The sequence below is a fragment of the Furipterus horrens genome, unplaced genomic scaffold (genome assembly GCF_987537825.1).
Source record: "Furipterus horrens unplaced genomic scaffold, mFurHor1.1.pri manual_scaffold_6, whole genome shotgun sequence".
Classification (NCBI taxonomy): domain Eukaryota; kingdom Metazoa; phylum Chordata; class Mammalia; order Chiroptera; family Furipteridae; genus Furipterus; species Furipterus horrens.
In genome coordinates this window covers 93025056-93601771 of record NW_028327176.1, presented here as the reverse complement: position 1 = coordinate 93601771, position 576716 = coordinate 93025056, and the positions used below count along the sequence as shown (strand labels likewise).

The 576716-nt window shown below is 41.4% G+C and overlaps 3 protein-coding genes, 2 non-coding genes and 1 pseudogene across 8 annotated transcripts; 4 read left to right on the top strand and 2 right to left on the bottom strand.

The window, feature by feature from the left end:
- Positions 1 to 45482: 45482 nt before the first annotated feature.
- On the bottom strand, positions 45483 to 46471 carry LOC150006971 (uncharacterized; annotated as a pseudogene).
- Positions 46472 to 60474: 14003 nt separating this feature from the next.
- On the top strand, positions 60475 to 96498 carry MOCS1 (molybdenum cofactor synthesis 1). 4 transcript variants are annotated; one of them, XM_090282348.1, is made up of 11 exons: positions 60475 to 60677; positions 66362 to 66488; positions 67872 to 68039; positions 85967 to 86131; positions 88237 to 88298; positions 88633 to 88744; positions 89076 to 89188; positions 89706 to 89816; positions 92145 to 92265; positions 92777 to 92824; positions 94953 to 96498. In XM_090282348.1, exons 1-11 carry the CDS (start codon positions 60555 to 60557, stop codon positions 95711 to 95713), a joined length of 1911 nt encoding a protein of 636 aa, XP_090138474.1. In that variant the 5' UTR covers positions 60475 to 60554; the 3' UTR covers positions 95714 to 96498. The 4 variants fall into 4 exon arrangements, with proteins under 4 accessions (XP_090138474.1, XP_090138477.1, XP_090138476.1 ...); XM_090282351.1 differs by having other exon boundaries at positions 92777 to 92839; positions 94953 to 95016; XM_090282350.1 differs by lacking the exon at positions 85967 to 86131.
- Positions 96499 to 99494: 2996 nt separating this feature from the next.
- On the bottom strand, positions 99495 to 205605 carry DAAM2 (dishevelled associated activator of morphogenesis 2). Its single transcript, XM_090282346.1, has 26 exons — positions 205513 to 205605; positions 140634 to 140858; positions 135114 to 135203; positions 132890 to 132964; positions 132371 to 132465; positions 129324 to 129657; positions 128356 to 128466; positions 127036 to 127139; positions 125873 to 125939; positions 124726 to 124843; positions 122819 to 122957; positions 120110 to 120168; positions 119782 to 119966; positions 118899 to 119195; positions 114596 to 114703; positions 112247 to 112273; positions 111128 to 111234; positions 109862 to 109946; positions 108834 to 108940; positions 108635 to 108723; positions 104270 to 104438; positions 103992 to 104099; positions 103021 to 103081; positions 101700 to 101831; positions 100422 to 100592; positions 99495 to 100093 (listed from the first exon to the last, which is right to left on the bottom strand). The coding sequence occupies exons 2-26, from the start codon at positions 140799 to 140801 to the stop codon at positions 99872 to 99874; spliced, it is 3228 nt and encodes a 1075-aa protein (XP_090138472.1). The 5' UTR covers positions 140802 to 140858; positions 205513 to 205605; the 3' UTR covers positions 99495 to 99871.
- A 63752-nt stretch (positions 205606 to 269357) lies between these two features.
- Positions 269358 to 548961, top strand: LOC150006966 (kinesin-like protein KIF6). The gene is made up of 14 exons (XM_090280795.1): positions 269358 to 269466; positions 273274 to 273383; positions 278208 to 278282; positions 350275 to 350422; positions 356371 to 356480; positions 376212 to 376341; positions 420756 to 420962; positions 430217 to 430360; positions 431278 to 431364; positions 438033 to 438136; positions 495584 to 495689; positions 496542 to 496724; positions 540996 to 541082; positions 548830 to 548961. Exons 1-14 carry the CDS (start codon positions 269401 to 269403, stop codon positions 548959 to 548961), a joined length of 1689 nt encoding a protein of 562 aa, XP_090136921.1. The 5' UTR covers positions 269358 to 269400.
- Positions 271307 to 271427, top strand: LOC150006968 (small nucleolar RNA SNORA32). The gene has a single exon (XR_016512135.1). It is a non-coding gene; the product is annotated as a small nucleolar RNA SNORA32 (small nucleolar RNA).
- LOC150006967 (small nucleolar RNA SNORA48) lies at positions 456151 to 456285 on the top strand. The gene has a single exon (XR_016512204.1). It is a non-coding gene; the product is annotated as a small nucleolar RNA SNORA48 (small nucleolar RNA).
- Positions 548962 to 576716: the final 27755 nt, after the last annotated feature.

Below are 576716 nucleotides of genomic sequence, written 5' to 3'. Positions count from 1 at the left end.
GACCCACCCACTCTGGGAATGATGGCCAGGGAAACAGCTAGAGAGGCACCAGTCACATACAAAAGTGGTATAAGTCCCTGGAAAAGGGGCGAGTGCTGAACAAGCAGCATTGTTCCCTCTCTGACCCCTTCCCCACATACAGCACCATAACATGGTGAAATGAGTCTCCCTGTACTGACGGATACCTAAGGCTCTGCCCCTTACAACATAACAGGAGTGACAGCTCTAAGACACAGAGGCAAACAAACACAGGAGCCTGTCAAGATGAGGAGACAGAGAGGTATGGCCCAAAAGAGGGAACAGATCAAGGTTTCAGTGGGAGAACTAAGTGATGAGGAGATAGCAACCCAACAAATGCAGAATTGAAAACACTGGTGATAAAGATGCTCACAGGCTTGACAGATATTCTTAAGTATGGCAAATGCATAAGGGAAGAAGTGAAGGCTATGCTAAGTGAAACAAAGGAAAATCCACACAAAAATTAATGGTGAAGGGAAGGAAACGGGTTCAAATCAATGATTCGAAATATAAGGAAGAAAAAAACAGTCACCCAATGCAGAATGAGGAAGCTAGAATATAAAAAAATGAGAGGCTTAGGAACCTCTGGGACAATTTTAAATGTGCAAAACATCCAAACCATAGGATTGCCAGAGGGAGAAGAGGAAGAGCAAGAAATTGAAAGCTTACATGAAAAATTAATGAAGGAGAAGTTCCCAAATTGGCAAAGGAAATATATACAAGTCCAGGAAGCACAGAGAGTCCCAAACAAGCTAGACCCAAAGAGGACCACACCAAGATACATCATCATTAAAATGCCAAATGTTCAAGATAAAGAGAGAATCCTAAAAGCAGCAAGAGAGAAGCAGAGAGTTGTCTACAAAGGGGTTCCTATAAGACTATTAGCTGATTTTTCAAAAGAAACTTTGCAGGCAAGAAGGGACTGGCAAGTACTATTCAAGGTGATGAAAAGCAAGGACCTACAACCAAAATTACTCTATTTGGCAAAGCTATCATTTAGAATGGAAGGACAGATAAGGTGCTTTCAAGACAAGGTAAAGCTAAAGGAGCTCATCATTACCAAGCCATTATTATATGAAATCTCCCCTGGCTGGTTTGTCTCAGTGGATTGAGCGTCGGCCTGCGAGCTAAGTGTCGCTGGTTCGATCTTCCAGTCAGGGCACATCAGAGAAGGAAAACTCTGACTCAAAAAACCTCCGCTGCCTTGCGGCATACCTCTTCAGGGGAAAGGCTAGGGGAGTAAACCCCGACAGAAAATCCGGAGCCGGAGTCCCTAAGGCGGTTCAACGTTGTAGTCAACACCGGCAACTCCTGCGGCGCACCTGAAGCCAAGTTGTATTGACTCCGTCTTTCCCTTGGACCCTTCAGCTGCGAAGAGAGGGGGGGTCTGCTGCATGGGCAACAGCAGACCCTCCATATCACCCTGCCCAGGCTCTGTAGCTTCAGCTTCACTGGAGAGGACACTCCAGCGTCATCACAAGATGTCGATTCAACACGGGAGGAGACAGATACCGTGTCACTCCCGAGTTGGACTGCACAACCATTCTCGGCGGTGCAGATAGACTCTTAAGAAGCTACACCATCGTCTCTCGAGACGGACGGCTGCCGACGATTATATGAAATGATAAAGGCACTCATTTAAGAAAACGTAGATCAAAACTATGAACAGTAAAATGACAATAAACTCACAACTATCAACAAATGAATCTAAAAAATAAAAACAAAATCCAACTAAGTAAATAAGAACAGGAACAGGATCATAGGTATAGGGATCATCTGGAGGGTTAACAGCTTGGAGCAGGAAGGGAGAGAAATGGTGCAGGGATTAAGAAGCATAATTGGTACAAAACAGATGGGGAAGTTAATAATAATATAGGAAAGGGTGAAGCCAAAGAACTTATGTGGACGACCCATGGACATGAACTGAGGGGGGTGGAATTGCTGGGGGAGGGAGGTACTGAGCAGAGGGGAACAAAGGGGGAAAAATTGAGGCTACTGTAACAACATAATCAATAAAGTATATTTAAAAAATTAAATAAGAAAATTTTCTTTTTAATTAATTTATTTAATTATTTATGCTTAGAGAGAGGCAACGGGAGGGGGGGAAAGGAGGGAGAGAAACATCAATGTGAGAGTGAAACACCAATCGGTTGCCTCCTGCATGTGCCCTGACTGTGGACTGAACTCTCCACCTAGGCATGTGCCTTGACCAGGTATTGAACCAGTGACCTTTTTCTTTGCAGGACAATGCCCAACCAACTAAACCACACCAGTAAGAGTTAAATAAAAAATCTTCATAAAATTTAAAAATACCTAGGAACGAATAGCAATAAAAATACTTATTACAACCTATAGAGTAAAACTAATATCTTTAAATACCTTTTAAGAAAGAAATATTCAAAAGTAATGAGTCAGTGAAATCTAATGAACAAAATAAACTAATGAGCAAAATAGAACGAGAGGCATAGAATCATGGAATAGACTAACAGCTGTGAAGGAGGAGGGGAGAACAGATACTGACTGAAAGAAGGTGAAGAGATTAGTCAAAGAACAGATATGAATAACCCATGGACATGGATAACAATGTGTGGGTTGACTGTGGAAGTGGGAGATGGACTGGGTGGAGGCAAAGGGGGAAAATTTGGGACAACTGTAATAGCATAAACAATAAAAACATTTTTAAAAAAAGAAACAAAAAGACAAAATTAATGAGTCAAAAATTAGAATATAAGAGAATAAACTTAAATTAAAATATATATAATTTAAATGGGAGTAATGAATAAAATAGAAAATAAATCTTCAGTAGAGATGCCAACAAGGCCAAAGTGAGATTTTAACACACTAGACACCTCAAATACCATACATAAAATGGGGACAAACTACATATAAAGTAGATATTCAAAAGATAATAAGAAAATACCATTACCTATATGCCAGCAATTTTGAAAACTTAGACAAAATGATTAGATTTCTAAAAGCAGAAATCTGACCAGAGCTGACCCAAGGAAAAATGAAAAGCTCAAATAGTTCTATTAAAGAAATTGAAACAAATAAATGAAATGGGAACAGTAGTTGGAAATCTTTTTCCAAAGAAAAGACTGGGCATAGACAGTTTACAGATGAATTCTATCAAATTTTTGAGGATCAGATCATTCTATTTTAATTAAAGGCAACAGAAAGAGTTTGTGTTCTAAAAATCATTCTAAGAGAGCAGCATTTGTGTCAAACCTATGAAAACATATTAAAAAAAAAGAAAATTATAAGCACATTACCCTTGTAAACATAGGTGCAGAAATACTAAATAAAATATTAGTGTATTAAATCCAGCAGTGTATGAAAAAGATAATATACCATAGAGCTGTGTATATACAAAAGTGGTTTAATACTAGAGAACTCATAAATATAATCTGCCGTATCAACAGATTAACAGAAAAAACAAATATTGAGACAATTCTCCATGGATCTCTCGTGTTTGTGAACATGCTGTGAACAGAAAGGCACATGACACTATGTCCCAGAGTAACTTGAAAGTTATAGTGTCTCTTTCTGAAGCGCATGAAAGATTTTGTACTACCCAGCATAATCAAGATGATGTCTTGTATTGGGGAAAATATTGGGCAGCTCGCTTTTAGCCTCTTATTAAGGATTTAGGTTTTCTCAGCTGTGATGCAAATTCGCTACATGTGCAGCATCCCCTGGGCGGCCCTGTGTTGTCCCCGTGGGGCTTAAGGGGCAGGAGGAAATGCTGTGAGCATGAAGATCATGCTGCCTGCTGTCGTATGTCTTCTGCCAGCATCCATAAAATGATGACAGGTTAACTTATTATCTTGCAAGGAGGGTAAAATCTCAGACCATGAATGACAATTATCATTGAAAATGTCACAATATAACATGTGATAATATTCTACAACTATTTTTGATAAAAAAAATGTAAATGGAAAAACATTCATTTTAAAATTAGAAATGAAATAAGAATTGTTACTTTAACTAGTTTACTCCACATTGTATCTGAAGGTTCTTGCCAATGAAATAAGACAAGAAAAATAGTCATAAAGTGCAAGGATACCTGTCCCACAGATCCCTCAGTGCAGATGAAAGAACTGACTCAGAAACAAACTGTCTAAGGAGAGAGAAGGGTGAGTGTCTCTCACAAGAGATCACTGATCACTCTTTCCTCAGTCAGGGTTTTCACTGAATTTGCTATATGCGGAAATGCATGGGGTAGGTATGCAGACCTCCACCAAATGGTTGGGAGTAAGAACAAAGGGGAGCATAAATCAGCACAAGGAGACAGGTAGCAAGACTGTGAGGCACCAAGGCATATCATAAAACTCTAGATGTCTCTTTTTACTTAAACATTTTGTTTTCACATTCTACTGATAAGAATTTGGAGCCATACAGAGCAAGCAGGCTTTATTAGCTTCAAAGAGTATATTGCATTCCTATTCTACTTCTAAAACCCTCCAGAGTTTGGGACCGGCAGTATGGTATGCAGGGCGCATTTGCCAGCTGGTTAAGGCTTATGGGCCAGTGTTTCAGTCCTGGCTCCACACAGTGGCTACAGCCCTCTGTACCATACATACTGGTCTCCCACAATAAAGATGGAAAAGGAGGAGATTATAGAGATTTCTGGCCAAGATAGAGGTGTAGGTAGACACACTGCGTCTCCCTCATAACTAAGAAGGGATTTACAACTACTTCAAAACTAAAGAAAAAACAAACAAAACAGAAAAAACAAAAAAACAACAACAGAAGATTCAGAAAATTGAGCTACATGGAAGTTCAGCAATTGAAGAAATAAAGAAGAAATATTCAACCAGACAGGTAGGAGGGGCAGAGCTGAGGCAGAGGGGATGTAGTGCTGGGGTGACAGCAGTGCAGGAGCTGTAGCCATGGCAAAAAGTGCAATCACGCGTTATAAAAGTCAGGAGGGAAACCTATAAAGTGATTCTAGCCCCAGACCAGCCTGTGCAACTCACAGTCCCAGTGCCCAGAAAAAGAGAACCACATTGCTTCTGACTGGGATAGAGGAATAAACTGGTGATCTCTCAACAGTATCAGCTTGTTTAGTATGGGAGTGGGAGAAGTGCCTGGAAAAGGGGAAGCATGGGACAAGCAGCATCATTGACTCTCAGGCCCCTCCCCCACATACAGGGTCACAATGTGGCGAAACAGGTCACCCGCCCTGATGGATACCAAAGGCTTTTCCCCTTACAATGTAATGGCTGTGACAACTCTACCTAAGATACAGAGGCAAACACAGAAAGCTGTCAAGATGAGGAGACAGAGAAGTATAACCCAAAACGGGGGTCAGATCAAGGTTCTAGTGGGTGAACTAAGTGACGAAAAGATAGCCAACCTAACAGGCACACAGTTCAAAACACTGATGATAACAATGCTCATAGACTTGACAGACAAGATTAAGCATGACAAACGTATAAGGGAAGAAATGAAGGCTATACTAAATGAAACACAGGAAACCAATGGTGAAGGGAAGGAAACCGGGATTCAAATCAATGATCTGGAATATAAGAAAGATAAACAGTCAACCAGTACAGAATGAGGAAACAAGGATTGCAAAAAATGAGGAGAAGTTTAGGAACCTCTAGGACAAGTTTATATGTGCCAATATCAGAATCATAGAGGTGCCAGAAGGAGAAGAGGAAGAGCAACAAATTGGAAGTGTATGTAAAAAATAGTGAGGAAAAACTTCCCAAATTTAGTGAAGGAAATAGATGTGCAAGTTGAGGAAGGACGGAGAATCCCAAACAAGCTAGACGCAAAGAGAACCACACCAAGACACATCATAATTAAAATGCAAAATATTAAAGAGAAAGAAAGAATCTTAAAAGCAGCAAGAGAAAAGTAAAGAGTTACCAACAAAGGGGTGCCCATAGGACTCTTAGCTGATTTCTCAAAAGAAACTTTGCAGGCAAGAAGGGATTGGCAAGAAGTATTAAAAGTGATGAAAAGCAAGGACCTACAACCAAGAGTACTCTATCCAGCAAAGCTATCATTTAGAATGAAAGGGCAGATGAAGTGCTTCCCAGACAAGGTAAAGCTAAAGAAGTACATCATCACCGAGCCATTATTATATGAAATGTTAGGGGGACTTATTTAAGAAAAATAAGATCAAAACTATGAACATTAAGATGACAGCAAAATTACAACTATTGATAACTGGATCTAAAAATAAAAACTAAGCAGAAAACCAGAGTGGAAACAGAATCGTAAGTATGGGGAGCATGTGGGGGGTGTCAGCTTGGAGGGGGAAAGGAAGTGGAGGGGGAAAACAGTGCAGAAATTAAGAAGCTTAGCAGGAGGGTGCAGAATAGACAGGGGAAAGTTAAGAGTAATATAGGAAAGAGTAAAGCCCAAGAATTTGTATACACAACCCATGAACATGAACTAAGGGGGGTGAGATTACTGGAGGAAGGAGGGGTGGGTGGAGGGGAGCAAAGGGAAAAGAAATTGAGACAACTGTAACAGAATAATCAATAAAATATACTTAATAAATAAGTAAAAATAAAAATAAAAGATTGAAAAGGAGGTTATAAAACTGTCATTGCCTATACAGAAAACTTGTCTGTAGATTCTTTTAAATTTATTAGAATATATATTTTAAAAGTCTGGATATAAGAAGAGTATATCCCAATTTGATTGTGTTTCTGTACATCTGCAGCAATCAGAAAATGTAGTTAAAATAAAGACACCATTTACAACACTATCACAGATTGTAAAGAGTTTAAGAATAAATCTAACAAAAATATGTAAGATGTCTACAGGGAAAATAAACATTAAGACATATTTTTAAGTATATTTTATTGATTATGTTGTTACAATAGTTCCAATATTTTCCCCTTTGCTCCCCTCTGCCCAGTACCCCACTTCCCTCCAGCAATCCCACCCCTCATAGTTCATGTCCATGGGTTGTGCATATAAATTCTTTGGCTTCTCCCTTTCCTATATTATTCTTAACTTCCCCTGTCTGTTTTGAACCAATTGATTATGCTTCTTAATCCCTGCACCATTTCCCCATTTCTCCCCCTCCCCCCTCCCAGCTGATAACCCTCGAAAGGATCCCCATACCTATGATTCTGTTCCTATTCTGGTTTGCTACCCTGGCTGGTTTGGCTCAGTGGATTGAGCATCGGCCTGCGAGCTAAGTGTCGCTGGTTCGATCTTCCAGTCAGGGCACATCAGAGAAGGAAAACTCTGACTCCAAAAAACCTCCGCTGCCTTGCAGCATACCTCTTCAGGGGAAAGGCTAAGGGAGTAAACCCCGACAGAAAATCCGGAGCCGGAGTCCCTAAGGCGGTTCAACGTTGTAGTCAACACCGGCAACTCCTGCGGCGCACCTGAAGCCAAGCTGTATTGACTCCGTCTTTCCCTTGGACCCTTCAGCTGCGAAGAGAGGGGGGGTCTGCTGCATGGGCAACAGCAGACCCTCCATATCACCCTGCCCAGGCTCTGTAACTTCAGCTTCACTGGAGAGGACACTCCAGCGTCATCGCAAGATGTCGATTCAACACGGGAGGAGACAGATACCGTGTCACTCCCGAGTCAGACTGCACAGCCATTCTCGGCGGTGCAGACAGACTCTTAAGAAGCTACACCATCGTCTCTCGAGACGGACGGCTGCCGACGACGATTCTGGTTTGCTTAGTTGGATTTTGTTTTTATTTTTTAGATTCATTTGTTGATAGCTGTGAGTTTGTTGTCATTTTAGAGTTCATAATTTTGATCTTCTTTTTTGTAAATAAGTCCCTTTGACATTTCATATAATAATGGCTTGGTGATGATGAACACCTTTAGCTTCACCTTTTCTGGGAAGCACGTCATCTGACCTTCCATTCCAAATGATGGCCTTACTGGATAGAGTAGTCCTGGTTGCAGGTTGCCTTTCATCACATTGAATACTGTTTGCCAGTCCCTTCCTGCCTGCAAAGTGTCCTCTGAGAAATCAGCTGATAGTCCTATAGGCAATCCCCTGTAGGCAACTCTCTGCCTCTCCCGTGCTGCCTCCAGGACTCTCTTTATCTTTCACCTTGGGCATGTCAGTCATGATGCTTCCTGGTGTGGTCCGCTCTGGGTCCAGCTCGCCCGGGACCCTCTGTGCTTCCTGGAACTGTATGTTCATCTCCTCTGCAAAATTTGGGACATTCCCCTCATTTTTTAAAATTCTTGCTTCCTCATTCAGCACTGGTTGACTGTTTTTTTCTTCCTTATGTTCCAAATCATGGATTTGAACCCTGGTTTCCTTCCCTTAAGCATTGGTTTTGTGTGGGTTTCCTTTGTTTCACTTAGCATAGCCTTCACTTCTCTTATGCGTTTGCCATACTCAAGCATATCTGTCAAGCCTGTGAGCATCTTTATCACCAGTGTTTTGAATTCTGCATCTGTTAGGTTGTCTATCTCCTCATCTGTTAGATTGGCTATCTCCTTGTCGCTTAGTTTTCCCACTGGAACCTTGATCTGTTCCCCTTTTGGGCCATGCTTCTCTGTCTCCTCATTCTGACAGGCTGCTGTGTTTGTTTGCCTCCACGTCCCAGGTAGAGCTGTCGCTCCTGTTATATTGTAAGGGACAGAGCCTTAGGGATTCATCAGTACAGGGCGACCTGTTTCACCACGTTGTGGCGCTGTATGTGGGGGAGGGGTCCGAGAGGCCACCTGCCCAGCACTCACCTCTTTTCCAGGCACCTCTCCCACTTCTGCACTGGACTGGCACCCCTTTAGCTGCTACCTTGGCCATCATTCCTAGAGTGGGTGTATCTGTGGACGTTCTAGGACTGTGGAGGCCCTTTAAACAAGAGGACCCTGTTGAAAGACCAGCAGTTTCTGCCTCCACCCCAACCCCCACTGGTCTGCATAGTCAGAAGCAATGAGGCTTGATTTTCCCCGGTGCTGGGACCGTGAGCTGCGATGCCTGGTGAGGAGCTGGGAATGCTCCCTAGGTGCCCCTCCTGACTTTAAAACATGTGACTGCACTTTCTGCAGGCCTGCCGCTGCCACCGCTGCTGCTGCCACCACACTGCCTCCTCTTCACCCCAGTTTTGCCCCTCCTACCTGTCTGGATGAGTATTTCTTCTTTATATCTTTATTTGCTGGATTTCCATGCAGTTTGATTTTCTTGAGAGAAGTGAAGGCTATGCTAAGTGAAATGAAGGAAAACCCACACAAAACCAATGATGAAAGGAAGGAAACCAGGGTTCAAATCCATGATTTGGAACATAAGGAAGAAAAAAACAGTCAACCAGTGCTGAATGAGGAAGCAAGAATTGAGAAAAATGAGGGAAACTTCCCAAATTTTGTGAAAGAGAATGGACATACAGTTCTGGGAAGCATGGAGGGTCCCAGGCGAGCTGGACCCAGAGGGGACCACAGCAGGAAGCATCATGACTGACATGCCCAAGGTGAAAGATAAAGAGAGAGTCCTGGGGGCAGCAAGGGAGAGGCAGAGAGTTGCCTACAGGGGGGTGCCTGTAGGACTATCAGCTGATTTCTCAGAGGACACTTTGCAGGCAGGAAGGGACTGGAGAACAGTATTCAATGTGATGAAAGGCAACCTGCAACCAAGATTACTCTATTCAGCAAGGCTATCATTTGCAATGGAAGAGCAAGCAGATGAAGTGCTTCCAGACAAGGTGAAGCTAAAGAAGTTCATCATCACCAAGCCATTATTATATGAAATGTCAAAGGGACTTACTTACAAAAAAGAAGATCAAAATTATGAACACTAAAATGACAACAAACTCACAACTATCAACAAATGAATCTAAAAAATAAAAACAAAATCCAACTAAGCAAACCAGAATAGGAACAGAATTATAGGTATGGGGATCCTTTCGAGGGTTATCAGCTGGGAGGGAGGAGAGGGAGAAGTGGGGAAATGGTGCAGGGACTAAGAAGCATAATCAGTTGGTACAAAATAGACAGGGACATGTTAAGAATAATATAGGAAAGCGAGAAGCCAAAGAACTTATATGCATGACCCATGGACATGAATTATGAGGGCTGGGATTGCTGGAGGGAAGGGGGATACTGGGCAGAGGGGAACAAAGGGGGAAAAATTTGGAACTACTATAACAACATAATCAGTAAAATATACTTAAAAAAAAAGTCTGACAGTATAAGAATTAGAAAATCTATGTATCCACAATATTTTTTATATTTTGCAGGTAGAAGTATAAGTTGGTTCAATCACCTTGGAAAATAGCATTAATAAGTATCACAATGTGCAAAATTCTCTGCATATATATACAGAAAAAGAATTGCTGGATTATAAAGTATTCAGCATTACCTCCTAAAGCTGAATATTCGAATTCTTTTTCAAATATATCTGGTTCTGCCCTGGCTGGTGTGACTCAGTTAGTTGAGCATTGTCCTACAAAGCAAAAGGTTGCCAGTTCAGTTCTTGATCAGGGCACATGATGTTTATCCCTCACATTAATGTTTCTCTCCCTCTCTTTCTCCCTCCCTTCCCCTCTCTCTAAAAATAAATAAACAAATAATCTATATCTATAACCTATATCTATTTATCTATATCTTTATCTCTATATCTATATCTATATCTGGTTCTTCTCTCTTTTTGAAAATGGACATGCTGGCCCCTCGTGGTTGGGCAGGGCTGTAGGTCTAGATTTGGCCAATGAGCTGTGAGTGGAAGTGATATGTGTCACTCTCATGCAAGAGCATGGAAATGCTGATGTCAGCCCCTTCTGGCACAGCTACTGTCAACATCTGAGGTGGTGACTATTTTGTCAGCCTAAGTCTTTGAGTAACTACAATAAGCAGAGCCTTTCCCACTGATTGCAAAGGACAATAGCATGAAAAATAAAACTGTGTAGTTTTAAGCTGCTGAGATTTTCAGTGTCATTTGTCACTGCTGCATATGAGTTAGAGCCTATGTTGACTGATACCTATACAACAGGAGACATGTAAAAGACTGTTCATAGTACACCATTTACAATGGCCTTGGAAACAACCCAAATGCCTGTTCCCTAAACAGGAACAGATAAACTGCAGTGTATTTACTAAGTGGGAAGTTATTCAGCAGCAAGAGTAAAATAATGACTGTGACATATAACACTGCATGTAAGTTTTAGCAATGGAAATGAAGTGAAAAAGTAAATCTGAAGATTTACATATAGTATATAACTATATCTTAAGATGCCTTAATATAAAATTAAAAACACTGAAAGGCAAACTCTCTTTAAAAATACATATAGGTATAATAAAATCACCTAAAGAGGAAAGCAGGAAAGTGATAACCACAGGATTCAGGATGGTGGATACCTGTGGTAGGAAGAGCAGGGGCATCAGATAGAACAGACTATATTGTTTGATGTATGTGATTATCAAGATCTTAATGTCTTGGATGGTGGAGGGTATTGCATAATTATCTAAAAGAGCAAAATGAATGGTAGGTTCTTTGCTAATTGATAATGAATGCTTTACAAACCAAGATTATGTCTAATCCATAATCCAATTCTATGCAACCAAGGTTTTAAAAAATCATGATGATGTAAGTGGTTCTCTTATTCTTTATCTTTGTGGAAAAAAAAAGTGCTATCTATGTGGAGGGATTCTCAGTCATCCAGGGGTTGAGTTTATATAGTTTTTCACCATACACCCACATTAAACCCTGAAAGCAGGGTGACCTGGATCCAAAGATAATTCTTTTTAATTTCTTATAGAGTCCCAATCAGCCTGAGAGTTCATGTGCCATATTTCTTTTCTATAAGGTTCTTAGTTATATACCACAGTAAAGGCTAAGCAGACAATGATAATTTCTGCAGGAATCAAGGACAATGAACAAATGTAGTGGATACTAACCTGTTGGGCATCTTGCTCCTTTGTTCCTCTTCTTTTTCCCAGCCTTGTTCCTGGGGGTGGAGATAGGATGGCACACTGAGAGCTCTGGAAGACAGGGAAACCATAATTTGCTGGGACATGTAGGCAAATAAATGGGTGCTATGAAAAGTAATGTTCCTAATTCAGACTATTGATGGGATAAGAGATGACACTGAAGTTGAGATCTAAGGCACAAGTAGGATCTATTCAGATAAAGGGTTGGAATTGTGGGTGTTGGGGATGGAAGATAGAGGAAAAAGAGGGTGCATTTCAGGCAAAAAACAGTACATGTAAACATCAAGTGAAGAAGGTTTTGAGCAACTATAAAGTTTAGTGTGGGTGGACTTAAAAGAGCAACAGGTATGACAAGGGGAAATAGGAGAATGAACAGATCATGCAGGGCCTTGTAGGAGTTTGGACTTTAGCCTGAGGACAATTAGTCACATTGGAGTGTGTTAACCAGGAGAGCAAGAGAAGATTTGCATTTAGGAAGGGTGACTGTGCTGCTGTGTGCAGAATGGATTACAGGAATAGAGGGTGTATCAGGTTCCCACGGGAAACATAGACAAACTAAGGGTTTTGTTGAAGAAAGTTTAATGACGGACAATTTACAGAGGTGTGGGCAGATTAAGGCAACTCAGAGAAGATGGTATATCACTCAGGGCCTAGCAAAAGTGAAAGCCTTTAGTCCACCAAGCCCATAGGTTCAAAGGGAGGGAGCTGGGGCAATGGGAGAGGGGCCACCTAACAGAAGCTATGCTGTGGAAGAGTGCAGCCACTGCCCAAACCATGCCCAGCAGGGAGAGGGAGGGAAGAGCCCAACCTCCATGACTTCAGCACGTGCTCCAGGTTAGCCTAACCTAACCAGAAGACCAGTGGTATGAGAATCCAGCCTATGGTCCATGCAGGGCAGCCTCCTGGGGCACAGAGAAGGATGTGCATGGAAAATAAAGAAAAGTTAGCACATGATACTCCAGTGATGACCCCAGCATTATGGTGACCTGAGCGAGGGCATGGCCCAGGAGATAAAGAGAAATGGGAAGATTTGAAAGAGATTTAATAAATCCATCCAACTAGTAGACTGGTGACAAGGGGAGGAATGGGCATAGAAGCACTACAGTCGTGGGCCATAAAGAAGAGATCTCCTTTACCCCTAATGTGGGAGCATGAGGACAAAGGAGTATTTACCACCTCCTCACTGCTCCCTAGGGGAGGAACGGCTAATGCAATAGGTCAGAATCAAGCTTTCCCAGGGCCATGCTTCACTTGAGGGCAGGGTCACTGTGTCCATGCTCTTAGATGGTATGTTTTCCCTCACTCTTTGTCATGTCCAGCAGCCTCCTAAGGCCAGCTGGCCTCCCTTGTAGGTGGAATTGGTAAGCTGAGCCAGGGCCTTGCCTATGATCAGGTCATATATTCCACCCAGTGATTCTGGGCATGTGTATCTGCTCTGTAGGCTCCATCTCTCCTCTAGGAGTGTAAGGTCTATACTTCCAGGCTTGGAGGAGGAGGAATCTTAGGAATCTGATTGGGGTTCAGATCCAAGCCACATTCTCCAGTCCTCCACTACCAGCAATAAAGCTGATAGCTAGATCGCTGCTGGGTTGTCCCTGTTGTTAGCCTTGCAGCTTGTTTTGAGGATTTAGAAAATGAGTGACACCCACGAAGCCCACAGTATTTGCTGTGCATTGTCCACACATACTGTTGTGATACCAGGCACATGGGTTTTTGACTGAACCTGCCAGAAGTTCATCATTCAACCAGCAATGTCCACTAATGTCCTGCACAGCAGGGAGGACTTTTAGACAGTAGTCAGTAAGGAAGTCATTTTTTTGACCAAAAAGGAGAACCACAGTATAGAGACACCATCACTGCTAACTGTCACTCACTTCAGAGTATATTAAAGGAGAATAAATTGTGTTCCAAACACAAGGATTTGTGGAGGCAAATTATGGAAATTAGAACAATGAAACATAGCTGATGAAAGCTCTGAGTAATTTTATAGTTTGTATGTCTGGATGTGTGTAAATAATCACTTGCATGAGCAAAGTTCACCTCGTGCCTGTCTTCTGCACTGCAGCAGAGAGGATCTAACACAGACCTGTGTGGGATATGGAACAGCATAGGCACAGAATAGGATCAGCAAATAATGCAGACAAGGGTGGGAAAAAAGGAGACTTGGATGGGATTCACCAATTTCCTAGTACAAAGGACTGGCAATACCAGGTTCACACCATGCATCTGTAGCTTCAAATAATATGTTTATAAACTAAGCTTAATATAATTGCCTACCAGCCACTTTAAGTTCATTCATTTCTACTTGCTTGAAAAATGATTGAGTGACTATGCGTATCATAAAATATTTTCAATTTGTAAAACCCCTTTGGGTATTATAAACAATTAAAGGTATTTAGTTACAATATCTAAGCACCAAAACCTTCTCTGTAACTGAAGATAAGGTTTATTTCTATCCAAAGCCATCACATTTAAATATGCAGAGGTAGCTGAGCTATAAACATGGGGGATTAGTTACAAGAAGCAAGCAGTCCCAATGTCTTTGTCTCAGCATCTGTTGAGGAACCCAAATGAAGATTCAAATGCAAGCAGTATATTTTTTGGATGGGAATTGGGGAAGTGAGACAAGAAACTGAAGCAGCTGGTAATGGGTTCCTTCCCTGCCATTGTGAACCTCAAAGCTCAAGGGAGCTACACCAGTTCTCATCAGTTTTTAGTTGAGGGCTACGTGTGTGTATTATAGTTTTTAAGGTTAGAGAAAGGGGAAGTATTCAGGCAAAGGAGCTGGTGCTGGGACACAGAATTTGGCCAGCATGCACTGAAACATGTGCTGCAGGGGTCTGGGCAGAGCACCAAGAGCATCTGCTGCACCCAACCAGACACCTTTGGTCCTCTCTACCATTACTTTGAGAGCCCTGCTGGCATGAGTGTCCTGGATGCCAGAGGAGGGCACTGGTGGTTGATTACACTACCAGACCAGCAGAAAAGTAAATCCTGTTGAGTATCCTGATATGATGAGTCCATTACCATAACACAATGACTGAGACATTGGGCCATAGAGTCGTTACCAAGTATTTCACTTATGTCCAAAATTGTGAGAATCCAGACATAGAAGAAGTGTTTTTCTTTTTCTTTATGGAAACAAACAAACAAACAATCAGGTGGCTTAGACTCAAACATTCTGGCCTATGGTATAATCTCCTGTGGCCAAATCTAAACAGTTTAAATCTGGGATTTTTTTTTTTTTTAATAGGAAATTTCATGTGGTTGATAGAATTTTTCCATTCTCATCCTGTTTTTTTAACAGCATCCCTAATTTTTCTTAAGTAAATCTCAATCCATAATCATTGCAAGAAATCACCTTTTGTCACAACACTTTTCACCCTCTCCCAGTTTCCAAAAGGGAGAAGCCAATTAAGAGGAGCTGTTTCTTAAGGCTGGTCTCACTTATCTAAACCATGAGTGAGCATCCAAAAGTTATCTAAATGGTGTTCCTTAAAAGTGTGGTTCTGAGAACCCCTACACAAAGGACTGGGGGAACTTGTCAAAAAGATAGCTTTCTGGGCTCCATCAAATACCCATGGAATCCGAATCTCTGAGCCTGAGCGCAGGTTATCTGTCTTTTTAGGAGCAACCTAAATACATGACCGAGACCTATGGTTCTCAAATTTTGCTACCCATTAGAACCATCAAAGGACCATTCAGCCACCACCCTACTCCCCACCCATCTCTCCCACTCCCAGTGCGTAATCCCCCAAATCAATTAAATCTGGATCCAGGAGTGAGATCTAGTCCTTGATCAAGATGATTTAAAACTCTCCAGGTGATTCCAGTGTGTAGCCAAGTTTGAGAACAGTGACCTGATCGACAGCTAACAGAGATGAAACTGCTTAAATGGTGGACTGTGAAGCTGGAATCTCTATAAAAAGTTTTTAAAAACAAGCCTCACTGGCCTTAGAAGTTTTATCTAAGACAATCAATTTACAGATGAGGAAACTGATTCCTATAAAATTTCAGTTATCAAACAGCTGATTAAATTTAGATTTATTTTTCTACATTCAATACAACATTTTTGAATATTCAGTGGTAATACCAAATGGATGTTATTTTTCTACATTTTATTGTTGTTCAATTACAACTGTCCTAATTTTGCCCCCATTGCTCTCCCCTGCCCCACCCACCCCTACTCCCTCCCATAGTCAGTCCCCACCCTGTTGTCCATGTCCATGGGTCATTTATACTTGTTCCTTGAGTAGACTCTTCCCCTTCTTTGCCCCATTATCCCCTCCCCCACCCCTCTGGTCACTGTCTGTTTTTTATTTCCATGTCTCTGGTTTTATTTTGCTCATTTTTTTTTTTCATTATGTTCCACTTATAGGTAAGATCATATGATATTTGTCTTTCACTACCTGGTTTATTTCACTTAGCATAATACTCTTAATTTCCATTCATGCTGTTGTGAAGGGTTAGAATTCTGTTTTTCTGCTATGTAGTATTCCCTTGTGTAAATGTGCCCTAATTTTGTTTCTTTTTTTTATCCACTCATTTGCTGATGGGCACTTAGGCTGTTTCCAGCATTTAGCTATTGTAAATAGTGCTGCTATGAACATAGGGGTGCATAGGTTCTTTTGAATTGGTATTTCAGAATTCTTAGGGTATAATCCCAACAATGGAATTGCAGGATCAGAAGGCAGTTCTATTTTTAGTTTTTTGAGGTAATTCCATACTGTTTTCCACAGTGGCTGTACCAGTCTGCATTCCCACCAACAGTGCACTAGGATTCTCTTGTCTCCACATCCTCACCAGCACTTGTTATTCATTGATTTGTTAATGATGGCCATTCTGACCAGTGTGAGGTGGTATCTCATTGTGGTTTTAATCTGAATCTCTCTGATGGCCAGTGAAATTGAACATCTTTTTATTGTCTATGGGCCCTCTGTGTGTCTTTTTTGGAGAAGTGTCTGTTCACCCAAGACTCTATGGTCAATTAATATTGACAAAGGGGACAGGAGCATAAAATGGAGTAAAAAGAGATGCTTCAACAAATGATGTTGGGAGAACTGGACAGGGACATGCAAAAAAATAAAACTAGACCACTACTTTACACTATACACCAAAAACACTTAAGATGAATAAAAGACTTAAATATAAGGCATTATACCATAAAAGTCCTAGAGGAAAACATAGGCAGTAAAATTTCAGATATCCCACACAGCAATATCTTTGCTGATATATCTCCTAGGGCAAGGGATATAAGGGAAAGAATAAACAAATAGGACTACATCAAACTGATAAGCTTCTGCCTGGCTAGAGAAAACATCAGCAAAATGAAAAGGGAACAAACTGTATGGGAAAACATATTTGCCAATAATACTTCAAACAAGAGTTTAATCCTTAAAATATTTAAAGAACTCATACAACCAAACCTACATTTAATATATCATTTCTGATGAGGAATAAGATGTGTGTGACCCAAATGTACCATCATCCGTTTGTCTGACTTGGAATTTTTAGATGATCCTACACTACACTTTTTTTTCTTTAATTCCCAAGTACATTTCAATATTTCAATGTCCTGACAAGTCTTTTTATAAACAGTAAAAGCAAAATTGGGGGGAGATTTAAATAAATAAATCCCCAAACAAGAATTAAGTCCTCCAAACCACATTTTAAAAATCACAGGCTTTTAATAAGTAAAAGAATCATATACAAAACTTTGCATATGCACAAATCATACAAGATCGAAGTACTTATGACTTATCTCAACATTTACAAGCAGATGAAAACATTACCAACTGTAACAGACATATTTTGGGATTTGTGAGTATATATATATATTACCATAGCTTTGTACATTTTCCCCCAAATAAAAGTAAAAAAGTAACTCTAGTTGATTGATTTGTTTTATTTTTTTTGAGATTGCATGCAGTAGAACACCATAGGGCAAGTCTCAAGAACTGTTATTTTGTTTGCTTCCAGGGTATTTTGCTTTGCAGAAAATTGCTAAAATAAGTTAAATAGCTTCAGTATTTCCCTTCACTTTAGTGTACCCAACCTTGTCTTCAGATTAAGACAGTCTCACTCCCAAGGAAGGATGAGACCCACTCCTCCCTAACAGCCAATACAACTTTGGTTCTCCAAATGTGTAATGTAGCCACATGAAAAACCCAATGAAATCAGTTTCATATAAGCAAATATACCAAGGAAACAGAAATGGGTTTTGGTTGGTAATAGAGCTCTCAACTTAAGGTTTAAAAAAATTAATATAAAGGGGGAAAAATGAAACCACCTTTTTAAAGGAAAATTATAGGTTTATAGGTTTCTTATAGGGCTGTTTGCTAAATTGGAAAGGTAATTCAACTGCACTGAAATCAAAGTATGTTTAGTCTGATTTTTCCTGTAGCCAAGAATCATTTGCTTCATGTGTTACACATTCTAATTTTTTCTTTATGCTTTAAAACTCCCCATGAAAAGTATTAAATATTCAAGATAATGGAGTCTATATTCTTTCTAAACCTTAGGTTTGGCTTAGTGCAAAAGAAACTGTCACCTGAAACGTTGCTTGAAGCAATCCCTAAGCAGAAGTGCAAAACATTTATGGATGTGTTCAGTTCTGTCTGAAGTGACTCCTTACTGAAAATATTTCACATTTCTGGCTCTCTCAGTTCCATGCAATGAAAGAGCTGATCTGTGGGACATGTGCCTGCCTATAACCTGGAGCAGCCGATTTGGGATACTCAAGCAGGTATGGTCCTAGTGACATTCAAAATTTTCTCTAATTCTCTGCCACTTTATTCTAGACTCTCATGTTGTGGTATAATAAAAAATAACTACTTGATCTTTGTCTCAGGTTCCTGTCACAGAACTTCTAAAACCTGTGAAACTTACTGCCTTTTGTATGCTAATGAGATGACTTAGAGTTGGGTGGGGTGCCACTAAATAGTTTCACAATGGGACTGGTTGTCACATAAACCAACCACATAATTGGAAGGTTAAAGATTTCAGCCCCACTTTTTAACCTCCAGGTAAGAGAGAGGGGCTAGAGATTGAGGTTAATCACCAATGGCCAACAATTTCATCAAGTATACCTACATAGTGAAACCTCCATTAAAAAAACAAAAACCCTAAATGATGAAATTCAAGGATTTTACCAGTGGTGAATGCATTGAAGTGTTGGCAAGGTGGCACACCTGAAGAAGGCATGGAAGTTCTGAGCCACCCTCATCCCATACTTATCCCTATACATCTCTTTCATTTGGTTGTTAGTGTCTGAATTGAATTGAATTGAATTGAATTGTTGGATACTCAGCTGCTGTCAGTGTTGGTGTGAGAAAAGAGAAACACCGTATTTATTCTCTCCATCATCTTCCTTCTCTTTGGATTTCCTAGGTGATGGGGCCTGTGTTAGTAAAGGTCTAGTTAAGAAAAGAGAAACCACTTTAAATATTTTAAAGGGGATATTTGACTCAAGGTGGGCCTCAGCTGCTCTGTTTCTGGTTATTTAATCCAGCCTGATGCTGTCTTTGTCTGTGAGGGGACAGGAGCACATCACCTATTGGGGCATGCATGCAATGCATGTACCTGCGTTTTCCATCCTAGAGATAACTGGGTCCCTGGGTTATAGCTGGGAGGGAGAAAAGCTTCTTTCCTGACTCCAAAGTGGTTCTCCTTGGGCCCAGAGCCTCACTCTATGTAACACAGTCTCTGTCTCTCCTGAGGAGAGGTCTAGCCTCTATAACTGTTGGGCTAGACAGAACTCAGACCTCTCACTATCATAGTTTACATTGCTTCCTGGACTTTCAAGCTGAACAGCTCCCCCAGTTACAAAGCAAAGCCTCTCATTGTATATCTATGCACACAGACAGGTATATTTGAGAATGAGGGAGTAGCAACATTGCCTGTATAATGAGCCAGGCCCAGTTCAGCCAACAACAAAATATTACACACATAATTAACTGAGGCATGTGTAAAAATGGAAGTAAATCTCAAGCCCCCTTTGCCCATCACAGATCTGTTTGTATACCCATTTCCTTCCTATTTTCTTCTCTCTCTGCCCCAAAATAAAGAGTTGACCACCTGGCACTGTTTGTAGTGCCCACAGCCTTGGCCCTCAATCCCAGAATGCATAACCAAGAGGCTAAATGTTGCTTCAAGTTCCAGCACAATGCAGGCTGCCAGAAGTTTGGGAAGGTTCAATGATTCACAGAGCCGTTGGCCTTTTTTAGTTATTTATTGATATGTAATAAAATCCTCCACAATTCAGCATCTTAAAAGGAAAAAAGATTTTCCACGGTTTTAAGGGCCAAGAATTCAGGAGTGGCATCAGTTAGGTGGTTCTGGCTCAAGAGGCTGCAGTCAACGTGTTGTCTAGGACATCAGGTATCTGGGGCTAGAAGATCTGCCCCACTCACCTGGGTGTTGGCAAGCCTTTCCACAGGGCTTCCCAAGTGTTCAAAACACATGGCAACTGGTTTTCCCAAGAGACAAGAGGGAGATCCAAGCACTCAAAGAGGTCGAGAGAACACAAAAGAACAACTCAGTGTCTTGTATAACCTAGTTCTATAAGTGGCATGCCATCACTTCTGCATGCTATTCATCACAGACCAATCCTGAAACAAAGTGGGAGGGGACTACACAAGAGTGTGGGTACCACTAGGTTGGAATCATTGACCCTCTTAGACCTCCTACCTAGCTTTTTCTAAGACTAAGTATCAAAAGTAGGTGATCCTAGCCTAGCTAATGATTAAGCAATAATTGCTTTCTAATTCAGCTCCTGTTCCTGTGCTTCTCTAAGGCACTGTGAACTGGAAGGATGACTGACATTCAGGAGTCCCATGGAAATACCATTTAATGCAATTAAACTCCTCCCTTTCTACTTACAACACTTGGGTGGTTGTGGTAGAGCAAGTACGTACATTCACAGAACTTGGGACCCAAACACTGTTCAGGATCTTAAAATAAGTTTGGATGTTTTGTTTATAAGAATAAAAAAGGCATAAAGTATTTTAACTTATTTTTAATATTAACAATTACATTTTTAAAAATGATAAAATTCACATCTAAAGATACCAATAGCATAAATCTATAGCTTACAGTAGGAAACATAAGTGTAGACAGCCTATGTACACTTTGCATTGTTGATACAATTTTATACACATAAGTCTATATACTACCCAATACGCTTCAGAAAAAAACACCTATAAGCCCACTTGTCTAGACAGTACACAACAATTTTTAAAAAGAACCAAAATAAGGTGATTCCTACTTCTCAGCTGCATGTGCTAGAGCTGTACATCTCGTGTATGGAGATGAGGTCTGGGGTATTTATCACCAGAAGATAATTTAGCTTTGTTCCATGCTGGCCACGAGGGACAGTGCTAGAGACTCCGGATGGGGAAAGGGCCCTCTACAGGCAGCTTCGTTTAAAATGGTGACAAGAAACATATGGCCGCCTTTAAAATCAGACTCCATTTTCTCCATGGATTCCATTTGGCAAGCCCCTAGGCCTGCCTGCCAACCATCAGCAAACATGAGATCCGAGTTCAGCACCTTCATGATGGCTTCTCTCTCAGAAGACATTTATCATGGATGGTTGACAAATATCTATAGTGAATTTTGATCAATTGATCTAAATCCTTGGCTTCCTCGATTTAATGCTGAAAGTCCAGCCCTATGCTGTGAAGAATCCCATTCACGATACAGTTGTGTAAGCTGTTTACAAAGTGCATGAGCTTCATTCATAAGAGGAGCATATGATGAATCTGCTGTCTCACTGGTTTGTTCTGGGTTTCAAACCAGGCGACTGTGTCCTAGTCACATAAAAGTCCTTCTTGAAATTGTGGTTTTTCAGCTACTTCACCAAATCATAAAACACCCAGACTATATTTTGCCCACTTTATTTGCAGTAAGAGAAGAAACACCCTATTACAAATATTTTGATATTCTGATCTTATAACAATGCCCACGGGCCACAGGACCTTGTAGTTCAGGGTCAGACAACCTAAGATATAAATGTTTCTTCTTAGTGGTATCCACATCTTCAAAAAATATAAATAGATGTACATTTTCCTGATACTTTTGTAAAACAAAATCTTCTCTTTGTATAATTTATAAAAGTCTATTATGTGCTACATTGGACCCGGCAATGCACTTGTGCAAATCTTCTGACTTTACATTAAATGTCTCTGCCAAATGTTTGGATGAATCTTTAGAATGGATTTTTTTATACTTTTTCTATACTTGCAACAAATCTTGCAAAAATGATACTTAAGATGAGTAAACTTAGGACCACCAGGAGAAAAAAATACTGAACAAAAAAAGTGAGAAAAGCTACTTCCACATTCAACAGAAAAATTTTTAACCACTCACAGCAATGTTTCCAGAATTCATAATCTTTTTTTTTTGTCAAGTGGAGGGTAACAATGTTTGAAACTTTTTTGGTGGGAGACTGGTTCAGTGTTTGAAACGAGACATACAAAACTACCCTGACTGGTGTGGCCCACTTGGTTGGAGTGTTGTCCCATAAAATGAAAGGTTGAGGGTTCAATTTCCAATCAGGGCACATGCCTAGGTTGTGGGTTCAGTCCCTGGTCAGAGTGTGTACTAGAGGCAACTGATCAGATCAGTGTTTTTGCCACATCGGTATTTCTCCTGCCTTTCTCTCCCTCCTTTCATCTCCCTTTAAAAATCTATAAGCATGTCCTTGGCTGAGGATAAAAAAATAAATAATAAAAAAAAAGGAATATAAAACCATTTGAAAGGCATCATGGGCCACCTTGTCCAACATGTTCATTCCAAGGTACCTGAGTGACACAGTCTTGCCATAGGCAGTGGTGGCTGTGACTGGCTTGAAGCCCAGCATCTGCAGATACATCCAAAGATGCTCCTTCCCAGAAGTGACTGAGGACAGGCTCATCTCTGTAGTAGGCAATGTAATGGTGGCTAGGTGGCTTCTTCTGCCTTTCCTTGATTAGGTCTCCTCTTCACACAATTTTTAGTTAGTAATTCAAGGTGATTGTTCAAGTTTAGAATTTTTCCTGGCCTGCACTGGAAATATCTTTTCTTGGTTCAAGGGAGACTCACTTTGGGACATTAGATTGTGGAGGTGGCTTCACACAAAATAAGTCTCAGCTTGCTAACCTCGCTCCAAATGTTGAGGGCAGGGCTCTTGCCTGAGCCAGAGCAAATGCAATTCAAAATGAGCTTTTGCTATCACAACTCCTCCTCCCTCAAAAAAAAAAAATTATTCTCAAATCCTGCTCAGAAGTTTCTTTTTCTTCTCCATGGGAACTGATGCTGCAGGAAAACTGGATGAGGAAAGGGATTTGGATGCTGCCTTTGAGGTAATAAATTAAACCAAAGCCTGGGGTATCCATTTTAGAGAGTAGGAGACAGAGGTCCTAATATATTTCATTGGGTTTTTGAACCATAAGTTAGGCATAGGTTCTATAGTTCAAGTTGCGCTTCTGCAAAGCTTAGGAAAGAATCAAGTGGTAAAGGTCATTGAGTTCATTGGGCTTCTACTATGTTAAAAATATTTTTATCAAAAATATTTATTGTATGATTTATAATACACAAAGATTTTTTTCTTTCATACTTCACGTTCATAACAGATTAACCTAGGTGTGTTGTTCATCAAAGTCATGCAGGGACCCTGGCTGGTAAATTGTCCACCATTTTGAACTTGGCAGAAGGAAAGAGCACTCTGGAGAATCACACACCAGGTAGTAAACGTTCACCCACATATAGACACACATCATTTCCCATCATTTCTACTCATGACTCTTTAGCTGAATTACTTCTAAGACCCCACCCAACTACAAGGGACCAGGAAATATAGTCGTTTTCTGTGCCTGGAAATGAGGAAAACAGGCATTTGGTGAATAGCGTTATTGATGACTATAACTGGCATCACATTGAAGCTGAAATGCAGATTTTCTCCTCTCTTTTGCTTTCTTGTTTACCTTAATTCCCCCAGATAACACTTCCTCTGTGTTAGTGTTGACAGCTGGCAACAGCAATGTGGGGTTAGAGACTGTAATAACACTGTGTTCTGGAAACATCACTCTTGCTTAGAAAATGCTATTGTTGTAACTAAATAGTATGAGTCTAGGATTGGTGCTATGACTTCCATATGTCCTCTTACCCTTTGGAATTTTGGAAAAGTGAAACAGATGAGATTTGAAGTTGGAATTATTTCAACAATGCAGGTGCTGAAACGATTCCATCCACTCTAGTGGAAGGCATCCCAGTTGCTGCTGTTGGGGAAGGATCCACTGTACCCAGGCTGCCTGGTGCCAGGTATTTCAGTGTAAAGTCAAGGTCACAGCAGGAAGTGGGACGCAACTCCAGTGGCTCAAAGGAAGAGGCCTTGATTAAAGGGCTTTCAGAGGTATGGAGAGCATTAAGGGAATCAACAGGGTTGTTGATGCACCCAACACCCATGGCTGGCAACAGCAGAAACCCGGTCGTACCCTTAACTAGTAAAAAAACAAGAAGAAAAAGATGTTATCTCAGCACAGTGAGAGCTAGAACTAGGGAGAAGGAGCTGCCAGACAAAATCTGTAGTTGTTCAAGTACATGGCCACTGCCAGAAATGTATTCCAAAGCAGGGAGGAGGCTGGAAGAAATAGCTAATATTCAACCTCTCTTCCCACCTGCCAATCCCCTAACAATGGCTCTCATTGGCGGAACATGATGAGAAACCAGTGAGCAAGGGAGCTCCAGTAATGCAGTTCCCACGGACCAGCCTCCCAGGGAAGAGAGGATCTGAGAAAGGTGAGGGGGAGAGACAGGAAAGTTCAGAGAAATAAACACAATCAACAGACTGAGGCTGTCTCTACCTGAGATTGGGCAGAATGAGAAAATTACAATGAGATTTCTGGCCTACAATTTCTCTAGGACTTTAATTTCCCCAAGGGAAGAAAGATTTTATTTTCTCCATGATAACAAAGAAAAAATGTACTAAAACTTAAATATCTCTAAGAGAATTTAATAAGGAGAAGGAATTCATATGGTTTCAGTTTGGGGCATTTTTTATATCAAAGGCATTATGCACATGCTACTCAAGTGTTTACTGCTCTGTTGAACAAATTTTTTATAAGGCAAGGAATTATTTGGGTTGAGAAATAAAATAGGGGTCAATATTTGGTAAGCCTATGACCTTGGGCTAAATGTCTTCTTTTATCCATTTTAGAAGTTTCTAGAGTCAAACGTGAAACTGTCCATTTCTCTGGTCCCGGGAATTGATAAAAATTAGTGGTAAATGTTAGGGGCAGCCTCGGGGGTTTTCCTTAATAACTGATCTCTCCCACTGAAGTGGGTTGTTTTTTTCTGGTTGACCATAGACTTCAGTAAGGACCATAACCTTCAGTTCACTGACCAATAGAACTCAAAGTGGGTAAATGTAGAAGAGAAAACACTTCCACCAATCAACCCTTCCTAACTCCTACTCACCATCTAGAGAGGACCTGTTATGTAGCCAGATTGTTGAGATATTAATTGGGTCACATTTTACTAGTTGGAGCAGAAATAAGCCTTTTGGGGATTCCTGACTCAGGGTACTGATTCTGCCAGTTAGAATGAGAGAAAGCACCAGAAAGCTTCCTAGTCTCTATTGTATGGGTGACCTCACCAAATTTCTTTCTCCTTGTATTTCAAAGCTCTGCTTTCTTCCCAAACATGTTGTTTACTGATCTATGACTCTTGAGTTTATGGGAGAGGTAGTGGTCCCCACTTAAGCCTCAGACCCAAGGCTGAAGCCCAAGCCTTGTGCATAATTAGGAGCTCTGTGTTGAGAGCTACATGTTATTAACCTGCCTAGTAATAAAGACACTTGAGTGTAATTCTGCTTTCATTTCTTGTAAATGTGTCCTTTGGGTACCTGAGGGGCTGGGAAATGGACAATGTTGTTGCTTGCCCAGCACCCTCTCCTCACTCTCAATTGTCATTTTCCATTGGTAAGAGCACTTTTCTTTTGAAAAATTCTCCTTACCTACATCAATGATGCAGTTTGAGTGGGAGGCTGTCAATCATAGGTTATGGTTGGGCACATGACCAATCAGGGGACCTGATCCCTTGACAACAGTAATGATTGGCCCTGCTTTGACCATATGTTCATCTTTTGCAAATGTCATTCCTTATTGTTGTTTAACTGAATCCTGATTGAGAAGAGCTTTTTCCTTTCTGGTAGTGAAGTTTACAAGAGATGAGCATAAATCAATTAGCATCCATGTCCTCCCTAATCAGGAGAGGATGAACTTGACACTAAAAGCAAAGCAGTAAGAATGTTCCAGAGAGATCATGTAATCCCTGCTTCCAATTGTCACCAGCTCTACCTATACCCTTCCTGAAATCAATAACATTTACTTTTTGTCTAGGGTAGACTTAATTGGATTTCTGTCACACCCAAGAAAGTCCTGACTGATTTAGTAGGAGATTGTTACAAGATGATGGGTAGGCATTTTGAGGTCCCTGACCATCATACCACATCCAACCTACATCCTTAACATTGCAGATTAGGTAAGGTAATGGCAGAAAGTGATCAAATCCCCTAAGCGGGCTGGGGGATGCTTCTCTATAAAGCAGATCAGGGGCTGTTGAAAACATAGGTTTCAGAACACAAAAAGCATCATGCACAGTTTAAGAAGCTTCAAGTAACATAGAGGCTATAGGACAAGGAAATTCTGCAGCACGGAGAATATCTTATAAGCCATGCTATAGCATTTGAACTTTATCCCACAGGCCGTGGGGAGCCACAGTGTAGCTGCCATCCAAAACTCCTGACCTCTAGATTCAAATCAAAACAACTGATCTGCTCAGGTTGGCACTTCTTGTTTTAGGTGGTAAAGAATGAAGATTAGATGTTTAAAAAAAGGTCAACAGTTCTGGAAGCAGAACCTAAGGTGACTGCATTGTCCCTAGAAGTCTGAGGCAAGGAAAATAGGACAGGGCTAGTCATTACTGATCTTGGACCACGTCTCCCTGCCTCCCTGATCCTCCATCTTCTGAAATGGCATTTCTCCTTCAGCCCATGCTCTGTTCTGAGAAGCCTTTACAGACTCATGTGCTGATGGACACTGCCATCTAGTGAAAGCCTTTGGAAATCATCTCACAGGATAACCCCAGCTACTTCTATACCTCATCCACTTGGGAGGCAAGGACACCCTATCCTCTCCGCCTGGTCCCCAGTGATTCTCTCTCTTAAATTCAGATTATTTGTTTCTAGTCCTCCCACTGCTATGCACATGACCATAATTCCCTACATGAGAATCAAGCTCTATCTCAACATGCAAAGTATGCTCACCTACCAACCTCATTGGCCTTCTTCAAAATCAGGATCTATAAGGCATTTCTCTGGATCCCTCATTGTCTATTTTAAATGACCTTTGGCCCCCTCATATTCCTTCTCAATGATTTGGGGAATTGTCAATGTCAGTTGACAACTCCAGTCATCGTGGTGACTAATGTTTGCATGCTTGTTTTCTTTAGAACTATATTTTAGCTCAGTGGGCTGATATATCCCTTTTTAGTTTCCATGAATATCACACCTCTCTATGCCTGATGAACTATCAAAGCCCGTGTGAGATATTGGAGACACCTGATCTATGCTCAAAGGGCACAGATATCCTCTAATATCTGAGCCACTAGTGCCTTTGTCAAGCACATGCACTATGACAGAGTTGCTATTACCAGGACAGCTCCACTACCAGTTGTCATCAATGGCACTGTTACATGCTCAATGTCCTATGAAGACATCAGAAGTTGAGGTTTCTGTTTTACAGTCCAGATTTTATCAAAATATTTTTAGTCGAGAAAATTACACCTACTTCTGATTCTACTTGCTTATTTCTATATTCCAGCTTCTACTTACTTCTCTATTAAGCCCTGGAACCAAAATAGCATACCTCTACTCGTAACCCTGGGCAAAGTCCCATCAAAGTAAATTGCGATTTTTCCATTCCCCAAAATGTAACTATGAATCAGGGCCAAGTCTGAGACCGAGTAGAAGAGGTTCAACTGGAACGCCATGCCTTAGGGTCTGTTCCTTGTCTTGGGGAAAGGGCCTATGATGCAGGATCCACTGGGCTAGACTCCTGGCACCATTATTGATGGGTTTCTAGAACCATAAATTCCTAGAACATCATGCACTTCAGCTGGACCCCAATTGAAGACAGAGGAGAGAGATGAATTGGCAGAAAGGACACAGAGGAGACTATCAAAATTCCATGAAAAGAAAGTAGAAAGTGTCCACATTTTCAGGTCATTTGATTATCTCCTAACATAATCCTTCACCTTCTTTCATGTAATGTGGAAGTGAAATTGTAAAAATTCACTGACTTGGTCTCTGTTCAAGTCTGCCCCTAGTAAAACAGAGGGAATGGGGTATTTTTGTTTTGTTTTGTGTCTATTTTGAGGTGACACAATTGCAAGGTTGCTGTTGTTAGCATAAATCCCAAGGATTATATTTATTCTCTCTTGTCTGTTCAAGACTCCATCTTGCTTTTCTGAGATGCTAGACTTGTCTTCACCATCCATCACTTGGGAAAGAACATGGAGGGAAGGGGTGGGGAAGGGAGAGTTGAAAGGCTCTCCATAGTTGCCGCTGGAACTGGCCGGGCTTTTAGCTCTTCCCTTACATCACTGTCCCAGCGTTGAGCACTGTTCAATTCCATTCACCAAGCTTTCAGTGCATGCCTCCTGTGTGCCAGGACCTATGCTGAATTCAAAAAATCTACAATTTAGCAGAGAGTGTCCTGGTTATGGGGAAATATCTGAAAGATTAGACTGGATGCAATATGCAAGACTGTAGGTACAGTGAAGGAAGAAGCAACTCAGCAGTCAGGTGAAGAGGTAGACTAGAGCAGCAGAAATTGCAAGGGTAAATTCAAAAAGAAGACACCCTGCAGAGGCATTTAAAACTAGCGAGTCTGAAAGCTTAGTTTCAGAAACTGAGGAGAATTTGGAGGTAAATCTAGTGAAACTTACTTATGCCAAGAAGGTACCTGAGTCTTAATCCTGTCACCAGTTTCTGAGCAACATCAAGCTAGTTTTTCTACCTCTGGCTCAGGTGGCCTGATTCTGTATTATCCCAAGTCCCTTAAGAAGAAGAGAGGAGCTCATGTGACAACAAATGAAGGAATTATTGAGTGTAAGAAATGAACACAGCATAAGTTCTGATTGTACTGGGTTGGCCAAAAAGTTAGTTTGGTTTTTTTTTTCGTACGATGGCTCTAGTCATTCTTAGTTGTCTTTCACTTCATTCAAAACAATTTTGTTAGATTTTATTGTGATAGCTGTCATATAAGTATGCATTTTAAAAAACATTAAAATTCATGAATTTTTGTGTTGGTGAATTTAATATTGAAGTTGGAAGAAAATATGCAACATTTTCAGCATATTATGCTTTATGATTTCAAGAAAAGTAAAAATGCAACTAAAATGCAAAAGAAGATTTGTGCAGCATATGGAGAAGGTGCTGTGACTGATGGAACATGTCAAAAGTGGTTTGCAAAGTTTCGTGCTGGAGATTTCTCATTGAATGATGTTCCACAGGCAGGTAGACCAGTTGAAGTTGATAGTGATCAAATCAAGACATTAATTGAGAACAATAAATGTTATACTATGTGTGAGAGATAGTTGACATACTCAAAATATCCAACTCAATGAAGTTATTGGTGAAAATAAAAAATGTGTTTTATTTTATGGAAAAAAACATAGTACTTTTTGTCCAATCCAATACCATTTGGAAAATACAAATAACCAGAATAAAAGTGTGCACCTGCAGAGACTAGAAATTGGGTTTCCTCCTCCTAAGATTCTAGTGTGTGCTAAACTATACTGAGCACAGAAGATAAAAAGATGAAAGAAGATAAAAATGTAGCTCCCAAACTGAGAAAATTCATATTTATGCAATGTGCTATGCTTCCTTTTTTCCAGAATAATCAATCAAAGGATTTCCAGAAATCCTTTTATGACTAGTTTCTTTCTTCCATTCTTCCTATAGTAACTGCTCACTGATGCCCTGACTACCTCCACCACCTGTATCTCAGTTTACCCAGCATCTTGACTTCTCTCACTTCCATATATGCTTTGGAATCCGTGGGCAATATGCCAACTATGTTCTCACCAACTCCCTCAAGTCCCCAATGCCCTTGACCTTTGATCTCTCTACTCTGCCACTTTACAGTTTTAGTCCAATCCATGCTTTCTTCAGTTCTTTGAATAAATACTCAGTGAGCCCTGTCTGATGTGGTTCAGTGAATTGAGCACCAGACTGCAAACTGAAAGGTTGCTGGTTCAATTCCCAGTCAGGGCACATGCCTGAGTTGTGGGCAAATTCTCGGTTGGTGGCATGTGAGAGACAACCAATCAATGCACCTCTTGCATGTTGATGTTTCTCTCCCTCTCTTCTTCTCTCTCTAAAAGTAAGTAAATAAAATTTTTTGAAAGATACTCAGTAAGTACCTATCATGGGTCAGACACTTTTCTATATGATGCAGATATATCATTGAAGAACATAGTTTCTCCTGGGACTTAGTTTCTAAGAGCAGTAGACAATTTTAATAAAAGCAATAAAAATATTATAAAAAGAAAACATGTAACATGTCATGTCATAATGGAGGGCTATGAAAAATTAAAACCAGAGTAATAAGTGTGGTCAGAGAAGGACTCTTTGACCTGAATGTAGCAAAAAAGTAAGCCAGGAGAATATCTTGGATGAGAACATTTCAAGAAGAGGCTCTCAGTTACGAAATGTGGTTGGTGTGTTCAAGAGGCAGGATGACTGATATGGCTGAGTGAGCTGACTGAGAGAATGAGAGTGGTAGGAAATGGAAACCAGAGCCAGCTCAAGTAGAGCCTTAGGGGGCATGTTGGGTTTCTACTCTAAATGTGATATGAAGTCATTGGAAAAGAAATAGCTGAGTAGGAAAGTTATGTAATCACTGAAGAAGAGCAGAGTCAACCAGGTGCTACTGCAAGAATTCCTGGGAGAAGCATTAGTGGCTTATACTAGGAGACTGGCAATCATTGGAACTGATAAGAAGTGCTCAAGTGCAGGACAGATTTGTAGGTTGAACTGACAGGATTCACTGATAGATTGAATATGATTCATAAGGAAATGATGATAAGACAGATGGGAATGACTCCAAGGGAAATTATGAGAGAATGATTAGGTTGGTGGACATTGAAGAGGGAATCAAAAGTTATTCCTTTTACATGTCTGAGATGTTTATTAGATATATAAGGAGATACATTAAGCAGACAGTTTGAAAGACAATATAAATGAGGTCATCAGATAACAATTATGTTTAAGGCCAAGATGCTGGAAGATCATCTAAAATGTGGGAGTAAATAGAGAAGAGGTCCGAAGACCAAACCCTGGGGACACCCTGGCAGAGAGGTGGAAGAACCAACTAAGGGGACAGAAACAAGGTATTATGGAAGGAAAACCAGATGAACATGTTGTCCTGGGAGTGAAGAAATATATCAGAAAGGAAGCCTTTGGTTTTCTCCTTCTCTTTTTGGCAGCCTCCCACAAAGCCAGGGAGCCTGCTCACCACATATTCATGTTTTCCTAAGGCTCTGGGGTCTTCTCTCAGTCTTCACTGGGTAATTTTCTTGACCATGTCCTAGAGTATTTCTTCCACTTTCCCCATCTTTGACCCCTTCACATTCTACAGATGGCCTCATCCTTTAAAAAAGAGGAAGACAACCCACTTTTCTTCACTCCTTTCTCTTTTTCTATCAGCGAAGCAGAGTGGTGCTCTCCCATTTCCCTTCTCCCATTTATCGCCTTGATTTTCTGTAACCCAGTCTCCCAGTTATCAAAATCCTAGGCAGATCACCAACCGTCCTCAACCAGTTGCCCAGTTGCCTTGGAAACAAATGCTGGTTTACCCTCACTGTGGACAGACTCCTATCTCCCTCACTTTAAATTTACCTTCCACTAGCAGCATCCTTATAAAACTAAGACCTGGAGATCATAGTGTTCCCCTGTTCAAAAAGCTTCAGAGGCTCCCTGAGAAGTAAGCCCACATATAAAACAGGGTATTTAAGGAAGGTCTTTCTGTAATCTAACTCCCCAGCCTCATCTCCTGCTGTACACAAATGCCCCATTACATAAGGGAAAAATAATACTCCCTAAAACTCACATGTACCTTCTTAACCACAGGCCAGGTTAATCCCTATGCCTAGGTTTTTTTCCATGAAATGTTCAATATGCCATCACGCTTGGTGCTTTCTATGCCATATCCTTCCCCCAAATCCTGAGGGTTACTAGGTCCTAAAAGGTGGTAGACATGGTGGCTTTCTAATACAGTGGATTTTCCACATTACACAATTATATATTCTCATCACTGTAAATTTATAAAATAAGGACATTGTGTATTGAAACAAATTACTCATGACCAAAAGGGACCTTAGCATGTTTTTAAGCTCACAACCTTACTGGTAAGAATTGAGAAGACACACACCTGGACTGATCTTTACCTTCCTGTGGTTCTCTCAGGTTTTTTCCCCAGGCAAATCTTGTTCTGGTCCTACAACCAGCACTGGGCCTCTCATATTCCAATAACCAACTACTACAAAGTAAATAACTATAAATAAATAAAACCCAGTTTTTTCTCTAAAACCCATAGTTCTCAGGAGTTTAAAAACTGTGGTAGAAGTTTTAATAGAAGTCATAGAAGAACAGAAGAGAGAAACTGAGGGTAAGACAAAAACAATAAAAAAAAGGAAATAATTAAGAAAATAATAAAATAATAGCTAAGAATGTGTCTTTAAATTGAAAGAGCCCATCAAGTATTAAACAGAAAAAATTCTAAATGCACTTATCTTAAGTATATACAAGTACTAGTGAGATTTCTCTATTTCAAGGATAAAGAGAAAATTTCAAAAGCTTTCAGGGTTGAGAAAAAAATCATATATATCTTTATTATATATACACATACACACATCTATACATGTGTGTAAGTGTACATATGTATGTTTTTTAACAAAGAAACAAGGATAAAAAAGACATAAGTCCTCTCCAGCAATTCCAGATTCTAAAGGACAATGGAATAATGCCCTCAAAAATTAGAGAGAAAATGACTGGGTATGGAATTCTAGGTGCAAAATATAAAATCAAATATGGATTAAAATAAAGATTTTGTGCAAGTCTATGTCCTGTGAAAAACATGCCAATATGGGATTATGTATGCAAGAATATATTAAGGCAAACGCCTGTAAGAGATAAGGGAGCCTGAGAGGGTAAACCAGCTGTCAGACGTCAATGCTAATCTGACTCCAGGTAAAGCACAGAAGAAGGGAGGGTGAGAGTGTCTTAGACTGCAGTGCAATTTCAGAAGAGTTCAGAAAGGCTTTCAGGAAGCTCTCAAGCCCAAGTGGAGTCCCGGTCTCCCTGCTCATCATCGGCTGTAGGCAGCCTATGAGAAGCCCCGGTATGAACTCACTGACGGATCTCAGGCAGCAGTGAGGGTTGTGGGTCAGTGACACACTCTGCAGTCAGGCATCTGAGAGGGACGTGCTCGTAGCAGCCACAGATGTGTTCTGATGTGTAAGGATTCAGAAAATTTGCCACCCTCTAAACCTGTGTGTTAAACATGAAAGTTGTGCTTTAGAAAAGGGACTCCAAAAAGAAAATGGAATGAAATATGAGGAATGGTAGGAGCCGATTACATCCCAAAATCAGCAGAGGAAGCTGAATAGTATGAAGAGAAAGCCCACGTAACCTCAGTGCCTGACCCGGTCGCCTTCAAATATCACAGATGGCAAAGCATTGTATGTCCTCCCATTAATGATTTAATCATACAACTTGGGATTCTGCTACAAATAAAAGCTAAATACTCATAATCTTATAAGTATATTGATTGGGTTTCAGTTGTCAAAATCAATATGAAGAAACAACACCAAATAAGTAATTTTAATTATAGGACAGAAGAAAAATGTTGTAAACTTTGACAAAGTTAAAGGAATAACAAAACAGTGTCAGAGGGAGAAGGGAAGGAGGGAGGTGGAAAGAATTGTAAGCTTAGTAATTTCATCACATTCTGTAACCTAAGTATTCTAAATGTGAGCAGTCAAGAGTATTTTATTACCTAAAGTTATTTATAGATAGATCACTATCAGAAGTAAAGTCAGAAATTTAAGTGATTCTCCTTGGGAAATAAGGCTGGGAGAGATATTTTAATTTGTTTTACAGTATTCTATATTGCTTGGGCTATGTGTATGAATTAATTTTTACTAGTTTAAGATCTTAAGTATTTAAAAGGCCCTCTAGAGATTTTAAAAAACTGCCTTGTTTTAGAAAGAAATGTAAGAATAGAACCTTTAGTTATTTGAACATGAAATAAGAACCCATCTATCAATTTTAGGGGAAAAATTGAATTCACTCTTAACCTGAGTGTAGACATTTCAGGCTGAGTCAGACAGAGATGGTAAGTGATCTGCTTAATATCGCTAGTTGAGTTTAACTTTAGCTAGGCCATGTTTTTAGTAAAATTTAAATAGATGTTTGTGAATGTCTATCTGCCTTTGAATTGTCTGTTCTTGAAAGGTTTTCTTCTGGTTTCCTGTAGGTAATTCTTGAAATATGCACACAGAGAATAGCACAGAGATCAGAATGAATGTCTCTATCTCATACTGGTAGCAAATCCTAAAAATAATTACAGGTGAAAGCCAAAGCTCATCACAAGACTACATTCCCAAGTTCAATGTTATTTTAAAAAATAGAGAAGAAAACTTTAGGGAAGGAATTTCCAATATTTTGATTGCTTTGTCAGAGGGATATGGGAATGACCAACTATGTCTTTGTCTTTAGTTTGCAGAAATTTTACTATGTATATCTTGGTGTGGATTTCTTTACATTTATCCTCTTCTAAGCTTGTTCAGATTCTTGAATCTGTAGTCTTTAGCCAAATTTGGGAAGTTTTCAGTCATTATTTCTTCCGGTATGTTTTTAGCCTCACCCCCTTTCTTGTCTCCCATTGGGACACCAATGATATAAAATGTTAAATCTAGTCTCACAAGTACCTGAGGCTCCGTTAATTATTTTAAATCTATTTTTTGTTGTTCAGACTTCATGATTTCTAATACTTAATCTTAAAGTTCACTATTTTTTCCTCTGTCCTCTTTATTTTGCTGTTCAGCCCATTTCTTGAGGTTTGTTTTTTTCCCTTAGCTTATTGTATTTTTTAGTTCTAAAATTTTTATTTATTTCTTTGTTGAGACTATTTTTTCATTTGTTTCAAACAGTTCATAATCACTTAATTTTTTTTTTTTTTGCTTTTTCCATTTTTTATTATGGTAAAATACATATAACAAAATTTACCATTTTAACTATTTAAAGTGTACAGTTGAGTGGTATTGAGTACATTATATTATGCACCCATCATTACCATTCATCTCCAGGACTTTTTATATTGCAAAATTGAAACTCTATAACCATGAAACAATGACTCTTCATTCCCCTCTTTCCCAACTCTTGGCAACTCCCATTCTACTTTCTTTTTTTTTTTTTTTAATGTGTTTTATTGATTATAATATTACATTTGTGCCAATTTCCCTTCCCTCTGCTCCCCTCCACCCGGTGGCCCCCCTCCCTCCAGTTGTCCCCCCCTTTTAGATCATGTCCATTAGTTGTGCATATAGTTCTTCTCAACCTCTCTCTGTCTATTCCATTCCCTCCTACCATGATCCTTAATGCCTATATCATCTCCCTCCCTCTCCCCATTCCCCCTCCCTGTTGACCTCCCCCCAATATGTTCCCCATACCTATAGTTCTTTTTCCACTCTCGTTGCCTGTTTAGTTTGCCTTTGTTTCAATTCCCTAGCTTCTGTTGTTTCTTGTGATGCAGTTTTCATTTTAGATTTCATTGTCTTGATCCTCCTTTTTCTAAACCAGTCCCTTTAACATCTCATATAACAGTGGTTTGGATCTAATGAACTCTTTCAGTTTTATTTTGTCCTGGAAACACTTTCTCTGTCCTTCTATTCTGAATGACAATTTCGCTGGATAGAGTATTCGTGGTTGTAGGTTTTGGATTTTCATTACTTTGAATATTTCTTGCCAGTCCCTTCTTGCCTGCAGGGTCTCCCTTGAGAAGTCAGCTGATAGTCTAATTGGGACCCCTTTGTACATAATTCTTTTCTTCTCGCTTGCTGCTTTTAAGATTCTCTCTTTATCTTTAATTTTTGACATTTTGATTATAATGTGTCTTGGAGTGGTTCTCCCTGGGTCCAGTTTTTTTGGAACTCTCTGTGCTTCCTGGATCTGTAAGTCTATTTCCTTCCCCAAGTCTGGGAAGTTCTCCTTTATTATATTTTCACTCAATTTTTCAAGTTCTAGTTCATCTTCCTCGCTCTCTGGCAAACCAATGATTCTTATGTTGGGCCTTTTATAGCTGTCCCAGAGGTTTCTGATCCTCTCATCGTTGCTTCCCATTTCCTCTCGCTGCATTGGTTGACTGCTTGTTCCTTCTCCATATTCCGGTTTGTTGAAATGAACTCTGGATTTTATTTCCTCACCATCTGTCTCGTATGTGGTTTTGTTCCTTTCGTTATGAGTGTTTTTCGCTTCTTTCTCATCTTTTTCCAAATCTTTTGTGAATTCTGTAAGCCACCTGATAACAATGGCCCTGAACTGATCATCTGACAGGTTTCTTATCTGTTCATCTGTCAGGTTCTCCATCTGTTGCCTGGTGAGCTGTGCCACCGGGATTTCTATAGTTGTCTGCCTCATTTTAACAAATGCGTTTCGTTTTCTTGGGCCGGCTATAGGGGGCAGTGCCTGTGTACTCGTCACAATCCAGCGACCGGCGCCTGTCCGCGACCTATTTCGCAGCCCTGTGGCACTTTCTTTGGGGGCGGGGGTCCATGATGGATTCACACAGTTATTCCGCTAGGAGACCGGGATCCGTCCTCCCGCCCCCCTGGGCCTCACTGTTCAAGGCGATGTGGTGGCTGCTTTCCCCAGCGTTGGGGTTGCGAGCTGCCGGGGGTTTGACTGCAGCCGGGATTGTTCTCCCCGCCGCTGTCCCAGGTGCGACCGCAAACAGCACCACCCCCTTTCTCTCGTCCTACCTGCCCAAAGAGCGCCGCTGGTTTATAACTTCATATGTTGGGCTTCCGTGTAGTTTTATTTTCTGGAATTTCTAGTTATCCTTTGTTTTGAAGTAGTTGTATTCCTCTATAGTTGTAGAGGGAGACCTAGCGCGTCCGTCTAAGCCTCCATCTTTAAATATCGGTCCCATTCTACTTTCTGTTTTTGTAATTTTTTAATTACTCTAGATGCTTCATATGGTGCAATTATACAGTATTTTGTGTGTGTGTGCATGTGTGTGACTGACTTATTTCATATAACATAATATTCTTTTTTTTTCTTTTTTTAAAGTATATTTTATTATGTTGTTACAATAGTTCCAATATTTTCCCCTTTGCTCCCCTCTGCCAAGTACCCTCATCCCCCCAGAAATCCCACACTGCTTAGTTCATGTCCATGGGTCATGCATATAAGTTCTTTGGCTTCACCCTTTCCTATATTCTTCTTCCTCTTTTTTAAATAATTAATTAATTAATTTTTATAACAATAAAAAATAACAATTCCCCTCTCTCAGACTTAAGACCCTTTATAATCTTATAAAGAACAATAGACGAAGGTCTCATGCTCCACTAGTTGCTTCAAGATGGACATGGTCATCCTCCTACCTACTCTTGGGTCCAGAAATCCCTAATAGGAGTGGGAGTGTGGAGGGGAGGGTGGCCTTCCCACATGGGGAAGGATCTTGCAGACTCTAGGTCAGTTGGCTGTCCCAGGGCAATGGCATGCTTGGTTTAACAGGCTGGCAACCTTGTTGTATTCTGGGGGCAACAGATTTGGCAACAGGGTTAAAAAGCATCATTCAATCCATACCCACTAGATGACAAAAGGCAGGGATTAATTTTTCAATGTCCCACAGTAGGGGGAAAAAAAGGCTTCTTTGGAGGAAGGTGTGCAAGGCATGTCACACCTGTCCAAAACCCTTTTGCCCACTATACTTAGTTTGGGCTGAGGGGAATATTTTAGGTTTTCCCCCCTCTCAGACCTCTGGGCCTTTTCTGTCCAAGCCATTAGGATAGAAAAGAGAAACCAGTTTTAAAGTGAAGCCCACAGACCACCCCATGCTTAAGCAATCCAGCCACTTAGTTTAGCCAAATCATTAAGTCTAAGGAGGCAGTGATGTAGACAGGATTAAGTGAGGCCTATATGTGCAGACAATCACTCAGGTAATGAAATCATAGACTTCTGCCCTCTGGTTCAGTTTTGCTCATTTGTTTCTGTTGTTCATTAGCCTCCTGTATTAGGTAATATATGGTGTTTTTCTTTTATTGCCTGGCTTATTTCACTAAGTATAATACTCTCTAGTTCCATCCATGTTGTTGCAAATGGTAGAAGTTCCTTCTTTCTTTCTGCTACATAGTACTCCATTATGTAAATGTACCACAATTTTTTGACCCACTTATCTACAAATGGGCATTTAGGCTGTTTCCACCACTTGACTATTGTAAATAGTGCTGCTCTGAACATACGGGTGCATAGGTTCTTTGAATTGGTGTCTCAGGATTCTTCAGATATAATCCTAGCAATGGACTTGCTGATTCAAAAGGCAGTTCCATTTTTAGTTTTTTGAGGAAATTCCATACTGTTTTTTATAGTGGCTGCACCAGTCTGCATTCCCACCAACAGTGCACTAGGGTTCCCATTTCTCCACAACCTCACCAGCACTTGTTTGTTGATTTGTTGATGATGGCCATTCTGACTGGTGTGAGATGGTATCTCACTGTGGTTTTTATTTGCATCTCTCTGATGGCTAGTGATGTTGAGCATTATTTCAAATGCCTTTGGACTCTCTGTATGTCTCCTTTGGAGAAGTGTTTGTTCAGGTCCTTTGCCCATTTTTAAATTGGGTTGTCTGTCTTCTTGGTGTTGAGTCATATAAGTTCTTTACATATTTTGGAGATCAATCCCTTGTCTGAGGTATCACTGACAAATATATTTTCCCATGTGGTTGGTTCCCTTTTCATCTTGCTGATGTTTTCTTTTGCTGAGCAGAAACTCTTTAGCTTGTTGTAGTCCCATTTGTTTATTATTTTCTTTATTTCCCTTGCCTTAGGAGATATATCAGTGAAAATATTGCTATGTGGGATAGCTGAAATTTTCCTGCCTATGTTTCTCTCTATGACTTTTATGGTGTCACAGCTTACATTTAAATCTTTGATCCATCTTGAGTTTATTCTGGTGTATGGTGTAAGTTGGTGGTCTAGCTTCATTTTTTTGCATGTCCCTGTCCAGTTCTTCCAACACCATTTGTTGAAGAGGCTCTTTTCATTCCATTTGATGTTCCTTCCTCCTTTGTCAAATATTAATTGACCATATAGACCTGAGTTTATTTCTGGGCTCTCTATTCTGTTCCATTGATCTATATGTCTGTTCTTATGCCAGTACCAGACTGTTTTGATTACTGTGGCCTTGTAGTATAGTTTTGTATCAGGTATTGTGATTCCTCCTACTGTGTTCTTCTTCCTCAAGATTGCTGTGGCTATTTGGGGTCTTTTTGGGTTCCATATAAATTTTTGAAGTATTTGTTCTAGGTCTTTGAAATATGTCATTGGTATTTTAATAAGGATTGCATTGAATCTATAAATTGCTATGGGTAGTATGGACATTTTAATGATGTTGATTCTTCCCATCCATGAACATAGTATATGCTTTCATTTATTTGTATCTTCCTTAATTTCTTTCTTCAGTGTTATGTAGTTTTCTGAGTACAGGTCTTTTACCTCCTTGGTTAAGTTTATTCCTAGGTATTTATTTTTCTTGTTGCTATAGTAAATGGGATTTTTTCTTTCTAGTTTCTATCTGTGATATTTTAAAACATAATACTCTTAAGGGTCATCAGTGTTGTACAATGTGTCAGAATTTCTTTTTTAAGACTTAAAAATATTCCATTGTATGTATACATCACATTTTGCTTATGAATTCATTAGTTTTTAGGCATTTGGGTTACTTTTACCTCTTTGCTACTGTGACTAACACTGCTATGAACATGGGTGTACAAACATCTCCTTGAGACTCTATTTTCAATTCTTTTAGGTATATACTAAGAAGTGGAATTGTCATATCATATGGTAATTCTATTTTTAACTTTTTAAAGAACCACTGTAATGTTTTCCATAGTGGATGTACCATTTTATTTTCCCCACAATGGTGCACCAAGGTTCCAACTTCTCCACATCCTCACCAATACTTGTTATTTTCTTGTTGTTGTTTTGATAGTAGCCACCCTAATGGGTATGAGGTGGACTTAATTTTTATTTCCCTAATGACTAGTGTGCTTACTGGCTATTCATATATTTTCTATCAATCTAAAGAAATATCTATTCAAGTCCTTTTTCCACTTTTGAATTGGGTTGGTTTTTGTGTATTGATTTTTATGATGACTACTTTAAATTGTCAGATAATTCTAACATCTCTGTAATTTACATTTTCATCTATTGAGTTTTTTTCATTTAGTTGGAGATCTTATTTTTTTATTTATTGAGTGGTTTTGATTGAAAATTGGACACTGTGTATTGTTATGGTAATCTGAATTTTATTTAAACCTTCTATTCTAGCTGACTTCCCTGGACAGTGCTCTGCTAGTGGAAGGGAAGCACTACCTTGTTATTGTCAGATGGGGGGTAAAGGTTCAGGTTTCCCATTCAGCCTCCATTAACACCTGAAAAAAGGGGCTTTGTATTACTGCTGGGCAGGCGTGGGAGTTCAGGCTCCCCCACAGGCCTCTGTGGTCCAGAGGTGTAGGAGTGCCTCATGGGTGTTTTCTAAATGACCTCCACTGACAGCAGGGGGCCAGATGGTGGCCTCATTTCTGCTGGGTGATCATGAAAGTCTTAACTCTCTCCTAGACTTCTTCCTATTACACCAGCAAGGAAGGGGATGGGGACTGATGCCTCCTTACAGCCTGGCAAAGGCTCCTCTGGGTCTCTGGGGGCATGGGTGGGGTGGGGCCAACCCCCCAGTGTTTCCTGTGGATACAGAAGGCATGATATTGTGGAAACTCTTTTGTCTGTACCCATTGGCTTATTGATTTTGAGACTCTTTACCTTCAAAGCTGGGATATATGAGGCAAAAAGAAAACACAGGAAACTTATTACCATGTTATTCTTTGGATCCTGAGGTCCTAGCTGGCCTGCCTGCTTTTCTCCTCCTTTCAGAGTCTTCTTATGTTTGTTTTACATATAATGTCCAGGGATTTTAACTGTGCTTTGACTAAGAAATAGAGAAAAATGTATTTACTCCATCATCTACTCCATCTATTCCATCAGAAGTCAAAATTGCTTGTCCATTTAAAAAATAGTTATAAGCTTCTTCAGACTTAATTTTTCTTTCAGTTAATTTTATTAAATTATGGTTTTCTAGAACATTGCCTGCTTTAAGTCTTCAGATTTATTGTCATAAAATTGTTCACAGCAATTCTATCCTTTTATAGTTTTCTGATATATCTGTAGTTATATCTCCTTTTATGTTCATTATTCTAGTCATTTACTTCTCTTTCTTTCTCTCTCCTTCTCCCCTTGGCAATGGATTGTGTGCAGTTGTCTTTTCAAAAGGTCAGATTTTAGATTTGGTGATGCTGTGCTATAACTGTTCTGTTTCATGAATGAATTTGTTATTGCTGTAATAATACTGCATAACAAACCAAAACTCTGAATTTAAACAGCAAGCTTTTAGTTCTTGCTAAATGACGTGTAAGTCAGCTGTACTCAGCTTGGCTAGGCTGAAATCCAAGCTTTAGATTCCAAGTTGAAGGTTGTATTCACATCTCATCTCCTTGGACCAGCAGCTGTCTAAGGCATGTTCTCTTGACATGAATGAGACACGCAAGAGACCAAACTAAAATGCACAAACATATTTAAGTCTCTTGTTTCCATCAAAATTACTAACATTACACTGGATAAACCAAGTTGATGACGAATCTCTTTTTCAATGGGGCAAAAACCTATATTATGCCTGTTAACTTTGCAGTATCTTCCCATTGTGAATAAAGGATATAAATGTATAATCCTATTACAGAAGAGTGAGGAACTGAGACCAATAATCCAATCTACTGCAATTAATTGCTGATCTAATCTTTATTACCCTCCATAAAATTACTTTGTATTCTGTTCTTTTTATAATTTTTTGATTTAGATGATTAACTAATAAATTTTCAGACTTCTTGAGCATATGAGGTTATAAAATTCTTTAAGAATATTTCTTTAGCTGTATTCCATGAGTTTCGACAAGTAAATTTTCATTATTATTTAATTAAAATGATGTCCCTTACAACATGGCTTTTTGACCCCAAAACTACTTAATGGTGTAGCTTTAAACTTTTAAAATATATTTTATATTATCTTTTTGTTATTGCTCTCTAACTTAATGGTAGTGTAGTCAGATAATGTATTCTTTATATTGATTCTTATAGTATTTTTGGAGTTATTTTGTGGTCTAATATGTGGCTAATTTTCATAAATTTGTTCCATTTGTGTTTGAATAAAATTTATGTTTCTTAATTTGGGATAAAGGGGTCATGTTATCAACAGTTCTGAACATTTATTAAATTTTAATTTGCTTGATCTGTCAAAACAATGTTTTAAAAATCACCTTCTATTGTAGATTTAACATTTTTCCTTGTAATTTTCTCAAATTTTTACATTGTATTTTCTGAGGCTGTGTTTTGAATATATAATATTTAGAAATAATTTCTTCTTTATGAATTGAAATTTTATCATTATGGAGTGACCTCCTTAAAGCAAAAAGCATTTCAAGAGATGAAGTCATTGTCTCATTTTGAGATTGCTATACCAGCTTTGTTCTGGTTAGTGTTTGCCTGGTTTTGTTTTTCCTACTCTTTTATGAGAGGCTTTTCTATTTTTATTTTTTTCATTTGTTTGTTTGCTCTTTCTTGCTTCACATTTTAATGTAATGGAATTAAAACATGTTTTCAACTTATCATAAACTATGAAACAAACAAAAAGAGGCTTACAAAAGAAATTTTCACATACTTCTTGGTTGGGTAAGCAATGGCATACATTCAAAGCACATAATGAAAATAAGTTTAAAAGTAACTTACTCATCTAGGAGAAACCAAAATCACTTAGAAATGTCCTGCTTATACCGTGAATATAATTAATTTTCAAATGCCTCCCAATAAGAAAAGCCCAATATCCTGGTTTCCAGTCAAGATGGAGGTATAGATAGACACACTTCACCTCCTCGCGCAACCATAGAAAGAATTACAACCAGATCTCAGAAAGAAATAGCAACCAGAACCATCAGAAAATCAAGCTATATGTAAGTCCAACAACCAAGATTTAAAGAAGCCATATTCATCCAGATAGGGAGGAGGGACAGAGTTGTGGAAACAGGGTAGAGAGGCGGTGTGGCTCGGACAAGTGGCAGCGGCAGAATGGATGGTCCCGCATTCACTTGTAGTGGATAAGGATTGGGAAGGATACCCTGGGAGCAAGGAATCCCAGGCCATACTGTACAGCCCATGGACCCAACACAGGGAAAATAAACCCCTGTGTTATCTCTAGCTGTATAACCAGTGGGGGTTGTAAGAAACTGCTGGATTTTCACTGCTTAAAGGGCCCACAGGGCCTTAGAAAATTTTCAAACCCCAGCAACTGGAAGGTTACCAATCACAAACAGGAATGGGAAAAGTGATTGGAAATGGGGCAAGTGCCAGGCAAATTGCCAGAAGCCAGGCAGCAGCTATGCCCCCTCTCTGAGCCCTCCACCACAAACAGAGCCACAAAGTGGTGAAGTGGGTGGCCCCACCTTTGCAATTACCAAAGGCTCCACCTCACACAATTTACAGGTACCTTTGCAACATAGGCCATGCTCCTAAGACAGGAAGTAAAAGCGTCTCTACTCAATACACAGAAACAAACACAGGATGACTGCTAAATTAAGAAAGCAAAGAAATTTGGCCCAAATGAAAGAACAGAACAAAACCCCAGAAAAAGAGCTAAACAAAACAAAGATAGCCAACCTATCATATGCAGAGTTCAAAACACTGGTGACAAGAATGTTCAGAGAACTTATAGAGTACAGAAAATGAATAAAGGAAGAAATAAAGGTTATACAAAGTCAAATAAAGAAAAATATACAGGGAACCAACAGTGAAGAGAAGGTAGCCAGGATTCAAATCAATGATTTGGAACAAAAGGAAGAAATAAACATTCACCTGGAACAGAAAGAAGAAATAAGAATTAGGGGGAAAAAAATGAGGAGAGGCTTAGGAACCTCTGGGACAACTTTAAACATACCAAAATCTGAATTTTAGGGGTGCCAGAAGGAGAAGAGGAAGAGCAAGAAATTGAAAGCTTATGTGGAAAGATAATGAAGAAAAACTTCCCTGATTTGGTGAAGGAAATAAACATACAGGAAACACAGAGAGTCCCAAACAAGCTAGACCCAAAGAGGAACACACCAAGACACATCATAATTAAAATCGTAAAGGTTAAAGATAAAGAGAGAATCTTAAAAGCAGCAAGAGAAGAGAGGTAACTACAAAAGAGTTTCTATAAGACTATTAGCTGATTTCTGAAAAAAAACTTTGCAGGCTAAAAGGGGCTGGCAAGAAGTATTCAAAGTGATGAAAAGAACAGAATTACAACCAAGATTACTCTGTCCAGCAAAGATATCATTTAGAATGGAAGGACAGATAATGTGCCTCCCAGACAAGGTAAAGTTAAGGAGTTCATTGTCACCATTCCTTATCATATGAAATGTTAAAGGGACACATTTAAGAAAAAGATCAAAGCTATAAACAGTAAAATGACAACAAACTCATAACTATCAACAAATAAATCTAAAAACAAAAACAAACTAAGCAAACAACTAGAACAGGAATAGAGCCATAGATATGGAGATCATATGGAGGGTTATCAGTTGGAAGGGAGAAAGGGGAGAATGGGGGAAATGGTGCAGGGATCAAGAAGCATACCTAGTAGGGACAAAATACACAGGGGGATGTTAAGAATAGTATAGGAAAGGGAGAAGCCGAAGAACATACAAGCATGTCCCATAGACATGAACTAAGGGGTGTGGGACTGCTGGAGGGAAGTGGGGTACTGGGTGGAGGGGAGCAAAGGGAAAAAAATTGGGACAACTGTAACAGCATAATCAATAAAATATACTTCATAAAATAAAATCAGAAAAAAAAGAAAAGCCCAATATCCCTTGTTAGAAACACCTTCCATTAACTTTTAATGCTCTGTGATTTAAAATTAAACTTAAGTTTTTATTCCTTTGAAGCTAACATTGTTTGAAGAATTTAATAAAAAATTTAAAGGAAATTTAAAATGTTTTTAAAGGGAAAGAAATGGGATAACCTATTTTTGCCATGGTTGTAGATTAATACGGAAATTCAACTGCACCTTTGGAATAAGCTCTAAGTTTAGCAAAAACAACTGCTTTCTTATAACTAGAAAAATAAAAATGAGAACAAAATGCATTATTTTGACATCTTCAAAATACCATATCTAAGATATATATATCCTTGCTGCTACTCCAAGTTGGTTTTTAAAATATAAACCTCTGGGACGATGTCAGCTTCTGGTTGCCTGATTAGTCTGTATTTCTTCCCATTCTTCAATAACTTCTGTCAATGAGAAGGACTGTCAATTTTCATGAATGTCTTAGGAGAGCCCTTTACAGACTTGGAAATATCCTTGATGAAGGACACATTATTGCTTGCCATGTACAACACAAAAGACAAAGATGGATTATGATCAATGTCTTTGTACAGAATCTAAATATATTTCTGGTGGTATACTGTTTCTTTGCTATGGAAAACAGGTCCCGTAGGGAAAAGAGAGCTCATGTGCCATTTGACATGGGTTGCAGAATCCACAATAGATTTCAACATGGCCCCAGAATTTATAACATGTAAAACTCTAAATGTCATTTTGGTGTCACAGTGACCCAGGCAGAAAGAATGTGGAAAGTGAATGGAGGTCAGACAGTCTGGGTCATATTTAACATTAAACAGAGGCCCACCGACAACCCAGGCCTTACAACCAGATTGATGTATTTGCTCCAGGACAAAATGCAATACTTGATGTCAACTTTTCTGTTAACCTCAAATATCAGAAAACAGACCTGCTTCTGTGCACTGGTAAATTTCCTCTGTGTCCACCTTCAGTAAAAATTGTTCCTAGGAAAGGAGCCTGGAGGTAGTTTTGTACCTTGTGTTTATTTTCAGTATTACAGTGTTCACAGAAGGGTTGGATTCCATCAGATGCAGAATTGAAATGATCTGTGGACAATTCTTTATCCTCCCGTTCTTCAGCCAAGTAAAGAAGCTTCTTCATTGAAAGGGTCTCCTGGTTCCCCATCAGATTCACTTTCAGAATTGCCATTCTTTCCTGGTTTCAACTGCTTTGAAGTATCTCGGTTGGGGCTAGAGATATCTTTTTCTTCTGAGGAGGCATTGTGATTATTATCAGTTGGATTTTTGTCATTTAACTGATTCGTGGCCGTGTCCAATGGCATTCCAGGGACAAGAATAAATAACAGCATGGCATTGGTGCACTCTTTGCAGTTGACTTTATTCTTTGCAGTTTAGGTGACATTTAGGGGATGTGACACCCAAGTTGGTGAAACCTTAGGGACATGTCTCAGATTTCTGAGGCTAGTGTGGGCTTTTACATGTTTATTGTGTGCTATCAAGTTCATGTAACTTGTCACCTCTGTGTCACAATGTCTTGACTTAGAACATCAAAAGCCCCTTGCCATCACTGTCTCACCCTGAATTTTAAATGCCAATATTTTACCCCCATTCTTATTTGTAGCTTTTCTCCCTCTAGCTCACTGCTTGCTATCTCCTGTGTGTGCATTCATGTCCCCCATACACTGCAGTACAACCTTTTCTGAGTTCATCTCACGTCCAGTCCCTTAACCCACTCCATTTTATCCTAAGCTATCAGCTCCCTTCCAATTCCCTTCTTCCCCCATCCATCACTTCAAGCACTCTATTATCCTCAATTCGAATCTGGCCCAGTTGTCTTTATACATACGTGATAAACCTCCAACTTTAGATCAATCCCATCATTCACTTTCTTCCCTCCCACCATCAGCCTACTCTGACTGCTTCGGACAAACATAAGATCATGAGGCAGGATGCCACTACAAATGTCTCTAATTCACAGTCCTCAGAACCCCAACGCAGCACAAGCATACCTTAACAAATCTATCAACAGTGACTTCTCACATTTTCTTCAGAAATAAAGTATGGTGGACATTATTGGTTTACTTCCCAGCTTCCATGCCCCACTTTTCCTCCCAAGGGCCCTCAGGTGTTTCCTTTGAAGAAGTGCCCCTCACCCATTCCCAATGACGCGGTTTGGGTGGGTTTGGCCTCATTCCCATCTCCAGGGGTGGGGTGGGAAGGGTTTCAGCTAATCAGCATCCTTGTTCTTCTAACCACACTGATTGGTTCATCACAAATAAACATATCACCCAATTTGGGCCAATGAGACAATTGTAGGGGCTCCTGGGAAATAAGATTTCTCTCTTCTGCAGATCCACAGAGGATACCTTTCCCCTCTGGGTATCGCATGTGGATATGGTATCTCTGACTGATGAAATGTGAGGGGCAGGGTGGATGAGAGAATTACAGGAGCCAGATGGAATCCTGAGCCTCTGAGCCAAACAGTGCCCACATCCAGGTCTGCCTCTAGACCAGCAGTTCTCAACCTGTGGGTTGCAACCCCTTTGGTGGTCGAAATATCCTTTCACAGGGGTCACCTAAGACCATTGGAAAACACATATATAATTACATATTTTTTTTTTGACGAATCACCATGCTTTAGTTATGGCTGGGGGTCACCACAACATGAGAAACTGTATTAAAGGGTCGCGGCATGAGGAAGGTTGAGAACCACTGCTCTAGACTAACTGTCAAGTTAGTCAGTAAATGTCCTGGGTATTTTGTTTTTGTTGTTGTTGTTATTTGTTTGTTTGTTTAAGCCAGTTTGTACTCTTGCATTCCAACTCATACTTCATTCCAATTTTTTACCTGTTTCCTCAAATCCCCCATTTTACTCCACTTCCAAGAAATGATCTTGTCTTCTGGTTCAAGGAGAAAACAGGCCAGCTAGCAAGAATCCCATCAATTTATTTCCCTTGCACCTGTAAGTGTTTCTGAATCAGAACCTATCTTCTCCTTTCCTTCTAGTCCTTTTTCTCCACCTTCTCAGGAACTCAGCTCTCCTGTGTCTTTGTCTTCTCTCTTTCCACTACTTTTTTTCATTTACCTTTCATTCTGGTTCAACTGCTTTCTAATGTAAAAACAGTCCAAATCTTTGTCAACCCCACCTTCTCATGGTCCTGCCTCTCTTCTATTCTTCTCTGCTGGATTTCTTGGGGGGCGGGCGGTGTACTATCACAAATAATTCAGTTGGGGGCATGCTTAGTGAGCACTCATGGAACATTCAAGAGTTTCCACTGGGTAGGCAGGTTTGCATAAGAGTCGGGTGGGCTCAACACAGAAGCCTGGGCACGAGACATAGATTGGGGCATCGCTGGCATTTGATAAGTGGAAGCCACTGAAATTGGTGGAAACTTCCAGCAAGTGTGGGGAATGAGAACAGAAGAGGGCTGAGGCAGAGCTTTGGGGGATGTGGATGCTTAGGGAGGAAGTGGCAAAAAAGGGCATGTTTGAGGGGAGACCATGGCAGAAAGCTCAGTGGTAAGAGAAAAAAAGAGAGAGGTCTGTCCCAGAAGTCATGAGGAGTGTGCTCCAAGGAGGAAATTTGTCAGTCAACTGCTACTGAGAGGTCAATTACGATAGGACAGAATTGCTGTATTTGGCAGTATCTGGATATTCAAAGCAGCAGGGATAGAGGCCAGCTTTCAGTGGGTGGGAGAGTAATAGAGGTGAGTAGGAGGAAAAGAAAGAAACTATAGATTTTTTTTTTTTTTTTTTTTTTTTACTTTCCAACTGTAACCAAAATGCACGTCTGGCTGCCTGACGCTATAAAAGCCAATACTCGAGAGGCAGGTGCTGATGTAAGGGAAAAGAGTTTATTTGCAAGATGCTGACCATCTGGAAGATGGAGGACTCATATCACAAATCCCATCTCCACCTCTCATTGGAGGCAGAGGGTTTTTATAAGGAGGGAGAGGGGAATAGAACAAAAATATCAAGGGAGGGAGTTGCAAAGTTCTCTATATGCAGATGAGCACAGTCCATTCCGATAAGGCAAGCGATGGTCCCATCCCATGTGCATGATCCTGGCTTCACGCCATCCTTGCTCCATGTCATCCTGGCTTCACAGGTTAGGGCAGCAAATCTCCCAGAGCTGGGATGCTTGGAGGTCAGGGTCTGTGTCTTCTGAAGTCAGTTCCTAGAATTCTTATACAAACATGCTGTTCATCTACTAGTATGTAATCAGCTACATAGTAGTCAGAGTCAGCACTTACAGAAACAATGTCTGAAGAATGGTCGGGTGAATTACAATTTCCTACTGTTACAATTTTCCTCTGTTACACAACTATCTTAGTTTAGATTTCTCCAGAAATAGACCCTGGATAGGTACCTGGATGCAAGTAGTCTATTTAGGAGGTGAACCCTGGAAGTACAAGTGAAGTAAAAGGGACAGGGTAGAGGAAAAGACAGTACAGGTGGTCCTAATGGGCAAGACTGCCAAGCACAATGGGTATGATGCCACTTCTCCCTTCTGGGCATACCCCACAGAACTGTGTGAACCAGGCCTTGGAACAGTTTTCCTGGACATGTACCCACTGACTCTCATGCTTTGTTGGTTGAGGGCTGCCACTCAAGGCAACCTCCCCACCAATACCCACCCCCTCACACTTGCCAAGAGAGCTCCTGTGGAAACAGGAGAAAACCTTCAGGTTCCAGGTGGGAAGAATTAACTGTGTTGTAGCTGAAAACCTGCTGCTGTGAACATTGGAGGGTCCATGGATTGTGGGGTGAGGCACCAGCCCTGTGTCAGCCACACCAACCCCACCCATGATCCCTTTACCAAGTCACATGGCTAAAACAATAGAGGGGCAAGTAACTCAAGACAGGCATGAAGTAGAGACATTTAGCAAAACAGATTAGATAAGAAATTCAGTGTGCCAGCAGGAGATTAATCTTTGCAGAGGTTGGAGAGATCCAATTGAGTTGCAGATAAAAACTTTTCCCAGCTTCATGTTCTCTTCTTGAAATCGATGCCAGGATTAGGGGCAGGAGTAGGGAGAAGTGTAGATGTTATGGTAATGCTCTGCCCTTTGACCCTTTGTTGCAGAAGGAAGGGGAGGGATAGGATCAAGCCCTTGTTAGGTTATCCAATTACATTGTTTTTCTATATGACTGAGCTCTATATACTCTATATTAAAATAGAGAGTCCAATGACTTGATTTTTCCTTTCTTGCATGCAATTGTATCATCCTTGTTTCTCAGCATTTACTGATCATGCACCATGTGTTAGGAGCTGGGGAAAAAGTTTGCCCTCAAGAATGAGCAATGACTGCAGGACGGTGACAGCACAATCTTGATGCAAGCATGGAAATAAGATGAACCAACCCTCTCTCCCTCATCTTTTTCCCCAGAGGGTAAGGGTAGAAGAAAAACAAGGTGCAGTTGGAGAAAGGATAAAGCAGAGACGGCTGTAAGTAGCTGGCGGTACTTAGAGCTTGGTCGAGTTGTGGGTCCTATGGACAATCTCCACTTGCACAGTTAGGTCTCCCTTCTGTGGTATTGTAGAGGCAGAATTATGAGGGAACATCCATGCTTTTGGAATACACACTCTGGATGAGGGGAAATAACCCCAAAATGGCAGAGCCAGGTGACTTAAGGTGAAATCTTAGGAAGAGTGATCCCTATGGTGGCCATGGGAAGGGAGGTCAACAATTGGACACCTGCTTGGTTCTGCCATGAATGACCTCACCTTTGATATCTTTGCCTGATCACCAGTCCCCTCACACATTTATTGGCCCTTTCTGGTGTCTAAAAAGTAAGGTCACATGAATAGTCACATATGGGAAGGATGCATGCATATTTATGAAATTTCAAATGCTGGGAAAAGGAAAACAGGAATCACAAGCATTCAGGAGTTAACTGGACTTGTTTTAGAAATGAAGCAGAAGATTATGAGAAGTCTGTGGTTAGAGTTGGAGATTAACATGTTTTGGTTAATCAAACTCTCACACCCATGACGAAGGTGGTACTGCTCACTGCTCAAGGGCATGCTCCTCTCCTTCTTTAACCCTCCAGTGGAAGCCCTCTTCCTGTTCACTTATGAAATTATTATTCTTTACTCTTTAATAAATAGGTGGCTTTTAAAATTATGCTGGTTTTATATTAACTCTCTATTAAATTATTATTTGAAAGCAATATTTAAATTGATTAAATTTTAAGGCACAGATTGGTTCCATTGTTATCACTTTTAATTGATCTTGGCTTTTGTACCAATCAATATTTTGTCAGGCAGGACCCAGCGAGTACACTTACACTGGGAGAGGTCAATAAAGTTGTATGTATAAAGCTGTGGGCTGGGTGTCAGGAACCCCCTGGGGGAGGGGAACCTGGTAATCACTCCTAGGCTGAAGGAGCAAGGATAGGCAAACAGGTAATAGACACCAGGAAGGAGAGAGAGCCACTTGGGAAGAAGTGTCTTGACAGAAGCTGTGACTGCAACTGAAGGACACGGCCATCACAAGGTGACCGACCACTCAGGAAGGAGCTGAGGGAGGGACTAGCACCCAGACACCACTCTTTTCCCGCTCTCATCTCCTGGCAGGGATTCCCACTGGACAAACCTAGCCAAAAGCCAGGTGGAAAATCATACCTATATGGATGAAGTCTGGAGTTGCAAACAGAAAATACACTCACTCCAAAAAGAAAAATCCCTGATTTCTTTCTGAGGGATGGTATTTCATAGCCAAGTCTAACAAACATCAAGGGACAAAAGGAATCTCTTTGGACTTGACCTGGGGAGGGAATAGAGTTCTAGAACTCCATGCTCTTCCCAGAGGAGGTGATCAGAACTAGAAGGGGAAAATGCGTACTCTTCTCTCTGATGAAAGTTTGTTTACTTTTATTGCCCTTGGCCCAATTCTGTATGTCCACAATCCTTTACCTATAACTCCAAATTCTAAGCTGCTTCTGAAAACTGAGTTTTTCTGTACTCCATTTGTCAGCAAAACATAACTGTTGACATGAACTATTTATAACCATTATCTATCCCACTAAGTGTGAATATTTTTGTTTTCTTGCAGCAAAATTCTTTAATTATTGAAGGCCTCCCTAGACACTGCATATGTAATATAATCATATACTTTTACATACCTATACAATGTATATAATATACAGTATATGGCTTTTCAAAACTCCAAATCATTTCTAAATTCCAAAATCTCTTTGGCTCCTGTGTCTTTAGATAAGAGCTTTTAGACTTGTGTTCTCATTTATACATCATAATGTTCTTTAGGGAAGAGATAGGGAGTGTTATGTTTTTTATTTATAGTTACTAGACTTTCTTTACCTAGAATTTGACTTTGATATAAAATATACAGTTCTTTTAAGTCAAAATTAGTTTGAGTATCTCTCTGCCCATTTGGAATAGTATGTAAACAATATATTTAATGTGAAATATTGTAGACTATTATAGTACAGAATTAACAGCGGAAAAGAATGAGAGAGATAAAAAATACAGAAAGAGAATTTACTGAAAAGACATTTGAAGGGTGTTGTCAGGGTCAAAGACAGTGCTTAAGAGAATGGATTCTCGAACCGGATTTTCTGAGTTCAAATCCCAGCTTCATCACTCACTAGCTAAATATTCTTGGGCTAGTTACTTAACCTCTTTGTGCCTAATTTTATATTTTAATAATCCAGCAAAATGCTATCTAATTGATTTTTCACAACCAGAATCCTTTGAGATAGATAGGACAGTCAAGTATCCCCTTGACATATGAGGAAACCAGCAAAGTTAAGATATTGCTCAAGGATAGGAAGTGAACTTGTGGCAAGTGAGGACTGGCAATCAGATCTCCATGCTGCCAAGTTCGGGCTCTTTCCAATCCCTTACCTGCCTTATGTAAAGAGGCTTGCCCCTCCCTGACTGCTCCAGGTGTTCTGGGCCCAGCCAATTCTCTCCAACAAGCAGGAAGTGCTTCTGAGGTGTTCCCAGAAGTTTCAACTTTTGATATGCCTTGTTTCATATCTCTACCTCAGTAACTACTCCAACTTGATTTAACAAGCAGCAATCACATGATCCAGACAGTGTAACTTTATTTTGCCTGCAAATGAGTCAGGGATGAGTAAGTGGATTTGATTGTCTTAGGTGAATTAGATGCTATTTTCTGTTCAAAGGAAGAACCAAAATTGAGGTGCTTTTTTTTCCTTTTTCTTTTTCTGAATGCATGGGTTTTAACATGCTGAACTGTAACTTTGCAGGTGGGAGTAAAATAAAGTCACATATAATATCATCTCTTCCCTCCCTAGGCCTGCCTGGTGGGAAGGAAAGCAGAATCAGATGAATAGATAGTCACCCCTCTCTCTCATCCTGCCCACTGCTCCCCTACCAGTGCTTTTCTTGGATAAAAGCCAAAAGGAAACCTGAGGTCAAAGGAGTCAATGCAATCAACCTCTTAGAGCACAGAGCAGGGCAAAGATAGGTAGAACGCGTTCCCCAGTAAAGGTGGGATAAATGAAGAACAATTAACCCCAAATTTCACCAATATAGGTAGCAAAGGCGTCTCTATAATGGGGATAGGTAATATCTTTAAAGAAATAGTAATTCACAAGATGAATTCATACAATGTATTAATGTAACCATGATGAAACTTAATTTCTTTAATATTACTGTTTCTCCTTTCTTTCCTCTTGATTCAGACTGGCTTCATTGAGAACACTGAGTCATCTGCTTTCTTCTCCCTGGCATGTCTACTCCCTTAATCATTAAGCCCCTGGGACAATGAAGCCATAGTCAACATTAAATAAATCTAGGAACAGAGCCTCAGGTTGATTGACCACAAAGACAGAGTTTTTCAATCAAACTAAAGATAACATCTAGGCCTCAGTTGTGTTTCAACTGCAGACCCAGGAAAGCAGAAGGAACCAGATGAAGTGGCTCCGTGTCTGACATCACAACCAGATGCAATGATCAACTACCCCCTGCCCTAGCGCCGACCAATCAGTATAGAGCACAACCCTAACTCCCTCAGTCACTACAATTAATGATTTTTACCCTATATAACCCATGCCCTGGAAGCCATTGGTGAGCCAGGTCTTTGAGCACCAGCCTGCCTGTGACTCCTGTTATGGTGCCATTTCTTCAACTAATAAACCTTTACTTTCTAGGCCTCAAAATCCTGCTTACATTTGATTGGGCTTTGATGTGCACAGGCAAATGAGCACTTTAGTCTGGTAACATTAATCATCCATTGCTGTGGAACAGTTACTCCAAATGTAGTTGCTTAAAACAACAAGTATTCATTAACTCACAGTTTCTAAGGCTCAGGAATCTATCAGTGGCCAGCTGGGTGATTCTGGCTTGAATATCTCATGAGATTACAGGCATCTGAAGCTTGGACTAGGCTTGGAGGATCTGCATCCAAGATGGTTCAGTCACATGGCTGTTGGTTAGCAGCCTCAGTTCCTCACTGGCTGTAGGCAGGAGGTTTCAGTTCCTGGACTGTGACCCTATCCAAACTGTTGCTCCCAACACAGCAACTGTCTTCGCCCAGAGTGAATGGCTTAAGAGAAAACAAGAAGAAAGCTACATTGTCTTTTATTAACTTCCTTCAGAAGCCTAATACCATCACTTTCGCCACATTTCATTTATTAGGATTCCCAACTTTAGCCCACAATTAAGGGGAGGGGAACTAGATTCCATGTGTTGAAGTGAGTAGAACTTAATAATTCAAGAACCTATTTAAAACCACTATATACTTGGAAGGCGCTTAGAAGGAAAAATGGTTCAGGATGATTTTATAATAGAGATGAAGGGTTGCTCTGCAAAAGGCCCGGGAAGATCTCAGAAGAAGGTTCTCAGTGCCCTCCCACACCCCTTCTTCTCTCAGACACCGAGGACCTTGGGACTTCCTGTTAATGCGGCCCTACTGGGCCCCATCCTTCTTGGCAATCCCTGTGCCTTCTCAATCTTCCCAGCTTATTGTTATATCTACCCCATTTCCCTTTATATTTCTTGGTTACCTATTTTGGAAAACAGTTAAACTAATTTGATTGGAGTATTCATGGTTTATAATTAACTCACAAATCCCTTATGATAATTACCTAATCAAGCTCTACCAGAGGCTTAATAGGCCTAAAGAAATCAATCTCTATAATTTCTTCTACATCTGAAAGAGATGGCTTCAGTGACTCTAGTAAGGCACTCCTAGCTCTCAAACAATATCATAAAAATAACAGAGCACTTGCTTATACATTATATAACTTAATTATCCCAACAAAGCTGAAGACATGTTTATGATTTCTAACTGACAAGAAAACTAAATCAGTAGGGAGTGTGTGACTGAATGGCAGATGTTAGACATGAAGTGTGGGGTTGATCCCCAGCATGGGGCTCCGCACTGAACATGGTCTGCTAGGGAGGACCCCTGAAGCCAACATTCCACCACTATCCTCTCAGCAAAACAGGTAGCCCACCTTAGGAGCCCAGGGAAATAAGGGAGCTGGCATGAGTTTATTTTATTTTCAATGGCTTGGAGAGAATCATGTGGACACAGAGCAATTATGAAGCACTATTAGAGTGCCTCTGGGTCTCCAGAAGATGAGAGAGAAATTCTTGAACTTTTTGTTGGGAACCTTTTATACTCCTAAAAAGCATCAAACACAACACAGAATTTTTGCTTATGTGTGTTATGTTTATTTAATATCTATTTACTATATCAATTTATTTCACTTATATTTACCATATTAAAAATTAAAACTGAAAAAATTTTAAAATATTTAACTCATTTAAAAATAACGAAAGTTAAAAATGCCTGTCACATGGTAACATAACATTTATTAAAACAACCATTTTCAAAAAAATTAAAAAATAGCATTGTGGTGTATTTTTGCAAGTATTTTAAGTACCAGGCTTAGTAGAAGGAAGCTGGATTCTCATATCTGTTTTTGCATTCAATCTGTCATGAAATCATGATTGGATAACCTGTGGGAAATTCCTCTGTACAGCTATAGGAGCATGCAGGTAGAAAGGCAGATAATATCTTAGTATTATTATGAAAATCGTTGATGTCAGAAAATAATACTTTGAGAAACAGTATAACAAACTCTTCCTCTTAATTTTGCTGATTGCAGACTCTAAACAAAAGAATGCTGAAATCAGCACTTAACGGCTCTGGAAGTGCCATGTGCAGATACTTAAGGCCACCAGGGCTGCTTTCAGAATGCCAGGGGAGCAACGGGGATGAATAAAGAGAAGAATTGTCCAGAGGAATAAAAAAGCCTGGATAACACATTAAAGCACAAAGGAAATTTTGTTCCTGTGTAGTATTTTTATTAACACCGGCTTCCCCTCTTTGTGGGAGGGCTAAGCTTTACTTTCTTTGCAATTTGATGTGGCCACATAAAGCTGTCTTGCCTCCAATGCCTCAGCTCAGTGGGAAACTCCCTGTCCAGCAGAGGAGTTTGAGAGAACAAATTTATCCAGGACACCATTTTATCTGGAGGGATGGGAGGTGGCTAATCTCTCTAGAGGAGAAGAGTGCAGAATTCCCACTTCCCATGCCTTTTATTGAGGAGGGGATTCGGGAGATACAAGGTCAAGATTTATGAATCATCAATAAGCTTTCAGACGCTTGGGTTACAGTTGACAGTTATTGATTACAGATATCAATATAGAGAACACAGTGACCAGACTGTGTCAGGGTCTATTAAACATCTTGATGTCACACTGGCATTAGGTGCAAGGCTTCATACATTTTTAGCTACAGATTGTTCATAGTTAACTAAGAGATAAGAAAAACAGAACAAGCTCTAAAGCATAATATGCATTCTTTAAATGCAATTCCCATGGGAACCCTCTGAGTGGCCTTCGGCCTGTCTGCCTCTTAGCCTTCTGGTTTTCTGTTGAGTCTTAGAGGCCTCCCAGGGGGTCTGGTTCGTGGCTTGGGCTACAGTTCCCAAAACCACAAGAAGTGGTCCCCTATAGCCATACAACTTGCTTTGAGAAAAGTAATGTGTAGCATTCCCAAAAGGAAGCTCTAGGAGCCAGTTTGCTCTTTGCCATAGTCTTTCCCTCTTGGTAACGTTCAGTGTTCCATGTAGATATTAGCTGTACCATCAGGTTGTGGCCCAGGGAGAGGACAACATTGATGGGAAATGATCCCCAGCTAACATTCATGGACATGTAGTATAGTGAAAAACAAAATGTGTGCTTTTCAACCATTGACATGTTGGGATTGTTTGTTACAGCAACCCAATCTATCTCATCCTGACTGATACAGTCACCTGACTGGAAAGGCAAGTAAAAGATACAAAATGTACCATTTAATGCACATCTATTGAAAGTTTATTGTGTATCAAACACCAGACTATGATTACAGATGATTTAGATTGGCACCACCCTCAAAGGGCTAACAAACAAACAAACAAACAAACTCTCTGTTGTAATTGCCACTGTTTTAACAAAGATGAATCTAGGGTATTATGGGAGGGAGAAGTCCTTGAGTCCTGCATCAGTCATGGAACCAGCAAGAAGCAGACAGCATAGTTATCTTGGATTTTTTGAAGGTATGTTTTATAGAAGGGATTATTTTTGTGGTGTGGGCAGGGTTAAAGTGGCCAACAGTGATGTTGAGGGATCCATGAATATCAACAGAGAAAGGCAACCTCCCCCAGCCTGAAAGAACAGGGGTTAGAAATGGTGTTACAGGACATCATAAGAGCTGGACTCATTGCAGGGGGGTTGTGTGACACCAGCTATAGTTCTAGAAGGTCACAGTCATTTCCAGAGCCTCAGCAAAATACGCAGGGAACAGGAAGCATAAATATTCTGACTTCTCTCTCCTTCTGTTCTGTGATCTCCTATCCATGCCTCCTACTGGCCAGATTCACCTGGAAACCAGAGAAAGGGATGCCTGGATTATCTAGGTAGTCTCTAAATGCAAGGACAAGTATCCCTATAAGAAGGAGGCAGAAGGAGAATTAAGACAAAAGAGAAGGAGGCAATGGGATAGAAGCAGTCACAGAGAGAAGATCCTAGATTGCTGGCTTTGAAGATAAAGAAAGAGACATTGAGCCAAGGAATGCAGCTCTGGATGCTGGAAAAGGGAAAGAAAACAGATTCTACCCAGAGCCTGCTTACATCATGATTTTAGCCCAGTACAACTCATCTCAAACTCTGGCCTCTAGAACTGTAAGAGAATAATTTTGTCTTAAGCCACTAATTTGTGGTGACTTGTTATAGCAGTAATAGAAACTTAAATAACTTGGAACAGAGATAATTAAGAATCAACACATAAAAAAAGAAAAGAATCAACACATAGATTCAGGATCTCTGCTTTCTCTGAATTTCAAGGACTAGATACTGGATCAAGTTCATTACGTGATATGACTTCTTATCTGCAAAAATATGGCTTTTGTTTTCCTTACCACCACACCCAGTTCTCCTGACAAATCCAGACATCAAATTTAGCAGTGGAAAGAGATTGTACAGTCATCAGTGGTTCTCAAGGCCCTTTGCAAACAGATTTCTGTTAGGCCTGTCCCCACCAGTTTCAAACATACCCAGGTGTGCCCTCACCCCCCTTAATGTATTGTCTGAATTTTAAATAACAGCATAAGAAAACTTGAGGCTAAGACTAAAATCATCCCAGCTTTTCTGATGGTCTTGTTGCCTTTTTACTAATCAGTTATAAATAGTCAGTTATCCTTTCCTCTCCACTAGTCTTTCAATTCTTCAAGACCAGGAACTCTATCCCAATTTCCTAATATGCATTTGGCAACGTGTACGATCCAGTCAATGTCTGAGTCTTGCAATTCCACAATAGAGTTTTGGATACAATAGATAAGCTAGTTTGAGCATAATGATTGTTAGTACACAGGTTCATTATTGAGTGTGCATTACCATCCAAAATCTTAGAAGACTGTAGTTCTTTGTTTTTGAGAGTGAGAGAGACTCCCCCAACACAGCATTTCTAACACATAATACATTTTGACTTTAGGAAGCAGATTGTCCTGGGTTTTGTTTTGTTTGTTTCAATTTCTATTTTTAATTATATTTTTCCATTACCATTTATCCTCTCTATACCCTCTTCCACCTCTACACAGGTCCTCCTCCCAACAATCACCACACTGTTGTCCGTGTCCATGAGTTTTCTCCTTTTTCTTTTTTGCTCGATCTCTCCACCACCACCCCCAACACCCTGCAAGGCTGTCAGTCTACTCTGTATCTATGATTCTGTCTCTATTTTGCTTGTTAGTTCAGTTTGTTCATTAGATTCCACATATGAGTGAAATCATATGGTATTTGTCTTTCTCTGACTGGTTTATTTCACTTAGCATAATGTTCTCCAGGCCCATCCATGCTGCCCCAAAGGGTAAAATTTTCTTATTTTTTATGACCAAGTAATATTCTATTGTGTAAATGTTTCATAGCTGTTTTATCCACTCATCTACTGATGGACACTTGGGCTGCTTCCAAATCTTGGCTATTGTAAATAACACTGCAATAAATACAAGGGTGCACATATTCTTTCAAATTAGCGTTTTGGGTTTCTTTGGATAAATTCCCAGAAATAGAATTGCTGGGTCATATATCCTGGGTTGAAATCCAAGGTTTCCCACCTATCAACTATGCAACTTTGGTAAAATTACTTAACCTTTCTACGCCTCAGTTTCCTCAGCTACAAGATTGACATTCTGTTAATTTAAGTATTAAATAATGCCTATCATGGAACTCGGTGTGTAGGAAGCATCACAAAAATGATATCCACTCATGCTATGACTTCTCCTATGGTCTTTTTATAAGCAGAGATGCCAAGATTGTTTATTTCCTTTGGGGGCACAGTTGGAGAAGTGTATCTTCATACAACCAGGTCCTAGACTACTACTGTGAAGGGAATGAGATGAGTCATAAACGTGTAGGGTCAGACGATGTTTTTATATAAAATGTTGATATTTTGTCCCTTATAAATTTTTTTGCATTGATTCTAACTCTTCAGAATACGCTCAGTCTGGCAAGAGATAAAATATTGCATTAAAATATTACTTACCTTGATAACCTACTTGTTTGGCACCTTGTTAAATTTTGTGCTCAAAGCAATGCTTTATTCACCTGGCCTAGTTCTGCTCTGCCTACAGACCTAAACACGGGACCGGAGCAGCCAGAGAAGCCTGTAGGAAAAGACCCGGGATCCCTGAGTTTGAACTTGTGGTTTCCAAGCCCAGGAACGCCTTACTCGGTCTAGGACAGGAGCAGAGGGCGTGGACTACAACTCCCAGAAGGCTGCTCAGCGCAGAGCTCTCGCCGATTGGCTGCACGGGCCCGCCCCTGCCCCGCCCCTGCCCCGATGACCCAGGGTTGCGAGTCCCGGGCTAGAGTGCTCCTGAATCCGGCTACTCAGGGGACTCTCGACCAGGCCAACAGGCTTCATGGCCTCGCGGCCGGTGTCCCGGATGCTGCGGCGAGTCCTGAGGTCCAGTGTCCGGAGCTGCAGCTCCGGGGCTCCGGTGACGCAGCCCCGCCCCGGGGAGCCCTCCCAATCTGCTACGGAGGTGAGCGCACCGCATCTAGACCGGGAGCGGGTGTCCTGGCAAGCTGCCCCTTATAATCCCCAGCCCGTCTGAGGCCCCTGCCTCTGGGAGGGGCCCCTCGTCGCTTAATTGGGGGTGGAGAGAAGAGTGGAATGATGTTCTCTAGGTAGACTGCCCAGTCTCTCCAGGTACTTCAACCAGGATGCAGGTCATCTGTGTAGGATCAGGTGTTCTTGTGACACCCTGCTGTAAGGTGTGACACTAAAAATGTCACCTTGGTGCCACCGATCTTCAGTTGTCACTTCGGTAGTCACAGGGCTCTGGCTGGCTTTCTGTTTCGTCTTCATTTCCCTCAGGAGGGTTCAGCCTCATGGTATAGCAGCCCGGAGCAGGACCTGGGCTCTTCCCGGTTAGGGATTCCTTCCGGTGTCACTTCAGGGTTGGATCGGCCCCCTCAGCCCTGGACAGCACCCTTCAGAGTGATGCATAGCGTCAGTTTTACCTTAGTTGTTCTTTTGTGCACGTGGTCAGAGAATAATTCTGGGAGAAGCATCTCTTTTTATTTGGTGAAATCTTATTTTTAGACCCATCTCCCAGCACAAGGCTTCAAGTCCTGGGATTCACTGGATCATGCCCCCCCGCCCCGCCCCCACCCCCACCCCCACTGCTGCCCAGTGAGGGGAGCCTAACTTTCAGCTCCCCTCTGGGATGCTCAGATAAGCAGGCCCAGTTGCTGGCAAGTGAAGTTATTCAGTATCCTTGACCCCTGAACTCCATTGAGGGAAAAATATGAAAGCAAAGATTGCGGAAAGATCTTTAAACAGTTCAGGAGAGGGGAAATTTCTTCTTCCTCCTGCCCCTATCATTTTGTGTCTTTCAAAATAAGAGGACCTGTGCTAAGTGCTTGAGTCCTCACAGTAAATCCTAGAGTCTGTAAATCTAAAAGGTAGAGTCTGTAGTTTAGGTGTGAGGGCTTACTGACGTTGACTTCCTTGGAGTAATGGGGCTGCAAAGGGGCAGAAGCTCAAACTCTGGTGTCTGTGGGGAGAAGAGCGGAGGGGCCGCCCCTTTCCTTTCCTGTAGCAGGTAAGAGCAGGGGCTCCGGAGCAGAATGCTTGCATTTCAGTCCCAGCCCCCAACTTCTAGGTGTGTGCACTTCACCTCTCAGTGCCTCAGTCTTCTCATTTGTAAAGTGGGAATAATAGGACCTACCACAGGGGACTGTAGGGATTAAAGGAGTTAATGTATATACATACCTACTTAGAACAAAAACTGGCACGTGTAAGTGCTGTGTTAAATATATATTTGTCGTACTTATTATTATCTTTGTTGCCATTGGCCTCTGCTGTCTCCCATTAGTCCCCTCCCACCTGGACATTGAAGAGAGTCATTCTGTCAACTATTTGATCACAGACTCCCCCATCTTGGATGCTCCCCACCAGGGTTATCTTCAACAGACAGGTTGTTCCTTGGGTATTGGATGCTGCCCACCTTTCTTGGAATTCCCCCATAGTGCCTAACCGTAATCTGCAAGCAGTGAAGTCAGCAGATATTTTTGGATGCTTGAAAGCCAACTAGTGAGGGGGCACAAACAGTAGACAGAACACATGAAAAGGAGCCCCCAGTTTTACTCTGTGATCAAATACTTGACAGAATGACTTTCTGGAGGAAGGAACTTGGTATAGCAGAAAGTAGGGGGGGGGGACAGCAGGGCCTGGCCTGGGGCTGGGACACATGGAGGGAAGAAGAGGGAAAGCAGTATGTTATCTTACCTCCCAGCCTGCCTCGCTCTTTAAAAGATTTGCTTCGGTAAAGTGTGACACTCCTTTCAGGAACCATCGATAGGAAGACTTCACACTTAGGGTGGGGATGAGGGAGAGGAGGGTTCTAGGCCTAAAACCTCTCATGTGTCAGAGATTAATTTGGAGGCATCCATGATATACATCGCTGCAAATAGGTCAGTCAGGGCCACTCATATTTGAGTTTGGCATGTGCTTTTTTCCCCCTGAATAATCCTGCTACTACTGCATCTATGCTGTAGAGCTATTAAGGGGCTGGGCTTTAGCATTGAAATCAATTGCCCAAGGTTAGTGAATAACAGCTAAGGGAGGCACTGATTCCCTGTACCACCCACCCCACCCCCCTTACTCTATCCCAATCTGCACTGGGCAGGGAGACAAGACATAACCAGTAGTGTGTGGTAGGCTGCTGAGTATCTGGTTATTAGCACTAGTATCAGTGGTCCTGGAGGGGAACAGATGTCACTGTCCCACTTCGGGTGCGTGACAGCAGGTGGGAAATCCCATCTTGCAGGACTGGGGAAGCTGACAAGTGTGGGAAAGCTAGTCACAGCACACACAGTGAGTGCTCCTTATGAATAATTGTTTGATGACTGAATATATATAAGTAGGAGTTATTTTAAGAAAATGGCAGTAATCACATATTGAATACCTACTCTGTTCCAGGAACACCTCCCATTGAGTTAGGTAGAATTATTATCCACACTTTATGGAAGAGGAAACTGAGGCTTAAAGAATGAAGCTCAACAGCTAATTAGTAACAGAGCCAAACTTGTAATTCAGGTTTACATACCCCCAACTATTCTTGGAATAAAATAGCACCATATCCTGCTGTGGTTGGGCCCGTGGTTCTCAGTCCTGGCTGCAGAGTAGGAAGCTGAAGGACTTCAAACAAACAAAAAAGCAAAGCTGGGACCCCATCCCAGAGGAGCTGAGTCAGAATCTTTGGTGGGGCTCTCGCATCTTTAGGTGATTTTGATGTGCAGGCAGAGTTGAGAACCACTGTACTAGGTAGGCTAAACCATTTTAACAGTAGAGTCCCACCCATAAATGAATGATGACCCCAATGTAGCTGGGGCTTTGCACAAACTGCTTTTCTCTTTGGATTAGGGACCTACCTATATGTTCATTGATGCGGTTTGCCACTCACTACCAACATACTGTGTAGGCACCAGGATACAGAGTCACGCAGGAGGGCTTTCCGCACAGGGAAACAGCCTGGTCCAGGCTGGGGCCCTGGGAATAGGGGCAGCTGAGGGCATTCTATTTCTGATGTGGCCAGCCCTTCCTGGGTGAGAGGCATTGCTCTCTACCTGCCTGGTGCAATTTCCTCTGAGTCCTGCGCTCATTTGACTGGTACTGATATTTTTTCCTCCAGGGGATTTAAGGGAAAGGAAAAAACTAGAAGAAAGTAGGACATGCAGTGTTGGAGGAGAAAAGAGGCAGGGATGAAGCTTGATAATATCCAGGGAAAAGGGAAGAGAAGGGGCAAGGGGATGGGGAGTGTGTGTGTGTGTGTGTGTAGGGGGTGGGTCAGGTGCTAGCAGAACAAAGTCTGAATGAATCTAGATAAGGTCAGTCCAGATGTCAAAACTGAAATCTGGCCCGCCCCTCCCGTGGCCCATTCTTGAATGCCTCATTGCACTGCTTGCTCCCTGATTTCTGCTGAGTCATACTCCTTGGTCCTCTCACTTGCTCCCAATTTCTGGATTTATTTTGGCTCCTCTTTGACCCAGCCACCTCCCGTGTGTGAAGATGAGGGTCAGGCTGGACATCTTGGCAAGTGAGGAGGTGGGGTCTGGGGTAACAAATTAATGAATTGCAAATAGCTGTTGACAGAGGAGCCGGTACAACAACTCTGCCATAAATCTGGATTGTTGGCTATCTGACCTCCTGGACTGTGGTGGCCAATGGGACTCTTGGCTCTGGAGCGTCCCCTGCCCCACCCCCAAGACTACCAGTGGAAAGGCAGTGGGGTGGGGAGGGAGGGAGGAAGGCACTGTTATGATTATAGCGGACTGCAGTTCAGAGAAATGACCGCTGCTTACTTGTAATGCCTGTGAGCAGGGTTTCTCAAAGGACCGGGAAACTGGTCTCAGCATGGGTACAGTGAACTCAGTTTGATGGAAGCACCCATACACACACTCTCACTCCTCCTGTTCCTCTGTCTCCTGAGTTAGTCTATGGCCCTTGAAGAGATTCAAAACACAAATCAAATTCAGCTGATCGCCGAAGGAATATTTTTCTTAAGCTCCCCCAATGGTTCTAATGTATAGCCAGGCTGAGGAGGTCACTGAAGTAAATATTTTCCCCTTCTGGGTGCAGGCAAGCAGTTACCTTGGACTTCAAGAGGGCCTGAGCCCTTTTGCTCGCTTAAGTTACAAGATCATCATAATTCTAGCTGTTTACCTACCCACTCCCTGGCCCCCTCCGCTTCCCTTACCTAACCCATTATTCTCTTTTACAACTGGGAAAACAGGCCTTGAGGAATCAGGGAACTTCCCCAGTATGTAAGGTCACACCTGGCCCAGAAACCAGGGGTTCTTGTCCCCAGTCCAGAGCCCTGCCTGTAGACCTCATGGATGTCTGCCAAGGTTGTGATTTTTTTGTTCTAAAGATTCCTAAGAAATGACTTCTTGCCTAGTGGACTGCCTCTTGTATTTTCTCGGACTCACCCTATGCAATTAGAGGAAAGAATTTAGAACTTGGAATCAGAAGACCTGTATCTGAATCTTAGTTCTGCCAAGGGTGTTCTTGGATCCCAAGTCTTAGTTGTAATAATCCCTTATGGGGTAGGTGTGGGAATTGAGCAGAGAACGTTTTTGGAACTTTATTTAGGATCCTTTGCAAATGTTTCTTCTTGGAGCAATTATTTCATCAGCGTCTGTCTTGACCCAGGGCTTTGCTCTCGGGGTGGGAGATCAGACTAGATGCGACTTTGGAAAAGGCGAGGTTGGCTGCCTCCTTTCTCTCCCCAGCAGGAGTTTGGGCCTTGCAGGGAACCTTTAGCACCCTCCTCCCCTTGGCCTCAGACAATGGGTGCATAATTCTTCCTTCTGCAATGGGTAGGGTGAAGGATAAAGGCTGGAGTAATTTCTGCATGGTCATCCCAGCCCCTCCATTCTGTCTTCCTGAGGGCTGGTGGCCTCATTTCTTCTGCAGGTCTCCCTGGTTGTGCTGCCCTTGCCCCAGAAGCCTTCTGGGTGAGCCCCCCCCCCCCCCCCCGCCCCATGTGTATGCCTTCCCAGCTGCTCCTGATGGCTTGTCCTGTTGGGTCCTCTGAGCAGTGGGCATGCCCCGGGGAGCCCAGCCAACAGAGAGATATTCAACAGAGAAGTAGCTTGTGTAACACCCAACCCCGGAATTAGTGATTCTGCTTTGAGCTCCTTCTGTCTCCCATTGTAAAGGGAAAGAATGGGAGGCCTTGGTTGGAGAGGTGGCTCACCAAGTCCCAGGCAGTGCAGCAATGGTGCCATTGTCCCTCTCAGTTGCCTACTCCCTCCCTCCTTCTTTCTGGACCTCCTTGCCAGCTGGCATGATTGCCAAGTGCCAAGTGGCACATTCTCTCTCAGTGACCTGCGCAAGAGATACTGGAGATGTTTGTTCCTGGAGAGGCTTCCTTTGAGGGAGGGGTGGGCATGCCCTGCAGAGGTCCTGCTCACCCAGGGACTGAGTGTCAGGGACTGGGGACAGGGCCTTCCCTCAGGCCAATCTGTGGATGAGAGGCAATCCCAGGTCCCCCCAGACTGCAGAACTCACATGGATGGAAAGGTTAGCGGTGCTGCTGCACAGATGTCAGAGATGGGGGGCATCAATGGGACGGGAGCTATGCCCTAGAGGTGGGCTTTCCCCAGGTGGGCTCTCCTTGCCGCACTCTTAAGTTTCCTCCCTGCCCTGTCCCTGCAGGAGCTGTCCAGGCGGAGGCAGTTCCTGAGGGAGCACGCGGCCCCCTTCTCTGCCTTCCTCACCGACAGCTTTGGCCGCCGCCACAGCTACCTGCGGATCTCCCTCACCGAGAAGTGCAACCTCAGATGTGAGTCTGCTCCCCTGCTGAAATCTCCCCACATCCAGGAGTCCCTCTCAATCCTCCCAATTCCTCTTCCTAACTTCCCTACCCACCCATCTTCCTTGCTTGTCAGGTGGGGGGCTCAGGGGCAAGGTTGGGGTCATGGCTGAGTTTTATGATCCTGAAAGCTGGGTTCTAGGATTAGATTTGAGAACAGAATTGCTGTTGTGTTTAGGATTGGATCTGGATCTCTCATTCTTCAGGGTTCTTTTTTCCTCCCTCCCATTTCCCTGAAGTGCCCAAAGGTCAGGCCGTGCTAGACATTATAAACCTGTGAGATCCACACAGTGCCCATGGCCAACACTGCCAGCTATGGAGACATCCCAGTCTCATGACAGAAGTTGTCTGGGGCCAAGATGATACACAGAGTCCTCGTTTCATAATCTCATGCAGACAGCTCTGGGGGTGTACCCACCGCTGCGTGACTTCTAAAGCTTGTTGGCCCCTCCGGGCTTCCTCCCTCCCTCCCTCCCTCCTTCCCTCCCTCCTTCCTCCCTCTGTAGCTCACAATAAGAAATGTATTTACTTCAGGGCTCAATAAATATGTGTGTATATAGTAAGTGTTTAACCAAACAATACTTACTCCATGCAGTACTGATGGTCTGATATTCTTATGTGTTCTGTTCAGTCTTATAAGACCACTTCTGGACCCTTCACTAATTTGGCTAAAAGACCTCCTAACAGATCTTGCCCAGTCCTTGATAACACAGTACCACTGCAACTGATGATGGGGACGGCTTCCCTTCACCCGCCAGGGCTCACCTCCTTTACTGCTTTCCGCTGCCTGACCCTGAACATGTGCCTGAGTTTTCCAACCTATAAAACAGCACTGACAATAACCTGAAGTAGATAGGCTGTTCATAAGAATACTTGTAGCTACAGAGAACAGTGGCTTTTATTAGGCCAGAGAGTATTTCTTAACCTTTTTTACCCCATCACACAGACACACACACACACAGAGGGGTAACTACTTGCCAAAACCAGATGAAATGAAAGAGGGTGAACAATGCCAAAAGGAATGGGCCCAGGAGCCTGACCCTCCAGGCAGGCCATGCCCAGCACTGAGGAATCAGCATCTGGGCAGCCTCCCACCTCAGGCCAGGCACTGATGTCTGCCTACCTTACCTTTAACCCAAACCCTCAGCTCCCCCACTGTGGGGAGGGAGTGTTACCACTTCATAGGCCCAGAGAGAATCTGGCTCGGGGTCTGTTCCACCTCAGATTTGGCAAGGGCTCTCCTTGCTGTCTGGGTGGGGTTCAGGAGAAAGTTCTGGCCTGGTAGGGGCTTTGCAACTGGACACATCGTGGGAATCACTGCTGTCATCATTCCTCCATGACCCTTCCCTGCAGGTCAGTATTGCATGCCCGAGGAGGGTGTCCCACTGACCCCCAAGGCCAACTTGCTGACCACAGAGGAGATCCTGACTCTTGCACGGCTCTTCGTGAAAGAAGGTGTCGACAAGATCCGGCTTACGGGTGGCGAGCCGCTCATCCGGCCAGACGTGGTGGACATCGTGGGTGAGTTTGATGAAAGCTATCACTACTCCTCCCAGCTCCTGCCTCATCCAGCTGAACTTCAGTATGAATGTCGGCAGCTGTCATTCACTTAGAGCATTGCGTTCGCTAGGTCCTATCCCCCCTCTGAGACAGGTACCATTGTCATTCCACTTTGTTAAGAAATAAGGCACAGGAAAGTTTAATAACTTGTCCAAGTTTACAAAGCTATTAAGTGCCAGAGCTCAGAGGCATACTGTCACATTTACTTATTTATTAATTTTTATTGATTGATTTTAAAGAGAGAGAGGAAGAGGGAGAGAAAGACAGAGAGACATTGATTTCTTGTTCCACTTGCTTATGCACTGCCATCACAGTCAGACCAAAGTCCTCACTGGGGCCTGGAGGCCCACGTGATTGGCCCCACTTCCTTCCTCCTTCCCCTCCAGACACCATGCTGGGCCTTGGCACTTGCTGTTCCCTTTCTGGGAGCAGAGGGCTCGCTGCCTGCCTCCTTCAGGTCTCAGGCTTCCTTGACCTCTCTGAAGTATATCCCTTATATAGATGTCAAATTATAACCTGAAGCAAAGTAAAGTATTCATACATTTCCACGTAGACACCCCAGCCACTCCCTGTCCCAGGAGTTGTCGAACTACAGCCACAGGCCTCATCCGGGCCACCACCTGTTTCTGTGTGGCCTGCAAGCAAAGAACGGTTCTTATGTTTCTGTGGATTGAAAAAAGATCAAAAGAAGAACATTTAGTGACACGTGAGAATTATATGAAATCCTAAATTCACTGTCCATTAATAGCCACTCCTCTCATTTACATATTTCCCATGGCTGCTTTTGCAGAGTTGAGTGTTGCAACAGAGACTGTGTTGCTGGCAAAGCCGTAAATATTTACTATCTGGCCTTTTGCAGAAAAAGTATAGTGACCCCCACTCTATCCTCTTATCCTACCTTATTTTTTGTTGTAGCAGTTGTCTCATTTTGACGTTACATTATTCGGTTGTATGGGTTTTTTTCCTTGGTATCGTCTGTCTCCTCGTTAACTGGCATGAGCGCTCTCGGAGCTTCGGCAGGGTTTGTGCCCAGCTGTGTTCCCAGCACCTGACACACGGGCGGTGCTTGGTGAGATTTGTTGGAGGACTGGAAAGTGGTTCAAAGTGTGATCTCTGAAGCCTGATGTAGCCACGTGTGAGTCTCAGCTGTGTCTCTTCCTAACAGTGTAGCATCGGGCAACTTTTAAAATCCATTCTAAGCCTTAGGATGGAGAAAGTACCTAAGTTATGGGATTGACCTGTGGAGGAAATGAGCAGGAACTGCTTAGCGCATGGCAAATGCTCTGTAAGGCTGTAAGGGGTGGCCCTGCCCTGCTTCTAGCCCCAAGGTCAGGCAGAGAGAGCCTTTGCTCTTATGATTGTAGATAATGAAATCAGAGGAAGATAAGGTTCTGTGTCCTTTCGGAGCCCTCCACCCCCACACCCCACTCCTGCGCCAGCTGAGCTGGGTAGGCTCTCCCAACCCTCAGCTCTGTGTCCCATTTGCCAGTTCCAGTCATGTTCTCTGGAGGGCGTTCTCATGTGTCTGGCACTGCGCTGGGCCTCAGTGAGCCTCAGACGCTGCCGGCAAGGACCCACTGCCCAGGGACCGCAGCAGCTGCTGGAGCCTGCCATCTGACAAGGAGCCGGGAGGGCGCAGGGACCCCTGACAGCCCTCTCCTTTCTCCTTCCCCATGGCCACCTCCCTCGACCCCTTACTAGTCACTTGGCCTGAGATCCTGCCATTATTTCTGGGCTGTCCCAGGGGAGCTGACCCCCTGTTTCAGGGGCCCCTCAGCATTTCCAAGAGAGGCTCGGTTCCAGGAAAAGGCTGAACCTGCTGAACTTGAGTGGCTGCCAGGCCTGGTCCCCTGTGCAGGCCACTTCGTATTCCCTCTGGCGCATGTTCCACCTTACATCCCTGTGTTCCGTGCCGGGGCCTGTGGGAGAGCAGAGCGGGTGTCAGAGCAGAGCGGGCGGGCATCTCTGCTGGACAGAGGGATGACTGATCGGACTTGAGGATGCAGAGCACTCTAGGGAAGCCACTGACTTGCATGGTGGGAAGAATGGAGCCAGGAACATTGTCAACCTTGTCCCCACTCTGCCGCTGCCTGACCCTGTGAACTAGTGCTGGTTCCTTTCCCACCCTGAGCCTCAGTTTCCCCATCTGTGCTATTCTCCATCTCAAAGGCTTTCCTGCTGTGATGGTCCATGGTCACTGGTACTGGCTGATAGCATGGAGGACAAGGCTTGATCAGCACATGGATACTAGTTAAGAAAGGCCCTGGCTGCAAGGGGAGGATTTGTTTCCTGCCACTTAGGGTGTGGGTTGATGGGGAAAGACTGCACCCATCCCCTCCCCCAGTCCTCCAAAATGAATGGCAGCTGCACTGTCTTGAATTCCTGTGGTGCTGCGCATGCTAACACTTTGGCATCTCTCAGCCAACTCCTTTGACCTTTCCCAGAGGTATTTCTTCAGAGCAAAACTGCAGGGGAGGGAACAGCAGTTAGCTGGGATGTTCAAAAACACTTGACCCTACCCTCCCAGGTTTGAGTTTCCAGAGACACCACCTTGTGGTAGCATGAAAGCGATTGCAGGGTGCTCTGAGCCTGCTGTCTTGACTTCTTGGGGTCCCTGCCTGAGACGCTGTCAGCCTTGGGCCTGGTGCTGCAGAAATCCCCATGGGAGGACGGCTTGCCCCTCCCTGGCTCTATCTGCTGCCATCTGTGATCCTCTGTGCCAAGTCTTAGACTCTCTGGCACTCCTCGAACCCAACTCCTGTGTGAACAAGTTCCTCTGCCACTTCTTTTCAGCTGAGATGGGTTTAAAATATCGCTGTCCGATAGAACTTTCCCAGATGGTACAAATGTTCTAGATCTGTAATGTCAGATATGGTAGCCAGCAGCCACAATAACGTTGAGCTCTTGACATGTGGCTAGTGTGGCTGAGGAACTGAATTTGTAACTTTGTTACGTTTTAATTGATCTATAGCTACGCGTGGCTTACTGCTGCTATGTTGAATAGAAAAGGTTTGGGATTTCTCAAGAGAAATAAGAAAATGGGAAATAAATACACAAGAACTATGATAGTTTTGGAGGAGTTTGCAGAGCAATTGTTTTGGATCCTAACTTCAAGAATGGCTTGTTGCTGTCAGACGAGCTTCACTTAGCTTAGGAATCACTGGGTCCTACAGCCTTTTCCTTTTTCTTCTTTCCTACCTCCCTCTATCTTTTCCTCCTTCCCTCCCTTCTTCCCTCTCTTGTGCTGTGTTGAAGAAATGAAGATACAGGGAGCATCTAGATCTCATAGCTTAAAGCCCATGAAAGACCCAGTGCAATAGGGAATCATTACGGGTTTTTGAAAAGGGGTAAAGTTTTTTTGTTTTGTTTCATTTTTAATGGACTCTAGTTGCATAGAATTAGATTAAATCATAATCCTTAGTTCATGAGATCATCTCATTGTTGGTCCATGCATAGCCTGTTTTACTTCATTCATACTAATTTATCTATAAGTTTTAATAATGTTATAAATTCCGAAGTAAACCCACTACCTCGCTAGTTTTTATTGGTGGGGGGGCCGGGGCAGGGAGAGAATAAGAACATTGGAAATAACTTTTAACCACCTATATGGACTGCTCTAACCTGTACCTCCCCCCTCTGAGGGAACGATCCTAAGTTTTGTGTTCATCATTGCTTTTTAAAAATGAGATATAGTGCTTTGAACTTTAAGTTATCATGCCAGAACTTACTCTTTGACACAACTGAAATTCATGCATGTAACCTGAGTTTGCAATTCATTCCTCTTCTTTAGGATCCTCTTACTGTTCCTTTACATGAATACAGTACTCACATTTATGTTGTTCATGAGCATTTGGGTTGTTTCCAGTTTTTTGATGTTATAAACATTGTTGCTTTAGACATTTTTGTTCACATTCATGTATCCTTGTGTATAGTTTCTCTAGGAGTGGAAAAGCTGGGTTATAGAGTATGTGAATGTTTAACTTTTGAAAACAATTTGGCATTATCTTATAAAGTGGTTGTGTTAATTTACACTGTTACCAGCAGTACATAAGAAACCCTTTGAAACCACATCTGCCCTCCACCCCCACCCCCGCACTTAGTATTATCATTCTGAATTGTTGCCAGGTGAACAGGTGTAAAATGTTATTTTATGTGGCTTTAAGAATGAGGTCAATCATCTCTTCACATGTTTATTAGCTATATATATGTATATATTTTTTCTTTTTCTGCATAACACCAGGTCATGTCTTTTGCCCATTTTTTTAATTGATTATTTGACCTGTCATATTGGTTTGGTAAAAGTTCTTTATGTTGCAAATGTCTTCTCCCATTTTGAAAAAAAAGTGTCACATTTTGTAAAACAGTTCTTTTAAGCAATATCAGTTCTTACATTTATCAATTTTGTCTTTTATGGTTAGTGTTTCTTGCATCTTGTTAATGAAATTCCTCTCCCAAAGTCGGAACAACTACCTGGTATTTTACTAAAACATTTAACATTTTGCTTTTTGTATTTAAGTCCTTAGTTCATCTGTGAATGATTTTTGGGAACCTCATTTTACTTTTCTCCATGTGATAGTCATTTTCTCTTATTTCTTTTCATTGAGTAGTCTCCACTTCCTCTATAAATCTACCATGTGGGCATTGCTCTGGTTTGGGTTCTGTTCTGTTCTTTCAGTTAGTTTGTCTGTCTCTATGCCAACATGAAACAGTCTCAATCACTGTAGTTTTATAATACTTCCTTTATCCGCAGGACAAGTCCCTTTATTTCTCAGCAGTGCTTTAGCTATACGAAGCTGTGTCCATGTGATCTTTAGAATCAGCTTAACAAATTCCATGGAAAATTCTGTTGGATTGTTTTTCTTTTTTTATTGTTTTAACACACACATAACATGTAATTTACCATCTTAACCACTTTTAAACATATAGTTCAGTAATATTAAGTATGTTCACATTGTTGTACAGCCATAACACCATCCATAGTCTTAACTCTTTTGATCTTGTAAGTCTGAAACTCTGTATCTATTAAATAAAAACTCCCAGTTCTCCCCCTGTCCTCCCCTGCCTCGTCAGTCACCATTGTACTTTCTGTCTTTATGATTTTTGGCTACTCTAAGAACCTCATATAACTGGAGTCATACACTATTTGTCTTTTGTCACTGGTTTATCTCACTTAGCATAATGCTCCCAAAGTTCATCCATGTGATAGCATATAGCAGAATTTTCTTTCTATTTAAGGCTGAATCCGTTTATGAATATACCACCTTTTGATAATCCATTCATTGGTCAACTTGAGTTGCTTCCATATTTTAGCTATTGTGAATAATGCTGCTATGAACATGGGTGTAGCAGTATCTTTTTGAGATCCTGTTTTCAAGAGACAGAAGTAGAATATGGTAATCCCATTTTAAATTTTTTCAGAAACCTCTATACTGTTTTCCATAGTGGCTGAACCTTTTTACATTTCTATCAACAGTGACAAGCATTCCAATTTCTCCACATTCTTGCCAACACTCATTTTAATTTTTATTGATAATAGCCATCACAGTGGGAATGAGGCATTATCTCTTTGCAGTTTTGATTTCCATTCCCCTGATGGTTAGTGATGTTGAGCATCTTTTAAGGTGCTTCTTGGCCATTTGTATATCTACTTTAGAAAAACATCTTTTCAAGCTTTTTGCCCAGTTTTGAATTGGGTTATTTTTTTTTGTTGTTATTGAATTTCAGGAGTTTTCCCCTAATGGGATAGATTTGCAAGTATTTTCTCTCATTTGTGGGTTGCTTTTTACTCTATGGATAGTGTTTTTAATGCACAAATTTTAAAATTTTCATGAAGTCCATTTTTCTTTGGTTGATTGTGCCTTTGGAGTCATATCCAAGAAATCATTGCCAAATCCAATGTTGTGAAGCTTTTGCCCTAGGATTTCTTCCAGGAATTTTATTGTGTTAATACTTAATACTTTGAGTTAATTTTTGTATATGGTATTAGGTAAGGGTCCAGAACTTCATTTTTTTGCATGTGAATATCCAGCTATCCCAGCTCCATTTGTAGGAAAAACAAAAACTGTTCTTTCCTCCACTGAATGGTCTTGGCAGCTCCCTTAAATATCAGTTGACCGTATATGTGAGCGTTTATTTCTGGGCTCTCTATTCTATTCCGTTAGTCTCTATGTCTGCCTTTATACCAATACCACACTGTTTTGATTACTGTAGCTTTGTAATGGGTTTTAAAATCAGGAAGTGTGAGGCCCTTAGTTTTGTTCTTTTTCAAAAATTGTTTTGGCTATTCAAGGCCTCTTGCTATTCCATATGAATTTTAGAATAGGCTTTTCTAGTTCTACAAAAAGGACATTGGGAATTTGATAGGGATTGCACTGATTTTGTTGATTGCTTTGGGTAATATTGACAACAATAAGTCTTACAACCCATGAACATGAGATGTGTTTCCATTTATTTATGTCTTCTTTAATTTCTTTCAGCAATGCAAAGTTTTTATTGTTAAAGTCTTCCACTTTGTTTGATCCTATACATTTTATTATTTTTTATGGTATTATAAATTGATTGTTTTTGCAATTCCCTTTTCAGAATGTTCATTATTTGTGTATCTGTTGGGATTTTAATTGCACTAAATCTGTATATCAAATTGCGGAGAATTAACATCATTTTTATTCATATAGCCACCATCCCACACCCATTTCCCTCCTTTTCCTTGCTTTTGGTCCAGTTAGCTGACCCCAAGAACAACATCACCCAGGGTCCCTTTCCTGTTGAGTTCCCCATGAGTCGGGGAAGTCAGGTTATTTTTTACTGCTCCCTGCACGATTTCTACACTGGGTTTTTGACAGTAGCTGTATTCCCTCTGGGACTGGACTCTGCATGGTGACTTAATTGGACTCCTAACTTAATTTCCTCTTCATGTCCCTTTGGCCCTAAGTATAGTAATGGATCCCCAGTGGTGCTAGTCTGAGTGCTGTACTATTCACTGCTGGGGTCCCTAAGTCTGCCCTTGCCATTGTTAAGTAGTCCTTTCAATAAAGTCTCTTTATTTTAGCAATCTGGGGTGAATTCTATTTTATATTAGGATCCTGAGAAATGAAGTGTCATTTTTTAAATTACATTTTCTCACTTTGTTGTTGTTGATTTATTCACTTAATTCTGCTATCAGTGCTATAATATGTATGTTTAGGTTATTTGGTGTTTTCTGTGCTAGCAACATATCATCTGCAACTAAAGGTAATTTATCTTTCCTTTCCTATTTATATGCCTTTAATTTCCTTTTCTTGTCCTATTGTAATATCTAGGGTCTTAAGTACGATGTTGAATAATAGTGGTAATAGGAAACTGATTCTAATGTTTCTTCATTTAGAGTGATGTATCTTATAAGATTTTTTTTTTAAAATAACTTTTATAAGGTAATGAAGTTCCCTTCCTACTTCACTAAGTTTTTTTATTATATATTTTTATGTATGTTTGGGTAATCTATGATTTTTTTTCTTTACTATTCTGAATGACATTTAAAGCTTTTCTGATATTAAACCTGTAATAAACTCAACCTAGTCCTGGTATACTTTGTATTTATTTACTATTAGGTTCAGTGTGTAAAAATTTTGTTTACATTTTTGCATTTATATCCATGAGTGAAGTGGGTAAGTTTCCTTTTGCATAATTTTGATATTAAGTTTCAAAAAATGAATTAGGTAGTTTATTAGTCCATTTAGGCTGCTATAAACAAAATACCACAGATTGGGTAGCTTATAAACAACAAACAGTTATTTTTCACAGTTCTGGAGATTGGAAGTCCAATATCAAGGTGCCAGCATGGTCAAGTGAGGGCTCCCTTCTGGGCTGAAGACTTCTTATTGTATCTTCATACGGCATAGGGAGCTCGGGAACTTTGTGGGGTCTGTTTTACAAGAGCACTAATCCCTCCACCCTCGTGACCTAATCATCTTCCAAAGGCCCCACCTTTTAACACCATCACATTGGATATTAGAAATCCACATGTGAATTTGGGGGCACAAACATTTGGACCATCACAGGTGTATTCCCTCTTATTCTTTTATCCACAAGAGTTTATACTAAATGGTGGTAATCACTTTTTGAAAGCTTGATCTCACCTGTAACATTATCTCTGCCTGGTATGTTCTTTGCAGGGAGATTTTAAACTGTCGCTTCAATTTCTTGAATAGTTATTGCACAGTTCAAGTTCGCTACTTCTTTTGAAATCAGTTTTGGTAGGTTTTTTATTTTTGGACATTTGTTATGTCTGATTTCAAATTTATTGGTGTGAAATTATTGGTAATATTTTCTTACTATCTTTTCAGTCTCAGTTTTACTTGCAATTTTGTCCTTTTTTATTTTTAATGTGGCTTATTTGTGCTTTATCTCTTTTTTTTCCCCTGATAAGTCTTGCTAGAGGTTTGTCTATTATGCTAGTCAACAAACCAACTTTTGGATTTGTTGAACCTCTTATGATATATTTTGTATTCTGTTTTACTATTTCTGCTTCCATCCTGGGATAACCTATTCCTTTTTTTTATTTTTTTTCAATAATATTTGGTTCTAAATATTTGTTAATTTTATTCTTATTTATTCCTTCATTCATGAAATATTTAGAAATAATGTTTTTAATTTCCAAATACATGTGAATTTTTCATTTACTAGATTTTTATTATTGTAATTTAAGAATATGGTAGTAAGAAAATATATCTATGATGACTATTTAGAATTTATTGAGACATTTTATGATCTAGTATGTTTGGCAGTTTTTGTAAATGTTCTATGTGTGCTTGAGGAGAATGGCTAATCTTTAAATTATTGGATGGAGACATTTATATTTGTTCATTGGATCCAGCTGGTTAATTTTATTGTTCAGTCTTCTGGTTATCTCTGTCTTTGCTGGCTTTCTATCTGCTTGGCCTGCCAATAGTAAATGTGCAGGTTTGTTAATTTCTCTCAGAGGTCCTATTGCTTTTTATTTTACATATCGTTGAGGTGATTTTATTAAATTTACATGTGATTAGAATTATTGTCTTCTTCATAAATTAAAATTTTTATCACTGTGTAGTGGATTTCTCTTCATAATGATACTTTGGGCCCTAAGGTTTATGCATTTTATTTTACTAAAGCTATTCAGCTTGCTTGTCGCTGGAGTAAAACTTCAATCTATTTCCATCATTTTACTTTATAAACTATTTTTTTATGTGTTCGTCTCCTTTAGATACGTCTCATAACAGCATCTAGCTGGCTTTTTAAAAATTTGATTTGACAATATCTGACTTTTAACTGGTAACTCACCAGTTATTCTAGTTACCTTTATTGTAATTATTGACTTATTTGGACTTGTTTCTACAATCTTTTATCTTTCATACTTTTTATATGCATTTTTTCTGCCTTTTTGGCTTTTAAATAAATTATTCTTCCTTCTCCCCAACAAGACAAGAACTTTAGTAGGCTTTTGATTTTGTCAACCCACTTATTGTTGATATTTTCTAGAATTTTCTTGTGGGTTATTATGAATAGTCCTTCCCCATGTCTCTCATAAGCACTATCTTTTAAGATAACAACAAACTTTACCAAGGTCTTTGATCACCTATAATTATCACATCTTCTGAATTTGTTATTCATCTTTTTTATTTTCTCTAACAGTTTTTCAGTGTGGCTCTAATGGCCAACCTAATTTTGACAATAAATATGATTAAATCTAGCAAGCCAAGGTAGTTTTTATAATGTTTCAAAGTAGTAGTAGTTTTCTAATGTTATTTGAATGCATATAAAATTTTGAGTTCAAGGTTCATTCCTTCATTACGTTAAGAATGGCCCTGCGTTGTCTCCTACAGTCAGTATGCTGTGGGAAAAGTGTGTCAGTCTGCTTCTCGCTCTGGCAGGTGGTGTGCTCCTTCTATCTGGAAGTTATTAGAGTGTTTTCTTTATATGTGATTTTCTTAAATTTTACTATAGTATGTCTAAAATAGGCTTTTCCTCATCTGTTCTGTTGACATTGAAATGGTTCTTTCAGTGCTAAGCCATTTGTTTTAAATTTGGGAAAAATGTTCTCCATTGTTTCTTCAGATGTTTCCTTCTCCAGTTTAATTTTTCTTCTGGGACCTCTACTATCTGGATGTTGCTCCTGCTACTTACAGCCTCCCCAGTTCTTAAATTATATTTGATTTCTTAATCTCTCCTCTTTTTTCCTGGGTGAACTCCTTAATCCTACCTCCTAACTCATCAAACTCTCCTGTGTCCATATTTCTGTTCATCTTATTTTTTGTGTTATTTTACAATCACATTTTTACTTATTATTTTCCTGTATTTTTAAAATGAAAATTTTCATTTTATATTGTAAATATCGTTAATTTTTTACTGTATTAATCATGTTTATTTTACATACTTGTATACCTACTTTAATAATTTTTCTTCTATTTGTATTTTAGATATTTTTCATGAGGGGGGTACTTTTCCTTAGTTTAGCCTGTAAGTTTGTTTCTGTAGAATATTAGCTGTTCTGGATGGCACTAGAAACATTCAATATACATCCCAATTCCCAAGAAAAGAGATGCCAGGAGTGCAGTAACTATAGGACCATTGTTCTAATTTCCCATGCAAGTAAAGTGATTTGCTTATAAGGTGATTTGCCAAAGCTTCTACCTCATGTGGAGCAAGAAATGCCTGATGTTCAAACTGGATTCAGAAAAGGAAGAGGCACTGGAGGTCTAATTGCAAACATATGTTGGATACAGGAAAGCTCCAGAGAATTTCAGGTGGTTAGTCTATGTTTTACAGACTACAGTAAAGCCTTCGACCATGTGGGTTGTGAAAAGCTATGGGTTGCTCTGAAAGAAATGGATGTGCCCCATCACTTGATTGTCCTGAGCTGTAACCTGTGCTGTGGACAGGAAGCCACTGTCAGGCTGTCAGGACAGAATATGGAGAGACAGAATGGTTTTCTGTAAGCAAAGGTGTCAGAGAAAGTTGCATTTTATCTTCCTATTTGTTTAATCTGTATAAAGGACATACCATACAAAAAACTGGGATGGACTCAGAAGGAGTGAAAAGTGGTGGAAGAAATATCAATAACTAAGATATACAGCTGATACCATCCTACTTACAGCAAGTAGCAATGATTTGAAACAACTTCTGATGAAATTGAAAGAAGAAAGTGCCAAAGCAGGACTTCATTTGAACATCAAGAAGACAAAAATGACTACAGAATAAATACACAAGTTTAACAATTTCAGTGTCTTCATTGTCTAGGTTAAGGTTTTGCTTGTTTGTTTCAGTTATCAGTTCAAATGAAGACTGCAACCAAGAAATCGAGACAGCTGAGACTCACAAGGCAATGGGAGAATTAGGAAAGGTTTTCAAGGTCAAAAGTGTGTCATTAGAGACCAAGGCTAAGATCATCCATACACTTGTATTCCCAGTTACTGTGTGCAAATGTGAACATTGGACAGTGAAGAAAGCTGATAGGAAAAGCAAATGATTCTTTTGAAGTATGGTGTTGGAGAGCTTTACAGATATTCTGAATGCCAGAAAGATGGACAGTGGTTCCTAGAGCAAATAACCCTGAAACGTCACTGGAGGCAAAAATGATAAAACTGAAGCTGTTCTACTTCAGGTGCCTTATGAGAAGGTTTCTTTGGAAAAGACAATAATGCTGGGGAAAATAGAAGGCTGCAGGAAAATAGGAAGACCAACCATGAGATGGATTGACTCTATAAAAGAAGCCATAGGTAGGAGTCTACAGGAGCTGAGCAGGGCTGTTGGAGACAGGCCATGTTGGACATCTCTCATTCATGGGGTCATCAGGAGTCAGTTGATTCAGTGGCACATAATGCAAATAACACTGCTTAATGGAAAAAGGGTTAAGGCCAGATTTTAGTCTTTGATAGACATAGGGAGCTCAAGATCCCAGGATACTAGTTATTCGCTCATGTTTGCCCCTCCACCGAATGACCAGCCTTGCCATGTAAAACTGCTCAGGTTGTGCACTGCACAGCTCCAGGAGATGCACACTGCTCGTTTTGGTTATGATGAGAATGGCACCTCCTGGACACATAAAATATGGCAGTCTTTTAGGTCTTCGCCTTCAAACCTGAAGGAGAAAGTCACCCTTGATTTTAATCCACCAGTCCTGGGGCTTTGGGAGTGTGGAGGAATGAATGCAGGTGGTTGTCAGGTCCCCACCTGTTGTCTTCACCTCCTCTTTCAGCAGAGCTCTGCAGCTCCCTGAGTTTACCACCAGTGGATTCCTGAGCCACTGATTTCTTCAGTAAGGGGAAAAGCATGATTGCTCTGAGGCATCAAGGGGTGAGGGCAAGAGAGCTGAACTGACATGCTCACTTAACCTTCAATGACTACATTCTCTGGCAGCCACCATCAACCCCAGGCTACAAACCGCCTCCCCCATGCCAGTTCAACCTGTCCGTCTTCCATGAGTTTCTCAAGATTTTCTTTTATTAATGTCCTGGATTCTGTGTTTCTCTGGAATCTCCCTCCATGGAGGGAACCAACAGCTATTGCTGATTCCCATGTTGGCAGAGCCCCATAGTAAAGCTTTGTTGTTGTTGTTGTTGTTTGTTTAAAACAACTTTTATTTTTTAATTTTATATGTTTATTTCAGGTAAGCAAAAATATGTAACTACTTTTTCATTGTAACCACTATCAACATACTGGGTTTTTTTCTGCATTTAATTTTCAACTACTGTTTGATTGTTTTTGTTTGTTTGTTTGTTTATTACCTTTTTTTTCCTGATTACAGTTGACATTCGATATTATTTTATGTTTTAAATGTACAGCGGAGTGTTTAGACAATTATATAATTTATAAAGTTATTCCCCCAATAATTCTAGGACCAATCTGACACCATACATGGTTATTGCAATATTATTGACTGTACTTCCTGTGCTTGCCCCTGGCTGGTTTGGCTCAGTGGATTGAGCGTCGGCCTGCGAGCTAAGTGTCGCTGGTTCGATCTTCCAGTCAGGGCACATCAGAGAAGGAAAACTCTGACTCCAAAAAACCTCCTCTGCCTTGCGGCATACCTCTTCAGGGGAAAGGCTAAGGGAGTAAACCCCGACAGAAAATCCGGAGCCGGAGTCCCTAAGGCGGTTTGACGTTGTAGTCAACTCCGGCAACTCCTGCGGCGCACCTGAAGCCAAGCTGTATCGACTCCGTCTTTCCCTTGGACCCTTCAGCTGCGAAGAGAGGGGGGGTCTGCTGCATGGGCAACAGCAGACCCTCCATATCACCCTGCCCAGGCTCTGTAGCTTCAGCTTCGCTGGAGAGGACACTCCAGCGTCATCGCAAGATATCGATTCGACACGGGGGGAGACAGATACCGTGTCACTCCCGAGTCGGACTGCACAGCCATTCTCGGCGGTGCAGATGGACTCTTAAGAAGCTACACCATCGTCTCTCGAGACGGACGGCTGCCGATGACTTCCTGTGCTGTACTTTACATCCCCATGACTATTCTGTAACAACCAATTTGTATTTCTTAATCTCATCACCTTTTTCACCCAGCCTCCCAACCCCCCTCCCATTTGGCAGATTTCAGTTTGTTCTCTATGTCTGTTAGTCTGTTTCTGTTTTGTTCATAAATTTTGTTCTTTAGATTCCACATATAAGTGAAATCATATTAACTACTATTTTTAATCGCTCTCTGAACTTAATATAGCATGTGTATCTCTCGACACCCTAACATATTATTTTACAGTCATTTTTGATTGCATCTCCTAGACAAAGCATAATTTGGCCACTTTTCTATTGCTGGGTATCAGAATGATTTCCCACTGCCTTTTATTATGCATCATTCTCTAATAAACACCCTTGTAGATAAAAATTGTTTAAATCCATTGTTATTTCCTTAAGTAATAATCAAAGACTTTATAAAGTACCATAACTTCTCTCTAGAAAGGTTATACAATATTAGTCTTATACCATGAGTATGTGCACTTCTGCACACCCCTACCTGAACTGATGGTTAAATCTGTGATCTTCTGCTGCCTTTTTCTCAATCTTTCTCCCAGACTTCACTTGGGCACTTCACTCCTGGTTTCTGCTCCCTGCAGAACTCATCTGATTCTTCACCAAGATTCATGCATTCAGATGCTTTGAAATACATTTTATCTTTAGACAAGTAAATGTAGAAATCACCTATAATAATATATTGATAAAACATAACCACCATGGACATTTTGACACAGTATCTTTTCTCTAGATTTTATTGGATTTAAATGTGAGTAGGTATTTTTTGTTGTTTGTTCTTGTTCTTTTGTGTACAACCTGGGAGAATTCCTTTGCTCAGTATTCTGGCTTGCTCATTTGCTCTTCATATGTGTCCATGCTTTTCCCATCAAGTTTTTATCTTTCTGTAATTATATATTATAGCTTTATGTATATCTTGATATTTCCATTACTATATATATTTTATAACTTTCCATAAAGAATATTTTTTTAACAATATGTATTTTATTTCCACAAGTTATAATTATTTTTCTCATTTCAGAATGTAATATTTAAACCTGAAGGATATTAACTTTAATTTTTTTGTATTGAGATATAATTGGCATGTATCATTATATTAGTTGCAGGTATACAATATAATAAATTGATATTTCTATATATTTCAAAATGATCGCCACAATAAATGTAGTTAACATATATCACCACACTTAGTTATACATATTTTTTCTTATAATAAGACCTTTTAAGATCTATTTTCTTAGCAACTTTCAAATAGACAATATAGTATTATTAACTATAGTCACCATGCTGTACATCACATCCCCAGGAATTGACATTATAACTGGATGTTTATACCTTTTGACTGCCTTTCTTACCCACTTAATTCACACCCTACCACCCACGTCTGGCAATCACAAATCTGTTTTTTGTATCTATGATTTCGGGTTTGTTTGTTTATTCCACATATAAATGAGATCATGCCATATTTGTCTTCTCTGTCTGATTTATTTCACTCAGCATAATGCCTTCAAGGTCCATCTATGTCACAAGGTTTATATGGCTGAATATTCCATTGTGTATGTGTGCCCTTTTTTTTTTTATCCGTTCATTTATTGATGGACAATTAGGTGGTTTCCATGTCTTGGCTTATTTTAAATAATGCTGTAATGAACAGCATTTGATGTAGTCCAGCTTGTTTATTTTTTCTTTTGTTGCCTTTGCTTTTGGTGAAAGATCCAAAAAATCATCACCAAGACCAACATCAAGGAGTTTATCACCTATGCTTTTCTCCTAGGAGTTTTCTCATTTCATATGAAGTCTTTATTCCATTTTTAGTTAATTTTTTATACAGTGTAATATAGTGGTCCAATTTTATTCTTTTTCATGTGGCTGTGCAGTTTTCCCAGCACCATTTATTGAAGAGACTATCCTTTTCGCATTATATATTCTTGGTTCCCTTGCCTTAAACTAATGGAACATATATGTGTGAGTTTATTTCTGGGCTTTTGATTCTGTTCCATTGATCTGTGTGTCTGTTTTTATGTCCGTACCATACCGGTTTTGATTACTATGGCTTTGTAGCATAAGTTGAAATCAGCAAGCATGACACCTCCAACTTTGTTTTTATTTCTCAAGATTGCTTTGGCTATGTGGAGTCTTTTGTGGTTCCATACAAATTTTAGAATTCTTTTGTTCCATTTCTGTGAAAAATACCGTTGGAATTTTGATAGGGATTGCATTGAATCTGTAGATCGCTTTAAGAAGTGTAGACATTTTCAAAATATTAATTCTTTCAGTACATAGGCACAGAATACCTTTCTACTTATTTGTGTCTTCTTCAATTTCTATTATCAGTGTCTCAGAGTTTTCAGTGTACTGGTCTTTCACCTGCTTGGTTAAATTGATTCCTAGATATTTTATTATTTTCAATGCAATTGTAAATGGAACTTAATTTTTTTCCTGATAGTTCATTATTAATGTATATGCAACAGATTTCTGTATATTGATTTTGTATCCTGAAACTTCACTTGATTTGTTTCTCCTAACAGTTTTTAGGTGGACTCTTTAGGGCTTTCTGTATTTTATATTATGTCACCTGCAAACAGTGATGATTTTACTTTTTCCTTTCTCACTTAGATGACTTTTATTGATTTTTCTTGCCTAATTGTTCTGTCTAATACTATGTTGAATAAAAGTGGCAAGAGTGGACATCCTTATCTTGTTCCTAGGAAAAGATCTGAGCTTTTCACCATTAAGTATGATGTTTACTGTGGGCTTATCATATAAGGCCTTAATTATGTTGAGCAACATTCCTCTTGTACCCCTTTGTTGAGAGTTTTTCTCATGAATGTATGATGAATTTTGTCAAGTGCTTTTTCTGCATCTATTGAGATGACTATATGTTTTTGTCCTTCATTTTTGTTAATGGTGGTATATCACACTGATTGACTTGGGGATGTTAAATTATCCTTGTATCCCTAGAATAAATCCCACATGATCTTGGTGTATGACCCTTTTAATATATTATTGAATTTGGTTTGCTACTATTTGTTGAGGATTTTTGCATCTATGTTCATCTAACTCTGAATTTTAAAAGAATCATCTTCTTTTATCTCTCTCACTTCTTCCTCTTTCATTTCTCTATTTGTGGAATTTATCTTTCTTTCTCATCATTGCTTTAAATGTCTGCTAAGTCCTTGCTATGCTGGCCTGGCTGTCAATGCTGCATCTGTTTATGCTGGCTGCCCCTGAGGCAGTGGATAGAGGCATGACGTCTTGCTAGGCTTCTGGGTTTTATGACTCCCATATCTCCTGAGCATCAGCAGCTTACTCAAGGCTTCCCCTATCCGGTTTGGCTAGCTAAAGAGCTCTAAGCTTGGGGTAAAAGCTGCTGCCTTCTCCTGCTCCTACGGATGAGAAGAAGGCCAACTCGCCCAACTCATCCAGCTGTAATTCCCCAGAAAGGCAACCTCCTTGACATAACCAAAGACCCTGCCACTCCCTGTCTATGTGACTGTGAAGCATAGTGCATGCCAGTCACCCTCCCACTTTGTACAGAACCTTCTGTGTGCGCTTTGGGCTGTGGTCTCCTTATCTCCCTCTGCTTTCTATCCTTCGGTATTCCTCCATCTTCCTAAGCCACTGAAGACATTCTTTCTTGCCTTCCAGTGCTATAATAGGTTGTTTTTTAATTATTTATTTATTTATTTATTTATTTAATTTTGAGAGAGAAGAGGAGGGAGAAAGAGAGGAAGAGAAGCGTAAATGTGTGAGAGAAACATTGACCAGTTGCCTCTCACACATCCCCAAGCGGGAACCTGGCCTGCAACCCAGGCATGTGCCCTGACTGGGATCGAACCAGTAACCTATCAGGGTGGGTTGTGCAGGGGATGAAGGGAGAGGCTCATGTCCAGGGCACAGAGAGTACCACTGGGAGCTGCTGGGAACACCAGTCAGGGTGGGTTTGTTTTTTGTTTTTTCTTTAATTCTTTAGTTATTTCTAGAGATTTTTGGTGGAATGGAGTCAATTTAGTGCATAATCCAAACCAAGTATCAGCACCTGCGAGTTAATTATTAAGAGCATAGTTCTAGGTTCAAATACACATGAATTTGATTCTCAGAGCTTCCTCTTACTAACTGTGTGTCTTAAAACAATTTTCTTAATCACTCTGAGCCTCTCTTTCCTTATCTATTAAATGGAGATCATTATTATTGTGACGCTTCAATGAGCTCATGTACACAAAGCTCTAAGCAGAGCCTCTAGCAGAGTGAACAGTCAGTATTTAATCTTTTGGTTATTTTTATCATTTTTTTATTCTTATGCTTCTTACTAAACTAAACCTGGTTAGTTGAGTTTGGACTCAGCTTTCTCCTGGCCTCACCAAGAACAAGTAGGCTGATACTTCCTGCTGTTCTTTCTACAGCCCAGCTCCATCGGCTGGAGGGGCTGAGGACCATCGGTGTCACCACCAATGGCATCAACCTAGCCCGGCTGCTGCCTCAGCTTCAGAAAGCTGGGCTCAGTGCCATCAACATTAGCCTGGACACGCTTGTGCCAGCCAAGTTTGAGTTCATCGTCCGCAGGAAAGGTGAGTAGATGCAGCTCACCATGCAGGGTGTCCCCTGTAATTGGGAGCTGTGGCTGGAGCTATGGCAGGCGGCCTGGTCTCTTGCTCTTGGTGCCTGGGCTATAGATAAACCTAGGCTTCACCCCTCACCTGCACCAAGTGTCCCTCATCTTTATAGCCACATCCCTGGGGAATTTTGGGGATCAGATGCTAAGAGCTACGGTGGCCACCCTACCATGCCTATCACCCACCAGTTTGTCCAGAACTGAGAGGGTTTCAAGAACTCAAGACTTTCAGTTCTAAAACCAAGATAGTCCCTGGCACACTGGTATAAGTTGGCTACCCTATAATGAGCTCTGAAGGAATGTGGGGCCACCCAGAATAGAAGCAGCTGTCCTGAGGTGCCTGCACTGCCAGGTGGGGGTCCCACAGCGGCTCCCAGTGGTACTCTCTGTGCCCACGCTGGACATGAGCCTCTCCCTTCATGCCCTGCACAGGCTTCCTCAGGGAGGGCAGGGCTGGAGAGGCAGACTGGCCAGAGCCCCGGATCTCATTAGGCCTCCACCCCTTCATGTGTTTTGGGTCTTGGGCCTCACACTGGGGCACAGGTTCTTGCCCCACACTGTGACTCCCTGTTCACACCCCACTGTGTGCTGAGGAAGTGCTTGTGAGTCCTTGCCCTCTCATGAAGGACTGTTTCAGGCACTGGAGGGCTGGGAGGGAGATAGAGACACACAGGACATTGCCCTGCAGGAGAGGCTACTAAGGGACAAAAGGTGTGATGCCACTAGATCACCTCTGTTTGTCTAGTGGTGTTGATTAAAGTACCACAGCGAGGGAGCGAGAACTCCCAGCTGGGGGGCACCTAGAAGGCTTCAGAGAGGAGGCATGTATCCTGGGCCTTGAGGGACTGGGTGGGGGGATTCAGATCAAGGGAGCTTACTCTGCGGGACTGTCAGCTGAGAACCAGCAAGGGCTCTGAGGTGGGAAGGGAGAAGGTGTGTTTGGGGGCTTTATCCACCCCACCACCCCATACATCTATGTCTCCACCCCTGATCTCCATGTGTCCTTTCCTGGAATGAAGATCGGAGACAGTGTGTCCTAATGTCGGCTCCTCCTTCCCATTCAGATTCCTGTGCCCATTGCCTCCTTTTGGAGAGGAGAGGGCTTTATAGAGTAAAGAAGTTTAGGTGATCCTGACCGCATTTTGTATGAAAGCTGCACATTCCTCCCTTTGCCCTCCTTCCCTGGGCCATCCAGAAGTGCTGCAAGGACGCCAGGGAGGCCACCCTCAGCGTGACGTCCCAGCTGGGAATCACACGTGATCACCAGACTCTGCAGGCGGTGGGTGGGGTGGGACTGGTGTCAGTAGATGCCCACTGTTTGGATGCAGGAGTGAGCTGAGATGAGCCAAGGCGAGGACAAGCCAGCCTGGGGCTAAGCACAAAGATGGGTGAGAAGCACACGCATAGGAATCACTCGCCAGCCCTGGCACAGCTGTGCACAGTAGGTGCTTGGTGAGAATATAGAGGCTGTGTCGACGGACAGGCTGTTGAGGAGAAAGCCTTGATGAGGGAGTCAGGAAACCTGGCTGCCAGCAGGGCACTGCGTCTCTGGGTCTCGCATCCCTCCTGCAGACCAAGAGGGCTCACGAGAGCAGGGTTGCACACGATGGCCCCGGGGCCAGGGCCAGCCCCCGGCGGCTTTTTCACAGCCTGCGATCCCAGAATGGATTTTGCAAGTAACATTTGCAATCAGTTTAATGATAGGGAACATTAACTTCACTATGAACACCAATCAAGCAAAATATTATCCCTGTAAAAATAATTCATTTCTTCCATTCTATATGTGGAACGGTATTACAAAAAAATACTCAATTATTATTATATTCTGAATTTTGTCAATAAAACCTTTATGACATAAACCTACATAATATCCTTAATTTTGCCTCTTGGCCTGCAAAACCTACAATATGTACGGTCTGGCTCTTTACAGGAAACGTTTGTCAGCCCCCGGACTCAGTAGTTGCTGAGGCTCCTTACAGCTCTGGCGCTTCCTTCCCTGTGGGTGTGAGGGGGCCAGGGAGAGGGAGGAAGTTCCTGGACTGTTTCTCTTGCTCCTCGCAGGGTTCCACAAGGTCATGGAGGGCATCCACAAGGCCATCGAGCTGGGCTACAGCCCTGTGAAGGTGAGGACTTGCCATGCTACTGGCCCTTGACTTCCTGTCCCCTCCACCCTGGCCTTGCCTTTCACTGTCAGCTCCCAGCCCCATGTCAGCTCTGTGTCCCCCCAGCACACCTCCTTACCAATGCTTCCAGCTCTGCCCCGCACCACGCAAGGGAGGGAGGAAAATATGACCCCTTGGAATCGCCCAACCCAAGGGGAACTGTAGCGTGAAAGGCAAGGATTGGGACCTCCAGTGGAGAACCAAGGCAGGCTCCAGATCCCCAAAGGTCATCCCTGCAAAAAAAAAAAAAAAAGGCTGGGGGACAGCCCTCACGGTTCCTTTGTCCCCTGGGCAGGTAAACTGTGTGGTGATGCGTGGCCTGAACGAAGATGAGCTCCTGGACTTTGTGGCCTTGACCGAGGGCCTCCCCCTGGACGTGCGCTTCATAGAGTACATGCCCTTTGATGGTCAGTGCTGTGGGGTGGGGGAGGGAAGGGGGGGCTGGGCCTGTCAGCAGAGCAGGAGACAGTGGCAAGGGTGGAGTGGGGCATCGAGGTCTGGCTCACTGCGGCTGCTGCTGACCTCAGACCCTGCTGTGTGTGTAGAAATTTCTCCAGGGATGGTGGGGAGGGGCTGGGCAGGCTCTAGGGCTAGGGCTTTGATGGGGCATCAGAAGCTTTTAGGCAGGGCCACCTGACCTCCACTCCGAGAGGACTGGTTCCTGGGCTGCGGGGGAGGATGGGCGCAAAGCCCCCGGGCTCCTGCAGCGCTGACTCTGGAGCCTCCACCCCCATACAGGCAACAAGTGGAACTTCAAGAAGATGGTCAGCTACAAAGAGATGCTGGACACCCTCCGGCAGCAGTGGCCGGAGCTGGAGAAGCTGCCCGAGGAGGAATCCAGCACAGCCAAGGTTGGGGGCAGCCTGGGGGCTGGGCAGGGAGGAAAGCTGTGCCTCCACCCTAGGGCGGGAGAGCCGGCGGGGGCCATACTGAGGCCGAGTGCAGCGACGCAGGGCGGCACCACTCAGCAGGCAGCGTGTCAGTGCCGTCCCAGCTGCCCCTTTCCTGATACAGAGGCAGGCCAGACATGGGACGGGGGTTGGTTATCATAGGACTTATCATAGGACATACTCCAGAAGGTGGTGGTGGGGCACCCAGTCTGCCCTCCCATGTGGCCTGCTCTGGCTGTGCTGCCCGCAGGTCCCGTATGCTCAGCAGGTTTGCTCCCGGGTAGGCCAGGCACCAGCAAAGAGCTTGTCCCATTCGTGAACCAGAGTCTTCTGCTGTCAGGGCCTTGGCTGCTCCCTTTCGAAGGGCTGCACTGGAGGGGGCTGTGGAGTGAGGGCTCTGATGTCAGGGAGAGAGAGCTGGCGCTCAGTGGCCCATCTCCATGTCCCCTCCACTGCCCTTCTTTCCCTCCTTGCCCAGGCCTTTAAAATCCCTGGCTTCCGAGGCCAGGTCAGCTTCATCACATCCATGTCTGAGCACTTCTGTGGCACCTGCAACCGGCTGCGAATCACAGCTGATGGGAACCTCAAGGTGAGCGTCCCCTTCCCCACCTCTGTGTTCTGAATATTCCTTCCTGCCAGTGCCCCTGACTGGAGGGGAGACCAGCAGGGCACATGGGGTGGTTGGTGAAATGGGGTGAGATTTGGGGAGGCCGTGGGAGCAGCAGGGGAAGGTAAACTCATGGGCCCCATGGAACCATCACCCTGATTCCTTCCTTCCTGCCTGCCTTCCTTCCTTCCTTCCTTCCTTCCTTGGGTCCCTGAAGTAACTTGCAGCTGACTGGGCACCACTTTCCAGGACTCACTGCCCCACGGTGGGGGTAGGGGTGAAAGGTCACTGTGCACTTTGCCCTGTCCCACCCAGGTTGGCCCCTTCCATTAGGCCAGCCGCTCGGCTCTGAAACCAGCCTCCGTTACTCATGTCTAATAAAAGTGTGTGCTGTCATTCTGTCCTGGGGAGGGTGACAGGGAGACATCGACCCGCCCCTGCCCTTTGGAGGCACAAAGCCTCCTTGCTGAGACCAGACAAAGCTGCTCACATGTGCAAGTGCAGGATACTGGGTCCCGTGAGTGGCCCAGCAGGTCATGAGGGTGATGGACCTTGAGGGAGTGCATTGTGGACCGTGGTGGCCTTGAAGGATGGCTGGGGTAGAAGCAAGGGCAGGAGGAGGCCTGTCTGGGGTCTGTCCTAGTATGGCTAGGGCAGATTGAAGTCAGACACGGGGAGAAACATGGTGGGGGCTTGAATGCCCCGGTAGGAGCACAGTGTTCTGTTGACAGTGAGGCGCTGTGCAGTTTCCAAGCACGGGCAGACAGGCTGCCCATTTGTGTTTTTGGAAGAATAATTCACAGGTTGAATTTGGAACTAGGAGGGCTGATTAGATGGCCACTTATCAATGTCCCAAATACATAAGAATGTAAGGTGAATACGGGAAGGGAGAATGAGGAGCCTGGTAGTGCAGCCGGAGGGGAGAAAGGCATCCAGGTGGCTGGTCAACTTTGGGACCAACTTAGGGTTGAGGTGTGGGGGGTGAAGGTGGGTTCAGTTCAGATCCAAAAGAAATCATCCAGCTGTTGTCATAAAGTGAAGAAGATTTTTCTGGGCTGGAGAAATAAAATTGACTGAACTGTGTGTGGTGTATCAGTCGGGGCCCTGCAGGAAACAGAAGGTGAGATTCTGAAGGAAATGCACTGAAGAAGCTACTGATGGTGAGGTTAAGGGACCTGTGGGGGATGTTAGGACACTCCATGCACAGCGGCTGTGCCCACCCCTGAGCGGGGAGCAGAAGGGGAGGAGGCAGTGTCACTGGGGCCCAGAGAAAGCTGGGGGCTGGCGGAGTGGCCTCCTGGTTGGTGTGGTAGTTATGGAGGGAAGCAGCCACTCCAACAAGTCAGAGCAGGGAGGAAGCAGGGAGCAAACACGCAGCCTCTCTCTCCTCTCACCCTCTCATCTCCCATCAGCCAAACCCAGGTGGAGGCCAGCTGGAGGGAAGCCTGGAAAGTGAAGCTCATGGTGGTGGGGGGTGGAGGTGCGGAGCAGAGAGGAGAACCTGGTGCCTGGTGCGGGAGTGAGGAAGAGGACTAACTAGCAGGGTGACGTAGGTGTACCTTCTGCTTAGATTCTATTCCTGTCTTCTCTGGTGGTCTCTGAGTCCACAGTGCCTTGCATAAAGCACATAGTAGGTGCTTTATAAGGCTCTGTGGGAGAATGGTAGGTATCTTCCTTTCCAGAACTGCCTCTCTTATCCTTGAGCCCCCTGAGCACTCAGCCTCTCTCAGAGCGGGGCAGCACTGAGTCAGGTTTGAATGGGATCAGGATGCCATCTCTGCCAGCCCTCTGCTGTTCTGCCCCAGTCAGGGGTCACACACTGGAGCGGGACAGGGGCAGGTGGGTAATGTCCATGAGGCAAGGGCCCAGGAGGGGACTGCGGGGAAATGGGATGTGCATGCCATGTTCAGAGGGGACTCCCAGGACTCAGCTCCAACTAACTGTGTTCCTCTCATGGCCACGAAGTGGCTATTCCATTGAATGACTTAGGAGAAATGTGGATCTGGATTTTGATGTGCTCTCTGTGTTGGCAACTCTTTAATTTTTTAAAGTACACTCTGCAAGTTGAAGATGACATGATCATAATCCAGAGATAGACCTTGGATGTCTGATTTTGCTTCCTGCCCTTCCAGCATCTCTGACTCACCCATCCAGCACCTCTGCCCCTCGTTGCGTGAAGTCCTGCCTGACTATGCCCCAGACACGGGAGGCCTGGGTGCTGGTGCTCAGACCGTGGGGGTCTTTATGGTTGAGGCCAAGGCTCAGGGGTGAAGAAGGCATGTTTTCCTTACCTCCATGATGACCCCACAGGTCTGCCTCTTTGGGAACTCAGAGGTATCCCTACGGGATCACTTGCGTGCAGGGGCCTCCGAGGAGGAGCTACTGAGAATCATCGGGGCCGCCGTGGGCAGGAAGAAGCAGCAGCATGCAGGTAAGGGGTGGGAGTGGGGAACGCCAGGCCACGTGGTAAGTGGGTCACTATCAGCAGAGGCCGTAGTTTGGGGTGAGAGGACAAAGAACAGCCTGGCAGAGAGCCAGGGCAACTCAGTGCTGTCCTCAGTCCCAGTCACCCCTGTTGGACTCCTAGATTTGGGGTGCATTGATGGTTCTCTTTGGGAAGTTAACACAGCAGAGACTGCATAGGAGAGGGGGCCTTGAATTCTCTTGGGCTGTTTTATTAGGTGGGGGGCAGAGGGGTGTTACTGCCCCTCTGTCTTCCCACACATTGCTTTCTGTTAGGAGGGTAGGTCCTGGCGTCCCCAGACTTCTGGGCTCGGTCATGGCGGGCCCTGCAGTACACAGTGGGGGCTTCGTCAGGCGCTCATAGGCAAGTGCATGTACACGGGCTGTCACGCCTGTGTCCACGGTTGTGTCACTGAACTCTCCCCCCCCCTTTCTCTCCCCTGCCCTGCTCTCCCCCACCCCCCACCCCCTTCTCCCAGGCATGTTCGGTATCTCCCAGATGAAGAACCGGCCCATGATCCTCATTGGTGGGTGACCCAGCAGTACGTAACCACTCACCCTTGTCATTGGGGGTTCCCGTGGGGTGGGGCACTACTATAAGGTACCCCTAGATCCTGCATTTCATCCTGATGTTCTCAGCCTTATTTTTCTTCTATTCCTCCTTCATCCTTTCATACCCCTTCAAGCCTTTATTGCTTCTGTTCTTCCTTGTGCATGTCTCTTCCTCATTAAACATACCACAAAAATAATCATTCTGTCTCACCAGAAATTGGGGTGGGGTCCTTTAGATTTAATGATCACTAAGTTGTTCCCTGAATAGAAAACTGCTGGTTAAGAGAGAGACCCTGTCCTCAGCTATAGAATATCCCAGCTTGGGTACAGTTCCCTTGTGTAGTATAGGCCTACTCATGGGTGCATCTGGACCATTAGCACCTATTGGGTGATGTGTTGTGGCTTCTATGTGGAGTCGAGCTTGAGGCAGCAAGCTAAGAATGCTACTCAGCCTGCCATGGAGGGCACAGCTGGGGCCTCAACTTCCTAGTCCCATAACTCCTGGGTGATTAGGACATCTGTCATTGCAGAGGATGCTTCACACAGAAACACCTTTGTCACAGGGCTGTGGTCTCCTGCCTGGGGAAGGGGCTGGGCCATGAGGAGCTTCAGGGGGCTCTTACCCTCTAGCACAAGGCCCAGACTAGAGCAGGGCAGCCTCGCCCCCTTGGCCACAGCCAGGCCTGGGCCCCTGACTTGTACCACTAGGCAAGAGAAAGCTTAGGAGAAACTAGGGGAAGGGATGCTTTTCTGCAGAGGTTGGAGCAGAGTGAGCCCACAGCATGGAAGGGAGTAGGCTGCAGCAGGGCAGACAGCCCAGGGACCACCCAGAGGAAAGGCAGCTCACCAAAGAGCTCCCCTAGGAAGAAAACTGGATCATCTCCCGTCCCCCACCTCTAGCATCACAGTCCTCTTGTTGGGCCTTGAGCCACGCTGACACACCTTGATGGCAAGGAGTCGGGGATGCCTTGATGGCCCCCTTGTGCCTCTGACATTGACAAGGTAGGGGGCCCAGGGCTGGAAGTTGGGAGACCTGTTTAGCTCCATAAGGTATATTATTCCTCTCCAGGATACAGAGTAAACTAATCTGGTTCCTAAAAACCAAGAGGGCCTCTCAGGCTTTCCTATGCACCTGAATCATTGGGTCTTTCCTTATGTCAGATGTGCATTTGGGAGGTCTGGGGCGGGGCTCTGCGCCTCTAACAGCTCTCAGGTAGCGCTGGTGCTGCCAGTTTGTGGGCCACCCTTTGGCAAGAGCCTGCAAGGTTTCCGAGGCCCTGGGGACCGGGGGAAGCAGCCTGTCATTTTGTGTATATGTCTGATGTTCTTGAGGAGGCTTGAAAGACATTGTTTTTAAACAGATTAAATCTTTCCATTAGTAGCTAGTCTGTAAACGACATGATTACTATTAACTCTTCACAGAGCTGTGAGGATGAGAGTACCCATAATTGGTCATTCGGGCTGAGACCTCACTGTAGTTTTCTTTTAAGGAAATGAAGAGATGGGAGGTCACCTGATCCAGGCTTCAGTCTTCAGACCTTGGGTGTTTCTGTATGTGTGTGTGTGTATTTCATTTTTTTTAAATATTTTATTTAGTTTTAGAGAATGGGGAAGGGAGGGAGAAAGGGAGGGAGAGAAACATCAGTGTCAGAGAGAAACATCAACTGGTTGCATCTTGGATGCTCCCCAACCAGGGACATGCCCTGATCAGGAATCGAATCAGACACATTTCGCTTTGCGGGACGATTGCTAACCAACTGAGCCACACCAGCCAGGGCTAGGTGTTTCTTAAGAACACTTTGGCAACAAAGTTTTTGTGAGGAGGGGAGCCCAGGGTACCCCCACCATCACCACTACAGGACAGTCAAACTGGTAGGGCTGTTTATCCAGTGTAGCATCTGGTAAGGGCTGTATACTTGTGTTCTGGGGACACTCCATCTGTGCATCTTCTATTTTTTCTCTTCTCACTCTGCCTTTTGTCCTTCATTCCTCTTTCCCCAGTATGGAAGAGAGTTCAAGTGGGGTAGGCAAAGGTTTGGGAGATGAGGTGGGAAAAAGAATGGCCTTTTGGACTAAGTCTTCTCTTTTCTTCTTGCCTTCCAGAATTATTTTTGATGCTCCAGGATTCCCCACCAGCCCTTCCAAGCACTTCCTCTTGGGACCCACTCAGCATTCAAGGTCTGAGACACAGAGTGAGTGTCTCCAACCAGGTGTCCACTTTGTGGAAAAGATGTTGGGTCCCCCAGACCCCTCCCCTCACCCAACGGCGGCAGGGGTCTGGCTCCCCTCAAAGACACTACAGTTCCCACCCAGACTTAGACACTGACCCGAAGTGCCTTAGCCCCATGTCCCGGGCTCCTGCCACCTGCTCAGGATCTCTGCCAACCTCGGACCAACTAACCCATGTGGACACAGAAGGACGAGCAGCTATGGTAGATGTGGGTAGTAAGCCAGACACAGAGCGGGTGGCTGTGGCCTCCGCCGTGGTCCTCCTGGGGCCTGTGGCCTTCAAACTCGTCCAAGAGAACCAGCTAAAGAAGGGAGATGCCCTGGTGGTGGCCCAGCTGGCTGGAATCCAGGCAGCCAAGAAGACCAGCCAGCTGATTCCTCTGTGCCACCATGTGGCCCTGAGCCACGTCCAGGTGCAGCTGGAGCTGGACAGCACACGCCATGCTGTGGTGATTCAGGCATCTTGCCAGGCCCGAGGCCCCACTGGGGTGGAGATGGAGGCCCTGACCTCAGCTGCCGTGGCTGCCCTCACCCTGTATGACATGTGCAAGGCTGTCAGCAGGGACATCGTGTTAGGGGAGATCAAGCTCATTAGCAAGACTGGGGGTCAGCGGGGGGACTTCCATCGGACTTAAAGCTCCTGTCCCCTCTCACCTGTGGCCCAGCCGTGTCAAGAGATGGGATGCAATTCGGGCAGAGGGAAAGATGTCAAGTTCCTTTAACTCTGTCACTATTTATCTTCACCAGTAGGACCCCCAGGTCAGCCCACTCCCTTACTGCTAGGTCACCTGGATGACATGCGAGGCTGCCTTTATTCAGAGAGGATACCAGCAGGCCCTTCAGCCTCTCTGATCACGGGAGGGGTCCCAATGAGCAATGCACGATGACAGAAAAATCAGTCGTGTTATCTGAACTATTTCAGACAACCAGTTTCAGAGAGTCCCACCCGTAACTTCCACTATTCATTTTGGGTTTTCTCTTCTGCTGCTTCCCTGGGGAGAGGATAAGGGCTCACAAAGCAGAGGAACCCACTCGGAGGGGGACAGCACAGTTTGCACTAAGAATGTACAGGGACGTCTCTTCGGCCGCTTTGCCTGCCGAGTCCGTGGAGCCACAGCCCTGCCTCTTCGCCCTCCATCCTCAGAAAGAGCACCTGGGTCCCTTCAAACTCAAAGGCTTTCAGTTTAACAACTGCATGTCCTGCCCGCTCCATCGCCTCCGCCCCCTGCTCGAGCAGGACACACACACGGGCCGCAGCCCTGAGGACCTCTGACCAGCCACCCCCACCACACCTGGCCCCATGCACTGCTGGTGCACCTACTGCTCACCCTTTTACTCTGGAACATATCAGGGAAAGAAGAGTTGAAGATTGCCTTCACCCTTACAGCGCACAAAATAAAGCCTCGATGCCAACTTTGGAGATGCAAGAATGAGGACTGTATCTGTACACAGGGCACCCAGCTGCTAGGGTTCCATGCCCAACCCGCAACCCCATCCCAAAGCCCACTACCTTGGGGACGAGGAGCAGGAGACACTGGAAAGGCTGGAGGGGCATATCTTTCGAATATCCCCATCTTCCCGGTAGGGGAAGGTAGGAGGGAGTGGGAGGCATGGGCATGCACTGTCTACAGTCAGATGGTCAGGGGTGTCCTAAACTCAGCACTGGCTATTAGAGATCAGGGGGCGCGATTAGAGGCTCCTGTGTTTCACCACTGCCCCCCACCCCCACCCACTACAAGCACTGGACTTGTTTGCTGGGTTAACATGGATAGGCTTCCTTGGGTCTACCCTCAGGGACACCCTCTGCCCTACACGCAAGTGTGCTCTCAGGAAAAGAAAAGGCCAAATTCCCAGGAGGCCGATTTCAAGCTATGGTACCACACGAACCTGTTTGCAAAATTCCAGAAAATGCCAGTGGTGCTCTCAGAGCTGGTAGGAGCTGGCTCCAACATGCCACCAGCCACGCCTCGTCCCCAGCACACCTCCAGCCCCTCAGGAAGACAGCCCAAGTTTCAAGGCAGACTGGGGGATGGTATGGATTTAATATTTTTTAGTATTACAATATATTCTTATAAAAAAGGTGCAGGTAAAAAGGACATTGCTGGTTTTGTACATGAGCCTCATTTGTCATCTGAGACAGCTGGTGAGAGCAGCCTTGGCATGAAGGCGTCCCTGGTACATGTAGGAAGATGGCCACAGCTCCCCCTTTGGTGGGACTAGGATGGGGTTCGGGAGAGCCTGGACTGGACCCTTCCCCAGCCACCTGGAGAACTTTCTCCTCCCACTGCCCTACACACACCTTACTTCCATCGTGGGAGGATGAGTGTGTGCTGTTGGTGAGAAGGGGACAAGCTACGTTAGGTTATCTGGATTTTACATTGTACACACAATTACACAGCAGGAGAAATTCACTCAAAGGTGGCAGGAAAGGTGGGAGGGGCACTGAGGAAAGGCCAAGGAACAAACATAGGCGTAAACATGTAGTGTATCAAGGACCAACTCAGCTGTCTCCATGGGGCACTAGCCCCTTCTTGCCGAGTCAGCCACCATGGTCCATGGTCCAAGGCACTCTTGGAGATCTGGCCACAATGGTGTCTGGTGCCAGAGCCACTGGCCAGATCTTGAAATTAATAAATAGAGAAGAAAATGTTGTGGGGTGAGAACCAGAGCTGTGGAAGAATGTATATGTCCTCTGTAAACAGTTAAGCCAAACTGCTTTTCTGCAGATCCAATGTGTCTTGAACAGCTTCCATATTCCTTGTCTTTCATGGTGCATATCCAGCCTTCCATGGTGGGTGGGGATGCCAGGATTGGAACATGCCTGTTGGGTAGAAGTGGAGCCCTCCCCTGTTCTCTGCCCCTGTGGGTTGGGTTGATCCAAGCCAGCTGGGGAGAGCCTGTTCAGACACCCCACCCACAACCTTCCCATCTTCCTAACACCGGCTTCTGGCAGCAAGGGCTCTTGGGTATGCAGATGGGTATAACAGCTCTCTGCAGCTGCTTTTCCTGGAAGCTTCATCTTGCCCTCACCTGGGCTCCAGGGTGGCCTCTTCACACATGTCCTGACCAGACTTCCTTTTCCTCAGATCCCTCCCCCACGAACCAACACACATACTGGGCTCACCAACCTTGTTTCTTCCCCAGAAGCTACTATGGCCCGACCCCCAGGAATCTGATGGAGGGAAAGGATAGAGAGGCAGCTGAAGAGTGGGCCCAGCCCACTGGTCTGTCCACTGGCAATAACCCTGAGCCAGAGGAGTAGGTTGGAAGGTGAGAAACAAAGGGAGGGCCAGAAGGACGGAAGGGTTCAGGCAGGTAGACACGGAGGATGAAAGGTCAACGCTAGGGGGAGGAAATATTGAAAATAAGAGCTTGGTGAGTTGACCTCACCTTCCTTCTTTCAGAAGACAACATTTTGTTTAGATACAGCCATCAACCCACCTACTCAAGATGGACAGAATGGAGGGTGGGAGTGAACAGGAAGGCCAGAATGGTCCCCTTGGAAGTCAGGTTGAAGAACCAAAGGTACCAATGATGGTGAAGGGACTTCCCCCAGCCACCCACGCCTCTTCTCTTTCCAGGCAGTGCACTGGCCAGGGAGGTCAGCCTTCCCTTCCCCCATCACTCATCTCCCTAGCTTCCCCAGCCTGCTCTGGCCCGGGTCTGACGCCTCAGAGGAGACATCCTCGGAGATGTAAATACGAGGGCAGCCCTCGCCCTTGGGACCTTCTCAGGAACTGACACCCCGGGGCCATCTTCAGCCAGATGGTTTGAGGTCTACGTGAGGCAGGCGTCAGACAGAGCTTGGGGTCTGAGTCCCGTGATGTGGTAGACCAGAAAACCCTGGGGTGGCGCTAGGCATTCAAGGGTTGCCCTTTGGTGAGGGGCTGCCAGGACTGCCTAGCCAATGTGTGAGCTCACCGTCTTGCCTCAACACCATGGTCTAGGGAAGGAGGAGAGTTTTGTTCCAGGGTCCCTGTGCCCAAGGCACAAGGTAAGGTGATGAGTGGGGTCTCTGTTGAAACTTTTCCTTTACCAGATCATAAAATACGTGATAGTGATCCATAGTTGTGGGAACCCGAAGGTGGGTTTTCTGGGATTCTGGATTAGTAGATAAAGTGGAGGTGGCAGTAGGGAAGGAAGGGAGAGAATTAAGACATGGAACAGAGGCTTAAATGAGTTGTAATGGAGGAAACAAGCACTGCTACTCTGTGTCCTGATGACTGGTCCCTGCGTCATCCTCCCAGCATCTTTTTCCTTGGAACCTATCACTGGAATATATAATGCCTCTTTCTTTGCCACCAGGAGGAAAGTTGGCTCCCAGATCAATGTTCCATTAAGCCACCTCTTGAGGGATGGGAGCCTGGATTCTCTCCCGCTGGCTCTCAGGGCACCCACCCCACAGATACTCCCCACTGCACATGACATCTGGACAAGATCCATGGACCTGTCCAATCTAGATCTGGAACAGTTCTGTGCCACGTGTGGGTGCCCATGCTGGGGATGGGGAGCAGGGCCCCTCGGCCAAGTCTGCCAAGGATGTCCCTGTGAGCCTCAGAGAGTGATCCCTAGGGGCCGAGGGGCAGAAAGTAATGGGAAGAGGAGACGAGAGCAGAGGAGCCCCTTCAGGTACGTGTGGGAGACGTCTGGTCCTGCCTCACACAGCCCCCACCCCAGGACCCAGCCCAGGGCTCTAAACCGAGCACCACAGAGTTTAAGAGCCCCCGCCTCCTGCACTCAGCCACTCTGGTCCGTCCCTGTCTGCTGGCCTCCTGCTGTGGCCAGCGCCCAGGTCAATAATTTAGCCTGTTTATTGCCCGCTCCCGGGTGACTTCCAGGGCCGGGCCCCCTGACCGCTTGCGGCTGCGCTTGAGCTTGCATAAGTCCTTGTCAAAAACCTCCCCGGAGCGCAGGGCCGACACCAGGTCGTCGAACTCGCCCCCCTCCTCCAGCGCGCTGCCTGCGTGCGCCTTCCGCTGCCGCTGCCACCGCTCCCGCTCCCTCTGCTCCTTCAGCTGCAGGGGTGAGGAGGGAGAGATGCACTGAGGCCAAAGCGGCCACCTACAATCACACTTAAAAACCAGTGTCCTCCCAGCCAGGGGCTAACTCCTGGGCTGTGCGCCCTGATGCTAGCGTTCACCAGCTGGCCTCACTCTCCTCCTCCCTGGATGCCCTGTGCCTGCCCAGCTCACATGCTCTCTCCTCTTAGGCCAGGAAGGCCACTCTCCCCCTTGGAGGTTGGCACAGCCCCTACAGTGCTTTTCAGGCCCTGCCTGCCCTCCTCACACACACCCCAACCACTGGGACCTGCCTCTCTCCCTTCAGGCCCTGCCTGCCACTAACCATGGCTTCCATGCGTGCCCGCCGCTCCTCCTCCTCCTTCCTCTTCCTCATGGCCTCCAGGTCCTGCCGGGCCTCAGAGAAGGCCTGCAGGAAGGTGTCAAAGATGCCAAAGAATTCATCTGGCTGCATCTTGCTCTCCTGCTCCCCAAAGTGCATCAGAGCCTTGGAGAACTGTTGGGGGGAGAAGGGGTATTGGAAAGTCACCCCCAAGTACCACGGGCCCTGGCCACTTGGTTAGCTGCGTGCCAGCCAGAGCAGAGCCCAGTCCAAGAGTGGGGGCCTTTGGCATGGGCTCAGAGCTGGAGAAGGGGAGACCTCCATTATCATCAGGGTGGGGACAAGGCTGAGAGGAATGGTGGAGGCATATACCCTGTGGACATGCGGGATCCAGCTGGCTAATGAAGGTGCCCAGAGCCACTTCTGGTGTGCGTATGGGATCAGGAACTACAGACCTTGGGAAGGAACTGCCTGGTCAGAACTCAAAAGGACTTCAGAGATCATAAATTTATTGGGCTAGTTATTTAACCCTTTTGTGCCTCAGTTTTCTCATCTGTAAAATGGGAATAATAATAGAAGCTACTTCATAGTGTTGTTGTGGGCATTAAACAAGTTAATAGATGTTATGTGCCAGGCACTCACTGTTATTCTTTAATGAGAGCTACGATCTCTAAACCACTCAGCGTCCTCTAAGGAAGACCTCACTGCTCAAAGCGTGCTGCATGGGCGAGCATGGGTACATCCTGGGAGCTTATGAGAAATGCTGAACCGCAGGTCCCATTCCAGGCCTCCTGAAGAAGGACGCACATTTTAATAAGACTCCCACAGATGAGACTGATGTGCTTGTTAGTGTCAGAAGCAGGAAGAAAGCAACTGAGACCAAAGCTGACACCCAGAGTCAGGATTCTCACCCAGCTCTGTCTGTCACGGTCGGACAACCTTGGGCTAGTGACTCAACCTCCCTGGATCTCAGTGCACATATCTGTCAAAAGGGCTAATAACCTTCCAACGAAACCCCAAATGTAGGAGAGGAGACAAATGTCAAACACTTAATGTGGTGCCTGACACCTGATGAACGGACTGTGATCTTTACATCAGAGTTGCTATTGCTTTTCTTGTAGGAGTGAGGAAACAGTTATTCCTCAAAGCTCTGTGATTCTGGGTTTGTCCCTCTGGGCCATCTGGTAGGAATGTGTGAAGGAGCTGTTTACTTATGGCTGAGTTGGAGAGCAGTGGGGCGAGGTTAGGCTGAGAGGGAGAGGAGGCTTGGGGCACCCTCACCTTGTCCCTGGCCTCATTCAGTTGGTCCTCCAGCTCTGAGAAGCTAAAGCTGGAAACTGTGATGAAGTCACTCATGACTGGGACAAACTTGTCATTTGGTTCCCGCAGCTGGCGTTTCTGATATTCCAGCTCCTGTGGATGGAGAGCAAAGTGCTGGTTAGACAAGTGCTAAGATCAAACTCAGGAATTCTGGGGTCGCCACACTGCCCACCCTTCTTGTCAATCACAGGACACTGAGCTTTCCTTTGCAAGAGGAAACAGTCCAGGTGTGACAATTTTAAGGGTGGCAAAGACTGTGGGAGTTACTAACCAGTCCACCTGCCTCTACCCTTCCCTTGCCCACCCTGCCATCTTTCTCCAGACCCTTGCTAACTCAAAGTGTGGCCTGCCACCGACAGCATTAGCATCACCTGGGCAATTTGAAGAAAGAGACTCTCAGGCCCCACCCCAGACCTGTAAGATCAGAATCTGCATTTTAATAAGACCCTCAGGTGATCCATGTACAGATGCATTGCCAAATCTCCTTGCTGATGATACTGCTGGTCCAGGGTCTACACTTTGGGAAGCACTTCGTAAACTGGCAATCATCCTCTGCCCCCCCCCCCGGCCCCCCATCAAGGTGGCAATGAAAGGTTGTTTCTCATCTTTAACTTCATTCTCTAAGCTCATTTTCTCCTTACTTGCCTAACACGCCCCTCCCCCCACATACACATACACACACTCAGTGAAGACAGGAAAGCCCTCTAGTTCCTAGGTGTGAAGGGCAAAGGACTGGGGACATCCCCATACTGAGCCAGCCTAACCTAGGGCCAGAGATAGTATCTCAGAAGCCATCAGAGCAGGAACGGTGGCTACTAGAGAACTGGGTTTCCAGCAAAGCATGTAGCCCTGGCTCCTCTACTGGCCCGGGAGGAGGTAAAAGAGACATAAGGCAGGAAATCCTCAGTATAGCAGTCCCCAGTGTCACCCTGTGTGCCCCTACCTGGCTCCCAAAGCATGTGGGTCCTCTCTCCCATCTACTGGAATCAAACTTAAGCACGTGTCTGATTTACCATTCATTCCATTCCACTGCCCAGTAGATATGCTGGACAGTGACCTGGTTAGTCTCCATGTCCCTGTTTGAGAGACTCAATTTAAACCCCAGATAGTCCAGTCATCCTTCCCTGTGGTCTGACTCTGTGCTAGAGGCTGTGCCCATTATTCTATCACCCCAGCCAGGAGCTTTGGGCCAGAAGTACATCCACTGCCTGGGGGCCCAACCATCCACCCCAGTGCCACTGACAGAGTCCCCTCAAACCCAGGCGGGCAGAGGCGTACTCACCACCTCGACTGCTCTGAGGCCCTTCCTGAGGTTGCCCACCTCCTTCTCCAGCTCTGCCAGGCTGTGGGAGGGGGGACACAGAGAGAGGGAAAGGAGCTGAGGGTGGTCCAGGGAGAGGGCAGTGCAAAGCCCAGTGGACTGGAAGGTCAGTGACCTGTGGTGCAGCCCTGCACTGGCCACCAACATGTGCCAAATCACCTCCTTTCCATGCTCTAGCTATGCTTCTATAAAATGTTCTATAGATCCTTTGAGATCAGAAATGTCAGGCTGCATATTAGAAGGTTTCTAACACATGGCCTCTAGCTTATATATATTTATTTTCTTACCACCAGGTAATACTTGTAAGCTCTTAACTTATAAGTATTATACTTCATACAGGAAGCATTTGATGCATATTAACTATTCACCACTGCATTTCTGCTTCTATTGCAGATGCTTCTATTGCAAATGCTTCTATCAGTCTATATATGTTCAGGTGTGACTTCTTGCATGTAGCAGATACCATTGGTGCCCCACCCATATCTCCTTGGACCATCCCTTGTAGTGGGCAGTCCTGACTTCCAACTGTGTGGGCACTTTTTCTAGAGGCCAGAGAGTAATGCCCCACTCCCTGAACCCCTCAGGCAGTGTATGATGTCCCAGCTCCCTCACCCCTTGGGTAAGATAAGGAAGAATGAGTGTCCTACACTGTCTCCCACACTTCCCTGGATTGGTCAAGCTCCAGTGGCCCCCAGTGGCAACTGGCTGAATTCTTCCATTACTGGCATTCTTCCCATCCCTAGCTCACTTCCCCACCCTCACTGTTTCCTGGAAGCATCTCTGAAATAAGAGTTCAAGAGCAAATAGTCTGTCTTCATTTGGCAGACCCTGAGGCACTGCCCTTTCTTAGCCCGGAGTAGCCCCAATGGAGGACATTTAGACAAGAGTGTGTGTGAACACCACGAGAAGGAAGCCTTGGAGGAATCCCTCACTTGACTTTGGCGGCTTCTGGAAGATGCTGCAGCTCCAAGGGCATGTTCAGGATGTCAGGGAAATGCTTCTCCAGGATCATGATCAGGTAATGGAGCAGAGAGATATTTCTGTGGATGAAAGTCAGGTCATGGGTAAGGGAATGAGGGTCAGCAGGAAACTAGGGTGAGGTATTAGGGGAAAGAGCCATGGGTTGGGCTGGAAGTGGAGGGAGAGTAAAAGGGGAGGGGGAGAGGCCAGGTGGGGTGTGATGGCGTCTAAGGAAGTGGCGGAGTCCCACCTGTCAATGCTGGACTTGGTGTCGACGATCTTGTTGAGGCTGGCCACCCGGAACCCGTAGGCACCCCCACGCTGCCCTTTGTTCATGAAGTTACCGATGGCCAGGACGACCTCTAGCATCTGTTTTAGACGCCTGCTGCGGATCAGCTCCTGGGAGGCCAGCAGGATGGCTGGGAGAGGAGGGACAGGTCAGACCCCTGCACAGACTGGGCCAGAGCAGCTGGTCCCTTGGCACCCCCGGACGGTGCCACCGCAAAGTCTAGAAAAGGGGCTGCGAGTGTCATCAGCTCTCAGAGGGGCAAAGACTGTGCCCACACCTCCTCGGACCAATCTACTCCACACTTGCCCATCTCCAGTGATGGGACTAACTCACCAAAAGCCAATTTGCCAAATAACCCATCTTCAGAATCTGTCAACTCTTCTGGAGGATATATCTGAGAATATCTTTTCTTGTGTATATTTAAAGAATATTAATACAGTCTTTCCATGGACATGTGTAAGAATAGTTTTACTTTTCTGAACTTCAGTGATTAAAGTTTAAATTTCAGCATATTATATATGATGGGACTATTTCTGCCTCTTTTCAAATGCTGAATTTTATCGATGTCTTCTGGAAAGAGAAAAATTCCTGTCAAATTAAGTTATAATATGTCACCAACTGTAATATTCCCACATTATTTTTGTTCTATAAGATAATGGTGTGCTTTATAGTTGATGGTGTCTTTGAACTTGACATCCTGTTGAATATCATTTAAAAAATTTTTCCAACCTTTAGGTATTTTAGCCATTTTCCCCCATGTCTTAAATAATACATTTTCTAGGAATATAAATTAAGCTAACAGTAACCAAAACTTCACTATTTAATTTCAATGCGGATACTCTGGCCCTTCCTCAACTATTATGTATTTATGGCAGATGTGTGGAATAATGAGACAAATCCTATGCTGAAAATCTGGCTACTAGTTATGGAATGTGCTTTTGATTATTAAATGTGGTGATAAGAAGACCAAACTATTCTATAATCTTTGGTTTATGCCAAACTGAACATTCCTTAAGATGCTGCTATGAAGATAAAATGAGAACTATCTGACTAAATGTTTGCAGAAGTCTTCAAGACAGTTTAAAATAAGTAATTGTAAAAAACAAAAAAGCTGTAAAAGTAATAAGGAAGCTTTGTCCATAGCTTCTAAAGTTGAACATGTTCATATTCTATGATCTCACAATAGTGTTAAACTTGATGGGTATTTGATTGGTTTCTAGTTATTTTTCCCTTAAATTACATACAAATAAGACTGGTATATTCATAAATGGAATAAAATGCAGCACTGAGAATGAATAAGCCACTGCTACATGTAACAATGAGGAAAGCTCACAACCACGAGCTGAGCAAGAGAAACAAGCATACTCTATCCCATTTATGTGGAGTTCAAGACAGACAAACTTCTAGAGAGGAAGGGAGAGGAAGGGTTGGAGGATGATGCTGGAGGGGGAAGCCTGAAGGAGCGGGCTTGAAACATGCTTGACCTGGGGTTGATTCCGTAGGTGAATTCACCTCACCATAATTTGTCAAGTAGGACTTTTCCACCTGCATATTTCAATAACAAGTTTACTTTAAAATAAAATTACTCATAAAAGTTTCCAGTAATTTTTATGGATTAGGATAGTTTTTTTCTTTGGTTGACATGCTATTTGAAAAATCTGCGAAGTAATCCTACTGAAAATGCTAAACATGTTGGCAAAACAAATGACAAGAGTTCAAAGGAAATCGGTGTCAATGAGAAGGCTTACATATGCGGTGCAGACACTTCCCATACATTCATAGGAATAATATATTCATGAATATATTCATAGGAGTATGTTTACATTTGACACCATATTCATCTTGACTATATTCAGTGAATGTATCATATTTATAATGATAATTGGTAAATTTGGTATATTCAAGCAATAAACATATTCATAAGAATATATTCAAGAAAAGTTCATGAATATATTTATAAAAGAATTGATAAATTTGTCAAATCTGGTGAATTGACTTTTGGCAAATTGACCCAGAGGACCTGCCTGGGGACAGGGGTGTGTGAGGCGGTGTCAACAGCTCATTGACCAGCTGGGACAGGCCACAAATCTTAGCTCACTCAGGAATCTTTTCTGGGAGAACTGACAGGAGGACTAGGAACCTGATTTCTCCATGACCCTCTTGCCTCCACCCCAGTCAAGCCCACTGACCTGATTCAGTCACCTCTTCCCAGCTCTGGGAGGGAAGAGACCTACAGACCCTTCTGGAACAGTAGCCATGCTATATATAGCAGAGCAATGACAACTTTCCCCTGGCTGGCTGTGCCTTCCAAAGCACGTCTTGCTCTGCTTAGCTTGATATGAAAGACAGACTCTTCTCTGAGCAGGCAGTGACTAACTCTGAGGGAATTTAGGAGTGGGCTTCTGGGAACAAGAAATTATCTGAGAGTAAACCTACCTGGTGGCTAAGCTACTCTGGTTCCACAGCTCCAAGTGGCTATTGCTCAATTTGCTCCAAGATACACAAGTAGTTGGGCACATATGTCTTGGACTGAACCCCTTAGCTATGCTTCGGGCCCCAAGGGCAGTCAGCAGCAGGTCAAAGAAAGCTGTGTGAAGGGAAGGATTCCCCTTGGGCAGGGCAGGAGGTGCCACTAGACCTGAGACCTGTGGAGTCACCACTGATCTCTTTCCCTACCCCTCACATCACAGATCCTTCTCCCTCTGTGATCACAGCCAGCCTGCAGTTCCCTTATTATGTGTTTCGTTTGTGTGTGCATGTGTATGTCAGGATCCAGATCACAGATCACAGAAGATGATCCGGATCTGGCTCTGCCAAGTCTCGCCTGCCCCCAGAAACCTCCCTGAAGCAGTTCACAGAACTCCAGAAAGGGCCCTTCTCTGAACAGGGCCTCCCAGGGAGTGCTAGTAGGCCCTCGGATCCAGTGCTGTTCCCCAGCCACCCCCCTAAGCATCTTGGGCACAGGCTCCCTTTTTGCACTCTGCTGACTCTTGTCCTCACCACAAATGGGCCTCAGAGCCTCACCTGCACACCCCTCCTGTCTGCATGGCTACCCACCATCCTGACCACCTGCCTTTCCCAACCCCTGCCTCTCTGCCCTCTGCCACCCTCTGGGAAGTGCACCAGGATGACAGTGAAGGGATGGATTTTGAAGAACAACATCGTGTACTACTATGATTCCACCATGCACCAGTAACAAGGACTCAGGCAACCTATCCTCATCTCAGAGGTGAGAGAACAGGTGCACCCATAGGGTTGTTGTGAGGATGAAGTGAGACCATCCACATGGAGTGTTTCTCAGTGATTGGCACACTATCCTCATTTAATAACAATGTGTTTGTCTGGAAATGGCCTGTGTAGGAGGTGGTTCTCTCACCCAGAAAATCAGATGTCTCCAGGGATCACCTTGTCAATTTCCTAGTTTCTGACTAGCGCACACTTAATGTGCCCAGAGGTCTTCTATGAGCTTAGTACGTCTCCAGCAGTGGCAAGTTTAATGAGAGCAACCCATGCCAGGAAGTGTTCTGGGTGCTTGCTATTACAGCAGTCCCCCTTATCCATGGGGGATACATTCCAAAACCCCCAGTGGCTGCCTGAAACTGTGATATACTGAACCCTGTATATACTATGTTTTTTCCTATATGTACATATCTATGATAAAGTTTAATTTATAAACTAGGCACAGTAAGAGATTAACAATAACTGATAATAAGTTAGGACAATTATAGTGATATACTGTAATAAAAGTTATCTGCAATAGCCTCTCTCTGTCTGATAACCGATCTGATAATGAAGACGTCCACGAAGTGACTACTGAGTGCGGAGCACATACAGCACGAATATGCTTGACAAAGGGGTGATTCACATCCCAGGTGGATGGAGCAGGACAACATGAGACTTCCTCACACTACCCAGAACGGTTTACAATTTAAATTTATGAACTTTCTATTTCTGCAGTCCTCCATTTAATATTTTTGGACCAGGGTTTCCCACGGGTAACCGCCACCTTGGAAAGCGAAACTGCAGATCAGGGGGAATTATTGTGTCATCATTTTTTCAGCCTATCTGTCTCATGCTAGGGCAGATGCCGACAGATCCTGCACCACAGAGTTTGCATGCTGAGGTACAGGAAATGTATCCATGTTTGTTTGGTGCATGTGCTAATATAAAGTGCATATACTTACAGTAATCTTAGTAATCTTAGTTTAAAATTTTGTCCTTGATTTTGGTTTTGGGGGTATTTACCTCTGCCCTGTTCATAGACTCCCTCCCCGGCTTCCCCAGATGCCTCTGCTCTCTAGGCTTCTTCCGCTCCTTCAGCCGTACCTTCCACTTTGGGCTTGGCCTCAGCCAGCCGCTCCTGGAACTTCTTCTTAAAGAAGAGGGCCTGCAGCCGCTGCTGGTAGTGGTCGATCCTATGGACAGGGTGAGCCATGTCATGAGGCAGCCCCCTCCCGCCCCAGCCCCAGGAGCCAGCACCAGCCCCGTCCTCCCCCACCTCTCCTGCTACACCTGATGCCCCAACCTGCTCATTTCATAGAGGAAGCGGTCAGCGCGGGCCATCCGCTCGATCTCATGCTTATGCTCCTCCAGGAGGTCAATGTCACTCTTCTCTGGGATGAACTTGAGGAGCTGCAAAGAGCAGTGGAAGTCAGACAGGAAACTGGTGGGAAGCCAATACGGTACAGCGCACAGAAGCCCACACACTGACCAGGCTCAAGATGGGGAGGCCTCCCCTTAAAAGACAGAGGCACTCTCATGTAGACTGTGTGCTTCAGCTGCCTGAAAGGGATGACAGGGTGCCCAGCTCTAGATGCCTTTTCTTTTTCTTTCTTTTTTTTTTTTTAATTAAGAAATAATTTACATACAGTAAAGTACATTATTCTTAAGTATACAGCCAGTGAATTTCTTCTTTTCAAACCTCTATTGAAATTCTTTACATAAAATAAAATGCACCCATTTAAAATGTGCAATTCAATGACTTTTTACAAAAACATCTACCACCAACTTAGACAAGATACAGAAGAGTTCCATCCTGTCAGAAAGTTCCCTTGTGTTACTTTGACCAGCCAACCCACCCCCTACCTCCAATATAGCCTCTCAATTGAATCTTATCACCTTAGAGTTTATTTGTCTATTCTTGAACTTATAAATGGCTTTCTCTTCACTCTAATAATGGTGTCTTTTGGTAAAAAGTGTTCATCATTTTAATGAAGTCCAGTTGCTGGTGGTTTTGTTTGATGTTTTCTGGGTTTCTCTTAAAAGATACAGCAAATTGAGGTAGAAGTGACATGGGAAATATATGACGATGGGTTACTCTGTTTTTGCCTTGAGACCTATGGGGCTCCTTTCAGGGCCTCAATCCCCTGGAAAAGATGTAGCCTTTCCTGGCTTCCCCTTAGAAATGTTGGTCCAGGGAGTTTCCATAAACCTCTCCCCAACTCCTCCAGCCTCCAGCCTGAGTTCTCCACAGCCCCTTGGCCTCTGTGGGGACTATCAGGAAGGGGCATGATTCCTCCTACTTTCAGCTGCCTCCCCCTCCAGGGGCCTCACCTGCTCCAGCATGTCCTTGGCAAGGTCCTCTTGCTCATCCATCTTCAAGATGGCCTGCCGGATCTCCTCATTAGAAAGCTTCAACCTAAGGCAAGAGCCCACCCCTGAGCAGCCTGGCCTGGGCCCGCTGCTCAGGAAAGACCCCAGACCTTTTCCTCTCTCCCTCACATGAACATGGGAGCACATTTGAGAGTCCTCTTCCTCAGCAATTCTGCAAAGCCTCCTCACACTAAATTAATTTGGTTCATCCCATAAACTCAACAATGATGCATTTTAGTCTCTAAGTAAAGACTCAAGTCTCTATTCTGGTGCCTGAGTTTCCATCAGAGCTGACAAGGTCATTTGGGAGTAAAAGAGCTATCTTCAGTGTAGCCCGAGAGACACAGAGAAGGGTTTCTGATCTTCCTCCTTCTCCTCATGCCTAAAATATCCACAGCATCTCCCTGGGAGGATGGGAGTGCCAGCAGGCCTCGTAGGGGGCAGCTTCCTGCTTCCTTCATTCTCAGAAAGCAGAACAGCTCTCAGTCTGTGACAGCACCTCCGCTCCCACACAGCTGTTCCAATCCGTCCTGCTGTCTGGGGAGTGGGAAGAAGCCCCACCCCCAACACACACACACATACACCTTTTCTTTCCCTTCCAGATGCACAGCCAGTGGGAACCCTGGGGATGCAGACCTCTGCTCCACCACCAAGGGGGGGAAACTGAGGCCCTGGTGCCTTGTGGAAGCAAAGGGGACGGGTGTCTCAGAGGCAGCCGAGGCAGCACTAAGAATAGTCTGGGAGGCAGTGCCCCCTGACCCTGGCCCAGGCAGGAGGCCCCGCACAGAAGCTGTGCTGTTAGTGCAGATACTGCCCTGTTTGTTCTGCAGCCTCGGGAAATACTTAGGGGCTGAGATCATGCTGCTCTGTGGCCTAAGCCTTGCGGGGCCCTCCACGGGCTTAGAGCAACTCCACCACCAGACACTGACCAGGCTGGTCTGGGGCCTCATAACTGGGGCAGTTTCCTGTCTGCAGAGCCCCACATTGCTGCTGCACATGGGCTTGCAGGGAGGGTTCTAGATCAGTGCCCCATCCCCTCTCCCCGCAGGCAGCAGAGAGGGTGAAGCCAGAGACTGCTATCACCCCAGTCCTCGGGCACCTATCTCCCCCAGGTATTCAAGTCAACCATCTTCTTCCACTAGCCCCATCTCAGTCCTCCGCTTCCTGGGGGCCCCAGGAACATATTATGGGCCAGGGGCCAAAAAGGCAGGGCAAGCACACACATACTTGGAGAGAAGGATGATGCAGTTCTGAGCCCTCCGGCCATCAATGACCGACAACTCTTTGACCTTTCGGGAGGCCAGGTAGATGTCCTCAGTGGAGCCCAACTCTTTCTGCAACCAATAAGTCAGTTAGAAAGGTTGAGTTTCCCAATCCTCTACTTGCCCACGTCACCACCACCACCAACACAAGTCACCTCCCTACCAACCAGACAGTGCTCCTGGTGTAAGAGTAAGAAAGGGGAAGAAAAAGGCAGGAGAGAGAAGGTAGTTAATTACTGACCCTAAAGGGAGGCATCTGGGACTTTACCATGGGCTAGAATGAGTTGGGGGGAGCAATGAGGAACCCCCCTTTTGTAGAGATTGCCCTCTCTGGGCAAACTAGAGAAGGAGTTATTTTGATGGAGAGGAGTTACTGATCCCTATGGCTTCAGGCAATGTGATATGATCTACACATCTCCAGAGAATCAACCCCCACTTCTACCACCCTGCCCAGACAGCGTCCCCAAACTTATAAAAAGCTGGTACTAAGTCCCCACAAGGCCACGGTTCCTGGCCTCCTGGAGATTTCAGGCACAGCCCAATGTGTTCAGAGGTGGGGAAACTGAGACAGAATCCATGTAGAATTCTCTCCTCTCAGGTTTCAGTGGGCATATTGCCAAGAAAGCAAAGATTTCTCCTGCCTTCTCTGGGACCCCTGGTGGAGGTAGACAGAGGCCAGCTCCTGCCCTAGAAGGCCCCTCCAGGTACATGCTCCATGTTGTACAACTGCAGGGGTCACCACTCACATCTTTACCTCTCGGAACTGTGCCCAGCCTGCACGCAGTCTTACTGGACGGTCTGATGTGGGACCCTCCCTTGGGTAAGACAATACACCTGGAAGCTTTCTCCTTACTCCAGTACACATTCACCTCCACCGCTGGCCGGGGTCTGTGTGCACTACCCGCCTCCTATACTTCTGCCTTCTCATTGGGGAACCCCCCCTCCCCCTGCCACCACCCTATATGGATGGGTAATAAGGTAGAGGGTAGAATGGACAGGCCCACTCTTTAGGACTCAGTACAGGGCAGCAGTCCAGGATAGCAGTTAAAAGTTGGGAGTGTCAAGAGCCCCACGAGTAACTCACCTGTTGGGAAGTATTAGTTATCAGCTCCTAGGCAGGCAGCAGCCACAGCCAACAGAGAATTAAACATGCACAATGTTAGCCAAGAGGTACGGGGACCAAGAATAGGAGGAGAGATATAGGGACCCCTCATTTTCTACTCTGTCTGCTCCATCCCAGTGAGACCCCATGGCTGGAGATGGAGACCTGTAAGCAGCACTGAACAGGAGCCGCTTCTAGCAGACATGCACTCATAAGCCAAACAGAGCAGAGGACAGGCAGCGTCTCCCACTGGCCCTGGGCACACCGGGGCCACCCAGCACTCCCCAGTCAGGGCAGACCGGCCCGAGCTCCCCCATCCCAGGCTTCCCTCTCCTCTGCTGGGAATCTACCCAGAGGACAGAGGGTGCTTTTCCACCCCAAGAGTTCAACTTTCTCAACAGGGGAGAAAACAGTGAGGCATGGGACAGCAGGTTTCCCTGAATTTTGCTCCCAGCCCCTTGCTCCTCACCTGCCTTTGAATCTCTGAGGGGAACTGAGGGGGTGGAGCTCCACCTGGGTCTCCCTTGCTGACCCTGATGGGGCTGAAATCAGTGAGTCGGGTCCTACTGACACCCCAGAGGGAAGACCCACAGCTGGAAGGACCTCCCTCCTCCCCACACCCATCCAGGTCCCAGGCAGCGAGAGGAGGCGGCCAGGGAAGCATGGCCTCTGAGATCTCTCCAGCTCTGCTGCTGTGAATTCAGCCCAGAGTCTGGGCAACCGCTGAGTGACAGTAGCCTGGGTGAGCTTTGCCCACAAACAGGGTGCTGGGCTGAGTGGCCTCAGAGAGGTGAGGTGGGACGGGGGCTTTCCATCTTAACTCTTCTCCACTCACCAAATGGGGAGGTCCCAGACGCGGTGTGTCCTCAACCCCAGAGCCCCTCTTTCCCTACCAGCTCTCATCCCAGCCCCCCCTCAGGATCCCGGAGACTGGGTGGGCCAGGCCAGAACGCTGGCCCCGAGGAAGATGCTCAGACTAGATGGAGGCGTGTGACTGGCCATGCCCAATACACACCATGCACTCACTCCCTTCATCCCCAGCACCCCCTTGGGATCACTGATGTGCAGGAGCACCAAGTGGGTGCTCGGAGGACTCCCTCCAGTGGCTGCCTGTGGCTGCGCCTGTCTGACGTGGGCAGGGGCTGCAAATGTCTCCTGGAATCAGATGCCTTGAGCACCCACATTAAAACTATACAAACAACCATCTGCGTTTTCTAGAGCCGAAACAGGGCGAGAGCCCAGCGCCCACCCCACGCCATTGGCTAGTCCCCTAGCAGCAGTGACACCTGCTCTCAGCCCCACTGCCCTCAGGAAGGGTCAGCCTTAGGTCTGAACTTGACAGAAAGAAGTGGGGAGCCCAGTCACTAACTGGAGCCACTGCCCAGGACCCAGAAGGGCACAAACCCCACTCACTGGCACATGGGGTAGTCCTCAGGGCTAGAACCCTGGGATCAGCAGAGAAAACACAGGAAAAAAAACAGCATAACCGTCAGTGGAAACAGCCCCTTGGAGGGAGTCCAGAGAGAAAGCAAGTACTTTAAGGCCTTTGGCTGATAATGCTTGAACTTGGGGGAAAGGCCCCTACATGTGCCAGCTGCAATGCAGATTCCTGGGCCCCAGTTCATTTCCTGACTCACATTCATTTGAGGATGAGGTTCAAGAGTCAGCATTTTTGGCACTCCCACATGTATTCAGCAGAGTTTGAGATCCCTGGCTCGGGAATGACCTGTACTCTGCTACCAGCCCCGCCACCCCCCCCCCCCACTGCTGCTTACTCGTCAGTTATCTGTACACAGTGTCTACAGAGCAGAGCCCAGGGCCTTGGAGGCCTGACGAGGCTGGCTCCAGCCTCAGCCCCCTAACGGGACCTGGAGCAGCTCCACCTTCCTTGAAACATTAACATCCTCTGCTACCTGACTCTTGGGGGTGTTGAGAGATGGGAGTTGGGTGGAGAAAGTGGTCTGATGCATTAAAATGCCTTCTAGGTATAGCCCCTAAGTGCTGGGGCCAAAGAAAAAGCAGGGTGAATAGTGGTCAGGCCCGCAGACTCCACCTCCAGTGGTCCAGGAGGAAAGAGAGAAATGGACAAAATGCTATTTCATCACTTGATGCATAAATAAACTAATACAATGGGATATCTCCCTCCACCGCGCTGCACACCTCTAACTCATATCTACATTCCCAGTAAACACATTCTACCTGATAAAGAATCAAATCGTTCAATATGTGCAGGATGGAGGGAGGGAGGGGCTGAGGGTTGGGTTCGAGGGGCAAATGTGAAGTCAAGACTAAAAGTCAAGACCCAAGAGGCTAGTGGGGGCAGGGTCTTACCTGGTGCCTCTGATAGGCTGAAAACATTTTTTCAAAATCCTCTAGGTCCAGAATCCGAAATACCTGCATGTCATCAATCTCATTCCATATGGTGCCAGGGACACGTTCCTAAGATTCAGGGCAGGAAGAAGGCCCATGGTTGACTCAATTTTTTCACTGTGGAGATGTCCAGTGCCCTCCTAATCCCACCTGTCCCTCAGCTGCACAATTATGACAGCCAGGCTTTCAGGCCTTCAGAAAGGGGTCAATTTCCCCCCTCAAACCCCCACTCCTCCTCAATCCTCTGCTCGAGGATAGGGGCCAGAGACAACCCCCTTCCCCTCCTTCCCACGAGGGGCCACACATACGTTATAGAACTCAGTGGGTGTGCCGAAGAGATGGATGGGCAAGTATGAAGCTCCTTCCAGAAAAGCAAAGCCAAAGCAGGGCACTGTCCCTGAAGGCTGGGGTTGGCTCAATCACTGGGAGGAAGCATGCTCACACGTATTTGGGATCCTGAAATCCTTAGTGCAGATGGGATTTCCTGTATCTGAGATGGTCATTTTTCTCCCAGGGGTTTTCTTCCTACTTTCCCAGGTTCCCAGAAAGTGGCCATATGCCAGAGGCTGGGCATCCTGGCCCCTCCAGTGACTGCTGAGGCCAGCAAGACTGCCACAAGTTCCCACGGGTCAGACTCACGGAGGATGTCCTGTCCCTTAAGACTGGGATCGGCCTGGGAGTTTACATCAAAGGTCTCCCAACTTAGGCACTGCCCCACCTCTGTGTAATACTTTTGGACTGAACCCCTACCCCAGGGGTCTAAGGAGAAGCTGCTAACCCTGGGGAGGAGCTGTCAGCCAAGCCAAGAATGCTCCAGTGGTCCTGCAACACCCCGATAACGGCTTAGAGGACAGAGACCAGAGCCCCTCCCTGCGGATGCTCCACCCCCCTACTCCCAGGAATCCTCACCTCATCTACAGCTTTGCTGTCTTTCCAGAAAGACTCTCCCCACCTTCCCCTGACTGCAGAGCAGCTGAGGAACCTTCCTAACACTGTCTCCTCCTCCCTCCGTCTCCCCCTCAGCAAAGCTTGGAGAGAGAAACATATTTTTCACTCACTTTTATTTTCTTAAACTCTGGAAAAGGGGAGGCTAGGCCAGAGCAGGGGGTGGGGACATTCCTGTGGCCTTCCTAAGGCCAGGGACCCTCTTGTGGAATGCCGGGCTGGGAAGCTCAGAGCGGCAAGGGATACAGGCAACTGGCCAAACCCAATACAGACACATTCTTTTCATGGCAGAAACAACCATTGTGTGTGTGTGTGTGTGTGCGCGCGTGCGCGTGCGTATGCGAAAACACACACACACATGCGCTAGTGCACAGGAGCACACATAAGGTAGGGGAAGAGGTCTGAGGAGAGAAGCCAGGCTCCTGGCATCGGGTACAAAACAGGCAGAGGGGTGATGGTCAGGAGTTGAAATGGAGAAGGCAGGGGAGAGAAACTCCTAATTCAGTCCCCACCTAAATCTAGGCCTGGGATGGTGGTGGGCACACTGGGAAGGCCCAGAGAGGTGAAGTTTCCCATTGCTCCTTATGCCTGGTGAGCCCGGGATGAGAAAAAAATGGGCTGGAATGAGAGAGTGGGATGTTGAACACTAGGAAGAAACAACAGACTGAGCGTCCAGTGTCTCCAGCACATCTTCCCAAACGCTCTCCCTTCCCCATATTCGCCACAAGAACTCTTGGTGGAGCTGCCACTGATTCTAGAGCCAGACAAGAGGTCCATCCACGCCTTGTGTTCTCCACATCCTAAATTTCACCTACCATGCACACTAATTCTCAAATTTAATTTTTACACCACTCTGGCCAAGATCTCATCACCTCCAGTCTAGATTCCTAGAGACATCTTGGATATGGCAGGGAAATCCTTCTCAAAAACACACTTCATTAGGTTTCCCTCATAGAACATTTTGAGTCAGTGAGACCACGCTGGCTCACTCTCCCTCAGCCTCGTAACTCCATGGGACTGTTGGCAAATGGCGGGGGACTCCATTAAACATAGGAAAACTGAGTCTCAATGATGCTTACTTACTGAGTTAAAATGTGGATTAAGTGCAGTAACAGACTTAAAGCACACATGGTAGTACCGTCAGCAGTAATCTATTATTATTATTATTAAGACTTTCTAAGTGTCAGTCACTGTTGCAAGTACTTTATATGTATTAAAACAACCTTTGATATGGACGTCATAATTACCCCCATTTTACAGATCAAAAACCTGAAGCGCAAATGATGAAATAACCACTTGTCACACAAATAAGAGCTCAGGACCGGGATAATAGGTTCACAAATATTACTTGACACCCCTCCACCCACCCTTGCTGAGAAATGTCTGCAGCTCCTGTAAATGCTCCCCAATGCCTATTTCATCGAACTTGTACTTTCCAGTCTAGGAATGGAACTCTGGAGTTCTCTGGGTCCCTGAAAATTTCACATAGACTTTATTATTACTGGACCCCAGAGAAAATCCTAAGTGTAAAGCTCTATATGATAAAAATGTCGCAAAAATATTAGTTGCCTTGTCTGTCTTCCTTGTTAAGGTGCCTAGTCAACATTTCACAACGCTTTTAAAATTATAAGTTATAAATATAGGAGACAAAAACTATATCTTTTGGTTTTTTTACCACAATTATAAAATATATTACTTCTGATCAGATCATGAACAGTAAATGTTGCCACATAGCTATAGCCTCTGGTTCTTCAGAGGTGCCTGCTCACATGCACTTGGCCTTCCTGGCTTGCCTTGTGGCCATGGAGAAGCATCCATGGGCACAGCTGTACAATGCAGCTGTCACAAACTTTAACAGTGTTACTTCAAAGTGTTGCTAACAGGTGGCTCTATAATTTTAATAATTCATATTGAAGATGTTATGAGAGGCTCAGAAGATGTTATGAGAGGCTCAGGAGACTATAAATGGGCTGTAGTCACACATTGTCTTTCCACCTAGATTATAAAACCAGAGGTAGAAGGAATCTTAGAGATCATCTAACAAACATGCAAACTGAGGTACAGACAAATTAATAAGTGAATTTCCCAGGTCACACAGTTAGAGGCAAAATTGGTTTGGTTAGAGGTTAGAACCTCTCCTTCAATCCATCCCCAGGATCTAGGTGTTTCTTTGAACACACTTTCTAATTTCCAGATTCAAAGCTCTTACAGGGCAACATTATGTCTCACTTTTTAATATTATCCATCACAGTCCCCAGCAAAAAGCTTCACCCAAAGCAGACTTCAGAATGACTGGCTAGCTGGCCTACCATTAGGAAAAGGCATCTAATAAATAGCTGACAACCTACTAAGCAATCCCAAGTTTCTTTCCACTTGAATGTCCATTTGAGCTCATGTAAGTTCACCTAGAATGGTACAGTTATGAATTTCCTAAGAGGCAGTCCAACAGGCCCATACAACAAAGTCAGTGGGCTCCCATTACTCCCACGGCTATTGTTGAAGTATGAGTGTGAGTCAGGCCAAATGAATAAATACCTAATATGTATTTATCTCAGGGACAGAGTCACTGATCCTCTTAATAGGACATACAGAACCAGAGGCAGGGCTTGTCTCAGACTGGAACTGGCCTTCATTTACCTGGGATCTAATGTGACCTTGGGCATCTCTGCTCTACGCTCATCAGAGTCCAACAGAGGCATCAACTCCACACATAGACCTGGGATTCATGATTAGTGGGTACTATTCATGAAGACCTCTCACCACCGAGCCATCTAGAAAAGTAGCTCCTTTCCCCTGATGAGAAGCCAAAATGGCTATATCTTGGCATCAAACTCTTCATTGCAAGGGTATCATCACCTGTCATGGCCTCATTTCAGTCTTTTATACAATCACCCTGATCTTTACCATCTCTAGACCTTGGCCCAAGATCTTTGCCTAGATCTTCTACCCTTTTCCTCAGATGGACCCTATCCTTAAGAGTTCCAGCCCAGTCCTTGTCTTGTCTAGAAAGCAGCCCTGCTTGGCCCGTGCTCTGGGATCTATGTTACTCCATTAACCCTCAGCACATGCAAATTCCATCTGCAGGTGGCTTGTCAATGTGAGCATTAGCACATGCCCAGCCGTCTCCTCCCAGGGTATATGTTCCTCCCAGTGGACAATGAGTGGCCTGGCATTAGCAGCTCTATCTTCTACATCCACTGTGTCTCTGCTCACACCCCCCCCCCTCAAAGAAAGAGTCTGGGGAGAGATCTGCAAACGACAGGCTTCCTGCCCCCAGCTGTAGGAGAGTGGATGCACTGACCTCTCCCCAGTCACTCACCTCATTCAGCTTGGCCCAGTTGAAGGACTTCAGCGGATGGGAAGGCTGGGGGACACACTTCTTCCTGAGTGGCACATCACTGCTGGGGAAGGGATCTGGAGGGAGGGGCAGGCCCATGCTGAAGCAAGGCGGGGCACCAGGGGGAGTGGGAGGCCCACCAGGTGGAAGGGGTGGTGGCGGTGGGGGGCAGCAGGCGAATGGTAAAGGGGGTGCAGGTGGAGGCAGGTCATTGGTTGTCATCGAGGAAGACAAGGTAAGTGGGCCCCCAGGGGGAGGTGGAGAAGATATAGATCCTGTCTGTGGGAAGACAGAAAAAATCAAAAGAGCAAAGCCATCAGCAGTAATACCTTTCAGGTTCCCCACTATTATTCCTTTTCTACCCTTATTCTCCATTTACACTAGACCCTCCAATTCTGTTCTTACATCCCACGTACATTAGCCCCCATTTTCCCTTTCTGTATCTCAAGCATCAAACACACACACATACAGCCATAGATAGACATAAGCTGAACACTCATACACAGACACTGAACAAAGTCACAGTCACACAGTGCAACAGCAGGTGGATACATAGGGTTGTGTAGGCTACTACCTGCACAAGGGCATCCAGCTGAAGGTGGGGAGAGCCAAAATCCCCCCATACTCTGCCTCCAAGGTGTGCTTCCTAGGACAGTGTCACCCAAAGGAAGGAACATTATTTTTTCTAAGAAACACAGAGGTGCTGCCCTTACAGCCTCAGGGGTGCCTTCTATGTTGGGCTGAGGTGCCTCTCTCTCTTCTCTCTCACTCTGGGGTCCTGAGCCCCTCACCACACCTGTTCCTCCTATCTTGTCCTGATTGTCTCAGCTCATCTTTGTAAAAGGTGAGGAAAGTGCTCACGTACTGAAATTTCACTGAGTTGGGCTACCAGTTCAGCCACTTGTCCCCGAGCCTGGCGTAGCTCCTGGGACTCTCGGGCCAGCTTGTCCTTCATCTTGTTCAGCGTCCGCATCATCTCTTCCTTCTCCAATGTCTTTGTCTCACATTCCCGCTCCTTCCTCTCCAGCTTGCTCACCAGCTCCATGTGTTCTGGGATGGGGTGGGACAGAAGAGGAAGTGGAGAGAAAGAATGTGAGTCTGTGTGTGTCCCCCTGCAAAGGTGGAGGTGGGTCCTGGCCTGGGCAGGGAAGGAGTGTGTGGAGTGAGTAGTGGGGTTAGACAGAGCTCCTCACCTTTCCGGAACTTCTCTGCCTGGTCTCGCCACTGTTTTACCTCATTCTCATTGATGAGCCTGGTGGGGAGTAGAGGGAAGGGCCTGTTGAATGTTGGCTCACAACTCTCCAGAAGACACATCATCTTCCTGTTCCCCACAATGGTGCCCTGATCTCCATTCTGTCTGGTCACATCAAGGAGGACAGGATTTTGACTCTCCAGATGTTTCTCCAAGTCCCTATCCCTGCCCAGTTCTCACTATGTGTCTGCCTGGACTGTGAAAGCTAAAAGGACCCTTAGGTACCCTATAACCTAACCCCTTTGTGAAATAGTTGAAGTTCCTGAGACAAGAGCTGGAGAAAACAACTAATTGTAGAACTAGCCCTAACTCTCAGGTTTCCCTTAGTTGTAATTATTTGTACCCCTTTGTAAAAATAGGTTTTTGCATTGTCAGAGATCAAAATACTGGCCCTACCATGGTGCAGGCTTCCAAAGACCAACGTGTAAGAGTAAGAGAAAGCACCCATTCCAACAACACAGAATGAGTGTGTTGAGAGTGAAGAGGGGATGTATCTAAATCACAAGAAGTCCTCATTTGCATCAAACTCTTGTAACAAGGGTTAAAAGTAAACTTTTACCAAGACCCCAAGGTATAACACAAGTGACATCCCAATAATCGTTTCTTTGGTAAATCTGAAAATGTGGCAGTTACATCCATGACTCTTGGCCCCCTCAACCAAACCAAGGATATAAAGAGGGGACAGAGTGTGGAGGCGGCAATAATTTGTGCAGCGACTTCCTTGGAGAGAGCCACTGCCATCACCTTCCCCAGGGCTGCTACCTCCCTTGCCACCATCCAGTGAAATGGTTTCTTTGGGCCTCTCAGAGTTTGGACGCATGTTCCTGTACATTGAGCAGGAGGCGTGGCAGGCTGGGGCCTAGCTTGGAGCCAGGCAGGCCCAGAGAGTGAAGAAGCATTAAGTAGGACAGCAGTGCTGAGCTCCTGCTCCTAGAGTTTGTTGGTATGAAGATTGCAGGAAGGTTTCTTTGGGCCAGATGTAAGTATTGTGGAGGAACTAGGCTGCAGCTATTTTAAGTCCTGACTAAGAAGTCCACCTAGGAGAAAAACAGACACTTCAACAGTGCAAATCTGTATTGTATTGCCAATGAATCAAGAACTGATGGAAGGGATGGTACCAGTCAGCTCTGGGAAGGAGAGAAAAAACACACCTTGCATGATCAGTGAGCAGGGCTTTGTGTTAGAGGCCTGCAGCAGGAAACTTCTGAAGACGCCAAACTACATCTCATGACTTTACCCACGTGCCAACCCCAGAGAGCAGGATGCCTGTATACTAAGTTACCCACAGGTAAGACCTTTTCCCTTTCTCCTTCCGACCCCATGCTGCCTCTGGTGGAAGTCAGAAACTGGTTAGCTAGTGGGCATGGAGTGTCGAAGGGGTTAAAAGAGAAACAGAACTGAGAAGAGTCCAACCATCACACATACACACACACACCCCCTTCCTTCCCACGGCAGCTTCCTGGCCCCAGAAGAGAGATTTAAGGCTCAATCACAACTAGACTGTTCATGTACATCTGGGACTAGTCCTTTCAGTTGCAGATTTGAGACTATGTTGGCAGCTTAAAGTAATCTTAGAACTCCCATTGCCCAAGAAGCGGAAAACAACATGATTGCATCTGAAGAGCGTCCATCCTCTGACAGAGGAAAAGCTTCTGTATTGGACAGTGTAAAGAATTAGTAGAAAATAAAGATAAAGCTACATTTTGATCTTTACTACTTGTACTTGCCCAACATACCAGTTAGGATTTTAACTACATCAACCCTGACTATTTGCTCAAATGAAGACAGTGACCAAATAGTTTAAACATCATTTTCTGCTTGGCTTTGGAACTCAATAAAATGAACCATTGAAAACCACTTTATCTCCTTAAGGGCAACTGGCTCAGACTTATACTGAAAGATAAGTAAAGGTTTAAAATTAAAACTCAGCGTGTTAACATAAGGTCTGAATATTAATTGATTCGACTTGAAACTTGGTTCTCTGTGTTTCTCTGGACTCAGGGTCAGTCAAAGACAATAAGTCAGACCTTAGGCTGTAACACCTTGTCCAACAGCCTCATTGGGTAAATGGTCCTGCTCTGTATCAGCAGTCAGCAGACTTTCTCTAAAGGGACAGAGTATTTTAGATTTTCTATACTATGTACAGTCTCTGTTGTCTATTCTTGTGTGTGTTTTTAACAACTCTTTTAAAACGTAAAACCTATTCTTAGTTCATGGACCGTACCAACACAAGCTGGGGAGTTAGCCCACACGCCATAGTTTACTGACTCCTCCTCTCTGTTGATGAGTTTAAATTCTTCCTCTACCCACTCCATGCAATGGATCACTGAGAGTTGAGTGAGCCCCTATAAATACACGCTGTCCAGTATGGTAATCACTACCCACATGCCATATGGCTATTTGATTAAAAGGAAGTACAATGTAAAATTCAATTCCCCAGTCACACTAGCCACATGTCAAGTGCTTAGCAGCAGCCACATATGTGGACAATGCAGATATGGAACATTTCCATCATGCCAGAGAATTCTTTCGGACAATGTTGCTCAAGGCTCATTTGGAGGTGTCTGGTGTGAGAGAGGGAGCTGAGACCCCCGAACAGGAGTGAGATGGGAGGGAGAAGGAAGACAGGTGAGGGCTGACCCCTGCTCACATGTTGACGATGTTCTTGACGTTGAAGTTCTCCAAGGGAGCCATGTCAGGGTCCACACCCCTCTCATCCTGGAGGACGATCTGCTGGAGGATGCGGTCCAGGAGCTGCCACTGCTGGAGGTAACCGCCGTTGCGCTTGGCTGAGGGGTAATAGGCACTGTATCTTTACTGAGCCCCGGAGCCCTGGAGCCTTGCTCTAGAGCCATGCCTGGGCCCAGGCTGGTGAGACGTGCCCTTCCCCTCCCTTGGCAAGCTCCTAGTCTGATGAGGGAGGCAGTGCAGTTGCTGATGATGAAGAATCACAAATCCAGACATTTCTTGATTTTCTGTGACCGACCCACTCTGAATGTGTCAACCCACTCAACATATTTCTCTACTCCATGAAATGCTTCCTGGCAGCCTTTCTTCCCTGTTGGTACCTGAGCAGCCTATGCCCTGGAATGCAAATTGCTTTTTACATTATCTTTCAGAGCACCTTTAAGAAAGTAAGTCTGCTCTAAAATATGGCATGCTGAGTAATAAAATCTCCAGGGAAATTTTTTTGTTAAAAAAAAAAAAAAGAGGTTTTAGGATTATCTATGCTATTGTTCTACAGAGAAAGAGGAATGAAAACTAATTACAGGTATGCACACAGAGGGAGTCAGACTGAGTTGAAGAAGTGGTAATGGAATCCAGGAAGATTTTTTTAGTGAAGGTGACCCTGAACTATGAAGGCAAAGGCATCGTGTGTTGTGTCTGATCTCACAGGGCCCCACTCTCATCCTCTCTAATCATAGTCTGGCTGGGCGTGGGCTTTCTTTTCCCATGATAGCCACAAGCTTCTCTTTATTGGTTCTTGATCCCCCATACTTCATCTCTACTTACGACCAAGGGAGGTCAACCGGCATGAACCTGACCTTGAAGTCAAACCATTAATGCCTACAAGGTGGAAGGTCATATCTGCATAGCCCCATTCTGAAGCAGAGATACCCAGACACACTGCACACGAAACATGAAGCACAGGGACTCATGCAACCAGAAGTCAGGACCTTCTGGACTGACTTTTGGAGAAGAACTGAGAGCTTCCTGGTCCTGGCCACTGGGTCTTTTTTCTTTCCACCAGTCCACAGACATATGCATTTTCAAGGGGGCATCATTTTCCATTTACATTTCACCCAGGAAAACAGGGTGAAGCCAAGACACTGGCTCACAGAAGTAAAACACGTTTCATCTAAAGTCATGACCCCTGCCCTGGCTAGTGTGGCTCAGTGGATTGAGCCCCAGCCTGTGAACCAAAGGGTCACTGGTTTAATTCCCAGTCAGGGTGCATGGCTGGGTTGTGGGTTCGGTCCTAGCTTCGGACATATGAAGCAACCAATTGATGTTTCTCTCTCACATCAATGTTTCTTTCCCTCTTTTTTTCAACTCCCTGTGCCTTGCTCTAAAAATAAATAAAATCTCAAAGAAGAGAGAGGGAGGGAGGGAGGGAGGGAGGGAGGGGAAAGGGTGTTGGGATGGAAGCCAACAAGGACTAGATGGAGGAATTAATTTTTTAAAAACCTTGTTCATTCCACCTCTGTGCTACTCCCCAAACACAGAACTTCTTTCTGGAGCTCCCCAAGAGGCCTGATCACTCCCCTGTCAAGCTGACGGCCAGAGCTGTTTGATTCACAGTGATCAAGCTACTGCTTGTTGGACTGAGATGTTGGCATTGCTCAGAGCCAAGTCCCAGCAACTCCCTGAGGGGACTGTGGAAGTCCTGGCCTCGAGGAGGGAGGGAAGAGCAGGGGCCTGAGTCCTATCCTGGCCTCCAGGGGGCAGATGCAGAGAGAGACTTGGTGAGATTCACCAACCTAGGAGGTCCTGGCACCTTGTCTCAAGCTGCCCCAGGGCCAGGGCTCAGGCCAGCTGAGGAAGCAGGCTACTCACAGGGCATCTGCAGGCAGTGGTGCAGGACAGACAGCAGGCAGGGGTAGGCCTCCGTGTACTTCAGCTTCCTGTGGATCAGCTCAAACATCTGGGAAGCACTCTTGGTGTCGATGTGGACCTGGGGGAGTGCAAGGAGCAGTGACTGGGAAGGGAGAAGGCAGTGCAGGAAGAGAATAGGGGAGAGAAGGCCCTGCCTCCATCCACTGACCCCATCCCCCAGAAGTGCCTACCTTCCCCTGCCTCTGGTCCAGGATTGAAAAAGGAGGAGGGAGATATGCTAATTATATGAACCAGGGTTTCTCAACCTCGGCACTATTGGCATCTTGGACCAGATAATTTTTGTTGTAGGGGTCTGTCCTGTGCATTGCAGGGGGCTTGGTAGCATCCCTGGCCTCTATCTATCAGATGCCAGTGGCATCCTCCTCACACTAGTTGTGACAACTTAAAAATGTCTCAGGACATAGTAAATGCCCCCGGGCAGGCGGGGGCGGGAACAGCAAAATCGGCCCTGGTTGAGAACTACTGATTCCAACCAAGGGAAGGAACAGGGACATAGACCATTCAAGAAGCACATAGGTCCGCAACCTGGGCTGAATTCCAGACCTACTCTCTATTTGTGTGACAACAGGCAAGCTGCTTGTCCTCTTTAACATCCATCTCTGTAGCTAGAAATGCAGGGATTTTGAGAGAATGCACTAGAATGGTGTTTGGTGACTGAAGCTCCACCCAGAAATAGGTTTCCATTTGCATAGGGGTTTTATAGTTCAATATTTAAGAAGCAGAGTTGTGTATTTTCTGAGTTACTAAGGCTAAAATGAAGACATGATTCTGTTTGCTAAGCAGCATCTGGTTAGTGATGGGGAGAGGTGTCTCAGGAAATGGCTAGAAGGCAGGGGAAAGTAGTCCAGAGAGGCATTTGAGACTACTCATGTGTAAGAAAGAACTGTCTCTTTCCTTGGGGGGTTGTGACCTCCTAGGGAGTAAATACCCTGCTAGGTAAGGCCCGCCAGGTGAGGGCTCCAGACACAGCACCCAGCCTTTGGGGACCCAAACAACACTAGACCTACCACAGCACAGGACCTGAAGAAGGGGCTATGGGGCCACCAGGGACCCTACTGTAGTCAGCTCACCCTGGCAGGCTCCTTACCATGTCAAACCTCCTGGCTAGCTCCAGGTCATCCTCATTCCGAACCATCTCGAAGAAGTCTAAATGCCTAGATAGGATGGGGGTATAGAGAGCATTGACGTCAGCATCAGGACGTCCTTGATTGAGGGTTACAGACCCTTCAAGCCCCACCAGCTAAACCTGAGAGTTTCATTCAGATGAGGTCTCTCTAACCTCAGTTCTTGTATCTATAAAACCAGAAAGAAGCCAGCTGTCTGCAGACCAACACTCCCTCTGTCCTAGACTCCCATGCTCCTCCTTCAGGGAGGCCAACTGATAGCTTTCTTAACATCGGGCACTACTGACACTTGGGGTTGGATTTATATTGGTTATGGGAAGCTAACCTGTCAGTTACAAGAGGGTCAGCAACATCTCTGAGCTCTACCCACTAGCTGCCAGTAGCACCCCCTACCTTGAGTTGTGACAACTAAAAATGTCTCCAGACATTGCCAAATGTCCCCAGGGATGGGGGCGGGAGGGGGTGGTTAGATTGCACCCAGTCAAGGACTACTGTCCTACGTATCCTTCCCAGTGTTCTCAGACTGTCCCCATGGCAGGCCTCAAGGTCAGTCTCTCTCATTCTCTACCCCATCCACTCCCTGACTCCACCTCAAAAGTATTTATCCTCTCTAGAGCCCTTAAGACCCAGGGTAATAAACTAGCCTGCTTCAATGGGACAGAACCAGAGGGGCTACTGGGAACATATGGAATGTAATTGTGCCCTTTATGGCTTATCTTTTGAGTGGGGCATTTGTGTTGAGCAGGAATGCACTGTAGGATATTTAACATTCCTGGTCCCTAACAACCAAAACTCAGTGTCCCCACCAGGCAGTTTGAAAACCAAACACTCCCCTATGTTTCCAAATGCCCTCTAGGGGGCAGTACTGCCATGGTTGAGGACTACAGGGTCCACCTGTCTGTAATATCAGAAACAAGATAGCAGGTCAGCAAAGAGGACAGTAGGGACATAGGTAAGACATGGGACAGGAGGGTGGGGGAGCCACCCCCCCCCCCATACACACAGAGCTTATTCTGCATCGATGCTGGATATGGCAAGTGGTCTCCAGTGGGAAGGGCAGCCTCGAGGAAGGTCATGATCATTACCCACCAAGGCACTGTACCCATAGGTCTGCCATGGGCCTTACTTGTCCAGGATGGCATTCTCATGCTGCCGGAGTTTGTCAATCACAGGCTGTATCCCCAGCATCAGAAACTCGTACCGTAGATGGAGGCGGAACTCCAGATTATCCTGGGGGTCAGCAAAAGAGGACTAGACTCACTGGCTGGTCTCACTTTCCACAAGAGTCCCCAGGAGACCCACAGTGCCACACCAGTCATCGTCCCATCACATCTGCAGCAAACTCATTTGGAACTGCTCCAAGTCCCAGAGTCCCAAAAAGGGTGGGAGGAGACACCTTTGGATATTGTTCATTTTTCCCCTTTAGGTCTCCTGCCTCATCTCCTTTCAGTCTCTTACCAGTTTTCTCATAGCTTTTAACAGCACAGAGCAGTGTTGTAGAGTGATATAGAGCACAAGCTTGGCAATCAGACAGGTCTTGGTTCAAATCCCTGCTCTGCCACTTACACTTGTTTTGTGACTTTGGAAAAGCCTTAGTTTCCTCACTTATAAAATGGGCATGATATTACCTACAGGAATGATGTTAATAAAAATTACCTAATGAGTTACGGTTACCAACTAATCAGAACAGATATCAGCCATAAATGACTAGCACTGACAAAGGCATTGTCAGCATCCTGGGGTGAGATTATTCCCCCAATCCACCTCATCTAACTCAGGTCATCTGGATTGGAGGCAAAAAAAAAAAAAAAAATGTTGGCAGAAAAGAAGGAAAAGTTGATATTATTAAAGTGCCCCTTTTATCCTTCAATAAGTTGACCTTCACTGGGGCATCTGATTACCGTAGAAATTGGGGCATTCATCTACTCTTCAAATTTTTCTTTAATTATTGCTATTTTTATGGCCTGAGAATCCCATTCTGACCCCAAAAGAAAGAAATAAAGTAAAAAACCACACCTCCTAACAGAAGGTGGTAGGGAGCATGACTAGTCAATCCAGAAACCATTCCAGAAGTAGGTCTTTAGAAAGCTCTAGAAAGAAGGGCTAACACTCTTCGTCCTCCTGTAAGTGACCCCACCACCCAAGCCATCATCAGTCAGCCAAGATTGGGGTTTGTCCGTGACAACACATAATGTATGACACTACCTATGCAGGAAACTCCAGGAGCCCCTTGTGACAACGAGGTTAACGACAAGCTATTCTTTCTTTGCCCCAGAAGAAAGAGGCAAGAGGTGATGAAGATAATCTGAAGACAATGATGGCAGTGGCATCCATAACAACTAGATGCCTGGCCCTTTCCTTTGCTACCTTCCCCGGAAGCACTCACACACTCTAGCCCAGATCCAGAAGGTCAGGGTACAGCAAAGGCCAGGCTAAGGGGCCTCACCTCTCCAGCGCCAGCATTGAGGACGGCATTGATGAAGGACATGATGGCTGTCTTCAGATTTACTTCATCCCGGTACCGGCCCAAACTTCGGTCCAGCTCATTCAGCAGTGTCTGGATGTAAAGGCAGAACAGGAAAGGAGAGAGGGGCTCAGGATCCTAAAGGTCCATCCTCTGCGTCTTTGCTCCTGCCTCTCCAACTACCCAGAATGCCCCATCTGTTCTTTCCTCCCAAGCTACCCAACTTATCTGGGACCTTCACTACAGCTTCCAAGAAGCATGCTTTGCCTCTCCACATCGCCATCTCAGCCCTGCCATATTTCCCCTCCACTCAGGCTTTGGTGCATGGTTTATTGTGTTGGGCAGTGCTGAAATACTGCTTCAGCACTTTCCAGCGCTTTACAGCTCATGTGTGTGCTCCCCAGCTCCTTGACAGCATGTTCACTGCCTTTGATCTCTTTTGCACCTTCTGCAAAGGGCCAGGGGCTACTTTTTGCACAAAGCAGGTGCTTGAAAATGTTTGATGACAGAATAACAAGTAGCTTATACTGGTGGATAAGCCATAGAGATTGCAATGAGAGTTCATATCTATTGAGACTTGCTCTGCTCCCAGATACTTTATACTTATTGTCTACCTCATTGGCACATTTCTGGGAGGACAGGGAGAAGAAATGAGAACTGCATGGCCTCAGCTCCCAGGACTGTTCCCAGTCTCCCTGTAGCAGGCACTGGCCTAGTATAGGGCCTAAAATCTTAAGTTCAACAATTGCATTCAATTCAACAATTCTTAACTGAGTCCTTGTAATGAGCCAGGTGCTGGGCCCAGAGAGATAGAGCCATAAAAATGAAGCAAGCCAGTATTGCAGCCTGAGGAAACCCATGTTCTAGTGAGAATTCCATTTTCTCAGCCAAACCCATATCTCTTAAAGCCTTTCCTGTCTTTTTATACAAGCCCTCCGTGGGCGCCTCACCTGAAAGCGGGTCCGCTCAGCTGCGTACACCTGGTAGTGCAGCATAGCCTGCAGCACTTTCTTGTGGCCGCCGGGCACTAGGCACACGGCCCCCAGGATCTCTAACACGGCCACCTTGGTCTTGCTGTTCTCAGTGCGCAGGCTCTGCGCGATGGTGCTGATGGCCTCAGGCTGTGCCAGCACGTGAGCCCGCCCCTGAGAGTTGTTCATCAGAGCCTTGATGCAGCCAATGAGGGAGGTGTGGATGCGGCTCTCACAGGTGGCGTGGTCCATGCTCCGGAGGAAATTCAGCAGACAGGTCAAGCCATCCAGCTCGATGAAGCGGGTCACAAACCTGCCCAGGCCAGAGCCGTTAGCAGAACAGGCATCCTGGACTTGCATATTATTCTATATAACTACTTGCAAATAGTTATCCCATTACCTGTGCACAATGTGTTCTACCTACAGTAACCACTTGGCTCATTTACAAAGTATTTCTAAAGCACTGAAATCCTGTCATCCTCACAGGGGACTTGCATCTTATTTGCATTTTAAATACTGTGTATTTGCATGCTATTGACTGTCAGTTGCATAGCTATGGTGCTGTGTAGGTGAAGGCGATGATCATGACACTGATTACAATAATTATCACGGCTGTTAAACCTGAAGACTCATCTCTAGGGAGAATGGAAATTAAGAGAATTAAAGTCAGACAACAAGGAAGACTTCTAGACCATGGGAGGCTGTGGGTAGCACATCAGAGTCTCTGAGTCAAAGGACCAAAGCTCTAGAAGGTACTCTTCAAGGGGTTTTCAAGAAAAAAGCTAAGTCATCTTGAATGTTAGCAGAAACATTAAGTTTAGGGGTTCTTAACCTGGAGTCTATGTTCTCTTAAAGGGTCTGTGGCTAGCATTCAAGAGTCTATGAACTCGGATGGGAAAATGAAATTATACAGGCATACCTTGTTTTATTGTACTTTATTTTGACTTGCTGAAGCCTCAGATAATGGTTAGCATTTTTTAGCAATACAATATTTTTAAGGTGCATACATTGTTTCTTCAACATAATGCTAATGCACACTTAATAGTATAGTGGAAACATAACTCAAGTGCACTAAGAAACCAGAAAATTAGTGTGACTCATTGTATTGTGATATTCGCTTTGTTGCAATGGTCTGAAACCAAACCCACAATATCTCTGAGGTATACCTGTACTTTTATTTTTGAATACCTTTAACTGAAATTTAGCATTTCCTTCAGTGATAAATGTAGGCAATATATGACAGTGGTATTAGCAGAATCTGTGACTTTGTCATCCAAAGAAATCACAGCGGTTTTCATATCAAGTTATAGCTGTTGCAGGTATCTCAAAATATCATCTACCCTCATCAGTACTTGAAAATTATGGTGGTGGCTAGTTCTTGCTATTTATGGCACATTTATTGCTACTTCACAAATTTTAACATTTGGTAACTGTATTTCAATTTAATTGATTTATTTTTAATCCTATCTAATTTTATCTATTTTATTTTACTACTTAAAAAATTCTAAAAACAGTCAACAGGTTTCATCGGGTGCTAAAATCATCTGTGGCACAGCACACACACACACACTCACAAGCATGGAACCCTAGATTTAGTAGAACAATAATTAATGATCTGAGGAATGTCATAAATGAAACTGAGGGAACCACTACATATAATTAATACATTTGATCCCAAGTGTATTTGTGTGTATGTTATACAAATATTCCTAGAAGAATAAAATTTACTCTCAAATTAAGTTGTTAAAATAGGTATTATTTACATTACTATGCGCTTTTCCATATTCCACTAAATTTTCACCGTGACTATGTGTAACTTTTATAATCCGAAGTATATCAAGGGAAAGAAAAATTAATTGACGTGGGAGACAAATCTGGCAAACTCTCCTCAACCCCTTTACTTCCTGATCCTTCATCCTTCCTGCATTCCCTTTCCATGCCTGGACCCCACCCCAACCTGAAAGACAAGTGGAGATTCTGTTTCCAGGCTCCCAGGGCAGAAACCTCAGCCCAGACAACACACACACACACACACACACACACACACACACACACACACACACAATCAGTGTGCTTGTAAATGTTAAAAGACTGGCTCTCTGGAGAAAAAAAATAAAAGGCCTAATTATAGGGTTTGCCCATTTCCATGGTATAAATGCTCCCAGCATAGCTGATTTCAAGCCATCAATATGACATCACTGAATTTACAGTCTTCCTGCCGTGCATATACAACAGCTGTAAACTCAAGAGCATATACAATAGTGAAGATTATATATAACAGTAATATGGAGTCAAATGATTAGGTAACTAGGGAGTGATAAGTTTTGAGTACTTATTACCTCTGTTTTTGACATAATTCATTTAATCGTAAATTTATATTATTACATTTTAATCACAACTATGTATAACGACCAGTTTGCACAACTGCTGAAAATGTAACGCTTGCCTCTCACAATCTTGTACAAGCCAGTTCCCAGACACAAGAAGAACCTGTGCCCTTGTCCCCTCTGTGGGCCCTTGCACAATGTGGCCTGGGGAATGGGGGCTTTCTTCTTGTCCTTTCCTTGCCTTTTTTTATTGCTCCCACTCTAGAGGTGAAATCTCATCCAGGGACAACACATCTCCCCCTCGTGGCTGGAGTATTTCTCAGAGCCCTTCCGTACACTCCTTGAACAAACATATAGCCTTCCTGCCTTCTTGTTCTATCCTCCCAAGGAAGACAGGTACCTATCCTCAACCACTTCTCTTTAGACAGCTCTTCTGGACCTGAGGCTTATTCCTTGTCCTATGCTCATCTCCCGATCTCCCGTCCTCCCCAACACATCCATCCCCTGGCAGCCTCCCAGCTCCTCAGAGAAAGTGGGTGTGGAGCTGGAATGAAGTACCCCTAGGGGATGCTGGAGTGGAGGTGGTCAAGGGGACCTGGATGGGAACAGGGCACTGCCTGATGCTTCAGGAAGTGGAGGGGAGCCACTAGGTGGAGGGAGGTGGAAGAAAGCAGGGGAAGGAGAAACAGACTGAGTCACCTCATGGGCTGTGTCCGGAGAGCTGTCTTCAGGTCTTCCACAACTTGGTTCCTCATCTCTGTCTCTTCCTCATCAAATGCGTACAGACTCTGCATCTGAGGTAGGTAGAGGGGCAGGGGTCATACTGGGCTTCCATTTTCCAGCCCTTGCACCCCCAGCCCAGGCATGAGGGGCCACCCTTGCCTCAGGAAGTGGGGGGCTCAGGGAGTGGCTTACTAAGACAGAGTATCAGACTCTGGGAAGACTCAGGTTCTGGCCCTGGACTTCACATTCCTCATCAGTAAAATGGGGAGAATTATTGGCCCAGCCTTTATCTCAAGCTTGTGTCACATACAAATGGTACAATGTTTAAGTAGGTGTGCGACTCTACAGTCACACAGAGAAGGGAGGGACGATGATGGCATCTTGGGATCTGATCCCCAGTGAGTGGGGTGTGCGGTACAGGGAAAGATGACAGAGGCTTGCTGTCCCTCCCAGCCTCTCAAGGTGGGACCAGGGCAGCGAGGAGCGGCCACTCACTGCAGCCATGGAGTTGATGCGGTCAATGTAATAGTCAGGCCAGCTGGTCGCCATCTTGTTGGGGTCTTCCTGCTCCTGCAACAAGAAGAACTGGATGGACCAACCTGCAAGACAGGTCTGTGGCCTGAGATCCTCACCTCAGTCCGTGGACAGAGTCCTTTCCCAGCCCCGCCTAGACAGGTGACATCAAGGAAATTACAAAATCTTCCCAGGCCTCTGTTTCTTCCTCAGTAAAATGTGGATAATAAACACTGACTCTCATGACCAGCTAATGACATGGGCAGAAACTATGCAGGTATAGATACACTTTCCACGAACAATATGTACAACTAAAACTAAATTCACTTTTCCCTATTACATTTGTTCTGATTCTATTTAACAAAATATACTTTTATATCTGTGGAATGTAATAAAATTTGTGCTGATATTTCACACATATGGGTTTCTTTTTCAAATTTTATTTTTCTGATACTATCATTCTCATTGTATTTTATAAAAGTAGTTGGTTTGTGATGATTTGGAAATTTAAAAACTTGGTCCTTCTCCCAGATAGTTTGAGAAGCACTGATATAAAGCATTTGGTGCAGTGCCTGGCACATAGTAGGTGCTCAATAAATAATAACTTTACAGAAAGAGGGAAAGAGAAACTCCCAAGACTCAGGAGGGGTCTGTGTAGCTGGAAGGCAGAGCCCATATCAGAGGCCCTTTGGCCCAACTCTCAGGTCCCAAGATAAAGCCTCAAATCGTCCCCAGGTGTGGGCAAGAAAGATGGGAGCTGGATAAACATAAATGTTGACTGAAAATCCAGTCCTCTCCTCCAGCCAACAGATCTGCTTCTGGGCATTACACAGACCCAGCTCCTTCCTGTCCCTGTCCCATCTGGCCATTCCTTCTCGTCTGCTCTCTGAGAATCTCCTGTTTCCAAATCAGCATGAAAACCTACCTCCTCCAGAACCTGTTTGCCAGCTGGCCTGGACTTTACCTTGAATCCCTCCACTCCATCCACTCTGACTTCACGATTTGGTTTCATAAAATCCAAATTTTAGACCAGTGGGAAAGCTGCCTTGATTTGGTCTTTGTATGGCTATATGTGTTAAATCTCCATGCCTGAGGCCCCCAAATTCTATCCTCTACCTTGGAGAAGGGGTCACAAAACCAAAAACAAATGCATCATCAAACACATACTTCCCCACCTTTGCTGGCTCATCCTTTATCCATTCCATATGCATTTAATGAGCACCTACTACATGTCAATCACTGTACTGAGTCTTGAAAGTACTAAGCAGAAAGTCATAATCTCTGCCTTCCATAGTGTCGGGGGCATGGTAGCAAATGCTCTATGGAAGAACTGGTGTGTGATCCTAATCCTCCGATTTCATAAAGTCAGTCACTCTCATTGTGGAGCTCTGGATGGGACAGATATCAATGCAGGCATAGCTAGGACCGAAGTTCCAAACACCTCTAGACCCTGAAGTCAAAGGAACAAGCTGTAAGTCTGAAAGCTGCAGAGTGGAGGGGAGAGGAGGAAGGTGGGTCAAGAAAAGAGAAACAGAATGAAAGAAACAGACAGGCTCACATAGGGGGGAAGAGAGACCCAGAAAGAGGCGTGCAATGAAATACAGATGAAAAAAGACAGAGAAGGACAGAAGAAACACAGAGGGCAGGTGCTAAAATCCAGTTAAGCCCTGACTGAAGCCACACACTGTCTAAGGAGGGCTGTGATCAGGAGGCTGACAATGCCTTTTAATGAACTAGAGGAGGGGGAGGAAAGGGGGCAGAGCGAGGCTTGATGTGTGGCCCTGATACTCATGCTGCCCTGTGATACCGAGCCTGGGTCAGGACAGGTGCTAAAGATGCAGAAAAGGCCACACCCTCCCTCCCAATCTGAGTCCTCACAACAAAGCTGCCCAGCTATGACCCAGGGTGGCACGCCCTCCAGGCACGGTTCCAGGCACAGAAAGGAGTCCAGATTTGCCACCTTTGTGCCTCCCCAACCCCGCACCACTCCTGGAAGCCTGCAGGCACCTGCTTAAAGGGTTTTTGAAAAACAGAATCCTCTTTCCCTGAGTATAAGCTCCATGGCAGCAGGGGCTATTTTTGTGTCCTGATTTATTCACTGTCGTTCCTCCAACACCTAGAACAGTGCCGATGTGTAATAAATACACCAAGAGCCGCCCCGTGCTGTGGACCCTGAGAAGGCAGCAGAAGGGGTCAGAGAGGGCACCTTCTTCTTGCTGCAGTAGATCTGCCATTTCTTCTCAGGTGGCAGCGCAAACACAGCCTCCCGGTTTTTGTCCGTGAGATCCAATTCATCCTGCAGACAGCAAGAAAAAAATGTTTGGTATCCAGAGATGAATATTCAGCCCTCCAGGAAATTACAAGTCCTCCAAACCTATCCCTCAGTCTACTATCTTCCTCTCAAAGAGGATCAAAGGTATGACAGGAGAATTTTTCCTCTGCTAGAAATAGAGACCTTCAACCCCAGCCTGCACTGCTTCCACCCATGCTTGTCCTGATTCCGGTCCACCCTACCTTGTCTTGCAAATCCACCCTCCTCCTCCAGGCCCTGAACAACTGCAATGCTTTGCTAGCCCTTAATCCTCTGACCCTAGGGTTTCTTGTCTTCCTTCCTTTGTCGTTCTTAAATTTGTCAACACCACAAGTCATGGCCAGACAAAGAAAGGAGTCATTCTACAGATCCAGTCCTTGCCCCTATTCTGAAAGTCCACCTGACCATCCAGTCTCTCCTCCAGAAGTTCTCAGGCTCCCCTAACGTCAGCATGGGTCCCAGCACAGGCTGGGGGGAGCTCCTGAGGACAAGAGACTGAGCAGCTCTCCTGGCTGCTCAGTGGCAGGCATGCCACGCCAAGGGAGCCGCTGACCTGCTTCCTGGAGGTGACCTTGCCAGAGGCAGCCAATCTGCCCACATGACCTCCAAGACAAGGCAGGGAATGCACAAGGCTTGGGGCTCTGGCAGGCTAGGTCACACTTTCTGGGGAGAATGGGGAAGTTTCTGATTTCATCAAACTTAGGGCAGCTCTGTGGGCAGTTTGGGGGAACTTTATAGGTTTGGCTGTGCTGGATGGTCCCTAAGAGGCTCTCTTCTTGAAGATTCTTTGCCTGTGATTCATGAGCAATGCTCAGCCTCATCAAAGAAATGGTTAATGGGCCTTGGGGAACACAGTGCGCTTCTCAACTCAATTACTGAGAGGTGTTTTTTTTTAAATCAAAAGCAAAACTAGCATTAAATAAAGCACAGTGTTACTAACCCTTTTATTTTAAAGAATGATAAACAGAAAAAGTAATATCTAAAGTATAAGTGTCTAAAATATCAATATCTATACTTTTTCACTATACTTTATTTTTAATCCTCACCCAAGGACACTTTTTTCATTGGTTTTTAGAGACAGTGGAGGGGAGAGAGGAAAACTTTGATGCAAGAGAGAAACATTGATTGACTGCTTCCTGTTTGTGCCCAGACTGGGGATTGCATGGGGTGGGACTGGGGATTGAACCTGAAACCTAAGTATGTGCCCTGACCAGGAATTGAACCTGCAACCTTTCAGTTCTGAGACGGCATTCTAACCAATTGAGCTACAGAAGTCAGGATCTCCCTATAGTTTTATTCATGGGAGAACGTTTAAGATTTTCCTTCACTAGATCAAAACTGTCCAAGAGGAATATAACATGAGCCACATGTATTCTAACAATTTCAGTCACATTAAAAAATTAAGAAATATAATTTTATATTTTATTTAACCCAAACTATCTAAAATACGATCATATCCATATGTAGTCAATGTAAAAAAAAAAAAAAAAAAATCAGTGAGGTGTTTTCCATAAAACCTGGTGTGTAGTTCACCCGCACGGCTCATCTCAGTCAGAACAGTTACACTCCACAGGGTCAGCAGCCCCACGGGACCAGTACTGCCACCTTGGACAGCTCATGCAAAGGCGGTTCGAAACCATGCCCATCAGTTCACCTGCCTTTGGAACCAAAGACTCCTACAGATCGAATGCTAAACCAAGGTTCTTCCCTGGTTCTTCCCTCAACATATCCCAGGAGTGTCCATGGTCAAAATCCCCAGAGCCCTGCTTGAGGTTCCTGCAGTATTTCTTTTGCCACGGTTAGACTCATAAATAAAAGAAAAAGTAGAATTACTCACCTTACATCTCCCGGCACCAACTCTGCATCTCTTCTGCTTTGCTTACACATTTAGTTCCACCCAGACTGACCTCCCTGCCCACCCACCTCATGGACCTGGTCTGATTCCCAAGATCAAAGTCAGCCTCCTCCAACAAGCCTTCTGCAGACCTTCTCAGATAAGAACGCTTCTTCCTTCCTGAACTCCAGAACCGTTGTACTGAACGTTGTATTGCGGTCATTTATGCATTTGTCTTTTCTTGCCAGTTGTCTCTGTCACTAAATCAATGGACATTTCTTGGCGACTGGCTCAGCCCAGATAGCATATGACTCTTATTGAATCTCTCTGCCCTGGTTTCTTCAACAGCCACACTCCTGGGCAGTCCCTCCTGCTTCCCTCTAGGTTCCCCTTTGGCTCTCCTGATGACTTCCCCCTTCTCTCCTACCATCTAAGTCCCTCAGGACACCATCCTGGGTCCTTTTGACTTCTCCCTCGATGCTTCCCTGGGTGAAGCCTTCTCAAGTCATTCCCAAGGACCTAATCATTGTCCTGAACTCCCTCAAACCAATGCCTCCAGCCCATCAGTTTCCTGAGCCCTGGATCCTGGGACCCCACTGCCTCCCGTACTTCTCTGCTCTGAGGTACCTCACACTCCTGTGTAGTGTCACTAATGTCAGACATTGTTCTAAGTGCTTAATGTTTTCTCATTAAAGGTGCAACAACCCATCTTACAGATGAGGAAACTGATGTGAAGAGAGAATATGCCAACGGAGTTCATCATCCCAGTCCTCTAAGCCCAAATATCTGCTGGCATATCCTGTGCTGTACAGGGTCCAACATCCACCCAGTTCCTCATGCCAGAAACCTGAGAGTTCCCTGATTCCTACTCACTCACCTTCCCAACAAGTCCTATTATAGTTTCTCCTAAATAGCTCTTGAATCTGTCCACTTCTCCCCATCCTCACTGCTACCACTTGAGCCTAAGTCACCATTCTCCCTACCTTGGACTGTACCAAGAGCTTCCCAATGGTCTCCCCAGGACCATTCTTCAACAGAGTACCCTGAATGGTCTTTTAGAAAAGCAGACCAGGTCACCTCAAAGCCCTGTTTAAAGCCTTCTTCCGTGGCTTTCTGTACCCTTAGAATTAAACTCAAATGCTCAGCTCTTCTCATCTTCATGGTGTCTCCAAAAAGGGCCCGCTCTTTTCTGTGGTGGACCCCCTGTGGTTGTTTTGTACCCCCACTTACTTATCAAACCATTACTCTGTTTTCACATCTCAGTGCAAATGTCACTGCTTCACAGAGAACCATCGTGACCCCCTTCCAGAATAAAGCTCCCTGCTAGACACTCCCGCAGGGCCCCTGAACAGTCCCTTCCAAACGCTCACCACACCTGTCATTACTGTTCAAGATCAGTGTCCCCTATTAGACTTCTTGGAGACAGGGACTGTGCCTGCTGGTTCATCATTAAATCCCAATCCCCAAAGAACTCAGCACACAGCAGTCTCTCAACAACCACTTTCCATTTATTTGATCAATAACTGATGCTAGTCTCCTTACAGACAGGACTTCTCTGACTCATCCTTGCTTTTGCCCAAGTACCTGCTCACTAAAGATGCTCAGTAAATACTTGCTGAATGAAAGGGACAAAGGAAGGAATGCCTCTCGCCATTTCCTTCTGTCAAAACTCATGTACTCTGTTCAAGAAAACATGCCTGTGATAATGTGAGAAATACACTCCTTATCTTTGTTCCCAGTTCCTAGCACAGAGGTCCTAAATCCCTTGGCATTTCCTGGGTGATAAGAGCCTCTTTTCTTCTAGTGAAGCAACTCTTCATGGGACCTAGATTGCTTCCCAATGGGGGCTGGCCACCAGAAAGGTCAAGCCTCGATCAGAAGCCTGGAAGCTTCAGCCTCACTTCCTAAACTCTAGAGAGAAGAGGGTTGGAGACTGAGCTAAAACTTGATGATGCCTACATGATGAACTCCATAAAAGCCCCTAAATGACAAAGCTCCTAGAACTCCCAGGGTGTTGAACCCAAACTCCACAGGGACAGAAGCTACTGTGCTCAGGACAGGAACATTACTGTCCTTACCTTACCCCTTTATCTGGCTGTTCATAGGTATTCTTTTATATCCTTTATAATAAACTGGCATTAGTAAGAAAAGTGTTTCTGAGTTTTGTGAGCCGTTCTAGCAAATTATTGAACCCGAGGAGGGGATTGTGGGAACCCCCAATTCACATCCAAGTTGAACAGAAGCATAGGTAGCCTGGGAACCCACTACTTCTGACTGGTGTATAAAGGAGGGGGCAGTCTGGTGGGCTGAGCCCTGAACCCATGGGGTCTGTTCTAATTCTGGGTAGTTAGTGTCAGAAACGAGTTAAATTGTCGGACACCTAGTTGGTGCCCACAGAGAGTTACAGAATTGCTTGGTGTGGCGGCAGCAGTATTTTAAGTAAAGCACAGATCTCGGTAGTGCTAACACCCACCAGGCTCCACGTGCTAGTCTACACTAGGAAATACTTTGCTCTCTCCCACCCTCTCCCCCACCCCAAGGAAGAGGTACAAATGAGGACAGCAATGAGTTTTTCTAATCCTGATGTGATGAGAAAGGTGGATAACTTTTTCACATAACCTTCATGGTCTCATCTTACGGTGACCTGTTATTTGAAGGGCTAGATGACCTTGATCACATATGTCTATAATCGAATTCAAGGTGTGATATGTCATTCCAAATCACACTGCATTGTTTTTCTACTGGCCAACCAGGGGCATGAGTGACCAAGGGCTCACAGTAGACGACCTTGTGCTTATCACTCTGCTCTATGCCCAAGCTCACGTCCGAGCCCTGGGCACAGATGCTGCCTCCCTGACCTGGGACTCTCCCTGGCACACAGGCTGGCCACCCCATCAGGCCTCCAAGGGCAGGGATCATGCTTCCTTCCTGTTTTGCCTCTTTGTGGTCAGAGGATGAAGTTTCACACATAGGCGCAGTATTGCTGTGGTCCAGATGGGTGTCAAAGAGTAAGGGAGAACTGATGACAGTGTGATTGACAGAGCTCCTGCCTCCCTACATCTAGAGGTGGGATATGGCCATCCCAGATCCAAGCCGGCTCCAGGTGTGATGTAGGCATCTCCATCTCCATACTTCTAGCCAGTCATCACCTGTTCTGAGGTACCCACTGTCTGCCTACAGAATTCCATCCTGTCTCTTCTTCCTATGCCTGAGATAGAAGGATCTCCAGGAAATTCTGGAGAGCCAAACAGAGAATGGTGTCAAGTGTTCTGATGTTCTTTAAGCTCTCACTGCCTCATTTCACAAAAGTCTGGACCTGCTCCTTTCATGATGGCCTAACTGCTGCCCCATTAGGTCTAGAATCCAAAGAAGACATGAGATAGGCCCATTCCTCTCGGGATACATTTCACAGTAAGTGACTGTTTCTCCCACACAGCTCAGGTATCCTGAGGGACCCGCCTCAGCTTCGAGCAGAGCCTCAGAGATGAAAATCCCAGCACATGGACCCTGCCCTCTGTCTGGCTCTACCTGCTCCAGCCACCCCCTCTTCACTGTCAACATGGTCCCTGCCCCTCACTCACCACCAGCTCTGCAAAGCGGACATTAAGCTCCTCCGTGTTTGGTATAGGACTGGAGAACTCCATGTACTGCAGGGGGTTACTGTCCCGGAGGTTGATCTCAGGGAGGTTGCCACCCCCAAAGCAGCACAGGAAGCCCAGGCCATGGCGACTCCTCTTGCGGGGGGCCATGGTCACCACAGGCCAGGGGACAGTCAACAGGCAGGTGCCCTAGGTCCTCATCGTGATCTGGGGAGGAGAACAGAACAGAGAGCACAGAGTGGTCAGGCATGGCAGTCAGGTAGGCGCGGACCGTAGTTACTTTGCTGCCATAACTCAGGAGCCTTCAACTCCATTATCAAGCCCTTTCCCTTCTCCCACAGACTCTGTTTCCTCTGGCTCCTTCTACCTGAGGAGCTTCTTCCTCACCACACCCTCCCAGTGTGTCCTGACACAAACACTTGCAGGTTCCCTTTCTGTGCCCCTAGAGAAGAGAGGACGTCGAAGAAGGCACTCATCTTACCTCCTCCATCGCTGTCACATGGGATCCCATCCCCTATCCTCCGGCAGATGCATTTCCCACAGGGCTCACCCACTCAATGCATTCTGGGGTTTGGGGACACCCGGTTTAAAGGTTTCATACAATGGGGAGGTATTTTTAAGTATTGATTCTTAGCTGTTTCTTCTAGATTTGGGTCGTGTACAGAATGATCAGAACATCTCCGTGGTCTTTACTCACATCATTGCTACAAATGTTGACCACAATAAAGATATAGACAGACCTAGATGGGAATGCCAAAGAACTAGTGATCAACACTCTCGGGGAACAGTACTCCAACCAGCTCTGAATCCACAAACCCACGTAGTTACCCAAGGTTCTTTTCTATAAAGACACCTAGGAGACTTCTCCTAAAGGTTCATGGAACTCGAGACATGCCTAATCTAAGGCATTCTTTTGAAAAAAGCTCTAGAACCTTATCAAGAAAAGGTAAGTTTAAGGTGGCATAACTTATTCCTCCTGAACTCAAGGCAACTTCTGGAGATCCTTGCTTAGTTTTCTAAGCTCTAACTATCTAGCTGATAACTTAGTCATCTGATCTGGCCTCTCATATAAATCATGGTACATTCTAATCGTCATTCTAGAGCTTTTTACCAACTCCATTTTATCTTTATAGACTTTTTAACAGACCCAGAAGAGCCTCAATTAACACACTACCTGAGGTTGCCTTGTATTATAGGTTATCTTTTATGTATTTACATATTGACTCTCCATTTTGCCTTGAAGGCAGGGGCCATGTCTCCTGCTTCTTTGACAGCCCCCCTCCCCCATTTCTATAGCTAATAAAATGCCTTGCACTTTGTGACTGTTCAATAAATATTTCACGGTCAATTGAAAAACAACCTGTGTTCATGGAAAAGGAGGAGAGATGCCCTGATCAATCAGTCATGAAATAATGACTGAAATCTCAGACTTCTAGATAAGCCAGCAGGAATCCTGTGAGTCTGTTGTTATCTCCCTTTCTTAGGGACCCATCTGAACATCCAAAACTGGATGTTCAGCTGGAAATCATGTAGCTTCATGGAAGAGAGCAGAAAACTGAGGTCCAAGGAGGCAATGTCTTATCTGCGGCTACACAGGCTAGGGACAGAGCTGGGCTATGGTCTGGTCGCTACCTGCCCAGAGCTCATCTTCCCACATCAAGTGTCCTTTTACCCAATGCCTGAGCCCCCTAGTAGCCTCCATCTGCTAGAGAATAGCAATCTCAACAGCTCAGTTTAGAAGTAGTTCCACTCTCAAAGGTCCCCTCTAAACCAGAGGGTTATGAAGATCCCAAAGGCCACCTGATTTTCTTCCATCAGAAGGAACTTCTTCCACCTGCCACCATCCTAATTTCCTATCCAGCCCTGCTCCAACCCCTCCTCCACTTGAGCAGACTCTTTGAAGTCAGAGGAACTGGGATTTGACTCCTGTCTGGGTGACCCTATGTTTCACGAGGCCTTAATTTCATAGACCCTCAGGTGTCTCATCTGTGACACCAAGATAGTAATCATAGCATCTTCCTCACTAGGTTTTCATGAAGAGTGAGGGAATATAAATAAGATGCCTGGAGCACACGAGGCCCTCACTGCTGCTGGGACTTCATTATCATGATCACAACAGGGTGAGGCTGCCCTGCCCAGACCCTACAATCAGGGACCCTTCTCCAGGCATGGATGGGGCCATCAAGCCAGGCATCATGGAAACTTGCCCCCCCAGGTTTAAGAAGCTGCCTGCTTTGCCTCCAGTAACTGTCAGGTTTGAACTAGGGGATCTGAGCTTTTCCTCAGGCTTTGAGCTACCTCTAGTTGGAAAGGTAAACCCTTGTCACTGACCCTGGAAAGGGAGTAGGAAAAGTGGAGGTGAACAGAGTGGTTCATTTCTGCAAAGTTCCTTTACAAAGACAGGCAAGGAAGATTCCCATGTTAGAAAAGAATTGAGAGCAATATGGAAAAATGGGAAGCAACAACAGAGCAAAACCCAGTGGACTTGAATGTGGGCCAGAGGGATTTAACATGCACCCCCCCACACACACATTACCACCACCACCTACCTTTCTCTCCATGGAAAATTCCCTGATACCAACAGCTCTGTGCCCTTCCTATCCTGTCTCCTTGACCCATCCCTTTTTCCTCCCTGTGGGGACAAGTTCTCCCAGGACTTAGTCCCCAAACATGACCAACAAGTGGCCTAAGACATCAGACCATCTGGTTACCACCAATTGGTCCTCCTGTAACTGTCACAGCGTCTCCTCCAGCCCTCTGGCTCCTGCCAGACTTCCCCTCCTGAATGTCACATCCCTCCAACTTGTGGAGAAAACACATTTCCTCAACTCAGGAGACCGGGGCTAATCATCAGCCAGCTGTAGGTCAGGGAGTCAGGGTGTTATCCTCTCTGGGCCTCAGTTTCCTCTCGGCACAGTGGCAGGGTTCAACTGAAGAACTTCCAGAGCTCTGTCAACTCTGACCTTTTACACTATCTGGCTTGATCTCATTCCAAAAGATTTCCCCAGGGGCTCTCCTCGGCCTGCCCTGAGCACTCCTCCCACATTCCACCCGAGCCAGGAAGTACTTCCTATTTCATGAGTTCAGTACTCCCATTTGGTCCCCAGCCCCTGGCCCACAGCCCCTCTACACACCAGTTTTTGCATTAATTAGGACTTTGAAAGCCCTATATCATCAGTGCTTACTCCTCAGTCATAACTAAAAGCAGAATAATATTAACACTGAGACTTTGGTATTTGCCAGACACTGAGCTATAGCTACATTTCATCCTTATAACAATTCTCTGAGATAGGTGGCATCATCACTTAAAGGTTATTTAAAGAAAAATAAAATCCTGTGGTTCAGAGAAGTTAAGTAACTTGCCCATCGACACACAGCTAGCTAAGGCATAGCTAGGATTCAAACACTTGACTTGGACTCTAAAGCTATAAACCACTAAGCCATGATGCACAGGTCTAAGGAATGTCCTAATCTCAGACCTGTTCAGAGCTTTCTCAAGTGTTGCACAGGTTCTGACTCACCATCATTTTAATTGAGCATTTCCAATGAGCGGCCCAGGTGTTTTCATAGCTCTGCAACCTCATTTCAGCTTCACAGTGACCTCGTGAGGTGGTTATTACTATTGTCCCACCCTAAAGATGATGATATTGGGGCTTCAGCAGCTGTTACATGGCTTGTCAACAACACCAGCTGCTAAGAGAGCTGGAACTCACAACTAAATATTCTGACTCCAAGTTCAGTGTTCTTGTCACACGACCAACGCTGACTCAGAAACCCTCCCTTTAGCTCTTGGGACCAATGCTGTCAGAGTACTCAAATTGCCTTCTCCTGTCCCCTCCCCCCAGCTCCATACCTGGGGGCAACAGGGCAAGGATAGGCCATTGTGTCTCTCCTTGGCCATTTCCAAAATGCCTCCAAACGTCAGGCACTGTACTGACCGTTGAGTACTTTATCTCCTTTATTCCCTGAAACTCTCCAATAACATGACTATCCCTTCTTACTGAGGATGACAGTAAGACCCCCAAAGGTCAGGTAACGAGGCCATTGACCACGCCCTATGGGTGAAGGGGCCTGATTTTGAGGACAGTGGTGGCACACGAACACAGATGCTTTTAACCAGCTTCTAGTCTGTGTGCTAGACATCGGCCTGGGTAGCAATGACTAAACAAGGCACAGTCCTTCTCCTCAAGGAGGGCCCCTTCCAGCATAGGAGCCAGGCAAGTCAAAGGCAGTCAACAGAGAAGACACAGGTGAGGGGGCAGCACTGAGAAAAGGGACCTGGTTTAGCCTAGGGAAGGTACCCAGGAGAAGATGACATTAAGCTAGCCTTGGAAAATATGAGAGAACTAAGGAAGGGTAAAAGTGGAAAAAGGCAAGGGGAACAGTATAAGCAAAGGCATGGAGCATGGTGTATGTGAGACCAGTGTTCTGCTTATTATTGGGTTGGCCAAAAAGTCCGTTTAATTTTTTCCATAAAATAAGACACATTTTTCATCTTCACTAATAAGTTTATTGATGATGATATTTTGAGTATGTCAGCCATCTCCTGCTATTGGGTTCCAGTGGGTAGAGGCCAGGGGCACTGCCCAACATCTTCCAATACACAAGGCAGCCCACAGCAAGGAGTTATTTGGACAACATGTCAGCACCAAGGAACTTCACAAACCACTTTTGACATGTTTGATTCATCACAGCACCTGCTCCATACACTGCACAAATCATTTTTGTGTTTCAGTTGCGCTTTTACCTTTCTAGAAATAATAAAGCGTAACACACCAACAATGTTGTATGTTTACTTCCATCTTCAATATTAAAATGGCTGCACACGAATTCACCGATTTTGATAAGTTTCTTTAAATGCCATGCCAATACAACGGCTGTCACAATACAATCTAACAAAATGGTTTCAAATGAAGTTAAAGACAACTAAGCACTACTAGAGCCATCATACGGAAAAAAACTAAACGAACTTCTTAGCCATCCCATACTTTGTGGCTAAATTAATAGGCCAAGGGAATAGATGGGGTATACAAGTACCTTGGATAGTCAATACAGCTCAGGCATCCTAGAGAGCCTGATCTTTTGCCCTCTTCTCCCCACCATGTCCCCTGGGGCCCAGGTCTGGGAATGAGGTCCAGAGCTCCCCAGAGCTGCTGCATGAAACAAAATGAATGTAAACAATTTCCAGTTTCATAGGCAGAAGATTCCTGCCTACATACTGACCCATTATGTGCCAGGGCAGGTGACCTAGGAAATGGACCCAGGCCCAACTTACCTGAAACCTGGCTCCCCAAGGAAGAGTCTATGCTTTTCTACCTCAAGCCTCTGCCCACCATCTCCCTACTGCCCACCTACACTGGGGGCAGCAAACAAGCTTGGGATCCCTTTCAACCCTATCTACACACATTCCCACCCTGAAACTGTCCCAATTACCAACATCCAACTCTACCCACAAACTTGGCTGGGTTCTGTTCATAAACGCTATGTGATATCAGACAAGTTACTTTGCCTCTCTGAGCCTCAGTGTCCTCATCAGAAAAATGGGGAAATAATAATAGTACATACTTCACAGGGTTGTCTTGAGGACTAAATTAGTAAATATTTGTAAGGCACTTAGAAGTTATAACACTACTAATAACTACATAGTAGTGCCACTGTTGTAATTATAAAGATACCTGAAAGTGGACTGCATATATTATGGGAAGTTCTGTATATAAATGAATCTTACACATTATTGCAGGGGTTGGCAAATATGACAGGGGCCAAATCCAGCTCACAGCCTGTTTGTAAATTCAGTCTTATTGGAACACAGCACACTCATCATTTAAGTATCACCTATGACTGCATTCATGCAACAGAGACCCCCAAGGCCCACAAAGCCAAGAGCATTTACTACCTGGCCCTTTACAGAATGCTTACCCATCACTGTGTTATTAGGTTGAATTGCCTGTAACTGACAGTATTCAATTATGTTTAATCTACAAAATTACTCATTTCATATGGTTCAACTTAGTGTATCAGACTGGCTAATCATATGTCCTGTCTTACCCATTAAAAAGGGAGGGTAATGTTCTAAATTCAGTGATACCAATCATAGTAATAAAGTTATAATTATAATTTTTGAGCACCTACCATGTTCAAGATTTATCTTGAACTTTCACCACACTTTTGCAGGGTAAATGTGATGACCAACACCCCCACTCACCCACTTTTTACAGATGAAAAAATGTAAGGCTCAGAAAGATGTGAAGTGTAAAGCTAGGACTCAAACCAGGTCTCCAGACCCCATACCTACCACATTGTCCCCCTCTGTGACAAGAGGCTGCTGGGAGGGAGATCCATTTCTGATTAGGGCAAGAAATGACAGCACGAAGACATCCTACCTCCCCATCTCTCTGCGGGCCCATCTCCCAGACAGGACTCTGCCATATGGTTGACAGGACCCAATGGTCACTTCCCTGTCAATCTCAGGACAGGAAAGTAGGAGCCCTCAGGCAGGGCTGGGAAGGGGGCAGGGAGCACTTTCAAAAATAATCAAGTTCTCTTTCCAGGACTGGGGGAGCTATTCTTAGATGCCTAATTTATGGTTTTCCCCTCTGCTCTGGGAAAGGCAAAGAAAGCAAAAGTAAACTCTCTCAGCCCCAGTCCCCTCTGTGCAGACACAGAAAAGGGGAGAAGGGGAGAGGGGAAGGAGAGAAAGGGGTATCTTGCTGGAAAAAAGTGAAACTGAAAATTCCCCAAAGTGACATTTCTCTGACATGGGGGTGAATGTGAACGTTAGGGGTTTTCCAATTGGTTTCTCATGTTGAGAAATAATGAAGAGAATATAGGTTTCTTTGTCTTGCTGGGGAAGAAAACAAGCAGACAATAGCTCTCCAAGGCCATGGTCAAGCGTTCATCCATCCATCCCCTGAGTGACTGCCAGGTAGAAAGCAATTTCCTGGGTGTTTCAGATGAATCAAACTTCATATCCTATCCTCACCAGGTTTACAGTCCTGTTGGGGAGACATGTGCATAAACAAGTAGGATGCAAGGAAGAGAAGGAGGTGCAGGCCAGGTGGGGGACACAGGGAGGGAAGATGACTTCTGGTTGCTGATCTGGAACATTCACCACAGGAAGTGGCATTGATGCAGGTCAAAGAGGAAGAAAGAATGTCGGCACATGCCAGTGGAGTGTCCAAGAAAGCATACACAACAAAGGTGGACCAGAGTGCCTGGCATCAAGAAAGTCCCAAAGCGAGTGAGAGGTGAAGGGAAGTCGGTTCACCAGGCTGGAATGCAGGGCTCAGAGAGGGGCTGTGGGGAACAAGATGGGGCCAGACGAAGGCCGGCCCCGAATGCTGGGCTGAGGAGGAGGAGCCGCTGAAACACGGGTGGGTGGGTGGGTGGTTTGCTGGCTGAATAGTTCGTTGGCTTTTAGTAAAAAGAGAGAGTTTGTGGGACCTGATGAGAGCTGGGATTTGGATGGACAGTTCTGGGGGACTGTAGGGGGTGGATTAATGGAGAGACAGACCGAAAGGAAGAATTAGGAGGCAGCTCTGTCTGTCTGAATAAGAGGTAATGAGGCCCTGAATCACCAAGAATGGAGAGGAAGGGACGGATGCCGGAGGTGTCGTGGAGGGTGTGCTAGCACATGTGTGAGTAGGGGAGGGAGGGGGCTGTGGCATGACATGTACCGGGCACAGAAAACAGGACTGGGGCTGAGCATGAGAGGGAGTGCTGGGAGCTCTCTGGACAACAGCTGTGAAGTAACGGAGAAGGCATTTCAACACCCAAGTCTCTGCTGCCCATTAGAGCCAGAGGGGCTCCTGGCCAAAGGGAAACCACCCTACACAGGACACCTGTCGCCTCATGTCCTCTAGCTTCCAGGGAAGGCAGCCCACAGCTTCTGTCTGTGAACTCCTGCCTGGTCTCCCCCCAGAGCACCCAGCGTGCTGAGCACCCACACCATTTGGGAGCCCAGGTGAAAAGGAGCTCTCTACTGGTCACTCCTCCTGGTCCTTTTCTCCAGGGGTCCTATGACAAAGGTATGCTTCACTCATGAAGGTGGGCCCCCAGGGTCCTGTTAGGAAGGCTAGCCCTGGGACCCCAGGTAGGCCAGGGCACTCACTGGTTGCACTGCAGAGGCTGGACTATCTTCCCAGACACAATGCCCTCATAATAGTCCTGCTAGTCCCTCTCAGCATCCCTAACTCACAACAGAGAAGCCCCGCATGTGCCTTGCAGCCTGGCTGAACATAAATCCTGGACCACAAGCACATTCCATCTCTTGAGGTGGGCAGACAGGAGGAGGGCAGGGGCTGAAGGGGGAAGGAGATCTGAATTGACTCCTGGAAATCAAATGTGATTGAAAATGCATACCCAGGGTCACCCCTCACCTGCCCCTCACTCTTGTCCATAAGATTTTACCCATCTATTCATTAGTTCCAACAAACACTTGCTGAGCACCTAAGTACCACGCAAAGAGCTGGAAAAATACAATGGTAAACAAGGGTTCAGTTTGGTTGGGCAGGGAAACAATTAAACAAACAAATCGAATAATATGTGGATAAGGTGAGTCTGAGGAACACTTGCAGAACTCCATCCCAAGTGGGAGTTCTATTCCACCCTGAGCACTCAGCTCATGCAAAGGGGTAGAGGGCACATTGTATAATGGGAAGAGTGCGGAAAAATAATCAGAGATGTCGTGAAAGATTCAGGACCAGACGCCCATTCCAGGGTTACTAATACTATAAAAGACTGAAAACACCCAAAATATCAAAGCATAAAAATTGGATGATTGGGAACAGGTGTGACAGCTCTACCTAAGACACAGAGGCAAACAAGGGAGCCTGTCAAGATGAGGAGACAGAGGAGTATGGCCCAAAAGAGAATGGATCAAAGTTCCAGTGGGAGAACTAAGCAACAAGGAGATGGGCAACCTAACAGACACAGAGTTCAAAACACTGGTGATAAAAACACTCATGGGCTTGACAGATATGCTTAAGTACAGCAAATGCAGAAGGGAAGAAGTGAAGCCTATGCTAAATGAAACAAAGGAAAATCCACACAAAACCAATGGTGAAGGGAAGGAAACCAGGGTTCAAATCAATGACTTGAAACATAAGGAAGAAATAAACAGTCAACCAGTACAGAAGGAGGAAACGAGAACTGAAAAAAATGAGGAGATGCTTAGGAACCTCTGGGACAACTTTAAATGTGCCAAAATCTGAATCACAGGGGTGCCAGAAGGAGAGGAGGAAAAGCAAGAAATCAAAAGCTTATGTGAGAAAATGATGAAAGAAAACTTCCCAAATTTGGCGAAGGAAATAGACATACAAGTCCAGGAAGCACAGAGTCCCAAACAAGCTAGACCCAAGGAGGACCACACCAAGACACATCATAATTAAAATTCCAAAGGTTAAAGATAAAGAGAGAATCTTAAAAGCAGCAAGAGAAAAGTAGAGAGTTACTTACAAAGGGGTGCCTCTAAAACTCTTAGCTGATTTCTCAAAAGAAACTTTGCAGACAAGAAGTATTCAAAGTGATGAAAAGCAAGGACCTACAACCAAGATTACTCTATCCAGCAAAGCTATCATTTAGAATGGAAGGGCAGATAAAAGTGCTTCCCAGACAAGGTAAAGCTAAAAGAGTTCATTATCACCAAGCCATTATTATATGAAACGTCAAAGGGACTTACTCAAGAAAAAGAAAATCAAAACTATGAATACAAAAATGACAACAAACTCACAACTATCAACAACTGAAACTAAAAAATACAAACAAAATCCAACTAAGCAAACCAGAATAGGAACAGAATCATAGGTATGGGGATCATTTGGAGGGTTATCAGCTGGGAGCGGGGAGGGGGAGAAATGGGGAAATGGTGCAGGGATTAAGAAGTAGACAGGGGGAAGTTAAAAATAATATATGGATGGGTGAAACCAAAGAACTTATATGCATGACATGAACTAAAGGGGTGGGATTTCTGGAGGGAAGGGGGTACTGGTCAGAGGGGAGCAAAGGGAAAAGAAATTGGGGCAATAAATAAATAAATAAATAAGATTGGATAATAAGGATTGATTAGATAGACGCATGTACACACACACACACACACACACACAACTAATTATCTTTGGGTTACTGAAGTTTAGATTATTTTTCTTACACTTTTCCAGAGTTTTTCAAATTTCTTACTATGAGCATTTATTGCTTTCATGAGAAAACAATGGAATTTTAAAAGAAGAACCACTGTAGGCTAAAAATTAAGAGAACTAGAGTATCAAGTCCCAGCTACCTAGTTACCTGGCTATCAGGCTACCTGGACAAGAGAGGAATGACCTTGGACAAGTGTATAATTTCTTTGAGCGTTGTCTGTAAATGAGCAGGTCAAACCACATGCTGCCTAGATTTTCTCCCACCCCTGCCACTGGGCTCTGGGCCACAGAACACATGAGGTGCTAAATGATGCTGGTTGAATGGAACCACATCCCCAGAGTTCCCATTAGTTCATCATTCATTTGTCGGTTCAATCACTGAACCACTATTGTTTTTAGCACTGGCTCTATGCCTGGCACTGCTCTTGGTGCTGAGGATCTGAGGGCAAACTAAAGAGACACAACTCCTCCCCTCACAGAGCTATAGTCTCCCAAGCTCGGAGTCCCCTTCCATGGCTCTTCGTCTTCCATCCCCAAAGCCCCATTCTGTTAGTGTTTCTTGCCACTTTTTCCAAAATGCCTTGAGTGCACTTGTTTCATTTCCAAACACCAAGCTCCAGACCTGATCCAGCGCCACATGGTCTCATGCTGGGACCAGTGCTGACTTCTCATTCATCTGCTTTCTAGCATTTTGTAAGCAGCTCTTTGACTAATGTTTCCAGGAGCACCTGATTCTGCATTCCTCAGTTCAGCATCCCTCAGGGTTCCCAGTCCACACTGAAAGCCACCTACTTTGATGTTAAGGTGTGGCCATTTGGAGGGGTTCACAAATTCCATACCAACCAAGCCTTGAAATCAGATCTACCATCCCAAGTGCCAAGGAGTACATGGAAGGACTGGAACTCTCCTACACTGGTGGTGAGAATGCAAAATGGCATAGCCATTATGGAAAACAGTCTGGCCATTTCTTAAAAAGTTAAACATGAACCTTTATATGATATAGTCATTCTACTCCTAGGTATTTACCCAAGGGAAATGAAAGTGTATGCCTGCACAGAGTCTCATTCATAAATGTGCACAGAAGCTTCATTTCTGATTGCTCCAAACTGGAAGCAACCCACATGCCCTTGAATAGGCAAATCAATAAACAAATTGTGTAGTGTGTCTGTATCATAGAATACCACTCATCAATAAAAAAGAATGACCTATTTATACATGCCACTCATGGATGTATCTCAAAATAATCACATGTGAAAGAAGCCAGAGGGGAAAAAGTACATATTATATAATTCTACTAATAAAGTCGGAGAAAATTCAAGCTAATCTAAAACCAGGTGGTGGAGGAGGTGGGTGGGAAGGGAGGTAGTGGATTATAAAAAGACACGAGGGAACTTCAGGGGAGGATGGACATGCTCATGCTTGTGATTGTGGTGATGCTTTCAGAAATATAATAATATGTTAAAACTTGTCAAGTTATGTGCTTTAATTATGCAAGATTTGTTATATATCCACTATAGCTCAATAAAGCTGTTAACAGCAAACAAACCAAGTCTAGTCATAGCCTCACAGTATCAAACCACCAAGGGCTCAGGCCACTGTAACTGGCTCCCTTCCAGGAGATTTTTAATATTATAAACTACTTTCCAGATTCTAGAAAAGACCCCACAGGAGTGATGGTATGTGGAACACGGACTCCCCCACAGGCCCAAGCCTCAGTCCATCTGGTTTCATCTTCCAGGAGGCGATGGTATATTGTGAAGAGCATATGCTCTCAAATGAAGCCTGTGCCTAAGTGAGCCAGAGCCTGTGAACCTCCTCTCCCTCACGGGCCCAGGGAGGACAGCGCCCACCTCCCAGGGCTACCATGAGCACCAAATGAAGGGCAAATATCAAGGAGCCAGCACAGCACCAGGCACATCACAGGCCCTCAAACCAAGTTCCCTTCTCTCCCACCTCCAGGCTGCTCAGAGCTATGACTAAGGCTTGGGGCTCAGCCTGCAAAAGCATGAGACAAGCTGACGGGGTCTCAGGAGCTGAGTGAAGATGGAGTTAAACCCAGTAAAGCACAGACAGGCACACACCTGGTTCCACCTGGGTGTCTCTGGGGATGGGGCTGAATTGACAGCAGTCAAGGATCTCTGGGTAGGTAAAAATGGGGCACTCACTGTCTGAAGTTCGTTAGAGGCAGAGAAGATGGCAAAGGGGATGGAGAACAGGAGCTATGGCATGGAGTTTTCAGGACAAGCATCAGAAGGGACGTAGTTTGGGTGGGGTGGGGGAGATGCCTGACCTGCATACAGTGGACAAGCAAGTATGGGAGATGTTCAGGAAATGACCGAGAGAGGGAGAGAGGGAGGGCATTAATGCAAGTTAGCACGTGAGAGGATTTAACTCTATAGGTGCAGAGGAGTGTGTGTAGGGATGATTGTATGTGGCGTGTCTGTGTATATGTTTGTAGTGTGATATATGGTATGGGTTTATATGTGTGTATGTGGTATGGTGTATATGTATAGGTGGTGCATATATGTGGGTGTTCATCTCCAGGAAACAAATACACATGATTATACTGACTTTCAAGTCTCAACAGAAAGAAGATCCAGCCAGTTCCTCGAAGTGTATGAGCACAGAAAACAATAGTATCACTCAAAATCAGCCCCCATGTTGATTTTGAATCAGCCCACCTGTAGATTGTAAAAGAGCTGCCCAAGCATAATATTTAGAAAGTGTTACTGTGGGGAATGCAACGTCTCATCTTCCTTTTCCCATGATCCCCACCGGCCTGGGAGCAGAGACCCATTCAAAGGATGCGCTACCTGCCATGGGCCAGAACTGAGTATTCACATCCATCATCTCATCTCAAGACAACCAAGTGAGGCCAGGATCTTTGACTGATGAGGACATTGAGGTTCAAAACCAGGAAATGACACCCAAACAGGGCCCTGTAGTATATGACACCACCTTATCCAGCCCAGCCTCAATTCAGCTATGAGTGCCTGTGTATCCCTTTGTGTCTGTGTGTGTCTAGCAGATGTAACTGATTTCCCGTGGGTGTGTATTATAATGGAGTATACACTCCACCTGCCTCTGCTATTTGAAATTGTCATGTTATAATTTTAGCTGCTTCCCCAACCAGTGGAGATGGGAAAAAAATTCCTGACAATAATGTATCTCCGGACTATTCCATACTCCACACTTTACAAGATAGAGAGTCAATACATTTCCAGAAAGAAGGATACTGACATTTACCATGAGCTAGGCTGGGCTCAAACTTTCACATTTTTATTTCAGTTCATTCTCTCAACATCCTGCAAAGATGGTATTATAATCTGCATTTTTATATCTAGGGATATTAAGGCTTAGAGAATATAAGCAGCTTGGCCAAGTTCGTAAAGTTCATAAAACATGTGAACCTCAGTGTGAATGATTCCAGAACTCAGACAGGCTTCCAACTGCACAGACCACAGTGTGTAAAGGCAGCACTGTGGTCAACAGTCGGAGCCCCCATGGCCACGGCAGCCTCCTGTAGTGCCCTACTCATCCCCACCACCCTGTGCTAATGCTCAGGAAATAATCCAGCACTAGTACAGAGAAGCCCTGTTCCCCAGGCAGACAGCAACCCTGTTCCCCATCATCTTACCGCACAGACTAAGTCATAGAAAGGTCCAGGCTGTCCCATCTCCAGGGCCAGCCTCTGGGGTGTGTGAGCTGGGTGCCTTCAGAAGGACCCCTGCTTGGCTTCAGGCTCTGCTATCACTGTCTTGAAATCTTTCACAATTTTTGAACAAGGAGCCCTGCATTTCCATCCTGCACTGGGCCCCACAAATCATGCAGCTGGCCCTGCCCATCTTCCCCAGCAGGCAGCGCAGGCAGACTTTCCCAGGAAGAGCAGCCCAGCCAGCCACTCCCCGTGTGTTTCCAAAAATGTGACCCACAGTCCCTGAATGGTCAGGACGAAGTAGAGACCAGTTACTTTAATCTGGGGTGGCTTTCTGCCCAGATGGCCCTGATGGGCAATTCAGTAACTGCTGGGAAGTTTCCGGCCCTGATCTCTCCTTATCCTACCTCACCCTCCACTCCAAGCTCCCTGGTTTCTGACCACATTGTCTTACTCACTCCTTCCTCAAAGCTCCATTGCTCACGGGACTGAAATTCCTAGAGGGCATAGACACTTCTATCTCCATCTCCCACACAGGGCTTTTTCCGCAGACACAGCAGGAATTTGATAAGAGCTCTGGATTAAATCAATTGTATTTCCTGAATTCCTGACTCTATCCGTTAGTTATAAGACAAATCACAAAGACAGTATGTCCTTCTGTAATTGGATATTAAAAGCAAAGAGAATGTGTTAACTCTGAAATAAAGAATGGCTCTGCTTGTTCTATGTTTGGGTTCACAATATTATCCCGCACCCATTCCACACCCATGCCCACCTCTCCCTGCTCTTCTCCACCCTCTGTGTAGATCCACCTTCTCCAAAGGGCCTTCCTGGCCATGCTAAACTACCTGAGTTCTCCCAGGTAAACTCAGAGCACTTCTCTCCTGTTCTGTTTATAGGATATTTCATCATTTACTACTTCATTAGAGTTTATATTATTTCTTGTATTTATATTTTTTATTTCAATGAATTAAACTGTGGAGCCCCTGGGCCCCATGAGAACAGTTCCTGGCACAGTGCCAAGTTCACAGCAGGTCCTTTTCCTGAATGACAGACACCTGGTGGCAGTGGGTGGGGCTGGGAGGGGTAGAGAGAAAGGAGAAAATTAAGTCCCCAGAAATAAGTCTTTATGGTAAACCCAGGGAATTCAGGTCCTTCAACCTCTTTTCTTCAGAGTCCATCGGAGGTCAAAGGCATCCGGACCTTGGCCCGACACCCTCAAGAGGCCTCTCAAGTAACTGCATGAGAGGCAAAGGCATGCTCCTTCCTAAACTGCCATGGTTAAATCAGATCTTGGCATTCCCAGACAGAATGCAGGGCATTTTCATTTGTTTGTTTCTACTTCCCCTCTCCTGCCTACAGACAAAAGACATAAGATTTATTTTTCCTTTCTGTGCTTCAAGGAATGGGATATTTCCTCCCAGGGAGATGAGACCCTGTCTCCAGGACGCCAGACTACAGAGGCTGGGAGCAATCAGCATGGACGCTAAATCCTTTCTTTGACCCTAACTTCCCTGCAGACTCCGCCCAGTTCTCTCCACTGAAGGACTTTGTCTATCCAGCATGGGACCTCATTTTCTCCCCCTCCTCTGCCTCCTCAGTGCCCAGTAATTAAGGCCCATGAACCATCTCATCCTGGGATCTGCATTCTGAGTATCACTTCTTTCCACCCTGTCACCCCTCTAGAGACTTTTATTTTCTTAGTTTCCCCTCTTCATGGAGTTTCAGGACAATGTGAAATCCTACCCAGCTGTCCCAATGCTCCCAGCTCCCTCTTCCTCTGTGATTTCAACCAGCTGGTTGCCTCTGCCTGGAGCAGCCTCCCCTGCTCCTCCCGTTCTCCCGGCCACTCACCTGGGAAGCACTCCCCTCCCCACGGGTGTGGGCCAGGCACCCCTCCCTCACAGCCTGCGTTTCTCCTGGCATCAAACATCAGAGAGTTGCTATGGCTTCCTGAATTACAGTCACTCTCACTGGCCTGTGACCTTCTTGAGGTCGGGGACAGCGTCACAGAGTACAACAGGAACTCTGTGTCCAGCACAGAGCCCGGTACCTAGAAGACATGCCAGGGCTTTGCCAAGGTTCACATTTCAGACCTCTGCCCTTCTCCCTCCAAACAAACCTTCCATCATCTTCTGTCAGGCTAACTCACTAATGCTCCCTCCAAAATCCTCCTTTCCCAAACCTCCAGCTCTATTTTTCCAGGTCTCCACGTTTCTATGCAGACGTGCTCACAGGATCCCACCAAATTCCTCTCAAACTGGCTTCATCTCTTCCGGGTTCAGACCACCCCTGCTTTTTGCTGTGAATGATACCACATTCCTGAGGTTCAAAACTACAGAATCACCCTTAACTCTTCCTTTGTCTTGAGCACTGCTATATGGCAGGCATTTTATACATATTATCTCCTTCAGTTCTTACAACAAACCCTTAGAAGATGGTATCAGCATCCTGATTTTACCAACCAGGAAAGTGAGGCTCCCAGGAGTCTGCTGACCTGCCCAAATTCACAATCTTGTAACTGAGGGAGCTGGGATTGGATGCAGGTTTGAACGGGCAGTCTAAAGCCTCCATTTTCCCCCGCAGCATGCCGCACTTTATAAATTACCCAGTCAGCTTCCATGCCCAGTGGATGCCACTCAGAAATGCCCCCTGTGAGTCCTTTGCTCCCGGGAGGATGCTCAGGCCTTGCACAGACATGCAGGGCGTGGCTGTGTGGTCACAATGGCAGGGGCTGGACATGCACTCCAACGTGTTTGCCCACAGTGCTGGCCTCACCTCCTCTCACTCAGTGAGCTGGTATGTGCTCCGAGCTGGGGACTCTTTCTTCAAGGCATCTTCCTTTTTTACCCATTAGGTTGCCCTCTAGCCCAGGCGGAGGCTGACCCCTTTCTCTGAATTCCTTCTGCACCCTGCTCACTCCTCCTCTTGGCTTAGGCAGAAACCCATCTACAAGCTACCTTCTCAGATCCTATCCTGGGTTCCCATCTCCCTTCCCTCAACTCAGCTCTTCATTTTACCACACTCAGCAGCAAACTCTAAGAGTGCCTCCTAAGGAGCTTATGACCATGCAAACTTCAGGGCCCTGCTCTCAGAGTTTCTGGGACAGCAGCTCTCAAATAAGGACCCAATAATCTACATTTTAACAAGTTTTGTGGGATCCATACATAAAACTGTCCTCATCTTGCTTGAGTTCAGGGCCAGCTGAGAAATAACCACATGAAACAAACAGATAGGGGTCACCTTATCAGCCATGCTCCTGATAAAGCTGTGGCAGTATGTGGCTTTACATCTCTGGCCAAATGCATTTCCTAATACGCTACTCATGAATGAGGCCAGCTCCCGTGCCCAGTGATTAACATAGGAGGTTGGCCATGGGACTCCCCCTCCCAAGTGATTGGGAGGCAGGCACTTAATTTTTAGTTTTTTTAAAGCATATTTTATTACGTTGTTACAGTAGTCCCAATTTTTTTTTTCCCTTTGTTCCTCTCCACCCAGTACCCACTTCCCTCCTGCAATCCCACCCCCCTTAGTTCATGTCCATGGGTCATGCATATAAGTTCTTTGGCTTCACTCTTTCCTATATTATTCTTAACATCCCCCTCTCTATTTTGTACCAACCAATTATGCTTCTTAATCCCTGCACCAGTTCCCCATTTTGTCCTCTTCCCCCTCCCAGCTGATAACCCTCCAAATGATCCCTATACCTATGATTCTTTTCCTATTCTGGTCTGCTTAGTTGAATAATGTTTAATTTTTAGATAAGTTCATTTGTTAATAATTGTGAATTTGTCTTCACTTTACTATTCATAGTTTTGATCTTCTTTTTATTAAATGTGTCCCTTTAACATTTCATATAATAATGGCTTGGTGATAATGAACTTTTAGCTTACCTTGTCTGGGAAGCACTTCATCTGTCCTTCTAAATCAGTGGTTCTCAAACTCCTAATGACCCTTTAATACAGTTCCTCATGTTGTGGTGACCCCCCAACCATAAAATTATTTTTGTTGTTACTTCATAACTGTAATTTTGCTACTGTTATGAGTCGTAATGTAAATATCTGATATGCAGGATGTATTTTCATTGTTACAAACTGAACATAATTAAAGCGTAGTGATTAATCACAAAAACAATATGTAATTATATATGTGTTTTCCGATGGTCTTCAGCGACCCTTGTGAAAAGGTCATTTGACCTCCAAAGGGGTCACGACTCACAGGTTGAGAACCACTGTTCTAAATGATAGCTTTGCTGGATAGAGTAATCTTGGTTGTAGGTCCTTGCTTTTCATCACTTTGAATACTTCTTGCCAGTTCCTTCTTGCCCGCCAAGTTTCTTTTGAGAAATCAGCTGACAGTCTTATAGACACCCTTTTGTAGGTAACTCTGCTTTTCTCGCTGCTTTTAAGATTCTCTGTTGATCTTTAACCTTTGGCATTTTAATTATGATGTGTCTTGGTGTGGTCCTCCTTGGGTTTAGCTTGTTTGGGACTCTCTGTGCTTCCTGGACTTGTATGTCTATTTCCTTCGCCAAATTTGGGAAGTTTTCCTTAATTGTTTTTTCACATAAGCTTTCAATTTGTTGCTTTTCCTCTTCTCCTTCTGGGACCCCTATGATTCAGATGTTGGCACGTTTAAAGTTGTCCCAGAGATTCCTAAGCCTCTCCTCATTTTTTTCAATTCTTGCTTCCTCATTCTGTACTGGTTGACTGTTTTTTTTTTCCTCCTTATGTTCCAAGTCATTGATTTGAACCCTGGTTTTCTTCCCTTCACCATTGGTTTTATGTGGATTTTCCTTTGTTTCATTTGGCATAGCCTTCACTTCTTCCCTTATGCATTTGCCATACACAAGCATATCTGTCAAGCCTGTGAGCATCTTTATCACCAGTGTTTTGAACTCTGCATCTGTTAGGCTGGCTATCTTCTCATCACTTAGTTCTCCCACTGGAACCTTGATCTGTTTCCTCTTTTGGGCCATACCTCTCTGTCTCCTCATCTTGACAGGCTCCTGTGTTTGTTTGCCTCTGTGTCTTAGGTAGAGCTGTCGCAACTGTTATGTTGTAATGGGTAGAGCCTTACGTATTCATCAGCACAGGCGACCCGTTTCACCACGTTGTGGCACTGTATGTGGGGGAGGGGTCTGAGAGGGAACAATGCCACTTGCTCAGCACTTGCCCCTTTTCCAGGCACTTCTCCCACTTCCATATGGGACTCTCGCCTCTCTAGCTGTTGCCCTGGCTGTCATTCCCAGAGTGGGTGGGTCTGCGGATGTTCTAGGACCGTGGGGGCCCTTTAAGCAAGCGGACTCTGCTGAGAGACCGGCAGTTTCTTCCTCTGCCCCAGCCCCCAATGGTTTGCACAGTCAGAAGCAATGAGGCTTGATTTTCCCTGGCACTAGAACCATGAGCTATGCGATCTGGTCTGGTGCTGAGAGTGCTCCCCAGGTGTCCCTCCCTACTTTTTAAAATGCGTGACTGTGCTTTCTGCAGGGCTGCTGCTGCTGCCACCACACCGTGTCCTCTCCTCCCCAGCTCCGCCTCTTCTACCTGTCTGGATGAGTATTACTTCTTTATATCTTTGTTTGTTGGACTTCCATGCAGCTCGATTTCCTGGAACTTCTGGTTGTCTCTAGTTTTGAGGTAGTTTTATTTCTTCTTAGTTGTGGAGCATGGTGCAGCGTGCCTGTCTAGGCCTCCATCTTGGCCAGAAGTCCAGAGGCAAGTGCTTTAATTCACTCTCAGTTCTCTTCCCTTCTCCTTCGCCAGCATTTGTGCCCACCTTTTTCTCAATTTGACCCTTCTTTCCAGAGCTGTGGTCAAAGCCCAGGTTCTTATACCTGGCTGCACAGGAGCATCACAGGACATTTTGAAAGATATCAATGTTTGGATACAATCAGAACCAATTAAAGCAGAATCTCTAGGTGGGCGCGGGGGGAGCCATCCAGGTGAGAAGCTCATCCAGGCTTGCCCAGGACTGTCCTAGTTTGAATACTGGAAGCCCTGCATCCCAGGGAACCCCTCAGTTCCACGAACACTGCAACAGTTCACCCTACTGGACTCTGGCATTTGTAAATCTCTCCAGATGATTCTAATTTTCAGCCAAGCTTGCAAATCACGGGACTACATCCAGGTCAAGAGATGCCTCTCCCAATCAGCCAACTCTCCAGGTGTTCCCCAAACCCAGCGCTCACCAGCCCTGTTTTCATTTAGCACAGGTGATCTCAACACCTGTCCCTGGACCAGCAGCATCAGCATCACCCAGGAATATGTTTTTTAAAAAAAGGTAGAGTCAATTCTAATTAATTTTCTCTTCTTTAAACTACAGATAGATCCTTTTCAAATCCTTAGCAACAGCTTTCAACATTTACTGACTTGAGAGAAGTGGGGATTAAGGAGTTAACTGTTAGACAAGAGCTTGGTGGTGAAGGTAGTTTGAGGCTGAGGGGCCAGTCCCCAGGGAGGTGCAGTGGTTCTCACAGGGGGCTGGGTTTTGATTCAGGTTCAACAAACTGACCACCACTAACTAGCTGGCTTATTTATGCCGTCTCATTAAATTCAACACTTAACTCTAGTCAAGTATATGATGTTGGGGTTTTGCAGCTCCATACATAAAAATGTCCTCTTCTTGCTCAAGTTCAGGACCAGCTGAGAAACAGATACATGAAACAAACAGACAGAGGTCACAATATCAGCCATGTCCCTGATAAAGCTATGGGGTTATGCAGCTTTATATCTCTGGCTGAATGGACTTTCTGATACCCCACTCTTGAGTGAGACCAGCTCCCTGCCCAGTGGTTGGCATAGGAGGGTGACGATGTGGCCCTCCCCAAAGAAGCAGGCTCCTGACCTCACCACCCAGTCCCGGCCAGATGCACCCACCTGCAGGTGGCAGATCACAGAGAGGGGAGAGAGTGTTGAAGTGCTGCCAGGCCCAGCTCATAACTTCTTCCAGAGTCACTGTTAGAGCTGCCTCACCTCTTCCCATGAGGGAGTGATGGGGAGGGAGAGGCCAGAGTTCTCCACTCGGATGCACACTACAGCCACTCATGCCCTAATCCCATACCTGGAGATGCTGACCTGGTCTGAGAAGGGAGCCGGGCCTTGATAGTTTATAGAAGTTCCCCAGGTGATGCTAAGGTGCCATCAAGATCAAGTAACCATTTTTGGGAGAGCCTCTCCTGGAAACACAAAGCCAGGGATGTTCCTCTCTGAGGCTGGGGTTGTTCCTATTTCATAACCAGGGACACAGGTGCTTGGGAATCTTGAGTATCTTGCCCTATGCCCAGAGCCCATAGGCAGAATCATAAGAATGAGTAATAGTAGCTTTCTCCAAATCTCAGGTGGACTTGGAGTTCTTTAGCCAGCTTGAAGCCAGATCAGTTACACCAGAACTTCTAAAATCTCCTAGATGGTTTGTTAAAATGCAGCTCACCAGGTCCCATCCCCAACGTTTCTGATTCAGAGAGAGGGCTGTGTAGCCAGCCATGAGAGGAGCACAGGCTTTGTTGTTAGGCAGATCCAGGTTCTAGCCACGGCTCTGCCACCACCTAGCAGCGTGGCCTTGCCTGGTTCACTCAACCTCTCTGAGGCTCAGTTCCCTAGTTTGTCAAATAGAGATCACAGGAGTAATGACCTCATGTGTTTCTTGTGAGTTGAACTAGGATACACAAGCACCCAGTGTGGTGCATGGCACGCAGTAGGAATGGGGATGCATTAGAGACGTTGATTATTATTTATAAATGTTGAAAAGATTGGGTGGTTTTGGATACAGGCAAGAATACCAAGGGGAGAATGAGCCAAGCCTTGAAGGATGCAGGGAGGAGAGCCAGAAATGGAGCAGGAGCCAGTGCACAGAAGTGGGGGCGAGTGAATTGTGTGCAGAGGGTGGGGGTCTGCTGCAAATCTGGCTGGGAGAGGGGCTGAGGTTCAGAGTCACCCAAAATAGAACTCCCTTCTCTCCAAGCTCACAGTTTGCTTTCCCCCCTCCTCCCTTCTCCCTGGGCCACTCTCCACATGCCTCTGTCCAGACTCATTTGTTAAACTGCCCCCCACTGCACCCCCACCCCTGCTCTAGGGACTCAAGGAATCTTAGCAATGTGTCCAACTCTAAGTGTTGGAGGAAAAGAAGCAAAATAAAAGAGAAAACCCTCTCTCTAGGCTTGTGTCTTTGTATGACTTCCCAGTCTGCCTCACCCACAAGCAAGGGCCATTCTGAGTCAGCATCTGGTTAGAAGTATCCACACCAAGAAAAGCACCAACAGCCTGCCCGCCATCATCCAACCACACAGCCCCCTTTGCCAATGCTCCTTCTGTAACTAGACTCAGTGCTTATCTCCCAAGTCCTCCCTGATGAACTTCACTTGATTGCAAAAGTTCCTTCCTCCATATGTGCACTCATTCATTCATCTATTTATTCCACAAATGTTCAATGAGCATCTATTCTGTGACCAGGCACTGTGCGGGGCAGCAAGGATTTCAATATGATGACACTGTCCCTGCCCACCTGCAGGCTAAGGAAGAGAGCACTCTATTTGAAGCTCACACAATCATAAGGAGATAAAGAGGCCCCCTTCTCATGTTCTGCAAGTGTTCTTCTCTTTTCCAACATGAGAAGAGACCTCCCAGGCACAGATGAGATGCAGCTAACTCCTCCTCCTCTGTTTCGCACACACAGAACACTTCAAAGAAAACACACCCATATCAGGCACGGATAACACACCTCTATCCCACAGACTTTAAAAGTCTCCCTGAGCGTCAGTGCATGTCATCTTCTGTAAATGCCTTGACCACTATGTCTGGCATCTTAACTTAATGGCCGCTCTAACCAACATTTGACCTACTTAGATGTACTAGGCACTGGAGATATAGAAGTGAATAAGATATACTCCAGAGCACCTAGAAATCACAGTCTCATAGGAGAGCCATGCACATAAACAGATCGTCATAACACAATATGGGAAGCTCATAGGTAAGACGTTGTGATGCGAATAGAAGAAGGTGTCTAAAACAGCCTGGTTGTTGACGAGAAGGACACCACAGAAAGATTCCTGGAGGAGGCAATTCCAGAGCTCCGTCTTACGAAAGAGAAGCAGTAAGTCTGAAGTCAAACCTGTGCACTGGCCTGATTCTTGCCATTTCAGATCACCTATACCACTTCCCACTGACTTTGCGCCCTGCCCTGCCCTGCCCTTCCATCTCAGAATGCCCACACTATTGAGATGTGTGGAAAGTAAATCCATGTGCACACAGCGTGCTTGTGTACAAATGTCCCCCTCCTTTTATTTAGGGTTAGTAGTATAACACTGATAACATGATGCTAATATGTAATAAAAGTTAAAAATATAAAACAAAAGAGTTTATTCCCCCTGGCTATTGTTAGATAGTGACAGATACCACCCCCACCACCACCCCGCCCCTTATGAAGGCCAGAGCTGAGTTTTCAAATGTTGCACTATGGTCCTTACTAGCTGGAAAACAGCTACTGACAGACAGAAAAGGCAGGGCTTCAGGCCACTGGAGAGCCGAGAGTCGGGGCTGCCCCAGGCTCCAGCTGTGAGGAGGAAGCTGTCACACCACACTTCTGGTCAAGCACAGGGATCCAAACAGCTAGAAAAAAGCATTGCTCATGTCAAGGTTGAATGAGAACAGAAAGATCAGAAAGATATAGGTATTCACATGCATATGAGTGGGAGAGAATTTTCCACTTTAATCTCCTCTGAGGACATGCTTATTGATTTTAGAGAGAGAAGAAGGGAGTGAGAGAGAGAGGGAGAGAAACATGGATGTGAGAAGCACTGATCAATTGTCACTCTCTCACACCCCAACTGAGGACTAAACCCACAACCCAGGCATGTGCCTTGACCAGGGATTGAACCCACAACCTTTCAATGCTCCAACCAACTGAGCCACACCGGCCAAGGTGAATGGGAGAGAATGTGAAATCCAACAGCCCTTTGCTAACATGAAATGAGATTTCCTATGACGTGAGGGGTCTGCCCTGACATTTACCCCTGGTTGAGTCCACTAACGCCAATCTCTCTTTCTCTACGGATTGTACACATTATTCACTGTTAGCTAAAGGGTCCACACCCTTAAGACTGCTTGCTGAGAAGCAGCGAAAGCCTCAGGAATAGGATGTGGCCAAGATGTAGAATTTTTAGCTTCTAAACTTGGCTCTGCCACTAACTAGCTGTAAGACTTTGGGAAAGTTACTTCACTTCTTTAAGTCTTACCTTCTTCATCAGTAAAAAGAGAATATGACAGGACACACCACATACTGCCATCATGAAAAGTGACAATTCAGGAAAAACACTAGAGAATTGGATGTCTGATACAGAGTATTTTACAAGGAAAATATTTTAAATGATTCCCAATATATTTTGCTCCTGGGAAATCCAGGTGTTCATTTTTATTTTCCTTTCCTTTCTCAAGTACCCTTCTCATATCAGAGATAAGCCATGACCTATTTTCCCTGGGGCAAAGAAGCCCCCAGAACAAAAAGGTCCATAAAGTTGGGAACAGTTGCATTTTCTCCAGACAGGAAAAGGGAGCAGGACATCTTTCTAGGACTAGAAGGGAAAGGAAGCAAATGGCCAGAACTTTACTCCCATCCCCACCTGGATGGTAAGAGAGGGGAAGGAACATCACTAGAAACAGCCCAATGACTTTGAGAACCCTAGACAAGGGACACGCACCTGGGAAAATGTCACGCCCCTTGGAGAAGCCTTGTCTTCAGCTGGGCCCAGAGCAGCATGGCTCTGACAGGGGCAGGTTAGCAAGGACTGAGGGAGTTACCTAGGGGCTATCCTCAGGCCCACCCATCCAGAGCACTCACATCCAGTCCACAGCTGGGCACTCAGGCCCTCCAGGGGCAGGTGGGTGTCCCAGGAGAGTCAGGGGGCCTGAGGAAGCCACAGGCTTCAGCAGTTATGCCAGGTCTCCTTTCAAAAGCACCAGAGACAAGACCAAACTGGGCCCCTAAGCGGATCTCAGCACAGAGGCCCAAGAAGCAGAGGGAACACAGCTCACATCAGTGGAGGTCAGCAGGAACACTGTGGCTCCAAGGCCCTTTTTGGCAGCCTGGATAATACTGGAAGGTCCCTGGCACCAGCCCACATGGGGAGGTGAGGCCCTTAGAATCAGCATTGTGACTAAACTGGACAATGAATCCAAAGCCACTGTCTCGCATCAGAAGAGACTCAAATATCTTTATTTATCAAGCTAAGATTTTTATGGCAAGTTATCAATTATAGGAAATAATTCTACCTATGTGAATTGCAATATATACATTTTTACCATCCATTTCAGTAAGTCTTCCATAAATATTAGCTGCTATCATCATCATCATCATCACCGCCACCACCACCACCACAACCACCATCATCATCATCACCACCACCACCACCATCATCCTAGAAAATCATAGATTTTCTCAGATTGCCATAGAGGGAGGGACAAGAGCTAGAAACAGTCCTGCTTGTTCCATATTGGAGTCCTGGGAGGGCTCATGAAGGATAGTGGGGAGTGCAGGGAGGGGAGGGGAGAGATGCAGCCTTTCGGACTCATCCGGAGTTTTATCTCACCTATTTGCACTCTCACCAACATAGTCAAGCCCTCCCCTTTCACCTGGGTTTGACTAATTATTCTGTCCATTCTTCTGCTTCTTCTGCCCTTTCCTCCCCCAGGGGGCTGCAGAGGAGGACTATCAACTCAGCTGCCCCCAGCACCTGCCTGGCCTCCTCAGGGAGGGTCCTGCAAGGCTCCTCACCTTGCACCCGCTTGCTGCCTTCTGGCCTTGGCAGTATAGCATAGTGGCTGAGAGCCAGACAGGGGAGGGAGGCTGCCTGCGTGAGCATCCCACAGTCCTCCTCTGCTGTGTCATCGTTGGAAAGTCCCTTGCCCCCCCATGCCTCAGTTTCTCAGATAAAAATGAGAACAATAATAGTAACCTGCCTCGTAAGGTAACTGCGGGGATTAAATGTCTGAGCTTGTGTACAGCAGTCAGGGTAGTGCCTGGCCCCTCGTAAGCACTGTGTAAGTGTCAATAATTGCACACCTCTCAAGGAAGTCTTGCATGACTACTTAAAATAAACCCTTTCCCAAAACACCCACCTCCCTTCACCCTCCCATTTTCCACACAGACTGACTTATCACCACATGAGATGCTATATACTTTACTTTTTATATCATCTCTCTCTTCCACTAGAATGTAAGCTCCCTGAAACATTTTTGTCCATCATTCACAGCTATATCCACAGTGCCTAGAATCACTGCCTAGCACACAGTAGGCCCTTGTAATAAAGAATAAATATAGGCACGTTTATTTACCAACCGTATAAATTTAGGTAGATTATGTAACTTCACGTGCTTCAATTTACTCATCTGGAAAATGGGCTTGGTGCCTATATTCTCCAGATTGACAGCATTTGTGAATGTGCCCACGCCAGCCCTCAGTATGTAGTTGATGGATGCTGGCTGATCTGGGCACACCAGGCTTGGCTTGACTCCGGCAGGGCCTGCAATGGTTAATCCCTGACACACTTCCCCCATGCAAGGCAAGCCTGGGCTGCAGGGCCACTGGCAGCTTTCCAGGTAGAAGATAAATGTCAGAGTTGGGTGCCTGCAGAGCTGCCCTGGTCCTCATACGGGGTCTTGACAGGGCAGCTGGAGTCTCTCCCCACCCTTTCCTGCTGAGAGACGCTGCCTGGGCCTGGAGCATTTGGGAGCGAGTGCAGGAGCTGAGCGGTGGGAACCTCCACCCGCCTGGGTCCCACGCCACATCCTGGCCCTGGGGGAGGTGGGCCCAAAGCCTGAACTTGCTTCCCAGCCATTCCCAGGCGGCCTTCTCTCCTGCTGGTCCAGCTGGGCTGCCTGAGCCAGAGGCCTGCAGGGGCAGGCCTGCCCCCTAGCACTGAGCTGTCCTCACCCACAAGTAGGAAGAAGCAGGCCTCAGCACAGGAGGGTCTGGATTTGGAGCTCAGCTCAGTCAGCTGCGAAGCCCACTCACCTTCCCAGGCGGGGGTGGGGTGGGGGGGGGGGAGTGTGTTCAAAGGCAAATGAGCCTCCTGTGACCAAGTCTTATAAGAGGACACACTAAAGAGCTGATTCTAGGCAAGGTCATCTCCCATTTCCAATTTCTCACAATTCTTCAGCTTTCCAACAACTTTTGCAAGAGTCCATCCCTCTCTCCATGACAGACCCAGAAAGAAATGAAAACAGTCAGACACACCATGAATGGTAAAGATGAATAAATGAAGCCCAGCCTTTACCCCTTGGATTCATTCATTCCACAATCACGTATGGAACCCCTGCTCTGTGCCAGGCACTGTGCACTGCAGGGATGTGACAGTGAATAAAACACAGACCTGATCACTGAAAACACTCTTGGTTGGGGAAGGGGGTACAGCTGGTGAGCTGGCCAGGGAGGGACAGCCGGGCTGGGCAGAGCTGCACAGGGCATGATGGGAGAAGAGTCTCCAACGCCACCTGAAGAAGGAAGGAGAGCCAGGAATTTGGGGAGGGTGATACCAAGGTGCTTCTTGGCAGGCAATGTCTTCAGGGAGAATACAGGAGCTAATGAATGATACCCCTCACCATGGTGTCAGGTCAGAACCACTCTGGGAGACACTGGTCTCAGCTGCCATCCTCTCGGTCTTCAGGGACTTTCACTAGGCAGTAAGCCCTCTGAGGGCAGGAACACGGTCTGTCTGCAGCCACAATGCTGGAATTGTAATGGACACACATGTGGGACACGCTCAGAAAATGTACCTTAGTGCACTGAAGAAATGAACTCCTTGGAGGTGAGGTCACTACTGGCCCCAAGGAACCCATGATATCCTCTTAACTCACTGGCATTCACAAAAATATTATTACCCAGTTTCCTCTTGGTAAGTACAAAACATTTCACATGCTATAACACTCTAACTGGGGCCAAACGAGGTGTCTCCCCAGCCTCCAACATGGGTGTCCTTGGTGGGAAAGTGCCCACAGCTTCCCCACACACAGCCATACTTCTGCCATAAGCCCTGGCACAGCCGCAAGAATCACACCACGTGGACAAGGCCAGAAGGAGCAGGCAGTTGGTGCCAATGCCAGGGCCTTGATCTGTACAGGACAGGATGCTGCTGCTACTCACAGCCAGTCCTGGGCACACTCTGGGCCCGTCTGCACATGGCTCCTCCCCAGCCCCCAGCAGGGGGTATACATACAAGGAGTGCTCTGTTTGGACGCCACCATGAAGCTGGCCCCTGGGTAAATCACCCAAACACTAGCTGCTCTTGCTTCCTTCTCAGTGGAAAATTACAGAGAGCACAATTTCCCCTGGTGTCTGTGGCATGCATTCATGGGTTCACTCACTGAGCTAATGTTTAATAAGGACCTACTATGTGCTAGACCCTGTCTCTGGAACCAGGAATACACAATGACACTCTCAGATCCCTTGTGTTTCTGAAGTTCCTTGTCCAGTGAGAGCCAGGCAGAGCAGTGGTTTTTACATGCTGTTCTAGGTGCTACAGTAGGAGCAGGTCTGCGGGGCAGAGAAGACGGAGAGCCTCACCTTCCTGAAATTGGGGGATGGGTGTGGGAAGTGGGATTGAAGAAACTATAGAAGTGGTGGTGTCTGAACTGAGCGGAGGCAGATGGAAGAGCTAGAGTTAAGAGACACAGACTAAAAGGTGGGGATTGCAGTGGGCTTGGGCTTGGCCAGTATAGGAGGTTCAACCTGAGAAGTAATCTAGGGCTTGGTCCTGAAGGGACCCTGGATTCTAAAACTGGGTTTAGGATTTCCCAAATTCCCCTTTGGACCATTAAGAGAATCCACTCTCAGACCAGAGGGCTAGAAGAGAAGTACACTTCACACTGAGATGGAGGTCCAACCCCCACATCCTACCAGGCACAGGGGAGCCTCAACAGGCCCCTACTTACTTAGAGAGCCAACATGTGAGGGCTGCTGTTCTCTAGAGCAAGTAAGCACCATTCCGTAAGTTCAGATGCAAAAATATGACTCTGGCCTTGGCTGGTGTGGTTCAGTTGGTTGGAGTGTCATCCCATAAACTGAAAGGTTGCAGTTCGATTCCCAGTCAGAGCACATGCCTAGGTTGCAGATTCTGTCTCTGGTTGGGGCACATGCAAGAGACAACAGAATGATGTTTCTTTTTCACATCGATGCTTCTCTCCCTCTCTTTCCCTTCTCTCTCTAAAAATAAAATAAGCATGTCCTGAGGTGAGGATAAAAAAACTTAAAAATCTGACTCTGGAAAACAGAGTCCTGGCTTCTGGCTGGCTGGGCCTCCCCTCTTGGGGTGTCACTCCCCAGCTTGTGTGTGAATGCACTTGTCCTGTCTCTGCCTGGCAGGCGGTCCCCGCCCAGCTGTTGGAAGGCATAGGATGTTGAGAGCAGAAGTGACTGTCCTTATCAAGACCATTTTATAGGGGAGAAACCCGAGGCCTGAGAAGCAAGGCCCCCACCCCAGAGCCCACACACACTCACCACAGACCACATCTCGGAACTCCATCCTTCAATCCTCAGCACAGAACTCTTCTTTCCCAACAGTAGCAGATAAACCCTAATTTGGCTCTTGTTTTCCTCTTAAATAGTTTCCACTGAAGATTGTGTATATAGTAAAATAACAACTACAAAAATGTAATTTAAAAAAATAATAATTTTAGCTGAGATTTATTAGTGAATATTTCTCTAAATACCGAGTCCTGCCAGGGCCCAAGCTAGACTGAGTCTCTCTTTAGATAATGTTACCTAATATTCCAGAAACAAACTCACAGGTTCTACTGGTCTTTACCTCAGATTTTCTCTTTGAAACTTAGAGAATACTTAGAAACCCTTTTTTAAAAGAAAAAGTGCTCCCAACAGTCAGTCCAAAAGGTTCTGAGCTGCCTACTTGATGTTACAGAATCCCATGACTGCGCATATGAGTATCATTCTTTGCCTACTGTGAAAATGCCTTCGTATGTTCCACACCTGACTTTTATGTAGCTTTTCCTTAACTTGTTGTGTGCGAATGGGCCTAAGATGAAGTGAGAAAAAGCAGCAGCAGAAGCAGAAAGCAAGGGATTTGGGAATTTTTGGAGGATCAGGTGGCATTTTGGATGTTTTCCAGGAAAGAAGAGCTATTGATCATACCAGCTACACAACTTGAGGGTTCTGTTGGAAATGCAGAGGAGAGAGACAGAGAGAGAGACAGAGAGAAAGGCTCAAAGCTCTGCAAAAAGCCCAAATGGCTTCTCTCCTGCTATAGAACTAGCCCCTCGGAGACGCTCATCTTCTGAGAGATTTGCTTTCCTGAAACGGCCCCAGCTACATGCAGAGTGCAGCTTTGTCCTGGGAGTGACAGTGATGAAGCAATGAGGCACAGGTGACAGGAAGCTCTGAGATTTCCAGGGGAATCAGGGGAGGGCTCTCAAAAGTCAAAAAATATCTGCCACCAACTGTTGGTTATTTGGACTTCTTACACCAGATCCGAAGAGCTCACCCTAGAACCACTTTCTCCGCAGGTCCCTCCTCAGCCAGCTGAGCAGAAGCTACTCACGGCTTTGTTATTTCTCCCCAGTATCTTGAAAAGCAGCTCAATACAGAGCCAGCTGGACCAAGGTTGATATCTGATGAGGAAGGAAACTAGGTTCACTAAGCCAGCCTGGTATACGCCATATCCAATATTTACCAACACACCTATGCTGTTGGGACACATAAAATATGAGCCTCATCCCCACTTCCTATTGGAAACTGGAGGTTCTCAAAGGTGAAATAATTGGCCCCAGACCATTTAGTAGTGGCAGAGCAGGACTGCGTCTCTCTCCTACCACATCCTGCCCAAGAGGCACCAGGACCACCACATGCAGTGTTCAGGCTGTGACGTGCAGGAGAATTCCTCCTCCAAGGGGATGCACGAAGCCACCATGCCTGTGGGGCACACACACCTGAGATGAAAGCACAGGCCAGACACTGAGCACCGACACCTGTGTGCACCTGTGTGCACCTGTGCTCCTGCAACTCCCACCTGCCCGGTGACACCCATGTCAGGCAATGGTGCTGGCTGAGTCCCAGCATCTTCTCCCGAGCACTGCAGAGAGCGTGAGGGCAGGGGACACACTGGCTGGGCTGCTTATATAGCAATATGGTAACTACTTTTCCCTTAAGGAGAAACACGGTTTTTAAACTCACACCACAGCTCTGCATGGGTGAGCAGCATCCCTGACCAGGCTCCCCCTTGGCAGGTCAGCTACCTCGGCCCCACCTGATGCCATCCCCAGGTCACCTCTCACCAATGTCCTCGGTAGCCAGGGAGTTGGAATGACCTGGTTCCTGAGAAACAGACTGGCAAATCCCAGTGTGCTGTAGCCTCCCCTCCTAGTCTCTCTCAGCTGGCCTTGCTCCACGTTTCACCTGTACAGAAAATGCCCCGGAAGGGAAGGAGGAGCAGAAATTCATGCTCTGGGCCCTGCCTGGAGCTGGCTCCCAAGATGAGACTTTCATGGCACCTTCTCTAGTGAGGCAACACCCTGGTCCTCTCTGGCTCACAGTCCCCTCCTTCAGCTCATCCTACACAGAAGCTTCGAGGGCCCTCCTGCATGATGACACAAATCCTTCATCCTGAATCTGTACAACCAGCTCTGTCAGGGATTTGGGGCTTGTTTTCTTAATTAACTGAAAATGCTAACACGGGGGCGGGAGCTGGCAGGGGCCTGGCCTTCAGCAGCTGCTGGAGAAAATCCTTGCTTTGAAATCTGGATCACTCACACTCCCCCTCAAGCCCGCAAGGGATGTCAAAACAAACAGGGGCACCAGCCCTTGGGGCAGGCTCCAATTATAGGGCCAGTGATGGATTTAGCTGCAGGAGGCTTTAATGTCCGGCACCCAATGAGATCTTGATTTCCCAAAATGGCACAGCTAGACTGTCAACAGCCCCCTCCTGCAGCAGGGACTCTAGGGGGTGGGGGGAGGAAACAGTCATGGGTGTTTGTGCCAGCACCATTTCCTGAGTGCCTACTGCCCGACTTGGGGGAGGGTGGCAGCGGGGATAGCCAAGTCCTGTTGATTCCTGCCCCTGAGGAGATAAAGTTAGAAACAAATTACTAAACTAGCATATGAAGGGTCACTCCTGAGACAAGTACTAGTGCAGACTCAGGGAAGAGAGGAGGAACCCACTGTTGGTGAGGGTTGAGAGATGGAGGGTCTGGCAGGACACCAAGAGGGAATATCTAACCTGAACAAGGGGTCAAAGTTTTAGGAGTAGACAGGATGCATAAGGAGAAGGTGGAGGGCATTCCAGGCAAAGGGAAGAGCTCAGGCAAAGACCAGGAGGCATGAAAGAAGGGCAGGCAGTGCAGTGTGGCTACAGAGTGGGGCTGATGCAGGCATGAAAAGGACAGTATAGAAGATGCATCTGAATGTGTAGGAGGGGGTGGGGTCCGTCATGCTAAGGAGCCAAGCAGGCCATGGGGACCTACCCTTTTCTAGCAGAGGCTAACTTCTTCCAGGTCAGACGTTGCCAAATGGGGTCCCCTGCCAGGTTTTGTAACTATAGTTCTCATGATCACACAGCCACACCCATCATTTGCATACTGTCTGGGGCTCCTTTGATGCTTGAGCTGAGTGATCCCAACACAGACTGTGGTCCCCAAAGCCAAAATATTAACTCAGGACCTTTACAGAAAACATTTGCTGTCTCTTAATGCAGAAGATGTGTATTGGGGGAAAAAAATGGGACAACTGTAATAGAAAAACAATAAAAAAATAAAATAAAAAGGAGATGCGTATAAATGGAAAGGGGTCTGAGGAAGAAAGACCAGGATGATTGCCCAGGCGCCAGCTGAGGGACAGTAGGTAACCAGAAAGTGAAAATGGACTAGGGCATTACTCAGAAGTGCCTCCTGGCAAGACCCAAACCTCAGCAGGAAAAGGATATGGAAGAGGAAGAAGCGGAGGTCTAGATCCTGGGTCTCCTGTCTCCAGCTGCCTGCACTGGGGTGGGCATTTGACCCACACAGGGTACTGGTCACCTAGCCCCCTCCAAGAGCCAAGGCACCAGGCAGGCAGGGTGTGCCAGGAGGCCCTCGGAGGGTGAGGCCTGAGTCGCATCCACAGTTCCCCACGTCAGGGACCTCACTCTTGCCTTCTCACCTAACAGCTGGACACAGGAGAGGTCAGAAGTTCTGGAATAACCAGAGAAAGAACACTCCCCTCTTTGAGAGGGTATCACATGGCGTTCTCAGGAGACCCTCATGCCCCTTCCCAGCCTGTGCATGAGTTGTCCCAGCAACCATTTGCTGGGGGTCAGAGCTGCTGTGTTGAAAGTGGGGCCTCCAGCTCCCAACTTGGAGGCTTGCACATTTCTCTCTGATCTCTGAACTGAGTCCATCCCGACCCTGGAGAACCTGAGGCTGGGAGATCTGCACCCACAAGCTGCTTTGCCTCAGCTGAGTCCAGGTCACTGTGCCTGAGGAGAGGGGCATTTAGGACCCTGGTTTCCTGGGGGACCCACACTGCACCTCTCTCTTCTTGCTGCAGAATCAGTGTAGCCCTTTCTTAATCTTTGGTACTTTGGACCTTCCAAGCAGACAATGTAGAACCCAGTTGAAGAAACAAAGCATTAAGAGCTAAGCATTATCATTTTAAGAAATTTGGCGCCAACTTGCACTGAAACTTCAACTCAGGGACTAAAATCTCGTGCCACTGGCAGGTTATATGATGGCCATTCAGATGATTCAGAATGAATGCATTCAATTTTTAGGTTATTATTAAAATAAAACATTTCTTAAGAAAAAGAACATTCTCAAGTAGCGTTCTTAACACACTCCCACCAAGGTATCTGGGTCCATCTGAAAGGCTCTGCATAGGGTTGAGAAGCCAGAGTCCACCAGAATGGCTGGCACTTTGTAGGCTATTAGTTCCACTTTGTCAAACAAATGAATGATTGATTGAAGAACTTTGAGCCTGGTTCTGCAATTTACCAGCTCTGTGTCCTTGGGCAAAGTCCTTAACCTCTCTGAGCCTCAGTTTCTTCATCTCTAAACGTCTCCAAAATCATTCATGACTCAAGGAGTTACTGTGAGAATTAAATGAGATGATTCCCATTAAGCCCTTGACACATGACTGGCACATTCAAGGTGCAGAATAAATGCTAGCTACTATTACTTTTCAAAGATGACTTTACTCCTGTATCAAAAACATCTTTCCAGATCTTCATACTCTCAAAATTTCATCATGTAAACCCCAGCACAGCCCAATACAAAGGGGGCACAGGAAAGAGCTGCTGGAGCAGAACTTAGCAGAGCTTCCCAGCCTCCAGAAAATGCTGAAGACTGCTACTATCTCTCGCCTGCTCAGTGGGAGGTGATCCCTCATGCACAGACCCCAGCCCTCCACACTGCACTTGGGCATTCGAGGCTGGGGAGCTCCCCTGCACCCATGCTATAGGACATGGGACTAGGGGACCATTTGCTCCGCAGAGGGTGAGGGTGCCAGCTCAGCCTCGGTCTGCATGCTTCACAGAGCACTCCCCCCATTCCTTCTCACACTGAGCTAGGAGCAGCGTGGGTCTCCCCCCAAGGCATCGTTCCCAGGCTCAGGAACAACAGGCTCCCCATTCTTCCTTGCCCTTGGCAGACCTGCCTCCTCCCACTACAGCACTGCCCACTGCTGCTCACAGGCAGCTGCCCCAGTCCAAGGGGCCAACACAGACCTCTTTGGGGCCTGGGGAACAAGCCTAGGGCCTGGTCTGTCCACTCACCCCAGGAGGAAGAGGAATTGGCTTGAGTCCCCTGCTGAGACAGCACTGAGGGTCATTCACTTCACCCTCTGGCTCGGAATGTCATTTGGCTCTGGGTGTCTTCAAATACTGCCCTCACTGACCATACAGTTTTCTCCAAATGAGAGGGAATCTGATGTCTGCCCCTCCCTGACCTTTGCCCTTGGGTGAGGCTCCAGATATTTCCAGATGTCAACCCTCAGCTTCCTGCCTCGAGGGTGACAACCACTGGGAGGAGGGGACCAGAGATGTATACCCAAATCTCACTGCCCACTGTGAATCCCAGCCCGACCTCCATCTCCTCCTTTCCACACTTGCCCATCAGATTCCAAACGAAATTTTGCCATTTGCAACACCATGGATGAACCTAGAGGTTATTATGTTAAGCGAAATAAGTCAGACACAGAAAGACAAATACCATATAATTTCACTCATGTGAGATCTAAACAAAACAAAAAGAAACAGACTAACAGAACGAACTTATAGTTGCCAGAGGGAAGGGGGATTGGGAAATGAAAAAAAAAAAGATGTACAAACTTTCAGTCATTAAAACAAAATAAAACAATGTCACAGGAATGTAATGTATAGCATAGGGGAAATAGTCAACAATTTTATAACTTTGTGCAGTGATAGATGGTCACCAGACCTATTGTGGTGATCACAACATGAGGTATATAAATGTTGAATCACTATGTTGTGCACCTGAAACTAATATAATATTGTATGTCTACTATACCTCAATAAAAAGATTCCATCCAGCAAGAATCACCAGACTCAACCCACAATCTGCAATCCCCAATCCAAGGAGGAGGGTACAACGTTGGGTTTCTTTCACTTACCAAGTTTATGCAGCTATTTTCTAACTTTCTGTTCAGAGATCCTGAGCTCAGTCCCCAAAAAGGATCCTCCTATGTCCCAGGGTCAGGGCTGGAGGGTGGGAGCTGGGGACTCAGTGGGGGAGGAGTTGGGGACAGGGAGTCCTTCCCAGGGCATGGATTCCTGGGGGATGTGCACTTAATTCTAAGGAGCCCCCTCCTAAGAGGCTCCAGCTCTGGGTTCCAGCCCAGGAGGGTCCCATCTGCAGCCCAGAGGGACATCCTGCAGGGGAGGCAGGGCCCTGGGTGGAGTAGCAAAGTGTGGGTCTCTCTCTTTTTTTTTTTTTAATAATTTATTTATTTGTTTGTTTGTTTATTTTTAGAGAGAGCGGAAAGGAGAAAGAGAAACATCACTGTGTGGTTGCCTCTCACTTGTGCCCCCAACTGGGGACCTGACGTGTAACCTAGTCATGTGCCCTTACTGGGAATCGAACCAGCGACACTTGGCTCGCAGGCCAACACTCAATCCACTGAGCCACAGCAGCCAGGGCTGGTCTCTCTTTCTTAAAGGGACAGCCTGACCGAGAGCCTGCAGGGTAACTGCTAGGCAGGAGGGAGCAAGGATAAGCCAATCCTCCCCAGGGAAAAGCTCTGAAAAAGCACCGGGGCCTAGATTCACTCACAGAGCAGTACAATAACCACTAACAAACCGACTGTGCGCTTTGCATGATGAAACGTATTTGGTCCCCCCATTTTAGGATGCAGGCACTGTTGTTGTTGTTCTCATTTTTAGATAAAGAAACTGAGGCCTAGGGAGATTAAATTGCCAAGGTCTCACCGGTCATGAATGGCAACATTAAGATTGGAGCGTACATGGTTCTGCTGGAGCTCAACCAGTAGAGGAGCCTCACTATATCAATCTACAGTGGCAGGTGGAGCACCTCCCAGGGTCACGTCCGTGTCCTGGAAAGGGCACCACACAAGCAAGACACAGTGTCTGCCCTCAGAATGTTTACTGCAAGAAATTACCCAAATGCTAACACAAACTGGTCTGCAGGGTGAAATTACTTTTGCTTTTCTTTTTTCTTTTTTAATCTTCACTGTATTTTCCACACTTTCTAAAATAAGAAGTATTCTTTTTATAAAAAGAAATAAATAAAGATTCTATCTCTTACCTCTCATTCGGATATTTCAAATGACCAAGACTAGAGAAGGAAGATTGATGTATGCCACCTGTAAGTTCCAAGAGGAAGGAGAGTAGCAAATTAACAGGACAGTGCACCTATACTGTGATTAAATCTATGGGAGTAAAACTTTGTCTGTTATGAATCAAGTTTTCAATAAAATTAAAGTAATAGCTTCTCTTTCAGCCAAATTGAAATAAAGTTTTCTAAAACCTAGTATTAAAAAAAAAAAAGAGAGAGAGAGCTCAGTTAAGACCCAAACCTCATGTTACTCCAGACCCTTCCTAATCTGATCACCAACCCCCTTTGTAACTTCCCTTTACTTTGTCCTACCCACCCCACTCGAAGCCAGGCCAGACTCCCAGAGGTTCCCCTAAGCCTGCCCAGCACGCTGGCATCCTTCAAGACCCACTTTCACTGCTCCTATGGAGCCTTCCACTCCCACAAGCAAAATTGATGACTCTCTTCTCTGAGTCCCCACAAGCTTTGCCCATCCAGAGCATGATTAGAGTTGGCATCACACTGTGTGCTAATTAACTTAGTGTCTTTGTTCACTTCCCACCCTTAGCACCTAGCTAAGGCCGCACGTGATAATAATAATTATTATTGTTTGAAGACCATGTATCGTTTTCCAGGTACTTCCTACCACAACATCTCATTTGAGCTTCAAAACGACTGGTTGAATGAGTATTAGAAGTGTCCACTGTGAATATGGAGGAAGCAAGTAGTCCTTGAGGTCCTTAAAACTGCCCTTTGGAGATTAGGTTTGCCCAGATGGCCTGGAAGGGTGGGCCTACCTCCCTGACCTCAGTCTCAGCTGGGCCAGGCTGCTTCTATCCCCTGGCCCTGCCCTCTGCATGCCTCCCAGCGCCCCCTCCAATGCACCCCTGCCCTCAGCTCCCCCATCAGCCAGGCCAGGGACCACCAGAGGGCTAGTGGGCACAGAGATGACACTTCCTAGCTGCTGCGTAGCACTCATTCTCCCTGGGCTAGTGAAGGTAGCATGGCCAGGGCACAAATGAGGCCACAGCTTCCACTGAGAACCCAGAAAGATCCTGCCAGCTTCGTGGAGGAACACTCTGTCTTGCCTCCCCAGTGGAACCCAACCAGCCAGCCAAGCCACAAACCCTGGCATTGGGGGTCATCAGGAGAGGACGTGGACCAAAACTGCACAGAACGTTCGAGCCAGAAGGAAGCTTTGGGATGCCATTGCTCAACTCCCCTCCAGTCAGCCAGGAAAATGGGACCCAGACCGGGAAGAGACTTGTCAGAAGTACAGAGTGAGATGGTAGCAAAGGGAGGACTGATACCTGAGCCCTCTCTGAGCCAGGCAAGAAAAATACAACTTGAAGGGCTTGTACTAAGGGGGCATTCTTAAAGTATACAACACACAAATGCTTCTTGGATGCAACACCACACACAGAAACTACTTAATTAAAAAAAGAGGCAGGTGTTCAGTAATAGTCTTAAAATTTAGTATCCCCGGAGGCCTGGCCACATCATAACCCACTCCCTCAATAACCTCTCCTATGAGCAAAGGGCATGTGGGTCTAAGTCTAAAACTATCTCCACACTGACTTAGCAGGATGCATTGAAATGGGGATAACACAGACTGATACTTTCATCCTCAGGAAACATTATTTACACTTGTAATAGTTATTGGTACTTCGTCAAATATTGCTGGTTCCCAATCCCCAACTCCAGGCACAGAGCAGATTCCTGGCCACTTGGGTTTATGTGGGGCCACATGACTAATGCTGGCCCATGAGTTGACAGTAGAAGCTGAGGGCTGTAATGCTTAATTTAAGGGTCAACTTGGCTAGGCCATGGTACCAGATTTCTAGATATCACTGTGATCAAGGTATTTTTTACATGAGGAAAACACTAAAATCAGTGGACTTATAGTAAAGCAGATTATCCTCCATAACAAGGGTGGGCTTTATCCAATCATCTGAAGGCTTTAAAAATTGAGGTCCCCCAAGGGAGAAGGAATTCTGCCTCCAGACTGCCTTTGCCCTCGAGCTGCAAAGTCAACTCTTCCCAGGGTCTCTAGACTGCTGGGCTGCCCTGTTGATTTTGAACCAGCTCCCACAATCAAATGAGCCAGTTCCTAAAAATAAATCTAAATAGATAGATGAAAGAGAGAGAGAGAGAGGAAGAAAGGAAGGAAGGAAGGAAGGAAGGAAGGAAGGAAGGAAGGAAGGAAGGAAGGAAGGAAGGCTTCCTTTTGGTTCTGTTTCTCTGGAGAACCCTGACTAATACGAGTGTAATTAGAGGTCAAGAGCATTAAGTGGGCAGGACCAGACCCCCTTTCCCTCAGGTGCACCAACCATCAGCATTGAAGGAGATGCCTGCTCTGCCATCCTGGTTCCTGAGTGATATCATGAGCAGAGACCCTCTGTCGACCCACTACCAATAGGCAGCATGAGCAAAAAATAACCTCTGTTGTTTTAAGTCACTGAAACTTGGGGGTTGTATGTTACCACAGCACAATCTACCTTATACTGACTGAAGCACTGGCTGTTTGTCTTTGATTTGGGATGCTAGAGTGTGAGGAGAGAACTCCAAAATAGTAATGGAACAATAAAAGGATTTTGATATTGGCTGACCACTGAGTCCCAGACACACAGCTCTTCCTGTAGCTGCCCAGCTGCTCCATTTTAGGGTCCTGGGGTGTCTTAACACACAGACTCCAAACATAGTTGTATGAATTCATCAAAGGTGCAGTCTCTGTGGTAAAAGAAACTTCTCTAGAAAATGTTCAGAGTTCCACTGAGGAATCTGACCCTGGGCCTGGAATGGGAAACTCTCCAAAGGACAAAAGTTTCCACTACGGCAACAAGAATGTTAAACATGATAAAGAAATTTTTTTTCCTCAGTAAGGAAAATGAGACCATGAGTATTTATAAGCCAAAACCCAAAGGCCATTCCCTGATTCCTGTGAGGTTTCTGCTGCATGGGGACAGTCTAGCAGTTTAGAGAGGATACTGGGAAGGGAGCAGGATGTCCTTGGCTCCATAGCAGATGGGTTAAGTGTGGGGCCTTTGAGGAAGTGCAATAACAAGGCATTCGTGATTTGCCCTGGCCAGTGGCTCAGCTGGTTGGAGTGATGGCCTCCTGTACACCAAAAGGTTGCAGGTTCAGTTCCTGATCAAGGCACATTCTTAGGTTGCAGGTTCGATCCCAGTCAGGGTGCATGCAAGAGGCAACCAATCAATGTTTTTCTTTCTCTCTCCCCCTCTCTCCCCTTACCTCTTTCTCTAAAATCAATAAACATATCCTTGAGTGAGGAAAAAAACAAAACAAAATAAAGTATTAGGACTTCTCCTTAGTAATCAACGATGACCGAGAGGCTGCTGGGACCTTAAGTACACTACAAAGATAAATTCTGGGACAGACTAAGCTGTCATGGACTGGAACTACTATAGGAATAATTGAGCTTAAACTAATGTCTGTCAACTTTGAGTGGTTCCTGGGTCATTTGGCAATATTTTTGGTTGTCACAACTAGGGAATGTTACTGGAATCTAATGGGTAGAGACCTGGGATGCTGTAAAATATCCTATAATGCACAAGACAGCACCCTCCTCCCAACAAAGAATCATCGAGGCCAGTACCAAGGTTGAGAAACCCTGGTGGAGACTAGATCCCTAGTAATGAAGGTGTGAAAGAACATTTATGGAACAACATGCTCCAATGGGAGAAAAAAATACAGACATGCATATTCATATAACTATTCATATGTACATATAGATAAACCAAAACTAACTCTACCACTAAAGCATTCTGTGAGGCAGCAGAGTTCACATCAGTAGAGAGATAAATTTCATTGCTACTCTTGCCTCCTGATGAGGGAGGAAGCCAGCAGGAGCCTTATTTAGAGGCTGTGTTTAGATCTGCAAAATGAGTCAAGGAGCCAAGTTCAGGGGTGGGGCTAGAGAATAAACATAGCAGGACTAGTTGACATAATAAAGAGGAGTTGCTGGTGAGCACCAAGAAGCTCAGGAAGAAGGCCAAACAACCTAATGTCTGGCCAAGCAATCAGTTTTTTAGGACAAGGTTATCCAATATTCAACTGCAAATTGTTTGCATTACTGTGATGTAAACATCATTGGTCCCCTCAAACTTCCCTTTAGGTAAAGCCCTGGTGTAAATGCTTTGTGTGTGTGTGTGTGTGTGTGTGTGTGTGTGTGTGTGGTGTGTGAATCAAAGTATGGGCATTAAATTCCACATCTGGGTCAACACAGGGCAAAAAAGAAACCACTTGCATGAAACCAGTAATGATAGTCAACATTTACTGCAGGCCTACTATGTGCCACACACTGATCAATACTTGCCATACAATTTTACCAAATGCTCACAGCTTCCCTGGGGCAGGGGCAGGTACCATTATTATCCCATAGTTGGGCTAAGATGTCTGAGGCAGAGGGACTTTAAGCCACTCACTCAGGGACCACAGTGAGTCAAGATACAGCAGAACTCAAATCCAACTCAAATTCAAATCTTAGCTCCAGAGTCCGTCTTTAGTTCTGGGCTAACCCTGCTTGTGCCCAGTGGTGATTAATCATCTTAACTAATTGGATGGAAACAGGATCTTGGACCTGGAGGTGATGAGAAAATATAAGCCCTCACCTCTTACTTTGGAATCTCTAAACCAGTGGTTCTCAGACTTTAGTGTGACCAGTATCACCTGGCAGGCTTGATAAAACACAACAGCTGGGCCACATTCCCAGCCTTTGATTTAGTGGGTCTGGGTCCAGGCCCAAGGACTTGCATTTCTAACAAGTTCCAGGTGATACTGCTGGTCCAGGAGCACTCTTTGGGAACCTCTGCTCCTTTGGACGGATGTGGGGCTTCCTGTGCTTCTGGGGGCTGTATTCAGCTAACTGATTGTGAGTTTCACAGGCAGGGCTCCTCACGTGACATTTGGTCACACTATCAACTGCAGAGTAGCCAAGAATCGGAGGCTAATACAGAAGAGAATGGAGGAGGTGGGGGACAAGTGTCAAGTGTGATTCAACCTGGAAGACTACCTGAAGGAGGAGCCAAGTGGCGAGAAGGGGTGACCCTGGGATTACTGATTTGATGCATGCTCTGGAATGCGAAGCTCTGCCAGACAGTGGTTAGAAGAAGATAAATGAATTAAAACTTCAGCTCTACTGCTGTGTTGTATGGACCTTACTCAAGGTCCTTAATTGTTCTAAGCCCTAATTTCCAAATTTATAAAACAGAGCAATTAACAACCAAAAACTCAGTGTTGTGAAACCCAACATTGTAATGGCATTAGAGCTATACCTGTGGCCAGGGAAGCCAAGTGTCTGTCAAGGGCAGGGACGTGCTTTGTGGCTGCTCACAGCCCATGCAGGAGCTGGGAGGTTGAACTTGAGATCCTGGTCACTCACCCTCCATCAGTTAAAAGACCTTCCCTCTCAATGGGCACCCTCCAGTGTTTTAGGGCCCTTCCCCCAGTTCTGAGCTTTCTCTCACTCAAACCATGCCCAGTGACCACTTTCAACACCCAGCTCAAAACTTTCCTCATTTGCACAATTGGCAGCACTAAGGGGAGAAGACAGATGCAGAATACAGGAACCGTCCAACATGTACACATATAGTATGTACTCAACCTTGCCTTAAAAATGGATGCAAAAGAGAAGGCTGAAAAGTGAATTGCCAAATGTTAGCTCAGCTGGGAAGGCAAGTTCCCCAAGTGTGTCTGGTGGCCAGGTGGGAAGTTGGGGAGCAGGGGTATAGGGACAGAAAGAGCCAAGTCCTCTAGTGATGGGCTAATAGGCTAATTTTATTTATCTTTCCACTTCTATGTTTTTTCTACATTTTCTATAATAAACTTGAATTTCTTTTATAATCAAGGAAGAAGGTTTCTTTTTAAACTCCATATCCTTCCAAAGCTTTTCTTGAGTATAACCCACACCACACCACTCTGCCTCTTGGCTCTTATCCTCTATTTTTAGCCCAGGAGTTTGCATGTGTAGCCATGAGTGGTTGCCTTCTCAACGACCTTGAACAGCTGTACTATGTGTGGACCTGTGACATAGGTGAAGCTGCCCCAAAGTGGGAGAAGACATTTCTTCCTACAGAAGAGCAGGTGAGCTCATCATCTGCCATTCTCTATCCTGGGATCGACAATCACCCCGAAAAACTCACTAGAGGGTTCTTCATGAAGGGAGTGCTTCATGCCAAGAGGAAGGGCACAGAAAGTGACCTGCAGGTGAGGGGAACTGTGCACACACGCATACATACCACTCATGCACCCCAATCTGACTCTTCTTCTTTCCTTCTGTATCCAGGGGAAAATGTCATCCAGCTAGTGCCCTTAGATGAACTGGGAAGGCTAACTCCCCAGTGTGGTTTGTGAGGGGGTGAATAGCTGGGGAGGAGGTGTCAGGAAGAGCCAATCTGCTTCCATCTGGCTCTGAAATCCACACTTATTTTCCTGGACTGGACTAAGATCCCATTTCCCAATGTTAGGAATCTTGCTCTCTTGGTGACACACACTTTCCCCAAGAATGCTTGACTTTTCAATAAGAATGCTTGTATATTCAGGATTTCTGGAAATAGGACAAAGACTAATGAATTGCTGGCTCTTCCCTAGATTTAGAAACCCTCTAGGACTCACAGGAGGTGGGGAGGAGGGAAGCAGGAATACAGGGTATAGATGTGTTCTCAGCAGAAAGCAGGGTGCAGTGCTGAAACACTGGATCTCAGTGGTCAAGCTACAGGTACCCCAGAAGCTAGCCACAACCCCCAAATCAGAAGTCCCTTTCCACTCTGTGGCTAGAAACAGACAGGATGGGGAAGTGGAGATACTGAATAATGGCTCGTGAAGCTGACTTATAACACAGTGGAAGTCGGGCAGTTGATTGTTGAGTTCATCACAAAGGGCGATAATTGTGAGATGTCAGGGTGTGATACAGATTTCAGGGGTCTTGGAGTCAGGCACAGCTTATTTGCAATGGCCTCTGGGCCTCTAACTATGCAACTCCAGGTAAGGTGCCTAAACTCTCAGAACTCTGGTTCTCTCTTCTGTAAAATGGGATAACACCCACTTTGCAGGTCTACAGTGAGAATGAGGTATGTTGGAATGCACAAGTGCTTAGCCCCGTGCCTGGCACACAGTAGGTCTTCAGCAGATGGTAGGTGTTGTTTGTTGAGTTTGAAGACTAGGAGTTTATAAAGCTATACATGGGGTGGGCCAGCTGCAGAAAGTCTGATGGCCTGGGGACGGCCAGGCAATAAGAAGACAACTCGCTGGGACAAAGGCAGCTCAGCTTCAGCTCCTTCCTTTGTAGCCTCCTCAGGGGCCTTGGTAAATATGTTGTGGCAGGTCTGGGCCATACCACGTGCCCCAGGCCCCAGCTGCAGACCCTCGGCAACCTCAGCAGCTTAAATGCAAAGTGTGAATGTAGGGGTTCCAGACCACCAGAGTGAAACAGTAGAGCGTCTGTAAGGGTTCTGAATCTCTCAGTTGCCTGAGCTTAAAATGGTCAGGAAGCACAGCAGTCTCTCAGTGAAGATCAGGCAGACCACCACAACACTGTCTAGAGAATTCCATGAGTTCTTAAGTCATCCTGAAGAAAGCAGGGATGTGAGTTAGTGTCACCCCACCCCCACCTCCCCACACACCCCCTACCAAGAGCTCCAGTAACCTGGGCAAACAGACCAAGCCCCTAGGGTGTTCTCAGTCTAGCTGAGAAGGCAAAACACAGACAGAAAAGACTTAAGAACACAGAAAAACAAGGGGGAAAGAAAACAGTTTTCTTTCAAAGGAACTCATATATGGAGAGGGATCATGAGGTGATCTAAGCAGTCTACATTCCACAGGGTTAATCCGCCACTTTCTAGAGAGTGGTCATGGGCAAGGCTGCCACTCAGTGTCACCCGCAAGCTCTCCTCAAAAGTCCCCTCGCAGACCCTGTGGCCTGGTTGAAGGAGAACAGGCCCTTTTGCCTGAAATAGTAAATTTACATAACCTCACCATCACAGCGATGCTCAGAGCAGCTCTAGTTACAACAAGAGTTTAAGAACTGGAGAGTCTGCAATGGCCAAGGCAGGGGGGAAAACAAAACAAAATCCACATGAGGTTTTCATTTTCTTCAGCCACGTGAGAATGGCCCTGTAGATCCAGCTATAAATACCCAGCTGCCATGGCCACAAGATGGAAAATCTCTCTCTCTCTCTCTCTCTCTCTCTCTCTCTCTCTCTCTCTCTCACACACACACACACACACACACACACACACACACACACACACGACAAGTCCCTTCCAACAGTTCATGGGCTTAAGAATGCAAATCAATGTTTCTAAGAATATCTGCCTTAGAAGGTACAGGGCTGGATTCCCCTTGCTAAGTGTCTTGCACTGAGCCTCCTCAAACATAGTTGACAGGACTTGGGAAGAAGCTGTCCCACGGCCATCAGCAGGGTGGGATGTGGAGCTGTCCCTGCCCCCACACTACCAAGGCAAAGTCAAAACCCACCAGGGACTGAGGGGAAGGGCTTTAGACCAAATCCCTTAGAAGGAAGTAAAAAAGCACCCTGCTTGACCCAGAACACCTCAAGCTGGGCTTCCCAGAGGCAGAATTTGAAACAGAGATGTGTATACCCATCATTTATTGAGGCTGCACTCTCAGGAGAAACCAGGGAGGGATAAGGGAAAGAGAGGAGAGCAGGAAGGATCTGACAAGAAGGTGGCTTTAGAAGAGCTCTAGCTTCTTCCCAGTCTTATGTGGAGCTCTGGAGGAGGGACTGCATTGCCACAATGGCCCTCACTTGGAGTGGGGAGGGGGCCTTTTGTACCTCTCCCCAGTTCATCGTTGGACACAGGAAGCATGGGCAGGCTGAGCAAGCATGACATAACTCTGGGCAAGGGGATGATTCAGTAAGCTGAGGCAGCCCTCACAGGTGCCAGCCATTCGCCGGAACACCTCCTACACAGGGTCTGTGAGTCCAAGTGCCTTGTGGCTTAGAATATGTATTTTCTATTGATCACAAAAGTCTATTCGTTTGTTTGCTTTGTTTTTATTTTCTTTTGTATGGGATGTTTTTAGAACTGACCTGTTGAAAAGAGAAGCCAAGGTCTGATCAATGAGACACAACATGAATTGCCCACCTAGTCTCTCTTCTCTCCTTCTTCCATGCTAATAGGTCTCTGCTTTTGTTTGAAGCAGCAACATGCTCAATTTCAATACAATTTTTCAGCTTCCCCCTAGACGGTGTTGCAGTTCGAGGTCTCTGCTTAACACACTGTTGGCCAGTTTCCGGAGGGGGTGTCCAGAAAAGCTTGTTAAAGACAGCAGAATCAGCTGACATGTACTTTCTGTGCTCTGTCCTTCTCTTTCTCTGCCCGGGATGCAGATGCGAAGGTAGAGGTGATGCAGCCATCTTGTAACTACAAGGCGATGAGCACAAAGATAAAATTGTGTCTCATTCTAAGTAAGGCTGAAGTCGAGACACAGAGGGAGCCCAGGGCTCTGGTGGCACTGTGGTGTCACTTTGCCCACTCTGGACTACATCTGCTGGACTTGTTGCATAAGAAAAACAAAGACCCCCTCATTGGTAGAGCTCCTCTCGGTGGGTTTTTCTACCATGTGGCTGAACACAAATTCCTATATATGCTTCAAAACACTAATTCTGTGGGGTGTCCCAAGGAAAAAGTCCTCTTTAGATAAATAAATTGAGAGAATACTAATTTAAACACTGTGAACCCAGATTTTTTTGGCAGTTCTTCTCTGAGCACTGTGGCTCTGGGAGGTAATAGAAGTGTTTTCCTAGGGCCATTGTGAGAACCTGATTTTTATCAAATGCAATTTGGGAAATGCTAGATTAGATGACCTCTTTAGATTTCTCTCCTCTTGAACATACCATGACTCCCTACCTCGAAGAGACCAAGCAGATGGCCAGGCCCACAAGCAGCCTTGGTATTCACCCTTAATGGGACATGCGTGTGACAAAGAAGTGAGGCCTGTGAGGCTGGTTGGAAAAGGGCAATGAACGAGATTAAAAGACTCAAGAAGTACCAATTCTTCTCTCACTCCCCTTTCCAAGCCATGATTATCACTCACCTGCAGGAATTAAAACAATGTTGATCATGGCCAACACTTATTGATCATTTACAACATGCTAGGGACTGTGCTTCACACAGATGATCCCATGCAATCCTTGCAAAAGTGGAAAATATCCCTTTAGCTTGCCCATTTTATAGATGAGAAACCTAACACCTATTGAGAGATGTCAAATGTTTATCCAAGGTTGCATGGCTACCATGTGACAGAACAAGGACTCTATCCCCAATGTTTACCAACTTCAATGGCTGCATTCCTCCATCCTCCTATGCCAAGTACACATTTTGTCTGTAGATGGTGAACTTCTACTTGACATATTGCTTTTCAGGTGTCCCTTATCTTTTGTGTGTACATCCCAATTCATGGAGTGAATAAATTGGGGATTCAGAAGGGCAGAGCCTGTACCCCCATGAGTTTGGATATATTATCTTCTCCTTCCTCTGTACTTTGCCATAGTGTTTAGAGGCCATGCCTCCACAATGCAGGACACTCAGCCAAGACGGTCTCTCTGACATTTATCACAGGCTTCACAGGAGGAAATATGTGCTCAGGTGAGCCTCTGGGGCCAGTAATGAGTGATGCAATGGAGGTGGAGCCAGGAAGAAAACTCTGGGAAGATTAGCTCCAGCTAAGAGCATCCTCAGCTCTGCAGGCTTATCCATCAGGGTACTTAAGACCAACATTGTATGTGTCACTTGGTGGGCTTGGATCATGTCTCAAATCCTCAACCTGCCACCTGAGACTACCACACTCAATCACTTTCAGGTAGACACATCCATTCTTAACAAAGTATTTAGAGCATGCTAAATAATCAATCCCCAAGACTCATTTAAAATATCTTCCTTATCAAAGCATAAAGCAAAGTACCTGATCCATAACCATAAATGTTAGGTCCTTTCGTTCCCAGAACCCCCTTCCTGGCTTACCTATCTAAGCCTCCTGGAGTCAACCAATCCACAAACATAGCCCAAATTGCCCAAAGCTATTACAATTTGAATTAAAGGGGCCTCCTCATTATGCCGGTCTTTCCAGTTGCATGACAAATGCATATAGAAATATACAAAGTGCTGACTATTCTCTGCTGGTCCCTCCACCTGCACCCCTTGCCCTTATCTACCACACTTCTGCCCAGGAGGATGACTTCTCTGAAATGCATCACCCAGGTTCCTGGTCTTCCAGTGTCCAGTAGGATTTAAACAGTGGGAAGCAACAGCAGGTGACTGGAGTGTGGAAGAAGAGACCTCAGAGTGTTTATTCCCCATTCCCTCTGCTAAGCCACTGTCAGGCAGCAGCTATTCCTCTAGGACTACAGCTCCTGCAAAGAGGCCCCTGCCCCTCTTTGGCTTGAACTGGCCCAGGGCTCTGATGACACCCCCCACTCCTCCCTCACTCCTTCAGATGTAGAAGTGTAAAGAGCTTCTTGCTGTTGCTGGTCCCTGGGTATCTCACCATCTCCTTTCGTTCCTTATCTGGCTGCAAATAATCCTCTCATTAGATTCTTATCAGTTAAACCCTTTGGGAAGTGCCAACTCTTTCCTGCCCAGAGCCTGACTGCTATAAACTACAAGGTATATTCTCAGATCAACCATGTACCCAAGATTTGTGCCTCAAAGTCCCAATTTCATGTGATTTCCTTCCTATTAATTAAGGAGAGTTATATGATATATAAATAAGCAGGAGACACAGAGAAAAGACACCCAGCTTTAGTTCCCCGTGCCTGCACTATGCTATCCAGATAAGGGGATTGCTGCTGCAGAACTGAGCATTGAGGTTTACGGGGCTCGGTCAAGGACAGAAGCTGCACAATAGAGGACAGGGCTTAGACAAGATTCCAAGGGAGAGGGCACTGTAATAAAAAGTAAGGCACATAAAAGAGCTGAATGGACTGTATTTCAATAAGCACCCAGAGAAGTCAGCACAGTTTCACTGTCAAGGAAAAGAAAGTGAAGCAATTCCCAGTGAGGGGTACTTTCCCAATTCAGGGTACTTTCCCAATTCAGGGCAGGATGCTCGCAAGAGAAACAGAGTGGTAGCTGTTTTAACGAGTCACAAGGCTCAGAGACCTTCACAGAAATCAGGCAGTTATGTTAGTAGATGGAGATTCTTGAGCCCAAAGCAATGAGAAATACTTGAGACTGTTGGTCCCATGTGCTTATCAAAAGGATGTCAGGATGATGACTGTGGTCACTTGCCAGCACTAGCAAGAAATTCCAGTAATTCCCAAGGAAGAAATAGGATGAGAGAAGACTCCAGCAATCTGCAATATAGAGGGCGAGCCAGAAAGTTGCTCAATGGCCTCTGTTACTATGACCCTACTTTGCATCTTCACCAATATATCAAATTAGGATCCCAACAAATCCACAAATCAGAAAAATGGAGGTCAAGACTTTTAGTTCAAAAGCAGTGATGACTGTGTGCATAGGGGGCCAAACAGCCCACTTGAAGATGGTCACATCTACCTAAAACTTCCCACATGGACCTGGAGCAAATGGGCAGCAGCTTCCTATTCACCCTTCAGCATGCCCATGTGCCAATGGGCAGTGGACATGGATTGGGAGTTTGTGCCCATTTTAAAAAGCTAACTTTTTAAAACTAAAAAATATTTTATCTAAAGAAATAGATAATAAACTTTTTTATATCTATCACTGAGTATAAGAAATGAAATACGAGAGATATAAATGGAGCCCCTGTGTACTCCTCCCTGGCCTTCCTTCCTGCCTTCCCTAGGGGGAGCGACCTCTCTAAATTTAGTGGTATTTGCAAACATGTTTTTACACTTTAATTGCATATATAAATATTTGCAAATAAAAAGGTATTCTTTTATATTATTTTTAAACTTAATGACAATGGTACCCTTCTTCAACTTGCTTTTTCCACTAAATATTGTTCCTGAGATCATACCTCACTAGTACAGTCTATACATTTTTTTGTCTACTCTATTGTATAATATTCCATTGTATAGAAATATCAAATTATTTAACCAGGCTTCTGGTTGATGACAGACATTTGAGTTGCTTTCTAGCTCTTAAAACCCATGCTATAATGAATATTCCTGAACATATCTCATTTTCACATGTTTTAGTTTCTCTAGACTTACCTAGGAGTGAAATTGCTGAGCTATAAGGTAAGTGCACCTTTAGTTTTACTAGATAATACCAAACTGTTCTCCAAAGTGTTTATACCAGTTTAATTCCCACCATTAGTGAATGGGAATTATCTCTGGCTCTACACCCAGTGTGATGAATACCAGTTTGGGACCAATCTGGTAAGTGTTGTTAAATGGTGTCTCCCTGTTATTTCAGTTTATGGTATTTCCCTGATTCCAAGTAAGGTTGAACATCTTTTCATATTTTATTATTCTACAAGCATCATCTTACTGTTAAAATTATATTAGCATGCTTTTAAAAACCAAAAATAATTTTTCTTTTAACTTATAAAAGTTTGAACAAGTTGTGCATCTCATCACCTCTTCACTGGAAAAAAAGAAAGAAATAGAGGCAGTGGAAAGACTTCCTTTTGTAGGTCGGCTTTGAGATAGCGAGTTGTGTAACAGGCCACAACATTAGGGATGAAACACGCACAAGAAGCATACAGTCCAACAATCCCTGGGCAGTGTGGCAGGTACATTTTTCTAGATTTTTGTCAACCCTGTCTAGGAAAATTCCCAATGTTTTCTTTGTGTCCTATGCACACATCTATGTAGATGTCACAAAGGGAATGAAGGAACCAGAGAGGCCATCTGTCCATCTTCCCACAGCGAGCACCACATATTCACCATTCCAACAGTTGAAACCACTCATCTGATAACAACAGAAACCTGGAAGGAGATTCCATAAATCCCCAACATTCTTAAATGGAATCCAAATCTCTCAACTTTGAGCATTTCCATGGACTAGTATTCCTCACTTCCAGATCCTTCCTCGACAACACTGTTAGTACTTTGGACACTCACCTCAATGTCCCCAAAGAGGACAAATGAACTATTTGGAAATGCATGAGAGCAGAGACCACATCTCATTCAACTTGAAAGTTCTAGGGAGCATTTGACTTACGTTTCTTAAAAAAGGAATTTCTGCCATATTAAATCTTCTTTTTCTCAGCTTTAAGACAGAGTAATCATGGAAATAGACAAAACCTTTTGCTTCGGGTATAAAAGAAGTCTGAACTGTACCTAGGGACACTTCTTTTCCATGAAGCCTTCCCTGACTTCTCCCATCTCAAAACATCCTTTCTCTCACTACGGACCACACAGTACTAGAATTCCAGTGAAAAGCACACTGTTTGGCAAATAATAATAATGGTTAAGATTTACTGAATACATACTATGCTCCAGACACTGTTTTAACTATTTGACATGTATTAATTTTGTCCTCATTTGGGGATAGGTACTATTACAGTCAACATTTTACAGATGAGTAACCTGAGCCTCAGGGAGGATAAATACTTGTCCAAGGCTACAGTTTTGGTGGTATTGGGTTGGCCAAAAAGCCCATTTTTTCCATAAAACAAAAGATGCATTTTTCATTTTCACCAATAAGTTGACTGACTTGGATATTTTGAGTATGTCAGCCATCTCCCACTATTGACCTCTAGTGGATAGAGGCCAGGGGTGCTGCTAAAGACCTTCCAATGCATAAGACAGGCCCAAAGAATTATTTGGCCAGAATGTCAATAGGGCCAAGGAACTTTTCAAACCACTTCTGACATGTTTGATTAGTCACAGCACCATCCCCATACACTGTAAAAACATTTTTTGGATTTCAGTTGCATTTTTACCTTTCTTCAAATAATAAAGCATAATATGTCAAAAATGCTACATATCTTCTTCCATCTTCGATGTTAAAATGGCTGCAGAAAAATACACCAGTTTTGATGTTTTTGAATGCATGCCAACATGACAGCTGTCACAATACAATCTAACAAAGTTTTTTCAAATGAAGTTAAAGACAACTAAGTGCCACTAGAGCCATCATATGGAAAAAAACTGAACAAACTTTTTGTCCAACCCAATATTTGAATTTGGATCCCAGCAGTCTGACCCCAGAATCTTCACTAGAAGCCACCGTGCTACACAAGGCTGCTGGTGGACACACACAAGCCCTTACATGCTTCTTGCTGTTCTGATGAAAAAGCCTCTGTGGGCTTAATGAGAAATTAATTAGCCTTTGCATCTATATCTTTGATACGCCCACATCGAATCTCTAAGGCCTTGAAGAATTTGCTGATTCCTTCCTTATTTATTAATAAAAGTTCCCAGTCACATGGGCTTGTAACATATGTCCTATAAGCCTCACTTTAAGAGAATGGAGGCCCCAGAGGGGGAGTGAATTTTGCTCAGCAGGGTTCATTCCCCAGGACCCACTGCAGCCTTACACCAAGTGCTTTGCAATAGTTGTTGAACCACCACAAATTAAAGACTAAGGATTACACAGCATTTAGCAGTGTAGCAAGCACTTTGGTTTTTTTTTTTTTTTTGAGCACTTTTCATATGCCCTGCATCATGGACTCACAGAACTCCTGTACCACAGGTAGTACTACTATTTCCATTTTACAGGTGACTCAAACCCAGGTTTAGACATGCTAAATTGCTAAATCACTCACCTAAATAAGCTCAGCTAATTAGTGGATGGCTGAAATTTCAACCTAGATCCTGACCCCAAATCCCACAATACAATCTCTTTAAGTTGATCCCTTTTGCTCTTTGTCCTTTGTATGTTATGCAGGTTTATATACACAACTGACTTCTCTCTCTGGGCCAGTGGAATAGGAGTCAGATGAAAAAAAGAGGAAAGAAAGAATCTAAACTAAGCTTGTTCTAAGAACTATGAATGAATAAATGAATGAATACATGGATAAAGGACATATACAGTCAACAAGTATTCCCTGAGTGCTAACCCTGTGCCTGTCACCTGGACAGGTGCTGTCCGTAACACAGTGACTAAGGCATATCCCTAGCTTTCTAGGGGCTTCTCCTCACTTGGCATATGCATGTCAATGGTAACTGGGTCTGTCAAAGGAAGCTTACCTTGTCAGAACCACGTTTGAGCAGGGAATGGTATGGAGAGAAGACGCAGCCAGACCATATTTTAACATAAGCAAAGTAGACCAGAAGTACATCACACCAGGGCAAATTCCTGACAAAGACAGTGCTCTGAAAGAATTAAAAAGAACCTGGACAGCCCCACTGACCAGGAGAGTGATGCCCACTCAGACTTGCAGGTGGTGGGCATATATTCTAGTTTTTGACAGTGCCTAGTCATGTCTGCTTCCCCAGTGTCCAGTCCAGTTACTGCCCTTTTCACTCTTGAAAGAGTCCTGGTTTAGACAGTAAATTATATGGTCACCCTTGCCTTCCAGGAAATTTATGACTCTCCAACAGCCCCAGGGCAGGAAAACAATTTGGATTCTCAAGGTCACTGAGTTGCTCCTTTTTACAGAGCATCTCCTCACACCCACCACCCCACAACTGACACAGGTTCTAGGGGAACAGCCCCCACATCCATGTCTGTGTTTCTATCCAGTGTTAGAACTGAAGCCAAAACTACTCACCAATAGATTCCAAAATGCAAGAGTTTTAAATTCAAGCATATGTTTTATATTCTGACTCTGAAAGTTTCTTCCTGTATGATCTTGGGCAAGTCACTCAACCTCTCTGACTCTCAGTTTCTTCATCTGTAAGATGAGAACAGCCATCTCATCTCATGGGATAGTTGTGAGGATTTAGCACAGTGCCTGGTATGCGGGACATGCCTATCCCAGCTGGCTTTCTAGAACACATGAACTCTCAGATACAAAGAGCATGGGGAATATGAACATCTTGGGAACCCTGGTGTATTACTGGGCCTCAAGCCACTTTACTACCAGGTTGGAACTGCTTCATCTTTACATAAAATCAAAAACACGGTACAACCACTTCGTAAAGCTGTTTGTCAGTATCTCCTACAGCTGAACATATGCATTCCCTATGATCCAGCAGTTCCACGCCCAGGAACACATCAACACAATGCATCCATATGTTCACCTAAGGACGAGTGCACAGATGCTCACAGCAAGACTGTATAACCACCGAAATGCCCATCCACAGAAGGGTAAATAAATAAAGCGTGTATAGCCACATAGTGGAATACTACACAACAATGAGAATAAATGATCTATGCAACAACATGATGCTGAGCAAAAGAAACCAGACACAAACGGATATGCACTGTATGCCTCCATTTACGTGAAGTTCAAGAATAGGCAAAACTAATCTATGGAGCTAGGTTTCAAGTTCATGGGAGGGTAGTAGCCAAAGAGGCATGAGGGGCTTCTCTGGGTGGGGAAAGGGGGCTTTGGAATGTTCTGTTTCTTGATCCAGATGCTGGTTACACAGATGTGTTCGGTTTGTGAAAATCCATTGAGCTATATACTTATAAACTGTGTATTTTTTATGAATCATGTTGAACTTCAATAAAAACTTTAAATAAAATTTTAAATGGAAAACATCTTTTTTTTCGGTAGAGAGTTGAACAGTATAAGTAGGCAGTGGACACTTAGCAAAAACCCATGGGATATTTGATTTAATAAATGTTGTTGTGTCTCCACTCTGTCCCAGGCACTGTGCAGGGTGCTGGACAAACAGAGCTAATAAGACTTAGTCCCTGTTCTCCATCATCATCTCCATTGTCACCTCCATCACCTTCATCATCATCACTACCATTCCTCAGTGCTTACTAAGTGCTGGCCATGGTTTCAACTACTTTTTCTTTACCTTTTTTTCTTTTTTTACCAAGTTATGCATCAATTTTATCTTCATAACAACCTATTTTGAAGATAAGAAGACTAAGGCACAAAGACATGAAGTAACTCATGCAAGGTCACCCAGCTAACAAGAAGCAAAGCCAGACTCCGAACCCAGGGCCTGTGCTCTGAACCACGGCCTTATATACTCAGAAATCTGGCTTGTTTCTCAGTGCTGTCAGCCCCAGCTTCCATTTAGGCAGCCACAGATTTCAATAACATTACCTCTGTTCAGGGCAACAGTGATAGTAAATCACAACTGTTTGTCTCAGAGGAGGTTTCTAACTCTCCCTCTGGGCAGCTGCCAGCCCAATTGATAGAGATTCAATAAGAAAAGAAGAGCTAAAATAGCTTGGCCCTTCTACTGCCTACAGGCCACAGAAACCTGAATTTGCTTCGAACTCACTTCAAAGCTGCCTCTGCCACTGTGGAAATATTGACGGATCTCCCCACTAACCTGGCAGGCATCACCCTTTACTGGCTGCCCAGTCAGGGGACCTTGAGGCTGGGGGCTGTGGCATCTGGGAGGAAGTGAGGGAGGTAGTGTTGACACTGACCCCCACAAATGTGGTCAGAGCTTGAACTGTGAGTCTAGGTCATGGAGTCTGGCACAAGGAGCATCAATCATGCAGGCAAACTTTGCTTTGGCACTCGGGGAAGACCATCAGTGTACTTAACCTGAAGGGCAGAATGTTTAGCTCACAGAGCCAAAGACCGCTGTGCTTGGGGAAAACGAGTAAGAAACAAACATCCACAAGGACAAATCAGATCTGGCAGAGACTCTCACAGGAATGATGTGAATACCTGTGCAGGCAGGAAGGTGGCTCCCAGGGGGCCAGCAGGGACCTCTGAGACCACCTCCTTTATATTACAGAAGCACCAGTAAGATGGAAAGAAAGTCCCAAAGGTCAGCTGGTCCAGGCCCCTGTCTCCAGGATGGCAACAAAAGCATCTGGTCATGCTTCTACCCAGAAATACCCCACCCTCTGCCTAGCATGAGGAATGGGAACAGGGGCAGAGGCAGATGCAAATTTAGCAATAAAAATCAAAACATGTGCTCAATTAACCCTGCTTATAGAGAAATCCATTGGGTCTCACCTAGAAAACACACAACATAGAGCACAAGAAAAAATGTACACTTTTACATATTCTAACAGAGCCACCCCCCATGATTACCTAGAACAGTGGTTCTCAACCTGTGCGTTGCGACCCCTTTGGGGGTCGAATGACCCTTTCATAGGGGTCGCCTAAGACCATCGGAAAACACATATATAATTACATATTGTTTTTGTGATTAATCACTATGCTTTAATTATGTTCAATTTGTAACAATGAAAATACATCCTGCATATCATATATTTACATTACAATTCATAACAGTAACAAAATTACAGTTATGAAGTAGCAACAAAAATAATTTTATGGTCAGGGGTCACCACAACATGAGGAACTGTATTAAAGGGTCACGGCATTAGGAAGGTTGAGAACCACTGACCTAGAACGTAATGGACACCTCCGAAGCAACTTCATATAAAACAGCACAATGTCTGGAGCAGACAGGGGGCTAGGAAGGGCTCTTGGAACCCACCACCTGGGAGAGAGGGGACTGTGGGAGGCAGCGCTGGGCAGAGGGAGAAGTGCAGCCGCATTCAGTTCAGCCTCAGTGAAGGCCTCCACCAACCGCATGGGGACCCCTGAAACCGGGAGGTCGTTTAGCATTTCCCCACATGAGGACAGAGGGGCCAGGCCTTCATCACTCCCACCCATCACTGGGCGCAGGTGACCCAGGAGGGAATGTGGGCGGGAGTGACTATGGGCAAGGCAACTCTGAGCTGAGGAAATTCCAGAGAAGGCTGCCCACTCCCAGCACTGCCTGCACAGGGGTCTGGGTGGCACAGCTCCATGTCCACTATGTAAAATTTGGACTCCTAAGCAATCAGAGTGTAGAGTCCACACACCTGCCCATTATACAACACTGCCTGATCTGCTCCATCAGAACTGTTCTCCAACCTCATGTACAGTCTCTGATGTTTCCTGCATCGTCAGTGATGAGGAGACCCCAGGAGGGAAGGCTAAATCCGATGAGGGGGGTGGGGGAAGCCACAGGGCCTGATGCTCAATAGCTTCCCTAGGGACAAATGAGGACCACACACAACATGTAGTCATACCCCATGATGGCCAGCAGGCCTGGTACATCACTCACACAGCCTGAGTGCTAAAGCAAAGCTTTCTTGGGTGATGGATGCTTGGTATGTCAGACTCGGGGGCCCAAATTAGTGATTGGCCAGATGAAACCACATTTGATATCTTACTTACGGAAAAATAAACATCCCTGTGAGGATGGCATGATCTCAAATATATACAGCTGTATGTTGGTATAAAGATATCAGAAAAAAAAAAAGAGCTTGATCCATTGTCGGAATGACCTTGACATAGGGTCAAAGGGAAGAAAAGTGTGCTGTGAAGTAACCTGCACAGTTAGATTCAATTTCAGTGAAAAACAAACACTCTGACAAGATCTTGCTCTACCTGCACACATAACTGTAGGTATTTGTATGAACAAAGGAAAAGATATGAAGAAAAATCATTCTAGGCTATTTATATTAATTACCAGGATATGGATGGGGGTTAAGATGTTTTTTTTTTGTTTTTTGTTTTTTTTTTTTTTGTATCTCTGAACAATATTGATTCACTTGTTTAAGCAAGAAAGAATTACTTTCATAATTTGGAAAAATCAAATGAAGAATACATATTTTTGAATGATTGGCATAGCACCAAATACATAATGGGGACATATATAAACATAATTTTTCATTCTCTTTCCTACCTCCCCTCTTAGGAGCCAGCTCCTAATTGTCCCTTTGGGGTTGATGAGAAGGGATATTTAATTGCCCTAGTCGATGTGTTTCATTTGGTTGGAATGTGTCCTGTACACTGAAAGTTTGCTGGTTTGATCCCCAGTCAGAGCACATGCCTAGGCTACGGGTTTGGTCCCCAGGTGGGGCACGTAGGAGAGGCAACCAATCAATGTCTCTCTCCCATTGGTATTTCTTTTCCTCTCTCTCTCTCTCCCTCTCCCCCTCTCTCTAAAATCAATAAGCATGGCCTCAGGTGGGGATTTAAAAAAAAAAGGGGGGGGGGGGATATTTAATTCAAGGCCAACATTTTTCTGTACCCTCCCCTTAACCATTAGAAGAGAACTTCATTTTAATATTATTCCACACACTATATCTGCCACCAACATAAATCTGCCACTAAAATCTATAAAAATTATGCAATGCATTCTGTTGTCAAATGGCAATGCTGTGAATGATCTGCTGTTTGCTATTATCCATGACCACGCTTCTCTCTATCACCGTGCTACTGAAAGCTGACCATAGCAAGCTAACTCCCCATCATCCTGGCACATATACACAAAAGGCCCAACTTTTCACATCTGCTGACAGGAAGTCAAAGACTGGGTTTTAAGTGTCTTCCATACTTCTTTGTCCCTGGCTGCACCCTAGGAGGGGTGTCCCAGAGAGAAGGAACCACCACAGAGTGAAGGGAGAAGGACACAAAGGGTCCACATATGTCTTTAAACTGGGCAGCTCTTCTGTATCTGGTGAGCTATGGAAATTCTCTCTTGCCATCCCATCAGCACCTACGCAAGTGTTATTATTTCCTCAAGAGTTAACTCAGGTATCGTTGCATTGAATCAAGGGTTCATTGATACTACTTGGCTACCGGGTATGGACTCAACAACGTAGTTTGACTTTTATGAGCTCCAAACATGTAGAAAGCAAGGTGGAGACTGTAATGCAGTGTTAACTGTTATGACAGAGCTGTATGTCAAGTTCATGGGGTTGGGGGGGGGAGCGCTTAAAAATGGAGTTTGAAGGAGAAGGGGACACCTGAGCAAGTCTGGCAGGAAAAGTAGAACAGGAAGATAAAGATCAGGAAGGGTCTTTCAGGCAGAAAGAACTATGAATAAGGGTATAGAGGTGGGACATGCTTGTGACTAGATTCAGTGTAATAAAATCCAGGTTAACCCTTGAGGAGTGATAGGGATTGTCAGTTGACACAGCAGTCAGCCATATAGGAGCCGCTCACTCACACATCCAGAGGCCTGATCCGTGTTGTCTTAGAGGATACCTTTCACCTCAGGAACCTCATATCGTTTTTGTTTTTGTTTTTTCATCACACTAGCTTACAGACTGATTATTTTTCCCTTATTCTGTCCATGAAAGTGGATTTAGATTTTGACTTCAATCTAGTTTTTGTTCTACTTGGTTAACTGCAAGTAACTACAACAATAACCATGATAATAGGAGTTAACATTTGCTGAGTGCTTAGTCTAGGTCAAGGGTTGACGATCCTCACAACCATCCTGAAAGAGACGTATTATTTATCATCATCCCTGTTTTTCAGATGAGAAAACTGAGACTCAGAGAGGTGAAATAATATTCAATGGAATAAGTGGCAGAGCCAGGATTCAAACACAGGTTTGTCTGATTCTAGGACCCATATTCTTGACCACCATGCTGCAGGCACTCTTGCTAGGTTTACTTGTTCCATTTCTGTCTGTGATCTAGAGCAGAAGCCACCAAACTTTCTGCTAAAGGGCCAGACAATAAATATTTTGAGCATTGTGAATTATACGGTCCTTATTACAACATTCACCTAGGCCCTGTTAGCATGAAAGCAGCCATAGACAACACATAAATAAATGATGTAGCTGTGTTCCAGTAAGACTTTATGTATATAACAAAGTGACAGGTTGCATTTGACTGTTGAGATCATTGTCTCCTAATCTATAGCAATTTGTTCGTTCATACATTCAGCCAGCGTTTAATGAGTGTCTACCTTGTGCCTGACACTATTCTAGGTTCTGGGAATACAAAGAGAACCATGCAAGCCCTCACCCCTATGGAACTTACTAGCAAAGTCTTGCCTGTTCGTCTTACCTATACCTGGTACACTGAACCCTAACCTTGGTACAGTATTCTTCACTCTACCTCAGACCCATGGCTCTCAACTTAGACTCCAGTTCACCTGGGAGCTTGTAGAACTCTCCATGCCTGGGCTCTACTCCCCAGAGATCCTAATTCAATTGGTCTGGGGTGAGCCCAGGTATTAATAATTTTATGCTCCCCAGCTGATTCTAATGTGCAGCCAGGGCTGCAACCCGCTGCTCAGATCCTCCTTCACTTCCTATTACTTCCACTTACCTACCGTGTGAATTAGGGTAAGACTTTTAGCCCACAGAGTAAGAGCCATAAAATGTGGATAATAGCAATCTCATAGGATTATTATGATGATGAAATAAGGCCATGTGCTTTCCAAATAGTAGCATGTTATACAAATGTTAAAGTACTGTTGTCATTCTGCCATTACTATTAGGTTTTCAGGTTAGCTACTGACTCAATGGTTTCTCTCCCCAGTTTTGACTTTGACTCTTGGAGCCAAGACAGTGTTTGGGATTTCTAAAACAAGCTAGAGAGTGCTGACCTGTGCCCCACTTTTGTATTAAATATCTCCATTTCCAGATTGAGATAGCTGACCTTTGAGCACTAATTTTAAGCCTTCAATAAGTGCCTTATTTATGTTCACTCATATACAGATGTCCAAACACATGTACTTTCGTGAGCTTAGCTACAGAAGGAAAAGGCATGAACATTTTTCTCAGCACCAAGCAGTTTGCTAGGTCTTTCTTATATATTATCTCACTTTGTCTTCAGAACAACCCTGGGATGTGAGAATAGTTATTGTTCTCATTTAGAAGATGAAGAAGAATCAGAGAGGTTGAACAGCTTGACTTCTGGTGCCAGAACTCACACCTGGGTCTACTTGGTTCTGAAGCTTTCCCCATGGAACCAGAAGGCATCCTACAAGTCATTCATCTCCTCTTTGGCCAGAGATAAACTGTCTAAAGTTTATTTTTTCCAGGTTTCCTCTTTTCTTTTTTTGGAGAGGTAGGTCCAGAAAGAATCCCACAACACCTGCTAATACCCATAGTCTGAAAAGCCTTGCACAACCCAAGCATGATACACAGGTCCAAAAAAAGAAAAGGCATTTCCTCCCTACACAGCATCTTGACGGTGCAGTTTTAAAACCTCATAATGAAACAAAAAACAAACAAACCCAAAAAATGTGGAGAGAGAGTTGGAGAAATAGATAGTGCCAGGACTGAGGAATTCACTGACCCCCAATCTGGGCCATCTCAAGAGATGTTGGCCAGTGGCTGAGCCTCTTAAAAGCTGAAAAGTCATCCCAGGCCATCGTTAAAGAGAGCGCTTGAACAAAACAGAAACAAATGTGATCCTTAAAGTTTTAAATGTCAACTTGAAGAATAACTTAGAAGCACTAAGATGGGCCAAGAGAACCTGCAGCTGCTCTTTCCAGCATCGGATGCTCCTTCTGCCCTTGGACTAGTCAATTCCCTACCCCAACTCCACCATACCCACCGGGAAAGTTTACAGATGCCTAAAGCTTCCATTTTTTACAACCCATCAGAGACTCCCCTTACCCTGACCTCAGCACTTTGAGGCACAGTGGCTACCTAACAAGCCTGACCTCAGGTTTGTTCTTCAAGACTCAACTGGTTCTTCCACCTCATTTTCTTTTCTTTTTTTATTGTTGTTCTATTACAATTGTCCCAATTTTCCTATTACTCTCCACTGCCCTGCCCCCCCCTCGACTCCCACAGTCAATCCCCACCCTGTTGTCCATGTTCATGGGTCATTTATACACACATGTTCCTTGACTAGATCTTTCTCCTTCTTTCCCCCTTCCCCCTCCCCTCTGATCATTTTCTTAAATTCTTTTTTTCTTTTCACTGCCCTGATTGGGTGTTTTCCACTATCTTGTCTCCTCTAAATCACTGATTCGATTCTCTGCTTCATCTAATCTGCTGTTGATTTATTTGGAAGGAACACTTGGTAAAGTATATGATTATCTAACCACTATGCTGTACATCTGAAACTAATACAAACTGTAATTGAAAATAAAATTAAAAAATAAAAAGGTTAAAAGTAAAAAAAGAGACAGCTGGTTTTTGATCTTGCTGCCCCACCCCCACCAAGCACAGACAACCTGCACAGCTGCCCTTCCCCCTCTGGAGAGAGCTCTCACAGGAGTGTTTCCAGGGCAGATATCCAGGTTGCCGGGTGGCTCCTCCCACCCTTCAGGGTAATGGGCCAGGTGAGCTCTTGGGTAATCCCCACCAGCCACCTTTTTCTAGAAGGAGCAAGTAAAGGAGACCAGAGCCCTAGAAACTCCACCCCCTGGCCTTCAATGATGGAAAACACATAGCCAGATTTGGGGGGCAGGTCCTTTCGGAAACAATACAGGCTCCGTGGCTGAAAACCTCAAGATGAAATTATGTTAGTCCCTTTATTAAAGGTCTACAACATTGCTAGCTCTGTTTTTATCCTTTTACATAAATATCATTTTTGTAATAACCTCGGGCGGTAAATATTATCCTCAGAATGGTTTCATAGATGAGGACGCTGAAGCTCACAGGAGTAAGGTCTCCCAGGTGACTAACCCTCTCCTGGGCAGTGCTCCGAAGCCTGCGCTCTGTCCTTGCACCAGGCTGTGTCTGTAGTCCAGACCTGAAGGGCACAGGATCCCTGGACACAGAGATTCTGGCTGTAGAGATCCAGAGGGCCATCTGCTATCAAAGCCAAAGACAACAGCCACGTTGTTTTTCTGCCAGGTGTGTTTGCCCTTTAGACCTTCAGGAGAGCCTAAGAATGAATGCATCCTAAGTATTCTCATCTCAGGGATGACTAAAGAGCTGGCCAGATCTTGAGCTGATAGAAGGGACACTGAGAAGGTTTCACTATCAGCCCAAGCGTCAGTGGTCTAGGAATCTGTCCAGGTCTCAAGTTGGTGAAAATGTCTCCCAGAGAAAACCCAGAGGGGTCAGGATTCCACTGACCATCTGGAGAAACCCACATAATGAAAGAGTAAAAGCGCAGTTCTCTCCTTGAGAAGGAACAAGGGTATTTCTGGGCGTCCACTTCCAATAGGTCCCTCTATCCCTGGGTGTTCAGCGTTCTGTTTATAAATAGTGGGAATACTTAAAATTGGTCCTTCCATTGGGTCTACTGAAGTAAAAAAAAGCAAGCCTTTGCCTCATTGGTTATCTTTGCACCCTCCTGACTACAGGCACTGAGGCTTGCCGTCTCCTTCACCTGTGGGTTCCAAGGCTCTTCAGTGAGGGACAGAGTTTAACCTGTTTAGTGGCCAAATCTTTCGGGGCAGGAGGTTGGGGAAAAAATTGGGGAGAAAGCATGTTCCCATAAAGAGCAGTAGTCTCTCAACTACACCCAAAGAAGAAACATTCACAGGGCTTCCTACTGGTTCTGCCCTCACATCCTCCCCCTTCCCTGAAAGCCTGACTCTCTTCTCAGTTCTGGCGCCCAGAAGTTTCTCTCCTCTTTTCATCCTGATGGGGGCACAAGTATTCCCTCAGCATCCCAAGAGGAGAGAAAAAGCTCTGAAAACTCCACTAAGAGTTATGTGCCAGAGCGTGCAACTTATCAGGCAGCAAGACATAATAGCACAGTTGTGTGTATGTGTGTGTGTGTGTGTGTGTGTGTGCGCAGCTCCCAGCACAGATGAGAAAAGGGCTGTTTATGAGTCCATGCCTGAGGCCACAACTGTTACCACGAAGTCACAAACGTGTAAGCTTGTGCCTGCACGTGTGTCTCACGGGAACCCAGCTACCCCTGTTTACACACTTGTTTACACTGTTCCTAAAGTGACTTATTTCCTTTTTCATCACACTTAGATTGAAGATGTACTCCTGAAGTTAAACGAGTCTATTTTTGACATTGCTGTCTGCTCAGTCTATTATAGTGTTTCCCTAGGGGTCAATTTGTATAATTTTTAAAATCCTTCCCAAATCTCCAACTTCCTGTGGGTCCAAATTTCCTCTCTGTCCCTTCCTTCTCTCATTTTTCTAGGGCACAGGGAGAGTCCAGTAATGTTCCTCCCACCCAAACATTGTAGGTTGGCTCTATTGCAAAATACAAAACCAGAGACCAGGCTAGGGCAAAGCTGAAAGGGCTCTCTTTGTGGTCGCTGGTTTGTTGAACCCGGCTATTGACATCCAGCGCAGTGCATTGGGCAATTCAGGGCTGCGGGGTCCACAGAACCCGCGCCCCCTCTCCTCCCACTCTCAGGAGAACACAATTCCCCCTCTGCGTCCTAGGGAAAATCCATTTCCTCCATCAGCCAGCTTTTCAGAGAAATCCAAGAAACTGACACCAAAACTCAGATGGGGGGGAGGGACACAAAACTTTAAACTTTAAGTTTTTCAGAGATGGGAAGTGGCTTGCATTCCCATGCTGGCTTCAAGGAAAACCTGCAGGGCCTCTTTCCTAGAGAGGCTTGATTTTCCTTCTCACCTTCCCAGGAACTTTGCAAAACCTCCACAGAACTGTGCGAAAGTGGCCAAAGCAGAGAGAGAAGAGTTAAATCAAGCCCAGACCTCAGCAATCTGTGTTCAATTTTGATAAAAATCTCTCTCCCTCTCCTCACCACCCCCCTTCCTCCACCCCACAGCTCAGACATGTCTCTTTATGTTATGAGCTTGCATCTTGTTTGGGGCACCGCGGTGCTTCCAGAGAAACCGGCACGTCCCCCACCGTGGGCACATGTGGCAGACACATTCATCCCACTGCTGGGGCAGAACTGGACACAGAGCCACAGTGTCCTGGCCACCACCACCTCCTCCTCTTCCTCACCTTCCTTAAATTACCTGTCTCCTGACCAGATCTTTCCTTCCCGGTTAAGTCAAGGTCCCATGGCCTGGCGATGTCAGGGCCAAGGCAGGAGGCTTGGCAATGGCCACAGGTGCTAAGGTACCGAGAGTCAGGACTCCTTTCCTTGCTCCAAGCCCCACTGCCCACTGCTGCTGAGAGCAAGAACCTCCGGCTCCCCTTGCCCTGCGTGCTGGCCAGGGGCCAGGCTTGCAAGTGGGAGCTGGGCTTGTGAAGAGTTAAACCATCCGCGTGAAGGCACAAACTGAACCAGGACCAGACACGACCGAAAAAGTTGTCAGTGTGGGGGGTACCGGCTATGTTTGTCCACTTGTGACAACAAGGAATCAGATTTCAAAGCCACGAAAAAACATTTTTTAAAGTTTTCCAAAGACATTTCCTGTGTCCAGATGTGCTAATTCCGACAGACACTGACACACACACACCCCCGCGCGCGCGCACACACACGCACGCACGCACGCAGGCCCTGGGAGCCCACTCAGGGATCCGTGGTTCCTGCAAACACTTTGGAGAAACAAAACAGGCAGCTTGGAGAGACTTTGCCTTTCCAATCCGCTCTTTGCACTGTGGATGAAGTAGGGGGAGAAAAGTGGGGCAGTGCTGGCAGAAAGCTCCCCCACCCCGGCCCGGCACCCAACCCACGGACAGACGCGAAGCCCCGCAGGCCGGGCGGCCGCACTTACTCCGAGGCCCCCATGGCCGGCGCCGCTCCCAGCAGCCCGAACCCGGCGGCGCGCTCGCGGCCGCGCTCCGCTCCTCTCTCCGGACTCCGCTGCATTCAGAGAAACCACCGCCGCCGCCCCTCCCGACCGGCCCCGCTCCCCTGCCCGCCCCTCTCTGACGTCAGGCGCCTTGGAGCGGGATATTTATGGCCAGGATACTCTGAATTTTCCCTAGGTAGAGTTCTGATTGCAGTTCCTTGGGATTTGTAATTTTCACACTTTCAGACAGAAAGGAGGGGAGGGAGGAGGGGAGAGGGCAGCCGGCAGGGGCGAGGCAGACAATGAGGGTAGCTGTTTCCTACCTTGGCAAGGAGCCTTCTCAGGGCTCCCTCTGTTTTGGAAACATGTAAGGGTCAAGGAGGCAAAAGTGAGGACCTGGGCAGTAGGTTTCTCCTCGCTCCTCCCCTGGGCATCTGGCGCAAAGATCTGGTCTGAGAGGGGCAGGGGTCCAGGTGCGTGGGGAATGCCCTCTCCAACCTCAAAGGGTCCCTTTGTAGGACGGTAAGTCCAAGGAAGGTGCGAGGGCAAGAAAGAAGATAAATCAGGCAGAACAGAACAGCTAATTAGAAGCCCTGGTCCACACCCTAACAACTTTTCCATTTCTTCTTTGGGAGTGTGTATGTTTTAAAAAAAAAGTTTATTTTTATAAAATTATGTTCCACACTCCCTGCCTCTGTATAGCTTTTCCAACTCAGTGCCAGTCAATTCATCTTACTTCACTGCTTATATACAGAGTTTGAGCCGTTTACAATAGCTCTTATTCATACTTTTAAAGATTGCTTTTAATTTTTTTTCTTAAATGGGATTGTGATCCATCTTCTGGACTGGACTGGAAATTGCCTTAGTCAAGAGCAACTGTCTGCTCCATGACTGGCACCATCCTCAGGGTGAGTGTTTGATCTTCTCTGTTTCCCCCACAACCCCAGGAGTGTGTGGGCAGCTGGCATCCACACTGGGTGATGACCCATGTAGAGTTTTATGGGTGTTCAGGTCTGGATTCTGATGGGGTTCTGTTTCTTTACCGAGCTGAAGGGTCTTAGGGAAACAGCGTGGTTTAAACAGCTCTCCTTCCCGAGTAGAGAAAGAGGATGTAAATGCTTTGTCCTTTATGGTTCCCAAGAATTGGAGAATGAATATAAAAATGATACACGTGAGATGCAAATTGCTTGTGTAGTTAGATAACATAAGTGTATAGGTATTCAACTCTCCATTAATAGGAGCACAGATAACCGCAAATCATCACTAAGACATCACAACTCTAGTGAACTTTCCATTAGCCCATATGGTGTGTGTGTGTGTGTGTGTGTGTGTGTGTGTGTGTGTGTGTGTGTGTGTGTTTAACCACAGTTACAGTGCAGTAGGGACTCAAGGACTTGGAATATGTTTACCCCTTTGGCAGCAGCTGGTTAGGGCTGATTGCCAGAAGGGGCCAAGTCTTGGGGACTGGGCCTCTTGGTGGGGGACAGCCAAGACGTTTTGATCCAAGCCACAGAGGGCCCAGAGCTTTTTGGTCACTGACAGGTTGCCCTCCAGAGCTTTATACCCATTGTCATGTCTTTCCCCTTCCTCATATTGAGGTTCCATTGGCAAGGTAAGTTCTGCTCTGTGCTCTGTAGTAGACATTGCAAGCTGCCTTCCAAAAGCCTTCTCCCTTGCCTTCCTCAACTAAAAAACTGCAACTCTACAATAGTCACCCAGTTCTGACCAGGTGAGGTTATCGTGCAAAAGGTGGGAGTCAGCTGCCACAAAACTCTTTAAGAAAAAGTCATATTTAGATGGCATCCCCTTCAGCACTTTGACAGTCCTTATTTATTCTTCCCCCATTTTCTTTCTCTTGGAACATGGATATGATGCCTGGAGATTCAGCAGCCATCTTGCAACTTTGAAAACAAAAGCCACTCTCTTAAGGATGGTAGAGCAGGAAGGTAGGAAAAGCTGAGGTCCTAGGTGACACCTGTAAGTGGCTGCACCTTCCCCTGACTTCTTGTTAGGTGAGAAAAATAAACTCCTATGTGTTTAAGTTATTATAGTTGAGTCTTCTGTTGTTTACAGCCAAATATAACCTTACCTGATACACTCCCATCAATCCACCAAAATATAATATTGGAATAATTCCTGAGCATTAGCTTATAGGTGTGGCAATATTTTACATACCTTGCACTGGCATAGTTCTTTTCAAAGACTACTTTGGGAGATACCGTTATAATTTCATATATAAATATATATATATATGCATATATGCCATATCTGACTGACGTTCTGCCCCAGATCATAGCCAGAGGATCCTAACCTAATTCCTCTGACTCCAATTCTGTGTATTTTCTTCAACATCTTTAATAACTCAACAAAAAAAGGCCAACGAAGAACACTTATTCCTCTAAATTGGCGTGAATTCTACTTAACTCAACCAAGATGAAGCAGAATGCAGGTAAATTCCGTAACTGCAAAGTGCCACAGTCTATTTGGGAATTAAGTTCAGTCCACTGTCTTCCCGAATCCCCCTCACCTTGCAGCTACCCTTACCTTGAATCTAGTCTTGTCACTCTTCATTCTCACCCTTTGAAATGCTTAGATCATTCCTTTCTTGAAGGACTTTCCTCAGGGGTGTCTTCCCAGCATTACCACTTCCCTTGTGCATCTCCTGATTCCTCTTTTCCCACCTAGATATTGATGTTACCATGGCACCTGTCAGGGGCAGTCGTCCTGAGTGTCACAAACGCTCCTCTCAGGAATTCATTCAATTCTCAGGAATTCCACCATAGGCATAATAACTGACTGGAGAAGTCAACCATTGTCTCTGTGCTCAAATCTATATTCTAACCACCACTTTCCTCTCAACTTTAATCCCACTTTTCCAACTGTTGTCTACATTGCCCAGGAGGTAGCAAGTATTAAATAAATGGTATCTATTTTTAACTATTTTTGAAAAATAAAAGGATGCAGCAAGTTACTGTAGTGTAAGAGTTTTATGACTGACTAATTTCTAGTACCAGGAGCTATAGCATAACTACCCTCCCTTGGAAATCACATCAAAGGCCAACCTAATTGTCCCTGTCATAAGGAAATGAAGTGAAATTAACAGAAATCAGCAGCAGCAGACCAATAGAAATGAAGGGGCAGGCCTAATGAGAATATCCTCATTATCTCCTTGTAGAATTAACTCCTTTTATAATCTCATTAACTCACTCCAGGCAAAGTGAGAGAAAGGAAGGATTTAAAGTTGAGGGGAGATAGGGTCAGAGACTTAGAAGTGGTGGGTGGGGAGCATGAGGCAGACAGGAACGGGGGCAGTGTGGCTGTGGCACAGAATAGTCTGGGGTTGGGAGAGGCGAGTCTCCACCCTTGCCCAGGTGAGCTTACTCAGGTTCTGTTGGAGAGAGGAATAGGTGAAGCTCATAAAATGTGTGCACCTCAAAGCTAAGGAGCTGTTTTTGCAGCTGGTGAATCCCGAAGGGTCCATTAAGTGGGAGGACTTCTTCCAAGATCATCTGATTCACCCCCGTACCCCAACTCGATCACACGCAGAGCCCTAATGCAGGGGTAGGGGCATCTCCTATTCTACATCTTTCCTCACCTATCCATCACCTGTGTGTTCCAGGAATGTTTCCTGAATGTAGACTGTGTGCAACACACTGCTCATCTGAAAAATTGTACCTGTGCACTGAGGGGACCCCATTTAGTTCACCAAGCTTGTCCTGGCTTCCAAAGCTAACCATGTACTTCCAAGGCACAGCCTATTCATGGGGAGAAGTAGCTTTACAAAGGTCCCTCCTTACTCACGTTCCAGGGGTACAGCTCCTGGATATCGTGGACCTTGGGAGCACTCGATGAAGACCTTCTGAAGGATAGATGAGAATCCCATGAGTATGCCATCTAATCCGTATGAGGCTCTCGATGAACTACGTACTTTCCCTGTTTTATTAATGTGGGCTATAGAAGATCAAGAAGAGAACTCGTGTTAAATCCCCAGCTTTGCCTCTCACTGTGCCACCTCCGCATGGGAGGTAACTTTCTGAAGCTTAGTGTTTGTGATGGTTAATTTGATGTATAAGCCTGGCTCATATGGTGCTCAGGTATTTGATCAAAGATTTTTGGGGATGTTTCTGTGAGAGTGTGTTTTAGATGAGATTAACATTTAAATTGGTGAACCTCCATAATGTGGGTGGGCCTCATCCAATCAGCTGACAACCTTAATAGAACAAAGACTGACCTCCAGGCTTCTGCCAGCGGATGGTCTTCAGACTTGAACTGCAACTTTTCTCTGGGTCTCTAGCCTACCATCTTACCCCTTCGGATTTTGGTTGAACTCACCAACTGCATGAGCCAATTCTTTGAGATAAATCTCTATCCATCTATCTATGCGCGCGCGCGCGCACATACACACAAACACACACACACACACACACACACACACACACACACACATCCTTTTGGTTCTGTTCCTTTGGAGAACCATGACTAATACAGTGTTCCTCGTCCATAACTTGGGTGAAGATTATTCCATCCCAAAGGATGATTGAAAAGGTCGAATGAGTCAAAACAGATTGAAACTCCCAGCATCAGTGAGTTCTGCTGATACTGGGGAGGAAGAGTAACACTCAGAATTGTGAGGTCTCTCTTATCCCACCATTTAGCCTGTCAGGATCAACCCACTGGCCCCAGGCTCTGCTTTGGGACATTACCAACTTTGTATCAAGGGTGCTGTCAGTACCTCGAAGACAGAAGAATCTTGTTGTGAGCTGGACCCAGGTCAATACAGACATCTCACCTAGAAGGTGTTTTGATCATAGGCCTGATCCTGCTTCTCTCACTTATAATAAGAGATGTGGATCTTCATTATTTAGAGCAGTCCTCCTGGACCTTTGTTATCTGACAGTAACTTCCAAGAGTAGGACTAAAGAGAGAAAAAGTCCAGAGCTACTACAAGTTCTTCCTGGGAGGGACCTGTTAGTAGGATATGACCTGCTTGACAATGTCTTAGGTCCTTGCTGTGGTGTGGTGTAGTTAAAAGGCCTCAGTACATTGCCTCCAGAAAGCCTGGTTCTAATCCCCACTTTGGCTCTTACAACTGATCAAGAGCATCGTTCAGCTTCTCTGAAAAAATGAGGATTAATAGAAGGATCCACCCTCTGGTGCCAAAGTGAGAGTTCAGTTACCGAATGTTGGTACCTTACAGATGGCCATTCTTCTTATATGCCTTTTTCCCTCTTTGCCCTTTCCCGTGTCCACCCCTCAACACTCATGACTCCTCTGTTAGTTAATGCTAAGAATGCACATCACATTAGTGTACGATTCATCAGGTTCCTGGCATCCAGCTCTCTGTAAATATCATTGCCTGGAGTTAAGAAACCTCCCTGGCTCAGACATGACCACACCAAATAGGCAGCAATTGGAAAATTGCCCCCGTAAAGGCCATCTCCTTTTGAGGCTCAGGACTGCATTTCTGAGAAGCCGTCTCAGGTTGTTTGCAGTGGCTTGGAGGGTCGGCTCTACTGCCTTGTCTACGTCAAAACCCTAAGTGTTTAACCACAAGACACACAATACTGGGACATCATGGCGGCAGGCCTCTACCCCCACAGCAAGGCAGGCCACGTGTGTGTCTAATCCGGTATGCGTTCCCCCAGGGGGGCCAGTAAGACACGCACCTGGCCAGATGTGGGATGGAATGTCACACAGTGTGAAGAGTGCTTGAGTGGGTGGGAAAGGGGGTGGAATTCCTTCCTGACCTCCCACCCCCGACAATGTGTGATCAGAGCCTAAGGACCCCAGGCTGGGGAAGAACGTGCCCGCTAGTAGCCACAGCTGCTGATGTTATTTCTGGAGCTAGAGTTCTTGCACAGTCATGACTGCTTACAAACTCCCATTATAGTCCCATTTTCAGTAGCTCGAAACCCTTTGAAAAATAATGCTCAGGGCCAAGTGTCCCAGTCAGCTTCAGGGTGAAATTCTATTTTGAAATGTTTGAGTGAGAGAAATCTTTCCAACTGATCTATATTGAGGGTGAAGATGAGTAAATCACATGCATACACGCACTTTTCTCCATTGAAAATAATTTGAGACTCCTTACAATCTTCAGGTATGTGGGATTCTGGGCTGACATACATGTGTATGTACAACTGAGCAGGGACTTCAGTAGAAGAATGACACATTTCATCATTCAGTGGTTTTGTCTTTTAAAGGAAAATTTCTTTAAAATGATAAAGTGATGTTAGGAATCTGTTCTTAATTACCACTCGGTAACTTGACAATCTGTTTCATCCCATTCATTTCTTTTGGTAAGTCCTCAGCAACTTGTCTCTTTAGCTGTGTGTACACAATCACACACAGAGATATAAAGAAAGAGAAGCCCCGACCCTAGTTGCCCTTGGGAAGAGCACAGGACATGTGCACACTTAATGAATCCTCCTGCAGATATTAACAAGCACAGGTTTTCATATATGGGGAGTTTCATAAACATTCAATAGACTTGTTTGATTGCTGTACATATGCAGTCTGGGACTCAAATGTAAAAGTTTTTGTTTAGGTTTTTTTTTAACTTTTTTTTTTTTTTAAAGAGGCAGCAGAAGCAACAGCAAAGAAACCCTCCTGTAATACTATTTTTCATTCATTCCTGCTAAGTCCCGGGCACTGTGGTAAGCCCTGGAAATGCAAAGATGACTAAGATGGGATTGCTATCAATAAGGAACTCAGTCTAGTGTAGGGACCATGCAATCAAGCTCTACTACTTTTAGGTTAAAGAAATAAAGCACATGAAACTGTCAGAATTGCTGTGGTTAGGAGCACGTGAAAGGCAATAACATGTTGCCTGCCTCAGGGGAGCACTCCGGATGAGGAGAAAAATGCCATCTCTTTCCATAGGTACTTTCCAGGCCAGTATTTCCAAAATGTGCTCTGTAGAACAGTAATCTCTTAAAAAGGCATGTCAAAAAGGTAAGGAGAGTGTTTCTCATGGTAAAATAAGTTTGATAAAAGCTGTGTATTCTACACACACACACACACCCCTTGGATCTTCACAGTGGGTATCAGCATATTAAAGATTCTGAGAAGGCTCACAGAAAAGAGATTTGCCTAACTTTGCTTAGCACAGTTATTTCCTCACAGGACCCATTTTTCACATAACATCTATGAACATCTCGTAACTTTAAGAAACGTTGTTTAGTCTAAAGGGGACCAGAGAAGTCTCTAAAAATAAACACAAGTGTAATGGGATGCTGAATTGGAATGTTTAATGAGGCAGCAAGATACAATAGATAAGAAATTCTAAAATGATGTTTCATAGTCAGAAGCAGATTTTCAAAAGGAAATATCTGGGAACTGGTTTCATGCCTCTAAAAAAACCCATTCTATAAAAAGAATTAGAACTGTGGACGTTGAGAAAGAATGTTATGAAGAGGATTTCTTTGAGAGACCTGCACCAAAATTCTTTCTCTTCATGCATCCAGTGACAACAGCTTGAGGGTGCTGACTCCAGGGCCTCACTAAACTCTCCCCTAAGGTGGAAATGTGGACAGCATCAGAGTCCAGCCGAAAAATCAAGAGGGCCAGAGACAGATGGCGAATTAATTTTGTGGTGGATCAAAGGAACGTAGTTGCTTTATTGGGAAGGCTGGCACTCTCTGAGCTTGCTAGGACAAGGATTAATACATGTTTCCTGATGACCATGTGTGGGCCACATGGGAAAGAAAGTGAGCCAGAAGCCATTTTAGAGCTTATCAAAGAGGACTACCTGAAAGAATCATGGGACCATGATACTGAAAAGAATCGGTGGGAGTTGCTGTAGAGTGGGCCACTGGAAAACCAAACTCAGCTGCGAAGAAGCAGTGAAGGAGCAGAATGCACAGCCCATATCAGAGAAGTTGCACATGGAGGGGTTCACCTGAATAGTCTCTGAAGAACTTAGGAAAGGACTCAGATGAGGGAGTCTGATGTATGCAAAGCCATTTTGTAACTGTACTGGCCAAGCAAAAATTTCTCTGTGGAAGAAAGGACTTCCAACAATGGCTGAGTAGGGACATCAATAAACCTTATGCTCCCAAAGCAATGAAGAATCTAGATAAAATTGAAAAAAAAAACTTAAAAAATAAGCATTTCAGCATTCTGGAAATCAACTGAAGTCATACAACAATGTCAGAAGTGTTTATACTTTTTTTAAATTAATGAATTTAAGGTAAGAACAGCAGGAATCTTTGGTGTTCTAATTTGAGGCTGTATGAAATTATTGGCTGATCACTACACTATAAAGACACAATGGTGAATTTTAAAGAGTAAAGCTTATAAATAAAAGTAAGAATACTCAAAGCAGAGCTGAGCTGAGACATCAGTATCCATATACTGCAGGTTTCACAGATTTAGCCATGGTAAGTTATAAAATAAACAATTTAAACAGCAACAACAGCCTTGGGGGGGCCAGGGCGATCAAAATCCAGAGTTGCTCCAAAAGATTATTCAGAATGTCCAGTTTTCAACAACAACAACAACGAAAAAAAAATGATAAGAAAAACAAACAGTAAAGTATAACTCATATGCAATATTAAAAGCAGCCAATGGAAACTGAGTGTCCTCAAATGCTGGAGTTAGCAAACAAGGACTTAACAACAGCTGCCATAAATATGTTTACCAATGTCAACCCAATAAATTCAATAAAATAAAATAAATAAAAAGTTAATCTAAAAAAACTAAAAAATATGTTTAAAGAACTGAAGAAAACAGTGCTTAAAGAATTAAAGAAAAGAGTGACATCAATGAATGAACAAATAGAGATTCTCAATTAGGACACAGATATTTTATTTTCTAAAAGAACCAAATAAAAATTCTGATGTTGAAAAATACAAATAAAATGAAAAGTTCACTAAGGAGCTTAGGAGTGGATGCAAAATAGAAGAAGAATCAGTGAAGTTGAGAATAAATCAATAGAAATTGCCAATATGAGGAAGAGAGAGGAAGCAAAATGAAGATAAATGAACAATTCCTCAGAGACCTGTAGAACAACACCAACTGTGCCCATATTCCTATATGAGAGTCCTAGGAAAGAAGAGATATAAAGGGAGATAAAAAAATGTTTAATGATATAATAGCATAAAATTTCCAAAATCTGATAAAAATATTTAATGGACTCCCCCAAGAAGCATAAAAAAATTCTAAGTGGAATAAACACAAAGAAATTCACACCTAGACATAAAGTCTAACTCTTAAAAGCTAAAACAAAGAGAAATCTTGGAAGACAGGGAAAAATGACTTGTTACATACCAGGAGTATCAATATGAAAGTGGCTGACTTATTGTCTGAAAGAGTGGAGGCCAGAAGACAGTAGAATGACATATTCAAAGAACTGAAAGAAAAATATTCTTTTTTTTAAGTATATTTTATTGATTATGCTGTTACAGTAGTTCCAATTTTTTCCCCTTTGCTCCCCTCTGTCCAGTACCCCCCTTCCCTCCAGTAATCCCACCCCTCTTAGTTCATGTCCGTGGGTCATGCATATAAGTTCTTTGGCTTCACCTTTTCCTATATTATTCTTAACATCCCCCTGTCTATTTTGTACCAACTGATTATGCTTCTTAGTCCCTGCATCATATCCCCATTACTCCCCTCCCCACTCGCAGCTGATAACCCTCCAAATGATCCCCATACCTATGATTCTGTTCCTATTCTGGTTTGCTTACTTGGATTTTGTTTTTTTTAGATTCAGTATTTGATAGTTGTGAGTTTGTTGTCATTTTAGTGTTCATAGTTTTGATCTTTTTCTTAAATAAGTCCCTTTGACATTTCATATAACAATGGCTTGGTGATGATGAACTCCTTCAGCTTCACCTCATCTGGGAAGCACTTCATCTGCCCTTCCATTCCAAATGATAGCTTTGCTGGATAGAGTAATCCTGGTTGCAGGTTGCCTTTCATCACATTGAATACTGTTTGCCAGTTCCTTCCTGCCTGTAAAATGTCCTCTGAGAAATCAGCTGATAGCCCTATAGGCAACCCCCTGTAGGCAACTCTCCACCTCTCTCTTGCTGCCCCCAGGACTCTGTCTTTATCTTTCACCTTTGGCATCTCAGTCATGATGCGTCCTGGTGTGGTCCCCTCTGGGTCCAGCTCACCCGGGACCCTCTGTGCTTCCCAGACCTGTATGTTCATCTCCTTTGCAAAATTTGGGAAGTTTTCCTTATTTTTTCTAATTCTTGCTTCCTCATTCTGCATTGGTTGACTGTTTTTTTCTTCCTTCTGTTCCAAATCATGGATTTGAACCCCAGTTTCCTTCCCTTCACCATAGGTTTCATGTGGATTTTCCTTCGTTTCACTTAGCATAGCCTTCACTCCTGTTCTTATGCATTTGCCATACTCAAGCATATCTGTCAAGCCTGTGAGCATCTTTATCACCAGTGTTTTGAATTCTGCATCTGTTAGGTTGTCTATCTCCTCATCTGTTAGGTTGGCTATCTCCTCATCACTTAGTTCTCCCACTGGAACGTTGATCCATTTTCCCTTTTGGGTCATACTTGTGTCTCCTCATTCTGACAGGCTCCTGTGTTTGTTTGCCTCTGCATCCCAGGTAGAGCTGTTGTTCCTGTTATGTTGTAAGGGGTGGAGCCTCAGGGATTCGTCAGTACAAGGGGACCTGTTTCACCACGTTGTGGCGCTGTATGTGGGGGAGGGGTCCGAGAAGGAACAATGCCGCCTGCCCAGCACTCGCCCCTTTTCCAGGCATTTCTCCCAGTTCTGCACCAGACTGGCACCCCTCTAGCTGCTTCCCTGGCCATCGTTCCCAGAGTGGGTGGGTCTGCAGACGTTCTAGGACCATGAAGGCAGTTTCTTCCTCCACCCCAACCCGCACTGGTCTGCACAGTCAGAAGCAATGAGGCTTGATTTTCCCTGGTGCTGGGACTGTGAGCTCCTAGGTCCAGTGAGGAGCTGGGAACACTCCCCAGGTGTACCTTGTGACTTTTTAAAACGTGTGACTGCGCTTTCTGCTGGCCTGTCACTGCTGCCACAACCACACCGCCTCTTCTTCACCCCAGCTCTGCCCCTCCTACCTGTCTGGATGAATATTTTTTCTTTATATCTTTGTTTGCTGGACTTCAATGCAGTTTGATTTTCTGGAACTTCTGGTTGTTTCTAGTTTTGAGGTAGTTGTATTCCTTCTTAGTTGTGGAGGGAGACGCAGCGTGTCTGTCTACGCCTCCATCTTGGCCAGAAGTGCAGAAAAATATTCTTAACCAATAATTCTAAATCCAGCAAACTATTCTTCAAAAGTTTAGGGAAAATAACCCTCAAACGTGGTTAAAATAAACAGAAAATTATACTTCTTTTTGAAAATTATATTTATTGATTATGCTATTACAGTTGTCCCTCTCCATCCAGCACCCTCTACTCCCTCAGGCAATCCCACCACCATTGTTCATGTCCATGGGTCATGTGTATAAGTTCTTTGGCTACTCCATTTTCTACACAGTACTTTACATCTCCATGGCTATTCTGTAACTACCTTGTTGTACTTCTTAATCCAGTCACGTCCTCATCCATTTCCCCCACAACCCTCTCCCATCTGGCAATCATCAAAATGCTCTCTGTATCAATGATTCTGTCTCTGTTCTTCTTTTTCGCTTAGTTTGTTTTTAGATTCAATTGTTGATAAATTTGTATTTTTTTCCAAATTATGGTTCATAGTTTTGATCTTCTTCTTCTTAAATAAGTCCCTTTAACATTTCATATAATAATGTTTGGTGATGATGAACTCCTTTAGATTTTTCTTGTCTGGGAATCTTTTTATCTGCCCTTCTATTCTAAATTATACCTTTGCTGAGTAGAGCAATCTTGACTGTGAGTCTCTACTTTTTATGACTTTGAATATTTTTTGCCAGTCCTTTCTAGTCTGCAAAGTTTCTTTTGAGAAATCAGCTGTCAGTCTTACGGGAACTCCCCTGTAGGTAGGTAACTACTTTTCTCCTGTTGCTTTTTAGATTCTCTCTTTATCCTTAACATTTTGCATTTTAAGTATGATGTGTCTTGGAGAGCCGCTGTGCTGCCATCTGGTTTGGGACTCGCTGTGCTTCCTGAACTTTCAAGTTTACTTCTTTCATTAAATTAGGGAAGTTTTCTTTCATTATTTTTTCAAATAGACTCACAATTTACTCCTCTTTCTCTTCTCCTTCTGGCACACCTATGATAGGAGGTTGGACCTCTTGAAGTTTCTTCCACTGACTCAATCCCAGCTGGTTTCTGCAGTCAGATGTTGTGGGGACATATCTTCCTGGCACTGGAACCCTGGGTTGGGGGGCCTGGTGTGGGGCTTGAACTTGTCACTCCCAAGATATTCCTCCCAAATTTTTATCCACCACACACAGGTGAGGGACCAGCCCGTTCCACATCTGCACCCCTCCGACCCATCTGGATGGATGTGGTTTCTTTAATTCTGTAATCGTCAGACTTCCATTCAACTGAATTTCTGATGATTCCGAGTGATGGTTGTTCTATATTTTAGTTGTAATTTTGATGTGGTTGTGCAAAGAGGCAACCACGTCACCTATTCCATCACCTTGATCAGAAGTTGAAAATTATACTTCTTAGAAATGTATTTAGCTCTCGTCAAGTGGCTCAGTTGGTTAGAATGCTGAACCTTCCACTAAAGGATTGCAGGTTTGATTCCAGGTTGGGGCATGTATGGGAGGTAACCAACCAATGTTTCTCTCACATCTCTCTCTCTCTCTCTCTCTCTCTCTCTCTCTCTCTCTCTCTCTCTCTCTCTCTCTCTCTCTTTCCCCCCTCCCTCCCTCTCCCATTTCTCTCTCTTTGAAATTATGAAATATATCCTCATATGAGAAAAAAAAGTATTTAACACACAAAGAAGAGCAAAAAACATAAAGAAAAAATAGCAAAGTATTAAGTGCAAATTCAACTATAAAGTAAACACATTAAATGTAAATGGCCTAAAAATCCAATAAAAAAACAGAGATTATTAGAATGAATTTTTAAAAAGCAATAATCAATTATATGTTGTCTGCAAGAAGAATACTGTATTATTTAAAAACACAAACAGTTTAAAGGAAAAGTTTGGAAAAAACACAAGAAGTATAAATATTGTGCAAAGAGCATTTGTAAAAAAGAAACTGGAGTGGATATATTAATATCAGATGATATAGATTTAAAAACCAGAAATATTAGAGACAAAGAAAATATTTTATAATAATAAGATGCTCAATACATCAGGAAACTCTAATAAATGACAGAACCTCAAAATTCATAAAGAAAAAAGTGGAGAAATGCAAATTTTAATACTAAGAGAGATTTTAATATCCCACTTGCAATAATTTATTAAATCACTAGACAGTAAATCATCAAGGATAAAAAAAATGAATAACTCTATCAACCAACTTGATATAACTAACATTGTGTGTGTGTGTGTGAGTGTGTCTCAAAGTCTATTTTTTCTGATACTATAATTTAATTCTATTGTGGTCAGACACCACACTTTGTATGATTTCAATCTTTTAAAATTTATTAAGATTTGCTTTATGGCCTACTACATTGTCTTTCCTGAAGAATATTTAAAGTGTACTTGAAAATTATGTATTCTGCAGCCAATGAGTAACCATTTTATCATTAGGAAATTTCTTCCTTGTCTCTAACACTATTTCTAGTCTAGCACCCTTGGAACATTCTCCATGAAAGACCAGGTACTGAATCATAAAACAAGTTTCAGTAAATTGAAAAGAATTGAAATTATACAAGCATGACATCTGACCACAAAGGAATTAAATTATAAAACAACAACAAAAAATCTGCGAGATTCCCATATATTTGGAATTTAGGCAACATCTTTTTAAATGTTCTTGCATTGGAAGGCTCAATATTGTTAAAATAGCATTTGTTTGTTTGATCATTTGTCTTTTGCAAAAAAAAAAACAAGTTAGCAAGCTTATATTAAATTTATACAGAAATGCAAAGGAACTAGAAGAACACAAAAATGAAAACGAAGAACAAAGTTAGAGGATTTGTACTAATCAATTTCAAAACTTACTATACAGCTACAATAATCAAGACAGTGTGGTGTTGACATAAGAATGGGCATGTAGAATATACATATAAAATGTAATATAGATCAATTGGACAGAACTGAAACTGCAGAAATAGAACCTTTTATTTTTGTACAATTTATTTTGAAAAAGTCAATGCAGAAAGGATAGATTTTTCAGCACATGGTATTAAAACTATAAAACTTCTTAGAATAAAAAAAAAGATTAACTTGGATTAATCAAAGAGTTCTTAGGTATGACACTAACAGCACAACTCATAAAAGAAAAAAGTGACAAACTGGGCTTTGTCAAAATTTTAAAGTTTTGCATTTCAAAAAGCACTTTGGAAATGAAAAAATAAAAAGATAAGCCCTTTATGGGGAAATATTTGCAAATCATATATTTGATAAAGGACTCATATTCAAAAATTTAAAGAACTCTCACAAATGAATAAGAAGAAAACAAAAAAATCAATTAAAAATGAACAAAGATTTATTTTATTTTATTTTTTAATTACAGTTTGCATTTCAACATTTTTTTGTATTAGTTTCAGGTGTACAGCAGAGAGAATACATTCATATAGGATAAAAAGTGTCCCCTTTGATAATTCAAGTACCCACCTGGCACCAGAGATAGTTACTACAATATTATTTACTATATTTCCTATGCTGTACCTTACACCCCATGACAATTTTGTGACTACCAACTAGTACTTCTTAATCCCATCACCTTTTTTTTACCCCATCCACCAACATCCCTTCCCTCTTGCCTCCATTAATTTGTTCTCTGTATCTATAATTCTGTTTCTGTTTTGTTTGCTCACTTACTTTGTTCTTTAGATTCTTCATATAAGTGACATCATATGGTATTTGTCTTTCCCTATCTGGCTTGTATTAGTTAGCATAATACCCTCTAGGTCCATCCATGCTGTCACCAATAGTGAGATTTGATTCTTGTTATGGCTGAGTAATATTCCATTGTATATATGTACCACAACGTTTTTATCCACTTATGTGTTGATTTTTTAAAAATGGGCAAGAAATTTGAATATACATAAAGAAATACTCAACCTCATTAGTCATTAGGGACATGAGAATTAATGAGATAGATACCTCTGTATATCTACTAGAGTGGCTAGAATAAAAAAGACAGACAACAATTATTATTCGTACGGATGTAGAGAAACAGGATTCTTCATACATTGCTGATGGGAATGTAAAATGTGACAGCTCCTTTGGATAACAGTGTGGGTGTTTCTTTAAACATTAAATATAAGCACATCATTAGATGCAGAAATTCCTTTTCTAGGAACAAACCCAAGGGAAATAAAAATACATGTACACAGAAAGACATATATGTGAATTTTTATAACAACATTGTTCATAATAACCAAACACTGGAAACAATCCAAATTGTTCAATTGGTGAATGGGTAAATAAACATTATACAGCCATACAATAGAATAGTATGTAGCAATAAAAAGGAAGAATTCTGAGTCATGCCACAGTATGAATAAACATCAAGAACTTTATGTTAAGTAAAAGAATCCATAGTATATTATTTCATTTATAGGAAACATTCAGAAAAAGGCAATTTTATAAAGACAGAAAGCAGGTCAGTGTTGCCTTGCCCTAGAGAAGGAATGAGGATTAACTGCAAATGGGCTCAAGAAAACTTTCTGGGTTAATGGAAATGTTCTGAAAGAGTTAAATTTATGATGATTGCACAACTCTATAAATCTACTAAAATTTATAGAATTACACACTTTCAATGGGTGAATTTTGTGGATATAAATTATGGTATGCAAAACTGCTCAGAAAAACAAAGTAACTTTCCTGCCTCTTCGCCTTCCTCCCAACTTCAGCCCAAGAGGGAGGGTGAGAGTGGGGAAGAGTGAGGCCAGAAAGAAAGAGATGCTAGCCACATCCTTTCCCCACAGGTAGGCAGTTAGACTGCAGCCAGTTTACCTGGGGAGGAGGATGAGGGTCAGAGAAGAAGGGAGCATTACTCTTAATATAAATCGAAGTGCTAATTAATATACAGGATTTAAACCTACTCTACGTTTTACAACCTAACATGTTTGTACAACTTTGTATTGCCTCCTAATGAACAGAAAAGTCATAAGGCCTGAGATTTTATCTAGTAGCAGGGAAAGGGGTAGCAGGAGACAAAGGTAAAGTTGATTTCATAATCAACCCCCCACCCCACCCCATGAAAACTAATTTCTTAGCCTCTGGTGATACCAGGATAAGAAACAGAGCAACAAAGACACAAAATGAGCCATATAACAAAGTATAGAGTCAAAGTTTGGGGGGAACAGAAGAATTTTGAACTCAGAATCATTTAGACTTGGCTTTGAGTCCTGTTTTGGCTATTTAATAGTTGGATGACTTTGGGAATGTCACTTAATCTCTCTGATTTTAAATTAATCATTTTCAAATTGACAACAGTAATATCTACCTCAAGGGGTTACTAGAATAATTAAGTGGAGTAATAAATACAAAAGAATTCTGGGAGAGGATGGATCAGTCCAGATATATCAGTTAGAGTTCACTTGGGGAAGATGAACCACTGTGAGTGATAGAAAATAGGGATTTATTATAGGGATGAGACCTAGCATTGAGGCTGGTAATGCAGTCTATCTAAGACTGTCACTTCTGTATCTCATGTCAAGCCCAAAGTCACCAGAGCTGGAAGTTGGAAGGGAAGAGGGATGGGAATTAGGGAGACTGAGCTTCAGCTGGAACGTGGAAGGGCAGACCAGACCATATCTTTATCTCATCACTGCTGCTCTTGATGAGCCAAGTAGCCTGCAGAATTATCTGGTACCTTTGCCACACAGCTACACATACATCTGGTCCAGGATTCAAAGAAAGAAGGATATCAGGTGGGAGCCAGTAGGCTGTGAGCCCAGCTTCCACCCCTCATCAACAGCATGAATCAGCAGATCAGTCACAACATGCATGAGTTTCAACAGTCCCTGCCCTACAACGACATTCAGAGCATAATAAAGTGACCATATAGCTTCACCTCTGCCTTTTAAATCTTATGGAAACTTCTCCTGTGGCCAGCCTTAACCTGGAACCAGGCAGAGAAGAGAATTCTGGAAACAGTTTCAGCTTAGCTAAGTGGATATAATACAATGCACCACAGCCCATCCATGACAACTTGACATCATACATAGTTCTTTCAGTCATATTTAATATCCAAATAAAGATACAATAGCAAGATCACACTTTGCCTCTCATGATGCAACAATGTCATGTACCACCAAAAACACAGTAATCTTTTCTGTAAAAGAAAAAACAAAGTTCTTTTGTCCATCTTTGGGTGATGTTCATTCTTCTTACAACTGAGTCATACTCATCTGGTGATATCTTGTAAATTAAATGCTAAGATATAAAGTTCACTACTATTAACACATCTTAGGCTTGATGGTAAAGAAATGAGAAAGGAAAAGAAAAGAATAAAAATCGGTTAATATATTCCTAGAAAAAAAAGGAAGAAATATTCACAACTATTATTGTCCTCATTCTTGCAACTGGTCATATGGTTGTAGCTGGTATTTATAACTACCTTCTATTCCCTTTGCCCTCAATAAGCATGTTCAGGTGATTATAGTTTCCTACCTGATGGAGACGACCCAACTTTTATCCCTCAAGGGTTTGGACCACTAGCAAGCCAGCCTGTTCTAGATTGCTGTAGTTTACCATGGATTTTTATCACTAGACTTTGGAAAACCAATAGATGCCTCTGGAAATCTCCTGAATTCCAGGTATACTAGAATATTTCTCCTTACCCTCATTGTATAGCAACAAGAAGCTTTCCTTTGATAAAATCACCTACACTGAAACAGTAGTTCTCCTTCTTAGTCTATTGATTCTCTATCATGAAGAGCCCAGAGAGGTCTGGAAGAAGTTCCAACATCCAGTTTAATGAAATCATTACTGTGGCAGATGCATTTCTCCTTTGGAAACGAAGCTCTTTAGATAAGAAGGGCCCCAAATACAAGGACACTAGTGGAAATAGTGAGAGAATCCACTCCCATTTCCACTCCTTCGTTCAAGAGCCCATTAATCCTGACCGTGGGAGAAAGATCACCATATCTTGATCACTGATGAAGAGCACATGCCTCATTCTGTAGGACATTGCCCCAGCTCTGCAAGGTATTGCCACACAACTGGTATCATGACCATATCTTCAAAAGGCCATTCCACAATTTTAGCAGATCAGCTGCTTCAGAGTGATGAAACACATGATAAGATCAGGGAAAAAATCCATGAGCATAAGCTCATTACTATGCTTCACTGGATGTAAAATGAGCTCCTTGGTCAGAAGCAATACTGTATTGAATACCATGAGACTGGATAAGGCATTCTGTAGGTGCATGTGTAGTGGTCTTGACAGAAGCATTATAAGCAGGCAAATCTATATTCAAAGAAAGTATCTGGAAGCAGCCCACTGTAATCAACCTGCCACCAGGTGGCTGGCTGATTCCTCATTCCTCCCCCCAAATTGTGTACTATTAAGGGTTCATTGTTGATCTCTATTACTGACATATCAAGCACTCAACAGTGGCTGTAGCCAGATCAGCCTTGGTGAGTGGAAGTCCAGGTTGCTGAGCCCATGTATAACCTCCTTTCCTGTCACCATAGCCCTTTGTTCACAAGCCAGCGGGGTCAAGGATAGGTGGCTGGGGAGATAGACTCTCTGGTATGCAGAATGAGTCACCTTGTCTACCAAATTATTAAGCTCTTCCTCTGCTGAGATCACTCTTTGTTGAGCAAAGATACAAAGATATTTATAGTATGTGCCCATTCAGAGAAGTCTTTTCATATACCTCTTCCCCAGACCTCCTTGTGACCAATTTTCCAAGTTCCTGGCCACCCAGTCAAACGATAATCTACTATGCAAGAATCAGTATAGATCCCAACATTTGGCCATCTCTTCTTCTTGGCAAGATGAACAATTCTGTTCACTGGCAGGATGTTTGTTCACCGTGGTCCCTCACGAACACTGTGGAGTGGGGTTATGGTTTTGTAGCCGTCCATCTTCAGGTAGTGTCAGTATCTCACAGATAATCATGTGTAAACCAAGTCTGAACCTTTTCTTCTTAAGTCATCTGGTCATATAGAACTCAGCATGCAGCCATAGATGCAGGTTAAGCAATGTGGCAGAGACAGAACTGGGTATATAATTTGTGGAACCCATAGAAAAATGAAAATAAAGGGCCCTTGCTCAAAAATTAAGGATTTCAAGACAGTGACAGCAGAGCATAAAACCAAACACAGGCCTCTTCTGAACATGGGACCTGTAAGAATGCCCATGAGTATGGGCCATGACATTTGGACTAACTGTTCATGGGACTTACTTGTACTTTGAAGGGGTCCACAACCTTTGGGCTGCAGACTAGTACCTGTTAGATGCAGGGCCTATTAAGAACAGGCCACACAGCAGGAGGTGAGCTTGAATGTAACATGCTTGAATCATCCTAAAACCATTCCCCACTCCATACCCTTTTTCCCCACCCTCCAGTCCATGGAAAAATTATCTTTCATGAAACCAGTCCTTGGTGCCAAAAAGGTTGGTACCACTGCTTTAGGGCCTGTTTGAGCCCAAATTTATGTACATCACTTCTATTTGATGATGGAGTGAGGCATACGTGCCCAACTTTATATTTTAATGTTTCAGAAAGTTCACAATGGGGCTACGCAAGTCACTTGGTAACTTGATGGCCCATGTTCACATGTATTTATCTTCTACTGGGGCCTGGGAGCAAGCCTAAGCTGTTTATCAAAGGAGAATAGTTATTAATATAGGACGGCATATCTGCTCAAAATGGTCTTGCTGATATTCACCGACTAGGGCCTGCCAAGGGCTTCACATAAGCATCTCAATCTGCTACAGACACTTGAAGCACCACAGCATGTGCTGGGTTAGACAGCCCACACGGCAAAGCAGCTTCCATAGCAGCTTGGATCTGTTGAGGTGTCCTCTCTCACTCTGGGTCCCATTAAAAACTGTGCAAGCATGAGTTGAGAAATCATACAAGTTATATCCATTCAACATGGGCCACAAATGTGTCCACAAAGCAGAACATACCAGAAAGAATGACTAGATCCATTGACTCCATATCAGCAAAGAAAAATCACTCCTGGGGCATGGTCTTTTGTTGTTTGGTGAGTAGTACTGGATTTCTTGAACAGAAACATTAGCATGTTAAAAGCCTAGAAGGCTGTCTAGGACAGTGGTTAAAACTTGGGACTCTGGAGTCAGACAATCCCAATACCTGTATGAATACCTAGACCCAAAATCTAAGCCCCACCACTTTCAAGCTGTATGAGTTTGGGCAAGTCACTTACAAGGATCAAATGGTCTCCATGTGTGAAGCACAGGGCCGTGGCACAGACTGAGGACTTGACAAGTGCTTTGCTCTTCTTACAGATGAACAGAATTAAGAAGCCAGAGATCTACATAGTTAGAGATCATGGGTGAGTCTCATGGGAAAATGCCAATTAAGTATGGAGGTTGGACTGTGTATGCCTCTGACTTGAGGTATAAAGAGAGAGGAGTGAACTTAGGATGTGTTCAAGTTAAAGCTCTACCAGGACGAGCTGTGAGACCTTGGGCAACTTCTTTCCCATCTCTGGGCCTCTATTACCTCAGGTGTATAACAGTAGAACTGATCTCCATAATATCCTGGTTTCTTTCATCTCTGACAGTCTCTGTGTGGTGACCCTAAGTGCCTACCCATGATCCCAGCAGAGAGCATCAGCCAGGCCCCCGCAACTTTTTGCCCCAGAAGATAGTCCAGCAAAGACCAAAAAGAGGTTTTCAATATTTATTAAAGCTCTGGCAATGGCTCCCACATATAAAACTGAACTATTTTAAGCTGCAGCTTTTTTCTTTTTCTTTTAAAGAGTGGGTGGATTTATGACAAACAGACTAATTAGGTCTATGTTAGCCTTGCCACAAAAGCAAAACAGTCAGATTTCCCAACACAACACCAAGGTGGGGCTTGGACTCTGGAGGGTTAGAAGGGAAACCTGGTGGTCACTTCATTTCTCACACCCAGGGGTCTTGGCTTCCTAACCAACCAGCCTCTCACTAGGCCTAGTAAGGGGAGCTTCTGTGAGGGTCTTCCCCTTGGGGGTAGGCAGGGGGAACAGTGAGATTCCCTCCTTCCACTCTCCAGGCCCCCACGTTAAAAGCAAAGACACCACAAACACTTAAGCAATTAGAGAATAATTTAAAACACATGTGTGCTGGAGTCCACACCGAGCAAAGTGTGCTTGACTTAATGTGCTGTGCAGTGGCAGAGTCTTCCTAGTGCTGCATCTGTCACTGGGGTAAAGAGACTCTTTTTTTGTACCAAATACACCCAGGATCCTGGTAAAACCTCCGCCACCCCACAAGCAACCTCTAGCCAGTGAAGCTGCCCTTGAACATGAAACCTCTGGTGTATCAATGAAATAAGTTCTGGCTGCATATAGCAAAAAATACAAAATAACGGTAGCATAAATGAAGTTATTCTTGTTGGTGTAAAAGTAGTCTTGAAGTAGGGAGTCCAAGGCTGTGTGTGGTAACAATGATATGACAATGTACACTAGGGTAGCCAAGAATGAAGCTGCACTGGTCAACCTTCCAGGGATATGACTCTGACCTTGAGTTTTTCCCAGACCAGCAAGGAGGGCATCTGACCCAATCTGCCAATTGTCTAAATATTGGGGATGTATTATTTTTCATTTATTCATCCTACAAAATATTTACTGAGCAGTCAGGTATTATGCTAGGTGACTTACCCAACTGTGTTCACACTGTTGTGAAGCTCACAATGAAGTGGGGAGGACAAACGAGAATCAGCAAACAAATAAAATGAAAGATGTGGCTAAGTGGTATGTAGAAAACAGCCAGGATGCTGTGATGGAGAAGAGCAGAGAGACCTACTTAATACAGGGTGGTATGGGGCATGGCTAGAATTCTACAGAATTAGTAGGGGAGAGACAACCATGGAACAGGTCTTCAGGTCAGCCAGGATTCCCAAAAAGCAGATAGAACCATCCATGTTGTCACAGACGGCAGTATTCCATCCTTTCTTGTGGCTGAGTAGTATTTCATTGTATATATATATATACCACATCTTCTTTATTCAATCCTCTATTGAAGGGCACTTTGGTTGTCTCCATGTCTCGGGCACCATGAATAGTGTTGCAATGAATATAGGGTGCATACGAGTATATCTCTGTGAATAAATATTTTCAAATTTTTTGAGTAGATATCCAAAAGAGGGGTTGTTGGATCATATAACTCTATTCTTAATTTTTTGAGGAGCCTCCATACTGTTTTCTATAGTGGCTGTACTAGTTTACATTCCCAACAGCAGTGAATGAGGGGACCTTTTTTCTCCACAATCTTTGCAACATTTGTTATTACTTTTATTGTTGATAATAGCCATTCTAACAGCTGTGAGGTGGTATATCATGGGTGGATCTTGAGAATAGCATGCTAAGCAAAGTAAGTCAGAAAAAGTCAAGAACCATATGATTTCACTCATATGTGAGATACAAAATTAAAGCATCAAATAAACAAATAAGAAGAACAAACAAAAACTCATAGCCACAGACAACAGTTTAGTGGTTACCAGAGGGAAAGGGGTAGGGGGAGTAAAGGGTACAGGGAGTTCAAATATGTGGTGACAGAAGGTGATTTGACTTTGGGTGGTGGGTACACAATGCAATACTATACAGACGATGCATCATAGAATTGTGCACTTGAAACCTATATAATTTTATTAACCAATGTTACTCCAATAAATTTAATCTAGGAAAAAAGCAGATAGAAATGACAGCAGGTCTTTTGAGCCTGGCTGCTGCCAAATAAGCAGTAGTAGTCAGCCACACCCCACAGGGACCTGAATAGACAAGAGAACACACACTGCACTCTAACCACATGCAAGGCTGTGGCAGCACTGCACAGATCTGTTATACCTGTTCAGTAGAAATGATGAGGCCCAGTTAATGCAACAGAGACTCCCTCAGGGCAGCTGCAGTGACTGGCCCTACTTCAGATTAAACAGCAAGAAATAGGCAAAGCTGGAATTTGAACTCAGGTCCTCAGGATTCAAATCCAGGCCCTTTGTACACACAGCTATTCAACTCCTAAGAGGAAACTGGTCTATCTTGGAGCATCCGTTTGAGCTAGGGAGAGCAGGATACCGCCCTGAAAAGCTCAGTGCTGGTGTCCACGGAGAGCTGACACTCTGACAAGGGCCACAGAGACCGGCCAGCCTAAAGCATCATGTTACACTCCCCAGACCTAAGTGCTTTACAGACTAAACAGCACAATTTACAGTCAGCTCTGGGATAATGACGTCTCCCCTCCCAGTTCTGCTCCATTCCAAGGGATTCCAGCATTTTCCTTAGAGACATTAGACAGAGGCCTGCAGGATTGAGGCTCTCTGGGCTCAAAGGCAACCATTGTGAAGGACCCTGAGGAGGGGCCTGTCAAGAGGAAGAGGAACTAAGTGCTATTGCAGGCTCCAGCACAAGCAGGGGCCACCCCAGATGAATCTCTCCAGAGCTCCTCTGGAGAGGACATGATGACACAGGTCAACCAAAAACCCGACAAATTAACTGCCTTACGCTCATTCAAATTTTTAAGTAATCAAATAATTCAAACCCAGGTAGACAGTTTCAACCCCCTAGAAATAGCTTGCTTTATAAATCACCCACAGTAAACTATATCTATCTCCACCCTGCCTCCAAGTCTCCCTTTTTAGTAGAAAGTACTTATTTTTAGATTTAAAATAAGCCTTTTCAAACAACTCAGATTATCTTTCTGGGTCATCGCTCTAAAAAAATAAAACCTGAAATTCATAAAATGTTCTTTAATTTTTCTAGAGAATTATCTTCATCCATTTCTAGGCCATTCCCTTTTATTTATAACTAGAAGGCCAAATTTGACGAACGCTGTGACCTTAGGTGTAGAGATACCAATGTGAGAATTCTTATCATTCCTATGTGTGTGTGCACTCAGGATATGAGAGAAGTGCAAAGTCACTGTCAGCCAGCTCCCTAGTTCTCTGTATTCCTCTCATTTTCTTTCTACCTTCCCTTTGAAGCTAAGGAAAAATGCATATATATTGGATAAATTTTGGGGAGAGTAAATAAGAATATGGGTTGAAGCTAAGCTAGTATCATATTTACGTAGTCACGGAATTTTCATCAATTGTTCAGTGGTCTGTCAGGGTTATGTAACTCTCACCAGCATTATACTCAGACCAGATCGTAGTCCCTCACCGGGAGAGGGCCAGGACTCTGTCCCTGTTATTATTATCCTTGAGTGTCCCTCAGGCGCCTTCCCACTTGTTTCTGAAGTGGTGAGTCCATAATTGTGCTGCTTTTGCTTTATCAAACTTCTAGGCATTGCCGCAGGTCTGCATCATCAGACGGCAATGTGAGTAAGTAGGAGGTGAACTCAGGGGCTGTCAGACCTGCCTTTGAATATATTCACTCTGCCTTAGTAGCTGTGTAGTTATCATGCAGTTACCTAGCCTCCATGCTTTGATTTTTCCCCTCAGCAAATGGGAATGATAAGAATGATGACAAAGTAATGCATGTGAGGCACAGCGCATGGCACAAGAAACACTAACTACTATTGTTATAATAATTATTATTATCATTATAATTTATTGTTATTATCAACATTAATAGCCCTAGAATAGAAAGCACTGATATATGTTCTTTAAAGAAAATGTATTCTATTTTTTAATTTTTTAATTACAGTTGGCATTCAATATTATTTTGTATTGATTTTAGGTGTACAATGTAATGGTTAGGCAATCATATATTTTACAAAGTGTTCCCCCTGGTATCTCCAGTACCCACCTGGCACCACACATAGTTATTACAATATTATTGACTATATTCCCTGTGCTGTACTTTATATCCCTGTGACTGCTCTGTACCTACAAATTTGTATTTCTTAATCCCTTCATTTTTTCACCCAGCCCCCCAACACCCTTTCCCCGACAACCACCAGTCTGCTCTCTGTATCTGTGATTCTGTTTCAGTTTTGTTTGTTCATTTATTTTTTTTTCTTCAGATTCTACATATAAGTGAGATCATATGGTATTTGTCTTTCTCTGACTGACTTAGTTCACTGAGCATAATACCCTCCAGGTCCATCCATTCTGTCACATAAGATTTCATTATTTCTTACAGCCTGGTAATAGTTGAAAATGAATTTTCCCACCTGACAAAATCACACACACATAAATCATTAATACAGTATTCCCTCACTTATCATGGGTATTATGTTCTAGACCCGCCCTGTGAAGTAGGAACCTTACATTTATTCTACACTCTTAAACCTACGTAACTTTAACAACATACATATACAGTACCGCAAAATCCCGCAGTATAGTGAAAAATCCATGATAAATAATTAAATATAATATTTTTAAAAATCCCATGATACAGTGAGGCCGCAATAAGTAAACCGTGATATAGAGAGGGACTACTGTATATTATTTTCTACCATATTATCTGATAAATCTAGACAATAAATAAATTCATGTATATGGATGTAAAACCCTATAAACTGGACAGTGAAAAGAAAAGGCGATAAGAACAATCCTAAGTGGCAGATAGTACCCAGTGATTTGGTATGTGCGAGATGCGCTATGTAGACAGACCCAGGGTATTCCTTGCTGGTCTCTACAATAGAATTAAGGGTGTGGGTTGTAATGGGAAGGCAATCACAAACAGGGGCAGGGCTCCACGCCAGCCTCTTGCCCTCTGCCTCAGCAAGAGGGGTCCTTGCAGAGGTAGATTTAACGGTGGGCACACCAGGCGCATGCCCTGGGCCCTGAGTTCTGAAGGGCCTTGCAAAACCCCAACTTTACACTTTTTTCTAATGGCACCAAGTTTGGTTACATTACTACACTGCATAAAATATGGTTAACATGTATTTTTATTTTCCTTGTCTCTCTCTTTATTTTAAGGGGCCCAATATTTTCTTCTGCACCCAGGGCCTCAACTGACCTTAATCCAACTCTTGGTCTTCGTAAGACAGACATCGGCCACTGACTGAGGAAGTAGAAGCACGGGGTCTGCAGGTCAGAGTCTGAGGGGACAGTTACAAACCAGGGACCAGAGGCCTGGCCAGGTCGAGAAGTCAAGGCAGAGAGAAGAACCCATGAAGCAATGTTGGGTTGTAGCAGATAATGTCAATGGTTCCAGATGCTTCCTTGGGATCCCTTTTTACCATTTCTCTGCTTACCCTCTGCTTTTGGAGGGGGTGATTTTAATCTCCTACACCTGCAGCTCACCTTTGGTGGCCTATCTTCAGCTACTAGAGCCACTTTGCCCCCTCTGACAAAGAGCAAAGAGCCGGAAGGGTTGTCAATGACCCTTTCCCCACCCCTAAAGGCCCTTAACCCATGACTATGGGGTGGGGAGCACAAAGTCCAGGTCATTTGTTTGGGGTTGTGGCCACTCAGAGGCAGAATGTCTAGTCCAGAGGGCCCCTGCAGAATCAGGCTGAATCCTTCCCCAACTGGACTTTTGCCTGAGTGTCCTTGCTTGTTTTCCTCCCCTTCAACTACCCAATGGGCAACCCCAGGAGCAATTTCTTAATAAATTATTCATGCAATATATAAAAGAACTTGTCTCCTAGGATTTGATCCCTTCCAGATGAACCAAGACTCTTTCTAAGTTTTCAGTTTTCTAATTCTTGGTTCTGATTCTTTACCATCTTCAAACTCACAGCATGTCACAGAGACACATGAGGTCCTAGGGCTGAAAGAGCCCCCTCCCAAGGGGTCAAACAAGTCTCCCAATCCCAGGGAGGTAGAGCCTTTGCAGGGTGAGACAGTGGTTTCTAACCTCACCAGCAAGTCACGGTTTAGCACTCTTTCTGTGATGGCTAGTTCAATCTTGACTGTCATTCTGCATCCGATAAATGGATGCAATCTCTTTGGGCCCAGGGGCTCCTGATTGGCCCCACGACTTGTTCTCTCACTCTGAACTCCTTAGCAAGGGGGCTCAGTCTGTATCCAGGACCTACATTGAGGCCCCTGGAGGACAAACATCTGTTGAGTTCCCCACCAACCCACCCTGCTGATATGACCTTTGGAGAAGAAAAACGAGGAGACCAGGCAAGTTTTCATCCTTTGCTCTCCCTGGTCTTTCATTCTTGTGTAGGTTGGTAAACAGAGAACCCAAGCTTAGGGAAGATAACAGAAATCAGGAGCTCTGAATTTAGGGGTAAAGCAGATGTTGTACTTCTCAGAAACAAAGCAAAAGGAGGAGGAATCGGGTAGGATGTACATTGAGAGAGAACCCAGCATGTGGCCCTGACAACCAGATCTGATGCCTTTAAAAAGTCCCAGCAAGTCCTAAGGTGCCATCAGTAGCAATTAATACTTGTGAGCAGAATGCAAAACCATCATTACATTCTGAGTAAATATAAGTCTAGCCATAGTTAAAGAAACCTGTTCTTTAGCCAGCACATGCAGTCTTATTACCAAAGATGTACGGTTTTTTGTCTTTTAGCTTCCTTGAAACAGTGAAAGCAACTTATCACTTTTGGCGGACCACTAGAACCTGAAAACCCTAGCCAAGGAAGCACAGGGGCAGATCTCTTCAAGGTCACTGCCATCATTGATGGTGTCCCCAGTGGAGGGCTTAGGAGCAAGTCAAAAGTTGGCCATACTGATTTCCTGCCAAAATACAGGCTACTACGAGGGTGATGGGAATACCTAAAAGTAGTTTTTGGAGATCAAGGTCCAACAACCCTCTCAAGCTGGCTGAAGTCTCTCATGGTTTCCAGCAGTTTTGAGGGAAACAAGGGTGGACTGCACCAGCATCAGAAATAATTCAGTCTCCCCTGTGACTCTGGGCTTACCCAATGGGACCAAGCCACTTCCCAACTATCCAACTACAGGTCCGCTTTGATGGTTTTCTCCATAAAATGGAGACAAACAAACATGAGCAAACCTACCTTGTAGGCAGGCTAAGAAGCTTACTCCAAAAAAAATCACAGCAGGTAAGGGTCCTCTCCTCGTGTGTCCCAACATCCAGACATGGCACTGAGCTTCCAGCAGCCTGGGCATCCACAGCCCCCAGACAGCAGGCTGGAGCTGAATGATTTGTGGTAGGGATTTCGGCTGCAACACAATGGCCCTCCTCCACGGTGCAGTGTTTGTTCCTCTTCATCTTGCCCCCAAATTTATATGGGGTTCAGCATGTAAAGCTGAAGTTAGAGTGCCAGGCAACGCACAATGTATCCATGGGGAAATCATTACTTTTGTGTGTTTCAAGCACTTGAGTGAACAATCTTTAAATTATTTCTCTGGAAATCGGTCTGGCTTAAATGTGTTTATCCCTCTGCTTTTGTTAGTCCTTGTTGGCATTTGCTGGGCATTAGTAACAGATGCGCACAGTCATCATAAGGTATTTAGCTCTTTGAAGAACTGTAGTTGCTTCCACATTTACAGCCTAGATAAAATCAACAAGAACTGGGGAAGGATGCCCAGTTTGACCAGAGGTAAAGAACTCACTAAGAAAAAGCTGAGGATATATCTCGAGTGTGTGTATATGTGTTTGTACACACACACACATTTTCCTCCTTTCTTTCTGAAATATAGTAGATCTTACAGGAATCTAGAAGTGAGATAACAGGGGCTAGTAAGTGAAAAGTTATATCCAGAAACATAAAACAAAAGCAGTGTGGAAATTCTGTACTGGACCTCATCTGATCTCCTATGTGATTCTGAATAAGTCACTTTCGTTCTTTGAATCGTGGAAAATTCGGACCAGAGCCAAGAGCCCTCCCAGTTTTTATTTTCCAGGGTCTCAAAATACAAGAATTAATCGAGAAGAAAAATTGCCAGATTAGTCAGACAGAGGGGCTCTTCCGGACCCAGAAGGCACATTGTGAGAGCATGAGGCCATTGCAGATGGCATGCCATCATAGTTCATGGTGTGGGTTCCACAGCTCCACAGCAGAGGTTCAAATCCAGGCTCTGCTACTCTCTAGCTATGCAGCCTTGAGCCTGTTCTAAACTTCTTTGTGCCTTTATTTTCTTATCTGTAAGTTGATGCTAATAATAACAACTACTTCAGAAGGCCCGAGGGAGAAATAAACAATGTGTATAGAGCATTTAGAACTGTACCTGTTCACAAAGTAAGTGCTCAGCAGATTCTTTTTATATGAATATATCTCTCTCCATGCTTCCCCATGTGTGTGTATGCATATATACATATATCACTCCAGTAGTTGGAAGGTCTGTCAGTGAGTGTGGCAGAAACTACCAGATGCCTTTTGTCTTTAGGAAGAAATAAAAACAAAGCAAAACCCTTGCCTGAGATGCCAGGATTCCAAGATCAGCAAGCTGATTCCAGAGTCTGCACCACAGAGCATGAGGAGGGTAGATGATATATAAGGTCAGGAATGTTATAAGTTGAAGCATGAAGGACCAATTAGTTTGGTCTGTGTTCTCAGGAAAGCACAGAAGCTTCTAGAGCTATGGGGCAGAAGTGTGGCTGGATCCAGTGGGTTTAGGAAGGGCAATCCAGGGTAGGGTGAAAGGTGAATTCAGTGGTGGGTCAAAGCTGTGGCGAGGAAGCCAATGGTGAGATGTGACAATACTTCATTGAGATGAGGGAGACCTGAGCTAACACTGAGACAGAAAACTTACGAATGAAGGTGGTGTCTAGACACCAAAGGATTCTGAATTCAGGATCCAAGGCTCCTCATTCAGAGGATTCTGAATTCCCCCTCAAAGGAGAATTGGGAAGAGTCATGCCAATGACTGAAATGGGAAATGGTGAAAAAGCATTTTGAAGAGGAGAAGATGGTAAGCTCAGTTTGGAATATTAAATTTGTGGTGCCTATGAGGCCCTCAGGGGGACATATTCAGTGTTTGATCAAACAGGAGTCTGTTGCTTAGGAAAACATTCCCAGCTGGATGTAGAAATCAGGGCCAAGGGGGAAGGCCACCTTGACAAAGGTGGAGACTGAAGCCAGGGTAGGGATGCAACAGCTGAGGGCGGTCTCGTGGAGTGGGAGCAGAGGACATGGTGAGAACCCAGCTGATACAGATTTCGCTCTTTTCCCAGCTCAGGTGAAGCAGCACATGTCAATACAGGAGAGCAAATCAGCTCCCAGATCTTCACAGTGTCCCGACACCCACTGTGGCTTTCTCTGAACCAAGCCTGGGGCCTGCCGTCTAGTGCCTTGGCTCCCTTTCAAAGCCTTGCTAGTCCTGGGCTGGAATACTATTACCAACCACTGACCACGCTGCCCAGCCTACCCTCTGATCTCTGTCCACAGCGGGCAGCCTTCCTCGGCTGGGCTCTCATTCCCAGAAGAACCTAAGGCTCCTTCAGAGAGACCAGACTATGGGGGGACATTTTGCTTTGATCTCCCAACCACACAAGAGGCTCCATCGAGCAGCTCATATACTCAGTCAGGTGTGTCCAATGGTATCTGAAATGCCAGGCTGGAGAAGCAGCCCCCTTAGCTCCCATGCTCTCCAAGCACCTGTCTGCTTGATAACTGCAAGGATGTCTTTTAGCAAAGATGTTTAATACAATTGATCTTTATATCCAACCCAATCCCTGTCATCTCCAATTTCTGTCTCTTTACCTATCTTTTAACTCAAAACTGGTGGGGAATAAGTGGGGTGAGAGGGGAATAAGTAGAGGTGGGAAGAATTGTTAAGAATACTGAAGCTTTATTCCAAGTTGAACTTTTAGCTGGGAGAAGACTGGAAATGTTAAAACCTATACTGAGTTCCAACAGGCGAGATTGATTTTTCTCTGGCTGTGCAGTTGTCTGGTCTGAGAGCATGAGTTTTCCTCCTCCATGGGAGTGGGGGACAGGGGAATTCTAGCTGCTACTTCACAATATACAGGTCTATAAGGAGGTTTTGTGCTCTAGAAATATTACCAGACACAGTGTGGATGTAGTTTTAATGAAAGGCAAAAGAATGGATGAGGCAGGAGTTTTCTTCTAGCCCCAGTAATGCATATCCAAGAAGAATATTAAATATCCCTAAATTCTGGGGGGAAATTTGTTGGTGTGGCAGCATGGTGACATGTCTGATGCCTGGGCTCCGGAGCCCGAGGGACATGTTTCATCCCAACCTCAACTCTCATCAACTGGGTGGCCCCGCTCAAGTGAAAATAACCACACAAACCTCGGTTTTCTCATCTATAAACTGAGGGTGATGGGTCCTAGTGAACTTGCAAGATTATTTTACCTACTAGAGAAATTATATGTAAAGCAATCCATGCAGAGTGGGCACTCAACTTTTTAAAACTTGGGTTGGATTTTCCTTTTAGGTCTTTTTCTGAGCACATAATAAAGCCCCATAGCACTTAGCTCTGGTTTCTATTACAGTTGAAAATGCATTCAGATCAGACTGGGAATGAGTGCAGATTCTCAGGGACAAAAACAAACTCCATTGTCTGCTTGTTTATAATTAGTGACATATTACCCATTATGGCTAGGACTGGCTGTGACTGGTGAGGGAAACAATGGCCCTGTGAAGTGTCTAGTTTGTGCTCTGGTTTAAGCTGCAGAGTTTTGATGACACCAACATCCAAGGCTTATTGTAATGGAAGCATGGTCCAGGTCCCAGTGAAAATACTCAACATTCAAAGGACCCCTGAGGAATATAAATGAGGGGAAATTTCACTTTAGAGTTGAACCAGTCCTTTATCTTTTCATCAAGGCTCCAATCCTGATCATATTGCTTCTCTAAAGCACAGCCTCAATTCCCTCTGTTGGACCAGAAGCAAATTTTTAAAACTCTCTTCTATTGGGAGCCTCTCAGGACCAGAGCAAGGATGTTGTGTTGTCTTTGTGGACTCAAGGGACCAAGGACAAAGGACAGGACTTCATGATTAAGTGCATTTGGCAAAAGAAAAGACCCACCACCTGCAGGCCTTTCACGAGAAGCATGGATCCATTCACACACCCTCTTATGCGGACCAGCGCCAGAGCTCTGTGTGGGAGATGGCTGCCAGGATCAGGCATCTTCACGATCAGGTAGGAATGAGCCTTTGCACACTGGACCCAGATATCCTGGTCTTCTACTGTGTGCCATGGCCTGCCTAGCTGATCTTGGTACATAGGTCTCTGAGCAGCTGAATTTCTGGGAATATTTTGAGGCACTAAATGTCATCTTTCTGATCTTCTGTTCTCATCCTGTTTCAGAAGGACCTCAGATATCTTGGAGGTAAGAGCAACAACATTCTCTTAGATCGCAGACCTCACACATAAACTCTCCAGATGGTGTTAAAATTCCCCCACCAGTTATTGTGTGCTGGGCTATATGAGACACGTGGCTTATGTACACTGATGAAACTTATTACACTGTGTATTTCAAGAACATATCATGACCACTTAGCAAATATCTGGAGGAGTTTCATTAGGGCTTTCAAACAGAGCAGGGTGTGTCACTCAGGGTGCCAGCAGGAAAGGCAGCCATTCCAAGGGGTAACTGAAGAGACAATTGACGTGGTATGGGCAGAGCTCAGGGAGCAACAAGGAAGGGTGCAGCACCCAGAGAGGAGCAGCAAAGGAAAGTCATACCTCCTGCATTCATCTTCCACTGCTGCCATAACAAATACCACAGCTCTAATGGCTTAAAATGACACCCATTTATTACCTCACAGTTGTGTAGGTCAGAAGTCTGCTGACAGTGCGATTCAGCTGGGTCCTCTGCTTAGTCACAAGGCTGAGAAACTTGACTCCTGAGGTCAAGGTCCTTTTCAGGAGGCTCTGGAGATGAACCCCCTTCTATGCTCCTGCAGTTTCCCGGCAAAACCCAATTCCTTGCAGGTGTGAGGCTGAGATTCGTTTCCTTACTGACTGGCAGATGAGGCAGCCCCTGAGCTTCTAGAACCTCCTTTCTGGTCCCTACCTGTCAAAACCAGCAGTAAATCTTTCTCACACTTGGAATCTCTCTGATTTATTTTATGGCAGCATCTATCTTACTACAGCCAGAGAAAGTTATCTGCTTTTAAGGGTTCATATGATTAGATTGGGTCCACTTGGATAATCTAGGATACTCTCTCTATTTTAAGAGGGCCATAACTGTAATCATGTGATGTAACCTATTCACAGGTTCCAGGGATTTGGGTGTGGTCATCTTTGGGGGACCATTCTGCCCACCATACCACACCAAAGACTGAAAGGACTAAGGGAGGGCACTCTTGTCAGAATGCAGCAAGAGCTGTTGCCCTAGTAGAGGATGGCCTGTAGGAGATGTGACCGTGGGTAGAGAAAAGCAGCTACTGCTAAGCTGCGCTGGTAGGGAAGGGGTGCAGGATAACACTAGACTCTCTCTCTGCTCTGCCACTGTCTTCCATTGCCTGAGCCCAAGTAGCGTTTTGAGGGGAAGTGAGCCCGGGTGATGGAGTCCATAGAGTTCAGCCACTCAGAGCACAGGCTGGAGCAGGTAAGGGCAAGGGTGGGTCTCCAGGAGCAGAAGTAGACTAACGAGCATATGAGGGTTATCGAGTAAATCTAAGCTGTATTCCCCTTAGGACCCAGACATGTCTAGGCAGACCTAGAAGGATAAATAACAGGGCAGCCCAACAGGGCACTGTTTGCATGAGAAACTTGACTCCTGAGAAAGAACACATCCCAAGAGAAAGATAAATAGGGGTGGGGGTGGGGGGAGTTGACTTAAGGACAAGGGGCTAGTAAACCAGAGAGGGGCCTGATACTAAGATCAGTGCTTTATCTGTCACTCAGACTAAACCCTGACCCATTCTACTGGGCTCAAGTCCAAGTCTTTGGCCAAGAGGACTCTGATAAAGAACAAGTAAATATCAAGAGCATCATCTCTGTGGGACAGTGAGAGTGAGGAGCAGAGCGTGACAGTGGTAGCCACGACTGCTGGTGGCAGCTGTAGTTTGGAAGCCTTGTATTAACTACAGAGGTGCTTTTAGTGTCCACATCAGGGACCTTGACAAGATGTTCTACTGAAGCTGAACTTGCAAAGTTCTCAGGGGCAAAGCTGGCACTGCTGCCTTTTGAGCTACACGGATGGGAAGGAAGGTAGTGCATGCAAAGGGTCAAATAAAAGGAACTTGTTGGGACATCAGGGAGCTAAAATTTCTGCAGGGAGCTGGTTGGGGGCAGGGAGGAAGGGACGAGAGAAATACTCTTCTGTGTCTGTTTTGATTATAGCCTGGGAAATGGGCCGTTATATATAATGAGGAGTGGACTAAGCCTGTGTGTTCGTCAAGGTTCCAGCAGGAGACAGGCCATCACACTCAAACTGCGCTATGGAAGGCCAGTTTAATGAATGAAAGGGCTGCTTCCCAAGGTGCAGGTGGGCGGCGAAAGAATCCACAAAAGTTTGTGCTCCTGTTACAATTACTAGACCTGAAAGGATGGAGGGAGAGAGTGGTTACCAGAACGCAGAGGCAGAGTGAGCTGCAGACTTCGATAGAGGGAGGTGGCTACCAGGTACTTTAGGAATCAGAGGTGGGAAGGGAGAATCTCCTGACCTCCCTTCCTTTGAGTCTCCCCACATTAGGCAAATCCAAAGTCAGTCTCCCTGAGTACAGAGAAGGACGGAAGGGGAAGGGAGGGAATGGATCAGGAGGGGCAAGTCAAGGATATCCACAGTAGTCACTAGACAGAAATACATTCTACTACCAGCTGCCTGGCATTCTGTAGCCTGTCTACCTAAGGGATTGGATGAACTCAACAAGGTGTGGTCTATTACACATCTCACTCCACTGGGCTTTGAAAATAGGTCACAAAAATATCCATCCATTCTGATATAATCAGCATTACCACAATGGGGTTTTCTTAGGTTTTGGTGAACTTGTTAGCAAACCCAATTTAAATATCTGGTTGCCAGAATTCAAGGCAATTGGAAGTATTAAAAGGTAGTATCAAGTTAATGCATTCAGTGTAAAGGGTCATGTAGTTCCTGAACTGTGCTCGAATTTGTCACAGAAAAATCAGATCTGATGTTTCATATGCAGCAAGAGGTTCAACGGACCCAAATCAGTGCAATAAAATTAAAAAAAACCTCTAAATGGTTCCCTAGTGACCTGAGTTAATCAGATTTCACCAAATGCTTAACCAGGCTGTGGAAAAGTTTACATATGGGGGATGCTGGCTTATTGCATCTATAATTGATCTCCTTCTCCTTTGAAGCAACATATTTCCCACAGGGTGACTTTAAAAACTCTGACCATTTAATTTGAGGGAACAAAAAAAATTCTTTTATAAAGGAAAAACTCAACTTTGTGTGTTTTCCTCCAGATCCCCTGACTTTCTGAGATTTTGTATTTTGCTGTTGGGGAGCTTTTTCCTCCTCAGTTATACAATAAACCCTTTGTTGTTTGACATTCTATTAACCACAACCCTCTAATAACCAGCACATCTGTAGATCTCCAGTACAATAATTGTTGCTCATAATCATGACCCCAGGGCTCTGCATGGTCTCAAATGCTTTCCAAGCCATCAAAGAGAATGCACGAAAATGAGTTTGCATTCCCAGGACACACATCAACTAACCACAAAGGACAGGAGTCCAGATAAGTGCTAGGTAGAAGAAGAAATAAAGTTGGGATTTCAAACTTGTCACAGGTAATTCACTTTGTGTGGATAATAAAAATCTATGCTATATCTGTTAAAGCTTCCCCTTCTAAGTGATCTTCTTCATGGTCAACATGGACTCAACTCAAATACCTGTGCATGACTTTCAAAAAGTTCATGGCTGTAAAAGTAGATGTTGATGTACCCAATTAAATCATTTCTGTTTGTGCTGAATTTGTATTATTTACTGACAAATTACAAGTAGTTAAAAAGCTTTTAAAATCTCAAAGTTCCTGAGCTTAGGACTGGGTGAGACAGACTCTCCCTTTGACGGCTACTATGTTTGATTCCTATCTGCTGACTACACAGCAGCAAACTCCTAGGACATTTCCAAGCCTCAGGATAGATAATACCAAGCTGCCCATGGAATACTCTTCTTTCTGAGAAAATCGTTTTATTACTCACAGCCACATAATAGAGTGAAAGCATAGAAAGAAACAAAGAAGGAGAAGACAAAAAAGAGATTCAAGTTGGAAGGGGCAATTTCCTGACCAGACTGAACAGGGCTTCCTCCTAAACTCAAGCTCTCTTCTTAAATGTAGCATTGCAGAGTATGTTTTTACAACACCAGGTAAATTTCATGCTGGAGGACATATCAGGTTCAACTACCGTCGAAGACTGGATTTGACAGACAATGTATGACTGATTGATTGGCATGTGGGGAAAAGTCAGTTGGATTAAGGAAGAATAAAATATGATTTCATGCATACTTAGCAGAAACATCTCTTCATGTCATGATTTCCACAGATGGAGATAAGCCAGTCCCTAGAAGGAAGTTTTTAAGTGGTATGTTACAATATTATTTCTATTAGAAAATTATACCCTTTCTCAACTCTCCATTTAATATTTCAGAAAGGCTATGGTAAGTGAGAATATACATGTGCCCATTGATGACATTTTTTAGTATGTGATCTAAAGAGCGTATTTTCTATAAGCACCATACTTCCTACAATTTAGCATCACACTTGACTCTGTTCTTACCAGAAGACAGTAGTTTATCTTGGTGTCTCACAGTCCCTACATCTTCCCAAATTCCATATTTTCCACCCAAATACTCTACATCACCCAATTGTCTAGTGTTTTTCAACTGGGATAACATGTGAGATGGAATAATTATCCCCAAGTGTGTGGGGCATTGGGATGTATAGCATCTCTGGTCCTTACTCACCAAATGCCAGGAGCACTCCCAGCACCACCAGAAGTCTTTAGCACGACCACATTTACGAGAACTCCTCAGAAAGGCACATCTATCTCCCTGATGAGAACCACTAGCTACCTCATGTGAAGTTTCCAAAGCATCGACGGGGAAGCCAACTGCAACCAGGACAGTGCCAGGTGACTGACTGTGGTTTTCTGGCACCATCATTTCTGGATACTTGTCTCCCTTCTCTTTACCTAAAGCCATGACCTTATAGAGTCAACAGTGATACAAAGACCTTGTAAAAAGGCCTTGTTTTTCTATAGACATTTAACTTTTAAAATAAATCCATGGGAAGTCTGATTCATGTTAGTACAATATCCCCAGCTCCCTTTTCTTCTATCCCCTGAGATTTCTCAGGATCAATGTCTTATTGTAGTCTCTGAACTCCTATCTGAATTTTGGTGCCAGACTGCTTAAGCTTTAACAAGCTTCCCACACTGACTCTGTGTCCAGATAGGGCTCTCCCCTGCCTCATCTGATTTTTACTCCCTTCCCCAGAGCCATTCCCTGGCAGCCCCACCTTCTCAGACTGTGGTAGGGACTCCCCAAAGAGGACTGCCACCAGTTCTTTTCCTCATTGTATACACATGTTACCCAATCAAGTTGAAGGATATATTTCTCTTCCCTGTGAATCTTAGCTGGCCTTATGTGTTGTTTTAACCAATAAAATGTGACAGGAGTAATGAGTAGTAACTTCTGAGACCTAGTGAAACCAGCTGCTACATAAGAAGCTGGACCACCCTGAGGCCACCATGTTGTTAGGAAGCCCAAGCTAACCTCTCCAGGCAACAAGGGGCACCATCAAGTCAGCAGCCCTGTGACACAGTCTTCCTAGAACTGCCAGCCCAGCTATCAGTTGAATGCCACCGAGTGTCCTCAGCTAATACCACATGGAGAAGGAAACTCCTCAAATGACTCCAAAATTATGAAAAATGATACAATTATTGTTGTCTTAAGACATTAAATTTTGGGATAATTTGTTCTGCAGCAATAAATGGATAAAGCACAGGTGAAAGGCTATAGCTAAAAACCCCTCTCTCCTGGGCTGCATTTGGGGCTGTGTTTTAAATGTATTACGGGCCGGACTCTCTTAAACAGCCTGCCCACTTACACCAGGGAAGGAAAAGAGGCCTTGCTGTGGCATTAATCCTTACCCATGCGCATTCCTTAAATCCTTTTTAGTAGGATTCCACTTACCAGCTGCATTTTGTCACAAAAAAAGAAGGTTCTCACTATCAACCCATGTATAGCCTCTTCTTTTTGTACAAAGGACACAAGGATCAGCTGCGGCTAGGCTTCCTAGGAACTGGCATTCCACTGTTGTGGGTGGTACTCCATCTTAGTTTTATCTAAAAGATGTAATTTTTCTTCAAGGGATGTCTTGGCAACCACATCCAGAATTCCACTCCATTCCTCTAGAAATCAGTTTTCCCTAAAGGAAAGACTCGTGTAAAAATAAATCAATCATACAATTTGTACGATTTGTTTCACCTTTGTACACGAGTTGCTTATCTAGCAAATTTTTAGAATATCTTAGCATTTTTCTTCTCAGCGCCAAAAAGTTGTTATATCTCTATTTTTAGGTTTTATTAACTTGCAGGGGTTCACCATCACACTTGAAAAATAGGAAAAAGATTATGAACTGCCTGTTACTATCTTTGCATAATCCTGCCCTTCATCTCACAGAGCTTTCAAGTACTGTCTCCAATCTATTTGGTGGGGGGGGGGGGGGGACTAACTTTCTCATTAAGCTTAGAAATATCTAGGAAGTAAATTTTGATTTGCAATCTCTGTTACATGACCTTACCCCATAACAAATCCATTGCAAACCAGAATGGAAAGAACCGTTCTAAATTAGGCACCATTTTGGCAACTACTTTTAAAAATGTCCTAATTTTTAAAAAAATAAAATTTATACCAACTAGTTTATACATTCCTTTGAAATTTTGACACATCAAAGTCCCAAACATATTAGTCTGTTTAAAAAGATTATTTTACTAATGACCGCTGCTTTGGTGATGTTACTTACCACCCTGTTCCAAGGCTCACTTTGGAAACTTTGAAAACACTTTGATGACATGTTTAAAGAGTCCATATGTGCTCAACATGAGGCAGAGGGCAATAATTCAAAATCATGTTGATGTAACCCAAGCCAGAGTCTGAGGAAAGACCTGGGTTCCCTGAACTGAGATGTGTTTCTATCCCCGTTTTACAACCCGGAAGCTGCAATACCACTCCCAGACTGTAGGGGTAAGAGACAAGGCAATACTCCAGTAGGGAGTGAGAAGTCCCAGGCACCAACCACCGCGACACCCAAAGTGAAGATGGACTATTCGAGTTACAGGTTTGGCAGTCTGGGGAGCTTTTTGAGTCTTGCAGCTCTACGCTCACAGGGATACAACGGGGCTTATTCAGGCTCTGTGTATAGGCTAGCTTAGTGAGCTAAAACAGTAACGATAAAACAAGGTGGAACACGCTTTTCTTCAGCCCCTACCACATGCCAGCATGAATACGTGTCATCTCAGTTAAGCCTCGCAATAGCCCAGAGAGCTAGGAAACATTCAAAAATGAAGGAAACAGAAGTTCAGAGAGCTTAAATAATTTGATCAAGTTCATTCAGTCCTCTAATGAGATACCCTGGGATTTGAACCCTGATCTGATGACTCAGAGACGCTTTCCTGTATACATCAGAGCCTCCCTGAAACCAAGATCAAAAGCTGTTAGCTTGTCTCTACACCAACCACTGATCCAACTCCTGCTGCTGGCAGAGAGCTGCCAGATGTGAGCCCTGGGTGACGGAGATTAAACAGGAGAATGTGATGGGGAAGAAAAAACTCATCTAGCTATGAGCAGATGGTGGGTTTTGCCCACTTCTGTGTCCTAACCCTACCCCAAAAAACATACTCCCTCCATACTGGACCTGGCACACTACCTAGCAGTGCTTGTGATCTTTGTCGAATTCTCTCACTAATAAGCATGGTGGTGATGATGATAATGATAACAATAACAACAACAATAAAAATGGTTAAAATATAATGAGCAATTGGCTATGTGATAGTTACTGTTCTACACGCTCTAAAACCATGAACTCTTTGGGTGCTTATTGCATCCTATGCGGGAAGTACTTTAATTATCTCATTTTACAGGTGAAAAAAAAAACTAAGGCACAGAAATGTTAAGGAAGCTGTCTAACATTACACAGCCAACCAATGTCAGAATTGAAAATCAAACTAAATCACGCTGGCTTTAGTACCTGTGTCCTTAACCACTCTATCGGCATTTCTCAAACACCCTAAGAACTGCTGTGGCGCTGTGAAAAAGACTCTTTCCAGTGCCTTTCTCCACAGAGTCTAGTCTAGAAAGTTTGTGTTGGGACCCAGAGCCCTGTAATTTTTTAAAGAGCTCCACAATTTTTTTTTTTAAAGCTGCAGCCTAGTCTATGCATAGAAACAGGTTTTGCTTCTTTTCTATTTTTTATTTTTATTCTCACCTGCGGACACATTTATTGATTTTTTTATAGGGAAAGAGAGAGAGACAAACATCCACCACATAATTGCCTCCTGCATGTGCCCTGACTGGGGCTTGAACATGGGTTGTTTGTTTGTTTGTTTGTTTTCTTTTTTATGTATGGGATGATGCTCCAACCAATTGAGCCACCCAGCCAGGGTCCCACAATATTCTTATAATGACAAACCCTTCACTTCCCTGTGCTGTCTCTCACTACTGAAGAAACCCCGGTAGCAGCACATTTAAGCACGGCCAGAAGCATCATTTTGGCAAAGGAAGGGTGAATCTATTCATGGGCACAGGGAGAACAACTACCCACGGGAAAATCATTCTTTTGTTCTTTCTTCTTCCAACACTTACAGCTCGAAAGGAGGTGGTGGGGATGTAGATGGAGGTAAGAGTCGAATTTCCCTCAGAGTTTCTGTTCTTCCTATACATGCAAGGCTTCTTCAGCACATTATTATGGCCCCTGTAATACTGTGAATTGATTTTCCTAATGCTACCTCAGAAGGTTGAGCAAAAGGGAGGGCTCTTGGATGAGGCAAGGTGAGCCCTTGTTCCCTCCATAGTTGTGATACTTGGAACTGACAACTGATGAGTCAGCAAGATTGTAGGGGCTCAATCAAGAATTCCCTTACGTGTTGTATCAGTTGGGGTCCTCTGAGAGGCAGATCCCAAACTAGGATTATAATGCAAGAGACTTACTGTGTAAAAGATCTCTAAGAAGGGTGGGAAAGGAGAGAGAAGGGTAGGAGAGCCTTCAGATTGTGATGTAGGCTTGACAACTGTTAAAGGAAAGAGGAAAGGAGAATTTGGGCTGGAAGCTTCAGGCTGCAGCGGAGTCCTGAGAAAGCCTTGGAAGGTTGATGAAGATTCCCAAACAAAGTTTGCCTGTTTAGAAGGGTCTTGCACTGTGAAGGATGGCTCAGCCATGGTCCCACCAGCATGCTCAATCATTGTCTAGGGACAGTTCAGCATAAACATGGCCTTAGTATGAGTGCTGGGGTAGATCCACAGCTGTGGCAGCTAGTGACTCTCAGGCAGTGATGCTCTCTGTAGCAGGTTCTTCGGAAGAAGATCTGAGCGGAACCCTTTCATAGCTATGTTTAATACTGAAAGCAAAAGGCATTTTATTTTATTTTTTTATTGTGGTCCTATGACAATTGTCCCAATTTTTCCCCCATTGCTCCCTACTGCCCTGCCCTCACTCCCACTCCCACAGTCAATCCCCACCCTGTTGTCCATGTCCATGGGTCCTTTATATTAGTTTCTTGACTAGACCCTTCCCCTTCTTTCTCCCTTTTTCCCCCTCCCCTCTCCCTTCGGGTCACTGTCAGTCTGTTCCTTATTTCCATGCCTCTAGTTCTATTTTGCTCATTTGTTTTGTTCATTAGGTTCCTGTTATAGGTGAGATCATATGATATTTGTCTTTCCCTGCCTGACTTGTTTCACTTAGCATAATACTCCCCAGTTCCATCCATGCTGTCGAGAAAGGTAGGAGTTCCTTCTTTCTTTCTGCTGCCTAGTATTCCATTGTGTAAATGTACCACAGTATTTTGATCAACTCATTTACTGATGGTCACTTAGGCTATTTCCAGCATTTGGGTATTGTAAATAATGTTGCTATGAACATTGGGGTTCATAGGTTTTATTTGAATTGGTGTTTCAGGATGCTTAGAGTATAGTCCCAGCAGTGAGATCACTGGATCAAAAGGCAGTTCCATTTTTAGTTTTTTGAGGAAATTCTGTATTGTTTTCCACAGTGACCACCAGTCTGCATTCCTACTCAAAAGGCATTTTAGAACATGAGATGTAGAGATACAGAGACTAGTCAGTAGGCTACTGAAAAAATTTCAGCTAAGAATGGAAAAGAACTGAATTTAAGGAAGGGGCTGTGGGAAGGGAGGCATGGGCCAGAATAAAAAGAGCTGAGAAGTTAAAAATGTTTGGTCTTCAAACAACACTATTAAGAAAATGAAAAGGCAAGTCATGGACTGGGTAAAAATATTGGCAAAACACATACCTGATAAAGGATTTGTATCTGGAAAATAAAAAGAGACAAACAACTCAATATAAAAGAGCAAAAGACATTGATAGATACTTCGCCAAAGAAGATAAATAGGTGGCAAATATCATGAAAAAATGCTTAACATTAATAGTCATTACAGAAATGCAAATTAAGTGATAATGACATGCCCTCCTACTTTATTCTAATAAAATGGCTACTATTAAAAAACAGACAATATCTAGTGTTGATGAGGATATGAAAAGAAATCAACAAAACTTAAATATACTGCTGGTGAGAATATAAAATAGAAATTCTAATTTGCAAAACTGTTTAGCAGTTTCTTAAAAAGTTAAACATACATTTATCATATAAACGAGCAATTCCAATTCTGGATATCTATCCCAAAGAAACAAAGACTAATACCCACACAAAGACCTACATGAGAAAGTTCACAGCAATATTAGTCCTAACAGTCAATAACAATCCCAATGTCCATAAATAAGCAAAATGTGGTATTCCAGTACAATGGAGCACTATGAATTATACAAAGGAACAAGATGGTGATACATGCAGCAACGTGGATAAATCTCAAAAACATCATAAGTAAAAAAGAAAACAAAACCTGGGCACAGAAAACTTCACATTGTATGATTCCATTTGTCTGAAATTTCTAGAAAAGGCAAAGCTGTAGACCCAGATAAGTGGTTGCTTGGGGCCAGAGTGGGAGTGCCAAGAGGCACAAGGGAACTTTTTCGTATAATGGGAAGGTTTTAAAATTGGATTGTGATGTTGGTTGCACAACTATATACATCTGTTAAGATACATTGAAGGACATAATTAAAGTGAGTGAATTTTATGAAATGTAAATTAAATCACAAAAATGTCAAGAAATTAAAAGAACTAAGAAGGGAAATGAGATAGTATATGGCAGCTGATTGTATCTCTGGAGAGTAAGGCTGAAGGAAATGTCAAGAATGATGCCAAGGTTTCTGGCACTAGTCCAGCAGGGAGGAAACGTCATAAAATAATAGTTGGAGTATGAGGAAGAGCAGATTTGGAGTTTCGCTTTAAACATGTTAATATTGAACTGACTGTTGAATGCTCAAGTGGAGCTTTCCAATAAGGAGTGGGAAATCTAGAGGTCATGAAAGGGATACAGTTGGAAAGTGATTTGAGAATCATCCACTTTTAGTAGGTAGCTAAGATTAATGTTCAGGGTGAAGGCTCCTAGTTCAGCTGAAATACATTTTTAACTAATTGAGAGTAGGCTGATGAAGGTCAGCTTTGCTAGAGAGTATTTCACCATTTGTGTGGTGATAAGAGGTAATTTCCTTGTGTTTCATATATTTTTCCCATAGCTGAAGATCTTAGAAACTTTGCTTCTGGATGTCAGTCCTATTGCATAGAGATAATTTAGTCAAGCCTGTATTTTCAAATGTTTATCTTTTGCCACATGACTGGAAGCTAAACTATAGCTAAATAATATCTGAGGATCTACAATACACATACCAATGTGCTAAACCCTCTTAGGATTGCAAAGGAATTTTAGGCTTAGAAGCTAATTTCAAGAAGTTTACAGTCTGATTCTATAGAGTCTATATATTTTCAGCATATGAATTCTGGGGTGGGCAACTAGTTATCAATCCATTGCTGTACTAGGTTAAGTAAAAGTTTACAAGGATCTATTGGCTTGACTGAAAGTAAATTTGAGGAAGTTGCTCAGGCCAAAAAGGCTTCTGTTTTGTTTGAAAAAAGCTAGTTCTTGTGGGTTTCTTTTTTTAAGCTCACATTGGTCACTTTATTGAAAGTGAATTTTATCCTGACTTTCCAAGTGGCATGGTAAGCATTATTTTTAGAAGCCATTAATAGTTGTGCAATTTCTTGCAAAGATGAGTGTGCTCCAGACAATTGAGAAATGAGGCAGGCTCCTTGGCCATTGCACCAGGGTTGGGGCTCGTGACTTCTTCAACCAACCGAGTATGGTGGAAAAGTTGCTATGTGGCCCTGGCTGGCATGGCCCAGTGGTTGAGCACCAGCCTGCGAACCAAAGGATCACTAGTTAGATTCCCAGTCAGGGCACATGCCTGGGTTGTGGGCCAAGTCCCCAGTTGGGGGCACATGAAAGGCAACACACATTGATGTTTCTCTCCCTTTCTTTCCCCCTCCCTTCTCCTCTCTGTAAAAATAAATAAATAGAATACTTTAAAAAAATACTATATGACTTCCCAGCTAGTTCATAAAAGTTTCACTCTCTCTCTCTCTCTCTCTCTATATATATATATATACACACACACACATATATATGTATATATATGTGTATATATATAAATTTATGTAATATATATGTATATAGATAGATAGATATACACATATATAGATATATATACACACAATTATATATGTGTGTATGTGCGTATGTGTGTGTGTAGAGAGACAATTATATATATTATAATTTTTACTTCCAGAGGAAGTGTTACTTCCAGAAGAAGATAGCCTTGTAGGCTGTGAGATGTTCATACTAGCTTATGGAGAGCTGCTGAGACTGAGCTAATGATCATCATCAATAGTCAGACATGTACATGACGAAGAGTGAAGGAGCCTTCACATAATTGCATGATTCCTATCCCCAGCTTCAAGTCTTCCAGCTGTTGCTCCAGACATTGTGAAGCAGAGAAAAGCTTTGCTCACTCTACCCTTTCTGAATTTCTGACCCACAGAATCCATGGGCAAAATAGATGATTGTTTTATGCCACTAAGTCTTAGGATGATTTGTTACACATACATAGTATCTAGAACACCTTCTTCATTTTCCATCTTTCTTTTCCTAGTCCTATGAGGATAGTGTAGAATGGTGCTAAAGATGTCAAAGAAGATGTGGTAAGACTAGTGGCTTCATACTTCTTGATACTTCTGTTATATATATTTTCCCTCCTTCCTTTTCCTTTTTTCCCATAAAACAATAGTTAAGAAAATGAATTTTGGAGCCATACTGCTTGTGTTAGAAACCTGGCCTTACCCCTTACTAACTGTGTGACCATGGACAAGTTATTTAACCCTTTTGTGCTTCAACTTTCTCATCTATATAAAATAGGAATAATAACCATACTTTCCAAAGAGGTTTGCTAGAATGACTCAATGAAAAAATACATGTAAAGAGCTTAGAACAGGGCCTGGCACATAGTAAGTGCTCATTAAAATATAGCTATTACCAATTTAGGTCTAAGAAACTTCATTTTATTTTTTATTATTTATGTTTATTGCACAGACATATTTCAATATGAGTCACAGAACATTTAAACATACACAATTCCAATACCCTAGCTTTTAATTCATTTTTAATGTTTTCTTCAAGACCCCATCTACATACAAACATGACTTTTAAAGTTATAATCATTTCAAAGATACAGAAGGACAGAAATAAATACTTAAGATCCAATCTTAAAAAGATTAATCATTGTGATCCAGGAAACTACCCCAAAAGGTGGAAATAGTCCCATCTTATAGGTGAAGAAACTGTCGTGCCTACAGAATATTATACAGGTACTAAAATCATAAGTAAGGAGACTCAGTTAACATTATTTGTATAATATGATATTAAGGAAAAGTAGGATATAAGACTCTAGATATTAGAATTATTAGAGACAGACTACAAAAAATTATGTTTAATGTATTCAATGACATAAAAAGATATGCTGAAAATTACAGCATTGAACTAGAAACCAGAAAAAATGACTTGGCATATTTAAAAAATAAATCAAATAAAAATTCTAGAATTAAAAAGTATAACTAAATTAAGTGATCAATGGGTAGGTTTAATAGCACTTGAAGAGAGACTTAGAGAATTAGGATACTGGTAAAAATATATTAAAAATAAAACATGGAGAAACAAACAAACAGCAAACAAGCAAAAACCCTAGAAAATACAGAATGATACAGGGCATATATACAATGAGGAATTCTAGCCTATTTAATGGATTCAAGAAAAAGTGACAGAAAAATAATAAAAATAAATATTTGAAGATTGAGGAGTGAAATTTTTCCAGAACTAATGAACATCATTAATGTGTTTTATGCTCCAACTTAAGAATTATAAAAAGTAAAAAACAAGATTAATAAAAAGAAATTCACACCTTAGTGAATTAGAGGGAAGCTAAATAACACCAAAGGGAGAGAATATCTTATAACTAGTCAGAGAAAAAGAGATTACCTTTAAATGAATCACAAATAGACTGACAGCTGACTTCTCAGCAGCACAATGGAAGCTAGAAACTAGTGGATTGATGTCTTTGGTGTGCTGAAAAAGAAATCTATAAATGATAACTGATAACCTGGAGTTCCTCACTAGAAAAAAATATTCTTAAGGAAGGACATTTTCCTTCAAACACTGAGATTATTCATCACTAATTGATCATAGTGAAGGAATTTCTAACGGTTGTTGTAAGTAGAAGAAAAGAATTTTAAATCTCAAAATAAATTGAACAGTCAAGATAAATTTTAAGTATTTTTAAAAATATGTGACCTATTGTGTTTTTTTAATGAAGAAAAGAAGATAGAATTTTTACTATATATCATTGTGGTACTTTTTAAATTGTATTCCTGATTTAATAAACTTACATAGAACATATTTATCTTAGTACACTCTTAATATTAATAACTAGATTAAAAGAAATTTAACCCAAAATTTGTTGTGGTCAGAAATAGAACAGGGAGTAATAACTTTCCTTCAGGTGCCAAGAGAGGTAGTAAGTTAACATTATATCATCCATAATGATAAACACATATTTATGTTTCTCAACAGTGGAGATCAGGCTATGGAAAAAAAGAAAATCTAACCAGCAGAATGCAAGGAAATAAAAAGCTTGTTATCTTACATATTGTCTTTTAATTTAGATTCCACAGAAGCCAGGACAATTCAGAGGAACATACTTGATTGAAGACTACAAATTTTGCATCTTTTCCATTTAATCACTGAGTCATAAAAATGTCATGGCCCATGTTGTATTACACTGTACAAACACTTATACTGATTAACTATAGAGAATCAAGCAGTTAGAAGATACTTATAAGAATTATGTCTCTATTATGCCTGAGAAGCTTGAACGTATCTACTGACACAGTGCTCACTGCTTTCTGTTCCGTTACTGAACATTCCCAATTGTTTGAAAGCTTTGTAACTGAGCCTAAGTTTCCTTCCAATGACTTGTTCTTATTTGTCTGGCTCCATTATTTCCCTGGCAACAAAGAATAGGCATACTCCCTCTTCCTCATGGCAGACCACCAAATATTAAAAGACAACTATAATGACCTCTTTTGTGTTTGTTCTTGTAGGCTAAACATCTCTTATGCAATTAAGTCTTGTCAAATCTGCCTGTGTTTGACTAATCAGAAGATAAACAACCTGATTCAAGGATAATGGAATGGTGTGATGAGAAGTAGAAAAAGTCAAGGCAAACAAGGGGAGATGAGCTTTGAGAAGAAGAGCTAAGCCAACACATGTTTTATAATGTTAAGTATGACTTTTATGCACTGGTGATTGTTTTTCTAAAAATTCAGGACTTTATACGATGCTTTAAAAGTGGAGTATTTGGCCATATTACATAGATACAAATCTGGGGGCTTAAGGTGTCCTAGAAACTTTTTCTGGACAAGATGATGTCATCTTAATCTGTGACATGCTTGGTAAAAGGAATATTAATCCATGTTCTTAGATTTAAAAAAAAAAACACACTGTAATAAAAGGTTTCAATTAAAACTATCTCTCTACTCCAGAGAACTGGAAATATACTTGTGAAGGTTGGCCAACCCCAATAACATAACTGCAGAATATACCCATATTCATGGAGCAAAGAATGCCAGAAATTATGTTCCTTTGGAGATAAATGTAAAACAAGAGACAGCTTGCCATTCCATGCTGATACTCACTGAACATTGTAATGGACACTTTAACAACTGCTAATGATCAGGGTCTGTTGATATTATTGGGAGAATGCTGAATTTTAAAGGCTCTTCTTATTGTCTAAAAATTTGGCCCCTACATCTTGGAAACTGTGCCATCACTCATTTATAAATCATAAAATCTTGATAGAGGTTTCAGTTGTTGGGATCTAGCACTTGTGAGAATAATTAAGAAAAAATCTTTATAGTCTATTATTCTATATAGACTGATCCAATTAAATTGATACACAAAAAAACTGCTCAAAGTGGATTTTTGAAGAATGGGCTGGGCTAGAGAAAAACCCGTGAGATGAACATAAACCGTCTGATTCATGGCTGCAAATATGTAGTTGTTCAGCCTAGCAAATAACAGTTTGTGCTGGGTTTCATACTGACTTTACTGCCCATGGGAAACATGACTAAAGCTAGGTAAGTATGTTAGTCAGCTATGACTGTAATAATGCTATGCAACAAAACTTCAGTAGCTTATAAACAACAAGTATTTTATATTTCTTACTCACTGGCCTGTGCATTGGCTCTACTTCAGGCTGCAGGTTGACTAGTTTAGGTGCAGGTTCTAAGTCAGGTTTGAGTCAGCTCTATGTGTTTCATCCTGAACCCAAACAGAAGGGATGGAAGCTAGCTGAACCATCCTCTTTTATGGTGATCACAGGCATACAATAAGGCAAGCCAAACATGTAAGCATACATAAAGCCTGTGTTTGTGCGATTTTCACTACATTCCATTGGCTGAGCACATGGTCAATAAAGTGGACTTGGGGATGAAGTACACTCCTTCTACTCTCCCATTGTCCTGTGGATGGTGGAAGGGGGCAATGAAGGAAGAGTTTGAATGAATAATTCAATTTTACAATGTAAGTATTCTGTGTGTGTGTGTGTGTGTGCATGTCTGTGTGTGTGTGTGTTTGTAAAGGCTGATCTAGATAACTGCTGTTTTTAATTTTAAAATAATATTTTAAACTAAAGCATGATGGTGCTACATTAAGTGGACCCATAAACACTAAATAATCGACAACATTAAGAAAGTCACTACTATAATCCTAAACCCAAGAAATTAAAGATGCTCCCTACTCTGTGCGAAGGTCTCAGAGTGATGGGGTGATAGGGATGCCTTGGGCCTCAAATGCAGTGGGCTTTGCAGAGAAGCCACACTGCCATTCTCGCTGACTCAGGGCAGGGCAAATGGGCTCAAGCTTCTTGACATTGCCAGCAGCATCAAAAGGGATGTGTTGGTTGCCAGCAAAAGTGCCCTTCAAAATGGAAATGAAATATAAAAAATGAGAGTTGGGGTAAAATGTCTAAGTGTGTTTATGGAAAGACCTATCCATTTCTAAGTGATGTAATGGAAAATCCATCTTTGGTCTACCCAAGTCAAGGACATTCTGTAAACGGAATAATGTGACAGTTGTGACAAACTCTAAAGCCACTAACCAAAATCTCCTGACTCTGGGAGAAGGGCAGCTGGAATTTCTGAATAAGTAAAATTATGGCTTAAAGCTCTAGGGAGAGGCAATAACTGGGAAATATTTAAAAGTCTATAGGTGTGTGTGTGTGTGCGTGCATGCATGCATGCATGTGTGTGTATAAATGAATGGATTCATACATACAGATAAACACACATACTGTATGTTGATATTGCCAACCAATACTTACTTGTCAAAGCAAGGATGAGATATTTCGGTATCTGTGCTGCTTATTCTTTGTTAAAACTCCTTGCAGTCAGCTTACCTGATAAAAATTAAGCCTTTCTTCAGTTCAGATTTGTCCAGCCTCAAAGAGTATCACTAGATTTATAATCTTGATGCAAGAAATTGGAGCACTTTTAGGCTTGCAATGGTTGAACTAGAGGCAGGGAGCAATAAAGTGAAGGTAAATTGTTTTCTGAAGTCATTCAATTCACTCCAGTGTACCTCATACCTTATACAAAACCTATTTTAAAATATATCATAATGCATCATAGACCTAAATGTAAAATTATTAGTGTAAAACTATAAAACTTTTAGAAAAAAAAACAGGAGAAAAATCTTCATGACCTTGGATTAGATATAGCATCAAAAGCATGAGCCATTTTAAAAAATGATAAATTAAACTTCATCAAAATTTTAAAAACTTTTGCTTTATAAAAGACTATTCAGAGAATGAAAAGATAAGCTACAGACTTGGAGAAAATATCTACATATATGATGATAATAAACACGCAGTTAAAAAGTGGATTAAAGGTTTGTAGTTCACCAAAGAAGATGCAGATGACAAATAAACCAGGGAAGAGATGTACAACATTATCTGTCACAAGGAAAAATGAAAATTATAACCACATGAAATACCAGTACTTATTAAATAATGAAATGCCAAGTATTGATGAGGTTACGGAGCAGGTATCATTCTCAAATATCATTCATTGGATTGGAAAATGATACAATCACTTTGGAAAACAGTTTTGTGGTTCTTATAAATTTTACCTAACACTAATAATATAGCCCATAATCTCACTAGTAAGCATTAACCCAAGAGAAATGAAGCTTAGTGTCCTACAATGGGTGATAAATAAACTGTGATAATCCGCTCCATGGACTATTACTCAACAGTACAAAAGAAGATACTACTGATACCTGCAACAAAGTGGGTGAATCTCCAATGCAGTACACTGACAGGAAGAAACTGGAATCAAAGGCTGCATGCTGTATGATTCCATTTATGACCTTTAGGAAAAGGCAAAACTATAGGAATGGAAATAGATCAGTAACTGTCAAGGGCACAAACTGAGGAGATGATCTAAGGACAAATGGGCAGTATGGGAGAATTTTGGGAGGGTGAAATAGAATCGTTCTACACCCCAATTATGGTGATGGTTGCATAACTCTCTGCATTTGTCAAGACTTACAGCACTGTACTTTTTAAAAAGTGAATTTTACTGTACGTAGTTTAAAAATAAATTTTAAGACTTTAATTCAAGAAACATTTAATGTTTGAGTATTATATGCCAGGCCCTCTGCTAAGGTAATACAAGATACAAAAATGAGAAAGTCAAGTTCCTGTTCTCAAGAGAACTTGCAAAATCTAATAGGAAGACTTTAGGTTGTGGTCAAGAATGGCACATTTTCAGTGAAAACTACTAGACAGCAGTTTATATAAGGAGCTTTAAGTGAATACACACGGAGACAGAGAGAGGGAGATATCACTTTGTGAATGTGATGAGAAATAAAAACTTACAGAATTTAAGATGGACCTTAAGCACGATTTAGTAGGCAACCTTTGGAGATGGGAGGACAGAGATGTCAGGTCAGGAGGAAGCACAAAGAGCCTGGGCACAGTGGGTAAGCAAGCTGTGTGGGGCAAGAGGAGAGTGACTCAGCTGGAGAAAAAGTGGCAAGTGCAGGGGCTAATTAGTGGAATGTCTTAAGTCATTTGATAAGATGTTCTTAATTCAATAGACAATGAGAAGCCATCAAAACCTTTCCAGTAGGGCTTGACTTTAGAACAGAATTTTCCAAACTCATCTGACCACAGGGCACTTAAAAAATTATGAGTGTATGGATGGAGACTGACATGTTGCTCAGGGAGCTAGTGCTTGATTTAGCAACCGATCCATTAAAATAAGTTGTATAGTACAGATGTTTAGTATACAATAAATGGAATATTATCAAAACTACCCATGGCACTATAAAAATGATACAGACAAAGACCAGGGATCATCAATCAAGGAGATGAGGTAAGGGGATGGTTGCTTGGTAAAGGTGATCCAAGCAAACATTGGATGTCATGTGTTCCTATAGCAGATGAATCTCATGTGGTTTCCCGTGACTGTACAAGATACTACAGCATTATTTAGAGGTAGATCTGTGAGTGGTGGCAAGAATGGCACCAGGTGTTATACTGGTGGGGTCAGACCAGACCTCCGTTCAGCAACCTCGGTACCTGAGTTCTGGCTAAGAAAGAATTCAGAGCCAAAACAAACTATAAGAGAAAATTTATTTAGAAAGTTAAACAGGTAGAAAAAGTGGGCTGTAGAAGAAATGGGCTCAGGAAAGAAGTTACAGAGGCAAAAGAAGGACCCTTGGAGCTTAGGAGAGGGAGGCGAGGAAAAGGAGCCTGGGGGGGATGGGGAAGGGAAGGGGAAAGGTGTGGGGTGTGCTCCTGGAGGGAGAGCTTGCTGGGTCCTTCTCCTACTGGCTTTTAAGGGTGGAAATTTTAGGGGAGGTGGGGGGATCTCAGTAGAATATTCATCAGCTTTCTACGTGTGTCCTTTGGGGTAGTGTTCTCTCCTGATTGGTTGGTGCAAGGGCAGGGAGTCATTAATCAATGCAGCTGGTCCTGAGGGCAGACATGGGCTCACTGACCCGGTTTTGCTGCATTTACTGGGGCTGGAGCTGAAATACAGCTAAGGCCTAGATGTATTCGACATAGGTCAGAACCTCATTGTCCTGGGGGATTAGTGCTTAAGGGCCATTCTCCAGCCCTCTTGCATGGTCCTCCACTAACGGAGTCTAACCCTCTTGGTTAGGGACAAGCCAGGTGGAGCAGAGGTTGGGGGAGTGTCCAAACCACATGATCAGTTATATGAAAGGGGAGGAAATGTTACCAGTTTTGCCCATTGCTAGTTCCCACCCCCACCCCCACCCCATGGCTTTCCGATGACCTTCTATACCTGGCCCACTGTCCTTGCCCTGCTCATGCCTGTCTAACTGCCTACCACAGATCCTGTTACTTAGAGGTAGATAATTATGCAAGGCTTACAGCTATACAAATGTGTTTAGCAATTTTCTAACACACATGTTTAAAAATAATATTTAAAAGAAAACCACTAATAATGCTTACTGTAGAAGATGCTGGTGACCCTTTTGCACATCCTCAGTCCACTCCAGATGTCACTGCAACTCTGATGGACATTCCTATGCACGCGTCCTTATCCTCCCTCAGGCACCTGCATCTCTCTCAAACCCAAGGGCTTTCACTGAAAGTCAGGGCATTGGCACACCAGGTAGGCTGAAAGTGCTGGGGCAGGAGATATTTACACCCCCAGGAGTATCCCCCAAATAACGAGGAGCAAGAGTTGTTGGATAAATACTGGTCAGGGTGACAACACTGAGCTGTGTCATGCAGTCTTTCAGAAGGTCCTCGGCAGAATTGTGCCTCAGTTTCCCGCCATGATAACCCACCCATATATGCATCCACCACTGGTTTTCTTTCTGCCCTGTCTTGAGATCATTTCCCAGATAAACTCCTTGCATTCAAATGCTTGTCTCAGTGTCTGTTTGGGGAGAATGCAATATAAGACTAGTTGATGCCTCTCACCCCATGAGCATCCTTTCATTCAACAGATATATTACCTTGCATTGAATCCATATTTATTAAGCACTTACTACACATATAGACTGAGAATCTGACGGTGGGTAAGTAGCATCTGTTATAAGTAATAATGACAAAGTGATGTAAGTATACAATCGGGGTGTGCAGGGTGCTAAGGGCCCCAGTAGCTCGAGCTCTGTATGTTGTCTGAGAGGAGCAGGGGAGGTTTCTCAGAGAAAATGATATTTACCTGGGATCTGAACAATGAGCAGGTGCTGGGAAAAGAGAAGGGAGGGAAGTGCACCTGGCTAAGTCCTAGGAAACATTTCTCTTTTGTTTTGGGGAAATAAAAATCATAAGAAAGGAGGAAAAACAGTGGATTGAAGTTCCAATGACAGCCTTTGTCAGTCATCTGAGCAAACCCTTGTTAACAGGAGACAAAAGAAGGTGGATAACGCCTTAATTGGTCACCTGTAAATGGTGCATTCTTTTTAAATTAAAAACAAGTTCATTCCTAGATTCATTAAATGCCTCCCAGACATCCTAGATGAAACTCCCTAATTTAACAATAGGCTCCTTTGCTTCTATACTTATCACTGTTTCTGTTATCTTTCATTGATACAAATGTAAATGTGCTCTTTTTATCATCCTGGGAAATTTGTAACCATCTTTTTGTGCCTGAGGAAAGAGAGTTTAGAAATTGAAACAGGGATGCTGTATTTGTTTCTAACTCATTTTCTCCTTCAATATCTATTCAGTCTGTGAATTATCTGTGTTCTCTTGGGTGAGGGAAGAGGAGAAAGTAATTTTCACTATGGAAATATGAACCTCAGAACAAATTTAAACTGTAGAAATTTTATTTTATTGATTTTTTTTTTTTTGCAGTGAGTTAGGGATCCACTCATTCATTCATCAGGCATGTGAAAATCTGTGGTATGTGTCTAAAACCTTGTTAGTCACTGGGAATACAAAAAAATAAACAGGACACAGTCAAAGCCCTTAAATAATCCCTGTCATGATGAGGGGACAGACACATACAGGTAACACTGACAGGACAATGTTACAAAGGGATGTGTAACATGTAGCTGCACAGAGGGTCACTACCTTTGCCTAGGGGAGAGAGGGATGATAGTTTTTACAGGACAGGTGACATTTGAGCAGGATCTTGAAAGGTGGGTTGAGTTTTCCTATTATACAAGGTGGGAAACAGCACTGGAAACAGAAGGAACGGTGTGAACAAAGGTGGAGACATACAAACACCCACTGCCTGTTTGGGAGCTGCAGAAAATGAATGCCTGGAGTCCAGCGGCAAGGAACGAGGGGCTGAGGATGTGATAAGGGCTATGAAATTGATGTAAAGACAGTTTGGGACTAGGTTATGAAGGCTTTTCGGACTCAATTTTACTTGTAACAGGAAAGGATTGGAAGTTTTCACACTAGGAGGGACATGAACTGACTTTCATTGATAATCTGGTAGCAAGTGTAGAGGTGGAATAAAGGGGAGGGACAAGATTAGAGGCAAGAAAGGAAGGTAGGAGAGCTTTGCTAGTTCTGGCAAGGAGACCAAGAGCCACACTGAGGCAGTAAGCAGCGAGCAGGGAGTTAATGGGAGAGACAAAACATATATAGGAGGCAAGATCATTAGGACTTGGAAACTAGATATAGCTATCTAAGAGAGAGGAAGAAGCAAGGGGCAAATCTGAGGTCAAGCCTGGACAACTGAACCCACCAGGAATTTTTCTTCCAGGTCATGCAGACAAAAAGTATCACTCTGGAGGTGCAAAGTTTCGACAGGTTCTGTGGAGTGTGGGAGACAAAAGCCAGACAGTGGAGGTTGAGAAGTGAATGGGAGAGGAGGAAGGAAAGATCTGGATAGATGAGACTGCTGAATAGCTAGATTCAGGATGGGTAAGGTGTGGCTGAATTTTGTGGCAATAATAATGCGTTTAGATAAGGGCACTCTGCTATATGAGCCATTTCTTTTATGTCTTAAGTTATGTTCTCTGTTGGTAAGCCATTCTTATAATTCTGAAATATGCAGGGAAATACATTAAAGTAAACACCCAGAGGAGATAGGGCAGGGTCGGTAATTTACTTAGAAGAGAGGCTATTTTTAACTCAGCCCATCCCTTGCTTCATTGGGATGTTGGTGAAACATTCAGGTTGTTTATGAGGAGTCTGTATATAAATATACAAACAGTCATATTTTCCATTCAAACTGGAGGCTTCCTCTGTGCCACGGCACTGTCATTTGGTTCGTGTGCTACACTCTGTAATCCGGAGAGAGCCTGGGCTGTAATTCCATATGGCTGGCCACCAGCTTCCAGCCATGAATGACTTTGATGTTGCTGTCAGGGGAGCCCCAGGAGGGCTGCAGGAAGAGAGTCAGACAGAGCAGGAGGAAAGGGGCCTCTGCCTCTCAGCCAGAAAGGGGATGAACCCGAAAGAGAGAGAACTCCGTATGATGTCCAAAGTCTGCAGCCACCATCTGATAGGAAAAGAGGGAGTGCAAGTTTACCAAGCCCAGCAATTCCCACCGAGAGCCTATAAACCCAAGTGCTAGTAAAGTTTTATGAATGCCACTCTGCTGTGTGTGCAGAGAGGGTAATGTTAATGAAATTATGCTTTAAATTAGCCGAACATATTCTCAAAGGAAAATTCTTCACTGAAATTATATATTACAGATCCCATGGTACCCTTGCTCTGCAATTTAACAGCATGTTGTTATTATTTAGCATTTAATGAGTACCAGAAAATGCTCTGAGTATTCTCCACTTGATTTAGAAACAATGGAATAAGTATAAGGGGTTCCCTCTGGTACTGACCATGCATGAGACTGATGGAGTGGGGCTCAGACGACAAGGGGAGCTCCAAGAAAACATCCACCACAATAAATATCTTCTTTCCTTTTAATCCATTTCCATAAAATCCTCAACTGGGGACACTTGGGAATTATGCCCAATGTCCTGGCCATGATCCCCAAACATTTCTTGAGCTTGTATTGTGAATGAGAGTAGCTTTCATGAGAGTGCAGGGGCAGTCCACATCAGCCGATTTCTCTTCTATTCATATTGCTCTTTACCAATAAGCAGCACAATTCTGGTTACTGGTCTTGTTCCTCTGACTAAGTTCCTAGTAGAAGAGCTCAACCAAATGTTTTCTGTCCCGTTTGTGAGGGCCCCCCACTCCTGTCTAAACACTCTTGCTCATCTGATCATTAGGGGAGAGGTGTGTCGTAATGAAAGATCTTAGAACAAATGATCATAAATCCCCCAAAGCCATGGATAAAGTAAGGGAAGGGGAAGTTTACTGCAATTAGTTAATTCTATGTACATATCTTGTATCTTGTAATATCAAAATTACCAGCCCATAAAATTTTAACTGGCCCCACTTCAGACTTACAGAGAAAAATGATGCCTTTTAGAGTTGTAGTACCAATAGCTAAAGAGAGTTGAAAACTAGGACTGGAGTTTCAATTTTTCTTAAGAAAAATACAAAAAGAAACCAGCTGACTTGCCTATAAACTAATTCATTTCAGGCACAGCTTAATTTCTTACAGATTTGAAGCCTCTAAGCCCTGGCTAATTTGCCTGGTGCAATTATATGATATTTTGGCAACTGCAGAGCTCAAGAGTGTTTTAAACAATTTAAAGGCATCTTAATTCCAATATTTAAGCAAATAGATAAGGTGAAAATATTAAATATTAATACTAAATATACTCATATATCCAGTTGTGGAAAAGACACTGTAACTTGGAGGTTTAATCTCAAAACTTACTTATACCTATTAGGGCCATCTGTTTGAGATTTAGGTAAACATGTTAGAGACATTGGGCTTAGGAATTACCAAAGTTGGCTATACCAGGAACAGAAAGGAAGGTTGTAAACCGAGGGCCCACAACTGTGCTTTATTTAGACAACCTTGTGCTTTAACCAGTTTAAAGAGAATGCTTTTAGTTAGGGGTACATGGTCTCCAGTTAAAAGTGACAACTCTATATTGTCACATACCTGTCTATTAGACGGACACTATCAGTCTGAGCTCAGGAGATATTTGAGTTTGTAACCTCTGGTATGTCTTATTCACATACATGTCATAGTTTCTGCTTCTTAGGAGGTGTTTACAATCAAAGGAATCCAGTCCAGAGGTCAGAAACCCTTTGGAGCATTTTCTAGACACTCCAGTAAAGCTTTTTAAAATTAATTAACTTATTTGAGAGAGAGAGAGAGAGAGAGAGAGACCAATTTGTTGTTCCACTTCTTATGCATTCATTGGTTGCTTTTTGTGTGTGCCCTGACCAGGGATTAAACCTGCAACCTTGGTGTATCGGGGTGATGCTCTAACCAACTGAGCTACAGGGTAGTAATGTTTTTACATGTGTGTCTGACATAATCTCCACAACAACTCCATAAGGTAGCAGTTGTTATTATCCATCCCCATTTCTTGGATGAGGCAAATGAGTCATAAAAACATAGATTACTTGCTCAAGGTCATGACCTTAGGTGTGATAGAAGCAAGATTTGAACCTACAAGCCCTGACTGCTATAGCTCAGTTAATTGCGTGTGTTCTGCAAATCAAAAGGTTGCTGGTTAGATTTCCAGTCAGGACACATGCTTGGGTTGTGGATTGGGTCAGGGCGTGTTTCAGAGGCAACCTATCGATGTTTCTCTCTCACATCGATGTTTCTCTCCCTCTTTTTCTCCCTCCCTTTCCTTCTATCTAAAAATAAATAAATAAAATACTAAAAAGAGATTTGAGCCTACAAACCTTTCTTCTTATCAGTGCATTCTATCATATAACCTGGAGCTCAAAATAGGAGGTATAAAGTTTGACATTTCAAACTTATAGATGTCCTTCCTAACTTCACAACACTCCTTCTCTCAAAGGCCGCTTGCAAGTAGCCTGGACCTCATGATTCAACACAGAAAGTGATCTTGTGTGAATATTTTTGGTTCCCTAGCCTCTTCCATTGCACCCTCTTGGTATAATGCCAATTATCTAACTGAGGCACACATACATTATCTTCTCTCTTCCTGCACCTTCAACCTCTTCTTCTGTATTGGCTTTATCCCCTTAGATATGAACAGAAGACCCTTTCTTACCCTGGGTTCCTCAAGCTCTTACCCTGTGCTTTGCTTCTCAACCTTTCAGCACGAAGCTTCTGGGAAAGAGCCTGTCTTGGCTGCCTCCACTCCCCAACCTCCCATTGACTCCTCAGCCTCCTGCAATCTGACTTCTGATCCCATCACACCACTGAAGCTGCTGTCTAGGTTGCTAGTGACTTTCTAGTTGTTAAATTGGATGGGCACTTTTCAACACATCCTCTTTAGTATCCACACAGTTGAAAACTTCTCAAAATCTTCTCTTCCCTCAGCTTCCATGATACGACACTCCCTTCTCTCCCTAAGACCTCTCCAGGTGCTCCTTCAGGTCTATTTGCAGCCCGTCTCCCACTCCAGCCATCAGTGCTAGGATCATAGCCTCGGTCCTCCCAAATGGCTACCAAATCCATATTTTCAGCCATAGCTTCCTCCTGAGCATTATCCAATGACCTGTGGAAGTCCCACAGGTACGCAAAATTTAACATACATCCATTTTCTTATTTCCTCCTTTCCCGCTCTAATCTATTTCACCTGTCCATGTGAATGCCTGGATCCTACACTCAATAGCCCAAGCTTTATTTTTCCACCTTTCTTGATATAATTGAAAAATAAATTATGTGTACTTAGAGTGTATACTGTGATGCTTTTATATATATATACATACATTGTAAAATTTTTTACTACAAGAAAGTTGATTAATACCATACCTTTTTAATTTTTTTATTTGTGTTGAAAACACAAGACCTAGCCTCTTAGCAAATTTCAAGTATACCTATAGTGTAATTAACTATAGTCACCATGTCCCCAGAACTTACTCGTCTTATAACTGAAAGTCTGTACCCTTTCACCAACATCTCCCAATTTTCCCCACTCCCTAGTACTTGACAACCACCATTTTACTCTCCCTTTCTATTGTATGTATTTACATTCTACATATAAGTGATATCATGCAGTATTTGTCTTTCTCTGTCTGGATCATTTTTACTTAGAATAATGCCCTCCAGTTTTATTTATCTTATCTTAAATTGCAGGATTTTCTTTTTTAATGGCTGAATTATATTCCATTGTGTGTATATAAACATTTAGGTTGCCTCATTTCTGAAGGAAAGGGGATCAGTATCTTGAAGAGATACCTGTACTCCCATGTTCACTGCAGAAGTCACAACAGCCAAGATATGAAAACAATGCAATTGTGCATTCCTGAGTCTTTACATCTGTACCACTCAGCATTAAGTAAGAAAGCCTTTAAAGTCTATTTCATAAATACCTGGTTCTCTCCCTTTCTTGATCCCTGCTATGCCATACCTGTTGATACTCCATCCTCTTTTTTTTTTTTACCCTTTTAATAAGAATATAACATACACGCAGTGTCATTCACCCCTTTAAGCATAGAGATAGTTCGATGCGTTCTGATGAATGTATATAGTCATGTAACCACAATTACAATCAAAGTATGAAAGAGTTCCATCACCCACCCCCCAAAAAACAAAACCTGTCCCATGCCCATTTGTAGTCAACCTGTTTCACTACACACAGCTCTTGGCAACCACTGATCTGTTTTCTATCCCTATAGTTTTGCCTTTTCTAGACTGACATATAAATGGAATTATAATATGTGTAACTTTGAATTCAGCATCTTTCACTTAGCATAATACATTTGAGACTCACTTATGTTGTTGCTGGCATCAACAGTCCCTTCCTTTTAATTGTGTGGATGTACCAGTTTGTTTACCCACTCACCAGTTGAAGAATATTTACTTTGCTTCCAGTTTTGGACAATTGTGAATAAAACCACGATACTTATTTATGTGTTTACATTTCAGTTCACTCAGGTAAACATTTAAGAGCAGAAATGCTGCATCTAATGGTAAGTATATGTGTGGCTTTCTATATAAGAAACTATGAAACTGTTTTTAAAAGTGACTGGGCCATCTTGCATTCTTTCTAGCCATGTCTGAAAGAGTTCCAGATGCTAGCTGTTGGTATTGCCAGTTTTATTTTCTTATTTTTAGCTATTCTAAGGGTGTGTTATAGTATCTTACTGTGGTTTTAATTTGCATTTCATTGATGATTCATTACATTAAATATCGTTTCATGTACTTATTTGCCATCTATATAGTGGAAAGTGTCTGTTCAAATCCTTGCCCACCTTCATTTTTTTTTTTTTAAACAAATTGGGTAGTTTGCTTTCCTATTTATTATTGAGTTTTAAGAATTTTCAGGTGTTCTAGATGCAAGCCCTTTATTAGATAAAGTGTTTTGCAAAAATATTCTCCCAGTTTGTGGCTAGTCTTATCATTCTCTAAGAGTTTCTTCTTTAAAAAAACTTTTTATGTTAAGGTAATTGTAGATTCACTTGCAGTTTTAAGAAATAATACAGAGAGATTTTGCACCCCCTTCCTCCAGGTGCCTCAATGGTAAAATCTTGCATAACTATGGTACAAGGTCACAGTCACGGAGTGGACATTGATATAATTCATCCATCTTATTGAATCTTATTCAACTTTGACCAATTTTATATGCACTGTGCATGTGTGCTTTGTTCTGTGTAATTCTGTCACATGGGTAGATTTCTGTGACCACCACCACAGCCAAGCTACAGAATAGTCCATCACAAGGAGCCTTTTATAGCCATAGCCACCTCACACCCTCCCTGCCTCCCTAACCCCTGGCAACCACTAATCTGCTCTCCATCTCTATAATTTTGTCATTTCAGAAATGTTATAAAAATGGAATCATACAGCATTTAACTTGAGTCTGGCTTCTTTCACTCAGCATAAGTCTCTGGAAATTCACCCAAGTTATTATATGTATCAGTAGTTCCTTCATTTTTATTGCTGAATAGTATTCCACAGTTTATTTAACTTTTCTTTGGTTGAAGGACATTTGAGTTCTTTATAGTTTGGTGCTATTATGAATAAGACTACCATGAACACTTATGCACAGGTTTTGTGTGAACACAAGTTTTCATTTCTGTAAGATAAATGTCCATGAGCATAATTGCTGGATCTTATTGTAGTTGCATCTTCAGTTTTGTAAAAAACAAAAACAAACAAAGAAAAACCCTAAAAACTGTTTTTTAGAGTGGCTGTGGTATTACTTATGACACATTTTACACTGCGCATTCCCACCATTAATGTGTGAATGATTCAGTTTCTCTGTATCTTTGTCAGCATCTAGTTTTGTCACTATTTTCTATTTTTTTTGCCATTCGGATAGGTGTGTAGTGATACCTCATTGTGGTTTTAATGTGTATTTTCCTGGTAGATAATGATGTTCAACATCTTTTCATGTTTTAGCAGTGTCTTTTGAGGTACTCATCCTTTTATTTATTTTTTCCAGCTTTATTGATATATAATTGACATATAAGTTTAAGGTGTACAATGTGATAATTTGATTCATGTATATATTGTGAAATGATGATCACAATTAGGTTAGTTAACACCTCCATCACACACTTTTTCTGTGTGTGACAAAAACATTTAAGATTTAGTCTCTTAGCAACTTTCAAGTATATAAATACATCATCAGCATGTCGTAAATTAGATCCTCAGAACTTATTCCTCTTAAAACTGAGAGTTTGTACCATTTGAGCAGTACCTTCCCATTTCTCCCACCCAGTGCCTGACAACCACCATTCTGAGTTCCACTTTTTCAGATTCCACATATAAGTGAGATCACACGGTATTTGTCTTTATTTGTATAATTTATTTTACTTACCATAATGATTTCCAGTTTTATCTATGTTATTACAAATGGCAGGATATCCTTTTTATGGCAAAATAATATTTCATTTTTTATTTAAATACATTTAACATTTTAACATTCGGTGTCATTTTAGTATGAGCTCAATGGTTTTTACACAAAGAGAAAAGGCAATTTCTATATTGCAAAGGTATGAAAGTCAGTCCCACTTATATTTCACATGCAGTATGGGGACCATGTTATCAGTAGATACACTCAATGTCATCTGTTCTAGCTATATATGGTTAACTCCATTACAGATATAAAACATAATCTATAATGTACAAAAACATTCGTATATATGTATGCACACACACACGATTTCTTTATTCATTCGTCCATCAGTAGACATTATATTGGTCTATATCTTAGCTAATGCTACAATAAATATGGGAGGCCAAATATTTCTTAGGCATCCTGGTTTCATTTCTTTGAAATATAAACCAAGTGGTGGGATTGCTGGATAATATGGCAGTTCTATTTTTAATTATTTGAGAAACTTCCATACTGTTTTCCACAGTGGCTGCACCAGCTTACGTTCCCACCAACAATGTGCAAGGAAGCCCCTTTTTTCTTGACATGACTATTGAATGGAAACAGTTCCTCTTCCTCCCAAAACAGAGCTAAATGAGATACCCTTCACAGAAGCCCTAGCTTATCCCAACATAACTTCTTCTTTTAATCCTCACCCAAGGATATGTTTATTGCTTTTAGAGAGAGAGAGAGAGACAGAGAGAGAAACATCAATGTGAGAGAGAAAAATATTGATTGGTTGCCTCTGATATGTGCCCTGACCAGGGATGGAAGCCTTAACCCAGGTATATGCCTGGACCAGGGATCAAACCTGCAACCTTTTGGTGTATTGGACGCCCCAACGAACTGAGCCACTCGGTCAGGGCAACCCTGACATAACTTCTAATTTCCTATTGCAAATCTGTATACTTCATCAGACGCAGATCTCCAAGAAGGCAGACAGTTTTACTTAGCTCAGAATCCCAAACCAGCACATTGCTGTCACAGATCAAGTGCCATTACTTCTATGAATGAATAATAAAAAGCAGAATGACTTCAGTGCTAAAAAGAGGTGCTGGCACAGAGGAAGAGTGGATTAAGGAACAGGGAAAGGCATGGTGATCGTCACCCCATTAACCACTCTCCAGGCCAGCTCTGGCGCTAAACCAAGCTCCACCATGCACATGCGCAGCACTCTCCGCCCTGCCCGCCCCACCCCACCGCTCAGTCCTTCCTTCGGGACCGCCCCAATCTATCAGCAACCGATTAGTAAGAGGAGGCGGTCCTGGTGGCGCATTGCTCCTTGGGTAGAGTCCTTAGTTACTGTTGCTAAGACTGCAGCTCTCCGCAGGTGGTGGGAGTCAAGGGTCAGTACAGAGTCGAGGAGAAGATGGTGAAGCAGACGATCCAGATTTTCGCCAGGGTGAAGCCCACTGTCCGGAAGCAGCCACAGGGGGTACGGGTCGGAGCAGCGAGGGTGCTGAACAGCAGGGCCTCCTGGGCTGGGGGAGGGCCTCACGCGAGGGGCCTGGGCCGGGGTGAGGGGTTGGGCGTCCGGCGCCAGAAGCCGCCCGGTATCCAGTACACTCTCTCCTAGGAACCCCGACAGCCACGCAGACACCAGGGCACCGATGTGAGGACTCGGGCAGACAGACACCCGGGCACTCCCACCCAGCACAGCCCTGTGGGCGCAGACATACCCTGCACCTGGGCACACCTGTTCATGCACCTAGATTGCGCCTCAACTACGCGCCCGTATTGTCCCTTTCTGGGAAACGTTCACGCATCTCTGCCCACGCATACACTCACTTATGTTTTGCATACGGGGCAAAAAGTACAAGCAAGAAATGCATATCCATACATGTCCGAGATATTACAGATAATAGATTCAAATATAGATACACAGAGCGTATACACTGTGGCTTTGCACACAGTGACCCCATAGAATTTGTTGACTATATTTCATTCTGCAATAGAAACATGAGCGTTGACATATACTAATTGCATATGTAAATAGATATTTATGCACCCTGACATAAAGAATACACACATACTCTTTATTCGGAAAACATTATCTGAGCACTTACTAGGTTCTTCCTCTAGTATGCTAAGCTCAGAAGTGTGTATAAAGAAGGTGAAGACATTGCCCTGAGCAAGATACTTTGAATGCTTCACATGTTTTAAAACATTGTTTTCTCTCTTTGGGAAGGGGCATAGTCATTCTTACCACTAAATGTGCTTTGTCTTCATTATCCTGGTTCTCATGAGAACCCGACAAGATTGTTATTTTTCTCATTTTATAGATGAGGACACTGAGGCTCAGATAGGGTGAATAATGTGGTCAAGCCATCCACCTTGTGAGTCGCAGAACCCTAATTTTAATGTAGGATTTTTTTATTCCAAAGCTCTTGGATCTTCAGACAAAACTTTTTTGCCTCACAAACTGAGGATTTAGGCAAGGGCAATCTGAGTTATATCAATCAGTGCCTGGAATGGGACTATTATTAATATTTTATCTTTATCCCATATCTATACTTCTACATTGTGAACATATATAAATGTAACATAGCATCTCACACTTTAGCATTTGCCTCATATGATATAGTGTCTTTGTCATCACTCTTTTTATTCATGGAATGCATTGAGAAGGTGCATGGGAAGACTCCAAAGGAAATACTGGCTTTCTTTCTTTTTCTTTTTTTTTTAAGGAATAAAGCAGTGTAGAAAGGAGCCATGGGTATCTTCCCAATTTCTCTCCTCTTACATCCCCTTATAAGAAGATTTTTTAAAGTGCATCATATGTAAAAAGTATATATAATGTCTCCTCCCCTCCTCCTTAGATTCTTGGTAAAAATGTTGAACTTATTTACATTGACAGACTCAGCAGTCAGAAGCAGGTGTCCGGATATGGCTGTGTGAGAGGATAAAGACAGGACTGGAAGATGGGTTCATGGAGAATCTTTGAATTAATATTGAACTTTCTCTTTTCATAAAATGCAGTGTTTGGATGTTTTAATGTGCCTTCTTTTGCATTTCTTTCATGAGATTCTGTGGAGTAGACTGGTACTCCAGGAAGTATTGTTTAGGTGTCACACTGTATCTTAATAATGTCAGATTTCTTACTGAGATGCAACATTAGGCGACACACACAAAAATAAGAGAACACAGATGAACAAATTCCTGCTCTCCCTTAGAAATCTCACTTTTAGCATACTATCTTTTTGCCCCAGAAAGATTGTATGGTTGTTTCTCAAACTGGAAATGCTGCTTGTAGCTTTAAACCAAGAGTGGTTCAATGGTCATTACCAAGGCTTTTAGAATGCAGTTTCTCATTTGCCATGGACATGACCACAAAATATTTTCCCACTAGGTTTTCTTTCTGCTACGTTGCTAGCTTTCAGCCTGTTGGGAACATTTAAAAAATAAAAATAAAAAAAGTGGTTCAGACTTTTTTTTCCCTCTTCATCTTATGCCTCCACTACTTCATTAATCTTATTTCTTAAGACACTACAAATTATAATAACTTATAGATGATAAATGAGAAAATACGTAAGATGAACTTCTTATAATGGCGGGGCTTTTCATTTGTATAATGCTTTGTATATTTCAAAATATGTTCGTATTCATCTTTTCATTAGATCTAATTGCTTCTATTCTTAAAAAACTACTCTATTTCAAATATTTTTGTGACTAAGGCTACAAAGCCAATCTATTAGACTAAGCAAGTTTTCTGGTTATAAGGGGGTTTTCTTAATGCCGTAGGGAGTGGCTTAATGATAGTGGTGGATGTCGCTGTTTCTATTCTAGGAGATGGTCCTTGTTGTCTTCTGAGCACTGAGTGTTACAGGCTGTTGTTGTTTTCACTGTGTGGCAACCCTCCTGTAGGTTTCATGTCTTACACACCCCTTTTACTCACCTGTCTGGGCATTAATCTCCCCTTTCTTTTCAATGTAGTGCCCTACGGGGTATCATTTTTAAGCGTCTCTTGAGAAAACCTAGCTAGAAAGCCTTGGATCTGATGCCATTGCTTTCTACAAATAATTTTATTTTACACAAATTCTTTACATTTTTAAATGAGAGTGTTCAATAAAAGTCTGCTTAGGAAAATTATTCAGATTTTCTGGAGATTTAGCTAGGCTTTTACTTGTTTAAAAATATGACTCCCCCTGCCCCCAACGAAACATCTAGTGGGTCCTAAACAGTAAGTATTACTCGTTAGAAAGAATTTTATTTCCTGGTGAAAGACAAGAAGTCTTTCTTAAAAACCTCTAAATCTAATGACTAACATTTTTTATGGTGCATTACAAAATGCTTCCATTTCCATGACATCATTTGATCCCCACAGCATTCTTGTAAGGGAGGCAATTCTGTTTTCCTCATTTTATGTATAAGGAACTAAGATTCTGAATGTGGTGGCTGGTCACACATCTGGTAAATTGAGATCAGCATTGGACCCAGATCTTTGGATTCAAAAGCTTATGCTTTTCTTTATTCCACATGACCTCTTTATAGGCTTGACTCTTGATTTCTCTGGCTAATAAATAAAAGAGTCCATAACCGAGAAGACAGAGAATATTACAGTTGTAAGGAGGTTGCTTAAGACCCTTCATTTTCATAACAGCTTAGAGAGGTTAAGTGATTTTTCCCAGGTTCACTTGCTAATTAATGGCTGAGCTGGGAGTAGAACCTTGAAAATGACAGCAAAGATATGAAATATAAGTGTCTTTTGAAACCACAGATCTTTTATCAACTGCCTGACTGTCTCATGAAAACTTGGGCTTCTTTGAACATAACTTGAATTAGAGCATTCTTCCGAGCTCTCTTAGAAGTCTCAGACCTAGTCCTTTTATCTTCTTGCCTATCACTTTGTAAATGCTCAGAAATGCTTGTTGCTTGTAGTAAAATGTTAATTTCTGGTCCATAATTCCAAAGCAATATTTAGAAAATATGTCGCTTTCAGGATTTTTAGTTTCTGAGGGACAGAGATACTCAAATAAATGTTCAAATTTGAATAGTAGATTAGTCAAAGAATATCTGAGCTTTGATAGAACATTAATTTAGGTTTTACCTCTTTAGTTTCATGTATTTGTTTGAGTCTGTACACAGTTCAAAGAGGAAAATTACTCAAATTATACCATGTTTTAACTTTTTATCTTAAAAGTTTAATTTTTTATAAAATTATATTGCACATCATAATAACATGGTTGTAGTTCAAGCCAGAAGTTTACCATTTCATACTCATTTGTTGTCTTTATATTTGCAGATTTATTCCATAGATGAAGATGAAAAATTAGCACCTAGCTTGGAAATTATCTTACCTCGTGATTTGGCAGATGGGTTTGTGAATAATAAGCGAGAAAGCTACAAATTTAAGTAAGTTTATCTTTCTCCTTCTTTATTTCTGTTTTACTCTTGAACTAACTCATACTGCATTCATATCCACTGTGAAATTGTTAGCACCATTTCTTGGGAAGAATGTCGTGCAGTTCTCTATCTCATCTGGTAAATAGAATTCAAGTTGTCTTTCAATGCTGTGCCCAAAGCTGCAAAGACGGTGTATTTCTGTATCCGCCATGATAACCCAAGATCCCAACCTTTCTTTACTATGTCAGTGATATCCTTTTCCTACTTAGCCCGCTACAGTTTAGCACTTACAGAAAGTTCAATGCATGACTAAATTTTATTAAAGATAAGGACTCAAGGTACAATCTGTATCCTGTATAGGTGAGTCCTCTTTATAACATAAATAATATACAGACTTCAATGCACATATGAACATTCTATATCTGTACCGTCCAATATACCAGCCACTAGCCACTTGTAGCTCTTAAGCACTTGAAATGGAAAACGGGGAGGGATATGATTGCGGGAGAAGGGGTGGGCTGGGTGGGGAGGAGCAATGGGGGAAAAATGGGACAACTGTAATTGAAAATCCAAATAATAAAAGAAAAGAAAAAGTATATTTTATTGAAAAAAAAAGAAAGAAATGTATCTAGTCCAAATTGAGATGTGCTGTAAGTATAAAATATATCAAGGATTTTTGAAAGCTTAGTATGAAAAAAAAAGTAAAATATCTCAAGAATATTTTCATATTGATTCTATATTAAAATGATAAAATTTATAATATATTGTGTTAAGATGTATTGAAATTAATTTCACTTGTTCCTTTTTAATTTTTTTACAAATGTGGCTACTAGGAAACTTTATTTAAATAACATATATACTCACATTTCTGGCTCGTGTTACATTTCTGGATTGCATTGCATTTCTCTCAGAGAGTGCTGAACTGTGGGCTCAGGAGCAAAGCGCCGAACAGCCATCCTGGACTGTCATCAGTGCCTTTAGACAGACATGCTTCCAGGAGCCAGGCTTTGAATTTTGTGATTATGGTTCTTTCCTACAGCCCTTATTCTCCAGTTTCAGATTATGTGATTCCCTGTAATCCCCACTTTTGATTTTTGGAAAAGTTTGAGCCCAAATTAAATCCAAGTTAAAGTTTGATCTGTGGCCGACACGTGGTGATTTCCGGTTCTGCTGAAGGAATCCAAATTGCTTTCTTGCATTTCTTGCTGGGCTGTGTTACATAATTCTTATTTTGAGATTATTTCTGCCCTTGCCCTTTGAATAAGACCATCCCAGATATTTTATTTTTTTATGATTCTCTCCCTCTCTCTCATATTTATTTACTCCTGTTTGTTTTCTCCACATTCTCTTTGGTCTCCACAGCTCTATCCTTTGTCTCTCAGGTGTGTATCTCTCCTCGCACCTCACCAATCTTCTTGGGTCCCCTTTTAAAATAAATATAAGCAAGATTGCTAGCACATGCTCACATAGTGAGGTGGTCCTCACTTTGTCTTTTTTGCTGCCTGTTGCCTTTTATTCTACCCTTTAAGGAGTACCCTTAAAATAAATGACTTAATTTTTCTGAAGGGGGCATTCTCCAACTGAGGTAAGTATGTTACGTACCTTAATAGCTATATGACTTCATGGAAGCTGGCCTAGAGCATTCCCTATAGGCCACACTTCGCTAAAACATTTTATTCGGCATGATTCTGTTTGATTATTAAGAAACAATCGACTGTGTCTCTACATATTGGCCCTTTCCAAAGTACTATTTATATTGATACAGAGTACATTTAAATATATGCTTATTGGGAAAGTGCTGTTTGCTTATTTTTTAATTTATTAATCATTCTTTCTAATCTCTGCATTAGAAACATTGGTTTGGTATTTTAAATAAAGAAATAAATCATTTAACTTTTACATATGTTCAGAGGTTAATATTTAAACATTTTAAGGCTATTTTCTCCTAAGAAAGTTCATGTGATCAATAAATATTTGTTGACCATTCACTGTGTGCTGTTTTAATGGCTAGGAATACGGCAGGGAGTGCAGCAGAGCCCTGCTCTTACAGTGCTTACATTTCGTGTGGGGAGACGGACAAGCAGATCAATAAGTAAAATGTGTGTCGGAAAGTGTTAAGTGCGTTAAGTGCCGTGGAGCGACATAAGGCAGGGAAGAGGACTAAGCTGTGCTGGGTGGAGGGCAGCAGAGGCGGGGGAAGGTTGCAGTATTTCACAGGGCAGGCAGGGACGATGTACATTCGAACAAAACTTGAATTAGGTAAGGAAGCCAGACATTCAAATACCTGAGGGATGGGAATTCCAGGCTGAGAATAGAGCAGGAGCAGAGTTCCTAAGAAGGGATAATGCCTGGCTTGTTTGAAGATAAGAGATCTGTGTAGCTTGAGGAGAGTAAGCAAGGGGGAGGGGGAAGAAGGTTAAAGCGGCCGTAGGGTGGCCAGATCATACGGAGCTTTTTCCCAAAGTGCCATGGAAGGCAATGGAGGGTTTTGATCAGGAAAATGAAATAATCTCACTTATGTTTGAGCAGGATCATTCTTGCCAACATGTAGCAAATAGACTGTACGGGAGTAAAGGAGACCAGGCAAGACATTTTGATGGCTTGGGCAGGGGTAGTAGGAAGTGGAAATGTTGAGAAATAGTTGGATTCTGCATGTATTTTAAAGGTCAGAGATGACAGAGTTTGCTGATGGGTTGGATAGAGAGAGTAATGGAAATAGAGGAGGCAAGGATGCCCTAAGGGTTTTGGACTGAACTTTTAGAAGGATGGCGTTGTCATTTCCTGGAATGAGAAAGACCAGGACAGTTTTGTGGGTGCGAAGAGATCAGCATATGCCAGATTTGAAATGGAGTTTAGAAAAAGCCTACACAACCTCCTAATAAATAAAAAGGACTCCTAGGAATCAGGACACCTAAGTCATGTCTCAAGGTGCATTATTGATTTGCTCCAGGGTCATAAGTAAATTGCTTTATCTCCCTGGGATAAAGCAATTTCTGTTGTAAAAGATTAGGCCTAGCTTGTGAAACTCGATGATTTTATTTTTCTTTTCAAAGGTGTTCAGAAAATAGCTGACCATTAATGCCTTTTCAGATTACTATGCAACTATTATTATATAAAATTAAGTATTTTGGGATGATGATGTTTGATGTTTAATGCTGCTGTATGGTTTATTAAAACCCCTGCCATCACTTTGGTTTACATGGTGGTAGATGGAATTCCTATTGCTTAAGGAAGTGGGTCTGGGAATGGCTGTTGAGTCACTGAGTCATCATCAACCTGGTGAAGAATCGAAGCAGCCTTATCCTCATCCTCTCTCAACAGCCCCACCGGGTCTGTGTTCGGGTATCACAGTGAGCAGGGCTCTGAGGAGCACTCGAGCAGCCATGTCTGCTGTGTTATGTCAGTGTTTGTATCTGAGCCTCTGATGCACCGGTAGGATTTGAGGAGCGTTTGGGCACCTCCAGTGAATGTTGTCGCCTCAAATGTAATCTTGCCTGTGAAATGACCTAGTAGCCAGAGTCCCTTACCATCTCTCTTTATATACAGTTTCATCATTTGCTTCTACGAAAGGGAGGTTGATAAGCTGTAAGGATCTTTTGAAGTTAAGTTTGGTTCAAGACAATGAATTTAATTTTGTTGTATATTTCCAACCCAGCTCCAGATATCCTCCCAAATTCATCTGTAGTGAAAACAGCCCTACATTTCATGTAGTCTCTACATTATTAATCAAAGATTGCCTAATTCACTGTGTTAGGCAGACACATAGACCAAAGTTTCCCAAGTCACTCTGAAAGCTGCTTACATTTATTTTAAAGGTTTTGCTCTAAAGCTTTCCCTTCCTCCCCCAATTTTTATTTTTAAAACTTTTCAATACACCATAGAGATAGAAAAATAATACAGTCAGTTCTCCTATACTCTATGTGAGAGATTCACCAATTGTTAACATTATTTTACCTTAAATGCTACATTCTCTCCCCCCCACCACCTCTCCTTCCCCCTCCCCCTTTCCCTCTCTGCCTCTCTCCCTCTCTCCCTCCACCCCTCTCTCTCCATCATGTTTTAATAAAGGACACACTTGCTGGTAGCAGCTTACCACACTGTGAAAGAATAGGTTGTGTGTCTTCTGCCTCAGGCATCCGCGATGCCTTACTAAGCTAGGCCCAAGGCCACTGCCTGGAAGAGCGCACTTACACCATTGCGCCTCCGCATGCCCTCGCCTTGCCAATCTGATAAAGGGTTCTCTCTGCAGGACAGATCTAGCTTGATTTCCTTTTTGACTTTTGACTCAGGATCAACCAAGTGAAATAAACTTCCCTGAAAATTAAGTAGCTAATACTAGGATGCGGTACCTAATTAATGGAAACTAAACTTCAGTTCAGAATTTTAAAACCAAGTTCAATAATGATACATTTCACAGCTGCATTCTTTTCTTACAGGTCAGACATCAGAAGTTGTTGGGCTGTTTACATCCTGTTCTTAGGTTTCCATTTCATGTGCTTATCTAGATTTGAATTTGATGCCAATTGTAGACACTGTCCCTCTTGAGAGCTAAAAAACACACAGTTTATTATTTGGTTCAAAGCTGCTGCAGTTTTTCAGAGGGATTTATTGTGCAGATCTTGTCAAAGCAATACTGTTTACCCACCACTTGTATATAGGGGTACAACAGTGCAGTGTGGCTGGGACTACAGGGCAAACATTGTGTTAGGTTAGGTAAGCCCAGTGATGTAAATATGGGGTAATTTACAGAGCTGTCAGGAAAAAAAAAAAAAAAATTAATCTAATAGTGTTTGAAGTTTCAGCTTTAAAATAATTACTGTTTTCAATTTGCAGATTTCAAAGGATTTTTGATCAAGATGCAAACCAAGAGACCATTTTTGAAAACATTGCCAAACCAGTTGCTGAGAGGTAGGATTTCCTATATTTTGTTTAGTGGGTTAGTGGTTTTTCATCTTGTCTTCAATTCTCAGATAATTGTGGTGATGTGCTTCAGTATGTCAATTATGTACTCAGGCTACAGGGTATGTAATGATGATTGCATTAATACCTTTTATTCATATAGCTGTTTCTTTTAGACTTAGATTCTGGGCCTCAAAACAAGTCAGTGTGATAGACAGAATAGCTATTGTTATTCCCATTTTGAAAGATACATAACTCTCTGAGGATCAGAGAGATTAAATGACACTGTTCAGGGTTGATGACTAGTGGTGGCAGAGTCCCAGGTAGTTTTCTGACTGTTAAGCCCGTTGCTCTTTCCTTAGTACAGTATTTCAAACATACAGTTACATGGATGTAGGACTAGGTGTGAGTGATACCTGGGAGGCCCAATAATGGTTGATCTAGCTCTACCTCAATGTAATAACTACATTTCAAATCTTAGCCCTTAGCTTCTAGGACCCTTTTGTTTTTGTGTATCCAGAAAGTTTCAGTCTGATGTCTATGAGAACTAAAGTCACATGAGAATACTGAATAAATCAGAATGCCATTTTATTCATATATATCAGCAAAGTCTCCTTGGGACGAGACACTTAAGTCCTCTGATAAGCACACGTTCCTCTTGTAGGGAATCTCTATGGGAAACTAGTACTTAATGAGGTTTGTTCCTGGTCCTGAAATCATTTGGGCGATTTCAGTGCCCTAATAATCCCCAGATATCGCTATCTTTATGATTAAAATGAAAACTATACCTGTTAAATAAACCCATTTTTCAAGTCCACTGATCAGTAAACCCTTTCCCAGGAACATTGATGGAAGCATATTGCCACATTTTTGTCTCTCCAATTCCTATTTTATAAATCCTATTCAAACAAAGCCCTTCTCTTTTGTTTCCAGCTTTATTATTGAGATATAATTAACATATAACATTGTATAAGTTGAAGGTGTACAACATGTTGATTTGATGTTTATAAACTGAAAAATGGTTTTCCACCATAGTATTAGCTGCCACCTCCATCTCATCACATGGTTACCAGTTCTATGGCGAGAACATTTAAGATCTGCTCTCTTGACAACATTCAAGTCTGCAATACAGTATTATTAGTTATAATCACCATGCTGTACATTAGATCCCCAAACTTGTTAATTAAGCCCTTCTCTTTTAATATGTCTTTCTTCACAGAGGGTAACAAGCTACTGAGTAGGTGTAAGCTATTTTACTTATAGTCAGAATCCAATAATATGTCTTTAGATTAAATTCAGATTTCCTAGACTGGATGTCATACATTTCTAAAAGTCTCCTTTTCTAAGTAATCTTTTGGGTTATGCCATTTTTCAGATGGTTGATTTCATGTATTTTATTTTGAAACTTCCTAAAATCATCCAGGAGGGAACTTTAGTTTCTGTTTTTCGGATGTCTGGTTTTTCCTCACGTTGCTGGCTGCCTCTGCCAGCTTCATCCCACTTGACCCTCCAGCTCTTGCTGCTCCCTCTATCTGTGGTTCTTTTCCTTCAGAAATCTGCACAGTTGTTTCCTCAGCTCCTTGAAGTCTTTGCTCATATCACCTTCTCAGTAAGACCTTCCTTTATCACCCTGTTGAAACTGCACTCCCTGTCACCCTTCCATATTCTCTTTTCTTTTCTTTTTCCAGCACTTGTCCCCATGTGACATACTGTATAGTTTAATTACTTATTAGTTTTTTGTCTGCCTTCCACTAGAACAAAATATTTATAAAGGCTGGGGATTTGTTGTGTTCACTAACTTAGAAAGACCCCCTACCCAATGATGACAAGATTTTAAAAAGTGGCAGGCAAGAGCATCTTGATCCAGGCCGCCCAGGTTCGTCCTAGTGGTTCATATCTTTCATCAATAGGAAACATTCCTCTTTGTTACTTTTGATAGTTTTCTCCTTGTACCCCATTTTCCCTGAAACTATTTTTGCTCATTTTTTTTTTTTTTTTTTTTTTTTTTTTTTTTTTTTTTTTCAGATTTAATGTGTTTTATTGATTAAAATATTACATTTGTGCCAATTTCCCTTCCCTCTGCTCCCCTCCACCCGGTGGCCCCCTCCCTCCAGTTGTCCCCCCCTTTTAGATTATGTCCATTAGTTGTGCATACAGTTCCTCCCAACCTCTGTCTATTCCATTCCCTCCTACCATGATCCCCAATTCCTATATCATCTCCCTCCCTCTCCCCACTCCCCCTCCCTGTTGACCTCCCCCCACTATGCTTCCCTTACCCACAGTTCCTTTTCCACTCTCGTTGCCTGTTTCGTTTGCCTTTGTTTCATCTCCCTATCTTCTGTTATTTAAACCAGTCCCTTTAACTTCTCATATAACAGTGGTTTGGATCTAATGAACTCTTTCAGTTTTATTTTGTCCTGGAAACACTTTCTCTGTCCTTCTATTCTGAATGACAATTTCGCTGGATAGAGTATTCGTGGTTGTAGGTTTTGGATTTTCATTACTTTGAATATTTCTTGCCAGTTCCTTCTTGCTTGTAGGGTTTCCCTTGAGAAGTCAGCTGATAGTCTAATTGGGACCCCTTTGTACATAATTCTTTTCTTCTCTCTTGCTGCTTTTAAGATTCTCTCTTTATCTTTAATTTTTGACATTTTGATTATAATGTGTCTTGGGGTGGTTCTCCCTGGGTCCAGTCTCTTGGGAACTCTCCTTGCTTCCTGGACCTGCAGGTCTATTCCCTTCCCCAAGTCTGGGAAGTTCTCCTTTATTATGTTTTCACTCAATTTTTCAAGTTCTAGTTCATCTTCCTCATTCTCTGGCAAACCAATGATTCTTATGTTGGGCCTTTTATAGCTGTCCCAGAGGTTTCTGATCGTCTCATTGTTGCTTCCTATTTCCTCTCGCTGCATTGGTTGACTGCTTCTTCCTTCTCCATATTCCAGTTTGTTGAAATGAACTCTGGATTCCTCACCATCTGTCTCGTACATGGTTTTGTTCCTTTCGTTATGAAAGTTTTTCGCTTCTTTCATATCTTTTTCCTGCTCTTTTGTGAATTCTGTAAGCCACCTGATAACAATGGCCCAGAACTGAGCCTCTGACAGGTTTCTTATCTGTTCATCTGTCAGGTTCTCTATCTGCTGCCTGGTGAGCTGCACCACCGGGATCTCTATAGTTGTCTGCCTCATTTTGACAGATGCGTTTTGTTTTCCTGGGCTGGCTGTCGGGGGCGGTGCCTGTGTACTCGTAATGACCCAGCGACCGGCGCCCTTTGGCGTCACAAGTCAGCGCCCGGCGCCTGTCTGCGACCTATTTCGCAGCCCTGTGGTGCTTTCTTTCTTTGGGGGCGGGGGTCCAAAATGGATACACACAGTTATTCCGCTAGGAGACCGGGATCCGTCCTCCCGCGCCCCTGGGCCTCACTGTTCAAGGCGATGCTGCGACTGCTCTCCCCAGCGCCCGGAGTCGCGCACCGGCAGGGGCTTGATTGGAGTCGCGCCAAGCCTCCGGGCTTTTTCGCCGCCCCGCCCCCGCCGCCGCTCCGCAGACAGCTTTGCCTTCTTTAACTCTTACCTGCCCAAATGGCACCGCTGGTTTATAACTTCATGTGTTGGGCTTCCGTGTAGCTTTATTTTCTGGAATTTCTAGTTATCCTTTGTTTTGAAGTAGTTGTATTCCTATCTGGTTGTAGAGGGAGACCTAGCGTGTCCGTCTAAGCCTCCATCTTGGCCGGAAGTCCTATTTTTGCTCATTTTTGTTTTCTTTTAGCCTTTATGTGGTTTATCTTTCTTGATTTCTTAATTCAACTACCCTGGGACATTTTGTTTCTAAGTATAGGTCTGATAAATAAAATATAGCTGGCTTTTGGCCTTTTTAACCAAACGCAGGGTACCTGCTCCTTAAGTGGTTACTTCTCCTGTTCATATATATTATGATTACTGTAATGGTGTTCGGAGGTGTTCCTTCTGTCTTAATCCATTTTTCCATGTACCATACCCTCTTTTTTTCTCTTGTCACTCTTTATTGGTTTGTGCTCTTTGATGTTGTTGCTGGTGTTTTCCACCTTCTCCCATGGTGGACATTGTACTTCAGCACCTCTGCATCGTGTAAATTCAGATAGATAAATGTATTTGCATTTTTCTCAATTTCTAAAATTTTTCTCTCTCTGTCTTTCTCTATCTCGTGACCTTAACATACTTTTATTCTGGCTTTCCTACTCCCCTACCACTTCAAATGTTAAAGTCAACTGATAGTTTCATTCTGGACTGCTATTACTCACTTTTTATTATCAGCATTTATTAAAATTTGTCTTTCTTTTCTCATCACTGTTTCTTATACTCATGCCTATTTTTTGGATCCCTATTTAGCTTATTGGTAACAATCCTCTAAGAAAAATTTTAGTGAGAGTTAGAGATTAGGAAGCTTTCTGAACCCTTTCATTTTCCTTCATAGTTAAATGGTAATTTGGGTATAGAATTCTAGGTTACAAGTTCCTTTCTCTGAAAACTGTGAAGATATTGCTCCATTACCTTTTTGCATGCAGGGTTGCTGAGTAGATGTTATTATTGATTTAGATCTCCTTTCTTTTTAGGAAGTACTTGTTTTTACTTTCTGGATGTTTTGGGGATTTTTTTTCTTTTTACTCGTTTTTATGAAGTTTCATATCAATGAGTCTAGGTATGGTTATTTTCTCATACATTCTTATCTCTCATTCAGCCATTTCAGTCTAAAAACTTTTCTATTCAAGCTCAAGGGTTGTCACATTGATTATTATTTTGATAATTAAAAGATATTTTTTTCCCCCTTCAACATAACTATTCTTTCTTTCTGGAACTTCTAGTTCCAGAGTCACCAGTACTTTCCTTCAAATATGATAACTGTTCATTCACAGTTTCAATCTCTTTGTCTTCAGGTTCCTCAGAATTAATCAGTTCAATCTTCAATATGATAATTTGCTTCATACATTCTCTATTGCCTACCTCCTAAATTTTTTAATTTTACAATTTTATTTTTTATTTATAGGAAATGAAAAGCAGTCTATTCTTGTTATGAATGTGATATCCTCCCTTTTCCCTCTAAGGACAAGTATGATCTCCTTTTGAAACATTGGCTCATTTTCCTATATACTTTTTCTTTGTGTGTGTGTGTTCTTCTTCTGAGTTTGCTGCCTTGCTTTCTTGGTCAGATTTTCCTCAGACAGTTGGCGATTCTCAGTGGTGGGCTCTTTCTGTCATCTGAGAGAGCTGTTGTCTGAGAACACGGTTTCTGTTCACTGTGTCCACCTTAGAGCCTATGGGGAAGGAATGGCTCATGCTGTTGGGGAGGGTATACCCTGAGCTTATCTGCTGGGTGTGAGAGCCCTCTTTCCTCCTGGGCGTTGCTCACCACCAAGGCCTCTGGTCGCTGTCCTTAACCCAGGTGTCTACTCTGCAAAAAGGTATGCTGCAGCAGTGGGTAGACAGATGAGGCTGGGTTACATCTCTCTTTGATTCAACTCTAAAAGAGAGGGTTATTAAGCATATCAGTTTAGTGAATTAAGAACCTGGGGTGAGGGGCTCACTATCTTCATTGACTTAAAATATGTTATCTACAGAATGTTCACACTTTTGCAGACTTGAATTTTGTGACTTTGAAATGGTGAACATAAAATATCAATAAAGTCTCATTTATACACAATAGTTAAAGAAATATTTATCCTATAACTGTGTACACATGCTTCTACCAAGTCTGGCTCAAAATTTTGGCATCAAGTGGAATAGTATAATTCGGGCCCCAGACCTGTGACTAACTCACGATGTGACTCTGCATCAGACCTGTCACTTCTAAATCAATAGTTCCCTCTGAGGAAGGCAATGCTAGGAATACCAAATTTACAAGGTTGCTGAAAAGAAACAGTGCATCTGAAGGTATTCTTTGTGAACTTCAATGCCCTTTTCAATGTAAGGAATGAAAAATTAGAAAACTTTATTCCTCTTGCCACTTTTAAAAATATGCTCATTGACTTCCGACTTCAGCCTAAGCTGAAGTAGATATACTAGGCTTTATTCCTCTCACTAAGTACAGCTAAGAACTCTGGACATTATATATAAAAGAAACTTAAACAGGCTCTGAAAGGTGGAGAGAAGAAGATAGACTGGCCAGGGAACTTAGGACCGGAAGGACAACATGGAACATGGTGGTGAGTTCCTGGTTGGTTCATTTTTTGTTGTTTGTTTGTTTGTTTTTCTTATATATTTCCTAATGGATGCTGGAGAAACTGGCAACCCAGAAACATCTATAGGCTGAGACAAAAGTACCAAGAAAAGTCTGCCCTCTACAGCCAGAGAACTAGGAAGGGGCAGCCTAGCAAGACAGGAACCTTTAGATACTAATTGTGCTGCTCCATCCAAATACCATGGAAAAACCCACAGCCCCACCCCAACCCTGTCAGCCAAGGCCAGGCTGTAACCACGTACCCAACCCCCTACTGCTAACGTGGTATCAGCGAATGTAAGAACTCCCTTCCCTGCCACCAAGTTGTCACTGCAAGCACAGGGGATCCTGAGGTCACCCCCATCCTGCAGCGGTGTCAGTGAATAGCAACATGGTGCCCCTCCCTCTCCTGTCTATAGAGGTGTCATCTGAGCCCTAAAAGGGAGTCTGAAATCTCAGTTTCCATCTGCAGGAATGAGGCCCCTCCATAGGTGTCAAGAAAAGCTGATGGGGAACCTGGATGTTCACATCACCTGGCAGTAGTGAGGTGGCACTGCTATCCCCACACTAGCATAGTAGCAGAGGAGGCCTGCTAAAACAAAAGAATTAAGTATGATTTAGAATCTTATAATAATTAAACTATCCAAGATACAGTTAAAAACCATGCATTATATATAAAATATCAAGAACCAGGAAAATATCAACTTGCATAAGAAGAAACAATCCATAGATGTCATTACATAGAAGCACATATCTTGGAATGATCTGACAAGGATTTTACAGGAAAATATCAACTTGCATAAGAAGAAACAATCCATAGATGTCATTACATAGAAGCACATATCTTGGAATGATCTGACAAGGATTTTAAAGTAGCCATCATAAATATGCTTTAGTGAACAATTACGAACATTCTTGAAACAAATGAAAGGATATAAAGTCTCAGCAAACAAACAAATAAAAAACATGTAAAGAAGTAACAAATGGAAATTTTAGAACTGAAAACTACAATAACTGAAAAAAGAAATTGGTGGATAGGCTCGACAGCAGGATGGAGAGGTCAGAGGAAAGAATCAACAATTCAAGATGTAGCAATAGAAATTGCCCAATATGGACAACAGAAAGAAAACAGAGAAAGAAGGGGAAAAAAAAAAAAAGGAACAGCCCCTCAGGGACCTGTGAGAACTATAGCAAAAGGTCTAACATGCATGCCATCAGAGTCCCAGAGGAGAAGAGAGGAGAGGAGAGAGAGTAGACTTGAAACATTTTCAAAAAGATAACGGTTGAAAATTGCCTAAATTTGGCTAAAGTCATACAACTAGAACTTAAAGAAGCAGGATAAACTCAAAGAAATCCACTCCAAGACAAATCATAGTCAAATGTTAGAAAATGAAAGCAAAGAGATAATCTGAAAGCAATGAGAGAGAAATGATACCTCACCTATTGGAAAAAAGTAATTTGAATTACAGTGGCTTTCTTATCAAAACTCATGGAGTCTAGAAGAAAATAGCAGAATATTCGTAGATGCTGAAAGAAAAGGCCTGTCAGCCCAAAATCCTATACTTAATGTAATTATCCTTCAGGAGTAAAGGAAAATAAAGACACTTGCAGACAAAGGAAAACTGAGAATTAATCACCAGCATACTTTCTCTAAAAGAAGGTATAAAAGAATGTCTTGAAAAGAAGAGAAATGAAAAAAGAATGAACCTTGGAACATTAAAAGGGAGAAAGAACAACAGAATGAGCAAAAATATGCATTAATAAAATGAACTTTCCTCCTCTTGAATTAAAAAATTATGTTTGATGAACAAAGCAAAAATTAAAGCATTGTCTGATGACAATTATAAACAGGGCAGGGGAAAGGGTCATAAAGGAAAGCAAGGTTTCTATTCTTCATTCGAACTAGTCAGATGTCAACATCACTAGATCTCTGTGGTGACAGAAAGCTGTGTATCTAGATTGCAACGATGGTTACTCACATTTACACATGTGACAAAATGGCATAGACCTCTACACACATATTCTACCGATGTCAGTTTCCTGTTTTGATAATATACCATAGCTATGCAAGATGTAACCATTGGGGGAAACTGGGTGTAGGGTACACAGAACTACTCTGTTCTCTCTTTGTAACTTCCCATACATTTATAATTACTTCCAAATAAGACATTAATACTCCCAAATATGAGAATTTTAGTGCCATTTTTTTCTGTGATGTTCTTCTCGTCATTAAATTAGGTAATTAAATCATTAGACTAGAACCCTCCCATGAGACTCAATTAAAGCTAATCCCATTTGACATTCACCAAAACACGGCTGGCAGAAAACACTGGTTGCAACTGAATTATACAACCCATATGACTCCCACTGAGCTGTTCAACTTCCGGCCACGGTTTCATCTCATCAGATGCATTATTTATAAACATGTACCAGTGCTTGGCTCCACTTCCTGCTACACTGAATTTCCTGATAACATTACATTACATTTCTGGCTTTTGTGATTTTACTAACTTTCAAGTTTAACACTTTTTAAATTATATTTTCAACTAACAACATGGGTTTGTGATTAAAAACAGGAAAACCTATCAGCTTAAAACCATGAAATTATATAAGATGATGACCTTGAGGTGCTCTACCAACATCTTAACAAAGAAGAGAATAATTTTGCCTCTCCATCTACAGCTAGTGAATTTGGAGATAGCAACGCAGTCCATCTAATAAGCATTGATTGTACTAACAATGCACATTTAAAATATGGATTTTATTATTGTGGGTAAACAAATAAGTCTAATTCTGGATGTTTCTTTTTAAGAATGACCAATCAAGAAATTTTGGTGAGGGTAACAAGTGAAAGCTATTTGTAATTTATTTGATTAAATACCTCTAAAAAATGGCTCGAGAGTTGATGGTGGAGACGAGTTCTCTGACAGAGCATATTCACATGTTGACAATCTCTGGGTCAATGGTAAGGTAAAAACATTGCTTGAATTAAAAAGATCAGAGACGCTTTTACACAGTGGTGTGACTCCTTTGCTGGAAGGTACTTGTCTTAGTCTGGCACCCCTCAAGCAGATTCTGAAGCTAGGATTCTAGTGAAAGTAGTTTATTTGAGAGGTGTGCCCAGGAAGCACCAGTAGGGGAGTGAGGAAGTGAGATAGGGAAGAAAAGGAAGATACTCTTAGGTACATTAAAGAACAGGTGAACACTGTGGGCACTCAATTCCACTGGTGTTCTCTGGAGGACTGAGTAACATGCCTCAGAGTTGTCCTACCGAAGGGGCAAAGAAGCTCCTTTGTATTTCACCACCCCTGTTCCTCATTGGTTGGAGGTTGCTTCCAGGGTGTTAACACCTTGGCACGTCCAGCCTCACTGGTACATTAGTTAAACAAGAACTTGTAGACAGTATAGGTGTGAGGGCAGAGAGCCGCAGACCCCTCCAGTAAGAAGCCATCAGTGTGAGTGGGAACAGGGAATCTCAAGTAGCTTCTGCTACAACACAGCCACCTTTCTCCCAGTCATAGCCTGGAAACTTCTGGGTTTCCCTCCTCAGCAGTTTACCCTGACAGCAAAGCAAATTAAAGCAAAATCCAAAAGAGAAGCAAAATCCAGTAGTATTCTACATCTTTATGTGAGATTGTGTTCTCAAAACACTGATACTGGAATAGGGAAGAGAAATTATCTGCATATTGAGTATGGATAAGAGCTCTCCCCATTTTTCCACAATACTCTGAAATTCACATACTCAGTATCATTTCACCCATTAATTCTGGAAGATAGTAGAAAACTTTCCTCATTCATAAATAATTAAAAACATTAATTTTTATATTGCTGTTTTTCAAACACATCAAGTGTGTTCCCAACTCAGGGCCTTTGCTCTTGCTGGTCTATCTACCTAGAATTCTCTTCTCCCAGGGTGCTCATAGCTTCTGTTTTTCTTTATGGCATATACCTCCAATTAATATCCTATATACGCAGTGTTTACTTGTTAAATGTGTTCCTTGTCTGCCTCCACCCAGTCAAATGTAAACTTCATGAAGATAAGAACTCTATCTTTGCTTGCTACTGTATTCCCAGCTCCTAGAGCAGTGTCAGGTGTATATTGGATACTCAGAGTATTAGGGTATAGAGAATTGACCTTTAGGAGTGGGAGCCTTCTCATTCTTGTTGAAGGCATTAGTGATGGGCTTTCTTTCATGAAGTATTTTTTGGACAGAGGTCTTTTCAATGAATCTAAAACAACTCAGTAGATAGGTGCTTTTTTGTCTAGTAGTCCTCAAGGCGTGGTCCCTGGACCAGCACCATCAACATCACTGGGGAACTTGCGAGAAATGAAGATGCACAGGTCTCACCCAGACCTACTGAATCAGAGCAACCTGTGTTTCACGAGCCCTGCAAGTGATTCTGATGCACGTTGAAGTTAAGACTCACTGGCCCAAGTGTAACGCTTAACGCAGGCGCTCACGGTGTCTGTCTTTGATGATATCTTTCTCAGAGGTCTGAGAGGCCCTTTAAACAACTTTATAATTTTGAAATTGATGTGTGTTTATAGTTTAAATCCCACTTAGTTCTATAATCATTTGAAACACCTTATTATAATGTCAGAGGAGGCTTCCTGGGCATGAGACCTGTGCAGTAGTACTGGGCCTTGTGTTCAGAAGAGCACCCCTCTTCACTTCATGCTTTGTTGTTAACATTTACAGGGTAATTAAAAAGAACTGCTGGTTTCTCATACATGCATCAGCTCCCAACTTTAATACTTAATAGCTGTGTGGCTTGGGACAAATTACTTAATCTGTCTCTGTCTGTTTTTTATCTGTAAACAAGGAAAATGATGCCTTATAGCTACTTCATTTGCCATGATGATCAAATGAACTGCACATGAAAAAACACATGTCCCAGCACATAGTACATGTTCAGTAAGTATTAGCTATCATCTCTTTGGGGCCTCCACCAACATTGTTATAGAAAAGAGTTTTTCAGTCCAATTCAGGGTTTTACCAAGTTATGAATGTTTATTTATTTGTTTTATGGATGGTTTTTCCCTTGACTGGTTTTAGATTTGGTTTCTCCTAAGGCACAGTTTGCAATTTTATCGTACATCTTTATTTCAGGACTTGAGATGCATTCACAGATAATCCAAAGATATTTCTAGTTATTATCATTCACCTTAATATTCTCCAAAAGAATGATCTATAAAGAAATAAAATAGAATGCAAAGCCTTCTGGAAAATCCTTCCCACACAAATGTGTAGTGATTGATTACAACTACCATGATTTTTACCGTAATTATTTGAATTTACAGTTGAATGTGGTAAAAAGCACGACCATATTTAAAATATGTTGTTTACATTGTTGGGGAAAATATAGCAATAAATTTATCTAGTGCTTTATCACTCTCAGGTCTGCATATTTCCTTATTCGAAAGTTGCTTTACTTGGAGCAGAGCTCTTTCAGCAGAATTTCTGAAATTCTCAGTGAACTTGGCCTTTCCTTTTATGCTTGGCCAAGTGTTTTTGGTCACATTTTTAGTGTACTTCTTGCCAAGTGACATGAGCAAATTTATTTATTGTTATTTGATAACACTGAGAATACATTTCATTTTATGTAGAGCTTTGTCAATCTCATTGAACTTTCACATGTATTGTCTCAATTTTTACAGTAACTCTATGGGTAGATAGGTATTATTATTCCCATTTTAGATGAGAAAGCAGTACTCTGAGCATTTAATTGACTTCTTCTGGTCACGCTGTAATTAGGTTGCGGAGCTGAGACTAGAATAGATATTCCTTTCATAGTCCTTTGATCCTTAAACTGGTATATCACACAACTGCATTTACATATTTTATTATTTTTATTGCAGTGGTCCTTTGCTAAGTTCACCAGTAGTGTTCATGTCACTGAATCGGTGGACATTTTTCAGTCCTCATCCTATATGACCTTTCAGCAGCATTCTGTGGTGTTAACTCTTTCTCCCTGGCCACTGTACATAGGCAAAATTGAGAGGTTTTTGTTTTTGTTTTTTTGTCAGTGGTGGGGGCTGAGGTGTGGAAGGTGAGAGGCAACCGCCCTTTTACTTCCCACCTTCTGGATTTTTTTCTCCAAATGTCCATGATCTCTGTATGGTCCTTTAACTGCCACACCCTCTTCCCAGTGTCCTGTCAAATTTTCATTTCTTTAGTCCATAAAGTGTCTTCCTACTGTGTAGCTATTCTCAGAGGAACACACTTAGATAAATGGAACCTTATTCATTACTTATTCAGCTAGCATTTATTGGATTCTAGCTATATATCAGGCACTACAATTAAGTCCTTAACTTTCTTAGAGGGAGTCTTGTTATAGAAAAGGTCCTTGTTGCCAATATTAGGCCAAGACTGATGGAACTTCAGGCACTGAACTTCTTACACTGAAATGGAAGAAATTAAGCTACTAGAAGAGATTTGGGGCAAGGGTTCAGTTATGATATTTCCTATCTTCCTCATGGATTCTGATAAAGGAAAACTATCCTGCCCACAGTTTCCAGTCGGGGTGGGAGTGACCTTAAGGAACCATGTTGCTACCCTACGGCATTGTCTTCTGCAGCCATGGCTTATAGGATCAGAAGGAGGAATCTGGGCCAAGGGCAGTGATGCAAAGGCTGCCCATGGCTTAGGAGGTAGATCTTGGGCTAAAAGTGTTGTCCACCTATAAATGAGCTGGGGCCACTAAAGTCTCACTCCTGACAGTGTGAACCGGGAAAATTTGAGCAAAGCTGGCTGCTGGCAGCAGGAATAGAAACTGAAAGACTGTCAGATAGGGAAGGAGAGCTGGAGAGATCACTGTGGATGACAAGGGGATGATAGTTATGAATCAGCAGAGGTGATGCCTTCGACAAAGATGAACAAGGAGAAGGTCCTGCAAGATCTGGCCTGGTGGGAATCCTGTTCCTACATGCTTGCATATGCTTACAGTTACCTTCGATCCCTCCGTTTTTGTTCATTAGAACCAAATGTACCAAATAAATCAGGGGCACTGTATATATAAGTAGACTTTGTCTACTTTGTTTATACTTAATGCTGGCCTGAATAAAGACTTAGGAATTAGTTTTTCCCCACAGTTTTATTGAGGTATTATTGGCAAATAAATAATGTATACAGTTAGGTTGTATAAAGTGATTTTATTTAGAAATTACTTCTGAGTATATGGAATGTCCAAAAGCAAAATGATAGCAGTGTAAATCAAGTTTAATGTTTGACTCAGAGGAGTTTATTAGGTCTAGTTCTCTAGTGTGAAATGCAAAACCTATATTCTCCACTAGTGACTGCAAGTGAAGCATATCATGTCACTTCCCTGCTCAAAATCCTTCAGTGGCTCCCTATTTCATTCAGAGAAAGAGCCCAGCTTTTTATGATAGCCTAGAAGCACTCCAGCTTCATAGACCAGGGCTGTGCTGCGGCTCAGGACCCTGCACTGAAAAGGGGCCCATGCTTGGTTTAATTCTCTGCTGTTGCTGTCTTGAACTTCTTAATATTGGTAATTTTATCTTTGAACTTACGTTTTGTAAGTGAAGTTTGCTGACACAGAGGAGCATATTCCTGAGGAGCGGAGATCCCCTGGAGCAACAGAGGACACATGTGGCTGGAGTGCAGCAGCAGTTTGCATACGTACGGCTCGGGCACAGAAGGCAGCGGCCATGCAGTAGGGTACGGCCCGCTGCACCCTGCACACCTGAGGACAATCTAGGGCACCCGGGAACCCAGAGGTGCAGAAACGCTTGGAACCAAGACCCAGTTAGGTGGTGGTGACCAGGGCAGAATCAGCAGAAGGGCAACATGCCCATAATAAAGAGCAGGGGCTTCCCAAGGGACAGCACCAGGACACTGTGGGAGCCCAGCTGGTCTGTGGGTTCCCAGAGGTGGTCCCAGAGGTGGCTAATGTTAACTCTCCAGCCTGTGCACCTGGACAGGAACTGCTGGTGCCTGGCAACAAACGTTATCAGTAAGATATTACAGAATAAAAGCAGACATATGGACATTGCAATAAAGTATATCAGGCAGTTGTTGGAATTCTTAAAAGAACTTAGAGTTTTCAGGGTTTTTTAAAGTATACTTTATTGATTATGATGTTACAGCTATCCCAATTTTTTCCCCTTTGTTCCCCTCTGCCCAGTAGCCCCCTTCCCTCCAGCAATCCCACCCCCTTAGTTCATGTCCATGGATCATGCAAGTGAGTTATTTGGCTTCTGCTTTTTCTTTACTATTCTTAACATCCCCCTGTCTATATTGTACCAACCAATTATGCTTCATCCCTGCACCATTTCTGCATTTCTCCCCCTTCTCCCTCCCAGCTGATAACCCTCCAAATGATCTCCATACCTATGATTCTGTTCTTTTTCTGATTGTTATAGTTTGTTTTTGTTTTTGAGATTCAGTTGTTGATAGTTGTGAGTTTGTTGTCATTTTAATGTTCATAGTTTTGATCTTCTTTTTCTTAAATAAGTCCTTTTAATATTCATGTAATAATGGCTTGGTGATGATAAACTCCTTTAGCTTTACCTTGTCTGGGAAGCACTTTATCTGCCCTTCCATTCTAAATGATAGCTTTGCTGGATAGCGTAATCTTGGTTGTAGGTCCTTGCTTTTTATCACTTTGAATACTTCTTGCCAGACCCTTCTTGCCTGCAAAGTTTCTTTTGAGAAGTCAGCTGATAGTCTTATAGGAACCCGATTTGTAGGTAACGCTCTTCTTTTCTCTTGCTGCTTTTAAGATTCTCTGTTTATCTTTCACCTTTGGCATTTTAATTATGATGTGTCTTGGTGTAGTCCTCTTTCAGTCTAGCTTGTTTGGGACTCTCTTTGCTCCCTGGACTTGTATGTCTATTCCCTTCAACAAATTTGGGAAGTTTTCCTTCATTATTTTTTCACATAAGTTTTCAATTTCTTGCTCTTCCTCTTCTCCTTCTGGCACTCCTATGATTCAGATTTTGGCATGTTTCAAGTTCTCCCAGAGGTTCCTAAGCCTCTCCTTGTTTTTTTCAATTCTTATTTCTTCATTCTGTACTGGTCGACTGTTTATTTCTTCCTTATGTTTTAAGTCATTGATTTGAACCCTGGTTTCCTTTTCTTCACCACTGGTTTCATGTGAATTTTTCTTTGTTTCACTTAGCACAGACTTCACTTCTTCCCTTATGCATCTGCCATCCTCAAGCATGTCTGTCAAGCCTGTGAGCCTTGTTATCACCAGTGTTTTGAACTCTACATCTGTTAGGTTGGCTATCTCCTCATCTGTTAGGTCGGCTATCTCCTCGTCACTTAGTTTTTCCACTGGAACCTTGATCTGCTCCCTCCTTTGGGCCATACTTCTCTGTCTCCTCAACTTGACAGCCTCCTGTGTTTACCTCTGTGTCATAGGTAGAGCTGGTGTACCTGTTACGTTGTAAAGGGCAGAGCCTTAGGTGTTTGTCAGTGCAGGATGAACCATTTCACCACTTTGTGGCGCTGTAGATTGGGGAGGGATCAGAGAGGAAAAATGCTGTTTGCTCAGCACTTGCCTCCTTCTCAGGCACTTCACCTGCCTCCTCTATGGGACTGGTGCCCCTCTAGCTATTGCCCTGGCTGTCATTCCCAGAGTGGATGGGTCTGCGGATTCTAGGACTATGGGGGCCCTTTAAACAATCGGACTTTGCTGAGAGACTGACAGTGTCTTCCACCACCCCAACCCCCACTGATTTTCACAGTCAGAAGCAATGAGGCTTGCTTTTCCCTGGCGCTGGAATTGTGGGCCATGCAGTCTTGGCTGGAGCTGGGATCACTCCCCAGGTGTCCCTCCCACCTTTTATAATATGTGACTGTGCTTTCTGATGGACAGCCACAGCTACTGTCTTGCTGCCGCCACCACCACACCATGTTCTCTCCGCCCCAGCTCTGCCCTTCCTACCTCTCGATGAGATGAGTATTAATTCTTTATATCTTTGTTTGTTGGACTTCCATGCAGTTTGATTTTCTGGTATTTCTCATTGTTTTTAGTTTTGAGGTAGATGTAACCCTTTTGGTTGTGGAAGGAGGCGAAGCATATATATCTATGCCTCCATCTTGGCTGGAAGTCCAATACCTACTTAGAGAGTTTTCAGTTTTGAAAAGTGCTGCAGCATTGAAATCAAATTATCCATAAGCTTAGACATAGAAATTAAATTTAAAGATTGGAGTTTTCAGTTAATGTGGAAGATACTTTTAAAATTAATTTTTTTGTAATTGTAGATAGAATGCATAAACAGGTGTTTTGAATTGCATACAAATCATGAAGCTACTTTCATTTTCTTGTTCAGCCTCCACAAGTTACCAGAGATGTCAGAGGAAACATTAAAATGCATTGTATATATTTGCATTTAAAGTTAAATTTAAACTCACATAAAACTGATTTGTCCAAAATTATATCTTTTTAGAGAAGTTGTTTGGCAAGATTCATCAGCTTAAATGTAGGACAATTAGTATTTTGAAATAATTTATCAGGGATTTATCTCAGTGTTGTCGTAGACCTAAAAAATATTTTTAACAGCTCCTATAACAGTGGCATCAGCAGAAAGACCTTTCTCAAAACTAGAAATTATCAAAATTTTTTTATGATCTTGGATTTGCCAAGAGGCTCCAATTATATCGATTAAACATGAAGCTGCTAAATTTATACATTTTGGTAATCAAATCAATCAATATATAGAAAAGCAAATGAGGAAATTGTATGATCAACTAACATCATCCTAATAAAATATTGTTTTGTGTTATATAAAATTGTAACGACAAAATATTGCTTTTTGCAATTTGAAGGCTTTTCATTACTCATGTAATAGTTATCTGCTAATTATAAGTAATCCCTGTATTATAAATACTAAAATATTTTAAAGGAAAAAACGGTTTGTGTTTTAATACTGTTGACAGAACGTTTGCTGTACTTGAACAAGGGGCCCTGCATTTCCACTGTGCCCTGGGCCCTGCAAACAATGTAACTGCTCCCGTCATGAAGGCCCTCTGTGATCTGCTTCCCCCTTGTAAACAAAGCAGCCCTTACCTTAGAGTTTTGTGGGGGTTTTCCCTAATATCCCCCCCTTTGCTCACTCCACCACAGGTTTCAACACTCAGAACTCCTCAACCTCAGAACTTTTATTCTGGCTTTTTCCCCTGCCTGGCATGCTCTCTCCCACATCCCCACATGGCTCACACTTCATCTCCTTCAAGTCTTTGCTGAAATGCCACCTTCTTAATGAGCTCCCTGATCACCCCAGTTAAAACTGCAGTCCATCCCTCCTCCTCCTACTGGCCCCACAGCCTTACTCTGCATTTTCTTTTTACCCCCATAATACTTACCACCTTCCGACTATAATTTATGTACTATGTCTGTTGTATATTATCTGCCTCCTCTGTTAAGGTGTCAGCCTCACAGGAATAAGAATCTCTTCTGTTGACTGATAATTCCCAAGCACTTATAATGGTGCTGGCACATAGTAGATGCCCAGTGAATATTTGTGGAATGAATGAAGTCTGAAACTACTAGGTAAACATGCAGTTGCTATATGCAAGACACCGGTACTCACATAACTGCAATGTCTTATTCTTTGTTGCGCAGTAAGCTAATTAGATTCTTGATTCTTCAAATTGTTTATAGCTAATGCTTTTGTGTTTCCATCTACTTTAATTAATGAAATTCCCATTACAGAGCCATACACTCAATGTATTCTAATTAAATCGTGTTGTACCTATAATTGTTGCATATTTAGAGCCATAAAAAGACTTTCAGAACACTAAAAACTTTGTTATAAAAGCCCAAACAGCTGAAATAAAAGAAAACCCCAGTGGCTTAATTCTTTCTTTACTTGTTAAGAATATTTATCTTCTGTGAGACCCTGTTTTGCCTCCATCTAAATGATAATAGAAGTGCAGTGTGTTTTTGCTTAGGAGTGTCTGTGTTTTCACTCTGAACTGAAGTACACAGACAGTGTATTATTCTTACTCATAGATGAAATATTCTTCATCCATAGCTTTGCAGAGATTCAAATGTGTATTTACTAAATGGGATTTTTGAAAATCAATATTCCTTTTACTTCTGATTTAATTTTGATTAGTTTATCGTGAGAACACCAAATTTTCTTCCTACTGAGAAAAGATCAGGATTATTGTTACAACTAGGATGTATCCTTTTTAAAAGAAAAGTTAACTTGTGCTGCATGCTACTTTAAAAAAATGAAATTGCTTCTTTAATGGGAGAAATTGTTTCTGAAAGTTGCTGTGCTATCTATGTTTCTGGTAGAATGTTTATATCAAGACAATAAAATTTGGATTTCCAAGAAAGCCACCAGAACAATGAAACTCTTAAGTAGCATTCTGTTTTCTAAATGTTGATATGACATAAAACTTGATTACCTTCTTTAAATATAATTAGAAGGATGAAAATCATGGCAACAGTCTCATATCTATATGAGATGAAGGCATGGTTCCAAAATTTTTTCAATTTCCATGTGATATTAATATTATATGACCAAAATTATATGACTGATAAGAATCAAAATTTTAGGGTACTAAGAAGATACTAAGACAGATACTAAAAAGTTGTTAATTCTGTAGTTTCTCAATCTACAATATTTTATTTCACTATGTTAATCCACCTGACAGGTCACATGGAAAAATGACCAGTCTAATGCTAGTCTCCAGAATTTCCTCAATGACAAGAGGTAGCAACCCACCTCAAATCAAAGAAAAAGAAATTTACTGGCTTATGTTATTAGGAAGTCTAGAAATGTGTTGATTTCCATCTCAGTTTCCTCCATGTGGCTGGTAGCTCCAGGTTTACAAACTGGCAGAACCAGGACCTTATCTTTCCTACAAACTTAAGGTAGAAAATCCACAAGGACTGTGGAGTCACGTGCCCAACCCCAAACCAATCAGTCTCTCTAGAGGTTGGAGTATGGTCTTTACTTAGGTCTCCCCAACCTGTTTGATAGCCCCACCTTGTCACTTCGAGATGGGGAGAGGTTCTGCCAAAGGACAGGATGTTGGTGCTGCCAGAAGAAGAGGGATAAGAAAGCAAGCTGGACAGATAAACTTGTCTCGAGTTACTAGGCAAGGTAAACAAAGCGAAATCAACTTGAAGATAACAATTACATATGTATATTTTTCACCCAAGGACATTTTTTTCGTTACTTTTAGAGAGAGAGGAAGCACCAGTAGGTTGCCTCCCTTATGTGCCCAGACCAGAAATCAAACCCACAACCTTTCAGTTATGGGACAACACTACAACCAACTGAGCCACACTGGCCAGGGCACGGTGAGATATTTAAGGGTTAAAGACTCTCAGGGGGGACTATAGCAATTAAAGGATAAGAATGGGGCTTGTTCACATTTTGACTGTATCCTTCAGCTGTATCTAATAATTAACTTGTCTATTTAATAATGGGAGGTTTACAGATGTCAATTTATTGAAGTTGATTGTAGTAATATCATACTAAATAAAGAAGAACTAACATGTATTAGGTTCTACTATGTATTAGACCATAAACACTGAGATATTTTACATACATATACATACAGTAGTTGAATCAAAGAGGCATTAAAGATAACAAGCATTTATTATCTCACATAAAAGAAACCTGGAAGTAGGCAGTCCAAGTCTGCATTGGTAGCTCTGTGACCACTGGGGACCCAGGCTCCTTCTCTCTTGTTGTTCCATTCTTATCACATCATGTTGCGGTACAAGATGACTGCTTGAACTTCAGCCCAAAGATGCTCCTTCTTCTAGGCAGTAGGAGAGAGTAGGAGTAGGTTGGAACTATTCCTTTCTAAAGAGAATTACTGGCAGTCTCACACAAAATTTCCATTTAGATCTCTTAGTCACATGGCCACACTAAGCAGTAAGTGAGGCAGGGACGTGTACAGGCACACCTTGTTTTATTGCTTTTCACTGTATTGCATGTCACAGATATTGCGGGGTGTTTTGTTTGTCACATACTGAAGACAGGACTCTCCACCACAAAAAGAGTGTAATTCACTTTATTGTGATACTTGCTTTATAGCCATGGTCTGGAACCAAACTCACACTATTTTTGAGGTATGCTTGTTATTCTTTTAATTGGGTGCCCAACTAAAATTTGGGGTTTTGTATTAAGTAAGAGCAGTAACTTATCTCCTAAGACATATACCAAACATTGGTCATTGAGCTTGAATACCCTGTTTCTCAAGTTAGGAAAGTCTTACTATCTCTGTATTTGTGCTAGTGTTGCCCTAAAGTGCTCCCTTCTCTTGCTTGAGTCCTCAGATACACTATAAAGTGTTTTCTGGGGCATCTTCTCAGAGTCCTGGCAGGTACTGACTTTCCCAGAGCATATGTGTGAATTGCTCTGGGCAGTGAGTCTCTACACTAATTCTGCATGTGCCCACTGCTTTCTCATACACCATTCCATTATTCCGGCCATTCTTCCCTAAATGAATTGAGAGATGAGAGCTGTTTATGGTAGATGAAAGGCTGCTTCATTTCTGTCCTAACTAGTTGGTATATTGTGTGCCACTTCTAAAAGTGAGGCTTATATATATTAATACAGTATTCTTTTTTCTCATCAAAAAAATACTGAGGCCCTGGGCTGGTGTGGCTCAGTGGATTGAGCGCTGGCCTGCGAACCAAAAGGTCACAGGTTCAATTCCTGGCCAGGGCACTTGCCTGGGTTGCAGGCCAGGTTCCCAGTAGGGGGCGTGGGAGAAGCAACCAATTGATGTTTCTCTCTCAATCTTCGTTTCTCTCCCTCCTTTTCTCCCTCCCTCTCTCTAAAGAAAAAATAAATAAAATCTTAAAAAAAAAAAATACTGAGTATTGCCCTGGCTGGTGTGACTCAGTTGGTTGGGCATCACCGCCCAGGGTGAAAGGTCACCATTTGATTCCCAGGGCACATGCCTGGGCTGCAGATTTGGTCTTTGGTCGGGGCATACAAGAAGCAGCCGATTGATGTTTCTCTCTCACATTGATGTTTCTCTCTCACATTGATATTTCTCTCCCTCACTTTCTCCCTTCCTTCCCCTCTCTCTAAAAATAAATAAATAAAATCTTTTAAAAATGTTGAATATAACTCTTCTGTTTCACCTCACATATTGCAAATCCTGTAAGGAGCAATAAGAGTACAGCAGGATTATATATTAAGAAGCCTCAAGTAAATTTATTAAAGTGTAGATCTGGTAAAAAATAGTTCTCCTTAGAGGTTACTTGACAAAATAAGTAATGAGCAAGAGGTTCGGAAATATCTCAGTGATATAACCATCATTCTTCTTTGTTAGACATATAAAAATACATAACATATTTTATTTGCACTGTAAACATGTTCAAATATGTTTAAGGCCTCCTCACTGTGATGAGTCATATATCACAATTTTAGCATATTGAAAAAGTTGTTCGGCAATTTACCTCATGTTTTTAACCTCTCCAAGACTAGAAGTGTGGACAAAAACGTGAGCGTGAAACTTCCTCAGAGAAATTCTTCTTGAGCTTTATTCTGAATGATTTATTCGTGACCTTAAACCAAACCAACGTGTATCATGTCTCCATACGGCCTTCATGTTTGAAAAGAATGGCAACGGTTACTTTGGAGAAATTAGTGGTTTTAAAAAGTTGAGCATAGACAGACTCATTTTCTTTAGTTTTAAGTTTGGATTTCCCTTTACTAAAATTCACCTCTCAGACCTTTATCTCCAGTTCAGTCTGCCTCTTACAGAAGTCCATCTTCTAATTCACTTCCAGTGAGGATGGTCAAATTTAACAATGAAAATATAGGAAAACAGGTAAGTTTGATTTTTGGGTAAACAATGAATACATTTTTGGTATAAATCTGCCACAAATGTTGCATAGGTCATGCTTATACCAGAAAGTATTTGTTATTGAGGTGAAATTCAAATTTAACTATATTTTATCTGGCAACCCTACTTCCAGCCCTCACTGCTATGGTCTTGTCTGCATATAGGGTGAGGCTAAGTAGGTATACAGTTGTGAGCACGTGAAACATGAGGTTTATTCTTGTACTATTATTTATTAATTATTGTTTTATTTTCCATATGAAAAACTGTAAACCTACTTTTGCCCCACCCTACATCTTCTTCATTGAAGTTTGCATCTCCATCAGCTGATTTCCTCTGTCCCTGCATGTTCCTATGCCTGTGCCCCTTTCGTCTGGATGGTGTTCTCTTCTCCCTTTGTCGGTTTATTAGCTAAAGGCATTTCACTCCTGATCTGTTGGTAGCATGGCAATGTTTATGTCTGAACGTTGGAAGTTACTTTGAGCCCTCTTTTACCAGTGTCCTCTGTATTTTGTCCTATCCACTCTTCCTTCACAGTATGCTTTGCCCTCCCTTCCCCCTTCCCTTGCCCTCTCCCTCACTGTCTCTTTCCCCTTTGACCCTATTTGTCCATTCCCCCACTCTACACGCAATCCAAGTTCGTGCCCGCAAGTCATTCCTGCCTACCTGCCTACCTGCCTTCCTGCTCCAGGCTCTTACTACGGCAGATGTTTTTGCACTCTTGGTTAATCGTTTTTTACTATTGCACCACATTTTATTCCTTCCCAGCTGAAAACCTTCAATGACTTACTGTTGTCTGCAGAATGAAGTGTAAGCCCCTTATTCGAGTCCTCACATACAAGGCTTTCCAGAATTGACTTCTACCTAGTTGTCTAGTCTCAGTCACATCATTACCCCATATCAGTGATTTTCAACCAGTGTGCCACAGCACACCAGTGTGATGAAAGAATTTTTTAAAACATGCAATACATTGACCTCTTTTTCCTTAGATTATCAAATAAAAAAATGACAACAGCCAACACAATAGCCATTTGCTGTGAATGAATCAAAATTATACCTTTTTTTTTTTTTTTTGTCTGATTGGAAAAATATATATAATTTTTGATGTGCCACAGAATTTAATAATTGGTTTAGGTGTGCCATGAGATGAAGAAGGTTGAAAAACGCTGCCTTATATTAGTGTATATCACCCTTTTAGATCCACTTACTCTTTCACCATTATATAACATTGAAAACCCCCTTGAGATGTTTTAAATTATGTAATCATTCAACATATAGATTAAGAGAAAGTATATCTTAGTTCATATCACTATATTAGTAAATGTTACATTATAAAGTTTATCCTAATAAAAATGTATATAAATACAAAGAAATATTTTAAATTTTCCACATTTACCAAATGACACACACTTTCTTATACTTTGAATTAATTAGGTAATAAAAATATAGTTTGTTAAAAAATTGTATAAAGGAACCTTATATTATATTTGGTTTTGTGGCCAAATGTATATGAAATGTTTTTTATTATTAAACTATGTAACAGCAGCATTTCATGACCTAATGTTTGTTAATTCTTACATTTTATACTTTAAAATCAACTTTTTCATAATTTCAAAATTTTCTATGGTGTATTTCTAAGTGATGAGATAAGAAAATAGGTTTCAGATTACTATTTTCAAGCATTTTATACAATGACTATATTTCAGAATTAGATAGTCTTTATTCAGAATAAATAAAAAGCCAGCTTGTATACAGTCCTGCATTTCTTCCTCATGACTCTGTGTGTCTGTTGTAGGAGCCCAAGGCTCTGGAGGGTGTCTCAGACATCTCCTATCACACTTCTCTTTATGGGTTTGGCTTGGTTACAAAATACTATAGCACCTTCTTGTGGGGCTATTTGAGAAAGACTATAGCTGGTTCCTGTGGTACCTCTTTTCTCCTGGGTCACAATAAATTAAATAAATAATGAGTTTCCTGGTCCCTATTCTAAACTTAACAAGATGAAAATAGGTCCTATTAATATTTTTATTAAGTATATTTTATTGATTATGCTGTTACAGTAGTTCCAATTTTTCCCCCTTTGCTCCCCTCTGCCCAGTACCCACCCTTCTGTCCAGCAATCCCACCCCCCTTAGTTCATGTCCATGGGTTGTGCATATAAGTTCTTTGGCTTCATCCTTTCCTATATTATTCTTAACATCCCCCTATCTATTTTATACCAACTGATTATGCTTCTTAGTTCCCATTTCTCCCCTCCCCCCGCCCAGCTGATAACTCTCCAGATGATCCCCAAACCTATGATTCTGTTCCTATTCTGGTTTGCTTAGTTGTATTTTGTTTTTGCTGATAGTCCTTTAGGCACCCCCCCCCCCACCCCACCCCTACCCACCGTAGGCAACTCTTCACCTCTCTCTTGCTGCCATTACCACACTGCGTCCTCTCTGCTCCGGCTCCGCCCCTCCTACCTGTCTGGATGAGCATTTCTTCTTTATATCTTTGTTTGCTGAACTTCCATGCAGTTTGATTTTCTGGAACTTCTGGTTGTTTCTAGTTTTGAGGTAGTTGAATTCCTTTTTAGTTGTGGAGGGAGACACAGTGAGTCTGTCTACGCTTCCATCTTGGCCGGAAGTTCTCTATTAATCTTGAACTGCAGTCTTGCTGAGTTAATCATCACAATTGGTACTGGTTGGTATGACATAATTAGTAGAAGATGCTTAAAATCATTAAATAGTTTCAATACATCATTTCCTGTCTTCCCTTTACCTATTCTCTTTCATGGCAGGTTGACCTGTGAGAGCTCATCAGTCTGCTTGCTGCCCTCTGGCTTCTGAATGGGGTCAGCCAATCAAAGCCCCAGCAGATCAGAAGGGAAGGAAAAGTGAGATCACTTTATTTCTCCCCTAGTTTTCTCCCTGCAAGATTGCCTTGGATGGGCAGTTTCCTTCAGACTGAAGATCAGTTACTTCTTGAGGCAGCGAAATCTCTATAATAATGCTGTCTCTTTCTGAACTCTAGTAACCTTTCTTTCCCTGTGTACTTTCAGGCCAAGGGATGGTAACAGATCCACTACCACTATTCTTTGTGGCTCCACTATGTGTCCCACTTCTTTGTAAAAAGGTCCTCGATGAATGCAGTCTCCCATTTATTTCCTGTTTAGATCCACATTGACACAGTGCTTTTACATGGAGTAACTAATTTAATCCCTTCAACTATGCTATGAAGTAAGTACAAATAATACCCTCATTCTAGGAAAAAGGAAAGAAAAGCACAGGAACACTGCGAGATGGGCAAACATCACAGAGCTAACATGTGATAGAGCCAGGACTCACTGGCTCCAGGCTACATGACCTTAACCGCCTGCTATTCCCATGTTTGATGATATGAGTGATATAGTGTTTCACCATTGTTTTGGGAATATTCACAGAACAAAATGTATTAAAATTAATCACATCGACAAATAGGGTTGATCAGAATATCACCAGTGCCCTCTCCCCACCTAGCACTTCCATCTGGATACTTCAGAAGATAGTAATCTTTTTCTTTTACTCAGGAAAGATTGAAAGGGTGATATTCTTTTGTGCTAAGGAATAAGAAACTCAAATTTTACTTATTATCCTCTCCTGTATTGAAAAAACTTCTTTGCTAACCGTTAAGTATCTGCTTTAAAATGTGAACTCATCAAAGGCTTGAATTTAGCTTCTTTCTTTTGTTAAGAGCCTGACATTAGCAAGGGTATTCGTTTCTCATAATGATCTAGTTTTTACATCATTTTGGTCCTGTCATTTTGTTCCCAGAACTGATGTAGTCATGATTTTGTTGTCTTCTTTGTGTTGGGAGACATGTCTTCTGTCCTGCCCCCTGCATTCACTATTCATTCTTCATTGTTCATTGTTCTCCATATTCTTCTGGGGTGTGACCTGTCACATTTTCCGTCCTCTTGGCCTTGCATTGTGCACTGCTATTGATTGCAGCTGCAGTGTGTTGATTCTGGACTGTAGGTGCCCTTGGTTGCTATAATATGCTGCTTCTGGATGACTTATTTGGCAGTTAATTTTTTTTCCAATACAGCAGCTTCCCAATGTGTGGCTTCATTTATTCATGCTAAAATACTGAAAATAAAGAAACAGCCCTGTTACAGTTCCTATGGGATCCTTGGATCATTAAAACTTCATAGAATGATAGTCTGTAATTATTCTGATCTCAGGTATACACAAATTTTTAAAATGCAGAAAAAACCTACATTTATGATTCAGGTGTTCTTGTTGTTAAAAATAGTACATTTGAATGAGTGGCTGTTTATACTTTAGGTTTTGGGTGGTTATTCTGTAGTGACAGTCTTGTTCTTGACAAATTTGCTTCCTGGTCATTTTTTCTAACGTGGGCGGTCAGGTCATGGGAGGAGGCCAGAGTTTCTTGGCAGCGCCCTCTTCTTCTTGCCCAGAACCCCGCACAGTGTTACTGTGGGCTGAAACTGCCAGACTGGGGGACTTGATCAGAAATTTAAATCTGTGAGTACAAGCAATCATTTATATTTTCTCAAACTACTTACCTTAGTGTTTTATTTTAGATTTATTCTGAAATAAACTATAGCTTTAAGACTATAAGAAAGCTGCTTACTAAAACATTTTAGTTTTACCATGTGATTGGCATAAATGGCATCTTTTTGGTCAAATATTTTTCATGAAGAGATTATATTTTAAGTGCATTTTCAAAGATTTGCTCAAATAAACAGGCAAATTCTGATTGCACGTACTTTTTAGGACAAATTTCCAAAAAATAAAAAAGATCAATGTGGTGGTATTTTTTACTAAAAACTGCCATTTTATGTAAATTTGAGGTCTAGACAGATTAAGCCAAATATGATTTAGTCCATTGTCCTGGCAAAGACTTAAGAAGATGTCTTGTGGAGTTATTTTGTTTATGTTCATCAAAAGGCTCTTTCATCTGCCATTCAAATAAGGGATATTTAAGTACAGCAATGTTTAAAAAATCTAATCCTCATTTTAAAAAAAGAATTTCAAAAACTTATTGAAATCAAGTAAAACAAAAATAAACGTGTGAAGCATATTTATGCATTGAATTCGTAATTTTAATATCTGTGAGTTTCATTTGCGACAAAGGAAGAACAAGTACAGAGATTGCCCAAACGGAGAAGGAGAGGAGAAGTAAAAGTTCTCCTAGGGGTTTGAAAAGTTGAAGGAACCACTGTAACTACCACCAGTTTTATCTGTTCACAACCGCGGTGACCCATGTGGGGTTGGATCCAGGACAAGAAATACTATGACTCTTTACACCTCTTCCCCTGTGATACACTTAGTAAGACCCCTTCTCTTGTTAAACCTAATTATCCACCTACTCCATACTTACACTCAGTCCTGAATATTGCTGGATAAAAACATTAATTGTGTTGATTGGTCTCACCATAAACTCATGCCCACATACCTCAAATAGGCTCTCAATATAGCCTTACAGCCCTAATATGCTTTTCCGGTATGTTTGCTTACTCACTCTCAGAGAGAACTATTTCCCAATTTAATTCTTCTGAAATTAACTGTATTCCTTTCCCTTCCCCCTACTCTCAGCTGATTCATGTTTCACTGAGTAAATAGACCCAGACAAGTACTACCTCATTCTCCCACCACCGAATCTACCAGCCTGAATCTGTTCCTAACTCTGTGACTGGCATTCTGTTACAATACTCAGAGTTCCCCTGTCCCCACCAAAGGCCAGTCCTTCACTTGTTTAGTGAGGCCTTCTTTTGCCTTCTCAAGTATATCGCCCTTGCAAGTTTCTTCTTCCTGCAGCATCACTGATTTTTAGAATATATGGGATCATTTTTATCAGCACATTTTAGTATCTTCTGTCCTAAAGGAAAACAATGCCCTTCATTTACCCTTCCAGCTATTTCCTATTTCTGTGCTTCCTTTTCCCCGGAAAACTACCTGAAAACAGTTGTCTGTCTTCTTCTCTACACTTTCCACGTTCTACTCATTCCTTGACTCTCTCCAGTTGGACTTCTGTTTTCTCTACCCTCCTGATACTGCTCTTGTTAGGGTCATTAGTGACCTCCATTTTGTCAAAAACTATGGCCTCATGCCCATGCTTGTTACTTGATGTTTAAGCAGCATTTGGCATAGCTAACTTTTCTTCTTTGAAACACCGTTTTACTATTGGTTTTCATAACATCACACTGTGCTGCCTGTGGAGGTGTTCCACCCAGGTCTCCTTCGTGTGAATCAGCTACAGAGTGATAGCCTTCAACGCCCACGCTCCTAGCCCCAACATAGCGGACACACAGCCCAGGCGTTCTCACAGTGTTCCCAGGCAATAACTGAGCATGACGGGGGTTATAGAACTGGGACATTCCTTCACTACATGTGATTCCTCTAATAGACATATTGGATCACGAAGTCCCCATTGGCCAAGTCACGTCTCTCTTAGAACCAAACTGTGGCGTGAAGCTCTTCCCATCCAGTCCATCCATCCCTCTCTTTCTTCACAGATGTCAGACATGTATAAGGTCTGAAACTCTTTTTATCTATACCTGTTCCCTCCTTTTTTATATATCTTTTGTATGTCTAATCCCATTTTGGTGTCACCTTCCCAGAGGACGCAAAGGGACTCACACACTATCCTATTCCCTTACTCACTCGGCAGTTCTTATCTTCTTTACCTTCTCTTCTCCATAAACTCTTGACACTCATAGCTTCATCCTTGGACCAATTCTTCTTGATGCCTTTTGGGTGTCATTCAGTCCCATGGCTTTAAATGCAAACTTCGTGTCATTGATTATCAAATCTGTATCCTCAGCTTTAATTTCTCTCCAGAACTCCAGACTTCTATATTTAACGATGCTCTTGACATCTCTACTTGGTTACATAATGGTCATCCAAAAGGTATCATATTTCAGGGAGCTCTTGATCCTCATGCAAATCTGGCCTCCTTTAGTTGTCCTCATCAGTAAATGGCTGCCGTCATCTCTTCCTCACCTCCCATTAGCAAGTCTTACTGACTGAACTCTAAACTATGTCACAGATTGATTCATTTTTCTTCACTATTGGCACCCTAATCAGTGTTGTAGCAACCCTCCAATCCATTGCTCTCTTGCCTACTCACAGTCCATTCACCACTCAGTAGCCAAAATGAACTTTCAAAAAATGTAGATCAGATCCAGTCATTCCCCTGTTTATAATACTACGTAGGCTTTCCCTTATGTTGTCTATAAAACCCTACAAAATTGGCCTCTCCTGCACCCTCAGATCTACCTTTTCCTTCCCTTTGCCCCAACCACAGTGGCCTTCTTTGTCTTCCTAGGACAAGCCAAGGCTGTTCTTGCCTTCAGGCCTGATTATCTAGATGTTGTTCCTCCTTGTCATTCAGATCTTAGCTTAACTATTACCACCTCAGGGAGGCCTTCTCTGATCTTTCAATCTAAATAATGTATCTAGTTACTTTCTAGCACATCACCCTATTTTCATAGCACTTATATTTTCTGATCTTTTTCTTTTTTTACTTACTTTCTGTTTCCCCTCAACTAGAATGTAAGCTCCATGAGAATAGGGTCCTCTCTGTCTTGTTTGTTGCTGCATTCCCAGCACTTCAATCAGTGTCTGGTATGTAGAAAGCATTAATAAGTATTGTGGAATGAATGAATTGACAGAACTTCACTTTTTCACTTCCACGAACATATTTGGTTCTCTGAAAGAAAAAGTAGTGAATTTTTCTAACTCAACACTTCTGAACTCATAGCTCTTATTATAGTCATCATTCCCCCAAGATGTACTTTTCCTTGAATATACATATTGCCAATACAGTTAAAATCTCATTATTGCGAGTTCCATGGGGCATGCCATTGGCTTTGTTACAGTGGAATTTCTCACAAAGCCAGAAATTGCATTTCTAGTCTACAGAAACTGGGGATAAAACAGCTGATTCTCCATTTCTCTGTGGAATTGTGAAGAGGAAAACGTGGACTGAAATGGCAAGTGAGTGAGATCCAGGTAATCTGTTTGCCTTGTCCAGGCTCCCTGATATTCCACGTGGAATGTTGACTTTGAGTTTTGTGCTTTTTTCTTGCTGAATGGTTTGAGTATTGGAAGAAGGGGTAGTTGAAGAGAGAAAGATGAAAAGGCAATTACTATTTGGTGAGAAGAAAAGTTTCTAGAATTAAACAGTGTTCTCTCTTTTTGTGACATGAAAGGGTCATGATCAGGTGCTATTTTTTAACATGAGAATATACATGAACAAGGGCCAGAAAATGCAATAAGACAAAACAGAACACAGTTCCTGTTATGAAGTATTTGGTGCTGACAGTTTGTTGTAAACAGAGCAGTGAAGGCTTTCTGTTTTTGTTTTTAATTGTATATTCTGAAATGTGAAAACAGCTTTGTTAATATTAGATCTTTCTTTCATTGTAATGGTAATTGTGTTCAAATCAGACCATCAAATTTATGTTTTAATGGCCCAAATGTTATGAGCCATATAAATGCTATGTTATATAAAAATGTCTTGAGTTTTTAAAGTCATTTATTAAGAACTTCTTCTGGTTCTCACAGACAGAAGTATTTATACCCTCTTCTTTGTATCCATAATACTCAATACATGGCCCTTATTATATTGTAATTGTATTTATTTGTCTGTCTGTATCCTGTACATATTAAACAAGGGCTGTGTTTCATTCATTTTTGCATCTCTCTTCCATTCCCCATCTTACCTAATATAATGATGCCTGGGAAAAGGGAGTTTATGGAATTGTAGTGTCTATTTCTATAATTACTTTATTTCTTATATTATCCACTGCATCTTATTCTGCCCTTTTAGCAAAGCTCCTTGCTTAATGGCAAGTTCTTTCTAGTCTTTGTTAAGCTATCAAAGTAGGGTGGGATATTGACTTCTCCCCAGCTTGTTATATTGCATTCTCCTTATAGTTCATAGATTGTCTTCATTGATAAGCCCATTTTGTTCCCCACCATTAAGTATAATCTGCCCATTAAAAAGTCACCTGACCCACTTCCTTTCTACAGTTTTTATATGTCTCAGTGGATTTTGCACTGGTGTTGTCTTATTTATCTTTTCCCCGCAGTTACCTTATTGAACTGTAGGCTGTTGGAAGGCCAGTCTCAACCAGTCAGTGCGTACTCAGTGAAAACACTGCGGTAAGCACGGTGGGAAATACTGGCAAATATTAGGGAACTGAGAGTTTGCTTGGGGAATTAGAACTCACTATATTTGCTTTACTTGAGATGCCAGAACTTGTAAGATATAACATTGAATTATTACTAGCTTTCATGCAAGAAAAGAAGCCCTGCCATGTGATATCTATGCACTGATTGTAAGATGTCTCAAGTTCAGAAACGTAGGCATTCTGGATGACATTCCAGGGAGATGGAATGACATTTATGAAAACCTAAGGGATCTTGAAGCTCATAGGACAGATGACTCTTCTGTTAGTTTTTCTTCCATCCTTCTTGTCCTCTCCCCACCATTACCTTTCCCAGGCACACCAGGTATAAGGTAAACATTAGTGAAGATAATAGTTCCCTAACGCTTCCCTTAAAATGATGTAAGGTAAATAAATTAATTGAATTCTCTAAAGAGGGACACAGAGATATCATAAATTTGTAAATGTAAATTCATACATAGTACACACAGCACTATTTTCCACACAAGTAGGCATTGTATGGACCAATGAAATGATGGCCCCCTTTTGTCCTCATCCATTTTTATAACAGTAGAACTGTAATTGTATATACAGACTGATGTTTGGGCCAAGTCTGTCTTTACAAAGATGTTAACTGTAAATTTAGCCCATTATATTATTTCAGCATGTGCCTTGTTATTTATTTTTTTCTTCTAAAATACTACTTTCATTTGTTTGTTGAATATCAACACAAATTCCTTTTTTTTTTCTCCCCATGGTGAATGTCTGGGAGAAAATATTGCTGCCTGGCAAAGGGTACTGGGGCCTTGTATGATTTATTTCTTCCAAATTTACTCCATTGTAAAGACTCCAAAATGTTGTATTGAGAAACTCTAAAATGTTAGAGAAACTTAAATAATTTTAGTTCTTGAAAAATCTAGCCCTTTGCTCATCTTTCAAACTGAACAGTGCTCTGACATGTCTGAGGTTTAGAAAAATTTGGCTCCAGTTGATGAGGGGGGTCTAATATAGGTCTTTGTTGCTGAGCGAAATTCAGTGGTTTTGGCTCATGGGAATTTGTACAAAATTGTTGGTTCGTTTGATTTGGTTCCCTTTGGACTACACCCATGAAGTTTTCTTTGGGTTTAGCTTGGTGATCCCCACCCCACACCAGACTCAAAGTGGAACACAGTGGGAACATTGAGGTTTATACCTCAAGCTATAACTCACCCTAGAGCTTTACCCAGTTTTGAGAGAAAAAAAAAAGAGGAGAAAGAGAAGCCTCAGTTTTAAATCTTTGAGTGAAATGTTTATTGAAACTAAACAATCTTGAAGTTAGTTGAGATCTTAGAGGTCATTTGACCAAATTCCACCTGATGCATGATTCCAAGGATCAATTTCAGAATGTTTAAATTCTTTCAGTAGTTAATTAACTTTCATGCAGGATTCCATATTTGTCTTTTGGTTCAAGCTTGTTGACTTTGTGGTCCAAGTTTGCTATATTTGTATGATTCATTTTTCTTTTTGATCTATCAGGAACTAAAAGAGGTGTATAAAAACTTCCAGATGTATGTATTTCTACTTGTAATTCTGTCCATTTTTGCCTTATATATTTGGAGGTGATAGTATTTGATTAGAATTGCTTCATCTTTCTGAGAACCTTTCCTTTTATGCTATATAGTGACTGATTTTATCTGTAATAATTCTTTATATCCTAAAGTTCATTAAAAAAAAACTTATCTAAGCCCATATCAAAAGCCCACAACATACGTACAGAATATTACCGAAGAGCCTGAGCCAGAACGCGGTGGTTGAATGGTGATATAACCACAACAATCTGTGTGAGTGTACACACTAAGTGAGATATAATTTCCATCTTTTTACTTTCAAACTTTAAATGTGCTTATGCCTTAGTTGTATCTCTTTGCAATGGCATATTAATTATTTTTACTTTTTTTATTCACATTTTAGTCAATTTAGTACCCCCTGGCTGGTTTGGCTCAGTGGATTGAGCGTCGGCCTGCGAGCTAAGTGTCGCTGGTTCGATCTTCCAGTCAGGGCACATCAGAGAAGGAAAACTCTGACTCCAAAAAAACCTCCGCTGCCTTGCGGCATACCTCTTCAGGGGAAAGGCTAAGGGAGTAAACCCCGACAGAAAATCCGGAGCCGGAGTCCCTAAGGCGGTTTGACGTTGTAGTCAACACCGGCAACTCCTGCGGCGCACCTGAAGCCAAGCTGTATTGACTCCGTCTTTCCCTTGGATCCTTCAGCTGCGAAGAGAGGGGGGGTCTGCTGCATGGGCAACAGCAGACCCTCCATATCACCCTGCCCAGGCTCTGTAGCTTCAGCTTCACTGGAGAGGACACTCCAGCGTCATCGCAAGATGTCGATTCAACACGGGAGGAGACAGATACCGTGTCACTCCCGAGTCGGACTGCACAGCCATTCTCGGCGGTGCAGATAGACTCTTAAGAAGCTACACCATCGTCTCTCGAGACGGACGGCTGCCGACGAGTCAATTTAGTGGTTATTGATATTTGCAATTATTGCTATCATATTTACATTCCATTTATCCTGTTTATTTCTGTGTCTTTTCTCCCTAGCTCTCTTTTTTTACATTGTTTTGCTAACTAACTTTTTAAAATGTATTTTCTCTACTGCTTATTTGGAAGTTTTATATTCTCTTTTCGTTTAGTGGTTATCATTAAAAATGTATAAGCATACTTGAATTCATAGTCTAAAATTAATATTTCTAATCTCCTGATCTATATGATCAATTTTAATCACATTTGTCCCATTTTACCTGATCTATTATTGTTAAATGTTTTAATTATACCTTGTTTTTATGTTACCCAAATTAGTCATCATTATTGTTATTTTATTTTTTAAAAGTCAATGAATGCCCTGACTGCTGTGGCTCAGTTGGTTGGGCATTGTCCTGCAAAGCAAAAGGTCGCCAGTTTGATTCCTGGTCAGGGCACATGCTGGGTTGCAGGTTTGGGGTGCGTGCAAGAGGCAACCGATCAATGTTTCTCTCTCACATTGATTTTTCTTGCCCTCTCTTTCTCTTTCTCTTCCCCACTCTCTCTAAATAAACAAATAAACAAAGAAATCAGTGAATGTTTTAATTTTTCCATATTTTTTCAATTTCTTTGCTCAATGTTGTCCTTTTTTACTTTTTCTGGTTTAATTTTCCTTTTCCTGAAGTATATCCTTTGGTAGCTCTTTCAGAGAGGGTTAGCTCTCTTAGTATTTATTTCATTTGATTTATATATTTCCTGAATTTTGAATTCCTGGTTGACAGTTATGTTTTCTCAATACTTTGAAGATATATTCTATCACCTTTTAACTTTTGCTTTTGAGAAGTCTGCTTTAGTCTAATTGGTCTTTTTAAAGCCAATTTCCTGCCCTGTTTTAAAGAGTTTTACTTGATGTATGTGTTCTGTGGTTTCACAATGATATGTTTCCATGTGGATTTATTTGTATTTCTCCTACTTAGGACTCATTGTGCTTCCTAAATCTGAGGACTCACATCTGTCTTCAATTCTGGAAAATTCTCAGTTATTTTCCTTTGAATAGTTTTCCTCTTTCATTCTCTTTAATGCCTAGTTTGTTTCTTTTTTAATCCTCACCTGAGACTATGTTTAATGATTTTAGAGAGAGAGGAGGGGGGAGAGAGAGAGAGAAACATCCATGTGAGAAACATTGATCTGTTGCCTCCTGTACATGCCCCAACCAGGGATCAAAACCACAACCTAGGTATATGCCCTAACCAGAAATTGAACCTACAACCTTTGGTGTATGATATGACGCTCCAACCAACTGAGCCACCTGGCCAGGTTTTAACGCCTACTTTTATAACTCATATTAAGCATACATTTTCCTTTTTATTCAGTGCTATTTTCATAGGCTTTAAAAAGATATATATTTTAATTTTCATAGGCTTTAAAAAGATATATATTTTAATCTTTATATAGCTCTTGGTTGCATTTTGGGTAATTTACTCTGATATTTCATAGTTCACTAAGTATTTCTTCATTTATGTCTAATATGTTTAGCTCTTACATTAACTTTTTACAATTGCAATGATTGTATCTTCATTTTCATAATTCTTTTTGGTTATTTTTCCCCCCTGTTCTTGCTTTTCATAATGCCTTGCTATTATATTATATTTATTACTTATTTTAAGTATGTAATAATTTTAACACGTATACTGTAAGATACTTATATCAAAAGTTCTTGTAGGTCTGGACCTGCTGTTTGTTACACTTGTTGACTCTTGGTGGATTGCATCCTTGTGGGTTTCGTTATTTTGAATTGTGAGCTTCTTTCAGTGGGGCTTTGGCTGTTGCAGTCTTATACTACAGTGTTAAGGGCATGTCACTATAGACTAGGTTTTTTTTTTTTTTAAGTATATTTTATTGATTATGTAGTTACAGTAGTCCCAATTTTTTTCGCCTTTGCTCCCCTCTGCCCAGTACCTCCTTACCTCCAGCAGTCCCACCCTCCTTAGTTCATGTCCATGGGTCATGCATATAAGTTCTTTGGCTTCACTGTTTCCTATATTATTCTTAACTTGCCTATGTCTATTTTGTGCTAACCAATTATGCTTCTTAATCCCTGCACCATTTCTCCATTTCTCCCCCTGCCCCCTCCCAGCTGATAACCCTCCAAATGATCCCCATACCTATGATTCTGTTCCTATTCTGGTTTGCTTAGTTGGATTTTGTTTTTATTTTTTAGATTCAGTTGTTGATAGTTGTAAATTTGTTGTCATTTTAGTGTTCATAGTTTTGATCTTCTTTTTCTTAAGTAAGTCCCTTTAACATTTCATATAATAATGGCTTGGTGATAATGAACTCTTTTAGCTTTACCTCGTCTGGGAAGTACTTGATCTGCCCTTCCATTCTAAATGATAGCTTTGCTGGATAGAGTAATCTTGGTTGTAGGTCCTTGCTTTTCATCACTTTGAATACTTTTGGCTAGTCCCTTCTTGCCTGCAAAATTTCTTTTGAGAAATCAGCTGACAATCTTACAGGCACCCCTTTGTAGGTAACTCTTTTATTTTCTCTTGCTGCTTTTAAGATTCTCTCTTTATCTTTCACACTTGGCATTTTAATTATGATGTGTCTTGGTGTGGTCCTTTCTAGGTCTAGCTAGTTTGGGACTCTTTGTGCTTCCTGGACTTGTATGTCTATTCCCTTCAACAAATTTGGGAAGTGTTCCTTCATTATTTTTTTACATAAGTTTTCAGTTTCTTGCTCTTCCTCTTCTCCTTCTGGCACCCCTATGATTTGGATTTGGCATGTTTAAAGTTGTCCCAGAGGTTCCTAAGCCTCTCTTCATTTTTTTCAATTCTCATTTCCTCCTTCTGTACTGGTTGACTTTTTTTCTTCCTTCGATTCCAAATCATTGACTTGAACTCTGGTTTCCTTCCCTTTACCATTGGTTTTGTGTGGATTTTCCTTCTTTTCATTTAGCATAGCCTTCACTTCTTCCCTTATGCGTTTGCTGTACTCAAGCATATCTGTCAAGCCTGTGAGCATCTTTGTCACCAGTGTTTTGAATTCTGCATCTGTTAGGTTGGCTATCTCCTTGTCGCTTAGTTCTCCCACTGGAACTTTGATTTGTTCCTTCCTTTGGGCCATACCTCCCTGTCTCCTCATCTTGACAGGCTCCTGTGCTTGTTTTCTTCTGTGTCTTTGGTAGAGCTGTCACACCTGTGATGTTGTAAGGGGCGGAGCCTTAGGGATTCTTCAGTACAGGGTGACCCATTTTGCCACGTTGTGACGCTGTATGTAGGGGAGGGTTCAGAGAGGGAACAATGCCGCTTGCTCAGCACTCGCCTCTTTTCCAGGCACTTCTCCCACTTTTGTATGTGACTAGCCCCTCTCTAGCTGATGCCCTGGCTGTCGTTCCCAGAGTGGGTGGGTCTGCGGATGTTCTAGGACCATGGAGGCCCTTAAACAAGTGGTCTCTGCTGAGAGACTGGCAGTTTCTGCCTCTGCTCCAACCCCCACTGGTTTGCATAGTCAGAAGCAATTAGGCTTGATTTTCCCTGGCACTGAAACTGTGAACTGCACAGTCTGGTCAGGAGCTGGGAACGCTCCCCAGCTGTCTCTCCCCACTTTTTAAAATGTGTGACTGTACTTTCTGCCAGCCTGCCACTGCCTCCACTGCTGCCGCCACACCATGTCCTCTCCGCCCCTCCTACCTGTCTAGATGAATATTTCTTCTTTATATCTTTGTTTGTTGGACTTCCATGCAGCTTGATTTTCTGGAACTTCTGGTTGTCTCTAGTTTTGAGGTAGTTGTATTCCTTCTTACTTGTGGAGGGAGACCCAATGTGTCTCTCTAGGCCTCCATCTTGCCTGGAAGTCTAGACTAGGTTTATTTTTGCTTCTGCCTGCTGTCCCAGAGCTATCATCAGCTTCAAAATACTTTTTTTTAGTTAATTTCAGTGATTGAGATTTACTGCCTAGTTGGGTAGTGTAAATTTATACCTCAGTTATGCACATGGATAGGTCAATGATTACTAATGCTGAAGGAAGATCTTTTCCTTTTCCACTCATTGTTCAGATTTCATTATCATTTCCAATGCTGAGAGGTAGATATGAAATTTTTTGTTTGCTTTTTGGTTCCAGGTTTATAAAGTGATCTTGTTTCCAACTACCCACTTTATATTGGTCTAAACCCCAGTTATTGATATTAGCATTCTTTTCCTACTCCAGTACTACTAGGGGGTTGCCCCAGCATTAGCCCATGCACTCTTTGTTTTTCATTTACTTTTTTTTTTTGATCCCTAGGTATTTTTATAACTTTACTTTTTGCATATTTAGCTATGTACTTAAAGGTTACACATTATATTTTATCTAGAATCTTTAAATCGATTTTAGAAGAAGAGATTTCAAGTTTTCTGGCCAGCTTGAAATGGGAGAATTGGAAGTCTTAGTCATTTTATATTTCCCTATTCTATACTAATACAATTGGTTTGTCTGTTGTTATTATTGAGGTATGGGACCTTTTATTAATTTCTGTTACATTTTTGTTTTGCCCTGACTCAGTTATCTAGTTTGTTAGTTTTACCTCTCAGAGCTGTGTCATTCATTAATTTGATGTACATATGATCTTCATTTCTCGTAAGTGTTTGGTAAAAATATTAAAACAAAGCAGTCCATTTTAATTTTTAAACACTAATTTGAAAGAATATATGCACCCCTGTGTTCATTGCAACATTATTTACATTAGTCAGTATGTGGAAGCAACCCTTATAAAAAAAGGGAGAAAGAGAGATGTTTGTCTCAGCCATGTGAGGACACAGGGAGATAGCAGCCATCTGCAAGCCAGAAAGGGTTCTCACCAGGCAATGAACCCTGCCAGACCTTGATCTTGTACTTTTCAGCCTCCACAACCATAAGAAATAAATTTCTGTTGTCTTAACCACCCAGTCTATGGTACTTTGTAATGGTAGCCTAAGTTGATAAACACAGATACTGGTACCAATAAATGGGAAACAGCAAAACCCTTTCATGGAGAAGGTGAGACAGAGCCCCATGGACTTCCCAGAGTATCACTGTGGAGTGGGGACTTTCTCACCTATCTCAGTCTGGGGTAGCTTTTTCCACTAAGGGACCCTTTCTAAGTGACTTCCAGTAGAGTGGGCTATGTGCTTTTCACTCACTTCTGTCTGGACTGCTTAAAAAGGCAATTTTAAAAGAAGTGAAGCAAACAGCATGTAATTTGCCATCACTGGCCCCACTTCCCCAGTCTGAGTGTGCTGGAGTCCAGGCCCCAGACAGCACCTGTCACCTCTGCCCTGGTCCAGCCCCCAGCTGGACTACAGGCTCCATGTTGCAATACCAAAGGGGCCAGCATACCCCTAAACATGCCTGTTCTGTCCTGGAAAATACACTTCTTAACATCTTATTTGGGGTACAAAGTCTGTGTACTCTGCATGACAGAGATCAGTCAAGCTGCAGGGGAACATGACAGTTTATTATTACAGTTAAAGTTTAAGTAGCTGACTATGAATGAGCAGTAACGTTTTTTAAAGAAAATAAACTGAGAATGGACCTGTGTGAAATGCGGAAAATATTTTAAAGCAAAGGAAGTGATTCACCACCTCAAAGATGTGGCACTTACATGAATTATGCAGACTAGTTTTTAAGTTCTGTGGTGAGCCTCCATGTCTTAGATAAATCCTATGCTCACAGATTATTTAATATTAGTATTCAGAGAGAAAGGAACCCCTTTGAATGATTTTAGCCATTTTCTCTAAGAATCAGAGTCATGGTGGGGGGATAGCATGTCTTGTGAAGTAGACCTTTGTTTACATAATGGACTCTTTATAAAGTAATTAAAAAGTGACCTTTGAAATGTTTAACTTGGTTTGTTTTATTAGATTTTCTCATTTATTTTTTTTTCCTTGGGTCTGTTTTTGTACCTTCTCATAACATCTAAGCCAACACTTTAAAAGAATATATTTTATCCTTTATTTCATGAATCAAATGTATAGGTGTTAATTAAAAACAAATAAATGATTTTTAAGAGTAACTTTATTCAAGTAACTTTCTAGCCATTAACTAAAATAAGAATTTTATAGTATAGTTAAAACTGCTCGATATTTAATCTTAGGAATAAATGCTTCAATGATTTTTATAATTTTAGGTATTTTTCTAGATAAATTTTATTTTAAGTAGATGCCATTTAAGTACTAAAAAGGGACTTAAATATGTATTCACAGAATTGTATTATGACATTGAAATTAATATTAAATATGTCTTAAAATTACAATGGAGGAGGGTTTGAGCTGCATTTGCATTTCTTATTTAAGGGATTTATAGAATAATGAATGTAATTTGGAGGACCTGACAAGGCAGAACAGAAGCATTCAGGGAAGGTTACCATGAGGTGCCCTGAAGTTCTGGGTACAAAAAGCCTGTCAGCGATTAAACTTGACCAAAAATGAAAGGACTGATTCGTGAAGAAATGAGCTTCTTATCACAGGAAGTATTCAAGCAAAGGCTGAATGACCTGATATGAGGGGTTTTGACATGTGTTGGGTTTCTGTGTTTTGTGTTCAGTAGGGAGAGACTTCTGAGGGCTCTTTGGGCTCCAGGACAAAAGTTCTCACTAGTTTAGTTTGTCACAATCATGTACCTTTTGTTAGATGAGTCAATGTTTGAACTCATCCTAGGATCACTCTTCTTTTGAAAACAACCAGTGAAAGAAATTGCTCTGCTTTCCTGATTTCCCAAGCCAAAAGTAAATCACACAGGAGACAAAGGATTTATTCGTTTTGAAAGGCGTACAGAAAGGTTTCTCTAACTTGCTATTCTCACTTTAACTCAGGCTAGAGAAGAGGAAACATAAACATGGTTTTGCTGTTTCTTTCCTCTAGATCTCCCGCGCATGCAATGGAACCTTTCTCATAGGCAGTCCCTGCTCCTTCGTTTTCACATATCAGATTTATCACCAAACAGGTTTCACATGCTTTTATGTAGTCAACTATCATGAAAAACACTGTATATTTTGGGTCCACAGGACCCTAACTTATTTAGAAATACCATGAGGGGACCTGTAACGGCAGTTGCTTACCCATGCAGCCATCTGCCAGTGAGATGAGAAAGAGTTTAAGACTTTTTGGTCTCAGAATCAAGGCTGCCATCATGTGGGGAAATTAGAGGTAATTGCCATGCCATTGTCTGAGGCCGAGTGATTTTTCCAGAGATGGCGATTCTCAGCACAACTTTTTCCTTCTTTCTCAGCCTTCTATCGCCTACCCGCAAAACGTCGAGCTTGAACTCTCTGATCTCTTCCTCCTTGTCCTCAAAATCCTCTACAGTCCTTTCATTATCTGTCTCCTTCCTCTGCGGCATTATTTTCTTTATAGCCTTTCTCACTGCATAAAATTATCTTACATACAACGTTTATCTTACATTTTAAATCAGCATTAATTCAGATTCTAGTTCTTTCCACTAGAATGTAAGTCCCATGTGGACAGGAACCTATCTGTGCTGGTCACTGCTGTGTCCTAGCGCATACTAAGTACTAGGAACAAATCTTTCAACATTTTTATTAGCTCATGTATGTGCTCACGTGTCAAGTAGTGTTCATAGAATTGATTTATATTTCTCGCTTAAATCTGTACTTTCTCATCTATGGGAATATTTGTGTTCCCCTCGTCTGCTCTTGCTGTCACAAATGTCCTCCTCAGTCTATACCTCTAGGGGAAGCCAAACCTCACAACTTAAAAATAAATAAATAAAAGGCAATTACTTCCTCAGACTTGCCTGTCTTTTTTACTTACTACTCCTTGTAATCACTTCCCTTCCCAGCTGATGTCTAGGAAGTGACTGCTCTGCTGCCTGGGCCCCATTTCCTCCAAAATGCTCTAATCAGCACACTTTTTTCTAAAGCTTTTCATAGCCAACTCTAAAAGTGCCTACATGTGCTCATCTGACCGTTTTCAAATGTCAGCACCATGAGACTGGTCTGGCTTCTGCTTTGGTTTTAGTAGCATGTGTGAGTTCTTCCTGAGGGAACCCTGAGGCTGGCTAGTTCCATTTCTGATTCGGTAATGTACCACCCCACTCCCTGCTCCTTCTCTTCCCATAACCCACCTACAATCACCAGCCAAGGAACAGATCCTTAGAGGCCCACACTTAAACAGCCCTTATTATCTACAGTATCCCTGGGCAATCCTATTCCAAAATTTAAATGTTCTTAAATCTACAAATATTCTACAACACAGGTTTTTCATTAGTATTGGTGTGATTGTTGTTCTCATTTGGTCTTCAAGATGATATCAGGTTGAAGTTGAAGAAATTGCTCCAGATGGATTCCCAGCTCAAAGCCATGCATGCCTATATTCACTTTTGACTACCTGCTGTGTGCAGACATTGTTTTAGGCTCCGAAGACACCAGCGTAAACACTGCAGAGAAAGTCCCTGCATTCAGGTTGAGTATTTTATTGTCCAAGGGGAATTTTTACAAGGAGTTCTTACATTTAATTGGGTTTTAAATTAATATTTAATCTATTAAGGCTGTGCATTCAGAGACCTACTTCAGTCTATAAATCTTATGACTCTATTTTTAAGTCTAGTCACTATTAATAAAAGTAAGAATAATCACTTTCATTTATTATTTTATTAACATTTGGTTAATTCAAGTTTAAGAATTGAAATTTCTCTAAAATATTAATTCTGATTCCAATTTGGGTAATTCTGTTTGAAACCTCATTTACATATTTAATGTATCTGATTTCTCAAGCACCTCAACTATCTGATGGGGCATACTTAGAACCTTAACAAGAAAATCATTCTAAGCACTTAAGCAACTTAAAAAATAGTAATTAAACATATACATGTAGTAAGCAACTTAAAAACTAATCGAGTTAATAATAATAAGCATATACAAGTATTAAGTGAACCTCTCTTAAACATTTTTACACTGTTTCCAGATTTAAATAAAATATTCTTAAGCCTTCCAATTTAATACCACAAGTCTGAAATCAATTACATCTTTCAAATTGAAATAATAATCTCTTTACTTATTTCAAACTCTTTAAACATACTTAGAATCGCCCAGTGATATGAAAATTACTCTAAAACACATTCCATAAGAAATATAAAAAGTATTGATTTGATTTACTTTGTTATCTCTATTATTATTTATTTAAACTGTCCTGGGGTAGTAAGATGACCAGCACAGTTCAAATAAGTAGTTGTATTGTCCTTGGATGTCTGAGGTAACTAGATTGACTCAAATATCCCTGTAGTGAATTATGACTCAGAGAATGTCCTGATGTGTGTTTTTTAAAGATGGCACCTTGCTGCTGTGGCAAAGGACTGACAGAAGTCAGAAGATACTAATATGGTAGTGACTTCTTGGTCTGTTTAGCTCCTCATCAGCTTCTTCCTGGGAGGCAACTTGATAGATTCTTCCCTTCTTATTAGCTCTTAGGACTCTGCTGCCTTTTCCACCATTCTCTTCTGTTCCTTTTCCTACCACATGCCTTTGTAACTCCTTTTCTGGTCTTTGGTTTTCATTTTATCCCAGTTGTACTACTTGGAAGTGAGTGGGATGCTTTAGAGTCTTAGGGTAGAGGAAAGTCAGGCCCCAAGAAGAAAATGGGATGGGAGTTGGACTTAGTGAAGGGAAAAAAGAAAGAAAAGATTTTTTACACATAGGCATTGACAAAAATTTAGAAGTATACACAGCATATTGTAACCATATCCTTTGTGGGATCAGGTTATGGAGGACTTTGACTTTCTACTCTCATCTCCTCTGTGTTTTTGACAAGAAAATATGCTATTTCTATAATCGGGGAAATTTTTAAGTTTTTTATTGATTTTAGAGAGAGGGATAGAGAGATTTAGAGAGAGGCAGAGAGAAAGAAACATCAATTTGTTGTTCCACTTACTTATACAGTCATTCGTTGATTTCTGTATGTGTTCTGACCAGGAATCAAACCCTCAACTTTGGCATATTGGGATGATGCTCTAAACAACTGAGCTACCTGGCCAGGGCAATCAGAGAAGTTTTTAAAAAGAAATAAAAATAAATGCAAAACAAAGGGATTAATGTGGCAATAGAATCAGAAAAGGCTTTCTGAAGATGGTAGAAGTGAATCTCAATGAAGAATTGAGGCTTCCCATTTAAAAAATTATGATTATATCATCTGTCAATACACGATTGTAGTGAGAATAGCTTTTGAAATAGCAGCCTTCAATGTGTCTTTTCAGACTGATTGTGAATGATAGTCACTGTGTGTAGGTTCCTGTGTACATCAGCCTTTCAGGGTGATTGATTCCGTAGTGTAATAATTGCAGTGCAAGTAAAACCAATCTGGGTTTTGCAGCTCTCACAGAGAACAGCAGTGCAATGAATATGTAAGCACCAGCGTTTTGTATGAAGCACTATTTCACAGGGCTTACAGGGAGTGAAAAGGAAACTCTTACTTGCCTTAGAAAACCTGATGTGCAATTATGGAATCATGCATAGTAGCTTTGTTGACCAGAATAATTTTATTTTAACTTTTTACTAATTTGGAAAGAAATGGAAGCTTCTGGATCATATTAGTCTATTCAGACAATGTTATTATCTCATGTTAACTTTTACTATTTTGGAGTTGCTGTAAAGTTCTTTTACTAGGGGCACAGTGCTGAGTATGTTTAGACTGATGACATTGGTATCACGCAATGGAATAAACTAAATATTGGTGCTCCTTAGCTCAGAAACATTTGACTCTAAAGCCTGTTTCAGATGACCTGGGGAAAAAAGTGAAAGATTTCTGCTGTTGAAACAGTGTTATTGATAAAATTGTGTGAGCAATTTATATGTCTGAACTTAGCGACTTGCACTTCAAAGCCTCCAAAGAGATGTTGATAACACAGCTGGATAACCTTTATTCTCATAGGTAGCTACTCACCCAATATCTTTATCTAATTTGATGATACCCTCAGTGATTGGGCAACACCCTTTGCCTAGTACTGCTCATTCAAGTATGGACTGGGTTGTGTGTTCCCTATGTTCTGGCCTAGCACATGAATTTACTTATTTATATTATATTGTGTCTAGAACAGTGCTATGGAAGAGGGGGAATCATCAATGTTGGAATAAATGCATGAAGGAATGGATGAATGAAGGGATAAATAATCAGCTTTCAACAAATTTTTGATTGGCTATTTTAGTGAAACATTTCACACTGCATATAATGGGTAAATATGATATGGCTCGTTTGGCCAGTTTTCAGCATGGCCAAATTTAAGCCATTTCTTTAAGGCTAAGTAAATCATACAAAATATAATTTTACCAACTAAGATCATTGCATGGTTGAGTTGATTAATCCTGACTTGATCAGCCATGTATATGGTGAAAAAGCCAGTCTGACTACTGATTGACCAATGCAGTGCATCTGTAGAAAACTGGTCTTCTTTTGTAATCTGCAGCTTTGCTGGCCTTAGACTTGTGACCACATTTAAGAAAAGAAATTCAGATTAACGAGATGATATTTCAAATACTGTAACAAAATAGGACATAAATTTTCTGTATGTAGCATTTTCTTGGCCCAGATATTCTTAAGTAACTGTTAGGAAATTGCTGTAAAATACATAGAGAATCGGTCCTATTGTATGAACTTTATGGTACAGTATAACCTCAAGGTTAGGGGACCACATGTTTAAGTCACATTGGGGCCAGTTTTCCGGCTTAAATTTCAGCACAAAGGATTTACTGGAGATATTGGGAAGATTTCTTGACAGAGCGATTTAATACTAGAATGAGTTATTAGGAGCAATTGTGGATTCTCTTGGCAGGCTCTAAATACACTTCAATTTCTTCTCTGTCCAGGATAGTTCAGATGGGCCTACCTGAAAGCAGGACAAGCCAGGCAGTTCTTTCTAGCCCAAAATTTAGGTATTTCATTATAACTCTAAATTAAGTCCTAGTGCCTAAACGATTTAGTAGTTCTTTCTTGTGTATTCAAGTAAGAGCCACACACCATGCTGGACTTTTATGCTCTAGCTTGGCTTACTGCCTCCTGTGTGAAGACCTTCATTATTGAGTTTTGTTTTCATTCACTCTAAACTTTTCCCCTTGGGTGGAAATATGTGTGCTTGGCCTCAGCTCATAGGGAAATTATTTAATGTATAACTCTGAACTTAATATGCTGAGCTAAGTAGTAGTAGAAGAAAATAAGCTATTTTCCCCTCATTTGTGAAACAAATTATGCTCTTCAAGAGAGGTGGGTGCTTATTTCCAAGTTGACAGAATTCTTTCTAAAATTTCTGCATCTAAAGAGCTTTAGGAGAAAATGAATTAATAAATAGAATTAAAAAGATGTAGTATGACTGTTAAGTATATATATTTTTTGTTCTTTCAACCACTTAACAGAATTTTCAAGATACCTAATAAGATCATGTACTTCTTTTCTTTTGGAAATAAGTGCTTTCTGTTTTATATTTTTATTAAAAATGTACTGAAAATGCATAGCAATTTTTAATGCAGTGTGAAGATGTTCTTAATGCAGTGTGAATATTTAACTTTAAACCACTTGAATGTTTAAATGAAACAGGCTCCCTTCCAACTCCCTTCTACGTCTATCCATTATGTGTATGGAAAACAGATCATATTAGTGTTAGTTCTTTGAAAATAAAGGTAGACATCCTAAGCAAGATGAGAATGTGAACTGTTCATATATGTGTCCTTTTTGTGTTCCAGCTCAATGGTTAACATTTTAGTATCTTAACCTAACACATGTAGAAAATATAAAGTGGGTACTTTAAAGTTACTATGAGGGCTATAACTTCTCAGTTTCCTGTATGTTTAAACTTGAAACCTTAATGTCGTATTAATGGGATTTTGTGTTTTATATGTACCTACACAAGTCTGCTAGACAGATGCTATAAATGCCAAAATGAAACTAAAACAACTAAAAATGTTCTATAAATGTGATTATAAGGTTTAAACATTTTGTTGAGCTCATTCTTTTTTATTTATTTATTTTTGACAAAGTTGGTATAGGTGATTGGCCTTTAACCTGTGAGCAGAATGTCCATATGTGCCAAAGAGCATCCTTAAGTCTTATTTGAGCACAGGTTGTCTTAACTTTATAGACTGCTGGATAACTGTGAAAAGCAAATATTCATATACTTATCACTTTATTACTGTAAAATTTCTTTATCGTTTTTTAAAATAAAAATTAAAAATATATTGGCTATATGACAAAAACACTTAAAATCTTTCATTTTAAATTTAGAGAGAACTTGTCTGTGGCATTGCACAACCCTGATTAGTTTGTCAGAGAAACAACTCTGTAGTTGTGTCCACACTGTTTGTTAAAGTGCAGGACAAAGTTAATTCTGCTATCTCCTTGGGGATTTAGTTGTTCGGTCATGCTCATTATGCTATTATTTTTAGATAATGAGCAGAATTCTGTTTGACTCTAAACTTCCTAAGAATAGTAGCAATAATTGATTCATTTAACTGTCCCTCCCTCCCCTCTCTCCAAAGCTTCTCTTCCTTTACTCCACAAGTTTCATTGTAGACTTCCAGTTACCTGGCTCTAGGGGATACTGAATTAAGACAGAATTTATGTCCAGAAGGGGAATGCAGTTTTATGGGTCAAATAGACAAGAAAATGAGTCACCCACTGACGCAGTGGAAGGTGAATGAGTGGGAGAGGGACACAGAAAAAGAGCCTTGGTCCTTTCATATGTTAGCAGTGGGAAGGTGAGAGTGATGATGGGCAAGTAGTCAGAAAAACATTGTAGAGAGTAGGTAGTAATGGAACTGAGTCTGAGACTTGGAGTGCAGGTGTTATACAAACGAATACTCAGAAGGAAAGAACAAATTTGGTTGGAACAGATGGTTAGAGGGTGAGGTCTGTGAGTGGTAGTGACTTGGCCTTCCACACCGAGCAACTTAAATATAAGTATTTAAGATGACTGTGTGGGAAACCTATTGAGAGTGACAGACAGGACAAATAGCTAGAGAACGGATAATCTGGAGATAATTGGAAATGACACATGAAAAGTATTCCAGGTTATGAAAGCCTCATATGGCCTACAGAGAAAACTGGATCTTACCCTAAAAGCAATCAGAAGTTGCCAAGTAATTTAAATCAAAGTGGCAGCCCAGTTATATGTGTTATAGAAAAATCATTCTGGTGGCAATGTAGAGAGAAGATGAATTGGAGGGACACGAGACTATTTAAGGTGGTATCACTGTGAAGCAAGGCCCTCAGAGGCAAAAGCTGTCTAGGGTATAAGCAAATAGCACAAATAAGCAAAATGGGCCAAGTTCAGAAACTTGAGAACTTGGACGTAGAGCCCATGTAAATAAAAGGAGCAGTCACCACTTGGCTCCAGCCAGTTGTTGCCATTGGGAAGGCAAAGACCATGCCCCCCCCCCCCACCCCGACATACACACACAGACACACACTCTGTTGCACAGTTTTTGTTTACTTCTGGCTCACAGATGGGTATCATACATTTTTAAAAACATGAACAGGTCAACACTAGACTGATTAAACAAAATAAATATTCAGGCCAGATGCAACATAAGCCAATGTACCACTGAAGTGTGTTCTTTTGAACATTGATCTTTGAAAAATGAGTTCTGTGGCCAAGTAAATTAGAAAAATTGGAACTTGACAAAACTGATTTTAAAATTCACAAAGGAAAGAAAATGTGCAAGCATGGCCAAGACAATTTTGTAGAAGGACAAAGATGTGGAGACTTGCCCTATCGGATATCGAACCATATTATAAATCTATGATAATTAAAATAGCGTGGTATTGGTACACGATTAGACAAATAAATTAATACTATAGAATGAATATTTCAGAAAAAGTCTCAGGTACAGGGAGAGACAAAAGTAGGTTTATAGTTGTGAGTAGGTGTAACACAGGATTTATTCTTAGTATTCACAAATTATTGTATTATATTCCATATGAACACCTGTAAACCTACTTTTGTCCCACCCTGTATAAATAAAAATTTAGTTTATGATAAAGGTAGCATTGTAAATGAGTTGAGGAATGATGGATCATTTAATAAATGGTACTGGGAAAATTAGCTATAAACTGAGCAAAAACAAAGTTAGATTCTAACTCATGCCATTAACAACAACAACAACAAAAAAAACATAAGATGAATGAAGGAACTAATTATAATAAAAACAAAGCAATAAATAGAGGGAAATGGAGAAAACATGTTTATGATTGTTGGAAATAGAAGGACCGCTTAATGACACAAAGTGCAAAAAAATAAATGTGACTCAATCAAAAAAATGTGGACAACAAAAGCCACCATAAATAGCATTGAAAGGTAAGCTACTATCTGGAAGAAAATATTCAACCTATAACAAGATTAATATTTGTAAAAGGGAAATAATTTCTCCCAATTAATATCAAAGAGATAATCCATTACAAAATTAGTCAAAGGACATGAACAGTCTGTTCCTTGAAGAGGAAATATAATTAATAAACATATAAATTATGCTTAATAGGAATATGAAATAATAATATGAAAATATGCTTAACCACATTGTCATCAGATAAATGAAAATTAGAAATATGAGAGACATATTTCTCATTAAATTGGCAAAATAAAATTTTGGTAACATTAAGCCAGAGTCTGGTAAATCAGGAACTCTTCCATTGCAAATGTGAATAAGCTACTGTGAAATACTATGCAGACTTAGAATATAAAAGAACGAGATGGATCTTCAGATGTGATAAGGCATATTGTTGAAAGAACAAAACAAATTGCCCAACAATACACAGAGTGTTAAACTAGCTATTTAAAAAGGGTAAAAGACATAAAACAAGGCTATATGTTAAAAAGTCTGGAAGTATTCATAGAAAAGGGATAACAGTGATTAACTGTGGTGAATGTTTAAGGACGAGGATGGGAATTATATTCAAGAGGGACTTACAAGTAATTAGTTTACATGTATTTTTTAAAAATTTTACAAGAGTGTATTCCTGCATTTATGAATTACTCGTATAATCAAAAATAAATAAAAATGTATTCAATGATAGGAGAAAGTTGAGCCTGCGCCTGCTTATTTTCTAAGGAGAAAGTGATGAATAAAAAGAGAGAGTCAAAAATTCAAGGGAGGAGTTATTGGTGGGGAAGGTTCCCAGGGAGGTAGGAGAGAATACAATCTACAATTCAGGGAGAATAGGTTAGCTTTGGATAGGAGAAGGACCCGTTTTATAGGACCAGAGAAGAGGAGGAAGTGATGGGTCCAATGGAGATGAATTTATACACGTGGGGGTGGAGGTTGGAGTGGAGACAAGAGACAAAGAGTTGCTTGTGCGATGACCTCTATTTTCTTTTTGAAGTAACAGCTTGTCCCCTACTAGCCTTGAGTCTTGTTATCCTGATTGTGCAGATCAGTAAATGTGACTGACTGACTTCTTCACTTCTTCACCTCAAGCACATTTTTTTTGTTTAATGATTTTTTAAATTTTTAATATGCTTTATTGATTATGCTGTTACAGTTTTCCCAATTTCTTTTCCCTTTGTTCCCCTCGACCCAGTGACATCCCTCCCTCCAGTTGCCCCCCACCTTAGTCCATGCCCATTGGTTGTGCATATAGTTCTTCTCAACATCTTCCTGTCTACTCCACACCCTCCTACTATGCTTCTTAATTCCTGCACCATCTCCCTCCCTTTCCCCCTTTCCCCTCCCTGCTGACCTCCCCCTATAATGTTCCCCATACCTATAATTCTTTTCCCACTCTCATTGCCTACTTAGTTTGCCTTTGTTTCTGTTCTCTAGCTTCTGTTGATGGTTGTTGTGATGCAGTTTTCACTTTAATGTTCATAGTTTTGATCCTCTTTCTCCTAAACAAGTCCCTTTAACATTTCATATAACAGTGGTTTGGATCTGATGAACTCCCTCCGTTTTACTTTGTTCTGGAAGCACTTTCTCTGTCCTTCTATTCTGAATGACAGCTTCGCTGGATAGAGTAATCGTGGTTGTAGGTTTTTACTTTTCATTACTTTGAGTATTTCTTGCCAGTCCCTTCTTGCCTGCAGAGTTTCTTTTGAGAAATCAGCTGACAGTCTTATTGGGAACCCTTTGTATGTAATTCTCTTCATCTCTCTTGCTGCTTTTAAGATTCTCTCTTTATCCTTAATTTTTGACATTTTAATTATAATGTGTCTTGGTGTAGTTCTCCCTGGGTCCAGTTTTTTTGGAACTGTCTGTGCTTCCTGGACCTGTAAGTCTATTTCCTTCCTCAAGTTAGGGAAGTTCTGCTTCATTATTTTTTCACATAATTTTTCCATTTCTAGTTCTTCTTCACCTTCTGGCAACCCTGTGATTAGGATGTTGGTTTGCTTATAGCTGTCTGATAAGTTTCTGAGCCTCTCCTCATTTTCCTCACTTTTTGTTTCCTCTTTCTGCACTGGTTGACTGTTTGTTCCTTCCCTATGTTCCGATTTGTTGATTTGATCCCTGGTTTTCTTTCCCTCACCACTAGTTTTGTATGTGCTTTTGTTCATTTCAGCAGGACTAGCCTTCATTCCTTCCCTGTCTTGTTTAAGATCTGCTGTTAGGTCTGTAAGCACTTTTATAAGCAAACCTCTGAACTGTGCCTCAGAAAGATTTCCTATCTGCTGCTTAGTTAGATTAGAAATTTGTTGTCTGGTCAGCTGCATCACTGGGATCTCTATCATGATCTGTGCCATCCTGAACAGTTTTATGTTTACCTTTGCTTTCTGGGCAGGGCTGTCACACCTCCTACGCTATAGGGGGCAGAGCCCTGTGCACTTGTCACAACTGGGCATTTTCTGCAGGAGTGGGGGTCCAAGATGGATTCCTGCCATTCAATTTCTGCTGAGAGACCAGGAGCCTCCTCCTCTGTCCCCACCACCACCAGGCCTCACAGTCCAAGGCTTCAGAATCGCAAGCTGACATGTCTGGTCTGCAGCTGGGGGTGCTCCCCAGGCACTTCTTACCTCCCCTTAATACAGGTATCTGTGCTTACCACTGTCCTACCTCCGTCACTGCTGCTGCTGCTGACAGCACAGCTTGACCTTTCCTCCCCAGCTTCACCCCTCCTCCCTGTCCAGATGAGCACCACTTCTTTATAACTTCATACATTGGACTTCCATTTATTTTCTGGAAGTTCTGGTTATTGCTGGTTTTGCGGTAGTTGTATTCCTTCTTAGTTGTGGAAGGAGACAGAATGTGTCAGTCTAGACCTCCATCTTGGCCAGAAGTCTCAAGTACATTTAATATTATTAATATCTCATTACCAGTGGGCTCCTACCTCTTGTTACCTTTGTAAAGAAGAAGAGCTGTTGCTGCCTCTACATATGTTCCCACAAGTCCTACAATGCTACCCTGAAAACGAGGTCCTAATAATGGGCCACATTAATGAACCAATTCCTATTGTTGGAAAGAATATGAGGAATTGCTTTCAAATAGGTGGCTCTCATTCTAGTGTATCCCATTTTGTACTGCAGAGTTTTTCTGTTTCCTTTGCAATCAGGGGACTACATTCCCAGCTTTCTCCCCAAGAAGTCTGTGAAACCACCCCCCACTGGCATTCTCTGGAATTTATTTTTTTGAAGCCTCACAAAGTCCTCTCTTGTTACTTTAACAGTCAGGAAACTGAAGTTGCAGAGAAGTGATTCTGCCCTTGCCTCTCCTTCAAATTTTAGGAGCCTTCCAACAGTCTGAATTTACCTTTTATGTCAAATATGTTTAGTCACCTACAAGTTGCAGTCCCCTTGTGATCCTTGGGTTCCAAATGTGGAACTGAAGAGAGTTTTTAGATTTGAGGCACCAGAGGAAATTCAGGCAAATGTCCAAGTCCTGTATTTCACTCCTCTACAGTGTCTGACTTTCCTAGAGAAAGTACCAAGTCCCTGGCATTTTTTCCCTTTGATGGCTGCCCTTAAGAGGAAAATCCTAAAAAGATTAGCCATTTTTTATGTTTTCTGTACTGTTAACCTTATCAGTAACGTGCTGATGTTAAAGGCACCTCTTTTGCTTCTCTCTCAATGGATGATAGATAAGTTTTTTGTTGTTAATTTTCTCTCCTAGCTTTAACCATCCTAGTTAGTAGTAAGTGTTACTCACCAGTGCTTAGCAGGATTTTAGTATATAATTAATGAAAATCAAGGTACTCCGGATGAAAGGACTGTAAATGTGCACTGCATATATCCCTGTAAGATGCTCACTACATGCAGTATGAGCTGCAAAGCTATGGTTTTAAGATGAAAACAAATGAAAAGTGTTGGAGCAGGTTAACTTAATTGTATAGGGCTTAATCTGTTGTATTAATCTTAATCTTTCTATTTTGATTAACCCTCCCTTTTTTTTTTTTTTTTTAATGAAGCCAGTCAGGGCTGCATTCTGTGAAGTGGATCACGGGCGATTTCGTCATGGTGCACTCACACAGACCCAGCTGGGACAGCCGGCTGTGCACGTAGGCTGCGCGGTCCAGTCTGTGGCTCCCAGGCCGCAAGTCTGTGCAGCTCGTTACTGTACAAAACAACACGCAATTAAATCAAACACAAGAGAGAATGATGCCCGCAGGAGACACAGTAAACATGAGATATGTGAGAGCACTGCTGCTGTGACACAGCACACTGTTCTGCAGAAAAAAACTTTAGTAAGTAGAAAGAGTACACTCTAAAAATAACAAAAAAAATTTTTTTTTAATAAAATAATGGTAGAAAGTAGAGTATCACAAATAAGTAAACCAGTTACGTCATTGTTTTTCAGTATGTGCTATAGTTTTGTACAAGTGGCAGTGTGGTAGGTTTGTCTACACCAGCGTCACGACACACACGTGAGTATGCATTGGACTGTGATGTCACAGCAGCTGCATCATCACGAGGTAACAGGACTTACTCAGCTCCATTCTTATCTTATGGGGCCACCATCACTGAAATGTCCTTATATGGCACATGATTCCTTTTTCCCTAATATTTTCTGAGGAGAGCAACTTTGAGACAAATATTTAACAGAATGTTATTCTAATGAACACACTGGATTATTAACTTTTTTAAAAGATAATAAGGTTCATTTTACAACTTAATTAGGTAGTAGAAAAATATTATATTTGGAACCAGATAAACCTTGGTTTTATCCTTATTACTTAATAAATGTGACCTTGGTCTAGTTAACTTTTCTAAAGCTTAGTTTTTTTATCTGGAGAGATCCTGTAAGAATGAAGGAGGAGGAATATATTTGATAGGAAAAATAATAAGATCAGTTTTGCTCAAACTGAGATTGAAGGGCATCAGAAAAATGCAGATATGCAAATTTTGATTGACTGCTTTAAGACAAGAGGTGGTTCAGTTTTTCGAGACCATATTGTAAATAGCGCTTTGTAAAGATGGTGTTTCGTCTATACTAGCCATGAACTAATAGTAGGATAGGTTTCTCAGTGTTGTGAACACTGTTTTCTCCTCATTTGCTCTTCACGATATGCTCCTAGAAGGCCCCTCATATGATGCCTTCCCAGCCAAGACTGGCCTCCCATCTCTGGTTGCATGTCCTTGTAGTGACTGCTAGTCACTGCTTGGCCACCACACCGCTGCATAAGCTCTTCAGCGATTCTTCATGGCCTGCAGGATAACCTTGACATTACCCAGCTCAACAGTCAGCTAAATAATGATCTGGCACATACATTTTGCCTCATTTTCTGCTCCTTTGAGTGATGCCAATCAAGTCACATCCTTCTGCTTTAGACTCTCAGCTCTTGAATCTCATTAAATCACTGTGTATCCATGATATAACTAAAGCCACAGTGAAGAATGATTAGCAACTTCATGAAATATGTTTCTAACTCTCCTTTCTGTTCCAAAGGGCAATCCCCCCCCCCCCCGGTTATTGTCCATTGAAATCAAAGTGTGATTGATTCCCAAGAATGTGAAAAATATCTTCCTTTTCGCACAAAATTGAAATCATTTTAGGTCTTAGTTTCCAAATATTCTTGAGAAAGGCTTGTAACTCAAGTATAAACTAGGGCTCCATGTGTTCTAGTCTGTGTACGGTATCACTTTTGAAGATGCACAAAGGTCAGGGTGTATTCGGGGTCTCAGGGAAAAGCAAGCGGAAGAGGAGTACACTTCTAATGTGTTGCAAACATCTCTCCTTGCTGCTCCTCTCAGCAGCCTCCACGCCATGGCAGCTCCCTGCTGCTCTCCCTGCCACTCTGGAGTTCTCTGTTCCACTCTCTCAAAACTCTTCACACAACTCCTCCCTGTAATGTATGCCCGGTAGTCCCCACTTCTTAGCCTGGATTCCCGGATTTCTGCTTCTACTGACTCAGCGGGAGGGCCCAGAAGCTCCATTCTGCCTTGTGAGAAAAAGGATCAAATCCCCAGGGAAATACAGTTTTCTCACTTTGCCTTTTTCTAATGAGTACTCCTTGTAGAAGACTTTCTATAACTTCTCTATCTCTCCACAAGGCACATTTACAAGTGTGTGTTTTTGTTATAGATTAATGTATAACTTAGAAAATTATATAGGATATAATATACATGCACATGTTCATATACTTAAAAATATTTACCTTGCTAATTATTTTGTTTTACTTTGCAATACCATGCTTCTAATATAATCTAATGGATGCTTTAAAGATGTGGTTGATCAGTTTACTGACAGAGAACTCAGTGTTACAATGTTAAGGGAAATTATTTTCTATTTTCTTTTGTATCCCTTGAAAAGAAACACAAAATAATAAGTTCAGCCTTTGTGCAAGATTGTGCCCAAGTACATTTCTATAGACAATGAATTTTTCCATACTATTGTTTAAAATATTTGTTGTTTCATTTTAGTTGCCACCTTAGATGGTCATCTGAAAATAATTATGTATTTAATGAATCTAAGTGTTTATTCTCAAGGGTCATGGAAAAATTTCTGTCAGAAATGCTATAGTAAATGCATTTTTCATAATGTAAATAAGATAAAAATATAGCCTTCACATTGTAATACAGTACACTGGACTTCAAACTGAAACATGTCTCAGAACTGGATTGTATTCAGAAAAGGTCGTTTTCTTCTATTGAAGTTTCATTCATTTCTGTTATGTTTCCAGATTTAAGCTGCTTATTGTTAATACTAAGACAAAATGGTTTCTTTGGAAACTTGGGAAATAATAAACAGCCTAATTTAGAGATCTCTGTGGCCTGGATTTGGTCCATGAACTTATGGATATGAAGCTGTTCAGTGTGCTTAAGATCTCAAGGATCCTTTTGAGAGAGTGTTTGAATTATGTGCCCTGTGATGTGCTTGCCTCTTGCAAAGTTTGGTTTAAAGTAGTTGGGACAAGACTGTGAACAAATCCCTGAGAATCACAGAGCTGGAAAGAACCTCAAAAGGACCTGCTTAGCCTCCATATCCAAGTAGGAGAATTTACACATCATTTGAGACAGGCGGTTGCTGATCTGGTTTTGTGACACATCCAAGCGTGGGAGTACTGATTGTGCCCATGTGACTATTTGAAAAGAAAGCCAAACATTCTTGTTTCTCTCATATTTTTTAAAATTAAGGAATGTGAGCAATGATTGGGAGAGATACCCAATCTATTTCTTAGGTGGTTGATGGTATGAGGAGGTTGCCTATGACATTTCAAAATCTGATAGATTTTTCTATGTCTCTATCATTCTTATATTTAGTTTAGTTTTTAAGATCATAGTGTTATTCTTTTAGAATTTATCTGAGTTAGTTTTGAAAGACCAGGGGTTTGAAAACTCAAAAGTACACAGAGGGCAGGCTTCTAATCTGAGTAAGCCAATGAGGGAGTAGGGAGTGGTGGTCTCTACGCCTGAACTGGGGAGCACAGGTCCCAGGAGCCAAGAGCAATCAGATTGAATTGAGGAAAAGAAAGAAAACACTGCTGGCCAAACAAAATGCTCTGCTGGCTGTGTTTGGCCTGTGGGCCTCTTGTTTGTGATCTGCATCCAATAACCAATACGCTCACAGGTGCTTACAAAAAGCTTTTAGTGATGATCCCAAGTGTACCAATTACCAGTTTATCCACGTTTGCAGTTTTATTTCTCTGACAAAAGCCTATTCTGGATGTGTATGTTGTTTTTAATCTAGATATCCTTGCCTTGGATATTTCTTTCCAAAAACATAGCTAATGATTTTATTTAGGTCAAATTAGGTTAGCTATGTAACCTACTTTATTTCTCTATCAGGATTTACAGCATGCAAGGGAAGCTGCAAAAGATCTTAGAATGACTTTGCCAGGGTATGCTTTTAGAAGAATGATGTCTAAACCAGGGCAACTAAACTCAAATGCTTTTAAACAGGACTGCTACGTCACACACGTCTGGGGGCATGATCCACAGTAGCCTACGTGAACAATGGAGGGCTGTGTAGCTCTGGGGGAGAGGTGGTATTCACAGACTACACTGAATGGCACTCTGCTACTGTGTGGTGATACAGCCCTGCCTTCAAGTGTAGGCAGGTTACATACATTTGGGAAGCAACAGAGTCTAAGACAATAGGGAGTGTTGGAGATTGTGGCAGGCTGGAGAACAGATGACCCACATAAAGGCATTCACATTTAGATAAGTTTAAACAATCCTGTAGGCCAGATTCATTGCCAGCTTGGAAGCTCTGGGCTATACCAAGGCATAAAAGATGTTTTTCAGATTACTCTAGAAACTTTACATTAGTTAGGACTCTTTTGGTTACATATAACAGAATCCTAACTCAAATAAAAGGAAGGATTTCTTGCTTCACATACTGGGTTAGTTCAGAGAATTGAAGGGTGTGCTGTAAAAATCAGGGTCTTTGTTTCTTGAACTAGGCACCTGTCACAACCAAGATTCCTTCTCCCCATATGTGACCCCTGCTTGGCCCTGCTCCCTTGTGCAGAAGGGCAGAGGCATGGCCCCGATAGCCATGGTTCCTGAACCCCAGCAAAAAGAGAGCTTTTTCCTTCTCAAAAGCTGTACTGAAGGGGCTCTTATTTGCTCTTCTTGAGCCATGTTATCAGCCTCTTAGAATAGTAGTTGTTATAGATGGGGCATGGGTTGGAGGGACTATGATGGAACGAGGTTTGTGATTGGCCAGGCCTGAGTCACCTGCTGTTCCTCACAACCTTGAAGAATGGTGTGTGTGTGTGAGGAGGGGGTGAGGAAATATTACCATGAGAACAAGAACTAAGAAAGCTTGCTGGGCAGGAAAATATATCTCTCCAAGTCTACTGACCTCTCAAATTTCCCAGAAGGATGGATCCCCCCATGTTTTCTCCTCTTTCCTTCTTTATAGCAAAGGGAATGCCCCATAACCAAAATTTGCTGAAAATTTTATAAATTGCATGCTCAATTGGCTTAACAGATTAGAAGGTTAATTTTATACATGACAAGACTGAGTTATGTTGTATTAATTTATGACTTTATTGTTTTGGTTCAAATTTCTCTTAAAAATTTAGGCTGCTGAATTATGCATTCAGAAATATTCTGAAAGTGAAACAATGAAGAGTCTACTTACCATATTCTCTATCAAAGACGATGGGCTACACCAAAGAGCTGCTCGAGACTACTTCTGAGGGACTGTATTCTAGAAAGAGGGTTGCGGTGGACAGAAATGAACTGTTCTGAGAATCAAACACAGGTCAAAAAGTGAATTTCAGCTACCCAGGCTCTTAGAACTGTGTGAAAGTCAAGAGGGAGTAACAGAGTAACCATATATTTAAAACATGGGTCTTAATTTTGATATTTCTGTTCCAGTTTAGTCTTCTTGACATGAAGCAAAGATTTTTAGTGAAGTTAAACATAAATATAATTTTTTTATTTTAATTTTTTTTTGTATATTGATTTTAGTGAGTGAAAAAGAGAAAAGAACAGGGAGAGATTGATTTGTTCCCCTTATTTTTGCCTTCATTCATTGATTCTTGTATGTACCCCGACCAGGGATTGAACCTGCAATCTTGGCATATTGGGACAACTCTCTAACAAACTGAATTACCTGGCCAGGGCTATACTATAATTTCTATTAGCTTAAAAATTCCTAGTGCTAATTGCTTGCTTTATTTGTGGTTTTCTGAGTGAATTATTTTTTTTGTTCCAATACACAGTTTTTAAAAATATTAATTATATTCTTCTGGGATTCTTAATTTTTCTAACTGAACTGCATGATCTTTCAAGGCACCACCTCACCTGCCCCTCTTTCCTCAAAAAGGAAGGCAGCCCCACTGGGATTCTCTAACTCCATCCTGCTCAGGAATCAAACAGCTCTTGAGGCATAGTGCAGATATCTGTTTTTCAGAAATACCTTAGAAGGGATTCTTCTGTTGGACAAAAGGTAGTTAGAAGACCTCTAAGGACACCTATTTTAAAATCCATGATCCTATTACTTTATTGTTTTTTCAACTATGCTGTGTCTTCATATTTGAGGCACTATTATATCAGTTGGTTCAGTGAACTAAATCATCAACACAATAATAATTTTTGTTGGTTATTTTGATGTATAATTGTATAAGGAGATTCTTAAAACCTTATCTAGGTAAACAAAATGAAGTCTCACTTTATGCAGATACTTCCAAACAGCCTTCTACTTGGGGTCTAGTTAAACAAGTAAAAATTCATTAAAATTAAAAACTAAACTTGTTTGTATTTTTCCTAACATGTAAATATGATATGTGTGTAGTAATACTTTAGTTTATAATCTTCAAGAGGGCAGAAGCTTTATTTTTGTTTTGTTTATGAGACAGTTAAAAGCTAAGAAATGACAAAATAGCTTTATAATTTAAATGTATAGGGAAAAATGCATTTTACAAAAAGGAAGGAGAAGAGTTCTTCACTGGAGATGTCATCTGATCATCAAACTTTGGATTTATAAAGTGTTGACTTATTTACATATCAGAACTGTCTCTGCCTGAAATTAGGCAGCCACCTGAATTTTTGATTTTAGGAAGTTCAAAAATATTCCTCACCCAAAATGTCTATCCTTTGTTTATTGCTGAAGTTTATCATTAGCTTTTCATACCTTTTCTAATTTACTACTCTGTCTTCCCATCTTTTTAAAATACTACTGTTAAGGTGTTAAAACACATCTAGTTATATGTGGAATCTAAAAAATAAAATAAACGAAGATGTCAAACAGAAACATACTCATAGAAACAGAGAACAAACTGATGGTTGCCAGAGGGGAGGGAGGTTGAGGGGCATGGATGAAAAGATGAAGGAATGAAGTAGAAATTGGCAGTTCCAAAATCCTGTAGTCATGGGATGTGAAGTACAGCATCAGGAATATAGCCAATAACATTGTAATAACTATGTATGGTGGGTACTAGACTTATTAGGGGGATCACTTTGTAGTTATATAAATGTTTAACCACCATGCTGTACTCCTAAAACTAATATAATATTGAATGTCAACTGTAATTGAAAAATAAAAAAATTTAAAAATAAAACATCTAGTTTCTAACTTGAAAGATTCCTCTTCACTATTTTATTATAACAGCTTCATTGAGATATTATTTACATGCCAAAATTTACTTTAAAATATGCAATTCAGTAATTTTTAGTATAAATGTGCAACCATCAATCACCATTATCTAATTTTAGAACATTTTCATCACCCCATTCCATATCCATTATTAGTACTCCCCATTTCTCCTTACTCTCAGCCTCTGGTGCCACTAATCTATTTTCTGTCTTTATGAATCTGCTTATACTAGACATATACTGTGACCTTTTGTGACTGTCTTCTTTTCCTTAACATAATGTTTTCAATGTTTATCCATATTGGTAGCATGTGTCAATACTTTATTCCTTTTTATGACCAAATAATATCTCCTAGTATGTACATACCACATTTTCTTTATGCACTCATCAGTTGATGGACATTTGGGTTGTTTTCAATTTTAGGTCATTATGAATAATGCTACTATGGACATTCATTATAAATTTTTGTATGGACATATGTTTTCTATTCTGCTGGACATATACCTAGGAGTCAGATTGCTGGGTCATATGATAACTTTATGTTTAGATTTTGAGAAATCACAAAACTGTCAAAGCAGCTGCACCATTTTACATTACTTCCAGCAATGTATAAGGGTTCCAGTTTCTCTACATCCTCATCAACACTGGGTAATCTCAATTGACCTATCTTGAAATTTACTGATTTTTTTCTTAATGAAATTTTTTTTCTTTACTAACTTAAATTTGCTGTTGTAGTGAATTTTTTATTTTGGTTATTTTACTTTTCAACTCCAGAAAGTCTGGTTCTTTAAAATAAGTTGTATTTTCATTAATTTTTTTTTCTGTGAGACATCATTCTCACACTTTCCTTTGATTCTTTTAACATGCATTGCTTTTGTCCTTTGAACAGATTTATAATAGCTAATTTAAACTCTTTACATAGTAAGCCAAAATCTGGGCTTCCTCAAGAACTGTTTCTATTAAACACTTTATTTCCTGTGTCTGGAAAATTCTTTCCATCTCATTTATTTTTGTTGGAAAACTGGGCATTTTAAGTAATAAAGTATGACAGCTCTGGAAATCATATTCCCAGCCCTTCCAGGACTTGTTTTTGTTTTTTATTGTTATTGTTCTTGCTGCTGCTGTTTGTTTGTTAAATGAATTTTCTGGACTAATTTTATGAAGTCTGTATTCCTCATTGTATGCAGCACCTGTAATCCTTGCTCAGTTAGCTTAGTGGTCAGCTAATGACTGGACAGAGATCTTAAGTGCCTTGAGCAAATCAGTCTCCAGCCTTTTGAAGAAGGGCTTTCTGTGTCCACTGGGAGCTTATAACTCTGCCTTAGCCTTCACTTCCTGCTTGTGCTGAGCCTCAAGGTCAGTGAGAGGTGAGATGTAATGACTTTTGCAGGTCTTTCCTAGGCATGCAAAACACCTGCACAGTATGTGGCTTTCTAGAATCCCAGGAATATTTCTTAACTTTTCAAACCCTCTCAGAGACATTGTGTTGCCCAGATTTTTATTGTCAGATTTATTCACGCTTCTGTTTGCCTTGCTGGTATTATAGCTAAGGTAACTGTGATGTTAAATATTCATTGTAATTTTTTTTCTTTCAAAAAACACCATAGGGATAGGACTGTTTGTACTGTTTGTAGTGAATTCTGATTCAGGACAAAGACAAATATTGTGAATGAAGCTTTTCCTGGGAGCTGCCAGATTGGTTAGAGAAGTACAATCCTTTGGGCTTTAGGGGAACTTCCAAACATGTAATGCCCCCTCCAGTAGTTGTTAGTCTCTACGGTTGCAAAGGGGTTGTGTTTCAAGGCTCCCATGGAGCTGGGGCAAAGGCAATGGGAATGGGCAAGGTAAAACACTATAAATCTCACTGTTCTTACTGAGATTCAGCTATTTTCATAAGTGAGTACTCTCTGGATTCCTGGGAGACTTTGTATAACTTCCAGGGTTCTTAAAATATTGATTTTGACAGTTTTTCCTCTGTTGTTCTTGTGGAGGAGTGAATTTTTAAAGGTTCATAATCTACCATTTTTCTTCCTTATTTTTAATTAGCATATTTCCTTAGGACAGATGAGACTAAAAGCATATGAAATTGCCCAGTACCCAATGGAGAAGGGGCACAAGATTGAGTTGGGATAAAGGGCTCTAGAGAAAAGGAAGGAGACAAATTTTTCCCATTTACATAATTACTTATTATAGTACAGTCATAAATGGCCATAGAGTATATATAGGTGTTCTATAGATTTTTCTTATTTTACACAGTACTTTTTGAAGTTTTACCATCTGGTTTTCTATACCACAGCTGATGTGGGGAAAAGAAGCATACCTTACAGGCAGGTATACTGGCAGTGAGAAAGAAGATTTAATCATGAAAAGCAGACATAACAATCAGCAGGTGACAATGTAGCACACTATCATACTTACTTTTCATAGGCTTAGCTAAGTCAAGATGAGATGCTAATTTATGCTCTGTATTCTTTGCTTCTTAAGACATAGAATGCCTAAATATTTTAGAATGTTTTCTATAAAAAATGTTTAAGGTTTGACACTTAAAGTTATAGGCTGCATTTACCTAGAGTTGTTATGGCCAAGAATATCATATGTCCAAATTATATTGCTAATGGGACATTGCTGCATCATTGGTGGCCAATTCTGTTGAGCAGAAAGATTCTATAACTATTTATCTAAATGGACTATAGTAGTTCTAACTCCAAGTATCTTCATGTGGAGAAAAATTATTAAGCCTCTCAATGTGGAAAGTTGAACCACATAGGAATAATGCCTTTTTGGTCACTCCCTGTACTAAGTCCTCTATGTTTCTGAAAAGAGTTCTTCAAGTTGAAATGGAAGGACAATAATTAGTAACAAAAATATATGAAAATATAAAAATACTGATAAAGGTAAGTATATAGTCAAATTCCAAGTACTCTAATGCTGTGATATGTTAAACACTTAACTCTGGTATAAAGATTAAAGGACAAAAGTATTACACATAACTATAGCTACAATAATTTATTAACAAATACACAATATAAAAGTTAAATTGTGACATCAAAAACATAAAATATGGGATGAGGGTAAATGGGTATAGTTATCGTATGTGATCAAAGTTGTTATCAGCTTAAAATACATTGTTGTATCTATAAGACATTCTATATAAGCCTTGGGTAAACACAAAACAAAAACTAATACTAGATACACAAAAGATAAAGAATCAGCTTTTATTAGAAAACAGATAGACTTCCAGCCAAGATGGAAGTGTAGGTAGACACACTTCGCCACCCTTCACAACAATAAGAAGAAATACAACTACCTCAAAACTAAACAACCAGAACTATCAGAAAATTGAACTGCATGGAAGTCCAACAAATAAAGATATAAAGAAGCAATACTCACCCAGACAGGTGTGATAGCTCTACCTCAGACACAGAAGCAAACACAGGAGGCTGTCAAGTTGAAGAGACCTAAGTATGGCCCAAAAGAGGGTGAAGATGAAGGTTCCAGTGGGAGAACTAAGTGACGAGGAGGTAGCCAACCTAACAGATGCAGAGTTTAAAACACTGGTAATAACAATGCTCATAGACTTGACAGACATACTTGAGTACAGCAAATGCATAAGGGAAGAAATGAAGGCTAAGCTATGTGAAACAAAGGAAAATCCACACAAAATCAATGGTGAAGGAAAGGAAGCTGGAGTTCAAATCAACGATTTGTAACATAAGGAAGAAATAAACGGTCAACCAGCACAGAATGAAGAAATAAGAATTGAAAAAAACAAGGAGAGGCTTAGGAAACTCTGGGACAACTTTAAACATGCCAACATCTGAATCATAGGGGTGCCAGGAGGAGAAGAGGAAGAGCAAGAAATTGAAAACTTATGTGAAAAAATAATGAAGGAAAACTTTCCTAATTTGGTGAAGGAAATAAATATAAAAGTCCAGGAAACGCAGAGTCCCAAACAAGCTGGACCCAAAGACGACCACACCAAGACACATCATAATTAAAATGCCAAAGGTTAAAGATAGAAAATCTTAAAAGCAGCAAGAAAAAAACAGAGAGTTACCTACAAAGGGGTACCTATAAGACTGCCAGCTGATTTCTCAAAAGAAATTTTGCAGGCAAGAGGGGGCTGACAAGAAATAGTCAGTGATGAAAAGCAAGGTCCTACAACCAAGATTACTCTATCAAGCAAAGCTATCATTTAGAATGGAAGGGCAAATAAAGTGCTTCCCAGACAAGGTAAAGCTAAAGGAGTCTGTCCTCACCAAGCCATTATTATATGAAATGTTAAAGGGACTTGTTTAAGAAAAATAAGATCAAAACTATGAACGTTAAAATCAAAACAAACTCAGAACTATCAACAACTGAATCTAAAAAATGAAAACAAAATCCAACTAAGCAAACCAGAATGGGAACAGAATCATAGATATGGGGATCATTTGGAGGGTTATCAGCTGGGAGAGGGAGGGGGATAAATGGAGAAATGGTTCAGGGATAAGAAGCATAATTGGTAGCTATAAAATAGGAGGGATGTTAATAATAGTATAGGAAAGGGTGAGGCCAAAGAATTTACATGCATGACCCATGGACATGAACTAAAAGGGGTGGGACAGCTCAAGGGAAGGGGGAGTTTCTGGGTGGAGGGGAACAAAGGGAAAAACATTGGGACAACTGTAACAATATAATCAATAAAATATAATTTTTTTAAAAAGAAGAATCAAAGCATACTGCAGCAAAAAAGTATCAGTTCACAGAGAAAGACAGCAAAAGAGGAACAAAGGATGAATAAACTACAAAATAGCCAGAAAACAATAAATAAGATGGCATAAGTAAGTCCTTACCTATCAATAGTTGCTTTGAATTTAAATGGGTTAAATTCTCCAATGAAGGCAAAGAGTGACTGAATGAATTAGAAGGCAAGAGCCAGTTACATGCTACCTGTAAGAAACTCACTTCAGCTTCAAGGACACACATAGACTTAAAAGTGAAGGGATAGACTTCTGGCCAAGATGGAGGCTTATACTGACACTCTCTGTCTCCCTCTTAAACTAAGAAGGACTACAACTACCTCAAAAGAAAAGATAACTAGAAATTCCAGAAAATAAAACTACATGGAAGCCCAATGTATGAAGTTATAAACCAGCGGTGCTCATCCGGATGGGTAGGAGGGATGAGAAAACGCAGTGCTCTTTGTGGTCGCAGTGGGGTTAGCGGTGGCACTGAGAGAAACTCCAGAGGAGCAAGCTCGGCCGCAGTCACGTCCTGGCAGCTCGTGATCCCAACACTGGGGAGAGCCGACCCCCCATTGTCTTAGACGGAGAGGCCCAGAGGGCGGGGGAGACAGATCCCGGTCTCTTGGCAGAGAGTAACGGCAGGAATCCATCTTGGACCTCCACACCCACACAAAGCTCCACAGTGAGGCGAAAAAGGTCGCTGATCACCACTGGTCACCAGGCAGTGATGAGTGCACCAGGCTCCGCCCCCTATAGCCTGCCAGGGAAGCAAAGCTAAACACAAATCAGTTAGAAGGAAGCAGACAACGATTGAAATCCCGGTGACACAGCTCACCAGGCAGCGGATGAGAGACCTGACAGAGGAACAAATAGAAAACCTTTCTGAGGCTCAGTTCAGAGCTATCGTTATAAGGTGGTTTATAGAATTAACAAAAGATTTGGAACAAGACAGGGAAGGAACGAAAGCTACTCATACTGAAACGAACAAAAACACATACGAGACAAGTGGTGAGGAAATAAAATCCAAAGATCAAATCAACAAACCGGAACATAGGGAAGGAACAGACAACCAGTGCAGAAAGAGGAAACAAAAAGTAAGGAGAGTGAGGAGAAGATCAGAAACCTCTCGGATGGCTATAAGTGATCAAACATTCGGATAATAGGATTACCAGAGGGCGAAGAAGAAGAACTAGAAATTGAAAAATTATGTGAAAAAATAATGAAGCAGAACTTCCCTAACTTGGGGAAGGAAATAGACTTACAGATCCAGGAATCACAGAGAGTTCCAGAAAAACTGGACCCAGGGAGAAGCATTCCAAGACACATTATAATAAAAATGTCAAAAATTAAAGATAAAGAGAGAATCTTAAAAGCAGCAAGAGAGAAGAAAGGAATCATGTACAAAGGAGTCCCAGTTAGACTATCAGCTGATTTCTCAAAGGAGACCCTGCAGGCAAGAAGGGACTGGCAAGAAATATTCAAAGTAATGAGAATCCAAAACCTACAGCCACGAATACTCTATCCAGCTAAACTGTCACTCAGAATAGAAGGGCAGAGAAAGTGCTTCCAGGACAAAGTAAAACTGAAGGAGTTCATTAGATCCAAACCACTATTATATGAGATGTTAAAGGGACTGGTTTAGAAGAAGGAGGATCAAAACTATGAACATTAAAGTGAAAACTGCATCACAACAACCAACAACAGAAGCTAGGGAATAGAAACAAAGGCAAACTAAGTAGGCAACAAGAGGGGAAAAAGAATTATAGGTATGGGGAACATACTGGGGGGAGGTCAGCAGGGAGAGGGAAGGGGGAAAGAGAGGGAGATGGTACAGGAATTAAGAAGCATAGTAGGATGGAATGGAGTAGACAGGAAGAGGTTGAGAAGAACTATATGCACAACCAATAGACATGGACTAAAAGGGGGGGACAACTGGAGGGAGGGGGGCCACCAGGTGGAGGGGAACAGAGGGAAAAGAAATTGGGACAACTGTAACAGCATAATCAATAAAACATATTTTTTAAAAAAGAAAGAAAGTGAAGGGATAGAAAAAAGTATTTCATGCCAAACAAACCAAAAAAAAGCAAGAGCAGCTATACTTATATCAGATAAAATAGACTTTAAGCCTAAAACTGTTACAGGAGACAAAGAAAGTCATCGTATAATCATTAAAAAGTCAATCCATCATGTGAATATAATTGTAAATATATATGCATCCTATGTAGGGAGCACCTACATATATTAAGCAGGTACTAACAGATCTGAAGAAAGAGATAAAAATATAATAATTATAGTGAAATTCAGTACTCCACTTTCAACATTGGATAGATCACCTACACAGGAAATCAATAAGGAAATATTGGATGTGAACTGTACCTTAGAATAAATGCACTTAAGAGATACGGAACATCCCACCCTTCAGCAGCAGCATATATATTCTTCTCAAGTAGAAAGGAACATTCTCCTGGATAAATCATATGTTAGATCACAAAATAAACTTTTAGTAAATCTAATAATATTAAAGTCATACTAAGTATTTTTTATAGCCACAATGCTATGAAACTTAGAAATCAGTAACAGGAGGAAAACTCGAAAAATTCACAAATGTGTTGAAATTAAGCAGCACATTCATTTTTAAACTTTTTTATTTATTTATTTTTTAGAGAGGGTAAGGGAAGGAGAAAGGGAGAGAAACATTGATTTGTGAGTGATACATCATAGATTGCCTCTTACATGCCTCCAGATGGGGACCTGGCCCACAACCCAGGCATATGCCCTGACTGGGGATTGAACCTGTGACCTTTTGGTTTGCAGTCCAGCACTCAGTCCACTGAGCCACACCAGCCAGGCCTAAGCAGCACATTCTTAAACAACCAGTGGGTCAAGAAAGAAATCAAAAGGGAAATAAAAACATACCTTGAAACAAACAAAAATTGAAACAAACATACCAAAACTTATGAAATGGAACAAAAGCAGTTTAGAATGGAAGTTTATAGCTGTAAATGCCTACATTAAGAAAAGCAAAGCTCACAGTAACCTAAATCTACACCTTATGAAACTAGAAAAAGTCCAGAGTTAGCAGAAGAAAGGAAATAACAAAAATCAGAGTAGAAATAAATAAAATACTGACCAGAAAAAGCTATAAAAAGGTCAATGAAACTAAGAACTGTGTTTTGGGGGGAAAAAATTGACAAACCTTTAGCTAGATTAAGAGACAAGACCCAAATAAATGAAATCAAAACTGAAAGAGGAAACAATACAATTGAAACACAGAAATACGAAAGATTATAAGAGACTACTATGAACATTATATGTCAAAAACTTTGGATAACATAGAGAAATGGAAAAATTCCTAGAAACATGCAACCTACCAAGACTGAATCATGAAGAAACAGAAAATCTGAACAGAGCAGTAACAAGTAAGGAGATTGAATCTGTAATCAAAAACCTCCCAACAAAGAAAAGCCCAAGACCAGATGGTTTTCACTGGTGAATTCTACCAAACATTTAAAAAGTAATGCTAATCTTCCTCAAAGTCTTCTTAAAAAACTGAAGATGAGGGAGCACTTCCAGACTCATTTTATGAGGTCAATATTACCCTGATACCAAAGCCAGATGGAGAAGAAGGAGGAGGAGAGGGGGGAGTAGGAGAAAACTACAGACCAATATCTCTGAATATAGATGCAAGAATTCTCAACAAAACTTTCAATACTAGCAAATTGAATTCAATAGCACATTAAAAGTATTGTACACTATGATCAAATGGGCTTTATCCCTGCAAGGATGATTCAACACATGCACATTAATAAATGTGATACACTACATCAATAAAATGGAAGGTAAAAACCATGTGATCATTTCAATAGGTGCAGAAGAAGAATTTGACAAAATTAAACATTTTTTGTAATAAAAGGTCTGAACAAATTGAGTATAGAAGGAATATACCTCAGTATAACAAAGGCCATATACGTATGACAAACCCATGTCTAGCTAGCATTATATTCAATTGTGAAATGTTAAAAATGTTTCCCACTGAGAGAAGGGTACCCTCTCACCACTACTATTTAATATAGTCCTAGCCAGAGCATTTAGGCAAAAAATAGAAGTAAAAGGCATCCAATTGGAGGCTAAGAAGTAAAATTGTCTGTTTGCAGATGATTCAATCTTAGATGTGGGAAATCCTAAAGACTCCACCAGAAACTGCTAGAACTAATCAGTCAATTCAGTAAAATTTCAAGATACAAAATCAGGATACAAAAATCAGTTGTGTTTCTATACACTAAATGAAATACCTGAAATAGAAAAGTATTAAATCCCATTTACAATAGCATCAAAAACAAATACCTAGGAATAAATTTAACCAAGGTAGTGAAAGATCTGTACATTAAAAATTATAAAACATGAAAGAAATTAAAGAAGACACAAATAAATCAAAAACTATTCCATGTCTGTGGATTGGAAGAGTTAATATTGTTAAAATGTCCGTACTACCCAAAGGTGACATCTATGCATTCAATGCAATTCCTATCAAAATTCCAATGGCATTTTTCATAGAAATAGAAAAATTCATATGGAACCAGAAAAGACCCTGAACAAGCAAAGCAATCCTGAGGAAGAACAAAACTGGAGGCATTTATGATTTCAAACATATTACAAACCTAGAGTAATCAAAATGATATGATACTGACATAAAAACAGACACATAGACTAATGGAACAGAATCAAGAGCCTAGAAATAAACCCATACATATACAGTCAACAAATATTTGACAGGTTAGCCAAGAATACTTAAAGGGGAAAGGATAGTCTCTTCAATAAATGGTTCTGGGAAATCTGGATATTCACATGCAAAAAAATTAAATTGGACTCCTATCTTACACCACTCACTAAAATTAACTCAGAATAGATTAAAGACTTAATGTAATATCCATGACTAAAATTTCTAGAAGAAAACATATGGAAAAAGCTCCTTGACATTAGTCTTATTTTTTTTTAATTATGTATTGGTTTTAAGCGTCCAGCTTAGTGGTTAGACAATCATGTACTTTACATAGTGTCCCCCTCGATATTTCCAGTACCCCAATTGGCACCATACATAGTTATCACAATATTATTGACTATATTTCTTATACTTTATTTACTTCCTCATGACTATTTTGTAATTAGCAATTTGTGCTTGTTAGTTCCTCAGCCTCTTTCACCCCAAACACCCTCCCATCTGGCTACCACCAGTTCTCTCTCTGTATCTGTGAGTCTGTTTCAATTTTGTTTATTCGCCTATTTTATTCTTTAGAGTCTACATATGAGTGAAATCAATGGTATTTATCTTTTTCTGACTGACTTATTTCAGTGAGCATAATACCCTCTAGGTCCATCTATGCCGTAGCAAATGGTTACATTTCATTCTTTTTTGTGAGTAATTTTCCATTGTATATATGTACCACAGCTTTTTATCCACTTGTCTATTGCAAGGTACTTTGGTTGCTTCTATAGCTTGATTATTGTAAATAACACTGTAAATGAGCATATGGATATATCTTCTTGAGCAAGGGAAACAAAAGAAAAAACCATTGGATTACATCAAACTAAAAAGTCTGTACACAACAAAGGAAACCATCAAAAAAAAAAAAATGAAGAAACAACCCACTAAATGGGAGAAGATATTTACCAATGATAATCTAATAAGAGGTCAATATTCAAAATTTATAAATAATTTGTACTACTTAACAGCAAAAAAACAATCCAATTTAAGGATGGGCAGAAGATCTGAATAGACACTTCTCCAAAGAGGGCATACATAAGGCCAATAGACATGGGAATATGCTCAACATCACTAACTGTCACAGAAATGCAAATTAAAACCACAATGAGATATCAGAATGGCTATCATCAATAAATCCACAATAACAAGTGTCGGTGAGAATATGGAGAAAAGGGGACCCATTGTTCGTGAGAATGCAGATTGGTGGAGCTACTATGGAAAACAGTATGGAGTCTTCTTATAAAACTTAAAATAAAACAACCATGTGATCTAACAATCTCACTGCTGAGTATATATTTAAAGGAACTGAAATCACTATCTTAAAGAGATATTGGCACTCCCATGTTCATTGCAGCATCATTCACAATAGCCAAAGCATGGAAAAACCTAAGTATCTATTGATGGATGAATGGATAAAGATGTGTACACACACACATGCACACACATGCACACACACACGCACACATGCACACGCACACACACACATGCACGCACACACACAAGATTATAATGCAGCCATGAAAAGGAAAGGAATCCTGCCCTTTGTGACAACATGGATTGACCTTGAGAGCATGATGCTAAGTGAAATAAGCCAGACAGAGAAAGACAAATACCATATGTCTTTATATGTGGAATACAAAAAACCTAACTCATGAAAATAGAGGCTGAAATGGTGGTTGCCAGGGACTATGGTAGGGAAAATTGGGAGATGTTGGTCAAAGGGTACAAACTTTCAGTTACAAGATGAGTAAGTTTTGGGCATCTAATGTACAGCATGTTTACTATAGTTAACAATATTGTATTATATATATGTGAACGTTGTTAAGAGAGTATACCTTAAGTGTTATTAGCACAGAAGAAATGGTAATTATGTAAGGTGATGGACATGCTAATGAATATTATTGTAGCAATCATTTCACAATATATACATATATATCAAATCATCACATGGTACATGTTAAACTTGTATATGTTATATGTCAGTTATACTTGGTGAAGCTGGAAAGAAGAAGGCATTATATAAAAACCAAGGACATTTTAACGAAGTTTGTAATAATATATCAATATTGGTTCATTAGTTGTAACAAATGTACAATAGGGGAAAATAGAGGAATCTAGGTATAGTGTATATGAACTCTTTGTACTATCTTTGCAACATTCTGTAAATATAAAACCATTCTAAAATTTTAAAATCTAAATTTTTGAAAGGAAAATATTTAAGATATCTGGCCCCCCATTTTTGTTGCAGGTCCTTTCTTAGAGAAAAAGATCAATGTGTTGATGCTCCTGGATAAAAAAGTAAATCTAGCTAGATACTCACATATATAAAAATTTCTGTAGATTTTTTTTTCAGTAGTGGTGAATCAGGTTGCTATTATAATATAAGCCATTTAATACAAATGCAATTATCTGTTTTGATGTTAAAAGTGTGTCATTTCTTTATGTAGTGTCCTGGCAGGTTACAATGGTACCATCTTTGCATATGGGCAAACAGGCAGCGGTAAGACATTCACCATCACGGGTGGGGCAGAGCGCTACAGCGACAGAGGCATTATCCCAAGGACACTGTCATACATTTTTGAGCAATTGCAAAAGGTATGGAACTATAAGTTCATTTTTCATTTGATATATTCAGCAGAAATTTACTGTGAGCAAAAAATTTATTGTGACATTATATTGTATCTAAATGGGAAAGTATTATTGTGCAGTGATTCTGGCCTTCACATTTAAGTGAAGTTTGGGATTTTGCTGAAGAAGTAGAAATTAAGAAGGTGCTTTTCATTAAAGGGTTGCTGTTTCAGCAAAGGCTCAAAGGGAGTTCGTTCTAATATACACATGGAGTGTAAAAGAACAGACAACACATTTTCCATATCTCACATTCTTCATTAAGAAACTAAAGAATGCCCTTTTGCTAAAATAGATCTTTATTTTAGCTGCTAAAGCACTGAATAGGATAATGTGATTGTTCCTTTATCACACTTTTAATAGAAGCCCATGGGAAATTACCAGAGTAAAAATTCTATTGCAGTTAATATTACCATAAGGACAAATTCCCTATCTATATTTTATGCATCATTTACTGTGTGGCTCCAAGTGCCTGTTGCTTTATCAGTATTTAATACAACATATAATACAACTAACAATGTAGTGATCCTTATCCCCATTTTATATTAGGGAAAACTAAGTCTCAGATTAAATATCTTTCTCTGGGTTCTTGTAAGTAGCTGATCTGGAGGTCCATTCCAGGTATGTGTGATGCCAAACTCTGTGCTTCTTATCACTACACACACTGCCCCCGTATCCCAGACTGAATTTGTTTTGTTGGTTGTATTTTATTTATTTATTTATTTTTAGAGAGAGAGGAAGAGAGGAAGAAAGAGAGAGAGAGAAACAGCAATGTGTAGTTGCCTCTTGCACGCCCCCTACTAGGGACCTGGCCCACAACTCAAGCATGTGCCCTGACTGGGAATCGAACTCGTGACATTTTGGTTCACAGACTGGCGCTAAATCCACTGAGCCACACCAGCTAGGGCCTTCCTATTGGTTGTATTTTAACAAATTCTCTACAATGAGTCACTTCTTTAGGTTTCAGTTCTCCCCTCTGTGACAGGAGAGATTGAATGGTACTAGAGGATCTCCAGTACCCCTAGTAGTTCCAACAATTGCTTGGTTGTACAAATTCTCTATGACAAATATCCTAACTAGGTCAGTATAACAGTCATTCCAAAATTTCTCAACTGTATGCTGTTTGCATTTTAAGTTGCAACAATGAGAAGAAATTGCTGAGATCTGCATGATTCTAATTTCTGTCCATAAAGTAGCAATTATCCATTAGTTCAGCTCATCTCTCACTAGCTCAAACATTCCAACTCTGCATGCCATAAAATTTGGAACAGAGTTGAGAATAGTGCATATGTTGGATTCAAATTCCTTCTTTTCATTTACTCATTTATTTCTGACATTAGCTGTTTTGTTTTGTTTTTCCCCCAGATTTCACAAACTGGGAATATATTTCTAATGGTTTTTATTGTCATGGTGTAATGTGGAAGCCTATTGTCTTGGAAAAGTCGTTGAAGTTGGTGCAGGCCAACCTGCTTCTGCTCATGGCATGTGGACTTGGGGCAGTTTCTTAAAGGGTCAGGCCTGTGCAGTTGCTCTGAGAACTGAGCATACTGTATTTAAAGATGTTGTCCCATTTTTGGCACATAGTAGATGTTCAATACATGATGATTATTACTACAGTTGTATACAGAAGGTCCTTGAATAACATCGTTTCATACGTTGATAAGATGCTTTGATGAGATGCCATAGGGACTTAACCTCTTGTTCATATCAATTAGCCTATGGTAAAATTGGTTTTGTTATACATTGTTTCTCTTAAAGCTACAGAACCCATTGGCAATGTTAAGGGAGGACTTACTACACTATATGTGCATATGAACAAAACATTTCTGACCAATTTTAAAGAACCCTTTGAATCTCAGAACAATGCCAATCCCTCTGATAAAATTAAACAGAACAAACAAATCCTTTCCTAATAGAAAATACATGTCTTTTTTTTTTTAATTGTCTGTGTTTACCAAAATACGAATACAATTCTAAAAATATACATGTCTCCCAAGTACCTACTGTGTTGGGTTCATTGTTTTATATGTTTGTTACTGGCATTACTCTAAACCCCATTTTTATTCTGAATGATCCTGAGTTTGGAGAGAGGCCATTGGACTAATTTACAGCCAGGACAACTCTTTATAAATGAACAATTTCCATGATGGGGAACAACACATTCATTGTAATCAAACTGAACTACAGCAAAGCAAGTCAGAGATTTGAAGTGCGTCGTAAAGTTTGTCCACAGTGTAGAGCCAAAAAATGCAGACAGGTACTCAGCTGTCCCCAATTTATTGCTTTAGAGTGCCACATGGCGCTCTCTGGAATTCTTAAATAAAATATTTAACTTATGCAAAGTATTTATTTCAAGATAAACAAGAGCCAGTACATACTGGGTCCTAAAGTGCCTGTGAGTGTGATAGGAGCACATTTTCAATGATGTTAAAAGAAGATAATTGAGTCCATTTATTTTAGAAATCACTGCTCTTTATTTTTGAGTATTATGATGTTCAAGCTTGTTTTGGGGTAGAAGAAAAGGCTGTCTACAGAAAACATGTGTGTTACATTACAGTCTGGCAATCCTAAACACTGAAAAAAGAGTACTAAGGAAAGGTAGCTTGCCACATAGCTCAGCGTATTTGATTCTAGTGAAAGCCTAGAAAATGCAGGAGCAGAAGAGCCAAAGGCATTATCCCTGTCATCTCAGGACCATAGGCCTGATGTTCTCCTGACTTTTTACGATTTTTCCTAATTTCTGGAAGAAGAGAGTTTCTCCACTGCAAATGGACATACAAATTAACTGTTCTTTTTTGTGTCTTTTCCTTTATTTTTATATTCACATACAGAATTCTCCATTTGAAGGCTCTTAGAAATAAAAATAATAACAACAGCAATAATAATAACAGCAGCAACAGTTTATTGGTGCCTATTATAGACCACACGTTTTTGGTAGTATTTTAAATACAGAGCGCTCAGGTGTGAGCTCTCTCTGTCTCTCTCTGTCTCTCAACAGATCTGCCAGATAAGGGTTATTATTCCCATTTTCATGGTTAAAAAATGAGGATCGCTCAGTTACAGATGGCAGATCCAGTATTTAAACCCAGATTTTTGTCTAGTGCTAAGATGAGCTCAGAAGTGTATGCTAAAACCTCAAAACCTCAAACCATAATCTATGGAATATTTCAGATATGCTCAGATATGTTTTAGGAATACGTCATTCTAAACAGGATTTCAGGATGTTGCTATGGCCTTTAATGTGCTCTGCGAATCTTCCAGAGAGGAACAGTATATACAGGACCGGGCAAAAGTAGGTTTACAACTGTTCATATAAAAAATAATGTAACAGAGCAGGAAAGGGATCCCCAAATTCCCCACAGTCATGGTTTTGGGGGTGGGGGAAGGAGATAATACAGCTTTTAAGATACTTTGCATATCTATGGCAAGCTGATAGCTAAGTAATAGCTGTGCTGCTGCTGAGGTAAAAGGGCAAAAGGGTAGATGATATGACTTAAGATACTTTTCATAACAATGATGTGTGTTGCTTGGGATCAACATTTAAAATTAGGAGGGAGCCATGAAGGAGGGGGCCATGTGGTTAAAAAGGATGCAGAAGCCCCCCACCCCCTCCACCATGAGGTCTGGTGTGAAGGAAGGTGCCATGCAGATTTGAATTAAGAGCTGGAGTAAGAAAGAGGAGACCCACTGGGACACCTGCCTGGAGAGCATGGAGTCACAGCTGTTGAGGCTGGAATTGCAGGGACTTGCCTAACCGAGCACTGATTAGTGAGAGATGCCTGAAATGCTGAACTGTGACTGGGAATTCTGAGCCGTGGACTTCTGCTTTTCTGAAAGACAGTACCTCTGACTGGCATGTACTGAAACTGGCCTGGTTTGGCAGGAGGAGGCAGCAGTATGTGTTTTGGGGTGTTTTAAAGGGAGTGGGACTTAATGACAGAAACCAGCCATTATTATGAATCTGTAAAACTTTTAAATAAACCCTCTTTCCTTTTTCACCAAACTTTTGTATTGAGAGTCACGCTTCTTGGTGGCGGGAAATTGGACCCCACAGCTATTTCAGAACAGCATAGTCTGGGGTTCTGTAACAACAATACAAAAATTAATAAATAATAGTACAAGAATAAACTGTTTTGCTTACTCACAGCTGTAAATCTACTTTTGCTTCACCTGTATGTGTCGACCATGGGTCAGTTTTCCCATGAGTATTTCATGGGGTATTTTAGGAAACACTGCATTCCCCTAAAGGCCACACAGAGTCTTCCTGGTATGCATTGTCTCTGATACCTGCACTGAGCCAAACTTCAACCCAAAGAATTATGTTGAAATGTTGCCTTTACTAAATTAGGATACTAATGTAACTGATAGATAATTTGCAGGATAAGCAGCCAGAGACACCCACATGGGTAGAATTCCCAGCCGTTAGTTGGAAGAAATATGTTCAGTAGAGATTAAGTCCACACGAGAACACTAGAACATGAAATTTCAGAGCAGCAGCTTGAACATTTTACTATGATCATGTGCTGGCTGAAGGTTGCTTTAATTTTTCATGTATTATTTTGATTTAATGAAATGGTGGTATCTTTATTTTAATAGTTTCAGTCATTTCAGGACCAGAGAATTATATTAATTTTAATCTGAAGAACATGTAGGAATGCATTGTCCAGCTTCATTAATTTAATGGATATGGAAACTGAAGCCTGACATAGCAGGGGCTCATAGCTAGTAGAACTAGGATTCCAACTTTAAGTTTGCAGGTCTGCTTTCTCCCCTATTTCTTGATTTGGTTCTCTCTTTCCTTGAAAGATGCCTGTTAAATGGATTGTCTTGGATAGGGATGTGAATTAACAGGAAATTGATTTTAAGCAAATCTTCTCTGTAAATATTCACTCTGATAACCTGCTGACCTTCTTGCCACAAGTATATTCTTCTCTTATGAGAAACAGGATAATATCTGCATAATATTTTGGAAGGAACAAGAAGGCAGTGCTAATGCAATACTTTATTTTAAAGACTGAACTTGAGATTTTTCTCAAGAGCTGAAAAAGCTGTGTTTTATTCCACTCCAGGGAGAATGTTTTGTTTTGTTTTGTCTTTTCAACTGTTGACAGAACTAAGACCAGAATTGTAGAACCAGTCCCCTTGACCTTTTATCCTAATTTCACTGACACCTATGTCACTGAATTTCATCAGTGACCCATAGAAAATACCTCTCTCTAATCAAGAGCTGAATATCCCTGATTTGCCAGCTGGGCCAGGTAAGGTAGGCAGTGAACTGGTAATGTCCACCTTTATGATTACCTAATTAACTAATAGCTAAACTATTTCTGTCCCCTGGAATTCACTTTACTTTATCTAATTATTGTCCATTATCTATTTATGTCATTAGAAAATTTAAATATTAGAAAGTTAAAAAATGTGATTAAAGATGGAAACATTTTTGTTACTGAAATTTTTAAACCAAAGTAACAATTCTGTGTTCTTTTACGAATAGACTACTCATAGACTGTATATTTATTTTAGTTTATTTTGTCTTAATAAACTTTTTGAGGAGGTCTAGAAAGTGAAAAATGGTGCTATACAGTTCTACAACCAAGCCAGCTCATTGTAAGTGTATATTGACTTTTTTACCAATATAAAGTAACAGACTGAAGTTGCTTGTAATCATGGGTATTGATCATTAAGAAAGAAAGAAAAAAGAAGGAAGGAAGGAGGGAAAGAAGGAAAGAAGGAAGAAAAAGCTTCGTTCATATAATAGATGGCAACTTGAAAGTGTCACAAACAAAAATGTAAGCCATACAAAGTGAGAGAGGAAATGGGAGAAACTGAAGAAACTATAATGATAAATGTCTTCATCTTCCTCTAAGCTGAATCATTATTTATAGCCATTAAATAATGTCTCTCCCTTTTCCAATCAGGACAGCAGCAAAATATATACAACACACATTTCTTATCTGGAAATCTACAATGAATGTGGTTATGATCTATTGGATCCAAGACATGAAGCCTCCAATTTGGAAGACTTGCCGTGAGTAGCAGAACAACAAAGGAGGGGGTGGATTACTTTCAGATGTTTCCTTCAGTTGTTTTCTCTGAAACATCACATGTTTCTGGTCTCAGTTGTAACAAACATATACTGGATAACAGAATCTTTTTGTAATATAATGGATACTTTTTCACTAGTGACAGGAACTAAAATTGCTTAAAACTCATTTCTTGGGAAAATCTCTTTTGGAGTTGGTTCAGGAAAGAGCGGTAACTGTGCTCAGAGTGTGGGTGCTGAGAGGATTGATGGGGTAGGACAGCACTACTTTCCTCTTGCCACATGAAACCACTTTACTCCTCTAATTGTGGCCTTTCTCTGAAGAAGGTACTCAAATTAGGGCTCAAGCAGCAATAAGAAAATCTGAAAGAAAGAAAATAAGGCTTTAAGTTTCCCCCAAATCCTTCTCTGCTATTATTAGGACTAAGAGTGACAATCATTTGGTCACATTTGTCACTGATTGTTTCAAGACCAAACTATAAATAGAGTCTTCAGAGCTTATCTAATAATGGAATAAGTTACCCTGCCAGCATTTGTATAACATGACTCACTGCTCGTTTGACTATATGCCCATATTAGATATATGTTAATTGGTAGCAATGCATGTAGACTTACTTTATCCAGACATCTTCATATGTCAGAAGATGCCAGAATCAAGAAAACACATTTTAATATTCTTATTAAATATTCTAAAAGAATTTAAATATATATATATATATATATATATTAATCCTCTACCAAAAAGATCAACAACCAGTTGTTTAATTTGTAAAGGAAATAAGAAATAATAAAGAAAATAAATTATACTTTTTATACCACCTTTATATATATTAATGTTGATTGAACTTTTAAAATGTGATTTATTTTTTTGTTTGCTTATTTATTTATTTATTTTTAGAGAGTGGGGGGCGGAGAAAAAGAGGGAGCAAAACATTGTTGTGAGAGAGAAACATCACATTGATCAGTTGCCTCTTGCACATCCCCTAACCAGGGACCAGACCCACAACCTAGGTATGTGCCCTGACCAGGAATCAGACTGGTAACCCTTCACTTTGTGGATGACACCCAGCCAACTAAGCCATAAAGGTCATGGCTGATAGGATGTTTTTACGTATCATCTCTTTTATGTTTACAGTATTTATTGGAGAAAGTTTAAAAAGAGGATGATTGTTAGTACTCTAAATAACTTGTATAAGAACTAAGAGAAAAGAAAAATTACTTACTTTGTGGAAGAAATTGGCCTTAAAGAAACTTGGAAATTATGTTTACAAAAAGGTAAGTGTTTCCTATCACTACTAAAAAAAAACAAAAACAAAAAAAACAAAAAAAAAAAAAAAACACTATATTATAAAAAAAAAATTCTGTTATCCAGTATTTGTTAGTTATAATTGAGACTAGAAAAAGTGGTCTCACACACTGAATAAGCCTTATAGAAAGCCTTCAGGTGAAGGTGGATCACTGGGAGCCTTGAGACTTTAGCTGACCCTCCCCTGGGCCGAGTGCTGATAAAAGTCAGCCTTGGTGCATAGCTTGGTTCTTTCTGCACAAACTCAGATCCAGCAGAGGGAGCCACAAACTGCAGATCACTGGAACCTCTGAATAGGTTGTCCAGGGCCAGTCACAGATAACAGTTGACATTGGTCTACACCAGAGTCCCTCCAAGAGGCCCTGAACCAACATCCCCAGTGGCCAGCTTCAGACAACATCAGAGAAGGATCCAAAAAACTTCACAAGCAGCATATCCAAAGGGAGATTTTGGCAGGCAACAAACCCAGTGGAAGTGAATTCCGATTCATGTGATCACCACCTGCATAGCAGCGTGCATGCCATGGTCAAGTTAGAGCGTCACAGGCAGCCAGCCTGAGTGTCAATCCCATGCATGAGTGGGCCAATAGCAACCACGACTCAATTACATCAGGAGGGCTCACATAATGACACAAAGGACACTCCTCTAGCACCCAGCTCAGGTGATTAAGGAGATTGCACCACTGGACCCCACAGGGGGCCTACTAAATAAGGCCACCCCATAAAGACTGGGAGCCATAGCAGATCTATCTAAAACATAGAAAGAAACACAAAGAGGCAGCCAAAATGGGGAGACAAAGAAACAGGCCTCAAATGAAAGAACAGGAGAAATCTGCAGAAAAAGAGTTAAATAAAATGGGAGCAAGCAACTTATCAGATATAGAGTTCAAAATAATGCTTAAAAGGATGCTCAACAGCAAGAAAAAATGACAAAGAAACCATAAGAAAGGACCAGTCAGAAATGAAAAATACAATATCTGAAATGAAGAATTCACTAGAAGGAATAAATAGTAGGTTGGATGAAGCAGAGGACTGAATCAGCAATTTGAAAGACAAGGTAGAACAGAGCACCCAATAATTGTTTTTTAAATGGCAGTAGTTTAATGGACTTTTGGGACAACATGAAGCATAACAACATCTGCATCATAGGCATGCCAGAAGGAGAAGAGTAAGAGCAAGGGAATGAGAACCTCTTTGAAGAAATAATGACCACAAACTTCCCTAACCTGATGAAGAAAAAAGACACATCATAATAAAATGCGAGGGTTAAAGACAAAGAGAGAATCTAAAAGCCTCAAGAGAAAGTTAGTTGCCCACGAGGGAACTCCCATAAGACTATCAGCTGATTTCTCAACAGAAACATTTCAGGCCAAAAGGGATTGGCATGAAATATCCAAAGTGGAAAAAAGCAAGGAATTTTTGATGCATTGCTGTATTTGGTTTGCTAATATTTTGTTGAGGATTTGTCTATGTTCATCAGGGATATTGACCTATAATTTACTTTTTTTGTAGTGTCTTTATCTGGTTTTGGAATTAGGATAATACTGGCCTCATAAAATGAGTTAGGGAACCTTCCTTCCTTTTGAATTTTTAAAAATAGTTTGAGAAGGGGAGATGTTATTTTTTCCTAGAATGTTTGGTAAAATTCACCTGTGAATCCATCTGGTCTGGGGCTTTTGTTTCTTTGGAGTTTTTGATTACTGCTTCAATTTTACTAGGTGTAATCACCTACTCAGCTTCTCTGATTCTTCCTGATTTAGTTTTGAAATATTGTATGTTTCTAGAAGTTTATCCATTTTGTCCAGGTTGTCCAGTTTGTTGTCATATAGTTGTTCATAATAATATTTTCTTACACTCCTTTGTATTGCTCTGGTGTCAGTTGTTATTTCTCCTCTTTCATATTTCTGATTTTAGTTATTTGCATCCTCTCTCTTTTTCTTGATGAATCTGGTTAAAGGTTTATAAATCTTGTTTATCTTTTCAAAGAATCAGCTCTTGGATTTGTTGTTCTTCTGTATCATTTTTTAGATTCTATTTTGTTTATTTCTGCTCTGATCTTTATTATTCCCTTCCTTCTACTCACTTTGGGTGTTGTTTTCTTGGAAACTTACAAGTTCCTTTCAATGTAAAGTGAGATTGTTTACTTAAGCATTTTCTTGTTTTGTTTTTAAAGGGGAACTTTTTTATTTAAAGATTTTATATATTTTTAGAGAGGTGGGAAGGCAGGGAGAAAGAGAGGGAGAGAAACATCAATGTGTGGTTGCCTCTCGCACACCCCCAACTAGGGACCCAGCTGGCAACCCAGGCATGTGCCCTGATTGGGAATCAAACAGATGATGCTTTGGTTCACAGGCCAGCACTCAATTCCCTGAGCCACACCAGCCAGGGTTGATTTTTTTTTTTTTGAGATAGGTCAATTGGCATTTATTCTGGGAATGTAGTGTTGCAACATTCACAAGTCAATAAATATGATTCACCACATAAACAACATGAAGGATAAAAACCACATGATCATATCAACAGATGCAGACACAGCATTTAATAAAGTCCAGCACCTATTTATTATAAAAACTCTCAACAAAATGGGAATAGAGGGAACATACCTAAACATAATAAATGCCAATATGACAAACTCATTGCCAGCATCATACTCAACAGGCAAAAACTACAAACATTCCCCATAAGATCAGAAACAAGACAGGTATGTCGACTTTCACCTCTCTTATTCAACATACTACTGTAAGTGCTGGCCATCCAAACTGGAAAGGAAGTAGTAAAACTGTCTTTATTTGCATATGAAATGATACTGTACATAGAGAACCCCAAAGATTCCACCAAGAAACTACTAGAACTGATAAATGCATTCAACAAAGTTGCAGGATACAAAATTAATATCCAGAAATTTGTTACATTTTTATATGCCAATAACAAACTAACAGAAAGGGAAATTAAGAAAACAATCCCATTCACAATTGCTTCAAAAAGAATAAAATACCTAGGAATAAACCTAACAAAGGATACAAAAGACCTGTACATGGAAAATTATAAGACACTGAAGAAAGAAATTAAAGAAAATACAAATAAAAAGAAGCACATACCATGTTCATGGACAGGAGAAATTAACATCATTAGAATGTTTGTAATACCCAAAGTGATCTATAGATTCAACACAATTCCTATCAAGATTACCATGACATATTTCACAGAACTAGAACAAATATCTCAAAAATTTATATGGAACCACAAAAGGCCCCACATAGCAACAGTGATCCTGAGAAAGAAGGACAAAGTTGGAGGAATCATGCTACCTAATATCAAACTATACTAAAGGTCATAGTGATCATAACAGCCTGGTACTGGCTTAAAAACAGATACATGGATCAATGGAACAGAATAGAGAGCTCAGAAGTAAACCCACACTTTTATAGTTAATTAGTATTCAACAGAGGAAGCAAGCACATGCAATGGGCTAAAGACAGTTTATTCAGTAAATGGTTTGGGGGAAATTGTACAGTTATGTGCAGAAAACTGAAACTAGACCGCCTCCTTTCACCACACACAAGAAAAAATTAAAAATGGATCAAAGATTTAGATGTTAGACCCAAACCATAAAAATCAGAGCAGAAAACATAGGCAGCAAAATCTCTGACATTGCTCGTAGCAATATTTTATCAGATATATCTCCCCAGGCAAGGGAAACAAAGAAAAATAAACAAATGGGACTATATCAAACTAAAAAGTGTCTGCACAGCAAAGGAAAAGATGAATAAAATAAAAAGACAACACAGAAAATGGGAGAACATATTTGCTGATATATCTGATACGGGATTAATATCCAAAATTTATAAGGAACTTACTAAACTCAACACCAAAAATCAAACAAACAAACAACCCAATTCAAAAATGAGGAAAAGACCTGAATAGACACTTCTCCAAAGAGGACATACAGATGGCCAATAGACAAATGAAAAGATGCTCAACATCACTGATCACCAGAGAAATACAGATTAGAATCACAATGAGATATCATCTGAGACGTCAGAATGACTATCATCAGTAAATCAACAAACAATAAGTGCTGATGAGGATGCACTACTGGCGGATGCCAATTGGTGCAACTACTGTGGAAAGCAATATGGAGATACTTCAAAAAATTAAAAATGGATCTGCCTTTTGACCCAGAAATCCCATTTCTGGGAATATATCCAAAGGAACCCAAAACACTAATTTGAAAGAATGTAAGCACCCTTATGTTAATTGCAGCGTTATTCATAATCGCCAAGATATGGAAGCAGCCCAAATGTCCATCAATAGATGCATGGATAAAACAACTGTGGGACATTTACACAATGGAATTCTACTCACCTGTTAAAAGGAAGAAAATTTCACTCTTTGCGACAGTATGGATGCACCTGGAGAACATTATGCTAAGTGAAATAATCCAGTCAGAGAAAGACAAATACTATATGATTTCACTTATATGTGGAATCTAATGAACAAGCTTAACTAAAATGCAAAATAGAGACAGACTCATAGACAGAGAGCAATGTGACAGCTAAGTGTGGGGGAGGTTAGGGGGTGGAGAGGGATTGAGCAAAAAGGAAAAAGGACTCATGGACAACAGTGATTGCAGGGGTAGGGTATATAATGGGACTAAATGGTAATGAAAAAAAATACCATAAACAAATTAAAGAACCTGCAAAAAAATAGAAATAAAGAAAAGTAAGGACCTGCAACTGAGACTTCTTTACCCAGCAAGGCTATCATTTATAATTGAAGGAGAAATAAAGAGCTTCCCAGACAAGAAAAAGCTAAAGGAGTTCATCACCACCAAGCCAGTATTACAAGCCCATTCCTCTCACCTCTGGCAACCACCAATCTGTTTTCTGTATCTATGAGATTTCTAACACAAAGAGTGGACCCTAATGTAAACTATGAACCTTTACTAAAACAATGATAACAGAAAGGAATGAATTATTGATACATTTAACAACTTGGGTGAATCTTCAGGGAATTATGCTGAATGAAATATTATTTATATAATATTTTTAAATGGCAAAATTATAGAAATAGATAATAGGTTAGTGGTTGAAGGAATTAGGGAGGGAAGCGGAAATGGCTCTATAGGCCAGTGAGGGATCCTTGTGGTGATGAACTATTCTGTATCTTGACTGTGGCTGTAGATACACAAAACTGTGATAGAAACACAGACACATACACACAAGTACAAGCAAAACTGAAACATCTTAATAGATCTGTGGATTGTATCAATGCCATTGTACTGGTTGTGATATTTTTAATGTAGTTTTACAAGGTGTTACCATTGAGAGAAACTGGGGTACATAGGACCTCTCTGCGTTTTATATCTTACAGCTGCACATGAATGTACAATAATCACAAAATAAAAAATTTAATAAAAAGTCATTGGCAATGTATTTATATAGAGACATATGTATATATACACATATGTATATTAAGTCTATTCTGTATTTAGTAATTTAAATGAAAATAGTACTTCTGTTTTTGAAAGCTCTTTATGTCATATGCTATAAAAAGAATACAGTTAGAATCTAAGTATGCCTTATGAAGTAAACAGTATAACTGCTGGTCTCAACTGTAGGCAAAATAGTCATCTTACTTTATTTTAATTTTAGTATTCCTAAATAGGGACACTTATTCCATTTAAGGTTCCAAAGTTGGTCATGGTTGTTATTGTTACAAGAAAAAGTCAGTCAGCTTCAGTATCTAGTATTGAAATCTTGGCTGTTTTGTGTTTTTTAGGTAATCTCTCATCAAAGGAAAAATGTTGACAGATGTTAAATTTAACTTACTACATTTCTAATACCTAATATACATAAAACACTGCAAAGTGCTGCAGGAGTTACAAAAAAAGATTAATACACAGCTTCTGCCCTTGTGGCTTTAGTCATGTGGAAGCATTAATTTATTCAGTTAACATTTATTGATATCCAACTCTGCTCCCCACACAGTGCTAGGCACTAAGTTTGCTAACATAGTCTTTGCTTTCCTAGAACTCATAGAGTGGATAAAACTAGTACAAAACAGAATAAGGTGAAATATGAAAAACATCATAAGAGAGGCCCCAGGAATGAGAACTGCTTAATGGAGAAAGAAATCACATCAGGTCATGTGATCAGGAAAAGATTCATAGAGAAGATGACACATGAAGTAATTCTTGAGGGCAGGTGTGGGACTTGTAGCAGTGGGGTGTGGCATTCACATGGATACAAAGGGAGGGAAGTTGAAGAGCATACAGCCTGTTCTGTGACAGTTAATAGACCTGAGAACATTAAGACTGAAAAGATGAATGCAAGGTTTTGACAGTCAAGGTGTAGCCCTTAGAGATTTCTATTCAAGGGCATAGCATAATTGGAATTGCTTTTAGGAAGAAAAATCAGTCGGTGGTGTGTAGGACTGGAGTGAATGGGAATCCAAGAGAACCCAGAGCATTGTAGGAAGTTGGTAGGGCCATTTAAGTAGCAGTGGAAGGAAGTAAAAAGGAGGGGGGAAATTAATAATCTGGTTGATTGAAATTTAACTTTGTATGAGAATCTCCTGAAATGGTTGTTAAAATGTAGATTCCTGGAGTTCACTCTCAGGAAATTCAGATATGAACTATGTTTGAATAAGCTTCCCAGATGATTCCTCACAGGTAATTTGTCCTAACCCTCCCCTCGTCCATCCAGGGAAAGTTCTTTTTGAACATACCAGGAAGATCTCTCAAAGAGGGAGATGGGCACCTATCATATGCTAGTCTTTTTGCAAGGGACTTTACATACATTACCTCATTTAAGGAAGAGGTTATCATGATCCGTGTTTTATACATGACTAAACGGGTTCACGCTGATTGTGTGCAATTTCCCCAAGAGTCCATGTCTGCCAAAAGATAGGCCAGGATATCAACCTCAGTCTGTCAAACATCAGAACTGGGGATGGTGGTGCTCTTGCCAGAAAGATCTGTGTTGCATCCTGGTGTTCCATCTGAGCTCTGAGCAGACTATTGTTTTCTGGCTTCTTCAGGACTCTGGACCCTCTTGTGTGAGCCTAAGCCTTGAGTCCATCTCGTCTCTCTGTTGCGTGTCAGCCAGTTTGCAAGGCTCTGAGAGTACCCCTGTCTGCCCACAAAGGGCTCTAATGTTGTAGAACAGAATCATAAACTGACCATTCCAATCATATGCAGTAAGCAATAAGATGCTCTGGATTCCCTAAAGGCAGAACAAGCGAGGACACTAATTTCAACCTGGGAGTTCAGAGACAGCTGGAGAAAAACTCTGCCATATTATGGTCTCCAACCTCGGCTGAGACCATAGCATGCTAAGCAAGGCCTTCATGTGTCCCAACCTTTTTTTCTCATTCTTCACAATAATTATATCAAAAATCTGACTCTTTAGTCGATTATCACCTGCCCAAATATTCTTTGAAATCAGTTATATCCTTAGCTCAGAGAGAATGAGGAAACTGAAACATGAATTCCTTCAACTTCCTGCCTCCCATCCTACTCCCACTCACCTGCTTTCCTCTAGTATCAGAAAACTGTCTATATGAAAGTCAGTCCTTCTGCTTATGCTCTGAACCCTTCTTGCACCAGCCCTAAGCCTGCTTTGTTTGGCCTAGACATATTCTGATTAGAGTTTTTGAAGTTAGTGCCCTTAGATGAAGCATGCATCCTTTAGTTCTTATTCCTACTTATTGTATCACACTTTATATTATTTTTCTGGCCCCACTGAGCATTTGAAAGAGATTTCTGGGCCTATAATCATAGCTCTCAAAGTTAAAACTAACTCCAGTCTTTTCTTCAACTGAGTAAGTTACTAGCACAGCTGAGATGCAACCTCTTTAGAAGCTGAGGTGCAGGATGATCTGAATAAGTGACCAGTGCTGAGTAATGTTAAGCCACACACTATGTCCATCATGGATAGGCTAGAGACTTATTCCTAGAAAAGTGGAATATTGCCAATGACCATGGCAGAGGGAAATACAGTGCCTTCAGCCTGAGAATAATGCACTTCTATTCCAAATCTGTTGCATTAGAGTAATTAACAATGCAGAAACTGGCATCCCCTACTCTAAATGGACAATTGAAAGAAACCTTTCTCAGTATCAGAAATGTCTAAGATAGGAGTTTAGCTTGGCTACCACAACAACATGGCATAGACTGGGTAGCTTAAACAGTAGACACTTATTTCTCACAGTTCTGGAGACTAGGAGGTCTACATCAAAGTGCTGGCAGATTTAGTTCTTAGAGACAACTCTTTCTAACTTGCCAATGGCTGACTTTGTGCTGTAGTCTCCCATGGCTGAGAGAAACAGAGCGCTACTCTTTCTCTTTTTATAAGGACACTAATCCCATTATGGGGGCCCCACCCTCATGACCTTATCGAAACCTAATTACCTCCCAAAGGTCATGCCTCCAAATACCATCACATTGGATATAAGGGCTTCAACCTATGAATTTTAGGGGGCACAAACATTCCGTCTATAACACAGGTGTTAGTTTTCACCAACAATTGCCTAATATGTGATGTGTATAATAATGGGAAGAAACAGCTGCAGTATTGTCACTTATACCTCTGGAATATAAAAGTATGTCTATGACACTTAGGGTTTTTAGTCACATGGAATTAATGACAGGAAAAACATTATCCTCATTTAACTCCATTTTTCTCATGCTTTGTATACAAACAAGTGCATACAATTTCTTCTTTGAGATTAAAAGATGGAATGCGCATTTTAAATTAAGTATTGGTATGGACTTATTGTCTAGTCTTTATTATTGCTTTATAAATTGTTTGCTTTATTCTGATACTACACCATTTTTTGCAATCTGTTCCAAATTTTGAGTATATAAAGGAAAACTGTAGGATTACCTAAAGAGTTTTGAATAATATAGGCTATTTGTGTCCTTTAGAAGAATACACAGCTCAACTATAGGGAAAGAAATTATTACAACTTTTTAGGAGTGTCAACATCATATATACAAAACATTTACTATTTTGCAAGAATCTCAGCTCTTTTAGGAGCATTTTAAAGAATTTAAACTGTATCCTATCTTTAATTGACATCATTTAGTTAAAAAATATAATATGCATGTGAAACACCTCAAGAGACTTATGCAGAACATAACTGCTTTCAAGTAATAATGTATGTACATGCAAAAAAAGGGCATACAAATGATGTAAGTTTCATGAGCAGAGCCCACATCAACCAATAATTTTTCTGTCATAGCCCAGTCCAGTCCTTTGACACCAGTTTCTCTGCTCCCATGAGCCTCGGTGGTTTCCTAACTTTACTGGAATATGCTAAGACCTGCGTTTTGACTCAGCTAAGAGCAGTGCTGAGCCAGCATAGAGAGAGGATACACAGGGAAGAGACTTTAGAATGAAATATAAGTGACTAAAGGGAAAGATCGCATCAGATAGTGAGAGGAATCCTCTGTACCAGTGATAAGGGTCACACATAGCACATTAATCTCCCTGCTCTGCAACTTCCATTGCAGTTAGTTTATGTATTGTTTAGCCAATAATTGACCTTGTGTGTTCAGATTGAGTTTTAGGATAGTCAAAGACATTTGACAAAATACAAGTTAGTTATTATGAAGCAAAGATCTGACCGATAATATTCAGGCTGACTGATCGCCTATAATCTTTCAGTACATATCTAACTCAATCTTAGAAGCAAGCCCTAGGAATAGCCCAGTTAAAAGAAATAATGGCAAAATAGATGTCATTCACAATAGCAAAAGAAAGTGAAGTACTCAGGAAATGTTCAGGGACTTTGTGAAGACAATAGTTTTGTTTGTTTGTTTTAGTTATTGGTAAAACATAAAAGATTTGAAGATAAATGCAAAGCTATTTATCTTGTTCTGAATGAGAGATGTGAATACCTCGAAGAGGTCAGTTCTTCCCATATTAATGTTGAGATTCAATGAAATTATGAGTAAAGTCTTAAAGACTTTTAAAAAGTCTAGTTCTTGCATTTTAACTCACCAATCTTTGTTTATTGCAGCTCATGCACCTTCAACATTCTCAGGTGTTCTGCTTGTTTCAGGCCTTCCAGAACATGGATCACTTCCAACAGATTCTCAAACATATTAGAAGCATTCGTACCATACTTTTATTTGCACTGCACTCATTGCATTATCCTTGAGAGCTTTCTGAATCATCTGAATAGTTTCTGTGGACAAATGTTCAAGCTTAACACAAAATATGATAAACATTCGTTGCTCTACTCACTCAGTCATTTTGAATGCGATGGCCACACAATACACATACTCAATAGTGTCTACTGCCCCCACTGACTAGTACAGTGAAGTCATCATTGTTCACACATGTGCGTTTTGGTCCACTCTCCTTGGCTGCCAGGTTACATAGATGTTGTGCAAACCATTCTGGTTATATTAATAATGGCTTGACTTTTTCTGGACAGACCTAGTATCTGCTAAATCTCAATGAAATAATTAAATGACAGTAACCCATACATAAGTAAATATAACCATTTGTGAGAAAAGTATTGGTTTTCCGACATATTAACAGTACCTAGTATGGTTCTGTCTTCCCTTACCATTTTGGTTTTGCATTTCTATGGCAGTGGCCAACAGCTTCTAGTTCTCTGTCTTGAGTGTTTTGGGGGATGTCTGTTTTCCTAACACATGAAAGCATAAGCACAGTTAGAACAGAAGCTTTTATAAGGTATGAAGATGTTTCACATCAACACCAGGCATCCTTGAGTTTTGTAGGATACATTACATTAAATGAATTAATCCCATGCTCATTTCAACTTTGCTCCTTTTCAGACAGGGAATAAATCTTATACAGGTAATTCTTTTAGAGTAGTTTTAGGTTAACAACAAAATTATTGGGAGGTACAGAGATTTCTCCAAAACTGCCTGCCCCCACACATTCATAGCCTTACCCATTATCAACATTACTCACCAAAGTGATACCTTTGTTACCTAGAATGAACCTTCATTAAGATATCAGAATCTCTCAAAGTCCATAGTTCACCTTATTTCTCTCTTGATGTGTACATTCTTTGGGTTTGGACAGATGCGTAATGACATATATCCCTCATGATATATGTCATACAGAGTATTTTTATTACACTTTGTCCTCTGTGCTCTGCCTAGTTACCCCTCCCCTTTACTTCCACTGTCTTCACAGTTTTGCCTTTTCCAGAATGTCATGTAGTTAGAATCATACAGTATATGGTCTTTTCAGTTTGGCTTCATTCACTTAATAATATCCATGTTTTCTTCATGGCTTAATAGTTCATTTCTTCTTAATGTTGAATAATATTCCATTGTCTGGATGTACCAAGTTCATTTATCCATTCACCTTCTAGGATATCTGGTTCTTCCAAGTTTTTTAAATTATGAGTAAAGCTGCTGTAAACATTCATGTGCACATTTTATGTGAACATGGTTTTCAACCTCTTTGGGTAAACACCAAGGAGCTCAATTGCTGGATCATATGGTAATAGTATGTTTAGTTTTGTAAAATAATAATAGCCCAACTGTCTTCCAAAGTGGCTGTACCATTTTTTATTCCCAACAACAATGTATGAGAGTTCCTGTTGCTTCACATCCTCACTAGTTTGATGTTGCCAATGTTCTAGACTTTGCCCATTCTAATAGGTGTGTAGTGGTATCTCATTGTTGTTTTAATGACATATGATGTGGATCATCTTTTTATGTGCTTATTTGCCATCTCTATATATTCTTTGGTAAGGTGTCTGTTCAGATATTTTCCTCATTTCTTAATTGAGTTGTTTGTTTTTGTGTTGTTGAGTTTTAAGAGTTCTTTGTATATCTGAGATAACAGTCCTTTATCAGATGTGTCTTTTACAAATGTTTTCTCCCAGTCTGTGACTTATCTCCTACGATTGACATTACCCCCTGCAGAACCAAAGTTTTTAATTTTAATGAAATCTGGCTTATCAATTATTTATTTCAAGGATCATGTCTTTGGTGCTGTATCTAAAGAAGCATCACCATACCCAAGGTCATCTAGGTTTTTTCTCTATGTTATCTGCTAGGATTTTAATAGTTATGCATTTTATACTTAGATCTATGATCCATTTTCATTTCATTTTTGTGAAAAGTGTAAGTAAAGTCTTGTCTAGAATCATCTGTTTGCATGTGGATATCCAATTGTTCCAGTATCATTTGTTAAAGAGACTGTCTTTTCTTCATTGTATTGCCTTTGCTCCATTATAAAAGATCAGCTGACCATATTTATGTGGGTCTATATCTGGGCTCTCTATTCTGTGCCATTGATCTATGAAAATCTTAAAGTCAGTAGTATCAGTCCTCCAGTTGTGTTCTCCTTCAATATTTATTTGCTATTCTGAATCTTTTGCCTTTCCATATAAATTCTAGAACTATTTTGTCAATATCCACAAAATGACTTGCTGGGATTTTGATTGGGATTGCGTTGAATCTATATATCAAGTTGGGAAGAACTGATATCTAGATAATATTGAGTCTTTCTATCCATAAACATGGAATATCTCTTCATTTATTTAGTTCTTCTTTGATTTCTTTCATCAGAATTTTTTAGTTTTCTTTATAGAGATCTTGTGCATATTTTGTTAGATGTATACCTAATTATTTCATTTTGTTGAATGCTAACATAAATAGTATTCTTATTTTTAATTTCAATTGCCCCCTGGTCATTGCTAGTATCTAGGAAAGCAGTTGACTATTGTGTTTTAACTTTGTATTCTACAATGCTGCTTTAATCAATTACTAGTTCCAGGAACCTTCCTTTTTTTCTTTTTTTTCAATTCTTTTGGATTTTCTGTATAGATGATTATGTCATCTGTCAACAAGGACAGTTTTATTTCTTCCTTCCCAATTCATATACCTTTTATTTCCTTTTTTGCATTATTGCATCAGTAAAGACTTCCAGTTGAAAAGCAGTGGTGAAAGAGGACATCCTTGCCTTATATCTAATTTTAGTGGGAACGCTTTGAGTTTTTCTCAATTTGGTATGATGCTAGCTATAGGTTTTTGTGGTAGTCTTTACTAAGTTGAGAATGTTTTTCTCTATTCCTAGTTTATTGAAAGTTTTTATCATAAATGGGTGTCACATTTTGTCATATTAGTATTCTGCATTAATTGATATGATCATGCAATTTCTCTTTTTTAGTATCTTGATATGATTGATTATATAATTGATTTTTTAATGTTGAACTAGCTTTGTATACCTGGAATAAATTTCACTTGGTCATGGTGTATAATTCTTTTAATATATTATTGGATTAGATTTGCTAATATTTTGTTAAGGATTTTTGCATCTATGTTCATGGAAATGTTTGTCTATAGTTTTCTTGTAATGTCCCTGTCTAGTTTTGGTATTAGGGTAATGCTGGCCTTAAACAAGGGGTTGTAAACTATTACTTTTGCTTCTATCCTCTAAAAGAGATTGTAGAGAATTTGTACAATTTTTCCTTGAATATTTGTTAGAGAACCTGGTGTTTTTAGTAGGTTAAATTAAATAACTTAATTCTAAAATGTCATGTGATTGATTATATTCTTCATTATCCATAAGAAAATATAATATTAGATAAAACTATAAAGAAAATATAATTTCAAGCTTCTAGAAAGAATTTTCAAAATATCTCAATAGTAATTTAATAGCAAAAATATCCATTACTGTTAACTTGTTCTGTCTAGGTTAAGACCATTACAAAAATGTATTGTAGATTCGTAAAACTTTCTCCATTGGTATGTTCGAACTCTATAATTTATAACAGAGGAAATCTTTTAGATTTTTAAAGTCAATATTAAGAAAAGCTACCTTTGAAATTGTTTAAATGCAGGCAGGAGGCCCCCCTTACATATTTCTCCTAAAAATGTGCGTTTTTTTTTCCCCAAATCTTCACCATAGAGAACTTCTGAGAATGTGTGTTGGGGTGAAACAGAAAAGGAGGTTGAAAACCACAGAACTAGGGAATATTCTCTTTATTGAAATAAATAGTGAAACTGTGTTTACAACATGTGAAACATATCTAGTTACTTAGAAGAGCCTGGTGGTTCCCCTCACATTTTCATGAGGCCTGCCTACTATTGATACTGCTCTAAGTCAGGTAACTAGACAGGGCTACCTCTAGTCTGCCTGGCACCTTCATATGAATTATTAAAAGGCACCGCAGCCCTATGTTGGAAAAACTGTCATAATATGCTAGTTTTGTTGGAAGACACTTTACTCTGACAGACATTTTGTCATAATAAATATACAAACTTATGTTAATTGCACCCCCTTGGACATGGTACCATTTTGCAGTGCATTGCCTGCACTATCACATGGGGCACTTGCAAATAGAAAAAAATAGAAATCGCCATGGTAACATTTGTCTATAACATAAAAAAGAGAAACCAGATTCATTGCAGCAACTCCTGGAAAGTTCCTGTTCAGCAAATTGGTGGTGCTGGAATGTTGTTGGAGGTAGGGCATGGGGTGGGGAGGGTTCCGTTGATAGCTTCCATTGTTGAGAACAAGAGCTTGGCGATTGCTTTTTATATGTCTTCCAGTCAGTTAGAAAGAGCCTGCAAATTCCAACTACTTAGCTAAGTGGAAAAGATTCTCTGTTTACAGAGAAAACACAAAGCTTGCTTCTTCCCCGTCATTAAGCAAACTGAGTATACTTAGCAGAACTTTTCCACTTAGATGTCCAAGTTAAGGCTATCAGTGACTTTTTCTTGAAATCTAAACATTTTAGAAACATTTTGTAGAAAAAATGATTCACAGGGACTTTCATAGAGAATCAAATAAATAGTTTGGGGGTTTCCATCTTGGAATTAGGATGTTTACTTAAGAAACTCTAATAAAGCCCTCTTTTAAGCCCATGAAAATTATAGTTAGAATCAAGTGGCAACTAAGGATTCAGGAAATAGCTATTGATGTGTGTGTGTGTGTGAGAGAGAGAGAGAGAGAGAGAGAGAGAGAGAGAGAGAGAGAGAGAGAGAAAGAGAGAGAGGGAGAGAGAGCGAGCCAGGGACAGAAGCAACTTGAGGAGAAACTTTTGCTAATGGTTCTTATTCCTCCAACTTTGAAAAAGCATTCTACCAGCAGCAGTTCAAAACATTCTCATTCCCAGTTTAGCCCACCTAGGCAAGTGGTAGTACCCAGGGCATGACCCAGGTTGGGCTTTTCTGAGCAAAGGCATGAGAGTGGTTGGGGTAGACACACTGGCTGCAAGGCTTAGTAAAAGGGGATTTTTCAATGAGGGCAGGCAGGGCAATAAGGGTAAGCCCAAAGCCTCATGCCCAAGGGGTTGGGCAGAAATCAGGAAAGAATCTAAGGAAAAGAGCTGGCGAGGGAGATCCTGACTAGAGAGAGAAATTCACACTGCAGAAGAATCCACGTGGATGCCAGAGATGGAGCCTTTTATAGCGTGCCCAGAGATGAGCCCGAAGCAGGGAGATGGCCATGAAAGAAACTAAACTGATTTGGACACCAACCTGCCTTTATATTTACTTCCAAGACCTCTGTGGGCAAGAAATCAGAAAACAATGAGAGAAACATAATATCAGAAGAGTTAGAGAAATACGTAGTGATGTGTCATAAAAGATAACTGAAAGTTCCATCCAGAAAAACTGGGGGCATGTGCAGATTTATTTTGATCACAGTGACAAAGCTGGACAAGCATCTGGGAGTAAATATAGAAGTAGAGTCATTCTGAAGTAGCCCCATTGGATATCAAAGGTTCTGAATGATTTAGAAGAAAAAAGTAGCTTAGCCAAATGCAACTGATGACATTTCACAAACACTTCCTACCTTATGCTCCTAATTATTCTATATAAATATAATCCTAAATCCATTTAGGTTGTCCAGTAAGTGAACACTCTTAGAATTCCATAGTTCCTTCTTTTCTGTGTTTTTTATTTCAGTGAAATAATGATGAGAGATATACCTATGTTGTGTCTTGACTATCACTTAGATTGACTCAGCCATGATATAAACCATATGGAAGTTTAGGTAGACCCGTAATCCCTGGTTGAACATTAGTTATTGTTGTGGTTAATGGGTGACTTAGTTGACCCATCAGCTGCAAGTTCAGGGAGGTAGAAAAGGAACTTTCCATGGAAGGACAGGCTATTAAGATGTGAACTTGCCTATTAAATGTGGCTAAAGGGTGACTTCATCAACACCAAGAAGATAAGTAACTCGACCCTTTGGGCATGAGGTGGAGCTAGGTGGAAAGTACAGATGAAGAAACTAGAAACCTCCTCCCCATATGTGTACCTTAAAGGGTTATGAAAGATGAACCCAATGGCTCCCAACCTTGGCTGCACATGCAAATCACCTGGAGCTTTTACAAATTCTGAAACCCATACCACACCTCAGGCCAAACAAATCAGAATCTAGGATAAGACCTGGCACCAGTGTTTGTCTTGTTTTTTTAAGTTCCTCAGGTTGTTCCTCTGGGTAGCCAATGTGAGAACACCTGAATTAAATGAGACACTTGCAGGTGTCCGGCATGCTTTTGGTGCCCTGTGAGTGTGAGCACCCTTCCCTTTGAATCATTTCCTGCTACCTACCTCTCCCTTCTCTGAACTCGCACAGGATAGTATTGAGCTTACCACATGTATCAGGCGACTCACATGTATCAGGTGACTTACCTCAGAGTTGGGGGATTCTTTTCATCTTCATGTTGGAAAAGACAGAATTCTCTTCTCAATTCTGTGTACTGTCTCATCATGTATTTCATACCTTTATCTTCCTTCCAATATTATTTACCTTCTGCATCTTTAAGCCTCAGAATCTGTAGATTTAAGAAGATTTCTAACTCTCTGTCCCTAGAGGTTGAATTTAGCCAAATTTTGAGCACTTCAGAAGGATCAAGGTGGAAATAAAGTTTAAGTAATAAAGGAGGTTCCTAAAAATAGAACACAATTCATCCATTTTGGCTGAAAATGCCTTCATGTTTTCTAAGCATTTTTGAACTCTTAAGTATTTTTAATAAGCTTACTTATGAGTCTTGTTCAAAAATAAATAAAATACATTTGTTTTCATTAAGGGAAGAGATCTTTTTCCATCTTAGTTGGTATTGTTGAAGGAGACAAAAAGGAGTCTGAAACTTGGCAAAGGGATACATTATTAATGACATATTGGTCACAGATGTGCTGGTAGAGCTACATTTTCTTTCTGTGATTAGTATTTTCAGTGTCCACAAATTACATATGAAAGTTCAGATAACTTCCTTATAAAAAGGAAGGGAAAAATTATGGTATTTGCAAAACCTTTATTCTTAAGGTATTCTAGGTGTGCTTTTATAAATAAGCAAGTGACAAATGTGTATTTGCAAATTACACTCTAGAGACATGTGCTAGATGGTACCAACCTTTACTTATTATCATCAATTTCAAACGTGTTAATCAAGTGCAGATACCTGGAATACTTTTTAGCAATACTTTTAAATTATAAGATTTCCTTCTCTTAACAATTCTTAAAAAAGTCAGGAAGGCAAAACCCAAAAGACAGACAGGAACTCTCTCTAGTAATTTTACTGCTTGAATCTGTAGGCCTTTGAAGAAGAGTATAAGGAGTTTGGCCAAGTTGTGTTCAATTGCAAAAAGTGCTAAAAGGACTTCTAAGTAGAGTATGAACAAGCCAACTCTGGGAACAGGGTGAGGTTCACCTGGGAGGAAATGGCGTTGACACCAGGATGCCCGTTAAGGCAGCTGTAATAGATTAACGTAATTCCAGCTCCAAGGCTCTTCTCTAAGGATGTAATGGAAGGAAAAAGTATGTTGCAAAAGAAAAAGGATCAAGAAACACATATGATGGACATAAAAATAATAATGACAAACAAACTTTTATAAGGCTTGTTGAGAATTTTTTTACTCATGTGGATAAGAAAACTAGACAGGCAGTGAATCCTAGGGGGATGACGGATGCTTCAATTTTCATTATGTTTAAGCCAATGAGCTAACCAATTTAAAATGTCATATTAAATTGGAATTTATATGAAATTGGAAAGTAGGCAAAAAATTAGTGCATTCCCTATATAAGAAACTGAATTATGACACAAGAAAGACAATATAGCCAAGTTTCCTGACATAGGTAGAAGGTAATCTGTTTGCATTTTTAATTTGGTAATAATACGCATTTTAAGATGATTTACTGATCTGATGATTGCACAGACAGGTGGCTTTAAATCAGGAGCTTGTGACATACTTTGCTGCCCCAAAGCTCTTTGATATACTGTCAAAGTAATGTCAGTGCTTGGTGCTAATCAAGTGCTCTCTGCTGTCTTGTGTGTTACTTGATTTTATAAGTTCAAGACATCATACTATACAGCTTTTTAAAAAATAAACCTATAAAAAAAAGACAAGTTGTCTTCATTCTCGGAGTACCTGGTTTTTGTTGTTTCCCATTTCCCTAGGAAAGTGACAATATTGGAGGACCCTGATCAGAACATTCACTTGAAAAACCTGTCTCTTCATCAGGCAACCACGGAGGAAGAAGCTCTCAATCTGCTTTTCTTAGGAGATACCAACAGAATGATCGCAGAGGTAATAAACTTTTCTCTGCAAGCTGTCTTAATATATTATAAGATACAATAGAATCTGGGGAACAGCAACAACCTTGAACATGATCTCACCTGAATCTCATGTTACGTATTAGAAATCTTGATCCAGAGAAGTGAGGAGAATTTCTCACAGTCTTCCAGCTAGTTAATAAGCAGAAACTAAAATCTAAACTCATTTTTTTTTCAATTTTACATAAATTGGTTTGCAGCTAACGAATGACAACTCATTAAATGTCTTAATTATAGGAATTTTTATACAATTTTTGAAATTTAAGAATACACAATCCTTCTTCCTAATCTCAGATTGTCTGTGTAGTGGCCTTTGTTTATATATCCATGTATTTTCATGCATTCATTGTGTAATTATTTATAAGGCATGTAGAATATTGCATGGAATTCAGGAACTGTTCTGTGCACTGGCAGCTGTTGTTGGCAGATCTGGGAACACTGACTTAGTGTGTAATAGGAGTGTGTTTCAGTGCAATATTTGGGACATACTTAGGCTATTCGTTGTTAATCTGACATCCAGACCTCACCGAGCACCTGAATTTCACCAGGGAACCCAAGGCAGGAGCCAAGATTGACCCAGCTTGGCCAGGGGACCTTAACCTCAACCAGTTACTGGCTGGAGATGGAAGGCCAGGAGCTCTCACCCTGTGACACTGTAGTGAAAGGGGTGGCGCGGGGGGGGCTGGCAGCAGCAGAGGGGGACCGTTCCCCAAATGTGCAGCTCATTGTTCGCCCTGGCAGGTTCCCTTTTAAACCATGCTCCGAGATTCTCTGTCTCTGATAACGAGCAGTAGGTGCAGATAATAAGCTGGGAGGATAAGCATTCCGAGAAAGTCTCCCAGCTGGCCTTTTCTTCCTGCCCCATTTCCACTCTCTGGAATGCAGCACCTCAGATACTAGATAAATAAATGGAAACCGAATTCAGATACTGAAAATATGACGTTGACATCTGTTTTTGTGCCGGGCCCTTACTTTGGTTGTTGGTGGTGGTGTTTTTTACAGTTCTGCATCAGTATAAATTGAGTTTATGTGCCGCACACAACATGGACTTAAGGACCCTTAAATTATTATTATCATTTAGGGAGACTTTTTCATATTTTTTAACTTCAGACTATCTTGTGTTCCTTTACAAAAACTTGCATTTGTGTTTGGCTTCAACATTTTGCCCATGTGGTCATCTATGGTACTCTCATTTGTTACAATAATTAAAGATTAAGGAATAAAGTCAGTTTAAGAATTAAGGAGGTTAATGATGAAAGATTTAGAATACCTCATTAATATTCCTGATCCTGCCCTGATAGGTGTGGCTCAGTTGGTTGGGCAACACCCCTCAAAGTGAAAGGTCGCTGGCTTGAATCCTAGTCGGGGCACATGCCTGGGTTGCAGGTTCGGTCCCAATCGGGGCGCAGAGGCAACTGATTGATGTTTCTCTCCTTCCCTTTCTCCCTCCCATTCTCTCTCTCTAGAAATAAGTAAATAAAATCTTTTTAAAAGTCCTGTTCCTTCAGACACAGTTTAATAAACAGCAGATCAGGAGATAGAGAATATAGGTGGATCCTGCCCACAGGTAAAATATGAAAAAGAGAATAAATACTATTCAAGAACAAAGTGGAGAAACCTGTTCCTGCCTCAGTGATAACCTTTTTCCAGAAGCGACTCATCTTGAGAGAAATCTAGGCCTTGTCCTCACAATTACATTCCCTCATCTGTAGTGAGTAATTGAGGGCTCCTGGCCCTTATTTACCATGACCTCTTATTAGCTTAAAAGCTTGGCCATTGCTATCTAGTTTGTTAACTTTAGCGGACTACATCTTTCAACCTATTGTAAAGTTTTGAGGACCTCAGACTTCCTTATTCAAGCTTATCTGTCATGTTCTACCACCTTACAAAATCCCAACAGTTTTTCCTATTACTTACTGATGAGTATCTAATAATATTATAAATAAGCTAAAACCTGAAGAAGTCCAAATAGTGCTGGTGTGCACTATATTTTTTAATTTATTGATTTTTCCCAGTGTAAAGCCTAATTTTTAAAAACCAAATCTAATAAGTTTTAGTTGTTTCTGTGCTTGCTTTTATTTTTTCTTTGGTAATAATAGCTACTGTGTTATATTGAGAACCTGCTCAGCAGACTTGACACTGTGGTAAACACTATATATTTATATATTATTTCTGATTCTTTCTTTATAGAGGAAACTGAGGCACAACGTGTTGAATACTTGTCCAACACCCCACAACTAGTAGGTGGCAGAGCCAGGGTTCAGCTCCAAGTCTGACTGACTCAGACGCTTATGTTCTTTCCTTATGCTACATTTCACAAGTACAATAATCGAATTGACATACGTCAAACTTTCCAGGTGAAAATATATTTCTGAATTATTTAAAAAGTACAGTGAGTATTTAGCACTTCAGTTTATCTTTTGAATTCACTGGAAACAAATACACAAAAATATAAATGAAAAATAACTGTCAATCCCTGGAAATCCTTTATTATTCAGAGTCTCTAAAAAAGCATGTTTTAGATTACAACCTAGCTGTCAGAAGGTAATTTGTCAGCACAGAGCAAGCTTACTGGGATAAAAAGAACACAGTATACTTTTTTTTCTTCAGAAAAAGGTCCCCAAATTCCCATTTACACAGAGAACTCCAGAAGTTGCCATGGTAACCAGAAAACATTTGCAAAACAAAGTCTGAATATGTGGGACACAAGTAGAGTGCTCTTCCCTTTCATGTCCTCCCTCAAAGCCAGCATTTTAAGGAAAAGTTATCAAGATTAGCTTCATCTTCTTCTTGCTTATTCAGAACTCCTAAATAATTTCTGTAATACTACCAATGTTTTAAATAAGAACTGAGTATATCCTTAGGGTAATTTTTTATTAAGCTGAATTGCTGTGCCAAAGAGAATAAATATATTAAAAGCTGAACTATATGTGACCCAGTGTCAAAAACCACCAGTAGCAAGTGTGACTTGATACTTTTTGTCTTATAGTTATGTGTTTCTATCAATTAATCAATTCTCATTGAGCAAGACATTCTTCATTGCTGGTCAGACCCTGCAGAGTTCCATAGCTGGGACCATTTGCTCAGCCCTGCCCATAGGCTAAGCAATCTGTCCCCAAATATGGCCAGAGAAAATCTTGCAATAGAGTACCCTTTTCTGGAGTCAAAAGACAGTTTCTGGGATCCAATTTCTGATCTATGGATTCAGAATCTCTACAGTGGAGTCCAGGAATGAATGTTTTAGCATTTCAATGTGCTCAGGCTAAAGTTGGGGGCAAGTTAGTTTTTTCCATTAAGAAGCTGGTTGAAACCCATTCCCAGAGAAGTATGTGAGGAAGTCCATATTCTGCACCCTTGCCAACAACACTAAATTTGAAAATTTTGCCAATTTGGTAGGCAAAAAAAAAATCTTGTTTTAATTTGTGTTCATTTATATCTTTATTTACCATTTGTATTTCTGTTTTTGTTTATGTCTTCTATTTGTTTATTTTTCACTTTTATTTCTCTTATTTTTTAAGTATATTTTATTAACTCAAAGGCTGTCAGCTTTAAGTGTTTTGGGTGGTTGTTGTTGTTGTTGTTTCCTCCATTGACAGCATTGGCTTCATGGGAAATGTCTTATGTCAGAAATATAAATTTATATCTGTTGATATTCTTCAAAATGTCTCATTTTAAGTATATTTTATTGATTATGTTGTCACAGTTGTCCCATTTTTTTCCCTTTGCTCCCCTCGGCCCAGTACCCACCTTCCCTCCAGCAATCCCTCTCCCTTAGTTCATGTCCATGGGTCGTGCATATAAGTTCTTTGGCTTCACCCTTTCCTGTATTATTCTTGACTTCCCCCTGTCTATTTTGTACCAACCGATTATGCTTCTTAGTCCTGCACCATTTCCCCATTTCTCTCCCTCTCCCCACCCAGCTGATAACCCTACAAATGATCCCCATATCTAGGATTCTGTTCCTATTCTGGTTTGCTTGGTTGGATTTTGTGTTTACTTTTTAGATTCAGTTGTTGATAGTTGTGAATTTGTTGTCATTTTAATGTTCATGATTTTGATCTTCCTTTTCTTAAGTAAGTCCCTTTAACATTTCATATACTAATGGCTTGGTGATGATGAGCTCCTTTAGCTTTACTTTGTCTGGAAAGCACTTCATCTACCCTTCCATTCTACATGTAGCTTTGCTGGATAGAGTAATCTTGGTTGTAGGTCCCTGCTTTTCATCACCTTGAATACTTCTTGCCAGTCCCTTCTTGCCTGCAAAGTTTTGTTTGAGAAATCAGCTGAGAGTCTTAGAGGCACCCCTTTGTAGGTAACTCTTTTATTTTCTCTTGCTGCTTTTAAGATTCTCTCTTTATCTTTCACCTTTGGCATTTTAATGATGATGTGCCTTGGTGTGGTCCTCTTTGAGTCTAGCTTGTTTGAGAATCTCTTTGCTTCCAGGACTTGTATGTCTATTTCCCTTGCCAAATTTGGGAAGATTTGCTTCATTGTTTTTTCACATAGGCTTTTAATTTCTTGCTCTTCCTCTTCTTCTTCCGGCACCCCTATGATTTGCATGTTGGTACATTTAAAGTTGTTGCAGAGGTTCCTAAGCCTCTCCTCATTTTTTTCAATTCTTCTTTCCTCATTCTGTACTGGTTGACTGTTTTTTCCTTCCTTATGTTCCAAATCATTGATTTGAACCCTGGTTTCCTTCTCTTCACCATTGGTTTTATGCAGATTTTCCTTCGTTTCATTTAGCATAACCTTCACTTCTTCCCTATGTGTTTGCCATATTTGAGCATATCTGTTAAGCCTGTGGACATTTTTATCACCAGTGATTTGAACTCTGCATCTGTGAGGTTGGCTATCTCCTTGTCTTGTAGTCTTCCCACTGGAATCTTGATCTGTTCCATATTTTGGGCCACACTTATATGTATCTTCATCTTGACAGGCTCCTGTGTTTGCCTCTGTATCTTAGGTAGAGCTGCCTCACCTGTTACATTGTAAGGGGTGTAGCCTCGGGTATTTGTCAGTAAAGCCCAACCCATTTCACCACGTTGTGGCAATGTATATGGGGGAGGTGTCTGAGAGGGAACAATGCCTCTTGCTCAGCACTCGCCCCTTTTCCAGGCACTTCTCCCACTTCTGTATGAGACTGGTGCCTCTCTAGCTGTTGCCCTGGCCATTGTCCCCAGAGTGGGTGGGTCTGTGGACATTCTAGGACAATGGGGGCCCTTTAAACAAGTGGACTCTGCTAAGAGACCGGCAGTTTCTTCCTTTGCACCAACCCCCAGTGGTTTTCACAGTCAGAAACAATGAGGCTTTATTTTCCCTGGCCCTGAAACCATGAGCTGCATGTTCTGGTCTGGTGCTGGGAGCACTCCCCAGGTGTCCCTCCCTACTTTTTAAAACATGTGACTGTGCTTTTCGCCAGCCTGCCACTGTCAAAGCCGCTGCTGCCACCACACCGCGTCCTCTCAGCCCCGGCTCCACCCCTCCTATCTGTCTGGATGAGTATTTCTTCTTTATATCTTTGTTTGTTGGATTTCCATGCAGCTCAATTTTCTGGAACTGCTGGTTGTCTCTAGTTTTGAGGTAGTTGTACTCCTTAGTTGTGGAGGGAGATGCAGCATGTCTGTCTAGGCCTCCATCTTAGCTAGAAGTCTCTGTGAGCTCTTCTATTTGTTTTTCACTTGAAGTGTTAGAGTAGGTCTGGTTGTTTTGTTAACTCCAACCACCATTCCTAGAAATGGTGCCTGATACATGGTAGGGACTCAATAAATAATTATAGAATGAATGAACATTAAAGATAATAACTTTGTCTTTTTCATATATTTAGCAAATACTTTCCTGATCTTATAATATTTTTAAATTTTCTTTTTCTTTTTGTATAATTTATTTATTATGCTATTACAGTTGTCCCAATTTCTTTACCCTTTACTACCCTCCACCCATTACCTCCCTACCCTCCGGCAGTCCCATCCTTGTTAGCTTATGTCCATGGGTTGTGCATATAAGATCTTTGGCTTCACCCTTTCTTATACTATTTTTAACATCCCCCTGTCTATTTTGAGCCTACCAATTATGCTTCTTAATCCCTGCACCATTTCCCCATTACTTCCCCTTCCCCCTCCCAGCTGATAACCCTCCAAATGATCCCCATACCTATGATTCTGTTCCTATTCTGGTTGTTTGCTTAGTTTGTTGGGGGGTTTTTTGTTGTTGTTGTAGATTCTGTTGTTGATAGTTGTGAGTTTGTTATCATTTTAATGATCATAGTCTTTTTATTTTTTATTTTTTTTATTTTTTGAAATATATTTTATTGATTATACTGTTACAGTTGTCCCAATTGCCCTTCCCTCTCCTCCCCTCCACCCGGTGGCCCCCTCCCTCTAGTTGGCCCCCCCTTTTTGTCCATGCCCATTGGTTGTACATATAGTTCTTCTCAACCTCTTCCTGTCTATTCCATTCCCTCCTACTATGCTTCTTAATTCCTGGACTATCTCCCTCCCTCTCCCCCTTTCCCTTCCCTGCTGACCTACCCCCGGTATGTTCCCCATACCTTTAGTTCTTTTTCCACTCTCGCTGCCTACTTAGTTTGCCTTTGTTTCAATTCCTTAGCTTCTGTTGTTGGTTCTTGTGATGCAGTTTTCACTTTAATGTTCATAGTTTTGATCCTCTTTTTTCTAAAACAGTCCCTTTAACATTTCATATAATAGTGGTTTAGATCTAATGAACTCCTTCAGTTTTATTTTGTCCTGGAAGCACTTTCTCTGCCCTTCTATTCTGAATGACAATTTCGCTGGATAGAGTATTTGTGGCTGTAGGTTTTGGATTTTCATTACTTTGAATATTTCTTGCCAGTCCCTTCTTGCCTGCAGGGTCTCCCTTGAGAATTCAGCTGATAGTCTAATTGGGACCCCTTTGTACATGATTCTTTTCTTCTCTCTTGCTGCTTTTAAGATTCTCTCTTTATCTTTAATTTTTGACATTTTTATTATAATGTGTCTTGGAGTGTTTCTCCCTGGGTCCAGTTTTTAAGGAATTCTCTGTGCTTCCTGGACCTGTAAGTCTATTTCCTTACCCAAGTTTGGAAAGTTCTGTTTCATTACTTTTTCACATAAGTTTTCAATTTCTGATTCTTCTTCGCCCTCTGGCAATCCTGTAACCCATATGTTCTATCTCTTATAGCTGTCCCAGAGGTTTCTGATCCTCTCCTCACTTTCCTTACTTTTTATTTCCTCTTTCTGCACTGGTTGACTGTTCCTTCCCTATGTTCTGGTTTGTTGATTTGATCTCTGGATTTTATATCCTCACCACTTGTCTTGTATGTGTTTTTGTTCTTTTCGTATGAGTGGCTTTCAATTCTTTCTCATCATGTTCCAAATCTTTTGTTAATTCTGTAAGCCACCTAATGAATATAGTTCTGAATTGAGCCTCTGAAAGGTTCTTATTTGTTCATCTGCTCAGATTTTTCAACTGCCGCCTGGTGAGCTGCGTCTCCGAGATTTCTATAGCTGTCTGCCTCATTTTGACAGAGTTGTGTTTAGCTTTGCTTCTTGGGCAGGCTATAGGGGGTGGAGCCCATGTACTCATCACAACCCGGTGACCGGCAGTGATCCGCAACCTTTTTTGCTGCGCTGTGCTGCTTTGTGTGGGGGCGGGGGTCCAAGATGAATTCCTGCCATTATTCTCCACTGGGAGAACGGGATCCATCCTCCCACCCTCTGGGCCTCACCATCCGAGGCAATGCGTTGTGACCAGCGTTGTGGTCACAAGCTGCCAGGGCTCGACTGCAGCTGGGATTGCTCTCCCTGCTGCTGTCCCCACTGCTACCACAAACAGCACCACCCGATTTGCTCTTCCTACCTGTCCAACAAGCACCGCTGGTTTATATCTTTGTATGTTGGGCTTCCGTGTAGTTTTATTTTCTGGAATTTCTAGTTATCTTTTGTTTTGAGGTAGTTGTATTTCTTTCTAGTTGTAGAGGGACCGAACATGTCAGTCTAAGCCTCCATCTTGGCCGGCAGTCCCTTAATGATCATAGTTTTGACCTTTTTATTGAGTAAGTCCCTTTAACATTTCATATGATAATGGCTTGGTGATGATAAACTCCTTTAGCGTTACCTTGTCTGTGAAGCATTTTATCTACCCTTCCATTTTAAATGATAACTTTTCTGTACAGAATAATCTTGGTTGTAGGTCCTTGCTTTTCATCACTTTGAATACTTCTTACCAGTCCCTTCTTGCCTGCAAAGTTTCTTTTGAGAAATCAGCTGATAGTCTTATAGGCACCCCTTTGTAGGTAACTCTGCTTTTCTCTTGCTGCTTTTAAGATTCTCTGTTGATCTTTAACCTTTGGCATTTTAATTGTGATATGTCTTGGTGTGGTCCTCCTTGGGTCTACCTTGTTTGGGACTTTACGTGCTTCCTGGAGTTTTATGTCATTTCCTTCACCAAATTTGGGGAGTTTTTCTTCATTATTTTTTCTCAAAATTTTTCAATGTCTTGTCCTTCCTAGTCTTCTTCTGGCACCCCTATGATTCAGATGTTGGCACATTTAGACCTGTTCCAGAGGTTCTTAGGCCTCTCCTTATTTTTTTTCAATTCTTGTTTCTTCATTCTGTACTGGTCAACTGTTTATTTATTCCTTATGTTTCAGGTCATTGATTTGAACCCAGATTTCCTTCCCTTCACCACTGGTCTTATGTGGATTTTCCTTAGTTTCACTTAGTATAGCCTTCATTTCTTCCCTGTCATTCTTAATCTTTTCTGTCAAGTCTGTGGGCATCCTTATCACTAGCATTTTAAACTGTGCATCCGTTAGGTCAGCTGTCTCCTCGTCACTCAGTTCTCCCACTGGAACCTTGATCTGCTCCCTCCTTTGTGCAATACTTCTCTGTCTCAACTTGACAGCCCTCTGTGTTTGCCTCTGCATCCTGGGTAGGGCTGTCATACCTGCTATGTTGTAAGGGCAGAGTCTTAGGTATTTGTCAGTGCGGGGAGACCTGTTTTCCCCATGCTGTGGTGCTATATATGGGGGAGGATCTGAGAGGGAACAATGCTTCCTGCTGAGCACTCACCCCTTTTCCACTAACACTCAGACTCTACTGAGGGACCAGCAGCTCCCTCTGCTGCTCCAACCCCCACTGGTTTTCACAGTCAGAAGCAATGTGGCTTTATTTTTCCTCAGCAACAGAACGGTGGGCTGCCCAGTCTGCTCCAGGACTGTAATAGCTCCTCAGCTTTCTTTTCCCTGACATAGGGTAATGGAATGAATACAAAAACATGACCCACATATATGTTGTCTACAAGAGACACAACTGTAAACAAAAGATTTATACAGAATGAAAGTGAAGGGATGGAAAAAGGTATTCCAAGCCAAAGGACATGGAAAAAAAAAAAAAAACTGGGGTAGCAATGCTTACATCAGACAAAACAGATTTCACAGCAAAGGCCATAAAAAGAGACAAAGAAGGACATTTCATAATACTTAAGGGAACAATCCATCAAGAAGATATAACCCTTGTAAACAGATATTCACCCAATATAGGAGCACCAAAATATATAAGAAAATTTTTTGAAAGACTTCAGGAATGCTATATATAGCAACACACTCATAGTAGGGGACCTAAACACCCCATTGTCAACAATGGACAGATCTTCTAAGCAAAGAAACATCAAGAATATTGAGGCATTGAACAACACTCTAAATCAAATGGACTTAGTTGATATATATAGAACTTTTCACCGCAAACAGGTAAAATATGCATTCTTTTCAAGTGCACATGGAACATTTTCAAAGATAGATCACATTGTAGGACATGAAACAAGCCTCAACAAATTCAGGAAAATTGAAATTATATCAAGCATCATCTCAGATCACAATGCCTTGAAACTAGAAATCAAGCTCAAAGAAAAAACTCAAAGACATTCAAACTCATGGAGAATGAATAACATGATATTAAATAATGAATTGGTTAACAATGATATCAAGGAAGAAATCAAGAAGTTTCTGGAAACAAATGATAATGAACACATCACAACCCAAAACCTATGGGACACAGCAAAAGCAGTCCTGAGAGGAAAGTTTATAGCAATACAGGCATACCTTGAAAGGATAGAATAATCTCAAATAAAAAATCTAACCCTATAGCTACAAGAACTAGAACAACAACAACAAATAAAGCCTAGAGTGAGTAGAAGGAAGGTTTCATCAAGATCAGAGCAGAATTAAGTGACATAGAAACTAAACAAACAATTCAAAAGATCAACAAAAGTAGGAGCTGGTTCTTTGAAGAGATAAACAAAATCGACAAGCCTGTAATCAGGCTCATCAAGAAAAAAAGGGAGAGGACCCAAATAAACAAAATCAGAATGAAAGAGGAGAAATCACAACTGATATCACAGAAATATGAAGGATTGTAAGAAATTACTACAAACAACTGTATGGCAAGAAACTTGGCAACCTGGATAAAATGGAAAAGTTTCTAGAAACATGTAATCTTCTAAAACTGAATCAAGAAGAAGTAGAAAGCCTGAACAGACCAATAACAAAGAGTGAAGTTGAAGCAGTAATCAAAAAACTTCTGGCACACAAAAGCCCTGGACCCAATGGCTTCACAGGCAAATTTTACAAAACATTTAAGGAAGAACTAACACCTACTCTTCTCAAACTATTCCAAAAAATCCAAGAAGAAGGAAGACTCCCAAACTCTTTCTATGAAGCCAGTATTACCCTAATTCCAAAATCAGGTCAAGACACAATGAAGGAAGATAACTACAGGCCAATATCGCTGATGAACATAGATGCTAAAATTCTTAACAAAATATTGGCAAACCGGATCCAACAACACGTTAAAACAATCATACACCACGATCAAGTGGGATACATCCCAGGGGTGCAAGGATGGTTTAATATTTCCAAATCAATAAATGTAATATACCACATAAACAAAATGAAAGACAAAAATCACATGGTCATATGAATAGATGCTGAAAAAGAATTTGATAAAGTACAACACCCATTTATGATGAAAACACTCAGCAAAATGAGAATAGAGGGAGCATACCTCAACATAATAAAGGCTATATACAAGAAACCTGAAGCCAACATCATACTCAATGGACAAAAAGTGAAAGCATTCCCCCTGAGATCAGAAACAAGACAAGGATGTCCACTCTCTCCACTCCTATTCAACATAGTATTGGAAGTTCTAGCCACAACAGTGAGACAAGGAAAAGAAATAAAAGACATCCAAATTGGGAAAGAGGAAGTTAAACTGTCATTATTTGCAAATGACATGATAGTGTACATAGAAAACCCTATAGACTCCACTTAAATCTACTCAATGTAATAAGTGAATTTGGCAAAATAGCATGGTACAAGGTCAATATTCAGAAATCAAAGGCATTTCTGTACACCAACAATAAAAAATGAGAGATAGAAACTAGAAAAAAAATTTCATTTACAATAGCAACAAGAAAAATAAAGTACCTAGGAATAAACTTAACCAAAGAGATAAAAGCCTTGTACTCAGAAAACTACATAACACTGAAGATATAAATTAAGGAAGACACAAAGAAATGGAAGCATATACCATATTCATGGATGGGAAGAATAAACATCACTAAAATGTCCATGCTTCCCAAAGCAATCTATAAATTCAGCGCAATCTCTATTAAAATACCAATGACATATTTCACAGACCTAGAACAAATACTTCAAAAATTTATATGGAACCAAAAAAGACCTCGAATAGCCATAGCAATCTTGAGACAGAAGAACACAGTAGGAGGAATCACAATACCTGACATCAAACTATACTACAAAGCCACTGTAATCAAAACAGCCTGGTACTGGCACAAGAACAGACATATAGATCAATGGAACAGAATAGAGAGCCCAGAAATAAACCCTCATCTATATGGTAAACTAATATTTGACAAAGGGGGAAAGTAACATAAAACAGAGTGAGAAGAGCCTCTTCAACAAATGGTACTGGGAGAACTGCACAGGGACGTGCAAAAAAAATGAAACTAGACCACCAACTTCCACCACACACCAGAATACACTCAGTGTGGATCAAAGACTTAAATGTAAGCCATGACTCCATAAAAGTCCTAGGGGAAAACATAGGCAGAAAAAAATTTATATATCCCACGTAGCAATATTTTCACCAATATATCTCCTAAGGCAAGGGAAATAAAGGAAAGAATAAACAAATGGGACTACATCAAACTGAAGAGTTTCTGCTCAGCAAAAGAAAACATTAGCAAGATGAAAAGGGAACCAACCATATGGGAAAACATATCTACTAATGATACCTCAGACAAGGGATTGAGCTTCAAAATAAAAAGAACTTACATATCTCAACACCAAGAAGACAGACAGCCCAATTAAAAAATGGGAAAAGGACCTGAACAAACACTTCTCCAAGAAGGATATATAGAGGGTCCATAGGCATATGAAAGAATGTTCAATATCACTAGCTATCAGAGAGGTGCAAATAAAAACCACAATGAGATACCAACTCACACCAGTCAGAATGGCCATCATCAACAAGTCAACAAACAAGTGCTGGCGAGGATGTAGAGAAACAGGAACCCTACTGCACTGTTGGTGGGAATGCAGACTGGTGCAGCCACTGTGGAAAACAGTATGGAATTACCTCAAAAAAGAAAAAATGGAACTGCCTTTTGAACCAGTGATTCCACTGCTAGGAATATACCCAAAGAATCCTGAAACACCAATTCAAAAGAACTTATGCACCCCTATGTTCATAGCAGCACTATTTACAATAGCCAAGTGCTAGAAGCAGCCCAAATGCCCATCTATAGATGAATGGATTAAAAAACTGTGGTACATTTACACAATGAAATACCACTTGGCCATTAAAAAGAAGGAAATCTAAAAAATAAAATAAAATAATAAAATGTGTGACTGCACTTTCCACCAGCTGGCCCCAGCCACTGCGCTGCCACAACTGCCGACACCAATGCCACTGGTCCTGCTGCGAGCATCACTGCCATGGTCCTACCAGCACCGCTGCTGGTGTTGCCACCCTGGTGCCACTGGCTCTGCTGCTGGCATCACCTTCCCAGTCCACCACTGCCGCCTCCACCAGTGCACCTCCCCAGTTCCTCTCTGCCCTGGCTCCGCCCCTCCTACCTGTACAGATGAATATTTCTTCTTTATTTCTTAGTTAGACTTTGCTTCTGTTCACTTTTCTGGAATTTGGATTGATTTTTATAGTTTTTGAGGTAATTGTATTCCTTTTTAGTTGTGGAGGGGGACACAGGTGTCTGTCTACACCTCCATCTTGTCCGGAAGTCTCTAGTTTTTTGTTTTGTTTTTTTTAATATAGTCAAATCAGTCTTTTCATTTTATGGTTTTTCCTTTGATATCATGCTTCACTGATTAATGAATTCACTTACTAGAAAGTGTTTTGTTATTTTTAATTTAAATTTAATGCCCAGTTGCATCCACCCCATTGTTCCCATTTTGGCCTGTGACATGGAAAGGAATGGTCATTTTCAGGTTGCAGTAAATCTTACTGGAAGTTTCTGGAGCATGGAGACTTTACCTGAATTGTGGGACAAAAACGTTCTAAATTAACAAATACAAAGTTTATTTTGAATCCTCCCTCTAGAAGTAGCCTCCATTGATAAAAGTGCCACTTAAACTTCCAGCCAAGATGGAGGCCTAGACAGACATGCTGGGTTTCACTCCACAACTAAGAAGAAATACAACTACCTCAAAACTAGAGACAACCAGAAGTTCCAGAAAATCGAGCTGCGTGGAAGTTCAAAAACAAAGATATAAAGAAGAAATACTCATCCAAACAGGTAGGAGGGGCCGAGCCGGGGCAGAGAGGACACGGTGTGGTGGTTGCATCAGTGGCGGCAGCAGCAGGCAGGCAGAAAGCACAGTCACATGTTTCAAAAAGTAGGGAGGGACACCTGGGGAGCGCTCCCAGCACCAGACCAGACCATACAGCTCATGGTCCCAGCACCGGGGAAAATAAAGCCTCATTGCTTCTGACTGTGCATACCAGTGGGTTGGGGCAGAGAAAGAGACTCCCAGTCTCTCAGCAGAGTCCGCTTGTTTAAAGGGCCCCCATGGTTCTAGAACGTCCGCAGACCCGCCCACTCTGGGAACGATGGTCAGGGCAACAGCTAGAGAGGCACCAGTCCCAAACGGAAGTGGGAGAAGTACCTGGAAAAGGGACAAATGCTGAGCAAGCAGCATTGTTCCCTCTCATACCCCTCCCCCACATACAGCACCACAACGTGGTGAAACATGTCACCCTGTACTGACAAATACCTAAGGCTCTGCCCCTTAAACATAAAAGGTGCAACAGCTCTACCTAAGACACAGAGGCAAACAAACACAGGAGCCTGTCAAGATGAGGGGACACAGAAATATGGCCCAAAAGTGGGAACGGATCAAGGTTTCAGTGGGAGAACTAAGTGACAAGGAGATAGTTAACCTAACAGACTTAGAGTTCAAAACACTGGTGATAAAGATGCTCACAGGCTTGACAGATATGCTTGAGAACAGCAAACACATAAGGGAAGAAGTGAAGGCTATGCTAAATGAAACGAAGGAAAATCCACATGAAACCAATGGTGAAGGGAAGAAAACCAGGGTTCAAATCAATGATTTGGAACATAAGGAAGAAAAAAACAGTCAACCAGTACAGAATGAGGAAACAAGAATTGAAAAAAAAAAAATGAGAGGCTTAGTAACCTCTGGGACAACTTTAAATATGCCAACATATGAATCATAGCAGTGCCAGAAGGAGAACAGGACGAGCAAGAAATTGAAAGCTTATGTGAAAAGATAATGAAGGAAAACCTCCCAAATTTAGCAAAGGAAATAGACATACACGTCCAGGAAACACAGAGAGTCACAAACAAGCTAGACCCAGAAAGGACCACACCAAGACACATCGTAATTAAAATGCCAAAAATTAAAGATAAACAGAGAATCTTAAAAGCAACAAGAGCAAAGCAGAGAGTTCCCTATAAAGGGGTGCCTATAAGACTATCAGATGACTTCTCAAAAGAAACTTTGCAGGCAAGCAGGGACTGGCAAGAAGTATTCAATGTGATGAAAAGTAAGGACTTAAACCAAGATTACTCCATCCAGCAAAGCTATCATTTAGAATGGAAGGGCTGATAAAGTGCTTCCTAGACAAGGTAAAGCTAAAGGAGCTCATCATCACCTAGCCATTATTATATGAAATGTCAAAGGGACTTACTTAAGAAAAAGAATTACAAAATTATGAACATTAGAATGACAACAAACTCACACCTATCAACAGCTGAATCTAAAAAATAATAACAAAATCCAACCAAACAAACCAGAATAGGAACAGAATCATAAGTATGGGGATCATTTTGAGGGTTATTAGTTGGGAGGAGGAAGGGGGAGAAATGGGGAAATAGTGCAGGGATTAAGAAGCATAATTCTTTGGTACAAGATAGATGGGGAAAGTTAAGAATAATATAGGAAAGGGTGAAGCCAAAGAACTTATATGCATGACCCATGGGCATGAACTAAGGTTGGGGGGGGGAATTCCTGGAGGGATGGGGGTACTGGGAAGAGGGAAGCAAAGGGAAAAAAATTGGGACTACTGTAACAACATAACCAATAAAATATACTTTAAAACAAGCCCCCCCCCAATAAAAAGAATAAAGACCACTAGTAAAGAACTACATAGATGAATATTTTAAAAATGCCATTTTAAGGACTAATACTGTTGCTCCAAGTGAATCATGAGACTTACATAAGCATTTTATACAAGCCAATTTGGAGAAGAGAATAGTGTTCGAGGTCCTTTCCATCGAAACTTCACAGTAGTGTCTGTTATGGGCTAACCTGTGTCTTTTCCTCCCTGCCCCTAGTTCATATGTTGAAATCCTAACCCCCTGTACTTCAGAATATGGCCTTATTGAGAGATAGGATCTTTACAGAGTTAATCAAGTTTAAATGAGGTCATTACAGTGAGTTCTCAAACAAGACTTGTGTCCTTATTAAATGGGGAAGTTTAGAGACAGACACATACACAGGGAGAATGCCACATGAACATGAAAAGGTCATCTATGAGGAGAAGGCCCTGGAACAGAACCTTTCCTCAAAGTCCTCAGAAGGAAGAACCAACCCCTCCAACACCTCCATTTTTCACCTGTAGTCTTCAGAGCTATGAGATAATAAATTTCAGTTACTTAAGCCACCTAGTTTGTTGTATTTGGTTATGGCAGCCCCAGCAAATTAACACAATGTCCAAATAACCTAGGATGTAATTTCTTATATAATAGCTACCCGGTATAGGTCTTGACCTTGATTAATTCAGGAATGATAATATGCTATATCTAATAGTATACAACATTTGCTATGAAACTTCTTGAAGGGGAACTTTGGTCAGAAAAGAATACTCTGTGCCAACATTGGGAAAGCCCAGGGTCCCTTGTAGGTGTCTTGCTTGTTCCCACATGGCTTCCTTCCCCACATGTCTTCCTTCCCCACGTGAACCATCAGGGGAGTTCCTCCAGCCGGGATTGACATCCACTCTGTGACTTCCTCACCATCACTACACATCCCTGTCAGGTAGCGGTGAAGAGCATGAGTTTCCAAGAGACCTTCTGTTCTACTCCCAGCTCCACCCCTTCCCAGGTGTATGTCCTTGTGTAGGTGACCTAACTGCTCTAAACTGTACTTTCCAACCTGTAAAATGGGCATAATAATACCTACCTTCTAGGATTATAGTAAGAACTAAGTTAAATAACATTTGGAAAGACGCTACAGTTCTCAGCTAGCAACTCTTTAAAGACAAGATTTTTATTTGGTTCATCTCTATTCTCTCAGTCCCTGGCCATGATGTGGTCAGTCATTAATTAATTGTTTTATTGAATCGATGGGAAGAGGAAAACCTGATGATTTCAGGTGATAAGACCTGAAATCTCAGGCCCAGAATCAAAAGTGTGTGAGTATAGAACAAATGACAGATGACTTTGACTTTTAAAAAACTTGTGAGACTCTAGACCTTTTGGAAAACCTACCAATGTTGTTTATGGGATTTAGAAATTATTTTTCCATGAGCTATTTCAGGTCTTTTTACCTAATTCTTTTTTTTAAATAAAAAAACACACTAGATTTGTCTGAGTTGTGTTGATGTGCATTGTAAGCTTTTAGACTTTGCTCATTATCAACCTTTGGAGTGAGTTGTGTGACCTTGAGGATGAGTAAAGACAGCCGAGAGACAGGATGTGAATGGAGTTAGTAGGTTTGTGCCAGTTATAGGAACAGCTGCCATTGGACGTGTTGTCTAATGACATAAGGGTAATACAGGAAGGAAAGAGTATCTTTACTATTAGGTTGTATTTGTTAACAACACTAAGCTGCGATCTTTTTGCAGATGTGTGTGGAAAACAAGAGGATTTAGATTGTAATTACTGTTCCAAAACCACATTCCACTACACCATTAGAGGGACATTGATTAGCGCATACTCACAAATTTTTGTTTGAAGGATACATTAATTGTAAATAATTTGCAGGTTTATTCCAAGATTTGTGAGCCTGGGAAGGGCTAAATGCACAGCAGAATAAATATTTTTGGTCCTGCTTCTATTATAATACAAACAGCATCTCTTATTGTTAGGTCCCAATATGGAGCTAGAAGCCTTAGCAAAAGCTATGTTAACAATTATAACCTCTTCTTCTTATCTACTGTATATCCTTACTGGAAGAAAAAAGATCTTAAATTTTTAGCACATACTATAGGCCAGGTATTTCTCTTTGTTACATTTTTATATATAAGAAATATACGTTTTACAATAGTGATTCTGTGTTATAACATAATTCACACTCTGCTTTAACTTAATCCAATTTGTGATACTGAATGAACCATGAGTTCTGAGATCTAAAACATTTATTAAAATAAGTAAAGTGGTATTTGCCTTTTGCTTCCTGGTATTATTTCACGAAGCATGATACTCTCCAGTTCCATCTACACTGTCATGAAAGGTAGGAGTTCCTTCTTTCTTTCTGCTTCATAGTATTCCATTGTATAAATGTAGCACAGGTTTTTGATCCGTTCATCTGCTGATGGGCCATAGGCTGTTCCCAGCACTTGGCTATTGTAAATAGTGCTGCTATGAACATAGTATAAATGACCCATGGACATGGACAACAGGGTGGGGATTGACTGTGGGAGAGGAGAGCGGGCAATGGAGAGCAATGGGGGAAAATTTGGGACAAGTATAATAGAACAACAATAAAAAAAGAAATTAAAGTAAATAAATTTTTAAAAATTAATGAAGTGGTATGGTATAGCCATTAGAATGTTAAAGTGTATCTACTCTATATACATGATTAGAGAAATGTAATCTTTTGGGCTGTAAAAATTTAGCTCTAGAGTTTCTTCTGATCTTTAAAAATTTCATTTGTGATGAAACATAGCAGAAGAAAGTAACTTTTACTCCCTGTTACTGAAATTCACCAACAACAGCAACAAAATGTGAATAATAGAGGGTCATAAATGTGAATAAAAGCCATCTTCAGTGAAACAAGAAAACAACCATAAACTCAAGTCATCAGAAAACCTGCCAAATACTATGAGATTTGAATTATGTTGAGGGAGGGTGCTGAGAGCTAACACATATATTCTCCAACCTCAGTCAGGATACAGTTTCCCCTTTAAGAAAGGGTCACAATTCTCAAACACAAATCTGATGATCTTTTGGTTAAAGTGATGAGATCTAAGAACATAGGCAAATATGGGGAGAGCAGTATTATACAGATATTTATTCTACATTATAAAAGATGCATCCAAAGAAGAAATGTTAAAGACAGGCCTTTTATGTGGTCAGTAGTCTATGGTCATTTAACTTTGAAGTATGTAAACGTGCAGCTGAATAGGGTGGTCCTGGTTGCAGGTTATATCTTTGTTTGCTGGACTTCCATGCACTTTGATTTTCTGGAACTTATGGTTGTTTCTAGTTTTGAGGTAATTGTATTCCTTCTTAGTTGTGGGGGGAGACGCCGCATGTCTGTCTATGCCTCCATCTTGGCCAGAAGTCCTCCTAGTGAATATTTTAATTGAATTATTATATTCTTCAATTCCTGAAGTTCTGTTTTTTAAGATATTTTCATTTTGTTCATGCATCATTTTCCTGATTTTCCTTAGTTGTCTGTTTTCTCTCGAAGTTCATTGAACTTATTTAAGATGGTCGTTTTTATTTTTGTCTCATAATTATTAGGTCTTCATTTCTTTAAGGTTGTTTCTGTGCTGGCTTAGGGGAGGGGCTCTCATGGGTGAAATAATTTTTTAACCATTTTAATGTAGCTGGTTTTGGCTTTGCACTTTCCTGGGATATTATGACTTTTTAACTGGTTTCTGGAGTTCTCTTAAAGCGTTTTTAGACAGTATATTGTTAAGTTCGTGTCTCTGTGGAAGAACAAAGTGTGGGGCTTCCTATTTTTCTAAAGGATTGGGCTGGCCTGGCAGAGGGTCCCTGGTTTATTCTTTGGGTGTTCTAGAGGGAACAGGCTATGAGGCAGAAGCCTGTCATTCTTCCAAAGTTGTGTAGTTTTTGTATTTTATGCTGTTTTAGTTTGTAACTAGCCCTATAGAAATAAGGTGATTAAAACAGGGGGAAGTGATAGCAGGGCCCAGGTGTTAGAGTTTAGCCTTAATTGATAGGCTTAAGTAATTGAAGCTGTGACTGGATAGACTTTCTTTATCACCAAACCTTTGCTTCTGGAATTTTGCCTAGAGGGTGGCGGCAGGCAGCAGGACCCCAAATTGCTTTTCGGTAGCATAACTACTATTGAATCAAGATTAAAGCATTTCCATCTCCCTAAAAATTACCCTGTGTCTTGTTGTATCATCCTTTTCTCTAGCCCCATAGCCCAAGGCAACCAGTGATCTACTTTCTGTCTCTATAATTTTGCATTTTCTAGAACTTCATGTAGACTTTTATGCTTTGCTTCTTTCACTTAGCGTAATGCTTTTTGAGATTCATTTGTGTTGTTTTGTGTATCAGTATTTTGATCTTTTTTATTGCTGTGGATGTCTGTGACGCGATATTCTAGCGTCCGCATCGTTTAGAGCTGCGAGTCAGAACATGGCGCGTTCCTAGAAGCCGCTTTCGGCATCAGTGGGCGGCGGCGCGTGGACTTGCAAGCGTGGGGCGCGGGACCAACCGACGCCACTGTGTTAAAGCCAGCTGAGGAGCAGTTGAAACAGTGGGAAACACAGCCAGGTTTTTTATTCAGTGTTGCTGGTAAGTTGCTTAAAAATAGTTATTATTTTTAATAAAATGAGACACTATTCTATTGTTTTAAAAACCTACTTGTGTTGGTGGTTTACTTAGTGAAACTGATCCAAATGTTTGGCTGCCATTGCACTGCCATTTACTAATTCGAGGCATGGCACTTGGAGGACATTTAAGAGATGTTTATTGTTGGGTGAGTATACCCAAGCAGGGTATTGGTAGTATCTGCTTAGAAGGTTACACTGCCAGTTTTCTATTTTAGCCTGTAAATGCTGCCCTCAAGACTGTAAAGGAGGAAAGAGGAAGGACATCTCTAAAATCAGAGAAGGAAAACTCTGACCCCAAAAAACCTCCGCTGCCTTGCGGCATACCTCTTCAGGGGAAAGGCTAAGGGAGTAAACCCCGACAGAAAATCCGGAGCCGGAGTCCCTAAGGCGGTTTGACATTGTAGTCAACACCGGCAACTCCTGCGGCGCACCTGAAGCCAAGCTGTATTGACTTTGTCTTTCCCTTGGACCCTTCAGCTGCGAAGAGAGGGGGGGTCTGCTGCATGGGCAACAGCAGACCCTCCATATCACCCTGCCCAGGCTCTGTAGCTTCAGTTTCACTTGAGAGGACACTCCAGCGTCATCGCAAGATGTCGACTCAACACGGGAGGAGACAGATACCGGTTATAAGCTCATCCGATTGGCGAAGGAAACGAGCGCCAGGGGTCTCCTCTGACGGTGGGAGAGGTCATCGCACCTCACTGGACAGCTACCGTCTCGCCATGGCTCGCCTGCCCCACTGGGTGCGTGGGGATCAGAGAGGCGCCTCTCGAAAAGTGGGCCACAAAACACCCGCACCAGTTAATTCCAAGCAAACAACAAGAAAGAAGCCTCCGGCTCTTCGCCTCGCTAGCTGGAACATCAGGACCATGTGCCCCGGACTTACTGCAGACCTTCCGTGGATCAAGGGTGCCAGGAAAACCGCTGTCATCGATAGGGAACTGGCACGACTAAACATCGACATTGCGGCTCTACAGGAGACCCGGTTGGCCGACAACGGAACTATCAGAGAAACCAACTACACCTTCTACTGGCAAGGGAAGTCTCCGGACCAACCAAGACAGCACGGTGTTGGGTTCGCTGTGAAGAACACGCTTGTTAACTCCATAGAGCCACCCACAGGAGGCACAGAGAGATTACTTACCCTCCGATTGTCAACAACTTTCGGCCCAGTCAGCATTCTTAGCGCATATGCCCCAACCCTCTGCGCCACCACCGAAGAGAAAGAACAGTTCTACCATGCACTGGACGAAGCGTTATCCAAGATTCCCAGAAGTAACGCTCTCTATCTCCTTGGAGACTTCAACGCAAGAGTAGGAGCCGACCACATGGCCTGGCCCACCTGCCTCGGAAACTTTGGGAGAGGAAAGATCAATGAGAATGGTCAGCGACTGCTTGAGCTTTTGTGTCACCACGGCCTGTGCGTGACAAACACATTCTTCAAGTGCAAAGAGATCCACCAGGTGTCATGGAGGCACCCCCGCTCCCGTCATTGGCACCAGCTTGACCTCGTCATCACCAGAAGAACGGATATTGGCAGCACCCTCCTCACCCGCAGCTACCACAGTGCAGACTGCGACACGGACCATGCCCTCGTGGTAAGCAAGGTGCGCATAATGCCGAAGAGGTTGCACCACTCCAAGATGAAGGGTCGCCCACGCATCAACACCAGTTGTGCCAGCAACCCAGTTAAGACCCAGCAATTCATCAACAAGATGGAAGATGCACTCGGCGAGGGAGTGGCGGCAGATGACATTATCGAATCCAATTGGCCACGTCTCCGCGATGCCATATACAACTCCGCCATTATTGCTTACGGGAAGAAAGAGCGGAAGAACGCTGACTGGTACGAGGCTCACTGGGAAGAAATGGAACCCGTGATCGAGGCTAAGAGGAAGGCCCTACTGGCTTACAAGGCCACGCCCACTCCCAGTACACTTCAAGCTCTACGGGCTGCCAGGAACAAAGTCCAGAAGACCGCCCGCCACTGTGCCAACACCTATTGGCTAAACCTGTGCAGAAGCATTCAGGAAGCCGCCGATATAGGCAACGCACGAGGAATGTATGAGGGTATCAAGAAGGCAACAGGCCCAATCCCCTCCAAGATCGCCCCCCTTAAGTCCAAGACAGGTGAGGTCATCACTGACCAGGAACAGCAAATGCGGCGGTGGACCGAGCACTACCTCGAGCTGTACGCAACGAGGAACACCGTAACAGACACTGCTCTTAACGCCATCCCAGACCTACCAGTCATGGAGGAGCTAGACACCCCACCTACTGCGGCAGAGCTCGGCAAAGCCATCGACCGCCTCGCTTGCGGGAAAGCACCAGGAAGCGACGGAATCCCTCCAGAAATCCTAAAGAGCGGGAAACCAGTCCTGCTACAGCCGCTCCACCATCTACTCTGTCTCTGCTGGAAGGAGGGTTACATCCCCCAGGATATGAGAGACGCCAACATTATCACCATGTACAAGAACAAAGGAGACCGCAGCGACTGCAACAACTACCGGGGCATCTCTCTCCTCAGCGTCGTCGGCAAAGTATTCGCCCGGGTCGCTCTTGCCCGCTTGCAGACCCTTGCTTCCCGCATCTACCCAGACTCCCAGTGTGGCTTCAGAGCTGGCCGCTCAACAGTGGACATGATCTTCTCCCTACGCCAGCTGCAGGAGAAGTGTCACGAGCAGCATAAACCACTCTACCTCGCCTTTATTGACCTCACGAAGGCGTTTGATCTGGTCAGTCGAAGCGGACTCTTCAGCTTGCTACGGAAGATTGGCTGTCCACCACATCTGCTTGCTGTGGTCATGTCCTTTCACGACAACATGCACAGCACGGTGTCCTACAACGGCGCAACCTCTGAGGCCTTCCCAGTCAGCAGCGGAGTAAAGCAGGGCTGCGTCCTCGCGCCTACGCTGTTCGGAATCTTCTTCTCCATGCTCCTCCAATACGCCTTTAAGGACTGCAGCGAGGGTGTCTTCATTCACACCAGATCCGATGGCAAGCTCTACAACCTGGCCCGTCTACGAACCAAGACCAAAGTCAAAGAGGTGCTCATCCGTGAGATGCTCTTCGCCGACGACGCAGCTTTGACATCACACTCCAAAGAGGGACTCCAACAGCTAGTCACTTGCCTTTCCCACGCATGCAAGGAGTTCGGACTAGCCATCAGCCTGACGAAGACGAATGTTATGGCTCAAGGCACAGGGACTCCCCCATGCATCACCATCGACGGATACACCCTGGAGGTTGTCAACGACTTCACTTACCTCGGGTCCACCATCTCGAGCTCTCTGTCAGTCGACTTGGAGGTCAACCGGAGAATCGCCAGGGCAGCCACAGTTATGGCCAGACTGAACCGGCGAGCGTGGAACAATTCCAGCCTCACTGAGAAAACCAGACTGCGCATCTACCAAGCCTGCGTACTCAGCACTCTCCTCTATGGCAGCGAGACGTGGACCACCTACGCAAGGCACGAAAGGAAACTCAACAGCTTCCACATGAGGTGCCTGCGACGCGTCCTGCATGTCGCCTGGCAGGATAAGGTCCCCAACACCGAGGTGCTGAAGCGAGCCAATATATGCAGTTTGCATGCAGTTCTTAGCGAGAGACGCCTCAGGTGGCTCGGCCATGTCAAAAGAATGGATGCAGGCCGTATCCCCAAAGACCTCCTCTACAGCGAGCTAGCAGAAGGCAAGAGGATGACAGGGCGCCCAAAACTGCGGTTCAAAGACATCTGCAAAAAGGACATGACACAATGCTCCATCAATCTCAACACATGGGAAGTTCAAGCAGATGACCGCCTAGCCTGGAGGCTCGCGGTCAGGCAAGGTACCTCACGCGCGGAGGCTGCGCGCAACGAGGAGGCGGTCCAGAAAAGATCGAGGCGGAAGCAGCGTCAGCAGCAGCAACAACAGCCATCTGCCTTCACCTGTAACAAGTGTGGCAGGGATTGTCACTCCCGAATCGGACTGCACAGCCATTCTCGGCGGTGCAGATAGACTCTCAAGAAGCTACGCCATCGTCTCTCGAGACGGACGGCTGCCGACGACGACGACGACGACGACGACGACGAGTCTATGGTCATTGCCAAGGAATATATCCTTTGTGAATGGGGCTCAGTGAGTTTGTGACTTAAGAGTTTTTACCATCCCAGACCTTTTAGTGTGAAAACTGAGGAAAGTATACGCTGTTAAGGCTAAGAACGTAGCAAATAGTAAAAGTATTCTGGACACAAACTTATTTTGAGAATTTTCTCACCCATCTGCAGGCTGTTCTTTAAGGAAAAAAAATAGACATGTTGTAAAAAATCAGAAAGAAAACAGCTGAAGAGCTATTCATATATATGGAGTGAGGGGACTAAAGAACATATATTTGAATGTTGATTGAATCAGAAGCAGACAATGTATTCTTCATGATCTTAGATATTACCTAAACACATTCTTTGTTTTTAAAAAATAGCTTAAAAATGTGCCCTGGCTGGTGTGGCTCAGTGGGTTGGACATCATCCCACAAACGGAAAGGTCACCAGTTCAACTCCCAGTCAGGGCACATGCCTGGGTTGCTCCAGGTCCCCAGTTGAGAGCCTGTGAGAGGTGACTGATCAATGTTTCTCTTGCACATTGATTTTTCTCTCCCTCTCTTTATCCCTCCTTTCCCCTCTTTCTAAAAAATGAATAAATAAAATCTTTTTAAAAATAGCTTAAAAATGTAGAAGGGTTCAAAGAAAAGATTGCAAGCCAAGAGAAGAAGATGAAAACCAAACTTGAGGAACTCATAAAATGAATGAAAGAAAAAAAAGAAGCTGTTGCAGAGATGAGAATGCCATTAGAAGCCAAAAGAAACAGAAAGAAAAGGGAGAAAAGAAGAAAGAGGAGGGAAAAGAGAAGAGGAAGAAATGTGCCTGAAAAATAACTAAGGATATAAAAAGTAATAAGAGAAAGTGATACTGAGAAAACAAAACAGACCCGTACATAATTTAAAATCCTGAGTAAAAGAACAAAGACAACAGGAAAAACATTGGGGGGGGGGGGGATTTCCTGAAATTTGAAATAACTTGAACCTGCATTTGAGAAGCACACACTGTCTAAGAAAAAATTGAAAAAGCTCAAATTCAATATAAAATCTATTGAACTTATTAAATTACAAAGCTAAAGAGAGTCTTATAGAAATCAAGTGAGAAAATGCAAGCCAACTCTGAGTGAAAATAAAAGGGATCTTGCTGATGTTTTCTTTTGCTGAGCAGAAACTCTTTATTACAATAGCCAAGTGCTGGAAGCAGTCTTAAGTGCCCATCTGTACATGAGTGGATCAAAAAACTGTGGTACATTTACACAATGGAATACTATGCAGCAGAAAGAAAAAAGGAACTCCTACCATTTGCAACAACATGGGTGGAACTAGAGAGAATTATGCTCAGTGAAATAAGCCAGGCAATGAAAGACAAATAAAATATGATATCACCTAATACAGGAAACTAATAAACAACACAAACAAATAGCAAAACTGAACCAGAGGCATGTAAACAAGGAGCAGACTGACAGTGACCAAGGGGGAGGGAGGAGGAGGGAGAAGGAAGGTAAGAAGGGGAAGGGTCTAGTCAAGGAACTAGTATAAATGACCCATGGACATGAACAATGGTGTGGGGATTGACTCTGAGAGAAGGGGTGGGCAGGGTAGGGGGGAGCAATGGGGGGGGGGGGAGTAAGGCAACTGTAATAGAAAAACAATAAATAAATAAATATTTTTTTTTTTTAATGAAAGATTTGAGGCTGAGCTGCCTCCAATGCCCCGGCTCAGCTGGAAATTCCATGTCCAGCAGAGGTTTCGTGGTCACGGCGGAACAAATTTATCCAGAACACTGTATTTTGTCTCAGGGGAATGGGGAGGTGGCTAATCTCTCTAGTGGAGAAAGCACAGAATTTCCATCTCCCGTGCCTTTTATTGAGGAGGGGATTTGGGATGCACAAGGTCAAGGCTTATAAATCATCAATAAGCTTTCAGACACTTGGGTACAGTTGACAGTTACTGATTATAGATATCAATATAGAGAGCACAGTGACCAGTCTGTGTCAGGGTCTTTTAAACATCTTGATGCCACATTGGCATTAGGTGTGAGGTTTCATACATTTCATTCTTTGCTATAGATTGTTTATAGTTAACTAAGAGATAAGAAAAGCGGAGGAAGCTCTGAAACATAATATGCATTCTTTAAATCCAATTCTCATGGGAACCCTTTGAGTGGCCTTCAGTCCTGTCTGCCGCATGGCCTTTCAATTTTCCACTGAGACTTAGAGGCCTTCCTAGGGGGTGCCTGGCTCATGACTTGGGCTACAGTTCCCAAAACCACAAGGAGCAGTCCCCTACAGAGATTTTCTCAAATTTTTCCAAAGTAGCATTCAGTGACAAAAGATAATAAAACTATTTCTGAAGCAAGAATATTGTATTCCAATAATTTTATACTCAGCCAAATTATCATTTGCCCTTAAAAATACAAAAACATCAAATATTCTTAAGCACATATGAATTCAGAGAGAAAATGAACTCAGGGATTCTTTTTAAAAAATTGCTTGACAGTGCAGTCTAACCAATTAAAAGGTAAACCGAAATAGAGAGCTCAGGAACTGAAAAACGTACAGAAGAACTGGCAAAACAAAAAATTTTAGAATTTACTTCAATGTAGACTAAAAAATGAATAACTGTGTAATGTGAATATTATAAACCTTAAAAATATAAAAGTAATAAATCTAACAAAAAATTAGAGTTATAAAGGAGAGGAGGGGATGCTGTTACACGTGAGCTAATTTTCTCATATTTTAAAGCAAGAAATGAATAGATACTGTCTAAATATTATATGTCAACATAATGGTCCAAGTCCCTTAATGTTTTCTATGAGTATTTCTCTGTTTTAAAATTTTTTATTATTTTTTATTTTTTTATTTGAATTCATTGGGAGAGACACTAGTTAACAAAATTGTACAGGTTTCAGATACAGAATTCTACAAATCATCTATACCTTGTATTGTGTGTTCACCAGCTGAACTCAAGTCTCTGTCCATCACCATTTATCCCCTATACCCTGTCCCACCTCTGCCCCCGGCAGTCACCACACTGTTGTCCATGTCCATCTAGGAGTATTTCTTAATTCTAAAGAGATACTTTTTTTAAAAAAGATATACATATCTTAACCGTGGAGGACAAAAATATTTATTTAAAGTTCACTAATTCCTTCAGTTTCATTTTTTTCTATTAAATGCAAATAAAATTTAATAATTTTCAAATACATAAGATATGTTTTTATTTTGGTAGAAGTACTTCTCATTTTGTATTTGCATATATGTATAAAGAAATGTCTAGACATTTTTATCAAACTTTAACATTGTTATTTTTGATTGGGAGATTTCTACTTTCATCTTTGCTCCTTTTTGTGTTGTATGGATTTTTAAATTGAGTGTGGTAGAGATTACCAGTGCTTACCAAAACTTCTAAACCAGCATTTCTCAACCTGTGGGTCGCGACCCCTTTAGGGGTCAAATGACCCTTTCACAGGGGTCACCTAAGACCATTGGGAAACACATATATAATTACATATTGTTTTTGTGATTAATCACTATGCTTTAATTATGTTCAATTTGTAACGATGAAAATACATCCTGCATATCAGATATTTACATTACGATTCATAACAGTAGCAAAATTACAGTTATGAAGTAGCAACAAAAATAATTTTATGGTTGGGGGTCACCACCACATGAGGAACTGTATTAAAGAGTGGCGGCATTAGGAAGGTTGAGAACCACTGCTCTAGACTATTCCTTCTCGCACATGCTTCCTTGAAGAGAGTTCACATCTCGTGCTCTAGCTGATGAAGTATGAGTGAATGCTTTGAAGCTTTTAAGAACTAGTGTGAGGTTCTATTCTTGATCTCTTCCCCTTTTGTGGAAAACCCTGAAGGTTTATGTTGAGATAGTGACCTCACAAGTTGGGAGTGCCTCCCCCTGGCTTGCTAACTTAGTGTCAAGTATATGAAGCAGAACCGCCATTAACCATATTGGACAAGTAATATGAGCAAGAGAGAAACCTTTGTGATTTAAAGCCGCTGAGATTATGGTGCTATTTGTTTACTTGCTACCACAATGTAACTTGGTCTATCTTGATGAATATAATGTGTATGTATCATTTACAATAACACATTACTCCTCATAAAATTCATATGTAGCATGGCTTTGTAAGAGAACAATATTTGTGTTAATGCTACATATTCATCTTTTTTTCATATGGGTTTGAAGCAACTTGAAATATTAAAACATATAAATCTGGAAAAAATATTAAAGATAACAAATTTTTAAGAGGTAAACTTGTTTTAAAAGAAGATGGAATATTGGAATGAGTTAATTATTGTCATTAAGGACAAATTTTAGCTATGATTCTTTGGGCAGACAAGTGAAAACAAGGGAAACACTTAAGTATTTTGAATTATATAGTTCAGAACAACTTACAGGTATTGAATTGTAGGTAAAATACATGCAAGGATCTTGTGTGGCAAAATGGGCAGTGTCTTGCCTGTGACTTGAAAAGAAATACAAAAACTTTTACTTCTATCAGTGTTGTATAATATCTGTGAGCATGATATTAAATGTAGTGTATTTAATTAAGTGTATTAGTCAGGATCCAACCAGTAAAGCAAGTCACTGTGTTTAAAACAAGAAAATCAATGCAGATAGTTTTGTCTTGTGGTGATGGAAAAATCTAAGAAGTCAAGCAGGGTGCTGGTGCAACTCAGAGGTTACCAATAACAGGAAGTCACTGCATCAGTCTGGACTCAACCAGCAGGAGGGGAAGGGAAAAACAAGTATTTCTCCCTCTCCCTACCTTCCCAGTTGGATTCCCTGAAAGGGGTCTTAGGGAAATGCTGCCTTTAGGACTCAGCATTTCGTGATATCTTGTCCTGGCCCCTGAGTAAAACCATTTCTGTAAGAAACTGAGAACTCAAGTCAATTGCTTTTGGTTTGTATTACAAATCAGGAATAAACATGGGGGGAACTGGCAGGAAATAAATTTTGGCTATAGTTTTAAGCACAGAAGCTGTTTTTCTAGTATTTCTTGCAGATAGATATTTTCATTTTTTGGCAGGCTGACTTTTGTATTTATTCCTTTATTGTTTTCAAGCTAAGAGAGAAGAGATAGGGGTTTTATAACCCACCAAAACCTTCAAAAAAGTAATATGATCATGTTTGGGGTATGTCATTTGCAGTCTTGCCAGTTCTAACAGCAAAGGGATTTTTATGGCCATAGATAGAACTGTGAATTTTCAAAATATTACTGGGCTATAAAATGGAGTGAAATGTTATACCTAATACTAGACATCTGGACTTTTAGAGTTCTTCCTTCAGCATCTTTGTTTTGAGTGACATTGTCCTCAAATCTGTGCTGGTTGCTGATCTTAATGTCCAAATTCAAAGAGAGCATTGAGAGCTATTACAATCAATGTGACAGGATAAACTTCCTTCATGAGAACAAATTTTTTTAAATGTATACCTGAACCCTGGCCAGGTGGGTCATTTGTTTGGAGTGTCATCCTGTACATCAAAAGGTTGCAGGTTCGATTCCTGATCAGAGCATGTCATACGTAGGCTGTGGGTTTGATCCCTGGTCAGGCACCTATAGGAGGCAACCAATCGATGGTTCTCTCTCACATCAATGTCCCTCTCTCTGGGTCTGGCCAAGATGGAGGCATAAATACACATGCTGCGTCTCCTCACAACTAAGAAGTAATTTACAACCACTTCAAAACTAAAAAAAAAAAAAAAACAAGCCAGAAAATCCAGAAAGTCAAAACTACAGGGAAGGTCAGCAAGGAAACAAAGAAGAAATAATCAGCCAGAAAGGTAGGAGGAGCCAAGCCAGGACGGAGAGAAGGAGTGGAGCTGTGGGGGTGGTTCTTGGCGGGCAGCACAGCTAGAGGCGGCATGGCTGGCGGGAGCGCAGTGGACAGGTGTGGCTAGCAGTACAGGGACTGTAGCCGTGGTGAAAAACACAGTCATACAGCTTAAATCTGAGAAGCAGTCTCAGTCCCAAACCAAACCAGGTAGCTTGTGGTTCCAGTGCCGGGGAAAATAGGTCCGCATTGCTTCTGACTGTGAAAGCCAGTGGGGGTTAGGGCAGAGGAAGAAGCTACCAGTCTCTGAAAGGAGGCAGCTTGCAGAGTATGGGAAGAGGGAGAAGTGCCTGGAAAAGTGGTAGCAACCTGCACTGTTCCCTCTCAGACCCCTCCCCCACATACAGCGCCACAATGTGGTGAAACAGGCGCCAGCACTAAAGAATACCTAAGGCTCCGCCCCCTATAACCTAAAAGGTGGGACAACCCTACCCAAATCACAGAGGCAAACAGAAAACTCTGAAGATGAGGAGACAGAGAAATACAGCCCAAAGTGGGGCGTGGGGGGCAGGTCAAGGTCCCAGTGACACAACTAAGCAACAAACAGATAAGGAGCCTAACAGATGAGGAGATAGATAATCTAACAGATGCACAGTTTAAGGCATTGGTGATAAAGATGCTCACAGACTTGAAAGAAAAGGTTAAAGGGGATGGGGAAAGAATGAAGCTTATCCTGGGTGGAATGAAGGAAAACCCACATGAAACAAGTGGTGAAGGAAAGGAAACCAGGGTTCAAATTAACAAATTGGAACATAAGGGAGAAATAAACAGTCAAACAGTACAGAGGGAGGAAATGAGAATTGAAAAAAATGAGAAGAGGCTTAGGAACCTCTGGGACAGCTTTAAATGTGCCAATATCCGAATCACAGGGTTGCCAGAAGGTGAAGAGGGAGAGAAAGAAATTGAAAAATTATGTGAAAAATTAATGAAGGAAAATTTCCCTAATTTGGGGAAGGAAATGGATATATGGGTCCAGGAAGCACAGAGAGTCCCAAACAAACTACACCCAGGGAGGACCACACCAAGACACATCATAATTAAAATGCCAAATGTTAAGGATGAAGAGAGAATCTTAAAAGCAGCAAGAGAGAAGAGAATTCCCTACAAAGGGGTACCTATAAGAGTGTCAGCTGATTTCTCAAAAGAAACTTTGCAGACAAGAAGGGACTGGCAGGAAATATTCAAAGTGATGGAAAGCAAGGCCCTACAACCAAGATTACTTTATCCAGCAAAGCTATCATTTAGAATGGAAGGGCAGATAAAGTGCTTCCCAGACAAGGTAAAGCTAAAGGAGTTTATCATCACCAAGCCATTATTATATGAAATGTCAAAGGGAATTATTTGAGAAAAAGAAGATCAAAACTATGAACTTTAAAATGAAAACAGTATCACAATCAACAACAGAAGCTAGGGAGTGGAAACAAAGAGAAACTAAGCAGACAACCAGAGCGGCAACAGAATCATAGGTATGGGGAGCATAGGGGGTGGTCAGCTGGGAGGGGGAAGGGGGAGAAGGAGGGAATTGGTGCAGGAATTAAGAAGCATAGAAGGAGGGTGCAGAATGGACAGGGGAATGTTGAGAAGAGCTTATATGCATGACCCAAGGACATGGACTAAAGGTGGGGGATTGCTGGAGGGACGGGGGTTGCTGGGTGGAGGGGAACAAAGGGAAAAGAAATTGGGACAACTGTAACAGCATAGTCAATAAAACATACAAAAAATAGCACAAAAAAAAAAGTTTCTGTCTGTGTCTGTCTCTCTTTCTCACTCTCCCTTCCTCTCTCTCTCTAAAATCAATAAACATATCCTCCTCCAGGGAGGATTAAAAAAAAAAAAAGTATACTTGAGCTCTGTTTGGTGTGTTACCACTATCTGTTTCTCGTTGTCTATACACAGGTTAGTAGAGGGCATTTTCAGTTTACCTATAATCTGAAGGTAATTAGTGTCTGTAAAAAAACATTTTCCTTAAAGACAGTTCAAGTAAACTGCTATAAATTCTTGAGAAGATCATTAGAATTTTTAGCCCCATAATAGTATTGTTCCTGTTATGTATATGATTAGATTTGGAAGTTGTTAGGCCAGACTGAATTTTAAAATGAAGAGAAAAGAAAAAAAAAGGTTAAACTCAATTTTAAAAAGGAAAAACAGATATGCTAGATGGATGAGTTACTTACTCTCATTGAGGACTAAATTTAGCTATGATTGTTCTTGCAGTCAAGTAAAGAAAGGCGGGGGACATATTTGGGGTTATGGAGTTTCTGTTGTTCAGAGACCAAATCTTTATCCTGATGATATGATGATATCCAATTTAAGGATGACAAACAGGATGATAATTGAACATAACTCTGATTAAAGATACAGGTAAAATTCCTTTTCAATTTGCTGTATGTGCCAATTTTAGCATACTTAGATTTTTTAATATAAATGTGTTTGACTTTGATTTGCCAAATCCTAGAGAAATGGCCCATAGGGAAGCAATCTTCTGAATTCTGACATCAACAGAAGAGCCATCACTAATTTTGACATTTAGTTTTCCTAAAATTATTGTCAGCTAATAAATCTTTGAGGACATAAAAATCAAAAATCCATCAAATTGATTCCAGACTTGTTGGGAGGAATATAGTATAATAAAATATGGTAAAATATGGTAGGATATTCTTATTTGAAAAGTGAATCATAATTGCTAGAATATTCTTATTATATGTTCCAGATTGCTCCAAAGCTTAGTTTTAAGTTTTAAACAATATTTGTGTGCCTAGTTTGTTTTTCTCTTTTATAAAACTACTTTGACAATATACTGGACCTAGAAATCCTGCAACTAGGGAAAATGATTTTGATTACTTTTCTAAAAGCCAGATACCTTATAAAGAGAAAAATCAGAAAGGAAAATGAGCAATTTAAAATCATTAATTTCAATAGAGGGTTACCTAATTGAGGATATTTTGCTGCTGGACAAAATGTTCTGAAACAATCTCAAAAACAGATCAAGGCAGGTGTTTACAGGTCACATGTTAAAACCCCAAGTTTGGTCAGGCCTCACTGTCCCAGGCTGAGTCAGAGAACATTAAGAGCTGGGGGCGGAGAGGCTCCTTACCCAGCCCATTTACTGTGGGAAGAAGTAGATATGGAATTGTTTATCCAGTGAGGGGAGCGTTTTAACCTGAAAGGCTAGGATATCAGCCTGAAAACACATGGAGTTTAGTATTTTCAGTCATTGATTCAGACAGAGCAAATGAGCAGAGGAACATATCAGTTAGGATAGCTAAGTTAGAGCGTGTTATTAAAAAGGAGAATTGAAGTGGAAAGCTGAATTCTCGAATCTCTGAGTGCTGCTACTGGTCTTAGATGGTTTAAACTGAAGAGTCTCAAGTATATGCATTACATACTCCTGCTGGTCTAAGGAAGATTTTCTTAATCTAACCTGTTCTAGATTAGTGGAAATTCTTGTGGAGATATTTCACTATGAAGTAGAGTAAGTTAAAAAAAGGGAAAAAAACTTGGGTGCATAAGAATAGAATATAACGTAAAGATATGGCAAGAAATAAACAAGTATTTAAAGAATCCTATGTATGAGATAAAGAAATTATGTAATCACTGGAAGTTATATTAACTGTAATCATTTTTGAAGTTATTTAAAACGTGAGATTAAATGTAGAAAAATTTATTGTTACAAAAACCATGAGAATACATTATGTAAACACAAAAATCATATTTTACTTATCAATTCTTGCCCCTAAAATCAAAATTTTCAATCTTGAAGATGACCACACACACACACACACCATCATGAAATATTTTAAAACGTGAAAATTTTAATTTGTAGGGAATCTTGTTGACCTGCAGATAAGAATATGCATAAAAAAATCATAGGCCATGAGGACTGGTCGTTGTACTTCTACAGAACCCAAAAGGGAAGAGAAATAAACAGTCTTTTGAAAACTATTATCAGTCTTACCCAGTTATTATTGTTATGCTGTTTCTTTTCAAATTTCTCTTTTAGCCTAGGAGTGTTTCCTGCTCAGTAGAAAATGATTTTTGTTCAATGAAATGTGAAACGTTTTCCCATATGAAATAGCTTCCGAGAGTGGCAGCCCAGCGGGGGTGTCAGTGCCTTGAAGGCTGTGGGAGAAGCTTTAGCCTTCAGCGCAGGCAGGTGGTATTTCTTCGGTTTAATGCTGTCATGTAAAGTGCTCTGCGAGAGCAGCTTCAAGTGCCACTCTACACCCACATTGCTGTTCCAACCCCCTTCTATATACAGTGTGAAGCTTCCGTTGTCTGAGAGGCTCATTGTTGTCACCTTCTATAATCCCCACCACTCTTTATATTACACAAAATGAGTTCATTTGTAGCCCAGTGGGGCACACCATCACACCTTACTACTAACTGTAGCAAATTGTCTGTTACAATGTCTTTTTTTTTTTTAATTGTGGACATTTAAAGTCCACTTGGAGCAATCCATTCTTTGGATTTTTCCAGAGTTTGGATATTAATGATCTTCTATATGCACGTGTGTCAAATAGCCTTTTTGAACACAATGTCTAACGCCGATAGAGAATAGTCCAAGGAAATTTGTGAAGATAAATAAATTTTGAGTAGGATTATTTTGGGAGGAGGAAAAGGGCATACTTTTCCAGTAAGAAATACTAGGCAATATTTGGCCAAAAGAGGACATTTTTTGCAACAGAAAGGGTAGTTGAAAATATAGAGGGGTGTAGTTAAGAGGTCTGGAACTAGGAACAAAGAATAATTGAAGCCCAAGATAGGTAGACAGACTTGAGTCAATCTAGCTGTTTCCAAAAATTTTAACTTTTAGGCTCCAATGTATTCCATACACTTAAAGAGTCTGAAGATATAACCTCCAAATTACTTACAGAGTTTTAGGAATTATGAGACACGTCACAGAGTCCAAAAAACTAGAAATGAGTGAGAGCCAACAATTTAAGAAATATTTTTGAACACACATTATGTTATGTGTTGTTATGTTATGGTTACAATGATGAGTAAGACACCATTTCTGTCCTCAAGAAAGAAAGTGGAGAGCCTATGTGGAGGAGGTAACCTTCGGGTAGACCTTCAGTGAGAAGTAAAATTTTGTGTACTGGAGATGAGAAACAGGAAAAACTAACTTTCATTGACCAAGGACTGCAGATACAATAAATCTGTAAGGAACTCAGTGAGCCTAAATGTGTTTAGAATTTTACCCCAAAAATAAAAGTCATCTATTCTCAACTTCCAGAAAAAGAAAATATATTTGGAAAAGAACAAGTTAATATTTTTGATACCAAGTCCTAAGAAAAGGATCTGAAAAAGGATTAATAAATAATGACCAAAATACAATTAGGAAAGAGTCAGCATTGTTTTACCTTAAACTAATTTCATTCACTTTTCTGATAGGGTTATAAAAATTCATAGATCAAGTGAATTCATTTCATTTAATAAAATCTTCTAAAATATCCTCTGGGATATAAAGAGGAATTGAAGGTATATGAAAGTATTAGGATTAAAGCCAATTTGAAAATACCCATAACTATTACCTAACAGAGTAGAGAGTAGTGGCATCTTCATGAAATGTTGTTCTTCCCTATTTGATGTTTTACACATCATTTGGATGAGGATATACGAGATATTTTCATTTGCAGGTAGCACAAAATTGAATGAGAAGTTAAGATCTGGAATTATCTCAACAGATTGTAATGTTGGGTAAAAAACTAATCAAAAGCAGCCATCAAATAAATGTGTGCATGTTTTCCATAGAAATTCCAGAGCATTGGTAAAAGGCTGGAGGAGATACAGTAGAACACCTCATATGCTATTTACTGCTGGTAACATGCAAATCCCAGTGTCTTCTGCTGTGGTTAGGATACTATTGAAAGAATATATTCAATCCAGAGTGTGAAAGTGCCCCATTTAAAAAAGAGTTTGATAAACAGTTGCATATGACACAGTTGAAGAAACTAGGGATATTTAGTCTTAGGAAACATGTCTGTTTATTTCAGGGATATAGACAGGGCTGACATAATCAAATATGTCTTTTTTTTTTTTTTTTTTTTTTGCCTTTTTAAAATTGTTTTTATGGTTGTCCCAATTTTTCTCCTGTGGCTCTCCCCTGCCTCACCCACCCCCACTCCCACAGTCAATCCCCACCCTGTTGTCCATGTCCATGGGTCATTTATACCTGTTCCTTGACTAGATCCTTCCCCTACTTTTCCCCCTTGTCCTCCTCCCCCTTCCCCTTCCCCTCTGGTCACTGTCAGTCTGTTCCCTGTTTCCATGTCTCTGGTTCTATTTTGCTCATTTGTTTGTTTTGTTCATTAGGTTCCTCTTAGCAGTACTCTGTCTGCAAGGTGGAGAACAATTAAAGGAGACAAGAGTAAAGATGGGAAGACTAGTAAGAGATTGTAGTAACCCAGGTGAGAGGTAAAGGATATTTAGAGATGGAGAGAAGTGGAGGTAAATTCAACAGATATAGGACAGATTGAGCATCCATTTGTAGGACAGATTGAGGGACAGTAATGAGGTTGCTTTGGGAAAATACTAGATTCAAGATGTTAGCAAAGCATTTTAGTGACAACTATCAGTCGAGCTCTTAGACATTCTTTTCTGGTGTACAGAAAGATTGTGGTTGGAAATAAGGATCCAGGAGGCATCTGAAGAGAGTATAAACAGTGATGGGCATTTATATGACCCTTTCAGGTCATGGATCACTTCAATACTCAGTAACTCAATTGCTATTTGTACAATTTTTTTTGCAGCAAAGCAAAGCATCATTATGGCATTACAAAGATACGAAAACTGAAATTACTTTGTGTAAATTTAAGATTTCAATACTAGTAAGTGATGGAACCAGACTTAAAGTTATAGTTAGTTTCAGGTGTACATCATAGTGATTCAACATTTATGTACCTTTTTAAGTGATCACTCTAAGTCTAATAACCATCCATCACCATTAATAGTTATTATGATATAATCGACTATATCCCTTGGGCTGTACATTACATACATACTCATGGCTTATTTTATAACTAAATATTTGTACTTATTAATCCCCTTCTCCTTTTGGGTCTGTCCTCCCTCCCTTCTGGCAATCATGAGTTTGTTCCCTGTATCTATGAATTTGTTTCTGTTTTATTTTATTCATTTGTTTTATGTTTTAGGTTACACATATAAGTAAAATCATACAGTATTTGTCTTTCTCTGTCTTATTTCAGTTAGCATAATACTCTCCAGGTTCATTCCTGTTGTCCCAAATGATGAGATTTTACTTTTTTATGGCTGAATAGTATATCAATTTATATATCTGATATATATATATCTCAGATAGATAAATGATATACCACATTTTCTTTATCCAGTTTTCTATCAATGAACACTTAGGTTGCTTTAATATCTTGGCTATTGTAAACAATGAAAATCAAAATCATGATGTAGTATCACCTCACACTTCTCAGACTGGCTATTATCAACAATACAATGAAGAACAAGTGTTGGAGAGGATGTGGAGAAAAGAGAAGCCTCATGCTCTGTTGAATTATAAACTAGGACGGCCACTATAGAAAACAGTATGGAGATTCCAAAAATACTAATTCAAAAAGATATCTGCGCCTCCATGTCCATTGCAAAGTCTAAGGTTTGGGGTGTGTGATTTTTAACTACACTAGAGTGCATATCTGAGGAGAGCTAGAGCAATAGAAGCAAGAGTTCCCCAAGGGGAGCAAATATGATGACCATAGCTTGTGACATTTCTGATTTAGGGACTGGGGAAGAAAGGGTCCAGTAAAGGACAAGGAGACAGGAGAAGTACCAGGCGAGTGTTTGACTCTGGAAACCAGGGAGTAGTTGGGAGTGTGGAGGGTGGAGAGCTTCTAGAACAAGGGAATAACTAGCACTCTTAGGTGTTACGAGGAGGATCTGGATGCTCAGTGCTGAGAACAGTTCACTTTCTTTACAGCACATTTGCCTTATCCTCATCATTGACTCATTTTACATGTTTTGTCTTCAGCTCCTAAGCTAGATTATAAATTCCTTGAGGGCAAGGTCCATGTCTCGTTTTCTTTCTAGTCTCTGTACTGTCTGACACAGAGCTGTATACATAGACTGATATGAAATGTGAAAGCTCTCTGCATGGAGATGATTAATCATCACTAGAATTTTCCAAAGGCACAGTCTCTAGTGCCAAGAGCACATTTGTTTAAAATGTGTACTTAAATTTGAATGAATCTGCCTAAATGATGCCATCTGTTCTTAGGCAGTTTCAGAAATGTTTCAATAGAATTTTACCTTTAAAAGGACAAATGTAGGGGCCTGCCTGTGAGACATAAAGACATCCTTAAATAAACACAGAGCAGACACCCGCACATTCAATCACACTTAAAACAGCTACACATAAAGAATGTTTTCTGAGGTTTAAGAAAATTTTAGCTAAGAGGACACCAACTACTACTTCATGCAGAAAATATTTATGAGAAGTTACAAAATTGTAGGCATGGACTCCTACAGCATATTATGGCATTTTAATTACAGACTCCAGAAATACAATTTAATTGATGTAACTCTCACATTCCTTTGAAATGGGTACACTCTTCCAGTATTCACTAATGGCCTGCATTTTACTGTGATTTCAGGATATCAGTTTAGAAGCTGAAGACAGCTGTTGGGGATAGTCTCTATGGTTTTCATTTATGCCGATTGTCAACTGGACTTTCATTACAGTACTGTAGGATTTATTGTTGTGTGAATGTAACAGTGAAATGAAACCCATGTTTAAGTTCTGCAAATAACTTATAGTCACTTCCAAAACACCTCAACTTAGGTTCTAAATTTGAGTCTGTGGTTTTACATGCACAGTTATTTTCTGATCCACTTTAGCATGCAAAATCACACACTGGCTAGGTTGGGTATAGTTATTGCGGCAACAAGTAATGGATCACATTTTCAGCCTATTTAACTCACTAGCTACATCATCACCAAAACTAGGCCAGTATTTAGACATCTGTGTATTTTGCTCATTGGTGTAAGTCAACAATAGTGTATATTAAGAATTTATATTTACAGACAGAATTTCTGGTTGAAATAGCATCCAAGTATGTTAACCTATCTCCATAAGTGTGCTTTCATATGCAGAGTCTTTGGTTAAGTTCTATTTTGCAAAAGGGGAGCTCTGAATGCATTTACTCATATGATCATTCACTTGAAATATTTTTAGATAATTTTTATTTTTAAATGTTTTTGGATATCAGAATTTACCTCTGATAATTGTTAAATAAAAGAAGTAGGATAAAGTTGAAGTCCCCTCATTGGCTTTTTATTTCCATTCCTCAGAGGCAACCACTATCATTAACTTGCCATATCCTTCCAGTCCATATTTTTATTCTTTTAATGGCCTAAGTTATAGCACCATGGATAAATATTTCTAGATCACCTACTACATTTTTAATTATGTAAGTTCTATCAGAGTGCTTCTATCATTTTTGTGCTATTTTTAACTTAGCCTTCTATTTTAGAAATCAGTCTGGGTCAATCTATCCAAAAGTTGCCTCATTTTAATGCCTCTATAGTTTTAATTATCCCAGTTTATTCATCTTTTCCACCAGAGATGTTCATTTAGGTTGTAAATCTTACACGAATTTCTTACTATCCCAAACAATGTTTCAGTGAATATCTCTCTCTCTTCCCCGCCCCTTTCTCTCTCTCCCTCTTTCTCTCTCCCTCTCCCTCTCTGCCCTCTTCTCACTGCCTCTCCCCCTCCCCCTCCTCCTCTCTCTCCTGGTATACCTGCCCCAGATTTCTCTCTAGGAAATATACCTGGTAATCTATTGCTGGGCTGTACATTATAGGCATTTACAACTTTATCACATATTATCCAATTGCTCTCAAAAAGAGCTTCTTAATTTATATTCCCACCAGCAGCATGTAGAATTTCCCATTTCTTTATATTCTTACAAACACTTTTGTTAAACTTTATTTTTTAAATTTTTTGCCAGTACAATGGATATGAATGAAATAATTTATTGTTATAGCTCTAATTATTTTGGCCTGATTATTTATGAGTTTAAGCATTTTTTTCTAAGTACTTAATGACCATTTTCAGTTTTATTCTTTATGGGTTGCCTGTTCATATCTTTTACTCATTGTTTTTCTGAGTTGTCTTTTTCTTTTTGATTTGTAGGCTTTCTCTATTTTAAATATTAATCTTTTGTCAGCCATATGTATCATAAATATCTTCTCTCAATCTTTAAACTTTGTGGTAGATTTTTTATCACACAGAAGTTCTTTAATTTTAGATTATTAGGTCAAATATAGTAAAGCAATTTCATTTTGTATTTTATGTCTTATCACAAAATATCCATCACTACCATGGGTTAATTACAATATGTTACCATGTTTTCTAATATTAATGTTAAAATTGTATTATTTTATTATTTTATTGTTCTATTGTAGTCCCAATTTTCCCCCATTGCTCTCCCTTGCCCCGCCCACCCCCTCTCCCACAGTCAGTCCCCACCCTGTTGTCCATGTCCTTGGGTTATTTATACCTGTCCCTTGAGTAGACCCTTCACCTTCTTTCCCCACTCCCCCCCTACCCCAACTCCTCTCCTCTGGTCACTGTCAGTCTGTTCCTTGTTTCCATGACTCTGGTTCTATTTTTGCTCATTTGTTTGTTTTGTTCATTAGGTTCCTGTTATAGGTGAGATTTTATATGGTATTTGTCTTTCGCCACCTAGCTTATTTCACTTAGCATAATACTCTCCAGTACCATCTACGCTGTCGCAAAAGATAGGAATTCCTTCTTTCTTTCTGCTGCGTAGTATTCCACTGTGTAGTATTCCATTGTGTATTATTTTATATATAAGTCTTTAATGCATTCTGGAATGTATTTGTGTGTATAGTGTGAGGAAGCTATCTAAATTTACATTTTTCAAGATGGATGGCCAGTTGTTCCAGCACCATTTATTGATAATACATCCTTTCTCCACTGTGATGTGATGTCACTTCTGTCCTACAGAGCTCCTGAATGACCTCCTCACCTGTCCCTGCACCAGCACCACTCTGTTTTAACTATGATGGCATCATGATGTACTTTGATAGATAGCAGGGCAAGGCCCCCTTCCTGGTTCTTCTTTCACATAATTGGTTTTGTTGTTTTTTAATATTTGCTCTTCCATCTGATTTTTAGAATCAATTTGTTTCTTCTGTTCCAGAAACAAAACCTGTGGCACTTTTATTTCAATTGCATTGAATATTTAGGTTAATATAGAGACATCAACATATATATTAATTTTGTTTTCTCATCCGTGAAACAGTATTTTAATATCCAGCACACCTTTTATTCAGGTTTTCTTTTTGTATCTTCAATATAATTTTGTCTTTTTCCCTACAAATTACACATTTTTATAGGATCAATCTCTTATTATTTCATTATCTTTGCTGCCATTATGATAATATTTCCTGATTAATTGTTGCTGGATTATGAGAACTCGATTGATTTTGTATTTTGATCTTGCATCTAGCAACCCTGCTAAACTTTTTAGTGCTTAACAGTTTGTATATGCTCTTGCATTTTCTATGTATGCCACCATATTTTCTGTATATAATGACACTTTATCTCTTATTACCCTATCACTAAGCCTTGTATTTCTTTTCCTTGTTTGTTACATTGGCTGGGACCACTGGTTCAGTGTCAGATAGTAGCAGTGATCCTGGGCATCCTTGTCTATGGGTTGTGATTACAACTGTGTAATGAATTCTCTCAGTGCATCACTTCTTGCTGCTTTCCCATGATAGCCAGATTAAGCATTTCAACATGGCTAGCCAAGGTTCAGGTATGAATTGTGGTCATGTAATGAAATAAAATAATTACAATTGATGAGAGGACCCAAGCTTTACCTCATTCAAACTCTCTTCTCATTTTCTAAGTTCAATCGTCTACATCTGTTATGAGGCATTCAAGATGTAATACAGTGAAAACACTCACTCAAAGGCTCTCAGCTATATGTGTTTTGGGTGGTTGTTGTTGTTGGTTTTTCTCCATTGACAGCATTGGCTTCATGGGAAATGCCATGTATCAGAAATATAAATTTTTATCTGTTTATATTCTTCAAAATGACATTTTAAAGTATATTTTATTGATTATACTATTACGGTTGTCCCAATATTTTTTCCTTTGCTCCCCTCTGCCCCGTACCCTGCTTCCCTCCAACAATCCCACCCTCCTTAGTTCATGTCCATGGGTCGTACATATAAGTTCTTTGGCTCCATTCTTTCCTATACTATTCATAACTTCCCCCTGTCTATTTTGTACCAACCAATTATGCTTCTTAGTCCCTGAGCCATTTCCCCACTTCTCCCTCTTCCCCCTCCCAACTGATAACCCTCCAAATGATATCTAGACTTATGATTCTGTTCCTATTCTGGTTTGCTTAGCTGGGTTTCATTTTTTATTTTTTATTTTTTTAGATTCAGTTGTTGATAGTTGTAAGTTTGTTGTCATTTTAATGTTCATAGTTTTGATCTTCTTTTTCTTAAATAAGTCCCTTTGACATTTCATATAATAATGGCTTGGTAATGTTGAACTCCTTTAGCATTACCTTGTCTGGAAAGCACTTTCTCTGCCCTTCCATTCTAAATGATAGCTTTGCTGGGTAGAGTAATCTTGGTTGTAGGTTCTTGTTTTTCATCACTTTGAATACTTCTTGCCGGTCCCTTCTTGTCTGCAAAGTTTCCTTTGAGAAATCAGCTGAGAGTCTTATAGGCACCCCTTTGTAGGTAACTCTCTGCTTTTTTCTTGCTGCTTTTAAGATTCTCTCTTTATCATTCACCTTTGGCATTTTATAATTATGATGTTTCTTGGTTTGGTCCTTTTTGGGTCTAGCTTGTTTGGGACTCTCTGTGCTTCCTAGACTTGTATGTCTATTTCCTTTTCCAAATTTGGGAAGTTTTCCTTCATTATTTTTTCACATAAGCTTTCAATTTCTTGCTCTTCCTTTTCTCCTTCTGGCACTGCTATGATTTGGATGTTGGCGCATTTAAAGTTGTCTCAAAGGTTCCTAAGCCTCTCCTCATTTTTTTCAATTCTTGTTTCCTCATTCTGTACTGGTTGACTGTTTTTCTTCCTTATGTTCCAAATCATTGATTTGAACCCCAGTTTGCTTTCCTTCACCATTGGTTTTGTGTGGATTTTTCTTCATTTCATTTAGCATAGCCTTCATGCCTTCCCTTATGCATTTCCTGTACTTAAGCATATCTATCAAGCCTGTGAGCATCTTTATCACTAGTGTTTTGAACACCATGTCTGTTATGTTGGCTGTCTCCTCGTCACTTAGTTCTCCCACTGGAACCTTGATTTGTTCCCCCTTTTGGGCCACACTTCTCTGTCTCCTCATCTTGATGGGCTCCTGTTTGTTTGCCTCTGTGTCTTAGGTAGAGCTGTCACTCCTGTTACGTTGTAAGCGGCGGAGCCTTAAGTATTTGTCAGTACAGGGCTACCCGTTTCACCACGCTGTGGCGCTGTATGTGGGGAAGGGGTGTGAGACGGAACAATGTTGCTTGCTCAGCACCTGCCCCTTTTCTAAGCACCTCTCCCACTTCTGTATAGGACTGGCGCCTCTCTAGCTGTTGCCCTGGCTGTTTTTCCCAGAGTGGGTGGGTCTGCAGATGTTCTAGGACCATGGGGGCCCTTTAAACAAGCAGACTCTGCTGAGAGACCAGCAGTTTCTTCCTCCATCCCAACCCTCACTGGTTTGCACAGTCAGAAACAATGAGGTTTTATTTTCCCCAGCACTGGGACCATGAGTTACACAGTCTGGTCTGGTGCTGGGAGCACTCCCCAGGTGTCCCTTTCTACTTTTTAAAAAATGTGACTGTGCTTTCTTACGGCCTGCTGCTGCCGCCGCTGCTGCCACCACCACACCGCATCCCCTCTGCCCCAGCTTGGCCCCTCCTACCTGTCTGGATGAGTATTTCTTCTTTATATCTTTGTTTGTTGGAATTCCATTTAGTTTGATTTTCTGGAACTTCTGGTTGTCTCTAGTCTTGAAGTAATTGTATTCCTTCTTAGTTGTGGAGGGAGACTCAGAGTGTCTGTCTAGGTCTCCATCTTGGCCAGAAGTCTCTAATTTTTTCTTCAAAATGTCTTTTTTGTAGACTCCTATGAACCAAGCTTCAACTCGTTCCCACTGCATTTTCACTATTCATTTATCAAGCAAAGAACCAGGATCTGCAACTGTCCGACATGCCAAACTTCATTTGGTGGACCTGGCTGGTTCAGAGCGAGTTGCGAAGACTGGAGTAGGGGGCCAGCTTCTCACAGAGGCCAAGTATATCAACTTGTCACTACATTACTTAGAACAGGTAAAGTGGGCACAATGGGCTGTAACTATACTTACCGTTTGTTGACCTTGTATTTTGCATCTGGTATTCTCTAAGCATTTTTTGTTTTGTTTTGCTTCTTTTCTTCTTTTATTGTGGTAAAATAACATAAACCATTTTGATAATTACCATTTTGGTAATTTTTAAGTGTACAATTCAGTGGCCTTAAGTACATTGACAATGTTGTGCAGTCATCACCACCATTTATTTCCAGAACTTTTTCATCATTCCAAAAGAAACTCTGTCCCCATCAAATAGTAACTCCCGATTTCCTTATATGCCTCGTCCCTGGTAACATTTATTCTACTTTCTGTCTCTGTGAATTTGCCTATTCTAGATATTCATATAAGTGGAATCATACAATATTTGTCACTTTGTGTTTGGTTTATTTCACTTAGCATAATGTTTTCAAGGTTTATCCATGTTGTAGTATGTATCTGAATTTTATTCTGTTTTAAAGCTGAATAGTATTCCACTGTACGTATGTACCACATTTTGTTTATCTAGTCATCTATCAATGGACACTTGGGTTGTTTCCACTTTTTGATTAATGCTGCTATGAACATTGGTGTACCTGCTTGCATCTTATATGTACCATTTTATTTAAACCTCACAATAGTCCTACACTAGATGTGGGTGATTATCTCCCATCTTATAGATTTGAAAACTCAGGCCTTCCCAAAGCTTTCCCAAGGTTACACAGCTAGTGGTAAGATGAGGACTTGAACCGTGAATTGCTTGGCTCCAAAGCCTGTGCTTTATTTCGCTATTTTTGTTGTTGTTGTTGTTGTTGTTGTTGTTGTTGTGAAATTAGTAGTGGGTGTGAATGTAGGTTCAAATGGCCTCCCATGGCCTATTTCTTCATGCTAATAGATTAGCTATGGGAACGAAATTTAGAGATGAACATTATATTTTCAGTTTCTGGTGACTTCACCTCAGTGGTAATTTTAACCCTGCGATGGTTCCCCTTGCCTTAGCTCCCCTCCTGGCTCCTGCCCAAGCTTCCTACAGTCCACCTAGTGTGTGCCCTCTTTCTAATTTCTGAACTTGACTTTGAGGCCAGAGAAAGCTTATCTGAATTTGGCTAAATAAATGTTCCAGAAAAAGTTTTCATTTCTAAAATGAGTGAATTGAATGAGATGATTTCTCAAATTCCTTTCAGCTCAAGTGCTGAGATATGAATGTTAAAGATGGAACTACTTCCAAATTCTAAAAAGAAGAGAACCAGGATCAAAAACTGGAGTGGAGAAATACAGAGTATGTTGGCAAGGCAGAGGACCTGTTAATGAATGTTGAAGGCTAAAAGATTTGAGAAAAATAAGAATACCTTCTTTTAACTGCCTAATGAACCTTTTTGAGACTGGTGTCGTGTTGGTGTTAAATGCTTTGTAATGGTCAGGTTGGCTGAAAAAGCAGATTAAAAGAAAAGCTAAGAGAGCTTTGTCTGAACAAGGTGTACATAGTCAGACTGTGACCCAATGAATCCCAGTAATGCAGTGCCCAGAGATGAAGGTCTGCATGGCATTCAAATCATTTTAGTGACTCTAACAAGAGTCAGCATTTCTGAGCTCTTACATGCTCAAATAATTCACACAACTTATACTTAACAGAGCTTTTTACTCAATAGGACACTTACAAAACATAATGGACTGACTGTATTCAAAGTGCTTTATTTCAAAGAAATGTACCCACTTGTTTCAGATGGTAGCACTATCTATTCTAATTTCCATTATGTCCATCTGTTCATACAAAATACCATTCATCAGTTAAATCAGAATTTCCACCAATTATAGTCACTCAAGAGAAATGTGCTGCCCCTAATGCTTTTTTTCCCTTTATTTTACACAATCTTTGCAAGATGCTATTTGTCATTAAACTCTTTCTCTTCCCGCATATCTTCTCTTTAAAATCCTTGTAACATCAGGCTCATAGGGGAAGTGGCATTTGCTTTTCTATAAAACTAATTCATTTATTTAACAAATATTTTAAGGAAAGATAACATGATGAGATCTGTGCTTTCACTGGAGCATAGTGGTGAGCAAAACAGATGCCATCTTTGCCCCAGAGGTCTCATGGTCCAGTGGAGGGCAACATACACTGAGTAGGTAATAATGAAGTGTGCACCTGTAATCCAGGGAAAGAAAGTGAAAGGAGTGAGGACTGATGGGGGACTTAGACTGAGGAAGTCATGGAGGTCCTCTCAGGGCTGACAGTAAGCAGACACCTGAAGAATTAGTAGCACAGGCAAGGACGGGGTTAGAGCATGTCAGGCAGTTGGAACTGAGAGCCTGTCAGCCCTTAGCTCCAGTCCAGCGGAATGGATTCACCCAGGGTCGCAGTGACATTCACATGTCATTGACCTTTGGGTCTCTGAATGTAATTTACCTGTTTCATATTCACCCGCCACATCACTCCAGTTGTTAACTATTTACACTGATATACAAGTGTCTTCACAGAGGTAATAGCGCAAGATAATGGAGAGAGGAGGAGGAGATTAGCAAGACAGGAAAGAAGAACATAAATAGGAGAAACTGTAGTATGTGGACATGGACATGTAGGGTTGAGTAGATCAAGGAGCAGCTGCCAGAGAGGAAGTAGGTGTATAGTAGAGAAAGTTTTTTAATTTCACACAGAAAGAGATGGGAGAGAGAACCAAAGAGTACATAGAAATGAAAATAATAAAAAGAGTAGGCAGAGAGTGTTAATGAAATAACAATTCAAAGACTTTCCAATCAAATTTTCTTTATGTGCCTAATGAGACTGGACATGTAACATAAATTAGTTTAATTAGCTTCATTCATTCATTCATTCATTCATTTCACAAATTGTGATTGAGTATCCATTGGGTGCTACAAGTTATGTTAGGCAATGGGGATAAATGTATGATTGAGAAATAGTCTGTGCTGTCACATTACCCAGTGAAAAAGCAAATCATATAAGCAAATTCTCACAATACAGTAAGATAAATGCCATAATAGAAATTCATGTGTTGGTAATTAATTACATTCTCTCTGTCTCAGTTTCACTATATATGATGGAGATGAATTATCCAACAAACATTTTGGCAACCTTTAGCACATAATTAGCTCACATTGGTTATAGAAGTTCTATGCAGAATTGTAACTGCCCTTCTGGTCATAGTTGTGAGACCTTCCACCTGCTCACAGGGCACAGACTTTCTGAGCTGAATGCACCTTACTGTGCTCTTAAGTAAATAACATTCTGTTTGCCAGGGTATTGTTGGTTTTGGAGTTCTCTTTGTGTACACAGTACTTTTTCCAAAAAGTCTCCTCAAAAACATTTTAAGCCACAATAACAGGGTACATCTCGGCCCGGAAATTGAGTCCATGGAAGAGAAGGGGCCATGCCTACTTATTGTAACCAGGAACCTCCCAAGTGCTCCTGGTGTGACCAAGGTCTCCACCAGCCCAAACACACAGTGAGAAACCACTGTGAACAGGGAGTATTTGCTGTCTCCCTCTACAGAAATCTGAATCGGGTCACTTCAGCCAGCTACCCAACATGAGTGGGGCTTCCAGAGTTTCAGTTTCCACTTGGCTTCCGCTGAGCATTTTGTGCTCAGAAGGAAAAACGGCAGTGCCAGTGCCCACTGTAACCACTCCAAATCTTTTCAGTTTTCAGAGGATAACTGTCCATGCACTTCTGAGCTCATAAAAGTAAATTTCTTTAATTCACTCAATAGTAAACCAAATTACTGATTTTAGGCATGGTTTCTAGGTACTTGGAGATATTAAGTATAATGTGTGGTTTCATTCTTTGTCGTTAAAAGAATGCCTTCAGGAATATGTTATTGTATTTATACATGGAATCCAAAATGGAAGTAAATGTTTTTTAAAAAACCCAGATTGTATGACCACCTCCTTACCTTGTGGCATTTAGATCCTTTGGTTCCTGCCCAATTTAGAGAGCCCATAGCAGCCTCTGCCTCTGCCTCTTCCCAGACAACGGCCATTTCCGGGTCCCTCTGAGGATCTATATCTGGGCTAACTGTGGCACTCCTACGCTCTTTAGCGCCGAGAAGGTACCTGCTCCGAGTCCTTTTCTGAAGAAATGGTCTAGACCTGGACCTCTGTGGCTACAAGTCTCCAAAGGGATCATAAAGGACATAGCCTCTAGGCCCACCACAGCTCGTGCTTCTGTTTTACTAAGAACTGTCCCAGAAATGCTCTCTGTTGATCTCTAAAACATTTCTGTGTGGTAGGCAGGCTTCCTCACCCCACTTTTACAGGAGGGGATTTTACAGGTAAGGAAACTGAGGCAGATACATTTAAGAGATTCACCTTAGTTCACACAGCTGGTGGGGGGCTGGATTCTGACTCTAAATCCTGGGTTCCTTCTCTTCTTGTAAACTGGCTCCATTTCCCTCATTTTTAAAGATCATGTTTTCTAATTCATAGTTCCATTGTGAGTTTTAATTCTTTCCTTTAACAATTTTAGAACCCTTTCTGGGAAGGACACTGGGACTGACTCCACACCATTCATCCCGGGGGCAGCGGCCAGGAGCCCGTCCCAGCTCCAGGAGCCACCCTGTCAGGGCTGAGCCACCCAGAGCCCATCTTTCTCCTGGCTGGTTCATGGATAAGCCCATGATCCAAGTGTGTCCCTAGAGAAGCTCAGAATTTTTGTTTATTGATTAGGAAAGAAAGGGCCTTTCCCACCTCAGTTATGAATAAGGAAGTCCGTAGCATCAGGGCTTTTGGCAGACATCCATGGCCTATGGCTGTGAGGAAAGGCAGACTTTTGCCACATGAAATACAGGGCAGAGAGATTGGTATAAACTAATTCTTTGGTGGTAGTACTGAGCCAATAAATTTTCCTTATGATTAAAGACAACTTGGGTTATATTTTCTGTTATTGCAGCTAAAGGCAAGTTAACTCACACACCACTTAATGTCAACAGTATGTTCACTAAGCATATTCTCCTTTATGTTATCTAAGTTGTCAATGAAACTGTTGAATAGAAGATATATCAATATTGTTTCTTAGAGCAGGGAAAAATAGTGATATTTGTTTTATGAAAGGATTTCAAAGTACTTAGAACATTGTTAGATATTTAACTGCTGATTCATAAACAGTAATGCCACTGCCTCTGCACATCTGTCAGACCTGCCTTGCTTCTTTCAGATACTTTATTGTCCTCGTGGCTCTGAAGGTCTGGAGCTCTTCTCAGCACCCCATGGTGCCGCTGTGCCACTCAGACTCGGGTCTGTCACATTCCCCACTTCCTTTCCAATTATGCGAAACCTAGTGCTCTCAAATCTCATTCCATACTAATGACCCTCGCACTGCCTTCCCAGGTGAAACTAATTAATCTACTCATTTATCTATTCAGATTCATTTAACAAAATGTGTTGGGCACATGTTGCATTAGTCAGATTTCTTAGCTGCAAACTGGAAAATCCACTCTAACTAATTTAAGCAGCATAGAGTTTATTAAATATAAAGAACCTCAAGTAAAGTTAGGGAACCAGGCTTGGGTATTGCCCATCTGGGAGCAGAGCAACCAGGAGACACGCCTGACCACACCGCAGGACTGCCCTGCAAACACTGCGGTTGTCCCCACGGGGCACTCAGACGTTAAATCCTAGGTTCCAGAAACTTCCCAGAAGCTGTCTCAGAAAAACCAGATGCCTTTCTTACCACCCTGTCTGTAAACCTGACCGTCCTGTGGCTGTCACCTCTCCTCTCTCACCTTCCAGTCCCACACAGGGTGTCTGCTTGATGGAGCCACGTCTCATGCAAAACGTGAGTTGCAAGAGAGACTAGGAAATGTGGTTTTATAGCAAGTAAAACTGGAATGGGGGTTGTCATGAAAGCTGAGTGAGATGATTTAGTTTCTGCCACATGTACCAGGTGCTGAGTGCTTTTCTAGGCAGTGGGGATAGAGTCGTGAACAAAAGCAACAAGTCCTGGGCCTTGTGGAGAGAAAGTCCAGTGGGAAGGCAGATAGCTAACAAGTTACTAAGTAGAAGTTCAGATAGTGATAAGTCCTGGAAGAACAATTGAATGGAGCAACAGCTTGGAGATAAGGGATGTTGCTTTTTATAAGGGGTTCAGGGGGAGCACTTGTGAAGAAATAGAGTTTGAGCAAAGACTCAACTGATGAGGAGCAGGAGGCTGTGTGAAACTCACTCTAGTTAAAAAGGAACAAGGAGTTCCAAGGCTGTGCTGTGGGGTGAGCTTGGCACGGCAAGGGTACTGTGAGCAACGAAAGTGTGACAGAAGATGATATCAGGTTGATGGTTAGGGACCAGATCACTCAGGAGTTGGGTCACGTACTGAGTGTATTAGGAAGGTTGTAAGCAAGGCAGTGACTTGATGTAACTTCCACTTTATAAAGATCCCTCTGGCTGCTCTGCAGAGAGTAGACATTGGGAGGGCAATAGAAGGAGCCAGGAGATGGACTCAGAGGCTTGTGCAGTTGTCCAAGGAAGGGATGAGGGAGGTTTGAATGGGAGTGGTGGCAGAAAGGTGGGAAAAAGTGGTCCAGTTCTGGGTATGTTTTGTAGTTAAACGTAACAGAAAATTGCTCTCGATTGGACGTTGGATGTGAGGTGAATTAAGGAATGGTGCCTAAGATTTTGGACTGAGCCAGTAGGTGGGTAAAGTCTGGGAAAGAATAAGGTTTAGAGATAGAGGGGAGAGAAAGTCAAGAATAGACATCCAAGATGTAGAGTTGCCAGAGATAAGCTCAGAGAAGAGGTTGAGGCTGACGACAGAAGCTGGGGAGACATCAGGCTACAGATGAATCTAAAGCCAGGGGATTGGATGAGCTTACAGAGGGAGAGAGTGTAGATGGGAAAGAGAACAGGACGGAGCCCTCCACACAATTTCAGAAGAAGAAGAAGAGGAAGCATTCATTAACTAGTTTTTGAAGAAAGGTGAAACCAGGAAAGTGTGGTGCCCTGATTACCAAGTGGGTGATGTTTCCAAAGGAGGCATCGAGGACCTGTGGTGAAGACTTCTCAACCAAGAAGTCTAGTAAGATGGCAATCACTGCGTTTGGTTCAGCGGGGTTTGCTGACGACCTTGCAAAGAGCCCTCTTAGTTTAGTGCTATCGTGGGGCATGCAAGATGGGAATGATCCAGGTGAGGGAGGAAAACCGATTAGAGGAGAGAGAGGTCTATTGTAGGAGCAGAATAGGTGAGAAGAGAGGAAGAGGATGGAGGAGCTGGACAGTAACTGGAGGAAGGGTAGAATGTGGGTTTAGTGACAGGGCCTGAGCGAGTTCTGGTCAGGCTGCTAATATCTTCTAAGAAGGGTGTGTGGCCATCAGCTCAGACTGAAAGCAGGGAGAGGAGGCTGGATAGAGGTTTGAAACACAAGGATAAGGTGTGATAGCCTCATTTATGAGAGTGGAAAAGTGATTCTTGAGAGAACTACCACAGCATTTCTGGTTGCAGTGAAATCTGTGGTCATGAATATAAAGAAAAACAAGTGGTATAAGTTGTAGACCGCTCAAAACTGCCCTCACAAATAATACTCCCATCTGGTTTTGTAAACTAAAGGAGTGGAAGTTCTGATGATGGGGGTTACACACCTGGGAGGAGGGAAAACTAGAACAATGGCATGTGTTGGCAATTATTTTCAAGAGTCAGGGCGTTGTGGTGCCCCTGAAGTCACATCTGTGGGTGACATTAATGATGCTTTGCAATGGGCATTCTAGCACTGAATTCTTGTTTTCAGGAAAACCCTGAACCCCTGGTGGCTCTTTTTGGGAACACCGCACAGCAGCCTTGGATTCATCTACCATTCATACATTTAGTACCTTCCTATTAAGTACCTAAAGACACTCAGGAGTAAGATCAAGCCTTAGTTAAACCAACACAAATTACCCCTATCACTTACAAGGATAGCAAACATGTACACTGTACTTATTATGAGCTAGGCACTAGTCCGAGTAACTTGTACATTTTAACTCTTCTAATCTTCCCAACTGCCTATGAGGTAGGTACTGTTTTTTCCCTATACTACAGGTGAGGACACGGAGACAGAGATGTTGAATGACATGACCCTAGTGAGGCTGGAATTTGGATCTGGACAATCTGGCACCAGAATCTATCTGGGGTCTCCAACACTAACCCCTACTGCCCCCTCCTTTGTTTTTGTTTTTGTTTTGTTTTTTGCTTATGAATCTGTGTTTGTTTTTAAGATTTTATTTATTTTCATAGAGAGGGGAAAGGAGGGAGAAAGAAAGGGAGAGAAAGATTGATCAGTTGCCTCTCACATGCTCCCAACTGAGGACCTGGCCCTCAACCCAGGCATGTGCCCTGACTGGAAATCAAACAGGCAACCTTTTGGTTCACAGGCCTGCACCTGATCTACTGAGCCACACCAGCCAGGGCTGTAGCTGTAAGTTTTGTTTTTAGAAAATTACTCAGAAACATATATATACTCCAGTAAGATATTAGTACCATACTGAATTTTACATTTTGATCACCAATTAGAGAATTCTCCTTCATGAATAGATGCATTTTATAAAACTAAGATTTTTATAATTTCTAGAGGCAAGTGTAATTTCCTCATCAAGTATCCAACTATTTCAAATATCAAGGGCTATTAGCACAGATCTGCTGGAAATTTTGTAATTAAAAATAAATCACCAATGAATAGAGGCAGCTTCTAATAAATCAATATGTAGTTTTTGTTGTTAAACTAATGTTCAATTTTTATTTGCTTATAGATTTAAGTTTATTTGTTTGAGGCCAATTTTATTAGTTAAAATTGTTTATCAATTCTAAGTCTTAAAAAAATACCATTTTGTCAATCTTAAATTCTGACTTTTCTGGTTCAGGCTACTTCAGATATAAAAGATATCAAAATAATACTGATCTGCCTCTTTAACCTTGAAGATGAGGGGGCAGACCAAGTTTGGTAGGATTTTTCAAACCTGGCATGATTTCCTCTTGAGCCTTTATATGAATTTTCCAATGGCTAAAAACAGAATACTAATGTACCCAATTCTGTAAAAGTTACATCATCTGTCCAGAAATTGCAGGAGTGATCTTGGTATGTATTTGCTCCATTTACTTCACTCCATCTTCACCATTACTGCACTGAATATTATTAAGGTATTTATTCTGAGCCCGAGTACTGGGTGTCACCCTGCATTTGGTTATTATTCACTTCAGTATTTTTATTGCAGTTGCCCCTCAGCTGATGGACATGCACTTTCTGCTAAGCTGATAACATTCTTTTTTTGGCCTTACCACAGGTTATCATTGCCCTTTCAGAAAAACACCGTTCACACATTCCATATAGGAACTCCATGATGACCAGTGTCCTAAGAGACAGTCTGGGAGGGAACTGCATGACGACCATGATTGCAACACTCTCTCTAGAGAAAAGGAATATTGACGTATGTTGGCTCTTCTTTCTGGAGCTCTCAGTCCGAGTTTTTAATGTTGGTCTGTGCTGTAGAGTTGAGGGTCTTGGGTGGGTTTCCATCTTTTCAGCTGGGTTATAATATGCCTTCTGGTTAGAGCATACCCTCCAGAATTCACAGCTTGGGGTTATTTGTCAGCATTATAATTACCTCATTTGAGAATTGATTTCACATACACACCATGGTTTGAAGAAGCTTTATACACAAATTTCAAAAGACCTGCTGATGGGTTGGTTATCTTGGCTGGAGACAAGAGAGAGGAGACCCATCGGCTTCTCCTGCTCTATTTTTCTCTGACTTACTAAGATACCTTGGAGACATCTCCAAGATGTGTCCCTCAACATGTCTCTGGTCACAGTACCCAGGATGCTTTGGCAGGGGCTGGCTACCAAACAGCTTTCCTGGGTTGCTTCACAGAGAGCTGATGTTTCATGCATTTCAGTTTAATATTTGGGCTCTAGATTTTCTCTGAAAGAGGAAGTGGCAGGAGGCCTCTCAAAACAAGGCCGAGCCCCAAGTATACTGTAACATGCCTTGAAAGCCTCTCTTTTTAGTCTGTTACAGATATTTCTTTGTAGTCTTTTATGTTTATGGATTATGGTATCTGCTTTGATCATAATTTGCATATGTGGTTCTGCTTTAACAATCAATAGTCGAGAAACACATACCAGTTGCCACTTAGCACCCTTTGGCATCAATCATTTTATTAAATCCACACAACATTTTAATAAAAAATAATGTTCCAGAGCAAAACTCTCTAATCTGGAGGCATGTTTCCTCATTGTGTTTTATACAGGTCATTCTTTAGATGTACATCTTTTTCCTGTGAACAAAAATTAAGTTTTATCTCTCTGTGTCGTAACATTTTAAGGCATTATTTGTTTTCTTAGGAGTCTATATCTACCTGCAGATTTTCACAGCGGGTGGCGCTCATAAAGAATGAAGCCGTTCTTAATGAAGAAATTGACCCCAGATTGGTAAGTAACCTTAAACTGATTATGTTAAAAAAAAAAAAAAAAAAAGAAAGAAAACAAATGAAAGTACTATATTAAAGATGAGCTAAACTCTGGAGGCCCTTGCTTCTCCTAACCAGGCAATGTTCTGAGTCCTGGGGAACATATTAACTCATTTAATACTCACAACAGCCTTATGAGGAGATGTCATCTCTATCTCTGTTTTACAGATGACAGAACTGAGACACAGAAATATTAAGTAAGTTGCTCAGAGTCCTGGTGCTACTAAGTAGCAGAGCCAGGATGTAGACAGACCCAGACAGTCTGACTCATCAGGGTCTGTGCGCTTACCAGGCAATCCCCCATTATTCCACTAATAAGGCGTGCAGTGAGTCCTGAGGACGTATACAGTGGGATCACACACAGTTACATGTATGTGCAGGTAGTAGCCTTTCAAAACATTTAACTTTCTGGAAACAATAATAATAGACCATCTTTTGGAAAGCTGTAGAAAAAACGTCCAGTGGTTATTAAATAGAACCGTATTTTGCATAACTGTTCTATTATTTTTCTAGAGATTTAAAAAAATTAATAATGGTTTGATCCATGAAAAAGTGGTCAAGCTTCTAGTTTCATAACAATGAACTGTGCTTTATCAATGTGCTTTTTTAAGCAAAAATACTTGCAAGTTACATGATTCAACTACTCATTATAAATGCAGACTTTTTTCTATTTTGTTAGTCTTACATAAATGAAATGCAACATGGAATCAACTCATGCCCACACTGAAAATGTTGAGAGAACATATTTCAGTTTTGTAAAACTGAAAAATTAAGATTATATTACTTTACAAGTCATTCACCTTTCTTATTTTTTAAAATTTTTTAGAAAATAAGCTGGTGTAAGTTTAGTAGTATGCATTGTAAAACAAAATGTGAAATCTTAGCAACAGTGTTATTTGCAAATCTCTCAAGTCCCAAAAGAAAAATCTCAAATTTACTGTTACCCACATTAGCTACTTCCTCTTGATTGTTTGCCCTTCTTCCCCTGAACTCCTTCCATTGGAGGGTATAGGAGAAGGAAGAAAAAGGGATAATAGAGCTATGCTTTATCCTGCTCGCCTCAGGGAGCTTGAGCGCCCCTAATGATATTCTCTTCTGGAGAAACCAATGGGTGAGACAGGATCTGTTTCCAGTACAGGCCCTGGTCAGATAGAGCATCACACAGGACCCCCCAATGGAAAAAGGAAACAGCATTCCAAGGAATTGAGTCAAGTTGAATTGAACTCCTAGGATGAATTCTTCTGCTGTCCCAACCCTGTCAACAACCTTGTAACATTACTGTGCGGAAGGAGAAAGACAGTAATGGAGGTATTAGCCAGAAACCAAAAATTCATTTATAATTGAAGGAAAATAAACATATTAGACATTGTGATTTTTTTCTTTAAATTTATTTAGAGAGACTTTTCTCTGAAGAAACTTGAGGAATTGAAGAAAGGTAAACATTATCATGTGTTTGATATAGGTCTGTCAGAGATTTAAAGAAAAAACAAAAAATCAGGAGTCAAAAGCGAATAACTGATAATTGAGCAAATATTGAGGTCTTCCTGATGCAGTACAATCTGGTAATCGACAAGTGTGGTTTCCTGGTCTCTTTCATAATTGCTTCAAAAACTGGCATTACTGTTCATTATTTTTTGTACAGAGCATTCCTGAAGCACAAGTGACAATTGAAAATTTGTCCTCAAAACCACTCAAAATAAAACTTGAGTGGGATTTCCTATATCTTACTCTCAAAATGTAATGGCAAATGTGGACCAGCCCTGTAAGATTGGGCTTGCTTTCTTTGCAGGTATTAGTGCCTCAGAGAAACAAGGTGATAAAAGCACTTTGAACAGACATGAAGGACCCATCCATGGACATGGACAAGGGGGTGGGGGCTGACTATGGAAATGGAGGGCAAGCTTGGTGAGGGGGATTAAGGGGGAAATGATTAGAAAAACTGTAACAGCATAAAAATAAAACATTTTAAAAAAAAAGAATAAAGATGCATATAGGTAGTGTCTCCCTCCGCCCCCCCCCCCCCAAAAAAAAGAAATGTGAACAGGTCAGAGTCTTTGGTCACTGGGCATATACCAAAATCTTCTCAGGATGGCTCTCATTCCAAAATTCCTGCTGTCATTTGAGGGAAAGTGTGACTGGAATAATTTCAAAATCATGAAAAGTTGGCTTAGTTGTAAGATTTCTCTTCAGTAAAACAGAAGGTAATCTGTTGGATTTGACATTGGAAGTGTCAGTAGGAGTATAAAACACGGCATCAAGATTAATTTAGTAGGAGGAGGGTACAAATAAATGACTCACATAGTTCTGTCCAAGGATTTTCATTCTGGATGGCTTGATGATTCTAAGCAACAACCAAACACCACTCAATTCTGCACATTTAAATGAAATTCTAGATACATTGACATGTTCAAAATATTCATGTCACCTTCTTTGGAACTTTGGCCCTGTTGATGTGGTACAGATACCATGAAACTCACCTATATAAAACTTAATAAGAATCTTTTGAAATTTATGTCTGAGGCTAGAGGAAGTAAGAGACTTCTCCAGAGCCCCCAAACAGAGCTGAAGCTACAGTTCCCATGGACAGGAAGGGTTAAGGGGGCTTTAAAAAGGCATAGAAGTCAAAGCCCTTGGAAGGTGCATGATGAACATAAGACATCTCTTCCCTCCCCAACATAAAGCCAGTGAAAAGTTGAACCTGAAAGGAAGAAATCTGTTTCCTGGCTTAGGGAGGTGCTATGGAAGCTTGTCTGCCTCGGCCTAGGCTCTGGGAAGAATAAAACATGGTTTCTCTGAAAATTTGAAATCCTGAGGCTCTGCCTCACATGTGTTTGAAGTTCAAATTTGCACAATTTTCTTGGTTCGGTAAGCCTCAGGCCAAGAAGTTAGAAAATAAATAGTTAAGTAAATCAAAAAAATAGAAATACAGAAGCTAAAAAGCACAAGAATGAGTAAAAACAAAAAGCCACAGCAAAGGTACAGTGGAGAAAGACAACAAAATCTGGTTTATTTTTTAAAGATTAATAAAACGAACAAACCTCTGGAAAGTCTAATGAAAAAACTCCATTAAAAAGCACAAATTGATATGATAAATATTTGAAATTCTAGAGGGACTAAAATAGGTACAGTAAGTATGTTAAAGTAATAATAAAGTACTTTGAATGACTTTATGGTATAAATTTGAAAACTTAAACAAAACAGACACCTTCCTAGAAAAACATAACACTGAAACTAAAGCAAGACAAATTTTAAAATATTAACAGATCAAATAAATAAATTGATGCAATAATAACAAGCTAACAAAAAGAGAGAAAGGGAGAGGAAGAGAAGGAGGGAAGGACCAGACTCAATTTTTTTTAATGTTTACCAAATATTGAAGGGAGAATAAAAATTGGATTTCACCAACTAATTTTTATTTTAGGAACTTTGCATTATGGTTGATCATATGATCATTAATATATTATGTGGTATCAGAAATAAATGAATGTATACTAAAAGAAAAATAGCCATGGGAAAAATAAACACCAAATTTAGGGTAATTTTAATGGAAAATTCATTTAGGGAAAGCTATACAGGGGCAAGGGCTTTAAAAGAGTCTCTGTAATGCCCTGGCTGGTGTGGCTCAGTGGATTGAGCGCCAGCCTGCAAACTATAGGGTTGCTAGTCCTATTCCCAGTCAGGACATATGCCCGGGTTGTGGGCCAGGTCCCCAGTTGGGGGCGCACAAGAGGCAACCACACATTAATGTTTCTCTCCCTCTCTTTCTCCCTTTCTTCCTCTCTCTCTAAAAATAAATAAATAAAATATTTTTTAAAAATAGAGTCTGTAATGTCTTATTTCTTCTGCTAAGTAGTAGGTACACGTTCACTTAAGAGGCTTCAGTTATGGTAGTCAGTGTGCAGGATGTTCTTACACCCTTTTGTGCATCAGAGGTAGTTCATACAAAAAATTACACAAATTAAGGTGATTCATCACATTTACAGTTTAAAAGAGAAAAATTACATGATCAATCACTAGATGCAGGAAAAAAAAGTATTTTGATAACATTAAACATTCATACATAGTTTGGAAAGACTCGTCAAACTTTGAATATAACTGAACATCCTTAAAGTGAGTAAGAGTATCAACCAAAAATTATAGCAAGCATTTTAAAGGTGGACTGTCAGAGAGGATAAAACAAGCATCTCTTTTTTTCTTTCCTTTTATATATGCAATAGAACATAAAAGCCATAAAAGCTTAAATAGAAAGATCTAAATTTTAAGAGTTAAACAAAATGAAATGAAACAAAATATTTTAAACCAGGTACTATTTCCACTCTGATTTTCATATCATTCTGAAGCACTTGGAAGTCCTAGCTAATTTTTAAAAAATTAATCAGGATTTGAAAAAAAGAGAAACTTCTAACATTACTTGCAGATAATTTGATTCTTATATAAAATATTCAAGAGCATTTAATGATAAATGGGCCAAAATAATGTTCAGAAAATTATTTGTAATGTAATCCATACATAAACTGAATCACTTTTCTTTACATCAAAAGCCAACAATTAGAAAATGCAATTTTACAATAATTGCATTTATAATAGGAACAGAGACTTTAAACTTCTAGAAAAATCTAACTAAAGACATAAGATATTTATATAGAAAACTACAAATCTTTATTGAAAGGGATCAGTGGAAAGCCATACCATGTTTATGGATGTGATGATTCAGCATCATAAATTTGATGTCTTACTAAATTTATTTTATTTATTTTAATTAAATTTATTTTCTGTTAAAATTTGAGGAGGGCCTTTGGCAGAATTTTATAAGCTAGGCCCAAAATTTATATGAAAGAGGAAATGACGAAGGATAGCCAAGTCTGTTATGGAAAAGAGCAAGATGGAGGGTATTGTTCTATCTAAATGCCAAAATTTCTTAAGCTATAGTAATTAAAACAGTGTGGTACAGCCATGTATATAGTCTAGCAGACAAATGATTTTAGCCAATAGCCCAGAAAAAGACACATTTATATATGAAAACATGTTATGTAACAGTAAACCTTGCATGGTTAGCTCTATAAAAATTAATTAAATTAGATCCATTTCTCATACTTTATAAAAAAATAAAATCAACCTAAATGTGAAAAGCAAAGCTTTAAAACTTTTATAAGACATATAGGAAAATATTACTGTGATTTTAGGTAAAATAGATTTTCTTTAAGAAGACACAGGAATACAACTCACAGAGGAAGAAGTTGATAATAAAATTATGTTGAAATTTAAAACTTTCATTTACGAAAAAGAACACCACAAAATGAAAAATATGACATAGATTGGTAGAAAATATGTGTATTGCACAAAACTAATAAAGGGTTTGCATTTAGACTATATAACAAAGCCTGTAAATCAACAAAGGGAAATAAAAACAACCCAACTGAACATGAGCAAGCATATGAATAAATAATTCACAGAAGAGGAGACCCAAAGAGCCCATATATATCAAGATGATCAGCCTCTCTAATAATCATGAAAATGCAGATTAGAACTGATTGAGATATCATTTTCACCTACCTGATTGACAGAATTACAGTGTCTATCTATACTACATACATAGTGACAAAAATGTGGGGAAAAGGAAAATATATATAGATGATGAGAATGGAAATTTATACAACAACTTTGAAGAACAATTTAACAATATATTATGTAACAAATGAAAGATGCAATGCTCTACAATCACACAATTTTCAGTGCACACTATGGAGAAATTCACATATGTGCCCAGAGACTGTAACAGCAAAAGTAAAAACCCTAAATGTCCATCAATAGGAGACATGGATAAGTAAATGTGACCTATTCCTTTACTGAAATACTATATATCCCTGGAAATTAATGAACTAGGGCCACATTCAGAGTATAAATAGTATCAGGGGGGAAAACAAGTTGCAATTACATGCAGTATAGTAACATTTACATAAAATTTAAGGCATGCAAAATGATGCCATACACTACGTACAGTTTTATCTGTATACATGGAGTAAATATCTGAAAACATGGGGAAATGCTCCCCCGTGCATCAGGTTAGTGATCACCTCAGAAAGGACAGAAAGGGAATAAGAATAAGGAGTTCCAGTTATGTCAGTAATGTTTTATTTGTTAGAAAGAATTCTAAAATTATTTCAACAAAAGATTGAGATTTAACAAAGCTTGGTGGTAGGTACAGGAGTGCCTTTTATATCATTCTCTATACATTTTGCATCCACAGAATAGTTCATAACTTGAAAAGGCATATGGCCCAGGCTGGATGTCTCACCAAAAGGCAGCAGGTTCTCTCTCTCTCTCTCTCTCTCTCTCTCTCTCTCTCTCTCTCTCTCTCTCTCTCTCTCTCTTCTCTCTCTCTCTCTCTCTCTCTCTCTCTCTCTCTCTCTCTCTCTCTCTCTCTCTCTCTCTCTCTCTCTCTCTCTCTCTCTCTCTCTCTCCCTCCCTCCCTTCCTCCCTCCCTCCCTCTCTCCCCCTGCCCCCCTCTCTAAAACCAATAAACATCCTTGGGTGAGGATTTTTTTAAAAGTAAAGAAAAGATGTATGTTTCTGTCACCAAGTTCCCCTTTGTAAAGAGCTGACATTTGCTCTCCACCTTGCCGTTTGTAGATGATTATACGCCTACAAAAGGAGATCCAGGAGCTGAAGGATGAACTGGCCATTGTCACTGGGGAGCAGAGGACTGAGGCGCTCACAGAAGCAGAGCTCCTTCAGTAAGCCTGCAGGCTTTTTTCTCTTTTTCCTTAACAATATAAGGTTGTGTTAACTTCTTTGTTGGCGCTGATGTTATGAATTTACCTCAAAGCGTGAAGGTCCCCAGGGACAGTCTGACGCTGCACTGAGGCGCCAGCTGAGAGTGGCGGCTTTCCATGAAAAGCTGGATCAGGCTGGCAGTGCTTTTGTCGCCCGAGCTCTGAGGAAGTGAGGAACAGAGCACTGAGGATGGGAATGTCCTTCTCGTGCCAGCTGAAGAAAGGGGGTTGTGTAATAGCCGTGCAATTTTAAAACACGTCCACCAAACACTCTCACGCTGTGGACCTCAGATCTGAAAGGAAGTCAAGAAACGTCCTTTGTATTAAACAACATCTTGCTGCAACCGCCAGTATATCCCCTGCCAAAGTAAGCTCTCTCCTTTAATAAGTAGATGGCCCATATATTATAGTTCAAACACTCAAAATGGAAATGAAAGCAGGTATTCAGGGCTTTACATAAGAGCAGCATCATTCAGAACCCTCAGATGTGTGGCCATATGGCACGTCAGTGGCACGATGTGGCTCCCCTTTTCTCTCTAATCATGAGGGGGGTTCTTGTTTCTGTGCTGCTTAGGTAACACTGGTGGAGTGATAATAACAGATGAGGCTTAGAAGACTGTGGTAGTTTCTATTCCCAGATAAGAACTAGAACTACACAAGATCTTCCTAAAGGTATATTGCCATTTCACTTAACCCTCTCTCAACAGAGAAAATGGTAAATAATAGAGATAATAAAAATACTTTCTTTAAACAATTTCATGGCTGCCCCTGGAGACAGGTCTAAAGCAAGTTTTCTGTTATATGCTAAGCTTTTACTCCTCTAGGTAGCATTTACTGATTTTAAAACACTGTATTTAATAATATGATAGGCCTTAAGGCTTCTCTCACAAAACTGCTTTGTGGCATATATGCAACTAAGCTGAACTATATTGCCAAAATTCACATTTTTAAAAATGTCATGTCAGTCTTTGAAGTAAGTTGAGATACCTTACATCCTGAGAAACCCAAGGTGAGAATTCCTTCACTGTGGTCCCCCTGTCACCTCAAAGAAAGGAATTACCAATTATTATCCTTGAAGATGTCTCTTCAGAATTTTGATATCCGTGTCAGCATCCAGCCAGGAAGATAAAATTATTCTAGGCCTTTCCACAAAGGGAATTTAAGAGAGGAAATGTGCTGTAAAGGAGATGGTATTGGAGACATGCTGCAGCACCCAGTGATCAGGAGCAGCAGGAGCTGCCATGGCCCTGGGACAAGGGACAGTGTTAGAAGGCTGTGATAGCAGCCTAACTGGAGCCTGTGGGCAGGAGCTGGACCATGGTGAATGCTGCCCATGGAAGCGGGGCCACTGAGGACCCCCAGGTGCTGGGAGAGGCATCATCCCAGCAGGCAGCCCTAGCTTCTCCCCCCACTCCCCTTCCAGCCATTGGCTGAACTACTCAGAAGCCAGCTGTTAAAGGGGTCAGAGAATGGAGTTTCCAAGAGAAAAAAGGGAAATGACCAATATATCAAACAGGTACCAGTGTTTTCCTTAATTTCTGTGTATCCTGCATGTGGCTCAGGAGGCTCAGTTTAAGGGTAAAATTCTTCTTTTTACTTTATTGATTATGCTATTACAGTTGTGCCAACTTTTCACCCTTTGTGCCCCTCCACCCAGTACCCCCGCCCCCACCAACTCCATCCAGCAATCCTTGCCTTAGGTCATGTCCATGGGTCATGCATGTAAGTTCTTTGGCTTCTCCATTTCCTGTACTATTCTTAACATCCCTCTGTCTATTTGGTTCCTACCGATTATGGTTCTTGATCCCTGCAATGTGGTGGTTCAAGAAATCAGATTGAGTAAATATACGCTGCAGGCTCCCTCTGCTGCACCAAATCTGAGGAATTATAGAGCTGATATAAAAAAGCATCTGAATCTCTAGCCGCCCCCAAGAACAAGAAGTAAATTTCTCAAGGGACCAGAGACTTGAAAAAAGTCCTGAATACTGACAAGTGGGGTTGAGATGAGCTAGAGAACAGGACAGATCAAGACCTGGATGCAGCAGCAGAAAGTCTCCATATCTCTGGATGTGGTGGCAGCCCGAGAGGAGAGGGCAGGAGCAGACACGAGAAAGATCAGGCCAAGAAATTCTTCCAGAATGTAAGACAAAAGGATAAAGAGAAAGTTTAAAATAATCACAGAGAATAGCTCTAGATTTATCAAAATTTAACAAATAGAAGTTTGAGGAGGAGAAATAGAGATAATGCAGGGAAGCCAGTGGTTAAATATGTAATATCTAAAAATTTCTTAGAACTAAAAAAAGAAAAGACATAAGACTTCAGAATGAGAGGGTTGGCATGTGCTAAGCAATATAATATTATAGAAAAAATTTAGAGCCTTAAAATATAGAAAAGTCTCCCAAAATTATCAAAAAGAGAATGCTATTAACAACCAACAATCTAATTAACAGCAGACTTCTCAGCAACAACTCTGGAAACAAAAACTTCTAGTCACGAGCATCTGTTTGTGATACAGTCTTTCCTATAAGTCAGCAGGGCAGCTGCTCAGGTAGCTGCCTGCTGAGCAGCCCAGCACCAAGGAATAGACAAGAGTCATACACAGTAACTGTGCTATTCACTCAGCTTTTATTGATGCAGGTTCACTCAAAGCAGAACATCAACATGCATTAATATCCTGCTCATACTCTTAACAATCCAAGAGAATTGTAACACACACACACACACAGCAGTCAATAGGAGATAAACCTGAGTCCCAAAGTCTCAGTCTGCAGGTCTGGGAGACAGCACGGTGGGCAGAGGAGTTGTCAGCATCTTGCAAGGAGGGATCTCCAGAGCCAGGTGGGCAGCAGGGCAGGTGAAATCCTCAGCCCAGCAGGGCAGAGCTTCTGGCAGCTGATGCAAAGGGAGATCAGCGTAGCCTGGAGTAGCACTCTAGTGTGTGGAGCTCGGCTGTCCCAGCAGTGGTCCAGAGGCTGCCTCAGTTATACCTGGAAAGTGGTGTACTCCACTCTTCCAGGTCTTTTCGATAAATGTCTTGACACCCCTGATGCCAAGTTTGGAATTTGTCCAAGCACCTATGGGTGTTACATGGCTGTTTTGCTTGACACCCCTGCTGGCAAGAGTGGAATTTCTCCAGGAGCCTATCTATGGGTGATCTCTCTCAACAGACATGGCTATTCTGATCACATGGGCAGATATCTTAAGTGTGTCCCCGTCCCAGATGTGTCTTAGAATGACTTTAAGCAGTTTTCCTCTTGAACCAAAGTGCCATTGATTATTTAAAGCCATTTTAGTTGACATGAGCGATTCCATTTTGTTTTATATATTTTATGCTATCTTGATCAGACCAATGCCATTTTATTGGTCCTGCTCTCCACACTGAAAAACATAATAAAACAAAAAAGGACTTTGAATGGAGATTTTTGTGTCTAGCCAAATTAGTATTTAAATGTGGAGGTGTAATAAAGGCATTTTTCAGACATACAGACTTTTGGACGGAAAGATTACTGCCCTAGATCTTCTCTTAAAAGAAACTACCACAGACTATACTTTCACACACACAAAAAAATTGTATAAGAAAAAATAATGAGCAAATTTCACTGTATCATCTTAATGATACTTAATATTATGTTTACATTATATCTTTTACTAACATGCCATTTATTACATAAACAGATGTTTTCATTTAAAAGTTATTGATAACAATCAAATGCCATTCAAGGAAGTTTAGGATGTAGAATTTGCAGAGAAATAAAATTGTGAGAACAGATTTAGAATACTGAAGGGCTCCTGGATTATTCATTACTGTCCTTTGATCCACAGGTAACATATACAAATGTCAATTGGAACAGATTCTACACAGAATCTGTAGGGCTGCCATTAGTTTTTCTGAGCAATTCATTCATTCATTCATTCATTCATTCATTCACTGAACATTTGTTGTTCATCTACTATTCACAAAAATCTACCCTAGGCCCTGAGAGGAACACAAAGATGAACAAAACCTGGACCCCACTCACAACTTAATGGCAACTAGAGACACAAGCACAAGTATTTATGATGCAATGTAAGTGTTATGAAATTCAGATATAAATAAAACATGAGATTGCAGAGATAGTAATGATTAATTTTGAGCTCAGAATCCATGTAAAATTAGTTCTAGTGCTAGTAAGTAATTTCCAATGAAATGACTTTTCTGCTGTCAAGATAACTATATAGCATTACATTTATTAATGATTTCTGATTAACAGTTAGGGAAATGTTGCAAACTGCATGCACCCCTTCAAGGCAAAGCATAGGCTTTCACAGCAATCTGTAGCTTTGGTGCTTGTTCCAACTGGCAGTGAGGATTATTTAGATAATGTGTTTTTTTGTTATAGTTTTTGTTATATTGTTGCAGTTATATTTTGCCATAATTACCTAGATTGAATGTTGGTACAACTTAAAATTCATCAGATTTATCATCTAGAAGTAAAAGAGATAAGTTATAATGTGCTCCTAATTGGCAGTGCTGTTTCATATCATTAGACTGCACTTCTCCATCTTCCAGGACATTCACTCAGAATGTGAATCAGCTTCAGGCCCCTCATTGCGCCCAGACTTGCCCCAAGTAAGGGTGGGAGGCGGCTAGCAATGTTGAAGAGAGGAAGGGTCCATGGCATGGCAGGACGAAGGGCAGAAGCATTTGCTCTCTGGCCTACTCCTCTGTCCTGCTGATTCCTGGGCTTATGCTGGCTGGCATGGCATGAGGACATTCCTGTCAGGCACTCTGTCAGGAATGTCAGAAAGCAGATATTCAATGGATAATGTATTCTATTCTGTATGCATTGGATAGTTTAGAGATGTTGGTTAATATCTAGCCGCATCAAATATTTTGAACCATTTCCCAACATTTCAATTCTTAATGTAAATATTTGTTGCATTTGAAGATTTCAGATGTCAGCCTCCAGTTATTGTGATATTTTTAGTTTACATCTCTTTATTTGCCTGTGTTAATTTGAAAAGAGACAGCTGGATAAAAGCTGTATAGCCAAGTTAATGTTTATATAGAATTTTTTGGGCAAAGATTTGATTCTGATTGATTAGTCTCTAAACACATACCTCTTTCTTCCTCTAGTAAAAAAAAAAAAAAGAAGGAAAATCCCTTAGATATCTGGCTAGGATGGAAGCAATATATCCTGGCCCAAGTATAAATGAGTACAATATTTGCAATATAGCAACAGTTTACTTCTGAGATGGAATTGAATTGTATTTCTTGGGCTCAAGTTCACTTACCCAAAGTGAACTTTCAAACCTCTGGATTTTCTTTTTTCCTCCAACTTTATTGAGAGAGGGGCCCCCAAAACACTGAAATTATCTTCTGGAAGGTGGAGCCCTTGTAGTACAGGCTTTCCCTGCTAGGTGAGTGCTCTAGGAACCCATCTGTTATCCGTGTACCAGCTGGCATAGTTGTAAGAGGCTGCTTTCAGCTTCAGTGATTGTTTTTTAAAGACTCTTTCAATGTGTTTACCCTTTTCATGATGGGTGGTTTACGAGCACACCTGCCCACACCACATTGAGTGTTCATCAGTTTTCGACCAAAAATAGCATGACTCTATACCCCACCCTCACTATTCACCTGATCTTGCCCCAGCAACTTTCTTTTGTTTCCCGGATAAAAAAAGTCTTCAAAGGAAAACATTTTGCTGGTTTGGAAGAGGTGAAACAAAAAACAGCAGAAGCACTAAAAGGCATCAAAATCAGTGAGTTCAAAAACTTTTGAGCAGTGGGAAAAAGTCTTGATAGGTGTATTGAAGGTGATTGAAGTTTAAACATGTAAGAATACACAATTTTTTATAAAATAAATTCTGTTTTTTTCTGTCCCCACCCCCCATATAACTAACATGCATTGTGTTAACTTCAAGATGAACAAGGTGATGATTTAATAATATACATATAAAGTGAAATGACTACCACAATAAACTTAGTTAACATTCATCACCTCACATACTTGCCTTTGTGTGTGCATCTGTGTGTGTGGTGAGAACATTTAAGATCTACTCTCTTAAAGTATACAATAATGCAGTACTATTGACTATGGACTCCATGCTGTACATTAGGTCCTCAGAAAGTCGTCGTCGTCGTCGGCAGCCGTCTGTCTCGAGAGACGATTGTGTAGCTTCTTAAGAGTCTATCTGCACCGCCGAGAATGGTTGTGCAGTCCGACTCGGGAGTGACACGGTATCTGTCTCCTCCTGTGTTGAATCGACATCTTGCGATGACGCTGGAGTGTCCTCTCCAGTGAAGCTGAAGCTACAGAGCCTGGGCAGGGTGATATGGAGGGTCTGCTGTTGCCCATGCAGCAGACCCCCCCTCTCTTCGCAGCTGAAGGGTCCAAGGGAAAGACGGAGTCAATACAGCTTGGTTTCAGGTGCGCCGCAGGAGTTGCTGGTGTTGACTACAACGTCAAACCGCCTTAGGGACTCCGGCTCCGGATTTTCTGTCGGGGTTTACTCCCTTAGCCTTTCCCCTGAAGAGGTATGCCGCAAGGCAGCGGAGGTTTTTTGGAGTCAGAGTTTTCCTTCTCTGATGTGCCCTGACTGGAAGATCGAACCAGCGACACTTAGCTCGCAGGCCGACGCTCAATCCACTGAGCCAAACCAGCCAGGACCTTATAACTGGGAGTTCGTACCCTTTGACTCACATCTTCCTATTTTCCTCACCCCCTAGCCTCTGACAATCATCAATCAAATCTGTTTCTGAGTTCAACTTTCTTATTTTACATATATAAATGAGTTCATACAGTATTTGTATTTCTCTGCCTTATTTCTCTTAGTTAAATTTTGTTAACAAATTAATCCTCCAGCCCAAACTTTTTGACCACCTACTAGATGCTAATTATTTTAATAGGTGCTTTAGAGGATTCAAGCATATAAGATAAAGTTACAAGTTTTATTCCAAGAAGTTAGTTTTATTGGGGAAGTAATACATATACACAATACACACATTTATACCCACATATATATGTATATATAACACAGAGAATAAGAGAATATATTAGTGGAAATAAAAAATGGACATTGAGAATAATAACACCTTATAGTTCTAATTCTACTCATATTAGTTTTTTTTAATATGCTTTATCGATTATACTCTTACAGTTGTCCCAATTTCTTTTCCCTTTGTTCCCCTCCACCCAGTGATCCCCCTCCCTCCAGTAGTCCCCCCACTGAGTCCATGCCCATTGGTTGTGCATATAGTTCTTCTCAACATCTTCCTGTCTACTCCACACTCTCCTACTGTTTTTTAATTCCTGTACCATCTCCCTCCCTTTCCACACTTCCCCCTCCCTGCTGACCTCCCCCCATAATGTTCCCCATACCTATGATTCTTTTCCCACTCTCATTGCCTACTTAGTTTGCCTTTGTTTTGGTTCCCTAGCTTCTGTTGTTGGTTGTTGTGATACAGTTTTCATTTTAATTTTCATAGTTTTGATCCTTTCTCCTAAACAAATCCCTTTAACATTTAATATAACAGTGGTTTGGATCTGATGAACTCCTTCAGTTTTATTTCGTCATGGAAGCACTTTCTCTGCCCTTCTATTCTGAATGACAGCTTCGCTAGATAGAGTAATCGTGGTCATAGGTTTTTGCTTTTCATTACTTTGAATATTTCTTGCCAGTCCCTTCTTGCCTGCAGAGTTCCTTTTGAGAAATCAGCTAATAGTCTTATTGGGACCCCTTTGTATGTAATTATCTTCTTCTCTCTTGCTGCTTTTAAGATTCCCTCTTTATCCTTAATTTTTGACATTTTGATTATAATGTGTTTTGGTATGATTCTCCCTGGGTCCAGTTTTTTTTTAACTCTCTGTGCTTCCTCGATCTGTAAGTCTATTTCCTTCCCCAAGTTAGGGAACTTCTGCTTCATAATTTTTTCACATAATTTTTCAATTTCTAGTTCTTTACCTTCTGGTAACCCTATGACTTGGACGTTGGCCCACTTATAGCTGTCCCATAGGTTTCTGAGCCTCTCCTCATTTTCCTCATTTTTTGTTTCCTATTTCTGCACTGGTTGACTGTTTGTTCCTTCCCTATGTTCCAATCTGTTGATTTGATCCCTGATTTTCCTTCCCTCACCACTAATTTTGTATGTGTTTTTGTTCATGTCAGCAGGACTAGCCTTCATTCCTTCTCCATCTTGTTTAAGATCTTCTGTTAGCTCTGTAAGCATTTTTATAACCAAAGCTCTGAACTGTGCCTCAGAAAGATTTCCTATCTGCTGCTTCATTAGATTAGATATTTGCTGTCTGGTCATCTGTGTCGCTGGGATCTCTATCATGATCTATGCCATCCTGACAGCTTTGTATTTACCTTTGCTTCCTAGGCAAGGCAGTCACACCTTCTATGCTATAGGGGGCGGAGCCCCGTGCACTTGTCACAACCAGGCGACCCTTCTCACCACGCTGTGGTGTTTTCTGTGGGGGTGGGGGTCCAAGACAGATTCCTGCTGTTCGCTCTCCACTGAGAGACTGGGAGCCTCCTCCTCCATCCTCACTCCCTCTGACTCTCACAGTCTGAGGCAATGGGGGTCTGCCTTCCCCAGCATTGGAATCTCAAGCTGATGGGTCTGGTATGCAGCCAAGTGCGTTCCCCAGGTGCCTCTTGCCTCCCCTTAAACATGGATGTCTGCTTACTGCCATCCCACCACTGTTGTGGCAGCTGCCACCACCAGCACAGCTTGACCTCTCCACCCTGGCTTCGTCACTCCTACCTGTTCGGACAGGCACCACTTCTTCATAACTTCATACATTGGACTTTCATTTATTGTCTGGAACTTCTGGTTATTTCTGGTTTTGCAGTAGTTGTATTTCTTCTTAGTTGTGGAGGGAGACAGAATGTGTCAGTCTAGGCCTCCGTCTTGGCTGGAAGTCTCCTGTGTGTTTGCCTCTGTGTCTTAGGTAGAGCTGTCGCTCTTGTTATGTTGTAAGAGGTGGAGCCTTAGAGATTCGTCAGTACAGGGCAACCTGTTTCACCATGTTGTGGCACTGTCTGTGGGGGAGGGCTCTGAGTAGGAAAAATGCCACTTGCCCAGCACTTTCCCCTTTTCCAGGCACTTCTCCCACTTCTGTATGGAACTGGTGCCTCTCTAACTGTTGCCCTGGCTGTCGTTCCCAGGGTGGATGGGTCTGCCAATGTTCTAGGACTCTGAGGGCTCTTTAAGCAAGCAGACTCTGCTGAGAGAATGGCAGTTTCTGCATAGTCAAAAGCAATGAGGCTTGATTTTCCCCAGTGCTGGGACTGTGAGCTTCGAGGTCTGGTGAGGAGCTGGGAATGCTCCCCATGTGTCCCTTCTGACTTTTTAAAACATGTAACTGTTCTTTCTACTGGCCTGCCACTGCCGCCACTGCTGCCACCACCACACTATGTCCTCTCCACCCCAGCTCCACCCCTTCTACCTGTCTGGATGACAATTCCTTCTTTATATTTTTGTTTGTTGGACTTCCATGCAGTTTGATTTTCTGGAATTTCTAGTTGTTTCTAGTTTTAAGGTAGTTGTATTCCTTCTTAGGTGTGGAGGGAGATGCAGCATGTCTGTCTATGCCTCCATCTTGGCCAGAAGTCCTCGTATTAGTTTTTAATGGCTCTGTAGACTTGTTTCCTTATGTGGGAAATGAGAGAATTGGACTAAGTGCTATTTATTTACCCTTTCAGCTCTGTGTTTTTAAATCTAATATCAAGGCCCTGGCCAGGTAACTCAGTTGGTTAGAGCATCATCCCAATATGCCAAGGTTGTGGGTTTGATCCCCAGTCAGGGCACATACAAGAATCAACTAATGAATGCATAACTGACTGGAACAACAGATGAATCAATCTCTCTCTCTCTCTCTCTCTCTCTCTCTCTTTCTCTCTCTCTCAAATCAATAAATAAAATGTAAAAAATAAGTAATCTCAGTCTTTGCACACAATTAAATACATTTTTTACTAATTATCTCTGATACTGAAAAGCTAAATCATTATGTAGGAACTCAGATGGGGAAATTATGGCAGATGTCACCACTGAGCAAGATAAATAAGCCTTAAAAGATCTCAAGAAGGAAAGGGTACTATTCTAAGATGAAGGGGACCACCAAAACAATAGTGCTGAGAGAGAACGAGCACAGTGTGAGTAGGTGAGGGGGTGGGAGCAAATAGCAAGAAACCAGTGTGGGGGTTGCTTAGAAGAGGGACTAACTAGCAGAGATCTGGCCTATGGTTCTTTGGGAAGTATTAAAGAAAAAGATTGGACAGATAAATGGTGACTTCACAATGGGTTATGAATATCATAGGTAGAGGAGCTACTACTTTATTTAATGGTGACTAGGAAGCATTGTTATTTAATAGCTTTGCAAATCGTTTATTCATTCAGTAATGTTTATTGTGCTCTTTCTTTATGCCAGGCACTATTCTCGGTGCTAGAATATAGGAATGAATAAAACAAAGTGCTTGCCCTCATGGAGCTGTATTCTAGTTTATTCAATATCAATAACTAAAATACAGGGCATTTCAGAGAGCAAGAAGTACAATAAGAAGCATAAATCAGGAGTTACAATTTTAACAGGGTGACCATGAAATAATTTACATGATGGATATTTTTATGGCTGCTACAATGAATAGAATCAGCAGAAGAAACCAGGAATGAATCACGATGGGGTTTGGAGTGAAGATGAAGGAAAAGACTCAGTAGACAATGAAAGAGACAAATGTCAGAGACTTTGTTGAGGAAGAATCAATAGAAGTGATGGGTACAAATATAAAAGAGATAAAGAAGAGAGAACAGTAAAAGCTTGAGATTTAAAATAGGTTATCAGTGGATGAAAAACTTGGGAAAAGAAGTTGGTTGAGAATGAGAAATGTTCAGCTAACATAATGAAGGAGTATATGATATACCGGTGTATTGAAGGTGACTGAAGTTTAGACATGTAAGAAAACACAATTAAAGAAAGGTTAAGACTGAAGATTTAAGTTTTGGAGTGATGCATTCAGTTGATATAATACTGAAGTCAAGACCAAAAGTCAGCTCAGAAATTCTCTGACCTGATTTGAAGTAGGTAGGATCAGGATCCACAGAACCACATCTTCCTTTATTCATACTTACTGCAGAAGCTTGCCAACTTAATTTATACTTAGCCACGTCACCCCAGTTCCCTCCCTTTCTGTCTATTCATATATGCATAATCAAATACTCCGTTCATTGAATATTTTCCAATGGAGCAAAAAAAAACCTTCCTTTATGACTCAGAGTATTAATAATAAACAGTGTACGAAGATGAGATATTAAAAGGAAAAGGAATATTATAAGTGACTTATGACAATATATTTACTAACTAGATAAATTTGACAGGTTTTTAGAAGACATAGACTACCAAAATTCTCTCAAGAGAAACAAATCCTCTGAATAGTCCTGTGTCTACATATGTAAAAGAAATTGTAGTAAAAGTCTTCCCACAAAGCAAACTGAGGCCAGATAGCATCACAGACACCCTGCCAAACATTTAAGGCATAAACAATACCAATTCAACACAAACTTTTCCAGAAAACAGAGGAGGGAATAATTCCCAACTCATTTTACAAAGCCAGTGTCGTCCTACTATCAATATCAGACAAATATAAGAAAAAACGACAGACAACAACCATAAATAAAGATACTTAATAACATACTTGCAAATAAAGTCCAACTAATATAAAGGAGATAATAAATCATGGGAAAGCCCTGGCTGCTATGGCTCAGTGGATTGAGCGTCGGCCTCTGAGCCAAGTGTCGCTGGTTCGATTCCCAGTTAGGGCACATTACTAGGTTGCACTTCAGGTCCCCAGTTAGGGGCACGAGTGAGAGGCAACCACACAGTGATGTTTCTCTCCCTCTCTTTCTACTTTCCCTTCTCTCTAAAAATAAAATAAAATTACAAACAAATTAATTAATTTTTTAAATAAATAAATAAATAAATCATGGGATTTATCCTAGGAATGTAACATGGGTTTAACGTTCAAAAATAAATCACTTCTGGCCAAGATGGAGACCTAGACAGACACGCTGCGACTCCCTCCACAACTAAGAAGTAATACAACTACCTCAAAACTAGAGACAACCAGGAAGTTCCAGGAAATCAAGCTGCAGGAAAGTCCAACACACAAAGATATAAAGAAGAAATAGTCATCCACACAGGTAGGAGGGGCGGAGCCAGGGTGGAGAGGATGCAGTGTGGCAGCCACAGCACTGGCGGCAGCAGCAGGCCAGCAGAAAGTGCAGTCACACATTTTAAAAAATCAGGAGGAACACCTGGGGAGCGCTTCCAGGACAAGACCAGACTGCACAGCTCATGGTCCCAGCACTGGGGGAAATAGAGCCTCATTGCTTTTGACCATGCAAAGCAGTGGGGGTTTGGGCGGAGGACAAAACTGCCAGTCTTTCAACAGAGTCTGCTTCTTTAAAGAGCCCCCACAATCCTAGAACGTCCCCAGGCCCACCCACTCTGGGAATGACAGAGCAGCAGCTACAGAGGTGCCAGTCCCATACAAAGTGGGAGACGTGCCTGGAGTGAGTGCTGAGCAAGAGGCATTGTTCCCTCTCAGCCCCTCCCCCACAAATAGCTCAATAATGTGGTAAAACAGGTACTGATGAATACCTAAGGCTTTGCTCCTGACACCATAACAGGAGCAACAGTTCTACCTAAGACACAAAAGCAAGGGAACACAGGAACCTGTCAAGATGAGGAGACAGAATAGTATGGCCCAAAAGGGGGAACGGATCAAGGTTCCAGAAGGAGAACTAAGTGATGACAAGATAGCTAACCTAACAGATGCGGAGTTTAAAACACTGGTGATAAAGATTCTCACAGGCTTGACAGATATGCTTGAGTATGGCAAACGCATAAGGGAAGAAGTGAAGGCTATGCTAAATGACACGAAGGAAAATCCACACAAAATCAATGGTAAAGGGAAGGAAACGGGTTGAAATCAATGATTTAGAACATAAGGAAGAAAAAAAAAACAGTCAACCAGTACAGAATGAGGAAACAGGAATTGAAAAAACTGAGGAGAGGATTAAAAACCTCTGGGACAACTTTAAACGTGCCAACATCCGAACCATAGAGGTGCCAGAAGAAGAAGAGGAAGAGCAAGAAATTGAAAGCTTATGTGACAAAACAATGAAAGAAAACTTCCCAAATTTGTTGAAGGAAATAGACATACAAGTCCAGGAAGCACAGAGAGTCACAAACAAGCTAGACCTAAAAGGACCACACCAAGACACATCGTAATTAAAATGCCAAAGGTTCAAGATAAAGAAAAGCTTTAAAGCAGCAAGAGAAAAGCAAAGAGTTTCCTACAAAGGGGTGCCATTAAGACTCTTTGGTGATTTCTCAAAAGGAACTTTGCAGTCAAGAAGTGACTGGCAAGAAGTATTCAATGTGATGAAAAGCAAGGACTTACAACCAAGATTATTCTATCCAGCAAAGCTGTCATTTAGAGTGGAAGGGTACATAAAGTGCTTTCCAGACAAGGTAAAGCTAAAGGAGTTCATCATCACCAAGCCATTATTATATGAAATATCAAAGGGCCTTACTTAAGAAAAAGATTAAAATTATGAACATTAAAATGACAACAAACTCACAACTATCAACAATTGAATCTAAAAAGTAAAAACAAAATCCATCTAAGCAAACCAGAATAGGAACAGAATCATGGGTATGGGTATCATTTGGAGGGTTATCAGCTGGGAGGGGAAGGTGGAAAAATAGGGAAATAGTGCAGGAATTAAGAAGCATAGACAGACTTCTGGCAAAGTTGGAGACGTAGACAGACACGCTGCGTCTCCCTCCACAACTAAGAAGGAATACAACTACCTCGAAACTAGAAACAACCAGAAGTTCCAGAAAATCAAACTACAGGGAAGTCCAGCAAACAAAGATATAAATAAGAAATACTCATCCAGACAGGTAGGAGGGTTGGAGCCAGAGTGGAGAGGACACTGTGTGGTAGTGGCAGCGGCAGGCCAGCAGAAAGTGCAGTCACACATTTTAAAGTCAAGAGGGACACCTGGGGAGCATTCCCAGCTCCTCACCAGACCTCGCAGCTCATGGTCCCAGCACCAGGGAAAATCAGCTTCATTGCTTCTGACTGTGCATACCAGTCGAGGTTGGGGCAAAGGCAGAAACTGCCTGTCTCTCAGCAGAGTCCACTTCTTTAAAGGGCCCCCAGAATCCTAGAACATCGGCAGACCCATCCACTCTGGGAACGACAGCCAGGGCAACAGCTAAAGAGTCACCAGTCCCATACAGAAGTGGGAGAAGTGCCTGGAAAAGGGGAAAGTACTAGGCAAGCAGCATTTTTCCTACTCAGACCCCTCCCCCACAGACAGCACACAACACGGTGAAACAGGTCGCCCTGTGCTGATGAATACCAGGATTACTCTATCCAGCAAAGCTATCATTTGGAATGGAAGGACAGGTGAAGTGCTTTCCAGACAAGGTGAAGCTAAAGGGGTTCATCATAACCAAGCCATTATTATGTGAATGTTAAAGGGACTTACTTAAGAAAAAGGAGACCAAAACTATGAACACTAAAATGACGACAAACTCACAACTATCAACAATGGAATCTAAAAAAGGAAAACAAAATCCAACTAAGCAAACCAGAATAGGAACACAATCATGGGTATGGGGTTCATTTGGAGGTTTATCAGCTGGGAGGTGGGAGGGGGAGAAATGGGGATGTGATGCAGGGATTAAGAAACATAATCGATTTGTAAAAAATAGATAGGGGGAAGTTAAGAATAATATAGGAAAGAGTGAAGCCAAAGAACTTATATGCATGACCCGTGGACATGTACTAAGGAGAGGTGGGATTGCTGGAGGGAAGGGGGATACTGGGCAGAGGGGAACAAAGGGAAAAAAATTGGGACTACTATAACAACATAATCAATAAAATATACTTTAAAAAATAAATCAATGTAATTTACCATATCAATATACTAAACAACAACAGCAAAACCTATTTGATTATCTCGGTAGATTTAGGCAAAGCATTTAACAAAATTCTACTTATACTCATGGTCAAGAGTCTCAGTAAAACAGGTATAGAAGGAAACAATCTAGTTTTATATATATATATATAAAACAGTGAAAGAAGAATTATTTATTCCTAAAATTGGAAACAAGACAAAGATGTCCTTTTTCATCACTTCTATTCATTATCATACTAAGGTATCCAGTCAATGCAATAATGAATAAAATTAATTAAATAATTGATTAATTAAATAAATGAAAGATACATATAAAGAATTAGAAAAGAAATAATGAAACTATCTTTATTCAGAGACTATATGACTGTCTATGTAAAAAACCCCAAAGAATCTATTTTATTTTTAAGTATATTTTATTAATTATGTTGTAACAGTAGTTCCAATTATTTTCCCCTTTGCTCCTCTCTGTCCAGTACCCTGCTTCCGTCCAGCAATCCCACACCCCTTAGTTCATGTCCATGGGTCATGCATATAAGTTTTTTGGCTTCACCCTTTCCTATATTATTCTTAACTTCCCCTTGTCTGTTTTGTACCAATCAATTATGCTTCTTAATCCCTGCACCATATCCCCATTTCTCCCCTTCCCACCTCCCAGTTAATAAGCCTCCAAATGATCCCCATACCCATGATTCTGTTCCTATTCTGGTTTGCTTAGTTGGATTTTGTTTTCCTTTTTTAGATTCCATTGTTGATAGTGATGAATTTGTTGTCATTTTAGTGTTCCTAGTTTTGATCTTCTTTTTCTTAAGTCCCTTTGACATTTCATATAATAATGGCTTGGTGATGATGAACTCCTTTAGCTTTACCTTGTGTGGGAAGCACTTCATCTGCCCTTTGATTCCAAATGATAACTTTGCTGGATAGATTATTTCTGGTTGCAGGTTGCCTTTCATCACATTGAATACTTCTTGCCAGTCCCTTCCTGCCTGCAAAGTATCCTCTGAGAAATCAACTGGTAGTCCTATAGACATTCCACTGTAGGCAACTCTCCGCCTCTCTCTTGCTGCCCCCAGGACTCTCTTTATCTTTCACCTTTGCATCTCAATCATGATGTGTCCTGGTGTGGTTCCCTCTGGGTCCAGCTTGCCCAGGACCCTCCGTGCTTCCTGGACCTGTATGTCCATCTTCTTCGCAAAATTTGGAAATTTTTCCTCATGTTTTTCAATTCTTGCTTCCTCATTCTGCACTGGTTGACTGTATTTTTCTTTCTCATGTTCCAAATCATTGATTTGAACCCCAGTTTCCTTCCCTCCACCATTGGTTTTGTGTGGATTTTCCTTCGTTTCACTTAGCATAGCCCTCACTTCTCTCATGCGTTTGTCATACTCAAGCATATCTGTCAAGCCTGTGAGTATCTTTATCACTAGTGTTTTGAATTCTGTGTCTGTTAGGTTGTCTATCTCTTCATCTGTGAGGTTAGCTATCTCCTCGTCACTTAGTTCTCCCATTGGAACCTGATCCTTTTCCCCTTTTGGGCCATACTTCTCTGTCTCCTCATTCTGACAGGCTCCTGTGTTTGTTTGCCACCACGTCCCAGGTAGAGCTGTCGCTGCTGTTACATTGTAAGGGGCGGAGCCTTAGGGATTCATCAGTACAGGGCAACCCGTTTCACCATATTGTGGTGCTGTATGTGGGGGAGGGGTCCGAGAGGGAACAATGCCACTTTCCCAGCACTTGCCCCTTTTCCAGGGACGTCTCCGACTTCCACACTGGACTGGCACCCCTCTAGCTTCTGTCCTGGCCATCATTCCCAGAGTGAATGATGGCCAGGGTCTGGGGATGTTCTAGGACCATGGGGACCCTTTAAACAAGCAGACTCTGCTGAGAGACTGGCAGTTTCTGCCTCTGCCCCAACCCCCACTGGTCTGCACAGTCAGTAGCAATGAGGCTTGATTTTCCCTCGTGTTGGGACGGTGAGCTGGGAGGTTCAGTGAAGAACTGGGAATGCTCCCCAGGTGTGCCTTTGGACTTTTTTAAATGAGTGACTGCGCTTTCTGCCAGCCTTCCAAGCCGCCACTGTTGCCACCACCACCATACCACGTCCTCTCCACCCTGGTTCTGCCCTTTCTGCCTGCTTGATGAGTATTTCCTCTCTATATCTATATTTGCTGGACTTCCATGTACTTTGATTTTCTGGAACTTCTGGTTGTTTCTAGTTTTGAGGTAGTTGTATTTCTTCTTAGTTGTGGAGGGAGACGCAGCGTGTCTGTCTACGCCTCCATCTTGGCCAGAAGTCTCCCAAAGAATTTATTTTAATTAGACAAAAAGAACTAATAAAAGAGCCTAAGAAAGTTGTAGGATATACAAAGTCAATATATAAACTCAACTGTACTTCTGTATACTAACACTAAACAATTAAGAAATTGAAATAAAAATCTAGCATCATTTACAATAGCATCAAGAAAATAAAATACTTAAGGATGGCTCTAACAATATATGTGTAAGATTTGCATGCTGAAAACTATAAAGATTTGATGAAAAATCAAAGAACACTTAAATAGTGATATAGCATATTTACAGATTGTGATATTCAATACTAAGATATAAGTTCTCCCAAAATTGAACTGTAGGTTTAATGTAATCCCAATCAAAATTCCAGCAGGCATGTGTGTGTGTGTGTGTGTGTGTGTTTGAAAATTGATAAGCTGCTTTTGAAATTCACAGAAATGCGAAGGACGCAGAATAAAAACAACTTGTAAAGAATAACAACCCATACCTTACATCATGTGCATTTATTTAAAATAAATCTTAGACCTACATATATAACCTAAAATATAGAACTTCAACAGAAAAGCCAGGATAAAACATTTGTGACTTTGAATTAGGCAAAAATTCTGTAGGACATAAAGCACAAACCATAAAAGAAAAAAATGATTAGCTTGACTTCATCAAAAATTAAAGCATCTGCTCTGTGAAAGGTACTGTTAAGTATATATATTTTTTCCCTACCTGGGTAGAGTTGCACCTTGTTTGGTAGTGCTCGTCTCATATCAGCTGGGGACAAACTGACTCCTTGTTTATCCCAGCTTGGCTTTGGTCTGTGCTCATGCCTGGTTCATGCCCTAGACACATGGAACAATGAAAAGTAAAGCATGTATAAATATTGCAGACTAAGAAAACATTTTCAAAGTAGATACCCAGAATATTTTTTAAATTATCACATTTTAATAAGAAGAAAACAAACAATAATATGAACAAAATATTAGGATCAACATTATATCAGAAGATATTCAGAGGGCAAATGGGGACATGAAAGCTCAACATCATTAGTCACTAGAGAAATCAAATTATAGCCTTAATGAGATCATACTATACAATTATTAGAATAGCTTTTTAAAACCAACAATAACAAGTGCTGGTGAGGTTGAAAAACTGAAACCCTCATAGATTGCTGCTAGGGACGTAACATGGTGCATCCCTTTGGAAAAACTATTTCACAGTTTCTCATAATGTTAAATGTAACACTCACCCTAAATCCAGCAATCCCATTACTAGGTAAGAAATGAAAACATATGCCCACACAAAGACTTCTACATAAATATTTACAGCAGCTTTACTCATAATCTCCCAGAACTGGGAACAGCCTAAACCAGTGAGTGGCTAAGCAAATTTGGTTTAGCTGAACAATTGAATCTTCCTTAGCAATAAAAATGGAATGAACTATTGATATATTCAACAACTTTGGATGAATCTCAAAAGCATTATGATAAGTAACAGAAGCCAGCAGACACAGAAGGCTGTGATTCCACTGGTGTGACATTTCTATAAAAGGCATAAGTATAGGACTAGAAATCAGATTAGTGGTTGCCGAGGTGCTGGTGGGGGAAGGAATTGATTATAATGGAGCAAGAGGGAATTGTTTAGGGTGATTGAAATATTCTATATGCAGATTTTAGTAGTGGTTATAAAACTGTACACATTTTTCAAGACTCATAGTAATACACATCTAGAAAGGGTGAATTGAAAATTTTACTCTCTGTAAATTTAACCTCAACTAACCTAACTTTTAAAATCGATATGGTGAAAGATATATAATTAAAAGACCGAAATTAAACAAAGCCAAATAAAACAAAACTGTACAGTGAGGAATTTTTACTTTGCTATAGTTTAAAATAACAACTTATCTTTGACTACAAATCCTTCAGTGCACACAGACATATCTTTTTACACTTAATTACTACATGCATGAGTTGAGAACTTACTCAGTTTCCTGCTCTGCCACCAAACCTACATGCCAGCCTGCATCTGTACCCACCCTCTCCTTCCTTCCCATTACAGTAGAGAATGTGCCCTGTCTCCTGTCTAGAGCTGACCTCACCAATTGTACTCTCAATCCCAGACCCTTCTGTCATCTCAGGAACCTCAACTATCTTTTTTTTTTTTTTTTTTAATGTTCAACTTTTCCCTCTTTACTGGACTCTTCTTATTAGTATTTGAATGAGCTCAAATTTTTCTCATATTTAAAACCAAAATATTCCCCCTTGACCCAACCTCCCCCACTACCTACTGCTTACCTTCCTCTCCTTTAGGCTGAACTACTCCAAGAAGTTGCTTTTACTCACTGTCTCCATCCCCTTCCCCCATCACTCCTCAACATACTAAAGCGTTGTTACAGTTATCGATGACCTTGATGTTGATAAATTTAATGGGCTTATTTGAGTCCTCATTTTTCTTGACCTTTCAGCAGCATTCAGCATTATTAACCACCCCTGCTCATTGAAACATTCTCCTCTCTTGTTTTCTTTCCATCTCATACTGCTGTTTGGCTCCCTGGGCCAGATCCCCCTCTTTGATGTTGGCATCCCTCAAGGCACTGTCCTAGCACCTCATCTTCTTTTACTTTGTACTTTTTCCTAAATGAGCTCATCAACACCCTCACTTTAGTTGCCATCTAAATGCTGAGGACACATACTCACCTTCTAGCCCATATTTGTTCTCTGAATGCCATATTCATTGATTGCATTGCCTACCTCACAGCTGGCTTGGAACTCAACATGCCCCACACTAAAGTATTCTCCACCTTTCTCCAGCCTTGGTCTCTGCCTCTGAATGCCTGTCAGTCAATGTCTCTATAAGCCATATAGTCACCCAGGCTAGAAACTTGAAGTCACCCCTGGTTCTATCCTTTTTCCTATGCCCTAAATCCAATCCACTTGGAAGTTCTATTTACTCTGTCTTCAAAACATGTCCTCCCCTGGCTGCTGTGGCTCAGTGGATTGAGCGTCGGCCTATGAGCCAAGTGTCGCTGGTTCAATTCCCAGTCAGGGCACATGACTAGGTTGCACATCAAGTCCTCAGTTGGGGGCGCAAGTGAGAGGCAACCACACAGTGATATTTCTCTCCCTCTCTTTCTCCTTTCCCCTCTCTCTAAAAATAAATAAATAAACTAACTAATTAATTAATTATTATTTTTTTAAAACTGCTAAAAAAATAAAATAGTCCTGATTTGGGCTAGTTCACCACACCTCTGCTGTTCCTACCCTTGTCCCAACCTCAGTCCTCTTCTTCGACTACTAAAATGGTGTCATTTCAGGTCTCCCTGAATCCAGTTTGCTCCCCTCTGAGCCATCTTCTGTGCAGCCAGAGTTTTGTGGGGTTTTTTTAAGTGTAAATCTTATTGTTTCTTTTTCTTCTTAAAACTCGTCAGTAACTTCTAACTTCCCATTGTTTGGGGGAAAAGACCAGAATCCTTTATATGGCCTGTAAGTGTCTGACTGATTGGGGCCTTTTCTGTGTTTTCAGCCACATTTCTCATTCCTCTCCCCTTTCCCCTTTACTTCAACAAGATTGACCTTTGGGTGCCTTAAATGATTCATGCTGTCTCTCATCATGTGGTCTTTGCACATTCTATTGCCTCTAACTTCTGAGTGGGGTAACTTGTATGTGCATGGGGACACACATACCTTGTTTTCTTTGTTCTGTACATCCTTCAAACTTCAGTTTAAATTGTTTTTCTTCAAAGACATCTTCTCCAACCCACAACCTTAACTATATCAAAACTATAGTACACATTATTGTAGTTTTTGTACTTTTTCTTCAGAGCACTATCTCTGTTTATAATCAGGTCCCTGTGATATTGTTTGACTGTTATCTGTGTCCCCCACCATACTAAAAGGCTTATGTCTGCTCTAAGTGAATGTCATAGCACCTTTATTTGTGTCATTTTGTGGCACAATATCAAAGAAGAGCAGTGAATATTAATGCAGCAAAGATTATGCATGTTACATTAAAACCCCAGAGAGAAAGACTTGAGAGGTATTTGACTGGCTCACACTAAGATCCTAAGCTATGGAAACCCATCCAAGCAGGCAGCTGTTACCTTAAGCAAATGATGCCCTAGTTTGGAGACCATTTTACTAAATGGAAAAACATTCCTACAGCCACCTGGGGCACTGACCAAAGCAGCCTCCACTTATGCTCTTTAAGGGTCCTCAGATTACTGTTGTTCCACCCACTGCTCCTGTTGCGAAGTAATTCTCTCCTTCCAGGCTGAAATGGTTGGGAAAGCTGGGGGCTGTGCTGGACTTGACACATTTGCAAAAGAGAGGATGAGCCTTCACTTTCCATCCTTGGGGTTTTGCTTTATATTTGGAATTATTAACAAATTGTTGTCTGATGGGATTTCTTTTTTTATTCTTTACAAAGTTAAATATTCAAGACAAAATATAGTTTCACTATAAAACCAAACGAGTTATTTTTTATTATATCTTATTGATTATGCTATTAGTTTTCCCAATTTTTCCCCTTTGCCCCCCACCACCCAGCACCCCCAAATCCCTCAGACAATCCCCCTACCATTGTTCATGTCCATGGGTCATGCGTATCAGTTCTTTGGCTACCCCATTTCCTATACTGTACTTTACGTTCCCATGGTTATTCTGTAACTACCTATTTGTACTTAATCCCTTCACCTCTTCATCCATTCCCCCACACCCCCTCCTATCTGTCAACCATCAAAACACTCTCCATGTACATGATTCTGTCTCTGTTCTTCTTGTTTGCTTAGTTTGTTTTTTAGATTCAATTGCTGATGGATAGGTATTTATTGCAATCTTATTGTTCATAGTTTTGATCTTTTTCTTAAGTACCTTTAACATTTTATGAAATAATTGCTTGGTGATGATGAACTCATTTAGTTTTTCCTCGTCTGGGAAGCTCTTAATCTGCCCTTTGATTTTGATATATTTACTGGGTAGAACAATCTTGGCTGTAGGTCCTCACTTTTCATAACTTTGAATATTTCTTGCCAATCCCTTCTAGCCTGCAAAGTTTCTTTTAAGAAATCAACTGACAATCTTATAGGAACTCCCATGTAGGTAACTAACTTCTTTTCTCTTGCGGCTTTTAAGATTCTCTTTCTATCTTTAACCTTTGGCATTTTAATGATGATGTGTCTTGGAGTGGGTCTCTTTGCATCCATCTTGCTTGGGACTCTCTGTGCTTCCTGGACTTGCATGTCTATTTCCTTCACCAAATTAGGGAAGCTTTCTTTCATTTTTTCAAATAGATTTCCATTTTCTTGCTCTTCCTTTTTTCCTTATGGCATCCCTATGATGCAAATGTTGGAATGCTTGACATTGTCCCAGAGGCTGCTTACACTATCCTCATTTTTGTAGATTCTTTTTTCTTCTTCTTCTTTTTTAAAGTATAATTTATTGATTATATTGTTACAGTAGTTTCAGTTTTTTTCCCTTCTGCCCAATACTCCCCTTTCCTCCAGCATCTCACCCTGCTTAGTTCATGTCCATGGGTCATGCATATACGTTCTTTGGCTTCACCCTTTCCTATATTATTCTTAACTTCCCCCTGTCTATTTTTGTATTTACCCATTATGCTTCTTAATTCCTGCACCATTTCCTCATTTCTCCCCCTTCTCCCTCCCAGCTGATAACCCTCCAAATGATTCCCATACCTATGATTCTGTTCCTATTCTGGTTTGCTTACTTGGATTTTGTTCTTATTTTTTAGATTCAGCTGTTGATAGGTGTGTTTGTTGTCATTTTAGTGTTCATAATTTTGATCTTCTGTATCTTAAGTAAGTGCCTTTAACATTTCACATAAAAATGGCTTGGTGATAATGAGCTCCTTTAGCTTTACCTTGTTTAGGAAGCACTTTATCTGCCCTTCTATTCTAAATGATAGCTTTGCTGGATAGAATAATCTTGGTTGTAAGTCCTTGCTTTTCATCACCTTAACTACTTCTTGTCAGTCCCTTCTTGCCTGCAAAGTTTCTTTTGAGAAATCAGCTGATAGTCTTACAGGCACCCCTTTGTAGGTAACTCTCTGCTTTTTTCTTGCTGCCTTTAAGATTCTCTCTTTATCTTGAACCTTTGGCATTTTAATTATGATGTGTCTTGGTGTGGTCCTTTTGGGTCTAGCTTGTTTGGGACTCTCTGTGCTTCCTGGACTTGTATGTATATTTCTTTCACCACATATGGGGAGTTTTCCTTCATTATTTTTTCACATGAGTTTTCAGTTTCTTGCTCTTCCTCTTCTTCTTCTGGCACCTCTATGGTTTGGATGTTGGCATGTATAAAATTGTCCCACAAGTTCCTAAGCTTCTCCTCATTTTTTTCAATTCCTGCTTCCTCATTCTGTACTTGTTGACTGTTGTTTTCCTCCTTATGTTTCAGATCATTGATTTCAACCCGTTTCCTTCCTTTACCATTGGTTTTGTATGTATTTTCCTTCGTTTCATTTAGCATAGCCTTCACTTCTTCCCTTATGCATTTGCCATACTTAAGCATAGCTGTCAAGCCTGTGAGCATCTTTATCACCAGTGCTTTGAATTCTGCATCTGTTAGGTTGGCTATCTCCTCATCACTTAGTTCTCCCACTGGAACCTTGATCCATTCCCCTTTTTGGGTCATACTTCTCTGTCTCCTCATTCTGACAGGCTCCTGTGTTTGTTTGCCTCTGTGTCTTAGGTAGAGCTGTCACACCTGTTACATTGTAAGGGGAAGAGCCTTAGGTATTCCTCAGTACAGGCTGACCTGTTTCACCACGTTGTGGTCCTGTATGTAGGGGAGGGGTCAGAGAGGAAACAATGCCGCTTGCTCAGCACTTGCCCCTTTTTCAGGCACTTCTTCAAGTTTGTATGGGAGTGGTGCCTCTCTAGTTGTTGCCCTGGCTGTTGTTCCCAGAGTGGGTGGGTCTGTGGACATTATAGGACCGTGGGGGCCTTATAAACAAGTGGACTCTGCTGAGAGATTGGCTGTTTCTTCCTCCGCCCCAACCCCAGTGGTTTGCACAGTCAGAAGCAATGAGCCTTTATTTTCCCCGGCGCTGGAATCGTGAGCTGCATGATCTGGTCTAGTGCTGGGAGTGCTCCCCAGTTGTCCCTCCTGACTTTTTAAAATGTGTGACTATGCCTTCTGGCAGTCTGACGCTGCGCCGCTGCTACTGCCACCACTGCTGCCGCCAGACCACGTCCTCTTTGCTCTGGCTCTGCCCCTCCTACCTGTCTGGATGAATATTTCTCCTTTATATCTTTGTTTGTTGGACTTCCATGCAGCTCGATTTTCTGGAACTTCTGGTTGTCTCTAGTTTTGAGGTAGTTGTATTCCTTCTTAGTTGTGGAGGGAGACACAGCGTATCTGTCTAGGTCACCATCTCGTCTGGAAGTCCTCTTTTTTCTTCTCTTTGTTATAATTGGTTGTTTTTTGGCATCTTTATCTTTAAAATCATTTCTTTGATTCTTGACGTCATCCACCCTACTGTTGATTTCCTGTAAATTGTTCTTTATTTCAATTAATGTATTCATTTCTGACTGGATATTTTTTATGCTACTTAATGGTTATATGTTATAAGGATGCTCACTAAGTTCCTTGAGCATCCTTATAACCAGTATTTTGAACTACAAATCCGATAGATTACTATCTTCATTTCATTTAACTCTTTTTCTGGAGTTTTGATCTGTTCTTTCATTTAGGCCATGTTTCTTTGTCTCCTCATTTTGGTAGTCTCCCTGTGTTTGTTTCTATGTATTAGGTAGAGCTGCTATGACTCTGTGTCTTGATAGCATGGCCTAATGTAGTAGGTGTCCTGTAGCATCCAGTGGCACAACCTCCCCTATTACCCAAGCTGGGTACTCAAGATGCACCCTTTGTATGGGCTGAGTACACCCTCCTCTTGTAGCTGAGCCTTGGTTGCTGTTGGTGGGTCAATGGGAGGGATTTACCCAGGCCAGTCAGCTCCAAGGACTGGCTGTTACCTCTGACCACCAACCTCCACTCTTCATGGAGGATCAGCTGTGCAGGGACAGGGTGGTGGTGTTCCAACAGGGGCTGTGCTGTCCATTGGGTTTGCAAGCCTTGGGGTTTCCCAGGTGGTACAGGCCAAGGTCAGCCTCCACCAGTGTTCCGCCCTGGGCCACCCTGGATGAGCTACAAAGAAATCTGAAATGGCTGCTATTTATACTGTGCTTGGAGATTCCCAGGCAAAGCCAAGGTGTGAATCTAGGCTAGCTGCAGTTAGTGCAGAGCCTGGGGCCACTTAGCAAGAGGTACAGGGGCTAGGGGGTCACTGGGGCTGTCTGTTGCTTGTTTGAGAGAAGTTAGGAATTTGTGAAGCATGAGCCAAGACAAGCCATTCATAAGGAAAAGCCACTGTTAACAGCTTGGGTGGGCTCATAAGTTGGATGGAACAGAGCCTCCGGGAATCTCCAGGGTGAGGCCAATGGTGTTAGCCAGGTTGACGGAGCTCCAGATATGGTACTGAATTGGGAACTAGGAAGCTCTGAGACAACCCAGAGTACAGGCAAGAAGCTGGTAGTGGAGAGAGGGGGACAGATGGCCAGATAGAATGCTATTGATAATGCTCAGCTGCTATGATAGATACCAGGGCTCAAGATGGGGAGGGGTGTTTTGCAAAGAGTTGGGGAACAGGGAGGAAAGATTTTATAGAGGAAGTGACATAAAGAAAATCATCAGGACTTTCATCCTTTTAAAGTAAGAATTTCCATCACATTTAACTTCCAGTTTAAATTTTTTATGAGTGGTCTAATAAAAGTGTAATTGGGTTCAGTTTCTCAATATGTTTGAACCATATTAGAACCATGAAATAAATTTCAACTACAGGTATAGTGGCTCTCTTGAACCTAAAATTTGATAATGTCTTCCCAAAAGTATGGGACAGAATAATTAAAATCAAGACTGTCCCCATATAATTTGAGAGAGACCATTATTATAATTATGTCTTATAATGTGACCCTCAGTCTATTTTAGAAATGAAATTAAGCCAAAAAAACAAATAAAAAAAATCCTACCCTACAATATTTGAGTTAATATCGTGCTAGTGAGAATTAGATGCCAAACTAGTCTTTTAGAAAGCATTTCTTGTTAGTACTTAATTTTGGATCAATAATGCTTTATCCTTTTTATATTCAGTTTATTGCCACTGGCCTCCAAAGTGGTTTTATTTGTCAAACTACTATTAAAAATGTGTTTCAAAATTATGCCTTATGATATATTAGTTCTGTGACATGAACTCTCCTGATTGTTCTTTGGAGGGATCTTCCACTGTGGACTCAGAGGAGTAAATTTCAGGAAACCAGGCTCCACAAGGATGAGAAATAGGAGTAGAGATAAAGATAAAGATAGAGATACCAATAAGAGATATAGATAGAGAGAGGTAGGAGTAAAGTGTAGAATGAGAGACAAAGAGAGGGGAATTTGGAGAGAGCAAGAGTGAGAGAGAATGAAAGAGAGGGCACCCATGCAGGACTATGAACAATCTCTTAAAAATTGAAATATGAGTGAACTCTGTCCTATATACCAAATTGCTCATTATAAAATGAAAAATCTCAAGAATGTTGGGCTTTACCCTGACTGGTGTGCTCAGTGGGTTGGGCATCATCCTGCCAAGTGAAAAGTCTCTGGTTCAATTCCTGGTCAGGGCACATGCCTGAGTTGCAGGTTTGGTCCCTGGTTGGGGCGCATAGGATAGACAACTTATCAACGTTTCTCTCTCATATCAAAGTTTCTTTCTCTTTCTTCCTCCATTTCTCTTTAAAAATAAATAAATATAATCTTTAAAAACAACTAAACAAAGAATGTTGGGCCTAATTTCTTGTCATTATGGGTGAAATTGTCTCAGAGACTGTGATATTAACTGTCCCCCCACTATCCGCAACCTCTTCCCATGACCTGCAAAGGCTCCACATGGCCTGGCTCCTGGCAGCCTCTGAGGGCTTATTCCATCCCACACTTCCCCTTCGTCACTCTGATCTCCTCACCATCCCTCCCCTGAAGTCTTCATTACTCAAATGTCATGTTATCAGGAAGATCTTCTCAGGCCACCTTATCTAAAATACACTTTTCATGTCATCCTTTCTTTATGCCCTTTATGCTGAGTTTATTTTCATCATAGCAGCAACATCGCATTTAATGTTTGTTTATTGTCTCTATGTTGTGAAGGAGTTAAGGACTGAAACTTTATCTATGTTATTTTTCATTATGTTCCTGTCACCTAAAAAAAAATACCCAGCTCATGGTAGATCCTCATTGAATGAATTAATGAACCCTCTGCCAGGGCCACAGTTTCCTCTCTGGCTTCTTTCATGAGCCATTTATTTTTCATCTCTAGGACCTTGACTCAGATTGCCCAAGGGTGTTTGGTATCAAGAATCCTTAGAGCCCTGGCTGCTGTGGCTCAGTGAATTGAGCGTCGGCCTGTGAGCCAAGTGTCGCTGGTTCGATCCCCAGTCAGGGCACATTACTAGGTTGCACGTCAGGTCCCCAGTTGGGGGCATGAGTGAGAGGCAACCACACAGTAATGTTAAACAAATAAAATAAAATAAAGAATCCTTAGAACCAATATCTGTTGATAGAAAGCACTTCCTGACATTTAGATACAATGCGCACTGGTCTGCTATCCACTTTGTGCTAGGCCTTACAGATTTCATCTATGAGTGAGAATGACTGAGGAATTACCTGAAATATTCAACTGTGTTCTGAACTATGCCCAGCGTCACTGAGATCAGTCAGAGAAAATTTAAATGGACTGAGAGTCAAGAAAATTAAATTCTAATTTTCACTCTCCTAGTCTAAGAAGATGCATTATCTTTTTTAAAAAATTTTTATTTATTCTTAGAGAGAGAAGGGAGGGAAAAAGAGAGGGAGAGAAACATTGATGTGTGAGAGAAACACCAATCGATTGCCTCTTTCACGCACCTCAGTGTGGGACAGAATCTGCAACCCAGGCATTTACCCTGACCAGGAATCAAACCAGCGACCTTTCACTTTGCAGGATGAAATGAACTGAGACATACCAGTCAGAGCAGAGATGCATTATCTTTTTTTTCAATTTAATCTTTATAGTATTTTTTTCCATTACCATTTACTCCCCTTATACTCCCCTCCTCGCCCCAGCAATCACCACACTATTGTCCACGTCCATGAGTCCTTTTTCATTTTTGCTCAGCACCCCCATCCCCTAATTTCCCCCACACAGTCTATCCCCATTTTCCTTGTTACTTCGGTTTGTTCATTAGATTCCACATATAAGTGAAATCATACGGTATTTGTCTTTCTCTGACTGGATTACTTCACTTAGCATAATGTTCTCCAGGTGCATCCATCCATACTGTTGCAAAGAGTGAAATTTTCTTCCTTTTTACAGATGAGTAGAATTCCATTATATAAATGTCCCAGTTGTTTTATCCACGCATCTATTGATGGACATTTGGGCTGCTTCCATATCTTGTCGATTGTAAATAACGCTGCAGTTAACATAGGGGAGCTTATGTCCTTTCAAATTACTGTTTTGGGTTCCTTTGAATATATTCCCAGGAATGGGATTTCTGGGTCGTAATGTTACAGAACCCCTGGGCTGCTCCAGTTGAAAACAAACCCATGGGCTCTTTAGTTAGGGGCCCGATTGCCCGCCGCCAAAATTATAACTCTCAATACCAGAGTTTGGTGAAAAGAAAAAGAATTGTTTATTTAACAGTTATATAGATTTAGTTACTTGCGGATTTCTGTTGTTAAGTCTTATGCTCTTTAAAATACCCACAAACACATATCCTTGCCTCCCCTCCCTTCCAAACCAGACTAGTTTTAGGGAAGTCAGAGAAACCGTTTCCCTACTTTCCCAACACAGTTCAGCTTTACCAGCAGCTGCCAATCATTCAATCTGATTGGGGAGGTCCTTTCTGTGCTGTGGTGCCCTCCAGCTCTCAATGCAGAACCACCTGGATTCTCAGCCTCCTTGCAAACTGTCTTCTTCCTGCAAACTGCGCGGATCTCCTTTCCTCCTCAAAACCGCATGGCGAGAGCGTCTTAAAGCAGCCTGGAGACCCCTTCTCCAAGCCACATGGAGAAGGTCCCTTCACCAAGCCACGTGGAGGGAGCACACGAGAGAGCGAGAGCGAGAGAGCCCGAGAGCTAGAGTGAGAGCCCAAGTCAGAGCGCCAGAGCGAGAGCGCGAGCCAGAGAGCGAGAGTCCCAGAGTGAGAGCCAGAGAGAGTCTGAGTCAGAGCGCCAGAGCGAGAGCCAGAGTGTCAGAGTGAGAGCACGAGCGAGAGCCAGAGAGAGTCCGAGCGCCAGAGCCAGAGCGCGAGTGAGAACCCGAGTCAGAGAGCCAGAGTGTCCGAGCGCCAGTGAGAGCCAGAGCCTGAACCAGAGCTTGAGAGAGAGTCTGAGCTAAAATGTCTGCAGCTGCTTATATATCCCTGACTGCGTCATCTGACGCAGTGGGCGTTGCAAACAGTTCTGACCATTCACAGAACCTTACGTAGGCTCTGTGTGCTTTCCATACCGTCCCCTGGTTCAAGACTCCTCCCATCTGCCTGAGGCTTTGGATGCATTAAAGCCATTTTGCATAAGAAAGACAGTAGCCACCAGCCTCAGGCATGTGGAGGCATTCCAAAAGCTGCTTCCTTCTCCCCATCCCCCAGCTGCAAGCTCTGGGGATTTTTGGACTCCCTTGTTTCTGTAACAGTAAGACAGATCCATTTTTAATTTTTTGAGGTATCTCCATATTGCTTTCCACAGGGCTGCACCAGTCTGCATTCCCACCAATAGTACAAAAGGGTTCCCCTTTCCCCACATCCTCATCAGCACTTGTTGGTTGTTTATTTATTTATATATTTGTTAATGTTTAATTTAATTTATTTATTTTCAAGTATATTTTATTGATTATGTTGTTACAGTGGTTCAATCTTTTCCCCCTTTGCTCTCCTCTGTCCAGTAACCCCCTTTCCTCCAGCAGTCCCACCTTTCTTAGTTCATGTCCATGGGTCATGCATATAAGTTCTTTGGCTTCACCCTTTCCTATATTATTCTTAACTTCCCCCTGTCTGTTTTGTACCAATCAATTATGCTTCTTAATCCCTGCACCATATCCCCATTTCTCCCCCTCCCCCTTCTGAGCTGATAATCCTCCAAATGATTCCCATACCTATGATTCTGTTCCTATTCTGGTTTGCTGAGTTGGATTGTGTTTTTATTTTTTAGATTCAGTTGTTGATAGTAATGAGTTTGTTGTCATTTTAGTGTTCATAGTTTTGATCTTCTTTTTCTTAAGTAAGTCCCTTTGACATTTCATATAATAATGGCTTGGTGATGATAAACTTCTTTAGCTTTATCTTGTATGGGAAGCACTTCATCTGCCCTTCTATTCCAAATGATAGCTTTGCTGGATAGAGTAATCCTTGTTGCAGGTTGCCTTTCATCACATTGAATACGGCTTGCCAGTTCCTTCCTGCATACAAAGTGTCCTCTGAGAAATCAGCTGATAATCCTAAAGGCACCCCCCTGTAGGCACTCTCCGCCTCTCTCTTGCTGCCCCCAGGACTCTCTCTTTATCTTTCACCTTTGGCATCTCAGTCATGATGCATCCTGGTGTGGGTCACCCCTGGGTCCAGCTCACCCGGTATCCTCCGTGCTTTGTGGACCTGTATTTCCATCTCCTGTGCAAAATTTGGAAAGTTTTCCTCATTTTTTTCAATTCTTGCTTCCTCATTCTGCACTGGTTGACTGTTTTTTTCTTCCTTATGTTCCAAATCATTGACTTGAACCCCAGTTTTCTTCCCTTCACCATTGGTTTTCTGTGGATTTTTTTTCGTTTCACTTAACATAGCCTTCCCTTCTTCCCTTATACGTTTGCCTTACTCAAGCATATCTGTCAAGGCTGTGAGCATCTTTATCACCAGTGTTTTGAATTCTATGTCTGTTAGGTTGTCTATCTCCTCATCTGTGAGGTTGGCTATCTCCTCATCACTTAGTTCTCCCACTGGAACCTTGATCCACTCCCTCTTTTGGGCCATACTTCTGTCTCTTCACACTGACAAGCTCCTGTGTTTGTTTGCCTCTGCATCCCAGGTAGAGCTGTCACTCCTGTTACATTGTAAGGGGTGGAGCCTTAGGGATTCGTCAGTGCAGGGTGACCTGTCTCACCACATGTGGTGCTATTTGTGGGGGAGGGGTCTGAGAGGGAACAATGACATCTTCCCAGCACTTGCACCTTTTCCAGGCACCTTTTCCACTTCTGTATGGGATTGGCACCACTCCAGCTGCTGTCCTGGCTGTCATTCCCAGAGTGGGTGGGTCTGCGGATGTTCTAGGACTGTGGGGGCCCTTTAAACAATCAGACTCTGCTGAGACCAGCAGTTTCTGACTCCATCCCAACCTCCACTGGTCTGCACAGTCAGAAGCAATGAGGCTAGGTTTTCCCCAGTGCTTGGACCGTGACCTGCGAGGTCCAGTGAGGAGCTGGGAATGCTCCCCAGGTGTCCCTCCTGACTATTTAAAACGTGTGACTCTGTTTCCTGCTGGCCTGCCACTGCCGCCACTGCTGCCACCATCACACTGCGTCCTGTCTGCTCCAGCTCCGCCCCTCCAACCTGTCTGATGAGTATTTCTTCTTTATATCTTTGTTTGCTGGACCTCCATGTAGTTTGATTTCTCTGGAACTTCTGGTTGTTTCTAGTTTTGAGGTAGTTATATTCCTTCTTAGTTATGGAAGTAGATGCAGCGTGTCTATCTACACCATATCTTGGCCGGAAGTCTCTGTTGATTTATTGATGATAGCCATTGTGATTCGCATGAGATGGTATTTCATCCTGGTTTAATTGGCATTTCTCTGATGTTTAGTGACATTGAGCATCTTTTCATATGTCTATAGGCTATCTATATGTCCTCTTTGGAGAAGTGTCCATTCAGATTCTTTGCCCATTTTTTAATTGGACTGTTTGTTTTTTTGGTGTTGAGTGTTGGTGTTAACCCTTTATTAGATGTATCGGCAAATATGTTCTCCCATTCTGAGGGTATCTTTTTATTTTGTTGATTATTTTCTTTGCAGGCAAAAACTTTTTAGTTTGATGGAGTCCCATTTGCTTATTTTTCTTCTTTTGTTTCACTTGCCTGAGGAAATATATCTGATAAAATTTTTCTACAAGCACTATCTGAGATTTTGCTTCCAATATTTTCTCTAGGATTTTTATGGTTTTGGGTCCAACATTTTAGTCATTGACCCATTTTGAATTTATTCTTGTGTGTGATTTAAGAAGGTGGTCTAGTTTCATTTTTCTGTGCATACCTGTCCAATTTTCCCAAAACCATTTATTGAATAAACTATCTTTAGCCCATTGTATGTGCTTGCTTCCTCTGTCAAATATTAATTGACTACAAAGGTGTGGGGTTATTTCTGGGCTCTCTGTTCTCTTCCATTAATCTATATGTCTGTTTTTATGCCCATACAGACTATTTTGATTAGTATGGCCTTGTAATATAGTGTTATATTAGGTAGTGTGATTCCTCCAACTTTGTTCTTTCTCAGGATCGCTGTTGCTATGGGGGGCCATTTGTGGTTCCACATAAATTTTTGAAATATTTGTTCAAGTTCTGTGAAATATGTCATTGTAATCCTGATAGGAATTGCATTGAATTTATAGATTGCTTTGGGTATTATAGACATTTTAATGATGTTAATTCTTTCTATCCATAAACATGGTATATGCTTCCATTTATTTGTATCTTCTTCAGTTTCTTTCTTCAGTGTCTTATGATTTTCCATGTACAGATCTTTTACATCCTTTGTTAGGTTTATTCCTAGGTATTTTATTCTTTTTGAAGCAGTTGTGAATGGGATTGTTTTCTTAATTTCCCTTTCTGTTAATTTGTTATTGACATATAAAAATGCAGCTGATTTTTGGATATTAATTTTGTATCCTGCAACTTTGCTGAATGCATTTATCAGTTCTATTAGTTTCTTGGTGGAATCTTTGGAGTTCTCTATGTACGGTATCATATCATCTGAAACAAAGACAGTTTTATTTATTCCTTTTCAATTTGGGTGCCTTTTCTTTCTTCTTCTTGTCTGATTGCTGTGGCTAGGACTTCTAGTATTATGTTGAATAAGAGAGGTGAAAGCAGACATCCCTGTCTTGTTCCTCATCTTAAGAGTAATGCGTGTAGTTTTTGCTCATTAAATATGATTCTGGCAGTGAGTTTGTTATATATGGTCTTTATTATGCTTAGATATGTTCCCTTTATTCCCACTTTACTGTGAGTTTTTATCATGAATGGATGCTGGATTTTATCAAATTCTTCTGCATCTGTTGATATGATCATGTGATTTTTATCCTTCATTTTTTTAATGTGGTAAATCACATTTATTGATTTGCGAATGTTGTGCCAACCTCACATTCCCAGAATAAATCCTACTTGATCATGGTGTATGATCTTTTTGATACATTGCTGTATTTAGTTTGCTAATACTCTGTTGAGGCTTTTAGCATCTATGTTTATCAGGGATATTGTCCTATAGTTTTCTTTCTTTGTAGTGTCTTTATCTGGTCTTAGAATTAAGATAATGCTGGCCTTATAAAATGAGTTTGGGAGCCTTCCTTCCCCTTGAATTTTTTGAAATAGTTTGAGAAGAGAAGGTGTTATTTCTTCCCATAATGTTTGGTGAGATTCACCTGTAAAGCCATCTGGTCCAGGGCATTTGCTTGTTGGGAGTTTTTGTTTGTTTGTTTGTTTGTTTGTTTTACAGCTTCAATTTCACTAGGTGTAATCTGTCTCTTCAGATTCTCTGATTCTTCCTGATTTAGTTTTGCAAGATTATGTTTCTAGGCATTTATCCATTTTATCTAGTTTGTTGGAATATAATTGTTCATAATATTTTCTTACAATCCTCTGTATTTCTTTGGTGTTAGTTGTTATTTCTCCTCCTTCATTTCTGATTGCATTTATTCAGGTCCTTTCTCTTTTTTTCTTGATGAGTCTGGTTAAAGGTTTGTCAATGTTATTTATCTTTTCAAAAACCAGCTCTTGGATTCATTGATCTATTGTATCATTTTTCAGACTCTATTTCATTTATTTCTCCACTGATCCTTTTTATTTCCTTCCTTCTAATCACTTTGGGTGTTGTTTGTTGTAAATTTTCAAGTTTCTTTAAGTATGAAGTTAGATTGTTTAACTTTTTTCTTTTTCTTTTTTTTTTTTTTTTTTTTTTTTTGAGGTAGGCCTATAATGCTATGAATTTCCCTCTTAGGGTTGCTTTTCCAGTGTCCCACAGATTTTGGATTGTTATGTTCTCATTTTCATTTGTTTCAAGGTATCCTTTGATTTCTTCCCTGATCTCATTGTTGACCCATTCGTTGTTTAATAACATGTTATTTAGCATCATGTCTGCATGTTTTTCAGTGTTATTCATGTGATTGATTTCTAGTTTCATAGCATTGTGGTCAGAAAAGATGCTTGATATAATTTCAAGTTTCTTAAATTTGTTGAGACTTATTTTGTGTCCTAACATGTGGTCTACCCTAGAAAATGTTTCATGTGTACTTGAAAACTATGTATATTCTGCTCTTTTGGGGTGAAATGCTCTGAAGATATCAAATCCATGTGATCTAGCATGTCATTTAAGGTGGCTGTCTCCTTGTTGATTTTCTGCCTAGATCAATCCACTGACATCAGTGGAGTGTTAAAATACCTTGCTATGACTGTATTTCTGTCAGCCTTTCCTTTTATGTTCATCAATATTTGCTCTAAATATTTAGGTGCTTTTATGTTGGATGTATAAATGTTTACAAGGATTTTATCCTCTTGTGGTATTGTTCCCTTTATCATTATGTACTGTCCTTCTTTGTCTCTTACTATAGTCTTCATTTTAAAGCCTGTTTTGTTGGATATAAGTACTGCTACTCCAGCTTTTTTTCTTTTCCATTTGCATGAAATACCTTTTTCCAATTCTTTACTTTTTGTCTGTTTGTATCTTTTGACTGGAGATGTGTCTCTTGGAGGCAGCATATATATGGGTCTTGTTTTCTTATCTGTTCAGCTACCAGATGTCTTTTGGTTGTACCATTTAAGCCATTTACATTTAAGGTGATTATTGATAGATATGAATGTAGTGTCATTTTATTGTTAGACTGTTTTCCTCTTTTTTTTTTTTTTTTTTTTTTTTCCTTCTTTCTTGTCTGGGAAGCTCCTTATTTCTTCTTTGACTTTAAATGATAGCCTTGCTGGGTAAAGTAGCCTTGAATATTTCACACCACTCCCTACTGACCTGAAATGTTTCTGTTGAGTAATCAGATGCCAGTTTAATTGGTGCTCCCTTGTAGGTAACCACCTGCTTTTCTCTTGCAGCTTTTAGGATTCTCTCCTTGTCTTTAAGCCTTGTCATTTTAATTATGACGTGTCTTTGTGTAGGCCCCTTTGGATCCAACTTATTTGGGACTCTCTGAACTTCCTGGACTTGTGTGACTTTTTCTTTCACCAGATTAGGGAAGTTTTTGGTCATTATTTCTTCAAATAGGTTCTCCATCCCTTGCTCGCTCTCTTCTCCTTCTGGTATTCCCATGATGCGGATGTTGGTACATTGCATTTTGTCCAAAATGTTTCTCAAGCTGCCCTCATTTAAAAATTTATTTTTATTTCTGCTGTTCTGCCTTGGTGTTTTTTTTCTACCTTGTCTTCCAAAACACTGAGTCTATCCTCTACTTCATATAGCCTACTGTTTATTTCTTCCACTGTATTATTTACCTGAGATATTGCATTCTTTATTTCAGACTGGGCCTTTTTTATGGTTTTTATGTCCTTTTTCATGTTGTTAAGTATTCTTATAATCAATACTCAAAAATCTCTTATTTGATAAGTTGCTTGCATTCATTTCATCTTATTCTTCTGGAGAACTCTCTTGGTCTTTCATTTTGGGTCTGGTTCTTTGTCTTCCCATTTTGTCTGCTTTTTTTGCATTTTGGCCTTAGATGTTAAACTAATTAGCCATTAAACTGATCAGCTGTTAATCTAATCAAACTATAAGCAGTCCAGCTTAAGCACCACAAGGTGGAGCACAGTAATTCCTGTAGGCAGGGCTATTGCTTCCCCTCAGGCTGATGCCATTCAGAAAGGAGTGCTCTGCCTGAGAAAGATGGCTCCTGCAGTATGAAGAGTGACTCAGGACACAGATCATGGCAGCTGCTCTTTCAGTTCTCTCCCCAGAGCCACCAACCCCAGACTCACCTCATGCATCACTAGTCCACTCTGTGCTGTCTCTACCAGAGCCCAGGGTAAGTGGCTAAAAACAAAATTTTGTGCATTGGCACTTTAAGAGGCTCTCTGCATCTCTAGCCGTCTCTCCCTAGCAGACAGAAATCCTGCTACTTTTTACAGCTGGATATTATCTGGGTTTCTTCCTGGCTCTGGTGCTGTAAGCTGGGGAGCCCAGCTTGGGATTTATACCCCACACTTCCCATGGGAGCCCAGCCAACCCTTCACGCCTCCTCTGCACTGCCTGCCTACCAGATTCATCATGGTGAAGTGGTTTCTCCTGTCTGTCCTTGGTTATAAGGCTCCTCTCCAGCTAGTGTTCAGTTGGTTATTCTGAATTATTTCTCTACAATTTAGTTATCATTCCAGATTGGTCCTGGGAGGAGGCTAGTGTAGCTTTCATTTGCTCCTCCGCCATCGTGATCTTTCTTAATGTCTCTTTTTAGAGTATACCACAATAACACATTCATGCACTAAGAGTACTGAAAGGCATGAAAATGTTATTGAAATTACACGTAGGTTTTCTTATTTTGGGGGATTTTGTTTTGTTTGTTTTGTTTTTTTAGTTTATTATTTTTTCTTTTTTTACCTACCTGTATTTTCTAATATTTCTACGTAAAATTAAAGGTTATTTCTAAATGAAGGACAACACACTGAATGAGAGAACATATTTGCCAAAGCTACATCTGATTAGGGGTTAATATTCAAAATTTATAAAGAACTTATAAAACTCAACATCAAATAAAGAAAAACAAGCAATCCAATTTAAAAATGAGCAAAAGATATAGACATTTTTCCAGAGAGGTCATACAGATGGTCAATAGACATATGAAAAGATGCTCAATGTCACTAATCATCAGAGAAATGCAAATTAAACCACAATGAGATAATACCCCATACCTGTCAGAATGGCTATAATCAAGAAATCAACAAACAAGTGTTGATGAGGATGTAGAGGAAAGGGAACCCTCATGCACTCTTGGTAGGAATGCATATTATTGCAACCACTGTGGAAAGCAGTATGGAGCTACCTGAAAAACTTGAAGATAGAACTGCCTTATAAACCAGAAATTCCATTTCTGTGAATATATCAAAAGAAGCCCAAAACACTAATTCAAAAGAATATGTGCAACCCTATGTTCATTGCAGAGTTATGATTTGGAAGCAGCCCAAGTGCCCATCAGTAGATGAGTGGATAAAAAAGCTGTGGTACATTTACACAATGGAATACTACTCAGCTATAAAGGAAGAAGGAAATCTTACCTTTTGAGAAGGCATGAATGGACCTCAAGAGTACGTATTATGCTAAGTAAAATAAGTCTGTCAGAGAAAGACAGGTACCATATGATTTCACTTATATGTGGAATCTAATGAAGAAAATAAATTAGCAAACAAAATAGAAACAGACTCATAGCTACAGAGAACAGACTGACAGCTGTCAGAGGGGAGGAGAGTTGTGGGGCTGGGTGAAAAAGGTGAAGGGAGTAAGCAAGCAAAGCAAAGAAAAAACTCATTGACACAGACAACAGCATGGTGATCACCAGAGGGAAAGAGAGGTGGAGGGAGATAGGAGAGGATAACAGGAGATAAATGGTGATGAAAAGAAACTTGACTTGGAGTGGTAAGCACACACCACAATATACAGCTCATGTATTATAGAACTGTACATCTGAAACCTATATACTTTAATTAACCAATGCCACCCCAATAAATTCAATAAAAATTTTTTAAAAGTTATTTCTAAGTGAATTAATGTCACTTGCTGCTTTTATGTCTCCAAGTGGCACAATAAAATTGCTTCACTTGATTAATGAACATCAGAAAAATGCCCTTCTTTGTTAACTCTATTTTTACACTATATTTCACAGCTGGATTAAAAACAAATGTTCTCTCATGGCATATAGCAAATTATTGCACAACACACATAGTTGGTCTGGGATCTAAATTGATCTGCCTCTGGACTTTTAACTTTAGATTATTTTTATAGTTAATATTTGTATTATTTTGTATATTTGGGCTATAAGATTGTATACTATTAATCAGTTGCTTCAAAGTGGTGTTTTTCTTATACAGTTGATATAAGACTGTATACCTAAATGGGTAAATAAAACCAAAACTATAAATTTCCAGAATAGAATGTTCATGAAGTGCTTCCAAATTGGAGTTGTTTGCTATGTATCTTACTGTCCACTTTCTTAATCATAACAGAGCTCCACATACACCCAATGTGAGAAAAATTTGCTGAAACCTCCAAGATATTTAGAAACTTAAAGACAAAGTAGCAGCCTCAATCATTAAAGAGAACTGATGCATAAATTTTATATTTTTATTTTAAATAAAATTATAAATTTAAACAAAATCTTTGTAAATATGTGTATGTATGTTTACATGATATAATACACTCAACTTATAAGCAATACATATTCATTGTAAAATTTCTAGAAAACACAGACATGCAGAAGAAAACAATATGTATATGTACATGCTCGTATCTGAGTGCATGAGAAATATGCCAGAAGTAAAAGGCAAATACATTTTGCTTGAATGATGTTGGTGAAGGCTTTATCCCCTACATGACTTAGCAAGGTACTTACAGATGTTACACCCAATGTGAAATTGTAGACTGCAAGCTATCCTTTTCTCTTCCACCCCATTCTCCAGGATTCCTTCCAGGTGGAATTCTCTGCATCTCTCTGTGGAAGTTTGTTGTGGACATTCTATTTTAATGTCTTAATACTTCTTTCAGGTACTTTCCAGTTTTTTTTTTATTTTGAACTCTCCATTTTTTCTTTCAAATGCTGGACATGTCAACAAAACCTTCTGTTTCCCATTTGCTGAATTTAGCATTTCAACATCTGTAAACAGTGTACTAAAAATACACAAACATAAGGTTGTTAGTGAACATTCTAAAATCTTAAAAATGGACAAGATGAATTGAGTTGAAATGTTTTTGTTATTACTGAGAAGGATTTCATTTGATTACTTATTTTTGGGGGGAGAGGGGGTAGCTTATTGAATGACCTCAGAACCTAGCCTTCGGGTATATCTTCTAATTTATCTCATTTGCTTACAAATCTGTGGGCTAAAGAGAGCCTAGAGAGTACAGTTTGTCTTAGCTTCATCTCCCAAGGCTTGGGAGAAGAGGTGTTGAGATTTCTCCTTCTACTGTTAACGGGAAAAACCTGGTTCTTCTTGTAGATGCCGTAAAGAATTACAGATCAGCGCGTCTGTTAGCGCGTGGACAAAGTTTATTAGTGCTAAGTTCTCATGGAAGAGAACAGGCCTAGCTAAGGTGGGCGTGAAAGACAAGAGCTTGGGTGGCAAAAGCAAGGGTGGCAAGAGGCAAGGGTGATAAGAGGCAATGCGGCAAGAGGCCCCAGGTCCTCTTGGGGGGAGGGGGAGGTAAAGAAGTTGCATATGCATTGACAGGTAAAGGTGGTGCCAGCTTCCCCAGGGGGGCCGTGAATACCCAGATGTAGGTATGCGTGGGGGTTCTTTCCCAGATAGTAGAAACAGTACATAGAATTTCAAAGACTTCCTTCCTGCCTTCTAGACCTCGGGATGTTCAGGACACCTGGCAATCTTAGTAAGATTGTTTCAGAAGCTTACAGAAGCCCAGTCTCAAGAACTTTCCCCTCCTCCTGTACTATCTTTGCTTCGGTTTTTCGGAATGCCTGGCAGTCTTATCAAACCAGACTCAGGACTGCTGGATCAGTGGGGGAGACATGTCTCCCTCCTCCTCCCTGCGTTGGTTTACTATCTATCCTAACTAAGTGCCTGGCAGCCAGGACTCTAGACACTGACCAGCACAACTGTGTAGTCTCAGTGCTTTTCCTGTGCTGTCTCCTGCTTCGCTATGTCATTCCTTGGCCTTGCTGCCACGGAAGACTGGACATGCAGATCTATCCCAGGACCTTAATTCTCAGTCCTTGAGTATCATCCAGCACTTCTTAGCACTGTGAAAGAAGAGCTATGTAAGGACAAGTGACACCTACTTTTGAAAAAAAAATTGAAGATTAAGACAAAATGGGCAATAAAAGCCAGGAGGGTAGCCTTAATAAAAGGAAAATTAGTTAATTAGGCAAATATCTATCTGTATAGACCAAGCATTTTTAATGAAATGCAAATAACTGAACTGCTCCAAGAATTATCCATACACAGTGTCAAAGCCAATTTAAGGACTCTCAGAAATGTTACAAAGTTACATGGATATCCACCCCCTGACATTTAGGTAAAGATCTGAGAACTGGTGAGAAAATTCAAAACTTTCTTTATATTAAAGAATTCCAGTGCAGGACATCCTAGTCCAGAAAAGTTAATGTCCCCAGATGGAACAAGAATAGTTTGTGTCATTCATTAGGCTATGAGATGGTGATTATCATTGTGTTGAGCTAAATGATAGTGGAGGAAATCCTATTTATTTTTACTTTTACATTTCTCAAAAAAATGGTAGTTCGACACCCTGCTTTTTGGCACAACATAATGGAGAATTATCCGCAAACAATATGTAAATTCACAGTATGTATTTGACTCCTGACAAAGGCACAACAAAATAAAATGCAGGATGCCTTATGCAGGCACCCGTTCCCTCCTCAGGCTGCCTGGCCGGGTCCAGCCTGCACATCGGAGCCCTTCCCACCTGCATTCACGGCCTCTCTGGGAGAAGCGCTGCTTTCCTGAGTGCCTGTACATCCCACAGGCAAAAGGCAGTCATCCACCCCCCAAACAGCCCTGCCCTGCTGGCCTACAAGCAACCTGTCCTAGTGCGAGCCACCTAGCTCTGAGGGGCTAAGCTCCGTGATGACTCAAAATGGGATATTTTATACTCTGTACCTCAGGGCAGTCTTCATTCTCGCAGCCCAGTTTGCTTAGTGGTTTTCTCTGTGTTTATTATTAACTGAGCTTACCATAGACTCAAAAATTTGTCATCATTAATGTCCAGGTAGCTTCTGCCTGACTTGTAAGTTCTTCAGCTTACTGGAAAAATCAGATTTCTTTTTGTTCATAATCCCACCTCCTACTACTAGTGCTTTTCACCTGCTTTCCTCATCAATATGCTTTCCAGACCAGCCAACTAGCAGGTGTTGGGCGGAGCATGGTGCCGAATATCGACTTTCCTAGTTCATCCAAAATCCCTGATTTAAATGCGCATGTTTCCCCCTCTTACTACATCTTCCTCTTTCTTCTTCCCTCTACATATAAGTTTGGAGGAAGAAAGCAACCACCAAGGATGAAAGTTGCTCATTATTGAAGAAATGCAAATTAAAATGAGATGTGATTTTTTTTTTTCCCCAGTCTTATTGGTAAGAATGCGAAGGGTGATGATGGCCTGTGTTGGTGAGCTCTTATGCTGTAGGTGGAGTAGACAGGCCCAATGAGGGGGGAACAGGCAGGAAAGCGTGGTCCTGTCGTCTGAGCACATCCCATTTATAATTGTTAGCTTGTTCCCTCTGGCTGGACAGCTTTTAAAAGCATCTGTACAAACTTCTTAAATAGCTGTGCTTTTGGGCTCAAGAATTTAACTTCTACAAGTCCGTCCTTAAGGACACAAAGATGTATTATGAAGATATTTATCATACCACTTATAATACAGAAGTAGATTATGATATATTCATTCAGTGGAATATAATGCAGCAAATGTCAATGTAAATGAAAGCCTATTTATATGATATTGACCTGGAAACACTTCCAAACTATATATTGTGTTACTTTTACAACAAAAAACATTTGTATGTATGTATGTATGCACATTCATGTATATATGCTTACAAATAAGTCTGAAAGGATAAACATCAAAATTTCACAATATTAGCTTGGGGTTCCAGGATTGGAGTAAATTTGTTATTCTATATTTCCTAAACTTTTTGCATGTATAATGTAAAATTTTATTATCAGACAAAATAAAAGTATTTTAAAATATGTTAAAGATACAATAAGTTAACTCATCATATTTTCCATAATTTATAATCAAACCACTCAGCAAACACGTTATAATAAAAATAAATGCTATTTATTAAGCATTTGCCAAGAGGCATTGCATTACATTTTTATATACATAGTCCAGTAAAAAATCCCACAGTAACTTCATGAGGCAGATAAGATTCAGCTAGCAAGAATAGATGCAGAGTCAGAATTTGAATTCTGTGTTTTCCATCTCCAGAGCTACACTCTTCTGGCCCTTGAGCCACAGAAATGTGGCATTTACAGGGATAACTTAAACCTGAATTCCACTTCTAAGGAGTTTGCAGGGCAAATGGAAGCAGCGTTCTAGATTCGCTTAATTTTTCTGTCTTGTTCATTATCTGAAACTACACTCTATCTGGAATTCTGGGTTTTCTTCACTGTTGTTCATATAGAAAGGGTTTTTGGAATGTCTGATAAGAGACCAGGAAAGGACTTGTGGGGAAATGTAACCTCCTTTCCATACTAAGGGATTGGCTTCTGAATGAGACAGAGAACAGGGCCATAAAGTAAACATCCACCCACTGCTGCTGGCTCATTTTTGGTGTGTTCGAAGTATATTAACCAGTGCTTGTTTTTATATGAGACAGTTTATGTAGAAGTAACTACAGCTGATAAAACTCAAGAGTTCATGCCAGTAATGAAATTCCTCACAGTTCAAGTAATCATGGGGCCACTAACCTATGAGGTAGTTACTAAGAAACACAGGGACAGATCCTCATTATTCTTACTAACCACCATTTGGGTCAAATAACTAACTTTTCCAAAGTTCATTCCTTCATTCTTCATTGTTATCAGCCAAATAGGAAGAGCGGAAATGTATGGGATTTTTTGTTTGTTTCAGTCAGTATCGCTAATTTCACAGATACATGTTCTTACATGGCTCCCATTGAATACGTCACACAACTAGAAGCTCAGATGACTGGGGCTCTCTTCATGCTAACCTCGTAATCACAGGACATCACTTACTCTTTGGGGACTCTCAGGTGACCTTGTCCTGCCCATGGTTTCCTTAGGCACCTGTCTAGGTGCTGAGCAGAACCTTCCTCTTGGCTGAGTTGGCTTTGAACCTCCTGAGTATGTCTTCCTCACAGTTAGGGAAGCCAAGTTTGCACAGCGTTTGTTTCTAAAAGGTTGGTGTTTGATAGTTAGGTCCTAGCATTCTCAGCGTTCTTCTATTTAAAAAACAAAAACAAAACACTCTATGACTTAAACTCACTTTCGTAAATGTTCCTTGCAAATAATATATAGGTTTGTAATAACTTACTATGTAGGTCTAGGTTTAGCTGTGGATCCTCCCCTAGGATTTCTTCTGATCCTGACTTAGGTACTTTTTCTTTCATGGTCTGGTTCCGCCTTGTCTCCTGATTCCAGTGAGCTGCCCCTCTGCACCCACACTGGCCATGTTTTCTGGTTTGAATGCTGATCCATACTTTTGCTGTAAAGGCAACTTATCTTCTCAGTCCCTAAGTGCCCCCAACCAACTTTTAAAAATGCAGAGACTTCCTACTGCAATTACACAACCTCAGGAATGTGTGCGGTAGTATTTTCATTGCTTCGGCTATTTCTATTCCTGTTTGCTACTGCTCAGATCTTTTCAAAGGCCGGAAATTTTAGAGGGTCTGACTTGAATCACAAAATGCACAGGCAGTGACTTCTGCAAAATGCCCCTAAAAAGGCTGCCTTCCTCAGAGGCATATAAAGCCTGTGTCCTCGGCCCATAGCAGGGGCATTAAACAAAACGAGGTGCTTGCTGCTGGAATGGCAGAGTGAGGATTACAAAGATGAATTAGTGACATTCTGGCTTTAGTGAGTTTCAATCTTATAAGGGAGACAAGTGCATGAATATCTGTAAGGTTAATTCATGCCACCTGAAGAGAAGCCCAAGTAATCAGCCAATATTTTTTAAAAATTGACAGATTATCTGCTAACATTCTGAATTCACATCTCTTGGATCCTAGGCATGTCTACCCCAGCTTCTAATAATGGCTGGCTATAAAGCAATAACCTAACTGTTGTGGATTAAATATCCCAGAGGCCATTAATAGCCAATACTCTCTCTTATTTTATAAAAATCAGATCTCTGAAATCATTCATGAGATATAATTCACTACAGATGAGGTTTCTCCACTTCAGAACAAAGTGTGTTTGGTCCCGACACTACATTTTGAAGATATTAAAACTAAAATTAAAAGCGTGGCCTACAGCTTGTGTTAATTATCCTGGGGTAGTTTATGGAAGCATTGGGTTCTTAAGACATAGTTATCTAATATGATTAAAAAGGCCTGTGTCCATCTCATGGCTGTCTCTGTACTTTAATGATTATTTTATTCTCCTGAAGTTTAAGTGCTTTAAGCTCTAAGGGGCAAAATGAATGAATATCAAAAGCAGATTAACAGGATGAAGTATGAATGGCAATTCCATCTGTTGGACCATGGTTGGCACATTGGATTCTTCTGACCTCCACAGTGCTTCCATCCCAAGTCCAAGTGCTCGATTCTCAATTAGAGCCTTGAGCGTGAAAGCATGAATACACTGTTTCATTCTTCCAGGTATTTAATGCCTTCTCACTGCTTTTGGCTTGGGGGGGGGGGGGTTGAGCTCCAGGGAATTATTTTAAAAGAAGGAATGTGACCCTTCATCACAACCAGGAATATTTGTATTTCTTGCTTTCCCCAATAACCGTTTCACAGGAAAAGTTTACGTATACCTGGAGCTGGACATTTTTAAAGACTTCCTGAAACAAATGTTTGTTCTAATTACAATTTTATATGGTTAATGCCACATGAACAAACCCCGCAGTGTGAAAATGTGCACTTATGGAAATAATAAATAACAGCAACGTCCAACTCCGGGTTCCTGATAGCTTGCTCAGAGGATGACAAACAAATGCAGCAATAGCCACCAACCACTGTAACCAGGACTATAAAATAAGTAGATCATATCAACAAATCACACCCATCTGGAAGTAACAGAGCAACAGCTTTGCCTTTTAACTAAATTTTATTTCAAGGTCCTAATAGCAAATAAGGTATATCTTTCTACCAGAACTCTATCTTCAAGGAAAGTAACTTGAATTGTTATAAATTAAGTTTTAGAATTTTATCCATTTTTAAAACTTTGACATTAGAATTGTAGGAGTTTTACAGTTTTTTATTTTACAAACAAGTCTATTCATTGTGGAAAAGCAATAATGGATTTAAAAAAGAAAAAAGTGTGGCTCAGTTGGTTGGGCATCGTCCCGCAAAGCGAAAGGTCGCCAGTTCTATTCCTTGTCAGGGCACATGCCTGGGATACAGGCCTGGTCCCCAGTCGGGGTACTTGTGAGGGGCAACCAATTGATATTTCTCTCTCACATTGATGTTTCTCTCCCTCCCTTTCTCCCCACCTTTTCTGCTCTCTAAGAATAAATAAATAAAATATTTGAAAAAAGAAAGAAATCACTTGTAACTCCAACACTCAGAGATAACAATTGTTATTATTTGGTTGTAATCTTTCAAAGTTTTCAATGAATACGTAGAAATATGTATTTTAATAAAAATGAACTCATACTTTACTTTCTGTTTTCTAACCTGTATTGTTTATTCAATTTTGGCATCTTCTCATATCAATATATGTGTACATCTCAAAACAGATGTTCTGTGGTGTCCAGCATAGATTTGAGGGGACTTGGGGATCCTTTACCCCTCCAAAGATATATACAATATTTGGGTTATATGTGTATATGTATCTTTTTCAGGAAAAATGCATTGGGACTTTTATTGGATTTACTTTAACTTTTATTGATAATTTTCAGGAAGAGACTACAGTCCTGTATCTTTCCACTCAGAAGCTTGATAAGCCTCCCAACATGTTCTTTTCCTCTTGTTCCTGTTCCAACTTTGTACTTTTCTTTATATAGGCCCTGCATCATTGTTTTAATAATATAATGGTCATTTAAACACCATTTAACTTATTAAGGTTCCAATATTTCTTATCGTGATTTTATTGCATCTTAGGGTCTCTGTCTTTACCTTGTAAATCTGTCTTCAATTTAATATAGAACTTAATGATAATGTATGATTCAATTTATATAAATTTGCTTTAGGTTTAATATTACATATACACGGTTCCAAACAGCTATATACTAGTTCTTGTAAGATAAAATAAAGTAAATTATTTACCAAATGGGAACATACCCACAAGGGTTTACTTTGTATTTTTACATAACAAATCTTTTAAAAATCTGCCTTTTGAAACTTTTACAAGTTTTCTATCTAATTAAATATATGCATGTGTGTGTGTGTGTGTGTGTGTGTGTGTAACTAAACTGGATATCTGGATTGACAAAACAGAATTAATTTTTATAACTTTTTAAAAGCCTTCCTCATTACATTATAAAAGAGCCTTTAAAAATACACACACACACACACACACACACACAAATATATATATATATGCCACATTTTTGTATATAAACCAAGGCTGTTCTTTCAAATTTTTGTTAATAGAACCAGCTGAGAAATGTTTATCTCTAAAGTTTAATGTTGCCTACCAATATAATTTCATACAAGTCAGAATTACAGGAAAATAATTCAGAGAGTGGGTGCAAAGGTTGGATAAAGGTTTTATTACACCTTCAAATTAATGAGAGAAAACCTATAGTTGGCAAACTTCAACCATAGAGCTATATAGCTATGGTAGAGCCCAGTCCACTTCTAAATGGCTCTATTTCTCCAAATTTCCCAGTAACTTTTTATTCCATAGGTATGCTCTGATTTTATCCAGAGCATACCTGGTTTGCCTTCCTCTCCTCTCCCCTCACCACCTCTCCATCCTTGTTCTCCCACCTCCCCCTTCACTCCTCCCCTCTTGCCTTTCTTCTTCTGCTCCCCAGACTTGATCTGCTCCTATCCTCCTCAATGTTCTCCTCAGAGGGGCTCCCTTGTTATTTTTTCCACATTCTAATCCAATTCCTTCATCCCAGCCCTTTCCCTGGGATTCTGTCTCTCTACTACGTTCTCCTGTAAGCTTTAACCAAGTTTAACTCCTCTTGTAGCTCTTTCAGGGTCTGCCATAATGCCAGGAAGCCTTTTCTGCCTTGTTTCTGTTGACTGCCATTGCTGCCTTCCTGAATGTGACTTTTTATATTTCCCTGCCACACCACCTATCCTGTTCACCAGCTAGGTTTTCTGCCCCCATCCTACCATACCGCCATTCTCTTCACTGTAAGTCAGTTTCTTATTATGAAATTATGTAGATGAATATTCATGTTTACATTAAACACAAATAACACAGTGTTTGCCTATAGCAAACAAGGAGCTCAAAAGACATGTGTGGAATTTAAAGAGGGAATTATTAATATCTGTGGATTGATTATGTTATTTTCATCTCTTAAACAACTGAGACTTTCTGTGTCTACTGAAAATAAAATGTTTAATTATATCAAGATATATAGACTTCCGGCCAAGATGGAGGCGTAGACAGACACACTATGTCTCCCTCCACAACTAAGAAGGAATACAACTACCTCAAAACTAGAGACAACCAGAAGTTCCAAAAAATCAAACTACGTGGAAGTCCAGCAAACAAAGATATAAAGAAGAAATACTCATCCAGACTGGTAGGAGGGGCGGAGGCGGGGCGGAGAAGATGCAGTGTGGTGGCGGCAGCGGTGGCAGCAGAGGAGGGATGGTGGAAAGTACAGTCACATGTTTTAAAAAGTCAGGAGGGACACCTGGGGAGCATTTCCAGCTCCTCACCAGATCTCGCAGCTCACTGTCCTAGCACCAGAGAAAACCAAGCCTCATTGCTTCTGACTGTGCAGACCAGTGGGGGTTGGGGTGGAGACAGAAACTGCCAGGCTCTCAGCAGAGTCCGCTTGTTTATAAAGGGCCCCCACGGTCCTGGAACATCCACAGACCCACCCACTCTGGGAACGATGGACAGGGCAGCAGCTAGAGGGATGCCAGTCTGGTGCGGAAGTGGGAGAGGTGCCTGGAAAAGGGGAGAGTGCTGGTCAAGCGGCATTGTTCCCTCTTGGACCTCTCCCCCTCATAGAGCACCACAACGTGGTAAAACAGGTCGCCCTGTACTGATGAATCCCTAAGGCTCCTCCCCTTACGATGTAACAGGAGTGACAGCTTTACCTGGGACTCAGAGGCAAACAAACACAAGAGTCTGTCAGAATGAGGATACAGAGAAGTATGGCCCAAAAGGGGAAATGGATCAAGATTCCAGTGGGAGAACTAAGTGACAAGGAGACAGCCAACATAACAGATGAGGAGATAGACAACCTAACAGACATAGAATTCAAAACACTGGTGATAAAGATGCTCACGGTCTTGACAGATATGCTTGAGTATGGCAAACACATAAGAGAAGAAGTAAAAGCTATACTAAGTGAAACGAAGGAAAATCCACACAAAACCAATGGTGAAGGGAAGGAAACCAGGGTTCAAATCAATGATTTGTGACATAAGGAAGAAAAAGACTGTGAACCAGTGCAGAATGAGGAAGCAAGAATTGAAAAAAATGAGGATAACTTCCCAAATTTTACAAAGGAGATGGACATACAGGTTCGGGAAGTACGGAGGGTCCCGGGAGAGCTGGACCCAGAGGGGACCACACCAGGACACATCATGACTGAGACGCCAAAGGTGAAAGATAGAGAGTCCTGGGGGCAGCAAGAGAGAGGCAGAGAGTTGCCTACAGGGGCGTGCCTATAGGACTATCAGCTGATTTCTCAGAGGACACTTTGCAGGCAGGAAGGGACTGGCAAGCCATATTCAATGTGATTAAAGGCAACCTACAACCAGGATTACTCTATCCAACAAAGCTATCATTTGGAATGGACGGGCAGATGAAGTGCTTCCCAGACAAGGTGAAGCTAAAGGAGCTCATCATTACCAAGCCATTATTATATGAAATGTCAAAGGGACTTACTTAAGAAAAAGAAGATCAAAACTATGAACACTAAAATGACAACTCACAACTATCAACAACTGAATCAAAAAAATAAAAGCACAATCTAACTAAGCAAACCAGAATAGGAACAGAATCATAGGTATGGGGATCATTTGGAGGATTATCAGCTGGGAGGGGGGAGGGGGATAAATGGGGATATGGTACAGGGACTAAGAAGCATAATCGGTTGGTACAAAATAGACAGGGGGATGTTAAGAATAACATAGGAAAAGGTGAAGCCAAAGAACTTACATGCATGACCCATGGACATGAACTAAGGGGGGTGGGATTGCTGGAGGGAAATGGAGTACTGAGCAAAGGGGAGCAAAGGGGAAAATATTGGGACTACTGTAACAATATAATCAATAAAATATACTTTAAAAAATTTTCCAAATAAAATTAAAAATTAATAAATAAGATACAGATATAGATATGCCTTTAAGTAAATTGGCTATATGACTATCTGGATTAACAAAATCAGAATTAATTTTTATAATTTTTTAAAAGCCTTCATCATTATGTTTTAAAAGAGACTTTAAAAATGTCTTTAGTAGCTTTAAAGTCATTTTAGTTTATTTAAAAATTATTTCAGAATAGTTTTTAAGTTTCCATAAACTGAAGTATGTGTCCACAAATACATTCCCCCTAAGAAAGCAATATCTTCACCATTACAGAGGCAAACCCATTTCGACTTGGATTTGGATTTGTCACACTTGCTATTTCAGAACAACTGTATCAAGCAGTTGTGCAGCTCTGCATTTGAGGCACCACAAAACTGTTTTTGTGGAGGTAAGGAAATATGCATTACTAAGATAAATCTTGAAGGGAAACTCTGTAGGAATTTCCTTTGCATCTCCAAAACCATAACTTTCTGGCCTCCTACTGATATTAAAAAGAGCTCATTCCAACAAAGTGGCTGACATTGAACTCAATTCCTTGCACATGAGGGCCCATGTCTTTCACTTACTGGTTAGAGCTAGGGGAGCATATAATGTATATAATACTTGTCACAGACCAGAGATTTCTAACAGAAAAAAATCTTGAAGTAACTACCTTTAAACCAATTGGGAATCGTTCTTTCAGCAGAATTGAACAAAAAACAAACATGAAACTAATGACCCTGAAAAATATTTGTATAGTTTCCTTTGGTTGTAGTTCTATTGGCACAATCTCAGCCTTCAATTTTTCATGTCCTGTGGATTGTAGTTAATCATAAACTGTGAATTTATTGTTCTTATCTGAACTTCCCTTTTGTAAATTACATGCTATCCCAACACTATCTTTTAAAGGGTCATACCCCATAAAAGAAGCCCACCATGTTAGCAAAACCAAAATAAGGCCTTCTTTTGCCCTCCACCATTGAGTCTCAAGAACCCCCATTATTGTATCCTATTAAATTATTTTTTCTTGGAGATGCCAGACATGAAATTGATGATCTTGTTGATCATGTTGTTTGCATCTTTACTTGTTTTTAGAAAAATAGGTAGGAAAGTTCTAAATTGAAAATATAAATTTGGTGTATCAGGGATATGACCAAGTGGGAGACATTTTTTGGAATTGGTTGAGAGGCTTTGTGTGGAGAGTGGGAATTGCAGATTCAAAAGACCTGTTTTTAAATCCCAGTGTTTCAGTTCCCTAACACTGTAAATATGCAAGTTACTTGATTTCTCTGACCTTTCCTGCCCTTACCTATGAAAGAGAGAAAATAATTTCTAGGTTTATTTTACAGATGAATAACAAAATACTGTACATGTGTGAGTGCCTAATGTGTAATGGATGTTCAATAAAAGTAATAATGAAATAATTGGGAGAAGGCAGTTATTGAAAACCTGGCTGTGATATTCTTTTTCATTCTTTTTCCACTTAAATAAGAAAACATATGCAAAATCATTAGCACAGTGGCCAGGAGGTAGTTTACTATCCGAGGATGTTAGTTACTCTTTGTTTAACATTTCAAGTTACTTATTTGTTTGGTTTCCAGGACTGAAAAGATGTGTCTATGTTCTTGACTCAACATTTAACAACAGGTTGCCTTGTAATGCTTTTGGAAGATTAATCAGTGTGAACACAGATCACCCAGGACTGCTGTTTAAACGGAGATTCAGCAGATCTGAGGCAGCGCCTGAATTCTGGTCTACTAGGTCAGAAACAGAGCCTATGATTTCATGTTCCTAGGAGTCTCCCAGGTGATGACTGTTAGGCTGGCCTCCTGTTCACACTTTGAATAACAAGGCCTTAATGGGCCAGGCAGTAAGTACCCTCCCTTGTTTGTTCCTTGTGTTATCTTATTTCGTAAAGAGTCTTAGAGATGATATTATTTTGCACATTTTACAGATGAGAAATTTGTGGCCCATATTGGGTGATGAGCTAGTTAATAATTGAGATTATTCAACCTAATAATTCAGCTACATTTCTTCTCTAACTTGATCGGTTTTTTTAAATTGTGGAACTATTTGTTCATTCTTCCTATTTAATTATCATATGCCAGGACGTTAAGAATTATCACATTTTTTTATATGTTTATCACTGTTATATCTTTATGTAGTTCTTTTTGAGACCTTTGCTCATGTAAATGTGTAACTATAGTTTGTCATTGTCCTTGTCAGGGACAACCCCTCCCTGATGTATCCATCTTTCATGGCTGAATGATTGGTAGAGGTCAGGCAGATTTTGATACTTCTTGGTCCAGTTGATAGCAGTTAGGTTCCTAAATCAGAACTCCTTCCTTGCTCTTTGGAATGAGTTGCCTCCCCTCCCAGCACCTTGAGAAGCCAGATGCACTAAGGACCACCCGATCAGGGATACCAGGCACTTCAATGATTCTACCACAACACAGCCCTGCCCCTCCAACTGGGGTATTTTTTGTCCCTCACTCTTTTCCAGCTCCAGGTCAGAAGACGAGGTCCTGTTACTTTTCACTGCCTAGCCTTGTTTTTAGAAAATTCCCTGGAGTAATTGTGCTGTGGGATACCTCTGTTCCTCTGTCCCCCACCTGCAAGGGCATGCTGCATCCCCACTCGCTGGGGCACACCGCCACAGTTGCCCCATTGGTTTTGAAGCAGCCAGGGCTTATGTGGCCCAGCTCAGGTATGCTTTTCTCTAGCTTTCCCACAATCAATACCAGAGAATATAGCTTCTAGCCCATTTTTAGAAGCTAATGCCGACAGGAATATGTTTATAAAATATTTTTAGAAACAAAGATTATTTGAGAATAATGAAAACAATCACATTCAATGTATAAATAGTGAACTTAATTTAAAAACAGTCTAATGTAACATAATCATAAAAATATTACAGAAGAGCAAGTTCAGTTTGGATCTCTAGTGTTTCTTTTCACAAAGAGATAATAAATGTTCTTACGCCAAGGGCAACTGGGAAAGTCTCAGGATTGCTACCCTTCCTCTCTCCCTTCCTCCACCCTTCCTCCTTTCCTTCTTTCCTTCCTTCCTTCCTTCCTTCCTTCCTTCCTTCCTTCTTTCCTTATCTCTTCCCTTCTGGCATTTTGGGTGTTACAGGGTACATGCAGAATCCCTATAAAGGGTTTCATTGTTAACCTATCATAATATAGTATAAATATTTTTAATGTCAGTAAGTACATGTATACCGACCCTGGCTGGTTTGGCTCAGTGGATTGAGCGTCGGCCTGCGAGCTAAGTGTCGCTGGTTCGATCTTCCAGTCAGGGCACATCAGAGAAGGAAAACTCTGACTCCAAAAAACCTCCACTGCCTTGCGGCATACCTCTTCAGGGGAAAGGCTAAGGGAGTAAACCCCGACAGAAAATCCGGAGCCGGAGTCCCTAAGGCGGTTTGACGTTGTAGTCAACACCGGCAACTCCTGCGGCGCACCTGAAGCCAAGCTGTATTGACTCCGTCTTTCCCTTGGACCCTTCAGCTGCGAAGAGAGGGGGGGTCTGCTGCATGGGCAACAGCAGACCCTCCATATCACCCTGCCCAGGCTCTGTAGCTTCATCGCAAGATGTCGATTCAACACGGGAGGAGACAGATACCGTGTCACTCCCGAGTCGGACTGCACAGCCATTCTCGGCGGTGCAGATAGACTCGTAAGAAGCTACACCATCGTCTCTCGAGACAGACGGCTGCCGACGACGACGACATGTATACCTCTCTCTTCGCTACTATTTTAAATAGTTACTTAACTCAGTACATAACTATGCCATAATTTAACTTATTTACTAATGTGGGGCATTCTGATTGTTTTCTAACATCTTTTACTATTAGAAATCATGCTGATCTTGTTAAGATCCAAGCAACTGCTACTTAGTTATTTCCTGCTTTTCTAGTCACCAATTTACCTCCTCAAAGAATTCTAGTAGGTTTAGTATTCACTTTTATAAACACATTGCCCAACATGGTATCTAAATAAATGTAGTAACTTTGCTATAGTATGATAAATGTAGTGCTTAAAAATTTGGATTCTGAAGCCAGCCAACCTACCTGAGTTTGAATCCAGCTCTTCCATTTGCTAGCTATGTGGCCTTCAGTGAGATATTTAACCTCTGTGTACTCCCATTTCTTGACCTATGATATGAGGATAGTAATAGTAATTATCTCTTCTAATTGTGAGGATTAAAGAACTGATATATTCAAAGACACAGAAGAGTATCTAACACTTAGTGCTTGCTCAAATAATATTAGTTATTGTTGGTGATAATTAACTTGGTTTTCCTTTTTATTCACAGTATTAAATGTAAATTTCCACACACAAAAATATGGCTGCAGACAAAACTTCACTTTTGGGCAAAAAATATTGGGAGCAGAAAGAAAAAGTATAGGGATATCAAGTAGGTAAAGCACATATTAGGAAATACGGACAAATCTTAAGATGTGGCCAGGTGTCAAATCTATAATACAAAAACATAGCTGAGCTAGGCTACATGCAGTGGAGACAGAAGCAGTCACCGAACACCCCTCATTCACCTGCTCTCTGAACACATTATGTGTTCAGACATGCATAGATGGTCTGTCACTTTTCCTGTCTGTATGAACTATAACTGAATGGTATACATTTACTTCTACTTCTCTCCTAGGTTTATTTTCTCTTCCTTCTTTTTTCATAGTGAAAATAGAGAAAAAGGCAAGTTTCTTGTGTACTTGGGCTTTTCCTAAAAAGTAGACTTTATTGTACTCACTTGACCTCGTTGGAGAGCCTGTTCTGCAAACAGTTCTTCTCCGTCCTGCAGGGTTTTGGCAGCCAGAGACCCCTCACTGGGAGCTGTGACTGGGTATGAGCTCGGGAACTATTTTTAGAGATAGGAAAATACAGGGAATTAGGGGTCAATCGTTCACTTTTAACTACTAGAGAAGTACATCAGAAACATCTGAATTAGGCTTTTTTTTTTTTTTACACTTTAATTATTAGACCAAGTCCTTGGTTGATAAGAAAATAAGTTCAATAATACATCAGACATACAAAGGAAAGACCAGGCATTATTCTTGTCTGAAGAGGCCTGTGGTCTCAAGCACTAACAAAAAAGTTTCTTGTCAAAGGCCTGATTTTTATTCTCAGTTTTGTAGCAGATAGTCGAGTCCCAGAAAGGGTAAAGCAATCCGATTCTTTCATTTAGAAAAAAGTTTTTCTTTGGACTGTGTCCCTGGTTCTCCTTGTATCCTATACTATTATTTTGTAAGATATGAACCTTGACAGAATAGCCAAAGCCCAAGGCAGCTCAGTGATCCGCCAGTCAGCAGGTCTGGATCTCACAATGCTTTCTTGTGAACTAGGATTCCTCTTCATTCCTCCTTCATGGAATGCTTCCTAGAATATCTACTTTATGATCAAACTGCACAGAAGAAATTATTTTCAAAAGAAAAAGCAAGAAGGAAGAATTGATTAGCCGTTGCTTCTAAGCTAATATTGTCTATGGAAAATTTATAGACGCTGGAAACCACAAAATGCTTTTACACCAGAAAATAGGTATATCCTAGCACTAATGGTGATTCTCAAAGTTCCAGAATGTCTTTCATGTGTTCAGGAAAAATACAGGTAGATAAACATTACTATTCTCTGAAGCCTTGTTAAGTGGGAATTATAGATCCAGGCTTCCTCATGGCTTACAGAGGAGAGAGTAGCAACTACAAATATGTCATCTCAGTGTTCATCATGAGAGGATCGATGGACCCAAACTGTGGAATATTATGTAGCCATAGCTCTCCTATATGTGTACTGACATGGAAGAATTTGTTACAGATTGTTTAGAAAAATAATGACGCAGAACACTACTCATAGTGTGATTTAGTCTTTGTAAAACAAACAAAATCTACAAACATATGGATATAGGCATCTGCTTCATTAGGAGCTAAAAGGACATATTTCAGCTGTTAAGAGTAGATTCCCCAAGGTGTTGACAGTGTATAAAGAAGATGGGAATGGCGGTGGGGTAGGAGGAAGAGAGGAATGTTAACTTTTAAATTTATTGAAATCTGTATTTGTATTTTTCATAAACATGTATATTATTTTACATAAAACATATGAAAATATTAGTATCGGAAACGAATCCCTATGTATGTGGTGGTTTGAAGCTCTATTCTACAAAGAAGCATGCTGTCCATCGGCAAATAGTACAAATGACAAGTATTCTTCTACCTGAAAAAGACGCCATAAAATAACAATATAAATTATCTCACACTTGTAAACATCAGCTATTACATGTCATAGATTACAGAAAGAGACAAAAGTAAAATCCAAATCTCCTATATGATGGAAGTCATTATATCTTGTTTGAATGGGCTGATAGTAACAGTGAAAGGGGAATATATGCAGTTTAAAAAAGTGCTGGAAGTATGCAAATATTTCATAATAATGTGAGAAACATATGCTGCAGCCCCATTATGATACTTAGCATCTTAGATACTGATTGGCATTCTTACACCTTCCTTATGAACAGTTCTATCTCAACAGAGAGGGGAATGGTTTCCATAGAAATGAATCCATTAACTAATTAACATAATTGTATTGAGAATCTAATGTGTGCACTGCTCTACATACTGAGTGGGGGAGAGGGAACACAAAATGAATAAGAGCCAAAATTGCCTCGTGACGCTTATAAACTAATGGGGGGTGAGGGGGGGGCTACGGTGCTATGCAGACTGTAGAATGCAGTGTGGACTGTAATAAACACACATAAAGCTGAAAACTAAAGTAGGACTTCTGAATAGAGTGGTTGGATGGTTTCTCCAAAGGAAGGTGTTTTGTTTTAGAATAGAAAAAAACATGAAAATCTTTGTAAACAGAGGGAAAAGAGTCAGTAGGGAGAGGTGATAAGGAGGAAATTAATCAGATAACCCTGGTAGAAACCTTAAGCGAGCCCAAAGGGAGAAGTTGGTCATGAGAAGGAGGATGGATGTTATCCAAAATATGTAACAGAAGGAAGAAAACCTGAGTGGCGAGCCGGAGACACTCTGAAGGGAAAGGAAACCAAAGGAGCCCACTTCTGACAGCTTTGACTTTCTCAGTCTAGTGAGAAGCTATGTTGTTGACAGAGTGTGAAAGGGTAAGGGGTAAGCTTGGGGACCTGTGGGAAGAACATAAGTCAACCAGAAATGATGAAAAAGGTTGTGCAACATCATTGAAGTCATTGCTCATGATAAGTAGTATGAATTTTTAATGAAACTAATAAACTTTTTCATTACTTTCTCTAGCAATGTTGCAGGTAGGCACAAGGGCATAGAAATTCAGCTTGGCTAGAATGTGTGTTTCATAGAAGTTAAATGATTCTTATATTGAAAACTGCATCTGAAAATTCATGGGAAATTAATTGCATAATTTCAGATTTAACTTTGTCAATTTGTTTCTTTCCCCTTAATATTTACAGTCAAGTCATTCAGATGACTATATTTTCATAAAGAAGAATAATATTCTGTACTTCAAATGTTAACCAAGAAAATAATGCTATTAGAATTTCTAAAGTTTATAGCTCATAGTTGCTTGTCATACATTATGTATTTTTAGGCTGGAAAAACTAATAACATCCTTTTTGGAAGACCAGGATCCAGAGAGTAGACTAGAAGTTGGCGCCGATATGCGTAAAATTCATCACTGTTTCCATCATTTAAAGGTAAATGTGAGCATTTCCTCTAGTAGAAAACATCATCTACTATGTTCAAACTGCAATAAAGCTTTCCTAGCTGACCAACTCTTAAAAAGTTAGGACCCATCTTCACACAGCCAGAACAGTATGGTCTTCGAACCAAGGCTGTAATTATCATCGAATTTCTTCAGAGTTTGTCTCTTACTTGCCAATGAATAAGCTCAGACCATAGACTTCTAATTCTTTTGCCAGGAATCTCTACCTTCTGCACAAAATAGTTCCATGTTCAAAAACCATTTATGTTCTAGCTAAATCAAGAGAATTGTACATTTCATTTTCTCCAGTAGTTTTGATTTATCCATATAAATCCTCAGTTTTTGTCTGCCTTAGGTTTTACCTTTTATGATGGAACTATCATTAACCTTTACTTCTACCTCACTTATAACTTGTCATACTTCTTTAAAATAATGCATGTTTGTTGTGAGTCTGCTATGGGCCAGGCATAGGGAAGGCAAAGTTGAATAAGTACTAGAGAAGACAGATATGTAAGGAATAATTATAATACATGGTAAGTATTATTTTAAAAGGTGGTTTGGGGTTATGGAGAAAGGAAGAGATGTTCAAGAGGAGATAATGTTTGAGCAGAATTTTCCAGTTTAGGGAAGAAGAGGTCAGACAGAGGAGAGGAGAATGAGGATGGAGTACGGAGAGAGGGCAGTAGAAAGAAAACACGCCAAGCAAAGGCACCTGCATTGCACAGACAAGGGAGGCAGGAAAGGACATGTACATCTGACATGTGCAAGCCATCATTAAAGGCAAAAGAGTTAAAAAATAAATTGAAATAGAGACATGGACACTAGCTCTTATTTCATCTTCCAGAAACTACTGAATGACAAGAAAATTTATGGGGAAAGCACAATGTCCTCTGAAATCAAAGATCAGGACTGCCAAGAACCATTAAAAGAGGAAGAATATAAAAAGCTACGAGATACTCTACAGCAAAGAGATAATGAAATCAGTATCCTTTCTGAAGCAATAAAAAAAGTCTGCCTCTACTGGGGAGTGAGAACCCTTAGATCCCTTCTCCTGGCCACATCACTGCACTCCCCACCCTGTTTCCAATTCACATCATTTCTTTCAGTTTAGAAATAAAATGTCCCTTCAGCAAACAAAATGCAGCAAGTAGTGAAAAAAGGAGTTGCTAAAAAAGAAAAAAATTTAGATACAGTTACTACAATGTTTATATATATATATATATATATGGAGAATATATATATATGGAGAGAGAGACTAAAAATGTCAGTTTATTGAAAAGCATGGACCATTTACACCATCTTTTAACATTAAAAAATCTTAAATGTTCTTTGACTTCTCTGTGGTGCTCTTTCTGTTTTAGTCCTGAGGCAGTAAGTTAACTGGTTATCTTTAGCTAGCTGACCGGACACCAGGCTGACCGCAGCCTCACCATGGCCCAGAATTTGTGGCTGTGTGTGGGTGAAACTCAAATGATGGCTGAAAAATGACAAATGGTATTTAGCTTATGAAGAGCAGAGATTGATTTAAATGTAACTTTTTATTTAAAAGCCAGATCTACTGCTTTGGGTTCCACTTACAAATGTTCCCAAATTTGGATGTGAGTATGGATGCATGTTCATGACAGAACTCTCTCGGGCTCTGGGAGGTGGTGTATTTTGGGTGCTGAACACGGTAGCGGCCACTGGGAGTTGCCTGTAGTGACAGGCTAGGTAGTTAATTCTAAAGAGCCCTTGTTAGTTGAGTTAGACCTCTGGTCTCCACCACATGCCTTCAGTATTGTTTCTTATTTTATCTGCTCTTATGAAAGATTTGACATTTTCATTACACTTGCAGATTTAAACATACACAAGAAATTATTTTGGTCTGTTCTTTATAAACAGATATTTTGGCTCAATTTTTTAAAAAATTAGTAAAAGGCATTTTAGCTTCAGCTATTGTGCAAAATGCATAAAAATAACCTACATGAAGAAACTCCAGTAACGAAGAGGTAAAAAACAAACAAAACCAAATAGGAGGTAGGCACACTGCCTGATTAACTGCAGTCTCTAATTTCAGTTGAGTACTAGCAGACCCTGTCTGTCTGAGTCAAATGAGTTTTAGCTGCTTTGTTACCCAGCCAGTAACAGTAGGTTCAGCTGTGAAGGACACACCCACACAAGTCCTTCTCTAGGAGAGCTGCCACAGGTGTTGTAACCTTGTATTCCTGTTCCTCTCCCCTCCCCTGTCCATCCCCAGGATGCTCCCAGGCTAGACCTCAGTCCTGGCCGAGCCCCAGTCTGAGCTCTGCTGCCTTTCCTGGCTTCGATCCTGATTGAGGATCTTTCCCCCTAGATACTCAACTTCTTAATCCCCTTCTGGGAGTATGAATGTCTGTGCTTAGAGGAGGGATAAAATGAGGTATGACAGAGCGAGACATACACCATCTTCCTTCTTCACTGGCAAATCCAGGTACTGCTGTTCATGGGGGGCTACACTAAATTCTTTTCTGACTGGATAACTCAAGCAGGGCCCGCTCCTTCTGAGACTCATATTAAAAATGATTGTATGTAGGAGGCCTGGGGAAAAGAACGCTGAACGAAAGTTCACACCCAGATTGACATCCTCGCTCTCCAGGCATTGGCTTCACAACTATTCAATGAAGTGGTTGCCTCCTCTTCAGGAGGATGAGTACAGGCCTGCCCTGCCAACCCCACTGTGCTGAGCGAATCCACTGAGATCATGCCCTGGAAGTACTGTAAGCATTCAGCTCTAGCACAGAATGCAATCAACATACAAATGTAGACAATAGGTAAGTCAGAGGAAGGACAAAGAGAAGCTAAGATTTACTCTTCACAAAGTTTACACTTACCAAGGGCTAATGACCAAGAAAGGTTCCTGAAATTGCATAGTTTTTCACAGTTGGGTTGAAGGCTATTTTCATATATTTTTTGTAGAATCAAGAAGGTCGAGACTGACAAACATAATAAAAAAGATGTGACATAACGGGGGAAAAAGTGATAATACTTGATGTCAACAAAAGACTGTCATGCAACCAAAATGGAAGTGGACAGCACTGAATGTTTTTGTCTTGGAAAGAGAGTGAAAATGATGTCATTTCAGTGACATTATCAGTTTGAATGCAGTTCAGATACCCTCTTCAGAAAACATATAACAGAGTGTCACTTAGTACCCCACTCAGCCCTTGACACAAAGGAAGATCCAAGTTAAACAGAGTGGGAAGGGGAAGAACACAAGGAAAGATGAGAAGAAGGAAGGCGGCGAAGAGAATAACTTTGTATGGTGATCTATATAAAATGTGAATCAGAACACATGGTTTGTCCGATTAAAATGTTCCAGGAGCTTTCCATTAAAGTGAGAATACAATTCAGACTCCTTACTCCAAATTATGAGGCCTTGCGTAATCATGCCCCTGCCTACTGCTCTGACTTCATTTTTTACAACCCTGGCCCACAGGCTTTGGTCACAGTGGCCACTTTGTTGTTCTTCTAACACAGGGACTTCCAACTTCAGCACTACTGGCATTTGGAGCTGGACAATTCTTTGTTGTGTGAGCTTTCCTATGCTCTGTGGGATGTTTAACAGCATCTCTGGCCTCTACGCACTACATTTCTGAAATAACACCTACCCCCCCCCACTCCAGTATGACAATGAAAAATGTCTCCGGACCTGGCCAAGTGTTCCCTGAGTGATAAAATGGCCTCTTCTTGACTACTGCCAAGCCTACTTCTTAGAGTTTTAACCCTAACCATTTCCTCTGCTTGGGTACTCTTCCTCTGCATGATTCTTTTTGTCATTCAGATCCCAGCATAAATGTCACTCTTAGAAAGGATAGCATGCAGTTGGTCTTGACCTTTTTAAAATAAGCTATCTGGCACTTTCATTCTCCAGCATTTGTGTGTGTGTACACCCTGTCTTTCCTCAGTAGGACACCTGCTTCATGAGAGGCTGCCTTTTCGTTGTTCTGTTCCTGCCCTGGAACACTGCCTGGCACATAGTGCAAGCTCTAGCAAACATCGTTGGATAGGTAAATGAAAGCATGTTGCCCCTGCAGTGTGTGAACCAACAGAAGTGCACGATGCTGCTGTTGATAACACTGGGGAACACGATTTTCGTTGAGTTAGACCTGACACTTGTTTTTGACTAACTTTTGGCATCTGAATCCAAAATTAACCCCAGTATTTCTCTATCATGTCAACTTTTTAAGGTACAGGATACCTTCCCTTTGTCCCCAAAATCATACAAAATGTACTTACAGAGGAAAATAAAGAAAAAGTTACCTGAATATACTGTTTATTTAGAGTTATTTTATTCATATAAATGCTATATATTGTTACTGTAAGTCAAATTGTGTACAAGTAGTAAAGTTATGCTACCAAACATACACATTAAGGTATTTTATCTTTTCAAATGACAGGTTAGGAAATGCCAAAATGAGATACTTGAAACAGTCTCCTTCAGTTGGCAAAGCTTTAACAAATTGCTTCATGAGACCCAGTTTTATGTGCAGAGGTGGGAATAGAATGTTCTTTCTCTTAACAAGTGGCTCATGTAGAATGTTTGGATCACCTGGTTTGAGGTCGGATCTTGGAGGCCAATTCAACTCCACCCAATGCTTCTCACAAGCTCTGCTGTCCCACATACACAGAAAACAGGGATACTTGGTGTATCTGCGTTGCTGACCAGGAAGGAAGCAGACCATTTTAAGGTCAACACAGATTATCTAATTGTGCTTGTGATATTGCAACAGATCAATGACTCTCTTTATGTCTTCATATTCTTCACGAAAACAAACAGAATAGCCAATTGGGATGGCACCAAATAAATTGCCATTGTGGAGGAGGACACACTTCAAGCTCCACATTGAGCTATCAATGAACAGTCACCATTTGGTTGCATTATAGATTGGAATTCCCAATTCCTCCATTAAACCATGTATATTATGGCAATACACAAAGCCACCATCACTTCAAAAGTACTACAGAAATGCACTTTCTTTTGATCAAAAGTAGGATACCTTCACTCCTTTTTCAAGCAAGTTTTTCTCATGCAGTCTTGATGCTAGGAGTTCTGAAGTCTTTTTGGATAGTCCCAAATCTCATGCCAAATCATTCAACTCAGGCTGATCAAATCCCTTACGAACTGAGTCATCTTCAGTTTCAAAATCTTCATCATTGCTGACACTTAGTTCTTCACCATACTCCTGTTTTTTGAAAGAAGGTAGTTGAATGAAAACTGGCACTGGGATTTCAGCTGAATGAGGCACTGGGTGTATAGCTGATGGTAGACTAGGACACTCTATTTTACTTTTTTTTTTCTTGTTATATCCTGACGTTTTCACTATACAAAAGTAACAGTCACTTGAATGATCTCTGAGCTCTCGCCAAACCATAGGTATAGCAAATGGCAATTTATCACGTGTTCCCTTCATCTACATCCGTAAACTCTTGACACATTCCTTGCACACCTTGTGAGGGGCACAAGACTTATCTTGATCACCAAGTTTTACTTTATGCAAAATAGGCTTGCCTGAGAAATGCGCTAATGTTTGTCCTTTGACTGGGAATGGTGAAACTGCCACAGATATAACAAAACAATCAGGGTTGTTCAGGCACTTATAATGAGAAATAGCAGAGGCAGACATGATTTGAAGGAGAGGGAATAAGTTCATATGTAAATAAAAAAATAAATCCTGCTAACTCCTTGTATACAGACAAGAACTCAGACTACACTTCGGAATACGATTCACTACATAGAGCAGCACACAACCTCTCGCCACACTGTCTCATGTGTAACTGAATAGCCTAGACAAGTATGAACCTGTTGCTGGTCTCCAAGGTCATCCCCCACCGCTCCCCACCTGAGGGAGGTTTGCTCTCAGCCAGTAGGAGATCGCTAGTGCTTCCCTCGATCCAGGCTCGATCCAGCCTGCAGTGGTGGCATTAAGATAAGCTGAACAGGCCCTGGCTGCTGTGGCTCAGTGGATTGAGCGTTGGCCTGTGAGCCAAGTGTCACTGGTTCAATTCCCAGTCAGGGCACATGACTAGGTTGCACGTCAGGTCCCCAGTTGGGGATGTGACTGAGAGGCAACCACACAGTGATGTCTCTCTCCCTCTCTCCTTTCCCCTCTCCCTAAAAATAAATAAACAAATAAATAAATAATTAAAAAAAAGATAAGCTGAACAGAAAAAACTTGATGTGATAGAAGAAAACTAACTGCAGTTTTGAAATCAGCATGCCTATTTAAGTCTAAAACAGCTGAAAAATCTTAACGGGAATTATGTTAAAAATTGTCCCCCTCTATAATCAGGTGCCTGCAAAGAGGAGCAGAAGCTGTAAGCAGAGGCCTGTTCTTCTCTGTCAGGCCAATGCCCAGACACCATAGACGGTGTGAACACCTTTGGTGGGTACAAGGTTTTTTTAAGATAAAGTAGAGAGGCTGCATTAGGACTGTAAGAGAAAAACTGATTATTCTTCCAGAAATTGAAAAGTTTGAGTCAAAGCTGAAGCAGAAGATGGAAGTCAAACAATTCCCATATTACTTGCCCAAGAATAAGTGTAACTGGATGCTTCATCTCCTTTCTGAGTATCAGTCTTCTCTCCTGTACTGTCCTCGCAGTTTCTCAAACTCTTACATTAATGAAACCACTTCTAGGGGTGACAAGGTCTTGAATTCATCATACTGCATTTGCAGTTAGTTCTGACATTCTCAAGAGGGATTATAGTTCTCCCTTGTAGCAATGGCAAAAATCCCTTAGAGTTCTAGGCATCCCAAACCCGAAAGAACAGTGAAGTAGGGTAGATGGGATGGTCTTATCACTTATCATCAACACCCATGGTATATCTAAATGGCCTACAAAGGGTGCATTTTTAAATGATAATCTATACAAATAATTTACCTTTTTTCAATTCAGTTTTAGACACAAAACTAGATATTTTAAAGAAAGTAACTTTAAAGCCCTTTGGAAGGGATTCTAATTAAGATGAGGTGCTCTGACCACCTAGATTGATTTGGCCCACCTGCCAGCTGGGCGGGTTCTGCTTCTCTCTCTCTGCTCCTGTGATGCCTGGGTTAAACTCTCATTTACTCACTGATATATACGTAGCTCCATTGCTTACTACTACTCAGTGTTCATTTTATTATTATAAACCTTTCACAAAAATTTTAAAGCTTAATTGTTTTAAACTCAGAGTGTTTTTTAAAGACCTCTGTGTTTGCTATCTTTTCCTATAATGGCACCATGTTGAAAGACCAATAGCCTGCTACGCTGTCCATGACTCTGTCTGTTGCTCCAGAGAATGGAAGACTTCCTTTAGCCAGTTTTTACCATGTGACAAACAGTAAATATTAATGAGAATATTTATCTCATTTGAAACACTTGTGTTTTGATCATCATAATCTAGCATGAGTTATGAAATCCTTAAGTCAAGTCTCAGATATTCTGGTCAATATGTTAAAGAAGGAAAAGAAGAAAGCTCAGGATGTTCTCCACGTGTCTACTGTGGATAGAAACGAGCTCAGACATGCACGGAGCTCAGCCTTTTCTCCTCGGGACCCGGAAGCTCCAAGGCCCTTGCTGTCCTCGCCTCCCGCTCAGGTCCAGGACTCCACCACTTTGGGGCAGCGACCCAGTGTTCTCCAGAGAAAAACAGGTCAGTGATGTTAATTTATACATACATATTATGTAATCTTAAATAGAAAACATAGACATAATAAATTATACATCAACATAAAAAAAAACATAAAAAGTAAAAAATGTAAACAGGTATAATTTTATCATTGTAATTATCATTGTTACTATCACTAATAGTTCTCGAGGCCTTGTAGTTGTGGCAGCAGCTACAAAAGACCCCAAGTAAAGTTAATCCATCCTCAAAAAAAATTCCAGTATCTTTCATTCTCCATAATGGAATTTAGTATAGCATTTTTTAGTTATAAATGTGCAAAAATGAAGGCTCTATCCATTTAGGTTTAGGGCTTCTTATTATAACTATTAAGTAAATATCAGCTTTCAAAACTGAAGGCTAAACTGAAAAACAATGTCTGAATTGTCATGGAGTTCAGAGGCAGAAGTAGATGGGTCCAGGGCAACAGTAGAAAAGTTAACTTTTGAGAAAGGAACAAAGACTTTCCTCTGATGTAGGACGGAAAGAATAAGAACAGATGTTGCACTGGTGATGTGATGATGCAGTGCTTATTTCTGAATTCAAATGAGCTATCTGCAGCTAAGGAACTTAAAAAGATTATCCTAGTCTGCCGAAAAGGGCAAGAAACAAAACTTTGTCAGATAATTCAGAGGGTTGCACTGACTCAGAAGTTCCTTACCCCTTTGTAGCTTTAGACGAATGTGTCAGTATCACAACCACAGGACTAGGCCTGAGACCCAGGCAGGTTCATGTCCTTTTCTTTTTCTAGTAGATCAGCTGAGCACGATGTAGTGATGTGATTGATGCCTTTCTCTTGAAGACATGGAAGAATCTGAACTGTGGGATGGGCTAGGACAAAGAGGTGAAAAGCTTCCCTTTTTGGCAACATGGGTTGGAATTTTCTGTGCAAACATTGATTGGGATGGGTGACCTGACATGCATGGTTTTCAAAAAGATTTAGCTTCAGAATAGTTAGAGGATGGTACTCATTAGGAAAGACATGTTTTAGTTAATAAAGATGAGATTGAGAAGCTTGGATATGTAGTTTGTGATATTGTATCCCTTTATCTCTCATAATTTTCAGGTATAATTTGAAATCTGTGTACTCTGCGTGCTTCCAACCTGAAGTCTCATTTTCTTTCATTACCATATATTTGACCCCCCTTTATCTTTTAATCTAAACCTCCTTGCTTTGAATATTTTTTTTAGTAACAGCATAAGATAAATCAAAATCATAGGAAACCAAAAATGCTGTTTTTACGATTTATCATGGTGACTGTAGACAGGAAAAAGCAATTATTCCTCTCTGTGATTGTGTTCTATACGACATTCCTATAGTCTATTATGGGTAACAGCTGGCTGAAAAAGTAAGAGCCCATCTGGATTGGTGAATTTATTCATCAATTTATTCATTCCTTTATTCATTCAACATCTATTTATTGAGTATGCACTTTCTTCTAGGTACTGTACTACTAGTAATAATAATAAATTAAAACAATTAATTTAAAATAAGAATAATTATCATTAAAAATAAATTATTATTATTATTATTATTATTATTATTATTATAGCTCGTCAGGTACTATTCAAAGTTCTTTGCTTGAATTTACTAATCTAATCCTTACCCCATAAGTTCTTGTTTTATCCCATACTACAAATGAGGACATACATGGACAAACACAACCTCTGACCTCAGAGCACGTACAGACTGACAGAAAAAAGAGCCTTGAACAGTTCATTACACAGTGTACCTCTGTATTACAGAGGGAGCAAATGCCAGGGAACCCTACCTCAAGTTAAGACCAGAAAGATCCTAAAGAGGGTATGGGGTAGGAGTGTAGCTGGAATGAATATTGAAAGCAGAAAAATCACTTGAATAGTTTTCTAGACCTTTGTGGTAGAAAGGAGCATTTCAGAAAGCAAAAAGCCAGGATGGTTGGGATTTGGGGAGTGAGAGGCTGGGAGGAAAGATTGGCAGAGGACACAAATTTTGTATATCTGGTTAGAAGGCCATGACAGTAGAGTAGTCCAGGTCAAAGGATGGGGATGATGAGAGAGAGGTGGGGTACCAGAAGCCTTAAGGAGGTAGAACAAACAGGGATGGGCTGTGGGGAGGGGGCGTAAGGGTGAGCATTGGCCCCAGGTCTTTGGGTGGCTGGCGAGGCTCTTCATAGCAGTAAAGAACAGTGCCTCCCCTGGCTCTGCAGCAGTTGGCATTGCTGGCTATAGAGAACATAGCATTGGCATCTCTGCTGAAATGAAAGGTCATAATGAGTACTCACATTAGAACCCCAGGCTCATGGTAGAACAAACTCTGTTTATTGGCCTTTTCCAAAGACGCTTACCATGTGCCCATGCAGAAATGGCCTTGGATGTCACTGCCCATCCCCTCACTGTGTGCCAGATCCTCGCTATTTCTATTTTCTCTTACCCACACCATCTCTCTTCTCATAATTCTTTTTCCCCACAGTGTCTCATAATCTCTCTCCTAACTCGTAATTATAGTCAACTTTTAGTAACTCTTTCCCTCCCTTGATACTGTTATCGAGAAAGACTATAGTTTTGTTTGGAGAATGAAATAAGTTTACTGGAATAGAAAATCACTGAAAAAATAATGGAAATTGTTTGTAAAGTCCAAGTACAAATGAGGTAAAAGAGTTTTGGAGAAAAGCCTTACAGTTGAAATGGTCTTTGAGTTGTTTTAACTGTCATTGGATATAGTTCCAGCAATAATTTTAAATAGGTGCAGGCTCACAAATGGATTGATAATGATCTAAGCATTTGGAGGAGGGATTGATGAGGGATTGATTTTATTTTTTGGCAAAACTACAGATAGGATGAAAATTGCTGTGGATGAATCAATACTGCAAAGCAACAGGTAATGGGGTAGCTTGTTACAACGTTTAAGATCCTAGGATCTGATAAGGCTTTTATTATTGCATTATTTTATATACAAGAAGCTTGTGTACTCTAAACCAAATACAAAAAAGTAAGAAACATGTTGTTTTGAAAGTATTTCTGCCTTATGTAGGTGTTGTCCATTTTTATTAAGCATCCCTGGGGCTATCTTTAATGCAGAAAGCAAATAAATTTGACTGTCTTCTACTCTGAGACTTGTGAAACTGTCTCCACTTTTAGATGACCCCCCCTTCTTCAGTTTAGCCCCACTTTATGCTGAAAATGACTCCTTTCAAATTTCTGGTGTTGAAAGAACATGAAACCAAATTCATGGTTCACTAGAGAATCCCACAGAGTCATTGTGCAAGCAGCCTGCCAAGGCAGAGGGGGGTTAAAGGCTTTGGGGTTTTCTGTTGTTGTTTTGGAGGTTAAATGTCTGTTTTGGTTTTATTGAAATAATAGGAGGGATTGTTCAGCTCCACAGTTTAAAAAGAGTCATATTGTTCTCTTTAAAATAATAGGAGTTTTATAGTTGTTGTTTTTTTTAATGGTTTGGGGTTCTTATTTTTTAGTTTGTTGTTGTTTTGTTTTTGTTTTTTGCATGTTTGGATCATTTTTTCTGTTTCGGTCCTCTGGCTGTAAGTTCCAAATAGACACCTGGAGCTGTCAGTATTCCAAAGCCCCTGATGACCCACTAACTGTTGGAGATGCTAACAGAGCCCGCTCATCACAGGGGACATCAGTGACATTTTAAAAGGTGAACTGAAAGCCAGAGCCACAGCTCCAGGCTCCTTCCTCTTACTCCATGAGGATTTATTAAGTATCCACGATGTTCATGAAAGGTCCAAGGGCACATGTCGTAGGGCTTACCTAGGTGAACTGCGAAATGATCTCTGACTCTGGTCACTTACAGTTAAGTAAAGGAGGCTGGCTTTGTACCCAAAGAGCAGAAAATAAAATAGCAAGTGCTATAAGCAGGAACTAGAAGAAATGCTATGGGAATTCAAAGGAGAAGGGAAGAATTTTAATAAGTAGATCGGGAAAAGCATTATAGAGCAAGTGACGAGGAAGTTAAGTCTCGCAGGATTGGTAGAATTGGATATTCAAAGATGGAGGAAAGAACATTGTAAACATTCCAGGTTTAAACAATATTATGAACAAAGGCTTGGAATAGGACAAGGAAAAATATGTAGAATTGGCAAGGATATTTGTTTAGCTGGGGCCTTGGAGGAATACAGGAAGTCAGAAGAAATAAGGCTACAAAAATGAGTGGAAATTGTTAGGATGGTTGCTTCAGGGAATGGGAGTTAAGGGATAGATGGGAACTTTTCCTTTTAACTTTTTATGCTTTCATATTGTTTTAATTTCTTACATTTCTTTATTGAATATGTAGGGACACATTATGAAAACCCTTGAATACCAAGCCAGGGAATTTTCTTCATTTGGTTGCAAGGAAACCACCAAAGCAGAAAGGGCATGGTGATAGTTGTGTGCTCCGTGGAGGTATTTGTGGAAGAAATCTTTAGGGTATATTGGAGACGAGTAAATGGCTTAGGAAATACCATAATAGTCCAAGTTGGGAATGATGGAAACAGAAGAGGCAAAAAGTGTAAAGAGCTATTCTGGAGGAAACCCAGAGCAGTTCTTCATGGCAAAAGGGTACCTGTTTCTTCTCCTTGTTCCTGGATGGCTGAGTGCTCCCTTGTTCGTGGATGGCTGAGTGCTCCCTTGTTCCTGGATGGCTGAGTGCTCCCTTGCTTCTCATCCTGGCTGAGAGGCAGCTGAGACTCAGGCAGGAGAACAGGAGCTGCTTCTTTGGGACACTGCTTCAAACATGGAGTCGATTTCTTGAGTTTGCTTTACTCTTACTCAAAGGATTGCTCTCTAGACCAAGCTACTGTTATAAAGTTATAATATACCCAATCCTCCACTAAGGTGAAAAAAAAAAAAGCTCAAAGAGCATTTGATGGAGGCAAAATTCACCCATAAAACAACCAGAGAAAAAGAAGCAAGATTAGACTTTGTAAGATCCTTTCTACCTTGCTTTGTGTTAGGCCTCATCTCTCATGATCCATCTTACCCTCTTTTTTTGGAACTGACCACACTTTTCATCTTCTTATTTTCCCATAAATGCAGTTAAAGAGATAGTCAATAAATGGATCATGGCAATATCACTTCTGTAGAGCACAGTACTGACCACTTAACCAAGGTTTGCTCTGAGTTGTATCTCTTTTCATCCCTCCTATTTGAAGTGTCTATAGATTAGATGAAACAAATAAATGATGAGAGAGAGAATGAGAGAACAGACCTCTGGTTTTAAGTCCAAAATCAAGGCTCACGCCCATTTCAAAATGTGTGTTTTATCTGATAATCTTTGTGATTCCAATAAGGTCTTCAAAACTAAAAGCTGAGTAAACAAATAGAAGTCAATGTGTTTTCTAAAGAAAAGTGACATGGCCTTAGGTGGGACTCAACTTCTGATATTAAGATTCAGCAGACACCCAAGAGCACACATGGCCTTACCTATCTTGCATAGAAGTCACCATCTATTAGCATCTCAGAATTGTTTTTTATTTATTTTATTTTATTGTTATTTCCATTTTTTTATTGTTGTTCTATTAAAGTTGTCCCATTTTCCCCCATTTCTCTCCCTGGCCCTGCCCACCTCCCCCCTCTCCCACAGTCAATCCCAACCCTGTTGTCCATGTCCACGGGTCATTTATACCCATGGGTTCCTTGACTAGACCTTTCCCCTTCTTTCCTCCCTTCTCTGCATCCCTCCTCCGGTCTGGTGACGCTCAATCTTCTTGTTTCCATGCCTCTGGTTTTATTTTGCTCATTTATTTGTTTTGTTCATTAGGTTCCTGTATTAGGTGAGAGCATAAGGTATTTTTCTTTTACTGCCTGGCTTATTTCACTAAGCATAATACTCTCCAGTTCCATCCATGTTGTTGCAAATGGTAGGAGATGCTTCTTTCTTTCTGCTGCAAAGAATTCCATCAGGTAAATTTACCACAGTTTTTTGATCCACTCATCCACTGATGGGCACTTAGGCTGTTTCCAGTGCTTAGATATTGTAAATAGCACTGCTATGAACATAAGGGTGCATAAATATTTCTGAATTGGTGTTTCAGGATTCTTCAGATATAATCCTAGCAGTGGAATCACTGAATCCAAAGGCAGTTCCATTTTTAGGTTTTTGAGGAAATTCCATGCTGTTTTCCACAGTGGCTGCACCAGTCTGTATTCCCACCAGCAGTGCATCAGGGTTCCCTTTTCTCCACATCCTAACCAATACTTGTTTGTTGATTTGTTAGTCATAGCCATTCTGACTGGTTTGAGGTAGTATCTCATTGTGGTTTTAATTTGCATCTCTCTGATGGCTAGTGATGTTGAGCATCGTTTTATATGCCTATGGATCCTCTATATGTCCTCTTTGGAAAAGTGTTTGTTTAGGTTCTTTGCTCATTTTTTAATTGGTTTGCTCTGTCTTCTTGGTGTTGAGTTGTATAAATTCTTTATATATTTTGGAGGTCAAATCCCTGTCTGAGGTATCATTGGCAAATATATTTTCCCATACAGTTGGTTCTTTTTTCATCTTGCTGATGTTCTTTTGCTGAGCAGAAACTTTTTAGTTTGATGTAGTCCCATTTGTTTATTCTTTCCCTTATTTCCCTTGCCCTAGGAGATATTTCTGCAATAATATTGCTGCATGGGATATCTGAAATAGTCCTGCCTATGTTTTCCTCTAGGACTTTTATGGTGTCATGCTTACATTTAAGTCTTTGATCCATCTTGAGTTTATTCTGGTGTGTGGTATAAGTTGGTGGTCTAGTTTCATTTTTTTTTTTTTTTTTTTTTTTTTGCATGTCCCTGTTCAGTTCTCTTAACACCATTTGCTGAAGAGGCTATTTTCACTCCATTTTATGCTCCTTCCCCCTTTGTCAAATATTAATTGACCATAGAGACCTGGATTTCTTTCTGGTCTCTCTATTCTGTTCCACTGATCTATACATCTGTTTTTATGCCAGTATCACACTGTTTTGATTACAGTGGCTTTGTATTATAGTTTAATATCAGGTATTGTGATTCCTCCTACTCTGTTCTTTTTCCTCAAAATTGCTGAAGCTATTTGGGGTCTCTTTTGGTTCTATATAGGTTTTTGAAGTATTTGTTCTAGGTCTGTGAAATATGCCATTGGTATTTTAGTAAGAAAAGCATTGAATCTGTAAATTATTTTGTGTAGTATAGACATTTTAAGGATGTTGATTCTTCCCATCCATGAACATGGTATTTGCTTCCATTTATTTGTGTCTTTCTTACTTTCTTTCTGCAGTGTTATGTAGTTTTCTGAGTACAGGTCTTTTATCTCCTTGGTAAAGTTTATTCCTAAGTATTTTATTTTTCTTGTTGCTATAGTAAATAGGATATTTTTCTAGTTTCTATCTCTGATATTTTATTGTTGGTGTACAGAAATACCTTTGGTTTCTGAATATTGACTTTGTACCCTGCTATTTTGCTGAATTCACTTATTAAGTCAAGTAGCTTTTGTGGAGTCTATAGTGTTTTCTATGTACACTATCATGTCATCTGCAAATAATGACAGTCTTACTTCTTCTTTTCCAATTTGGATGCCTTTTATTTCTTTTTCTTTTTTTATTTTTATTTTTTAAGTATATTTTATTGATTATATTGTTACAATACTTCCAATTTTTTCCCCTTTTCTCCCCTTCACCCCGCACCCCTCCTCCCCCAGCAATCCCCACCCCAAGTCCATGCCCATGCGTCGTACATACAAGCTCTCCCATTTCACCCTTTCATATATTTTTTCTTCTTTTTTTAAATAAATAAATGATTAATTAATTATTTTAACAATAAAAAATAACAATCCCTCCCTCTCAGACTTAAGACCCTTTATAATCTTATAAAGGACAATGGGCGAAGGTCTCGAGCTCCTCTAGCTGCTTCAAACTGGACATGGTCATCGTCCTGTCTACCCTTGGGTCCAGAAATCCCTAATAAGAGTGAGGGTGTTGAGGGGAGGGTGGCCTTCCCACATGGGGAAGGATCGTGCAGACTCCAGGTCAGTTGGCTGTCCCGGACAACAGCATGCTTGGTTTAACAGACTAGTATCCTTGTTGTATTCTGGGGGCAACAGATTTGGCAAAAGGGTTAAAAGACATCATTCAATCCATAACCACTAGATGACAAAAGGCAGGGATTAATTTTTCAATGTCCCACATTAGGGGAAAAAAAGGCTTCTTTGGAGGAAGGTGTGCCAGGCACATCTCACCTGTCCAAAACCTTCTGCCCATTATACTTAGTTTGGGCTCAGGGAAATATTTTAGGTTTCCCCCCTCTCAGACCTCTGGGCTCTTTCTGTCCAAGCCATTAGGATAGAAAAGAGAAACCAGTTTTAAAGTGAAGCCCACAGACCACTTCCTACATCACCAACCCAGCCACTTAGTTCAGCCAAACCATTGAGTCTCAGGAGGCAGCGCTGCAGACAGGATTAAGTGAGGCCTATACATACAAACAATCACTCAGGTAATGAGATCATAGGTTTATGCCCTTTGAAAACAGAAAACACATGTTAATTTATGTAACATAACCCACAAACAAATCTCAATCTGTAAGACTATGTTATTGGAAAGACATCCAGTTGCAAGACATTTGACATTCTTCTTGCCTGTAAATTAAACATCTTTGATGATACCACAGACATAGTTTAACTTTCAAATGAAAACATATTTTAAATGAAAAGAAACTTTAAAGACAGTTACCTGCACTACTTTATAGTCTACCACTGATCATTGTGATTTTCCTTGAATCACGATTTTTCTCCCTAAGATTACCCTCCTTGTCATTAAAGGGACTGCATTAAGTTCATTTTTAATTTATCCTGTTCATTTGCATAAACACAACAAAAGCAGCAAATGATTATTTATGATCTTTAGTTCTGCTTTGCTGGAACTTACACAAGGAACATTTAGGGTGACCTCCAGTCTGCCCTTCAGGGCACAGAAGCTGAGCCACATACCTGGCATTCAGCCTTGCCTATACACACCTGTCTTTTCCAAGTCTTTCTGGTTTTCCATTGTGCCTTAAGGTCCCTTCTAGCCATCTTTCAGGAAAACAACCTTCATTCCTTCCCTGGAAAGATTGCTGTGGACCACACAACCAACCACAGTACCAGGCCTTTTATCTTGTTGGCTTTTATTACCTTCAAAAGTCATTCCCAGTTCCTCAGGGCTTTTTGGTAACAACCAGAGCCCAAGCATGTCTCCTTTAGGCATGACATTCCAGTCAATGTCTTGGTCCAAAAAAAAAAAAAACCTCTATTAACAACTGGTCTTATTAGTTTCATGCAAAGAAACTTATTTCATTACTTACTTCTTTAAAATGCCAAACTCTGGAGGGATCAGATAGGGAGAAAAATATACAGTGTGAAGGAAAATCCTTGTCCTTCTAATATTTACTGAACTGGCATTTCCATTCTTCATATTTTCATTTTTCACCCACTAAAAATTTTTTTGTTTGTTTTCCCATTACAGTTGTCCCACTTTTTTCCCCCTCTTGCTTTCCTGCACCCTGTCCCCATCTTCTCCCACATTCAGTCCCCACTCAGTTGTCCATGTCCGTGGGTCATTTATACATGTTCTTTGACTAGACCCTTCCCCTTCTTACCCCCTTCTCTCCCTCCCACCTCCCCTCTTCTTACTGTTGTCTGCTCCTTATTTACATACCTCTGGTTCAATTTTGCTCATTTGTTTGTGTTGTTCATTAGTTTCCTGTAATAGGTGATAGCATAAGGTATTTTTCTTTCATTGCCTGGCTTATTTCACTAAGCATAATTCTCTCTAGTTCCATCCATGTTGTTGCAAATGGTAGAAGTTCCTTCTTTCTTTCTGCTAGACAGTATTCCATTGTGTAAATGTACCCCAGTTTTTGGATCCACTCATCTACAGATGGACACTTAGGTTGTTTCCAGCACTTGGCTGAAGAGGAAAGCCAGATGGCATCCGCCAGGGGGCTTGCATACAAGCCCTACCATCCAGGTGGCCTGTGACTCAGCCTGCAAGAACTTGCAAATGAGTCTTGCCAACACCAGCAGCTGCATGCGGTTCCTGGTGGCCAGGTCACAGGCTCCTGAGAACAAAGGGGTCCTAAGGGACAGTGTCTCCTTTCCCATAGTGATAACATCTGAGGTGGAATGGACCCTTGTCATTTATTCCCTTGCTTTGTAGTTTTTAGATAAAATGTAGTTTAGTATTGTAGGCATAATAGTTTAATATTTAATCTATCCGCAGAAGCTATGTTGCTCCATAATCATGTAAGGAATGTATTCTATATACATACATCCTATCAATTCTATTTTTAGTAACTTTTGTAACCCAATAAAAGGAACGGTTGGACTGCTAGTCTTCGCTGATAGCCTGAACAAACTACAGCCCTCCGTTTCTTGCTGATCACTCATTCAGCCTGCTGGTATTGCCTCTGCATCTCCATTCCACAAACTACTACAACATTGGCTATTGTAAATAGTACTGCTATGAACATAGGGGTGCATAGGTTCTTTTGAATTGCTGTTTCAGGATTTTTTGGATATAATCCTAGCAACGGAATTGCTGGTTCAAAAGGCAGTTTCATTTTTAGTTTTTTGAGGAAATTCCATACTGTTTTCCATAGTGGCTGCACCAGTCTGCATTCCCACCAGCAATGTAACAGGGTTCCCATTTCTCCACAAGCTCTCCAGCACAAGTTGTTTGTTCATTTGTTGATGATGGCCATTCTGACTGGTGTGAGGTGGCATCTCACTGTGGTTTTTATTTGCATCTCTCTGATGGCTTGTGATGTTGAGCATTCTTTCATATGTCTATGGACCCTCTGTATGTCCTCTTTGGAGAAGTGTTTATTCAGATCCTTCGCCCATTTTTTAATTGGGTTGTCTGTCTTCTTGGTATTGAGTTGTATAAATTCTTTATATATTTTGGAGATCAATCCCTTGTCTGAGATATCATTGGCAAATATATTATCCCATATGGTTGTTTTACTTTTCATCTTGCTGATGTTTTCTTTAGCTGAGCAGAATCTTTTTTTGTTTGATGTAGCCCCATTTGTTTATTCTTTCCTTTATTTCCCTTGCCTTAGGAGATATATCAGTGAAAATGTTGCTACGTGGGATATCTGAAATTTTCCTGCCTATTTTTTCCTCTAGGACTTTTATGGTGCCACACCTTACATTTAAATCTTAGATCCATCTTGAGTTTATTCTGGTGTATGGTGTAAGTTGGTGGTCTAGTTACATTTTTTTGCATGTCCCTGTCCAGTTCTCCCAACACCATTTGTTGAAGAGGCTCTTTTCATTCCATTTGATGTTCCTTCCCCCTTTGTCAAATATTAGTTGACCATATAGACCTGGGTTTATTTATGGGCTCTCTATTCTGTTCCATTGCTCTATATGTCTGTTCTTATGCCAGTACCAGACTGTTTTGATTATCGTGGCCTTGTAGTATAGTTTGATATCAGGTATTGTGATTCCTCCTACTGTGTTCTTCTTCCTCAAAATTGCTGTGGCTATTCGGGCTCTTTTTTGGTTCCATATGAATTTTTGAAGTATTTGTTCTAGGTCTGTGAAAAATGTCATTGATATTTTAATAGGGATTGTATTGAATCTATAAATTGCTTTGGGTAGTATGGACATTTTAACGATGTTGATTCTTCCCATCTATGAACATAGTATATGCTTCCATTTATTTGTATCTTCCTTAATTTCTTTCTTCAGTGTTATGTAGTTTTCTGAGTACAGGTCTTTTACATCCTTGGTTAAGTTTATTCCTAGGTACTTTATATTTCTTGTTGCTATGGTAAATGGGATATTTCTTTTAGTTTCTATCTCTGAGATTTTATTGTTGGTGTACAGAAATGCCTTCGATTTCTGAATATTGACTTTGTACCCTGCTATTTTGCCGAATTCACTTATTAGGTCAAGTAGTTTTTTTGTGGAGTCTGTAGTGTTTTCTATGTACACTATCATGTCATCTGCAAATAATGACAGTTTTACTTCCTCTTTTCCAATTTGTATGCCTTTTATTTATCTTTCTTGTCTGACTGCTGTGGCTAGAACTTCCAAGACTATGTTGAATAGGAGTGGAGAGAGTGGACATCCTTGTCTTGTTCCCGATCTTAGGGGGAATACTTTCAGTTTTTGCTCATTGAGTATGATGTTGGCTTCAGGTTTCTCATATATGGCCTTTATTATGTTGAGGTATGCTCCCTGTATTCCCACTTTGCTGAGGGTTTTCATCATAAATGGGTTTTTGTACTTTATCAAATTCTTTTTCAGCATTTATTGATATGATCATGTGGTTTTTGTCTTTCATTTTGTTTATGTGGTATATTACGTTTATTGATTTGCAAATATTAAACCATCCTTGCACCCTTGGGATGTATCCCACTTGATCGTGGTGTATGATTGTTTTAACGTGTTGTTGGATCCGGTTTGCCAATATTTTGTTGAGCATTTTAGCATCTACATTCATCAATGATATTGGCCAGTAGTTTTCTTCCGTTGTTGTGTCTTGATTGGTTTTGGAATTAGGATAATACTGACCTCATAGAAATAGTTTGGGAGTCTTCCCTGTTCTTGGATTTTTATTTGGAATAGTTAGAGAAGGATAGGAGTTGGTTCTTCCTAAATGTTTGATAAAATTTACCTGTGAAGCCGTCTGGTCCAGGGCTCTTGTGTGCTGGGAGTTTTTTGATTACTGCTTCAACTTCACTAGTTGTTATAGGTCTATTCAGGCTTTCTGCTTCTTCTTGATTCAGTTTTGGAAGATTATATGTTTCCAGCAATTTGTCCATTTCACTCAGGTTGTAAAATTTCTCATCATATAGTTGTTTATAGTAGTTTCTTACAATCCTTTGTATTTCTGTGGTATTGGTTGTAATTCTTCCTGTTTTGTTTCTGATTTTATTTATGTGAGCCTTCTCTCTTTTTTTCTTGATGAGTCTGGTTAAAGGCTTGTTAATTTTGTTTATCTTTTCAAAGAATCAGCTCCTGGTTTTATCAACCCTTTGAATTGTTCTTTTAGTTTCTGTGTCATTTAATTTTGCTCTGATATTGATTATTTCCTTTCTTGTACTTGCTGTGGGCTTTGTTTGTTGTTGCTTCTCTAGTTCTTGTATATATAGGGTTAGGTTGTTTATTTTAGACTCTTCTCTCCTTTTTAGGTAGGCCTGTGTAGCTATGAAGTTCCCTCTCAGGACTGCCTTCACTCTGTCCCAAAGGTTTTGGATTGTCATGTGTTCATTTTCATTTGTTTCCAGAAACTTTTTTATTCCTTCCTTGATGTCATTGTTAACCCATTCATTATTTAATAGTCTGTTATTCAGTCTCCATGAATTTGAATTTTTTTTTTCATTGAGGTTGGTTTCTAGTTTCAAGCCATTGTGATCTGAGAAGATGCTTGATATAATTTCAATATTCTTGAATTTGTTGAGGCTTGTTTTGTGTCCTACCATGTGGTCTATCTTTGAAAATGTTCCATGTCCATTCGAAAAGAATGTATATTTTACTTCTTTGGGGTGAAAAGTTCTATATATGTCAATTAAGTCCATTTGATCTAGATTGTTGTTCAATGCCTCAATATCCTTGGTGTTTCTTTGCTTCAGATACCTGTCCATTGTTGACAATGGGGTGTTAAAGTCCCCTACTCTGAGTGTGTTGCTGTTAATATTCTTCTTAAAGTCCTTCAAGATTTTTCTTATATATTTGGGTGCTCTTATTTTGGGTGCATATATGTTTACAAGGGTTATATCTTCTTGATGGATTTTTCCCTTAAGTATTATGAAATGTCCTTCTTTGCCTCTTTCTATGGCCTTTGCTGTGAAATCTGTTTTGTCTGATATAAGTATTGCTACCCCAGCTTTTTCTTCATGTCCATTTGCTTGAAATATTTTTTTCCATCCCTTTATTTTCAGTCTGTGTAGATCTTTTGTTCTGAGGTAGGTCTCATATAGACAGCATATATGTGGGTCATGCTTTCTAATCCATTCACCGACCCTATGTCTTTTGATTGGTCCATTTAATCCATTTACATTTAAGGTTATTATTGATGGGTACTTATGCATTTTCATTTTTCCCCTTTGTACCTGTATTCCTCTCTCTCTCTCAGTCTTCTTAAAGCATTCCCTTTAGCATCTCTTGCAATGCTGGTTTGGTGGAGGTGTATTCTTTTAGTCTTCTTTTGTCTGGGAAGCTCTTTATTTCACCTTCCATTTTGAATGAGAGCCTTGCTGGGTAGAGTAGTCTTGGTTGTAGGCCTTTGTTTTTCATTGCTTGGAATATTTTTTTGCCATTCCCTTCTGGTTTGTAGTGTTTCTGTTGAGAAATCAGCTGATAGCCTTATCAGAGCTCCCTTGTATGTTATTAGCTGTTTCTCTCTTGCTGCTTTTGGATTTTCTCTTTGTCTTTGAATTTTGCCATTTTAATTATCATGTGTCTTAGAGTGGGCCTCCTTGGGTTCATCTTCATTGGGACTCTCTGTGCTCCCTGGACTTGCATGACTTTTTCTCTCATCAAGTTAGGGAAGTTTTCTGTCACTACTTTTTTAAGCAGGTTTTCTGTCTTTTGCTCCTCTTCTTCTCTTTCTGGTATTCCTATGATATGGATGTTATTCCATTTCATATTGTCCTGAAGCTCTCTTCAACCCTCTTCATTATTTTTCAGTCTTTTTTCATTTGGTTGCACTATCTGGGAATTCTTTTATACATTGTCCTCCGACTCACTGATCTGATGCTCTACTGTGTTCTTCAATTCAGAAATTGTATTCTTCGTTTCCTCCTGGCTCTTACTGAGTTTCTATGTCCTTTTTAATGCTGGTGTAGTTCTCAGTAAGTTTCTTGTAGCTTCGCTGGAATGTTTTGCAGTTCCCCTGGAGTGCTTTGTAGTCTTCTTTGAGTTCGCTGAGCTCATTGAGCTTCCTTATAATCATTATTTTGAATTCCATGTCAGATAGTTTGCTTTCCTCTATTTTACTTATCACTCTTTCTGGGGATCCTTCCTTTCCTTTCGATGGGGGTTGTTTCTTTTTCTCCACATTTTTTGTGACCCTTCTTGTTTGTTTCTGCTTCTTAGATTGATCCGCTTTGACTTCCTGTCTTCATATTGTGACCTTCTGTAGTAGGAGACCTGTGGGATTCAGTGCTGTAGTCTCCTTGATCTCCTGAATGAACTTGATGCTTTAGGGATGCCCTTTATGCTGTTTATTTGGGTTGTCTGGTTGTACTTGGATTGGTTGTTGTCATGTTTCTCTTTGGTGGGTCCTTCCCTCCAGCTAGCCAACTGAGAGTCACTCCTCCCACCACAACTTGTATACTGTTATAGATGTGTACTTTCTTTAGTTCCTGGATATGCCCCTGGTGATGTCAGATCATGTCCCAGTCTGGGCCCAGGCAACCTGCTTGATACTACCAGGGATCCACTATCTTTGTCTGTCTCCTTCAGTTTTTGACCTATTCAATCTGTGATCAGCTGTCAGGCTTAAGCACCAAGGGTGGGGCAGATTAATTCCTGAGGGTGGGGCTTTTGCTTTCCCTCAGACTGATGCCACTTGCAGGGGAGTGGTCTGCCTTCAGTATGGGGGATGAGTCAGCACTGGGACCCCGTCGGCTGTTCCCTTAGTTCTCTCCTCAAAGCCATCACCCCAAACTCTCCTTAAGCATCTCTACTCCACTCTGCCCTCCCTTTGCCAGAGCCCAGGGTAAGAGGATGCCAATGTATTTTCATATGTGGTCCTTTTAAGAACTCTCTGTGTCTCCAGCCGTCTCAGGCCAGCAAAAAAAACCTGCAGCTTTCTGCTTTTCACAGCTGGATGCTATTTTACTCTCAGCTCTGTTGCTGTAGGCTGGGAAACCCAGCTGGGGGTTAGACCCAACCTTTCTCAAGGGGAACCCCTGGCTGCTGAGATGTTTCTCCATCCCTTCAGCTACCACCCATCAGAGCCCAGCCAACCCTCTTGCATCTCCGCACTTCCTACCAGTCATGTTGTGATGAAGCGGCCTTTTCTGTCTGTCCATGGTTATAAGGCTTCTCTCCAGCTAGTGTTCAGTTGGTTATTCAGGATGATTTCTCTGCAATGTAGTTGTAATTCCAGACTGGTCCTGGGAGGAGGTTAGTGTAGCTTCCACTACTCCTCTGCCATCTTCGATCCAGAAATTTTTAATATAGTTAAGGAGATAAGTAAATTGATAAAGTGTTCTTTCAGTATAATGAGTGATCAAGAAAAGGGCTTGGGTAGTTGAAGGTTCCTGAAAAACCATAGTCCAGTCAGCCATCAATTCTGTACTTTTTGGGAAAACAGTATGGTCAGGAAGGGGAACACAGATTCCAAATGTGGGGAAGATTCAAAGAATTAAAGTTATCAAAGAGGCAGAAAGTTTGGTGAAATGGGTACCTATTCCCTATGAACATTATAGTTGTGTATTAAAATTTTGGGTTAAAAAGATAGAGAAACCATGAACCTGGAATCCAAATGTTCAGTGAAATGACTTAGAAAAAAAGATCTGCTGATGACAGCGAAGAGGAAATGGAAGAGGAAGCCTTAGCCAGATAGAATGAGCCTGACGAGGGAAAAGGTTTGCATGTATGTGTTGTATGCTTGTGTGTTTATTTTCATCAGTATGAATTATTATTGTTCTAGAATCACAAAAGAAAACAGATAAGATATAGGTCAACACCCCCATTTCCCCACCCTGTTGTGGGAAGAATCATATTCTGGGATAATGCCATTTTTCTTATCTTGTCCTGAAGTTTGGGGTGAAAGGCTATATTTTTATTTAGTTATACCCATAAAGTAGATTGGATATTGTCTGCTCAACCAAATTAATTCTTCAAATAAGAGTGATATCCTCAAACTCTTCAAAAATTGCTGGGAGACGCCACTCAGGTCTGGTAGAGTACCCTAGCCAAATAATTATGGAAGGCCAACTACCCAAAGTGATTTACTTGTATACAGTAGGACAGGAAAGTTAATGATGGTACTGGAAATGGGACCCTATCTTTTGGCTCTAGGATAGAGGATCACAAATATAAACATTGTGTTAGAACACAGGTAACTTTCATTTTAGCAAACATTGCATTAAAAAATTAATTCTTCAGTTGATTATTTTGAGCTCAGGTTTTATTGTCATATGTAAAGATAGGTTGGGTTCCCTAGGAAGCACAGTCTGAGCTACATGTGTACAAACAAGAAAAGGCCCTTGAGAACAATGCCTGAGAAAGTGAGCGCAGGAGTTGGCTGGCAGAAGGGAAGCTGAGCTGTGTTGCAGTCCTGACAAGAGCTTCAGAGGCTCTGGAGCTGAGCAGGCCCTTCCAAATCCTCCCCAGTTGAGGCAAGGGAACAGGCCTTTCTACTCTCATGATCCTCGGACAGTAAATATAGGCCTACCAGAGGCAGGAGGCATGGCTTTAAGTGAGGCATTGTTTTCAGCTGAGAAAACACTGAAATAGGGTTGACAACTGAAAACTGTGTTATTGTGCTCCCAGCAGCTGGAGGAATAAGTTTTTCTTTTTTTGTTTTCTTTCCTTTTCTATTTCTTTTCTTTTCTTGCCTTAAATTTTATTTCTTTCACCCTCATCACACACCTCTGGCAATCACCAATCTGTCCTCTGTACCTATTAGCTTGTTTTTTGTTTTTAGAATCCACATATGAGAGCTATTATATGGTATTTGTCTTTCTCTGTCTGACTTATTTCACTTAGCATAATACCCTTAAAGTCCATCCATGTTGTTACAAATGGCAATTTTTTCTATGGCTGAGTAATATTCCATTGTGTTTGTATATATCAAAATTTCTTTACCCAGTCATCCATCAATGGACACTTAGGTTTCCATATCTTGGTTATTGTAAATAATGCTGCAGTGAACATGTGAATGCATATATCTTTCTGAGTTAGTGTTTTTGTTTTCTTTGGATAAATACCTAGAAGTGGAATTGCTAAATCATATGGTAGTTCTACTTTTGATTTTTTTGAGGAATCTCTATACTATTTTCCACATTGGCTGCAGCACTTAGATTTTCACCAACAGTGCACAAGAGTTCCTTTTTCTTCACATTCTCACCAACACTTGTTATTTCTTGTCTTTTTAAATAGCCATTCTAACAAATGTGAGGTGATATCTCACTGTGGTTTTAATTTACATTTCTCTGACAGTTAGTGACATTGAGAATCTTTTCATATGTCTGTTGGCCATCTGTATGGTTTTTTGGTTTGTTTGGTTTTTTGTTTTTGCAAAATGTCTACTCAGAAATTGGATTGTTTGGCTTTTTGTGATTGAGTTGTTTGAGTAATTTATGTATTTTGGATAATAGCTCCTCAGATATATGACTTGAAAACATTTTCTTCCATTTATTCGCTTGCCTTTTCATTTCATTGATTGTTTCCTTTGCTGTGCAGTAACTTTTTAGTTTGGAGTAGTCCCACTTGTTTATTTTTGCTTTCATTGCTTTTACTTTCAGTGTCAGATTCAACAAACCTTTGCCAGTACCTATGTGTTGGAGATTACTGTTTATGTTTTCTTCTAAGAGTTTTATGATTTCAGGTCTCATGTTCAAGTTTTTCATTCATTTTGAGTTAATTTTTATGTATGGTGTAAAATAGTAGTCGAGATTTATTTATTTTCATGTGGCTGCCCATTTTTTTCCAACACCATTTATTGAGAGACTATCCTTCACCCATTGTATATTCCTGGCTCCTTTATTATAAATTAATTGGCCATGTATGCATGGACTTCTTTCTGGGCTCTCAGTTCTGTTTCATTGATCTATGTATCTATTTTTAATGCCAATATCATACTTTTTGTAATATAGTTTGAAATCAAGAAGTGGGGTGCCTTCATATTTCTCTTTTTTTCTCAAGATTGCTTTGGCTATTTGTTTTTTTGTTGTTGTTGTTGTTGGGTTTTTTTTGTTTGTTTGTTTGTTTTTTCTGGCTCCATAAAAATTTAAGGATTATTTTATTTCTTTGAAAAATTCCATTGGAATTTTAATAGGGGTTACATTGAATTTGTAAATTGCTTTGGGTAGTATGGACACTATACCAATGTTGATTCTTATAATTCATGGAATATCTTCATTTATTTGTGTCTTCTTCAATTTCTCTCATTAATTTCTTATAGAAATATACAGATATTTCACCTCCTTGGTTAAACTTATTCCTTGGTATTTTATTCTTGAAATCCTTGATTTTTGAAGGGGTATCTAGATGGTACAACATCCAAAATACTAATGTAGTCCTAATTTAACTGAACTATTTAGCTTTATAGCCCATATGGTAACTCTATAGTAATATGACTCATAAAGTTGAATAAATATAGGGATTGTGTAATCACCATTTTTAGCATTGTTTACATGACAAAGTATATTCTGCATTCCTACTTGGGATGTCAGAAACACATGCCGTCTCACTCTGAAAGCAAAGAAACAATAAGTCCTCTCTCTCTCTCTCTCTCTCTCTCTCTCTCTCTCTCTCCCTCTCTCTCTCTCTCACACACACACACAGATACATGTGCATACATGGGAACATGCAGATACACATGCAGAGTCTTGTCCAGACTTGGGCAATGAAACATTACTCTTTCAACAATTATATGTTTACCCTATAGAACATGTGAAGCACTGTGCCATTCTAGATGAGGTGGCGAATGTAAACATTCTATAACAGAGGCCCTGGGAAACATGAAGCTCTATCCTTAGCTGCCAAGAGCAGTGGCTACTATTAATTCATTTAATAAACATTGTGCTAGGTGTTGTAAATTAAAAGATGAATGAGACTCAGTACCTGTTAGAAGTCTTACGATCTTTAAGAGGATCCATGGTGAACATGCATAGAGGGTGTCATGAGACATGAAAGAGGAATGGTCAACTTTTCCTGGGTAGGTTTAGGAATACCTGGATGGAAGAGGTGGTACTCAAACAAAACCTTAAAAGCACAATCACATTTATGTCTGGCAGAATGAATAGAAGAGGGAAGAAAAGGACAGAGCACTGTTGCCTAGGAAACTTCTCAGACAAAAGCATAGATGTGTGGAACACATGGTATGTTTGTGAGGTTTCACGCATTTGGTTTGGCTGGATCGCAGGGTTTGTGTGGATACAGTGGTGTTTAGTAAGAAATAAAGCTGAAGGGGGATCAGCTAGTGAGAAGCTTAAAAGCCATGCTTTCAAATCTAGAACTTTATTTTCTTGGCAGTGGGGAGTAACAAGGTCAGATTCCTGTTAAAGAAAGGTTACCGAGAGCAATGTGTTGAGTAAATTGGAAACTGGAAGGAAGGTAAGGAGGATTTTGTTGTAGCATTCAAGGTAAGAAATGATCGGGGCCTGAATCAAACCAGCACAGTAGGGACTGAGAAGATGAGAAACATGTTAGAGGTACACGTAGGAAGGAGAACTGGTTTGCAACTGATTAGGATGAGAGTAAGATGAACAATCTAAGATGACTCCCAGGTATTTGAGTGGATATGATGCCATTTACTAAGGCAGTAAGTACATGGAGAGAAGCAGGTTTGGAGGGAGAGTATATTGGATTAATTATGGATATGTTGAGCATGACTATGAGAGGGCAGCATCTAAGCTAATAGATATATAGCTTTAGCGCTCAAGGCAAGAAGTTAATTAGAGATAGAGATCATGGACTTGTAGCCATGAGAGTGGATAAAGTGGTCGAAAGAGATGGGTAGCAAGGATAAAGAGGAAAAAAAGGACCAATGGGAGAACACTTAGGTTCCCCACTGTTAATGGAGTAGCCTGAAGCCAAAGAATCAGCAAAGGAGAATTAGGAAAGGTGAGAAAGTCAGGAGAGAGATCTCAGAAACAAGGCTAGAGATTGAGTTTCAAGGAGATGAGTGTGGTTACGTAACAGTATTGAATGTTGCAAAATGGTCAAGCTAGATGACAACTACAAAGTCTATCGGATTTGGATGGTAAGTGATCACTGACCTTTGCCAAAGCAATATCAAAGAATGCAGAGGCAGAAAGCTCACTGTACCAGGTTGAAGAGTAGGAGTAAGGAAATGAGCCAGGAACAGTCACACAGATCATTGGAGGTTAATGAATTTTGAAAGTAGGCTTGTTAAATGGAGTTTCTTTGTGGATGTTGAATTCATTCAGGATATTGGCAGGAAATGGGTTGGAAAAGAAAACTGTTAGCCAGGAGCCCAAATCTGCTTAGGGTAACTGGGGAGTGGTGAGAAGAGGTTTTACACTCATTGGACCAATATAAACCAAGTAGCCTTAAATTTCAGCATCAGAGAGAGTGGGTAGCAGGACCAAATGGCACAAATCTCAAAGGATGAATATTCTTGGCCTTGACATTTAAAAATAGTGATTTTGAGAAATGGTATTGGTGAGTCAGAAGGCCAACACTGTCTCTTGCCCTTCTGGATGTTCTGGAATGGACATCTTCCACTTGAGAGGGTTCCAGAAGAGGCAGTTGTCCTTGAGGGGAAGTCAGATTTCTGTGACGAGAAAGAGCTGAAGGGGGTGTTCCATGAAAATCTCAAGCATGTGGGAGAGTTAATTAGCAATGGAATGTAGGGTCCAGAAAACGGAGCAGGACAGGTTCTGAGGGAGGCCAGCAGTGGTGGAGGAATGGGTGGGAGGAGACCAAGGTAGGGCAAGGAGGTCAAGAATAATATGCCAAGTGACTTGCCTGGCAGGGCTTGCATTTTGCGGGTGGGAAAGATGATAGATAAAAGTCCTGGTAGGACTGATTATTCTGTGGCTATGGCCTGGTAAGTGTAGCAGACTCAGGGTCTTACTGGGTTTTGCATGGGATGCTCCTGAGGATTCCCTTTGAAGTGCACTTGCACTGGATGACGTTGGATGGAGCTGGGGGAGAGAGCAGCGGGCTTGTGAGTGCTGCTCTCCCAGTGAAATCACAGGGCCCTGTGACATCAGGTGAATGTACAGCATGGAAGCACTTGGAAAGGCTTCGGAAGACCTCTCTCGGTTAGCGTTTTCCCCACCTCACGGGAGGCATTGGTGTATGGCCCACGTGCTCCGCTCTTGATGAGTCCTGGTGGACTCCAGCAGCAGCAGCAGCTCCTTGAGGGCTGGGGGCACTGATTTGGGAGCTGTTCTTGCATCAGTGGCAGTAATTTTGTGGCTTTGTAGAAATGAGTCATTCCTAAGCCTGTTATTTATGAATTTAGTATTGTATTTCCTAAATTGTAAGCTCCTAAATATGTCTTCACTGTTCAGAGGCCTCCTCAGTGCCCCCTCTGGAGGTAACACAGAGACACTAAAGAAATAGAATCGAATTATGGAGACTCCTTTTCTAGTCTGTTTTATTTGGGTCAAGCACAGAGCTGAGAATCCTTAAACCTATTATCTGACCATTTTAGCTGTTACCTCCCACAGCCATAATATAGTCAGACTTCACCCTGCGATAAGAGGCAATAATTGCAGTAGCTGCATCATTTGCCTTCACCCCAGAGTGTGAGAATTCTATCAGAACTGCCTTGTTCTGATATGATTTTCTGGGATTTATACCAACAAAGATGAAAATGGTTTCTGTCGATGTGTTCAGTAGGAAATGTATTTTGGGAACATGATAGACGAACCCTGACTTTCTTTGTAGCATAAGACATGATCTTTGTAAAACATCTATCAATTGCTCTGACAATGCAAGCCAGAATTTCCCACTGTGCTCCCACTATAGTTAGGCATAGCTGGTTTTCACATTTATGATTACGTTCTTGATATTTACTGCAACCAGCACATGTGTTGAGGTGGGAGGGGCTGGTGTGACAAAAAAGGTCACCTTGGAAACAATGCACCTTTCTCCCCTATGCACATGTGAAGCTGGTCTTTTTATTAGAACCTCCGTTAATTGTTTGACAAGCCCTTTTTCACCTGTTACTCTGCCTTGCAGCCTCCCCCAGCCAAAAGCGTTGCTCAGAAATATCCCTTTGCTCCCTTCCTGCATTTCAGGCTGATCTCTCTCCTGATCTCCTTCCTCATTTCTCATTATGTTTCTGGGAATCTGTTAAGTGCTTTCCTTTTGATTATTCTGCTTCATTTTGGTGAAAAGATATTTCTTGGGAATCCTCCAGCACCCCATTTTCTGACATCGTAAGCCTCATAAGCTATGTTGTTCTGAAAAATGCCCTGAAAATCATAGAAAAAGGATGCCCACTGACTGCAACTACCAGAATTAGAAATAAAAACAGAGGGCACTCGGGTCAATTTCTTTTTTTTATTATATTTTATTGATTATGGTATTACAGTGGTCCCAGTTTTACCTTTTTTGCCCCCTCCACCCAGCACCCCCCACTCCCTTAGGCAATCCCACACCATTGTTCATGTCCATGGATCATGTGTAGGTTCTTTTCCTACTCCATTTCCTATACTGTACTTTACATCACCATGGCTATTCTGTAACTATGTGTATTTAATACCTTCTCCTCTTTGTCCATTCCCCTACAACCTCCTCCCATCTGGCAACCATCAAAACACTGTGTCCATGATTCTGTCTTTGTTTTTTATTTACTTAGTTTGTTTTTTAGATTCAGTTGTTGATAGATATGTATTTATTGCCATTTCATTGTTCATAGTTTTGATCATATAATAATGGTTTAGTGATGAAAAAACTCCTTAGTTTTTTCTTATCTGGGAAACTATCTGCCTTTTGATTCTAAATGATATCTTTGCTGGATAGCGCAATCTTGGCTATAGGTCCCTGATTTTCATGACTGAATATTTCTTGCCAAGCCCTTCTAGCCTACAAAGTTTCTTTTGAGATATCAGCTGACAATCTTATGGGAACCCTCCTATAGGTAACTAACTGCTTTTCTCTCACTGCTTTTAAGATTCTCTCTTTATCTTTAACCTTTGACATTTCAATTATGATGTGTGTTAGAGTGAGCCTCTTTGCATCCATCTTGTTTGGGACTCTCTGTGCTTCCTGGACTTGCATGTCTATTTCCTTCCCAAATTAGGGAAGTTTTCTTTCATTACTTTTTTTCAAATAGATTTCCAATTTCCTGCTCTATCTCTTCTCCTTCTGGCACCCCTATGATGCAAATGTTGGAACACTTGAAGTTGTCCCAGAGGCTGCTTATACTATCCTCATTTTTTTTTATTCTTTTTTCTTGTTGTTGTTCCAATTGGTTGTTTTTTGCTTCCTTATGTTCCAAGTCATTGATTTGATTTTTAATTCATTACTCAACTTTGATTCCCTATAAATTGTTCTTTATTTCAATTAATGGATCCTTCATTTCTGACTGGATCTTTTTTATGCTGTTGAGGCCCTCACTAAGTTCCCTGAGCATCCTTATAACCAGTGTTTTGAAATATGCATCTGATAGATGCTTACCTCCATTTTGTTCAGTTATTTTTCTGCAGTTTTGATCTGTTCTTTCATTTGGGCCATGTTTTTTTGTCTCCTCATTTTGGCAGCCTCCCTGTGTTTGTTTCTGTGTATTAGGTAGAGCTGTTATAACTCCCTGTCTTTTGGAAGCATGGCCTAGTGTAGTAGGTGTCCTATAGGGTCCAGTGGTACAGCCTCCCCTATCACCCAAGCTGGGTATTCACAGTACACCCTTTGTGTGGGCTGAGTACACTCTCCCCTTGTAGTTGAGCCTTGATTGCTTTTGGCAGGTCAATGGGAGGGATTTACCCAGGCCAGTCAGCTGGAAGGACTGGCTGTGACCACTGACCACCAACCGCCACCCTCTGTGGAGGATCAGCTGTGCAGGAGGGGTGGAGGCGTTCTGACATGGTCTGTAGCTATTTGCTGGGTTCTCCGGCTTCGGGGTTTCCCAGGTGGTGCAGGCTGAGGTCAGCCCCCACCTGTGTTCTGAATGAGCTATAAAGCAGTCTGAGATGGCTGCTATTTCTCTGGGCTTGGTGATTCCCAGGTGAAGCCAAGCTGTGAATCTAGGTGGGGCAAAGAGTGTCATCCAAGTTGATGGGGTCTCAGATATGACACCCACCTGCCAGCTCTGTGGCTCTATGGGAGGGGGGTTCAGAAAAGGAACACTGGACTCTGCCTACCTCTTTGTCTAGGAGAAAGTTGTCCCCCAGCTCCTGCCTTGATGCCAGACACTTCAGTTCCTCCCTGTATGCCACTGGTGCCTTTCAAGCTTCTACCCCAGTGCTGGAGCTCAGAGGAAGTGAGTCTTAGTAAGTCCACGTTCTTTAAGAAGAACTGCTTGGGACTTTAGAAATTTCTTCCACTGACTCAATCCCTACTAGTTTTTGCAGCCTGAAGTTGTAGGGACTTATCTTCCTGGCACTAGAACTCTGGGACCTGGTGTGGGGCTGGGACTCCTCGCTCCTGAGATATCTCTCCCAAATTTTTATCCACCAGCCCATTCCACATTTCTGCCCCTCCTATGAGTCTGGATGGAGGTGGTTTTTTTAATTCCACAGTTGTCAGACTTCCATTCAACTTGATTTCTGATGGGTCTGAGTGATAGTTGTTCTACAGTTTAGTTGTAATTTGTTTGTTTGTTTTTTAGTATAACTGGATCCCATTCAATATTTGGGACATACTTATACTAAAAAATTATTCATTATTTACCTGAAATTCAAATTTAACTTGGAAGTCCTATATCTTATCTGACAACACTACCCCAGGCCTCTTTGTTTGCTGTGATGTGTTCTTGGTATGGGGATTCTCCATAGCCTTTAAGAAACTTCTCCAGAAGAAGAATAAGCAGGCCTAGGGGGTTCATTAGTATGCAAGACTGCTGCAGGGCTCTCTTTTAGGTATGGGGTTGGGGATTGGAATGGAGTACGGAGGGAAGTATAGTTTATCTTCATGTTAACACCAAACATTGAAGCTTTCTATCCTTTGTCCTCCACCTATTTCTTCCTAGACTAGTGGACTCCAAGTTTCTGGCCTTGTGGGAAACAGGGCTGTTATAGTACACAGTGTTTCTCAAACTTTTGCCTGAAAATGCTTGTCTGCATATCACCAGATACTGTGTTGTGCAGAACACTGTTTGGGAATATGTTCCCCATGAATATGTCTTTGTTGCATGTAGAATTCACTTGGTACACTTGAATCCAGCTATTTATTCTCCAAATTCATTGTCAGTGCCCAGCCATGGTACAATAAACTCCATATCTGTTGTGAGTATGTCCTAGAGCCCAGTCATTTGTATATGGTTGTTTTTGAAAATAAGTTTTATAGCCAATACTTTTGTTAATAACATAACTTATTCATTTTGAAATTTTTCAAATGCCCAGAAATACTCTGAGCCTAGCTAGTCTCTTCTCCTCATGCTAACAAATCAAAATAGAACAATTATATGCACTGCTTTCTTCCATTGAAGTGCTCTCCACTCAAACTTGACTAATCACACAATCAGGATGGCCTATGGATATTTATGAGAGCAGCCAGATGTAGAAGCTTCCAGAGCTCAGTTCTGTGCATGATGCCATATGCCTTTGTGAAGTCGACAGATATAACAAAAGGGTATTAACATTTAACACTGAGGCTTCCTCATCTTCAATGTATGATGAAAAGCAACTCAAGGCTACCATGAGTTTTTAGATGATGGGGTTCCTTTCTCCAGTTGTGCTGTTGAGATGTGTTTGCATATCTCATTTTAGGGGTTTTAGCTCTCTAGAAACTCAACATTTACCATTTGGATGGTTTGAGTGACATTTTGCAGCATATGAATGACCTTACCCACAAGAGTTTAATAGGAGTCAGACAATGGTCCTTCCAAGAAGTGTCACATAGCAGTTAGCTCACCCTTCATATCTTACTACCAAACAATGACCGAATTGAGGTGTAAGCACCATCTGGACTTTGAATGTATGCATGGTATCTTTTCCTTTCAGTAGAAATTTATATTAGTGATACAAGCTAATGCCCAACATATTCTTTTTATAAGACTATAGTATAGTACTTCATATTTTTATAAGACTACTGTATAGTACTTCATATTTCAAGTCCTATGTTACTCAATCATTCTCCTATATAACAGTAAAATCTCAGTGAGATTTGTCACCTCACTATTTTACAGTTCATTGATATGACATGAGAAAGAGCAGTGGAGACTTTTAACTATTAGTCAGCAATGCTCATCACTTAACTGAGATAACAGAGTGACTCTTAACTCATTTTCGTCAATCACAGCTGTGCAGATATATGTGTATGTACATGTACTTTCATGCACACCCCACAGACACTCACACGATACACACACACACCCAACCTGTTTGGTTTTTTGTGCTTTTCTAGTGCATCCTGTCCTGTTCTAGTCTTTTTAGTCTGTACTAAATTAAACAAATGTCCTGTCATACTTACTGTCCAGAACTATCTAGATGGTTGATTTACTGACTCATAAGTTAAATTTCAATTTTTTCCATTCCATTAAGTCTAGCAGCTACTGGGTTGCTATCCTTGAGCATTTCTCTTGCCCTTTATGATCTCAGTGAATTCCTTTGACCCATTTTATTCTGTAAACACAAGCAGGATCAGAATAGCATTTGGTATGTATGAGATAGTGGAAAAGTGATGCTCTGCCTAATGTGAGGATTTTTGTGATTTTTCTCACCAAGGCTCAGGGGAGTTTTTGATAAGGTGCTACAGGGAGATAGACAGCATTTACTGGTCCATTGCTCTCTTCAAAATCATCAAGGTCTGTTAAAGGGATTATTTTAACTTGGATATACAAAAGATAAGCCCCTTAAAAATTTTAAAGCAGAAGTAAAAATTTAATTGGTTACTATTTCATTTCATACCTTCATTGTTCATTACTGCCTCTGCTTTAATTACATATGCTGTGTGAAATCAATTCTTGCCGTTAGCAAACAGAACCCACAGGACCTTATTATCCTCGAACTCATTGCTTTGGTGTTGAATTAACCATTTTTGTGGAATGTTTTGTTTGACAGAAGATTGACTCTGGAGTTTAAAGCCCATTTTTCACCAAGGGCAGGCAGATGACAGTGCTGTAGATGGTGTCTGACATATCCGGAGAAGAACTCTCTTCCACCTGCATTGTTCACTGTCACACACCAAATCTGCCAAAGGTTAAGGTGCAAGATGGTCAGCTGACCCCTGCTGCAGCTTAGATTCTCAATATAACTCTTCCTCCTTTCTTTCCACCGGCTCCTGATCCCACAGTAAAGACTTCCGGTGGGGGCTCGGCATCCTCTGCCCAAAATGTCCTCCTTCTCCCCTAAGCTTGAAATTGCCTCAGTTTCCATTTCATTTGGGTAAATCACACGTAAAAAGGTGAAGCTATAGAAATATGCATCATTCTACCTTAGTGCATTTCACTTAGCTGCTTTCCCAGCGAAGATAGACAGAGGTCATTTGTGGCAGGGACACGTGGGTGGCACTGCAGTGACAGAGCCCTGCTTTCTAGAAGCCTGGAGCAGGCCCTGCAGTGGGAGAGCGGCGCGGGAGGCGGAACGGAGAGGGGTGCTGGCTCCTCGGAAATGCTGCTGCGCTTACCATTCTTCGCCCTAAGGTTCCCTCCACATCAGGAACAGTGTCATCTGACTGGGCATTAACTCTTGGGGTGACAAAGGTCAGGAAAGGGGTCAGGAAACCAGCCAGAGTCAACTGGCTTTCTAGTACCTGATGCAGAAATCAGGAAAGTCCATTGTCAGGACAGACCATGAAGTTGCTGTGCGCAGCGTGTGGAAGGCATGTTTAAGGTTATCTCATGCTGCATGTGGCCACACAGCCACATAGCTTTGCAAGAATGATGCAGTAGAACTTTTCATTTTTAATTTCATAAGTAATACTTGTACCTATTTTCCTTCTAAAAAACTAAAACCTTAGAAGTAACACCAAGTTTCCTTTGACAGCCTACCCCAATTTCCCAATCCCCAGCTCCCAGTTAGAACTGTGTATATGAGATTACTTCTTTTACTTTTTCTTTATATATACATGTGTATATGTTTCTATATGTACATATATATGTATATGTGTGTATGTTTGCATATAAATAATACATAATTCAAAATATATAAATACTTATTTATGTTATATAACATTTTACATATTATTATATAATGTATAATAATTAACATATATAAATAATATATATTTATTATATATAAATACATCTTTTTTCTTTATATAGACAACAAATCCATAAAAAATACATAATATTTTTTATGTGAATATATTTGTATACTCAGTGAAGTTTAAGTGCCTGTTCAGGACTGGGTCTGTTCTAGGTGTTGGCAGTGGAATTCTGAATAAAACAAAGATCCTTGCCATTATGAAACTTACATTGTAGTAAATGCTATCATTCTGAAACTTTTTTCACTCAATAATATATCTTGAAGGCTTATCCATTTTCACACATATAGACCAATCTCAGTCATTTTAAATGATGCATAAATATGGCTAAATCACAGGTGATTTAGACATTCCCATACTGATGGAATTATTGTCATGAAATTTTGGCCAGCATCTGGTCTGCTGTATATTTCTGCACAGTTCGCTGACAGTGGAAGGAGTCCCATTCCTTCCCCCTCTAGGGTGGGAGACATAAAGTAACAGTACGTCCTCCATCACGTTGTTATGATTTTGTCAGATGCATTCTGTGTGGTCAGACCAGAGGTGCAATGCAACAGATGCATTTGGGAGTGCTGGTAAGGAAAGATTTCTTTTTCTACTTAGGATAATGCATCAAACCTCTAATGATAAGAATCAAAATTAGAGCGGTGACCAGGAGAGTAGAAATGGGAGAGCATCATGGGCAGGAAACTTGTGAAGGGATTACATATGCCTGGACCACAACAGCAGGTGAACATGGTCACAACAGAGAGGCTGTGGGCCTGGTTTAGCTGAGTCCAGCTCAATGATTGGGGGAAGGTCTATTTTTAGTGTTAAACTCCCCTTCTTCTTTCCAATATAGTTCCTACTCATGATATCACCTACTTCTTTTTTTAAATCCTCCTGCATTCCTGTCTCTAGACATTCAGTTTTGATGAAGATGTGAAAGGGGTCCTCTGTCTGAATAATCAGAATGAGGCTTATTAGAAGAGCCTCCAGTATAGAATAAAATCCAGTCCTCATAACTGAAATATTTTCCTTACCTCATTCCAATCCACATGAATTTAACATGCCTTATATATAAAAGTTTTTCATGCAGCTACAAAATTTAATAGGTTTCATAGTTTTCTCTTTCCAGTTGAGGTTTCAGAGCATTTATTTTATTATAGATCTGCTTCATCACAACTTAACATAAAAACATTATTTAAGCTTTTCTTTGGTTTGTTCACTTTAATCATCAGTGCAAGCAGTGCTGATTTTTCCATCATTAATCATGTTTCAATGTTCAAATTAGTGTTATGTTATTTTCCATCTTACCATCCATTCATTTAACCTGAAAACCAAGTAGTAAGGGAAATCATCAAGTCTCGAGTTTAGATGATTATTTGGGAAACTTCACTCAAGTAGTTTCATAAGTGAGATAATCAGATGAGTTCCATTACATCTTTTTTCTTCTATGTGACCATTATGTATGGCTTCTATATGTAGTTATTAGCAAGAAAAATATTGGTGGACTTAATTGAAGTTCTAATGATTTCATTTATTTGTATTCCAGGATTATTCTAAGGAATGCAAAGATTAAATCTTATACATGTTATGTTTGTATACATATGTAATTAATAGTCAACTTGGTGCCCTACATGAAAGAGTACTTTTTTAACTCTCCATCTCTCCTATCATTCTCTCTGCTTAAGTGCTAATGCCTAGATGGAGGTGACACTTATGGTTGGTGACAGGAAGGAAAGGACAGGGATTTGCACCTCATTTGAGCCATTTAATTTACCAAAGGAAAGAGAAAAACAACAAAAAAATTGAAAAAAACAGCTTGCCAACTTTTACATGTTGTACTTTCTAGATCAAGACTAGAGAGCCCTTTTGTAAATGCCACTAATGGAGGGCCTTGGTGTTGTGGGACCTGAAGCTGATGCAGTCTGGGGAGTTCTCTTTAATAAAAAGAATGCAAAATTATTCATTCACAAGTGGAAATAAAATTAAACATTTATGAAATAAGGAGAAAAAACTTAATTATGGTGCATTACAAATTTTAAAAAGCTAAAAAAGTAACAAAATCCAGAAAAATACAATATTTAATTAGTGCACTTCATAACACTTTTTCTCTACATTTTTCACTGCATAATCTTTGCTTACCACTTTATATAACCATCTTCTGATATCATTTTCCATAGAGAGAATAGAAAGATGACTCAATTTTTCTTCTAAGCATGGTTAGCTGAAACTTGTTTATATTATTGGTATTTTAGAAAAGATTCTTTCAGCTTTGCAACTTGTCATTGTTCATGTCATATAAATTGTTAGAATCGTTGTAAAAATTGGAAAAATTCCAACATGTTCTTTCATATATGAGCTATCAGATTTAGATGAATTTTCTGCCTCTACAGATCCATCTCTGTGTTCATACATTCAAATCTACTTCTATTCTGGTACCCAAATCTTCCAACACTGGGTAACATGGGACATGTTCATATCATAGTCTAACCTCTAGACCTATACCTTTATGCCACGATGCCAGGTGAGATGGCACAGTGAGTGAAAAATGAGTTGCGGAAGACTATTGCCACACCAGGACCACTAGCAATAAATTTAAGCATAAACAAAAGCAACCAAGAACCGTGCAACTATATTACTTTAAAACCAAATTAAATGTTCTCCTTAGATCCAAAACACCCATGGACACTCCTGCATTTTGCACTTCCAAACAGTTGGAAGATCCAGTGGTCTTAACTGATTGTGATTGAAATAACAGACTTTTAAAATTTTTACAATACCTCATAGTCACGTGCCATTTACTAATATCCTCTTGGGGCCCATGCAAGTGAGCAGCCCTAAAGTTTGGGCTTCATTAGTTTCATGGGAACAATGCCTGAAGGTACTGTGGATCATGGTAAATAGGGATGGAGAGTATAGAGGTAATCAGCCTGCAGGTACCTGGTGTTTATGTGCCCTGGGCAGGCTCAGACTCAGAAAGGAAGAGGGAGGGAGAAGAGGGGCAGAGAGAAACATCGATGTGAAAGAGAAACATCAATAGTCTGCCTCTCCTACACACCCTGATCGCACCCCTACTAGGACTGATCCCAAAACCCAGGCATGTGCCCTGACAGGGAATTGAATTAGCCCAACCAATTGAGCCACACTGGTCAGGGCTTTTTTTTTTTTTTTTTCCCAGTTGATTTTAGAGAGAGAGGAAAGGAGAAAGAAACATTGATTTGTGGGCACCTGGTAGGGAGCGAGAGGAGGAAGCCTGATGCAGATGCCACAGGCAATGGAGGAAACAAACCTAGTTCCAGGTTGACTGACCCAAAAAAAGGCAGCCAGATTACTTGCTATAAGATTTCAACATCATGATAAACTCAGGAACACCAGCAGGAAGCCAGCTGTTGCAGTATGGAAGAAAGAACAAGAGTTCTGGAGGCATAAATATCTTGATTACAATCTTCATCTATATGCTCACACCTGTGTGAATTTGGACATGTAACTTAACCTTTCTGAGCCCCACTTCCCTTATGTAGATGAAACTGAGAATGATACCAATTTTTTCAAGTTGTTGAAAAAATTATAGGAAAACAAAATCAAAAACATATAGATGTGCCTGGCTCATAGTACCAAATTTTAGTGAACTTCCTTCCAGAAAGCAAGCAAAACTCAAAGTCAGGATGGAAGCATTCCTGCAGATCTTCAGAGTCAGTCAATTTGTAACAAGATCCTAGCCTGTGGTTAGATGCACAAGAAATGGAAGCTAGTTCTCTGGTTGAAAGAATCTGCAGGGGCCAAGATGGATGTTAAGATCTCAACAAAAAGGTCAGTGAAGCTCAAGGTGGGCCTGCATTCTGGCAGGGAGCTGAAGTAGTAGGCAGAGATGCCAGGCAAAGTGCTTTCACATAACCTTTTTCTGCATAGAGTGAGGAAGGGAAAGACAGACACCAGGGCTCCTAGGCTCACCACCAGACACATCAGCACACTGGCATGCGGGGGGCAGGACTCACCCCAGAGCTCAGCAGCCACGGCCAAGACAGACATAGGCTGCAGGGACCCCAGATCCTACAGGGCTGAAAAGGAGTGAACCAGCAAATCCCAGAAAACCTGGAAATACCTCCCTTTTATATGGTCCCCCAGCGTCACAAGCAGATGAACAAAGTCTGGCAATTCAAACATATGCAAAATTCTATAATAGACAACAAAAAAGAATCATAGGGCAAAAGAATACAGTTTTTAAAACAATATTGTTTCTAACCACCACCACATTTTTAGTCTTTTCTGTGGAGATGGAAAGGTTCTCTTTATTTCTGATCCTTTACACTGGCTTCTTTGTTAGTAGTGGTAGCCTCTGGAACCCATCCCCTTAGTCCATTGGTTATCAAGCTCTAATGCACATAGAAATCAATTGTAAGATTTTGCAAGTGGGCCCTGGGACCCTGCATCACTAACACATAGTACATACCTTATAAGACTCTGCTCCAGTTTTTACTAAAACTCTCCCAATTCTTGCCTTGCCTCCAGAACTTTGTTTGTGACGGCCTCCAAATCTAGGCTGCTAGGGACTAAGTTGTTAGACTAATGGTCCTCCCCTCCCTGACACATTGGAGTCCATACTTTGAGCACCGCACAGCCTAGAGATCACCTTCCACGTGCATCCCACTCTGCCTTTCCCCGACTAAAGCCACCCCAGATGTCATGCCCCATCCCCAACATGCAACCCCACATCAGCCCGCCTCTCCCTAGGTGGAGTCAGGACAATGCCAGCCACCATTCATCCTTTTCCCCGATGGTCCCACAGTATATAGCAGTTCCTCCATCCTTCCTTGTGAGAAACCATTTTTTTCTATACGCTGCTTCTAACCACCCACCCTGAGGCTATCTAAGGGATGTTGAAGAGGCTAGAAGTGAGGGTTCCTTTGAAAGAAAGTGACTTTCTTACTGCTGGCCTAAGGGGAAGAAGAAGAGGTACTTACGCACCTTCATATTTTTTTGTCCCAGCAGGAAACAGAGATGGTGTGCTCAGCTGATACTTCTGACGAGGTTTTTAAGAAAGGAATTATTTATATAGGTATGTGCAGGGATTAAGGGAACCAACAGGGGCTGATGGGAAACTGTGTCCCCACTTGGCAGTAAACCAGACATGCCATGCCCCTGCAATGGGGACACAGCTCCCGGTGACCTGAGCCTCCTCTCTCCCCAGCCTCGGGCTTAACATTTTGCCGTTTCTCATCTCCGTGCTTTTGCTTGTGGTTTTGCCTTTCCTTGCAATGATCTTTCTGCTTCTCTTTTATTTAAAAAAAAAAAAAAAAATCTGGCCAACGTATCTTCATCCTTCAAGATTCTGGTTGTGTCCCCACCTCCAGGAAGCCATCCTGTACCTCCAGGCTCAGATAGGTTTGGGTCTCCATTACCCTTATGCATGCAATTCCAGCCACCTGGTTAAAGATCTATTCCCCATGGGACTGCAGTCTCCCAAGGGCAGGGTCTCAGCTCACAAAGCGTAACACATTCTGTTGAGTCGAATAAAGCCCTTTTGTCTCCCAGTCCTTTGTTCTTTCTACATCTCCTCTATATCACAGTCTATAAATGATTACTCATCATTTCCAGAGCATTTATCAACTTTATTTTTTTAATTAATATTTCTTTTCCCCCCCTGTCTATTTAAGTCCCTTCCTGTGTGCTCACAGGAAGGGCCAGAGGGCTCGAATACGCCAGTCTTCCTTATCTTCAGGGGAGTCCAAGTTCACAAGTGTGCTAGTCAATTTCCCCTTACCAGCTGTTTTTAAATAATTTTTGAAATGCAGTTAGAGCCCAACACCTTACCACCTCCTCTTCCTCTGTAGTTTTGTTTAAAGACACCTGTTGTGACATTGACTCTAAGACAGGCATCAGCAAACTGCAGCCACAGCCCACGGCCTGCAGCCTCCCATTTTTCTGAATCAACTTTGACTAGAAGGCAGTCGCCCTCATTTGTGTATATGTTGCCCTTTCCCACAATAGGTTGAGTAGATGCCACAGAGACCGTATGGCCTACAAAGGGAACGGTATTTACTAACTAGCCCCTAACAAGAAAGTCTTGCTGACCCTGCCCTAGAAGAAACTACGAAGCAGTCAAATTTGTCTGTGGCGAGCACTCATTGTCCTGCTCCCCTCTTTGCTTTCTGAATGGCCAGCTCTCCCCACCCTCAACTCTGCATCCCCTCTGGGAAACGAGTGTTCACCCCACTGGAATTATCACATCAGCCACTGTTCAGGGAGGTGTCTTGGAGGGAGATGAGGGAACCATGTGGGCCAGTGAGGTTCAGAGGCATCAGAATCATCTGGGAGTTTTTGAAAAAATAGACTGTATGGGCAGAGCCCAGAAGCCAGAGCAGGGAAGGTCCTGGTCTCTGTCCAGGCCAGTGTTCCTCAACATGCCAAATCCTGAGCTCCGTGCAGGCGGTTGGCGAATGTGGACCCCACTGTGGGCAAACTGCATTTTTACAAGTTATGATTCTGACACACCCTGAAGTTTGAAAACCACAGAACTGTCCTCTGGGTAAGATCCTAGAGTCCTAGTTTATAGGATAGAAACTTCCTTTAAATATGAACAGCCAAGAATAAGTTTTCCATATGACTAAGTTGACTCCCTAGTCCCCAACCATTTATTCTCTATTTGTTAGATATTCACCTGCAGAATGTGGAGAGGAGCAGAATAGGGCCATGGGCTGCAGAGCAAAGAGGACAGGCAGAAGGCATCTGTAAGAACATTGTGGAAAAGTTAGGAAACACGTTTGGGGCAGGAGAGGGATGACAGGACAGTGAAAGGTTGTCAAAATTGACTTCAGTATGGCTCCTTCTGGAGGTCTGGCCTCCTAGGTCCCCGTGAAGCTGTCACTATGGTTGAAATCTCTCACTTTTTAATATATGAAACAAGTTTGGTTCTGAGCCTTCCTTAGACTGTCAGAAACCCTGAACACTATGCTTTGTGCCAGAACTGACTGACTGGTAAACAGATCAAACAACCCCTTCCTCTCCACCCACACTCATCTGCCTGGGAGGTTCAGGCTAAGGTCTGGTGAGCCCAAGTTAGGGGTCTTGCCTGAAGCCTATGATTCTGAAGGTCCTCCTCAGCCTTGGCTAAGACAATGGGCTTGAAAGGCATTAACTTCTCTATTTGACAACTATACCGATTTTCATGCTGACAGGTCTGTTTTTCTTGGATCTGGAAAGTCATCTTTGAGTAAGGAATGGCGGGTAGCAGCATGACTCTAATTCAGCCCATTAGCCCCACAATGCTGGGTGTTTACATTGGACCAGATCCTGATGCTGACATGTTGGCAGGCTGGCTCCTGTCACTGAGGAACTTATCGAGACTGCAAAAGGGAGTTGATGTAGAATGAGCAGTTTTCCATTTTCAGTGTAGTTCAGCTGCTGCCCTGAGGAGGAGCGGGGTGTGGCCACGTGACCTCTGCATCCAGCCTGCCTCATTAAACAGGCAACACACTGAAAACTGCAGTTTGCAATGTTTATTTTGTGACCCTAGCAATTATTTTAGCTTGGTGATGGGTTTATATATCTGGTACAAGAGTTAGCCTTTTTAAGTAATTTGATTAAATACTATAAATCAAAGTAGAATTCCTAAATTGACTAATTTTCTGATGGCTCTTGAACAAGTAGAGTTCCTGAAGCATAAACCTGTATTAACCCAGGCTTTGACTTATTTTAGTCATGTAATAATTGAGCTAAATTTATATTTATTATGCTGGGCTCAGTGTAAAAATATTAATAACTTACCATTGTTAAGTGGCTTCTATTAAGTTTAGACATTGAACATAATAGGTAGTTTCTCTGTAAACAAGACTTTCATATTAAAAATATATTAACTTATGACCATCTCAGATTTGAAAATGGGGGGTTCACTTTTATCTAAACTTCATTCCCTCAACTGCCTTAGAGCAGGAAGAATGGTGTAGGGACCTGGACTCTGACATTTACAAGGAAGGAGGAAATTTCTTAATCCTCAGAGGGTTACTGTGAGTCTTAAATATGTCTACATATAGACATATTTATATATGGATATATATTTATTTATGTAGGCATATATACATATATATTTACATAGACATATATATGGTGCTTAAAATTACAGCTGAGCAGAGTAAATAAGGAATGTTAGCAAGAGTATCAATATTGCTTATTATGGGAGGCAATCAAGCAATCTGAATATACAGTCTAGATGTGGAAGGCTCTGCCTTCCCCTTTGACTTCCATCAGCCCTGTGGTCATATGGCAAATGAAGTGTAATGTGACAGCAAAATCTGAGGGACTTTTGGGTAGATCTCCTTCAGTAGATGGTGGATATTGAAGCCAAAAAGTAATAGGTTGCAGTTTGTATGGGATTTGAGGAAGTAGAGCAGACAGCTTAAGGGTTTTAAATTGACAGAAAGAAGAAAAATGGACTGGCATCCTGAGGGGAAGGACGAATCAAAGAAATAATTTGTGATAGAGACACTTTTGCGGGTCGAGCTCAAGCTTTCCCAGACCACTGCAGCCTGAGATGACATAGCCCTCACATTTGGCTCTCACTCCTACCTCCTATTCTGGGGCCCTCAACCCCCTGAGAGTATTCCCTTGCATTAATTTTAAGAGTCCACAGGCAGCATTTCACATTTGCCCAGAATCGAAGTTTCTCAGCCCAGATCAAGGCAGCTGTTTGCCTCCTGCTCTGACTTCCCCAGTGCCGTCTGTTGCCCCAGCCCAGTGAGGATGCCGCACCTCCACCCTCTGACGTCAGCGTCCACGCGGCCGGCGCCGCTGCTGTGCCAGTGCGGTCCACACAGCGTCTTTTCTTTTTATCTTATTCAACATTGTTTTCCTGCTTTCTTGAGGTATATATAATTGGCAAATGAAAATTGTAACTATTCAAGGTATGCAATATGATGTTTTGACATATGTACACATTGTCAAATGATTACCACAATCGAACTAATTAACATATCCATCACGTCACATGTTTTTTGTGTGTGCATGGTGAAAATATTTAAGATTTACTCTGTTAGCAAGTTTCAAGAATGCAATATAGTATTATTAACTGTAGTCACCATGCTGTGCATTAGGTCTCCAGAACCTACTCTGAATAAGTTATAAAAATAAAGTTTGGTCAAAGGGTTTAAAATCCCAGTTCTGCAGGACGAATCTGTTCTGAAGACCTAGCAGACAGCACGGCACCACAGTTAACAACAGGGCCTTGCCTGGCCCCTGGAAACCCCAGTTCTCCTCTCTGCTTCTGTGAGTTTGACACTTAAGATTCCTTGTGGAAGTGAGATCAAGATGTATTTGTCTTTCTGTGCCTGCGCTATTTCATTTAACATAATATCCTCCAGGTTCATCAATGTGTAAATGACAGAGTTTACTTTTTTTTAAGGCTGAATAATATTTTATTGTATACAAACCACATTTTCTTTTTTTCCTTTTTATTGAATTTATTGGCATGACACCGGTTAACAAACTTATACAGGTTTCAGGTACACAATTCCACAGCACATCATCTGTACACTGTACTGTGTGTTCACCACCTTAAGTCAAGTCTATCCCCCCGTACCTTCTCACACCTCCCTCCGCTTACCCCCGCTGACAGCTGTCTCCATATCTTAGCTATTGTGAATGATGCTGTAATGAATGTGGGAGTGCAGATATCTCTTCAAAATACTGCTGATTTCATTTCCTTTGGATGTATACCCAAGAATAAAATTGCTGGATTACATATGGTACTATTTTTAATTTTTTTGAAAAGAAAATTCTTTGAATATTGGTTGTACCTCCATTGCTTCTTGAGGCTTTATCTTCATTGCTCTCTTGCCTCTCTGTGGCTTCTAAGTTCTGTGAAAGAGCAGGTTCTGTGTGTCGCAGCCACCAATGTTGATATCCTAGAACCCTAAACATTTTAATGGCACTAATATTATTTAACATTTATATCATTGAAAGACCCAGAACATTGCTAGCTTACCAAAATTGCAGATTCTTATCACATCTTAATTTTACAAACATTTATTGAATGCAAAAGACCAGACACTGTGAAAACTTCTGGCAATAAAAAGATGAATCATAAACAAAATGCCCTAAAAGATTATTCAATTAAAAAAAAAAACATACTATGGGTTAAGACAAAATTAAATGGAATAGAAATAAATGTAAAGTTCTACTCTTAGTATTAAAAAGTCAACATCGTAAAAGGCATTCATATTGGAAGGGAAAAATTAAAAAGCTATCTTTATTCACAAATGACATGATCTAGTGTATAGATAATTCTAAGGAATCCACTAAAAAACAACTATAACTAACAAGAGTTCAGAAAGTTTGTAAGGTACAAGATTAATATGTAAAAGTCTTTTTTTTTTTTTAAGTATATTTTATTGATTATATTGTTACAATAGTTCCAATTTTTTTTCCCCTTTGCTCCCCTCCGCCCAGCACCCCCCTTCCCCAACAATCCCCTCTCCAAGTCCATGCCCATGGGTCGTACATACAAGCTCTCCCGCCTCACCCTTTCATATATTCTTCTTCTTCTTTTTTTAAAATTAATTAATTAATTAGTTAAATATTTTAACAATAAAAAATAACAATTCCTCCCTCTCAGACTTAAGACCCTTTACAATCTTATAAAGGACAATGGATGAAGGTCTCGAGCTCCTCTAGCTGCTTCAAGCTGGACATGGTCGTCGTCCTACCTACCCGTGGGTCAAGAAATCCCTAATAAGAGTGGGGATGTGGAGGGGAGGGTGGCCTTCCCACAAGGGGAAGGATCGTGCAGACTCCAGGTTGGTTGGCTGTCTCTGGACAACGGCATGCTTGGTTTGACAGGCTGGCATCCTTGTTGTATTCTGGGGGCAACAGGGTTAAAGGACATCATTTAATCCGTAACCACTAGATGACAAAAGACAGGTATTAATTTTTCAATGTCCCACATTAGGGAAAAGAAGGGCTTCTTTGGAGGAAGGTGTGCCAGGTACATCTCACCTGTCCAAAACCCTTTTGCCCATTATACTTATTTTGGACTGAGGGAAATATTTTAGGTTTCCCCCATCTCAGGCCTCTGGGCTTTTTCTGTCCAAGCCATTAGGATAGAAAAGAGAAACCAGTTTTAAAGTGAAGCCCACAGACCACCCCGTTCTTCACCAACCCAGCCACTTAGTTCAGCCAAACCATTGAGTCTCAGGAGGCAGCAATGCAGACAGGATTAAGTGAGGCCTATGCATACAGATAATCACTCAGGTAATGAGATTGTAGGCTTATGCCCTTTGAAAACAGAAAACACATGTTAATTTATGTAACATAACCCACATACAAGTCTCTAAATCTGTAGGACTGTCTTATCGGAAGGAAAATCCTTGTCCTTCTAATATTCACTGAACTTGCATTTCTATTCTTTATATTTTTATTCCCCCCCCCACTAAAAAATTTTCTGTTTGTTTGTTTTTCCACTACAGTTGTCTCACATTTTTTCCCCCTCTTGCTTCCCTGCACCCTGCCCCCCCCCACAGTCAGTCCCCACCCAGTTGTCCATGTCCATGGGTCATTCATACATGTTCTTTGACTAGACCCTTCCCCTTCTTACCCCTTCTCTCCCTCCCATCTCCCCCTTTGTTACTGTTAGTTTATTCCTTGTTTACATACCTCTGGTTCAATTTTGCTCATTTGTTTGTGTTGTTCATTAGTTTCCTGTAACAGGTGACAGCATAAGGTAATTTTCTTTTGTTGCCTGGCTTATTTCACTAAGCATAATTCTCTCTAGTTCCAATCATGTTGTTGCAAATGGTAGAAGTTCCTTCTTTCTTTCAGTACTTATTCATTGTCATTTTCCCCCTTTGTACTCGTGTTCCTCTCTGTCTCTCTGTTTCTTCATCTTCTTAAAGCAGACCCTTTAGCATCTCTTGCAATGCTGGTTTGGTGGAGATGTATTCTTTTAGCCTTCTTTTGTCTTGGAAACTCCTTATTTCACCTTCCATTTTGAATGAAAGCCTTGCTGGGTAGAGTATTCTTGGTTGTAGGCCTTTGTTTTTCATTGCTTGGAATATTTTTAGCCATTCCCTTCTGGCTTGTAGTGTTTCTGCTGAGAAATCTGATGATAGCCTTATTGGAGCTCCCTTGTATGTTATTAGTTGTTTCTCTCTTGCTGCTTTTAGGATTCTCTCTTTGTCTTTGAATGTTGGCATTTTAATTATGATGTGTCTTGAAGTGGGCCTGTTGGGGTTCATCTTCATTGGGACCCTCTGTGCTTCCTGGACTTGCGTGACTCTTTCTCTCGTCATGTTAGGAAAGTTTTCTGTCATTAGTTTTTCAAAGAGGTTTTCTATCCCTTGCTCTTCTTCTTCTCCTTCTGGAATTCCTATGATACGGATATTATTACGTTTCATGTTGTCCTGCAGCTGTCTTAGAACCTCTTCAGTCTTGTTCATTCTTTTTTCATTTTGTTGCATTGTCTGGGAGTTTTTGTGTAGGTTGTCCTCCAGCTCGCTGATCCGATCTTCTGCTTCCTCTAGCCTGCTTTTAATTCCTTCTACTGTGTTCTTCAATTCAGAGATCGTATTTTTCATTTCCTCCTGGCTCTTATTGATAGCTTCTATGTCCTTTTTCATGCTCACGTAATTTTCTGTGAGTTCCTTGTAGTTTTTCTGGAGTTCTTTGAAGTTTCCGCTGAGCTCATTCAGCTTCTCCATAATCCATGTTTTGAATTCCATATCTGATAGTTCGCTCCCCTCTATTTCATTTAGCACTCTTTCTGGGGATTCTACCTTTCCTTTTGATGGGAGGTTGTTTCTCTGTCTCCCCATTTTTTTGACTCCTATTGTTTGTTGGTGCTTCTTGGAATGATCTGCACTTCCTGGATCTGCCTCTGGTGGCGTCAGATCATGTACCAGTCTGGCCCTAGGCAGCCTGTTGGAGACTTCCAGGGATCTACTGCTGTTGTCTGTCTTCTTTGATTGTTAATCTATTCAATCTGTGATTAGCTGTCAGGCTTAAGGACTGTGGGTGTGGCAGCTTAATTCCTGTAGGCAGGGCTTTTGCTTCCCCTCAGGCTGACGCCACTTGGAGGGGAATGGTCTACCCGCAGTACTGGGGATGAGTCAGCACTGGGACCCAGTCAGCTGCTCCTCCAGTTCTCCCCTCAAAGCCACCGTGCCAAATTCTCCCCAAGTGTCTCCAGTCCTCTCTGCCTTCCCTCTGCTTGAGCCCAGGGTAAGTGGTGGCCAAAATATTTTCGTATGCGATCCACTTAAGAGCTCTTTTTCTCCTGCTGTTTCTCTCCGGCTAGCAAGAAAGCCTGTGGCTTTTCGCTTTTCACAGCTGATACTATTTTACTTTCCACTCTGTCGCTGTAGGCTGGGAAGCCCAACTGGGGGTTTAAACCCTGCCCTTCTCAGGGGGAATCCCCGGCTGCTGAGCTGTTTCTCAGCCCCTTCAGCTGCCACCCGTGGGAGCCCAGCCAGCCCTTCCACGTCTCCGCACTCCCTACCGGTCACGTTGTGATGTAGCGGCCTTTTCTGTCTCTCCGTGGTTATAAGACTTCTCTCCAGCTGGTGTTCGGTTCGTTATTCCAGATGATTTCTCCAAAATTACATTGTAAATCCAGACTAGTTCTAGGAGGAAGTTAGTGTAGCTTCCACTTACTCCTCCGCCATCTTGTTTCTCCTAAAAGTCTTTTATTTCTATCCATTTTGCTGTGAACAATTTGAAAATAAAAATAAGAAAATAACACTATCAAGAAATAAAATATTTAAGAAAAAATTTAATAAAGTACAAAACTTATGCTTTTAAAACTACAAAACATTATTGAAAGAAGTTAAAGAACATCTGAATAAATAGACAGGTAACCCATGTTCATGGATCAGAAGACTTTAAATTGTTAAGATGGTAATGCTCCCCAAATTGATCTACAGAGACAATGTCATCTCTACCAGAATCACAGTTGGTTTCTTCGTACAAAGTACAAGCCCATCCTAAAATGTATATGAAAATTTAAAGGATCCCAATAGCCAAAATGTTCTTGGAAAAGTTAGAGGACTCACCACTTTCTAATTTTAAAACTTACTGCAAAGCAACAGTAATCAAGACAGTGTAGTAATGGTATAAAGATAGACATATGGACCAATGGAATAGAATTGAGAGTCCAGAAATAATTCCACACATCTATGGCTGACTGGTTTTCAATACAGGTGCCAGGACCATTCGGTGGGAAAAGAATAGTCCCTTCAGCAGTGGCACTAGGACAGCTGGATAATCATAGTCAAAAGAGTTAAGCTGAACCCCAATCTCACCCTATATGCAAAAATTAGCTCAAAATAGATCGACAGGCTAAACTTATAAATTCTTAGAAAAAATGTAGAGATAAATCTCTGTGATCTTGGATTTGGCAATGGTTTTGTGGATACAACACTTAAAACATAAGCAACAAAAGAGAAAATAGATAAACTGAACTTCACCAGAATTCAAAACTTTTGTACTTCAAAGAATACCACTAAGCAAGTGAAAAGACAACCTACAAAATAGGAACAAAGTATTTGAAACCTGATATAGCTGATAAGGGTCTGGTATCCAGAATATATAAATACTTATAACTCAACAATAGAAAGTCAGATAACCCAGTTTAAAAATGGGTAATGGATTTGAATAAAAATTTCTTCGAAGTTAGACACAAATGGCCAATAGATATATGAGAAGATACTCAAGCTCATTAGTCATCAGGAAAAAACAAATCAAAACCACAAGATACCACTTCACACCACGATGGTAGCTAGGTCAAAGAGTCACGTGTTGGAGAGGATACAGAGGAACTGGAACTCTCACACACTGCTGGTAAGGAATGCAAAATGGTGCAGTCACTTTAGAAAACAGCCTGACAGTTCCTCAAAAAATCAAACATAGATATCATATGACCCAGCAGTCCCGCTCTCAGGTATATATCCAAGAAAATTGAAAGCATTTATATATAAAACTTGTATATGGATATTCCTGGCAGCATTCTTTACAATAACTAAAAGATAGAAACAGCTCAAATGTCCATCAATTGATGAATGTATAAGCAAGATGTGATACATCCATATGATGGAATATTTTTTTAACATTGTATGTATGTATGTATGTATGTATGTATGCATGTATTATTTATTTATTTATTTAAGAGAGAGGGGAAAGGAGGGAGAAAGAGGGAGAGAAAAATAATGTGCAAGAGAAGCATCTATCGTTTGCCTCTCACACGCTCCCAGCTGGGGCCCTGGCCTGTAACCCAGGCATGTGTCCTGACTGGGAATCCAACTAGCAACCCTTTGGTTTGCAGGCTGACACGCAGTCCACTGAGCCACACTAGCCAGGGCATGATGAAATTTTATTCAGCCCCAAAACAGAATGAAACCCTGGCACATGCTACAACATGGATGAAGATGGAAAACATTATGCTTAGTAGAAGATGCCCACCACAAAAAAACAAACAACAACCAAAAAAAAGTATGATTCTATTTAAATGACATGTCTAAATAGACAAGTCTATGGAGACAAAGTATATTAGTGGTTGCTTAAGGCCTCAGGGGGTGGGGAGACTGGGAGGTAATAATGAAAGCATACAGGGTTTCTTTTTGACATGATGAAAATATTCCTTAGTTGATTGTGGGAATAGTTGTACAACTTTGTGAATATGCCAAAAATCATTAGATTATATACTTCAGTGGATAAAATTTATGCTATGTGAATCATATCTCAATAAAGCTATTTCAAACAAATAAAGAGAAAATGGGAACAGTAGGGTATCTGGAAAAGAAGCTCCCCGTGTAGAAGAACCAGGGATCTCGGTGGCTGCTAGCTTTGTGTGACTCTGTGAGAGCAGTGTCGGCTGCCAATAAAGCCCCTGGGATCCCAGGCAGATGGAAAGAGGCCATGTCCAGAACATAGCCGTAGTGACAGTCTCACCTCTTGGATTGCTGTAGTCACTTGGATGGCCTCTGAAATGGCAGATTCAGTCTGAACAGCCCATTCTTGAAGGTTATTAATCAACATCCCCAAAAGAGGAAGCTCATGAGGACAAGTGGTCAACCTCCCTTCACAGGTCTTAACAGTGTGGAAGGCAGGCAGACTAAAAAAGAACGAATGGTAGGAACTATGGTAATAATTACAGTAGAAGTAAGTCTGGAAAGAGTATTTAACATGGAAAAGGAAAACCAAGGAGAAATATACTGGCAAGGTAACAAGCGAAAGGAGTAAGACTTACTCTAATATCAATTCAGTTCCAAAAATGTGGAGCACCTACCAAATGGACTCATAGAGTCCTGCAAAAAGTCCATGAAGGAGGTGTTCTCTGATCAGAAAGCTTGACAGTTGCTAAATAGTCCACCCTTCCCTTTAAAGAGTCACATGGTGCATTGATTTATTAACAGCCTAGGAAAATCTCTATACAACAGTTTGTTTTTGTTGAACCCATCATTTTGAAGGCTTGTTTGATGGCTGCATTGCCCCACCCTTTTACATACATAAGACCTTGAACAGGGCAGAGATTCACTCACCATTCCTTGCTGCATACTGCAGGAAATGCTGCTACGGGACACCAAGGAGGCCACTGAGGAAAGAGATACAAAATGTAAAGATGATGGTCACTTTGCCTGCCTTCAGAAAACTTACATCTGGCTCTGGCTGGGGGAACAGGAAGCTGCCAAATAAGTGAGCCCACTCCTGCATCTTTGTTTATACCAAGTGCTGCCTCTTCCACTCGACATCGGGGCTGCTGCAAACTTCTGTACTGAGCCGTGTGTTTTCCCTGTTCTAGCTTTACTTTGGTATAGAGAGGTGCAGAACAGAGTTCAGACCAAGTCCTCTCAGTTTATCCCTTCACTCGTGCCTTCAAAGACCTAGGATCTGGAAACTTTTAATTACAGTGATTTGTCCATTCTGTGGCTATTTGGGAATGCAGTTATCTCATCTACTGGAAATGTTGTTGGTGACTAGTTAGAAATAGAGTGACCACCAACATGGGGTGTGGAGATGGGGATGCAGATTTTTTCCACCTTTATTTCCTTTCCCGAAATAGCTTTGGCAGCTCTGCGGCCTCTGATGTCGCCATCTCCACTTCCCCTGAGAAACTCCCCTGATGTGAAAAGTATGCTTGCAAGCTGGTCAAAGATGACCTTGGCAATGACCCTGCCTGCTTAGATAGTTTCTGTGGATTCCTCAGTCCATATAGTCTTCCCTGTAATTTTTTGTCTATAAAGTCATGAGCCATTCCTTATAGGTTTTAGCTATTTGCCATTGCTTATACTCATATACCTTACCATTCACTCATCTTGATTTACTTTCTACAGAAAAGACCTGGCTGGTGTGGCTCAGTGGATTGAGCACCGGCCTACAAACCAAAGGGTTGCTGGTCCAATTCTTAGTCAGGGCACATGCCTGGGTTGCAGGTCATGTCCTCAGTTGGGGGCGCATGAGAGGCAATCACACATTGATGTTTCTCTCCCTCTCTTTCTCGCTCCCTACCCCTCTATCTAAAAATAAGCAAATGAAATCTTAAAAAAAAACTAAGGAATAAGAAAATATTGCAATACGTTTTCTCTTCATGAATAAAACACCCCATTCTTTTCCATCTAAATATGAGACTCTCTTTCAAAAATTTAGAACTCTAAAAGCATTAATTTGTTATCAAATTTAACATACATTTTTGTTTGAACGATGTAGTTCTGCACATTTTTTTTACAAAAATACTGTTTCAAGTGTCTTCCCCTTCTCCTGTGCTCCAAAAAAATCTATGATTATTTAACCTACAAAAAAACACAGTATTTTCTTATTTGATACTGAATATTAATTTCTTTGAATTTTTCACTTATTTCATTGTAAACCTTTTATTTTAGAAACTTCTTTTTTTAAGTATATGTTATTATGTTGTTACAGTAGTCCCAATTTTTTTCCCCTTTGCTCCCCTCTGCCCAGTACCCCACTTCCATCCAGCAATCCCACCCCCTTTAGTTCATGGCAATGGATCGTGCATATAAGTTCTTTGGCTTCACCCTTTCCTATATTATTCTTAACATCCCCCTCTCTATTTTGTACAAACCAATTCTGCTTCTTAGTCCCTGCACCATTTCCCCATTTTTCCCCCTCCCAGCTGACAACCCTCCAAATGATATCCATATTTATGATTCTGTTCCTATTCTGGTTTGCTTAGTTGGATTTTGTTTTTATTTTTTATATTCAGTTGTTGATAGTTGTGAGTTTGTTCTCATTTTAATGTTCATAATTTTGATCTTCTTTTTCTTAAGTAAGTCTCTTTGACATTTCATATAATAATGGCTTGGTAATGATGAACTCCTTTAGCTTTACCTTGTCTGGGAAGCACTTCATCTGCCCTTCCATTCTAAATGATAACTTTGCTGGGTAATCTTGGTTGTAGGTCCTTACTTTTCATCACGTTGAATACTTCTTGCCAGTCCCTGCTTGCCTGCAAAGTTTCTTTTGAGAAATCAGCTGATAGTCTTATAGGCACCCCTTTGTAGGGAACTCTCTTCTCTTGCTGCTTTTAAGATTCTCTCTTTATCTTTAACCTTTGGCATTTTAATTATGATATATCTTGGTGTGGTTCTCTTTGGGTCTAGCTTGTTTGGGACTCTCTGTGCTTCCTGGATTTGTATGTCTATTTCCTTCACCAAATTTGAGAAGCTTTTCTTCATTATTTTTTCACATAAGCTTTTAATTTCTTGCTCTTCCTCTTCTCCTCTGGCACCCCTATGATTCAGATGTTGGTATGTTTAAAGCTGTCCCAGAGGTTCCTAAGCCTCTCCTCATTTTTTTAAATTCTTGTTTTATCACTCTGTACTGATTGACTGTATTATTTTTTTTTTTTTTATGTTCCAAATCATTGACTTGAACCCTGTTTTTCTCCCCTTCACCATTGGTTTTGCATGGATTTTTCTTCATTTCATTTAGCATAGCCTTCACTTCTTCCCTTATATGTTTGCCATACTTAAGCATATCTGTTAAGCCTGTGAGCATCTTTATCACCAGTGTTTTGAACTCTACATCTATTAGGTTGGCTACCTCCTCATCGTTTAGTTCTCCCACTGGAACCTTGATCCGTTCCATCTTTTGGGCCATACTTCTCTATCTCCTCATCTTGACAGGCTCCTGTGTTTGTTTGCCTCTGTGTCTTAGAGCTGTCACACCTGTTATGTTGTAAGGTGTGGAGCCTATGTATTGTCAGCACAGGCTACCTGTTTCACCACGTTGTGGCACTGTATGTGGGTGAGGGATCTGGGAGGGAACAATGCTGCTTACTCAGTACTCACTCCTTTTCCAGGCACTTCTCTCACTTCCGTATGGAACTGATGCCTCTCTAGCTGTTGCTCTGGCCATCGATCCCAGAGTGGGTGGGTCTGTGGAATTTCTAGGACCATGGGAGCCCTTTAAACAAGCAGACTCTACTGAGAGATCAGCAGTTTCTGCCTCTGCCCCCACCCCCAGTGGTTTGCACAGTCAGAAGCAATGAAGCTTTATTTCCCCTGGCGCTGGGACTGTGAGCTGTGTGGTCTGGTCTGGTGCTAGGAATGCTCCCCAGGTGTCCCTCCCTACTTTTTAAAACATGTGACTTTGCTTTCCACCAGTCTGCTGCTGCTGCAGCCACCACACTGCTTCCTCTCTGCCCCGCCTCCACCCCTCCTACCTGTCTGGTACAGTATTTCTTCTTTATATCTTTGTTTGTTGGACTTCCACGCAGCTTGATTTTCTGGAATTCTTGTTGTCTCTATTTTTGAGGTAGTTGTATTCCATCTTAGTTGTGGAGGGAGATGCAGTGTGTCTATCTAGGCCTCCATCTTGGCTGGAAGTCTAGAAACTTCTTAAGAAAAAGGCTGTATATACTTCTTAATATATAAACATCCAAGAGATAAAATGAGCAATATTGCCAGGACTTAGTCAATTGACTCTCATACTCAAAGGATAACATTAAATTTTCTGGAGTACAGGATTATATACCAGGGACTGCCCTGAGTCACTCACCAGATATCACCCTTACCTTCTAAGTTATGTAACTATCAAGTCAATAATAATCACTAAACAAGAAAGAAGGCAGGAAGGATGGGAGAATCCACATTCCACACTTACGGTCCCTAAAGGATTAAAGAGGAAGTGGTTCTTTACTGAGATTTTTCCAAAGATATCAGGAAAGTTCTTAATGTTCTTGGAAACAGAATATTCCTCATGTAGGGAGTTGTGCAACACAGGTTTGGTGCCAGGAGTGGGGCAAATTTTGATGAAAGGTGCCAAGACCTCACCAAGATGTGTGTATAAAGAAACCAGAAGAAGGTTCTGCAAGCCGGGAGAAACTCCAGGTTGAGCTCCAACTTGCTAAGCAGCAGTGATCAGTTTGGAGAAAGGCCAGGGAAGAGGCCAAAGCAGCTTGTAAGAAGAGTTGCTATAAAATTTTGAATTAAATGCAGTTTGTACATTTGAAGTTGGCCATATGAGAAAAGAATATTCTACTTAGAAAGTAGCCAATTTACTTAGTTCCTGATTATCTGTGGTAAGGTGGTGTACAAGCCATCTGGCATAAATAATCCAAAATCACAGACAATAGCCTGCCAAAGGCAATAGTTTTAACATCTCCACCCATCAAACTTTTTCTAGAACTATATACTAAAAAAGAAGGGATTCAGTAGACTGGCCTGAATACCTCTCTACTTCTGATTCTGGTTAACATCATCTAGTGAGTATGAAAGGGAACCAGAGAAGGAAAGAATCTAAGACATGCCTTACAAATAGCAGGTTCTCGGAAAAGCTTGTTGAGTACAGGAATAGAATGACAGGAGAAATTTCTAGCCTTCACTCTGTCATTAATTACATGACCTTGGGCAGGTCACTTAACCACTTTATGGTAAATCATTCCACTGGCAAGTAAAACCTCAATGTTCTCATCTGTAAAACGAAGGGGTTGAACTATTGGACTTCTGAGGTCCCTTCCAGCTCTAAAATTCCAGAATATACAAGATTTGTCTTCCACAAGTAGTTTCTGAGTCATTCATGAGTGAAAGTGTTGGAACTAAGAACTCTGCAGTGAGAGGTACATCCCCTAGATTCTGGAAAAAGGAAAAGGAAGGGTACCAAGCTTTCACCACCAGTTTTATTATCATCAAGAGCATGAAAGCAGTCAGCTTCATGGAGGAATTAAGGCCTAAGTTAATGGCTTAGATGTGAAGAAAGAAGTCAAGACATTAAATATGACAGTTTCTGTATTTTCAGCTATAATTTTAAATATAAAAATCAGGAACCTGAAGAGAGCATTAGGCTCAAGGTCTAAGTTCTAAATCAGGTCCTGGTGTCCTTCCTTGGGTAGTTCTCTGTGAGCACCACACTTCCCCAAGTTACCCGCCACAACACATGTAACATACAATGTATATGCTAAACTTAATGTCAAACTCATAACTGCAATAGATGATCCCATTCAGAATAGGGGAGAATGAGAGGCACACAGCAAGCACTAGGTCATAGCAATTAGAAAATCTGTCCAGGCAGATAGCTCCAGGCCCTTCGTTAGAACCCAACCTACTTCCTGGCAGTTGCTTTCCATGGCTTTGCCTCCTCACTTGGGTCCAGTCTCTGGAGCATCTGTTTTTTCCATAAGAAGTGGCCTGTATTTGCAACTGAGTAACCTCTCAGCTTACTTCCTACCCACAAAAGGTTGAGGGTCCAACAGCTCTCTTATATTGTGCACTATCTCTGTCCCCTTCAGCCCAAACTGAACAATTTCCTTAAAAACTTTATGGGCTGCCTGCATATCCATTTACAATCCACTCAATTAGATAAAACTCACACCCTGAATCTCTTTAAGGTAAATCCTTCTCTACCTCTATAAGGATCTGAGAGGCACACCCTTATGATCTTTAGGAGTTCTTTTGTCTGTCTGAAAGGATCAAAGGGATCTTTATGGGGTCTTAACAAAGGATCTTATCACCCTACCCTGGATGTCATCTTTTCCAGGAAGTCATTTCTTAATTCAGAAACCCTTTGCTGACTGAAAAGACCCTTCTGGACCCTTTAAAATTTTTGTAACTTCTATTGAAAAACTGAATAGCTTGTTTCTTAGTTCACTTTTCTCCTTTCTCATTTAATATGGACAGCTAGAAGGAACCAGGCAGCACATTAACACTCTTTCTGGAAATCTTCCTAGCTAAATTATTGAGTTCATTAGGAACAAATTATATTTTCTACATTATTGCTGGTGATAATTTTGCTAAACTTTCCCCCACTACATAACAAGAGTCTCCTTTCCTCCAGCTCAAATAATATTTCCCTCACTTTTCATTCAGCCCTCACCAATAGCCTCCTGGAGCCTTCTGCTAACACTATCTTTAAAACTCTTTAAGCTTTCATTAACATATTCCTTAAGTACCTTCTAGTTTCCTACTGTTGTCTAGTCCCAAGGCCAATGTCACATGTTATACATTTTTGTTGACAAGATACCTTAATTCCAGGTACCAAACTTACCAAAATCTACTGATTAGCTATAGCCAAGTAACAAATCACTCCAATCTTAGTGGCATAAAATAATAATCATTTTGTTATCTATCACAGTTTATCTGGATCAGGATGTGTGAAGGGTTTGGCCAGGTAGTTCTGGTTTAGGGCCTCTCAAATGGTAGCTGGAGCTGCAGCAGTGGAGAGAGGGATGCTGGAGGTGTTGGGAGCTGGCTAGGCATCTCTTTTCACATTGTCTCAGGACCTGTCCGTGTGGTCTCTGTCTGGGATTTCTCACAACATGGCAGCCCCCAACATATAAGCAGCCAGATTGCTTATTTAGCAACTAAAGTCTTCAAGAGCAAGTATTCCAACGAAGAAACCAAAAGCTGCATTGTCTTTTATGGTTTAGCCCCAGGAAACATCCAGAGTTACTTCTGTTACATTCTCTTAGTTACAAATGTGTCACGAGTCCACTCAGATTCAAGAAGAAAGAAATGAGTCTCCACCTCTTAATTGTGAAAGGACAAAATTCTAGAAGAATGTGTAGGATGGAGTATATCATTGTAGCCATCTTTGGAAAGTACAATTTATCACACCTAGTGTGCAGGCTGTCAGGAGGGTCAGGGGTGGTGAATGTAAAGTGTCTAGCAAACAGCCTGTCATCGCATAGTAGCTGCTAAATAAAGTATGTTATTATTACTCATGCCATTATTGCTTGTATAGTACCGTGTGGTTTTTTCCTAAGTGTTGTCAGAATTTTCTCACATAAAGTACTGTTTTACCTCCTTTCTTTCCCCTTTATAATTTTGTCATCACCTTTAATTGCTAGTAGAACATTTTTATAGATAATTGCATATGTCATAAAATCGCAGAATACTAGAGCTAAAGACATCTTATTTAGCCTGTCAACCAACCATTTTATTTTTAGTTACAAATCCAAAGCTTAGTGCAGCAAAGTCATTTGCTGTGCACACAAAGTCAGGCAACTTATTGGTAACAGACAACAGACTCGAAAACCACTGGTTTGGACTCCCAGGCCAGTACTCCACCCCATCCCCCACCCTCCATAGCAGTTCCAGTTCTTTCATGAAGAAACGGATGATAACTCACTTTTCATCCTTTGATATAAAAGTTTACATTTCCCCTTATTTGATCTCTTCCCAATGCTCTTGGCTTTCACATCGTCTGGAGCCTTCTGCTGCAGGGGGTCAGAGCGTTTCCTTGGAACAGATGATGCTCCTGTGGACACATTGCAGGGTTAGCGAGAGGCGCTGATGCTGGTGAACGCAGAGAGGGAGCCTCTTCAAAGGAGAAAATAAGGAAGCGCTTCCCTTCTCCCCCAGCATCTCTCATCTGAGACACCCAACAATCATTTTCACTTCTAGTGCTTTATTATTATCTTTGCAAAGATACAATGGGCCAAATTTGTCCTTGGAGCATGCACGTTTAACTTCCATCTAACCTAGTAAGAATTTTTCCATACATGCAAGGGTGAAATTGGGCCAGAGGATAAGAAGAATCGAGCTATCACAGGTCAAACACATCACCATGTATCTGAACATTCAGTTCCTTTCTGAGTGTTCTCTGCCATCTGCATCATTCCCTGGACTCTGCTCACTGCTCTGAAGAAGACATTAATTTTCCTTTTTGAAATGACTGGCTATATAAAGTCATAGTGCCTCTAAGTTTGTATTAAGTAGTTTTGTATGGTTTGGTTTGCTCATTGATAAGACCTTTATCCTTCGGTCTCCTTCTCCTGTGGCTTTCCCTGGCAGCTCTGTTTTGTTTTGTTTTTATTAAGCCATCCACGGAGGAAAACACTTCATCCCGGACGGTGTTGCTGCCCTTGTCACAGTTGTCCACCCTTTCTGATCTTCCAATTTCCTGTTTGAGATTTTTGCTCAAGTGCTAGTATCCTTCATTTTATATCCTGGCAACAAGTAAGACAATAAATAGTCTAAGGTTCTTTTTAATGATAACAATTACGTAGGTCTGTGCAGACCTCACTTCCAGCTGAGATACCTCTCAAGTCCATTTTTAAACTAACAGATGTATTCAGTGAGCACCAATTTATGTGATTTGGGACAAAACAATTTGGAAAATTGTTAATTTTGAAAAGATTTTATGTAAAATTAAGAAAAAGTCGAAAATACTTTAAAACCTATTTCTAAAACTGTCATCACTTTAATTCTGATGAATATATGGAAGGTAAGCACTTGGCCACTTGGGCTTTCAAAGTCTGGAGCCAATGCTAAACTTCAGGGTTGCCCTATGTATGTGTGTTTTTCGGAAAATGTATTTATTTCCATGTGTCACAGTCCAGATGTTCAAAGATCACTGTTTTGGTTAACATGACATAACTGCCTAAGAAACTATCCCAAAACTCAGTGGCGAGAAACAACAACCATTTTATCATAGCTCATTCCTTTGTGAAGCAGGAATTTACACAGGGGTCAGCTCCATGTGACACTGAATCTCCAATGACAGTCAGCTAGGCGGGGCTGAGGGTTCAAGATGGCTCATCCACCTGGTGCCTGAGAAGGAGCAGCTGGAAAGCTGGGCCCTGCTAAGCCCCTCTCTCACCTTACAGTCTCTGGGCCTTTCCACTTGGCTTTGCCTGCAGGGTAGTCAGACTACTTCCCTAGAGGCTAAGGGCTCCCAGAGGAAAGAAACGGAAATGACTAGTGTTAAAAGCTAGGCCCAGACTGGCAAATTGTTACTTCTGTCATACCTTATTGGTCAAGTTAGCTGCAGACCACTCTGGGTTTAAGGAGAGGCTACACAGAGTCCACCCTTTGATGGCAGGAATATTCAAGTGTTTGTGGTCATCTGGAATCTGCCACAAGCATTGTTCTGTATTGCCTTGCGTGGACTCTCGGCCTGAGTACCTGGATTCACATCCCACTTTCCAGCTGTGCAACCTTGGGCAAGTTATTTAATTTCTCTATGCCTCAGTTTTCTTATCTACAAAAGGGGGATAATATATACCATTGCCCTCCTAAAACAGTTGTTAGGATTAAATGACTTGCAAGATATAAAGCACTTAGACCTTTGCTGGGCCTGGAGTAAGTGCTATCTCTTTTCTTTACCATCTTTCGCATGTTGGCATGTTCTTTCTAACAATGTGTTGATCCCCTTGTTCAGGCTAGACATCAGAGGCTTGCTCCGATACACTTAGGGGCCAACACTGTGTGTGACAGTGCTGCTCTGCACACTGATGAATTACCGGTGAGAGAGAGGAGGGTCAGAATCTCCCTCTGGGAAGTGGAATAGGTGTCGTGCTTTTTCAAGCTCTTCACTTGAGAATCACGAAAGGTTAGGTTGTATCAATCCACTACTATGTGCCAAGCCCTGTTCAAAGTGCTGGGGATCAGAGTCTGGTTAAGACACGAGGCCCCAGCCTTCAAGGTCCCTTGAATGGGACAGGTAATCGATAAACAAAGACATCCTAAGTGTTGTGCTGAGGAGGATTGGGTGAGGGGGACGATTGTAGATCAAGTTTCAGGGATGATCTCTATGATAAGGATATGTGAGCATTTTCACATTTCATCATATCTTGATTAAATTTCTAGAGCTTTCCCTTCTTCCTTAATATTGGGAGACAGTCTATCTATGACATAGCTATGCAGGTGGTTGATCTCACCTACTATGTGTAGATTACATTAATGTCACTGCCAGAAAGTACCCAGTGTTCTAGCCCTGGGGGCACCACTGCAGGGCCCTTTCCATAACTAGACTTGCTGGTGAAACAATGGACAAGTTGCTTAACATCACTAAGCTTTACTTTCCTCATCTATAAAATGGAGAACTCTTCAGGCCAAAGGTGGAGCCCCCAAGAGGGCAGTGACAGTGACTTTCTGGGAAGAGGGAAACTGATGAAGGGAGCAGTCAAGAGTGGAGAGAAGATGCCAGAGAAAGGGGCCCAGAGGGCACATCCTGCAGACGTGGTAAGAGTGGCTTTCCTGGGGAGACCAACACCAGCTTGAGGAGGGGCGAAGATGACGGCAGTCACAAGCACAGGCTGACCACCCAAGGGACCCTATTGCCCCGTGGCCTGGCCTGTGCGTGAGGAAGTAGTGGTACCTTTATATATAAACGCCCAGTCCTTAGTGTAGGTGATGTAGCTTAGTGCAGAGAAAAATCGCATCAAGATTCACAGTCCAGATTGCTCTCAGTAACTGCTTAACTTCAGTAATCTTGAAGATTTGCACGTGTACTGAGACTCCTAAAATTCATTAATTCCATCAAATCAGTCAACATGGACTTTTTGTTGACTGGAAAATCAAGTTCAAGATCCTCAACATGGCATTGGCCTGTCTACAGTTTCCTCTTCTGCTGCTGCACCTCACTGTCTTCTTTCCCTGGACTCCCTTCCATAGGCTGCGTGCCCTCCCCCACCACAGGCCTTGCTATTTATTCAGGCAGAACTGCTCACTCCTGGCCCTGCCTTCCCACAGCACTTGTGTGTGTGTTGTTTATGTGACCCTTTATCAGACCAAGCCTTTCATTTTCACTAAATTATAATTTTGAATGTGGGAATTATTTTATTCAGCATAGGAAGCCTCTACTTTCAGCCTTACTCCAGGTACCAGCGGCTCACTAAATATATCTGGATCTAACTTTTTATTAAGCATCTGTGTAGAGCAGACCCTATAAACAAAACAAGTAAGTTGAAAATGTGGTCCCTACAATATAATGGGTTAGATGAGGTAGAACTGCACAGATGCACACGTAGGGTGACGAGCAATAAACATAAAACAAATGTTAGCAGCAGTAAGGCTTTTTAAATCACTTTTGTAAGTGTCCTCCTGGCTCTATGCCTTCATCTTTGTTACCACTTGTCACACTGTAATGAAGTCACCTGTTTACATGCGTGTAGCCACACACACACACACACACACTTGCGCGCGCGCGCGCGCACTCAGTGACTTGAAGAGCACAGAATATAGCTGATTTCATTTGTTTTTTTATCCCTAGTTTCTGGCCTTCAGTCACAGTTCAATAAATATTTTTGGAATAAATAGAGCAACTAATTACAGAGAAATGTCACTTTTAGATACCTTGTCTTCCATCAGAGCCTTCTCGTTTCATTTATTGATTGTCAAATGCTGGTAGGCTTTTCCACTTCCCTTTTCTCTTTGGGCTAATACCTTGGATGTACAGTAATAGTCTTTGAGTTTTTCCTTTGAGTGAAACATTGAAGTACTCGTACCCTTATGTTAGAGCCTAAGCTTAGATCTCTTTCAGATGCTTGAGATGCACTAGTTTAAACTCTGCTCTGTGTCGATGGATTTCAAATTGTTATTGTGAGTGAAAGACTGCCTTTTAAAATTCAAGTAGAGAAAACTTGGCATATCAGACAAAGGTGTACCCCAGTGTGATGACGCATAACGTGATGTGGCAGGTGGGAAATCTTTAAAAATCACTACTTTAAACCCAGCTGCAGAAATCAGATGTGGGGCTGAGTGGGGGTTGTGCTGGCAGAAATGGAGGAAGGAACATCAGGAAAACAGCAGCTGTGGAGGGGAAGGATGCTGGTGCAAACAAGAAAGGTCTGTGGGCACCAGCAATCAATTCCGGGTTATTCACTCAGTTTGTGTGCTAGCCAAATTTTTTCCTACTTACCTCTCCTTCAGACTGCCTGTGCTTTGTCTATTTGGTTCCCTTTTGTTTCTGCCCCAAGAGGATTGACAGGAAGTCAGAAAGGAAAAAAATCTCAATTTTGTTGACTGTTTTATGAGAAACTCATGGTTTCTTTTGTAGAAGAGCATAGGGGAGGGATGGAAGAATAAGACTACTAACTAAAATCAAAGTTTTAGATCATTTGTTATTTTGATTATCCTTACTTTTCCATTTATCTAAAGAAAAGAAAAGAAAGGAAACTTAAAAAGTAATGGAGAAGCCACAGTAGGGAGAGAAGAGACCTAGCTTAGTAAAAAGACCTTGAACAAGCAACAAGCCATTGATTGCACGCATTCTATTGGCGTTATCTATGAAGACCTAACAATCTCACTGTGGGGTCAGTTAAGCATGCAGGACTGATGGTGAGTACCATGGAGGTCACGTAAGGAATACATCAACATGGGCTTAAAGTGCAGCCTTTATGGATGGGAGGGGCCTCGGAAGCCAGCGGGGCTCAGGACAGACAAAGGGCAGAGTGGAAGGCCTCCCTACAGACAGGGGAAGTAACCCAAGCAGAGGCACAGGGATGGCAACATTCAAGAACGATGACGATCCTGGCTGATGGGAGCACAAGACGCTTGGTGGGATCTCAGCAGTGGACATTGGGCTGCATCAGGTGGGTGGGGTGAGTTTGTAGAGAGCCCTAAAGGTCAGAGATGTTTGAATTTGATGCAGGGACCATAAGGAAACATCTCTGGCAATCTGTCTGAAGGGGTGTTTGGGAAGATTAATCTGGCAAGAGTTGATAAGAGAAGTTGCAGAGAAAGAAACTATCTGAGAGGCTGGTTTAAAAGGTTCTTAAGTGTTTCACTCCTCAAGGAGTTTTAAACTTAATTTAAAAATAAGGTAGTTATGTGTATTGTACATATTATTAGAACATGTGTGTGTCTTTCCTAAAAAGAATTTAAAACCTACTTATTTCATTTTGTGAAGGGGCAATGTACGCACATGGTCTATTGTAAATGCAACAATGGAAAGAGGTATACAGTGATGGATTTCCTCCCTCTCCATCCCTAGCTGCTTCATTCCCCTCTGGCACCCCACCCCTACCCACCCACTAGCACCCCCACTCCAAACCATTGTCATGCCTCCCTTCCTAGGGGGCTGACTTCTTCATATCTGTATCCCTCTCAGAGCTTTCCCAGGTGCCTTGCTAGGTAGTCAGTTTTCAGTGAAGATTGATAAATCCAATAAATGTTTGTGTGAATGAGTTAATTATTGAATAAATGCTTGTGTGATTGGAGTTAGAAGTCTTCACTTAGATATCATTCTTCCCTCAAGCTGCATAAGGTCTTACCTGCTCATGGAGCAGATGTGAGAGCAACATGTATATGTTCAAAGATTACACGCAGGATTCTAAGAGTGAATAATTCTTTTCCTTGGGCTGAAAACTGGAGACTCTTACATGAAATGCCTTCTTTATCCCCACAAGGGTGAGGGACTAGGGAGAGAAGGACTCTCACAGCTCTTACTCATTTAAAGACTGGTTTGGAGCTGGTGTGATTAAGTGGTTTTCATGGAACTACCTAGTAAATCAGGAGGGACAAAATAAGGCCCTAGCATGTGGCTTCCTCAGGCTCCTTTCAGCTTCATTTCTCCTCGGATTCCACCCAGAAATCAGCTCCTGTGGCCGTGCAGACTGTCATTAGCTGGAGTTTCAGGCCTGAGTGTCCTTGTTTTTCTGTTGTTTCTGTGTGTTCCCACATGAAAATACCATAACCCACAAGCATAGCATGTTTGATTGCCTGCCTGTTAGTTGCATGAATTTTATGGAATTCTAGGCTCTGGCAGCACATTTGCCAACTGTTAGCTTTATTCTGTCTTCAGTCAAAGCAAAGCCACTCTTAGACGAGCAAAGGGTGAGAGCAATTGTCAGCAAGACCTTCCATAGTGCACTGGAACCCGAAGAGCCTTTCCTAACAGCTCTGCTCCAGCTGACCTGCAGTCCCCAAAGGAAAGCTCATCCCAAAAGAAAGCACAAAGCCCTCCATCTGCCCATGAAGCTCCCCCTTCCTCATGAGAGAATGAGAGCTGAACCCAGCCCAGAACATAAGCTCCCACCTGGCCAGGGAGGCAGAAAGGCTCCAGGAGAAGGAGAACGAGGCAGACCTGAAATTCAAGTTAGAACCCTGATTCCACAGCCTTGATGATGAAAAACAATTTCATCAAATAGTGTCAGGGGTCTAGGAAAGTAATGTGAATGGGGACTCTCCTTGATATTTTTAGTAGTTCTGTTGATGGAGATTAACTGCTTAAAATAAGGACACTTGGAAAATTAGGTTACCTGCAAACTCTCCATCACGGGCTCTTTTCTCTTCTGTTGTTACTTTGTAGGGTGTCAGGGATAGGTGTTTGTTTGAATGGCAGGTCAAGAAGAAACAACTTTAACGTACGTTCAGCATTTAAGAGTCTGTTTCCTTCATCTGTATTCATTTTGTCACATCCTCCCCAGGACAGCTGTGTGCGTTATTTCCATATTCACCACCCATCCACTTTGTAGGCGAGGAGGAGCCAGGAGAGGTTCAGTGACTTGCCCAAGATCACACGATTCATGCAGAGGAGCCGGGACTTTGATTCGAGTCTTCTGAATCCCAAACTGGTGCTCTTCCCTGGATTTGTTTCTCAACTCATTGCAAAATTAGTTTAAGTGAAGAAATTGGGACATTGAGAAGTGCAAGAGAAGTGTTACATCCACGTTCAGCAACAGAACCTTTATAAACTGTCTTGTAATCATGTGGAGTCACAGCAGTTGTCCTGGGTCCCAACTCAGGGACAGACAAGTAACTGATACCTCTGATGATTTCCCAATGGTGATGCCTCAGGACCATGATCCACTGCAAGGCAGTTCCGCTAAAGTTAGGGTTGGAACCACTCTTTGTAATTTGCCACTTATTCAGAGATAAGTTTGTCCTGTCAAAATTCACAAACCACATATGACAACACCGTTCTAACCATGTATTTATTTAATCGTACCACATCCTCACAGTTTCCAGAGGAGCTGGGAGAAAGAAATAGAGAAGAAGCCTGCAGACCACAGCCCCTTCACAGGACGATCTGACAGTCCAGCCCACATTACTATGTTTTTGTGATCAGTTGTTACCCCCACAGAAATGGCCAAGAGTCGGGCTTTCTGACATAAAATATAAAGTTTGTAAAATGTACTTCATTCATGCAAATAAAGAAGGGACGTTTATTGAGTGCTTACTATGCGCCAGTTACCTTAGTTACTAGATAGCTGCAATTAGAGATCTCTTACCTAAGAAAGAAATTTACTTTAAGACTTTGTTAACCCTCAAACAGTTAATATCTTTATTAATTATTTTACCTACTCAGCATACCTACTCTACATTATGGCTTACATGTAACCAAAGATCTTAAAGTATTTCAAACTCTTAAAAATAACTATCTTTAAACACCCCGTTGTCAAAGATCCCCTCCTTTCATTGTTACCCGTTTTCAGATATTAGCCTTCCTATAGAGTCACACAGAAATAATATGAAACCTCTTAAGAAGTACGCATCTATTTTATTTCCAAGATTGGATTTTCCAAAGGCCAAATAAAGAACAGAAGTGGGTGGTATTGTCATGATCCTGGATCAAAACTCAAATGAATTTTCCACTGAGAAAAACTGTTCATTGAAAAGGATGTATCCTGAGTTTTCTATCATACTCGGGTTACCAAATTAATCAGTGAAGCTCTTGAGCAGAGGGGGAAATACAGCTAGAAGTCAAGTTAGAGATAAATATACCTAGTGTTCTAACCCTGATTTCTATTCCATTTTTGACCCATACACCAAGCTGTCATTTATCCTATACTACTGGGGAATGAAGATTTTTCAGATAAGAAAAATTTGCAAAAAATTAAGCTTATCTCTTTTTTATTTTAACCAATTTTCATTAACCTTATTCTAGAAATCAATTGTAAAGAGAGTATGATATTATACAGCATTTAGTCTCTTCCTGATCTGTGGGGCCCTGTGTCTTAAACTCAAGTAAGCAGCGGTAGCTCTAGAGAACTCAAAGCAACTGAATGAATATGAAGCTAGCCTTCCTGGATTATCTATTAAACTGGAAAACTGGAACTTTGATGCTCTTTAAAAGTTTTGTCACACATGCAAAAATTATCAAAACCTTATTTTTCTACATGTCAGTTTGCATCCTTTTCATTTTTTTGTGAATGTCTAGAAACTATCATTTCTGTGCTCAGTAAGTGATTGGAAAATGTGCAACATTCTCATTATTGGAGACTCTGGGGCCATTGGCACGGCAGTTGCATCAAAACAAAAGCTGTGTGATGAGTTTATCAGAGACCGTGTGAATCACTCTGACCTATTTGGCAAGGACTCCCCTGCAGAAGCAGAAAGCTTGGAGTGCTTGATTTCTCAGCAAGGCCAAGAAAGCCCCGGGTAGCTACTTTTTAAAACTACAGTGTCACTTTAAAACATGTACGTGCATGTGTGTGTGTGTGTGTTATTTTTGTTTTTTTTGCTTTTTGCTTTGTATTATGAAAAAGCCCCACACAGCTGTTTGATTTCCTAGTGCAATTGAGACCAACCATAGAATTTGTTTATAACATTGGTCTATGTTTAGTTCCTCAATAATACAAAAGACAAAATACCAAAAATTAATCTTTTGTGATCATTTATCATTTATCATTTTAAGGGTAACAATTTTTGAGTTATATTTTCACCCAGATCATGAAAGTTTGTAGTTAGAGGAGAAAAAAAGAGAAGAAGCCTGCCATGAGGACTGAGCAGGAAGGGACGGGGAGAGAGAGGACAGCCATAATGTTGGGTCCTGGGGACCAAGGGAACAGATTCAGATTAGCTGATAGTAGCAAATAAGATTAAGGACTGCAGAGAGACTACTGCAGGGTTTCTGGTCCCACAATTAAAATGTTTGCAAGTCACCACTCCATCTGTCCTAACTATAGTAAAAAGCTGAACAAACTGGTCCATAAAAGAAGTGAGGTCACAAGGCAAATCACTGCCTCCAAAATCAGAGAGACCAACAAGCAAATACAGAAACCCACAGGAACCAGTGGTGGGGAAACCTGAAGTGTAATTGATGAATTGTTTTAGGCTCAGTGTAGACAATTTTGAGAGTTAAAAACTCCAAGGAGTTTTTAGGGGGGCAAGAGCACACTTTTGTGAGTTTTGTCTCCAAGGGCTCTACCACAGTCTCACAGTGAATATCAGAGAAAAATCCCCTGATGTTTCTGGCAATTGGAGAGGAAAGGGACATTTGGAAATATGTCCGAGCATTCTGTTCTTCTTAACAAGGCCTGCCCTCAGGAGAAACTGTTTAACCAGAGCCTGACCTGCTGGGGTTTCATCAGAGCCTAACTGACCTGGGGGAAGTAAAATACCCAGCCCAAGCCCCTTCTAGCCTTCCATGTGTGAGAACGGAAATGCCCACTCTAGTCTAATCGAGCCATCCTGTCCCACATAGGGGGTGGGGTAGAGGCAGGGACTGAGAAATGTGTGTGAAGGTCACAGTCCAGAGGCATAGGCTCACTAAAAGACTGAGATCTAATCACATTAGGATAGAATGTTTTCCCTCTCCCCGCACTTAACCACCACATTTCTAAAGTCCTGTTTATAGCAGTTCCTTTTACCCAGTACATTATGTCTGGCTATCAAGAAAAAAATTACAATACATACTAAAAGAATAAAAAGGTTTGAAGGGATAGACCAAAACTAGACACAGATATTGCAGGGATATTGGAATTATCAAATCAGGAATTTAAAACAGCTATGATGAATACGCTAAGGACTCTCATAGATAAAGTAGACATAATTCAAGAAGACATGGGCAATGTAAGCAGATAGATGGAAATTCTAAAACTTACAAGTGAAAGAAAAAAGACTGAAAAAATAGGGCAAAATATCCCAGAACAGTATGACAACTACAAATGGTGTAACATATGTGTAATGGGAATACCAGAATGAGAATAGAGAAATGAACACAGGAATTATTTGAAACTGCAATGACTCAGAATCTTACTCAAAGTAATATCAGACACCAAACCACAGATCCTGGAAGCTCAAAGAAGAAAAAAGTAAAAAACCCTAGAAACTAATAAGTTATAACAATCTTGCAGAACACAGAGTTAGCATACAAAAAGTCAATCTGTTTCCCATATACCATAAATAAACAAGTAAAATTTGCAATTAAAAATACAATACCATTAACATTAGCATCCAAAACAATGAAATACTTATAAATCTAACAAAATATACAAGATTTTTTATGCAGAAAGCTACAAAACTCTAGTGAAATAAATAGAACTAAATAAGTGGGAAGATATTCCATGTTCATGGATAGGAAGACTCAACACTGTTTATATGTCAGTACTTCCCAACTTGATCTATATATTCAGAGCAATCCCTACCAAATTCCAAAAAACTTATTTGTGTTTGTAAATAAACTAATTTTTAAGTTTATATGGCAAGACAAAAGACTGACACTACTCAACTTCAAGACTTACTGTAGAACTTCTGGCCAAGATGAAGGCCTAGACAGATACACTGGGTCTCCCTCCACAACTACAAAGGAATACAACTACCTCAAAACTAGAGACAACCAGAAGTTCCAGAAAATTGAGCTGCATGGAAGTCCAACAAACAAAGATATAAAGAAGAAATACTCATCTGGGCAGGTAGGAGGAGCGGAGCTGGGGTGGAAGATGCGGTGTGGTAGCAGAGTCGGTGGCAACAGCAGAAGCAGGCAGGCAGAAAGCACAGTCACATGTTTTAAAAAGTGGGGAGGGACACCTGGGGAACATTCCCAGCACCAGACCAGACTGTGCAGCTCACAGTCCCAGCGCCAGGGAAAATAAGCCTCATTCCTTCTGACTGTGTAAACCACTGGCGGTTGGGGAGGAGGAAGAAACTGCTGGTCTTTCAGCAGAGTCTGCTTGTTCAAAGGGCCCCCACAGTCCTAGAACGTCCGCAGACCCACCCACTCTGGGGAAAATGGCCAGGGCAGCAGCTAGAGAGGCACCAGTCCCATATGGAACTGGGGGAAGTGCCTGAAAAAGGGGCAAGTGCTGAGCAAGTGGTATTGTTTCCTCTCTGACCCTTCCCCCACACACAGCGCCACAACGTGGTGAAACAGGTCACCCTGTACTGACGAATACCTAAGGCTCTGCCCCTTACAACATAACAGGAGCGACAGTTCTATCTAAGACACAGAGGCAAACAAACACAGGAGCCTGTCAAGATGAGGAGACAGAGAAATATGGCCCAAAAGGGAGAAGGGATCAAGGTTCCAGTGGGAGAACTAAGCAATGAGGAGATAGCCAGCCTAACAAATGAGGAGATAGCCAACCTAACAGATGCAGAGTTCAAAACACTGGTGATACAGATACTCACAGGCTTGACAGATATGTTCAAGTATGGCAAATGCATAAGGGAAGAAGTGAAGACTATGCTAAGTGAAAAGAAGAAAAATCCACACAAAATCAATGGTGCAGGGAAGGAAACCAGGGTTCAAATCAATGATCTGGAATATAAGGAAGAAAAAAACAGTCAACTAGTACAGAATGAGGAAACAAGAATTGAAAAAAAAATGAGGAGAGGCTTAGGAACCTCTAGGACAACTTTAAACATGCCAACATCCGAATCATAGAGGTGCCAGAAGGAGAAGAGGAAGAGCAAGAAATTGAAAGCTTATGTGAAAAAATAGTGAAGGAAAACTTCCCAGATTTGGCGAAGGAAATAGACATACAAGTCCAGGAAGCTCAGAGAGTCCCAAACAAGCTAGACCCAAAGAGAACCACACCAAGACACATCATCATTAAAATGCCAAAGGTTAAAGATAAAGAGAGAATCTTAAAAGCAGCAAGAGAAAAGCAGAGTTCCCTACAAAGAGGTGTCTATAAGACTATCAGCTGATTTCTCAAGAGAAACTTTGCAGGCAGGAAGGGACTGGTAAAAAGTATTCAAGGTGATGAAAAGCAAGGGCCTACAACCAAGATTACTCTATCCAGCAAAGCTATCATTTAGAATGGAAGGACAGATAAAGTGCTTCCCAAACAGGGTAAAGCTAAAAGAGTTCATTATCCCCAAGTCATTATTATGTGAAATGTTAAAGGGACTTAAGAAAAAAAAGATAAAAACTATGAACACTAAAATGACAACAAACTCACAACTATCTATAACCGAATCTAAAAAATAAAAACAAAACCCAACTAAGCAAACCAGAATAGGAACAGAATCATAAGTATGGGGATCGTTTGGAGAGTTATCAGATGGGAGGGGGAAGGGGGACAAATGGGGAAATGGTGCAGGGACTAAGCATAATTGTTTTGTTCAAAATAGACGGGGGGAAATTAAGAATAATATAGGAAAGGGTGAAGCCAAAGAACTTATATGCACAACCCATGGACATGTACTAAGGGGCGGTGGGGTTACTGGGGGAAGGCAGGTACTGGGCAAAGGGGAGCACAGGGGGAAAAAATTGGGACTACTGTAACAACATAATCAATAAAATATACTATAAAAAGATTCACTATAGAGCTACAGTAATCAAGACAGTGTGATATTGATGAAAGAATAGATAAATAGATTAATGAAAAAGAATAGGAAACTCAAATAAACTCGTATAAATATAGTCAATTGATGTTTGATAAAGGAGCAAAGACAATGCAATGCGGAAAAGACAGTCTTTTCAACTAATGGTGCTAAAGCAATTGGACATATATATGTGAAAAAAATGGATCTAGACACAGATCTTATACTCTTCACAAAAATTAACTCAAAATGGATTATAGACCTAAATGTAAAAAAGCAAAACTATAAAACTCCTAGAACATAACAAAGAAGAAAATTTAGTGACCTAGGATTTGATGGTGGCTTTTTAGATACAACAGAGTTGATAAACTGGACTTCTATAATTAAAATCTTCTGCCCTCTAAAATGTACTGTCAAGAATATAAAAAGAGAAGCCACAGACTAGGAGAAAATATTCGTGAAGACACACTTGATAAAGGACTTTTATTCTAAATATACAAAGAACTCTTAAAACTTAACAATTAGGAAACAAAATAACCCAATATAAGAAATGGGCCAAAAGGTTCCTGTCAAGATGGTGTTGCAGATAAATGTGCTACTCACATCCTCCCACAATCACATCAAAATTACAACTAAACTACAGAACAGCCATCATTCAGAACTGAATGAAATTTAGCTGGACAGAAGTCCTACAACTAAGGATATAAAAAAGAAGCCACATCAAGACTTACCAGGGGTGGAGACGTGGAATGGACTGGTCCCACACCCATGTCTGGATGTGTGGTGTATAAAAATCAGGAGGGATATCTCAGCTGTGGAGGCCACCCCTGAGGAGTGAGGGGCCCTAGCCCCACAGCAGTCCCCCTACCCCCTACCTAACACAGGGTTACAGTGCCACAAAGAAAAGTCCCCATAACTTATGGCTATAAAAATCAGCGGGGATTGTGGCTGAATAAGACAAAGGGCTCTGGAGTCCCAGGCATTCTTCTTAAAAGGGCCCATGCACAGACTCACTTGCTCTGAGCTACAGCACTGGGGCAGCAGCTCGGAGGACACCAGGGCCATACAGCATCAGGGCAAGGGCTGAAGAGGCAGCTTTCTCACAGACAGAAGTGCTTATAGAGGCCATTGTTCCTTTTCTTAGCCCTCCCCCAGCAGAGCCAGTAGGACCGTATCATATCAACCTGGCTCACAGTGTTTGCCCTGCCCTGGTGATTCCCTGGGATCCCCACCCCACCCAACTTGCAGACCCACCCAAGCTGTTTCCAATGATTTTCCATTAAAATGTCTTCTCATGGCTCATGCTTCAGACTTTCCTAAAATCTCTCAAACAAGCAGCATCTGGCTTCACTGTGCCCCATACCTCTCACTAAGTGGCTCCAGGCTGAGCATCAATGGTGGCAGCTGGCCTTGCTTCACAGCTTGGCCTCTTCTGGGGACCTCCAGGCCCAGTACAGGTTGCAGCCATCCGCAGATTGCCTTGGAGCTACTGCCAGGTAGCCCCAGGCAGGACATGAGTGGCAGCTGACCTTATCCTGCACCTCCTGGGAGGCCCCAGAGCCAGCACACTCGGTGGACAGCTTCAGACCACGTCAAAGTGCCACCCAACCACCTCCACAAGCAACACACTGAAGGGGTGGACTCAGTGGACACCAGAGCCACACTTAAGTAAGTCCTACTCCATGGGGTTGGTGCCTGCATAGCTGATCCTCCACAATAATCACAGCCAGTCCTTGCAGCCAATAAGCCGTGGGGAGGGGGTGGTATAAATTCTTCCCATTGATGTGTCAATAGCAATCAAGGCTCAACTACAACAGGAAGGTGCGCACAGCCACATGGGGTGGTGGTGGAGTCACCTAGAGTTCCCAGCTTGGGATTTGTGGAGGCTGTGCCACTGGGCCCTACAGGACACCTACACGAGGCCACTCTACCAACTTCAGGAGATATAGTAGCTCTACCTAATATATAGAAACAAACACACAGAGGCTGCCAAAAAGAGGAGGCAAAGAAACATGTCCCACATGTGGGGGAGGGGTCTTTAAAAAAAGAAGAAGAAAGAAAAAAGAAAAGAAACATGTCCCAAATGAAAGAACAGAACAAAACTCCAGAAAAAGAACTAAATAATATGGAGATAAACAATCTACTAGATGCAGAGTCAAAATACTGATTATAAGGATGCTCAATTGACTTAGGGGAAGAGTAGATGAAGTTAGTGAGAACTTCAACAACAAATAGGAAACATAAAAATCGTGAAAAAATGGTGATAGAAAATATAAAAAATAAATAATCATAAATGGAGAATACGTTAGCTCAAATGAATACATTACAGAAAATCAACAATGGAGTACATGAAGCAGAGGATCAAATCAGAGATTTGGAAGATTAGGAAACAAAAAAAATCAGAACATCAAAAAGAAAAATAATCCAAAAGAAATGAGGATAACATAAATAGCCTCTGGGACATCTTCAAGTGTACCAACATTTGCATCATGGGGGTGCCAGAAAGAGAAGAGAGAGAGAGCAAGCAATTGAAAATCTATGTGAAAAATGACAGAAAACTTCCCTAATCTGTTGAAGGAAATAGACATTCAAGTCCAGGAAGCACAGACAGTCCCAAACAAGATGAATCCAAAGAGGTCCACACCGAGGCACATCATAATTAAAATTCCAAAGGTTGAAGACAATGAGAAAATCTTAAAAGCAGCATGAGAAAAGCAGTTAGTTACCTACAAGGAAGCTTCCATAAGACTGTCAGATGATTTCTCAACAGAAACTTTGCAGGCAAGAAGGGAGTGGCAAGAAATATTTGAAGTGATGAAAAGCAAGGACCTACAACCAAGATTACTCTAACCCAGGAAAGCTATCATTTAGAATCAAAAGACATAAAAAGAGCTTCCCAGAAAGAAAAAGCTAGAGTTCATCACCACCAAACCAATATTACATGAAATGTCAAAGGGGGAAGAAGGAGAAGGAGAAAAAGAAGGAAAAAGGAGAAGAAAGATAAAAATATGAATAATAAAATGGTAATGAATACATATCTATTAACAATTAAATCTAAACAAAAAAAAAATAAACAAGCAGAACAGAAACAGACTCATAGATACAGAGAGCATTTTTATGGTTGCCAGATAGGAGGGGGGTTGGGGGTATATGAGAAAAGCATAAAGGGATTAAGAAGTACAAATTGGTAGCTGCAGAATAGAAATGGGGATATAAAGTATTCCATAGGGAATGTAGTCAATAATATTGTAATAACTATGTATGGTGTCAGACTGGTACAAGATTTACTGAGATGATCATTATCTGAATTATATAATGTCTGTCACTGGGTTGTACACCTGAAACTAATATAATATTGTGTGTCAACTGTAATTAAAAAATAAAAATGTATTTAAAGTCAAAAAATGGACTAGAGACCTTAACAGACATTTCACCAAAGAATATATAGAGATGGCAACTAAACATCTAAAAAGATGTGTCACATCATATGTTGTCAGGGAAACACAAGTTAAAACAACAATAGGGTAACTACACACCTAGTGGAATGCCCAAAATTTAGAACGATGTGGAAGGATGTGGAACAACAGAAACTCTGATTCATTGCTGGTGGAAATGCAAAATGCGCAGCCACTTTAAAAGACAGTTTGACAGTTTCTTGCAAAACTAAACTATGGTAACATAGGATCTAGCAATTGCACTCCTTGATTTCTAGCCAAAGGATTTAAAAACATATGTCTGCACAAACACCTGCACACATATGTTTATAGCAACTTTATTTACAACTTCCAAAATTTTGAAGCAACTAAGATGTCCTTCAGTAAGTAAATGGCTAAGCAAGCTGTGTACATCCATACAATGGAATATTAGGGAATGCAAAAATCGAAATGAACTATTAAGCCATGAAAAGACATGCAAGAACCTCAAATGCATATTACTAAATGAAAGAAGCCAATCTGAAAGGTTACATGCTGTGTAATTCTAAGCATATAACATTCTGGGAATTGCAAAACTATGGTGACCGTAAAAAATTCAGTGGTTACCAGGGGTTGTGTGGAAGAAGGAAAAAATAAGCTGAGCCCAGAGGATTTTTACAAAAGTGAAATTACTCTGTGTGATACTATGATGGTGGATACATGTCATTATACATTTGTGCAAACTCATAGAATGTACAACACCAAGAGTGAACCCTAATGCAAACTATGGACTTTGGGTGATAATGATGTGTCAATGTAGGTCCAACAATTGTAATAAATGTGTCACTTTGGTGAAGGATGTTGATAATGGAGGAGGTTATGCATGTGTGGAGGCAGGGGGCATACGGGAAACCTCAACACCTTCTGCTGGATTTTTCTGTGAGCCCAAAACTGCTCTAAAAAGTAAAGTCTATTCTAAAAAGAGAGAGACTATTGGGTGTGGCAATAAGGAAGTGTGGGTGACCTCAGAGGAGCAGTTTCAATGAGGTGCTGAGTATAGAAACCAGACTGCAGTGAAATGAGGTGTGAAGAGTAGTTGAGGAAAGGGAGCCAGGGAACACTGACAGCGTTTCCAGGAGTTTGCTTGTGAAGGGGAAGGAGGTGCAAGTTAATAGCGCATTGGAAGTGCTGGGTACAGGGAGGGATTTCTTGCTACTTGTATTAGAACACAGTTCTTTCAGACATACAATCTAAGTGCTAAATGTGCTAGGATTCCTCCGCTTCAGGATGCTGCGGGAATTCCTGGGTGTGTGTATCAGTGGCTTCAGTTAAAAACTGGGAAAAAGGGAAAGCCGTGTAGTTACAATTACTCCCCTCTCTATTACGTCCTGTTTGTTCATTCTTCAGAAAGGCTACACATGCATCCTCTCAATGTAGATGCTCAGCAAGTAGCTCTATCAGACCAAGATAAACATATGGGGAAAATCTCTCTTTCCTACAGCTAAAGTAGTTCTGTTGGGAGGCATGCCTGGACTTCAGTTACTTAGACCTTCTCTACCTTGAGCTGGTCCCTAGATGTGCTAGAAACGGATGTTGCCTACTTTCTTACTGTCTCCTGATGGCATCCAGGGCCAGGACCCCTGAGGCTCTCTGGATAACCTGCTGCCATCACAGGTGCACATTTACTGAACACATGTGGCTCCATGAGTGGAGGACCTATACAATGACCACAGATAAGGAGAACCCAACACATGGAGTGCCCAGCTCTGGCCATGTGGCCCATGTCCTTACCCAGAAAGAGGGCAGTAGATCCATGTGCATAGCTGGCACAGAGGACAGGGAGTGCTCAATGTCACAGCCAGACAAAAAAGCAGTGAGAAGCCTGGGTGTGGGCCACAGAAGCATAATGGAAAGAAAGGTCAGGGAGTCCAAGCGGAGGAAGCGAAAATAGAAGATCAGCAAACACAACTGCTCTGAGCACAGCAGAGACTTCCCTGGGAAGCGGTGGGTCCGTGTGCTGGACAGGCCACCTCAAGGAGGGAACGTGGAGACGATACAGACACCAAGGGAAAAGATGAACAGGAGAAAAGGAAATGAAAACAGAAGGCAGGGTGTCACATTTCTTTGGCATTTAAAACGCTTCCAGATTGCATCCTGAAGTCTTGCTGGACCAAGAAACGCAGACTGCTGGCAAAACTCGAGGCCTTACCTTTGGCATCCCTGGTGTTGTAATATCAAATCACAGTTCGATGTTAAGTTTTATTATTCAACACGAATTAAAAGGTCAATGAGGAAAAGAGCTCTGTGGTGTTCCATTAAAGGAAAAATCTGATCATTTTAAAGCAATATGATCTTAAAGGAGCCTTCATGGAAAAGGGCAGTACATAAAAGAACACAGGCATTTAGTGCCTGTTACTCCCTTGGAAGTGCATATGCATGCTGGGAAGGGTCTTCATGGATGAAGTTAACACATCTCTCCAAATATTTCACTTAAGGGGACTAGTGGGAACATCTGTTAGCAGATGATTACCCACGTAGGTTAAAAAATGACATATTGTTTCTTTTTCCTTCCCCCAAATCTATTGTTTTCTAAACCTGATGCTGTAAATGCACGATATCTTCCACATGACCTGGGGAGCATGCAAAGAGACCCCTCCTAATCAGACTCCTGCGTGTCACAGGTGTCATCCTTAGATAATCTCTAGGACAGTCATCAGGGGGACTCCAGGTTGAGGTGCTTGGGGACAGGTTGACTAGGATATACTAGTGGATGTTCTGCTATAACCAATTCAGATGCTCCTACAGAGAAGTCTGTGACCTCCTGTGTCATTGGCAGGAGGTGCCAGGCAGGCTTTGGGTGGTACTTAGTCACATCATACCTCTCGTACAGCTCAGCCACTGTCAGACTGTGAGCTTCTGTAACTGCATTGGTCTTTCAGCTATATAAAATTGCTCTTAGACCTCTGAACTTTGAACCTCAAACTCTAAAGTCCCTTCCTCTGTCTTCTTACCTGTCCCTCCCTATCCCTGATATCCCAACTCCTGGCCCTTCCCTGCTCTCTGCTCTATAATCCCCCTTGGCCTTCTCTGCCACCAGTCTGCTCAGCAAATGTACTTTATATGATTTCAGTCCTCTGATATTTATGGAGGCCTTTTTTATGGTCTAAAATATAGTCTATCCTGGAGAATGTTACACTTAACAAGAATGTATTTTGTTTTAGATGTCCTATAGATGTATGTTAGGTCTAGTTGATTTATAGTATAGTTCAAGTCTTCTAGTTTCCTTGTTGATCTTCTTATTCTATCCATTTTTGAATGTGACATATTAAAATCTTCAAGTATTATCATTGACTTGTCTATATCTCTCTTCAATTCTGTCAGTTTGTTTCATCTTTCTTGGGACTCTGTTTTTAGTTGTATACATGTAATTGCTATGTCTTTCTGAAGGATTAATCCTTTTTATCATTATAAAATGTATCACTTTATCTCTAGTAACATTTTTTGTTTTAAAGTCTATTTTGTCTCATTATTAGTATAGCCCCTTTAGCTTTCTTATGGTTGCTCTTTGCATGATGTAACTTTTATATCCTCTTACTGTCAACCTATTTGTATCTTTGAATGTAAAGTGTGCCTCCTGTAGCATATACGTGGACCTCATTCCTTTTATCCCATTTGATAATCTCTTTTTTTATTAGATTCCATTCACATTTAATGTTATTATTACTTTAGCTGGATTTATATCTTCCATATTACTTTTTGTTTTCTAAGTATTGTGTCTTCTTCCTTCCTCTCTTCTTCTTTAACTGCTTTATTTTGAATTACGTGAATATTTTCTAGTGCAGCATTTTAATTCATTTAATGATTTTTTTATTTATTCATTCATTTATTTATTTATTTTGTAGAGAGAGGAGAAGGGAGGGAGAAAAAGAGGGAGAGAAAGATTGATTGGTTACCTCTCATATGCACCCCGACTGAGGATCAAACCTGCAACCCAGGCATGTGCCCTGACCGGAATCAAACCAGTGACCTTTCGCTTTGTGGAATGATGCTCGACCAGCTGAGCCACACCAGTTAGGACCCTTTAATGAAATAGTTTTTTACTATTAATTTTTGAGTAATTTTCTTATTGGTTGCTTGGGCTTAAAATATACATTTTAACTTTATCAGACTCTACTTCAGATATATACTAATTAATTCCAGTGAGATATAAGAATGTTAATTCTATATAGTTTTCTTTCATTTTCCCTTTTTGTGCTATTATTGATATATGTATTAAATCTTTATATGTTACAAACCCAACAAGACATTGTTATAATTATTCCTTTATATAATTTTATATCTTAAAGGATCTGAGAGAAGAAAG

What these genes read in the sequence shown, in the direction of transcription:
- MOCS1 (XM_090282348.1), top strand. Translation starts at nt 60,555, where the DNA reads ATGGCCTCGCGGCCGGTGTCCCGGATGCTGCGGCGAGTCCTGAGGTCC. An exon ending in CGAGAAGTGCAACCTCAGAT is followed by an intron (nt 66,489 to 67,871) that starts GTGAGTCTGCTC and finishes CCTTCCCTGCAG; the next exon opens with GTCAGTATTGCATGCCCGAG. An exon ending in AGAGTACATGCCCTTTGATG is followed by an intron (nt 88,745 to 89,075) that starts GTCAGTGCTGTG and finishes ACCCCCATACAG; the next exon opens with GCAACAAGTGGAACTTCAAG.
- DAAM2 (XM_090282346.1), bottom strand. Translation starts at nt 140,801, where the DNA reads ATGGCCCCCCGCAAGAGGAGTCGCCATGGCCTGGGCTTCCTGTGCTGC. An exon ending in CTCCGGACACAGCCCATGAG is followed by an intron (nt 129,658 to 132,370) that starts GTGACTCAGTCT and finishes TGGCCTGGGCAG; the next exon opens with GTTTGTGACCCGCTTCATCG. An exon ending in TTCCTCTATGAAATGAGCAG is followed by an intron (nt 108,724 to 108,833) that starts GTTGGGGCATCA and finishes CCCTGTCCATAG; the next exon opens with GATCGACCACTACCAGCAGC.
- LOC150006966 (XM_090280795.1), top strand. Translation starts at nt 269,401, where the DNA reads ATGGTGAAGCAGACGATCCAGATTTTCGCCAGGGTGAAGCCCACTGTC. An exon ending in CACTACATTACTTAGAACAG is followed by an intron (nt 420,963 to 430,216) that starts GTAAAGTGGGCA and finishes GCCTTACCACAG; the next exon opens with GTTATCATTGCCCTTTCAGA. An exon ending in ACTGTTTCCATCATTTAAAG is followed by an intron (nt 495,690 to 496,541) that starts GTAAATGTGAGC and finishes TTCATCTTCCAG; the next exon opens with AAACTACTGAATGACAAGAA.